The following is a 576716-nucleotide window of genomic DNA, read 5'->3' on the forward strand; positions in this document are numbered from 1 at the left end:
TTTCCTGATGAGGCAACAGTTTGTTGCGAAAGCTTGAATTTTGTGTGTATGTTTGTGTTTGTGTGTCTACCGACATGCCAGCGCTTTCGTCTGGTAAGTCACATCATCTTTGTTTTTAGGTATAAAATAAACATTTACAATTATTTAGAAAATGTGTGCAAAAATAAATAAATAAATAAATAAAACAAAAAACTTCCACAACTGGAATAAAGCAGTAATTGTTCTGCTTCACAACAAAAGAAACAGGCAAGACGTGGAAAACTAGGACCTGTAAGTCTCCTCTATCTAACGTTCAAGATACTCACTAAAATTATATCAATTACAGAAAAAATACTTTTAATCAGGTGAAGAAAGAAGCTGGATGTAGCACAGTGGACTATTTACAAGTAGTGAATTAGCCTCTTGCCTAGGATTCGGAGATTTTGAGTGAGCTTGTTATTTAATTTCAGCAAAATTTATATTAACATTTTTGAGAATCAGAGCATTTATTAAATCTATGTTAGTAACTAAATAACATATACATCAATGCTACAGCTTTCATCAGGAGAGGGGAATTTCAGAACTGCATTGAAAGAGGAGTCAAGTACGGAGATTCCACACCAAGGAAACTACTCTCTGATCCTTAAACTAGGAAACTTTGGAGCTGTACAGTTTAATGGAACATTTTTATTTTGGTGATAACACTGTATTGTTTGCTTCGAGTGCCAATGAACTTCAGCAACTAATGAAAGAAATAATACTGCAAGTTAAAATGTAGGTATTAAAATCAATTTTAAGACCAAAGTAATGTGTGCCCAACACATTAACAAGATAACAGAGGAAATTACCAATGAGGCTACAGGACTGTATGATAAGTTTTGTACCTAGAGGTGCTGAAGACTGTTACTGAAAGGACACAAATGAAATAACAAGACTAAAAATGATCTGTAAAAAAATTAATCTTCTAATGTATCTGACAATAAAGTTTACAATCAATGTGTATTACCAGTTTTAACTTAGTGAGACACAATGAGATCTGACCTTTAATGGGAAAACCATCAACTACCATTCCAAGGTGGGTACTCCCATTCCCACCAGGTCACTGAAGTTAAGTACAGTTGGGCATGACCAGTACTTGTATGGGTGACTGTCCTGGTATGCCTTGCACTGTTGACAATTTTCCCCTTTGCCTTTACAGCAGAGGGAAGAGGAGGAATGGCAGCATAAACTCTTTGGTCACCAGTCTTTGCACTAGCGTCCTGGATTAAATTCCAAACCTCTCCAAAGTGTCTCGTGAAGTGAGGGTATGTGACATCCGTCAGTTGTGAATGTTAAGCTTGGCAGACCTCTTGGTGCTCTTCGAGAGGATTAGGCTATATGCCAACACCAGTTTGATTAAGTACCCAAAAAGACTGAAATTGGTTATAAAATCTTTATTAATCATAACTCTACAATTTAAGCAATGTCTACCTCAAAGCTGTCTCCTCCACCAGTAATACACTGTCCTCAACATTTATCCTATTTTTGGAAAGCATCCTGGAACACACTTTCTGAAATGTTACATGTCTTTAGCTGTATTGCCCTGACTCTCCTCAATGTTTTGTTTCAATGTGGTTTTAAGTTTGGGAAACAGCGAAAGTCTGCCGGGACTAGGTCCTAGGGTGACATGAGACAGTGCAGTGTTGTGATGCAACATCCAAAAGAGGTTTTTCCAGAGTTCAGGCCTCTTCCTGTACACAGAATCCTTCAAATGCACTGAAATTCCCTAGAAGATATCCTTGTTTACCACCTAACCAGGTGGTACAAGTTCCTGATGCATAATGCCTGTACAGTCAAAAGACACAACCGATGTCAGCTTGATCTCTGCTTTGACTCCTGATATGCTCGACTAAGCAACCAAAATGCCCCTATAAAAGTTTTGCCAGCTTTGTAGCAAAATTTCACTCATACATGTTGCCCCTCAAACTTTTTCTGTGGCACTTTGTCACTAATCCAGTAAATGGCTTATGAATGTGCTCATTTCAGTTGCTGTAGCTTGACAGCTAACAGTCACAGCCAAACACACTAATGGTAATCTGTTGTCTAAACCTTCTGTTGTGTACAGATTCACAAACTATGGTAAGGAGAGGTGGGCTGCAGAGTGATGTGGAAACTGTTATTGTAGGAAAGCTAGACAGGAGCAGAAAAGATTAGCAAATGAGTAAACACAGTAAACAGAACATTTACTTAACTTGCCTTTCTCCAAGAGTTTAAAGACTTGTTACAAATAGTGCAGCAAGAAAGAGTCCAAGTCAACAAGGAAGAGGCCCTCAGAACTAAAGCACAAACAATGGTAATGGAGCTGCAACTAGATGAAGTCTGCATAGTATCATGTAATGAAAGGGTTTTTCTGGCTGCTGCTGACTGTCCTGTATTGTGATGGCAGAGGACACTCGTGTTACCAAGTTACTGGAGGCATGGCCTATAGTACATTTGCCATTGTGTCCATCACATCCCCCGCAACCAATATCAGCATTCGATGGAAACTTGCAATTCCGTTGGCAAATGTTATGCCCGTGGGGTGGCATTGATATGTGATATCACACCTGTCACTAGGTGCACTCAGCAGCTGCACCATGCTCCCTCTTCCAGTTGATGTGCTGTTTAGAAAGTTCTGTCTTCTTTTCAACACACCTCTTACACTGACTTTGATATTTCATTTCTCTCATTACTTATTGTTCCTGGAACATTTCTGCTTATGCAGGTTGTTCATTGAGCCTCTTCCAATCTTCTCTTTTCTTCCACCATCTATCATTCAGCATTTCCACCCATTGTAATCCTCTCCTATTCACATCATCCTTCACCTGGGCTCTCCGTCTCATTCATAGTCTTCCAATTCTTCTTCATCCAGATTCTGTCCAATCTAGAACTCTTCTTTGTAATATTTCTTTTCCAATTCTTTTAACATGACAAAACAATTTCAGCCTATTTCTCTCCATAATTTCTTTTTAGGGATTGATCTGAAGCGTTCGTTGTATTGTTTCAATACCATGAAAAAGAAAGATGCTACTCACTACGTAGCAGAGATGCTGAGTCACAGATAGGCACAACAAAAAGACTGTCAGAAATACACTTTCAGCCAACAAGACCTTTGCCAAACACACACACACACACACACACACACACACACACACACACACACGCCAGCAGTCTCTGGAAGCTGAAGCCATACTGTGAGCAGTAGCAGTAGCTGTGCATGATGGAAGTGGCAATTGGGTGGGAGTAAGTAAGAGGCTGGGTCAGGGAGATGGAGAGATAGGGGTGGTGCACAGTGAAGTGCTGCTGGAGAGCATGCAGGGACGAGATGGAGAGAGGGTAGGGCAGCTAGGTGCAGTCAGGAGTTTGGAGAGAGGGTAGGGCAGCTAGGTGCAGTCAGGAGTTTAGACAGAGGGCAGGGGAGAGATGGGGCAGGGGAAGAGGAAGAGGAAAAGGAGAGAAGTAAGAAGACTAGATGTGCTGATGGAAAGGGGGCTGTGTAGTGCTGAAATGGGAACAGGGAAGAGGCTGGATGGGCGAGGACCACGACTAATGAAGAACAAGGCCAGGAGGGATGCAGTAACATAGGATATCGTGCACATAGAGTTCCCACCTATGCAATTCAGAAAAACTGGTGTTGGTGGGAAGGATCCATATGGCACAGACTGTAAAGGATGTCATGTTTTTCAGCATGCTCAGCAACAGGGTGGTCTACTTCTTTCCTGATAACAGTTTGTCGGTGGCCATTCATGTGGGCAGACAGCTTGTTGGTTGCATGCCCACATAGAATGCATCATGGCGGTTGCTACTTGGCTTGTGGATCACATGACTGGTTTCACAGGTAGTCCTGCCTTTGATGGGATAGGTGATGTTTGTAACCAGGCTGGAGTGGGAGTTTCTATGGAACAGGTCCTGCATTTAGGTCTATTACTGGGATATGAGCCATGAGGTAAGGGGTTTGGAGCAGGGATTGTTTAGGGATGGACAAGTAGATTGTGTAGGTTCGGTGGATGGCGGAATACCACTGCGGGAGCTGTGGGAAGGATAGTGGGCAGGATACTTCTCATTCCAGGGCATGATGAGAGATAGTTGAAACCCTGGTGGAGAATGTAATTCAGTTGCTCCTGGTACTGAGTTACTAGGGGAATTTCCTCTGTGGCCAGACAGTGAGACTTTAGGAGGTGGTGGGAGTCAGGAAAAATAAGGCACAGGAGATTTGTTTTTGTACAAGGTTGGGAGGATAATTACAGTCTAAGAAGGCATCAGTGAGACACTCACTATATTTCAAGAGGGACCGCTCATCACTGCACATGGGACGATCATGGGTGGCTAGGCTGTATGGAAGGGACTGCTTAGTATGGAACGGGTGGCAGCTGTTAGGTGGAGGTATTGTTGTTGGTTAGTAGGTTTGATATGGACAGAGGTACTGATGTGGCCATCTTTGAGGTGGAGGTCAACATTTATGAAGGTGGCCTGTTGGGTTCAGTAGGATCAGGTGAAGCAAATGGGGGAGAAGCTGTTAAGGTGGAATGTGGATAGTGTGTCCTCATCCTTGATCCAGATGTCACAGATGTCATCAATGAATCTGAACTAGGTGAGGGGTTTAGGATAAAAAGGTTGGCGTAGTATGGTGCTATGTGGGTGCCCATAGCTGTACCCCAGATTTGTTTGTAGGTGATGTCTTCGAAGGAGAAGTAATCGTGAGTAAGGGTATACTTGGTCATGGTGACCAGGAAAGAAGTAGTTGGTTTGGAATCAGTTGGGCATTGGGAAAGGTAGTGTTCAATAGCAGTAAGGCCATGGGCATTAGGAATGTTAGTGTAAAGGGAGGTGGCATCGATAGTGCCGAATAGGGTGCCATGTGGTAAAAGGACAGAAACTGTGGAGAGTTAGTGGAAGAATGGTTAGTATCTTCTACAAAGGAGGGTAGGTTCCAGGCAATAGGTTGAAGGTGTTGGTCTATGAGAGCAGAGATTCTCTCATTGAGGGCAGAGTAACTGGCCATAATAGGGCATCCTGGGTGGTTGGGTTTATGGACTTTAGGAAGCATGTATAAGGTAGGAGAGCAGGGACTGGTACTGATGAGCAGAGAGATGGACTCCAGCGACTGGTACAGATGAGCAGAGAGATGGACTCCAGCGACTGGTACAGATGAGCAGAGAGATGGACTCCAGCGACTGGTACGGATGAGCAGAGAGATGGACTCCAGCGACTGGTACGGATGAGCAGAGAGATGGACTCCAGCGACTGGTACGGATGAGCAGAGAGATGGACTCCAGCGACTGGTACGGATGAGCAGAGAGATGGACTCCAGCGACTGGTACGGATGAGCAGAGAGATGGACTCCAGCGACTGGTACGGATGAGCAGAGAGATGGACTCCAGCGACTGGTACGGATGAGCAGAGAGATGGACTCCAGCGACTGGTACGGATGAGCAGAGAGATGGACTCCAGCGACTGGTACGGATGAGCAGAGAGATGGACTCCAGCGACTGGTAAGGATGAGCAGAGAGATGGACTCCAGCGACTGGTAAGGATGAGCAGAGAGATGTGACTCCAGGGACAGGTTCTGGGAGGGTCTAAGGATTTTAGGAGTGATTGGAGATTGTGCTGGATTTCTGTAATGGGGTCACTGTGGCAAGGTTTGTAGGTGGATGCATCTAACAGCGGGCAGAGTCCTCGTGCCAGGTAATCGATGCAGTTCAAAAAAACAATGGTGGTGCCTTTGTCTCCAGGTAGGTTTATAAGGTCAGGATAAGTTTTTGGATGGTGGACTGTGGTTCTTTCTGTGGATGTAAGGTTAACCTGCATGTTGAGGGATTTGGGGAATGATGATGAGGCAAGGTTCGAAGTTAAGAAATTCTGGAAAATTAATGGGGGTTGATTTGGGTGCAGTGGAGGTGGATCATGGTTGGATCGAGGAGTGAACCGAGTTATGCAAGGTTCAACATTGGTCTGTGGTTGTGTCTGATTGGTAGGGTTGGTGGTGAAAAAGTGATTCCACTGTACGGAGCGGGAGTAGGAGAGAAGGTCTTTAACAAGTCCTGCATGATTGAATTTGGAATTCCCGTAACAAAAGGTGAGGCCTTTGGAAGGGACTGATATTTCTGTGGGGCTAAGGCTTGTGCAGGAAAGGTTCATGACTGTATTTGGGTCTGTTTAGGTTCTGGATTCTGTGTGGTGACGGTGGGAGGGAGTGTTGCAGGGTGGGGTAAATGTAGTAGGTCTGTGACACAGGGTTTGTCACCAATGAGGGGGTGTGAGGGAGGTTTGGAGGTTGTTGTAGAGGTGGTGGACAGTGGTGCTCCAAAGTGGGAGTAGGAAGTGAGCAGGGTGGAAAGTTTTTTGAGGCGGCATTCTGCATCTTGCTCTAGTTCCTGGAAGGCAAGAGTTTCAATGTGTGTTATGGATTCCAGAAATTTGGGATTGCATAGCAGGAGAATTTTGCAGATGGAGAGAAGGTACTGCAAGGAGGTTTGGGCTTGGTTGATATGGTTTTGCAGGATTATGTTGGTGAGGGCTAAGGATTGACAGAATCTGAACACATGGAGGTCATTGTGAAAGGAGGGGTAGCAGTTGGAGATGAGTAATTTGATGGTAAGGCCATATGGGAGGGGGGGATTCCATGACCAAAGCAACAGCGCAGGCACATGAAACTTTTCTGTATTGATGCTGATGGAAGGAGCAAGGATCCATGGTGGTAGAAAAAATGTGATATTACATAAATAACATAGAATTACATCTGAAAAAATTTGAAAAAATACACCCAAGTATGTGGTAAAGATCACAATAAGGATGAAATGGATGAAAGAGGGGGGCAATAAGATGAAATCCGAGGGAATCGACAATAGCAAAAGGCAAACACACACTAAATTTGGGGTGATCAAAGAAAAGATGTAATCCTTCTGGCGTCAACCTTCATTAGCCATTGTCCTCACCCATCCAACCCTTTCCCTGTTCCCATTCTGGCACTCATTCCACCAATGCTCCCATTCTTTTCACTTCTCTCCTTTTCCGCTACCCTGCTCCACCCCTCCCACATCTCCTCTTCCTTCTGTCTAATCTGCACCTAGCTGCCCTACCCTCTCTCCACCTCATACCTGTGTACTCCTCAGCAGCACTTCACCGCCCCTCCCCCACCTACCCTACTATCCTTCCACCTCCCTGCCCCAGCCTCCTCCTCACACCCACCCAGTTGCCACTCCCATCATGCACTGCTGCTGCTGCTGCTCACAGTGTGGCTTCAAATATGCCAGAGGCTGCTGTCACGTGTGTGTGGGAGGGGGGGGGGGGGGGGTCTATTTTTCACAAAGGCCTTGTTGGCCGAAAGCTTATTTGTGACGGTCTTTTCGTTGCGCCCATCTGAGACTCAGCATCTCCACTACATGGCGAGTAGCAACTTCCCTTCTCATAATATTGTTACATTCCATTCTGGATTTTCCTTTGTGTTGTTTCATTTCTTATCCTGACCCTTCTTGTTTCAACTAGAATTCCTCATAGAAAGCCTATTTGTCACTTGTATTCTGTTCAGACCATTCTTTGTCCAGATACAACTTTCTGACTCACAGGACAGTTTTGACAGATAATATGATTTGTATTTCACGATTTTCCAATTCCTAATTATCTTTGATACACAATAATATAATATTGATCAGTTTTCTAACTGCACCAAATTCCTTCCCCAATGATTTCTTTCCTGGTTAGCTTACTTGCTAGATATCTGAGAGCACCTGCTTCTTTAATAATTTTTCCATTACAGCTTACATCATTCATTTTCCATCTGGTTTTCATTATCTTAAGTTATTCTTCCAATTTCTACTCATTGTCTTCCCATATCACCACACTGTATGCATATTCTATGATTTTCATATCATCTGCTGTTTGGCTAAGTTTCCTTATGCTGTTGCCCATGACTATTGGAGAGCGCTGGTGAGGTCACACTTTCTTGTCACACCCCCTATCTGATTTTTTGCATTTTTTTCAAAATCAGTAATGAATCTGCTAATCACCATATAGCATAGACGCTGAGTCACAGATAGGCACAAGAACATCTCTCTCTCTCTCTCTCTCTCTCTCTCTCTCTCTCTCTCTCTCTCTCATGCAAGTGCACCTCACACACACATGACCACATCTCTGGCTGTCGAAGCCAGACTGCGAGCAGCAGTGCGTGATGGGATAGGCAGCCAGGTGGTGGGGGTAAGGAGGAAGCTGGGAGGGGGAGGGGTGGTGGTGTAGTGGTAAAGTGCTGCTTATGGGAAGATACAGGGATGAGGTGGAGAGTGAGTAGGGCAGTTAGATACAGTCGAGGCATTCCCGTAACTCTCGTGGCCTCAAACTTTGGTATTCATTGTCCATACCCATCTGGCCCCTTCCCTGTTCCCATTTCAGCACTACACAGCCCTCTGTTCCAACAATGCACCCTCAGTCTTTTTACTTCCTCCTTTTCCACTAACTCTTTCCCTCCTTCCCTGTCCTAAATCTAACCTCCCGACTGTACATAACTGCCCTACCCTCTCTCCCCCCCAACCCTGTACACTCCCACAAGCAGCACTTTACAGTACTCAAGCCCTATCCCGTTATCCCTCCCTCTACCCACCCCAACCTCTTCCTTACCCCCACCATCTGGTTGCCTGTCCTATTATGTGCTGCTGCTCACAGTCTGGTTTCAACAGCCAAAGACTGCAGTCACGTGTGTGTGAGTTGCATGTGTGCATGTTATCTATTTTCAACTCAGGCCTTATTGGGTGAAAGCTCACTTGCTGGCAGTCTTTTTGTTGTGCCTGTCTGCAACTCAGCATCTCCAATATGGTGAGTAGCAACTATCTTTTTAATATTTTGTTACAAATTAAGTATCAGTGGTGATAATGAGCCTGATCCGAGTCTCTTGTATCGTCACATCAGTTTTGGCTAGATTGTCCTTCCATCAATGAAGTTATCACATTGTCTATGCACAGAAGACATTTTATTACATTGCACATTATCAAAAGCTTCTCCAAATGCCTTGTACATTTTGTTATTTTTCCTAAATCTTCAGTCTGAAATTGCTTCTGAAGTATGCCGTCTCCTAAAACCCAAGTGATCCTCTCCTAATCTATTTTTGTATTTCCTTTCCATTCTTCAGTAAAGTAACTCTCTTTCTGAGGCTTGTGATAGTAGACTGGTTATGTGGTAAGTTTCACATCTACCTGTTCTTGCTTTCTTTGGAAGTGTAATAATTATGTTATTTTCAAAATCAGATGAAACTTCACGAGTTGTATAAATTTCATTAACAAGCTTGTATATTTGTAGATCTGTCCTTTGGCCTGATTTTAAGAGTTTTGCTGGAATTTCGTCAGTAACTTCCCATTTGTCCTTTCTGTGTACCCACACAGCTGTTTGAAATTTAGAAATAAATAATGAATCTCCCTTTGGATTTTGCATAACATCTTCATTGTCAGTTGGCATAATTTGTTCTCAGCAACTATAAAATTTCTTCCAGTGTTGTTTCCTTCTTCGGATCGAATTTTCTGCTTGCATTACCCACTTACACTCTCATCTCATTATAATTTTCTCTTTTTCTTTGCTCCCTCAAGTGATTGTTAAGTGTCTGTCTAAAAAATCTACATTACCCTATTCAATTTTGTATCTTACTTCATGACATCTATTCTTTGCAAATTCTTTTTTAGCTTTTCCATACTCCCAAATAATTTCTTTTTTGAGACACCTATATTGTTGCTACTCACTTTCAACAATTTTACATTCTTATCAATTTCTTATTCATTCTAGTGTCTCATATGTTATCCATAGCTGCCTCTTTTGTACCTTTTTCAAACCTATTACTGTTGCATTTATTACACTTCTTAACACACTGATTGCCACATACTTGGTGGTGAATGTTTCACCACCAGGGCAGCCACATGACATCAGGTGTGCAGTTCTGCTGTGGCCGCCATTACATTAGTTTTCCACTCGAGTAACTGCTTGCTTTCAGACACTGAGTTTTAGTTCCTTTAGCTTGCCTAGATCTCAACATTTTAGCTGCTCTCTAATTTCTTTACTGTTTCAACTGTTAATAAAAGGGGTGATCAAAAATTTTCTGTTTGTGAACATTGCTGCAGTGTATATGCAATGTGGCATGACTCTGACATGTGTATATAAGCATTGACATGTAGGCAATGGATTGTGTCTTACAAACACGTTTGCTGTAAATGCAGAAATATGAACTATAGCGACATTATTATCAAATGTGTCCACATAGGACCAACATGGTGTTATTCTTTTCTTGGCTGTGGAAGGACAAACAGTGGTAGAGGATTTCAAAGCAAACACCTTTCAGCTATCTAATTTCCAAACTTATTTTAATTGGCTACCAGTTTCGGTGATTTACTACGCCATCTGCAGGCCCCCTGACTGACTTGTAGGAAGATTGCAATCTCGGTTCCGCACTATATCAAGCAGATATCTTCAGATACCAGTATTTGAATGCTGGTTCCCGTTTTGACTGGAACCCAGGTTGGAATCTTGCTACTCATTGGTCAGGGGTCCTGAAGATGGCATAGTAAATCACCAAAACTAGTAGCCAAATAAAACAAGTTTGGAAATTAGATGGCTAAAAGGTTTTTAATTTGATATCCTGCACTGAACAGTTGAGTCTCTCAACCATTTCTGAAAAGAACATACAGAAAACAGTGGTAGACATCTATCAGGGATGAAGAATGTGTATGGGCTAGCATGTCGAAAACCACAGTTGTGGAATGGTGTGCCAAGTTCCATGCTGGGATGCTTCTGCTTGATGATAACCAAGTGCCCATATTGCAAATGTTGTAATGCAGAAGTTACACCAACTCAAGTGGGAGACAGCTGAGCATCTACCCTACAGTACCAAGCTCTCCCCATGCAATGATCACACCTTGGGCCCTTAAAAAAGGCCTTGACGGGTTGACAATTCCTGTTAGACGAAAATGTGTGGCAGATATTTACGGACTTCCTCACAAAGCAGTACATGGTGTTTTACCAGATGGGTATTTTCAATCTGGTGCCTCAGTGCTCATGGTGAATTTGTTTAATTAGTTTACCAATTCTGGGCTGTATGGCCTTTGAACAGAAACTTTTTGATTGTCTGTTATATACTAGATTAACTGTATGATCACTATCAAAATCAACTTATAGATAACACTTCCAATTCTCAGCTTTACTCCAGAACCTTTGTTTCACAAAAACATAGTCTATCATTTTTGAACCACTCACATCTTTCAGTTACACGTTCTTCTCAAAGTGTTTCCAAAAAGTGCATTTGCAATGACTAATTCATGCCCTTCTATTCAATTAATATTTCTGTTTCTTTTCACTTCTAAAGGTTCAACTTCACTGGTGGTGGTATGTATAAGGTACCCAGCAGTGAGGCCGTCAGTGCCCTTATAAAACTAATTGGAAATTAACATGCATTAAAAGGTAATTCTTTGCACCCTGCTACACCCTCTGTCACTTGCTCTGTAGTGCAATATATCACTTTGGTGAAGGTGATGTGTTACACAAGCATTTATTGAACTGCTTCATGATGATCACCACCATAAAAAGTTTATGAATGAAATGTATTCACAATTGAGAATATTAACAAACATCAGTTGTATAATGGAATGACGAGAATGAAAAATCTGTGCCGGACAGGACTGAAACCTGGATTTCCCACTTATTGTGGGCATTTGCCTTACTGTTAGGCTATCCGAGCATGACTCTCAGCCAAATCCAAACTTCCATATGTCGTCAATCATGTGCCTACAACTTGGACCCTTACATCCATTGCGTATATTCCTGTACAGGTGAGACATTTTACTTAAATTTCAATTTCATTTTCAAGTAAAATGTTTTGCTTTTACAAGAATATAATGGTCATACGAGTACAAGTTGTAGACACATAGTTGACAAAATATGGTAATTTGGGTCTGGCCGTGAGATGTGCTTGGATAGCCTCAAGATAAGGTGACCGCTTGCAATAAGTGGGAAATCTGGGTTTGGCTTCTTGTCTGGCACAGTTTCATTGTAGTCATTCCATTATACACCTGATGGTTGTTCATTCATATACATTTCATGTACTTCATAACGATTGCAGTCTGTGCAGCGCCTGTTCCTTTTGACATGCACACACGTCCAAAGGAACATTGCATTGTAATTCAGAACAACACAGGCACTGTAACAGCGTATAAAAAGTTGAAGTTTACTTAAATATCAAACTAGTATACACTACTGTTTAGAAATTTGTTTTCCTTATGTTCATGTATTTGGTAGTGGATGGAGACAGTGTATCTGCAAGCCAGGACAATTATATCAATATTACTATTTACACAGTACTTGCTGGTTGGGTGGTTTGTTGTGTGTTGTCGGGTTCTGTCTTTGAGATACGAGGTGAGCCATGGAAGAAGAATGACCATGACAATTCCAATTAAGTCAGGGGGACATGAGAAAAACTGTTATCTCAATATTAAATTGGAATCTAACTTGGACATAGTCCGTATCATTGTATTTATGATGTTCTGAACAGCAAGCAACCTCTGTTATGCATGGTCACTGTAAAAGAGATCATGATTGATATATGACATTCTTTCTGAGAAACATTGTACTTATTTCAAGAATCTGTACTCCGCATCTAGAAATAACTCCAGCACATTGAGAAATAAAGTACAACAGACATGGGTACTGATAACGTCGCCATTGAGTGACCGTAAGATCGAGCGAGAGAGAGAGAGAGAGAGAGAGAGAGAGAGAGAGAGAGAGAGAGAGAGAGATATTGGCAAGTGTGAAAAAATAACAAAGTGAGGAAATGAATAATAAAAAAATCTTGGTTCCCACTCAATATCACAATAGCGAGCAGAAGGAATAACGCATATAGAGACCATGAAAGGACCCAGAACAAATACTGCTGGGAATAATTAAATTGATTAAGAGTAATAAATTTAAATTGTTGAAGAAGAACAGTAATTGAAGATTTAGTGGAGCTGACAGCTGTTGTCCTTAACATCGGAGGTGCATGGCCTAGATTGCACTGTTGTGCAAAAGCAATCGATAGTATGGCAACTTAAGAATTTTGGGGACATTTAAGTAATCGATGAACAAGTATTAAATCCTTCTGCTACAATTACAATGAAGAAGAAACTCTCTGGTCCATGAGTCTGAAGATTTTCAATTACGACTTCAGAGGGCTTCAGTTATATTACTAATCCCACAAGTTGTCAGCATCCATCGCGGATTGCAGTTCTGGTTCATAAAACTACAGCAGCAGTGTTTTGACAACACAGTCCAATTATCACCCTGATCCAGTCTCCTGTCAGCATCTCAACATGGTGGGCTTCACAGAAAATTTACAGAGATTTATGAAATATAGCTTGATTAGTTGCAATTCTTTTTGGTGGTGGTGTTTGTGTTGTGGGGTAAACTGCAAGTGGATTCACAATCAGAGTTTTTGGATGTACCACAGTGTCGTGGCTGGCATTGTTAAAGTGTTAAACTAAGTTTACTTAACCAGGAATTGCTGTAGATATCATATGCCAGAGGCACAAGAAATATGTAGACAGAAGTGCGGCAATGGTTTAAAACATTTAGTGTGCAGTTAAGTACTGATTTACAGAAGTAAACTCTTAGTATATAGAATATTAAACTACAATTAAAAAATGAAATAAAAACAAAAAATACATTAATCTCGCAGCTGCTGACAATACTTTCCATCTTAACAGAGGTGTTAAATTTTGAGATAACTAAACAATGTGGTTTAGTTTGTAACAAAGTGAATGAGCAATTTAGAGATGTCGATGTAGACTTAAAACCATTAAAATAATTAACAGAGCAGGAGTTTAATACAGTGCACAAACAAATCTCATCCACATAACTACAGTTAAAAGCATTGGAACAAAGCAAAGATTCAGATGTGGCTGTTATTTCAGATGCTACTTTTGTTAGCTTGGAGGAGCGTATAGTTGAGTTAATTAGTTATAAAGTATGGAAAAAGAATGAATCATCTGTCGGTATGCCTCATTATAATGTAGATACAGAAAAATTACTGAACTTATGTATAAATAATTAACTAAGGAGTTTAATTACTTAAATTGCACATATATAAAGCAAGTCTTGCTACTACTGCAAGCTCATAAGTTTGGGTGTCTGCATGGTCCCTTGTTCCACTAAAACAATGCCACAAGTGTGAGAATAAAACAGACGAGACATATAACACAAAACGGAAAGAAAGGAAAAATCACAAGCATGAAGGAAAGGCAATGAACACTAAAAGGAACAAAAGAGGACAAGAAAACAACAGAGAAACACTAGAAACAGAAGAGAGTAAAACAAGAAAGCAGATTACAGCGGCTGGTTGACCACGAGAATAACAAGGAAAAGCCAGCCACTCTGCAACACATTAAAACCTCCACCCTAAAAGCACTATGGTGGAGGACACACAGGAACTAAGGACATGCGCTAAAACTTAGATCAAATAAAACCCACCCTCACAAATAAAACATAAAACTAAATTAGCCAATGAGGCGTTGTCAGATAAAATGAGCCGCAATGAGTCTGGTAAAGCAAGATTTCGTTGCTGGGCAGTCAAAGTGGGAAAGTGCACCAGAATATGGGCCACTGTCAACCGGGCAGCGCACCGACACTGAGGTGGGTCTTTACAGTGCAGGTGATGACCATGGGTCACCCAAGCATGGCCAATGAGGAGCCGGCAGAGGACAACTGATTCCCTGTGAGAGGCCCGCATGGAACACTTCCACGCATTCGAAGACTCCTTAATGACACACAGTTTGTTGTGCGTACTGTTATGCCATTCTGTCTCCCAAAGCCAAAAAACCCTGTGGCGTAAGCCGAAAAACCCTGTGGCGTAAGCCGAAAAACCCTGTGGCGTAAGTCAGAACACAGGTCAGGTTCAGAGATGCCCATCTCCAGAAGCGGTTTCCGCGTAGCCTGTTTGGCCAGCCTGTCGACAAGTCCGTTGCCTGGGATGCCAATGTGTCCTGGGGTCCACACAAACACCACCGAATGATGGGACTATCCAGGGCATAGACGGACTCCTGGATGGACACCATCAAAGGATGGCAAAGGTAGCAGTGGTCGATAGCTTGTAGGCTGCTCAAGGAGTCAGTACACAGAAGAAACGAATCCACAGAGCATGAACGGATGTGCTCAAGAGCACGAAGTATGGCCATCAGCAGTGCAGTGAAAATACTGCAGCCATTGGGCAAGGAATGCTGTTCAATATGGGATCTGTGGACAAAGGTGCAGCCAACATTACCATCAGCCATCGAACCATCAGTGTAAACCACTTCAGAGCCATGGAACACTTCAAGAATTGAGAGGAAGTAACAGCGGAGAGCCGCAGGGTTAACGGAGCCCCTAGGGCTATGCAAAAGGTCCAGGCAAACTGCTATTGTTAGCCCTGACCTGGGCCGCCTCTGTGGGAGGTGAACCGCCATGGCTGGGAAAAGAAGATTGTAATTAGGATGTTCAGGAGAGCTATGAATGTGTGCAACTTAACTGGCGAGCAGTTGTGCACGTCTGATCTTCAATGGAGGGACTCCAGCCTCCACCAGTACGCTTGTCACCGGACTCATCCTAAAAGCTCCTGTCGCTAGTCAAACTCCGTAATGTTGCAATGGGTCGAACAAATGCAATGCTGAGGGTGCCACCAAACCATAAATAACACTCCAATAGTCAAGGCGGGATTGAACAAGGGCTCTGTAGAGCTGCAGCAGTGTGGAGCTATCAGCACCTCAGTTGGTGTTGCTCAGGCAGAGGAGAGCATTGAGGTGCTGCCAACACTTCCATTTAAGCTGACAAAGATGAGAAAGCCAAGTCAAACGAGCATCGAAAACCAGACCCAAGAATCGATATGTCTCCACTACAGTGAGCGGATCGTCATTAAGGTAAAGTGCGAGTTCTGGATGAATGGTACAACGCTGACAGAAATGCATGACACACGTCTTCGTAGCGGAAAACTGGAAGTCATGGGCTAGAGCCCATGACTGTGCCTTGTGGGTGGCTCCCTGTAGGCAACACTCAGCAACACCAGTACTGGAGCAGCCATCAGAATTGCAGAAGTCGTCTACATACAGAGAAGGCGAGAGTGATGGCTCGACAGCTGCTGCTAGACCGTTAATGGCCACTAAAATTAGAGAGAGACACTCAATACAGAGCCCTGCGAGACTCCATTCTCCTGGATATGTATGGAACAATGAGAGGCACCAACTTGGACACAGAAAGTATGGAGGGACAGGAAGTTTTGGATAAAAATCAGGAGCGGGCCCCAGAGACCCCACTCATACAATGTGGCAAGGATATGATGTTGCCAGTGTGTCGTATGCTTTACATAAGTAAAGAAAGATGGCAACCAGGTGTTGCCATCTGAAAAATCTGTTTGGATGGCATACGTGAGGGACACAAGATTATCAGTGGTAGAGCGGCCGTGGCAGAAGCCACCCTGACATGGAGCCAGTAGGCCACATGACTCCCGGACCCAACCCAACCCAACCGCCAAGACACTATACGTTCCAGCAGCTTACAAACAACATTGGTGAGGTTGATGGGCCAATAGCTATCCACATCAAACGGGATTTGAGCACTGTAATGATGGTGCTATCCCGCCATTGCGATGGGAAGATGTCATTGCACCAGATCCAGTTGAAGAAGACAAGAATATGTCACTTGTAGTCAGATGAGAGATGTTTAATCGTCTGGCTGTGGATCCAGTCAAGCCCAGCAGCTGTGTCGGGGCAATGTGCAAGGGCATTGAGGAGTTCCCACTCTGTAAATGGGGCATTATAGGATTCACTGTGGCATGTAGTGAATGAAAGGACTTTCCCTTCCAGCCACCGTTTGAGAGTGCAAAAGGCTGGGGGGTAATTCTCCAAAGCAGAGACTCAAGCAAAGTGCTCGGCAATTGCGTTTGCATCGGTAAATAACAAGCCATTTATGGTAACACCGGGAACACCTGTTGGGATCTGGCACCTGAAAATACGTTTGATCTTTGCCCAGACTTGGGAAGGTGACATATGGCACCCATTGGTCAAGATGTATCTCTCCCAACACCCCTGCTTCCATTATTTGATAAGTTGGCAAACGCGAGCACGGAGCCGTTCAAAGGCTATGAGGTGCTCCAGGGAAGGGTGCCATTTATGAGGCTGTAGAGCTCGCTGACACTCCTTAATTGCTTCAGTGATTTCCGACCATCACCAAGGGATTGCCTTATGCCAGGGATACCCTAAAGAGCAAGGGATTATGTTTTCTGCTGCAGAAACAATTGCTGTAGTCACCTGCTCAACCATCACATTGATGTTACCGTGTGGAGGAGATTCTATGGTGACAGTAGAGGTGAAAGTTTCCCAGTATGCCTTGTTTAAAGACTATCTGGGCAGCCGTCCGTGGGCCTGACACCAGGGAAGTGACATGAAGATTGGGAAGTGGTCACTACCACACAGGTCATCAAGTGCTCTCCAGTGGATAGATGGGAGAAGTCCTGGGCTGTAATCAATAAATCAGTGACCGAGTAACTACCATGAGCCACACTGAAATGTTTGGCGGCCTCAGTATTTAAAAGGCAGAGGTCAAACAGAGATAGTAAAGTTTCGAAATCTCTGCCTCGGCAACAAGGGGTTATGGGTGTTAAAATCTCCCAAAAGTAGGAAAGGTTTAGGGAGTTGATCAATCAGAGCAACTAATTCATTCAGGGGTACTGCACCATCTGGAGGAAGATACACATTGCAGACAGTTATTTCCTGTGTCATCCTTTTTCTAACAGCCACAGCTTCAAGAAGGGTTTGAAGGGGCACAGTCTCACTACAGACCGAGTTTAGGAAATAAACGCAAACTCCACCTGACACTCGATTATAGTCACTATGGTTCCTGCAATATCCCTTATGGCCATGGTGGGCAGGGGTTCGCATTGCCGTGAACCAGGTTTCCTGGAGGGCAACGCAGATAGCAGGTGTAAAGTTTAACAGTTGCAGTAGCTCAGCCAGGCGGTGGAAAAACTGCCGTAATTCCAATGGAGGATGACGTCATCTTGAGACTGGGAAGGCATGGAACATTTAATGAGGCAGTTTACGCCTCAGGGTCACCTGCTGCCACCGACTTTTCTCCTTAGCAGTCTATATCCATTGTGTCTGAGGGTCTGTTGAGATCTAGGTCCTCAGCGGATGCCAGAATCTCCACCCCATCCTCAAACGCAGAACTTGTAGGTAGTGGTAGTGTGGGTGCCACTGCAATTTCCTTGGTCTTAGGGGTCTTTTTTTTTATTTCTCTCGCTGCTCCTTGTGTTTTCCTGGCTGGGAGGGCTTTACTGGCTCAGTCTCCTGGACTGAGGATGAGTGTGAAGCCCTGCAACCAATTGCTTTTGAGCTCTTCAGCCACTGGTTGGCCTCATATTTCCCACTAGCAGAAACCTGGGAAGGGAGTGACCCACGGGACTCCTTCCTAGCGAGAGAAAGCAAAGAAGACTTATGCTTCTCAGGCTTAGAAGTGGGGACAGACGTCCCCGATGCTTTTTGGGCGGGGGGGGGGGGGGGGGGGGGGGGGCGGGAAATTGCTCCCGAAGTAGGTGGTAGGTGGTGCGGGAGCAACAGGGAGGGAAGTACCCCCACCATCAATGCGGTAGGTGTAGTCTTCCGGCTCTGAGAGGTGACTGGTGTTGGCGGAGCTGTTGTAGCAGCGGCATAAGACAATGTCATATGTACAGGATGCAGGCATTGAAATTTTCTCTTAGCCTCAGTGTAGGTCAGTCGGCCCAGGGTCTTGTACTCAATGATTTTCCTTTCTTTCTGGAGAATCGTGCAGTCTGGCAAGCAAGGCGAATGGTGCTTTCTGCAGTTGATAGAGATAGGAAGCGGGGTACACGGAGTATTGGGATGTGAAGGGCATCCGCAATCTTGACGTGTGACGAAGGAAGTTCAGCAAGAATATGTATGGCTGAACTTCCAGCACTTAAAGCACCGCATTGTGGGAGGGATATAGGGCTTTACATCACAGTGGTATAACATCACCATCGGGTAATGTATCACCCTTGAAGACCAAGATGAAGGCACCGGTGGCAACCTGATTATCTCTTGGACCCCAGAGAACATGCCAGACAAAATGTACACCTCGTTGCTCTAAATTAGCGTGCAGCTCATCATCAGACTGCAAAAGAAGGTCCCTGTGAAATATGATACCCTCGACCATATGTAAGCTGTTGTGGGGTGTGATGGTTACAGAAACATCCTCCAGCTTGTCACAAGCGAGTAACATCCGTGACTGGGCAGAAGAAGCTGTTTTGATCAAGACTGACCCAGATCTCATTTTGGACAATCCCTCTGCCTCCCCAAACTTGTCCTCTAAATGCTCAACAAAAAACAGACTTCATCATCATGAAAGATTCCACATCAGCTCTCTAACATACAAGGTACCAGGGCGAATAAGATCTGCTGCCATTCTTAGCCTGACGTTCCTCCCATGGTATGGCCAGGGAGGGGAACAATTTGGGGCGTACTTCTGTGTGTTGAATTGAGCTTGTGAACACTTAAGAGACTGCTGGTGTTTCACCACCAGCAAGAGATGATGGAATACGCTTCATCGCATGTCATCTGCTCTGATGCCACCCACTCTGACCAGGGGCCCTCCCCAAAGGCACCACCCAGCCACAGCAAAGATGCCACCTAGCAGGATGGTCATTGCCAGGAGCCCCGATGCCCCAGGGGATGGGCATCTACCTCTTGGCATATGTGGGGAGTTAACGGTGCAGGCATCAGCAGAGCAATCCCTGTGTGGTCAGGGGGCTACAACCAACAGGGTACATGGCAGCCCCACCACAACGGACTGGTTACCATGCTGGATATCAGGTGCAAAGAAGTTCACGGTCATCGTTGATGCAGAAAGCGACACTGCATAGTGGATGGTGGAAAATGCACCCAGGAAGGTGTCCCCACCCAAGAGACGGAGAATGAGCGGGACTGAAATGTGACGACGAGAAAGTGGGCTAAAATCTCAATGCACAACGGACACAATGCACTATGTAAGGCACCCTTCCCCAGCTGGCTCACTCTTCAGGAAAATTTTGAAAGGACCAAATGTGTGAAACTCCTTTTAGCCACCTTTTATGACACACAGGAATACCTCGGGCCTATTGTTACCCCCGGACCCAAGGGGGGTGCATGGATGTGTGTACTCCTAAGGAAAAAGAGCCAGAGCTCAAAAACTAGAGTTAACTGTTTTCCATTGTGTTTTTCTGTACAGCACACACAAATTCTCTGTAATTGATTGCCTTTCCCTTATTTTATGTATTCTTCCATCCACGAATTTCCATTATTGTTACGTGTGTATGTAAGTACTTATGTATGTATGTATGGTGCATTGGAAAGGACAGGTAAATACCTGAGAGAGAAAGGAGGATACATAAATAGGCACATCATCACTGCAGACAGTTAAATGATTGTTTAGTAATAACCTTTCAGTGGAAAGGTGTGCATCTTGACAGTTACTACAGAAGTATGTACCATTAGTTTAGAGGTTTCCCAATAGTAACACAGTAGATGAACTTACCCAAGTTTGTTAACCTGTTCTATAAGCCAACTTAAAAATGGAATAATAAATAAGAAAGTATCCGAGTTTTGTATGCTGTTCTTCAGGATTGGAAAAATAGGCAACTGATAATAGAATGCCAGACAACCAAGAGTTTTTAAGTGTTCAAAGCATATGACTCCTCTGGTTTGGCAACAGTTTCATGAATTCTAAAAGTATGCTCTAACACAGCTCACAAGTGTCTGATGAGGAAACCAGTGTCATGACAATGAATGTATTTCCCATAACAACTTACCTAGGCCAATTTGCCATTACAGCTTTATAGACTTTCAGATACTAATCCTAGGGGAAGAGGGAAGGGAATTTACTTTGCTAATTGTTTTTATTAGAGGAAATTCCAACTTTATTGGAGATTCTAAGTGATAGCACAGCACACACCCAGTGATTTCCAAAGGAATAACAAGTATGGCTAATAAAGCCCAAGTACCATGAAAAATATAGTTGGTTAAGTGAGATATGGACAATTCGACAAAGTCCGTGAGTATAAAATAGCAAGATACTGTAAAACTGTTTAATGAACTATATTGGTTTCCGCGAACCATGGACAATGACCTTGCTGTTGGTGGGGAGGCTTGTGTGCCTCAGCGGTAGAGATAGCCATACCACACGTGCAACCACAATGGAGGGTTATCTGTTGAGAGGCCAGACAAACATGTGGTTACTGAAGAGGGGCAGCAGCAACATTTTCAGTAGTTGCAGGGGCAACAGTCTGGATGATTAACTGATCTGGCCTTGTAACAGCAACCAAAACAGCCTTGCCGTGCTGGTACTGCAAATGGCTGAAAGCAATGGCAAACTTCAGCCGTATTTTTTCCCAAGGGCATGCAAATTTACTGAATGGTTGAATGATGATGGCGCCATCTTGTGTAAAATATTCCGGAGGTAAAATAGTTCCCCATTTGGATCTCCAGCCAGAGACTACTGAGAAGGACATTGTTATCAGGAGAAACAAAACTGGTGTTCTACAGATTGGAGCATGGAATGTCAGATCCCTTAATTGGGCAGGTAGGCTAGAAAATTTAAAAAGCGAAATGGATACGTTAAAGTTAGATATAGTGAGAATTAGTGAAGCTCGGTGGCAGGAGGAATGAGCCTTCTGGTCAGGTGAATACAGGGTTATGTATACAAAATCAAATAACAGTAATGCAGGAGTAAGTTTAAATAAAAAGGAAAAAAGAAAAGAGAGAGAGAGAGAGAGAGAGAGAGAGAGAGAGATAAGCTACTACGAACAGCATAGTAAATGCATTATTGGAGCCAAAAAAAGACACAAAGCCTACGCCTATCACAGTAGTATAAATTTATATGCCAACTAGCTCTGCAGATGAAGAGATTGAAGAAAGGTATGATGCGATAAAAGAAATTATTCTGATAGTTAAGGGAGATGAAAATTTAATAATAAGGGGGGGGGGGGGGGCGGCTTGGAATTCGACTGTAGGAGAAGGAAAGGAAGGAAACGTAGTAGATGAATATGGACTGGGGGTAATAAATGAAAAAGGAAGTCACCTGGTAGAATTTTGCACAGAGTATAACTTAATCATAGCTAACACTTGATTTAAGAATCAGTAAAGGAGTTTGTATATGGCCTGGAGGCACTGGACTGTTGCAGATAGATTATGTAATGTAAGACAAACTTAGGAACCAGGTTTTAAATTTTAAGACTTTTTCAGAGGCAGATGTGGACTCTGACCACAATTTACTGGTTATGAACTATAGATTAAAATGAAGAAACTGCACAAAGGTACAAATTTAAGGAGATGGGACCTGGATAAACTGAAAGAACCTGAGATCACAAAGAGTTTCAGAGATAGCATTAGGGTATAGTTAACAAGAACAGGGGAAAGAAATACTGTAGAAGAAGAATGGGTAGCTCTGAGAGATGAAATATTGAAGGCAGCAGTTAGAAAGACGAGGTCTAGTAGAAATCCTTGGGTAACAGAAGAAATATTAAATTTAATTGATGAAAGACGAAAATATAAAATGCCATAAATGAAACAGGCAAAAAGGAATACAAATGTCTCAAAAATGAGATTGACAGGAAGTGTAAAATGGCTAAGCAGGTATGGCTATAGAGGACAAATGTAAGGATGTAGAAGCATATATCACTAGGGGGTGAGATAGATACTGCCTACAGGAAAGTTACAGAGACCTTTGAAGAAAAGAGAACCATCTGTGTGTATATGAAGAGCTCACATGGAAATCCAGTCTTAAGCAAAGAAGGGAAAGCAGAAAGATGGAAGGAGTATGTAGAGGGTCTATAGAAGGGCAATGTGCTTGAGGGCAATGTTATGGAAGGAAGAGGACATAGATGAAGATGAAATGGGAGATACGATACAGTGTGATACAGTGTGAAGAATTTGACAGCACCGGAAAAAAAAAAAAAAGCCCCTGCCATAGACAACATTCCATTACAGCTACTGATAGCCTTGGGAGAGCCAGCCCTTACAAAACTCTACCATCTGGTGAGTGAGATGTCTGATACAGGGGAAATACCTTCAGACTTCAAGATGAATATAATAATTCCAGTTCCAAGGAAAGCAGGTGCTGATAGGTGGGAAAATTACTGAACTATCAGTTTAATAAGTTACAGTTGCAAAATACGAACACAAATTCTTTACAAACAAATGGAAAAACTAGTAGAAGCTGACCTTGGGGAAGACCAGTTTGGATTCCGTACAAATTTTTGAACACACGACGCAATACTGACCATAAGACTTGTCTTAGAAGATATGTTTCTAGCATTTGTAGACTTAGAAAAAGCTTTTAACACTGTTGATTGGAATACTCTCTTAAAAATATGTAGGTGGCAGGGGTAAAATACAGGGAGTGAAAGGCTATTTACAGTCTTCACAGAAACCAGATGGCAGTTATAAGATTCAAGGGGCATGAAAGTGAAGCAGTGATTAGGATGGGAGTGAGACAGGGTTGTAGTCTATCCCCATTGTTATTCGGTCTGTATATTGAGCAAGCAGTAAAGGAAACAAAAGAAAAATTTGGAGTAGAAATTAAAATCCATGGAGAAGAAATAAAAACTTTAAGTAGAGAGGATATAAAATGTAGACTGGCTATGGCAAGGAAAGCATTTCTGAAGAAGAGAAATTTGTTAACATCGAGTATAGATTTAAGTGTCAGGAAGTCGTTTCCGAAAGTATTTGTATGGAGTGTAGCCATGTATGGAAGTGAAACATGGATGATATGCAGTGTAGATAAGGAGAGAGTGGAAGCCTCCAACAGAAGAATGCTGAAGATTAGGTGGGTAAATAGCGTAACTAATGAGGAGGAACTGAATAGAACTGGGGAGAAGAGGAATTTGTGGCACAACTTGACTAGAAGAAGGGATGGGTCAGTAGGACACATTCTGAGGCATCAAGGGACCACCAATTTAGTACTGGAGGGAAGCCTCAAGGGTAAAAGTCATACAGGGGAACCAAGAGATGAATACACTAAACAGATTCAGAAGTTGCAGCAGTTAATCTGAGATGAAGAGGCTTGCATATGATGGAGGAGCATGGAGACCTCCACAAAACCAGTCTCTGGACTGAAGACCACAACAATACTGGTTGTAAATATTTGTTATCTGAGGATTATAATAAAGGGAAACATTCCACGTAGGAAAAATATATCTAAAAACAAAGATGATGTGACTTACCAAATGAAAGTGCTGGCAGGTCGACAGACACACAAACAAACACAAACATACACACAAAATTCAAGCTTTCGCAACAAACTGTTGCCTCATCAGGAAAGAGGGAAGGAGAGGGAAAGATGAAAGGATGTGGGTTTTAAGGGAGAGGGTAAGGAGTCATTCCAATCCCAGGAGCGGAAAGACTTACCTTAGGGGGGGAAAAAGGAAAAAAGGACGGGTATACACTCGCACACACACACATATCCATCCACACATATACAGACAAGCAGACGTATTTAAAGACAAAGAGTTTGGGCAGAGATGTCAGTCGGGGCAGAAGTGCAGAGGCAAAGATGTTGTTGAATGACAGGTGAGGTACGAGTGGCGGCAACTTGAAATTAGCGGAGATTGAGGCCTGGTGGATAACGGGAAGAGAGGATATATTGAAGAGCATGTTCCCATCTCCGGAGTTCGGATAGGTTGGTGTTAGTGGGAAGTATCCAGATAACCCGGACGGTGTAACACTGTGCCAAGATGTGCTGGCCATGCACCAAGGCATGTTTAGCCACAGGGTGATCCTCATTACCAACAAACACTGTCTGCCTGTGTCCATTCATGCGAATGGACAGTTTGTTGCTGGTCATTCCCACATAGAATGCGTCACAGTGTAGGCAGGTCAGTTGGTAGATCACGTGGGTGCTTTCACACGTGGCTCTACCTTTGATCGTGTACACCTTCCGGGTTACAGGACTGGAGTAGGTGGTGGTGGGAGGGTGCATGGGACAGGTTTTACACCGGGGGCAGTTACAAGGGTAGGAGCCAGAGGATAGGGAAGGTGGTTTGGGGATTTCATAGGGATGAACTAAGAGGTTACGTATTCATAAGTATATCTATTACATATGAGATACAATTGCAGTTGTGATCATGCATCAAACAGAGACAAGTTGTTGATAGTTTTAGTTGAGAAGGTTAAATTTAGTTTTGAACTTAAAATGTTACTTGTTTATTTGCCTTTTACAATAGTGATGACATTTGCCTAAGAGGAGGAATCTGTAGTTGGACATGCCACTTTGGCAAAGCGATCTGTTGCACAAGCAACTACGGAACCAACAAATGATGATTGTCATGATAAGAAGTTTATTTCAGTAATGACTTGGCGTAGTTTGCTATTCAGATGTTTGTTTTACTTATGTGCATGCATTCTGGAGTGGATGGGTATGCAACTCAGGTTGATAACAATCTTACTACATTTGCGGTACCTGCTGGTTGGGTGGTTTATTTTGTCATTGAGTCCTGCCTTGGAGGTATGATGCAATAGTTAGAATCTGTTGACTTTGTCAGGCAGTTTTGGAAATAGTCCATATTAATGTATTTGTGATGTTCTGAATAACGAACAGCCTTTGTTATGCATGGTCACTGTAAATGAGAATCGAATGTACAACACATTGTTTCTGAAAAGCGTCACATTTACTTCGAGAATTTGGATACTGGATTGTCCTTGAGGGTGCTCATAGCAGGGGCAAGGGGTCCATGCTCCCCCCTTCCCCCAGGGTCTCAGGGAAAGGAAAAAAATTAGTGCAATCAGGTATTTGTCTTACAAAAAAATATTACGAGTCAGTATTACGCAGGTTTTTAACAGGGACAGACCTGCAGCTTTTTTTATGGCTACTTACAAGTGGCCATTCATCTATCAAAATATTAAAAGTACTCTATTCTGTCAGGTCTAGACACCCCCTTCCCTCCCTACAAGTTATTGTATGGGCACCCTTAATTGTAGTCTAACTTCCAGCAATAACTGCAACACTTTGAGAAACAAAGTCTGACCATGAAATACTGCAGAGTGTGAAGAAATAACAATGTGAGCAAATGAATGAGAAATATAGCTCCCAAAGAAACTTTACACCACTGCTTAGTATCATGATAACCAACAAAAGGAACATTAAAGCACTTAACACTTTCACACAAATGATCAGAAGATTTATGTCTTAAGTCATTTTATGGTTACAATTACAGGCTACAACTATGCTACAGCTAAAATGTTAACACAGAACAATGCCTGGTTGATCAATGGGAAAACAAAAGTTAAAACAGACGCCCCTGAAAAACATTAGAATCTACTATGTAGATAGATGGATATCACACAGAATCTTACAACATGAACCACATTCAATTCATTGTTTTTCAAAATAGATGGGAGGTCAGCTGGTAAGATGACTGTGGTCCTCATATATTGAGATAAACATAGTCAGCTCAAATACAGTGTACAGATCTCTCTACACCACGGGCACTGCTTAGAGGTGGTTCCTGCGACCTGAGGAGGAATCCACGCATCAGAGGAAAGTGCCTATTCAGGAGGGGAGTTAGAAGTACTTCCTCCCCTCACAGTAGCTGGGCGAGGAACCCCATAGCCATGACATTTGACTCACCAACCACAGCTTGTCATTCGTCAACACTAACCACTTCTCTTCGGAGAGGTGCAGGATCTATGCCTCAACAGCAAGATAAATACATGCACAGGGGCAGCACATCCATAAATTTTATTCTCCAAGCAGGCATCTTTAGCTCCTTCATTATCCTGCATTTCCCTATGCAATGGTACCTGGCACAAAGACACTTCCTTGCCCCACACCCTCTAACTGGAAATTCGTGTCATGTGTCATCTGAATATAGCATTCCACTGTGTACATGTAATGGATAGCTCGAAGAGCTCTAGGGAGTTTGTGGAGATAATTTGGTAGCACAGTGACACCACATCTGCTCCAGCACCCTCAAAATAGTATAACATTCAGTGTCATACACTGTGAATGTATTAGGCAAGCAAATCTTGAGAGCATATTTTGGAAATAACACAGTGCAGCCAAGTGAATTTCCCTATTAGAAGTATCAGTGTAAAACTAAAACCCAATTGAGTGCTCAGATAAAACAAAAAATAAAAACATAGCCTGTGGTATAATTCTTTTTGTACACTGAGAAATCTAAAATGACCAAGTGTATCCTTATTAAACAATGCCAGCAATTCAGAAGTGGGCTACCAGATTTGTTACTAGTAGGAGTCGAACAACAAGAAAGTATTATGGAGATGCTTCAGAAACTAAGATGGGAATCCCTCGGAGGAAGGCAACATTCTTTTCAAGGAACACCACTGAGAAAATTAGAGAACCTGCATTTGAAGCTGACAGAGTGATCTTACTGCTTCCAATGTACACTTCACGTAAGGACCATGAAGATAAGATAATTAGGGCCCATACAGACGCGTATAGGCTTTATTTTATCCCTTGCTCTATTTGCAAGTGGAACAGGAAAGAAAATGACTAGTTATGGTACAGGGCAGGGTATGTACGTAGATGTTGACATAGATGTAGAAGCACAGCAATATGCTACACACTGAGGGCCACTAAGATCCTGCTGCAAAACAATCTGGAATGACCTCATTGCCTACAGTCTATTTCTGATTAACTCTCCATTGGAGCAACGGTGCCCAATCTTACAATCTTAACCAATACAACCCCCCCCCCCCTCTCTCTCTCTCTCTCTCTCTCTCTCTCTCTCTCTCTCTCTCTCTCTCCTCTGTGTGTGTGTGTGTGTGTGTGTGTGTGTGTGTGTGTGTGTGTGTGTGTGTGTGTGTGTGTAAAAATCAGTGCCTCTACTGTTCAGACTCCTTAAATTACATAAATGCCACCACGACTCTCCTTTGCAATATTTGGATAGCTGGATAAAGGAGATTGTAATGAACTGAAGTTTTTACTTCAATCCTCAAACACTTCGCTTGCCCATTTCATGCCAAACAATGAAGATCTACAGGCAACTACGACACTGGGCTGAAAACAAGACCAGAAATTTGCAAAACAGTAAATAAGGACTGGAGCTGCAATATCCAATCTAGGAAAAATAGATTATGCATCTCTCTTAACATAAAACTAAAATACACAATATTTATAGTGATAATGGATGTTCGTAAGCAGAAAACACATTTTTATGGAAACAAGGATGTATTGCCATCTTCATATTTATTAATTTGTACACATTTCCAGTGAAACATTGATATTGCGTTACACCATTCCCAATAGTAAAAGAGTACTAATACACACAACATAATGATTGCAAGAAAACACTGGTCAAAAATAGCAGTAACTTCAGTTAACTTCTTTCATTTTTTTGTAAAAAGCAGTAAAATAAATTACAATATATATTAAAACAGCCAAAAATGAAGCTAGCTCCCCCCCCCCCCCTCTCTCTCTCTCTCTCTCTCTCTCTCTCTCTCTCTCTCTCTCTCTCTCTCTCACACACACACACACACACACACACACACACACACGAGAGAGAGAGAGAGAGAGAGAGAGAGAGAGAGAGAGAGAGAGAGAGAGAGAGAATGCACAACACATAAAGGAACATATATTAAAACAATCTGTGCTATTTCCAATATATGGTAAAAAATGGATCCCAAAGTTCTTATGTATGCAAACTATTTCTTTCACATATCATTTTGGCACAAGCTTTCTACTATTCCAATTTAATTTTATATGGATTAATGTATTACTCGTAACAGTATGTCATGTTTAACTCACTCTTAACGGAGATCACAATTTTAATTCACATTAGCTCATGCACAAAATTTAGCACCGGAATATATTTCTTAACAGACCATTGTAAAAACAGTTCACTTTTACAGGAAAGAAGTTTCATGTTGAACACTTTCTTATTCCCTAGGTAATGCACATATGATTTACAAAAAAATATGATCAAACTTTGTACATTATTTAGTTGACATATCACATGCAGCATTAAATGATATAACTATGATCACATTTGTAAAAAAATAATTTCCATATATCTTATGAATCTCCAGATATGCATTGCTTATACATATTGCACAAACAGCATTATGACACATTTGAATGCACCACAAATGTAATGCAAAAGGACTGTCAGTGTCTTGTAAGATGCCCTTAATACAAGTAGATACATGCATAATGTGAAAGCCTTGTGAAATAAGGGGAACATTATGAAAATATAATATCAGCAAATTTTTCAGTGTATATGTTATTATATAGAAAAGATACTAACTGTACTGACAGTTGTTCCCCTTTTGTAACTGCTGTAAATCTCTTAACTCTAAGAGAGATGGCCTTAAGTGTCTTTGACATGTATGTGCCCCCAAAAATGGTGCTAGTAATGCAAGTTCCACAGGACAGATTGCACTTCTCAATAATTCATATATTATACTTCACACATTTACAAAACCCAACAAAATATTTTTATTGTTATCTTTAAACCATAGAAAAATTAAATATTCTTGATTTTAAATTAATTATATGAGATCTTATTGTCTTTAAACAAGAATGAAGTACAAGCAAAGGCAATGTGATTCAGTTCTACATCTCTATTCTTCTGCAGAGGTTTAAATACTTTCACTAAGATGAAAATTGAAGTACAGGTGATGAAAAATAATTACCTGTTCTCTCACCTTCCCCAAATACTGGAAATTATGAAAAATAAGATTTATTTGAAGTCCAATCCAATATTTTATGCAAGTCAAACTCTTTACGCTCACTTTAGAGGTATAAGGACCAACGTTGTGAATTAACACTAATCTTAAGTCTGGCCCCAGTTTTTTTCGGTACTAACTTTTTCTTTAGATTTGCACGTAGCACAAAATCTGTACTACAATACCATTTAGCAACTGTTCCCCACACTATGAGTCACTGTCTACTGAAATACAGGAAAAAATCTATGAGTTTTTTTTGAACACTTAATATTTTTGAAAACATAATGAAATTCTTTGCTCTAGTACATGGGCTTTAAGGTTTTTACAGCTTGGACTTTACTTAAGATTGTCCAATGCATCTCCACTTGTTCAACTCTTGTCTGACAACCCACATGTACATAGGAGGTACTCTACCACAAATTGCCTTGAACTGCAGAAGTTCAATGGACCTTTCACACTGCCCTAAAAGAACACAACCTCCAGAAAGGAAGTCAAAAGTAGTACCATTTAAATGTGATTGCTCAGCAACCAATATTTTAAGGCTGAAATGCTACAGCATGTAGGCCATGAAAACAAACAGCAACCACTATAGCATACATAACTTCCAGATTTTAGTTGCCCAGGACTGTACAAAAATAAATCTTGAAATCCTCAAGACAAAATTTAAGTTTTCTTCCCTCCTTCATGGCGTGGTATCTCTCTTCAGAGATCCTTCCTGACTTTCTTCTTGGCTTTCTTATCAGGCTTTGCCTCTTTCCAGACATCTGTAAAATGAATAACATGTTATATATATAATGAAGTTTTTATATGTTCAAGTTCAAAGCTCTCTGAAACTGAGTAAAGTGCAATAAAAACTTAGCTACATACTATGATTAGTATACCAGCTCAAATATTGACAAAGAAGGAGAAAGGAACTTGGCAAGACCTGCCAAAAAGAAACAGCTTGGCAGTTCAGTCAATCATCATGCCTTGCGGGGTCATTTCAAGCTTAGACAATCACTTAACAACAGAAACTGTTGTCAGGTTGGTAGACTGCCTACCAAATTGGCATATGCAACACCAACCTCTTTCAAACATTCAACAGTATCATGTTACATAAATCAGTAATGATCTATCTCAGAGCAGTTACCTACAGTCAAGTTGATGAGCACTTTTTACAAATTATGGCTCATAGGCACCCTATAGAGAACACAACAGAAATATGGGGTGTGTTTATGGAGACAACAGGGAGGGCTGGGTCGATTGGTACAGTAGAAAACTTTCATCTCATGATCAATTAGATGAAATACAGATGCAGAGAAAAATAAAAATGGAATTTTTTGAAAGACAGATATTTATAGCTATAAACTATCATCAGGCAGGTTTACAGAACAGAACAATGATCTGATAGAATTCTACTGCCTCCATAATATTGCTTGTCATTTTCTGTACTATTTAACGTAACAAAGGCAATGTAAGAGCAATGTCAACATTTTTTCCCTTCATTCAATACATAAATTGGTTAAATAGTTTCACATACAATGTACAACAAAGAAGTGTGTGGAATATACATTACAGCTCATCTATTCAGTAGATTGTTCAGTGCAGTGAATATTACAGGCCTCAGATTCTACAATTATTTTCCAGGATTTTTAATCCTTGTACCGTGCTACAGTATAATTTTTTTTCAGTTAAGATACAGACAAACTTTTTAAAACTAAAAAAAAGTACAAATTATTACCTCCAAGTTCATCGAAAGCTACAGCATTATCTGGCTCCACCTTCTGTTTTGGGGCAGATTTTGAAGTCACTGAAAAATTTTTAATTATTTAATTTCAGAGCACAAACTGAACAAGATAATATTAATATGCAGTTGTCTCTAATATTTGGCCTCCTCTTCTTTCAATGATAACAGATAAAAATGTGATCATTTTTATGTAACTACATTCAAGACCTCCCCCCCCCACTCTGACTCTCCCCTCCCCCTCTCCTTCCCCTCTTCTCTCCCCCCCCCCCCCCACACACACACACACAAACCTACCTCCCCTCCCCCATTTGATTACAATGCACAGCATGTTCATGCAGTCACATGAAACTGTCAGAATAGTCCTTCCTTGGGATGATGATCAACTTGCACGTCACATTGGATTGAATTTCAATCATGTAATCAACACACTGATCCTTCACATGAATTAATATTCTTGAGAATTAAATACAAAGTCAGTCAGTGCCAAATATGGTGAACATTAAGAGTGGATAACAATGGGAATTTGTTTATTCACTAGCAATTGCACTGCAACCGCAGCCATGTGATCTATCGCATTGTCATGGAGCAAGAAGAACTCCCTTCCCTTCCACTCTTGTGAGCGAACCCTCTGACTCATATTGCACAGTTGATCCATGACACCCAAATAATACTGGGAATTTATAGTGGTGCTCGTGGGGACAAATTCCCTGCGGACAGTGCTGCAAGCATCAATAAAAGGCAATGAGCAATATCTTCACTTTTGATTTTGTCATTTGCATCTTCTTATCAATATCAATTAGATTAGGAAATGAGACACTTAAAGTAGTAAAGGAGTTTTGCTATTTGGGGAGCAAAATAACTGATGATGGTCGAAGTAGAGAGGATATAAAATGTAGACTGGCAATGGCAAGGAAAGCGTTTCTGAAGAAGAGAAATTTGTTAACATCGAATATAGATTTAAGTGTCAGGAAGTTATTTCTGAAAGTATTTGTATGGAGTGTAGCCATGTATGGAAGTGAAACATGGACGATAAATAGTTTGGACAAGAAGAGAATAGAAGCTTTTGAAATGTGGTGCTACAGAAGAATGCTGAAGATTAGATGGGTAGATCACATAACTAATGAGGAAGTATTGAATAGGATTGGGGAGAAGAGAAGTTTGTGGCTCAACTTGACCAGAAGAAGGGATCGGTTGGTAGGACATGTTCTGAGGCATCAAGGGATCACCAATTTAGTATTGGAGGGCAGCGTGGAGGGTAAAAATCATAGGGGGAGACCAAGAGATGAATACACTAAGCAGATTCAGAAGGATGTAGGTTGCAGTAGGTACTGGGAGATGAAGAAGCTTGCACAGGATAGAGTAGCATGGAGAGCTGCATCAAACCAGTCTCAGGACTGAAGACCACAACAACAACAACAACATCAATAACGTCAAGTCTCATCACCTGTGATAAGTTTTTTCCGGCAAGTAACTGTTCACATTTTTCATTTTAATCAACTCGTGGCAGGTAACTACACAATGTCGTCCTTATCCGAGAGTCAGGGTGTGGGGGACGAACTCTGCACACACTTCTCTCTTCTTCAAAACAGCTCTGAACGAGAGATGATTGTTTTAGAAGATCAGAAATTTTCTCAGTGTTTCCATCTGATGATCTTCAGATGGGATGCACTGACCTCGCTGTCCTTGGGGGACATCGGCCCTCTTTGAAATGTTTAAACCACTCAAACACTCACGCATGACAAACAATTATCACTGTAAGCCTCTCCAATGGACTAATGTCTCAATAACCTTTTTACACAGTAAAACATGAAATCAAATCACTACTCACTGTCCCATTGCAATTTGCCCGACAACGTTGACACACACTATGGCCACATATCCATTACTAAACACCAGTGCTCACAACTGACTGATCAATTGCACCTCTGTTGCTTACAATTGTTAGTTCAAGACGCCACTGCAATTACTACACTGACGTCACTTACAAACCAGGAATAAAATCAGTCTCAGAACTTTCTGGATGGACAGTATAAGAAGGCAGATGGGAGTTGATGCACAGTGGGTTGACTTCAGCATGCACTACGGGGTGTGCATATAGCATTTAGAATTGACGTCCACTTTATTTTAGGTATGGTGAAGGTACTTTGAGACCATGGTGTTCATTGTGGGTAGCATATAGCAAAGACAGAAGTATTATGTTAAAGAACAGTGGTTTTCTGAGCACATAAATCCTTCTAGGGAGTTAGATGCAGAAAGAGTGGCCCAGTGTGGCATTCACATCACTGTTGCCAGTTTCCAGGATAGACAATGGCTGGAGCATATGGCATGGGACAGAGACAAACCGAGCACACAAATTCTCTGTATCTTACATGTAGAATCCATCTTGTATGTGCCTTCTTATCTGCACACCTCTACGAGAACACTGTAGTTACAGTTTTAGTGCTCAAAATCATAGACTGTTTTACCTGAAAATTTCTACTACATTCTTTGATCACTGACAGAGCTTAACATTGAAAGCCTCAACCAAAGTAGTTTGGTCTTGAAGGGGAGACATGTCTTACCACAGATGTGAAAAAACATTTGTTGTTGCTGTCACTGTCTAAGTATGCTATATCCTTCGAACTGACTTTCATTAACTCGGTCTCTATACTATCTTAACCCTGCACACACTATACAGCAACAGCAGACAGTGTCTGTATCACAGCTGCAGAACATTCTTCACTGTGACATTCACACTGTTAGTCATATGCCAGCAAAACATGTTTATTGTGTTCCACAATCTTCTCTGTTCTGAGTAGGACAAACTGACACTACAGTTTTCATCTTGGGCACTCTAGAGTAGAAGTTATCTCTAAATCAGCAGTGTGGAAAAAGAAATCATGCACATATATTCCCCATTACATTTCATAAACTATATTGAAACTTACATATTACTAAGCACTTACGTTTGCATGTGTGTGTGGTCGTTCTGTCGGACATGTCCGATGGTACAGACACCACAATGTTTTTGATACAGCAGCTATAAATATCAAATTTCCTTCGAAATATTTCTAAGTACCTATGAGAGTCATGGAAAATTCATACAGCATTGACAGTTACATACTACATTTGTGTTTGTCCAAATTTTTGCAGGCAATCATTCCCCTTAATTTCAGTCTGTATAACATGATTTGGTATATTTTGAGAATTTATTGGAAACTTTCAAGTTTGTGCATAATACACTTACAATTTTTGTGCATAACATATTTCATAGTAAACTGATTTTTGTGAGCTCAGTTGCATATCCTATTAACTTTGGGAAGAATATCTTTTTCAGATGATAATCACCCCCTAAGTGCATAAGTGTTACATAATTAATGCACCATTTCTACCGTTTTATAATCTTTTTACCAGTTCATTCTAAGGATGTGTTTGAAAGTTTAAGATCACAATGTAAACATAACTCACTCAAAGTCAACTGCTATGGCATAATACTGTGTTTGGGTATATTATAATGGTCATATTGTGTTCCAGTTGGCTACCCGTTTCAAAGTGAACACTGTCTGCATTCTACTATTATGAGTTTGTTAGGTAAGTGTTTGTGAGCAAAGCCTTGATACGAAAGTGCCAGAGACAATCTTCTGAGCAGCTTCAGGAAACCAGTAAATTTTGTCCTAGGTGTTTCTCCCCCCCCCCCCCCCCCTCCCCCCTTTCTGAGGGTCCTTCCAATAAATCTCAGTCTGGCCTCAATCCCTTGGTGTAAAACCGAAAAATGATGTGCTGTGGTCTATTTGCCTTGACTACTTTAGTCCAATCACAAAGCTGGTCTGACATTTCACATGTTCAAATCTTTTTCATTAGGCAACAGTGCATAACTGTACTGGATGCATTCCAGAAGTCACAAATCACAGCATAGGCTTGGTAACTGGCTGCTTGGCACAGTGTTAGTATCTTCGTCCGACATGAGAATCATTTACATGAAGCCAGTGGTCCTTCCATTTACCTGGAAGTGGAGTGTTGCTCAATAATAATTGCAGCTGATGTGACCCTTTAAATCATGCAGTATTTTCTACTACATTTAATCTCTTGCAGTAATTATATTTTAGGTATGCTGAACTAAGTAAAACTATTTGAAAATATCTTCAAAAGGATGTGAGAAAATACAATGAAAATTTCTTAATATCAACAACTGAAAAATTCCACGGAGAAAATAGAACAAGAACATATGTCACGTAGATACAACATTCATTTTCTTTTGATGGTAGATGAGGACCAAAACTGACAACAGAGAGAACATTTTGTAAGCATTCATACATTTAAAGAAATATTAGTATAGTTTAAGTAATGAATCACAAAACACAGATTAGTTAATAATGCAAATAATGGCATACCAGAAGTAATGTTAAATTAGTTGTATGAAATCATTTGAAGAATGGTGAAAATGAATGGTATATGAAAAGTAAAGTGATGGAAAGGATACTTGCAAAACTATTTTTAGAATGTCTTTGGAGAAAGTTGCTTCCCCAAATCCGACCACTGCAATTGCCCTGTTAAAAAGTACTTTGCATCTATCACCAAGCTCTGCAAAATGAATATACACAGTCCAGTCACATTAATATGACCATCGCCATGCTCTGTGTCAATATGCAATAACCACTCTCACACACCTGGTGGCAGCACTAACAGTGGAGGGTATATAAAGTATGTTGGGTGTTAAGTGGAAAATAGCACTGTAATGTGGAGATGAAGTGATTTACCTCTCATCAAAAAGGGCATGATCAATGGCTTTTAGGTCAAGGGTGCAAGCATTTCCAAAACAGCTAAGTTTGTAAATCATTTGGGTACCACCATGGTTGAAGTATACCATGCATGGCAAAATGGTGCTATCCAAAACCAGCAGTGAGGTAACTGTGGTGCATCAGTCATAGATGAAGGTTGCAGAAATGAGGACAGGCAAGCTCATTGACTACCCCAAAGAACCATCAGGCTACCAGCAGTGTCTCCTCAATTACCATTCAGTGAATGTTGCTGCATATGGATCTAGGTAGCACCCATACTGACTGCTGTTCATCGGAGATGAAGGCTGGAATTTGAAAGTCAGTATCACAACTGGACATCCCCCGAGTGGTGGCAGGTGTTTTTTTTTCCTGATGAATCATGTTTTATGCTAAATCAGACAGAAGGTTGTTGGCGTGCACAGTGTGAAACATCTGAAACCAAATACTGCAACCAGGAGGGAGTGTTAAGCTCTGGGGAATGTTTTTGTGGCACTTCCTGGGTGATCTTGCCATACTGGCACGCACAATAGATCAACAAAAGTATGCATCTATCCTTGGAGACCCATGTCAAACAATACATGCAGTTTGTTTTTTCCTCAGCACAATGGCATCTACCAGCACGACAGTGCAATCTGTCACCAGCTCACAGTGTACATGCATGGTTCGAAGAGCACCAGCATGAGTACCGTACTCCTCTGGCCACCAAACTCCCCAGATTTAAACCTACTTGAGAATCTGAGGGACCACTTCAATCAGGTTGTTCACATCATAGATCCTCAACCAAGAAACCTTGCACAGCTGGCCATGGCACTCGAGTCGGCATGGTTTCACATGTCGATACCTTCCAGAACCTTATTGACTCTTTCTGCATGTCTCTGCAGTGGTCCATGCTGCAAAAGGTGGTTATTCAAGTTTTTGACAGGTGGTCACATTAATGTGACTAGACAGTGTACTTATTAAAACTGTCTTCAACAAAATAGCAAATCATTAGATATTAACTGAGAAAAGGAACATTCTACATTTGGAATAACATAGCACCATCTTTACTAACAACCAGACAGAAACAACACATTTCTTAAATCTATGTGGATACTGAAGAATATATGTAAATACTACTGATTCTATTACAAATCATCAGCACAGTACAAAATTCTGAACGAAAGGAGGAGTTTTAGGAGGGAAAGTGTGTGTTATCAAAACTGTTCTCAACTGCCTTAGAGGAAGTTCTCAACTCCTTAAAAATGGAAAGCAAAAAAGAAATATGAGCCCATAGAACATATATAAACCACCTTTGTTTACTGATCTGCTTTAGTATGGATAAAACTAAACAACAAATAAACTTAATACAAGAAGTCTGACAGTAGGATTGACAGTTAACTAGAATAATACAAAAATTGGGTACAAGGAACAAATCAAAATGAAAGTTGTATACATTGCCAGTGAAGTTATATGATCAGTTGAGGAGTTTTTGTATTCAGCACAGGTGAAGATGATGACTGTATAGATAAAGAAATAAACAGAAGACTAAAAAATTATCTGAAAGGGTTATGGCAAACTAAACAGTGTTTTGAAAACCATGTTTAAAATTTGCATGAAACATTAAATTTACAATTAAAGTGTAGAACCATTTCTGACATATGCTAATAGAACATTTTGGGAATTACTAGAAGAGACAGGAATGAAACAGCTCAGCAACTGGTTACAGACTACTCAACTTATGAGATACAGCACAAAGACTATCTCACTATGATTGCACAATCCTCAGAACAAACATCTTTACATCACAGTTATCTCCATAAATAATAAACAGTTTGTAACAAAACATTAACTAAATTCTTACAGGCTTTACAGTAGAATAAGCATGTAGTATATTCAAACGCAAAATTAAGCAAAAGCTTCCATAAAGTTTGTATGTTAACCAGCAACTGTAAGAAAACGGTAAAGAATGTTTATCATGTCTAGTTTAATTCCCACACTAATTCAGGAACATATATTTGGGAACTCAACAGCAGCTATTCATAGTTCCCAGTTGCAAAGAAAGCAAACCATGAGATTTGTAAACCAATCTCAGGTATAATTGATTCCTTCTTTATTATGTACATAAATTACATAACTCCTCTGTTCCTTAAAATAATGGAAATAGTTAAGGGCAACTGCCAACAGCCTCACCACAGTGATAGCACCAGTTCCCATCAGATCACTGAAGTTAAGTGCTGTCATGCTGGGCTAGCGCTTGGAAGGGTGAGCATCTGGTCTGCCGAGCACTGTTGGCAAGCAGGGTGCACTCAGCCCTTGTGAGGCAAACTGAGTAGCTACTTGACTGAGAAGTAGTGACTCCAGTCTTGTAAACAGATATATGTCTGAGAGAGCAGTGAGCTGACCACATGTCATACCATATCCGCATCCAGTGAAGCCCTTGGGCTGAGGATGACATGGCTGCTGGTTGGTACCATTGGACCTTCATGGTCTGTTTGGGTGGAGTTTAGTATAGTTAAGGGCAACTGACTATTAAAGCAAATTGATATTTGTGGCCCTACTACGATACACAACAGAAACTACTATTTGACCTATCCCAGCAATTAGTGTATCACAAATTTACTTTTCGGATGGGAGTAGAACATGATGAACTCTCTGATATTACAATCTTTAGTGTAACATTCACAGCATCAATGCCTTCATTATACAGATGAATATTTAAGTATATCAGGTGTGATCAAAAAGTAATTTTCATTTTTCTGGAAGAATCTTTATTTATTCAACATCAACTTAGTCCCCTTCACAGTAATCCCCCTGAGACATAATACACTTGTGCCAATGCTTTTTCCAATCTTTTAAGTACTCCTGGAACTCACTTTTCATTATGGTGTTCAGCTGCTTCAGCAATTCTTTTTTTATCTCATAAACGGGGGCAAAGCGGGGTTCCGTCACGGGTCTCTTCAGCCTTGGGAATAGAAAGAATGCACCGGGGATTATGTCTGGCGAATGCGGTGGCTGAGACAACATAATGGTATTGTTTTTTGCCAAAAATCATGAAGCACTGAGGTGTGAGCAGGAGCATTATCATGATGCAATTTACAGGAGTGGTTTAGCCACAATTCTGGTCTTTTTCTTTGGACTGCTTCATGCCAACAAAGCATAATTTCCAGATTGTATTCCTTACTGACCACATAACTACACAGTAGGAACTCATGATGCACTACCCCACTGTAATCAAAGTAAACAGTGAAAAGAACCTTCAAACATGATTAAACTTGTGGAATTCTTTTTGATCTTGGCTCTTCAGGCAGTTTCCATTGGGACAATTGGACCTTGGTTTCAACATCCTACCATACACCCAAATTTCGTCACCTACGAGAACCTTTAGAAGCTCTGGATCGTTGACTACTTCAGTCAGCAATTCCTGAGCAATGTTCATGCAACTGTTTTTGGTCAAAATTCAATAATTTGGAATAAACATGTTTCATGCCCAAAACACCCAAAAAAAAATGTTTGGCATGAGGCAAACAAGGATATGCCGACATCATCAGCAATCTCTCTGACGGTGATTTGGTGATTTTCCACAATCATTTTTTTTACTTCACTAATAATTGATGTGTTAGGGCATCCAGGGAAGTCATTGTCTTCAACATCTTCTCAGCCCTTTTTGAAGCTCTTAAACTATTGTCTTACTCATAGTAGATTCAATAAAAGCCACAGTCACCATTTCAATTGCAATACTGTACTTTCATTCATGTTTCAGGCATAATTTAACAGAAATTCTATGAACAACCTTTTTCGAAAGTAAAAATTCTCCGAGCACTCAAAAACAAGTATAATCTTTTAACTGTCAACAAACTAAATATTCAAAATAGCTGAAAATGAAAACATATCAGAAACATGTGTCCCAACAAGACAAAAAAAATTTTGAACTTAAAAAAATTTTCATTTTTTTTATCATCACACTGTGTAACACAATGAAATAGGTTAGATCGCTACTCACCATGTAGAAGCAGCATTCAGAAGCAGATGGACACATTGCAGTAGAGAATAAACTATTGGACACACACACACACACACACACACACACACACACACACACACACACACAGAGAGAGAGAGAGAGAGAGAGAGAGAGAGAGAGAGAGCCCAGTCTTCTGAACCAAAGTGGAAAATGACACCTTCTTTTGATTCTTTCAATTTATACACCTGACAACTCAGATGGCAAACATACATTAGAACGTAAGTGGTTAAAAAGGGGCTTTTCCATCATGAAATGAGGACCACCAAAGGTTCAGGACAATGTGCACAAAGTGGCGGGAGATCACCACTTAACAAATGGCAATGACTTAAGTGACAGTGCCCAATACACAACCTAGCTAAAACGATCTCCTAATGGCGAGAGGGCCGAGAGGAGTCTGCCAAGCCACTGGAAGAGGTTTAATTCCCCAGAACTTGTTCCCATGAAAAGAAGAACAGTGGTGGTGCCAAAGTGCCAACAACCCCTGCTGAAATACGACAACACGGAGATCCTCAGAAGGAATGGAAGAACTAGGGGGCTGAGGTAGGACGACTACAGCCTTGGCAGCCGTCTCGTTTCCTGTCACACTGACGTGGCCAGGAAACCATATAACCATCATAGTGAGTCCCTCAAGAGTGAGCAAGTGGAAGATTTCTTGGATCTGTTGCACTAAGGGAAGGACTGTGTACAGCACACAAAGTCTCTGAAGGGCACTAAAAGAATCAGAGTAGATGACAATTGAAAACACTGTCACAGAATATACTGTGTGGTTTGATACAGGCGAAGAGCTCTGCTGTAAATACTGAGCAGTGGTCCAGAAGCTGATACCAAAAATCATTGGTGTCAATGATGAAGGCACACTCGACACCACTGTCAGTCCAGGAATCACCAGTGTACACAAAGGTAGTACCGCTAAGTTCCATGAGAAGGTAGAATAACTTACAGTGATAGATTGAATCTGGAGTAGTTTTCTTAGGAAGTGAATGAAGTCCAAGGTGAACATGGGCCACTACGCAAAAGCAAGATGAAGGGCTCACACCCACTGGAAAAGATGCAGGTAGCGTGAAGTTAAGCTCCTGGAGCAATACCTGAAAGCAAACTCTAGAAGGTAACAGAAGAGGGATGTGTCACATGATGGTGGTCAAAGGAGTAATTGAAGCACGGGGCATAGCACAGGTGGCCAATCATGGCAGACAAACGGCATATGACTGAGGAGAACATCGCGCCAGTAAGACAGCAGTAGTTCGGCAACGCTGCACAGAGATTAAACTGGGCTAGTGTAAAAGGCACCTGCATCCAAACTGATTCCATGATGGTGGGTTGTATTTAGATCACATAAGATGGACGGATGTGCAGATGCATAAACAGAACACCCATAGTCTAGTTTCAAACAGACAAAGGATTGGTACAAAAAGAGGAGGATGGTCTGATCTGCTCCACAGGACGTACCACTGAGGACATGTAAGACACTGAGGAACTGGGTACAGCAGATGGCCAGGTGAGACATGTGGGAGGAGTAAGAACATTTTCTATCAAGCATGAGCCCCAGGAATTTTCTAGTTTCAGTGATGGAAGAGCAATAGGGCCAACATGTAAATATGGTTGCAGAAACCCATTGCACCACCAGAAATTCACATAAATGGTTTTGTCAGAGCAAATGCAAAAGCCATTGTTGACACCCCACGAGTAAAGACAATTGAGACACTGCTGAAGATGCCACTCAAGGAGACAAGTCTGTGGAGAACTGCAATAGATCGCAAAATTGTCGACGAAAAGGGATCCATCGATGTCCGGTGGGAGTTACACCAAAATAAGGTTAACGGGTATAGCCAGGAGGTCAAGGCTCACGACAGAGACCTGAGGCACCAGTTTTCCTAGATAAAGATGTCCGACAAGGCAGAATCCACACATATCTTGAAAACTCTGCCCTTTTAAAAATTCCTGAAGGAAATGGGGCATGCAGCCTTGGAAGTCCCATGTGTAGAGAGTATGGATGGTACCAGTCTTCCAGCAGGTGTCTTAGACTTTTTTCAAATCAAAAGAACATGGCCACATTTTGGTATTTCTACAGAAAACCCGTTCATGACATGGACTGCCAAGGTGATGAGAGGGTCGACTTCAGAAAGGCATGCTCAAAGTCCACATTGTATAGTGTTTAGTAAATTGTGAGATCCGAGCCATCATACTAGCCAGGCATGTTCCATCACTTCACTTCACACACACAGCTGGTGACAGAAATTGGGCAGTAGCTTACCAGGCTTAGGTATGGGAATGACAGTGGCTTCACACCAGCATCTGGGAAATATGGCATCTGCCCAGATGTGATAGTACATATGAAGAGGAAAGTGCTTGCCTGCAAGAGAGAGGTGCTGCAACATCTAAATGTGATCATCATCTGCAGCTAGGGAGGAAGATCAGGATGAAGTGAGAGCATGGTCCAGTTCACTCATGCAGTATTGTAGTATTAAGGATTCTGAGAGGACAAGGGTTTCACCCAAGCCTCCTCTGTTCATTTTCAATGGGGAAGACAAGGTGAGAGTGGGTGGAGTTCAAAATAGCGGCCTAAGGCATTGGAGATAGCAACTGGGTCCACAATGACGTCATCTGCTACAGTCCCAGAGAGATATCGGAGGTTGGCCCACACAATGGAAGAGGGAGTGGAACTGTTAAAAGAACTAGTAAATGAAATCCAGCTAGATTTTTTGGTATCCCAAAGAATGTGACGACACTGTGCACACAACTGTTTATAATGAATACAGTTCGCCATTGTAGAATGATGGTTAAAAATGCAGAGAGCATGTCTATGTGTGAATTGCATTACAGCACACCTCAGTCCACCAAGAGACCGGGACACAGCATAGTGAAGATGAAGTGTGAGGAACAGAACATTCTGCAGTGGTTGGATAACGTCTGTAATATATTCCGCCTGGTCATCACAACTTGGGAAATGTTGAATGTAGAAGGTCACAAGGGAGGAGTAAAGCCCCCAATAGGCCTTAGAAAGCTGAAAATTGAGTTTACACGTAGGTGGGTAGGAGTCAGCAACCAGATAGCATATGGAAAAATGGTCGCTCAAATATGTGTCAGAGAGAACGGAACACTCGAGACGACAGGCAAGCTGGGCTGTGCAGAATGAGAGGTCCAAATGGGAATAGGTTCAGTGTTAAGGCAAATGAGGTTGAGTTTACTGAGAAGGTCAGCCAAGAGGGCACCTCTTGGACGGGTTCTGGAAGAGCCCCAAAGGGAATTGTGAAAATTGAAGTTACTGAGCAACAAAAAGGGAAGAGGGAGTTGCCCAACAAGATGGAAGAAGTCTGCCCTGGTGACACCAAATGACAGTGGGATGGAGACATAACAGAGAGAAAATTAAGTAAAGAAGGAAAATGTGGAGCGCAACAGCTTACAGGTGGGTGTCCAGTGAGACTGTGACTATGAACGCCATCCAGATGAGAAGCTTTGCTGCCCCATGGAATGGAATTCTGTCTTCAGGGAAGGTCAAAATGGACCGGGAAGAAATCCAAGAGGTCAAAGCGAAAGTGAGGACGCAGTTTTGTTTCCTGGAGGCAGAAATCAAGTGGATGCTGCAATTTCGGGAGTAGCTGTAATTCCTCCTTGTTTGATCTAATGCTGCTAACATTCCATTGGAAGACAGCCATGATGGGGAAAGGGGAGGAAGGAAAAACTGGAAGGTTATCACCTCAGCAACTGCTGAATGCCAGCCTTCGAAGACTCACTCCTACAGCATGCAGAGGCTGGAGGATCCCGCTCCACGAGATCTACAGAGGCATCGGCATTCTCTCTCTGGTTCAGTCTGTGGATTCCAGGGCAGAAAAATGGTTGGCGGTGCACACTGGCAAAATGGAGGTCAGCCAGGTGAGGCTATGACATGGCAACACCATTAAAGAGAATCTCTGAGTCAGCGAAGGAGAAGACCGTTTGTCTTTGATTTCTTAGAGCCTTTGTGATTGGAAGATGAAGACTCAAATGTTTGTTGGCTGGAGGAACACAAAATATCTTCAAGGGATTGCTCCTTTCATCCTTTATGGCCTGCCAGTTGTGATTCATGGGATTTTGTCAGCGGGGGTGAAGATCTGATGGCTTATTGCACAGCTGGAAGAGAAGAAGACAGGGGTTCTATTACGAAACTGGGCAATCTTATAAATTGGAGTGCTGAATTTGAGGTCACAAGTCTGCTTGGTAACATCCTTTGTGGAGTGAGGCGTAGCAACAATGGTGCTGTAAGTGCCAGACAGTAAAATTTAGGGCTTTTGACTAGCCAACAACTTGTGAGCAACAGGGTAAGGTACTTTTTCCTTCACCCAGATCTCCTGGATAGTCCACCTATCAACATGCACGGGACACTCGTGGGACGAAGCGGCATGGTCTCCATCACAATTATTACAGCGGGAAGAAGGCATGCAATCACCCTCTGAGCATTCCTACCAGAAGTAACATATTTGGCAGTGAGTGTGGTTGTAACGTTGACACTGATAGCAACGCATTGGGTCTGGAACGTACAGTCGGACTGTGATGACTTCACAGCCTACTTCCATCTTCAATTGGAAACACTGCTCAATCAAAAGTGAGAAAAAGGTTATGCATAGGAACAAAGTGGTATCAACCATTTTCATTACCTGATAGACTGCAGTGACGCTCTGATCCAAGAAGTAAGTTTGGAATTCTCCCTCAGTCAGACCATCAAGCAGCCAAGCATAAATCACACCACTCAAAGGATTCAGCATTCAATGGGCCTTGAAACAAACAGGATAGTTGTGGAGGAGAGAAGCTGTATGCAGGTTGAAAACTGCTATTGGCCTTTAAAAGAAAAGTACCATTATATAAATGAGATTAACATTTCACAGGGCCATCAACTGCATCAACACCTTTCTGAATAATAAACGGATTAATCGTAGCAAAGGACAGACCTCCTTCGGTTCCACAAGGAACTGAGGTGCAGCTGGGAGAGCCTTTGAATCTTTAGCCTCATTCTGTTTACATTTAGCAGACACAGACAGAGATTATGATGAGTGGCTCACTACAAAAAAAAATCCTCCACAATTGCCGTCATGTCCGACGGTGCACTCCTTCCAACTGCAGGACCCCCTAGGAGGGGAGCTCACCTACGCCAGGTCACACCTCCTGAACTTCTGACAGAGGGACCAATTGGCATTTGGATAGTCACAGCTCAGGCAGTCACCCCTTTCTGGGCATGACCTGTGCCAGGGGCAGAACCTGTAGACCTGGGGCTGGGAATTACGCAGTACCCAGTTACCTGTTACATGTCAAATGCCTGGGCCAGCCTTCAAGAGCACACAGGGAGGAAGAAGAAACAAAGGAACCTCAAACACCGAAGCGGAGAAAGGGTACGAGACAGGGAACAAAGAGAGAAAGTAAACAAAAAGATGAGGGGCTGTTCTGATGCTAGGCTATTAAAACCTCAGAACACATTCCCAAAATTATCCCACACATGTTCCCCAAGTGAGGTGAAAAAGAACAGCAGGAGGATAGACATTCAATATGGAAAGGGAAGAGGTGCTGCACAGGCTGAGACCCCGTGATAGCCAAGCACAAACTCACCAAAGATTTGTGAGCCCTCTGAGGAGACCTTTACACCTGAATCAGAGTTTCTTAAAATTCTCCTAATAAACCAAAGTCAACCATTCACCTTCCCTACCACAATCCTCATATGCTCATTCCATTTCATGTCACTTTGCAACATGATGCCTACATATTTAAACAACATGACTGTCAAGCCGTACACTACTAATACAGTATCTGAACATTACGGGTTTGTTCTACCTTTTCATCCATATTAATTTACATTTTTCCATATTTACAGCTAGGTGCCATTCATCACACCAACTAGAAGTGACTGTCTAAGTCATCTGTATCCTCCTACAGTCACTCAACAATCACACCTTCTCGTACACCATAGCATAATCAGTGCAGATTGCTGTTCACCTGTTTCCCATACCATTTATGTATGGACAAAACTGCTTCACTTACTTTCCTTACCACATCACATGCCTGCAATGTTACCGGGTGGCACTCAATCTTATTCTGAGCATTAGTCCAAGTTTTGGGTCGTCTGTGTATGCTTTACTGCTATGTATGCACTTATCTTGTAAGTAACTTGATGTGTGTAGCATCTCGCACACAGGATGCTTACTTAGTTCATAGGACCAATTCAATACAACACTGTTACATCTTCTGGTAGCTGGATATTGGTGCACATGAAGAAAATGGAGAAATGTAAGAAGCCTGCAAGCAGGAGAACCACTTGCACAAGAGCAACTCACACCAAAGACATACGAGCAAAATGCAACAGACAGACTGTGGACAAAACAACAGACCAGGACAAGGACAAACAATCTAGACAACAAGGCACTAAGTGAAGCCTTCACCTCAATGATGAAGTCAAGGCCCAGAGAAGCGGAGGGACAAATGCAAGATGCAACCAAAGATAGTAACCAGGTGACAAGCAAGGTAGTTTTCAAGCAGAGATAGATTCAAAACTATCACACACGAGCACTGAACTGACCAGCTGTGCAGTGGGTGGCCGCCTATATATCAGCTGTGTGGAATGCTATTGGCTACCATATTCATGTGGCCCAAGACGGTGGTGCTTTCACCATCTGAGCACAGCACTAAATGGCTACAGTGCTCCCTAACAGTCATAAAGTCCACCTCCTCTGATGGTGAAGTTGAAGGTGAAGAAGAAGAAGAAGAAGAAGAAGAAGAAGAAGAAGAAGAAGAAGAAATACATAGAGAGGAGACTGGAATAGAAGATGTAATTACACTAAAGGAACGCATAGCCAGGTTAATACATGGTAGATGGACCAAGTACGTTGTTTGCAGGATTCCAAGAAATAAGGACAACGACCAAACAAAAAAAAGTAAATCATACAAGAAAATGTGCAGTATTAACACAAATCGCATACAACTGAAGATATAAGACAGAAAAGTCTAGCGATCAACCTTTCTCCATCAGTGGATGTCTAATGAATGATGACTACAGACAATATTCAAAATTGTCAAACCTATTACCAATGGCCTGTACCTATTAGGTCATCTAGTGAATGAAACAGAGTCTATACAGTTGTCCTTTAAGTTAATGTATGTCGAGATGACTTTTCCTAGACGGTTTACTAATGCCTTCTTAAAACGGACGTTAAACTTTTTAGAATACGGAGTCCTTGTTTACTGCTGCCAGTTTATATCAGGGCCCCTTCATTATTGTGGTTTTTACGTTAAACGTGAGTATAAATATATGGATGAAAGTATGTAAAATAGAATAATTATCTACAATTATTCTCATGGCAATGCAAATTCTTCCATGACAGAGGTAATACTTCCAGGGGAGCAATATCTGTTTAGTATCTCCCCATACACTTTTTATCTGTTACTTTAATGGCAAGGAGATGATACCAATATGGATAATAAATTGGATTCCATCTTCAAATACCGAAGTGTCAACATTACACTTTACACACTGCAATACATGAGAAAACTTGACAATTAATTCTACAATATACCTTTAAATTTCAATTAAAGCATGGTTGGCAGAAATTTCCATTATATTTTAATGCACGACTGGGTATTTCACATCGATTTTTCAGTGACACACTAAAAATTACTATTTTTTTACCCTGTGTCACTTTTCTTGCTGGGGTGCCATACATTTCAATTAAAATAACTAGTCTTATTTGTGAATAGTGTAGGTAACTATCCCATGATACAAACAGTGAACAGTGATTTTGTGCTTGACAAATGAAATTCATCCAATACTTCTTGCCATCACTGAACTAAACTACCAGTATGACTTAACTTCCTGCATTGTTATTCATAGGACAATTGTGTCCCAGAAATGCTATTCTAATGCTCAAACATTAAAGACAACTTTACTACTCCAGGAGATAGTAAGGTGCAACAAAAACAATTTTCACAAGCAATATTTGACTAAAAGTAGCACGAACATCACAAACATACAGGTCAAATATGAGGACTGTAGATATATCCAAATATTTAGGATTTTTTTCAAGTGAAGCGCTTGGCAAGAAGACAATGAACATACATATATTTATTTATTATGTGAAGGTTTATACTTTCCACTGAATCTTAAGCCAGTAATACATACCATCTGCTTTAGGTTCTGTCTTCTTTTCCCCTTTCACATCCTTATTTTCGGTTTTAGATTCCTGCTTATTTTCTACCTTTTTGTCTCCATTTCCATCTGATTTCTTCTCAGATTTATCAGCTTTTGAGGCCTTTGTCTTTTCAGCCTTTGAATCTACTTTCTCTTCACCTTTCTTCTCAGTCTTGTTTTCATTTTTTTCACTCTTGGGGCCAGGTTTTGTTTCTGGCTCAATTTTTTGATTAGCCTTTTTATCTCCTTTACCTTCATTAGTTTTATCTGGTTTTGTGTCCACCTTTTTTTCTGCCTTTGCCCGAGTTCTCTTGTCTTGCTTCACATCTGCCTTGTTCTCTGATTTTTTCTCACTTTTGGCATCTTGTTTTTTTCCTTCTGATGTACTCAACTCTTTACCTTTATTAGAATCACTTTTCTTTGGGGCTGTATCTTCAGTACTATCAACTTCCTTGTCTTTTTCTGTTGTTTCAGTACCTTTCTTATTCTTTTTTTTCTTTGACTTAGTTGGTGTGTCTGGAGAGACCACTGTCTGCGGCTCCACAGTGAATGGTGTCAATATGAACTCAACAGAACCATCATCCCTAAAACAGATAAAGACTGAATTAAAAGAACAAAACAAAATTAAAAACACATTATGCAATTCAAAAAGTCTTACATATTAGCTCACTATTTTCAAATTAATGGTTTTTCTAGGGACAACTAAAATTATGACAAGTGGAGTTTTACCTGTTGAAATGTTAAAATAAGATAAACGTTTGGATGATAAATTCTCCAACAAAATTTTGCAAATAAAAATTACGTACTTTATCTTATTTTTTCCTTTCTCATTAGATTTCTCATCAACTGCAACTTTGTCTTCTTTTCCCTTGTCAGTTTTTTCATCTCCACCTTCATTATTGGTCTCTGAAGTCTTATTTTTCTTCTTCTTCTTGCTTGGTGTCCCAATTTCTTCTTTAATGAAAGCTGAAACGGTTCACCATAACAGAAAACTTGGAAAAATACAATTATGCTAATAAGATGTAGAAAGTCTAAAAGAAATAGTAACAGTAATTGTTTACACTTTATTTGCACAATAGTTGCCTAAACCTTAGTGTAAAAAACAAAAGAAATGAGATTTGCTGTAAAGAAAAAGCACTGTCCACAAAAGTTCTTAGGTTACATTTTGTCTCCACTCTTTAACTTTATGTTTGGCAACAAGTACTTTGTGCACTGACAGATCACAGCAGTTGTATCTAATGACATATAACCAGCTAAGAACAAATAAATGTCAGTGCAACATTTAAAAGACTTGTATAGAAATTTGGAAGAATTCCACAAAATTTTTGCTCTCTTATTTCAGATAATGTATCATTTAATTTGTTAAATAGTCAGATTAACATTTTGACAGAAGAATTTTTACTTTATATAAAATGGAAGCGGGAAAATATTGTCTGCTAGATACAAAGCTCACATGCAAGAGTATTTTTAGATTTTAATTAATATAATTCTGTGGTTTAAAACAGGGATTTAACTAAGAATTTTGTGACCTCACTGCTAATTAACTTTTAACACATAGAAACGGAATCAATGATTAGTCTGTTGTTCTCACAAGTTGAGTGCTCATTCAATAACTTACTGAAAATGACTTCTGGTGGCTACAGTTAAAGCAAGTACTTTTTTTTGCCCACAATTTATCCACAGTCATCAGGAAAGGGCATTTCAAGTTAGGATGGATAAAAGTTGTTTAAACTGGTCTGACTGCAGTGATAATGATCAACACTTTAAAAGTAAAATTAAAGAAGCTGAACAATACCATCTTTTACAGGATACTGAAAAAATTCAATATTGTTTTCATTTACAGAAAGTCACAAAGTCTGATCTCAAGCTTTTAAAATTTATATAATTGCTGTTTATACTTGGAAATTTCAAACTTGTTCAACTTTTACATAATTAAGTACAAGCAGCTATTTCTCATTTAATTTGTCAAAATGGTAACAAATCCCAATAACTCTGTAAAACTTTAAGTGATACTGTGAGGAATTACTAAACAACTTATTTACTTCATTTTTATTTACTAAGTGACAAAAACACAAATGTTATCCAACCAGACTTGACTTAAGAAGTAACAGAATTTTACCAGCAGTTTACAAAAAAATATAACAATACAACATTACTGGTAATTAGTTCTGAGTTGTCGACAACTGCTACATGATGACCTAGAACTCATCACAAGTAGTTAAGTGAAAAATACAAGTGGATTTGCATTCTCTGCAATCATCAATCTGTGTGATCAATCAATATTTAATAGAAGCCTATGATACAATGATATGAAAAATATTGACTGGCAGGGATTCAACTTTAAGCGCACACAATATTAATTTTGTGCATCTGTTGAATTCTGCGCATGGCAATGTTAACAAAACAGTTCTTTATTAACAGTGGCTTCTGTGAAGAGAAACAGAATGATAGTAAGGGCTACTCAGCTTTCTCATTTACAATGTATGTGGCATCCCTTAACAATATATCTGCTATCCCCTGACAATATATGTGGCATCCTTGCCACAAAAATTACTTTACTGTATGGTTTCTGAGTTTGATTCCTTATCATACTATGAACTTTGAATAAATCGCCACATCAGGGGCAATCACGAAACATTCATTGACCCTTACAACTTTCTCACAATACTGTTTACAACACAGACCTCAGTGAGATGGTTGGTTGGTTTAAAAGAGGTGGGAGGGGGGAGAAGATACCAAACTGCTAGGTCATCGGTCCCTAGTTCCGAATTAAACAATGCCACAAGGCTGAGAATAAAACAAACAAGACTTAAAACACAAAATGGAATGAAAGAAAAAACCACAAGAACGACAGAAGGGCAACAAACACTTAGACTTAAATGGATGAAAGGGGACAAGAAAACCACAGAAACACAAGAAACAGGTAGAAGAGATTAAAACGACAAAGTAGATTACCATGGCTGAATGTCCATGAGAATACAAAGAAGAAACCAGCCACTACGCAACACACTGAAACCTTCACCCTAAAAGCACTATGGTGGAGGACATACAGGGACAAAGGACATGCACTAAAACTAAGATTAAATGATAAAACCCACCCTCACGAATAAAACATAAAACTAAATCAGCCGATGAGGTGATTTCAGCGAGTCCGGTAACCCAAGATTTCGTCGCAGGGCAGTCAAAGTGGGACAGTGCACCAAAATATGGGCCACTGTCAACCAGACACCGCACTGACACTGAGGTGGGTCATCACAGCGCAGGAGGTGGCCAATGCAGAGCCAGCAGAGAACCACAGAGTCCCCACAAGAAGCCCTCATCGAGGACTTCTACACATTTGTAGTCTCCTTAATAGCATGCAGTTTGTTGTGCATACTGAGACTATGCCATTCTGTCTCCCAAAGCCAAAAAACCTTGCGGCATAGAAAGAAACGCAGGTCAGTTATTGGAATGCCAATCTCCATAAGCGGTTTCCGTGTGGCCTGTTTAGCCAGCCTGTCAGTAAGTTCGTTGCCTGGGATTCCGATGTGACCTGGGGTCCAGACGAGCACCACTGAATGACTGGACCATTCCAGGTCATGGATGGACTCCTGGATGTTCGCTACCAAAGGATGACAAGGGTACCACTGGTCGATAGCTTGTAGGCTGCTGAAGGAGTCAGTACACAGAAGAAATGACTCCCCAGGGCATGAACGGATGTGCTGAAGAGCATAGCCACCAGCTCTGCAGTGAAACAACTGCAGCCATCGGGCAAGAAATGCTGTTCAATATGTCCTCCGCGGACACGCGCAAAGTCGATGAGACCATGTCGGGGTAAACCACTTCGTGGCCTCAGTACATGTCAAGAATCGAGAGGAAGTGGCAACAGAGAGCTGCTGGGTTAACTGAGTCCTTAAGGCCATGTCAAAGGTCCATACGAAGCCACAGCCTAGGTGTACACCATGGAGGTGTAAGTGAATAGACCTCAAGTATAGGTAGTAAAGGCAAGGACTCTAATTCGGATAGAAAAGATCGGGTGCAAACTGCAATTGTAAGCCTTGACCTGGGTTGTTGATGCGGGAGATAAACCGTAGTGGGTGGGAAAAAGAGACAGTAATTCGGATGCGCACGAGAACTATGAACATGTGCAATGTAACTGGCGAGCAGTTGTGCACGCCTAACCTTCAATGGAGGGACTCCAGCCTCCACCAGGACGCTGGTCACCGGACTCATTCTAAAAGCTCCCGTCACTAATTGAACGCCACAATGGGGCACTGGGTCTAGTAAATGCAACTCTTAGGGTGCTGCCGAACCATAAACCAGACTCATATAGTCAAGGCAGGATTGAACAAGGGCTCTGTAGAGTTGCAGCAGTGTAGAGCAATCTGCACCCTGGTTGGTGTTGCTCAGGCAGCAGAGGGCATTGAGGTGCTGCCACCACTTCTGCTTAAGCTGAAGAAGGTGAGGAAGCCAAGTCAATCGGGCATCGAAAACCAGTCCTAAGAATCAATGTGTCTCCACTACAGTTAGTGAATCATTATGAAGTAAAGTTCTGGTTCCAGATGAAAAGTACAACACCAACAGAAGTGAATAACACACAACTTTGGGGCCGAAAACTGGAAACCGTGGGCTAGAGCCCATGACTGCACCTTGTGAATGGCTCCCTGTAGGTGCCACTCAGCAACAGCGGTACTGGTGGAGCAGTACGAAATGCAGAAGTCGTCTGCATACAGAGAACGTGAGATGGCCAGACCTACAGCTGCTTCTAGACCGTTAACTAAAGCTAGAGATAGACTCAATATAGAGCCCTGCAGGACCCTGTTCTCTTGGATATGTTGGGAACTATGGGAGGTACCAACTTAGAAACGGACAGTATGAAGTGACAGCAAGTATAAGATAAAAATCGAGAGCTTGCCTTGAAGGATATGATATCACCAGGTGGTGTCATACGCTTTTCGTAAATAAAAAAAGATGACAAGAATGTGTTGGCATCTGGAAAAGGCTGTTCGGATGGCAGACTCGAGGGACACAAGATTATCAGTGGTAGAGCGACCCTGGCGGAAACCGCCCTGGCATGGAGTCAGCAGGTCACATGACTCCAGGACCCAACCCAACCGCCGACACACCATACATTCCAGCAGCTTACAAGGAACACTGGTGAGGCTGATGGCTATCCACATCAAGCAGGTTTTTACCAGGTTTGAACACCATTTCTATGGAAAGATGTCATCACAACAGAGCCAGTTGAAGATGATGAGGAGATGTCGCTTGTAGTCAGACAAGAGACGGTTAATCGTCTGACTGTGGATCCGATTCAGCCCAGGAGCTGTGTCGGGGCAATGTACAAGGGTGCTGAGGAGCTCCCACTCTGTAGAAACGGCATTATAGGGTTCACTGTGGCGTGTAATGAATGAGGAGACTATCCTTTCATCTGCTGTTTAAGGGTGCGAAAGGCTGTGGGGTAATTCCCTAACACAGAGGCTCGAGCATAGTGCTCGGCAATCATGTTTGCGTCAGTAGATAACATGCCATTGATGTTAACACCAGGGACACTTGTTGAGGTTTGGTACACAAAAACATCTGATTTTCGTCCAGACTTGGGAAGGTGACGTATGGCACCTAATGGTCGAGACTTATCTCTCCCAACACTCCTGTTTCTGTCTTTTTATAAGCTGGCAAATGTGGGCGGAGCCATTTAAAGGCTATTAGGTGGTCTAAGAAACGGTGCTGCTTATGCTGCTGTAGAGCTCCCTGATGCTCTTTAATTGCCTCAGCAACTTCCGGCTACCACCAAGGCACTGACTTTCGTTGGGGGCACCCTACAGAATGAGGGATCACGTTTTCCGCAGCAGAAATGATCATTGTAGTGACCTGCTCAACCACATGGATGGCACCGTGTGGGGGAGTTTCAATGGTGACAGCAGAGGTGAAGGCTTCCCAGTTTGCCTTGTTGAAAGCCCATCTGGGTAGGTGTCTGTGGGTACAATGCCGGGTGACTGACTGAAAGATGGTGAAGTGGTCACTACCACACAGGTAATCACGTGCTCTCCAGTGGACAGATGGGAGAAGTCCTGGGTTACAGAGGGATAAAACAATGGTCGACCAAGTTTCATGAGCCACACTGAAATGTGTGGGGGCCCCAGTATTTAAGAGGCACAGGTCAAACTGAGACAGTTAAGTTTTGACATCTCTGCCTCGGCCAGTAAGCACGGTGCCACACCACAAGGGGTTACGAGCATTAAACTCTCCCAAAAGTAGGGAAGGTGTAGGGAGTTTATCAATTAATGCAGCCAATGCGTTCAGGGTACTGCACCATCTGGAGGAAGATATATGTTGCAGACAGTTATTTCCTGTGTCGACCTTATCCTGACAGCCACAGCTTCAAGAGGGGTGTAAAGGGGCACAGGTTCACTGCACACCGAGTTCAGGACATTGGCACAAACTCCACCTGACTCACTATTATAGCCGCTACTGTTCTTGTAACATCCCTTATAGCTGTGGAGGGCAGGGGTTCGCTACATTGCCAGGAACCAGGTTTCCTGCAGGGCAATGCAGAGAGCAGGTGTCAAGCTCATGAGTTGCTGTAAGTAGCTCAGGCGGTGGTGGAAAAAACTGCCACAATTCCACTGGAGGATGATGTGCCCATGAGATTAGGCAGGCATAAAACACTCAATGAGGCTGTTTACACCTCAAGGTCACCTGCTGCCACCAGATGAGTAACTGTGTGATCAACATCAATTGTGTCTGAGGGCCCAGAGAGATCTAGGTCCTCAGCAGACACCAGAATCTCCACTTCATCCTCCGACGCACAGCTTGTAGGTAGTGCTGGTATGGGTGTCTAGGTTTTTGGGGGTCTTCTTCTTTTTGGTTTTCTCTTGCTGCATCTTTGGCTGTTCTGGCCGGGAGGGCTTCACTGAGTCAGTTTTGGGGTCTGAGGAGGACCGTGAAGCCCTACGACCAGGTACCTGTGGTTGCTTCATCCACTGGCAGGTGTCTGCTTTTCTTTGCTTTGCTACTGGTAGGAACGTGGGAAGGGAGTGACCCAAGGGACCCCTTTCTAGCGAGAGGAACCAAAGAAGAATCATGCTTCTCCGGTTGGGAAGTGGGAACTAATGTCCCCGAAGGTTGGAGGGGGAGGGGGGTGTTTCTCCCTAAGTAGGAGGTGCAGGAGCAACAGGGATGGATGTGTCCCCACCATCAACAGCGCAGTTGGAGTCTGACAGCTCAGAGACAACTGTATGCGGCAAAACGGAAGGTGCTAGAGCCGTTGTCGCAGTGGCAGCATAAGTGGATGTCGTACGCACAGAATGTAGCTTCTCATATTTTCGCTTAGCCTCAGTGGAGGTAAGTTGGTCCAGAGTCTTTTATTCCACGATTTTCCTCTCTTTCTGTAAGATCCTGCAATCTGGAGAGCAAGGTCAATTATCCTCTCCGCAGTAGACACAGATGGGAGGTGGGGCACATCGATTATTGGGATGTGATTGAAGTCCACACTCTCGACACGGAAACTGGAAGTACTGTGGCAAGACATATGGCCGAACTTCCAGCACTTAAAGCACCGCATCAGGGGAGGGATATATGGCTTGACATCACAGCGGTAGGCCATCACCTTGACCTTTCTGGGTAATGTGTCGCCCTTGAAGGCCAAGATGAAGGCACTGGTGGCAACCTGATTATCCCTTGGACCCTGATGGATGTGCCTGGACCATATTTATGCTCTTACAGGTGTGATGGTAACAGATACATCCCCCAACTTGTCAGAAGTGAGTAATGCCCATGACTGGGCAGAGGATGCTGTTTTTATAAAGACTGACCCTGACCACATTTTGGACAAGCCCTCCGCCTCCCTAAACTTGTCCTCTAAATGCTCCACAAAGAACTGAGGCTTCATTGACATGAAAGGTTCCCCATCAACTCTCGTACAGACGAGGTATCGGGGTGAATAAGCTTCACTGCCATCCTTAACCTGGCATTCCTCCCATGGTGTGGCCAGGGAGGCGAACAATTTGGAGTCTTGTTTCTTAGCAATGAAGTAAGACTTTGACCGCTTAGAGACAGCTGGTGGTGGACCACCACCAAGAGATGACATACTACGCTTCATGGCTTTTCACTCTGACCAAGGCCATCTCTACATGTGCCACTAGCCTCAGCAAGGGCCACCTGGCAGGATGGCCACTGCCGGGAGTCCCGATGCCCCAGGGAGATGGGCACCTACTCCTGGGCATACATGGAGAGTTAATGGCACAGGTATCAGCACAGCGATCCCTGTGCAGTCGGGGGGCTACAACCAACAGGGTACAGGGCGACCCCACCACAACGGACTGGCTACTGTGCTGGATATGAGGTGCAAAGTAGTCCACAGCCATCGTCGGTGCAGAAAACAACACTGCATAGTGGATGGAGAAAAATGCACCCAGGAAGGTGTCCTTGCCCAAAGAGATGTAGAATGAGCGGGACTGCAATGCCACAATGAGAAAGTGGGCTAAACATCTCAATGCATCATGGACACTATGCACCATATAAGGTGCCCTTCCCCAACCAAGTTGCTCTTCAGGAAAATTTTGAAAAATGGAGGTCAAACCCTACAGTGGACCGTCACAATAAAGGCCAAAATGTGAGAGTCTCCTTTTAGTCACCTCTTACGGCAGGCAGGAATACCTTGGGCCTATTCTAACCCCAGGGCCCACAGGTGGCCTCTCAGTGAGAAATTTCAGTACAATGACACTTGTAAAATACAACTTCACATCCTGCGGCTGCACGTGAGCACGCGCATGCATGTACAACTTTACTTTTGTCTGTCAGACTTTTTGTATTCTTTCCTAACTGACTCATTTCTGGTATTGTCTTTCTACATACTTTTATTTTATTCCTGCACTATCAATATATATTTTTCTTGTTTCCTACGATTCATTTTCATACATCAATATTAGGAGTTTATCCATCTCATAAAATTTTATGTTCGTCTCCATTGGCAAATTGTCAACGTAACCAACCCTCATGTGGGGGACCCAGATTTGATTCTCTGCACTGGCAGGGACTTTTCCCTGATGGGCTGACTGGGCTGGGGTGCATTCAGCCTTGTGATGCCAACTGAGGAGCTAGCTGACAGAGAGGTAGTGGCTCTAGAGTTGGAATGTTGACAATGGCCGGGAGTGTGGTGTGCTGACACCATGTCCCTCTATATTGCATCCGACAATTAATTATTGAGGATGACATAACAGTCTGTCAACTATCACATGCTCTTTGGGGCCCAACTGCATGGTTTTCTTTCCTTTTAATAAAATTTTATTCATGTTTCCTCCACATTTTAACTTTTAGGAGCCTTTCGATTGTTCCAGGTTTTCTGCTACATTTGTTTACTTATTTTGTGTATTGGCATTAAAGTCATTATTTTAAGTAACAACCAAACTAAATGGTCTGCTGGTCCATTATTTGTTCAAAAGGAAAATTCACTTCAGAAAACAGAATTTACAGGGAGAAAAAGTAGTAGGTTGGTATTTACTTTCAGGAGCAAAAAAATTACAAGTACTACTAATAGACATTTAAAAGTAGGAAAAAAACTAAATCTAGCTTACAGAATTGATAAGAGAGGTTGGAAAAGTGGGAGCAAGGTCTCTCAGACCACAAGCTGTGAGGAACCCATCTGTAGTCAAGATGAGGGGAGACAAAGATGAAGGGGGAGGCTTTGGGGAGACAAAGATGAAGGGGGAGGCTTTGGGGAGGCAAAGAGGAGGAGGAGGAGGAGGAGGAGGAGACAGGGAATCATATGAGTGAGAGAGAGAGAGAGTGAGAGAGAGAGAGAGAGAGAGAGAGAGAGAGAGAGAGAGAGAGAGAGAGACTGTACACTGCAAGTACTTCCTCAACACTGACACATCTAAATAGCTTTGTAACTTACCAGCAGAGGCTTCAATGTCATCTTTCTTGCGGTTCTTCTTATCTTTACGTGAATATGCTTGTTCCCATTCACCTAGAACAAAGCAGCCATGAGATTAGATACATAATAGTTGTCCAACAAATATCCCAAAAGTTTATCACCAGCAACATGAGTGAGGACTATCATTAAGTGATGACATTGTGATTATACATTTTGTATAGCATTTAACATTAATTAAGAAACTGTTCTGTGTGTACTACAACAAACAATTGGTACATTACATCGTGTAATGTTACTTTTTAAGTAGAAATGTAAGTACAGTAACCCAGTCTCTTCTTGAATTTACACATACTTTAAGAGGTCTTGCATATGAAAAGTCATTATGTAACCCACCTTCTTCTTTAATAATAGACGTTTTAGAGCAGTTGATAGCAATACTTTTATTTACTTATTTATTTATTTATTGTGAATTATTTTCCTTTCAGTAGCAACGTAGGAAATACTGTGCTTTGATGCTAGTTAAATTAACCATAAGCCAAGTACATCATCATTTATGCATATTCCTGTGACAGGAGCCATCTGGTCACATACTGAAACAGTTAAGATGTTCTATGAAAATTCCACTTCTACTCCTATCACATGCACCCGCACCTTTTTGTATTTGACTTTGTATTTCAGATGTTCTACATATTACATTTATTAGTCAATGTTCTGATGATAATGTTTTCTAATGCAAAGCAGGCTTTATTCACTGCCTTAGTGAAACTGATTCTGGGACTAACATCTATCATCTCAGACATTTGTTGGCCTAATCTCTCTCTCTCTCTCTCTCTCTCTCTCTCTCTCTCTCTCTCTCTCTCTGTGCGTGCGTGCGTGTGTGTGTGTGGCCAAAGCCTTTACAATTTTTGAAGCAGTCACCATCAGTATTGAACCAAGTATTCGTCTATTCCATAGGCGAGTTTCTGTTTCAGAACTGGTAAAAAAAGTACCTCCAAATGTACAAATGTACTTGCGTGCGTAGAACTAAAAATTTCAGTAATATCATGATAGAAATCTGCCAAGGACAGTACTTCTACTTATGGCATGTATTGGTTACAAAAATGCACCGATGATGACCAATATCAGTCAAAATCGATTGGCAAGATAAATAAATTAGTTTCTGTGATTGGTTGCTACATTCTTCATAATTTTATATCTTAATGTCACCCACCACATTACCTTCTTAATTGTTAAGAGTGATTCTGCTGCAAACTTGTCTGAACAGGACTCTCTTCAGAAATTTGGATTTTCAATAGACGATTCATTGAATTTGGTATCTGAAGATGAACCACGCTCAGACCTAGAGACACTTTTGCAAGATTATGAGGACCTGTTCACCCTGGAACTTTGTTCTACAAAGGATTTTAAGGTGCACATCGCACTGAAACATAATGCATGGCCTCGGTGCTTTCGAGTCCGCGCCATTCCGTTAGATCTCCTGAGACCAAGTAAAGGAAGAACTGGATTACCTAGCTCCAATTGGAGTTCTAGATCCTATTCCTTCTAGTCAATGGGCCACCCTATTAGTTAGTGTGAAAGCCATTGGGGAAGATCCACCTGTGCGGCAATTTTAGAGGAACTGTCAACAAATCAGAGATTGTGACATATACTATTCCTAAGCTGGAAGAATTACTGCCAAAATTAAAAGGTGGAACCTACTTCTTTTAAATAAACCTAGTGGATGGATACCTCCAAGTTCCCCTTGACACAGAATCTCAACAGTTCCGTAACCTTAATATGCTGCATGGCTTTATCATTTGAAACGCCACATCATTACCAGCTTAGGCATTCATCCACTGGATAAACATGTCAAAGCCATACACAAACTTCCCAGACCAAAAACGCTTAAGCAGCTTCGACCGTTTCTTGGGAAGATATCAGATTACTGAACACACTTACCTACAGCAGCAACAGAAACTGCCCACTGGCCCAGTTATGCAAAAAAGGGGTGCCTTTCCACTGGGCACCAGCTTCCGAGTGTGCCTTCCACAGGTTGAAATTCTAGTTGTTGATGGCCCCATGCCTCACATGTTTTGATCCAACAAAGCAGATAGTTACTGCAATGGAGGCATCTGATACAGGTGTTGCAGTGGTCCTGGCACTCAGGGAGGCGGATGGCTCCAAGCACTCTGTGGCCTATGCATTGAAAATATTGACTGACATGCAAGTACTCTCAAATAGAAAATGAAGCACTGGCTATCATCTTCGTGTCAAAGAAATTCCACGTTTTTGTTTATAGCACAAAGTTTCACCTCATCACAGACCTTAAACTGCTGATCTCTTTATTCAATCCAGCAGCAAAGATTTCAAACCACACTGCGCACCGCCTCCAGCATTGGGCTTTATTTTGAGTGCACTACCAGTAAGAGATTCACTTCCGTAACACGACTGAGCATGCTATCACCGTTGCCCTCTCCCACCTTCCATGGGGACCCAATCCAGAGTTTGACAAAGAAGAAATTCTGTGTTTTCACATCGATGAAGAAGCAGAATTCACCATAGATTCTTTTCTCATTACCAGACCACGGGCCACAGATGCAACCAGTGGCAACAAGGTACTCCAACAAGTCCAGAGTCACATACTTCATGGATGGTCCCAATGACAACTTCCCAAGACTTCCGTGGCACACTGTCAGTTCTTTAATGCCCACCATCACCTCATGTTGATCAACTGAGTAATTCTACTCATTTCCGATGAGGGACATCCCCAAGTAGTAATTCCTTATTCTTTACATCAGCATGTCCTGCAACTATTGCACCAAGGTCAATGGGGAGGGGCTATCCTGAACTAAACTCCTGGCTCGCAGGTTCACTTACTGGCCGGGCATGAACCAAGAGATTGAACGACTCACCTGAATGTGTCCATCCTGCCAAAACCAGCAGGCAGCCCCATGACATTCGTTTGCATCTTGGCCCCCAAGTGCTTGCCCTTGGGAGTGGGTACACATTGATTTTGCCAAGCCCCTGTTTAACACAGTGTTGTTGATAGTGGATGATGCTTACTCCAGATTTCCATACATTGTCCGATGCAATGCCAAATCAACCACCAACACCATCACAGGCTTAAAATATTTTTTTTGATTGAATGTCTGCCAGAAGTGCTCTTAACTGACAAGGGTCCACAATTCCGTAATGAGAAATTTTGAGTTTTCTGTGGCCAGCATGGCATTCGCCACATTTCAGTGCCCCTCTTCCATCCACAATCTAATGGAGAAGCCAAGAGGATGGTCCACACTTTCAAAACTCAGATGAAGAAATATCTCCAGGATCACTCCACTGATGCATCCCCAACTTTATGAGCAGTTACAGATCCACACCCATGGGAGACTAAAGTCCAGCAGAACTACTTTTCCACGGATGGCAGACCTGGACCCATTTGAGCCCGCTCATGTCGAAGTCATGGCCAGCACCACCACTACCTACTTCCAAGGAACCTTGGTATGGGTGAAAGGATTTTGCTGGCAACCAGCCTGGATTCTGGGAACAACCATTCAGCACCAGGGCCAGAAGGTCTTCTGGGTGCAGCGTCTGAAGCATCTGAACCGGGAGCTTCCGCGACATGCCAACCAAATTTGTCTCTCACTAGTTTCCCAACAACTTTTTCTGCCCCACTCTCCACACCACTGTTGCCAGTCCCCTAGTTCCCAAGCCACCCAGCCAGTGTAACACCAGACTTATACATGCCTTTTGTCCACAGCCAGCTGACCAGCACCACACCCCAACAAGAGAGATTTACCCCAGACATCACCCAGCCCCAGAGGCTATCCTTCCCAGGCTACAAGATGTCACCCAGTCACCAACCACAAGTAATTCCGCATGAAGATGAAGACATGCAGCTGGCTCCTCCTGTTCCACTGCTGAGGTCCACACCACACAACCTTCGTCTCCAACCAGGGCTTCTTCATCCATATGCTCCTATGCCCTAAGTTGCTAACAACCCTGAGCACCCTGAGGTGGACCCCATGGACGTGTCATTCATTCGCAGCAGATGCTTCCCCACTTCCCTAAGGGGAAAGGGGTGTGGCATCCACCGCTATTTAATCTCCTCACCAAACAGCAGTGTTGCAAAACAATGCATTGTTGGCCGCACTTCTCCTTGCGCAGCCCACTGCAAGCATCACAGCAATTGGCCACCCGTAACACTCAGCAACTGTCTGTCCAGAATATACAGTGACCCCAGCCACCAGCTCTGTTAACTATGGAGCCTTATTTAACACTGCTACTGACAACTACAAGCCAGTCCTCATCATGATATGTTCTACTCCACAACCAGGAAGTTCTACACTGCGGTGTAACAGCTCTTCAATGTTGATTTGGCTGCTCTCTGGAGTCAGAATCTAAATGCTTTACTGGAACTTGGACTTCAATATTCACTAGGCTTATTATGTCAATGGACTTGTGATTTTTACCAGAATTCTGAATTTCACTACTTCCTCCTGGACACTGGTTTAACCACCATCAATTTATATAATTTCGGTAAGTGTTCATTTACAACTTGATGCCTGGTAACAGTGTTGTGTCAATAAATCATAGAATGGTGATATGTTTATCATATTATTCCTGGTTATGACATTCTGCAATGTATTTCAAATAGTTTGAACTCGTTGTTGTTGTTGTTGTTGTTGTTGTTGTCTTCAGGCCAGAGACTGGTTTGATGCAGCTCTCCATGCTACTCTATCCTGTGAAAGCTGCTTCATCTCCCAGTACCTACTGCAACCTACATCCTTCTGAATCTGTTTAGCGTATTCATCTCTTTGTCTCCCTCTACGATTTTTACCCTCCACGCTGCCCTCCAATACTAAATCGGTGATCCCTTGATACCTCAGAATATGTCCTGCCAACCGATCCCTTCTTCTGGTCAAGTTGTGCCACAAATTTCTCTTTTCCCCAATTCTATTCAATACCTCCTCATTAGTTATGTGATCTACCTATCTAATCTTCAGCATACTTCTGTAGCAACACATTTTGAAAGCTTCTATTCTCTTCTTGTCCAAACTATTTATCATCCACGTTTCACTTCCATACATGGCTACACTCCATACAAATACTTTCAGAAACGACTTCCTGACACTTAAATCTATACTCAATGTTAACAAATTTCTCTTTTTCAGAAATGCTTTCCTCGCCATTGCCAGTCTACATTTTATATCCTCTCTACTTCGACCATCATCAGTTATTTTGCTCCCCAAATAGCAAAACTCATTTACTACTTTAAGCGTCTTATTTCCTACTCTAATACCCTCAGCATCACCCGATTTAATTCTATTACATTCCACTATCCTCGTTTTGCTTTTGTTGATGTTCATCTTATATCCTCCTTTCAAGACACTGTAAATTCCATTCAGCTGCTCTTCCAGGTCCTTTGCTGTCTCTGAGAGAATTACAATGTCGGCGGCGAACCTCAAAGTTTTTATTTCTTTCCAGGGATTTTAATTTCTATTCTGATTTTTTCTTTTGTTCCCTTTACTGCTTGCTCAACATACAGATTGAATAACATTGGGGACCTGCTACAACCCTGTCTCACTCCCTTCCCAACCACTGCTTCCCTTTCATGCCCCTCGACTCATAGCTGCCATCTGGTTTCTGTACAAATTGTAAATAGCCACCTCAACAAGATCAAAATATTTAAATAAATCTGCCTTTACAACATCATATAAAACTGAATACTCAGCAGTCAGCAGCAGACTTATGTATACAGTGAACTGATTGACAGTCACATGTCAAACCCAAAGGTCCTAATAGAGTAACCAGAGGTCAATTCATTGTGTAGAGCTAGTTACTTCTCTGCAGGTACACAAAGAATAGAGTTATAGTAACAGGAAATTATCTGACTCCTTTAAATTTAGGAAACTAATCTGATCATATGAGTAACAGAGGTCTAAAAGTCTGTTACATGCAGTTTATCAGAGATGCCATTGTTTCATATATGCACTGCTGTACTGTAATTTTGTATTTTTCTTGTTGAGTTAATGTGAAAAGGAGCATCTGAATATGGGGCAAATGGTCCTGAATTTGATAATACAATATAGAAATTTAAAAACATGCTTGCAGTCAGAGGTTAATTTATTTATAATTTCAACCTTTGATTATACTGAAGCTTACTGGAGTAGCAATTGACAAGAATATCACTAAGTCTGCCACATTTTGGGAGTGGATATCATTGTGTAGCCACTGAAGTTTTGATAAGCAGGGATCCTTTTATATTTTTTTCCAGTGTGGCTATCTCACTAAATTTATCCTTAATATATTTGAGGAAGTAATGGTTTTGTTGCTACAAAGGCATCTCGATGCATTCTAGTACATTCTAGGTATTGAGTGAGTCTGAACTATTTTACTGTTCTTCTTGCTCACCCTTTGGCATGGTCAGGAGTAGGAACACAATGGGGTTATACATTCCTTCATTAAAGAATTTATTTCTATTCACTGAGACAAGCAGGTCATTACAGCCATTGTTTTAGGTCAATTTGGTTCATTTCATCTGCAAAACCTCTGTTCCACAAAGGGTTCTCCCCAGGGTCACCACCCAGCTGCAGCAAAGGTCATCTGCCACGATAGCCATTTCCAAGAGTCCTGGCACCCTCTGAAGACAGGTGTCTACTCCTAAGTGTGGATGGGGAATTAACAGCTCTCAATTACAAGTTATATACTGTGTTTTGGAGGGACTCCAGTAAGATGGTACAAGATGAACCCACCACAACTGACTGGATACAGCATAGGCTGTAACAGCACTTCTGTGTGTTTAGTGTTATTAGGTAAGTTGGTACTATCTAGGTGTCCTTTGCCAACTGATCCCATTGCAGGAAAAAAAAAATTAGACAAATGGAGGTCAGATCCAAAAGGGAACTTAAACTTGCTTCAGCCACAAGATTATAACAAAAAAATGACACAAGAAAGTTGTAAACAAAAGAAAGAACAACCTACAGAAACAGCTAGGTCAGCTTCAAGGACTTTCACCATGGTTTTGAAAGTAAGGCAATTACAGATAATTGGAGATCAGAGATTACAGCACAAAAAACTGAAGCAGTGCTGCAAAAGTTTAGAGCTCTGTGCTCACCACACATATATTCACAAAAGAATCTTAAACCTCTATCGGCTGGTAATGTGAAGAGGGCCATTTTAGACAAAATACATAAGGCAACTGAGCTGAACAGTTGCGTTCTACAAGCCCTTACTTTTTCAGATTTCAATAATATTGTAGGTGGTGATACAATCTCTAAAAAAGGTGGTTTATCGATAGTGATTGGCTCTACCGATCTGTTATAGGAATAGCGAGATAGCACAAACTTAACTAGGATTCAGTGGACCCTTTTAACTAAATTATTACCTTCATCAAAATCCAATGGTTTTTCCACAGATTTTTTCAGTTTGGCAAGATTTTTTTCATTCTTCTTGTTTTTTATCTCTTCGACTTTATTTTCTTTTCCCTTATTAGTTACCTTCTTTGCTGTTATATTACTGTCATTCTTAGCTACAATTTTGTTTGTCTCTTTTTCCTTTAATTTTTGCAAATTCTCTGTTTCATTTTCCCTCTCTTTCTGAATGAGTTTCTGTTCCTTGTTGGTTGTCCTATTAACATTTTCTTTCAAAGAAGGTTCACTTTTGTTTGACTTTGCCTGTCTTTCTGCTTTCAACAATTTTTCTGACTCTGCCTTATTGTCTTTTGGTTGCTTTGGCACTTTAACAGTTTTACCCAACTCTGATTTATGTTTACTTTCGACTGGCTCTTCATTCAAAACTGTTGCTGGCCCATTTGGTTGTGATTTCTGAAACAAAGCAAATTACACGAGTCTATAAAATGTAGACTCTGAAAATATTATACTACAATCATAACCAACAATGTAACCACACGAATTGCACAAAATAAATTAACACTACATGAATGACCAGTTGCTCACACATTATAAAAGTGTACGGAATGTGTATTTTATGCTACTAAAACGGTTATGCAGTTTCATAGTGCAAATTAGGAACCTCTAGATGGCAACTACACTCAGAAGCAATTTAATTAATTAATCTTATCAGTTTCTATGGGGTAATATGAGCCACAGCTAGTTGGCCACAGAAAGAGTCGGTACATAGTTTACAGAAGGCTGATTAGAATATTTGTAAATGAAAGAATTTATAAAACACCAAGAAACTGTGAGAGTATATGAATAAATAACACTTACAGAAAAACATTTTCAACTTCTGTGAAGAACTCCTGTACAGAGTAGGAGTGTGCTGCAAGGAAACCGTTGAACTTTGATTTGAATACTTGTGATTTCTCATTCAATTTTTTTAGTTCTACTGGAAGACTACTGAAAATTACGCTTACTGAATAGCACAATTTTTTCTGTGTGATGCTAAAAGAAGTGTTATCTAGACGAACAACATTTGCCTGTCTAGTGTTCACATAACAAAAGTTGCAGTTTCTTCTGGATGAGTTAATATTGTCAGCAACAAATCACATGATGGAGTGTATGCACAGGAATGGCAGAGTTAGAATTCTGAGACATCTGAAAAATGGCCTGCTACAGTTAGCGATTTGAAACCAACGATCACATTGACTGCTCTTTTCTGAGCTAAAAATGTTGTTGGTGAATGCACAAAGTTGCCCCAAAATGTAATACACAGCTGCTGACTTTAAGAGACAGTATTTCTGTAGGCTGGTAAATGGATGTTCTCCACATGCCATATGACCTACACTGACCGTCAGCATGATAGTCGAGCGCAGGACGAGCAATAAAAATTAATAAGAATACAGAACACACAGACGATAGGAAAAGATTACCTGGAGTGATGAGGTAGTACAGATTGGTATATGCAGATGCCAGGGTAAGAGCACTCAGGAAAACATGAGGCAATGAATCCTGATTGCTAATGTGACATCATTTAGGCATGTGGTGGAGATGTGCACCTACAGCACCCTGAAGGTTACCTGCGCCTTTAGCAACACCATGTTCCAAGTCACTGTTTCAAAATTGGACTGGAACAGTTTGACGAGCACCCTAAAGACCTGAAGGTAACAGTGTGCAGCCACCTGATCAAATGACTTCACATTCCTATAAAGCAAGATGTACAAACTATATATTGTGAACACTCCATTGATTGATGATGGTTGGTTGGTTGGTTGGTTTGTTTGGGGTATAAAGGGACCAAACTACAAGGTCATCAGTCCCTTTTCCCTGAAGCAAGCAAGGCTCAAGGTACAAAAACAGCCAACACTGCACCTAAAAAGAAAACGAATGGAATGAACAAAAAACGGAGGAAACATACACCACAAGGAAAAGTAGAAGTGGGTATTAAAACCACAGTGCAGATGGTCTGGGCTGGCTGATCACAACAATAAAAAAAGAGGATGACCCAGCCACTCTGTAACACGTTAAAATGTCAAAGACGGCCAACAGGACAAACAATTGCAAAGAAAGTGCGACAGTTAAAATGGAGGGAGGGTGGCGACCTCTGAGAGAAGGCTAAATGCCCACCCTTAGATGGTACAATAAAAATAAATAAATAAATAAAAAAAACCTCACGAATAAAACATACATCTAAATCTGCTGTTGAGGCATTGTTGCCCAACACTGAAGGTAGGGTGCCGAGGAGGTTAAAACTCCACCAAAGAGCAGCTAAAAATGGGCAGTCCAGAAAGATGTGGATGACAGTCATATGTGAGCCACAGTGACATCGAGGTGGGTCCTCACGATGGAGAAGGTAGCCATGTATCATTCACGTATGGCCAATGCGGAGCTGGCAGACAACCACAGAGTCCCTGCGAGAGGCCCGCAAGGAGATCTTCCACACATTCATAGTCTACTTAATGGCATGCAGTTTGTTGTACGTATTGAGATTATGCCATACTGTCTCCCAAAGCTGAAAAATCTTGCGGCATAATAATGATCGCAAGTCAGTTACAGGGATGCCGATCTCCACAAGCAGTTTCTGTGTAGCCTGTTTGGCCAGCCTTTCGGCAAGTTCATTTATTGGGATTCTGACGTGGCCTGGGGTCCACACAAACACTATGGAACAACTGGACCGTTCCAGCACAAAGGTGGACTCCTGGATGATCGCTACCAAAGGATGGTGGAGGTAGTAACACTTGTTGGAGTCTGGTACCCAAAAACATGTCTGATTTTCATGAAGACTTGGGAAGGTGACGTATGGCACCCAATGGTCAAGGCTTATCTCTCCCAACATTTCTGTTTCTGTCTTTTTATAAGCTGGCGAATGTGGGCCTTTAGGTGCTTTAGGGAAGGATGCTGCTTATGATGCTGTAGAGCTCGCCAGCACTCTTTAATGGCCTCAATGATTTCTGGTGACCACCAAGGTACTGATTTTTGCAAGGGCACCCTGAAGAACAAGGGATTGTGTTTTCCACCCCATAAACGATCGTTCTAGTGACCTTGTCAACTACCACATCGATGGTGCCTTGTGGGGGAGATTCAACGGTGACAGCAGAGGTGAAAGCTTCCCAGTCTGCCTTGTTTAAAGCCGATCTTGGTAGAGGTCCAGGGGAATGGCGTTTGGCGAGTGACAGGAAGATTGGAAAGTGGTCACTACCACACAAGTCATCATGGGCTCTCCAGTGGACAGATGGGAGAAGTCCTGGGCTGCAGAGGGATAAATCAATGACCGAGTAAGTGCCATGAGCCACACTGAAATGTGTGGGGGCCCCAGTATTCAAGAGGAGGAGGAGGCGGTTAGTGTTTAACATCCCGTCGACAACGAGGTCATTAGAGACGGAGCAGAAGCTCGGGTTAGGGAAGGATGGGGAAGGAAGTCGGCCGTGTCCTTTCAAAGGAACCATCCCGGCATTTGCCTGAAATGATTTAGGGAAATCACGGAAAACCTAAATCAGGATGGCTGGAGATGGGATTGAACCGTCGTCCTCCCGAATGCGAGTCCAGTGTTATTCAAGAGGCAGAGGTCGAGTTGAGACAGGAAAGTTTCGACATCTCTACCTCGGCCAGTAAGCACGATGCCACCCCACAAGGGGTTATGGGCTTTAAAACCTCCCAAAAGTAGGAAGGGTTTAGGGAGTTGATGAATCAGTGCAGCCAATGTGTTCAGGGGTACTGCACCATCTGGATGAAGATATATGTCGCAGACAGTTATTTCCTGCATCGTCCTTATTCTAACAGCCACAGCTTCAAGACGGGTTTGAAGGGGCACAGGTTTACTGCATACTGAGTTCAGGGCAGACACAAACTCCATCTGACACACTTTTATAGTCACTATGTTTTGTGTAATATCCCCTATAGCCATGGAGGGCAGGGGTCCGCATTGCCAGGAACCAGTTTCCCTGGAGGGCAATGCAGAAAGCAGGTGTAAAGCTTAACGACTGCTGTAACTCAGCCAGGTGGTGGAAAAAAAAAAAGTAGCAATTCCACAGGACAACAACATTACTGTGAGGCTAGGAAGCCATGAAGCATGCAAGATGGCAGGTTACACCTCAGAGTCACCTGCTGCCACCGATTGGGTATTTGTATCCATTCCTACTGTGGATGAGGCATCAGTGACATCCAGGTCCTCAGGGGACGCCGAGATCTCCACCTCACCTGCAGGTGCAGAATTGGTAGGGAATGGTGGTGTTGGGGTCACAAGAGGGTCCTTCTTCTTAGCAGACTTCTTTGTTTGCTTGCTCTCTCACTTCTCTTTAGGGGCTTGCTGGGAGGACTTCTCCAAAGTAACTTCAGGCTCGGAGGAAGACTGAAGCTCTTTGTCCAGCAGCTTTTGGCTCCATTAGCCACTGGCGAGTGTCTGCTGTAGCATTACTGGAGACCTCGGGAGATAGGGTCCCAAGGGACCCCTTCCACACAAGAGGAGCCGGAGGAGGCGGTTGCTTCTCCAGCTGGGGGGAGGGGACCAATGTCCCCTGCTTTTGGGGGGACCTTGCTCCCAAAGTAGGTGCTTTGGGAGTAATGGAAGGAGATTTTCCCCCTACCACCAAGGGGGCGGATGCATTCTGGAGGCCTGGAGGGCCCACTGTTTGTGGCACAGAGTGTGGTACAACTGGTGCTTGTGATGGTGATGGTAATGTAGCTGCAGCGTATGTGGATGTCAACCGAATGGGGTGTAATCGTTCAAATTTACATTTAGCCCCTTGGCAAGTCAACCGGTCCAGGGTCTTGTACTCCATGGTAAGAAGGAAGATTAGAGTTTAACATCCGCTCGCCAGTGAGGTCATTATAGGCAGAACACAAGCATGGAAGGATGGGGAAAGAAGTTGGCTGTGCCCTTATGAAAGGAGACATAGGATGGGTGATCATGCACGGCAGACAAACGGCATGCACATCTGCTGAGTAGAAAGTCATGGCAGTAGGACAGTGGTATTTCAGCAGCTTCAGCATACAGACTCTCAACCGACCTAGGGTAAAAGGCGCCAAACATATGCCACGATGGTGGATGGTGTTGAGATGGTGTAAGAGGGATAGACGTGCAGACACTTTAACAAAGCATTCTTAATCGAGTTTCGAATGGACAAGGGACCAGTACAAACAGAGGAGGGTGGTTCGATTGGCACCCCAGAAAGTACCATTGAGGACATGTAGGACACTGAAGAACTGCATACAGCGGGCTGCCAAGTAAGACACATGGGAGGATCAAGAGAATTTCCTGTCGAGCATGAGCCCCAGTTTCAACAAATGGAAGGCCAACAGGCACAAGATGTAAAGATGGTGGGAGAAACCAACTGCATTGCCAGAAATTCATACAGACGGTTGTGTCAGTCGAAAAACGAAAGCCATTGTCGATGCTCGAGGAGTAAAGATGATCAAGACATCACTTAAGACACCGCTCAGTGAGGCAGATCCGTGGAGTACTGTAACAGATGGCAAGTTCGTCAACAAAAAGGAAGCCAGAGATGCCCGGTGAGAGACATGCCATTATAGGGTTAATGGCAATTGCAAAGATGACAATGCTCAAAATGGAACCCTGAGGCACACAGTTTTCCTGGATAAAGGTCTCCAACAAGGCAGAGCCCACACATACCTTGAAAACTCTGTCTTTTAAAAATTCCTGAAGGAAACAGGGCAGGTGGCCGTGGAAGCCTCCAGTGTAAAGAGTACGGAGGATACCAGTTCTTCTGCAGGCGTCTTAGGCCTTCTCCAAATCTAAAAACGTGGCCACAGTCTGCGATTTCCGCAGACACAGTTGGACAAAGTAATGAGATAGTCAACAGCAGAACGCTGCGCTCAAAATCCACACTGTGCATTCGTCAGTAAATTGTGTGACTCGAGCCACAATACCAGCCGGGCATGAATCACATGTTCCATCACCTTGCAAACACAGCTGGTAAGAGAGATGGGGGCAGTATCTAGAAGGAAGGTTTTTGTCCTTACCAGGCTTAGGTATGGGTATGATGGTGGCTTCACATCCGGGAAATGTGCCCTCCGCCCAGATGTGGTTGCACGTGTTAAGCAAAAAGTGCTTGACCGCAAGAGAAAGGTGCTGCAACATCTGAATGTGGGTGGCGTCTGGCCTTGGGGCAGAGGATTGGGATGAACTGAGAGCATGATCTATCTCCCTCATAGTAAAGGCAGCATTGTAGCACTGACAATTTGGAGAAGAGAAGGTTATCGCCCGAGCCTTTTCCACTCGTTTCCAATGGAGGAAGGCAGGGTGATAGTGGGAAGAGCTTGAAACTTCCACAAAATGATGGCCCAAGGTGTTTGAGATAGCAATAGGGTTCACAATGACATCGTCTGCTACTGTCAGGCCAGAAATTGGGGAATATATCTTGGTCCCAGAGAGCCATTAGAGGTTGACCCACACAACAGAGGAAGGGGTGCAACTGTTAAAAGAACCAGTGAATGAAATACAGCAACCTCTTTCGCTATCCCAAAGAACTCTATGACACTTACCACGCATCTATTAATAACGAATGCAGTTTGCCATTGTAGGATAGCAGTTAAAAATGTGGAGAGCACGTCCCTGTGTGTGAACTGCAATGTGGCATGCCTCAGTCCACCAAGGGACTGGGACACGGCGTGGTAAAGAGGAATGCGAGAAATTGAATGTTCTTCAGCAGTAAGGATAACTTTTGTGAGATAATCCACCTGGTCATACCAACTGGGGAAATCTTGTTCTTTGAAGGTCACCAAGGAGGAGTAAAGCTGCCAGTCAGCCTTAGTACGCTGTCATTTGGGCATGCACGCGGATGGGGTAGGATCAGCAAATGGACAGCACATGGGAAATGGTTGCTCGATTAGGTACCCGACAGAATGGATCACTCAAGGTTATGGGCAGGCTCGGCAGTGCAGAAGGATAGGTCCAAATGGGAATAGGTGTGTGAGGAGTCAGAAAGGAAAGTGGGTGCTCCAGTATTAAGGCAGAAGAGGTTGAGTTGATTAAAAATATCAGCCAAGAGGGCACCTCTCTGACAGGTTCTGGGAGAATGTCAAAGTGGATGATGCACATTAAAGTCACCAAGTAGCAAAAAATGGGGAAGGTAGCTGCCCCATAAGCTGAAGGAAGTCTGCCCTGATGACATCGAATGATGGAGCGACATAAATGATGCAGAGGGAAAAAGTCAGGTGGGGAAGGAAAAGGCAAGCTGCAACAGCTTGAAGATGAGTAGTCAAGGAGGTGGGTTGACTATGACTGTCATCCTGTATGAGCAGTATGACGTCCCCACTAGACGGAATGCTGACCTCAGGGGGAAAGTCAAAATGAATTGGTAAGAAATGTGAAATCTCAAAGCTGTTGTGAGGGAGCACTTTCGTTTTCTGAAGGCAGAGTATAAGGGGATGCTGTGATGCTAAAAACAGCCATAAATCCTCTTTGTGGGACCGAACACCATGAGCGTTCCATTGGAGGAGAGTCATGATGAGGAAGAGATGTAGGGGTGTCACCTCAGCAGCTGCCAAGTTACAGCTGGTGAAGAGTCACTACCACAGGGCACAGAAAGACGACGATTCTGCTCCATGGGGTCCACAGAAGCATTGGCTTGCTTGTGCAGTCAGTCTGTGGAGTTCAACACCGAGAAACGGTTGGTGGTGCGCACCGGCGACATGGAGACCAGCCAGGCTAAGGTATCATGTGGCAACACCGGCAAAGAGGATTTTTGAGTTACGGAAGAGAAGACCATTTGCCTGTGGTGGACTTCTTTGAGCCTTTCCGATTAAAGGAAGACCGGGTGTCGTTTGGCTGGGGAGACGGAGGAAGTCTTCACGGGAGTACTCCCTCTGTCCTTTCTGGCCTACCAGATGGTAGCTGGTGGCTTCGCCCCTTGAGGCTAGAGTTTGATGGCTTGTTGCACAGCTGTACAGGGGGATGGAGACACTACCTTGACACTGGGCGATTTCACAACAAAGTCAGAGCTGAATTGGGCGTCACATGTCTGCGTGGCCATGTCCTTCATGGAGCAAGGGGTAACAAGAACAGAACTATTGGTGCCATACAGGAGAATGCAGGGTTTGAGACTAGCCAGTAACTTGCGAGCAACTGGTAAGGCAATTTTTCCTTTACCCAGTTCTCTTGGACAGACCGCTCACCAACATACATGGGACAATCCCGAGAGGCGGCGGCATGGCTGCCATTGTAGTTGATGCATCGGCATCTACATGGATACTCTGCAAATTACATTTAAGTGCCTGGCAGAGGGTTCATCGCACTACCTTCACAATTCTCTATTATTCCAATCTTGTATAGTGTGCGAAAAGAATGAACACCTATATAATTTTGTACGAGCTCTGATTTCCGTTATTTTATCGTTGTGGTTGTTTCTCCCTATGTAGGTCAGTGTCAACAAATTATTTTCGCATTTGGAGGAGAAAGCTGGTGACTGGAATTTCATGAGGAGATCATGTCGCAACGAAAAACTTTATTTTAATTGTGTCCAGCCCAAACCCTGTATCAGTTCAGTGTCATTCTCTCCTGTATTTCGCGATAATACAAAACGTGCTGCCCTTCTTTGAACTTTTTTGATGTACTTTGTCAGTCCTACCTGGTAAGGATCCCACACAGCACAGCAGTATTTTAAAAGAGGACAGACAAGCGTAGTGTAGGCAGTCTCCTTAGTAGATCTGTTAAATTTTCTAAGTGTCCTGCCAATAAAACGCAGTCTTTGGTTAGTCTTCCCCACAACATTTTCTATGTGTTCATTCCAATTTAAGTTGTTTGTAATTGTAATTCCTAGGTATTCAGTTGAATATACAGCCTTAAGATTCGACTGATTTATCGTGTAACCAAAGTTTAACGAATTCCTTTTAGCACTCATGTAGATGACCTCACACTATTCATTATTTTGTATCAACTGCCAATTTTTGCACCATTCAGTTACCTTTTCTAAATCGTTTTGCAATTTGTTTTGATCTTCTGATGACTTTATTAGTCAATAAACGACAGCGTCATCTGCAAACAACCTAAGACGGCTGCTCAGATTGTCTCCCAAATCGTTTATATAGATAAGGAACAGCAAAGGGCCTGTAACACTACAGCACTGAGAAGGAGGCGGACAATCGCCCTTGTGTGCATCCCTACCACAGGTTACACATTTGGCTGGGTGTCGACAAAGACATTCTAGTGTAGTTGGAACGATAACACTGGTAGCAGCGCACTGGGTTCGGAAAGTACAGCCGGATGGTGATAATTTCATAGCCTGCTTTGATCTTGGGACAGAAGAACCACTATATCAAATGTGAGAAGAAGAATGTGGGTGGGCACTGAGGAGCAATCTATCTTTTTCCTTACACGATGGACGGCAATGACACCCTGATCGGAGAGGTGAGATTGGATTTCGGCCTTTGTTATACTATGGAGCAGCCAGGTGTGAATTACACCATGGGAAAAATTCAAAGTTCTGTGGGCCTCAACATGAACAGGGTAGCCATGGAGAAGCGATGAGGCAGCAAGCAGTTGTTGTGCTTGAGAATCAGAAGTAGTCTCCAAGAGCAAAGTGTCGTCCTGTAAACGAGAGCAGGATTTCACAGGGCCGGTAATTGCATCAACACCTTCCTGAATAATAAATGGATTTACTGTGGCTAAGGACTGCCCGTCTTCAGTAGGTGAGACCATGAGGAACTGTGGTGCAGCAAGAAGGGTCTTTTAATCATTAGCCTCATTACGTTTATGTTTCATAGACGTTGGTTGGGAAGATGATTGACACATTGCGAGAAAATCCCCCATGACTGCCAATGTTTCCAGATGGCATGCTCCTTCCAACTCCTAGTTGAGTCTTAACTTTATCTTCGGTGAGGATAGAAGCTTACGAATTTGTGCCAAGGCCACGCCTTAAACCCAGGTCTCCTGCTTAGCAGGCACATGTGCTAACCGCTATACCATCATAGCATCGTGATTACAAAATCTGTACGGACTACCCTGGTCCATTTCCCTCCATAACACAAACTAAAGTCGTGAATTGAAGTCTGTGTTAGGAAGGGTATCGGAATTGTGTAGTCTATTCATCTGCAGTAGACACATTGCCATTGTGGTGTAGTGGTCAGCCTATCTACCTGCTAAGCATGCGAACTGGGCCCAAGTCCGGAACTTGGGGCAACTTTTAATTCATTGCTTTTGCTTCCATCCTAATTCTCTAACAATAAATTCTAAATTTGAAATTTTGAACTAAAAGTACTCAAAAAGAGGTGCACCCATCTTAGGTGATACCTCCCGAACACCTGATAGAGGGACCAACTGGCAATTTGGGAAGGTTGCAGCTCAGGCATCATCCCTCCCTGAGCCTACCCTGTACCAGGGATACGTGTGAAGCCTACTGTCGACCTGGAGCTGGGGGCTGGTACTTATGGATTAACCAGTCACCTGTTATGTGTGAGATGCATGGGCTGGCATTCACGAGCACACAGGTAGGAAGAAGAAAAAGAGGAACCTCAAACGCTGAAGCATATGAATGAGAGGAGAAGGGAAACAAAGAAAGGAAAAGGGAGCAAAAAACAAAGGTGAGACTGTTCTTACGACACCAACAGACAATGCAGAACATTCCCAATAACACCTCAGATATGTTCCCCAAGGGGAAAAATAATAGCAAGTCCACCCTGCTTCATGATATTCCGCCATATGCCTGAAGGCCACATGTCACAAGCCACTAACGTACGATTTTTTGTCAAGGTCAGACAATGGATGGGTATTTCAATTGTGACAAGTTTTATATAGAATCTTATATAGGTAATATGGTGTCGTATATAGTTAAATCCATATACATTATAAATGTGTGGTTATGTATGTATATGCATCTCCTCCTAAATCACTGGATCGATTTCAACCAAACTTGGTACACATATCACTTATTGTCTGGATAGTACCATTGGAGGGAGGAAGGGGATAAGAACCATGTTTCTCTCAAAGGGGTGGGGGTGACAAGTATCGTAGCTCACAATGCATGGGAATTGCCAGACAATATTCATCCAGTATGTAATGAGAGCACTTGACGGCTTGCAACAAACTTTGCACATAATTTCAGACCTTAATGAGACTTTTTCTTGCCAACAACCCCCTCCCCCCCCCCCCCAATAAAAATAGGAAAGGAGAAAAGTTTATCACTTACTATATTTTCACTGTTCATGCAGTAAAACTACCACACCATGCATTGTATTTTACTTTGTTAGTTGTTTACTATTAACTATTTGCAACACATTTTGCAGACAGTATTCACATATACCACTGAATGTATCCATTAACACTGAGTGAAAACGAAACTGGTGGATGAAATTCACAGAGGTGCAGATGAAATGTGTGTACAAATATAAGTGAAATATGTGAGAGTAGCATCAAGAGCTGCGTCGAACAAGTCTTTGGATTGAAAACCACAACAGCAACATCTAAATATATGTGATAAGTGCACATGTGGGCAAAGCCACAGGTAAAAAGCTCCTACTAAACTCCTGGTTCAATTTCTACCAAACTTTGTACATATTACTAACAACCTGGAAAGAAATACTTGGGGATAAGAACCATCAACCTCCTATTGCAGTGAAGGTGAGAATGTGGAGAGAGATGGGGGTAGAGGAGATAGATTAACAGAAGACTGGAATAAGTACATATCCAGGCAACGCCAAGTATGCAGCTTGTAGCCATTTATTAATGAGTTCGTGTAGAATATTAACACACATGAATTTACTTTCTTGGGTCCCTGAATTCTGTCAGTACTATGTGGCTGGCAGTAATGTCTGCCTGTAGCCAACAGCCATATGTCCTGCAGAACTGCTTATGAGATAGATGTAAAAAGGAATCTTTTAGACCTTAGCAAGTGATCAGAATTTTCATGTCACACTTCTAAAGGGAGGAAGTTCTATGTCACCCAAGGGCACAAAAAGACCTACTCCAAACTTAAAGACAATGGTCTTACTATTGATGATGGTCACTAGAATTGTCAGCTGTTTGGAACATGATCTGAGTTAGAGCTGGGAGAAGATTCTAACTTAGGAACTTAAACAAATCACAGAAGATGTACAGACATCTATCTGATCTGTATGCAACCACAGCAATTTGAGTTACAGTTGCACACATTTTCAAGTTTGCCCTATGCTGGAGAAGTTTCCCTATGAATCCATTACACACCATTCATCCAGTCTCAATATCACCTTAAATGATACCTATGCTTTTGGAGCCCTGAAAAACAACATCCGTGACTGCAGATTTGCTTCAGATAAAGAAGTGCATGCCTGAGTACAATCTTGGTTCCATTAGCAGCAGAAAACAGTTTTCATTAAGGCATTGACCACCTTGTCTCACAGTGGGATAAATGTGTTAACACTTTTTGTGATTACTTTTGAAATAATAAATAGTTTACTTACTTTTACCATCTACCTTATTTTCATTTGACGGCCCCTTATAATTATAATATCAGAAGAAAACATGGCATTCCTTACACCATATGAAGTTTATCTTTACCACAAGAAGGGGTGCACAATGCTGGAATCAAAGGTTTTGATCACTTTCCCAATGATATAAAATGCCTGACAGACAGAAAAGTAAAATTTGAAAACAAACAGAAAAAGTTTCTCCTCAATAACTCTTATTCTGTAGACTAACTTCTATCATCGTAATTTGTAAAAGAGAGTGGGAAGAAATTACTAACTCGCATCTGTAGTTCTTACTGATTTGTAAATGATCAGCATGTAGCCATATTTACAAAATAATTGGTGATGTTAATATAAAAGGCTCCTTGCACATCATTATGGTTTATCATGCATGGGATCCATGGATGATGAAACCAACCAATGAACCAACCCCAAAATTCCAAGCATCCATTCTTCCTTCTACCTTCACACTTCCCTTATAAGCATGCAGCGGTATTATCAGAATCATTTCCCCTCACTTTCATCGGGTATCCAACAGCGAGATATGAAGCCCTTGCCTCCCAAGTACCTGATGGGAGTGAGGCATATCAAAGTCCATCCGTGAGACAGAGAACGAAGACATATAAAACCTTCTGCATATTAGGTGAGTACAAGCATAACAGCTCTGAGATACAACGACAGTGTAGTTCAGGGCTTAACATCAATGTCGATGGACAATAGAATGTGTTGGGAGAGGCTCGTACCTGCATACACACAATTACGTGCAAGCTCAGTTACAAAGCACTTGTCATGGCTCAGTCTATTTTACAGCTCCATCAAACGCAGCAGCTCCATTCAAACATACCACTGTAGGTCTACTGTGATATTTCAGCTAGATCATTTACGTAAAATGTGAACTTCAACAGCCAGAATTGTCACAATTAATAACATATTCCAGGCTATTATGCTGTGGTCTAAGGGATTTCACTTCAAAACATAATGTTTTGTCCCCATCCACGCATGACATTTTCAAGGGGATCATAGGTTTGTTGAATGTCCAATTCACACCCTGGCTCGCTACTCACTGACAGTAGTGAGTCAAGGTGTGAATCAGACGTTCAACAAAGCTGTGATCCCTCTTGAAAATGTCCTCCGCAGATGGGGACAAAACAGAAAGTACGGTACTCAGGACAGTAGTTATGTACAACAACAACTAACAGGTCATACGATTCCATTCAAATATATTTTATTGTCCTACAATGTAGAAAGCATGTTGTCACAAACATTGATCAGAGTGAACTAACTGCCAGTCCAGAGAGGTTAGTTGTGCTGCCTCAGAACAGTGATATTGTTCTGTGTGACTCCACTGAGTTGTCCCTCCACAAAATTTTGTCAACAGGCAATCTCATTGGTATATAATTTGTCTCCTTCCAGAGATCGCACAGTAAAGCTTTTCGGCACTAGTATGTGACATGTAAATTTAATAAGATAACGTGCCATCTCATTATACCTCTTGATATGTTTGACCTACCCAACCTATGGTTTGAACATATCCACATCAACAATGTGAACGTATCAATATTGACAATATTATGCAAAGGAAAGGTGCTGCTCACCATATAGCAGAGATGCTGAGTCGCAGATAGGCACAACAAAAAGACTGAAGCTTTCAGCCAGTAAGGTCTTCGCCAAAAACAGATGACAGAGACAGACAGACACACCCACCCACCCACCCACGCAAATGCAACTATCATACACGACTGCTGTCTCAGGCAACTGAAACCACTGTCATTTCACTTGCCTGAAACTGTAGCGCTGTGTGTGTGTGTGTGTGTGTGTGTGTGTGTGTGTGTGTGTGTGTGTTTTTTTGACAAAGGCCTTACTGGCCGAAAGCTTTATTTGCGACAGTCTTTTCGTCGTGCCTGGTCGCAACTCAGCATGTCCGCTGTATGGTGAGTAGCAACTTTCCTTTTCATAATATTGTTACATTCCATCCTGGATTTTCCGTATCAACATTGAAATTGTTCAACTTTTGAACACCCAAATGACATGACTACTGCCTAGCTGCCAGCAACTGCCTCAGCCACTGACCTGAAGTTTTTCCTACGGTTGAAGCCACAGCTGACATCACTGCCACCATGACTCTTTGCTGATGGAATGCTTGTTTTGGAGTGCCTCTCTCTATCATCACTAAACAAGGCAAGCAGGCAAAGTGTTCCCTATTCCAACCAATCACTGTTTTGTTAGGCATTAACCATATTTAAGCTGTAACCCATTAAACAGCAAATGGCTTAGTTAAGTGTTTTCAAAAACTATTAATGGTCTTTATGGTGCCAAGAATAGCAACATTGGAGACCAACATTACTCATTTTCCTAAGTCTCCATCCTACCATCTATTAATATTTTAAAGCTACAGCAGTAGAACTGGTCTACTGCCAAGCAATTTGGTATCCTGGTTAATTCCATAGTAATACCTCTAAAGATCTCAATGAGTTGTCAGACTTTACAACTGTGTTCAAGCATTAATCAACTTTGGTCCGTCACACTGAGAGAAACTTAGACTTGTTTACCTTTGGACACATGAACAGGCTCTACAACTACTGTATGAGGGCTCATGTACATCCCTTAGTTAGAAATTCTAGAAAATTGGGGTCAGTGTCAATGGCACCCAAAATACGATTTCCACCTATCACCTCGAACTGACATTCTGCATTTCCAATGCTAGTATCTGCAAACTGGACAATGGGCAGTGAATCCCTGACAAGAAACCTGGCAATGCCAGAACAGACTATTCATATATCGCTCCATTGATCATCACACATTCTGGAAGCCAGATCCATCCAAACATGAGGGGGGGGGGGGGGGGGGAGGAGAGATGAAGACCAATTAAGTAGCTATTTTATTATGAGCTGCATGTGAATGTTTATGTCTGAATGTTCTTTACTCTTAAATATAATTAAGTTAAGGCCTGTGTATGTTACTAGGTTAGCTCAACATTGTTCATAGTTTTACATTACATTACACCTGAGTGTCAAACAATGGAAACTCTAGGTCGGAATATCAATGAATGTGTGCCTTGCCTTTTCTAAAGGAGGTTTTGGCCAAAAGCTAAAATAGTAACAGTGCTTTTGTTGTGCCTGTTTGCAACTCTGTGTGTCATCTTTACAGTGGTAATAGCAATCAATCTTTTCCCTAAGACTGTTACTCTTGAGTGGTGTATTAATGTTGCACTTTACTTTAAATTCTTTATTCAACAACAATTTTTGAAGTTATAACTAGACAATAATAATCTTTTATCATTATTTAACAAAATCAGTCTTGATTGCAAATGATGTCTATTTTCCAGGGATCTGGTTTCAGACATATAAAGAACATGTTCGTAATTCTGAAATTATGAAAGCAGGCCAAGAATAGCACAGTTACTCAACTTATGGAACATTAACTAAGTAATACAGAACAAAATAACAATGCAGCATGTCTACAGCAATCGGTTACATGTGGAGCATGTCTGTACTAGCTAGCAGTTGATGACAGGGGCCTCCTAGCACATAGAGTGGCTCTGCACATCACCTCCATGCATCACCCATAAGCATGTACAGGTTGCATAAGGTGAATAGCTGTATTTCTCCTGGCCTACTTTGTTCATTTCAGAGTTACTTCCTGGTCTGAAGATGGTCTTGCTATGACAAACTGGTTACCAGAAGAATAAACACGATTTGTGATGTAGACATTGTTTTAGTTAAAATGCAACACTCAGAGAAATACTTTACAATATTGCTAACATGGATAAATGGATTATATAAAAAAATACAATCCTCTGGGAAGGTAAACTCAATCAGGAACTTTGATGTCTATTCATCATATAATAATTTACAGGTTATGAGATACCTAAAGCAGAGCAAGAAGTACTCATTTTTACGGTACAGTGAAATAGGCAAATTTCAGTGAGCAAATCGCTTACAACACATACCACCTGCTAGATTTCTCCACTAACATTAGAAAAATTAAAACACTAATTATAATTACACTACATCAACAAAACAGATATAAAATAAATAGACAGGAAATTAAATTGCCATTACAAAGTTGTATTATGGTGTAATTACAGAAGAATGGCTCCTCACAGTTTCTCTCATTGTAGTGCCTGTCCACTTCGGATGTGCAAATGGTGCAATATATTCTCTTTTTTTTTTTTTATCAGAACCACTAAAAAGCATACAAAAATACGCTTACAATGGGGAGTGTGGGAGACTGTTTCCATTCATAATCACAAAGTGTACACAGACTGACAAATACTGAAATCTCTCGTTGCAGAAATCTTCATAAATAGCTATACTTGCAGACAGGCGACTGTGAGGTCACAAGGAATAATGCAATTTCATTTTTGGCTAGAAATCTACACAATAAAAGAGCCACATTGCTTTGCTAGACACAACCATATTGCAACGTGGAAAGTAGTTACTCTTTTCAAAGCAGCAAATCAGTTTAATAAAGATGAAGTGTAGGTCTATCAATGACATGCAAGTATTAAATTAAGTAATAATGAAACGGCACCTTGTCCTTTGGCTTCTTTTTCTTGCCAGATGGTTTTCGCTCATCGATAATATGGGAGAGCTGATCAAAATTTGGTTGCTCAGCTGACTTAAATCCGAAAGCAAACACTAAAACAGCACAAAGCAACACAAACCCGACAGGGATGGCATACTGTGTATTTAATACTTCGGAAAGCTCCATCGCATTGGCTCTCTTCGCTACACAACAACGCTTCTCCACGCGTCCACTGTGCCAACTACTCTACATACAGATGTTATGACGCGTTCTGACGTACCCTTCTGGTGTTGACGTAGCAAACAAAGATCTTACTGAAGCGTACATTGGTCTCAGGTCTCAGAAGTTCAATGTGCTACACGACTATAAGCTACATAAAATTTGTTTTCTTATAGCTGCTTTGGAAACAGAGCGCAAGGTAAATCTGCTAAAATGTTTTCCGTAGAATTCGTAACAGTAGGAAGGGAAAGTTCTGTATTACAGCTCATCACTATTTATGTAGACGAAATGTTAATTATCTTTTTTACCATTTTAAATGAGATTATTTTACCTGTCAGTGTACAGAATAAATTATAGCTCATTCAGAACTGTATATAGACCCAAACATGTTTACCATCGATGTATTCTGCTGACCATGGATCGATAGTTGCCTCTTGCTGTATCGCAACATATCCTGTGTTGATTGATTAGAATAATGGCGTTGTGGACGGATGGGAGTGTGTGTTGTTGACGCGCAGAATGTAGTTAGTGAACGTGTACATAACGATGCAAAAGAATTTAAAAACGAAGGAAATGTTCATTGTGCGAGCCTTGGAAAAGATCCTGAGCGACAAGGATATAAAGCGGTCGCACCACTCTCAGTTGAAACGAGCTTGTGAGGTGGCATTAGGTAAAAATGCATATTTATTTAACGTAGACATCACATACACAGTTTGTTTCTATAAGTATACTCGCAGGTGCTGCATAATTATGTACAGTTTTGCGTTTCTTCGGTATAAATTGCTAAATGAGTTGGGTTAACCAGATTGTTGTATCCAGTTCGTGTTTACGCTGAAATTTTGTAGAAGACGGCATTCTCCGTATTTCCCTTCAAAGTCTTTTCAAATATTTCTTCATCTGTAGTGCATATCACTTTATGAAGTCTTTTGAAATTACAGAAGAAATAAAGAACGAGCTGAAAGATGGTGGTCAAGTGGACCCCACTTCTTCTTCGGCACTCCCATTACCAAAGAATGATGCCGCTAATGTTATTACAGCTGAGAAGTATTTCCTCCCATTCGAACTGGCATGCCAAAGCAAAGCTTCAAGGATTATTGTGACAGCCCTTGATTGCCTTCAGGTAAGTGTGGAGTGTTCATCCTTATTTATATAATTAATTTCATCGAGAGTTGATTTTATGTGTACTTTACTTTAAAGCACCAACACATCTTGAGACAAATTCATGATTTCATGATAAAGTAGGCCTACACTGTTACCCTTATATGTTGTAATTGTAGCCTAATGTATAGACGCCCCAGTGGTGAAACACTACTGTGATTAATCTTATTTAAATAACCTCCAAGGAATATTAGGAACTTGGCTGCTTAGTTTACAGTACAAGTTTTCAAAGAACTTTAGGCAAACGGGACTGGTAAGACTAGATTTCACCATAACATGCAACATGTAAGTAATAAAATAGAGCCCATGTTTTAGAGTGTATGAGGAAGCAGAGCATGAAGTACTTCTTCCGAAATGTAACTTTGTTGCAATCAGTGGTGGCTGTTGTTTAAGAGCACTTGAACACCCTAACTGTTGACACCTTGCAGTTTATTTGGTCATTTTTCTTGGAATGCTGTCAAACATAATGTAAATGTGGTAATCTGAAATACACGGTGCTAAATCTACCAGGCTGTGTTACATTGCTCTTCTAGACTCTGTGAAACTTGGCATCATGGTCGCAAGCACAGTTTAAGTTGTCCATGGTTTAAGGGGTCTATTCCATGTGCACAACTCTCTTGACATAATTGCCTTTCAGGACAAACAGTAATGGATTTCATTAACAACATGCACGGTTTGTGGCATGCACAGCTAGCGTTTACCACTTAACTGCAAGTTTACGTCAATGCCACTGGGTGGTAGCACACTGCAGCAGACTTTTATCTCCGTTCACTTGGCATAAATCCTGCTAGATGCTAGCACGTTCCTCAGATATGCCAATTCACTCACAGACCTGTTTTGTGGGGTTGTGAATGAGATTCAGTACATCAAGTTTTGGATTTTATCATACAATAATTCATTTGATGCGCTGAGAACCATACAGCACATCATTGTTGATTGTGAGACTGTAGCATTTATTCATGCTTCTGACATGTGGTGGTCTTTTGGTTTATCTGCTTTATTTGTAGTGTAGGACAAAATTGTATGTGTTTATGAACATTTACGAAAAGCTCTCTCACTTGTTTCTCTGATACCCACTTGAATGTTTGCTTGAAGACTGTGTACTTTTGACCCCTATGGTCCTCAGCACTTCATTTGTATTCTAGTCAAGTGACCTTGTTGGTAGGTAGTACTACTAGAATTTAATCATTTCCGCAAGCAGCAGTTTGTATTTGGAGTTGGTTGTTTACTGTCAGGAATTGGCTTTGTTGAACAATGTCTACGTGAACTCTGTTGTATCTTTTTTTATGTGCTTGCAACAAAGAAAATTACCAGGAAAAGTTTGCTGCAAATGAATTAGGACCGGCCAGATCAGTTGTCTAAGAAAGTGACAAAAGCAGATAAGCTTGACTACAAGCGATCGTTTAAGTGTATAATAAGCATAAGTTGTTGTGTGAGTGCAACACAAGAATGTCTGATTTTCAGCCCAGAAGTTAATTCCTTAATTAATGCAGGTGGGCCTTGTAGACATCTTGTATACTTTCTCGACAAAATAAAAAGCACGAAAACTCCCACTTAACCCTTTAACTGCCCTGGACGTGTTAACACACACGCCTTTGTACCTGGTACTCTGAATGTGTCTACGCATAGACGCATTCAGAGTACCAGGTAAAAGGACGGGTGGCACGCATAAACACATTCAGAGCCGTTAAAGGGTTAAACAAAAATGCAAAACAGAGAGTAGTGAAAGCTTAAAAATTATTTTGTTCTTGCCAGAATCTGTCCTTAATTATGTACAAAACAAGAAAATTCCACGAAAACTATTCTTTCTTTTTTCAGGCAAGCTATACTTATTATTATTGAATTTAAAAATATGTGAACACCCAGACCGTATACTTATGCGAGCGTCACTGGCTGCAGTGTTTGAGAATGTATTAGTAACATTGTATCAAAGCTGTTCAGAAAAGCCTGATTCACATTTAGCTGTTACTATTCTGTATTGTACAAAACAAACTTTGACAATATCACAGATTTGATTGCAGAATCAGTTTTGTTCATAAAAAACTGGATTCATCTATGTAACAAAATTTACAAGTGTGAAATACGTAGAGCAAATTTGGTTACTTACAACTTGCATAGAAGCTAGACATCAATTATATGAGTTGGATATGAATGGGAGACAGTGCAGCAGGTTTGTGGCCCATCCCTCATTTTATTCAATTTGATCATAGTGCAAGTAATAAAGGAAACCATGACGAACTTCAAAAAGGGAATTAAAGTTCAGGAAGAAGAAATAAAAACTTTTAAGGTTTGCTGATAGTGTGGTAACTCTTTGAGACAACAAACGACTTGTGCACACTCCCATCACATTGATGTGACCACAGCCTATGTTCGATGTCAACACGCAGTAACCACTCACAGACGGCAGCATCGGCATTGGAGGGTATGTAAAGCTTATCAAGGGGAAAATTGAGCTATTTATCTGACGTCCAAAATGGCTTGATTATTATCTTTTGGGCCATTGAGGGCATTTCAGAGATGCCTAAGTTCATGCGCTACTGTGGTTAAAGGGTACCGAAAACCAGCGCCTAGGCAATTTTGGTGCACCATTCGCCATAGATCACAGGGTTAAGCAATGGCTGCATAGATATGTTTGTGTGAATAAATGTGCAACTGTTGAGAATTTGACCATCCTAGTGAAGCAAAGGACTACCAACAGTGTCTCCTAAGCTACCATTCAGCAAATACCACTGCGTATGGGCGTCCTCAGCAGGTACCTGGGGTCACACACGTGTTTATTGGACGACGAAGGCTGAAATTTGCATGCCAGTACTGCAATTGTACATCCACTTAGTATTGACAGGAGGCCTTTTCAGATGACTCACATTTTATGCTCTATTGGACAGATGGTCATTGACATGTATGGCCTGAAACATTGGAAAGCAAACACCTTACAACAGGTATGGTCTGGGGAATATTTTCATGGCATTCCATGGGTGACCTCGTCATTCTGGAAGGCAAAATGGATCAGCACAAGTATGCATCTATTCTGGAGGTCCATGTCTACTTCTACATGCAGTTTGCTTTACCTTGGCATGATACTATATACCAGCAGGATACTGCTACGTGTCACACAGCTCACAGTGTACGTGTCTGGATCGAAGAGCACCAGAAAGAGTTTACTGCACCCCACTGATCGCAAAATTCTATGCATTTAAACCCAATCTAGAATCTGTGGGGCCATCTTGATTTCAAGATGTTTGTGCCATGAAACCTCAGTTAAGAACCTTAGTGCAGCTGCCCATGGCACTGGAGTCAGTGTGGCTCCACATTCCTGTAGGTACCTCTCAAAGCCTCGTTTGACTGTCTTCCTTTATGACTGGCAGCGGTTAGGGTTGCAAAGGGTGGATATTAGGCTTTTTACAAGTGGTCAGAGTAATGTGTGAGGACAGTGTACATGATCGGTTGAATGGAATGTATAGTGTCTTGAAGAAAGGTTGTAAAAAGAACATCAGCAACATTAAAAAAAGTAACTGAATGTAGTTACGGTAAATCAGTTGATGCTGATGGCATTAGATTAGCAAGGTCAGCTGAACCTTTCAGTACAGGATGTTGGCTTGGCTTCATCATTCAGTGATGATATGACATCACATATTTGAAAACAGTGAGAGAACACAACATTGGCAATATTTCTTTTAGATCTGTATTAAGTCTTGTGGTGTAGGTTGGGATGCAGGCTGATCTGTAGCAGAGGTTGAGGTTAGGTTGGAAGGTGACTGGTTATGAGATGAAGCTAACAAATCTTAATACAGAAGCTTATATATGATGACATACTTACGTATAAAGTAGCCCGAGGTGTAAATTATATTGAAAGGTGACAGTTTGCTTGAAAGTTCATAAAGCTGTATCAAATGCTTCACTTATCCAATTTGCAGATGAAGTATAATACAGAGCGGCGCATAAAAAACGGCCCCTGCACTAAAAGGAATATGAATGAAGAAAATCAACGTACATCATCGCTTTCTTACATTTTTATTGTACAGTTTCGTTATTAACTATGTAATTAACAGTTTAAGTAACAGATTTACTTTTATTAGTTTAATAAGCATATTTTAGAAAGGAATTTAAAGTCTGTGTTCAAATGTTCTCCGCCAACATCCAAGCAAATTCGTGCACGTCAAAACATGTTAAGGAAAACACTTTTCAGTACTCTTTGAGGAATGTTCGAAGTTTCTTCACATATGTTATTTTTTAATGTGTCAAGTGTTCTGGGATTGTTGCGGTAGACTCTAGCCTTTAGAAATCCTCAGAGGTAAATGTCACTTGGTGACAAATTGAGACAGTGGGGTGGCCATAAGTTCTTACTAATGGTCCTCTCTTTTGCAAAATCAGTTTGTATATGAGCTAAGGACAAATCCGACGTATGAGAAGTTGTCCCATCTTGCTGGAAATATGCACAACATTTTTTGTTTGGAGTTAAGAGCCGAAAATTCATTGTAGAGTTGGAAGTAAACATGTGTGTTGATAGTTTCATTGAAGAACAATGGCCTGATAATTCTGTTACCAGATTGAGCACACCATACACCAATTTTTAAATCATGTAATGGCTTTTGCAGTATGCCATGGGGATTCTCTGTTGCCCAGTGTCTTGTGTTTTGTGAATTAATCTAACCCAACAGATGAAACCAAGCTTCATCCATCAGAAAAAGGAGGAAGGGATCAAGATGTCTCCCAGCGACATTTTCCAGCAACGGAGTAAGGCATGGCATGGTTTATAATGACTAGTTTCCGTATGAACTACTCACATGCTACTGCTGTTGGAAGGTGGCAAAGAAACTGACAAGCTAGTAATGCTACTCACGCATGTTCGCAGTCCGGTTCAGTTTTGTGTGTGCCACTCTGTATTAGAAGAGTTTTGTTGTTTGGGTAGCAAAACAGGTCTAGAATGAGATTTTTCACTCTGCAGCGGAGTGTGCACTGATATGAAACTTCCTGTCAGATTAAAACTGCGTGCCCGACCGAGACTCGAACTCGGGACCTGTGCCTTTCGCGGGCAAGTGCTCTACCATCTGAGCTACCGAAGCACGACTCACGCCCAGTCTCACAGCTTTACTTCTGCCAGTATCTCGTCTCCTACCTTCCAACAGGTCTAACTTTGAAGGCAGAAGTAAACAGATATAAGTTGAGGATTGCTAATAGCAAGGATACATTAAGATCGAGTATAAATTTTGGCATTGAGATATCTTTTCTGAAAGTATTTACCTGGAATGTAGCCTTATGTCCAAATGAAATGTAGAGAACAAAAGGATATGTGAAGTTTCTGAAAAATTTTGATTACAGGAGAATGCTGACACCATTCTGTATCACATGAAGAATTCATAAGAACCTTATATAAAGATATTAGAGTGCATACAGAGACTTGTGCACAGCAAGTTTTGGTAAAAGTCTAGAAGAAGGCCAGTGGTGTACTTCAGTGTTTCATGCAGGAATGTTGTCAGAGCATGCCATGAGGTGTGGTGGGAACAGATGATGTGTCAGCTGTAAGTGTTACGCAGACAATGAGAGAGCAGCAGGCAGGCGACTTGTTTCAAAGTAGTACATTCGGAAGAAAGGGTGAAACACTGCTGTAAAACTGGATGACAAATTTAATTGTTCCTTGTTTGAGCCTCATCTATTTAAACTGTGCTAGTATCTGCAAGCCAAGGAGAGCATCGCAACCCATGATGTATTTGAAAAAGGAGTTAAATATTTTTCTGCTCTGCGTTGCTACACAATGGATCTGTGCAAGCACACTGTGTAAGTGGATCAATGTTCTTTAATGAAATCATGGGAGAAGGTAGGTGGAGCAGTGTTTTTTAGTTAAATCATGGGAGAAGGTAGATGGATCAATGTTTATCGAACATGTGACTATGTTAATAAACATTGATCCACCTACGTTCTTCCATGATTTTTTAAAAAAAAAAAAAAAAAAAAAAAAAAAAAAAAAAAAAAAAAAAAATAAAAAAAAAAAAAAAAATAAATTGATCTACTTAGTGTGCTCATGCATACCGATTGCACAGTCATTTCACCACCAAATTTGATACATTTTCACATCCTTGCAATTATTCCTTGAGACATGCACCAACAGATGATGTCACCACGCGGAACTAAATCACTTAAATCAGTCCACTTTATAGCACTCGCTGCCATACTCATAAAATATTTCTCTTCAAACTCCTTAATACACTGAAAACAGTAAACAAGACAATGAGTTAAATTTCGGTGCTAAAAATATATTACCTCTCTTCTCACCTCACATTCCTTATGTCAAAGAATCATCCCACTGGCCACGTAAAAGTGACGTGTTGCCAGCCTTTGAGCAATAGATAAGCACCACCATAAATGTTGCTGGCCCTGATCTAGATTTTAACCCACTTTTTCCCTCACTCAACATATCATAGAACAGGAAATCATTAATATTGGTACCCAGTACCCTTATCAAACACACTGTTCAGTGGCTTTGAGAGGATATATGTATGCAAAAATTAGACCATTACAGCAGATAACCATTGAAGAGATACTGAATTAAATCAAGGAGAAACAAGCTTTATGGCAAAACATCGGAAGGTGTCAAGAAATATTTATTTGGTAATGCATGGAAGTGTGGGGCTAAAAATTGTAAAGTGAGACTAAGGCCCGAATATGATAATTAGGTTCACATGAATGTAGGTTGTTGTATCTATGCAGAAATACAGAGACATGCATGATGTAGATCAATGTGGAGAACTGCAACAAACCAGCTTTTGGACTGAAAACGACAGTAATGCTGTTGGCAAAAGCCAGTTGCTAGCACATACTGGAAAAAAAGTCAGTCACACTACATGTATCCCTGCTGTAAGCTAAGCAGTTGCTTTATGTCTTATTATCCAACAAAAGCCCAATGATTTCTCTCCTCGGGTGGCAATGCTGTCTATTCTACGCCTGGAGAAGCCAGAGATGCAACTAACACCATATGCTTCTGTGTTAAAAGTGGAGAATATTAGTGTAACAAATGTTTAGCATCAATCAGAGATGTTGTGTATTGGCATTTATCTCAGGGTCTTCAGCCAGTGGTCATTTAATGATTTTTCTTTCACCAACTCAAGGGGTCTAGCAGTTTCTCCAACAGAATCTGTGACAATACTGGTTACTGATGCTAGTGAAATATCGGAAAAACCACTAAATGACCAGTGGTTGAAAGTTCCAAGACAAACGTCAACAGGCAACATCTTAATAAGTGATCACAAAAGCCTCTGCAATTTCAGGCAATCAGATGTTGATAAGCACTAATGTTTAGCAGTACTACTGACTACTGATTCTTTTCGAACAGTCTGATGCTTCCAAATACACATTTTGTGAATGAAAACACTTACATTAAGAAATCAAGCCTAACATTAATTGAAATGTTGAAAACCATTTTGACAACTCATAACCAGACTTGTCATCTGTCAACCTAACGTAGACCTAGTCTTACACTACAGATCAGTATGTCACCACAACCCATGTTATAAAATAGACACAAAAGAAATATTGTCAGTGTTCTGTTCTTGTATCTGTTTGTGCAAGTATAATGGCCTTTCTCATTGGGAGCTGGATTTGGCATTGCCTGTGGTTTGTGCCACATAACCTAGTCACAGTAGGGTTGACCCAAGCCTGTTATGGCATTTTACAAGATAAGACATCTGCCGCGATAGCTGAGTGGTCAGCGTGATGGAATTCCACACAAAGGGGCCCAGGTTCGATCCCAACTGGGTCGGAAATTTTCTCTGCTCAGGTACTGGGTGTTGTGTTATCATCATCATCATCATCATCATCATCATCATCATCATGTCATCCCCATCGACACGCAAGTCGCCAAAGTAGCGTCAAGTAAAAAGACTTGCACCAGGTGACCGGTATACCCGATGGGAGGCCCTAGCCACATGACATTTCATTTCACATGGAGAGACTAAGTGAAATGGCATAGTTGTATGATGCCAGACTCCTATTCAGGGGTCAGATCCCTTCAGGCCATACAAATTTAAATTTTTTGTGATTTCCCCAAATTTTCCATCTCTGATGAACTCATTGTATACTGCACATTAAACCTAAACCTTTTTCCCTTTCTTTTCACATAGAGAAGTTACGAAAATAAAGTATTCTCATTCATTTGGGCATCATCAACAATTTCCTGACTCGTAAAGAGAAGTAATTTTAATTCATGAATGCCAAAATAGTTATTGTTGTGGTGTCTCCATCAGATACGTAGAAAAGAGCTTGGAATGGATGGTCACCTGCTGCATTGTTTGGAACTTAAAATCCAGACACCTCTTTATCACTTTTCAGTGCAGATGGAGGAGATATTGCTCCATCTGTGATTACCTAGCCCTCCTGTAAGTACAATCATTCATTACCTTGCAGAATCCCCCCCGGCCTTACAACAACAACCTGGCAGTTGCAACAAAAATGAAATTAAATGATCGTATGGCATTTATTGGCCTGGGATATCCCCTTTGGCCTTCGGCCGCCGTATTGAAAGTCTTTCTAGTTGATGCCACTTAGGCAACTATGATGAAAATGATGATGATGAACACACAACACCCAGTCCCCTGCCGAGAATCGAACCCGGGCCCCCTTGCGTGGTAGGCGGTAACACTACTGCTGCGCTATGGAGGCAGACTAACAAACAATTACATAGAGGAAAAATGCTTTTTTTTTCTCAGATATCTATGTTCTTTTTAATGAGTCTTGTACTCATTTTAACTTTCCTGGAATCATAAGGAGGGACACTGTTCTTAATTTTAAACAAATCCTTCAGTTTCTAGCCTCTCAGTTTATTTTAAGCCTACATGATTGTCATACTTTATGTGGACCTGAAAGCATGGTTACTGAAGGCACTAAATATTTAGGATGTATTAGTTATAGTTCATAGGAGGAAGCAGACCAAACCTGTCTGCTGCAATTTTACAGGAGTCTTTGTGAAATCTTGGTTTGAGTATGGCTGCACAGAGTTTGGTTCTGCAATATCTTCACATGTAAAACTTTCCCCCCCAGGGGGTCCACAACTCTTTTGTGGACACGTGCGTAGCGAGCACGGGACCCCGAGCTAATGTGGCCCTCCTTCCTTTCCGGGCTGCATACCTTCCCTTCCCTTTCCGCATCCCTCCCCGTCCCCCATCTTCGCCCCCCCCCCCCCCCCCCCTCACCTCTGGCTCTTTCCTTCCCTTTCTCCCCTTCTGGGAGTATGGTTTGTGCCTACGTCCGGAGACGGACGCTCGAAACTGTTCCAAATTCCTTGCTTTTACACTTGCAAGTCCTCGTCCTTCCTCTGTCCTTCTCTTTTCCTTCCCTCTTCTCCTTGCCCTTTTCTCCGCTGCGGCGTTTGAGACCCCCTTTTCTTTCCTTTCCCTTTCTCTTTTTTCCTCCCTGTGCGTGTCTGAAGGCCGACCCACGCACTTCCATGCGTAGCCGGTGACGGGGTAACGCGTAATTCCCCGCCCCGGGTAGACAGGTAGGACACGTACGTACCCCCTGGTAACGGCCAGGCCCAGGGAGGGGTGATTACCCGAGCTGATACCTTCCGAAAGTGCCGATTGGTCCCTCCGTCCGTTTGTCGGGAGGTGTGACCTGAGGTGTGAACAATCACCTAAGGCGGGTGTGCCCTCGGTGAGGGCCCCCACAAGGGAGGAGCGCGCCATCGGAGACGCCGGTAATCATGGGGGATTCTTCCGCAATGGTTTCCTCACCTTCCACTATGTCTGCTCACAAACATAAGTTCACTGAGTCTCAGCCACAGACGGTTCTTCCATCGTTGCCACAGTTCCTTGTTGTTTCTCGGTCTGACGACGGTCACGACTTTTCCACGGTCAACCCTTTCATTATTCAGAAAGGTGTCGACGCAATTGCGGGTCCTGTAAAGTCTTGTTCCAGATTACGGAATGGCACCCTGTTGTTAGAAACACACAGTGCCCTCCAGGCTCAAAAATTGCTGCGTACTTCTCTGCTCCACACCTTCCCTGTCCGGGTGGAACCGCACCGTACCTTAAATTCCTCGCGTGGAGTCGTTTATACACGCTCCCTCGATGGATTGTCTGACGAAGAAATTCAGCACTACCTGTCTGACCAGGGCGTCACAGCTGTTCATCGGGTTATGAAAAGGGTTGACTCGAACAACATTCCAACCCGCACTGTCTTCTTGACATTTGATAAAGTTCAACTCCCATCAAAAATCAAAGCAGGCTATGAGATAATTTCCGTTCGCCCTTATGTCCCAAACCCTACGCGTTGCTATCGATGTCAGCGGTTCAATCACACCAGCCAGTCCTGTTCCAATCCGGCCAAATGTGTTACGTGTGGCAAGGATGCCCATGAGGGTGCTTGTCCACCTCCATCCCCTCGCTGCATCAACTGTATGGGTGACCACGCTGCTTCCTCTCGAGATTGCCCCGTTTTTAAGGACGAAAAGCTCATCCAGGAAATAAGAGTGAAGGAAAAGGTGTCGACCTTTGCTGCTCGAAAGTTACTCGCCAGTCGACAGCCCACCGTACCTCAGAAAGGAAAATACAGCACTGTCCTTGCTTCTCCTCGGCCAACAAAGGAGGCGGCCACGCAGACTTGCGACCTCACATTTAGTACCACTGTCGTCAGATCGGCCAGCGCAAAGATCGCCCGTTCAACCTCACCACTTTCGCCTGCCCACTCTATGGCTCACCCTTCATCGGGTTCTGCTAAATCTCGAGCCCAAAAGTCAGACGCCAAGTCTTCGAAAAAAGAGCATTCTCGTGAAGAGTTTTTACGTACTGCAACTTCACAACCATCGGTTCCTCCTTCATCTAAACATCATACCTCCAAGAAGGCTACGAAGAAACACAGTTCCTCTCCTTCTCCGCCAAGGCGTGTCCCATCTACAGCACCACCTGGCGGAAATCGCCCTCGGCCATCTTCTGTGTCGCCGAGGCGCACTGCTGGTGGCCGGTCAACTGGCCGATCGTTGGTGGCAGGAGCTGCTCCTGACCAACCTATGGATCAGGATCTTCTGCCTTCGACTGAATGCCATTCCATGCTGTCGATCGCAAGCTCTGAGCAGTCGTTGAGTTGACAGCACCCTTCGTCACGTTCCTCCATTTTCTGTTCACCCTATGTCCATTATCCACTGGAATATCCGCGGCATTCGCGCCAATCGGGATGAATTGTCGATCCTCTTACGATCCTACTCGCCGGTCATCTTCTGTCTTCAGGAAACAAAGCTGCGTCCCCATGACCGCTTTGTTCTCCCTCATTTTCAGTCTGTCCGATATGACCTCCCCTCTGTTGAAGGCACTCCAGCCCATGGAGGACTCATGATTCTGCTCCATGATACTCTCCATTATCACCCAATCCCCTTAAACACTTCCTTCCAAGCTGTCGCCGTCCGTCTTTCCCTTTCTGGATACACGTTCTCTCTTTGTACGGTATACATTCCATCGTCTACACCAATGGCACGAGCTGATCTCCTTCATCTTCTTGATCAGCTTCCACCCCCCTATTTGCTGGTTGGGGACTTCAATGCCCACCACCCGCTTTGGGGATCTCCACATCCTTGTCCACGTGGCTCACTATTGCTAGACGTCTTCCACCAAGCGGATCTAGTCTGCCTCAACACTGGGGTCCCCACATTTTTGTCTGCCTCCACGGCAAATTTATCTCATTTGGACCTTGCGGTCGGTACTGTTCCGCTAGCTCGGCGCTTCGAATGGTTCGCCCTTGATGATACACACTCGAGTGACCACTTTCCATGTGTTCTTCGACTGCAGCCTCAACTGCCATATATGCGCTCGCGACGCTGGAAGTTTGCCCAAGCCGATTGGACACTTTTTTCGTCTCTAGCGACATTCGATGACCGTCGCTTTCCCAGCGTCGACGATGAGGTCACACATTTTACCGACGTTATTCTCACAGCTGCTGAACGTTCAATACCACGCACCTCCGAATTGCCCCGGCGCCCTCCAGTTCCTTGGTGGAACGAGGCATGCCGTGATGCAATACGTGAGCGGCGACGTGCTCTTCGCATTTTCCGTCACCATCCAACTTTGGCCAACTGTATCCGATATAAGCAGCTCCGTGCGCGATGCCGTCGCGTCATCCGCGATAGCAAGAAGGCAAGCTGGAAATTCTTTATTAGCTCATTTAACACCTTCACTCCCTCCTTGGAAGTTTGGAGTCGGCTTCGACGGTTCTCAGGCGCGCCTAGTTTCTCCCCGGTCTCTGGGCTCACTGTCGCGCATGATACCTTAGTGGACCCCGTCGCAATTTCTAACTCATTGGGTCAGCACTTTGCTGAGATTTCTAGCTCTTCAAATTACCCACCAGCGTTTCTCCCGAAGAAACGTGCAGCGGAAGTGCGACATCTTGCTTTCTCCTCTCAAAATCGCGAAAGCTACAATACTGTTTTCTCCATGCGCGAACTCCAACATGCACTCTCTTCTTCTCGCTCCTCCGCCCCAGGACCGGATGGTATCCATGTCCAAATGTTGCTGCATTTATCAACCCATAGCCTGCGTTACCTCCTTCGCCTTTATAATCGAATTTGGACCGACAGTACCTTTCCCAGGCGATGGCGGGAAGCTATTGTCGTTCCCGTTCCGAAACCTGGAAAGGACAAACATCTCCCCTCTAGCTATCGCCCCATTTCTCTCACGAGTAGTGTCTGTAAGGTTTTGGAGCGTATGGTGAATTACCGTCTAGCTTGGTGGCTGGAATCCCGCAGTCTTTTAACACCAGCCCAATGCGGATTCCGAAAGCATCGTTCTGCCGTTGACCATCTTGTTGCTCTCTCCACTTATATCATGAACAATTTTCTCCGGAAACGCCAAACGGTAGCAATATTTTTTGATCTGGAGAGAGCATACGATACCTGTTGGAGGACAGGCATCCTCCGCACACTGTTCTCTTGGGGCTTTCGAGGCCGGCTGCCCCTTTTTCTTCGCGAATTTATGGCAGAGCGCACATTTAGGGTGCGGGTGAACACTACTCTCTCCCGTACTTTCTCCCAAGAAAACGGGGTACCCCAGGGCTCCGTGCTGAGTGTTGTACTGTTTGCCATTGCCATTAATCCAATTATGGATTGTCTCCTTCCTGATGTCTCGGGCTCCCTCTTTGTGGACGATTTTGCGATCTACTACAGCTCTCAACGGACCAGCCTTCTTGAAAGACGTCTTCAAGGATGTCTCGATCGCCCCCACTCGTGGAGCATCGAAACCGGCTTCCATTTCTCACCCAGTAAGACCGTTTGTGTTAATTTTTGGCAACGTAAGGAGTTTCTTCTGCCCTCCTTACATCTAGGTCCTGTCAACCTTCCGTTTTCCGACGTCGCTAAATTCTTGGGTCTTATGTTTGACAGAAAACTGTGCTGGTCCTCCCACGTTTCCTATCTTTCGGCTCGCTGTCTGCGTTCCCTTAACACCCTCCGTGTCCTGAATGGTACCTCTTGGGGAGCGGACCGAGTGGTCCTTCTCCGCCTCTATCACGCCTTAGTGCGCTCGAAATTGGATTATGGAAGCATAGTCTACTCCTCTGCTCGGACGTCTATTCTTCGGCGTCTCGACTCTATCCTCCACCGTGGATTACGTTTAGTGTCTGGAGCTTTTTACACCAGCCCTGTGGAAAGCCTTTATGCTGAGACTGCTGAACCTCCGCTGTCCAATCAGCGGGCAGTCCTTCTGAGTCGTTATGCTAGCCATCTGTCTTCCATGCCCGCTAATCCAGCCCATGACCTTTTTTTTGACGCCTCCTTTGATGTCGGGTATGCAGGCCGCTCCTCCTCCCTACTACCCCCGGGAGTCCGCTTCCGTCAACTGCTCCATTGTCTTTCCTTCCGCTTTCCTAAAACCTTCTTGACAACTTGGGGTACAGCACCGCCTTGGCTCCGTCCCCGGATCGACTTGCTCAGAGACCTATGTCAATTTCCCAAGGATGGTACCCCTACACTTGTTTACCGTCGGGCATTTGCGGCTCTATGTGCACGAATGACGGAAGCCACATTTATTTACACCGATGGCTCGAAAACATCGTTAGGTGTAGGGAGTGCCTATATTGTTGGCGACACCCCAAATCACTTTCGGCTTCCCGACCAGTGTTCGGTTTATACTGCGGAACTTTACGCTGTTCTCCAGGCTGTCCACTACATCCGCCGCCATCAGCGGATACAGTACGTAATCTGCTCAGATTCTCTCAGCTCTCTCCTAAGTCTCCAAGCTCTTTACCCTGTGCACCCTCTGGTCCACCGGATTCAGGACTGTCTGCGCTTGCTCCACGTGGGGGGCATCTCAGTGGCGTTCCTCTGGCTCCCGGGACACGCTGGTATCTGTGGAAATGAGGCGGCCGATATAGCGGCCAAGGCTGCAGTCTCTCTTCCTCGGCCAGCTATTCAGTCTCTTCCGTTTACCGATCTACGGAGCAGTTTATGTCGCCAAGTTGCTCATTTATGGCATGCGCATTGGTCAACACTTCCCCATAATAAATTGCGGGAAGTGAAAGCCCTTCCTTGCGCTTGGACCTCTTCCTCCCGAACGCGTCGTCGGGAGGAGGTAATTTTAGCTAGACTCCGGATAGGGCACTGTCTTTTTAGTCATCGACATCTTTTAAGCGGTGATCCTCCCCCACTCTGTCCCCACTGCTCTCAGCTGTGGATGGTCAGACACCTTTTAATTGAATGCCCCTATTTTAATCCGTTACGCTCCTGTCTACAGCTATCGCCTGATCTATCGTCGATTTTAGCAGATGACACGCGCTCAGCTGACCGCGTTCTACAGTTTATTAGTGACAGTGAAATGACGTCAGTCATTTGAAGCTTTTTTTGGGGGACAACCAACCCCTTTCTATAGTGGATTTTTAAGCATTCCTTCTGCCTTTAGTTTCTCAAATTTTATGACTTTGTTCCCATTGCTGCTGATTTAAAATTTCGTTTTTTTCCTGTTTTCTACGTCACGGGCTGGGCGCTAATGACCATAGAAGTTTTGCGCCCTAAAACCACAAAAAAAAAAAAAAAAAAAAAAAAAAAAAAAAAAAAAAAAAAAAAAAAATATGTAAAACTTTCGGGTGTGGTGGAGTGTGAAGGAATTAGGCTGAGCAGCATGCCTTTTAGAATGAGCCTCGTAACATGCCTCTGCACGAAAGTTGGTGAGCCACTGCTTAACATCACATGATGACTTCTCGTGGTGATACAAGCCTGTAAGACAATATCCATACCACATGTGCCAGCATGCCATGCCATACCATATCGTACCATTGCTCTCCCCAATGAAATAACTTTTCAGTAATAGACTGAGCACTGAAAGTTTGTAGGCTCTGTGCCATCTGAAAGATGGGTGTTGCCTACTTGACAGTTTTACACCAAAGTTAGTTCTTTAACTTATCTTCTTAAGAGAACCAGAATAACATTAACTCCTTGTTTTAGGCATCAAAATTATAATACAGTTTACACTGATAGCTCAAAGCATTGTCATCCATGGATGTTCTCTGTTTTCTCTGACTGTCTTCGAGCTTCATTTTTTCAGTGCATACATTGTCTATAGACCTCAAGTGAATGGTACTGGAGCAAAGGAGATGTTTTTTAAGGAAAAAATATCTGTCGCTCTGACTCTCTTAATGATCTAGCATTGCAGCAAATGCACCCAGCAGAGAAAATGGTTCAAACAATATTAGACAAACTGCTGCTCACACAACAGTTGTGCGAGCTGGAGCATTCGGTAATCGGGGGACATGAGCAAGTAGTCAAGGAGACTTATAGAGGACACAACATGACACAAAGCACCATTCTCATGCAGGCTGTCATCTTCCTGTTGCCACAGGGATCCATGTAACTTGGAGAAGAGGAGGGGCAGGTAGCTAGAAATTATAAATTGCAACTGTTTGAGCCAATTACCCAGCCACAGCATTCCTCATAGCGGGCGCACCTACAGGTTGAAGTCACCCTGATCCACCTCAGATTGTGATACTTCCATTAACACACAGCTTCATATGTTGGCTGGAGGCCCTTCCGGTATGTGATCTCCATAGCATGCAAAACAGTTTTTTCAAACAAGTATTTTGACAAAAGGGAAGAAACAGATTTAAGTAAGGTCCCACCCTCCGTTTTAGTTCTCCCCAGTGGTCTCGCAGTTCTTTCAAGTGTTCGTATCTGGCACACACGGGGCCCTGATCTATTGTGGCCCACCATCTGGTTTTTGTATTCCTTCCAGTTTTTGTTCCCCTTGCCTTTTTCTTTTCGTCATTCCTTTTTGACTTTTTCCCCCTTTGAGGTTTGACCTCCACTTCTAAATTTTTTCTCCATAGTATGAGCCATTTGGGAAATAACTCCGTCCTTGGTATCTATGGTGTGGATTCCTTTCGCCTCTTCCTTTCTTGCCGTGGCCCACCCTCCCCCCACCCACACCACTAGGTCACCAGTACATGTAGCCAGTCCATGTGGTGGAGATATTGTGTACCCGTGTCGTTGAGCCCTCTGACAACACATAGATCACACTTTTGATATCTGAGCTATAACCCCTCCCCCATGTATGGCTAGGAACGGTTGCTTGTCATTCTGGAGCATCAGAACGCCTGGCAGTGGCTGCCCAGCCAAGCAGCCCTTACAGTGGCTGAGTGGCGCCCATGGGGAGAGCCCCTAATTGGAGTGGGTGATATCCAGGGTGGATGCTTTGTGTATGAAACATATTAAGCTCCAAAAAAACTGGCCATTCTTCTACAGCCATCTCTTCTGTTGGTGATGGATCATTTAATGCTGCTTTTTATGACTCTGTGGCCTTCCCCGTCCCTCACTGCACCCTGGGAGGAGGACCAGGCTTGTTGTCTTGGGGTGAAACACTTTCCCCCACAACTTGGTCTGCACTAGGACTAACAGGAACATTTCCATTGCCACCAAGCTATTATTTTATGTGGAAATTATTGAATACACGTTTGGTGAAGTGGAATCTCTCAGATGTTGCCAGATTCGCTGTTCACCAAATCTACTACTGCTGTCCAGTCTGCAGCCCTTCGTCCTTGTGACCATTGTGGCGATGTCCCAGTGTCCATTAATCCTCACCAGTCTGAGTACGGTTCAGGGGGTCATTTTTCACAGAGACCTCAGCCTTCAAACTGATGAGGAACTCTGGGCCAGTCTGGAACAACTTTCATTTTGTTCGGTGTGTTCGGTTAGGTGATAAGGACAATCAGATAGATACCCTGTGCCTTTAGCCTGGCATTTGAGGAAGATATCTCCTGGAAAAGATTAATGTTATGTGTTACCGGTGTGACACGAAGCTGTATGTCCTCCACCCACGAGGTGTTTTCTGTGATTGCATTTCGGGTACATGTCCTCCCAAGCTCATTGTACAATGGACCCTCTATACAGTGAATGTAGCATCCACTTTATGAGGGGAGCCCCTGTGTTCCACCACTCATGTGCGTTAATTGTCACATCCATTACTTTCCACGCTCACCATATTGCCCAGCTTATGAGAAGGAAAAGAAAATACAGGAGTATTAGTCCTTTGATCATTACACCCTGTACATATGACCTCTAACTATGCCCCCTCCTTCCTCCTCTTTACTTACAGTCCCATCCTGCTCCCCTTCCCCTTTCCCTGTGGTTCCCACACCCTCCCCTCGAGGTGCCACTCCCTCTACCCAGCTAGAGAAGTGTCCCCCTTCTTTCCTTCTTTGACACCTGCCCCGGTAATGGGGCTCCCTCCCAGGACCCCTTCCCCGCAGCATCTCCTGGGCTGGAGCTTGCTACCACAACTCGACCGCATAGAGTGAAAGTTTGAGAGAGAGAGAGAGAGAGAGAGAGAGAGAGAGAGATGATATGTGTGTATGATCAATCCCTTCTCTCAAAAGTATTTCTCTTCTTCATAACTCCTCTGTGTTACCACAGATAATGTCTCACTGATCTCATTTGTACGAAGATTGCAGTACAGGTGCCTATTTGCTTCCACCTGTGATGAAGCAAGCTGGGATAATTTTTCTTCCCCTGTTGTTTTGTCATCTGCCTCCTTAAAATTCATTTTGTTCTTAACTAATTACCATTAACATACATGTGTATAATCTGCATTTTCATAAAAGAGAAAGGTTGGCCCTCAGATTTAAAGATTATAATACCGGATCTAATTTTGTGCTTAGTTTTATGTGTGATTGATTTTCTAATTTATTTTGACTATTCCTAGTGGGTATCTTTCGTTACAGGGTGAAATCAGTAATTGTTTCGCAACTTAAAAGTCTATTGTTGATGTATAAACAGATGTTAACTCTGTACTAATTATAAACATTTGGAGGAACAGCTAATAGCATCCTCAAAGGATTTATTTGGCTCTATTCAAAATGAATTCCAAAGTAATTAACAGTTTAGTCAAAAGTATTGTTTGCATAACGATATTTGTTAATTTCATGATTTAAGCAAAGAATTCGACCTAACTCTTATAGTAGAAGAAACTGTTAAAAAGGCAGAAGGTCCGATGTATTCATTTAATTTAATGAGTTATGTTTTAATTGTAATTTCTGTAAATTTAACTTCGAACAATCTGTAGTTCCAGTACCAATCATTTTGAGTATATATAAGGGCCTGATTTTTGGTCCTGAGACAGTCAGTCCACGGCCAAGTTTCAGACCGGAAACCTGTGTTGGTTAGAACAGCAACAATGCTTCAACTTAACTGTGAAATAATTGTTAAAAAATTGGGCTGTGTGTTAAAACAACGACAGTGTCTGCTCCATACGTACCCTGCTATTCTTCAAGAACTGTGAACTTTGTGGTTAGGTTTTTACTGCTGATGTTCAATAGTAAACTATTCTAGCAGTATGTGGAGATTTGCCTGCAAACTATTAATGAGGCTTATGGAAAGTTAGAAAAACAGTGCACTGGTCATATATAGCAGTGTATTATTGGTGTGGTTGAGAACAGTGAAAGTAAACTACTGTGAAACACAACTGTGCACCTGTCAGCTTACATTATTTAAAGAAGTCAGTGTTGTACTTCCGCACCCCATTTTTCAGCCAGTATCACAACACAGTACGTCGACATAGAGAACGACAAATGAAGAAATAAAGCGGGCGAACTGTCACACACCACCTAGAGTGGAATGGATAAGTTTTATTAAAAGTTCAACAACCTGCAGTCTTCTATAGTTGTCCCCTCTGCAGATCATCGAAGTGCTTTGTCTGCCTTTTAGTTTTGAATTTGTTTATTATTTTGCTGGTTATTAATACTTGTGAAATAATAGCATGATAGGACACTATTGAGATGCTGTAATATGAAATTCAAGTAGTTTATCTAATATTAATAATAGATTATTACCATTTTGGTACGCAACAGCCAATCACCAAGAAGGACCACAATTTATGCGGTCTTTCTCATGATACCTGTACTGAACAAACCATCTTTGATCAGTACCTCACACCACATTACGTCATCTTGCCACGGCTGCCTTCTCGACTGCTCTAAGAAGAGCTTCTTGTACCTGAATGTGATGGCTGTGTGGGACCCACAGTTCATTATCCACAAGTCACCCGCTCTCTTTCAGTTCCGAACCTCACAGAACCCTGTTCTCTCTCCGTGCCCTGCCCTCACCAATATGTGGAGGAGGAGAAAAAGAAGATAGCCAGCCACCCTTCCCCCCCCCCCCCCCCCCCCCCCCCCCCCCGCCCCACCCTCCACCCTCTCCCGATGGCCCACCTGCGTCTGACCTCTTATTTCTACTCTACATCTGCATGGATACTCTGCGAATCACATTTAAGTGTCTGGCAGAGGGTTTATCGAACCACCTTCACAGTTCTCTATTATTCCAATCTCGTAATGCACGTTGAAAGAACGAACACCTATATCTGTTGGTGTGAGCTCTGATTTCCCTTATTTTATTATGGTGATCTTTTCTCCCTATGTAAGTCGGCATCAGCAAAATATTTTCACATTTAGAGGAGAAAGTTGGTGATTGTAATTTTGTGAGAAGATTCCTCAGCAACGAAAAACTCCTTTGTTTTAATGATGTCCATCCAGAATCCTGTATCATTTCAGTGACACACTCTCCCCTATTTCATGATAATATAAAATGTGCTGCCCTTATTTGAACTTTTTCGATGTACTCCATCAATCTGACCTGGTAAGGATCCCACACCATGCAGCAGTACTCTAAAAGAGGCTGGAGAAGCATAGTGTATTTATTAATTTATTTACATACAAAGTTCCGTAGGACCAAATTGAGGAGCAAATCTCCAAGGTCATGAAACATGTCAGTACATGAAATTACAACATAAAAGTAATAACAGATAAAAATAAAATGTTTATGAACCTGAAAAAAGTCAATCCACAAGTAAATGAAATCAACAATACAACAAGAATCGGCTTAATTTTTCAAGGAATTCCTCGACAGAATAGAAGGACTACCCGTGAAGAAACTCTTCAGTTTCAATTTGAAAGCGTGTGAATTACTGCTAAGATTTTTGAATTCAAGCTGTAGCATATTGAAAAAGGATGCAGCAGTACACTGCACACCTTTCTGCACAAGAGTTAAGGAAGTTCAATCCAAATGTATTTTTTAAGAGGGTAATGTCAAAATACCCAGCCTCACGAACAGGGGTCGACAAGATGTTCGTGAACTTACACCACCTAATTGCCCAAACTGCCCATTTCTGAGCCAAAAATTTCCTTTTGGAATGGGAAGAGTTACCCCAAAATATAATACCATATGACATAAGCGAATGAAAATATGCAAAGTAGGCTAATTTTCGTGTCGAACAATCACTCACTTCAGACACTGTTCGAATAGTAAAAATGGCAGCATTAAGTCTTTGAACAAGATCCTGAATGTGGGCTTTCCCTGACAGTTTACTATGTTTCTGAGCACCTAGAAATTTGAACTGTTCAGTTTCACTAATCATTGTTGTTATTCCTTTACTACCACGCTTGTTTCATCAGCAAACAGAAATATTTTAGAGTTACCCGTAATACTAGAGGGCATATCATTTATATAAATAAGGAACAGGAGCGGCCCCGACACTGATGCCTGGGGCACCCCCCACTTGACTGTACTCCACTCAGACCCCACATCACAGCCATAGCCATTCTCAACATTGTGAATAATGATCTTTTGCTGTCTGTTGCTAAAGTAAGAGGTGAACCAATTGTGACCTACTCCCCACTTTCCGTAATGGTTCAACTTCTGGAGCAATATTTTGTGATCAACACGATCAAACACCTTAGTTAAATCAAAAAATATGTCTAGCATTCAAAACCTTTCGTTTAACTCAACTAGTACTTCAGAGAGAAAAGAGAATATAGCATTTTCAGTTGTTAAATGACTTCTAAAGCCGAACTGTACATTTGATAGCAAATTGTGTGATATAAAATGATCAATTATCCGTACACACACAGGCTTTTCAATAACTTTAGCAAACACTGATGGCATAGAAATAGGTCTAAAATTGTCTACATTATCCTTTTCTCCCTTTTTATAAAGCGGCTTTACTACTGAACACTTAAATTGGCCAGGATACTGGCCATTTCTAAAGGGAAAGTTACAAATAAGGGTAAATACAGGGCTAACAAGTGCAACACAGTACTTTAATATTCTGCTAGGCACACCATCATACCACCGCGCGGGATTAGCCGAGCGGTTTAAGGCACTGCAGTCATGGACTGTGCGGCTGGTCCTGGCGGAGGTTCGAGTCCTCCCTCAGGCATGGGTGTATGTGTTTGTCCTTAGGATAATTAAGGTTAAGTAGTGTGTAAGCTTAGGGACTGATGACCTTAGCAGTTAAGTCCCATAAGATTTCTCTCTCTCTCTCTCTCTCTCTCTCTCTCTCACACACACACACACACACACACACACACACACACACACACACACACACACACACACACACTCCATCATATCCATGATAGTCCTTAGTCTTCAGTGATTTAATTATTGACTCAATCTCCCCCTTGTCTGTATCGCAGTGAAGTATTTCAGATATCAATCTCGGAAAGGCATTTGCAAGAAAGTTATACGATTCCTGTAGAAACTAAATTTTTGTTTAATTCACCAGCAATGCTCAGAAAATGATTGTTAAATACTGTACATATATCTGATTTATCAGTAACAGAAATATTTTTGCTACAAACTGATTTTATATCATTGATCTTGTACTGCTGATCAAACACTTCCTTCACAAGTGACCATATGGTTTTAATTTTATCCTGTGAATTAGCTATTCTATTTGCATATCACATACTCTTTTCCTTCCTAATAACATTTTATTCTATTTGCATATCACATACTCTTTTCCTTCCTAATAACATTTTTAAGCTGTTTGTAATGGGCTACTGTAGCTTGATTGTGACTACTTCTGACATTTTGATATAATTCCTGCTTTGTTATACATCATATCCTTGTCCCACTAGTCAGCCACCCGGGATGCCTATTACTGCAAGTACCCCATGTAGAATGTTCTAATGGAAAGCAATTCTCAAAGAACATGAGAAATGTGTTAAGGAAAGCATTATATTTATCATCTATGTTATCGGAACTATAAACATCGTGTCACTCTTGTACCTTGACAAGATTCAAAAAACTCTCTATTGTAGTTGGATTAACTTCAGTCTCTTTAGTCGATCTGTTAAATTTTCTAAATGTCCTGCCAATAAAATGTAGTCTTTGGTTAGCCCACAACATTTTCTGTGTGTTCCTTCCAATTTAAGTTGTTCGTAATTGTAATTCCTAGGTATTTACTTGAATTTATGCCCTTAAATTTGACTCATTTATCATGTAACCGAAGTTTAATGGATTCTTATCAGCACTTACGTAGATAACCTCAAACTTTTCATTATTTAGAGTCAGGCACCAATTTTTGCACTATACAGATATCTTTTCTTAACTGTTTTGCAATTTGTTTTGATCTTCTGTTTACTTTACTAGTCGATAAACAAGAGCATCATCTGCAGACAACCCCTAGATGGCTGCTCAGATTGTCTCCCAAATTGTTTATATAGATAAGGAACAGCAGAGGGCCTATAACACTACCTTGGGGAACACCAGAAATCACCTCTGTGTTACTCTATTACTTTCCACCAGGTACTTTGAACTGTGACCTCTCTGACAGGAAATCACGAATCCAGTCACAAAATTTCACTACAAGCCACTTGTTTGGTACAGTGTTGGAAGCCTTCCGGAAATCCAGAAATATGGAATCCATTTGAAATCCCCTGTCGATACCACCCAGCACTTCGTGCGAGTAAAGAGCTAATTGTGTTTCACAAGAACGATGCTTTCTAAATCCGTGTTGACTGTGTGTCAATAGACCCTTTCCTTTGAGGTAATTTGTGATTTATGGCTGTCTTCTTGTTGTCGTTGGTGGTGAATGGTGATCTGGCAGCGTGATTGGCTTCAGCTCATTTGCCCTTCATTTTAATTCATGTTCCATGCTTTTTTAATGGAACTGTAATAGATACTACCGTTACCCCATGGAGTTTCATTCCCCTATTTCCTTTTACCCAGCAGCTTGGGTCATTCTTCATGAATATGATTTTATTGATGCTCACTCACTGACCCTTCGTCGGTTCCATCCTTTCTACCAGAACCAGGTTGACCACTTTGAGTGTTTCCGGTGGTGTTTGGATGTTTGTCCATACAGATGTTGGTATGTGGATCTTCCTTTGTAGCACTTCGGAAGTAGTTGGGGTCTACGGTTATGGTTTGCAATCTCTATTTGCCTCCTGACGACCACCTACACCCGCTGCACTGACTGCACTCCTTCAGCAACTCCCCCATCACTTCCTCCTCCCTGTGGATTTTAATGCCTGTCACTCTTTAATAAGTCACAGCTGCAAAATACTAACACGAATTCTTTACAGACGAATGGAAAAACTAGTAGAAGCCAACCTTGGGGAAGATCAGTTTGGATTCCGCAGAAACACTGGAACACGTGAGGCAATACTGACCTTATGACTTATCTTAGAAGAAAGATTAAGGAAAGGCAAACCTACGTTTCTAGCATTTGTAGACTTAGAGAAAGCTTTTGACAATGTTGACTGGAATACTCTCTTTCAAATTCTAAAGGTGGCAGGGGTAAAATACAGGGAGCGAAAATCTATTTACAATTTGTACAGAAACCAGATGGCAGTTATAAGAGTCGAGGGACATGAAAGGGAAGCAGTGGTTGGGAAGGGAGTAAGACAGGGTTGTAGCCTCTCCCCGATGTTGTTCAATCTGTATATTGAGCAAGCAGTAAAGGAAACATAGGAAAAATTCGGAATTCATGGAGAAGAAATAAAAACTTTGAGGTTCGCCGATGACATTGTAATTCTGTCAGAGACAGCAAAGGACTTGGAAGAGCAGTTGAATGGAATGGACAGTGTCTTGAAAGGAGAATATAAGATGAACATCAACAAAAGCAAAACAAGGATAATGGAATGTAGTCTAATTAAGTCAGGTGATGCTGAGGGAATTAGATTAGGAAATGAGACACTTAAAGTAGTAAAGGAGTTTTGCTATTTGGGGAGCAAAATAACTTATGATGGTCGAAGTAGAGAGGATATAAAATGTAGACTGGCAATGGCAAGGAAAGCGTTTCTGAAGAAGAGAAATTTGTTAACATCCAGTATTGATTTAAGTGTCAGGTAGTCATTTCTGAAAGTATTCGTATGGAGTGTAGCCATGTATGGAAGTGAAACATGGACGATAAATAGTTTGGACAATAAGAGAATAGAAGCTTTCGAAATGTGATGCTACAGAAGAATGCTGAAGATTAGATGGGTAGATCACATAACTAATGAGGAAGTATTGAATAGGATTGGGGAGAAGAGAAGTTTGTGGCACAACTTGACCAGAAGAAGGGATCGGTTGGTAGGACATGTTCTGAGGCATCAAGGGATCACCAATTTAGTATTGGAGGGCAGCGTGGAGGGTAAAAATCGTAGAGGGAGACCAAGAGATGAATACACTAAGCAGATTCAGAGGGATGTAGGTTGCAGTAGGTACTGGGAGATGAAAAAGCTTGCACAGGATAGAGTAGCATGGAGAGCTGCATCAAACCAGTCTCAGGACTGAAGACCACAACAACAACAACTCTTTGTGGAGCAGTGCTTTTTCATGTGGTCGGGGCTTTACATTGACCAGTTTCTTGTGGACCACAAACTGTGCGTTCTTAATGGTGGTTCCTTACTCATTTTAGTGCTGTGTGTGAAACTTTCTCTGCCATTGATCTTTCGCTCACTTCCTCTCCACTTCTTCCTTCCTTACACTGGTTGTCACATAATGATCTCAGCATTAGTGACAAATTCCCACCGATTCTCTCTTTCCCTACACATCTCCCAATGGCCAGGTTATCCCAGTGGGCTTTCCATTGTGCTAATTGTCCTCTTTATATCTACCAGGGTTGCCTTTATACCTTCTTTGTCAGGTTGTATTGAGGAAGAAGTTCGTGATCTCCTGGTAAGATAGTTGATGCTGCCAGCATTGTCAGTCCCTGCTCACAAGAGAACCTCCCCATCGCACCCCCCTCAGATTTAGTTATAAGTTGGCACAGTGGATAGGCCTTGATAAACTGAACACAGATCAATTGAGAAAACAGGAAGAAGTTGTGTGGAACTGTGAAAAAATAAGCAAAATATACAAACTGAGTAGTCCATGGGACACATAAGCAACATAATGGACAATATGAGCTTAGGAGCGCCGTGGTCTCGTGGTAGCGTGAGCAGCTGCAGAACGAGATGTCCTTGGTTCAAGTCTTCCCTCGACTGAAAATTTTACTTTCTTTATTTTTGCATAGTTATTATCTGTCCGTTCGTTCATTGACATCTCTATTCACTGTAATAAGTTTAGTGTCTGTGTTTTGCGAGCGCATCGCAAAACCGTGCGATTAGTAGACGAAAGGACGTGCATCTCCAATGGGAACAGAAAACATTTGATCGCAAGGTCATAGGTCAACCGATTCCTCCACAAGAAAACACATCTGATATATTCTATATGACACTGGTGACGGCATGTGCGTCACATGACAGGAATATGTTGTCGACCCACCTAACTTGTACACTTGGCGAATGGGTAAAAAGATTCTTCTACCTTGTTCGATTTAGGTTTTCTTGTGGATGTGATAATCACTCCCAAAAAAGTGATGAAAACATAAGAGTTTGTCACATAAACTGAAAATAAAAAATTAAACTTTTCACTCGACAGAAGATTTGAACCAAGGACCTTTCGTTCCACAGCCGCTCACGTTACCACGAGACCACGGAGCTCCTGCGTTCCCAGCGTCCTTAATGTTGCCTATCTTCCCTTGAACTATTCAGTTTGTATATTTTGTTTATTTTTTCACAGTTCCACACAAGTTCTTCCTGTTTTCGCAATTGATCTGTGTTCAGTTTTTCAAGGCCTATCCACTGTGCCAACTTATAACTAAATCTGAGGGGGGTGCGATGGGGAGGTTCCCTTGTCAGTAGGCCCCATTCACTGTCCACAGTGGAGCATGGCCATTGCCATGACCATCCATGATTGTCATTGTGCCTTGCAACATATTAAGCAGCACCTATCATTCACCAGTCTTATTACCTTTAAACATCTTTGCGCAAAAGGCCTTTACTTAATCAAACGAAGCAAGCTGGTGTGTTGAGAATGCTTTGTCTTCTCCCTACTTCTTCTGTCCCTTCGTCACAGGTGTGGGTTTCGTTCCGCACCTCCAAGGTTGTCAGCTGCACTCTTTTATTTTGGGTCTATCCCTTCCAGGTGGCCTTTGTACAGTTGTTGCAGAACACCTTGCGACCCTTTTTGAGATGGCATCTGTGTCTGCCTACTATCCAGCCACCTCCCTTGTCCAGAAACAGTGGGCTGAAGATTTCAACTTAAATTTTACATCATGTCAGGCAGAATCCTACGGTGAACCATTTACTGAATAGGAACTTATTCTGGTCCTCTCTTCTTCCCACGATTCAGCCCCTGGCCCTGATTCCATCCATTACCAGTTCTTGCAACACCTCAGCTCCTCCAGGTTTTAACTGTATTTGGCTCCAACACATTTTCCCCGCTCGGTGGAGAAACAGTATTGTGCTTCCTGTCCTTAACCTTCCAAGGATCTGTTGTGCCTTGATAGTTACTGGCCCGTCAATCTGATCTATGTCCTTGCAAGTTACTTGAACACCTCGTGTTCATTGTCTCAGATTGGTCCTCAAATCTCAGGACCTTTCACCTGCTTTCCAGTGTAGGTTTTGGGTGGGATGGTCTCTGATGGTTCATCTGATTTGATCGGAAACTGCAGTTTGGCAGACGTTTTTCAGGGCCGCCATCTTGTCACAGTTTTCTTCATTTTTCGCAAGGCCCACGACACAGCTTTGCACCATCACATCCTACTCCATGAGAGGGGCTTTGGGGCCAATTTCTATTCACAAGTTTGTGTCCCATCAGTCTTTCAGAATTTGGGGTTGTGACATCATTCTCAGTCCTCTGCTGACCCAGGAGAATGGCATTCCACAGAACTCCATATTAAGTGTCGTTCTTTTTCTTGTCACTATTAATGGACGGTGGCCTCTTCTGGACCGTTAGTCACACCTGCTCTGTATGTGGATGATTTGTAGCTCCCACTCAGTAGCCTCTGCAGAATGACAGCTTCAGGATGCCATCTGGCGCAGTTCCACCAGGACACTCTCGTGTGCTTTCAGGTCTCTCCCTTTAAATCAAGGGTGGTGCATTTCTGTTGCTGTACCATAGTCCATTCTTATTCAGAGCTCTACCTTGATGCCCATCACCTGACTGTAGTCCCCCAGTTTCATTTATTGGGTCTTCTTTTTAGACAACTAGCTTACTTGGTTGCCCCATGTCCACCTTCTGAAAGTTTGATATTTTCGTAAATTCGGTGTTCTTCGCTTCCTTGTCCACACCTCTCAGGGCGTGGATTGTTCAGCCCTTCTCCACCTTTATCGGACATTAGTTCTGTCTCTTCTGACTATGATTGTCAAGTATATGGATCATCTGAGCCTTCCACACTGCTCTTTGTGGACCCAGTTCACCATTGTGGTATTCGTTTAGCCACTGGCGCCTTTCACACTAGTCCTGTTGATAGTCGCCTGGTTGACACTGGAATCCCTCCCTTTTCAGTTTGTCAGTCCCAGCTCCTGGTTTCCTGTGTCATCACTATTCACCCTTCCCCTGCTCACCACTCCTTTTCTACTCTTTTCATGGCTTTGGGATGTCCTGCATCTGGTGCCCGGCCTTGAGTGGGTTTACTGGCTGGGCTCCTTCTCGCTTCTCTCTGGGCTGCAGATTCCTTGACTTGCCCCATAGGGTGGTGGGGTTTCGGGTTCCACTGGATAGGTCAGGAGTCCACTACACGCAGCAAGCGGCTACACGGGTAGCAGGGGTTGTGTGGCGTGGACTTGGCGGTTTTTTAGGTTATATGGCCTCCGGCAAGTACAGAAAAGGCAGCAGCCTCAAAGGGTGCGGGGAAAAGTCAGGACATGTGGGGGCCAACAAGCAGCAATCGGTCAATCGGTATTGTAATTGTAAACTGTTGAAGCTGCATTGGTAAAGTACCGGAACTTCAAGCATTGATAGAAAGCACTGAAGCTGAAGTCATTATAGGCACAGAAAGCTTGCTGAAGCCAGAGATAAATTCTGCCGAAATTTTTACAAAGGCACAGACGGTGTTTAGAAAGGATAGATTGCATGCAAACGGTGGTGGCGTGTTTGTCGCTGTTAGTAGTAGTTTATCCTGTAGTGAAGTAGAAGTGGATAGTTCCTGTGAATTATTATGGGTGGAGGTTACAGTCAACAACAGAGCTAGGTTAATAGTTGACTCCTTTTACCGACCTCCCGACTCAGCAGCATTAGTGGCAGAACAACTGAGAGAAAATTTGGAATACATTTCACATAAATTTTCTCAGCATGTTACAGTCTTAGGTGGAGATTTCAATTTACCAGATGTAGACTGGGACACTCAGATGTTTAGGATGGGTGGTAGGGACAGAGCATCAAGTGACATTATACTGAGTGCACTATCCGAAAATTACCTCGAGCAATTAAACAGAGAACCGACTCGTGGAGATAACATCTTGGACCTACTGATAACAAACAGACCTGAACTTTTCGACTCTGTAAGTGCAGAACAGGGAATCAGTGATCATAAGGCTGTTGCAGCATCCCTGAATATGGAAGTTAATAGGAATATAAGAAAAGGGAGGAAGGTTTATCTGTTTAGCAAGAGTAATAGAAGGCAGATTTCAGACTACCTAACAGATCAAAACAAAAATTTCTGTTCCGACACTGACAACGTTGAGTGTTTATGGAAAAAGTTCAAGGCAATCGTAAAATGCATTTTAGACAGGTATGTGCCGAGTAAAACTGTGAGGGACGGGAAAAACCCACCGTGGTTCAACAACAAAGTTAGGAAACTACTGCGAAAGCAAAGAGAGCTTAACTCCAAGTGTAAATGCAGCCAAAACATCTCAGACAAACAGAAGCTAAACGATGTCAAAGTTAGCGTAAGGAGGGCTATGCGTGAAGCGTTCAGTGAATTCGAAAGTAAAATTCTGTGTACCGACTTGACAGAAAATCCTAGGAAGTTCTGGTCTTACGTTAAATCAGTAAGTGGCTCGAAACAACATATCCAGACACTCCGGGATGATGATGGCATTGAAACAGAGGATGATTCGCGTAAAGCTGAAATACTAAACACCTTTTTCCAAAGCTGTTTCACAGAGGAAGACCGCACTGCAGTTCCTTCTCTAAATCCTCGCACAAACGAAAAAATGGCTGACATCGAAATAAGTGTCCAAGGAATAGAAAAGCAACTGGAATCACTCAACAGAGGAACGACCACTGGACCTGTTGGGATACCAGTTCAATTGTACACAGAGTACGCGAAAGAACTTGCCCCCCTTCTAACAGCCGTGTACCCCAAGTCTCTAGAGGAACGGAAGGTTCCAAATGATTGGAAAAGAGCACAGGTAGTCGCAGTCTTCAAGAAGGGTTGTCGAGCAGATGCGCAAAACTGTAGACCTATATCTCCGACGTCGATCTGTTGTAGACTTTTAGAACATGTTTTTTGCTCGCGTATCATGTTGTTTTTGGAGACCCAGAATCTACTCTGTAGGAATCAACATGGATTCTGGAAACAGCGATCATGTGAGACCCAACTCGCTTTATTTGTTCATGAGACCCAAAAAATATTAGATACAGGCTCCCAGGTAGATGCTATTTTCCTTGACTTCCGGAAGGCATTCAATACAGTTCCGCACTGTCGCCTGATAAACAAAGTAAGAGCCTATGGAATATCAGACCAGCTGTGTGGCTGGATTGAACAGAACACAGCATGTTGTTCTCAATGGAGAGACGTCTACAGACGTTAAAGTAACCTCTGGCGTGCCACAGGGGAGTGTTATGGGGCCATTGCTTTTCACAATATGTATAAATGACCTAGTAGATAGTGTCGGAAGTTCCATGCGGCTTTTCGTGGATGATGCTGTAGTATACAGAGAAGTTGCAGCATTAGAAATTTGTAGCGGAATGCAGGAAGATCTGCAGCGGATAGGCACTTGGTGCAGGGAGTGGCAACTGACCCTTAACATAGACAAATGTAATGTATTGTGAATACATAGAAAGAAGGATCCTTTATTGTATGATTTATATGATAGCGGAACAAACACTGGTAGCAGTTACTTCTGCAAAATATCTGGGAGTGTGCGTGCGGAACGATTTGAAGTGGAATGATCATATAAAATTAATTGTTGGTAATGTGGGTACCAGGTTGAGATTCATTGGGACAGTCCTTAGAAAATGTAGTCCATCAACAAAGGAGGTGGCTTACCAAACACTCGTTCAACCTATACTTGAGTATTGCTCATCAGTGTGGGATCCGTACCAGATTGGGTTGACGGAGGAGATAGAGAAGATCCAAAGAAGAGCAGCGCGTTTCGTCACAGGGTTATTTGGTAACCGTGATAGCGTTATGGAGATGTTTAACAAACTCAAGTGGCAGACTCTGCAAGAGAGGCGCTCTGCATCGCGGTGTAGCTTGCTCGCCAGGTTTCGAGAGGGTGCGTTTCTGGATGAGGTATCGAATATATTGCTTCCCCCTACTTATACCTCCCGAGGAGATCACGAATGTAAAATTAGAGAGATTCGAGCGTGCGCGGAGGCTTTCAGACATTTGTTCTTCCTGTGAACCATACACGACTGGAAGAAAAAAGGGAGGTAATGACAGTGACACGTAAAGTGCCCTCCGCGACGCACCGTTGGGTGGCTTGCGGAGTATAAATGTAGATGTAGACAGTTTTCGTCTCCATTCCTTGTTCTCGTCTACGTCTACGTCTACATGTACAAAGATACTCCGTAAGCCACTGTATGATGTGTGTTGGAGAATACTGTGCCCCACTAATAGTCATTTCCTTTCCTGTTCCTCTCGCAAATAGAGCGAGGAAAAAACGATTGTCTATATGCCTCTGTTATGAGCTCTAATTTCTCGAATCTTATGTCCATGCTCCTTACACGCAATGTATGTTGGTGTTGGTAGAATCGTTCGGCATTCGGCTACAAATGCGGGCTCTCTAAATTTTCTGAATACCATTTCTTGGGGAAAATAAAGTCACCTACCCTCCAGGGATTCCCATTGGAGTTACATGTTGTTCGAACCCACCAGTAGCAAATCTAGCAGCCTGCCTCTGAATTGATGTCAACCATTCGCCTTCCCTACCACAGTCCTCACATGCTCGTTCAGTTTCATATCACTTTGCAATGTTACACCCACATATTTAAATGACTTGGCTGTGTCAAGCAGGACACTAGTAGTACTGTAACCAAATATTACAGATATGTTCTTCCAACTCATCTGCATTAACTTACATTTTTCCACCCACCTGTCATTCGTCACACCAACCAGAAATTTTGCCCAAGTCATCTTGTATCTTCCTACAGTCACTCAACTTTGTCACCTTGCAGTATACCACAGCATTGTCAGCAAACAACTGCTGATTTCTGCCAACCCGTCTGCCAAATCATTTCTGTATGTAGAGGATAATATCGGTCCTATCACACTTCCGTGGGGCACTTATGGCGATACCCTTGTCCCTGATGAACATTGGCTGTTGAGGACAACATACAGGGTTCTATTACTTATGAAGTCTTCAAGCCATTCCCGCATCTGTGAACTTATTCCATATGCTCGTACCTTCAGTAACAGCGTGCAGGGGCATCATATCAAATGCTCTCAGGGAATCTAGAAATATGGAATCTGCCTGTTGCCCATAGTTATAGTATTTCATTTGAGAAAGGGCAACCCGAGTTTCACACGAGCAATGCCTTCTAAAACCATGATCATTCGTGAACGTTACCTTCTCTGTGTCAAGAAAATTTGTTATATTCAAACTGAGAATATGGTCAAGGATTCTGCAGCAAACCAAAGTTAGGGATAGTGGTTTGTAATTTTGCGGGTATGTTCTTTTATCCGTCATATATACTGGAGTCTCCTGCGCTTCTTTCCAGTCACTTGGGGATTTGCACTTGGTGAGAGATTTATGTTACATGCAAGCCAGGTAAGGGGTCAGTGCCATAGAGTACCCTTTTTTAAAACCAAAGGGGGATTCCATACAGACCTGGTGATTTATTTGCTTTGAAATCTTTCAGTTTCTCTATGCCAGCAATGCTTATTACTATGTTGTTCATATGGGAGTCTGTCTGATGGTCAAATGACAGTATGTTTGTATGATGCCCATCTGTGGACGATTTCTTGAATGTGAAATTTAAAACTTCAGCTTTCATTTTACTATCTTCAACTGCCATAGCAGGTTGGTCAACAAGGGACTGAATAGAAGTGTTAGACCAGCTTAGTGATTTTACATAGGACCAGAATTTTCTTGGGATCTCTGTCGGATATTTTGCTAAAGTGTGACGGTGGTAGTTGTTCTATGCTTTGTGCGTAGATTCTTTCACATATGCACGAATCTCTACTAACCTTCACTTGTGTTCATTTGTGCACTCTCTTTTGAATCAAGAGTGCAACAGCCTCTGCTTCCTCAACATTCTCCAGATTTCATTATTAAACCATGGTGGGTTTTTTCCATCCTTTATCTACTCACTAGGCACATAATTCTCCAGACCATGATTTACAGTCTGCTCAAACTCTGCCCATAATTCGTTTACATCCATCTTACTGGAAATAAGTGATGTCAATTCGCTGTCTAAGTGAGATGCTAACAACTGCTTATCTGCTCTGTCTAGCTGATACACCCTCCTAGCCTTCTTGACTGATTTGTTAACTTTTGTATTCGTAGTTGCTGTAATGACATCATGATCATGTATCCCAGTTCCAAACCGATCGTGTCGATAACGTCCGGCCTATTTGTAGCTATAAGATCTAAGATATTTCCATTGCATCTGGGTTGCCAAGCTAGCTGCTCAAGACACATTTTCTAAAAACATGTTCAAAAGTATTTCGCCTGACTATCTGTACCTCCACGTAATGAATCCATAAACACCCCAATCTATACACAGAAGGTTAAAGTAGCCTCCAACTAGTATTGTATGGTCTGTGTATTTCACGCTACTGACCATATTCTTTCTTTGAGTGGCTCTAGATCTGTCAGAATGGAGTCTGGTGGCTCTTAAAAACATCCAACAATTAACTTGGTGTCACCTACACCTGTTACACACAATTATACGTGACCAGATTACTTCACTATCACGCTTAACTTCAAACTCAATAGAAACAATATTTTTGTCATATGCAATGAGCAATCTCCCTCTTGTGACCTCTGATCCATCTTTTTGATATATGTTCCATGATTCGCTAAAATACCTCAGAGCTTTCCACTTCCAGCTCTTGGTCCGACAAATAATTTGAGTAGGAAAACTTTCCTGGAGGGCAGTAAATTTGGGAACACTCTTACGAATACTTCAACAGTTTACTGATAAAATTTTGACAGCTGAAGTGTCGTCATTCTGGATGCTGCCTGACTTACCTTGCTGTGTATTTACTGGTGCATGTTTATTGGAGCACCTCAAACTACCGTCTAGCCTAAGAAAAACCTTGTGCACTTCACAAGCACTCTGCTACTCGTAGCTGCTTTCTTTGTGTAGTGCACGGCTAACCTATCAAGGGGAGTCCTACAAATTCCCACACGATAATGCAAGTCTAGGAATCTGCAGCCAAGATGGTCACATAGCTAACAAAGCTTTAGGTGAGACCTTCCACTCGGTCTCAAACCAAAGGACCCCGATCAGCTCTGGGAACAACTCCACCAGCCACCTGTCTGAACCGAGGACGGCCGCAGGACCCATGTGACAGGTGTCAGTGGCTGGTGTGAGCCACAACTTCCAGACAATACATGCTGCACACTTGACAGCCACAGGCAAGGCTGCCTCCACATCTCAGATGAGATGCCCTGACAGATGTACTGAGTGCGCAATGGCTTTCTTTCCAGCCCTGAACAGTAGGTGCCTAAGGGGCTCCATAATGTGCCTAACATTAGAGCTCCTGATAACCAGTTAAACCCCCCTCCCAATGTGCCTGCTCGGATCCTGCTGAAAGAGTGGCCACCTGTCAACGCTCAGGATAAATGGGCGAGGCCAGGTGTCCAGTCTCCATGTTCGCCCCCACCTCGTGTGATGTGAATGCATTACCAGCTGCCCGTCACCCTGCTGTGAGGGCAGATCCACCTCGTTGGGTACACTAGGAGATGCCTCAGAAGCAGTGCCCTTGGTCTAAACAAGCAATACCTTTGGTATCCCATTTGACACACCAGAACCTCTGCCATCGTTACACCCCAAGGCAGTACCCGGAAGGTGACTGACCATAGCTAAAAGCGCATTCAGCTGTTCACGAACTGCGACCAGCTCCTCCTGCATCTGTGCATATCCTAACCATCCTAGCATGACTAACTGAAGAAGTAAACTATAAAAGCAGACAGAATACTAGATATGCAACTTGCTGCCCTCCTGATGTGTCTCCAATGGACAGTCTTGATCACCCCCACCTGATAAGTTCCTCAGCCCCAGATTCATACGGATTTCTTCCAGATGTAATCAGCCTCCTCCTTCCTACTTCCATCTATAGTTCACATTACTCAATGTCTTTTATGAAGATTTGAGAGGAGCGAAGATTACAATAAACTTTCTAGATTACTTAGTTTGTCATGTTGAATAGGTTCTAGTTCTTCTAGTATAGGGGTCTGATTCTTGAACCTGACATTGTCACATCAGATCCTCACAGTTGGCTCGAACTAAATAAATAAGATTGTAGTTGCAGCATCTTTTTACGTAAATATATTTTCTCACATTTTAATGTATCATATAGTATTTTGATTTTTCACATTAACAAAGCCAAAATTACTATGTTCGCACAAAAATGCAAAAAATATATATATATCTATTAATGAATTGCTTATGCATGTTGGTGAAGGCGGGTCGCTTTCCAATTGTACCGCCTCCATTTTTCCGTTTGTTTAACAGGTGTACGAAAGCTCTCACGTCCGCACTGATTTTCGACGATGTTATAAGTTGCGCTAGGGACTGCATCTACCTTCTTTCGAAGTTAGCAGGCAATTACGCTGTTATGCGGTGGCTCGTTTCGGCCCATTCAACATCTGTCCTTCAAGTGTAACGAGCAAGTAACGGAGTTTATATTTCATACCTGCCACAGCAAATTTGTGTTCGTGGGGTCTCTATTCTAATTCGAACATTTGACTTACGCTATACGTATTCGTTTGGGAATATCGTTTCTACGTCTTCGTTAACTATATGTGGTTAACATTATGAAGACAATTAATAACATTTGTGAAATACAACTTTGTTTGCCGAAAACATAATGATGTTCGAAGTCGCTAGTTTTTCCACGACAAACGACTTTCAACAACTTATTATATGCATAATTGTTGCAACTGATTGCCGGGAATTTTATATATATAAAAAACAAAGATGATTTGACTTACCAAATGAAAGTGCTGGCAGGTCGACAGACACATAAACAACCACAAACATACACACAAAATTCAAGCTTTCGCAACAAACTGTTGCCTCATCAGGAAAGAGGGAAGGAGAGGGAAAGATGAAAGGATGTGGGTTTTAAGGGAGAGGGTGGAAAGTGTAACATGAGGTTGAAATGAAAATGAAAGATAAAAATATATGGGGAGAGATAAGGGTGAACTAGAAAGTAACTGGAGATCTGGTATGAAAAAAGGCGAAAAAGTGTTGGTTAAGTTGATCCTGTGGTGAACTTGGGTTGGTAGACAGCGATGTGCATGAAGGTTAGGTGGTTGTGTTGCCGCTAAAACACGTTAGAGGACGGAGAAATTTGGGAAAATTTCGAAAAAACGTGTAAATGTATTAAAAGGAATGGTGTTGTGGTGAAAGATTACAAAAATGGGGCTAACAAATGTGAATAATGACGTTAAAACCTGTGGGGAGCGGCTAAAAATGATCAGTGATGTGCGAAAAACGGAAGTGGAAATAAAGTAAAAGTTACTAGAACTAGCCGAAATGGTTGTTTAATACGTGAAAGCAGCTGTTATTGAACTAGAAACGGTGGATTTCATAGCAGCGGTAGTGTTGAAAGCGGAAAATAAAAATTATTTGGTTATGGTTTGGAAGTGGGTTACGTATTATTGAGTATATATAGGCAGGATAAAACTGTATTACGGTAAAAAGGGGAAGGTGAATACAAAGTGAGACTACTGGTAAAAACAGAAAGAGAAAATAAGACGACAGGAAAGATTTCGAAATGTAACAGCGACAATAACAAACGTAATTGTTGGGTTCAAATTAATGATATGGTTATAATAGAGGGAAACATTCCACGTAGGAAATATATATCTAAAAACAAAGATGATTTGACTTACCAAATGAAAGTGCTGGCAGGTCGACAGACACACAAACAACCACAAACATACACACAAAATTCAAGCTTTCGCAACAAACTGTTGCCTCATCAGGAAAGAGGGAAGGAGAGGGAAAGACGAAAGGAAGTGGGTTTTAAGGGAGAGGGTAAGGAGTCATTCCAATCCCGGGAGCAGAAAGACTTACCTTAGGGGGAAAAAAAGGACGGGTGTACACTCGCGCACGCGCACACACATCCATCCACACATATACAGACACAAGCAGACATATTTGAAGACAAAGAGTTTGGGCAGAGATGTCAGTCGAGGCAGAAGTGCAGAGGCAAAGATGTTGTTGAATGACAGGTGAGGTATGAGTGGTAGCAACTTGAAATTAGCGGAGATTGAGGCCTGGTGGATAACGGGAAGAGAGGATATATTGAAGAGCGAGTTCCCATCTCCGGAGTTCGGATAGGTTGGTGTTAGTGGGAAGTATCCAGATAACCCGGATGGTGTAACACTGTGCCAAGATGTGCTGGCCGTGCACCAAGGCATGTTTAGCCACAGGGTGATCCTCATTACCAACAAACACTGTCTGCCTGTGTCCATTCATGCGAATGGACAGTTTGTTGCTGGTCATTCCCACATAGAATGCGTTACAGTGTAGGCAGGTCAGTTGGTAGATCACGTGGGTGCTTTCACACGTGGCTCTGCCTTTGATCGTGTACACCTTCCAGGTTACAGGACTGGAGTAGGTGGTAGTGGGAGGGTGCATGGGACAGGTTTTACACTGGGGGCGGTTACCAGGGTAGGAGCCAGAGGGTAGGGAAGGTGGTTTGGGGATTTCATAGGGATGAACTAAGAGGTTACGAAGGTTAGGTGGACGGCGGAAAGACACTCTTGGTGGAGTGCGGAGGATTTCATGAAGGATGGATCTCATTTCAGAGCAGGATTTGAGGAAGTTGTATCCCTGCTGGAGAGCCACATTCAGAATCTGATCCAGTCCCGGAAAGTATCCTGTCACAAGTGGGGCACTTTTGTGGTTCTTCTGTGGGAGGTTCTGGGTTTGAGAGGATGAGGAAGTGGCTCTGGTTATTTGCTTCTGTACCAGGTCGGGAGGGTAGTTGCGGGATGCGAAAGCTGTTGTCAGGTTGTTGGTGTAATGCTTCAGGGATTCCGGACTGCAGCAGATTCGTTTGCCACGAAGACCTAGGCTGCAGGGAAGGGACCGTTTGATGTGGAATGGGTGGCAGCTGTCGTAATGGAGGTACTGTTGCTTGTTGGTGGGTTTGATGTGGACGGACGTGTGAAACTGGCCATTGGACAGGTGGAGGTCAACATCAAGGAAAGTGGCATGGGATTTGGAGTACGACCAGGTGAATCTGATGGAACCAAAGGAGTTGAGGTTGGAGAGGAAATTCTGGAGTTCTTCTTCACTGTGAGTCCAGATCATGAAGATGTCATCAATAAATCTGTACCAAACTTTGGGTTGGCAGGCCTGGATAACCAAGAAGGCTTCCTCTAAGTGACCCATGAATAGGTTGGCGTACGAAGGGCCATCCTGGTACCCATGGCTGTTCCCTTTAATTGTTGGTATGTCTGGCCTTCAAAAGTGAAGAAGTTGTGGGTCAGGATGAAGCTGGCTAAGGTAATGAGGAAAGAGGTTTTAGGTAGGGTGGCAGGTGATCAGCGTGAAAGGAAGTGCTCCATCGCAGCGAGGCCCTGGACGTGCGGGATATTTGTGTATAAGGAAGTGGCATCAATGGTTACAAGGATGGTTTCTGGGGGTAACGGATTGGGTAAGGATTCCAGGCATTCGAGAAAGTGGTTGGTGTCTTTGATGAAGGATGGGAGACTGCACGTAATGGGTTGAAGGTGTTGATCTACGTAGGCAGAGATACGTTCTGTGGGGGCTTGGTAACCAGCTACAGTGGGGCGGCCCGGATGATTGGGTTTGTTAATTTTAGGAAGAAGGTAGAAGGTAGGGGTGCCGGGTGTCGGTGGGGTCAGGAGGTTGATGGAGTCAGGTGAAAGGTTTTGTAGGGGGCCTAAGGTTCTGAGGATTCCTTGAAGCTCCGCCTGGACATCAGGAATGGGATTACCTTGGCAAACTTTGTATGTGGTGTTGTCTGAAAGCTGACGCAGTCCCTCAGCCACATACTCCCGACGATCAAGTACCACGGTCGTGGAACCCTTGTCCGCCGGAAGAATGATGATGGACCGGTCAGCCTTCAGATCACGGATAGCCTGGGCTTCAGCAGTGGTGATGTTGGGAGTAGGATTAAGGTTTTTTAAGAAGGACTGAGAGGCAAGGCTGGAAGTCAGAAATTCCTGGAAGGTATGGAGAGGGTGATTTTGAGGAAGAGGAGGTGGGTCCCGCTGTGGCGGAGGACGGAACTGTTCCAGGCAGGGTTCAATTTGGATAGTGTCTTGGGGAGTTGGATCATTAGGGGTAGGATTAGGATCATTTTTCTTCGTGGCAAAGTGATACTTCCAGCAGAGAGTACGAGTGTAGGACAGTAAATCTTTGACGAGGGCTGTTTGGTTGAATCTGGGAGTGGGGCTGAAGGTGAGGCCTTTGGATAGGACAGAGGTTCCGGATTGGGAGAGAGGTTTGGAGGAAAGGTTAACTACTGAATTAGGGTGTTGTGGTGCCAGATTGTGTTGCTTGGAATTTTGAGGTTTTGGAGGGAGTGGAGATGGAAGTGGGAGACTGAGTAGATGGGAGAGACTGGGTTTGTGTGCAATGAGAGGTGGTTGAGGTTTGCTGGAAAGGTTGTGAAGGGTGAGACAGTTGCCTTTCCGGATTGGGAAACCAGGAGATTGGATAGTTTTTTGAGGTGAAGGGTGGCATGCTGTTCTAATTTGCGGTTGGCCTGTAGGAGGATGCTCTAAATAGCCGGTGTGGATGTGGGAGAGGAAAGATTGAGGACTTTTATTAAGGATAGGAGTTGACGGGTGTGTTCATTGGCTGAGTTGATGTGTAGGTGAAGGATTAGGTGGGTGAGGGCAATGGATTGTTCAGTTTGGAACTGGTATAGGGACTGATGGAAAGAAGGGTTGCAGCCAGAGATGGGAACTTTAAGTGTGAAGCCTTTGGGGGTTATGCCAAATGTCAGACAAGCCTGAGAAAATAAAATATGCGAGCGTAATCTGGCCAAGGTGAAGGCATGTTTGCGGAGGGAATGTAAATACAACTTAATGGGGTCGTTGTGGTGGTGTTGTGAGGGTGACATGGTATTAGAAGGTGGAAAGTGTAACATGAGGTTGAAATGAAAATGAAAGATAAAAATATATGGGGAGAGATAAGGGTGAACTAGAAAGTAATTGGAGATCTGGTATGAAAAAAGGCGAAAAAGTGTTGGTTAAGTTGATCCTGTGGTGAACTTGGGTTGGTAGACAGCAATGTGCATGAAGGTTAGGTGGTTGTGTTGCCGCTAAAACACGTTAAAGGACAGAGAAATTCGGGCGTGTGGAAAAAAAATCAGTGCGGACGCGAGAGCTTTGGTACACCCTGTTAAACAAATGGAAAAATGGAGGCGGTACAATTGGAGAGCGATCCGCCTTCACCAAGATGCATAAACAATTACAAAAACTAATAATAAAAAAAATTGCATGGCGCGAGATTCGATCCGGTGACCTTCAGATTACGAACCCGAGCGCTTACCGCTGCACCACGACGCTGTAGAAAGTTATTAATCGTAGAGAGTATTTCACCACAACGGTTACTTTTAACTGTTGATTTTCTCGACAACAGCTGAGAAGTGCATCTTGGTGCTTTGCCACATTACACCTCTGGCCATGAGCTTTTATTATGCGCAGTATGAATCGAATCTGAATTTCACAATTGGTGGCCTCCCCTTGTTAGTAAACACTGCTAATACTACCAAATAGCCACAGTATTCTCTCCCTAACAGCATCTACATATGTCTGAAAACTAAATTTAAGACAAACATCAACTGTGTTTTAGTACCTGATGTTTGTTTGTTAGTTACTTGTTCCATGGATCATCTGAATTACTGTTTTATTGAAATGATATGGAATGAGTCAGTTTACAGGATATGTGTGCATGATTACTGTTAAAATTAATGAACACTTTTTTTACTGGATACCATTTTTTTTTTTAGTATAAATTCATCAGTGGAATAGCTGTTGTCCAGGAGAAATGATTTTGAATTAGATTTAGAACTTGCTTACTACCTGCCACATTTTATGTTATTAGGCGTGTGACAAAAAATTTTTATTGCTGTGCATTGAACTCCTCTCTGAGCCACTAAGTCATTTTCCCTCTGGTGTTGCTGGTATGTATGTCACTATTCTTCTCAAATTGTGATCCTAGATTATTTATGACAAATTTCATTAGTGAAAATATGTATTGGGGCAGCAGAGTTAAAATGCCTAGCTCCTTGAAGAGGTACCTATGTGATGTCTGTGGGTGAACACCACATGTTATTCTTGCTGTTCACTTTTGTGCATTTAATACTTTCTTTCTAAGTGATGACTTACCCCAGAAAATTATTCTGTACAACATTATTAAGTGGAAATACATAGAATACGTCAGGAGGTTGATATGTTTATGTCCAAGATTAGCAATTATACAAAGAGCAAAAGTAGCTGAACTTAATTGTTTGAGAAGCTCAGTAATAGGCTACTTCCAGTTCAAGTTTTCATCAAATGTTCACACAAAAATTGGGAGTTTCTACCCTACTTACTGATTCCTGCTCATGTGCTACATCAGTTGTTGGTGTGTCTCTATTTGTTATAGAGAACTGATTGTAGCATTTTTTTTTTTTTTTTTTTTTTTTTTTTTTAAAGGAGAGTCCATTTTTAGAGTAACGCCTAATAAATCTTTGGAAAATATCATTTACCAACTCTTCTGCTGCTTTCTCTCTTAACACTGGTGCTGTTTACAAAAAGTGCTGGTTTTGCTGCTTGAATGTTAAGTGGCAGGTCATTCACATAGATAAGGAATAAGAGTGGATCCTAAATTTAACCCTTTGGGATTCCTTATATTATTTTCACCACAGTCACTGAAATTTTCTACATATCCAACATCGTATGCATTATTCAGCACAGCCTTTTGCATTCTGTTTGTCAAGTATGATTCAAACCAGCTGTGTGTAATGCCATCAGTTCCACAAAACTTGAGCTTTTCTAAGAACCACACGGATTACCTGTCAGAAGGACTCTGCCAGCTGTCATATTCATCCACCTACAAACACTGTCACAGTGACCCCATTCCAGAAGTGCAGTAGGATCCCTAGTCCCTCCTCAAATAGTTAGGCGCATCCCAGAATCTCTCCTTGTGTCCACCTCTCTCCTCACCCTTGCCATTCCCTGCACTCCTAACTTCTACATGCTTCCTAAAGTCCATAAACCCAACCACCCAGGATGCCCCATTGTGGCCGGTTACAGTGCCTCTACTGAGAGTATCTCTGCTCTCGTAGACCAACACTTTCAGCCCATTACCTGCAACCTACCTTCCTACATAAAAGACACCATCCATTTTCTCCACTGACTCTCTACAGTTCCTGACCTTTACCACAAGTGACCCTGATTGTCACTATTCATGCCACCTCTCTTTACACTAACATCCCCAATGCCCATGGCCTTACCACTGTTGAGCACCTTTTCCATACCAACCACCTCTTTCCTTTTCACCATGACCATGACTATATCTTCATCCACAATTACTTCTCCTTTGAAGGTATTACCTACAAACAGATCAGGGTTATGTCTATGGGCAATCACATGGTACCATCGGTGCCAACCTATTCAGTGGCCATTTAGAGGAATCCTTCCTAAACATCCTGAATCCCAAACCCCTCACCTGGATTCACATTTATTGATGACATCTTCGTGATCTGGATCGAGGTTGAGGACACACTATCCACATTCCTCCAGAACCTCAACACACTGTCCCAAATTCGCTTCACCTGGTCCTACTCAACCCAACAAACCACTTTCCTTGATGTTGACCTCCACCTCAAAGATGGCTATATTAGTACCTCCATCCATATTGAACCTGCCAACCACCAGCAATACCTCCACTTAGACAGCTTCCATCCATTCCATACCAAGAAGTTCCTTCCGTACAGCCTAGCCACCCATGACCCTCACATCTTTAGTGATGAGTGGTCCCTCTCAAATTATACTGAGGGCTTTATTGAGGTCTTTACAGACTATAATTACCCTCTCATCCTTGTACAAAAACAGATCTCCCACGCCTTATCTTCAGTCACCCAACATCTCCCAAAGTCCCAGTGTCCAACCAGAGAGGACTCAGTATCCCCCAGGTCTGGAGCCACGGAATTATAGTCTCCACTAGGGTTTCGACTACCTCCCGTCATGCCCTGAAATGAGAAATGTCCTACCCACTATCCTTCCCACCCCTCCCATAGTGGTATTCTGCTGCCCACCAAACTTACACAATATCCTCGTCCATCCCTACACAGCCCCTGCTCCAACCTTGCCTCGTGGCCTGTAGTAGACCTAGATGCAAGACCTGTCCCATACATCCCCCCATCACCACCTACTCCAGTCTGGGTACAAACATCACCTACCCCATCAGGGGCAGGGATGCCTGTGAAATGAGTCATGTGACCTACAAGCTAAGGTGCAACCACTATGCTGCATTCTACATGGGCATGGCAAACAACAAATTGTCTGTCTGTATGAATGTCCACCGATAAACTGTGGCCAAGAAACAGTTGGACTATGCTATTGCTGAGCATGTTGCCAAACACTACATCCTTCATTTTAGTGAATTCTTCACAGCCTGTGCCACGTGGGTCCTTCCCACCAACACCAGCTCTAGTGCACAGATCAGAACTCTCCTTGCAATATAGCCTACATTCCCCTAACCCTCGTGACCTCAACTTTTGTTAGTCATTCTCCTTATCAATCCAGTCCCTTCCCTGTTTCCATTCTAGCACTACCCAGCCCTCTATCCTACCAACGCATCCCCAGTCTTTTTTCTCTCCTTTTCCGCGAACCCCCCTCCCTCCGTCTAACCTCCCAAGTGCCCCTATCTCTCCCGTTTTCCACCTCGTCCCTGCACATTCTCTGCAACACTTTACTGTCCCTGACCCATACCATGCTATCCCTTCCTCTCCCACCCCAGCCCCATCCTTAACTCCATATAGTTGCCTCTCCCATAATGCCCTGCTGCTTGCAGTCTGGCTCTAGGTGCCAGAGACTGTAGTCATGTGTGCGTTAGTTGTGTTTGCGTGAGTGTGTGCATTTGTGTATGTTGTCTACTTTTGACAAAGCAAACTCTCAGACACTCTTTTTGTTGTGTTTTTCTGCGACTCAGCATCTCCGCTATATGGTGAGTAGTAACAATTCTTTTCATATAATGTTACATTCCATCCTGGACATTCCATTGTTGGACTTTGTGATTTTATTCCGTATTTTGTGTATGAACATACCTCAGAGCCTGTGTGCCCATTATAGTAACAGTTTCTGTCTTCTTCGGTGTGTGTCCATTATTTTTGAAATACCAAAACACAGCCTACTTACATTTCTATTATGGAGCCCCTTTTGTTAATAAAATCTCTTATATCATTTCTTTATTAAAGGGCTTACACTCCAAAACTGAAATATGGCACGAGCACATATACTTAAAAATTTGGCTTTCCATTCATATACATTTGCCTGCTTGTTTGTGAAATTCAGAACTCCTTCACACTGTCCAATATCAACATTTCACTTTATTCATACAAACTTAGAAAAGTAGAAACATCCTGGAATCCAAATGATGGTGTGTGATCCGTGCAAAGGCTAATAAAATAAGCCAAAGTGGGAGAAAGTTCACTTATAATGCAGATCTAATAAATGCATATGATAGTAATTTTCTTTAATATATGTACAAGTGACAAATACATACTGTACATAAAAAATTTGATATCCTGTACAAGTTTCTAGATATCTTTGTCAAGATGTATTTGGGTGCAGATATTTGCTACATATGTTATTGACCAGTAAATTTAAGGTGTATCTACATTTTGGCACAACATATTAAATTTATTGATTTTCTGTAACTCAACCAATTCTGGTTGTAAATGCCTTTGTATGAGGGCTATTCAGAAAGTAGGAAATGTTTTGGCATAAAAAAAAGCTAAGTACAAGAAATACATTTTATTATATGCATCTGAAAGAGCGACTGACATAGTACTTTTCTACATAGTCACCCAACACATTGAGGCACTTAACATAGCAGTGGACAAGCTTTTAGAGACCTTCGTCATAAAATTCTACCGCCTGAGACTTCAGCCAGTGAGTCACGCCCACCTGGAGTTCCACATCATCATCAAAGCACTGTGTTGCAAGCCAATTCTTCATCTTGGGAAACCAAGTGGAAGTTTCTTGGTGCAAGGTCAGGGCTGTAGGACAGGCGAGGTAAAATTTCCCATTTGAATGAATTAAGGAGTTCTTTAGTGTGGTTTGCTGTGTGAGATCAGGCATTGTCGTACAGAAACAAAATTTTGGACGTCAGCTTTCCTTAGCATTTGTTTTGAACTGCTCTTCTAAGGCTGTGCCAAGTTTGACAGTACTGGGCAGAATTTATGGTTGCTCCACGTTCGAGAAAATCAATAAGAAGCACACTTTGCCTGTCCCGAAACGCTGTTGCCATCAACTTCCTTGCTGACAAGGTTTGCCAACATTTTATTGGTTTTTGGGGGGACCTTGTGTGCCCCCACTCCATGGACTGTAATTTTGTCTCGCAATTGATGTGTTTCACCCAAGTCTCATCACTGGTTATGATTCCATCCAGTAATGAATCGCCATGTTTGTGGTAGTCCTCCAGAAATGTCAACGTTGCCCCCATTCGCTCTTCTTTATGGTGCTCTGTAAGCATTTTGGGCACCCATTGTGCACAAAATTTGTGGTAGCTTAGCTTTTGAATGACAATTTCAAACAACAAAGTCCATGAAACTTGTGGTAAAGGAAGCGAAAGCTCCGTTGTTGTGAAGCAATGGTTTTCACGAATCATTTCATCAACTTTAGCGACAAGATCATCAGTTAAAATGCTCGGGCGTCCACTCGTCTCTTCATCATGAAACATTGGTTTGGCCATTTTTAAACCAAATGTAACATTTCCAGACAGAACATTCACTCATTACATTGTTTCCCTACAATTTGCACAGTTCACAATAAATTTCTGTAGGTTTTAGGTTTTTTGCCAACAAAACCGTATCACAGACCGCACCTCACAACTGGCGGGATTTTCGATTGCAGTGCACATTTCAAATTCGAATATTGAAAAACCCAGATGCGCAGAGGAGTTCCCGCTGTCATGGATGGATGCCGACTGAGCTGCCAAGCATGCACATACCAAAATATACGCGATTAGGGTGCGCCTAGCAGAGTCAGATGGAATCGTTCTCTACTTTCTGAATAACCCTCCTATTTCATTTCACAATTATGAAAAGGATAGATTACTGCTCATCGTATAGCAGAGACGCTGAGTCGCAGATAGGCACAACAAAAAGAACGTCAAACAAGTAAGCCTTCAGCCACAAAGGGACCTTAATTGAAATCGGACAACATGTATTTCATTTGTATTTTGAGGTCGCATTTGTAAGCCTCACACACCAAAAAAAACATATTGATGTACATTAGTAGTTTTAAAGAGAGGTAGTAGCATCACATACTTGGTAAAGTTATTAAACTGCATTTCAAGCAACCAAACTGTTGATTCATTAAAAGTTACATAACAGTTGGAAGCTTAGAGAAACATCCATTCCTGTTGTTGGAAAAGTAAAACCTTTGGTGCACTCTGTTGCTTTCTTTGTTTCCCAGCTTTCTTGAGGGATGAGCGATGCATTTCATTTGTTCTGGAGCATGTAATTTGGCACTGCAATCATTGTTTATTGTTTATCTAACAGTGAAAGTACATCACCATTTTCCAATCCCTTCCAGGTTGTGGAAAATAGGTGTGAAGTATTTGCAATGAAAGGAAGAGATATAGTACAAAGCAAGTGAAAATGCCATAGAGGTAATGTGTTGTATCAGAGAGTCCTGTGATATGTAGTGTAGATTGCTCAGCACTTTAACACATTGCCGTCTCTGACATTTTCAACTTTATCAAAGTTAACATTTTCAAACAAGGGAAAATCCAGGATAGTATAATGACAGTGTTACGAAAAGGATAGATTGCTACTCACCAAATAACGGAGATGCTGAGTTGCAGATAGGCACAAGAAAAAGGTTGTCAAACAAGAAAGCTTTTGCCCAAAAAGGCATTCTTCCTAATTAGACAACACACTTACACGACCACTGTCTCTGCCTGGCCTCGGCAGCCAGAGGGGTGTGTGTGTGTGTGTGTGTGTGTGTGTGTGTGTGTGTGTGTGTGTGTGTGTGTGTACACATACACGTACACAGGCATGCGTGCGTGTTTATCTAATTCAAAAGAATGTCTCTTTGGCCAAAACTTTACTTGTGTGACAGTCTTTATGGTGTGCCTATCTGCGACTCAACATCTCCACAATATGGTGAGTAGCAATATATCCTTTTCGTAACAGAGTTAATAGTTCGTGTTTTCAGTTTTGTGGTTGAGTGTTCTCCAGCTGTAACGGCATTCACACAATGTGAATGCAAAATTAATACAGATAGTATTAATCTCAAAATCTGTTTATTGTTGGGGGGGGGGGGGGGGGGGCTTTTGGTCAAAATCTGTTTATTGTGTTTATCTCAGTAGTCACTATTATACTGAAAAAATACCACCAACTGCTGATGTATGGAAGCAACATGTACTTTCTCACTATGTTCACACGTTTTCACTTTAATGAATTTTATTTACAGAAAGTAGGAACAAAACTCCACAAAGTTATATGGAACTGTTTGTACTGGGTTATGGGAATGTTTCATTAAAAACAATCAACTTATTGGTAATAGTCAAGAAGTTTACTAACAGATGTGTTCTTGCACTCTCCTGAAAGGCAAAAACAGCAGAGCTCCTGCAATGTGGCATGAAAAGCAACATTTACAAATTAGAGACTTGAACAGTGGAATGAACACACAAGGTCTGCAATTGGTTCTCTTTCAAAAATAATCACCACTAATGGAACATTTGTGGTTAGTCCACAATTTTGCAGCACTAATTTAATTTCTTTTGTGTCAGGTCCCTACTGGACATTTAACACAGAACATAGTATCTGTAGGAAAATACTCATCCTCCTCCACCACCACCATCACTATGATGTTCATCAGTTTTGGTGAAACTTGTCTCATTGTGAGACATGGTTCACAGTTACAAAGAAAAAGTCATATGCTAACAGGTCATTACAAATAGACCCCCAGTAATGTGAACTGCCTTGGTTTTTTTTTTATTTATTTATTTATTTTTTTATTTTTATTTTTATTTTTAGTGACTGTTTAATGAGTACAGGATATGGACTGAGAGTAAACTGAAGGAAGATTAAAGATTAAAGTAATGAGAAGTAGCGGAAGAGAGAACAGCGAGAAACTTAATATCAGGATTGATGGTCACAAAGTAGATGAAGTTAAGGAATTCTGCCACTAGGCAGCAAAATAACCAATGACGGATGGAGCAAGGAGGACATCAGAAGCAGACTAGTGCTGGTGAAAAGGATGTTTCTGGCCAAAAGAAGTCTACTAATATCAAACATAGGCCTTAATTTGAGAAAGAAATATGTGAGAATGTATGTTTGAATCACAGCATTATATGGTAATCAAACATGGACTGCAGGAAAACTGGAACAGAAAAGAATCGAAGCATTTGAGATGTGGTGCTACAGATGAATATTGAAAATTAGGCGGACTGTTTAAGGTAAGGAATCGGAAGGTTCTGTGCAGAATCGGAGAGAAAAGGAATATGTGGAAAACACCGACAAGAAGAAAGGACAGGATGATAGGACATCAGTTAAGATGTCAGGGAATGACTTCCATGGTGCTAGAGGTAGCCTAGAGGGCAAAAACTGTAGACAAAAACAGAGATTGGAATACATCCAGCAAATAATTGAGGATGTAGGTTGCAAGTGCAACTCTGAGATGAAGAAGTTGGCACAGGAGAGGCATTCGTGGCAGCCCATGTCAAACCGGTCAGAATCGATGGCAGATACATATGGGAGACGCACGGGGCACCCCCATCTCCCTCGTGGGGCTGCCCACATTGCGACCCGTACTGCCCCAGCCAGTCGGCACACGTGCTATTCGTTCGTTTCTTTCGTCAGTCGACAGTGGAGGAGGATCGACTTATTGGCTTAGCTCTGTCGAACACTCGCCCTGACATTGATTGTCCTATTGGCAATGTAATTAACCAATTTGCCAGGAAGAATAGGCACATAGAATTCATCATTTAAGGAAGAGAACCACAGTTGTAACTTTTTTATTTCGTAAGATGGCATTATAAAAAAAAAAAGTTACAATTGTGGTCCTCTTCCTTAAATGATGAATTCTATGTGCCTATTCTTCCTGGCCAAGCAGATTCAGAAGGATGTAAGTTGCAGTAAGTACTGGGAGATGAAGCAGCTTGCACAGGATAGAGTAGCATTGAGAGCTGCATCAAACCAGTCTCAGGACTGAAGACAACAACAACAACAACAACAACAAGATGATGGCATTGTCTTGTATACATGTATAATCACTTTAAATAAACCTTTCTTAAACGTTGCGTGTGACCTGATTATTTTTTATTATGGTAAAAGTAAAGGTAGCTCAAGATATATTTAGCACCCCTCCTTGAGGTTTTTCTGTATCTGCCCCTGGTCAGAAGACTGATGACTCAAAAAGTCTTCATTTTGTAGTACTAATGTTTCCTTTAGATAGTAAGCCACCTGCTAATTCTCATAAGGATGAATTCTTGTAAATTAACTTCATATACTAAATTAGGTCTTAATTCGTAACACTCCAGGTTTATTTTCAGAAATAATATTAAATAAAATGCTGCTACAGGTATTAAGTGGAATGAATAAGTGTATGCACATTATTAAGTAGTGAATGTTGTGTTGCAGAAACTTATTGCGTACGGTCATTTAACTGGAAATATACCAGATTCCACAACACCTGGGAAGTACCTTATAGATAGAATAGTGGAAACTATTTGTGGATGCTTCAGTGGGCCACAGACTGATGAAGGTGTTCAGCTACAGATTATTAAGGTAAGTCTGTTACATTCATTCTGTTGTCAGCTTTTTTATTTATTTTGTATTTTGCTCTTCTAGTAAAAGAAATAAAGATAGCTGCATTTTTAAAGTAGTTAATTAACATAACAGAGAGAATCTTCTGTGCTCAGTTCTCCCTAGCTTGTATGTTTTCTTTAAAAAATACACTGTTGTACACCATAAGTTGTGCATAAAGATATTTTACAGACTGGTATTCTGGCATGTACCACACCAGCATTGGCATCTGATACAGAGAATAAAGAAATAAATATATAGATATTGATGTTTGTAACATAAGAAGATATTGTATACTTTACTGCAGAAATGAAGTAGAAGGTTTCTTACATATTGTGTCATAAATATATAGGAAAGTTCTGATAGAAAATAAATAGTTTAGCAATAAAGGGGACCACTCACTCAGTCACAAAAGTGTTGTGTCAGTGAGAGACACACACAAAACAGAAACAAAACTCACTAATGTTCAGACCCAGTCCAAGTCAGAAGGGACACACACACACACACACACACACACACACACACACACACACACACACATTCCCCTACATTAGGCTGGCTGGATACTCTAGCTTGACAAAGGATTTATTTTGAAAGCTAGCATGTTTCCTTTCTCTTTTGCGTGTGCTTTTCGACAACTCAATACTTCTGCAATTTGGAAAGTGGTCTCCTTTACTCCTTAATTATTAACTTTGTAAAAATTTTATACTTGCAAACACATTGTTTGATATAGACATACACTATATGTAGGGAACAGCACATTTCCTCTATAATGCGTACAAAATGTTCTTATTTTACAGGCATTTATATGTTTACATTTATTTCTTTGTTCTCTGTATCAGATGCCATTGATTATGGGCTGTACACCTGAAAACTGGTCTGGCAATCAAATATTTTTACATGCAGCTCATGGTGTACAGCAAGATGTCTTTTTAACAAGTAGCAGAGAGGGGTAATTTTTCCACCCATAGTCAAAACTACTTGTGTACCATTGATTTATATCATTACTAAGAAAGCAAACAAGGAAATAAAATTGTTACTTCACTTAAATATCTTCGGTTGATGGGTACATCACTGCAGATGGAGATGTCACACTACTGAATTGTGCTATCACTAAACCATCAGATTCTTGTAATTTTTATTTAATTGTCTGCTTTCTGCCATGCAATAGCTATCTTCAGATGCTACAATAAAAGTCTGTATCATCTGAAGATGGCTATTGCATAGCCAAAACTGGTGATTCTATTCAAAAAGCTGTTCAATAAAGACAGTTAATTAAAAATATTGTACTCAAAATCACTCTCCAGATGGTGATTTTATGCCAAATTCTGTTCATCAGATTCTTATTCAAAGGGCTTCAATGTCCCACCTTGTCACACAGATTTAAGTTTTGTATGGTTTCCTTAAATCAAATGGGACGCTACACCCCAGTCTTTCTCCCTACCTCGTTTCCTAGGTCTGGCTCCACACATTGAAGTGGTCTTGAATGCCTCAAGCATAAATAGTGTACCTTTATTCAGCCTGTTTTACAAAGTCAGTCTGATATTTATTTACACAAAATTGCAGTGCTGGTATCTGATTTGGTGGATGTTCACTTGTTAGATGTTCACTAAAATACATCTCCAAATCCAGAACGAGGTTTTTTCCAAAGTTTCATGCCAGATGTAGGTGGTCGTCTTGCATTGATGGCATAGGATGTGACAGTTTTCTTTTCTTTAGCAAATAGAGCTTCAAGCTTCCATTAAGCTTTAACTCTACTCTCTGCCACACCTACCACTTTAACCTCAAATTACTTAAGATTTGCTGATCTTCATTTCCCCTCATCTGGTCTGGAGGTCACACTACCAGACTCATCTGGTCCAGGCCAGATGAGAGAAAACAAAGATAAGCAAATTGTAAGTAATTACTTTTTTACATAAAAAATCACAGCGTAAACTATTTAATAATCTAAAACTAACAAAACTGTATCATTATCAATCTCCTTGATGATGCCTTAGAACAAGAAAAAGGCGAAACGCATCTGGTATACATAGAGTGGCTGCAGAAAAAGGCAGTTTTGTTTACAAAACATGTATGAAAAAATATGTTTCACTGTTTTTGGAAATTCATTCCCTGAGGGGAATAGGGTCAGAATGATTCACTGACTGGCTGTCACCTAAGTGTCGCTATTAAGGGAATTTTTAAGCTAGGACTGTGAAAACCAGTATTTGGTTTATCAGTCAGAAAATAAAGAAAATGTGTGTTTCAGCGTTTTTGGAAATTCAACCACTAAGAGGGTAAAATAGTGGGTGAAAGTTTTTTTTTAAATATATATGGAAGAACTACTAAAGGATCTTTAAGGCTACATCTATGACAATTGGTATTTGACCTCTCAGTTAGAAATTTTAAAAAAATGTTTCATTGTTTTTGGAAATTCAACTTCTAAGGGAGTGCAATAGGGGATAAAGGTTTTTAAGAAAATATTTCGCTACATTAAAAAAATTTTAAAGCTAAATTTACGAAAATTGCTATTTTACTTCTCAGTTATATATAAAGAAATTCTTGTTAGATGATGAAAGTTGCTATGTAAATATCTCCACGAGAATGCTAAAGGCATGAAAATTTGGACACTAGCTACCAGGATCGCTTTTTGGTCAGAAGTACATTCAGAGAAGACCATGCTTATATAACCTTAATTAGCATGAAAAGCGTAGGTGTTACAATTTGTTAACAACACAAAAATTTGTTTAAATAAAAACAAAATAATCTCTGAAGCCATACAGTTTATACGAGCAAAGCAGCAGATGCTAATCTAGTCAGCTATAATTTGGAGTTTATGGAAGCACATGCTGTTAAATTCCAGGGGAGATTTCTTGAAAAAAAATATAATTTTTTACTTACACTACACTGTATTCACATTGACAATTTGATCTGTGCAAATGAGATGGAGACACAAAAATGTTTATTACCGCTACTTTGAGCTTGTTATAAGATATAGAATTATATTTTAGAAGAAACAAGTAATAGTGTAAACAGAATCGTGGTTTTGAAATATATATGATATTTGTCTTGACACTAAAGTTCACTAGTGAGAGTTTACTTTTTGTTTCCACGTTTACTTCAACAGCTAAACATGTTATGAAAGGATTACGCCTTTAGCAAAAGCTATTGTCGTCTTTTTTGACCAATCCGTGGCTTCAGTGATGTTTCACCATCATCAGTTGGTTTCTTTTATCTTTCTAAATAGCACACACTGTTGTTCTTCCAGCTGTCTATCATCTGCTGCGCAACTTGTATTTCAGTACACTGTATCAAGGGTGTCATCTGAAATTTTTGTGGTTTCCACTGTTTACAAAAAACTGAGTACAACATTTTGTATCTGTGTTGTTCTTTCCTTATACATGTTCCAAGAATGTGTATTGTGTTAACAAATGACATAACTGAAGGTGGTCTTTAATGCCTTGTATAAGCTTCCTAATTCAGTTAATAAGTACCAGTTTGGCTTCTGATGTTAACAAGAAAACATTTTAGTAGTGTGGAGTCTGTTTTAAACTCTTTGGTACCTTCGTAGGCTAAATTATTTTGACAGCTTTGAAGCTGCCATAAAACATGATATTACTCAGTAGTTTTAATTACTCTCTCTCTCTCTCTCTCTCTCTCTCTCTCTCTGTGTGTGTGTGTGTGTGTGTGTGTGTGTGTGTGTGTGTGTGTGTGAGAGAGAGAGAGAGAGAGAGAGAGAGAGAGAGAGAGGGGGGGGGGGGCACAGTGAACCACCCCTTTTGCTCCTGTTTTGCTGATTGGCGTGTGACATGTAAGGTTTGGCATTCTGTTGAAAATTATTCCAGTAAGTTTCTAATGTAAATAAATATTTCTATGGAGAAAGAATAAGATACAAAATTTTTGAGTAACAACTGAATTATTGTAAAAACTTGTCATTTCTACTATTAGTTTACAAAAGTTCTTAACAACAAAGTATCAACAATCAGAATGTATGATAAGTAATTACTTGGTCCTCATTAATGCTACTTTTGACTTTCAGGCACTCTTGACAGTCGTTACTAGTCAGCATGTTGAGGTCCATGAGGGAACAGTCCTGCTTGCTGTCAGGACATGCTACAACATTTACTTGGCCAGCAAGAATCTAATCAATCAAACAACAGCCAGAGCAACTTTGACACAGATGTTAAATGTTATTTTTATGCGCATGGAAACCCAAGCTGTAAGTGTAAACAACTCACTACCACATAACTGTAGTGAGTATAAAGGAAATCTTTATAAGAACTCAAGAATTAGTATGGTGGTCATTGTTTGCTAAAATTTTTGTAAAGTTAATTCATAAACATACGGAGTAAGAAAATGTACACTGAGGTGATAAGCCACGTGTATGTACAGATGGCAGTAGTTCTCCATACAGAAGATATAAAAGGGCATTTCATTATGGGACCAGTCATTTGTACTCAGGTGATTCAAGTGAAAAAGTTTCCGACGTGATTATGGCCGCAGTAAAGAAATTAAGTCTTTGATTGCAGAATGGTAGTTAAAGCTAGATGCATGGGACATTCCATTTTGGAAATTGCTAGGGAACTCAGTATTCTGAGATCCAGAGTGTCAAGAGTATGCCAAGAGTAGCAAATTTCGGGCAGTATCTCTCACCAAGGACAATGCAGTGGCTGGTGGCCTTCACTTAATGACAGTGTGTGTTTGCGTAGAGTTGTCAGTGCTAATAGACCTTCAACACTCCATGAAATCAATGTGGGACATGCGACAAACATATCCGGTAGGACAGTGCGACAAAATTTGGCATTAATGGGCTATGGCATCAGATGATAGACTTGAGCATCTTTTAACAGCACAGTATTGCCTGCAGTGCCCCCGTGGGCTCATGACCATATCAGCTGGACCCTAGCTGGTTGGAAACCATAGCCTGGTCAGATGAGTCCGGATTTCAGTTAGTAAGAGCTGATGGTAGGGTTTGGTGTGGCACAGATCACACGAAGCTGTGGCCCAAGTTGTCAACAAGGCATTTTGCAAACTGCTGGTGGCTCCATAGTGGTGTGGGCTGTGTTTACATGGAATGGACTGGGTCCTCTAGTCCAACTGAACCAATCAGTGACTGGAAATGGTTATGTTTGGCTACTTCTAGACCATTTGCAGCCATTCATGGACTTCATGTTCCCAAACAACGATGGAATTTTTGAGGATGACAGTGCACCATGTCACCAGGCCACAATTGTTTGCAGTTGGTTGGACAATTCAAGCGAATGATTTGGCCACCCAGATTGCCCAACATGAATCCTATTGGACATTTATAGGACATAACTAGAGGTCAGTCCATGCAAAATATATGACACCGGCAATACTTTCGCAATTAGAGACTGCTGTACATGCAGCGTGCCTCAGTATTTCTTCAGTATTTCCAACAAGTTGTCGAGTCCATGCCAAGTCGAGTTGCTGTACTATGCTGGGCAGGAGGTGGTCTGACACAATATTAGGAGGTATTCCATGACTTTTGCCAGCTCAGCATAGCTTTATTAGTGACATTGATAATGCAACTTTTTCTTAAAGGAAACTTGTAATAAATTTATTCAGTAACACAGAGGAATTAAATATTCACTAATTAGTGAACATGCGTTGATTGAAAGGGAATATGGAACCAATCAGCATTAGTGAATATTCTGTAAAAATCCAGGATATGGTTTTTGAATTTTTGCAACACATTGTGCTAGTAAACACTTAGTAAAAAATTTAGTACATGTGATTTTTTTCCCCCCAACACATTACAAAACTGTATGAAATCTGTGTTATGACTTTGAATACTATACTGAAATCAATATCACAAAGTCTCTTACATTAAGAGTGAATGAGCTTTAGAAAGCAAAGAACTACAGCAAACGCTGTATGTGTGTTAAAAAAGGATTTAAAACAGTGTGATAAAGAAATTCACTTGCCTTTCAGTAAACTTTTAAATAATGTCAATATAAAGAGAGAACGTTCCTGCGGGACGTGACGGAAAAAGGAATTTATGGACTACATTTGATAGACGCTCTGAAGTGCCGTTACAATGATAACACCAATGCTGGAGGTTTAAATAACTAACACATTCTGTCTGGACAAATAAAGGGCCCAGATGAGTGCAGTGTAATATAGACACTTTTCACATATCTGGTCAATGCAGTATAAGAACGTAAATCCAATCTGATGCAGGTATTTTCATAGATTGACACAACATACTAAATTGTCTCTTATACCACAGTTTTATCAGAGAAAGAGCGTGATTGAAAAAAATATTCTTGTTATGTAGTATATATGGAGGATATAAACTGAATATGTAAATATGAAAACTAAAACTATGGATTTTGAGGGAAAATCCATTAAAATGCAAATTATTGTTTGTAATTAAATATTAGACCAAGTTAAACATTTAGTGAATGAAATTTTCACTCTGGCTCAGAGTGTGTGCGGACATGAAACTTCCTGGCAGATTAAAACTATGTGCTGGATCAAGACTCGAACTCAGGACATTTACCTTTCACAGGCAAGTGCTCTACCGACTGAGGTACCCAAGCACGACTCATAGACCATCCTCACAGCTCTACTTTTGCCAGTACTCATCTCCTACCATACAAACTTCACAGAAGCTTTCCTGAGAAACTTACAGCACTTGCATTTCTGGAAGAGTTTGAGTCTTGGTCCAATATATAGTTTTAACTTGCCAGGAAGTTTCAAATCAGCATACTCACCATTGCAGAGTGAAAATTTCATTCTGAAGACATCCCTCAGACTGTGACTCAGCCATGGCACCACAATATTCTTTCTTCGAAGAGTGCTAATCCTGCAAGTTTTGCAGGAAAGCTTCTATGAAGTTTGGAAGGTAGGAGATGAGCCACTGGCTAGAGCTGTAAGATGGGTCACGAGTCATGCTTGGTTAGCTCAGTCTGTCGAGCAGTTGCCTACAAAAGGCGAAGGTCCTTAGTTAGAGTTTCAATCCGGCATGCAGTTTTAATCTGTGAGGAAGTTTCAAGTTAAACATTTAATTATACAAATTGTGACATTGCCTATGTGAATATGAGTAAGATATTGACAAGAAAGTAGCAAAATTCATGAACACTGGGGACAATAAATAGATGCCTGAAAAACAAAGTGTGGAAGGATATAGACTTGAAATTTTATAAGACTGTTGGTTTTGTTATATTGTTCTATGGCAATGTGGGTCTTGCATTGTCAGTAGAATTTGTACATCATGAATGAGATTTTGTGGAGCAGTGAAAAATGCAGTAGATTACCGTATTTACTCGAATCTAAGCCACACCTGAAAAATGAGACCCGAAATCAAGGGAAAAAAATTTTCTCGAATCTAAGCCGCACCTGAAATTTGAGACTCGAAATTCAAGGAGAGAGAAAGGTTTTAGGCCACACCTCCAAATCGAAACAATGTTGGTCCATTGTAATATGAGACACAATTTAGGTCGAATGAATGACGATAGAGCTACAGTAGTTTGGTTCGAGTCGTAAGCGTAGCAGTTAAGCTATGCCGGGTAGCCATTGCTATGCGTCAGGCACTCTGTCCGTATTTATACGGGTACCCTTCCTTTTTCATGTGCTTCGTCTGGTATGAATTGATTGCTTATTTTTCTTTATGATAAGTGCCATTCTCTTTGTTATAGGTGTTTATGTCTCTCTGAGCTAAAAATGTATTACTATACTGTGTCATGCATTGTTTGTTGCATTCTGTGTTACGGCCTGTCGCCGCTCGCGGCACGGCTTGCTTTTGTGCACACTACCGCCGCATACAATTTAAAAGAGAGAGAGAGAGAGAGAGAGAGAGAGAGAGAGAGAGAGAGAGAGAGAGAGAGAGAGAGAGAGGAATCGTCTCATTAGCGAAACAATGGCAAGAGACTGCTATTTGTTGTTACACTGCTGCTTTCTTTGATAATGATCAACAAGTACCAAATAATAGAATGCGTATGATAGAAGATGTTCTGAACGAGAGTTTAGCGAAAAATTTTCTCCGTTTGAAAATCTTTGCAGACGCCTCTTTAGTACATTACATTCTGCACAGAAATTAGTCATCTTAGATTTAAAAATCTTGTCAATTGCCGTGCTTCATTTCTCACTGTGTCACTATTAGGCACAAGAATAATACGAATATAAACATGACATGATACGTATATTCTTCCGCGTTTGCTGTTGTCTCACTCTAGTTTCATAGTTTATTAGGCAGACAGGTTTTAAAAAACATAGCAGCAAACACGAAAGAATACATGGCAAAATGTTTATATTCGTATTATTCTTATGGTGAAGAGAATATTGCATGTGATTCACAATTCATAAAAGTTTCTATTAGCAACCATCTCTTCTCACAGGTAAGAAAAAATTCAGAACATCCCAAACACTCTTGCCAGTCGGATTTTCGTAGTACATTGAAATGCTGCTAAATTCGAAGATGAACAATACTTAATTTGTATTTACTTCTTTGGATAATGTATGAAAATGCAGTGGTCGAAACTCGGGGCGGAGAAAAAAGCTGGTCTTCCACCTTTTTTTTTTTAATTTATTTACTGACGCAGAGGTTTTGGCGCCAGTATTTATCTTTGTGCCTGCAAAGCATGCCCGTGTAGCACTACATATATTCGACGGCAGAAGTTAGTTGTGGCGGCACCTACCAACATTTTTCAGAACTTCCGCTTTCTTTGCGCTCGATTCTAAGCCGCAGGCGGTTTTTTGGATTACAAAAACCAGAAAAAAAGTGCAGCTTGGATTCGAGTAAATACGGCAGGCAGAATTAGGAATGAACTGAACATCTTTAGATAAATAAATAACAGAACAAAATTGAGAGAAAACATTAACGGAATGATTATGCAAGGATTTTCTCTCAAAATATTAAAGTATGAATCTGAAGGTTAAGGAAACAAGAAACACTGAGGTCAGTATGGTTATTGTAGTAGACATGTGCTTAAGGCTTGAAGTACAGAAGAAAGCTTTGTACATTAATAACAAAACTTAGTTCTAATAAATTGTGCTTCATTGGGTATGTATGTGATGAGACACCATAAAGTTTGAGGGACAAAAATGTTTCTTTTATTGAAATAAAATGCACAGACATTGAGTTGTTCCAGTCCTCATTTTTGTTATTACATTTCTGCCAGACTTAGATAAAAAGTCCTACAGTTAAGAGCATATACCTGTGTAATAACATGTTATAATGTAGCTATGTGTTCTCACATGTGGGAGTTTCCTTCACATTAATTATATTGTCCCTTACATTTTGCAGATACTGCCTTTTTGCTTTTGATGGGAAGGTGTTTACTGCTAACCGTAAATAATTATCAGGACTTGTAGAAAATGTAATGATTGTGAATAATATAGTTTTTCCCATAGTTTAAAATAAAATTGTTGGATCCAGACATCTACATAAGTAAACCAAAAGCAACTGAATAATTATTGGTAGAAGTTACTTTGTGCCATTCTTTGTCTGTTCCTTTCTGGTTTAACTTGCCAATGGATGTGAACTAACTTCTTGAACAAAAAAGTATAATCCTGCTTGGTCAATTATATATATTTTTTCATTTAACTGACAATTGCAGCTTGCAAAACACAATCCATAATTATCAGTTGCTTTGGACTGATGACTTGTGGTAATCCACAATAAACATAATTTGGGAAGGGAGCAAATTTCATAAGGCGTTCAAAACAGTGTAATAGTAAACTAATATCTACATGTCTGGAACATTACAGTTTCAATATTACAGAATAAACATAGGAAATAAACTGATCTGTAGTTTTATTATTAAATAGGATGATGGATTATGAAATAGTCTTAAATTTCTGTTTATTAGACAGATGATGCTGCCAGGTTTAAGACTAGCCTTGAAGTCACAGAACAACTTCAGACAGAGGAAAGGCACACACATGATGATGTTACACAACAACCAGAAGATCAGTTACCCGTAAAAGAACAGGAGAACTTGCAGAATGCTGTGGAGTCAGAAAATACAAATCGTGAAATGGTGCGAAGCATGTTGGACAACATTGTCGATTCTGTAGTCACAGGTGGTAACATTCATTTTTATTGCTACCTCGCGCGCGTGCGTGCGTGCGTGCGTGCGTGCGTGTGTGTGTGTGTGTGTGTGTGTGTAAGCTGTTGCACTTTTTTCAGTACTACCAAAAAATCTTTCTTTCTGTGTGATAAAGTAAATACAAAGTGTTATCAGTAGCCAACAAAACCTGCTTTACAGGATCTCCTCAGCTACAAGGAATTATACTGCACTCACAAAAATGCAAGCAGTTAAAAACAAATTCACCTCCTTTTAGAACCAAGATTTTTCTCTTGAAAGTAAAAACCTAAATTCTAATTTTATTAATAAAAGTTCAACAACTTTGCATTTCAGTTTTATTTAGTACTTACGCATACTCAATGTTGGTGGGCAGTATCTAGCTTACAGATCAGTTGGTATGTTCATCCAACAAACAAAAGTTCAAAAAAGGTATTTTTGCAAAAAAATTATTTGTTTCAGCATTGAACACTCTGGTTCACATTTACCGATCCTGCCTCAGCCATAAGGGAGTTTTAAAAAAGAGAATGATTCAATCTGACACCTCGAAACGTGTCCTGAGACTTTTCGTACAGGAAGAATGCACTGAAAAAAAGTACAGTGTCAAAATTTTAGCTGCTAAGATGCAAGGCAATAATCTTTACAAATGTCTGCTTGTGTCTGTGTATGTGTGTGTGTGTGTGTGTGTGTGTGTGTGTGTGTGTGTGTGCGTGTGTGTGCGAGTGTGTGTGCGAGTGTATACCTGTCCTTTTTTCCCCCTACCACATCTACACTGGCTGTTCAGAGCATCCTCCTACAGGCCAACCGCAAATTGACCTCCATCTGTCCAATGGCCAGCTTCACACATCCGTCCACATCAAACCCACCAACAAGCAACAGTACCTCCATTATCACAGCTGCCACCCATTCCACATCAAACGGTCCCTTCCCTACAGCCTAGGTCTTCGTGGCAAACGAATCTGCTCCAGTCTGGAATCCCTGAATGATTACACCAACAACCTGAAAACAGCTTTCGCATCCCCCAACTACCCTCCCGACCTGGTACAGAAGCAAATTACCAGAGCCACTTCCCCATCCCCTCAAACCCAGAACCTCCCACAGAAGAACCTCAAAAGTGCCCCCCTTGTGACAGGATACTTTCCGGGACGGGCTCAGACTCTGAATGTGGCTCTCCAGCAGGGATACGACTTCCTCAAATCCTGCCCTGAAATGAGATCCATCCTTCATGAAATCCTCCCCACTCCACCAAGAGTGTCTTTCCGCCGTCCACCTAACCTTCGTAACCTCTTGGTTCATCCCTATGAAATCCCCAAACCACCTTCCCTACCCTCTGGCTCCTACCCTGGTAACCGCCCCCAGTGTAAAACCTGTCCCATGCACCCTCCCACTACCACCTACTCCAGTCCTGTAACCTGGAAGGTGTACACGATCAAAGGCAGAGCCACGTGTAAAAGCACCCACGTGATTTACCAACTGACCTGCCTACACTGTGAAGCTTTCTATGTGGGAATGACCAGCAACAAACTGTCCATTCGTATGAATGGACACAGGCAGACAGTGTCTGTTGGTAATGAGGATCACCCTGTGGCTAAACATGCCTTGGTGCACGGCCAGCACATCTTGGCACAGTGTTACACTGTCCGAGTTATCTGGATACTTCCCACTAACACCAACCTGTCAGAACTCCGGAGATGGGAACTTGCCCTTCAGTATATCCTCTCTTCCCGTTACCCACCAGGCCTCAACCTCCACTAATTTCAAGTTGCCGCCGCCATACCTCACCTGTCATTCAACAACATCTTTGCCTCTGTACTTCCGCCTCGACTGACATCTCTGCCCAAACTCTTTGTCTTCAAATATGTCTGCTTGTGTCTGTATATGTGCAGATGGATATGTGTGTGCGCGAGTGTATACCTGTCCTTTTTTCCCCCCAAGGTAAGTCTTTCCTCTCACGGGAGACATCCTTTCATCTTTCCCTCTTTCTTGATGAAGCAACCGTTGGTTGTAAAAGCTTGAATTTTGTGTGTGTGTTTGTGTTTGTTTGTGTGTCTATCGACATGCCAACGCTTTTGTTTGGTAAGTTACATCATCTTTGTTTTTAGATATACAGGGTGATTCAAAAAGAATACCACAACTTTAGGAATTTAAAACTCTGCAACGACAAAAGGCAGAGCTAAGCACTATCTGTCGGCGAATTAAGGGAGCTATAAAGTTTCATTTAGTTGTACATTTGTTCGCTTGAGGCGCTGTTGACTAGGCGTCAGCGTCAGTTGATGCTAAGATGGCGACCGCTCAACAGAAAGCTTTTTGTGTTATTGATTACGGCAGAAGTGAATCGACGACAGTTATGGGGGTATGTTAAGGATTGGTGTTTCGGCCACCTCTCCCAGCCACCATTGATGATTTGAAACGAGAAATAACAGCAGCTATCCAAACTGTTAAGCCTGATATGCTACAGAGAGTGTGGAACGAGTTGGAGTATCGGGTTGATATTGCTCGTGTGTCTGGAGGGGGCCATATTGAACATCTCTGAACTTGTTTTTGAGTAAAAAAAAACCTTTTTAAATACTCTTTGTAATGATGTATAACAGAAGGTTATATTATGTTTCTTTCATTAAATACACATTTTTAAAGTTGTGGTATTCTTTTTGAATCACCCTGTATTTTTCCCAAGTAGAGTGTTTCCCTCTATTTTATATATAATTTACAAATTTGATCAAGTATGCCTGGTACACAGCACAACAAGCGAAACATTGGCCAGGATTCTTTCTTATTCCACTGTAATCCTGACTAAGTAAAACTGTTACTTACCATAAAGTGCCTGAATGCATTAATTTTTCTTTTGTCACATGTGCTTTGTATAAGGAAAATGCTTGTTTTCGTCATTCAATCCACACTTTGAATCATTGTGATGACCAGGGAGAATAAACGAGGAACTATTTTATTGTTAGTACACTATACATTATTCAAAAACTATCATAAGAACTTTGCTATAGGAATTGTTTGAAAATTGCGTTTGGTTGAAAGAAATAATTCATTTCAACAAATGGATGTCCCAATTGATGGAAGTCGCCTTTAATGCAAGATCAAACACGGCCCTGATTAATTTTCTCCCTTAGTCAGCTTTTTAAGAATTACATCTGCAACAGTTTAGCTGTCAATATGAACTGTCAGTTAGTCAAAAAATTAATGATATGCAATGTTTTTTGTATGGTTTAGGTGCTTCAAATTAGTAGTGTGTGTGTGTGTGTGTGTGTGTGTGTGTGTGTGTGTGTGTGTGTGTGTGTGTGTGTGTGTGTGTGCAGTATGTATTTTGTACTATGCTTTCTAGTCATGGCTGCTTCAGCTCATTCACTGATTCATGTGTTAGGCGGTAAAGGCTGCACAAACCACTGTTATAGGCACTTATTCATATGGCAAAAATGAGCAACTTCAGCAGTTTTTGGAAGTAATTGCAGTGAGTCTTAGCAGCTAAAATTTTGACACTGCATTTCCTTCATTGTGTTCTTTGTGTGTAAAAAATTTCAAGATAGATTTCAACATGTCAGATTGGACTATTTCTTTAAAAGTTTTAAAAAGACCAATTCCACGACAAGCACCAGTGCAGTAGAACTCCAAAGCTTGAACCTGCCAATATGAAATTAAAAACTGTGCGCAATATTAGGCACATGGGCAGTATTTGGAACACTCACTGTGTTATGATGGTGCTCAGTCTGGAAGTATATCCCATTTGTATCTTGTGTTTGAAGCATTTTTTGTCACCATTGTTTGACCACATGGTAAGGAAGTTTGTAGTGCATACTTTATAATTGCTAGACTGTTTACAAATATGCAAAGTTAAATTCTAAATACATTTGAAGACAAAAAAATCACCACAAAGGAACTAGGACAGAATTAGAAGCTGTGATGTACATGTACATACAAAGAAATGATTACAGTTTCAGAAAAAATGGATGATTTATTCAAGAGAAAGGGCTTCACAAATTGAGCAAGTTAATAACACATTGGTTCACCTCTGGCCCTTATGCAAGGTGTTAGGTTGATAGTTGCTGGGTCTCCTTCTGAAGGATATTGTGCCAAATACTGCACTCTGTTTTATTGACCTTCATGTCAAGCCATCCTGGGCTTACATTTCAGCAAGATAATGCCTGCCCACACACAGTGACAGTTTTTGCTTGTATTTGTGCTTGCCAAACCCTACTGTGACCAGCAAGCTGGCCGCATCTCCCCCAGTTGAGAACATTTGGAGCATTATGGAAAGGGCTCTCCAACAGCTTGGGCTTTTGATGGTCTAATGCGTGAATTGGACAGAATCTGGCATGATATCCCTCAGGAGGTCACCCAATAACTATCAATTGATGCCAAGCTGAATAACTGCTTGCCTAATGGCCAGAGGTAGATCAACGGAATATTCACTTGTTTAATTTGTGAAGCTCTTTCTCTTCAATAAATCATCCAATTTTTCTGAAATTGTAGTAATTTGTATGTATATGTACACATCTACTGATTTACATCCCATTTGGGTATTTCCTGTGTGGAGCCTTCTTTTTTCTTAGATCATACTTTTCACTGTGTATCGTGGAGTGAGAGAACATGACATTGTAAATGTTGAAGAGGATGTTAAGCTCAGAAGCCTCTTGCTACTATTTGAAAAGAATAGGTTAATGCATTCTAATATTTTAAGTTTCTTCCAAGTTGCCATAGTTTTTAAATATATGAAGGCTAATTGTACTGCCTTGTTGACTTTGTGGTTATGATGTCTGCTGCAGGTTGTGAAGCAGAAAGCCGCAGTAGTACTACAGGTGCAGAAAGTGGAGGTGACTCATCACTGGCAAATGAGTCTCAAAATGAAGGTAGCCAACAGAATCAGAGTGAAACGCCCAGCATCACAAGAGTACCATCACAGGTAGGAGGGGAAAGTGACAGTTACTTCTTGACTTGTGCACACAGAGAGTAGCTATAAAGTTTTAATTATGCTATGCCATGCCACTAGTGGAGCCAAATCACAGTGGTGCAGCCCGTTGAAAAATTGGAGAAGGGCAGCACTGTTTGGTTCTGACCCCTCTAGTGGTGTGTTACAATACTGTGGTATGTGCCAGGATTACAGTCGTGTACCTGCAAAGAAAGAAAAAGTTAAGTAACTTTTTTTAGGTGATAATTAAAACTTTTACTTTCATGAATAAAAAAGCCTCGTTATCTGACAAGCACATTATTTTTTGATTTGTTAATGCTACTGCCATTATTATTTTGAAGCTACATGATTTATATTTTTGTGACTGTTTACGATTTGGAGAATAGTATATAATCTCCCAAGACCCCACCCCAGTTGTAATAACAATAACAGCATGGGCTGTCAAGTGGAAATTGAGATTTCAGGCAATCTAAAGAATTTACAAGTAAAGGTATTATATGCAGGTTCTAAATAGTGACAAGTAACACAGTTTTTAAGTTCTTGCTCATTCATATCAAACCTTATGTCATACATAGCTGTGAAAAAATATGTAAGGGATGCAGTGTATCATTATTGAAATAACAAATGACACAATTGAAGGCTTTCCAAAAACGTCGATAATGATGCGTGAAAATAAGTCAAATGTTTCTACTTCCCAGACAGTTATCAGTTCCAGTTACGTCAGTAGGTAAACAGTACAAAATTCAAATAACCTTTATAGGATAATAAATACGTCCCTAACAAGTTTTTTGGTGCTTATTATGTATATACGAGGGTCGTCCACAAAGTAAGTTCCGTTTCCGTTTCTATCTGTGGCAGCGCTATAATCGCAGTTCTGAGCATGTGCGGCAGTTTCTGACTCAAGGAGAAGACATGTATGCCATTTTCAGATCACTGCTGCCGAAGTGTGATTTGTAGTGCTTCTTTATAATGTCAGCTGTAATTGAAAATGCCACTGCGTGTGAAATGAGATCTGTGATTTGTTTTCTAAATGCAAAGAAAGCTAAACCATGGAAATTCATTGGCAAATCTGCAAGGTTTATGGACAAAATGCTATGAGTGATTCAGTGGTTAGAAGATGGGTCAGACTGTTCAATGAAGGAAATGATCAAGTGCACAATGAAGAACGAAGTGGACACCCGTCTGTGGTTACTGATGAACTGGTTCACACAATTGAAGAGAAGATTAAGCACAGCCCGGACCCCACTTCTAGCGACTTTCATCTCTTCTTACACCTAAAATCTGCTCTTGGTGGTCAACACTTCAACGATGCTGATGAGCTGAAAGAACATGTTACCAAATGGTTGAATACACAGGCGGCAACCTTCTATGAAGAAGGCATACAAAAACTTGTGCCATGCCATGACAAGTGCCTACAAAATTTCGGAAGCTATGTAGAAAAGTAGTTTAACAGTTGTAGATTTTTGTACAATAAATATTTTTTCTGTGTCTATACACATTTGTTTTATATAACCAAACGGAACTTACTTTCTGACATACCTCGTATATCATAAATAAACTACAAAAATGCAATGGGGGATCCTATACATAACTTTTACCACTTAAAAATTCACTTCACTCATTGTTCAGTTTCCTGTATTTTACACTTTTTTTTTAAGCCCCTGAGAAGTGTAAAAGTTTGGTTTCATTGTTGCACATTTGTTTCAAACACCAATTGTATAGGTCAATGGTTTTCTATATGTCTGAGTTTGTGGCTCCCCTGTCCAGCTATGTAGTTTCCATGGCTCCCCTGTGGGATACTTAGTAAAAAATGTAATAATTAATTTAAAAAAGTTACAATTAAAATATTACTCACCTCTGTGTGACACCTGAGCTTGCTTCTCGTTACACAGCTTGTCCAGTCTTGGCACCAAATGACGTAGAGTTACTCTCATTTCCTTCTCCACACAGAACCTTGATTTGCACTTGGTTTTAACTGCAGCCACTGTCAAAAACCAAATCACGCAAAGATATGAGGTTGAAAAAGAAATTAAAACCTTCAGTGCTTGTTTACTCAAGTTCAGAAAGTCTTTTCTTAAGGAATAACAAAATTTTGGCACCGTCATTGATGAAAATTTACTTTTGATGAAGAATCTGATAAAAGTTGTATAAAATCTTCATCTTCTGCAGTACTGAATTCGGAAGGAGAATCGTTACTGAAGGGATTTAAACCTACAGAAGCGTATTGCATTTTTCGGGAAAGTATTTTTCAAAATGAACATGAAGTTCAGATAAATGACCTTCAATTATAGAAAAAATATCTGCAGTAAGGCTCATGTATATCAAATAAGTGATCTTCAATATAAAGTGTGTGCCTATAAAGCACTTGGCACTGATTAGATTTTGTTCTTCCAGGTAATAACGTACTTCTCATTTAAGTTCAAAAATGTGCAGTAATACATTTCTTTTGGAAAGCCAAAAAATGCTGCTATAAAACAGGAGAGATGTATGTTCAGTCCCCATATTGTGACACATTTGTCTAAATAATCTAGCTTTCTGAGGGCAGATTTTAATAAATTTTACCATATGACAGTCTGCGCTACTTGAGTCAGATCAACAGCCAAATGTTGAGAAACAAGTGCTTCTCTATGGGTAATGCAGTGGGTCCACCTAATATCAGGAGGTGTGATTCTTCAATTTCTCCAGGCATATTTTGTGACGAATAAATCTCGGGTAAACAGCCTGGTATGAGTGTGCGTCGGACACAATATTGCGGCAATCAACCACGTTGCCATCATCAGGTGCGCTGATGTACAGTATATCAGCGCACCTGATGATGGCAACGTGGTCGATTGCCGAAATATTATGTCGTATGCACACTCATACCAGGCAGTTTACCCGAGATTTATTTCATTAATATTCGGAGCTTTGCCCTGGGTTAGTACCTGTGGATCACTGTGAAGCCCTGACATGGATCACATACCATCGGTATACCGAACAACACAGTGCGCCCATTTAATTTGATTTTCTGTCATGAAGCTGTCCACTATTTCAAACAAATTGTTTTGTATCATACCATTTCATTACTTCTTTTGTCAACAAATTGCACATAGAAAATTAAATAAGTGTCTATCTTCTTTTTGATGGCTTCATCAAGCTGCAAACCAAACCCTCTTCAAATTTCTTTTTGTAACTTGTTCATGAACATCTCCTAAATCTTGGTTTCAATGACTAATTGTAGTGTCAGACAAAGGAATGGGCAAAAGCTTTTTTGCCAAGGACTCCCCAAGCGTAATGGACACCATATCAGTAACACATGGTAGGATTTGTTCTTCTGCAATCATGCGGGCTTTCTTACATTTTGCTACTGGGTGAGAAGAAACACACTGCGGATACACTTCATTGTTCACAACAGTGCACATGAAACCAAAATCTAAGCAGCTATTGACACATTCTTTCTTCTTGAGTTTCCTGTCTTCATTACCACCTTCCTTGCTCTCCTCAGCAAGTTCATGCTTTTTACATCCACTTGAAAAATTTAATAACTTCACTATAGGTTATTGCCTTTATCATCTTCATAACAACATTACAATATAATAAAAAGTGGTTGATAACACAACAATCACTGCTGGTACTATGTGCAGCACGCAATAGTTCAGCTTCGAGGTTATGACTGCTTATGCGGGCTTGCAAACGTCTGAATTGGAAGTCCTCCGAGGCCACACAGGTTGAAACTGGAAACAAAATTTCCCACAACTGTCTTCTTTGCCACAAATTATAAAACAAATTCACGTTGTCCCATGCAGTCATTCATGACACACCAGGGCGCTGCAGGTGCACATATTGAACATCATTAGTATAGGTGATACATTTGATGATTTGGACAACATACACTGAAGAGCCAAAGAAACTGGTACACTTGCCTAATATTGTGTAGGGCCCCCGCAAGCATGCAGAAGTGCCGCAGCATGATGTGGCATGGACTCAACTAATGTCTGAAGTGATGCTGGAGGGAACTGACATCATGAATCCCGTAGAGCTGTCTGTAAATCCATAAGAGTGTGAGGAGGTGGAGATCTCTTCTGAACAGCACGTTGCAAAGCATTCCAGATATGCTCAATAATGTTCATGTCTGGGGAGTTCGGAGGCCAGCAGAAGTGTTTAAACTCAGAAGAATGTTCCTGGAATTGCCCAAGTCCATCGAACTGCACAATGGACATGAATGGCTGCAAGTGATCAGACAGGGAGATTACGTATATATCACCTGTAAGACTCATATCTAGACATTTCGGGTGTCCTATATCCCTCCAACTGCACACGCCCCACACCATTACAGAGCCTCCACCAGCGTGTACAGTTCGCTGCTGACATGCAGGGTCCACGGATACATCAGGTTGTCTCGATTCCAATACGTGTCCATTCACTCAATACAATTTAAAACGAGACTCATCCGACCAGGCAACATGTTTCCAGTTATCAACAGTCCAATGTCGGCACTGATGGGCTCAGGCAAGGTGCAAATCTTTGTGTTGTGCAGTCATCAAGGGTATATGAGTGGGCCTTCGGCTCCAAAAGCCAATATGAATGATGTTTCATTGAATGGTTCACATGCTAACACTTCTTGATGGCCCAACATTGAAATCTGCAGCAATTTGTGGAAGTGTTGCATTTCTGTCATGTTGAATGATTATCTTCAGTCATTGTTGATCCCGTTCTTGCAGGATCTTTTTCCAGCTGCAGCGATGTTGGAGATTTGTTATTTTACTGGATTCTTGATATTCATGATACACTTGTGAAATGGTTGTATGGGAAAATCCCCACCTCATCGCTACCTCGGAGATGCTGTGTCCCATCGCTCATGTGCTGACTATAACACCACTTTCAGACTCGCTTAAATCTTGATTACCTGGCATTGTAGCAGCAGTAACTGATCTAACAACTGCGCCATACACTTGTTGTCTTATATAGGCATTGCCAGTGGAGCACGGTATTCTGCCTGTTTACATCTCTCTGTATTTGAATACGCATGCCTCTGCCAATTTCTTTGGCACTTCAGTGTATATTTCAGAATCTCCCTCAGTTAAGAACAAATTAACTTTGAGAAATATGACATGTAACCAAGACACGTAAATTTATCTTTTTGAATGTTCACATTAAAACTGTGTCCCTATTCTAAAAAAATTTTTTTTAGGTATTCTCTTTAGAATGTGTTGATCATCTTCCAGTAGGCATAATCCATATCACTTCAGGCAGGGGGGTTACTTTCATAGTCTTGGATGTTATTGAATTTAGCATATGTTAAAATTCAGGAGTAAGTAAGAAACAGGTATTTTTTTGTTTTTTCCAAAAAAAATTCCTGCCCTGAGATACAGGCTTCCAAAGATGACACTGCGAACACCATTTTGAAGATGGGAATTTCGGTAATTTTTAAAAAATACTGTATCTCTGTAATAGTTCTATATATTTTGTTAGTTTTTTTATTTGAAAGATTATTGCTTTATGATTACAATGGTATCATCCATTTGGACATATGTCAGTTCTTTTACTGTCACCTTTTTTTTTTTTTTTTTTAAATTGACACAATTTTTTTTTTCCAAAAATGCCAATCCAGAAAAGTTAGATTTCTTTTCTGTTGATTAGTACCATGTAGTGCTATATTCTCTGTAAAGGAGAGCTTCCTCTATTAAGTTAGACAGGTTTTATTTTAAAAAATCTTTTTTTTTTAACTTTCAGGGATAATGTATGTCTTCACTGAAGTTGTTTATTACTAATGTCTTTGTTACAATGTTTATTACTATTGTCTTTGTTGCAATTAGTTCTTATCACTTTCATTGTGGCAGATATTTCTTACACTTTATTGTAGTTTCTTGTCAGTTTCTTTGTCATGATTATTCATTGCAGGTTTTTGTATTGTAGTTGTTCAGTGCTAATTTGTTTACTGAAGAGACTTCTATGAAATCTGAGACCATCCAGTGAGTTATGTGTTTTCGTGAGGAATTTGCCAGTTGACGCAGTTGCGGTGTGTTTTGGGAAAAGGACTGTTTGAAATGTCATCTGACTGGGACCACAGGAGAGTGAAATGTGCTGACTATTTACATATCTATAAAAGAGTGATGTATAAAAAAAAACTAAAAGATTTTGTTCAGGTTGGGACTGAGAGTTCTCATTTGAAGACTGTTTCAAAGTGAAGTTGTTTTCAGTGACGACTTTGTGTGCTCTGAATGTTTTGGCAGAATAACAACAATGATAGTATCTGAATAAGGTGAAGCCTCCCATGGTGCACATGATGCAGATTTTGCGTCAGTAGAGGAAGAATTAAATACCCTGAATCAGTCAACTACAGAGGGAGGTGTTAGTCCTGTTAAGAAACTGTGGTCAGTGGAGTCATAAGTTCTATGCATCAAGAAAGCACAGAGAAATTACTAAAGCTATGGATGAATACACTGCAGCAAAACTGACCACACTCTTCAAAGTAGAAATAATTCCATCTTCAGAAGAAAATGAACCTAAGCACTCCTGCACCTCTTGCCAGGAATTTTTCCCAAATATCAATTCAGCTATTGAATATTTTGCATCCTGCAGTGAGAAGTTGCAAGTCTTAACTATTATTCCAGTGACATTTTCAAAGAAAACAATTTTGAACCACATTCCATTAGTATCAAAGTACATGGTAGACAAATCAAGAAATGTGAGATCTATAAAAGGAGTCTTTGGAAGAGCAGATCCCTATTATGGTCATCCTGTAGAAGTGGCTCAAGTTCAAACAGTGCACTCATTTTATCTGGAAGATAAATGGACTGTTCTCGCCAGAGTGCCAACAAAAAAGACACCATAAATGTAACAGTTGAAGTTCAAAAAGTTATGAAAGTGAAGAGGTACATGACTCACAGTATTAAAGAAAATTTTGCAATTTATAAGAGCAACTATTCAACTTCACACATTGGAAGATCAAAATTTTATGCACTACGACCTAAGTGGGTAATTCCACACCTAGAAATGTCTGTCTGTGTGTGTACTGCATGAATTTTGAACTTTGTGTGGTAACTTTAAAGAACTTACTGGAGCACATGACATATGACACTTTGGTTGGGCGTGTGAAGTCATTAGTAGTCTGTGATGTAAAGAGAGAGACCTGTTTGTTTAAAGGTTGTGGTGACTGCCCTAGGAAGGGAGGACTGTCTTTACAGACATTTGGCCTGAAGACATAGCAGATAACTCTGCAGACATTATATATGCAACATGGGAGAAAAAAAAACTAATTAAGAAAACTGTTGCCTTTGACAGTTTCATTGATAAACTTGGTAAATGGTCAGTGAAAGCAGTAACACACCAGCATCTGAAGAAATTGCACCACATTGCAGAAGTGAGATGGTGTGTACAGGCTGAAGTACTATGTTTAGTCTGTAATTCCCCCACAAGAAGTACAAGGGTATCATTGGAGTAATGACCAGGTTTCAGTTTTTACAGGAGTGACATATTTTCAAAACAAGACCACAAATGTTGCAGTTATAAGTGAGGACAAAGGACATGACTCAGCACATGCTTTGCTAGCAATGCACAAAATTATTCAACTGCAAACTTGGGCAGAAAAGATAATCATTATTTCTGATGGTGCTCCTATTCATTTTAAAAATCGTTACCAGTTGTTTGAATTGAGAAAGTCGCTTGTGCCAACTGACGTGGTATACAGTGCTACTGGTCATGGGAAGGGGCCTTGTGATGGTGTAGAAGGCCTTCTGAAGCACCATGCTACAAGAAAATAATCTTTCCAGACCAAATACAGATGTGATTCAGAATGCTGAGGATTTTGCAAGAGTCGTGATATCTTACAAATCCACAGCCTTCATTCTTTTGTCCAAAGAGGAAATCGAAGAATTTCGTGAGCAGAAAAAAGAAGAATGGTCCAAACAAGCTACTCCTGTGAAAGAAATTCAGAACACGCATTTTTGGACTCGCTGATGGGCGAACTCATATTGCATGCACTTTGAAGAGCAAGAAAGAAGAAATTTCGTTCGTTCGGCCAACACCTCAGAAACTGCAGGATAATATTCAAATTCATGACCTGAGAAGGGGGATGTTTGTGGCATTTGTGTATGACTGTGAGTGGTGGACTGCAGAGATTTTAGACGCCAGCTATGAGTTAAACGAAATACACTCCTGGAAATTGAAATAAGAACACCGTGAATTCATTGTCCCAGGAAGGGGAAACTTTATTGACACATTCCTGGGGTCAGATACATCACATGATCACACTGACAGAACCACAGGCGCATAGACACAGAGCATGCACAATGTCGGCACTAGTACAGTGTATATCCACCTTTCGCAGCAATGCAGGCTGCTATTCTCCCATGGAGACGATCGTAGAGATGCTGGATGTAGTCCTGTGGAACGGCTTGCCATGCCATTTCCACCTGGCGCCTCAGTTGGACCAGCGTTCGTGCTGGACGTGCAGACCGCGTGAGACGACGCTTCATCCAGTCCCAAACATGCTCAATGGGGGACAGATCCGGAGACCTTGCTGGCCAGGGTAGTTGACTTACACCTTCTAGAGCACGTTGGGTGGCACGGGATACATGCGGACGTGCATTGTCCTGTTGGAACAGCAAGTTCCCTTGCCGGTCTAGGAATGGTAGAACGATGGGTTCGATGACGGTTTGGATGTACCGTGCACTATTCAGTGTCCCCTCGACGATCACCAGTGGTGTACGGCCAGTGTAGGAGATCGCTCCCCACACCATGATGCCGGGTGTTGGCCCTGTGTGCCTCGGTCGTATGCAGTCCTGATTGTGGCGCTCACCTGCACGGCGCCAAACACGCATACGACCATCATTGGCACCATGGCAGAAGCGACTCTCATCGCTGAAGACGACACGTCTCCATTCGTCCCTCCATTCACACCTGTCGCGACACCACTGGAGGCGGGCTGCACGATGTTGGGGCGTGAGCGGAAGACGGCCTAACGGTGTGCGGGACCGTAGCCCAGCTTCATGGAGACGGTTGCGAATGGTCCTCGCCGATACCCCAGGAGCAACAGTGTCCCTAATTTGCTGGGAAGTGGCGGTGCGGTCCCCTACGGCACTGCGTAGGATCCTACGGTCTTGGCGTGCATCCGTGCGTCGCTGCGGTCCGGTCCCAGGTCGATGGGCACGTGCACCTTCCGCCGACCACTGGCGACAACATCGATGTACTGTGGAGACCTCATGCCCCACGTGTTGAGCAATTCGGCAGTACGTCCACCCGGCCTCCCGCATGCCCACTATACGCCCTCGCTCAAAGTCCGTCAACTGCACATACGGTTCACGTCCACGCTGTCGCGGCATGCTACCAGTGTTAAAGACTGCGATGGAGCTCCGTATGCCACGGCAAACTGGCTGACACTGACGGCGGCGGTGCACAAATGCTGCGCAGCTAGCGCCATTCGACGGCCAACACCGCGGTTCCTGGTGTGTCCGCTGTGCCGTGCGTGTGATCATTGCTTGTACAGCCTTCTCGCAGTGTCCGGAGCAAGTATGGTGGGTCTGACACACCGGTGTCAACGTGTTCTTTTTTCCATTTCCAGGAGTGTACATAGTGAACTTTATGTTACTACATGGACCAGCTGCTGGATACAGGTTTCCAGCTGAAGGACAGCAAGAACGCCATCAGTGCTCACTTCCTGTTCACAATGTTATGAAGACTGTAAGTGCTCCAGTTCTTATTGGTTCCCAGCAAGAAGGCATCACTCTATATCAAAGGAAGATACTGAAGCAGTGGAACACATTTTTAGTTAATTGACTAGCTAATTTCAGTATTAAACGGAGTGCACAGAAGTTGTATAAATTGAAACCTTTAAGTCTTTGAACCTTTCACATACATTTTGGAACCAATTAAAATGCTTGAAAAATGAGTCTCTTACTCATCTTTCGAAACTAAAATTATGTTAAATAAGGCTAGGTTTTGATTTTTATGAGCCTGTTATGTGATAATGTGGTAATAAAACAGGTTTTTGGTATGGCAAAAATTTCAATTGTTTATAAAACCTGTTCAACCTAAGAGTGGAAGCTCTCCTTTTCAGGAAATGCAGAACTATATGGTACTAACCAACACAAAAAAATCAATTTTATGGATTGGCAATGTTTATATTTTTTTTCTTTAGTTATAAAAAAGTTAAGAATGCTATAGTAAACGAACTTTGACAGGTAAGTCCAAATAGAGCACTTCTTTGTAATCATAAAGCAGTTATCTTTCAAATTAAAAAAACAACAGAATATCTAGAACTGTTCCAGAGATACAGCATTTTAAATTTTTTTCCAAATTTCGCATCTTCAATGTGGTGTGTGCAGTGTCTGTCGTCTTTGGAGGGCTGTACTTCGGAGCAGTATTGTTTGGAGGAAACAAAAAACTACATATTCCTTATTTAGTCCTTCATTTTAACATATGCTAAATTCAATAACATATGAGACTATGAAGGTAAGATTTTTTCCTAGCCTGCCTAAACTGATATGGACTATGCCAGTAGGATTACAATATTTTCGTCTGAGTTCTAATTAATTTTGTTCATTTCTCTACTAATGCGCCAGAAAAGTCATTAGCATAATGCGTACACCTGCTCTTGTTTTTTATTCCAACTTCTGTAGTGGTGCCCCTCCCCTTTTCCTCCCCCCCCCTTCCCCCCCCCCCCCCTTTTTCTTCCCCCCCCCCCCCCAACCTAGAATTAATTTAATTTGTTAATATGAAAAACGGCATCTGTAGTCATCTTTGCAGATTTGCTCTCTGATCATCTCTAGTCATATTTAACTGTTCCGTGATCGCTTCTGCAAAAATTTCTTTTCTGAATTATATTAACTATTATTATTATTATACAGGATTAATTAACACAAGATCAATTAATAACAATTTGGCTGTAAACCTGTTATCTTTCACCAAGCCTCTCTCTTCAGGGCATCATCCTTGCATATGCCACAATGCCTCATTAGTTCGCTGGTATCATCTTTTCAAGATTTTTGTGGTCTGCATCATTTCCATTGCCAGGCAGTTTCCGTTCAAAAATTTTCTTTGCATACCAGTGATCTGGCATTCTCAAAAAGTGTCTATGCCAATTTGTCATCATCCAGTCATATGTATCCCTGCTTGGTTTGTCCTCATTTTAGATCTTACGTCATCATTACTTTTTTTTCTCTCAACCTTTAAAGTCAGCATTTAAAATCCATAGTTCTGATCCATAGCACATAACAGATTTCATCATTAGCTCTTTTCTTTTTGTTGTTGGGATGTTCTTGTTCCACCAGAAAATAACATACGTTCTGTTACTTTTTTATCTTGTTGCATTGTTATCTTACATCTGTATTACTCAATTGACTTTTGTCGGTATATACCCCCAGATATTTAAATTTTGCTACCTCTCTCACAGCTGTTCAGTCATTGATGTGAATTTCAAATCTGGTTTGTTACTAGATGTTTGGTTTTTGTTAGACTCATCTGTAGTCACCATTTCATCATATTCATGATATAAATTTTATATCGTAAACTCGAGATTGTTTTCATCTTGTGTTAGAATGTCTAGTTCATCAGAAAAACTTAATGGAAACACCTATACACCATTAACAATAATACCTCTTCCTTCACAGCTGTTCTTTTGTCATTGGAGAGGCAGTTCTACCTATAAATGGAACAAACTGGGTGACACAAAACAACCTTATCTCAGCCATTTTCTGACATTAATAGGTTTCAATAACCTTTACCTTCTTCATCTGTACTTACCTATACTTACCTCTGTAAAAGATTCTCATTTGTACCTATATTTTTTAGAGTCTCCCACAGTATTGTTCTAAGCACCATCTCATAATATTTTGCTAAATCTACAAAGGTAGTGTGTAACTCTGTCCCTACTGCTATAAATTTCTCTATTAACTTTTGTAAAATATAGAGAATACCTGTACAGGATCTGTCCTGTTGCTCTGGTCTTCCCCAGTATGGGGAACAACAACAACTTTATTTTGTCATTCATAGTTTTGCCTGATAGGCGACTCATTGTGCCATTCACACATTTGCCTGTGTAGAAGTCAGTATCTCTTCTCTTTCCCTTCTTGAAAACAGAAACCATATGAAAAGCTGATCCAGGAAGTGTGCACTGTTTGAATATTAAAAAGGATTAACGATTTGTTGCAAATTGTATTTTATTACAGAAACGTCTATACACATTAAACTACTTTTTGACGTATTCACCATGCAAATCAAGTCGTATGTCATACCTTGGCACTAATTGCAATATACCCACTTTATAGAATTTGGCTACCTGTGATATGATCCAGTTTTGGACATTTACCTTGATCTCATCATCACTTGCAAACTACTGGCCAACAAGAAATTTTGGGAGATGAAAAAACAAATGAAAGTTGGATGGAATTAGGTCTGGACTGCAAAGAGGGTGACAGAATTGTTCCCAGTGAAATGAATCAAGCAGCTTGTTTGTTATGGGTGTTGTATATGGTTGTGCATTATTATGCGCAAACATAATACCACTTGGCCAGAAATTCAGTATAGAATCTGACAAGGATTCCATATGGGCCCTGGAGCTTTGTTCAGTATTAATGATTTCAGGTGGTTCTGAACACCATTGGCATTAATACTTATTTCATTCATCTTTTAAGTGTACGAGGTTTAAATTGGGGCAATTCTCCTGGCTTTTCCTTTGGAAAGGAACGTTTGAAAACAGAGTTAAACATCTCAATTTTGCTTTGCTACCATCAGTTTCTGTCTCATTCACTAGAGACTGGACACTAACTTTGGTGCCTTTACATATGATCAGAATTTCTTGGGGTTTTTTGGAATACCATTTGACAATATCGTGCTATGGTAGTCATTGAAGGTATCACACATTGCCCTCTTGACAGCCAAATGTGTTTCATTCAACATCTCTCTATCTATAGCCCTACACTTATGTTTTTCACCTATTATGCAGTAATCTCTGTATCTTTAGAAGTTTCCTTCCATCACATAGCGCTACAAAAACTCTAAGGCTCCTCCCATGCTTGATTGTCAGTGTTTTCGATGCCTTATCATACAAACAGTTTTTTGTAGTGCAATGATCCAGTTACAGTTTTCTGTAATAAAGATTGTGAAATGTTTTGAAAATTCTTTGAGTAGCCAAAAAATTGTTCCTTGCTCATTGGAATAAACTTGTTCATCAGTGTTGTGCATCAGTTCTTCGGTAATCAGTGACAGGCGTCTCTGTGCTCCTCATCGTGGACATTTTCGCTTCCTTCGCTAAACGTCCTAAGCCACCTTCACAGTGTCCCTTCTCTCATCACATTCTATCTTTAAGTTTCACTTATCTGATGATAGATTTTACAAGGTCGAACTTTCCTTAAATTCAAAATCTTCATAACAGCTCTTATTTCACAGCTGGTAGGCCAATCAGTTGTTTTAAAGATGATGACGATAAATAATGACTTCAGATGTTAACATAATGAAACAAAATGGCTAGGCTACAGTTGAGAACAGTTGTTAATAAGATGCTTTATTCTTTTCTTCAAATGGTGTCCTTAGTAATTCAGCAGAAATATTTCAAGGACCAAGTGTCTGACTGTACTTAATTTCAGCAAGTGCACTATTCACCTCCTATATCATAATGATCATGCTTCAAACAGTTTCTGTAGTCTTACCATTTTATCTTTTGTGTACTGGGGTCCCTCTTTAGTTAGACCTGTATGATTCTTTTCCCATCCCATTAAAGGAATTAAGTTGTCTGCTGCTTTGTACACTGGTGTTTTCTTCTTACCCAAAATTGTCCTCCACTGTTTTATAATTTGTGACCTACCTATTAAACTTTCAGTGTGAATGCATTTGTATTCCCAAATATTGTTCTTTCCTGATTTGATTCTGTTCTGTAACTCTGGATTTACTGTCTGCCAGTTTTGTCTATCTTGAGGTGATTTAGTTACTAATCTTTTTGTAATCATCCTTCATATCCCATATCACCGTGCTAAGGTCATCTTACATCCATGAAGGTAGTTGTTTCTCTGTACTCCTATTCTCAGGCTCCAAGAGCAGTTTTCCTAATTACTTGATTAATATTTTCATACTCTTTCTTATCTTCTGGCACCATTTTTAGGTTTCATTCTACTCTTTACTGAAATAAACCCTTTATGCTGAATTGCTTTAGGAGAACGAGCTTGTATCATGTCTGCTCCAGTTTCTCTTTATTGCTCTGATTAGACATTTGTCCAGTTGTTGATGGTTTTCTTAGACTGATATATCATCTTTGATAAAACTATGTTGTGATCAAATTCACAAAATATTTTAAATAACATATTCAAATCTTAGAAGAAAGAATAAATTTATGCACATCGGTTTTGAAAGTGTGTCCTTGTGATTACAAGTTCATATGTTTGTGTTTCAGGAAAGTATGGATACTAGTAATGATACAGACACTGCCGTTACTGCGAAATTTACACACATTCTTCAGAAAGATGCATTTTTGGTGTTTCGAGCATTGTGCAAGTTATCGATGAAACCTTTGCCAGAGGGCCAGCCAGATCCCAAGTAAGTTTACCCCTCAAAGTTCTGGATTAGGAGCACTGTTGTGAAATATTATTATTAAATATTTTATTCTCTTATTTTATTACCTCCTATAAATGAATTTAGTAAAAAATTAATTATTTATGACAGTTTTTGAGTATTTCGCATTTTCGTTCAGAATTATTTCAAATGTTTAATTAATAGATTTGCTTCCCCAGTGAATATGATTCAAACAATGGATATATATAAAAACCTTACTGTTATTGGCCCAGAAATTATAAACAACAAAAATATGTTTGACATAAAAACAAAATTGCAACTTAAAATAATAGTTGTATGCCATATTTTAAGGCTGTGGACACATGAGTGGAATGTTTCTGGATCAGAAGACTGGAGCTAGATTACATGTCCTGTAGCCTTGTAGGAAACATGCAGAATAGAATGCAGAGAGAGAATAGAATGCAGAGAGCCAAATTTTGAGTCCTTTGTGTTCTTAAATATCATTTTGTCTAAATGAAGCGAAACTATGCCCATCTCTGTAATACTTTGAAGACCCCACCGAGTATAACTCGGCCCACGATTTTCTTGATGTGCGAACCACCTATCACTCAAAAACTGTACTCGTCTCGGAGCAATGTATGGACATCTTGCTACCTGTCCCCTGACAGGTGGTGCTTCCGGCAATTTCTAGAATTATTTCTAAAGAAACATTAGCGAATGTAAAAGTTGCTGTCTTGAATGGCTGAGCCGATACATGATCGCATTGATGTAATTTTGTGCATTTATTCATTAGCTTTTGCAGTTTGTTGTATTGTGCTACAAATAAATCACATTTGTTGAATGAGCCAGAAATTTTGGAATCTCAAGAGGAAGAAATTGGTCAGTAACTCAACTCACACTTCAAGGTAGTTATACTTTCTGTCATCATTAGTTTAAAATTTGTAATCTGTAAAAAGGCCTAAAGTAAATTTAAAAAATAATAATTGAGGCATGGTCCTTTTTTAGTATTCATTATTCTTGAAGTTATATCAAATACACATGTGCCAGTAAGGATTTAAATAATGGCATAAAGATTAGTCATCTTGGTCCAACATTTCTCTAATTAGCCAGTCTGCAAAGTGTTAATTTAGTTAGTTTTTCAGTAAAATTTTCACTTTTTGTGTATAACAATTAGAAACAAATATGGTTTGATGTGTGTGTGTGATCTCCAGTATTCAGCTTTCTCATCCAATTTTGTAAAAATTAGTTGGTGGTAAAAAATTTTTGCTTCTTTTGTATTGTCTAGTTTCACACTATAACTTAATAATGAACTGACTCTCTTCTCATTGTTGGTGATGGTTACTGTGATGCTTCAGAATTAAGTTACCTACTGCATACAGTTCAAAAATTGTAATGTGGAAAATAGAGTTGCTTTTTAGTTTGTCTGGTGCATTTTAGGTTATATAGTGCTGGATACAAAATGTAGCTAACATATCAAAACTGATTTTAAAGCCGGAAAGAGAACCATGCCTCTTCACAATCTCAACTTAATTTGCAGTATTTACTTGTGGTTGTACAATATTGGCTGTGGTGCACCTAACATGAGACTATCGCCATGTGCTGTGTGGAGTTAACTGGCATGTATCGTGTTTCTTACGCAGTTTATGATGTCAGTTATAGTCACACTCTAAACAATAATTCCATAACAATTGTTATCTGTATGAAATTTGTTAGATAAACTATTTCAGAAATCACATTCTGGACTATTTTCATAAATATCTGATCTTTCTTGTCCTTTGTTGCTTGTTTAATAATAATTACAAAACTTGTTATTGGGTCTGATCAGAACTGCAACTGGATCAGTCTGTTTGCAAGATGCTGTTGTGTAAATTTTACTGTATTGTGCCAGAAGAAGCAAGATGTAGACTTTGAACATTAGGAGAAGTGTAAGAGTTTCTCAAAACTTATCGCTGATAACTGTTCTCTGCATAAAAGTTCATTATGCGTTTGTGGCAAATAACTCATTAATTCAGTTTCAGTTCCAGCTGGTCCTGTAACCTAGAGTATTATTAAAAATGATGAGATTAAAAGAAATACTTATCAACAGATTTTCTCTCTGTATTTGAATACCTTGCAAAATTTAGAAACTATTCACAGTAAATGACATGCCATACCATACCATTCATGTTTCCATCCATCTTTTCTTCACTTATTTGTATCCCAAATTAAATACATTTCCTCTAACACTATTATTAAAATTTCTGTGTCAGTTTTCTCTATATCTAGAGTATATATTTTTTGACAAACACAGATCAATGGATGTATCCCTGCCTTCTGTCAGCTTGAAGTGAAGTGATACCAACCTGTTTGATGCCTCATGAGTTTCCACCCGCCACATCGAAATCCACATGGATACTCCACAAGCCACTGCACATTGCATGATGGAGGGTACATTGTTCCACTACCAGTCATTTCCTTTCCTGTTCCACTCGCAAACAGAGTGAGGGAAAAAGACTGTCTATATGCCTCCGTATGAACCCTAATTTCTCATATCTTATCTTTCTGGTCCTTATGTGCAATGTATATTAGCGGCAATAGAATCATTCGGCAGTTAGCTTCAGATGTATGTTCTCTAAATTTTCTTGATAGTGTTCTTTGAGAAGGACCTCGGCTTCCCTCTAGGGACTCCCATTTGAGTTCCTGAAGTATCTCCGTAGCACTTACATGTTGTTCGAACCTACCAGTAACAGATCTCGCAAACTGGCTCTGAATTACTTCAGTGCCCTCCATCAATCTGACCTGGTAAAGATGCCAAACACTTGAACATTATTCAAGAATTGGTCGCGCCAGCGTCCTGTATGCTGTGTCCTTTACAGATGAACAACACTTGCATAAAATTCTCCCAATAAACTGAAGTTAACCACAGTCCTCACAAGCTTGTTTCATTTCATATTGCTTTGCAACATTATGCTCAGATATTTATTTAAATGACTTGACTGTGTCAAGCAGGGCACTAGTAATGCTATAACCAAACGCAACAGGTTTGTTCTTCCTATTCATCTGCATTAACTTAGATTTTTCCACATTTAGACCTTACTGTGCACCACTGCACCATCAGCAAACAACCGCAGATTTCTGCCCATCCTGTCTGCCAAATCATTTATGTATATAGAGAATAACAGCAATTCTATCAAATTTCCCTGGTGTACACATGATGAACATACTGGGTTCTATTACTTAAGAAGACTATGAGCCCCTCACATACCTGTGAACTTATTCCATATGCTCATACCTTTGTTAACAGCCTGCGATGGGGCACTGTGTCAAATGCTTTTCGGAAATCTAGAAATGTGGAATCTGCCTGTAGTCCTTCATCCATAGTTTGCAGTGTATTATGTGAGAAAATGGAAAGCGGAGTTTTGCACAAACTATTGGGTTCTTAAAACCATGCTGATTTGTGTACGTAAGGTTCTCAGCATCAAGAAAATTTATTGTGTTTGAACTGAGAATATGTTCAAGGGTTCTGCAGCAAACAGAAGTTAGGGATATTGGTCCGTAATGTGTGGGTCTGTTCTTGTACCCTTCTTACATACCCCCCACCCTCACCCCCCGTCTTCCAGGGAGCTCACCACTCTTTGGTGAGTTTGTGCTTGGCTACCACAGGGCCCAGCCTTTGGAGCATCTTTTCCCTTCCGTGCTGCATGGCTGTCCTGCTGTCTGCGTCTCGTGGTCGCGTTCTCTCTTCCTGAGCACGGGGGGCCCAGGTTCGATTCCCGGCGGGGTCAGGGATTTTCACCTGCCTCGAGATGACTGGGTGTTTGTATTGTCCTCATCATTTCATCATCATTCATGAAAGTGGCAAGTTTAGACTGAGCAAAGGTTGGGAATTTGTACGGGTGCTGATAACTGCGCAGTTGAGCACCCCACAAACCAATCATCACCATCTGTCCTACTATTCTATTTTCCTTCCCATTGGGAACATATCTCAGATATTTTTTGACAATATGTTCTGAATTTTCAGTAACCTGACATCAGAACATTGTCCACACTGTTTTTATTTATTTATTTATTTATTTCACCATCTCATACTGTTCCTCTGCTTTGGAATTTGAGGTTCTGCCTTGTTTCTTCTTCCTTGTGCACTCCTGAAGGCCGGCCCATGCATTTGACATGTAACGGATGACTGGATAATGCGCAGTTCACAGCCCACAGTCAACAGGTAGGGTTCGCATGTACCCCTGTTAGACATTTAGGAGGTTTGACCAGAGGTGTGAGCAGTCACATAAGGCCAGTATTAAACTATTGTATTTCTTTGACAAAGATCTTTGACATGGTGCTAAAAAGGGGTATTACAATGTCGTCATATTTTTCATCAAATTTCAAGATGGCTTATGACAACTTGTTATTATGTGCTGCAGTTGCTAGTACTACAATTGCATTGTGTGTGTATTTGGAAGAAAAGCTGTGGAAAAAAAAAGGAAACATACTTGGATGAAGCCCTAGGTATTACGTCAAGATAGTAAAAGCATTCAGCAAAATTTGTTAAGCTAGCTGCAAGTGAAGGAAGTCAAGTCTTCACATATAAATTATTTACGAATGGATAAGAGTTTATTTCAGTATTTGTTCAGTGGCAGCGTAATTCACCTGCCCATCAACACAATTAATAGCATGCACTGTGCCCCTTACTCATCCCCCACCCAAGTCAAAGCAAGTTTAAAAAAAGGGGGGAGGGGGGGAGGTTGAAGGAACAAACCAACTTTGAAGCCGTGTTTACAAACACACTACAAAGACGTCAAATAGCTGTAGTGATGCTAGTTACATTTCACATAGCAGTGAACAGATGACGAACGACTTTTATGATCAAATCTACAGTGAGGCCCTAGAGTTGATCATATTTATTTGACGACAAGCGAGATTCGACGAAGTTCTCTATGGAGCCATCAAAGTTCTTTGACATAAATATTTGACACATTAACTTTGGCAAAGAAATATGATAGTGTAATACTGGCCTGAGGCAGGCGACCCCCCCCTCCAAGTGGGCTCCCAGTTGGAAGGAGCACGCTGTTGGAGATGCTGGCAATCGTAGGGGATTTCTTTCGCAATGAGCCGTAAATCATCATCTCAGTCCATGTCTACTATACATAAACAGAATGAGGCTAAAGATTCAAAGACTCTCCCAGCTGCATCTTGGTTCCTCTTCATATCATGTACCAAAGGAGGTCAGTCGTTTGCTACGGTTAATCCGTTTATTATTTAGAAAGGTTTTGATGCAGTTGCCGGCCCTGTGAAATCCTGTTCTTGTTTACTTAATGGCACTTTGCTTTTGGAGACGAATTGTCTCTCTCAAACCCAACAACTACTTGCAGCTTCACTCCTCCACAGCTATCCTGTTCATGTTGAGGCCCATTGAATGTTGAATTCTTCATGTGGTGTTATTTACACTTGGGTAATGAAAAAGGTTGATGCTACCTTAGTGCCTACATGCTCTCTTTTTTCTTATGTTTGATAGGATAGTGCTACCATCAAAAATCATAGCAGGCTATGAAGTCATCACAGTCCGACTACCTTCCAAACCCGAATGCATTGCTACCAATGTCAGTGTTACAACCATACTCAAATGTCCTGTCAAAACATGGCCAGATGTGTTATTTGTGGTAGGAATGGTCATGAGGGTGATTGTCTGCCTCTTTCTACGTGCTGTATTAATTGCAGTTGTTATCCTGCAGCCTCATCCAGAGAGTGCCCCATGTTTCTTGATGAGCAGGCTGTCCAGGAGATCCAGGTGAAGGAAAAAGTGCCTTACCTTGTCATTCACAAGCTGTGGGCTAGTTGCAGGCCCTGCCTTTTACCATCTGGCACTCATAGTACCACTCCTGCTACATCTCACTCCATGAAAGACACAGCCATGCAGACTGGCGACCTCAAATTCCATAGCATGGTTAAAAAATTGCCCAGTGTCACTATAGTATCCCCATCTCCTCCTCCTCCAGCTGTGCAACAAGCCACCACATCTCCACCTCTGGCGACGATAACACCTGCTACACAACCGACAGGCTGGAAAGGGCAGAAAGAGTACTCCCACAAAGACTTTTTACGTCCCTCCACCAACAAATATCTGAATCTTCCTCTACCAACCACAATGACTCCAAGAAATCAAACAAAGGCAAACTGTCTTTTCCTTTGCTGTCTCGGCGTACCTCTTAAATGGTGTCACCATGTGGTACCCTAATTCACCCGACCTTCATTTCACCAGTGCACACCACCAACCATTTTTCTGCCCTAGAATTTGCAAGTTGACACACTGAAAATGCCGATGCCTCTGTCGATCTCGTGGAACAGGATCCTGCACCCTCTGCGCCCTGTAGCAGTGAGTCTTCAAAGACTGGCATTTGGCACCCGCCGAGGTGACAACCCTTCCTTTTTCCCTCCGTCCTTTTTCCTGTCATGAGTCTCCTCTAATGGGATGTTTGTAGCAATCTCCTCTAATTAGATCCCACAAGGAGGAATTACAGCTTCTCTTGGAATTGCAGTGTCCACTTGTTTTCTGCCTCTCGGAAGCAAAATTAGAACGCTTTGGCTTCTCGCACTTCTTTCTGGTCCACTTTGACCTTCCTTCCCAAGGATGGCATTCCGCCTCATGGGAGAGACACAGCTGCTCAACTGGGATGACGTTCATAGTCAAACCATTTCACTGAACACCCAGCTGCAAGCTTTTGTAGTCCGCATTTTCCTTCCTTGTGTCACCTTTTCTCTTTGTAACCTCCACATCCCTCCGTCATTCAGTGTCACCAGGGCAGACTTCCTCCAGCTTATCGGTCAACTCCCTCACCCCTTTCTGCTGCTTGATTACTTTAATGCATACCATCCCCTATGGAGCTCTTCCAGGACCTATGTGCCCTCTTGGCTGACCTTCTCTATCAACTCAACCTCATCTGCCTTAACGCTGGAGCACCCATATTTCTTTCAGACTCCATGCACACCTATTACCATTTGGACCTCTCATTCTGCCCAGCTTGCCCATTGTCTCGAGTGGTCCGTTCTCTCTGACACATACTTGAGCAAACATTTCCCATGTGCTATCCATTTGCTGACTTGTACCTCAACTACATGTAAACCCAACTGGCAGCTTTCCAAGGCTGACTGGAGGTTTTGCTCCTCCGTGGCAACCTTGGCCGAATAACATTTCCCCAGTTGTGATGACAAGGTAGAATACCTTGCAAACGTTATACTTACCACCACAGAATGTACTATTCTTTGCACCTCACATTCACTGCACTGTGTCCCAGTCCCTTGATGGACAGAGCTGTGCAACAATGCAATTACCCCTCTCAGAACTGTGAATGCTACAATGCTTCTTTTACTATGAGGGAGCTAGATCATGCTCTCACTGCATCCAGATATTCCACCCAAGGGCCAGACGATATTCACATCCGGATGTTGCAGCACCTTTCTGTAGCAGGCAAGCAGTTATCCTTCATATGTACAATCGCACCTGGGCAGATGCCATGTTTTCCAGATACTGGTGTGAAGCCATTGTCATACCTGTACCCGGTAAGGACAAACATCATCCTTCTTGCTACTGCACCATTTCTCTCTCTAGCTGTGTTTGCAAGGTGATGGAATGTATGATTCATGTCCGGCTGGTATTGTGGCTCGAGTCTCACAATTTGTTAACCACTGCAGCTGTGGATTCGGAGCTCGCCGTTCTGCAGTTGATCATCTTGTCCCTTTGTCGGCCCATGTTGTGAATGGCTTTCTGCAAAAATACGAGACTATGGGTGTGTTCTTTGATTTGGAGAAAGACTATGACACCAGCTGGAGGACTGGTATCCTGTACTCTCTTTATGTTGGTCTTCTGAGGCCACCTGCGCAATTTCCTTCAGGAATTTTTAAAAGACAGAGTATTCAAGGTATGCTTGGGTTCTGCCTCGCTGTACATCTTTATCCAGGAAAACAGGATGCCTCAGGATTCCGTCCTTAGTGTCGTCGTCTTCACTATAGCCATTAACCATATTATGGTCTGTCTCCCATTAGTCATCTCTGGCTCCCTTTGTGTTGACGATTTTGCAACCTGTTGAAGTTCTCCATGGACTTGTCTCCTTCAACAGCATCCTCATTTGATCATCTTTATTCATGGATCATCGATAATGGCTTTCACTTTTCCACTGACAAAACTGTCTTTACATCTTGGGCCTGTTGCTCTTCTGTTCACTAAAACCACAAAATTCCTGGGCTCATGCTTGAAAGGAAACTTCTTGATCCTCCCACATGCCTTATCTGCCCACCCTCTGTACCCACTCTCTGTGTCCTCTGTGTCCTAAGTGGTATTCCTGGGGAACTCATCGTGGTGTCAGGTGTGCCTTCTTCATTGACACCGACTATTTTTGGTATCAGCTTCTGGAACTCTGCTCAGTATTTGCAGCAGAACTCTTTGCCCTACATCAGGCCATTCAGTACATCCAGTGACATAAGTTTTTCAATTGTGTTATCCATTCCAAATCTCTGTGCTCTTCAAAGCCACTGTGTGTTTATCACAGTCTGTCCCTTAGAGCAACAGGTTCAAGAAAGCTTTCACTTGCCCAATCTTGAGCGAACTATTGTGATGTTATGTGGGTTCCTGGTCATGTCGGTCTGATGGGAAACAGGCTGCAGGTGTTGCTGCCAAGGCCCAAGTCTTCCTACCTCAGTCTGCTAGTTTGTCCATTCATTCTGATGATCTCTGTGTTATCTGTCAGCAGATGGTGTCACCTTGGCATCACCTCTTTTCTTCCCTTAATGCAAACAAGCTCTGGGCAATTAAACCTCTCCCAGTGGCTTGGCCGACATCCTCTCGGCCCTTTCATTTTAGATTAGGTTGCGCATTGGGTGCTATCATTCTAGCCATCACCAAAAGTGGTGATCCCCCACCACTTTGTGCTAATTGTCATCAACCTTTGACAGTACACTACTGATCAAATGCCCTTTTTTTAACCATTAATATTCATGTGGTTGTTTCTAACTCCTCTTTTGTATTAGTGTTCTGTGATTCTGACATGGCACTTGTGACCATAGTTGTTTCTGCACCCTAAAACAAAACAAAACAAAACAAGTTTCTTACATACAAGAGTTACCTGGCATTTTTCCAGTCACTTGAGACTTTGTGCTGGATGAGAGATTCACAATAAATGCGAGCTAGGTGAGGGCCAATGCCATAGAGTACTCTTTGTAATACCGAATTGGGATGCCATCTGGACCTGGTGACATTTTTGCTTTCAAATCTTTCAGTTGTTTCCCTATGCCAGGGATATGTATTACTATTTCGTCCATGCAGTCAGCCGTTGGTGAAATGATGGTATGTTTTTACAATTCTCCTGCATGCATAATTTCTTGAACCCGAAATTTAAAACTTCAGCTTTAATTTTGCTATCTTCAACTGCCACACTGGATTGGTCAACAATGGGCTGAATGAAAGCCGTCTACCTTAAACTTCTCCCTTTGGTTATTTGATTTTTGTGACCTTATGAACTCCATCTTTTAGACAAATAATTTATAGATTTGTTTAACACCCTGGGTGTGGAACTTGAGCTCTGACACATTTGGAATAACATCATTGGCTACAAAAAATAGCTACTTAGAGGCCAATCTTGAACAGTTCATTCTTCTTATTAACGTTAATCAAATTCGTTTGCAGAGCTTGTTAAATGTAACTAGGTAGAATAAGTGTGTTTGATTAAACAGACCGACTCTTAGTTTAGAGTTTCAAATCAAAATGATTATAAATCTCAAGTACTCATGACCAATTTCCTTTCACATCCTTGAAAAATTCTGAGCTTGTGCTCTGTTTTTAATGACAAAGTTGTTGATAGGACATTAAACCCTAATTGTCCTTCTTTCCTTCATTTCTTCATTCCAGAGTATTTTTTACTCAACCATTTACTAGCATGATCTGCTCACTCCACCATCTCCCCAGACAAAGTATCTTTTGTTCCCCCCCAAGTACTACTCTCGTCTAACACTTCAATCTTGTGTGTTCTCCCGCTTCTACAATAATCTAGTCTGCCTTCCAACTGCTCCATCACTAGTGACATATCTTAACACAATATAAAATTTACAATTTTTCATCCTTTTGGCTGAATTACATGTAAAATGTCATAAATGAAATTAAATCACAATAAATTGTAAGTACAACCTATTGCTAAGGTGCGGTGTGTGGTACCACTGTTGATTCATTTCAGCTGTACCATTTCCTGTACTTAAAACTGTAGTGAGACATTCACACAAGAATTGTGCACAGGTTTTACTTTTACGTAATGCAGGATAGAGGTAATGAGGCACCTAATTTTGCATGCCGTGGAATGTGTTCACACTTTATTCCATTTATGTGAGCCGAGTTCCCATCTCAGTATTGGTAACTTGGAATCTTCAGTTTAGCTGCTTCTGTATGTTAGTTTAGACAGAAGGCTACAACATAGTCCATCACTTCCATATCAAAGTTGGGGTTACTTCTGCGTACTTCAAACAATTCCAGGTGCAATGCTGTCATCTCACTTGTTGTAAACAAGTATTAAATAAATTAATCTACACTGTAGATTTTAATATTCATTCTTGTCACATTTATTAACACCAAGCTCTGTTTCAATGATCAACTTGATTACAGTGTATTAACATCAATTTTGTGATAGATTAGTAAACTAAATTAATTATGAATGGTCTCACAGATTTACAAGTGGCAAAGACTAATATAATAATTATGTGTATTGACTGATCAACCACAACTTGAACAGTATATGCTGAAAATTAACTATAGACAAACTATGTGACTAAAACAAATAACATAATATCGGTTTTGGTTGAATGTTCTTCTCGGACTGACAGTAGCTTCTATTGTGATTAGACCAGATATTAAAATATATTGAAACAGAGATATTAGATTTTAGATATTTATTTAAAAGGCAGCAAAAATAAAACATACAAAAACAATTTAGGCAGTTAATTTATCTTTATTAATTAGCTGTAGAGTCAGAAATTGGAAAAATTGTATCTTCTTTTTTGCAACATGGAAGTTTTCTTGTACATTAGGATTTTCAAAGACACTGTGGTGGTCCGCATTTTTTTTTCTTCATTTGTTGTTCTCGGTGTTGACGTACTGCGTTGCTATACTGGCTGAAAATTGGGGTGGGGAAGTCACAGGACTACTTTAAATGATGTAGCTGATGGGTGCACACTTGCATTTCACAGTTGTTTACTTTCACTGTTCACAACCCCCCTATATACATGTTTAATATGGCCAGTGCACTATGTTTAACTTTCGATAAGCCTCATTAATAGTTTGCAGGTGAACATCCACATACTGCTACAGTAGTTTACCACTGAACATCTACTAGCAGTAAAAACCTCACTAAACAGTTCTTGAAGAATAACAAGGTACATATGGAACAAACACTGTCACTGTTTTAACACATGGCCTAATTTTGTCACACATACTTCATAGGTGCATTGTTGTTGTTCTAACCAATACAGGCTCCTCGTCTGAAACTCGGCTGTGGACTGACTGACTCAAGACCAAAAATTGGGCCTATATATATCCTCACAATAATAGGTACTGAAACTACACATGGTTTGAAGTTAAATTTACAGAAATTGCAATTAAAACTCAACTCATTAAATTAATTGAATACATTGAGAAATTCTTTCCTTTTAACAGTTTCTTCTACTACAAGGTTTAGGCCAAATTATTTGTTTAAATGATGAAATTAACATATATCGTAATGCAAACAATAGTTTAGACAAAACTGTTAATTTCTTTGGAATAAATTAAGCACTGACTGTGCTAACGTTTTCAAATAGAACCAAATAGATCCTTTGAGAATACTATTAGTTGTTCCTCCACACGTTTATAATTAGTACAGAATTTCTATTTGTTTATTCATCAACAATAGAATTTAAGTTACGAAACAATTACTGATTTCACCCTATAACAAAAGGTACTAACTAGGAATAGTCGAAAAAAATTGGAAAATCAATGTCATACATAAAACTAAGCACAAAATTAGATTTGGTGTTACATTCTTCAAAACTGAGGGCCATCCTTTCTCTTTTATGAAAATGCAGATTATATTCACGTATGTTAATGGTAATTAGTTAAAAGTGAAAAAAATGAATTCTAAGGATGCAGATGGCAAAACAAGAGGGGAAATAAAAATATCCCAGCTTGCTTCGTCGCAACAGCCAAGACTTCTCTGGAAAGTAATGTACCGTCAAACGGGATGATATCGGGTGGTTTTGTCCTTATTTTGATTGTAACTTTCGTATATATTGTTAGATTAAATTGATTGTTATGGAAGTGGTAGGGTATATGTGTAACGAATAAAATATCCCAGAACCAGAAAGTGTGTGTGTGGGTATATTTATCTGAGGCAGTTAACAAAGTGTCCGAATCACCCCATGGATTGGGGTGATTTCGGACACATGTGTTTTTTAAATCTCTGTCCGAAGCTACAGTATATAGAGGGTGAATTCGGACAGTTACTGCCTTTTTTTTAAAAAAAAAATTCTACTTGCTTTTTATTTGAGTTTGGTGACATTTTACACATTTTAAGGGAGCCCTTTGTTAGGAGTAAGTGATATGGAATGATATAATAAATTTTATATATTACAAATAAGTTTTTATTTTGCAAGAATTTAAATAAACAGTCTCTTTGTTCACTTCTGCATGAGCTCATTTAATACTTTCGCTTAGGCGAACGGAAAGATCTTCTTACTGTCGTTTGAGGAATAAATGCACCCATTCTTCTCCTGGCAAGATATTACAAAATTTCTTCTCTATTCTGCTAGATTTATCGAGGTAGCCTTTAACTAAATATCTAATATCCCGTATCTAATATCCCATTTAGTGAAGGAAAATCCCCAATGTGCAGCCCTCAAGATACTTTGCTTCAACATTTCTTCTTCTTTATTTAGCACTGGCTGTCCTCCCATTTTTTTCGGATGTGCTTCCTGCACTTTATTTTGTAGGGTTGATTTAGATATACCATACAAATCACATGCTTTTCTGTATGATAATTTACCACTCTGAATATCACAAACAGCTTTATCTAAAAGTTCCGCGTCATAATTACACCATACTGTAGCACCTCTCCTGCTCTTATACGTTCTTCACATTGTCCAGTACACAGTACACAGTTTTAAAAAAACTGTCATTATTTTATAACCTTACATGAGGAACTAGGCAAATTTGTACAGAAATTGTCTCAATGCTGTTAGCTACTGAGCACGTCGACAATTATGCTTACAATAACTTCCCGCTCGGCGCAACAATAGAAAGTTTCCACTTTACGATAATGCATGGATTTTTAACACCTCTAGGGAAACAATTGACGCAAAATAAGAGTTGTGGAGAGTGATAAATGTAATCTTGTGCTTAAAATAGCTAGCTCGTGGACGTTAAAATAAGTAACTCTTTGTTTCTATGCAGTGGCAGAGAGCAAATAAGCCATACTGTCCGAATTCACCCCGGTGTCCAAAATCACCCCGTTTGACGGTATTATAACTTGGATATTTCGTTAACTAAAGTATTATTTTAGAAAATTTATACATTTTTGGAAGAAAATATTGGGGCTATAAAATTATAACGCTGGATTTTGTAAAGAGAAACAGAAAAATATTATTTATTTAAGGAGTAAAAACGTAGCAAGGGGAGCAATTTTGCCTTGTTATGTCCCAAACTGGCCTCTCTGCTCACAGAACTGGCTCCTTTTTGCTCTCCTGCTGTGCCGCCCATGTGAAGCGTTTGGTTTATTCTCATAGCCCATAGCACTGTGGCTCCTGTTGCCTGATTGCAGTCCCATTATTGGTGATCCAGCTTGCAAGCAATGACATTGTGCAGCTGCAAGTAGCTACTTCTCCACTAATGTTCCACTCATGTGAACACAGCCTACGAACTAAAATTTCTTCACGTAATGAGGATTGACATGAGTGGAGAAATCATTTACTGCCATTGGCCAAGGTGTTCTGAGAATATATGATTTGCAAGTTAACTGTGAAGTTCCATAATTTATTTCCATCTAATTCTCCCAACATTGTCATTCTTGGTTGCTTCTACTGTAAATATTATATTTCAATATTGAGAAACAATACTGTATATTGTGCTTTTTATGTGGATGTTGTTTCACTCCTTCTAATGTAATACTGAAATGAGAAACATTTAGAAACAATTTGTGTACATATGTTTGATTTGTAAAGAATATTATTTGATGAATTTATATTTCAGATCACATGAGCTTCGTTCAAAGATTCTTTCATTGCATCTGTTACTATCTATTTTGCAAAATGCTGGTCCAGTTTTTCGTGCAAATGAAATGTTCGTTACGGCCATAAAACAGTACTTGTGTGTTGCTCTCTCCAAGAATGGAGTTTCATCCGTCCCAGAAGTTTTTGAACTTTCTCTTGCAATATTTTTAGCTCTACTTTCAAAGTTCAAGATGCATCTCAAAATGCAGATAGAGGTAAGACAAATTTTGCTTAACCTTTTCTTGCAATCATCATTCTGATGATGCTGGTGATGGTTCATTCTCCTTGAACTGTTCTCTGTGTGTGCCCAATGAAATGTATTCCTCCACTCTGAGTTTTGCAAAGCCATTAAATCAGAGTTGCTAAAAGTGTAATGTATATAGGCATAATCTTAAAGGAAATTATCATCTGATAGAGTAAACTTGTTGAATTCTAACATGATTAGTAGCAGCAACAGTTGAAGCAAATGAAATATCATTGAATTCCAAGCTTTTGGGCAAAGAAATGTAAGAAAGGGAGCATATGGATGAGAGGTTACATGAGAATACGATGAAAGTTAAATCTAGAGGGAAGGTGAGTGGAGAAATGAACATTTGTGAGACGGGAAGATGAGAAAACCCTTATTTGTTGCCTGCAATGTAATTTCTTGTTGTTGCTTTCCTATGGTTGTAACTCATGTTCAGTCCTAGTTTAATGATGTGTACTATTCTTAAATAAACATTGTACTTAAAATGTTGTGTAAAGATGGTTCTAGTTAAAGAGTAAAGAATACTGTATATTTGTAGATACATAATGATAACTAACTGAAATGCTTTTAAATGTGATCTGTACTTTCGTTGTCCATCTTCCTCCCACCTCCATAGTTTCTATCTGATAATACTACTGTCACAAAAGATTCTGCCATTTGTGAACTGAATTATATGTCCGGCTAAATTGAACTTTGGGTGTTCAGAGTACTTTCGTTGCATGCTACTGTTGACAATTCATTATTATTAGTCATAGCCAGTCAGGCGATAATGTAGGATAACCAGCGAGAATTGCTCGATCTTGTAATCTTGCTTGTCACAATCCCCCCCCCCCCCCCCCCCCCCCAAGCCTCCTGTTGTATATCAACTATGCTGCAATAATTGTACAGCATTCTATATGGATATGACAAGTAACCAATTGGCCACTTCAATGAATGGTCTCTGCCAAACTGTGGCAAATCACAATCTTGACCATATAGTTACTGCATTTCACAACTTAGATGATTCCAAAAACTCCTTCACTACTTTCACTGAACTACAACGGTGAGAATTCTCTCCAGCACTCTCACAATTCCCCTGCCAACCTCGCTCCTCGCCGTCCCCCTCGCTCCTCGCCGTCCCCCTCGCTCCTCGCCGTCCCCCTCGCTCCTCGCCGTCCCCCTCGCTCCTCGCCGTCCCCCCTCGCTCCTCGCCGTCCCCCCTCGCTCCTCGCCGTCCCCCCTCGCTCCTCGCCGTCCCCCCTCGCTCCTCGCCGTCCCCCCTCGCTCCTCGCCGTCCCCCCTCGCTCCTCGCCGTCCCCCCTCGCTCCTCGCCGTCCCCCCTCGCTCCTCGCCGTCCCCCCTCGCTCCTCGCCGTCCCCCCTCGCTCCTCGCCGTCCCCCCTCGCTCCTCGCCGTCCCCCCTCGCTCCTCGCCGTCCCCCCTCGCTCCTCGCCGTCCCCCCTCGCTCCTCGCCGTCCCCCCTCGCTCCTCGCCGTCCCCCCTCGCTCCTCGCCGTCCCCCCTCGCTCCTCGCCGTCCCCCCTCGCTCCTCGCCGTCCCCCCTCGCTCCTCGCCGTCCCCCCTCGCTCCTCGCCGTCCCCCCTCGCTCCTCGCCGTCCCCCCTCGCTCCTCGCCGTCCCCCCTCGCTCCTCGCCGTCCCCCCTCGCTTCTCGCCGTCCCCCCTCGCTCCTCGCCGTCCCCCCTCGCTCCTCGCCGTCCCCCCTCGCTCCTCGCCGTCCCCCCTCGCTCCTCGCCGTCCCCCCTCGCTCCTCGCCGTCCCCCCTCGCTCCTCGCCGTCCCCCCTCGCTCCTCGCCGTCCCCCCTCGCTCCTCGCCGTCCCCCCTCGCTCCTCGCCGTCCCCCCTCGCTCCTCGCCGTCCCCCCCTCGCTCCTCGCCGTCCCCCCCTCGCTCCTCGCCGTCCCCCCCTCGCTCCTCGCCGTCCCCCCCTCGCTCCTCGCCGTCCCCCCCTCGCTCCTCGCCGTCCCCCCCTCGCTCCTCGCCGTCCCCCCCTCGCTCCTCGCCGTCCCCCCCTCGCTCCTCGCCGTCCCCCCCTCGCTCCTCGCCGTCCCCCCCTCGCTCCTCGCCGTCCCCCCCTCGCTCCTCGCCGTCCCCCCCTCGCTCCTCGCCGTCCCCCCCTCGCTCCTCGCCGTCCCCCCCTCGCTCCTCGCCGTCCCCCCCTCGCTCCTCGCCGTCCCCCCCTCGCTCCTCGCCGTCCCCCCCTCGCTCCTCGCCGTCCCCCCCTCGCTCCTCGCCGTCCCCCCCTCGCTCCTCGCCGTCCCCCCCTCGCTCCTCGCCGTCCCCCCCTCGCTCCTCGCCGTCCCCCCCTCGCTCCTCGCCGTCCCCCCCTCGCTCCTCGCCGTCCCCCCCTCGCTCCTCGCCGTCCCCCCCTCGCTCCTCGCCGTCCCCCCCTCGCTCCTCGCCGTCCCCCCCTCGCTCCTCGCCGTCCCCCCCTCGCTCCTCGCCGTCCCCCCCTCGCTCCTCGCCGTCCCCCCCTCGCTCCTCGCCGTCCCCCCCTCGCTCCTCGCCGTCCCCCCCTCGCTCCTCGCCGTCCCCCCCTCGCTCCTCGCCGTCCCCCCCTCGCTCCTCGCCGTCCCCCCCTCGCTCCTCGCCGTCCCCCCCTCGCTCCTCGCCGTCCCCCCTCCCCCCTCGCTCCTCGCCGTCCCCCCTCCCCCCTCGCTCCTCGCCGTCCCCCCTCCCCCCTCGCTCCTCGCCGTCCCCCCTCCCCCCTCGCTCCTCGCCGTCCCCCCTCCCCCCTCGCTCCTCGCCGTCCCCCCTCCCCCCTCGCTCCTCGCCGTCCCCCCTCCCCCCTCGCTCCTCGCCGTCCCCCCTCCCCCCTCGCTCCTCGCCGTCCCCCCTCCCCCCTCGCTCCTCGCCGTCCCCCCTCCCCCCTCGCTCCTCGCCGTCCCCCCTCCCCCCTCGCTCCTCGCCGTCCCCCCTCGCTCCTCGCCGTCCCCCCTCGCTCCTCGCCGTCCCCCCTCGCTCCTCGCCGTCCCCCCTCGCTCCTCGCCGTCCCCCCTCGCTCCTCGCCGTCAGCCCTCGCTCCTCGCCGTCCCCCTGCCGCTCCCCTCTCCCCCATCCCGATCCACCTTCCTCTCCCCCTCCCTCCGCTACCCCCTCTCCCACGCCCCTCCGCCTGCCCCCCTCTCCCACGCCCCTCCGCCTGCCCCCCTCTCCCACGCCCCTCCGCCTGCCCCCCTCTCCCACGCCCCTCCGCCTGCCCCCCTCTCCCACGCCCCTCCGCCTGCCCCCCTCTCCCACGCCCCTCCGCCTGCCCCCCTCTCCCACGCCCCTCCGCCTGCCCCCCTCTCCCACGCCCCTCCGCCTGCCCCCCTCTCCCACGCCCCTCCGCCTGCCCCCCTCTCCACCCCTTCCCGCAGTAGATGCCTGTCTTCCTGGAGCACCAGGACTCATGGCAATGGCCATCATGCCAGTTGATGTTCACTGTGGCTGTGTGGGGTGACGCCCACGGGGAGAGCCCCTGAACGGAGTGGGAGGCATCAGGGCGGATGACCCAGAATGAAGTGGACTAAGTCATCTCTTGCAGGTGACTGTACGGCATCAGTAGTCTCTAAGAAGGGCAAGATCGAATACAGTGCCATCAGGTATGACCCTAAATCGTTTCCCTCCCTCGCTACACCATGGAAGGAATGTAGGGCTACAGAACGGAGAGAGCCATATTTGCCTCGGGTTTTTAGTCTGTAGCAGAATTGATTGGGACTCCTTTCTACATACAAAGCCTCAGTTTTTCATTGAACACCTAGAGGATAAGTTTGGAGAAGTGACAGCGCTGTCAGAGATGTGAAATGGCACAGTCTTGATTCAGGCAGCATCCCCAGCCCAATCCCAAGTGTTACTCCGCCTGTGACAAGCTGGGTGATATTCCTGGTACCGTCATTCTCCATAAAAGTCTCAACATGATCCAAGGGATCATTTTCCATCGCGATCTCCTCTTGCAGTCTGACAACGAGCTCCTCATCAATTTGGAGTGGCGGGGTGTTCATTTCATCCGGCATGTTAACAGGGGACCCGAAGACAACAGGGTTGCTACCAGTGCCTTCGTCTTGGCCTTTGAGGGCGATTCGTTGCCTGAAAAGGTCAAGATGATGGTTAACCAGTGTGACGTTAAACCATATGTCTCTCCCCCTATGCGGTGCTTTAAGTGCTGGAAGTTGGGTCACGTCTTCCCACTGCACTTCCAGCACCACATGTTGAGACTGCAGAAATCCACTGCTCCCAGATGGCTTCCCACCCTCACAATAACATCATCCTCCAATGGAATTGCGGCTTTTTTTTTTTTCCACCACCTGGTTGAGCTATGGCAACTCATAAGCTTTACACCTGCTTTCTGCATTGGCCTTCAGGAAACCTGGTTACTGAAAATATGGACCCCTGCCCTCCATGGCTGTATGGGATATTACAAGAACCGTGACTGTGATAGTGTGTCAGGTGGAGTTTGTGTCAATGTCCTCAACTCAGTATGCAGTGAATCTGTGCCCCTTGACACCCCTCTTGAAGCTGTGGCTGTCAGGATAAGTACGATGCAGGAAATAACTGTCGGCAATGTATATCTTCCCCTTGATGGTGCAGTACCCCTGAACGCATTGGCTGCACTTACTGGTTAACTCCCTAAACCTTTCCTACTTTTGGGAGATTTTAATACTCATAACCCCTTGTGAGGTACCACTGTGCTTACTGGCCAAGGCAGAGATGTCAAAACTTTAATATCTCAGTTCGACCTCTGTCTCTTAAATACAGGTGCCCCCACACATTTCAGTGTGGCACATGGCACATACTCAGCCATTGATCTCTTGTTTGCAGTCCTGGCCATCTATCCACTGGAGAGCACATGACAACTAGTGTGCTAGTGACCAGTTCCCCATCTTCCTGTCACTGCCCCGGCATCAGGCCCACAGACACCTGCCCCAATGGGCTTTAAACAAGGCAGACAGGGAAGCCTTCACCTCTGTTGTCATCATTGAATCTCCCCCACATGGTAACATCAGTGTGCTGGCTGAGCAGGTAACTACAACAATCGTCTCTGCAGTGGAACACACAATCCCTTGTTCTTTAGGGTGCCCCCGGCGAAAGTCAGTACCTTGGTGGTTACCAGAAATCGCTAAGGCAATTAAGGAGTGTTGGGAAGCTATACAGCGGCATAAGGTGCACCCTTCCCAGGATCACCTCATAGCGTTTAAACGGCTCCATGTCTGCATTCGCCAACTTACGAAATGACGGAAAGAGGAGTGTTGGGAGAGATACGTCTTGACCATTGGGTGTCATAGGTCACCTTCCCAAGTCTGGGCGAAGATCAAATGAGTTTTTGGGTACCAGATGCCAACAGGTGTTCCCAGTGTTAACATAAATGGCGTGTTATCTGCCGACGCAAACACGATTGCCGAGCACTTTGCTGGTCCCTATGCTCGCACCTTTGTGTCGGAGAATTACCCCCCAGCTTTTCGCACTCTCAAATGGCGGATGGAAGGGAAAGTCCTCTCGTTCACTACACGCCACAGTGAACCCTATAACACCCCCTTTTACAGAGTAGTAGCTCCTCAGTGCCCTTGCACATTGCCCCAACCCAACTCCTGGGCCAGGTCGGATCTGCAGTCACATGATCAAACATCTCTCGTCTGACTACAAGCGACGTCTCGTCATGATCTTTAACCAGATCTGGTGCAATGGCGCCTTTCCATCGCACTGGTGGGAGAGCACCATCATACCAGTGCTCAAACCTGACAAAAAACATGCTTGATGTGGATAGCTATCGGCTCATCAGCGTCACCAACGTTCTTTGTAAGCTGCTGGAATGTATGGTGTGTCAGTGGGTTGCTCTACCACTGATAATCTTGTCTCTCGAGTCTGCCATCCGAACAGCCCTTTCCAGATATCAACACCTTGTTGCCGTCTTTTTTTTGATTTACAGAAAGCGTATGACACCACCGGGCGACATCATATCCTTGCCACATAATACGAGTGGGGCCTCTGAGGCCCGCTCCCGATTTTTATCCAGAATTTCCTGTCACTCAGTACTTTCCAAATTGGTCTCTCCCATAATTCCTCCCATATCCAGGCAAACGGGGTGCCGCAGAGCTCTGTATTGAGTGCATCTCTATTTTTACTGGCCATTAATGATCTAGCAACAGCTGTAGGGCCGTCCATCTCACCCTCTCTGTATGCAGATGACTTCTGCATGTCGCACTGCTCCATTAGTACTAATGTGGCTGAGCTGCACCTACAGGGAGTCATCCTCAGGTGCAGTCAAGGGGTCTAGCCCACAGCTTCCAGTTTTCGGCCATAATTTCATGTGTTACGCACTTCTTTGGCCATCGTACCATTCATCCAGAACCAGAACTTTACCTTACTGACAATCCCCTCATGTAGTGGAGACATATCGATTTTTGGGCTGTTTTTTGACACCCGCTTGACTTGGCTTCCTCACCTTTTGTCAGCTTAAGTGGAAGTGCAGGCAGCACCTCAATGCCCTCTGCAGCCTGAACAACACCAGTTGCAGTGCAGATCGCTCTACTCTCTTGAAGCTCTTACAGAGCCCTTGATCAATCCCACCTTGACTATGGGAGTGTGGTTTATGTTTCGGTGGCACTCTCAGCGTTGTGTTTACTCAACCCAGTGCACCACTGTGGCGTTCCACTCGTGATCGGAGCTTTTAGGACGAGTCTGGTGACCAGTGTCCTGGCAGAGGCTGGAGTCCCTCCATTGCACAACTGCTCATCAGTTATGTTGCACACATTCATAGTTCTCATGAGTGCCCAAATTACCATCTCCTCTTCCCACCCACGGCGGTTCATCCCCCATTTCGGCAGCCCAGATCAGGGCTTACAATTGCAGTTCGCCTCCGATCCCTTCTGTCTGAACTGGAATCCTTGCTTTTACCACCTATACTCGAGGTCCACTCGCGTACACCTGGATCTTTGACATGGCCCAAAGGACTCAGTTCACAGCTCTCCGCTGTCACTTCCTCTTGATTCTTGACGTGTGCCGAGGCCGTGAAGTGGTTTACACGGATGGTGGTGGCTATATCTCGTGCTCTTCAGCACATCTGTTCATGCGCTGGGGAGTCGTTTCTTCTGTGTACTGACTCCTTGAACAGCCTACAAGCTATCGACCAGTGCTACACTTATCATCCTTTGGTAGCAACCATTGAGGAGTTCATCTATACCCTAGTACAGTCCAGTCATTCAGTGGTGGTTGTGTGGACCTCAAGGCATGTTGAAATCCCAGACAATGAACTTGCTGACAGGCTGGCCAAACAGGCTACACGGAAACCTCTTATGGAGATGGGCATTCCAATAACTGACCTGCAATTGTTTTTATGCCACCAGGTTTTTCAGCTTTGGGAGACAAAATGGCATAACCCCAGTGTGCACAAAAACCTGTCTGCTGTTAAGGAGACTATGAATGTATGGAAGTCCTCGATGAGGACCACTCGCAGGGACTCCGTGGTTCTCTGCCCGCACCACATTGGCCATGCTTGGGCAACCCACCGCTACCGTGAAGACCCACCTCAGTGTCGTTGCGGCACACGGTTCACAGTGGCCCATATTCTGGTGCACTGTCCCACTTTGACTGCCCTGTGATGAAATCTTGGGTTACTGTACTCGTTGCCACTAATTTTATCTGCCAGTGCCTCAGCGGCTGATTTAGTTTTACATTTTATTTGTGAGGGTGGGACTTATCATTTGATCTAAGTTTGACTGCATGTCCTTTGTCCCTGTGTGTCCTCCATCCTAGAGCTTTTAGGGTGGAGGTTTTAATGTCTTGCAGAGTGGCTGGCTTCTCCTTTTTATTCTCATGGTCAGCCAGCCATGGAAATCTGTATTGTCGTTTTAATCTCTTCTACCTGTTTGTTGTGTTTCTATGGTTTTCTTCTCCTCTTTTGCTATTTAAGTGTTTATTGCCCTTCCGTCATTCTTGTAGTTTTTCCTTTCTCTCTGTTTTGAATAGTTGATCTCACTTGTTTTATTGTCACCCTTGTCACATTGTTTTATTCGGAACTAGGGAATGATGACCCAGCAGTTTGGTCCTATCCACCCTCTTTTAAACCATTCAGCTAACCAACTGCCACACCCCCTTCTGCCCACCATCGGCCCCCATTCTGTCCCCCATCTGACCCCTTCCGCCCCCACCAGCCCATCAGATCCCATTAGATCCCATTCCACATCTGCCCCACAGATCACCCATCTTCCATCCCCCAACGACACGGACGCCTCCCCCACATCTGTAGGCTGCCAATCCTTGGCCATCGCCCCCCCCATGGCCGCACCCCACCATGGCCGCACCCCACCATGGCCGCCGCCCCCGCAGTGGCCGCCGCCCCCGCAGTGGCCGCCGCCCCCGCAGTGGCCGCCGCCCCCGCAGTGGCCGCCGCCCCCGCAGTGGCCGCCGCCCCCGCAGTGGCCGCCGCCCCCGCAGTGGCCGCCCCCCCCCCCCCCCGCGGTGGCCGCCACCCCCCCCCCCCCAGCCGCAGTGGCCGCCCCCCCCCCCCAACCCCGCCGCAGTGTCCGCCCCCCCAACCCCGCCGCAGTGTCCGTCCCCCCAGCCGCAGTGGCTGCCCCCCCCCCCCCCCCGCCGCAGTGGCCGCCCCCCGCCGCCGTAGTGGCCCCTGCTATCCTCCTGGTTCTGTTGATTTTACACTCCGGCTTTGTTGCGTAATCATCTCCTCCTTTTGACATTCCTTGGTCCCCCTCTGGGGTTTGACCTCCATTACAAAATTTCTCCTCCGTAGTGTGAGCCATTTGGGGAAGAGCATCTTTCCTAGTGTCTCTGACGTGCGCCCTCCTAGTACATTCCACCTTTTCTTTCACGTCGTTGTCTGATGCTAGGGTGCATAGCCAGCACGCTAGCCAGCCCGTGTGGTGGGGTCGCTATGTACCCTTTTGGTTGAGCCCCCTGAACACACAGGGATCACACTTCTGATACCTGAGCTGTGACCTCCTCATGCATGCCTTGGAGTGGTTGCTCGTCATCCTGGAGCATCGGAACTCCCGGCAAAGGCCGCCGTGCCAGACGGCCCTTGCTGTGGCTGGGTGGTGCCCGTGAGGAGAGCCCCTGATCGGAGTGGGTGGTATGAGGGCGTACGCTATGCAAATGAAACGCATACGGGTCCAGAACTCTGGCCATTCTTCTGCGGCCGTCTCTCTGTGTGGAACTGATTCCTCAAGTGCTGCATCTCTTGCCCCTTTGGCCTTCCCTTCCATGGCTTCCCCCTGGGAAGAGGGTCAGGCCCGTCGTCTAGGGGCAAAACCTTTCCCCGTTATCTAGTTTGCACCAGGACTGATGGAGATACTTTCACCAGTGTCAAACCTTTATTCTTTGTGGAACACATTGAAGACAAGTTTGGCGAAGTGGACTCCTTGAGCAAGATGCGGTCGGGTTTGTTGCTGATAAAAACTACTTCAGCTGCCCAATCTGCGGCCCTTCGTGCCTGTACCCATCTTGGCACAATTCCTGTGTCCATTACCCCCCACCAGTCTCTAAATATGGTACAAGGTGTGATTTTTCACAGGGACCTCATCCTTCAAACTGATGAGGAACTTCGGGACAATCTCGGACGCCAGGGTGTTCACTTTGTTCCGCGTGTTCAGAAGGGTCCTAAAGACAATCGTATTGATACTGGTGCCTTTATCCTGGCCTTTGAAAGGGATACCCTTCCTGAGAAAGTTAAGATTATGGTCTATCGCTGTGATGTGATGCCGTACATCCCACCTCCTATGAGGTGTTTTAAGTGCTTGCGGTTTGGTCACATCTCTTCCCGCTTTTCCCAGGCCCCTCTCTGTGGTGACTGTGGACGTCAACTCCATGAGGGGAGTCCCTGTGTTCCCCCTCCTGTGTGTGTAAATTGTCATGGTAGTCATTCTCCACGTTCACCAGATTGCCCCGTATATAAGAAGGAAAAAAAGATACAGGAGTATAAGTCCCTCGATCGTTTAACCTACACAGAGGCCCATAAGAAATATGCAAGACTTCACCCTGTGTCCATAACATCTAGTTACACCTTGGTTACATCTTCACCCCTTCCTCTCCCTTCTTTACCCACATCCCGGACCCCTCTCCTCCCCCCCTCCCCTGTGGCTCCCACACCTTCTCCTATGGGCGCTGCTCCCCCTCCCCAGCCGGAGAAGTGTCCCACTCCTTCGGCGTCTGCCGGTGAAGGGCGCCTCTCCTGGGATGCCCCTTCCCGGCACCTTCCAGGCCAAAGGTCTGCTGCCACGCGACGACCGCGAGAGCTGCGGTCTGTCGTCCCCCAGGTCGCCCAGTCTCTTTCTGTCCCTGTTCTTGCTGCAGCTGGCTCCTTCATGCCACACAGCCCTCCTCGATCTCAGCCTGAACGGAAGAAGAAACATAAGTCCCGGGACAAAGAGCCTCTGGTGTCACCGGAGGTCCCTTCCCCGACTTCACAACCGGATTCTGACCTGTCGTTCATGGATGTCGCCCCCTCCTTGTCGGTGACAGGTGAGGACCCGGCGGTATGACTGGATTTAAAGTGTTCAGCCCCCATTCAAACCATCGTTCTGTGGTTCTCCAATGGAATTGTAATGGATACTATTGTCACCTTCCGGAATTGAAATCCCTTCTTTCGTCCTACTCTGCAGCTTGTGTGGTTCTCCAGGAATATCATTTTACTGATGCTCTCTCACCGACCCTCCGTGGGTTCCATGTTTTCTGTCGAAATCGGGTCGGACCCCTGCGGGCTTCCGGTGGCGTTTGTACATTGGTCCGTACAGACATTGCTAGCACATGGATTCCTCTCCAAACTACATTGTAAGCGGTTGCTGTTAGGGTCCACTTAGACTCTGCAATCACAGTTTGCAATCTTTATCTCTCTCCTGACAGGACTCTTACACCTGCTGCCTTAACCGCCCTTCTTCAGCAACTTCCTCCTCCCTTCCTCCTCCTTGGGGATTTTAATGCTCATCATCCTTTGTGGGGCAGTGCCTTTCCATCTAGACGAGGTCTTCTTATAGGCCAATTTATTGCAGACTACGACCTGTGCCTTCTTAATGATGGCTCCCCTACTCATTTTAGTGCCGGTAATGGTACCTTTTCTGCCATTGATCTTTCTCTTTCTTCTCCCTCTCTCCTCCCTTCATTACACTGGTCGCCACACGGCGACCTTTGTGATAGTGACCATTTCCCGTTGATTATCACGCTCCCTTCCCGCTCCCCGATGGACAGGTTGCCTCGTTGGTCTTTCCAACGCGCCGATTGGCCTCTATACACTGCACAGGTTACGTTTTCTCCCTCTTTGTCGGGTTGTATTGATGACGTTCTCCGTGACGTGTCTGACGCGGTTGTTCACGCTGCTAGCCTTGCTGTCCTGCGCTCATCTGGACCATTTCGTCGCCGGCAAGTCCCATGGTGGAGCACGGCTATTGCCATTGCCATCCGTGATCGCCGTCGAGCTTTGCAACACTTTAAGAGGCACCCATCCGTAGCCAGCCTTACTACCTTTAAACACCTTCGCGCTAAAGCCCGTTATTTAATCAAACAGAGCAAGCGGATATGTTGGGAACGATTCATTTCTTCCCTTGGTTCTACTGTCCCTCTGTCACGGGTATGGGCTACACTTTGCTCTCTCCAAGGTTGCCATCGGCAGTCCACCCTCGCAGGCCTTCACCTCCCAGATGGCATTTGTACGGACCCATTAGATCTTGCAGAACATCTAGCGACCCATTTTGCAGTGGCATCAGCGTCAGCCTACTATCCAGTTGCTTTCCTTCATCAAAAACAGCGGGCTGAAGCTTCCACCTTATGTTTCACCCCTTGTGAGGCAGAATCTTACAACGAACCTTTTACTGAATGGGAATTTCTTTCTGCTCTATCTTCGTCTCATGATACGGCCCCTGGCCCAGATTCCATTCATAACCAACTGCTTCAACATCTCAGTGCTCCACAACGGCAACATCTTCTTCGGGTGTTTAACCATATCTGGCTCCAGGGTGACTTCCCTTCTCAGTGGAGGGATAGCATTGTGGTTCCTGTCCTTAAGCCTGGTAAGAACCCCCTATCTGTTGACAGCTATCGGCCAATTAGTTTGACCAATGTTGTTTGTAAGTTACTTGAACGGATGGTAGCCCGTCGGCTCTATTGTCCCCTTACCAGTGTGGCTTTCGAGAGGGATGGTCTCCAATCGATCATTTACTCCGCTTGGAATCCGCAATCCGGCAGGCTTTTTCCCAGCGCCGCCATTTGATTGCAGTATTTTTTGACCTTCGCAAAGCCTATGACACGGCCTGGCGCCATCACACCTTACTTACCCTTCATCAGTGGGGTCTTCGGGGCCCACTCCCGATTTTTATCCGCCAGTTCCTGATCCATCGGTCATTCAGAGTCCGAGTTGGTACTGCTTTTAGTTCTCCAGGACCCAGGAGACGGGCATCCCACAGGGTTCTGTCTTGAGTGTCCTTCTTTTCCTCATTGCAAAGATGGACTTGTGGCCTCTGTCGGTCCCTTGGTCGCCTCTGCCCTGTATGTGGATGATTTCTGCATTTGGGTTAGTTCCTCCTCGATGGCATCTGCAGAACGGCAGCTCCAGGTAGCTGTACGGCGTGCCTCTGCATGGACCCTCTCACACGGGTTTCAATTCTCTCCTTTAAAATCGCGAGTGGTCCACTTCTGTCGCCGTACTACGATCCACCCTGATCCAGAGCTCTATCTCGCTGCACAAAGATTGCCTGTGGTCCCACAGTTTTGGTTCTTGGGTCTTCTTTTCGACAACAAGCTCACTTGGCTGCCCCATATCAGACTCCTGAAGGTAGGATGTTTCCGTAAACTCAGTGTCCTTCACTTCCTTGCCCACTCCTCTTGGGGTGCGGACCGTTTCCTCCTCCTCTGTCTTTATCGTGCTCTAGTTCTGTCTCGCTTGGACTATGGTTGTCAAGTTTATGGTTCAGCTGCTCCTTCCACACTGCACATGCTGGATCCAGTCCACCATCGTGGTGTCCGTTTGGCCACCGGTGCCTTCCCTACTAGCCCTGTTGATAGGCTCCTGGTTGAAGCTGGTATCCCCCCCCCTTTCTGTTCGGCGGTCCCAGCTTCTGGTGTCTTATGCACTCACTATCCGTTCCTCTCCCACACATCCTTCCTATTCTATCCTGTTCCCAGACCATGGACGTCGCCCACCTGACTCCCGCCCTCGGGCGGGTTTACCGGTTGGGCTGCGCCTTGCGTCTCTTTGCCGTGATTGTCAGCTTCCTTCTTTGTCCTGTCTTCCTCGCTCCCTCCCCTCTACCCCTCCTTGGTTAGTTCCTCGGCCTCGAATTCGGATGGATCTCTGCCGAGGTCCGAAAGATTCCATCCCCCCAGTGGTGTTCCATTCCATTTTTCCGCCAAATTTTATGGGAGTTTCGGGATGCTGTTGTTTTTTACACTGATGGCTCTAAATCTGCTGATCATGTTGGGTATGCCTTCACGTCCTCTGTTGGAACGGAAAGTCATCTGCTACCACCTACATGTGGGGTGTTTACTGCGGAATTGATGGCAATTTCCCAGGCCCTTACCTTTATGAAACAGTCCCAACACAACCGCGTTTTGTTATGTACGGACTCGATGAGTGGCCTTCTTGCTATTGACCGCTGTTTTTCGCGCTATCCCTTGGTCTCTGCCATCCATGACCATCTCACTGATATTCACCGTGCTGCTTGTTCCATTGACTTCCTTTGGGTCCCTGGCCATGTGGGTATCCCGGGTAATGAGCTCGCTGATCGTTTGGCTGGGGGAGCAGTTACTTACCCCCTGTTTTCTGTAACCCCTCCTGCAGCGGATTTACGGCTTCACATCAAATCCTGCTTTGCACAGTCATGGGCCAATTCTTCGGAGGCTACTCCCCTGTCTAATAAACTTCCTGCAATTAAGGTGACACCAGGCCTGTGGCGTTCTTCCTTTCGCCTCTCCCGAAAGGACTCGACCACACTGTGTCGTCTCCGCATTGGCCATACCAGACTGACCCATGGTTTTCTTTTGCGTGATGAGCCACCCCACTATGTGGTTGTGGAGCCTTCCAATCAGTAGCCCACATTTTGGTTGAATGCCCCCTTCTTTTGGCTCTGCGTGCTAAGTACAGATTCCCCCGCACTTTACCTTTGATGTTGACTGACGATTCCCGGATGGTCTCTCTGGTTCTCGGTTTCCTCCGGGAAAGTGGTTTTTATTCTCAGTTTTAAGGTTTTTAATCTCTCTCTGGTGTTGGGGCAGGGCGGTGAGTGGGTATCTCCCATTGTAAGCCGTGTTTGGAGATTACCGACTCCCCTCCTGACTGCGATCCTCTTTTCTTCTACTTCTATTCTGTTTTTACCTTTTTATCTTCGTTTTTGATTTGGTTAGTCTCCTTTTCCCATACGTACTTCTACATTCTAGCAGTTGTACCTTTTACGTCACAGGTGGTCTTGCCTATGCTGCTTCAGCATAGTGTTGGGTTCGTTCTCTTGCTGACTTCCCTCATTTTTTTTTTACCGATGACAACATGACTGCCCTTTTACGTTTTTACCTTTTTCCATTTTATTTATCTGACTTTACTGAGATGTCCCATTAGCGTAATGGAGCCTATTTGAAACAAGGGACTGATGACCTGGCTGTTTGGTCCCTTAAACCTCAAACAACCAACCAACCCATCGGCCCCCGCCCCCCACCCCCCCCCATAGGCCGCCGCCGGCCCCCGCCACCCCCAATCGGCCGCCGCCGGCCCCCGCCACCCCCCATCGGCCCCGGCCACCCCCCATCGGCCCCCACCACCCCCCATCGGCCCCCGCCACCCCCCATCGGCCCCCGCCACCCCCCATCGGCCCCCGCCACACCCCATCGGCCGCCGCCGGCCCCCGCCCCCCCCCCCCCAATCGGGCACCGCCAACCACCGCACCCCCTCCCCCGCCGCCGGACCCCTCTCCCCCTCCGCCGCCGCCGGACCCCTCTCCCCCTCCGCCGCCGCCGGACCCCTCTCCCCCTCCGCCGCCGCCGGACCCCTCTCCCCCTCCGCCGCCGCCGGACCCCTCTCCCCCTCCGCCGCCGCCGGACCCCTCTCCCCCTCCGCCGCCGCCGGACCCCTCTCCCCCTCCGCCGCCGCCGGACCCCTCTCCCCCTCCGCCGCCGCCGGACCCCTCTCCCCCTCCGCCGCCGCCGGACCCCCTCCGCCACCGCCGGACCCCTCTCCCCCTCCGCCGCCGCCGGACCCCTCTCCCCCTCCGCCGCCGCCGGACCCCTCTCCCACTCCGCCGCCGCCGGACCCCTCTCCCCCTCCGCTATGCCCCCCGCATAACGCCGCTCTGGCCCCGCGTAACGCCGCTCTGGCCCCGCGTAACGCCGCTCTGGCCCCGCGTAACGCCGCTCTGGCCCCGCGTAACGCCGCTCTGGCCCCGCATAACGTCGCTCTGGCCCAGCATAACGCCGTTCTTGCCCCCAGCGACGCCACTCTCGCCCCCGCCACATCTTTCTCGCCCTCCTCTTTCGCCCACCCATGAACCTCCGCTCGTCCCTCGCCCCCTCTTCCCCCCGCCGAACCCTCGCCTTGACCCCCGACCCCCCCATCGTCGGGTCACCCCCATCTTCCATCCTCTCTGCAGTCTTCCATCCTCTCTGCAGTCTTCCATCCTCTCTGCAGTCTTCCATCCTCTCTGCAGTCTTCCATCCTCTCTGCAGTCTTCCATCCTCTCTGCAGTCTTCCGTCCTCTCTGCAGTCTTCCGTCCTCTCTGCAGTCTTCCGTCCTCTCTGCAGTCTTCCGTCCTCTCTGCAGTCTTCCGTCCTCTCTGCAGTCTTCCGTCCTCTCTGCAGTCTTCCGTCCTCTCTGCAGTCTTCCGTCCTCTCTGCAGTCTTCCGTCCTCTCTGCAGTCTTCCGTCCTCTCTGCAGTCTTCCGTCCTCTCTGCAGTCTTCCGTCCTCTCTGCAGTCTTCCGTCCTCTCTGCAGTCTTCCGTCCTCTCTGCAGTCTTCCGTCCTCTCTGCAGTCTTCCGTCCTCTCTGCAGTCTTCCGTCCTCTCTGCAGTCTTCCGTCCTCTCTGCAGTCTTCCGTCCTCTCTGCAGTCTTCCGTCCTCTCTGCAGTCTTCCGTCCTCTCTGCAGTCTTCCGTCCTCTCTGCAGTCTTCCGTCCTCTCTGCAGTCTTCCGTCCTCTCTGCAGTCTTCCGTCCTCTCTGCAGTCTTCCGTCCTCTCTGCAGTCTTCCGTCCTCTCTGCAGTCTTCCGTCCTCTCTGCAGTCTTCCGTCCTCTCTGCAGTCTTCCGTCCTCTCTGCAGTCTTCCGTCCTCTCTGCAGTCTTCCGTCCTCTCTGCAGTCTTCCGTCCTCTCTGCAGTCTTCCGTCCTCTCTGCAGTCTTCCGTCCTCTCTGCAGTCTTCCGTCCTCTCTGCAGTCTTCCGTCCTCTCTGCAGTCTTCCGTCCTCTCTGCAGTCTTCCGTCCTCTCTGCAGTCTTCCGTCCTCTCTGCAGTCTTCCGTCCTCTCTGCAGTCTTCCGTCCTCTCTGCAGTCTTCCGTCCTCTCTGCAGTCTTCCGTCCTCTCTGCAGTCTTCCGTCCTCTCTGCAGTCTTCCGTCCTCTCTGCAGTCTTCCGTCCTCTCTGCAGTCTTCCGTCCTCTCTGCAGTCTTCCGTCCTCTCTGCAGTCTTCCGTCCTCTCTGCAGTCTTCCGTCCTCTCTGCAGTCTTCCGTCCTCTCTGCAGTCTTCCGTCCTCTCTGCAGTCTTCCGTCCTCTCTGCAGTCTTCCGTCCTCTCTGCAGTCTTCCGTCCTCTCTGCAGTCTTCCGTCCTCTCTGCAGTCTTCCGTCCTCTCTGCAGTCTTCCGTCCTCTCTGCAGTCTTCCGTCCTCTCTGCAGTCTTCCGTCCTCTCTGCAGTCTTCCGTCCTCTCTGCAGTCTTCCGTCCTCTCTGCAGTCTTCCGTCCTCTCTGCAGTCTTCCGTCCTCTCTGCAGTCTTCCATCCGGCTCTCCCTCCTCTCTGTCCCCTCTCTCGCTTCTCCTCCCCTGTCGCTTCTCCTCCCCTGTCGCTTCTCCTCCCCTGTCGCTTCTCCTCCCCTGTCGCTTCTCCTCCCCTGTCGCTTCTCCTCCCCTGTCGCTTCTCCTCCCCTGTCGCTTCTGTCGCTCCCCCCCCCTCTGTCGCTCCCCCCCCCCCCCCCCTCTTGGTGTCCTTGCTTATGTTGGCCCCTGCTATCCTCCTGGTTCTGTTGGTTTTACACTCCGGCTTTGTTGCGTAATCATCTCCTCCTTTTGACATTCCTTGGTCCCCCTCTGGGGTTTGACCTCCATTACAAAATTTCTCCACTGTAGTGTGAGCCATTTGGGGAAGAGCACCTTTCCTAGTGTCTCTGACGTGCGCCCTCCTAGTACATTCCACCTTTTCTTTCACGTCGTTGTCTGATGCTAGGGTGCATAGCCAGCACGCTAGCCAGCCCGTGTGGTGGGGTCGCTATGTACCCTTTTGGTTGAGCCCCCTGAACACACAGGGATCACACTTCTGATACCTGAGCTGTGACCTCCTCATGCATGCCTTGGAGTGGTTGCTCGTCATCCTGGAGCATCGGACCTCCCGGCAGACGGCCCTTGCTGTGGCTGGGTGGCGCCCGTGAGGAGAGCCCCTGATCGGAGTGGGTGGTATGAGGGCGGACGCTATGCAAATGAAACGCATACGGGTCCAGAACTCTGGCCGTTCTTCTGCGGCCGTCTCTCTGCGTGGAACTGATTCCTCAAGTGCTGCATCTCTTGCCCCTTTGGCCTTCCCTTCCATGGCTTCCCCCTGGGAAGAGGGTCAGGCCCGTCGTCTAGGGGCAAAACCTTTCCCCCGTTATCTAGTTTGCACCAGGACTGATGGAGATACTTTCACCAGTGTCAAACCTTTATTCTTTGTGGAACACATTGAAGACAAGTTTGGCGAAGTGGACTCCTTGAGCAAGAAGCGGACGGGTTTGTTGCTGATAAAAACTACTTCAGCTGCCCAATCTGCGGCCCTTCGTGCCTGTACCCATCTTGGCACAATTCCTGTGTCCATTACCCCCCACCAGTCTCTAAATATGGTACAAGGTGTGATTTTTCACAGGGATCTCATCCTTCAATCTGATGAGGAACTTCGGGACAATCTCGGACGGCGGGGTGTTCACTTTGTTCCGCGTGTTCAGAAGGGTCCTAAAGACAATCGTATTGATACTGGTGCCTTTATCCTGGCCTTTGAAGGGGATACCCTTCCTGAGAAAGTTAAGATTATGGTCTATCGCTGTGATGTGATGCCGTACATCCCACCTCCTATGAGGTGTTTTAAGTGCTTGCGGTTTGGTCACATCTCTTCCCGCTTTTCCCAGGCCCCTCTCTGTGGTGACTGTGGACGTCAACTCCATGAGGGGAGTCCCTGTGTTCCCCCTCCTGTATGTGTAAATTGTCATGGTAGTCATTCTCCACGTTCACCAGACGCCGCTGTTGCACCCAGCGACGCCACTCTCGCCCCCGCCACATCTTTCTCGTCCTCCTCTTTCGCCCACCCATGAACCTCCGCTCGTCCCTCGCCCCCTCTTCCCCCCGCCGAACCCTCACCTTGACCCCCTCCCCATCGTCGGGTCACCCCCCATCTTCCATTCTCTCTGCAGTCTTCCATTCTCTCTGCAGTCTTCCATTCTCTCTGCAGTCTTCCATTCTCTCTGCAGTCTTCCATTCTCTCTGCAGTCTTCCATTCTCTCTGCAGTCTTCCATTCTCTCTGCAGTCTTCCATTCTCTCTGCAGTCTTCCATTCTCTCTGCAGTCTTCCATTCTCTCTGCAGTCTTCCATTCTCTCTGCAGTCTTCCATTCTCTCTGCAGTCTTCCATTCTCTCTGCAGTCTTCCATTCTCTCTGCAGTCTTCCATTCTCTCTGCAGTCTTCCATTCTCTCTGCAGTCTTCCATTCTCTCTGCAGTCTTCCATTCTCTCTGCAGTCTTCCATTCTCTCTGCAGTCTTCCATTCTCTCTGCAGTCTTCCATTCTCTCTGCAGTCTTCCATTCTCTCTGCAGTCTTCCATTCTCTCTGCAGTCTTCCATTCTCTCTGCAGTCTTCCATTCTCTCTGCAGTCTTCCATTCTCTCTGCAGTCTTCCATTCTCTCTGCAGTCTTCCATTCTCTCTGCAGTCTTCCATTCTCTCTGCAGTCTTCCATTCTCTCTGCAGTCTTCCATTCTCTCTGCAGTCTTCCATTCTCTCTGCAGTCTTCCATTCTCTCTGCAGTCTTCCATTCTCTCTGCAGTCTTCCATTCTCTCTGCAGTCTTCCATTCTCTCTGCAGTCTTCCATTCTCTCTGCAGTCTTCCATTCTCTCTGCAGTCTTCCATTCTCTCTGCAGTCTTCCATTCTCTCTGCAGTCTTCCATTCTCTCTGCAGTCTTCCATTCTCTCTGCAGTCTTCCATTCTCTCTGCAGTCTTCCATTCTCTCTGCAGTCTTCCATTCTCTCTGCAGTCTTCCATTCTCTCTGCAGTCTTCCATTCTCTCTGCAGTCTTCCATTCTCTCTGCAGTCTTCCATTCTCTCTGCAGTCTTCCATTCTCTCTGCAGTCTTCCATTCTCTCTGCAGTCTTCCATTCTCTCTGCAGTCTTCCATTCTCTCTGCAGTCTTCCATTCTCTCTGCAGTCTTCCATTCTCTGTGCAGTCTTCCATTCTCTGTGCAGTCTTCCATTCTCTGTGCAGTCTTCCATTCTCTGTGCAGTCTTCCATTCTCTGTGCAGTCTTCCATTCTCTGTGCAGTCTTCCATTCTCTGTGCAGTCTTCCATTCTCTGTGCAGTCTTCCATTCTCTGTGCAGTCTTCCATTCTCTGTGCAGTCTTCCATTCTCTGTGCAGTCTTCCATTCTCTGTGCAGTCTTCCATTCTCTGTGCAGTCTTCCATTCTCTGTGCAGTCTTCCATTCTCTGTGCAGTCTTCCATTCTCTGTGCAGTCTTCCATTCTCTGTGCAGTCTTCCATTCTCTGTGCAGTCTTCCATTCTCTGTGCAGTCTTCCATTCTCTGTGCAGTCTTCCATTCTCTGTGCAGTCTTCCATTCTCTGTGCAGTCTTCCATTCTCTGTGCAGTCTTCCATTCTCTGTGCAGTCTTCCATTCTCTGTGCAGTCTTCCATTCTCTGTGCAGTCTTCCATTCTCTGTGCAGTCTTCCATTCTCTGTGCAGTCTTCCATTCTCTGTGCAGTCTTCCATTCTCTGTGCAGTCTTCCATTCTCTGTGCAGTCTTCCATTCTCTGTGCAGTCTTCCATTCTCTGTGCAGTCTTCCATTCTCTGTGCAGTCTTCCATTCTCTGTGCAGTCTTCCATTCTCTGTGCAGTCTTCCATTCTCTGTGCAGTCTTCCATTCTCTGTGCAGTCTTCCATTCTCTGTGCAGTCTTCCATTCTCTGTGCAGTCTTCCATTCTCTGTGCAGTCTTCCATTCTCTGTGCAGTCTTCCATTCTCTGTGCAGTCTTCCATTCTCTGTGCAGTCTTCCATTCTCTGTGCAGTCTTCCATTCTCTGTGCAGTCTTCCATTCTCTGTGCAGTCTTCCATTCTCTGTGCAGTCTTCCATTCTCTGTGCAGTCTTCCATTCTCTGTGCAGTCTTCCATTCTCTGTGCAGTCTTCCATTCTCTGTGCAGTCTTCCATTCTCTGTGCAGTCTTCCATTCTCTGTGCAGTCTTCCATTCTCTGTGCAGTCTTCCATTCTCTGTGCAGTCTTCCATTCTCTGTGCAGTCTTCCATTCTCTGTGCAGTCTTCCATTCTCTGTGCAGTCTTCCATTCTCTGTGCAGTCTTCCATTCTCTGTGCAGTCTTCCATTCTCTGTGCAGTCTTCCATTCTCTGTGCAGTCTTCCATTCTCTGTGCAGTCTTCCATTCTCTGTGCAGTCTTCCATTCTCTGTGCAGTCTTCCATTCTCTGTGCAGTCTTCCATTCTCTGTGCAGTCTTCCATTCTCTGTGCAGTCTTCCATTCTCTGTGCAGTCTTCCATTCTCTGTGCAGTCTTCCATTCTCTGTGCAGTCTTCCATTCTCTGTGCAGTCTTCCATTCTCTGTGCAGTCTTCCATTCTCTGTGCAGTCTTCCATTCTCTGTGCAGTCTTCCATTCTCTGTGCAGTCTTCCATTCTCTGTGCAGTCTTCCATTCTCTGTGCAGTCTTCCATTCTCTGTGCAGTCTTCCATTCTCTGTGCAGTCTTCCATTCTCTGTGCAGTCTTCCATTCTCTGTGCAGTCTTCCATTCTCTGTGCAGTCTTCCATTCTCTGTGCAGTCTTCCATTCTCTGTGCAGTCTTCCATTCTCTGTGCAGTCTTCCATTCTCTGTGCAGTCTTCCATTCTCTGTGCAGTCTTCCATTCTCTGTGCAGTCTTCCATTCTCTGTGCAGTCTTCCATTCTCTGTGCAGTCTTCCATTCTCTGTGCAGTCTTCCATTCTCTGTGCAGTCTTCCATTCTCTGTGCAGTCTTCCATTCTCTGTGCAGTCTTCCATTCTCTGTGCAGTCTTCCATTCTCTGTGCAGTCTTCCATTCTCTGTGCAGTCTTCCATTCTCTGTGCAGTCTTCCATTCTCTGTGCAGTCTTCCATTCTCTGTGCAGTCTTCCATTCTCTGTGCAGTCTTCCATTCTCTGTGCAGTCTTCCATTCTCTGTGCAGTCTTCCATTCTCTCTGCAGTCTTCCATTCTCTCTGCAGTCTTCCATTCTCTCTGCAGTCTTCCATTCTCTCTGCAGTCTTCCATTCTCTCTGCAGTCTTCCATTCTCTCTGCAGTCTTCCATTCTCTCTGCAGTCTTCCATTCTCTCTGCAGTCTTCCATTCTCTCTGCAGTCTTCCATTCTCTCTGCAGTCTTCCATTCTCTCTGCAGTCTTCCATTCTCTCTGCAGTCTTCCATTCTCTCTGCAGTCTTCCATTCTCTCTGCAGTCTTCCATTCTCTCTGCAGTCTTCCATTCTCTCTGCAGTCTTCCATTCTCTCTGCAGTCTTCCATTCTCTCTGCAGTCTTCCATTCTCTCTGCAGTCTTCCATTCTCTCTGCAGTCTTCCATTCTCTCTGCAGTCTTCCATTCTCTCTGCAGTCTTCCATTCTCTCTGCAGTCTTCCATTCTCTCTGCAGTCTTCCATTCTCTCTGCAGTCTTCCATTCTCTCTGCAGTCTTCCATTCTCTCTGCAGTCTTCCATTCTCTCTGCAGTCTTCCATTCTCTCTGCAGTCTTCCATTCTCTCTGCAGTCTTCCATTCTCTCTGCAGTCTTCCATTCTCTCTGCAGTCTTCCATTCTCTCTGCAGTCTTCCATTCTCTCTGCAGTCTTCCATTCTCTCTGCAGTCTTCCATTCTCTCTGCAGTCTTCCATTCTCTCTGCAGTCTTCCATTCTCTCTGCAGTCTTCCATTCTCTCTGCAGTCTTCCATTCTCTCTGCAGTCTTCCATTCTCTCTGCAGTCTTCCATTCTCTCTGCAGTCTTCCATTCTCTCTGCAGTCTTCCATTCTCTCTGCAGTCTTCCATTCTCTCTGCAGTCTTCCATTCTCTCTGCAGTCTTCCATTCTCTCTGCAGTCTTCCATTCTCTCTGCAGTCTTCCATTCTCTCTGCAGTCTTCCATTCTCTCTGCAGTCTTCCATTCTCTCTGCAGTCTTCCATTCTCTCTGCAGTCTTCCATTCTCTCTGCAGTCTTCCATTCTCTCTGCAGTCTTCCATTCTCTCTGCAGTCTTCCATTCTCTCTGCAGTCTTCCATTCTCTCTGCAGTCTTCCATTCTCTCTGCAGTCTTCCATTCTCTCTGCAGTCTTCCATTCTCTCTGCAGTCTTCCATTCTCTCTGCAGTCTTCCATTCTCTCTGCAGTCTTCCATTCTCTCTGCAGTCTTCCATTCTCTCTGCAGTCTTCCATTCTCTCTGCAGTCTTCCATTCTCTCTGCAGTCTTCCATTCTCTCTGCAGTCTTCCATTCTCTCTGCAGTCTTCCATTCTCTCTGCAGTCTTCCATTCTCTCTGCAGTCTTCCATTCTCTCTGCAGTCTTCCATTCTCTCTGCAGTCTTCCATTCTCTCTGCAGTCTTCCATTCTCTCTGCAGTCTTCCATTCTCTCTGCAGTCTTCCATTCTCTCTGCAGTCTTCCATTCTCTCTGCAGTCTTCCATTCTCTCTGCAGTCTTCCATTCTCTCTGCAGTCTTCCATTCTCTCTGCAGTCTTCCATTCTCTCTGCAGTCTTCCATTCTCTCTGCAGTCTTCCATTCTCTCTGCAGTCTTCCATTCTCTCTGCAGTCTTCCATTCTCTCTGCAGTCTTCCATTCTCTCTGCAGTCTTCCATTCTCTCTGCAGTCTTCCATTCTCTCTGCAGTCTTCCATTCTCTCTGCAGTCTTCCATTCTCTCTGCAGTCTTCCATTCTCTCTGCAGTCTTCCATTCTCTCTGCAGTCTTCCATTCTCTCTGCAGTCTTCCATTCTCTCTGCAGTCTTCCATTCTCTCTGCAGTCTTCCATTCTCTCTGCAGTCTTCCATTCTCTCTGCAGTCTTCCATTCTCTCTGCAGTCTTCCATTCTCTCTGCAGTCTTCCATTCTCCCTGCAGTCTTCCATTCTCCCTGCAGTCCTCCATTCTCTCTGCAGTCTTCCATTCTCTGTGCAGTCTTTGTAACCTCCCCCCTCACTTATCGACCTTAAAGACAGTGAAAAATTTAACCGCGTGTACCTAATGGAAATTTGGGAAAAGCAATCGTCACCGAAGTTAATCTATCGGTAAAGAGGGAGGAAAGGGTTACATCTAAATGAAAGGAAAAATGCAAATGAACTGGTGGAAATTAATTTTGAAAAGGGATAAAGTTAATAAAGAAAGTAAATGTGCGGCCGTTACGTTAACAATTAACTAGCGGTAATTAGATATTTGAGATTTGGAGGAAATCACGGTCGCCAGTCCTAAGGACAATTACTATAGTAACTGAAAAAGTAAGGTTATTACACATATAATTAGCACTAGAAGCGTGGCAACTGAAGGTTGACACGTGTAGTGTGAAAACTGAAAGTTTGTCAGAAGTAATAAATTTCGCTACACTCTGACTTAATTTAGCAGAAGAATTAATAAAACCAGAAAACTGAAAGTTAATTTAGTGACTGAAATTAATAAGAAGCTTTCTTTCTGAAGCACATCGAAATCCAGTAAAATACGGTTAGTCTTGGACTACCTCAACAATCATTTCAAAAGCAACTTGACTCTACGCAATTTAGAAACAAGAGATTTAACTTTGAACTTGAATTAACTGATTCTGAACTATCAACAGTAGTAAAATTTAGTACGTACCAAGCTGAGCTGCAGTCACAGGTAAGCTAAAATATGCTAACAAAACTCGCACTCTAAATTTGTGCTCGTGTAACCTAAATATTGTAGCCAGCTACTGAACTTTGAAATTAAAGCAGTGAAATCTAATTATATTATTTTAATGCTGGCGTTTGAATTTCAACGACACTCGGGTTCATTTCGGAAAAGGAAGGGACCCTGCTTGGCAATGCAATTGGGACAATGAGCAACAAAGGTTCATGCTAAGTTGCTGTAATTTTGCGAGGCAAATGGAACAATTTGAAAAGCTGAGGTCTGCCATACAGTTCTGAAACTTTACGTGCTTTTAGTCTTCCTTGTTGGTTGATTGAAGGTTTGAAGCCGTCGATCGAGGAGGTGGCGACAGTCACTCATTGTCGGCCGTCGCTGTTGCAGAAGCTGGATGTTGGCGCGCCTTCTTCTCGACACGGTCACCAGGCGAAACGGGCTCTTGATGTGCGCCAGCTAATGCTTCCCGTCCGCGACACCATGTCAGAAACTATCATCGCGAGTCGAGCGCAATTACATGCTGCCAAACCCCGAAAGCGCGGCAACTCGCGGGAGCGTCACACAACACACCTGCTCCACTCGCTACTCCAGCCAGACTCCGACTGTTCTGCCCGCGCTCCACGCGGCAGAGTTAACACTACCAAAGATCCTACACACTTTGATTCTTCACACGACCTATCGACGTAATCGTTCGATAGCAGTTTTCCCTAGGCAAGACCCAGCGTAAAAATACAAATAATATTTACGAAACAAACCAATTATACATCGACATGAGTGCATAAAAATATATATATATATATATATATATATATATATATATATATATATATATATATATATATATATATATATATATATATATATATATATATATATACACAAACAGTAAAACAATTACAATATATAAAGAGACAGAAATGTCATATCTTGCGGTAACAAAACAAGGAAAAAAATAATAGTACAATAGATGGAAATAGGAGGATATGCATTTCCGGCGTTACACGTGCCCCACATTGTCTGAGGATGTTCGTGTAACGTAAACAGACTCAGAAAATGTCCCAAAAAAAAAAACAGCGGGAATGCATATGCTCAAAACATCAACAAAATTTAGCATTCGTCTAATTAAGCAAAAACAATTTTTAGACCATAATAATTGAGTGGAGACACTCCTAATCTTATTCCACTCTGTCATCTTGCACAAAATAGAACAGGTTGACAACATATTAAAATTCATAGAAAACATAGAAAATGGTTTAGCTATTCTAAAATTGTCAAAATTCCCAACAGTATCAAGAAATGGAATACTATTTACAAAATTAATCAGAGTACATGGTCATAAAAACAGGTAGATCAAAATACGCAAATTAATAATTAATTACATAGAATACACATTTTTACATAACCTTTTCATAATTAATATCTCGTCATGAGATTCCACTTAACGCTAAACAAGAAAATAATATTCAGTAGATCGAAAAAAACATAAATATTGACAGCAGAATTCTTTCACATCAGCTGTCCGGGAAGAAAAACTATTCCGCCTTTCGTACTCGCAAGTACAAAGAATGCCGACAGCGGCACAAGAGCCAACAGCGGCACAAGAGCCGACAGCGGCTCGCCTCGCCAGTATTGTTGCGCCCGCGTGTGCGGCACGCTTGATCTCACTCGCCCTTCTGACGGCGTTTCCAGAACGTCCGTTTCACTGAATTCTTTAGGAAAAACTCACTCCCGAGTAATCTCAAGGAGTCCCTTAATACTATCACAGTGGATAACTCAACACTGTCCATTATCACACGCATGTACTAGCCTGAAACTTAAAACAGCGTCTAAGTACATCGGCAATGACTAGTAAATCACATATTTATGAAATCTTACAGCTATTTACAAAATCATATTTACATTCCTTAATCTACTGTGACTCAGCTGAAAACTTAAACTAGCAGCTTGGATTTTTCAGTTGATTAGATCATGATTAAATTGATTAAAATTAAATTGATTAATCAAAATTAATTACTTATTAATTACAACTTCTTTAATGACCTTGGTCAGTCAAAAGCATGGCAATCTAGCAAATCGTTAAATCTTACACTCTATTTTACATACTGTATAAATTACCCATTGTGTGGTATTAATCGATCCTAGGTTGGTACAATTTCAAGTCTACAATATTCCGTAAGCATTTGTGTGAGGTATACCAATGACTTTATATGGTCCATTATAAACAAACTTAAATTTAGAGATTTCATGGTCTATCTCGCTCGATTTCTCATGAGCTTTTACAAGTACTAAGTCTCCGATTGCAAACTTAGCAAAACGCGCTTTAGCGTCATGACGACGTATGCGAGCATCGGCTTTTAGCTTCATTACTTCTCGCAAACGATCCTTTTTCACACCAATACTAATGTTAATCCGTGGAGGGAATTTGATTATCTCTTCCAATTCACTTTCTACACTTTTGTCAATGCCGAAATTCCTCATGTTACGGCAGTTCAAACTCATTCCTACGTCAATGTCATCCGGCCAGTTAACAATGTGCATAGGCTGGTATTGCCTATGCACACCGTCTCCTGCCTCGTCAAAACCAACTACCATTGTTTTATCTAGTGACATACATGTCAAAGTTTTCCTTTCGCAGTTAATCACTGCACGGTACTTTAATAGCCAATCTAACCCAATAATTACTTCCGTAGTTAAGTCTGGCACGACGACAAACTCTTGCTCAAATCGTGCCCCACATATCTCGAAGTTGACAAAAATCTGTTTTGTGACCGGTTTACTGGCCTTCCCAGTAGCACCGATAATTTTCACTCCTGTTACTGGCATAACTACGATGTCAGGTCTATCTTTCAGTAACTCAAATATTTTCCCAGATACAGCACTCAATTCTGCACCGGTGTCAATCAACACGTTTAGTTGTAGGTCGTGCATATTAACAGACACTACTACCTGTCTACACTTGCCCTCGACTGTTTCTTTATTTTCCCACAGTAAATCCTCGTCTATATCCAGGTCATTCCACAAAAAACCATCCGGCTTAGATCCTAAATCCGGTTTATCTGGCGGCTTTTTCAGCCTCTGTTCACATACAGTTTTAATTTCAACACGTCTGTCCTGAGGCTTAGTCTGTAGCTTCGCCTCCAATACCGAAACCTTTTCCTGTAACTCGTCAACTAGTGAGTGTTGCATTGCTATCAATTCACTAATTGTCACCTTCGTTGATTCCTCTTTAGTCAGATTGATCTCATCTGCCAATCTACCTGGAGAAATGTGCCCAGTAGCATCTGAAATTACTTCCTCTGGATCTGCGCAACCCACACTGCTATCGTCTGACCGTATAACGTCAGCTCTAACCTCATACACACTGTAATCTACGTGGTTTTCTACCAATCGTGTCCGGCTATCACTAAAATTTTCGTAATCTTTCTCCTTAATACTCTCGCAACGTTTAAACTGGAGGTTTGCGTCGGATGGGTCGGCTACTTCTATCACTATAACTTTCGGTAAAGTCTGCCGGTTAGGGCCAGAACTTTCCGTTACTACTCCAACATTCAACTCCTGCGGGACGAAGCACGACGCATCTTGCTCGTGCTCCCCCTTAACATCAACTATTTCTAGTAAAGTCTGCCGGTTAGGGCCAGAACTTTCTATCACTTCACAATCACTATCTTCCTGCGGGACGAGACGCGGCAAATCCTGCCCGCGCTCCCCATAAACACTTCTCCCGTACAGGCCCCTATAATCTCTTAGTTCGTCGTATAAGCGACCGAACTGCCTTAACCAGACCTCATCCCTCTCTGCATCCCCTCGCTCGATGACGGACGTTTTATCCGACATCTGATCTTCTTTCAACACTTGCGAATCATTCTTAAACTCAATCTCCAGTTCCGCTGTGGGTATTACAGCTGCCCCTTTATAATCGATTTCCGGAACACTACTTAAATTGTTCTCACTGACAGTGAATGTATTTTCTACTGCCGTGTATACAGTTGATCTACTAGTTGTGGGCGCACTCCTTTCTCCTAACACTGGCACACTTTCCCGCCGTTGATTATTCCACACGGAATTTTCATAACGACGACACCTGGGTTTTCTCCTGTTATTGGGCCGCCAAAATTTCTCCACGCCTGGTCGGCCCCTCACCGGCGCGGCTAATGGTTTCCCTGTCTCGTCCCAGCAGATACGCTCCCCGGATGCTGCTGAGGCGGCTGATCACACCCTCTGGCGTTATTACTATTCTGTGAAGCCCGTATCACGTTAGTATGATACTGGTTTCCGTCATTCCTGTTATTATTTGCATTGCACCGATTGTTATTACGGTCCGAACCATTATTGTTATTGCTGCCATGGTTGCGGTATGCATTATTCCCGTGGTTATCGTTGTTGTGGTTGCTGTAGTACCCGTTGTTGTTACCACGGCCTCTGCCACTGTCGCGATTATTGCGCCAATTGTCCTCGTCCTCCACTCTTTCCAGGAAATCATTGATTGTCCTGTAATTGCTTCCTACGTATCGTTTTGTATCATCTGGAAGCTTCTTGTAGAGTTCCCAGACTATTTCGGATTCCGAGCGGCGGTCACGCAAATATTCCAACTTGCGGATCCAGCCCTCACAAAACTCCTTCATCGAGCCACGCGAATTCGCATCGAAAGGTCTCGATACGACAAATTCGCGCCAGACACTTTGCTGTTTTTGCTCTGACCAGTATTCAGCCAGAAACAAATTTTTAAATTCGTCAAAAGTCAGGTTCGTAATGTTGAGGTTTAAGCCCCAACGCTTGGCATCACCAGCCAACACATCAATAACCACATTAATTTTTCTCTCATTAGTCCATGATCTGGGTAAAACTCTTTCACAATTTTTAATGAAATCCGTCGGGTGTATACCGCCTTTTTTCAAGGGGTCGAACCGCTCCTCTTTCGTCAACAACTCCGAACTATGTGCACAGATTGGCACATTGCTCTGTTTTTCGTCAAGTTTCCTTTCTAATTCCGACACTCTCGTAATCACTTGGCAAGTGGTTGTCGCAAGCGTTTCCACTTCCCTCTTTTTCTCTTCGCAGGTATTAGCCTGCTTCGTCACTTTGGTATCTAATTCGGATACTAAAGCCTTTAAAGTTTCCACCTTCTGTTGATCCTCTTTTCTCACTAATTGAATTTGTTCCGTCACCTTATTCTCGATGACCGGAGCAACTGCGTCTCCTACACTTTTCTCGATTCTGCTAATTTCGGAATCAAAACGAGTATTTATGCTCGCAATTTCCGCCTGAACGCCTATCATTTCCTGTTTAAGATTACCGATTTCGCTATTAATCACAACAATATCTTCTTTGATTTTATCAACTTTTGTGTTAACAACTCCAACATTGTTGTTAACAACATTAATAGCTTTGTTCTGATTGTCTAGCATTCGTTCAAATTTTTCAGACTGAGCTTCTTGCTTGGCCGATTGACTCTTGATTTCGTTAATCAAAACATTCAATAAATCAGTTAAATTCCCGGAAACTACCGGTTTTACTTCCGCAGCGGCTTCCTCTTTAATTGTCCCCCCGTATTCTTCATCAAGGGATTCAGATTCGATTTTCACTTCCGATTCCGAAACAATTTCTAAAGTTTGGAATTCCATTTCTGCTCTTTGTTGCGTTTCGGCGGTCGCGTCTTTCATGTTCGCCGCCTGCCCCTGAACAATGGGTACCGCGGTGCGCGTTTCCCACTGTTCGACCGATTGTTACGTATCCAAGTCTACCAAATTTTGGTAATTGTTGCCTTCACTCATTTTAATAATTTTCAATATAAATGCCAAATCTCAACTCTAATTAGGATTCCTCACACGAATATTCTCGCTGACGTATCGACCATTTCGTAACCAGTACTTTGTTACGAGATTTGCACAATGCAAAATTCGTGTCCAGAACAACCTCAAATTTGAAGATTGTCCTGTCACGGTCGCCACGTGTAACCTCCCCCCTCACTTATCGACCTTAAAGACAGTGAAAAATTTAACCGCGTGTACCTAATGGAAATTTGGGAAAAGCAATCGTCACCGAAGTTAATCTATCGGTAAAGAGGGAGGAAAGGGTTACATCTAAATGAAAGGAAAAATGCAAATGAACTGGTGGAAATTAATTTTGAAAAGGGATAAAGTTAATAAAGAAAGTAAATGTGCGGCCGTTACGTTAACAATTAACTAGCGGTAATTAGATATTTGAGATTTGGAGGAAATCACGGTCGCCAGTCCTAAGGACAATTACTATAGTAACTGAAAAAGTAAGGTTATTACACATATAATTAGCACTAGAAGCGTGGCAACTGAAGGTTGACACGTGTAGTGTGAAAACTGAAAGTTTGTCAGAAGTAATAAATTTCGCTACACTCTGACTTAATTTAGCAGAAGAATTAATAAAACCAGAAAACTGAAAGTTAATTTAGTGACTGAAATTAATAAGAAGCTTTCTTTCTGAAGCACATCGAAATCCAGTAAAATACGGTTAGTCTTGGACTACCTCAACAATCATTTCAAAAGCAACTTGACTCTACGCAATTTAGAAACAAGAGATTTAACTTTGAACTTGAATTAACTGATTCTGAACTATCAACAGTAGTAAAATTTAGTACGTACCAAGCTGAGCTGCAGTCACAGGTAAGCTAAAATATGCTAACAAAACTCGCACTCTAAATTTGTGCTCGTGTAACCTAAATATTGTAGCCAGCTACTGAACTTTGAAATTAAAGCAGTGAAATCTAATTATATTATTTTAATGCTGGCGTTTGAATTTCAACGACACTCGGGTTCATTTCGGAAAAGGAAGGGACCCTGCTTGGCAATGCAATTGGGACAATGAGCAACAAAGGTTCATGCTAAGTTGCTGTAATTTTGCGAGGCAAATGGAACAATTTGAAAAGCTGAGGTCTGCCATACAGTTCTGAAACTTTACGTGCTTTTAGTCTTCCTTGTTGGTTGATTGAAGGTTTGAAGCCGTCGATCGAGGAGGTGGCGACAGTCACTCATTGTCGGCCGTCGCTGTTGCAGAAGCTGGATGTTGGCGCGCCTTCTTCTCGACACGGTCACCAGGCGAAACGGGCTCTTGATGTGCGCCAGCTAATGCTTCCCGTCCGCGACACCATGTCAGAAACTATCATCGCGAGTCGAGCGCAATTACATGCTGCCAAACCCCGAAAGCGCGGCAACTCGCGGGAGCGTCACACAACACACCTGCTCCACTCGCTACTCCAGCCAGACTCCGACTGTTCTGCCCGCGCTCCACGCGGCAGAGTTAACACTACCAAAGATCCTACACACTTTGATTCTTCACACGACCTATCGACGTAATCGTTCGATAGCAGTTTTCCCTAGGCAAGACCCAGCGTAAAAATACAAATAATATTTACGAAACAAACCAATTATACATCGACATGAGTGCATATATATATATATATATATATATATATACAAACAGTAAAACAATTACAATATATAAAGAGACAGAAATGTCATATCTTGCGGTAACAAAACAAGGAAAAAAATAATAGTACAATAGATGGAAATAGGAGGATATGCATTTCCGGCGTTACACCTTCCATTCTCTGTGCAGTCTTCCATTCTCTGTGCAGTCTTCCATTCTCTGTGCAGTCTTCCATTCTCTGTGCAGTCTTCCATTCTCTGTGCAGTCTTCCATTCTCTGTGCAGTCTTCCATTCTCTGTGCAGTCTTCCATTCTCTGTGCAGTCTTCCATTCTCTGTGCAGTCTTCCATTCTCTGTGCAGTCTTCCATTCTCTGTGCAGTCTTCCATTCTCTGTGCAGTCTTCAATTCTCTGTGCAGTCTTCAATTCTCTCTGCAGTCTTCCATTCTCTCTGCAGTCTTCCATTCTCTCTGCAGTCTTCCATTCTCTCTGCAGTCTTCCATTCTCTCTGCAGTCTTCCATTCTCTCTGCAGTCTTCCATTCTCTCTGCAGTCTTCCATTCTCCCTGCAGTCTTCCATTCTCCCTGCAGTCTTCCATTCTCCCTGCAGTCTTCCATTCTCCGTGCAGTCTTCCATTCTCCGTGCAGTCTTCCATTCTCCGTGCAGTCTTCCATTCTCCGTGCAGTCTTCCATTCTCCCTGCAGTCTTCCATTCTCCCTGCAGTCTTCCATTCTCCCTGCAGTCTTCCATTCTCTGTGCAGTCTTCCATTCTCTGTGCAGTCTTCCATCCTCTCTGCAGTCTTCCATTCTCTCTGCAGTCTTCCATCCTCTCTGCAGTCTTCCATTCTCTCTGCAGTCTTCCATCCTCTCTGCAGTCTTCCATCCGGCTCTCCCTCCTCTCTGTCACTGTCCCCTCTTTCGCTTGTCCTCCCCTGTCGCTTCTCCCTCTTTCGCTTGTCCTCCCCTGTCGCTTCTCCCTCTTTCGCTTGTCCTCCCCTGTCGCTTCTCCCTCTTTCGCTTGTCCTCCCCTGTCGCTTCTCCCTCTTTCGCTTGTCCTCCCCTGTCGCTTCTCCCTCTTTCGCTTGTCCTCCCCTGTCGCTTCTCCCTCTTTCGCTTGTCCTCCCCTGTCGCTTCTCCCTCTTTCGCTTGTCCTCCCCTGTCGCTTCTCCCTCTTTCGCTTGTCCTCCCCTGTCGCTTCTCCCTCTTTCGCTTGTCCTCCCCTGTCGCTTCTCCCTCTTTCGCTTGTCCTGCCCCTCTGCAGTCTTCCATCCGGCTCTCCCTCCTCTCTGTCACTGTCCCCTCTTTCGCTTGTCCTCCCCTGTCGCTTCTCCCTCTTTCGCTTGTCCTCCCCTGTCGCTTCTCCCTCTTTCGCTTGTCCTCCCCTGTCGCTTCTCCCTCTTTCGCTTGTCCTCCCCTGTCGCTTCTCCCTCTTTCGCTTGTCCTCCCCTGTCGCTTCTCCCTCTTTCGCTTGTCCTGCCCTGTCGCTTGTCCTGCCCTGTCGCTTGTCCTGCCCTGTCGCTTGTCCTGCCCTGTCGCTTGTCCTGCCCTGTCGCTTGTCCTGCCCTGTCGCTTGTCCTGCCCTGTCGCTTGTCCTCCCTCCCCCCTCTGTCGCCCACGCCTCTGTCGCCCACGCCTCTGTCGCTCCCCCCCCCCTCTCTGTCGCTCCCAACCCCTTCCCCCCGCAAGTCTGCCGCTGTTCCCCCTGACTGCTACCTCTTGTTCCCCTCCCCCCCTCCACACCATCCCTGTGCGCCTCTCATTTTTTGCCATTCGCTCCCTCTTTTTCCACCCTCCTCCCTTTTCCACCCTCCTCCCTTTCTCTGTGCACTTCCTATCTTTCTGGTCTTCCTCCCTCTCCCCACTGTCCCACCCTTTTTCGACCCTTTTCCCTTTGTCTGTGCCTCTCTATCTCTCTGGCTCTCTATCTCTCTGCCCCTCTGTCTCTCTGCCCCTCTGTCTCCCTCAGTTTCCATCCTTCTCCCTTTCTCTGCACCCTCCCTATCTGCCGCCTCATATACAACAGCCTCAGCTACCCTCTGGACTTCTTACATACCATTGTGCACCCGCTGAAACACCTTCCTCACCTCTAGTGTCCTTCTGTACTTCTGCCCCACCTCCGTCTGCCCAGACAACGGCTGTTGGTATTCAGCAGATGTATTGCCATGGCTACTTGTGGTTGCATCTGGGTGTTAGTGTGGTTGGGAGTGTGAATATGTATATTTCTACTAGGAAAAGCGCAAGTGCTCAAAAACTAGTAAATACTATTTTGTGTTTCTATGCACTGCATATCATTCAGCTATAGATGAGTGATTATTCCTCTCTGGAATTTCCATTGTTTTTCTCTATATATGCTGTATTGATGGTGATAGATTTCTTACATTATTCCTCCACTGTGAGATTCAGCCGTGAATGTACATGTCACCAGAAAGTGCTCTTCTTTACTAAATTAACGACAAAAAATGTAATGGTTTGTTCCTGATTGTTACAGAGTTCTTCATCCTGTTAATTTTCATAGATCCCATCAAGCAGCAATTCTGCATCCACAGAAAACACAGACTAGTGGCACTTAGTTTGAAACAAATACCAGTGTAACACAGGGCTGAAACTGTCTGCCACTAATACTGCTGAAGAGCCACAAAATTATTTTAAATTTGTTCAGTTATGATACAGAGAATATTCCTGGATACATATTTTAAATGAGCACTACAGCTATATGACATTATTTACTGATGAGGATAACCAGAGCAGTTCTCATGGCTACTCCGTAGTTCTCTCTGAGCAGGCCTTTACAATTTGCTCAACGAATGAATTTATGATATTTTATCCAGAATTGCATGAAGTGTGGAAGACACTGTGTGAGATCAGACATACTTGTGATGAGAAGTTCCTGTTTACTCACTCCTTTAGAAGTGTGCTTCAGTTTGTACCAAGTATGTACCCACCAAACAAGAACAATGTCCAAAGCATCCAGAAATCCTTATCTGTGTACACAGGCTGGGGAAGAAGATGCAATCCCACTGGGTATCAGGGCACATGTAAATCTGGGGGAGGGGGGGAATAGCAGCTTTGGCAGCCAAGGACACATACTGGAAATCTCAAGAGTCAGTTCGTCATTTCCCGTACATGTTATCACCTACCTGTTGATGTACAGAATAATGTACCAATGGAAAACAATTTAACTGGATTGACAGACAATAAGCTGTGATTGGCAAAGTCAACTATTTGCCGTGGTGCACATCCTTTTGATTATGTGGAAGTACTTCTCACTTGTCTATAGATACAACACAGTCCGATGACTCATCTTGTCCTTCATTTTCCACAGGACCCTTGTAAGTGTGTTGCTTCTCATGTACAGACTAGAGTTTGCTGGATTTTGATGGCCATGTATTTCCATTGTAGGCACCAATGACTGACTTACCTGCCTTTCTTTATTTTAGAGGACAGTGAAATAAATGTCGAACAGATTTTTAAGATCGAGCAGGGTATCCAGCGTCCTGGAAATCATGGAAAACTCGGGAAATTTTTTCTTTCCTCAGAAACTCGGGGAATTTTTGCATTTTTCCTAAAAACCCTGGGAAAGGCATGATATCTCATTTGATTTGGGGCAGAGGCATTTGCTTGCCTTCTGCTTGGCTTGATGCCATGCTGTGCTCACTGCTCACACTCAGCTTGGTGCTGTACTGTTGTTTTGTCATTCCCCAACCTGTCTCCTTGCTCAGTCCAATGCAGCGGTCAGCCAGCCCAGCCTGGACAAGTCCAGACAAGCTATGCAGATGTTTGTTGTTGTTGTTGTTGTTGTTGTTGTTGTTGTTGACGTGGAATGGCTTGCTCCATGCCTGTCACTGCGGCCACGCCATGCTACCCTGGTTTGTTGTGTTTTCACTTGGTGTGTTTGTGACACAATGTGACCAGCCAGGATCTGTTTACATTTACATTTGTTAAAATGTACTGCCTTGTTTGGTAACATAATGTTATCATAAAGATGTGTGATTTAATTGGAGTTGTGGTCTACTTGAATCCATTTATTTTGCACCAGGGATATTAAGGTGTTTAAGGTTTGCATGCAGCACATTTTCTGCATATATACCAAAAAATTGCTGTCGTAGATGTGAACAGCTATCGATCTCATTGAGTTATGTATGAATAAGACTCATTATTGATCTTCAGTTTCAGGCATTAAGTAATGTAATTAGAACACTAATTAGTAGTCAATAGCCTTTGGTGTGGTGCAAAAGATTTAGTTGAAGGATTTGAAGCAGGTGCATTCCAGTCTGAGGTAAATCTGGAAAGTTGCTCAGATGCGTATAGATGGCCCTAATGTTAATAAGTCATTCCTAAGAGGATCCAATGCTTTTGTACTTCAAGACATATGGCTTTTATATTGTGCATGGTGACTTTGACAGGTTGTACTAGCATTGGTTGGAATCTTTCTCAATTTCAGAGAACTTCATGTAATCTATTTAAAAAGGTCCCTCGCCCAAAGGTGATTTCAACAATATTACAAGCGCATCTGTCTCTCCCACAGAAGTTTTGCGCTGTTTGCTGGGACGAGACTCAAATGATGTCAACTGGACTTGGAAAATATTAACAGCTGTTTAAAAATGTACAAAGGAAGTAGAAAAAATAAAAGAGGAACAGAAGTAGATAAAACCATAAATTTAAGGTCTCTACTGGAATTTCATATAGTCATAGCTACCAACTCGTGTGCAAGTCTTTGAGGAGAAAGATGCTGATAGCTTATCTCACCTTTCTTGAGACTGTGGCTTCTCAGGTTGACTTGGTCCTGACTAAATTTCAGTTAGATGCCCCTTAACTCCATTCCTCTATGATTCTGTCCAGTCTACAGTCTGATAATAAATGAGAAAATCTCTCAGATCACCCCCCCCCCCCCCCTTTCCCTTCTGTAGAAACAGGTTAGCTTAAAAACAGATCTGAATGACGACATAAATCAGTTGTAACGTCAGAAAGTGGAAAACAGGTAAGAATCAAAAAAACTCTTTGTCAATACGACATATTTCGGATATCTTGGAACTACGGAATGTGTGCCTTACATTTATACGGTGTATGGTATCCAAAATTCTGGATAAATAGCCCCCAGCTTGTATGAAGGACATTCCTTGTGTAGAGCCAGAAGTGGAAATTAATGCCGACCACGAGAAGAGACAGTTAGATGTAGAATTGACACATCTCACTACCTTAGTTTGCTTAGCTGGTCATGAGGCTGACGCTGTTGCCTACGAGTTCCAAAATCTAGGAAAGACCATGTTAGTAAAGAAAATCCTCAAATAATATGATGGGGTTTGTGCTTACATCAATCAATTCTGGATGACAGTCATTGGGGTTAAGAGTGAACATGAAAATGCGAAGAGATTTATCAAGGTTGCTTGCCATCTCTTCCATGGTAATGCCAACCATGAAAGAAGTTTCTCTGACAACTCCATTCCAGTCAAAAAATTGACTGAAGCGTCTCCCATAGCCATTTTTGCTGTTCAGAGTGCATTCAAGGTCATAGACACAGTGAAACAGTAGCAGGGGAAAGGAACGAAATAAGAAAGTCAGTAGGAAAAAAGCAAAGAGAGCTGTAAATTGTGAAAATACTGAGAGAGAGGTTCCTCAGATTGAAGTAGTAGTTCTATCAGTAAAAACTACATGTTTGTGACTTAACTAATTGTCCATGTACGTGTCCTTACCAGATTGGTCTATTACTGTGGCTTCCATAATCCTTTTGTTCAAATGCTATTTGGATTTTATTCTTAGAGGTCTTCGTAAAACATGTAATTTTTTACTGAAATACACTACTGGCCATTAAAATTGCTACACCAAGAAGAAATGCAGATGATGAATGGGTATTCATTGGACAAGTATATTATGCCAGAACTGACATGTGATTACATTTTCACGCAACTTGGGTGCATAGATCCTGAGAAATCAATACCCAGAAACAGCCACCTATTGCCTTAATAACGGCCTTGATACGCCTGGGCATTGAGTCAAACAGAGCTTGGATGACATGTACAGGTATAGCTGCCCATGCAGCTTCGACACGATACCACAGTTCATCAGGAGTAGTGACTGGTGTATTGTGATGAGCCAGTTGCTCGGACACCATTGACCAGACTTTTTCAATTGGTGAGAGATCTGGAGAATGTGCTGGTCAGGGCAGCAGTCGAACATATTCTGTATCCAGAAAGGCCCGTACAGGAACTGCAACGTGCGGTCGTGCATTATCCTGCTGAAATGTAGGGTTTCACAGGGATCGAATGAAGGGTAGAGCCGCTGGTCATAACACATCTCAAACTGAACAGTGGATGTTACAAGTGCCGTCAATGCAAACAAGAGGTGACCGAGACGTGTAACCAATGGCACCCCATGCCATCACGCCGGATGATACGTCAGTATGGCGATGACGAATACACGCTTCCAATGTGCATTCACCTCGATGTCACCAAACATGGATGCGACCATCATGATGCTGTAAACAGAACCTGGATTCATCCGAAAAAATGATGTTTTGCCATTCGTGCACCCAGGTTCGTTGTTGAGTACACCATCGCAGGCGCTCCTGTCTGTGATGCAGCATCAAGGGTAACCGCAGCCATGGTCTCCGAGCTGATAGTCCATGCTGCTGCAAATGTTGTCGAACTGTTCGTGCGGATGGTTGTTGTCTTGCAAACGTCCCCATCTGTTGACCCAGGGATCGAGACATGGGTGCACGATCCGTTACAGCCATGCGGATAAGATGCCTGTCATCTCAACTGCTAGTGATACGAGGCCGTTGGGATCCAGCACGACATTCCGTATTACCCTTCTGAGCCCACCGATTCCATATTCTGCTAACAGTCATTGGATCTCTTCCAACGTGAGCAGCAATGCTGCAATACGATAAACCGCAATTGCAATAGGCTACAATCCGACCTTTATCAAAGTCAGGAACATGATGGTACTCATTTCTCCTCCTCACACGAGGCATCACGACGACGTTTCACCAGGCAACGCCGGTCAACTGCTGTTTGTGTATGAGAAATCGGTTGGAAACTTTCCTCATGTCAGCACATTGTAGGCGTCGCCACTGGTGCCAACCTTGTGTGAATTCTCTGGAAAGCTAATCATTTGCATATCACAGCATCTTCTTCCTGTCAGTTAAATTTCGCGTCTGTAGCACGTCATCTTCTTGATGTAGCAATTTTAATGGCCAGTAGTGTAAATAATGCTCTTCATTTTTAAGTCTGTGTGCTCCGAATGCCTGATTGTTCCTAATGTAAATGTTTATTAATAATCTTTTACGTCTTCTACAACCTAGTCTCATTCTACACTGTCCAGTTACGTTAATGTCACCATCTGTCAAAGCCTGAGTATGGTCCCCAACAATAGATGCATACTAGCCATAGATGATGGGCATGAACAATGGCTGTGGAGTTGCACATCTATTTGCCTGTATACAACTCCACAGCCATAATTCACGCCCATCGTCTATGGCCAGTGTGCACCGGTCGCCTCAGTGCTGGTTTTGGATAGTGCCATTTCGCTATGCGTGGTATACTTTAACTACAGTGGCACCTGAACAGTTTCGAAGCTTAGTCGAATCAAAAATGCTTCTGCCCTTGACCTGAAAGAAAATGATCATGCCCTTTTGGGCGTCATATAAATCGCTTCATTTCCACATTATGACGGCTGCACTGTTTCCCAGCACACCTTATATATTGTCCACTGCTAACACTGCCACCTGTCACCTGTGAGTGGTTATTGCACATTGACGTCGGACGTAGACAGTGATTACATTAATGTGACTGGGCAGTGTAATTTTCCTGTAATATTTTTGCTGAAATCTTGTTTTATGTTTATATCTGTTGTCAAACCCTGGTATGTTTATTTCTTTGTTTTAAGAAATCTGGTTCATTTTAATGGTTTTTTTTATATATATATATATATATATATATATATATATATATATATATATATATATATATATATATATATATATATATATATATATATATATATATATGGTTATAATAGAGGGAAACATTCCACGTAGGAAATATATATCTAAAAACAAAGATGATGTGACTTACCAAATGAAAGTGCTGGCAGGTCGACAGACACACAAACAAACACAAACATACACACAAAATTCTAGCTTTCGCAACCAACGGTTGCCTCGTCAGGAAAGAGGGAAGGAGAGGGAAAGATGAAAGGATTTGGGTTTTAAGGGAGAGGGTAAGGAGTCATTCCAATCCCGGGAGCGGAAAGACTTACCTTAGGGGGAAAAAATTGACAGGTATACACTCGCGCACACACACACATATCCATCCGCACATACACAGTCACAAGCAGACATTTGACATATGTATATAACTCTGAGTACAGCCGTCATTTAGTTCCTGTATAATGCCAAAATTTGTATATTTTGTGAAGAAATCAATCAAAATTGGTTCGCGTCTATGCACAATGTGACCTTGGAAAAATAAAAAACTGGCCTGGAAAACTCGGGCAATCTTTTTTTAAAAAAATCGCTGGACACCCTGTTCAATAAAATTTCTGATATTGTTAGGAAGAAATTTTAGTGTGTTTCCAAGATCAGTGGCTAATTCATGTATTTTGTATGTATGTAATCAACTCTCCAGAGCTCCTATTTTAGGCTCTCCCCCCTTTTTCTGTCTTATGTCTTATTAGTGGATATAATGACAAACACATAAACAAAAAAGGAAAACTTTGCTAGCTTTTATAATGTGAACTTCATGAAGAAATAAATGATTGAGGAAACTGTCAATAATTGCAAATGAATTTTTAATTGTCTACCTTCTTTATTATTTATATCATATTATGTACTTCTGTACATTGTAATAGTTTTTTCTTTTTTAGTATTCATATCATGTAGATTTGTTCCTTTCTTGCAGGTATTTTTCAAGGAAATATTTTTAAACATATTAGAAACCTCAAGTTCATCATTTGAGCACAAGTGGATGGTGATACATGCATTGACAAGAATATGTGCTGATGCTCAGAGTGTTGTAGACATTTATGTCAATTATGACTGTGATCTTTCTGCTGCAAACTTGTTTGAAAGGTGAGTATTGGTAATCTGGAGATTTAATTACATCAATCTTTTACCTGAAATTAGTCAAAAACTGCGCATAAAGTTGGATAGAAGGTTCAGTGAAGGATCTTCAATAACAACATTTAACAGCAACAACAACAGCACTCAATAACCATTCAAATTACCAGAAAATTACAACAGCTACGAGGTTGTTTCTAAAAGGCACATAGCTGTATGAAGGTGCTTTATTCGCAACTACAGGTCTCGCATCAGTATCCACGCAACTTCAGGTTTATAATGGTTATATTTCCATAATGTAGATGGACAATTAGGGTGTCTCAGCTTTTAAGGAATTATCCACATTAAAAGTCAAACCACAATGGTGGGTTGTCATAATAAAAGTGAGTTCACCCGAAAGATATTTGTAAAATTGTACAAAGCAGACTGTTGAATGAGCCAGGCCGGATAATACTATGTGGGATCTGGTATAGATACTAACTGAATAAAATCAATGAAGTAAAACTTAAAATCCTTTGTAATTTGTGTACTTCCGTCTTATTGATAACCGGTCTCATGTGGGTAAGCAGCCTGTGGAAGCTAGCAGTACACTGAAAGGCGGAAGTCTGCTTACTCCATATCAGCCAGTTACCAGTAAAGAAGTAGTATGCACGTGACCTAGGATTTCAAGTTTTACTACTTTGGTTTTATGCAGATGGTGTCTGCCGAATCTTAGATCCCACATGGTGTTATCCACACTGGCTCATTCAGCACGCATTTTTACAAGCATCTTTTGGGTGTACTCAGTTTCATTATGACTACCCACCATTGTGGTTTACTTTTTAATGTGGATAACTTCCAAAAAGCTGGGACTCCCTAATTGTCCATCTACATTATGGAAATATAGCCATTATAAACCTGAAGATGAGTTTATACTGATGTAAAACCGGTAGTTAAGAATAAAGCATCTTCATAAGCTATGTGGGTTTTGAAAATAGCTCTACAGTCCTTAATTGTTGTAATTTTTATGATAATTTGAATGGTTGTTAGTGTTGACTGTTGTTATAGTTGTTAATAATGTCTCTGAGCTTTGGTAGCCCTACACAGAAAGTTGTTTGTAATGTTATGTTGTAATGAAATAATCAACTGCCCCTGCATTAAGGTATTGAAATTTGTCTACTGTTTACAAAGTCTTGTCACAGTATTCATACTGAAATTTATTTGAAAAAATAACAATGTTATTTAAATTTTAGAGTCTGTAATTTATTTTTACTATTCTGTAATGTCCCAGAATTTACAGATACTCTTCAGAAGGTTGCTGGATGCTTATTTTACTTTTAAAATTGGACTTTTTTAAAAATAGAGATAATAATATTTCTTGTTGTGCCATTCTGTTGGGAACTGAACAGCAAGAAATTTTAAGTAATGGTTTTGTTCAGGATGCTCCCATTAATGTTCATGAGTAGTATATGGAAATCATTTGTAATTGCTTGGTTGAGATTTGCTGTATGGGGTGAACTAACTATAAGGTTGTTCAAATGCTATCTTGGTAGTTTCTGTATGATCGCAGTGAGCATGTATGCAATTCAGCAAATATTACAACTTCAGAAAAGGCCATTTGCATTTTGGTGGACTCATTATGTGCTGTTCAACCAGGATGAAGCACGTAACACTGAAAGATGCTATATTTGATTCTCATCATGTTGTATATGGTTTTGTTTCTGTTGCAAGTTTTTAAATTTTTTTTTTTTTTTTTTTTTTTTTTTTTTTTTTTTTTTTTTTTTTTTTTTAAAAAAAAATATGGAGTCCACAATATGATGTTACTAAAGTAAAATTATGTAACATCTCTGTTCTTGTCGCGAAACTTAAAGGGGCATACATTCTAGTCCCTGGGAGGACCAGAGAAAATGCTGATGTTTGGGTGAATAAATTTTGAAAATTTTGTGAGAAAAAATTAGGTACCTCATTTCTTGATTTGTTGTGGGATCTCATAGTTTTGTAGCATATTTTCCCCCTAGTTTTGTATTTTCTGCTTCACTGGGCTCTGTTTGTTTTGTATTCTGCTGCGATGAAATGTTGAAAAGTAAAAATGTTTCTCATTGTCTTTTGAATCCTGTATTGTAAATGTACTGTCAGGGTTATTATCACAAAGAGCCTGAGGAATTGCATTGGAAATTCAGCTGAATATTTTGGAACAGATTTGCTAACAACTTAATATTATAAAATTTATGTGAGACTAGTAATTCTTTGCTGCAAAGAAATTTTATTTAATCTGTACCCTGTGAGAGTGGTGCTTCTTCCGTACGTCTTATTTATAATTGTGTTGTATGTATATGTATGTAGACTTCCTTTGGCTATTTAAGGTGAGGTTATTTTTCAGGCTGGTGAATGATTTGTCAAAGATAGCTCAAGGAAGGCAAGCATTGGAATTAGGAGCCACTCCAAACCAAGAAAAGTCAATGAGAATACGAGGTTTGGAATGCCTAGTCTCCATTTTGAAATGTATGGTTGAATGGAGCAAAGATCTATATGTAAACCCCAACTCTCAAACAACGCTGGGTAAGCATAATGTTTACTTACTATCAGGATGTACATATTTCTTAGAGTTAGGTAAATAAACACTTATATATAGAGGTAATTGAGGGTAGTATCCGCTTTTGACTTGTGAAGCAAAGCTATGTAACTTACTTATGTTTAAAAGGTTCAGAGAGACCTGCTAAAGATGTTGAAGCTGATAGTTCTACAAAGACAAGTATCCAGTCATATGGTGGAAGCAGCAACAGTTTAAATTCAGGCTCCTCTATTCCTAGCAGCCTGAACAACAGAGAGGTGCTTGATAGTCCAGAACAGTTTGAGGTGCAAAAACATCAGAAAGAGATATGGGAGACTGGAATTACTTTGTAAGTCACAACTTCTACAAGAAACTTGCTTGATATGTCAATGAAATTATTGTACATATTTTTTTTATTTTTTGTAAAGGTAACAACTCACCAAATAGTAAATGTGTGGAGTCGTTGACAGACACATAAGCAGGAGAGAAAATTTTGATAGCTTTTGGACATATCATTTTTTGAGTTAGAAAATGCGCGCGCACACACACACACACACACACACACACACACACACACACACACACACACACACAGTGTTGTTGACACTTACCGTTTTCTGGGATTGCTGTTCGATGCCCGTGGGGTGCAGATTGTAATACGCTACTACTGCTCTACAAAGCCCTCTTGCTGTCTCGACTCGATTATGGGAGTGTGGCAAATGGCTCAGCATTGCAACTGCTGGACCCCGTTCACCAATGTGGGGTTGGACAGGCAACAGGAGCATTCCACACCAGCCCTGTTAATAGCCTACTTGCTGAGGCTGGGGTTCCTCCACTTCGCGTCTGGCGTCAACAACTCTTAGCTAACTATGCTGCACACGTCTGTTGTTCACCCCGTCACCCTAACTATTGTCTCCTTTTCGCTAATGCGGCAGTCCATATCCCACACCAGCGACCGCGATCAGGACATACAATTGGGATCTGTGTTTGGTCACTCCGTAGTGAACTTGAGTCTTTGCCTCTTCCATCTGCTTTCCAGGTCCGCCCACATACACCACCTTGGTGTATTCGTCAGCCGCAGCTTCAGCTGGACCTCACAATGGCAAAAAGGTTCAGTTCCTCCTGCAGTCTTGCGCCGCCAATTTCTTGCTCTCCTAGACGCATCCCGTGACTCAGAGATTATCTATACCGATGGCTCGATGGTTGATGGCCATGTGGGGTACGTTTATGCTCATGCGGACTATGTAGACCAGCACTCCTTGCTGGGCAGTGTTTACACTGCAGAGCTAACAGCCATTTTACGTGCCCTTGAGCATATTCGTACCAGCTCTGGAGGGTCCTTTGTCATTTGCAGTGACTCTCTCAGTAGTCTGCAGGCTCTTGACCAGTGCTACCCACGCCATCCCATTGTTGTTGCCATCCAGGAGTCTGTTCACGCTCTTGAACAGTGTGGACATTCGGTGGTGTTCATATGGACCCCGGGACACGTTGGGATAGCGGGAAATGAACTCGCCGACAAGTCAGCCAAAGAGGCTACCCGCAAACTGACGCTGGAGATCGGCCTACCGGCAACTGATCTCCGATTGGTGTTGGGTCTTTGGGCTGTGGGGAGATGAATGGCGCACTCTGTCTGCACCCAACAAGCTGTGGCGAGTAAAGGAGACCACAACTGTGTGGGGGTCCTCCATGCGGGCCTCTCGCAGGGATTCTTTTCTTCTCTGTAGGCCCCGCATTGGTCACTCTTGGCTGACGCATGGTCATCTGCTGCATCGAGAGGACCCCCCTAATTGTCTCTGTGGTGCAAACATGACGGTGGCCCATATGTTGTTGGAATGTCCTCTTTTAACCGCCCTCAAGTGAACTTTTAATCTCCTCGGTAAAAAAATGGAAATGTCATGTGGCTAGGGCCTCCCGTCAGGTAGACTGTTCGCCTGGTGCAGGTCTTTCAATTTGATGCCACTTCAGCGACCTGCGCGTCGATGGGGATGAAATGATGATGATTAGGACAACACAACACCCAGTCCCTGAGCGGAGAAAATCTCCGACCCAGCTGGGAATCGAACCCAGGCCCTTAGGATTGACAGTCTGTCATGCTGACCACTCAGCTACCGGGGCGGACATCTCCTCGGTAATTTATCATCTCTTTTAGGTGACAATGTCTCTATGGCAGATTGGGTTTTAAGTTTTATTCGCGCAAGCGGCTTTTATAAGTACATCTAATTTTGTTGCGTCGCCCTCTTTTGTGCTGTATATTTTACTTAGTTTTGTGTTGTACTTCGACTCCACCCTAATCTTTTAGGCTGGAGGTTTAACGTGTTGCAGAGTGGCTGGCTCAGCCTTTTATTTTCGTGATCAGCCAGCCACGGTTCTCTGCTGTACAGTTTTACTTCTTTCTGCCTTTCTTCTATAGGTTGTTTTTGCCACTGTGCTCCATTTTCCATGTTGCCTTACCGTTGACCTTGGGGCTTTTCTTCACCCGGGTGTGTTTTTTTTTTTTTTTTTTTTTTTTTTTTTTTTTTTTTTTTTTTTTTTTTTTTTTTTTTTTTTTTTTAGTGCTCAGCCTGACTGGTGGGTAGTTTAAATATTATGAAACAAGGGACCAATGACATTTGCAGTTTGGTCTCTTTAATCACACACACACACACACACACACACACACACACACACACACACAGAGCTGCATGAGTGCTGACAGTTCTGTAACTGTACAAGTGGGTGCATGTACATGTGTACTCGAGCTTGTAAAACGATCTGTACAAAAGCTAGTGAAATTTCCAATCTCTCTTCTGAGCTTGTTGATGACCAAATACTACTACTGTTCAGTGAGCTGTTAACTTTCTCCAAAAACTGCTTGATAGTAACACAGAATACAGCAAAATTTTAGCAGAATATCATGTGACACAGTAATGCAAGTCTGGGGTCCTGACCAGGAGGAAGCAGATTCATTTTTCATGTTTTAATTGTACTAAATCAGGCTTAAGTGTATACCAGAAATAGCTTTGGCATGAGTGCTGTGAAACTGCATTCACATATATTGATATGCCTGTGTTTGGCTGGCAGGAGAAAACACTCAGCTAAATATTCAACAGAGGCCCTATCTTCACATCTACAGAAATTAATCACTGGACAAAATTTACTACTGATAAAAGATAAAAGTATTTTAGTCTATAGTTACAATTTTTTCCCTTCTCTCCCTCCCTCCCTCCCTCCTGACACACCCATACTCAGGCCATCATATTACTTAAAATCCCAGTACACAGTTAAAATAATAATATAAGAAACATTTACAATTTTTTTTTTCTTTGGCAGTGAATGTATGGTAGTGGGTAGTGCAGTCTTACTATTGGCATGCAGTCATTACACTCACAGCCCAAATTGGTGTGTCAAATACTAAAAGTAAAGGTCAATACTAAGCTTTAAATAGATCCAAATTGCAACCAGCAATGATAAGAGTGACCTCTATGTACAGAGTTAGTGTTTTTTTTTTAAGGCACAATATAAAAAATATGTAAAGAATAAAAGTAATATAAAATATGAAATTTACAAAATCACAATCATATAATAAACAAAGAATAAAATAGTTCCCACTGTGATAAATCATTAAAAATAAGATAGCAACTCTAGGTAGCCATGTTTACATTCGTGGTTTGTATTTGGTTCATGTCATGTATAAACAGCATACAAACTGTTTCTTCACTTTCTATCACACATAAACTGCATAAGAATGGTGGATGTTAACATGGATACCTGTATTTTTTGCTTTTAATGGTTTATTTTAGTGTGTACTGATGTATTCTTTTTGTACTCATCTGAGCCTGCTTTGTTGTGTATGTCATTTAAGGACATTATACGTTATGCTTCTAGATTAAGACACTGCTGTGTTCAATTATATTTTTATTTCACTTGTCCTATTTCGGTGTGATTGCCATTGTTAGGTTATATCACATGGTCTTGATGCCCATATATCATCTCTGTCTTAGTTGCTGTATAAGTTCGCTCCTTTGATGTTGGTGGGGCTATTGTAGGCTTTAAAACAATAGCTGAAGCAATAATTTTTGAATTTTCCAGTAATAGAATTTTATTTCATAATGATAAGAATTGACAGTTGAGTCAGCAATGTTATATAATGTCATGTCTGACTCAACTGTCAATACAGCAGTCAGTTAGCCATTATGAAATAAACTGTCATAATTGGGAAGCTTCAGAAATAACTGCTAGAGCTACAGTCTAAAACCTACAACATCTCCACCATGATCAAACGTGTAAACTTACACAGTAGTGACAGCTACTAGAACATTGATATTACATGGACATAAAGACCACATGATATGACCTGATGATAGCAATCACGCCAAAATAGGCCTAATGTAATAAAAATTGAACACAGCGGCTTCTTGGTTTCATAGCATAATACTGGGTGGTTATAATTAAACTTTCCCTATTTAACACATTATAATATGGAAGCTAATTACTGTATGAGAACCAAACTTGGTAATGTTAATGTTAAGGACTTGTGGAAGAGAAAGAGAAATAATGCAGAATCAGTTTAATTGAAACACTTTAATGCGGTACTATGGTACATAAGAGCATTACACACCAGTACCATTGCTGCTACAAAAGGGGCTCAATATGGCACCCATCAGTGTCCTGAAGAGTCTGAAAGCACAGTAATGCGTTCTGCACAGTGTAACGAAGCATGTCCGTAGGTATGCTGGCTTCCTCTCGTGATATGCTGCACTTCAGATCAGCACGTGTGTCTTTCCCCTGGTAAATCCTGTCCATCAGTTAGTCCCACAACCAGAAATCACAGGGAGTGAGATCAGGTGATGATGCCAACAAAACATTTGGATACTATTGGCTGAAATTCGATTGTTTCCAAATGTGTTTCGGAGAAGCAGGTGAACTTCACAAGCAATGTGTGGTGGGGCCCCATCTTGCATGAAAACTTTTGAGTTCAGTGCATCTCTCTCCTGTAGGGTGGGTATGACAAGATGGCAAACCATATCGTAGTAACACTGGCCAGTCACACTACACGTCTTTGAATCCTTGAGTGCCAACCTGTTGAAAACTGAATGGGCCAATGATGAAAGTAGCTGTGAAGCCACACTGTACTGACATGTTCACCATACAGAGGAGCTTCAAGTACAGTGATTGGGGGTGAAGATCCCCACATTCAGTAAATCTGTGTGTCCACTTCACTGGTCAGAAGAAAATAAGCTTAGTCTGTCTACAGGATGGTCCAGGGCCAGCCCTCAATAATTTCAGTCCATTTGAGAAAGTGGAGATGAAAGTCAACATGCTGTTGTGCGTCCTGTGGTGCAAGCTGCTTTACAATGTGGATCTTGTATGGACACCATTTGAGAATGGTTCAAAACACCTTCTGTGCAGTGGACCACGGGATGTTCAACTGTTGTGACACAGCACACGCATTGCTTGATGATCGGGAATTGTGTGTACCATTGTTTGCCATAGCAACAGCGATTTCATCAACCACCTGTGGTGCAACTGGTCATTGGCCTCTTCCCAGAGTGACGCACAGTTCTCCAGTTCTTCTTCATCATGCTTTGCACAGAACAGGTGAAGAAAGAGGATCCTTTAGTAATCCTTTCAGCCGGTGATATTCTTGAAGTACAGCTGCAGCACTAGTGTTGTTTGGATAATGGAGCTCTACCAGTAATGCCCTGCTTCTTTTGTCGGAGCTCATGTTGACACATCACCAGGTACACTGCAACTGGTGTGGTGTTTGAGACTGTGAATCACGATGACTGATCACAGCACCTGGTGTTCATAGTTGGCACTGGACAGTGGCATTGTGACACATGGAAATCATGCACCCCATACTCTGGACATTAATTGTACCAAGTTTGGTACTCGTATTGTAATTAGTTTCCATGTCATAATGTGTTGAATAGGGAAAGTTTAATCATAACCACCTGGTATATGATGTCCTTATATGATTTATTCAGGGTGAATACCACATAGAAATCTGGAAATTTTTTCATTCAGGAGAAAACAAGGAATTTTTTTAGTATTCTAGTAAGTTTTCTTTGTTTTAGTTTTGAGTTAAATTTTTGTGATTTTGACTGGTAAGAACTGATACTCTGACAAAGAATTTTACTTTAGCCTGCTACTGCAGAAAAATACTGCAGCCAAACAGCATAAACAAGAGAAAAACTCTAATATGAAACTTAAGTTTGCAAAGATACTGCACCATTTACAACAAAAAATCGCAGCGTGCTCACAAGCATCTGCCGACACCAAATATGTCAAAGGCTTTAGGACAAATCCTTAGGTTCATTTGAGTAGTTTCAAGTGGATTCGCGTGCATGTACAGAGTTGAAGTCATGTATGAGCAACGAATTCTCGTGCTTCTCGCTACTTGCAATGTGGCTGTTAGATGTATAAGCAGTAGCTGCAAGCAGCCAGACGCTACCGGAAAAATTTTTCTGTTGTGCCCAGGTGCCAGATTCACACATGCGCAGAGCAGTCAGAGTTGTAGTGGGGAGTACTCCCCACATGACCCGTGTTTATGGTTCGTGATTTTGCTGTTCTCTCTTTGTTATGCAGCTCTCACACCAAGTGAAAACAAAATGAATTTCTGCTCCTGGGAGCTATCAAATGAATTAAACTACATTCACATAATTATGGAAGACTAAAATATGATATTAATTTCAGTTTTCTGACTTTATTTTATTTCCACATAATTGGCAATGAGGTATTAATCACTTAGTTTATTTTTGTAGGTTTCCTAAAGAAATTTGCCTTTTGTTCGTCTTTCCCATAGAGGCAGCCAATTTATTTGAAATGAAGTGTTTCATTTCACACTATTAGCTAGTTTCAACTGTTCACTGATTTTCAAGTGCACAGTTTCATCTTCTGGCACGTATGGCATTATGCTGTAATAAAGAACCAAACTGGAGATAATACAGTAATGGTACTACAAGAAAATTCACTTCCTGGAAATCGAACTGAAAAGCTTTATGGGGCTTTTACATATCTGCCTTCTGTGAAACACAGTATTTTGCGATCACAAGACATGTTTCAACACTTGTCTGGTACCTCCTCTAGGCCTGACATTATTTCCTAATAAGTATTGTTTATAATACATTTGTTTGCGTGGGCATCTTCAGCAGCAGCTGTTAAAATCTGTTACTGTAGGTTATCTGTCTTGAGCTGCCTGCAATCTAATTAAAAAGAATTACACCAGACACGTTTTGCTTCATAAATAAAAGCATCTTCTGTGGTTATTCCGGCTGGTCCCGGCGGAGGTTCAAATCCTCCCTCGTGTGTGTGTGTGTGTGTGTGTGTGTGTGTGTGTGTGTGTGTGTGTGTGTGTGTCCTTAGGATATTTGAGGTTAAGTAGTGTGTAAGATTAGGGACTGATGACCTTAGCAGTTAAGTCCCATAAGACTTCACACACGTTTGAACATTTTTTGTGGTTATTCTGTAGATTGGATACATACATTTGTGCATTTTTGATTGTTTAAGGTAAAAACAGCGTTTTCTTTATAAAGTTGGTATGCAAGTTACTTACAATGTTTCTTTACATATTCTGCTCCTTCCCTCCTTGCTAGCAGTGGTTGGTGTCAAAAGGCGTAATTTCACATTTGCAATTGGCAGTTTCTGGCATTCTGCAGTATTTCTTGCACTGCATTATTTACACTTCACTTTCTTAACTGTCTTTACTATTTCTCATTCCGCATTGCCACAGTGTTTAGTGACATTTGTGAAATTGTCTTGTTTGTAGGTAGAGAGGTGAGAGGAGTGGGGATTTGTTGAATATTTTTTTCCTTTAAATTTATAGAACGCCATTCTTCAGTAAACTATATACTGACACCACACCATGTTTTATCATTGCAACTCTCCACATGTTTACTGCTGGAATAGAATATAAACTTCCAATTACACAGTTTCTTCACTTCAGAAGTAACCTTGTTAACTTTTATTCAGTTTGAAAAAGTCACGAAAAGCCTATTGCTCGTAGTACAGGTGTACACAAACAACTGTTTTTTATTATTATTTCTGCAAGAAATTTATATTCCTTCTTACTAGCTGTGTGGTTGTAAACTCGATTGGAGATAGTACATAACAGTATTGCAGAGTACGAATTTAAAAAAATCCATGTTAAAGTCAACACATAACAAAATATTAAGGTGACATTGAGTTGTAGAGTCTAGTTCTGAAATAAATATTGTGCCAAGGACTACTTTCTATTTTTGCATTCCTTATCTGGATAAGACTGGATAGGATATGATAAAAAAAAAATTGCCCTAAGTATGTCCCCTCCGAACAACATGCCAGACTGTTGCACATGGTGACTGGATGCCCCACTACACACAAAATTCCAAACAGAAATGCGACAAAAGGCTTACAAGCAAAGAAAACTCCAAGTTTGTTCTTCCCATGTCATTGTAGCTGCATATGCACAGTAATCCTGTCTTCTGGCACTTTGTGGTAACTGCTCAAACAAACCTATTTCTAACAAGTCATGGGAAAATATTGCGAAAGTGGTTTGAGAAATGTTACTTTCAAAGTAAATGTCCTTTTACGCAAGTTGAATTATATTACATTTTGAGAATGTATGATGAATTGCTTAAATCAAACTTAACACTTTGGGGATCAGCCAGTTCGAAAAATTTCGGGCCCAGAATACTGGACATTTATGTCAACATTTAAAATTTTACTGGTACATTTGTGTATAATATATCTTAAAAGGTAACAAACCCGCCAAGTTAGCCAAGAGCGCTAATGCACTGCTTCCTGGACTCGGGTAGGCGTGCTGGCCCTGGTTTGAATCCACCCGGCGGACTAACAATGGTGGGGACCGGTGTGCCAGCCAGCCTGGTTGTGGGTTTTAGGCCGTTTTCCACATCTCACTAGGTGAATACTGGGCTAGTCCCCACGTCCTGCCTCAGTTACATGACTCGCAGACATTTGAAACAGTTCACGCTATTTCATGATTTACACTAGACACAGACAGCTGGGGTACTCTGATTCCGTCCCGAGGGGTACGGGGTGGCAGCAGGAAGGGCATCCGGCCACCCCTTCAAATTAACTGTGACAAATCCGCTTGTAACCCTGCCAACCCTGTGAAAACTGCAGGACAACGGCAGTAGCCAAAGAAGAAGAATACCTTAAAGGCTAACACGTGCAAAAAAAAAAAAAAAAGAAAGACCAATATTATGTATGAAAGCTTAACTTTTCTTGTAGCTTTACTATATGTATATTAATTTAGACCATGAACTTTTCGTATTCATGTGTTCACACTACTTAACAGTGATGTTGCTACATCACGTGACCTATGCTCTGAATTTCTACTGTCACTTGCTGGCAAAATAATGTGATGTGAGCTGTGATTGGCTGATAGTCACATTGTAATCTTGATTTCAGTGCTTTGGAAATTAAAGTGCTGTGTTTGAGAAATTCATATTGATTATTTTGTACTACAAAAATATGCAGCATATATGTTGCTGCACATCAAACATCTTTCCAGAACACATTAATCTTTTGCTGTGTTTCTTTTCCTAAAGTGCCAGAATTGTATAAAACCTTTCGCTTTTGGTTCGTATGTGCAGCTCGCAGAGGTGCTAGAAGACTGCTGGTCTGTCACGCGGCGTGGAAGCAAAGCTCGCAATTTGCAGCATTGTTGCCAGAATTTTTCGGGGTCCATTGGTTTGGTGCTGAGTGAAGGGTCTCAACCAAAGGCTTCGTAGACTCTGTGGCGTTCTCAACTGCAGATTTCTAGACCTGCATTACCACGTGGGGGAGGGATTTGTAGGGCTCCACTTGGTAGGTCAGGGTTACACTACACAAAGGAAGCAGCTACTTTCGTAGCATCGTACACATGAGGGTTTTTTAGGCCAGGCGGTAGTTTGAGGTGCTCTGGTGAACACTCGCCAGTCCATTCACAGCAAGGGAATTGAAACAACGTTCAGAATAAAGACACTTCGACTGTCACAATTTTTTCAGTAAACTGTCAAAGTATTCAGGAAAGTTCTCTTGCTCAAATTATTCTTGGGACTAAGAGCTGGCTGAAACCTGAAGTGGAAAGCTCTGCGATATTTAGTGGGTTGTGGAATGTATATCGGAAAGTCAGATTAGAGGCCATAGGAGGGGGAGTGTTCATTGCATTGACAAAAATATTGTGTCTATTGAGGTTGAAGTTGAGTGTGACAGTGAAGTCATCTGGTCACATTTAACAGGTGTAAGTGAACCTAAATCAATCGTAGCATGTTTTAGCGGCCACTTGATTCCGCTGTGACAGTTGTAGTCACTCAAAGTCTATGGTCAGTAGCACGTAAATACCCAGATCACGCAGTTCTAGTTCGAGGCAGCTATTACCTGCCAAGTATAGACTGGGATGTCAAGTTGCGGGGGGTACAGGTGGACACTCATGCGAAATATTTTGAACACATTTTCTGAAAATTGTGTTTAGCAGCTAGCTCAGCAGTGTACACACAGTGGAAATATCTTAGACCTTGTAACCAAAAATAGGCTGGACCTTATCGACAATGTCAGTATAGAAATGGGGATTAGCAATCATGGTGTCATAATAGCAACTATAATTACAAAAGTCTAGGAGGCTAGGAGAGTGTTTCTGCTAGATAGAGGAGGTAAGCAGTTACTAACATCTCACTTAGACAGTGAATTGGCATCACTTAATTCCAGTGAGATGGATGTAGAGGAGTTATGGGCAAAGTTTAAGCAGATTTTAAATCAAGATCTGGAGAGTTACGTGCCTAGTAAGTGGATAAAGGATGGAAAAGATCCACCATGGTTTAACAACGAAATGCTGAGAAAGGAGAGGCTGTTGCCTTCTTGGTTCAAAAGGGGATGCACAAATGACGACAAATGAAGGCCAGTAGAGATTCATGCGTCTGTGACAAGATCTATGCGCAAAGCATACAACAATCACCACTGTCACATCTTAGCAAAATATCCAGCAGAGAATCCGAGAAAATTCTGGTCATATGTAAAATTGCTTAGTGGGTCAAAGGCTTCCATTCAGTCCCTTGTTGACCAGAGTGGTGTGGCAGTTGAAGGTAGCAGAACAAAAGCCGAAGTTTTAAATTTTGCCACACCTGGTAGCCGCGCAGTCTGAGGCGTCTTGTCAAGGTTCACCTAGCTCCCCCCCTCCCCCGTCCCCCCAATCAGAGGTTGGAGTCCTCCCTCTGTAATCCTAGGGACTGATGACCTCAGCAGTTTGGTCCCATAGAATCTTACCACAAAGTGCCAAATTTTAAATTTCACATACAAGAAATTTTCACACAGGAAAACCGTATGAACATACCGAAACTTGACCATCGAGCAAACTCCTGTATGGATGACATAGAAATAAGCATACATAGCATAGAGAAGCAACTGAAAGATTTGAAAACAACTGTGTCAGCAGTTCTGGATGGAATCCCAGTTCAATTTTAGAAAGAGTACTGTATGGCATTGGCCCCTTAATAGGTTGTGTTTATCGTGAGTGTCTCAGCACAAAGTCCCAAGCTACTGGAGAAAGGCACAGGTGTCTCCAGTATATAAGAAAGGTAAAAGAACAGGCCTGCAGAGTTGTAGACAAATATCCCTAACTTCTGTGTGCTGCAGAATCCATGAACATATTCTCAGTTTGAATACAAAAACTCTCTTGAAACTAAGGAGCTTATGTCCATGAATCGGCATGGTTTTAGAAAGCATTGTTCATGTGAAACTCAGCTTGCCGTTTTCTCACATAATATACTGAGAACTATGAATGAAGGGCAACAGGCAGGTTCCATATTTCTAGATTTCAGGAAAGCATTTGACACAGTGCCCCAGTGAAGGCTGTTAACAAAGGTACGAGCATATGGAACAAGTTCACAGATGTGTGAGTGGCTCAAAGACTTCTTAAATAATAGAAACCAGTATGTTGTCCTTGACAGCAAGTGTTCATCAGAGACGAGGGTATCATCAAGAGTGACCCAGGGAAGTGTGATAGGACCACTGTTGTTCTCCATATTCATAAATGATTTGTCGGACAGGGTGGGCAGCAATCTGCAGTTGTTTGGTGATGTGCTGTAGTGTTCGGTAAGGTGTCGAAGTTGAGTGACTGTAGGAAGATACAAGGTGACTTAGACAAAATTTCGAGTTGGTGTGGTGATTGGCATCTAGCCCTAAAAGTGGAAAATGTTAATCCAGATGAGTGGGAAGAACAAACCTGTAGTGTATGGATACAGTCTTATTAGTGTCCTGCTTGACACAGTTAAGTCATTTAAACATCTGGGTGTAGCGTTGCAAAGCTATATGAGGTGGAACAAGCTTGTGTGTGTTAAGGAAGGCAAATGGTAGACTTCGGTTTATTGGGAGAATTTTAGGAAAGAGAGGTTCAGTTGTAAAGGAGACCGCATATAGGATGCTGGTGTAATCTATTCTAGAGTTCTACTCGAGTGTTTGTGATCTGTACTGGGCCAGACTGAAGGAGGAGATTGTAGCAAATCAGAGGTGGGCAGCTAGATTTGTTAGGTTTGAACAGAACATAAGTATTACTGGGAGGCTTCAGGAACTCAATGGGAATCCTGGGTGGGAATACTATGTTCTTTTCAAGAAACACTATTGAGGAAATTTAGAGAACCACCATTTGAAGCTGACTACCAAATGATTCTATTGCCGCCAACATACATTGCACGCAGGGCTCATACAGAGGGGTTCAGAGAGTTGTTTTTCTCTCGCTGTATTTGCGAGTGGAACAGAAGGGGAAATGACAAGTAGTGGTACTGCCATGCACCGTATAGTAGCTTGCAGAGTATCTAAGTAAATATAGATGGTATACGTAGATGTAGATTGATAAGTTTACAGTTCTGAGGGAAAGTATACTGTCATTTAATACAAGGTCTATGTATTTCCACCTGGAAAATGTGTGTTTTCATCCGGAAAAGGTGTATTTTTAACCCAGAAATAATTTGTGTGTGTGTGTGTGTGTGTGTGTGTGTGTGTGTGTGTGTGTGTGTGTGTGTTCGTGTTCGCAAATACCTCCTGTTATTCTTTATTTTATTATGTGAGTTCATAATTTTCATATTTTTCTTAATACAGTGTGACTCCTTGCCACTGTTAATGTGTAATGTAAACCATAAACAAATGGTGAATGTAATCATGGGTACTTAATTTTGCTGTTTTCCTTTTAATGTTTCGTTCCCAAGGGAAAGTATTATTCTTTTTTATTATTATACAATTTTGTGAATTTCATATTTTATGCCATTTTTATTCTTTAGGTATTTTTTACTGTTTTTTCCCTTTCTTTTTAAGAAGAAGAGAGGAACTCTGTACATAAGGGGAAATCTTATCAATGCTAACTCAATTTGCATCTATTTAAAGCTTAGTATTGACCTTTATTTTTAATGTTTGACACACCTATTTGGGAAGCGAGACTGAGAACTGCATGTCAGGGACAAGATACTACCTATATATTTTAAAGTTACGGTCTGTACCAGAGAGAAAATATTCTGTAAATGTTTCTTACATTATTATTTTAACTATGTACTGCCATTTTTTGATTGTAAAATGCCCTATGAATCATACTGTGTACTGAAAACCGGTAGCCAGTAGGCAAGATAAGAAAATGTAACTATAACCTAAAACAAATACTTTTTTGCTGATTGTTGGTTGCTGTTCATATTGGCAATACGGCAGACATGTATGAATAAAGGTTGATAAAACTTCTAGTTACCAGTTGGCAGTAGACACAGAAGTTAGGCTTTTGAAGATAAGGTAAACATAGTCTAACAGAAATGAAAAAAGAATCAACAAATGGTTGAGAAGGCACATGGGAAGCAATTAAATTGCAGGTGGTGCATTTCAGTCACTGTACTACAGTCTATACTGGTCCTGAGCTGTACCTTGATGCTCAACGCCTGACAGTGGTCCCCCAGTTTCTTGGGTATTCCTTTTGACAAGAAGCTTACGTGGTTGCCCCATATCCACCCTCTGAAGATTAGCTGTTTCCATAAACGCCGTGTCCTCCTCTGTCTTGCCTGCACCTCTTGGGCTTGAATCATTCAGCTCTTCTCCGCCTTTATCGGGTCTTAGTTCTGTCCCATCTGGAAAAAGGTTGTCAAGGTAAAGGCTCAGGTGCACCTTCCACAGTGCTTCTCTTGGACCCGGTGCACTATCGTAGTATCTGTTTGGCCACCTGTGCCTTTTGCACTAGCCCCGGTTGGGACAGCCCCTCCCCCCGTTTCCAGTTCGGCAGTCGCAACTGCTCCTAGCCATCATTATTTGCTCTTTCCCTGCTCACACTTCCTATTCTATCCTTTTTGCAGCTTTGCTTCTCTGCTGTGATTTCCATTCTCCCTCCTTGCCCTGTTCCCCACATTCTCTCCCGAATATTCACCCCCCCCCCCCCCCCCCCAATTTCAATTAGTTCCTTGGCCTCGGATTCAGAGGGATCTGTTCCGGTGTCTGAAAGCCTTCATCACTCCGCTAATGTTCCATTTTTTGTTGCACTCGCTCTTATGGGAGTTTCGGAATGCTATTGTTTTTTACAGTGACGGTTCTAAAATCTGCTGATCACATGGTATATGCCTTCACATTTCCTGCTGGCATGAAACATCATCTCATGCCTGCCATGTGTGGAGTGCTTACCACACAACTGATAGTCATTTATCAAGCCCCGTGCTTTACTAAATGGTCCTCCTCCACCCGAGTTTTGTTACGTATGGACTCGATGATTTACCTTTAGGCTGTCACCTGGTGTTTTTCCTGCCACCCCCTCAGTCTCTGCCATCCATGACCTTCTCTCCAATTGTGACCATTCTGCATGTTCAGTTGATTTCCTTTGGGCCTTCTTCTCCCCCCCCCCTCCCCCCCCCTCTCTGTCTAATAAACTTTGTGCAATTAAGGGATTCCCACCACATGGTGTTCTTCCCCCACCTCTCCCGGTGGGAATCAGCCATCCTATGCTGTGTTCATATCAGCCGTACCAGGTTGACCCAAGGTAAAGGTCAAGGTGACCTTGCATTGTTCCATCTATCCTGGGTTTTCTGTGCAAAAGTGGGTTGTTGTCCGAGATTTAAGTACCTCAGTTTCCTTCTGGAATTGGAGTCGGGTAGTGTTGATGTTGGTTTGAGAGGCCTTTGGCCTTGCCTCCACCCTGACCAAGTTCCCTGCCCCCCCCCCCTTTCCCTATGTTTTTTCTGGTCTTTTGTGTAGTTCTGTTTCCCCTTTTCTTGTGTTAGTTTTGTCTCTCCTTCCCATGGTGTTGTCCACATTGTGTCACAATCATGGGATGGTGTAGGGAGCGGCGTGGGTTGCTGGCTGTGCTGGAATCCCCTCGTGTGTAGCATCTTTGGGACAGCCCTTCTCTTGCCCTTCTCTCCCCCCACCCCTCTGGCTCCTCCTTGTTCTTTACTCTTCCTGCCACTGCTACATTCCTTTTGCCTCTCTTGTATGCCCATTAAGTATTTGTGGCAGGTTCACTACATACCGTACTGTTTTTGAAGAAACAAGGGGAATAAACTGGAAGCTGAAAAGCCGTCAAAAAATTGTGTGTGAAACAGTGAGAATGTAACTGTATTTTTTATTTTTTTAATAATCTGCTCCCTTCAGTTACATTTTTCCGTATTGTCGGTTAATATACCCTCCAGGTACAAAAATTAATTACAGGAGATTATAGTTTTTATACTTTTTTGTTCGTGCATATTGTTAGTGCATTCATCTGTAACACATCCTTCCTCTTTTTTATAGGTTTAATCGCAAACCGAAGAAAGGCATTCAGTTTTTACAAGAGCAACGATTATTGGGGAGTTCTCCCATGGAAATAGCTGAATGGTTGCACAGTGATGAACGCTTAGATAAAACTGGGATTGGTGACTTCTTGGGTGACAATGATGATTTAAGTAGAGAGGTGAGTCTTTTGACATTACTCATTCATTGTAATGTTTTGGCATTGTCTTAACCACTTCAGAAAAAGTTTAGTTACAACTCAAATGCATAGATGTTTCTCCTAATAAGCCAGGTGTTTCTTTTTCCACGCATACTATTAGTTTGGCTGCACTGCCTGTTTAAATTTTATAGTGTAGAGCTGCAGCTCCTTTGCACTCCTCATAACCCTTCAAGTTGTATAAAAAGCAGCAGAAATAAATAAAGTTCATTTTCAAGTGTCAAACCTGCTTATAATTTAAATTCTGTTTCTCACAAAAGAGTGAAATTAATCACTTTGCTACATTGTTTGCAGTTTGGAATACTAAAATACATAGTTTTTCTGTAATATAAAATTCAGACAGTGAAACTATAAGTAAGACTTCAATAAAAAAGGAATAGAGTAGTTATAAACTCAGATATTTGTAATATAAAATTTGCAGTGATATCATTGATTGTTATTTTCCTCACAATACACGTGAAAACTAAAAATTTCCCTGTTGTAACTGCCTTGCATTATAAACCCAGTATGAAGGATGTTATTTAAATATTAGAATTATTTTGCAGGTTATGTATGCATATGTTGACCTAATGAACTTCAGCAACCGGGATATAGTATCTGCTCTTAGATATTTCCTTGAAGGCTTCAGACTACCTGGTGAAGCACAGAAGATTGATAGGCTAATGGAGAAATTTGCCAGCAGATACTGTGAATGTAATCCAAAGTATGTATTGTAGTGACGTACAAAATTATCTTAAAAATAAAAATACAGTTAACTATTTCCTCCTCTGCATAATCTTCTGCTCCCATGACATAAAATATACTGGCAATGCCAATTTTGCTCATAACTAAGAATTATAGCATATCTTCTATTTTATTTTCTTCTTTCCCAGTCAAATTTTATTTTGGAATTTTTAAAGTGAGATAATACTTCTGGTGCCCTCTCTCCCATCCCTCTCATCTGCCATATCCTCATTATCCACCCTAGCTAAGATCTCTCTTCCCTCTGCTCACACTGCAAAAGAGAACTCTCTACAAGACTAATTTGAAAGCTCAGCTGGTTATTGTCCTCCTATGCATATATGTTTCCTCTCATATATTCTGCTTGGCAGCCTGCTGTGTCTGTTCTCTCAATGCCCTGCACATTCTAAGTGGACCTCCTTGGAACTGGACTGGGCACTCCTTCATTAGTTTAAATTCTTAATCCAGTCGCAGCTGAACAATGGATGAATCCTATATTCACCTGCATGACAGTTTATTATATGTCACCTTAACAGTATTCATCACTATGGAATCTGCTTGGATGCTGGTGCTTTCCCCATCAGTCCACTTAAGTCTCTGTCTGGTGGAAGCTGCCAAATTACTCGTTTTCTGGCAAGATACGTATTGTATGCTCCCATTTTTTATTAAGTTTCTTGGCCAACAATAAGAGGCATGGTGTGCTTCACTCTCTGCCCCACCCCCACCCCCCTCTCTCCCCCCCCCCTCCTACCTACCCCCCCCCCCCACCCCCCCTCACCCCTGGGCTTCACTACAAAAGAACACTACTCTAGCTTTGATCATTTGCTTGACTTGTCTGGAGCTTTTTATGCAGGCTGAGGGAGCACCTCCTTTCAAACCAATGACTCAGATGGTGACCATGGCACGGTATACGCCTTTCTTCCATCAGTGAAGAGGTCTTCAGGTGCCGCCTTTTAGATCAGTGTTTGATTTTTACTGTTGAGCTGCTAGCCAAGTATCGGGTACTCTTGCACATCTAGCAACGTGGCATCTAAATCTGTCAAATGCTCAGATTCCCTCAGTGTTCTCCATAGCCTGTTTGCAACGTAGACATGTGTATCACACTTAGTCCAATGGATTCGGAAATGTCTTTATTTGCCCACTGATGGTTGGATTAATGTCATTTGTATGGGTTCCTAGACATGTCAATGTGTTGGGCAATGAGGCTCTGGATGCTGCTGCCTACATTGCAGCTCAACTATTCTGGACTTTTAGCAGTTCTGTCCCCTCAGATGATCTCAGCATTGCTATATGCAGGAATATTTTATCACTCTCTTATGAACAGTGGTCATATGTCCGTGGGAACATGCTGGAGATTAAACCCATCCCTATGGCTTGGGCAGCTTCCTCTCATCCATCTTCTCATGAAGAGATAATTTTAAATAGGCCACATGTTGGACAATACCTTTTCCACCATCATCATCTGTTACGTGATGACTCCGCAGCACTTGTATTGAAATACCGATGGTGCTTCACTTTCTATCCCGATGTCAGTTTCTTAACTTCTTACACTTTAATGTGTATTTGTCATCTGAGCTATCCTGGGTTTGAGCAGATACAGCAAAAGATGTAGAATGTGTTCTAGCCTTTAACTGCTGTAGCAATGTGGTGCAAGAGATCTAAATTCCAACCTTGTACTGTGATTGCCTTGAAATTATTACCAAATTATGTCTTAAAAAAAGAGTGTCATTGTAACTGTTCAGTTTACCTTTCAGCTTGGTTTATTGTCTTTTAACAAGTGTTCCAGGTTCACTTTCATGATTCATTATAGTTTTACCCACCTACTAATGCCATTTCGGCCCCTGTGTGTAGACAAACTTAAAGAAGCATGGAATCCTTTCTGTAGAAAATGTCCTGTTTTAAGATATTACCTGGACACTTCTGTCCTCACCTATTTTGAGCCCTAAAATAAAGCATTAAAAATAAAAAAAAGGGAAGAAAAGTTGCATGTCTGTCAGGTGTTACACACACCTATTATTTGTACTGTCGAATAGTGATCTATCCTGATGTATTACCTACCTTATGTCCTTAATTTTTTGTATTCTCATATTTATATTTTTTTATGTATTCGTTCAAGAGGGCATTTTCCTTATGTCTGTAAAAAAGTTAAAATGCAAATTTATTTAATTATTAGAATGCTGGTGTACTGGAATATTGTTCCAGGAATTCTGTAGTGTCCTATAAAATCTGTCTAATTCACGAATTAGCAGCTTAATAAAAATATAACTGCAGGATTTTTATTTATACAAGGATAGTCTGAAAAGTTTCCAACCTTAACTTAGCAGCACTTGTCAACAAAAGTTGAGGAGTTTAGTTGTGCGTGCTAAGTAAGGCACTCCCAAAATTCCAGACATTTTGGAAGTGCAGTTGTTGTTCGATAGTCATTGTAGTGAGTTGATCCGTGTATTTTTGTAAAAGTGTACAAAATTGAGTGTCGAACTGTAAATAGATATTTGTTTTTGAAAGAGAGTACACCTACACAAATTAAACTTGAGTTGCACACAGTTTACAGGGCTCTGTACCGTAGTTTACCACTGTGAAATTTTGGAGACCTGAATTTAAACATGGCCATACCAACTTGAGTGATAATGGACGTTCATGACAGCCAACAACTGCAATCAGTGAAAATAACATTGCCCAATTTCACCAGAGAATTGTCGAATTAAGGTGAGAGAGACAACAGAGACTACGAGCGTATGTAAAGAATGTCTTTGTCACACATTGATTAAAAATTTAGGGATGGGGAAGCTGATTGCACACTGTGTGCCGTGATTGCTCACTGTGTGCTGTCTCACACCTCAGCAGTTGTCGTGGTGAAACTCCACAAATATCAGTTTCATTTGCTTCATCACCCTTCTTACTCACAAGATCTAGACCCAAGCAGCATTATTTTGTTCCTTTGGCTGAAAGTTGAGCTCGTGGGCAGAAATTTTAGTCACATGATAAAGCCATCACCCTCCTAAACAGCTGTTTTGCAGAGAAAGGCACTAGCTAATATTTGGATGGGTTAGAGACAATTGTATAGACATACAACGGGATCATGTTGAAAAATAAAATAAAAATATATTTGAAGAAAAATGTGAGATTTCTTTCATTGGTTAGTAACTTTTCAGACTACCCATGTATTTTCAACAATTTTATTTTTCTTATTTGTGATTTTTCTCATTTTTCTCCAGCAATGGTCTTTTTGCTAGTGCTGATACTGCATATGTATTAGCATATTCTGTCATTATGCTTACCACAGATCTTCATTCACCCCAAGTGAAAAGCAAAATGACTAAAGAGCAGTACATTCGGCTCAACAGAGGTATTAGTGACAGCAAGGACTTGCCTGAAGAATATTTGTCAAGTATCTATGATGAAATTGCTGGTCATGAAATAAAGATGAAAGGAACTGTTAACAAACCGGGCAAACAGTGTAAGTTGTTAAAATACAGCTTTCTGTTATCTTCATTAATAATTACGAACCTCTGTTAAGATTAATGTAGCTTTATAGATACTAAAGTGACTGCTAACCAGTTAACATGTTTGTGAATTTTATGTTAGTGCTGTATAAACTTGTTTTTTATGAAGGGTTATTTTTATTTCACATTGCTACAAAATGGATTTTCAAACACTTACTCAAAATCTATAAATCCCGGATGAAGTTGTAATTCCTATTCATTGCTTCATTCTATAGTTTCCTTAATGACTTGTAAATGGTCAATAGTTCTTGCACCTAACAGCTGTGAAGATTGTTCTTGTTGGATTCTTTCCCCAACTGAAGTCAGCTGTCAGTTCTATTATTGAACAGGGTGGTCCATAGTTGAGGAACCACATTTCTAAAACAAAAATAGGAGTAAAAACAGATATTCAGAGTCAAGGAGTGTGGGATGGGAGAGATGGAAAACCTGTAAGGCTATTTTTCAAGCGGAAAGGTCATGTGACACATCAAGCAGATAGAAGAATCAATGGTGGCTTTCAAATGAGTTTAGCTGTACTGATTTGTGAGTTATGTCGTATTTTGTGCAAGACAAGGCAAATGCTGGTGATGAAAACAGAAAACACACAGAGACTTCGGGATGCACTTGACATGTTGTGCGGCACATTGTAAGGTTGTTGTTAACTGCTTCAGCCACTCCTTGTGGAGTTGAGCCAACCCAAGTATCAGAATGTGCACACAAGCATCAACAGTTTACTCACAGAGGTGTGCAAGGTTTTTGATTTTCACTGCATACACTGAGTCACAGGTTTAAATCAAACAATGGAAAATCCAGGATGGAATGTAACAATACTGGAGAAGGAAAGTTGCCACTCACCATATAGTGGAGATGCTGAGTCGCAGATAGGCAGAACAAAAAGATGTTCACACTTAAAGGTTTCAGTCAATGGCCTTCGTCAACAATAGACACACATATGCGCACACACACACGCAAACGCAACTCTCTCACACGACTGCAGTCTCAGGCAACTGAAACCACACTGAGCAGCAGCACCAGTGCATGATGGGAGTGGTGACTGGGTGGGATAACGGAGGACGCTGGGGCAGGTAGGGGGAGTGATAGTATGGTGGGGAAGGCTGACAGTGAAGTGCTGCAGGTTGGGCAGCGGATAGCGGAGTGGTGGGGAGGGGGAAGTAGCAGAAAAGGAGAGAAATACAGAGAAATTAATAAAAAATTAAAAAAATAAAATAAATAAAAAAAAGACTGGGGTTGGTGGTGGAATGGCGGCTGTGTAATACTGGAATGGGAGCAGGGAAGGGAATGGATGGGTGAGGACGGCGACTAACGAAGGTTGAGGCCAGGAGGGTTACAGGAACGTAGGATGGATTGCAGGGAAAGTTCCCACCTGCGCAATTCAGGAAAGCTGATGTTGGTGGGAAGGATACATATGGCACAGGCTGTGAAGCAGTCATCTAAATGAAGGATATCATGTTTGGCAGCATGTTCAGCAACATGGTGGTCCACTTGTTTCTTGGCCACAGTTTGTCAATGGCCATTCATGCGGATAGACAGCTTGTTGGTTGTTGTACCTAAATAGAATGCAGCACAGTGGTTGCAGCTTAGCTTGTTAACCACATTGCTGGTTTCACCAGTAGCCCTACCTTTGATGGGAAAAGCGATGTTAGTGACCGGACTGGATTAGGTGGTTGTGGGAGGATGTATGGGACAGGTCTTGCATCTGGGTCTGTTACAGGAATATGAGCCATGAGGTATGGCATTGGGAGCAGGGGTTGTGTAAGGATGGACGAGTATATTGTGTAGGTTCTGGACTCCAGTCCCATCACTAACATCACCTATCATATCAAAGTTAGGGCTACCTGTGAAACTAGTCATATGGTCTACAAGCTAAGCTGCAACCACTGTGCTGCATTCTATGTAGGTCTGACAAGCAACAAGCTGCGCATCAGCATGAGTGGCCACCGACAAACTGGCTGAGAAACAACATCCTGTTGCGGAACACGCTGCCAAACATGATATCCTTCATTTCAGTGACTGTTTCACAGCCTGTGCCATATGGATCCTTCCCACCAACACCAGCTTTTCTGAATTGCACAGGTGGGAACTTTCCCTGCAATACATCCTACATTCCCGTAACGCACCTGGCCTCAACCTTTGTTAGTTGCTGTCCTCACCCATCCAGCCCCTTCCTTGCTCCCATCCCAGTACTACACAGCTGTCGTTCCACTGCCACACCCAGTCTTTTTTAATTTATATTATTTTATTTTTTATTTATTTCTCTCTAGTTCTCTCCTTTTCCGCTACCCCTTCCCCACCTCTCCCCTGCCCACTGCCCAACCTACAGCACTTCACTGTCCGCCATCCCCACCATACTATTCCTCCCCCTCCCCCTCCCTGCCCCAGCCTCCTCCTTTAGCCCACCCAGTTGCCACTCCAATCATGCACTGGTGCTGCTGCTCACAGTGTGGTTTCTGTTGCCTGAGACTGCAGGTGTGTGTGTGTGTGTGTGTGTGTGTGTGTGTGTGTGTGTGTGTGTGTGTGTGTGTGTGTGTGTGTGTGTATTGTTGACAAAGGCTGTGGGCCAAAAGCTTTAAGTGTGAAAATCTAATTGTTGTGCCTATCTGCAACTCAGCATCTTCGCTATATGGTGAGTGGCAACTTTCCTTCTCAAATGTTGTTAGTCACAGGTTTGTTTGAACCTCTGAAGGTGGATATCAAATATGGATTTCCAGGACCTGTATAAAGTAACGAACCTAAGAATATACTACAGCCCCATAAATGTCTCTCCAGTAGGGTCTGCAACAACAAGATTAAACTAATTACTGACATTTGAGAAGTCATTCTTCACAAACTGCATTGGGTTTCACTGAAACCCTAATACACTATGTGATCAAAAGTATCCGGACACCCCAAAAAACATAAGTTTTTCATATTAGTTGGATTGTGCTGCCACCTATTGCCAGGTACTCCATATCAGTGACCTCAGTAGTCATTAGACATTGTGAGAGAGCAGAATGGAGCGCTCCGCGGAACTCATGGACTTCGAACGTGGTCAGTTGATTGATTGGGTGTCACTTGTTTTATACATCTGTACGTGAGATTTCCATACTCTCGAACATCCCTAGGTCCTCCCCCTTGCGGGTTCGGGGGTTAGAATAGGCCCGCGGTATTCCTGCCTGTCGTAAGAGGTGACTAAAAGGAGTCTCCAACATTTCGGCCTTTAATGTGATGGTCCCCATTAGGATTTGACCTCCATTCTTCCAAATTCAACAGAAGTACGAGCCTTTTGGGGAAGGACACCTTATGTGGTGCACCATCAATCTTCTGTGCCCTAAGACCTTGGCACTCTTCATCATCTTGGCGTCGTAACTGCACCCACCATCCCTCATTTTGGGTATACACACCTGATGGGTTGCGTAAGTTACACCCTTAATGCGTCACCATCCGCATCCACAATAACTATGCACTTCCCATGGCAACCAAAATTCAGCACGGTAGCCAGCCCGTTGTGGTGGAGTCGTCATGTACCCTCTTGGTTGTAGCCCCCTAACAACACAGGGATCGTACTGCCGATGCCCGAGCTGACACCTCCCCACGTAAGCCAAGGAGTAGATGCCTGTCTCTCTGGGGCATTCGGACTCCTGGCAACGGCCATCCTGCGGCTGGGTGGCGCCCGTGGAGAGACCCACTGGTCAGAGTGGGTGGCATCGGGGCAGACAACCTGCAATGAAGCGGATGAAGTCTCAATCCGGTGGTCGAACGACCGCCAACGTCTCTAAGCGCAGTAAGGTAGAATTTAATGCTGTGACATATGACCCCAAATCATTCCCTTCCCTAGCCACACCATGGGAGGGACATAGGGCTGCGGACAAACAGAAGCCGTATTCACCACGATACTTTGTGTGCAGCAGAACTGATTGGGATTCATTTTTGGGGACTAAGCCTCTCTTCTTTGTGAACAATCTTGAAGGTAAGTTTGGGAAGTGGCGTCTCTTTCCGAAATGAGGAGTGGTGCCATCCTGATACAAGCAGCTTCATCTACACAGTCATGGGCATTACTTGCCTGTGAGAAGCTCGGTGACATACCCATTAATGTCACTCCCCATGACTCCTTAAATATGGTCCAGGGGATTATCTTTCATAAAGATCTTCTGCTACAGTCTGATGACGAGTTATGGGAGAACCTGGCACGATGAGGTGTACACTTACTCCATCGTGTCTTTAGAGGGCCCAAGGATAATAGGATCGCTACCGGTGCTTTCCTCCTACCCTTTGAGGGCGACTGCTTGCCCGAGAAGGTCAAGGTCATGATCTATCAGTGCGATGTCAAGCCCTATGTCCCACCCCCTATGCGATGCTTCCAGTGCTGGAAGTTCGGACACATCTTCCCCAGACGCCCTGCCAGCCCCACGTGTCGAGATTGTGGACGACCTTCGCATCCCAATTCTCCATGTGCTCCGCCTCCCACCCGTGTTAACTGTGGGGAGCATCATTCTCCCTGCTCGCCAGACTGTGCAGTCTATCAACGAGAGCGGAAGATACGAGAAATTAAGACCCTGGACCGTTTAACTTACCAAGAGGCAAAGAAGAAGCTAGAACGACTCAACCCCACACCTATGTTGAGGAGTTATGCTGCTGTAACACTGCCGCCACCAGTTCCTGCAAAGAATCCTTTCTCAGTTGGCCCACATAGCAGTCAAGTTACGCCTGTCCCACCGCTGGTAGGGGCCTCTCCATCTTCCACTACTCCCAGAATACCCAGTTTGGGAGCAGTGCGCCCCGAACGTCAGTCCCCACCTCTCAGCCGGAGAAGCGACAGCCTTCTCCAACTACTCAGCCGGAGAAGCAACGGCCTCCTCTGTCCTCACGCGTTCTAAAGGGGTCCCTTGGGGGAGTCCCTTCCAAGGACTTTACTATTGTCTCACAAGACACTAGCCATTGGCTGAAGAAGCCACCAGCTGCTGGGCGAAGGGCTTCACGCTCTTCCTCTCTTCCTGACAATACGTCAGGAAAGCCCTCCCAGCATGCCAGCATGCGAACCCTCCTCCCAAAGACAAGAGAGAGAAGAGGAAGCTCTCTAAGAAGAATAAGGACCCGGTGGTTCCCACACCACCGCTTCCTGTCATCTCAGCCTCTGAGGATGAGGTCGATCTCTTTGCGTCCCCTGATGATCTAGATCTCGCCATCTCCTCAGAAACGATTGATGCTGAGACGTCAGTCACTCAGTCGGTGGCAGCATGTGACCCTGTGAAGTAATTTGCCTTTTCAGTGTCTTCATGCCCCTACAGGACATGCTTTGTACAAACCTCCAGTGGAATTGTGGCGGTTATTTTAGCCATCTACCTGAGCTACGTCAGCTTCTAAGCATGACGCCTGCTTTCTGCATTGCCCTCCAGGAAAACTGGTTCCCGGCAATGCAGACCCCTGTCCTTTATGGATACAGGGGCTATTACTGTCACCGTAGCGCTTACAATAGTGTGTCAGGTAGAGCCTGCGTGTATGTCCTGTAGTGTTCCTGTGCCCCTTCAGACATCATTGGAAGCTGTGGCATTGGTCACTCTTGGCTGATGAATGGTCATCTGCTGCATCGAGAGGACACCCCCCCCCCCCCCCCCCCCCTAATTGTCGATGTGGTGCAAACATGATGGTGGCCCATATGTTGTTGGAATGTCCTCTTTTAACCGCCCACAGGCGTCTCTTTTAGGTGACAATGTCTCTATGGCAGATTGGATTTTAAGTTTTATTCGTGCAAGCGGCTTTTATAAGTCCATCTAATTTTGTTGCGTCGTCCTCTTCTGTGCTGTATATTTTACTTAGTTTTGTGGTGTAATTTGACTCCACCCTAATCTTTCAGGCTGGACGTTTTAACATGTTGCAGGGTGGCTGGCTCATCCTTTTATTTTCGTGATCAGCCAGCCACGGTTCTCTGCTGTACAGTTTTAATTCTTTCTGCCTTTCTTCTATATTTTGTTTTTGTCGCTGTGCTCCATTTTCCATGTTGCCTTACCGTTGACCTTGGGGCTTTTCTTCCCCCGGAATTTTTTTTTTTTTTTTAATGCTCAGCCTGACTGGTGGATGGTTTAAATATGCTCTGTGTGTTTATGAAACAAGGGACCGATGGCCTTTGCAGTTTGGTCCCTTTAATCTTTAAACCAACCAACCATCCCTAGGTCCTCTCTTTCCGATTTGATAGTGAATTGACAACGTGAAGGGACACATACAGCACAGAAGCATAGAGGCCGACCTCATCTGTTGACTGACAGAGAATGCTGACAGTTGAAGAGGGTCGTAACGTGTAATAGGCAAACATCTTTACAGACCATCACACAGGAATTCCAAAGTGCATCAGGATCCACTGCAAGTACTATGACAGTTAGGCGGAAGGTGAGAGAACTTGGATTTCATGGTTGAGCGGCTGCTCATAAGCCACACATCAGGCCAGTAAATGCCAAACGACACCTGGCTCGGTGTAAGGAGCATAAACGTTGGATGATTGAACAGTGGAAAAATGTTGTGTGGAGTTACAAATCAGCCTGGTGAACGTCATCTGCCAATATGTGTAATGCGAACAGTAAAATTCAGAAGCGGTGGTGTTATGGTGTGGTTGTGTTTTTCATGGAGGGGGGCCTTGCACCCCTTGTTGTTGGCCTACATTGATGTTTTAAGCACTTTCTGGCTTCCCACTGTTGAAGAGCAATTCAGGGATGGCGATTGCATCTTTCAACATGATCGAGCACCTGTTCATAATGCACGGCCTGCGGCGGAGTGGTTACACAACAACAACATCCCTGCAACGGGCTGGCCTCCAGAGTCCTGACCTGAATCCTATAGAACACCTTTGGCATGTTTTGGAACGCCGACTTCGTACCAGGCCTCACTGACCGCCATCAGTACCTCTCCTCAGTGCAGCAGCCTGTGAAGAATGGGGTGCCATTCCCCAAGAAACCTTCCAGCCCCTGATTATATGCCTACAAGAGTGGAAGCTGTCATCAAGGCTAAGGGTGGGTCAACACCATATTGAATTCCATCATTACCGATGGAGGGTGCCACGAACTTGTAAGTCATTTTCAGCCAGGTGTCCAGATAATTTTGATCACAAAGTGTATATGGTAAAAGGGATGTACCCTCATCCCTGCATTTCAGTGATTTGCTGAATGTGGAATATGGGGGTAGTTACAGGCAGTTTAGCCGTACATGTATGTATGTGTTTTTTTGGGTTGAGGAAGGACGCTGTCCAAAACCTTGGAATAATTTCACTTGTATTTATGTGCCTGTTGATTACTCAACACCTCAGCTGTACAGTGTGTGATTATATTTATTTCTTAACATTATTTTTATTCCATTGTCTATTATTATAGTGTTGTTGTTGTTGTTGTTGTTGTTGTTGTGGTCTTCAGTCCTGAGACTGGTTTGATGCAGCTCTCCATGCTACTCTATCCTGTGCAAGCTTCTTCATCTCCCAGTACCTACCGCAACTTACATCCTTCTGAATCTGCTTAGTGTATTCATCTCTTGGCCTCCCTCTACGACTTTTACCCTCCACACTGCCCTCCAATGCCAAATTTCTGATCCCTTGACGCCTCAGGACATGTCCTACCAGCCGATCCCTTCTTCTGGTCAAGTTGTGCCACAAACCTCTCTTCTCCCCCATCCTATTCAATACCTCCTCATTAGTTACGTGATCTACCCACCTAATCTTCAACATTCTTCTGTAGCACCACATTTCAAAAGTTTCTATTCTCTTCTTGTCCAAACTATTTATTGTCCATGTTTCACTTCCATACGTGGCTACACTCCATACAAATACTTTCAGAAACGACTTCCTGACACTTAAATCTATACTCGATGTTAACAAATTTCTCTTCTTCTGAAACGCTTTCCTTGCCATTGCCAGTCTACATTTTATATCCCCTCTACTTCGACCATCATCAGTTATTTTGCTCCCCAAATAGCAAAACTCCTTTACTACTTTAAGTGTCTCATTTCCTAATCTAATTCCCTCAGTGTATAGTGTAGGAGAAAAAATATTTGTGTGCTGCAGTAAAGACTCATCTCTCTATCTAGTTGGCATTTACGGATGGTTTTTCCTGTCTGTGCTAAATTCTTGTCTACAATGCTAGTATGAAAGTTTCCTATTTTTCATTCATTAGTTTCATATTATTTTGCTCTGTAATAGGCAAATCATAAAACAAATTGTAGAAGATTCCCATCCTATATGTTCCTTTAAAATAACGGCAACCATAATATGTAACATGCAATACACTTCATTAATCTCTAAGAGAATGATAATAATGAATAGTAAAAAGAATAGTGGCTTTTTAACATAAAAATGAGGTATACTGCAGTCGAAGCAATGAGATAATTCAACTGCTTAGGAAGTGAGATTCCACAGTATGCCTAAAACAGGGGAGATATCAGAAGTATATGCATTTTCAACTTTTCGCGGCATAATGAATAGTCCATTAAATTTCGGGCATGCAACCGGCTATCCTCAGAGTGAGTCTCAAGATGCAGTCAGTCTTGCGACTCACTCTGAGGATGGCCAGATGATACGTGGTCGAAATATCAGTGGAAGAAATTTTATTTGTGTGGCTGCATGCACAAAATTTAATGGACTATATCAGAAGTAGATTGATATGAGCAAAGAAAACTTCCTGGAATTAAAGAGTCCCACTTCATGGTCCAGTCACAGTAATATGCCCACAGCCTATGTTCAATCCACTGTCCAATAACCACTCGCAGATGGCAAGTGGCAGCACTAGCAGTGGAGGGTATATAAAACATTTTGGGGGATGTGGAAAACGGTGCAGTTGTTGTAATGCAGAAATGGAGCACTTTATATGATGTCCAAAAAGGCAGCAGGCAGCTTATTTATGTACCCATGTTGACTGCTGTTTGAGGGCCACAAAAGCTGAAATTTGCATGCCAGTACTGCAACTGAATGGTGGCCTTTTCAGATGGATCACATTTTATGCTCCATTGGAAGGTGGCAATTGGCATGTACTGCGTGAAACATCTGAAAGCAAAGGGTTCAGGCCAGAGAAGAAAGCACTACAGTCTGGGAAATGTTCTCACGGCGTTCCCTGGGTGATCTCATCATTCTGGAAGGCATAATGGATCAACACAAGTATGCACCTATCCATGAGGACCATGTCAACCCCTCAGTGGTATCTACAGCAGGAGAGTGCAGCGTGTCGCACAACTCACAATTGATGTGCATGGTTCGAAGAGCACCAGGATGAGTTTACCATTCTCACCAGCCCACCAAACTCCCCAGGTTTAAACCTAATCGAGAATTTCTGGGACCACCTCGATCAGGCAGTCCAAGTCACGGATCCTCAACCAAGAAACCTTGCGCAGCTGTCCACAGCACTGGTGTCGGCATGGCTTCACATTCCTGTTGATACCTTCCAGAACCTCATTGACTTGTCTTGCATGTTTTGCTGCAGTCTGCACTGCAGAAGGTGATTATTCAGGCTTTTGGCAGGTGGTCATGTTAATGTGACTGGACAGTATGGTATCAGATATGAATGTGGAACAAAGGAAATCCCGGAAAATGTGTGAGAGGTGTGACTCTGTTTGGAAGTGAAACACGGACTGAGGGGTCGTTAGAGAAGATAAAACTGTAAGCATTTGAAACAACGAGCTATCAGGTAAATTTAGGTGGACAGAAGTTGCAAAAATTTATGAGATATTAAAAGAAGTGAGGAAAAAACAACATGGAAACACATTACAGGGAGAAGTGACATGTTAGTAGCACACCTCGTACAGCATCAATGGATAGTGAACAATACACTGGTAGGGAGCACTTCTACTGTCAAATATGAATGTAGACCCTGAAGCTCTTGGAATATGCAGTAGATGTGGTGGCTGGTGGGGGCAGGGGGGGGGGGGGGGAGAAGGGGGTTGGAGGGGGTTGGAGGGATGAATATACAGGATGTCCCAGCTATCTTGTTCACCCAAAATATCTCTGGAACAATAACAGCTATTGGAAAACGACTTTCACCGGTATCAATGTAGGGCTGGGGCCCATGAATGTACATATTTGGAAACATTCTAAAACGAAAGCGTATGTGTTTTTTAACACGAACTTATGTTTTTTTAAATGGACCTCCTATATTTTTTCTTCAGCAATCCATAGCATGACAAAGCACATACACAATGGCGTTGATTGCATCGCAATATTCCCATTACATCCCGAGATATTGAGACACGAAGTTGACGCTTGAAACACCTGACTTGCGCTGCTAGCGCATGTCCTGAAGCTCAGGCATGACCCCCATGCTGCCCGTAATCACGATGTGATTGACATGTGTAATCACACCTCCATACTTATCAAGAATGACACTTACTTGTCAATCACATCGCAATTACGGGTACCATGGGGTTCTCGCCTGAGCCTCAGGACGTGCGCTAGCAGCGCATGTCGGGTGGTTAAAGCGTCAACTTCGCGTCTCAATATCTCTGGATGTAATGGGAGTATTACGATGCAATCAACACCATTGTGTATGTGCTTTGTCATGCTATGGATGTTGTTGTTGTTGTTGTTGTTGATGTTGTTGTGGTCTTCAGTCCTGAGTCTGGTTTGATGCAGCTCTCCATGCTACTCTATCCTGTACAAGCTTCTTCATCTCCCAGTACCTACTGCAGCCTACATCCTTCTGAATCTGCTTAGTGTATTCATCTCTTGGTCTCCCTCTACGATTTTTACCCTCCACGCTGCCCTCCAATACTAAACTGGTGATCCCTTGATGCCTCAGAACATGTCCTACCAAATGATCCCTTCTTCTAGTCAAGTTGTGCCACAAACTCCTCTTCTCCCAAATTCTATTCAATACCTCCTCGTTAGTTATGTGATCTACCCATCTAATCTTCAGCATTCTTCTGTAGCACCACATTTCGAAAGCTTCTATTCTCTTCTTGTCTAAACTATTTATCGTCCATGTTTCACTTCCATACATGGCTACACTCCATACAAATACTTTCAGAAACGACTTCCTGACACTCAAATCAATACTCGATGTTAACAAATTTTTCTTCTTCAGAAACGCTTTCCTTGCCATTGCCAGTCTACATTTTACATCCTCTCTACTTCGACCATCATCAGTTATTTTGCTCCCCAAATAGCAAAACTCCTTTACTACTTTAAGTGTCTCATTTCCTAATCTAATTCCCTCAGCATCACTCGACTTAATTCGACTACATTCCATTATCCTCGTTTTGCTTTTGTTGATGTTCATCTTATACCCTCCTTTCAGGACACTGTCCATTCCGTTCAGCTGCTCTTCCAAGTCCTTTGCTGTCTCTGACAGAATTACAATGTCATCAGCGAGCCTCAAAGTTTTTATTTCTTCTCCATGGATTTTAATACCTACTCCGAACTTTTCCTTTGTTTCCGTTACTGCTTGCTCAATATACAGATTGAATAGCATCGGGGAGAGGCTACAATCCTGTCTTACTCCCTTCCCAACCGCTGCTTCCCTTTCATGCCCCTCGACTCTTGTAACTGCCATCTGGTTTCTGTACAAATTGTAAATAGCCTTTCGCTCCCTGTATTTTACCCGTGCCACCTTCAGAATTTGAAAGAGAGTATTCCAGTCAACATTGTCAAAAGCTTTCTCTAAGTCTACAAATGCTAGAAACGTAGGTTTGCCTTTCCTTAATCTTTCTTCTAAGATAAGTTGTAGGGTCAGTATTGCCTCACATGTTCCTACATTTCTACGGAATCCAAACTGATCTTCCCCGAGGTCGGCTTCTACCAGTTTTTCCATTCGTCTGTAAAGAATTCGCGTTAGTATTTTGCAGCTGTGACTTATTAAACTAATAGTTCGGAAATTTTCACATCTGTCAACACCTGCTTTCTTTGGGATTGGAATTATTATATTCTTCTTGAAGTCTGAGGGAATTTCGCCTGTCTCATACATCTTGCTCACCAGATGGTAGAGTTTTGTCAGGACTGGCTCTCCCAAGGCTGTCAGTAGTTCTAATGGAATGTTGTCTACTCCTGGAGCCTTGTTTCGACTCAGGTCTTTCAGTGCTCTGTCAAACTCTTCACACAGTATCATATCTCCCATTTCATCTTCATCTACCTCCTCTTCCATTTCCATAATATTGTCCTCAATAAAATCACCCCTATATAGAACCTCTATATACTCCTTCCATGTTTCTGCTTTCCCTTCTTTGCTTAGAACTGGGTTTCCATCTGAGCTCTTGATATTCATGCAAGTGGTTCTCTTTTCTCCAAAGGTCTCTTTAATTTTCCTGTAGGCAGTATCTATCTTAACCCTCGTGAGATAAGCCTCTACATTCTTACATTTGTCCTCTAGCCATCCCTGCTTAGCCATTTTGCACTTCCTGTCGATCTCATTTTTGAGACGTTTGTATTCCTTTTTGCCTGCTTCATTTACTGCGTTTTTATATTTTCATCAATTAAATTCAATATTTCTTCTGTTACCCAAGGATTTCTACTAGGCCTCGCCTTTTTACCTACTTGATCCTCTGCTGCCTTCACTATTTCATCTCTCTAAGCTACCCATTCTTCTTCTACTGTATCTGTTTCCCCCATTCCTGTCAATTGTTCCCTTATGCCTTCTCTGAAACTCTGTACAACCTCTGGTTCTTTCAGTTTATCCAGGTCCCATGCCTTAAATTCCCACCTTTTTGCAGTTTCTTCAGTTTTAATCTACAGTTCATAACCAATAGATTGTGGTCAGAGTCCACATCTGCCCCTGGAAATGTCTTACAATTTAAAGTCTGGTTCCTGAATCTCTGTCTTACCATTATATAATCTATCTGAAAACTTCTTATATCTCAAGGGTTCTTCCATGTATACAGCATGCTATGGATTGCTGAAGAAAAAAATATAGGAGGTCCATTTAAGAAAAACATAAGTTTGTGTTAAAAAACACATATGCTTTCGTTTTAGAATGTTTCCAAATATGTATATTCATGGGCCCCAGCCCTACATTGATACCGGTGAAAGTTGTTTTCCAATAGCTGTTATTGTTCCAGAGATATTTTGGGTGGACAAGATAGCTGGGACACCCTGTATATAACAACAGAAATGGGATGTAAACAGTATTAGGTAAAGGATAGCTTGCTACTCAGTGTAAAGATGACCCGTTGAGTTGCAGACAAGTGCAGCAAAAAGACTGTTGCTCATTAAAGCTTTCGGCCAGAGCCTTTTTTCAGCAAAGCGCGCACACACACACACACACACACACACACACACACACACACACACACAAGAAAGCACACCTCATGTACGTGACTGTTACCACCAGCAACTCTGACCGGAAACAGGATGTGAGGATTAGTAGATGCATAAAGGTGATAAGATTGTCACAGACAAGAAAGAGATGGAAGATGGCATGGAAGCATTAGCAGTTATAGTTCACAACTGCAGCAGCCCATGGAAGAGGAAGAAAAACTAACATGAAAAGTATTTGACAAAAAGCGTATTATCTGGATTTTTTAAATCTCTCTTTCTGTTGCCATATTAGTTACTCTTCTTTCATCCAAAATCATGGTGCTACCTCATAAATTATTTATTCACTTTTACTGTAAATAATATTAAATAGACAACCTTTTTGTCATGTGTCATCCTATTTGACTCGCTAGATCTAATTACAGTGTTATGAAAAGGTTAGTTGCTACTTACCATGTAGCAGAGATGCTGAGTTGCAGATAGGCACAACAAAAAGACTGTCAGAAAATGAGCTTTTGGCCAAAAAGGCCTTCATCGGAGATAAAAAACACACACACTCACACACTTGCGCAAACGCAACTTACATGTGCACATGACCCCAGTCTCTGGCTGCTGAGTCCACACTGCGAGCAGCAGTGCATGATGGAAGACGCAACCATGTGGTAGGGGTAGGGAGGAGGCTTGGGTGTGGAGGAGTAGGGATAGCAGGGTATGGGTGGGGGATGGTAAAGTGCTGCTTGCGGGAGCATGCAGGAACGTGGTGGAGAAAGAATAAGGCAGCTAGGTGCAGTCAGGAGGTTAGACGGAGGGTGGGTGAGGGTTAGCAGAGGAGAGAAGTAAAAAGACAGTGGGTCTGTTGGTGGAATAGAGGACTATGTAATGCTGGAATGGGAAAAGGGAAGAAGCTAGAAGATAAGGATGTCCATGCAGGACTTGTTTAAGACTTTCTTTCCTTCTCCCGGTCTCTACAATGGAAACACTTCTTCGTCACCAACCCTACCAATCAGACTCAACCAAAGATCAATGTTGAACCTGCCTGTTCAGTTCACTCCTCCATTCACCCGTGATCCACCCCCACTACCCCCCAAAATCACTCCCTGCTAACTTTACAGAACTTCTTAATCTCGAATCTTGCCTCACCATCATTCTCCAAATCCCTCAACATGCAAAATACCCTTACATCCGCAGAAAGAACTACAATCCACCACCTCAAAACTGATCCCAACCTTATAAACCTACCTGTTGACAAAGGCTCCACCACTGTTGTTTTGAACCACATCACCTACAAATGCTGCCACAGTGACCCTATTCCAGAAATCCAGCAAGATCTCCAGTCTCTCCCAAAATCCTTAGTCCCATTCCAGAACCTCTCCCTGGAGTCTGTCTATTTTCTCGTCCCTACCACTCCCTGCACTCTCACCTTCTACATGATTCCTGAATTCTATAAACCCAACCACCCAGGTCACCCCATTGTGGCTGAGGTGCCCCCGCTGAGAGGATCTCTGTCCTCATAGACCAACACCTTCAGCCTATTACCCACAACCTACCCTCGTTTATAAAAGATACCAACCATTTCCTCCACCGACTCTCCACAGTTCATGTTCCTTTACCACACAGTGTCCTGCTCGTCACTATTGATGCCACTTTCCTTTACACTAACATCTCTAATGTCCTTGGCCATACTACTTTAGAACATTACCTTTTCCAAAGCCCAATGTATTCCATGCCTGCAGCCTCCATCCACATCAAACTTACCTATCACCAGCAATACCTGCACTTCGACAGCTGCCACCCATTCCATACCAAGAAGTCTCTTCCATACAGTCTAGCCACCCATGGTCCTCGCACCTGTAGTGATGAGCAGTCCCTCTCAAAATACCCAGAGGGTCTTGCTGTGGCCTTCACAAATCGTAATTACCCTCCCAAACTTGTACAAAACCAGATCTACCATGCCTTATCTCTCCAGTCATCCACCATCTCCCAAAGTCCCACTGTCCAGCCACAGAGGAGCATTACACTCATGACTTAGTTCCATCCAGGATGGGAGCAACTGAATCACATTCTCCACCAGGATTTCAACTACCTCTCATCGTGCCCTGAAAAGAGAAATGTCCAACTATCCTTCCCACCCCTCCCACAGTGGTATTCCACTGCCCACCAAACCTACACAAGAGAGTGCACGTGAGATAGTGACTGGGCAGTCATTTCGACTGCCTGCGTGTACGACAATTTTAGTTCTTCTCCACATTAGTTTGTTTTAATAAGTGTCAGGGCGCTGATAACCTCGCCAGTCCAGTCACAAGCATCACCTATTGTGCAGACAATATATCGTGTGTTTCCATAACCCTCCTGATATCAACCTTCATTAGTCTTGTCCCTGCCTTCTAGTCCTTCCATATTCCCATTCCATCACTACACAGTCCTGTATTGTACCAACAATCCCACAGTCTTTTTAACTCGCCTCTTCCCTGCTAACCCTCCCCCGCCCTCCATATAATCTTACGGCTACACCTAGCTGCCATACCCTCTCCACCTCATCCCTGCATGCTCCCACAAGCAGCAATTTACTGTCCCCCACCCCTCCCCTGCTATCCCTCCTCCTCCCCGCCTCATCCTCCTCCCTACCTCCAGTTGTCACTCATAAAGCGCTGCTGCTCGCAGTGTGGTCCCAGCAGCCAGAGACTGTAGTCGTGCGTGCATGCGTGTGTGTGTGTGTGTGTGTGTGTGTGTGTGTGTGTGTGTGTGTGTGTGTGTGTGTGTGTGTGTTCATAATAATGCTGTATTCCACCCTGGATTTTCTGTTGTTGGATCTAGAATAAATACAAACATTTTATTCTTTTCATGATGTGTAGGTCATAAAGACAACAGTATACAAGGAATAGATTGCTACTCACCACATACAGGTGGTGTTGAGTCGCTGACAGACACAAAATGTATATCTGATTAAACTAAAAGTGATTTTTTAGGTAAATTCAGAAAAACAATATTCACACACATGATATACAAATTGTAATAAATCAAACAAAGCCTATATTAAGGCATTTATCTTCATTAAAATGTAGTGCATAGATAAGTGCTGGATTTTTCTTCAGAGAATATGTGGTCATGTGTATGCTACTGTAGCAACATTTCACTTATTATTCTTTTTTACGTCTAAGTGAGTTCTTTACCTCATGTTTCTAGTGATATCAAGTGAAAAGAAGCGACGTCTTCTGTGGAACATGGAAATGGAAGCAATATCTGCTGCAGCCAAGAATTTAATGGAATCAGTCAGTCATGTCCAGGCACCATTTACCTCAGCTAAGCATGTGGAACATGTTAGGCCTATGTTTAAAGTGAGTTACCATTTCTGCTCTGCAAATTGTACTGATCTTGAAGCCATTTGACATCCACTCCTGAAGGCCTGCAATCATCTTGATGCACTGTGATCAACAGCTACACACATCCTTGCTATTCCTGCATATTTTCTTGTCCCACAAAGAAATTCCATGTTTTGTCTACAAACTATTCACTTCACTACATGGCACGCCTACCCCCATTTCAGGTTCAATATTTTCGTAAATGTGTCTTCTAATTTACTTTCCCGGAATCCATTTTTTTGTAATTTCCTACATTCATTGTCCATTGAGTGAACCTCATTTTTAAATGATTTTTGTATTTAAGAATTATTTTTCACTTCCATAAGTTAAAACTAGTAGTACACACAAATTGTAAATGTTCTGTTTCAAACACATTAGTTTTGAAACCTCTGTTTATTTTATCAAAAGCACTCCTGGTCACACTTTTCTGTTTATTTCCTTTCTTCCATCATTTTTATCTCATTTTTGGCTAATTCATGCCAGAATTGGTTTTGAGAAGTGTCTCACATTAAGCTTGGGTCTTGTGTGTGTTACTTCTTAGAACTTATTATGGAAGAAATTTTAAAAAGGCTACATTGTTCTGAGGAGGAATCCAAAGTTGCAACATCAGAATATTTGTTGAAATTTGGGGTGTAATTCTCTGACACTTTGTAGGTCATACTTATTATAAGATTTCAAGTAAACTAAAAAGTGTATATAAATAATTTTTGAGCATTTTTACACATGTGCAAGTAACTTTTTAACAGCTACTTATATATAATTATGTCAATATAGAGAAGGGTTGCTTGTTTGACTGAGCCTGCAGGCATAGTAGCAACTTTTTTAAAAAAAATTTGTCTATCTATTTTTTAAATCAACCATCTTCTCTTGAAATTAACGATTGTTAAAGTTAATTATAATTGTTGTAATTTATTGTTACAGAATTATTCACTGTACACTTCGAATGATTGTTTCAGATGGCTTGGACACCATTTCTTGCTGCTTTCAGTGTTGGCCTACAAGATTGCGATGATCCTGAAATTGCTTCACTGTGTCTGGATGGTATTCGTTGTGCAATCCGAATAGCGTGCATCTTTCATATGACGGTTGGTATAATGCTATCATGCAGGAATATATTTGTGTTCAAATCCTCTAACTCGTACACGGCTTGACACTTTGCTCCATACCTACTCCCTCTTCCCAACAAGCTTCATTTAGGCATTTTTATTTTAGCCTAATTATTTTCTTTGACAGATTCAGTGTGATGTTATTTTGGTTTTAGCCACTCTGTCATTTCTAAGTTGATTGTAATTTATTTACTGTTGCAACCAGTTCTAGAGTAGTCGGTAGATTACTAAATGATAAGTCTGTGTAAAGAAACTAATTAACATATAATACTAAATTTCATAGTCATACATTTTCCAAATAAGTAGACAGCAGCACCCAAAAACAGTATTCTTGAAGTGACAAGTATTTAACATGTCATAATTTGTTAAAAAGAAATGTCAATATTGCCAAAATGGCAGACCTAAAGATATCTCCAAACAAGACAGAGCGGAGTTTTATAAAACTAAACCCGTATTCAGGGAGGCAGTGGCTCAAATCTCCATCTGCCTGTCTGTGCAATTTTAGGTTTTATGTTGTTTCCCTAGATCTTTTAAGGCAAATACTACAATAGTTTCTTTGAAAAGGACCCAGTAAATTTCCTTCCTCATTCTTAAAATGAAGAACCACTATGACAGCATCCATTGTGCACCATTGTGGAATTAGTGTTTGCCCAAGGTCATTTAAAAACAGATAAATTTATTTGTGGGAAAAAATCTGCGAAAAGAAAATAATTTTAAAAAAACTGCTTAAAACTGTTGGTGACACTTACAAATCTTGCCACATGTATGGCCTTAGATTGAAGAGAAGCAGTGAATTAAAAACCAACAGTAAAGAAGATAAAGATATAGTCTGTTTGAAAGTGCACATCTTCGTACATCCATGAAATAAGAATCTGCTGTTTGGAAACATTCACTACTGTGTTGCTCTATTCCATACCCCTTAGCATGTGTGACTCCTTCTTGGTATGCTGTAAGATGGCCAAGATGTTGCTACACAATGTGGAGCATTCTTTGACAACAGTCCTCCTAAGGTCATCCAGTGTGTGATGTTGCACTGTGTGGTCTCAAGTATGCTAAGTTAGGTTTGTCACCACAAAATTTAGATGTATATTGTTATGTCATAATCAGAATAGAGTCCAAATCCAAAAGCAGGGTTGCTGGTGAAGTACTACACTTAACATAAAAGGCAAATTTATCATGAATACCATTTGTCAGCCAGAACAGAAGTAAACTCTTGGACAGTATGTACAGCTATTTATACAAACATTGAACACTCCAGAATGTATAGACATTTCAGACATAAGGGATTTGGAGAACCTTCAAGAACTGATAACTCCTAAACGGCCTGTAAGTCCAGGTGGTCTGGTTTGAACTGGCGACCTATAACATGTCAGCCAGTGACAACAGCCACTACATCACAATGCATAAAGCACAGCTCACAGAATTGCTCTGTCTCGTGGAGAAACAATGATCCTCTGTTCAGACGGTATCGTTGGAGCAGACTACAGCACTCTGGACTAGATCCGGTTGGTGGTCGTCTATATGAGAGGCACTGGTGGATCGTCACTTTCTGGTAATGTTGTCACATCATCTTCATTATGACAAGATTCAAAGGTAGTCTCTCCCACAGAAGTTTCACAATCCTCAAGTGCATCTTCAGTCTTTTTGAAAGAGAAGCCTTCATTATCAATGTGTGTTCGGGCCTGTATAAGGAGGACATTGACAACACCTCTGCAGTTTTGTCTTTTTGATGAAGGGCCATAATCCTCGACTTCGTTTTTGATGTCCAGTAAGCAACAAAGGATATGGTAGGGTCCAGAGTAGTGCTTCAGTAAATTCACCAATAGTATTGCTCTCTGCAAAGGCATTAAAATTCATAACCACTCTCCCGGGCTGTGGCTCACTAGCCCATACTTTGCATTAATAGCTCTCTCGGTCCTCTCCTGGGCATCCAGGGTCTGTATGCGAGCCAACTGCTTTGCTTCTTTGGTCTTGGTAGTCAGCTGTTTCATTTTCTCACAGGTGAAACTGGAACAGGGTATCCATTGTCATTTCTGCCTCACAGCTGTGGAGTAGAAGAAATGGTATGAAGCCTGTAGTGCCTCACTCGCTTCGTTGTATTTGAATGTCATGAAGGACAGTATTGTACACCTATCTCTCTCTGTTAGACAGACATTAGCATACATTGAAAGCATATCTGCCAGTGTTTTATTAAAGCATTCTTTGAGATCAGTTGTTTGTATGAAGTAGGCAGTTGTCATCCTATGGTTGCAACATGAAATTACCTTTGATATCATTCTCAACTGGAAAGCTTTTCCATGATCAGAGATTATCGCACTGCATGCTCTGTGCTTCAAAACGTCGTCTACAAGGAACCTTGCAATTTCCAGAATTTAAGCAGTTGGCACAGGTTTGCTGACAGAATAACAAGGGAGGCAGTCATTGCAGATTATATATGTCAGTTCCTGTTTGTCAGCTATGTAACCCACAAGATGTTTATTCCAATTTGGTGGAATGATGCTGCTGCATGCAGAATTAGTACCAGATGCCCAGGAGGCAATTGTGGCATGTTTTTCCGTTGCTGACATTCGTTACAGAGACTCAAATAGTGTTTTCTGGTTTGGTAGAGATGTAGCCAGTGATACTAGCGTGACATTCTGTCTAGAGTCTTCATGAGTCCCTGGTGACCATATGTTGGAGCATCTGGGAAAAACTTCAGGATAGTTGGCCATAGATGAGCTGGGATGATGAGCAACTATTTCCACCACATCAGATCATACTTTCTCTTACACAATGTCTTTCTAAGTAATTGGAAGATTCCTTTGGTTGTTTACTCATTTTTTAAGGCTTCTATGGTTTTCAGCTATAACTGAGATTTTGCCGATAGCTGCTATGTTCTGACACTTGGATTCCTTGAAAAGCATTTAGCCTTCTTGTGTTTGCATCCATTTTTGCATGCTACTGTGAGGTATTGCTGAAATCTCTGTGCTCATCTCGCCAGTCGACCCAGCAAAACCTACATTGCTAGTCCCTAACAACATAAATGGGTTACCAAATAAATACAACTGGAGCTTGTTGGTCACGCCACAACTGCAAGGGGCTCTCTCTTGGTTGTAGAGTAGTTCCTCTCTGACTCTTGACTTTTGAAGCATAAGCTATCACCTTTCCACCATGTTCATGGATTTGTGCTAGAACTGTATGTATCCCATAATGCCTAGCATCAGTGTGAAGTTCTGTCTAAGCATTCTCTTCATAGCATGCTAAATCTGGAGATGATGATAATGCCTCCTTAAGGTCAAGAGAAGATGCTTCTTACACATCTTTCCAGCAAAATTTGGTGTCTCACTGCAGTAGTTCTTTCAGCAGTCTTGCCTCGGTACAGAAGTCCATTATGAATTGTAGGTAGTTTGTGCACATTCCAAGAAATCTTCACACATCATGAATGTGTTGAGAAGTTGGAAAATCTGTGACAGATGTTATTTTCTCTAGTTTGGATGAACTCCCATCACCATTCACTAGATATCCCAATATTTTTATTCTTGGGTGACAAAGAGACATTTCATTGGTTTCGGGTAGAGAACTGCAGTTTGAACACACTACAATACGATTGTCATGTTGCTAAATGTTCTTCAAATGTCTTCAGAAAAACGAGAATGTCGTGTAGTTAGCAAAGACATAGTGTCCATTTAACATGTCAAAGCAGGTTGTCCATCTTATGATTGAAGTTTATTGGAGTGTTACATAATCCAAACAGTATAACTTTGAACTCATATAGGCCATGGGGAGTTATGAAGGCAGTCTTTTCATAGTCAGCTTCATCAATCTCAGTTTGCCAGTAGGTTTGTTGCATCTCCATAGTTGAGAAATACTTTGTTCCGCTCTAGCTATCTTGGGGGCCACCAATGTGTGATATAGATATCTTTTTTTGTGCGGTCATGGGAAGTGGATGCAGAAGCGGCATGCACCATCCTTTTCCTACACAATGACTACAAGAGAGGAACAAGAGGAGATCTGAAGGTATAGTGGTGTCATATTGCAGTGTCATCTCCAGTTCTGGATTATTCAGTATTCAGCCAGTGACCCCCTATACAAGTGCCAGAAAACTCCACCTATGGTGGTGAGGCCACAACAGATGAAAATCGGCCAAAGTCAACAGTTACCAAGATGTCAGGAAATCTCACTGACATTATGATTGATATACAGACTTGTTCAGACGTTAGTTCACATTTCTGTTATTTCGAATGCTAAAGAATACTATGTTCCATGACATGAAAGTGACTGTGCAGAAAGTCGAAAATGGGAAATACATTCAGCCTATATGAACATACACTGCAAGAACCATCAATCTCAGTTTGCCAGTAGGTTTGTTGCATATCCATAGTTGAGAAATACTTTGCTCCACTCTAGCTGTCTAGGGGGTCATCAGTGACAGGACACAGCCATTTGATTTTGTTGTTTTATCATAATGTAGTCTTAACATTCTCAGATGGGATTGTTTTCAGGTATCACAAGCAGTTACAGACAGTGGAAGTTTAGAATTCCACACTGACAAAAGCACTCATAACAGAGATAACTCTGAGTGTTGTTTGCCATTGATCATGATATCTCACCATCATCAAAGAGCAAGTTCCAGTCATCAATGTAGATGCTCAGTTAAACTGTGAAGCTTCTGTCGGTTGTGTAAAGCTATTCTGGTCCAAAAAAGGAATTTACATACCAGCGATTATCATAAGCATTGTAGGTGGTCAAGTAGAGCTTGGGATCACTAACTGTCACAATCATCCACAGCTTGTCCCTAAAGGTATGTTTATAGGGACAGGCGAACCTGCCTAGGAAGAGCAGTTTAATGCCATCTCTGAAGAATCAGGCTCTGTCTCAACCATCCACTCATACTGGCTGCGGGATAAAAATGGTGTCTGTCCTTTCGGACATGTCCAGACTCGGACTTTTACAGAAATCGGTGAAGTGCCATAAGTGTAATGAGGATAATGGGCGAGGGACACTACATTAGTAGTGTGTGGATAAGTTGAGAATTTTGGTGTCATAGAAGACATGCTAGGTAGTCTGTGCAGTTGCCATGACAACTGCGTCAGCATGACTTAGTAGTCAGAGCATCTGCCTAGTTGGCAGGAGTCCCGGATTTAAATCTCAGTTTGGCACAAATTTTCAACTTTCCCTATTGATTTAAATATATGCCCACCCACAGCTGAAATCTATAATTTCTTTGTGTCTTCATTCATAGTGGCTGATGGATCAAAATGGTGTCTATTCTTTCAGAATGTGTGAAAGAACAGGCACCACATGTATATACTAAGAAATTGTTCGAACCTAAATTATCTGCTAATGATGAAAAAATTTTGAGTTTGAAATGTGGGACTAACTCTGATCAGCTTATTATAAAGAAATTTTCTTGTATTCCTAGTTTATTTTGTTTCTAGGGCAGCTTACTTTTTTCTGTAATATGCATATATTTCGAAACATGTATGCTATTCCAAGATGTCATTGCCATTTGTAGCAAAGAAATTATGGCCATTGTACCTACTTAGACATGTTAATTTTTTAGGATAATAGAAAACAAATGGGTAGCTTTGAAATGTGAAATATTGGAGGCAGCAGAGAATCAGACAGGCAAAAAGACAAGGCCCTGCAGAAATACTCATATAACATAAGATACTGATTTTAATTAACGAGAGGAGAAAATATAAAAGTGGAACAAACAAAACGGGCAAAAGAGAGACTACAGACATCTAAAAAGTGAGATTGACAGAAAGTTCACAATGGCAAAGCAAAAATGACGAGAGAGAAAGGCAAGGCTGTAGAAAGATGCATGGCCATGAGAAGAATTCAGGGATTTGTCTGTGCCAGATTACCAGGGTCATTTTGAATAACTTGCTTAGAGGAAGGGGATATAAGCAACAGCTATGGTTTTAACAGACAAAAGTAAATAATTGTTATTAAAAACATCAGAACAATTACAGTATAAAAGAATAAAAGTGTATATTACTTTTCTGTAAGAACAAAATTGAATTAAAAGTCAAATACCATACTGCTTTATTAAATCAGTTTAAGGCTTAGTTTTAGAAAAGCCCAGTATACATAAATAATCTTTTGTATACCAGTTATGAAATAAAATAAGCCCCATTGATTTGAAAAGATCAAGAACAGACTAATAAACAAACATTCTTGTCAAGAATTTAGCGCATTTTAGTTGGAATCAGTGTCTTTAGGGATGGCACAGATCCAGGACGTTGCTGAGGATGAAGAACGTCTCTGACATATCTACAGCTGATGGTTTAGCTGAAATTTTCTTTTCGGCCCTCTGGAACATTGCAGAAATGCTTACTTATTTCTTGGATGGAGCTCTTTTTTTGGCAAAAACTATTTTATATGATGTACAGATTCATAAATTCAGAAGTATTGTATGGTTTCCTACTCTTAGTGAATTTTACAAGATTGTTTAAGGTTTATGAAGCCTCAGCCCAAGAGATAGGAGTTCAGGCAGTTCTTCTTTGTCACACTCAGTTTTTTGTGCCTTCTATGGGATGAAACACTTTGTAATCACACATTGTCAGTCAGCTCTTCTTCATTAGCTAAATTTCTGCCACTGCTGATTCAGTCTTCAACTTCATCTATTGAAAACACACTCAGCTAATTAGTTTATGCAAAATTTATCATTCATACAATTTTATAGTGATCAGTTGTCACCTCATCATTTACATTGTTTTCCATCTCAGCCTTGTCAACCAGTTCAGGGCAATGCAGTTGGCTTATTTTAGCAACCCAACGTCCTCCATAGCCCCATCGAGTTGCCTCTCCCATAATGCTCTGCTGCTCGCAGTGTGGCTCCAGCTGCCAGAGACTGTGGTTTTTTTTTTTTTTTGTGTGTGTGTGTGTGTGTGTGTGTGTGTGTGTGTGTGTGTCTGTGTGTGTGTGGTGTCTATTTTTGACAAAGGCCTTGTTGGCAGAAAGCTAACTTTCTGACAGCCTTTTTGTTGTGCTTTTCTGCAACTAATTGTCTCTGCTATATGGTGAGTGGCAACTATCCTTTTCATAATATTGTTACACTCCATCTGGGATTTTCCATTGTTTGATTTTGCCTTAGTGCTTTACTTCCAACCTAACAGAGTGCTGTTTTCTTTTGTCACTATTTTCTTATGCATTGTTATACTCAGTGTCCATTCTTTTCTCTCTTCTTTCCTGTGTTTCTCTTGTCGTCTTACAAACCGCACTGCAGGCTCTACTTATGAGCCACACTGTATCGACCATCTCGACTGTGCACAGCTAATGGTTACAAGACCATGCTGATCATTGGTGTTGCATCTCATGTCCCACATTACTCCTGCCAATATCATTAATCCTATACCTTCACATTGATCACTCTCCCTGCACCAACCTTGCGTATTTTTGTGTGCTATTTCCTGCATCTGTCCTGTACCACACAAACATGCACCTCATTGTACCATCCCCTCCTCTTCCCACCCCTCAATCCTTCACCACTCTTTTTCAGTTTGCATCTACTAATTTTACCTAATAGGGTCACATCTTCTGTCCCCCTTCTTCACACTTATCCAGCCACAGACCTGCAACCCACACCATTGATATTATTATTTTTTCTTTGCTCTCATTGTGACATCATGCCAGTTTCAGTTGGTTTTCACCTTTCAATATCAGCCTACTGCCTCAGATTTCATCTTGTTTCCCCCTATTTTGTCTTTTTCACCCTTTTCATAATTTTCCCACGTGTTTGAGTGTATTTTTGCAATTTTTTCAGACATAATTCTATGTTGTTCACATATTTGTATGTTTTTTTTTCCCACCACCATGGATCCTTGCTTCCTCCATCTGTGTCAATACAGAAAATTTCCTCATTACTAGCCAAAACCCAGGCCCATGTATTGTTCCTACATTATTGCTTGGCACATGGAATCTCGCCAAATGGCCTTACCATTGAATTTCCCATCTCCGACTGTCACCCTTCCTTCCACAATGACCTCCATCTGTTCAGATGCTGCCAAGCCTTAGCCCTCACCAATATAGTCCTGAAAAACCATATCAATCAGGTCCAAACCTTCTTGCAAGACCTTCTCTCCATCCATAAAATTCTCCTGCTGTGCAGTCCCAAATTCCTGGCTCCCATAACACACATTGAAACTCTTGCCCTCTTGGAACTAGAGCAACAGGCACAACACCAACTCAAAACTCTCTCTGAACGGCTCACTTCCTACTCCCACCTTGAACTACTAGTGCCCACCACCTCTACAATCACCTTCAAACCTCCCCCACATCCTCTCATAGCTCACAAACACTCTCTTGCAGACCTACTACATTTATCCTACCCTCCTAAACTCCCTCCCACCACCACACAGAAACCTGAACTTAACAGACCCAAAACACAGTCATGAACCTTTCCTCCAAAAGTCTTAGCCCCATGTAAGTATCAGTCCTTTCAAAGGCCTGACCTTTGCCCCACTCACAAATTAACTCGTGCAGGATCTGTTAAAGCCCTTCTCCCTGTCCCTGTAGTGGAAACACTTTTTCGCGACTAACCCTACCAAACCAAAGACCAACAATGTTGAATCATGCCTGACTCATTTCACTCCTCCTCCCAACCATGATCCACCCCTTCTGCCCCCAAAATCACCCCCTGTTAACTTTCCAGAATTTCTTAACCTCAAACCTTGTCTCACCATTATTCCCCAAATACCTCAACATGCAAAGTAACATTACATCTGTAGAAAGATCTGCAATCTACCACCTAAAAACTGATCCCAACTTTGTAATCCTACCTGCTGACAAAGGCTCCACCACTGTTGTTTTGAACCACAAGGGTTTCCTGGCAGAAGGACTCTACCAGCTGTCAGATAGACCCACATACAAACCCTGCCACGATGACCCCATTCCAGAAATCCAGCAGGATCTCCAGTCTCTCCCGAAATCCTTGGGGCCATCCCAAAATCTTTCCCCAGATTGTATCTCTCTCCTCAGCCCTACCAATCCCCACACTCTTACCTTCCACATGCTTCCTGAATTCCATAAGCCCAACCACCCAGGACACTCCATTGTGCGCAGTTACTCTGCTCTCTTAGACCAACACCTTCAGCCTATTACCTGCAACCTACCGTCGTATATAAAAGATACCAATAATTTCCTCCACTGACTCTCCACAGTTCCTTTTTTTCCTCACACGGTGCCTTACTTGTCACTGTTGATGCTACCTCCCTTTACACTAACATCCCTAATGCCCATGATCTTACCGCTATTGAACACTACCTTTTCCAACACCTAACGGATTCCAAACCAATCACCTCGTTCCTAGTCGCCATAACCAACTTTATCTTCATCCACAATGACTTCTCCTTTGAAATCATTACCTGCAAACAAATCTGAGGTATGGCTATGAGCACCTAAATAGCACAATCCTTTGCCAACCTATTCATAGGCCATCTAGAGGAATCCTTCCTAAACACTTGGAATCCCAGTCCCCTCACCTGGTTCAGATTCATTGATGACATCTTCGTGATCTGGATCGAGAGTGAAGAAACACTATCCACATTCCTCCAGAACCTCAACACCTGCTTCCAAATTCGCTTCACCTGGTCCTACTCAACCCAACAAGCAACTTTCCTTGATGTTGACGTCCACCTCAAAAATGGCTATATCAGTACCTCCATCCATACCAAACCTGCCAACCACAAGCAATACACTTCGACAGCTTCCACCCATTCCATACCAAGAATTTCCTTCCATCAGCCTAGCCACCTGTGGCCCTCGCATCTTCAATGACGAGTGGTCCCTCTCAAATTATACCAAGGGCCGTATTGAGGTCTTTACAGATTATAATTACCCTCCCATCCTTGTACAAAAACAGATCTCCCATGCATTATCTTCCCAGTCACTTCATAAATTTTGATTCACTAAAATTAAAACTGTCCCTCTCCCCCCATAGGGTGGGGTTTGAGAGAGAAGAATTAAGAGTTTTACAAATGTTGACCCAAATATTAATTTTTTCCGCAGATTCGCATAAGTTTTGTTTGTTTTGTGGTCATGAGGCCACACAACTTTTAACTATCAAACAAATCTGACTAACTAACTAACCAAACATCCTACTTTCTAACAAGTGAACTCATTAACTCACAGAGTAAACGAAGTCAAAGACTAACTGAAGAAAAGACTAACGCACTCGCTAACTAAAGATGAACGTATTCCCGTTTAAGATTTGGTAGTCTTGAAAAGAAACAATTAGTTTCGTTTTATTGTTTATTATTTGCAAATACTTGCAAGTAAATGAATTTCGGGATGCTGGTTTCCAGTGTGCCCCTCGCCTCTCACTTTCGGCCTGCTTGTTGTCCGTAAATCCCTTGCATCTCACCGTTTTATGAAATCAAATGTTCAAAGAGAATACCTCCACCTTTGATGCATTTATTGACTCATGCTGTAAATCCCTGCACACATCTTGATAACATGTCTGGTGTAATTAGAGCGCAAGCATCTCTTATTCTTTGCAGCATGTTTTCGCGAGTGGTAGGCATTTCCTGATAAACGATATTTCTCAGATAACCCCATAAGAAAAAATCTGGTGAGATATAAGGTAAGGCAATCTGGCTGGACAATTCACAGGATCTGCCCTGCCGGTCCAGCAACCATGGTAAAGTCGATCTAGTACATCGCGTTCTACTAATGAATAATGCACTGGGCAACCATCATGTTGAAACCATGTGTTTGTCAAAGTTTGATGCTCAAGTCTTCAAGTAGATCTGGCAGTTCATTTTCAAGTAGGTTTCGATATTTGTTACCATTCAAATTACCATCAATAAAATATGGACCGATCAGTTTATCGCCAATTATACCACACCAAACATTAACTGACCAAGGTCGCTGATGGTTGACTTCTCGAATCCAGTGTGGGTTCTGTTCTCTCCGGTAATGCATGTTATGGCAATTAACTTCAGCATGGTTTGTGAATGTTGCCTCATCAGAGAAAAGTACTCTGGCAAAAAGTTCTGATTTGTTTGCATCCACTGAACGGCCCAGTGACAAAACATTAGACGGTTTTGGAAGTCATCGTCATGTAGTTCCTGATGAATGGATACATGGTATGGATGAAATTTTTGGAGCTTCAGGATTTTCCAAACACTCGTGTGAAATTCCTGATTGCCTTGAAATTTCTCTTGTGCTCACACGTGGATTATGAACCACAGCAGCTAGGACTGCCACTTGATTGTTTCCTCCACAAACAGTAGCTGCACGGGCTTTTTTTCTGGTTCACACTACCTTCTGCAGTAAATTGTTTAATAACTCGAACAAAAGAGGACCGTGGTCATACTTGGCCAGGAAAATGCTGCACATAAAGCAAAACTGCATCGTCAAAATTTCTCCCACTTCCTCCATAAATGTACACCATCTCAATTTTTTCTTCCACAGAAAGATATTCATAATGACATATACACCACCTATTAATCTCAAGAGAGGAAAGATATGGGGTGTCGAGAAAGGCAGTATTAGAATTTCTATGAGTGAGAAGCGGCTCGCTCGGCGTAATTCCGCCGCGCAATACTAACTCCATGTCAAGCGCGACTGGTAGCGAGCAACAGCCGTGAATGCAGTCACACAAGGTAATCAAACATAAGTCACGCAAAAGACAATTGTTATAAACAAAGTACTGCTGTCTGAATGCTCAGATGGGTAAAAGATACACTGCATTTATTACATTAATACTTAGAATTTCTGAAGCCCAGTCTTATTATGAGAAAGAGCGAATTTCTCGTCCCTGCGCTACCTATCGGCGACACTCTGAAACATTACGCTGCTCATCAGCAAGGGCTGCATAAGAGCCTTGGTTATCGATCAGGGCTGAGTGGGATATTGATTAGTGTACATAATTCTAAAAATGTAAATGATGTAACATCCGCGATATTCCGAAATAAAATAAAGGTATGAACAATGTGATTTATGAATGTCGTTTTCTACATTTTTCCACCCAAAACTAAATGACTCAAACTAAGCAAGCATGCCAGTTGTGAGACTTCTCAGCAAACAAGAGTGATTACTCTGAATCTAATAAAAAATTAGGTTCATGAGTCAGTTAGTTTTTAGTTAATAAGTTCACTTGTTAGTAAGTAGGAGTTTGGTTAGTTAGTCAGCTAGTCAGATGATTTGTTTGATAATTAAAAGTTCTGTGGCCTCGTGACCACAAAACAAACGAAACTTATCCGAATCTGTGGAAAAAGTTAATATTTGGGTCAACATTTGTAAAACTCTTAATTCCTCTCTCTCAAACCCCACCCTATGGGGAGAGGGGGAGCTTTAGTTTTAGCGAATCAAAATTTACAAAGTAAAAATGAGAACATAGATTTTCTTGAATTACAGCACCAACTGCCAAGAATCAAAAAAAAAGTTTAAGACAAAATGTATGTAGTTATTCTGCAATAAAAAGGTGGAGTTCCCATTTGAAATTTTAAAGTTGCCTCCCACCCCACCCCCAGGGGGCTGGGGTGGCAGGCTAATTTTAGCACCAGCAAATGTCCCCCTCGAAAATAATCAACTTTGGATTCTACACATTTTTTCATGTGAAGCTTATTTTTCGAATTATTCCGGTTTGTTAACTTAAAAATTACACTGTGTATATTAAGAACAGTAAGGGACCTAAGACTGAACCCTGTGGAACACCATTCTTGATACCTCCCCAGTTAGAGAACTCTGTTGGTTTTTTCAGACTATCTGTACTGTTAATTTCAGCCTTCTGCATTCTTCCACTTAAGTATTAATTAAACCATTTGTGCACTGTCCCAGTCATACCACAATACTTAAGCTCATCTAGAAGAATCTCATGATTCACACCATCAAAAGCCTTTAAGAGATCACAAAATATGCCAATGGGTGATGTTTGGTTATTCAATGCATTTAATATTTGATCAGTGAAAGCATATATAGCATTTTCTGTTGAAAAACCTTTCTGAAAACCAAATTGACATTTTGTTAGTACTTCATTTTTACAAATATGTGATGCTATTCTTGAATACATTACTTTTTCAAGAATTTTGGATAAAGCTGTCAGGAGTGAGATTGGGCGGTAGTTGTTAGCATCAAATCTACCACATTTTGTATACATTGGTTTAACAATAGCATATTTCAGTCTATCTGGATAAATGCCCTGTTTCAGTGAACTACTACATATGTGGCTGAGAATACTACTTATTTGTTGGGAACAATCTTTTAGTACTCTGTTGGAACTGACATCGACTCCATGTGAGCTTTCACTTTTGAGTGAATTTATTATTTTCCTAATTTCAGTAGGAGACGTGGGTTGAATTTCAATTTTATCAAATTGCATAGATACTGCCTCTTCCATATAATGCCTTACATTTTCTAATGAATAGCGGGATCCTATTTTCTCTACAACACTTAAAAATGATTATTAAAAATGTTTTCTACTTCTAACATCTTGTTAAGAAACTTTTCATTGTGTTTGATAGAAATACAGTCGTCCTGTGCTCTAGGTTGCCCTGTTTCCATTTTCACAATATTCCAAATTGTTTTAATTTTATTGTGAGATGCGCTAATCTCAGACATAATACACATACTTCTGGACTTTTTAATAACTTTTTCTTAATACAGTGCTGTAGTTTTTATAATGTTTCACTGTTTCGGGATCATTACTCTTCCTAGCTATAAGATAAATTCCCTTTTCTGTTTACAAGATATTTTTATCCCTTTAGTATGCCATAGCATTTTAGATGGTTTCTTACAATTATATTTCACTGTTTTCTTAGGGAAATTGTTTTGAAATATAGTCACAAAGGTACCATGAAATTGGTAAAATTTTAAATCAGCATCATGTTAACTAAAATTTTGAGTTGTTAAATCATTAATGGAACGCACTATTTTGGAGGACTGTTTTGCATTACTGTATGGAGCTATATCATATACTGTAACTAGCTGTGCATCATGATCAGACTGACCATTCTTAACAGGAACAATTTTTATTTGATTAAATTTACCTTGGTATATGAAAACGTAATATATCAGTGTGCTGCTTTACTGTACCAGCCAAGTAGGAAAATCAATAACTGATGTCAAATTGAAAGAACCAAGTACTACTTCAAAGTCAAGCTTTCTGTCGGACTCCTTCAGGAAAACTATGTTGAAATCCCCACAAACAATAATTTGCTTTCCTTTGTCTGACAGGTAGCACAACAAAGATTCCATTTTTTTTCAAAAATAGTTGAGGACCTATGCACGGCTACAATTATAAATGTGCCATTATTTAATAATTTTGTCATAATGCGAGACCACAGTCATAATATATTTCTTTAAAGTCAGTACCGCCATTTGACTGTTCTTTATTTACATTGTTACATTTACACTTACACAATCATGATTTCGGTTTCAAAGTACCATTATCAAGTATTTTAAGTGTTAGAAATTGCCTAAGATGGCATACTGTCATATATACACTAATATTGTATTTTAATATGACAGTATGCCATCTTAGGCAATTTATAACACTTAAAACACTTGATAATGGCACTTTGAAGCCAAAATTATGATTGTTTAAGTGTAAATGTAACGCTGTAAATAAACAAGTGTAATGGTGGTACTGACTTTAAAGAAAAAGTGCCATTATGTAGTTTAAGCTCACATGCATATGCTTCTATATGTTGCTCTACGCAAAAATTTTTAGTTTCCAAATTTTTCACACTGTGACTGATTTTAACATATATGGCAACTCCTCCTCTCTCCATAGTGTCTCTACTGAGCTGAAAGCTTATATCCACCTACATTTACCATTTCCTTACCTGTGACTATATTATGTTCAGACATTAACATTATTTTTCACTGTTCTTTTATGTGAATCTTGTGATATTTTCACATCTCTAGTATCTGCCTGTCTGAACTTCTCATTAAGCTTAATTTCAATCAAAGTGGGATGGTTGGACACTGATCTTAGCCTAAAAAAGTACTCCCATGAGTACACCCCCCCCCCCCCCCCCCCCCTCCTTCCAAGATTTTGCTATCATCCCAGCCAGTTTACCCTTCCCTTCCCTTTCCTGTTGAGATGCAGGCCATGTCTTGTGAAGTCCCACCTACCAATACCATCAACAGGAACCCAACCTATGCCTGACAAAGTAGCTGCCCGAAGCAGCTGATCTAGCTCCATATTGACCCTCCTGACAGAGGTGTTCAATTGGGGCCGGTCATACCGCATGGAAGCAGGAACCGAGCCAACATTTGTATTGTTCATTGCAGATGCTATGGTCACACTCAATATTGTAGCCCTGATCCCTATCAATACTGTTTCTCACTCCACCCACTACCACAACATGATCCTGCTTTGTAAAACCCAGCACAATGATCCTACATCTTCTATCACTTGGCTAAGACATGCACTGGGGTTGAAAATACATGTGACCTGGGACCTGTCACCTAATTTTTCCTGCAAAATCTGGCCCACACCTCTTCCATGGCTACTACCTAACAATAGAACTTTCCTTCTACTTTCTACTTGTATTGCAACAGTTGATTTCCTAGTGAAAGTCTGTTGAGTGCTGACTACACTTACATCTACTTGAGCCTCTTCCTTAGCTGACTGAGGTAGCAAGGCAAATCTGTTGTTTGTGCCAATGATGAAACTGTCTGATACTGCTCTCTTTCTGTGGCCCCTGTTTCTTGCTACAAACTGAGCGAGATGGTGCAGTGGCTAGCACACTGGACTCGCACTCGCACTCGGGAGGGCGACGGTTCAATCCCGCGTCCAGCCATCCTGATTTAGGTTTTCCATGATCTCCCTAAATTGCTCCAGGCAAATGCCGGGATGGTTCCTTTGAAAGGGCATGGCCGACTTCCATCCCCGTCCTTCCCTAATCCGATGAGACTGATGACCTTGCTGTCTGGTCTCCTCCCCCAAACAACCCAACCCTTGCTACAACTTCCCACCTGTCTTCACCCTCCGCCCCCCTTAACTTCATCAGTTCCTCCCTAGCACTATCCAGTTCAGCCTGAAGGGCTGCCACAACAGCTGCACAGAACCCCAGAACTGGCTTTTCAACGGCAGCTCAAACACTTCTCGCTCATGGTTGTTTACAATATTTTTTGCAAAATTTATCTAGGCAGTATCAGTAATATTCTATTAACTACAGATCACAAAAGTCACTAAAGTTATGTGGAGCACTAATATACATGTGTACTATTAATATAGTAATGTAATGCAGTTAAACTAACGTTAAAAATCAAAACTTGTATACCCGAAAAATTAGGCCTAAGATCGTGTATGTTCAATATGTACTTTACACGTTTTGAAAGGAAATAAGATAGAACTTAAAACCTTTAATTCCCCAGGTAGATATGACACTACTAAATATATGTATAATGAAAACAACCTAAATTCTTCACTTAATACTTAAAGAAAGGTCGTAAATTTTTTTTTTTTTTTTTTTTTTTTTTTTTTTTTCAGGAAATACTTTGAAACGAGTGAAAACTTCAGTAGATAATATAAAACAGACTCTAATTAACTTAATTATGGTGTAATATTAACTTAATTGACAGTTATTATAGACTTATCTTCACAAGCTTAATATTCAAGCATGTGCGATCTGCACCAGTGCTGCCAACCACATGAAAAGTAATGTAAAGTTAGTTTATTCATTCACTAAGAGTGGAGTGTGGTCTGACAAAGCTAACTGAATTAGATTAGGAAATAAGGTTTTATTAGTAGTAGATCACTTTTGCAGTTTGTGTTGCAAAATGACTGATGGCCAATTAGTGAGGATATAAAATGCAGACTGGCAATAGCAAGAAAATAAATTCAGAAAAAAGAAATTTAACATCTAATATAAATTTAAATGTTAGCAAGTCTTTTCGGATGATATTTGTCCAAAGTGAAGAAGTGTAATGTGTACAGTAAACAGTTCAAACAAAAAGAGAACAGAATATTTTGATATGTGGTACTTCAGAAGAATGCTGAAGATTTCATGAGGAGATCAAGAAACTAGTGAACTGAATCGAATTGGTAAAAACGAAACCTACTAATAGAAGTGATTGGTTGTTAGTACACTTCCTGACACATGAAGGAGTTGGTAATATAGGGAAGTGTGCATAATAAAAAGTTTAGAGGGAGACCAAGGCTTGAATACAGTTAATATGTTGGAATAGTTATGCAGAGATGAAATAGATTAGACAGGATATATTAGCATGAAGGGACCCACTTTTGCAGTGGGTTCCTCTCATCCTGGTGTGTAATGACCTTACTTTCTTTTTAATCTTTCCCAATATTCATTCCTGTCTCTTCTGTAAGGACAAAACTATCAGTTCTGAAAACTAGGATAGTATATGTAATTTCATATTTGTCATTCGGCAGTATTAACATTTCATCTGAAGATAAGTATTAGCCAACAATTCTGTCTCATAACTTTATAAACTATCAAGGGTAGTGATTTCTGCCACTTGGAGATTTGGGAGCTAGGACTTAAAAGTTTGTGATGTATAATTGTTCCTTACTCTTCAGCCTTTCCTGTCTTTACTTTTCTCATGATAAAGGAAACAGATTTTGAAAGATATTGTATTTATCATTTTTCTTTTACTGATTTTGGAGTCCTGTTCCTTATTTACCTTTAGTGCTGGAATGTCTTACTAATCTGTAGGATTGAGATGGCTGACAGATACGTAAACATCAGGTCTGAAATATATAATTGCAGATGATGTCCTTGTTTATTGTACTTTTAGGCGGCCGAAGTGGCCGTGCGGTTAAAGGTGCTGCAGTCTGGAACCGCAAGACCGCTACGGTCGCAGGTTCGAATCCTGCCTCGGGCATGGATGTTTGTGATGTCCTTAGGTTAGTTAGGTTTAACTAGTTCTAAGTTCTAGGGGACTAATGACCTCAGCAGTTGAGTCCCATAGTGCTCAGAGCCATTTGAACCATTTTTTTATTGGACTTTTACTTTGAAGATTTTGACTATGAGTTAAAGATATTCATAGACATGTGTTAATAATATCATAGAAATGGACTCTGATCAAGGCAACATTTCATTTTTCAGCTGGAAAGAGATGCATATGTTCAAGCTTTAGCACGATTTACACTCCTTACTGCCAATTCACCAATCACAGAGATGAAGGCAAAAAATATTGATACCATAAAGACCCTTATAACAGTTGCACATACTGATGGTGAGTGTTTACTGCTACAGTTATGAAAATTGAATTGAACCATTTGAAAATCATTGTTTGTGACAGATCAGACATGTCAGTATGGTGGTCTAAAAGTGCTCAGAAAGTTAAATATAATAACAGAGTTGGTAGAGATATTTAGATTGATTGATTGGTTGGTTATATATTCCATGGGTCACTTTACATGACAGATCATGATGATGGGCAATGAGTCAGTTTAGAGGGTATTAACGTAATTGATATTTAAATATGGCTGCAAGCTGACCATTTACAGATGAGTTCACATAATGGAAGAAGATTTTTGTTTTAATAATATGAGCCTGTAGTACTTTTGCACTAGATAATCAGTTAGTTTCTAAATAAAAATTATTCTCTGGATTAGAAGGGGTCGCTCACAAGGAACTTTTAAAGCTTACAGTCAAATTTAACTTTTTCCATTGAATAGGTGAACAAAGATTTTGTTTACAACATTATTCACTCCTTTTAAAGTAGTGTCAGTTTTAATGGAGGTAACTTTTTCTTCTGGTATCTTAGTTATGGGTGTCATTATTAATTAGGGATTCTAATGGATTATTTACTACAAATTTCATGAGAGAAAATATATACTGCGATGCTGTATTTAAAATACCTAACAGCTTAAACATTTCAGGATTGAGCACCATACATTATTCTTATGAATGCAATCTTAAAGTGGACAGCTATAATGGTGCAGCAACTGACTTGTGCTCACACTTCAGCCATCTGTTTCTGTAATAATTATTTGCACTTAAAATTTATGTGTAATCACGTGGTGAAAATATTGCGTATAAGATAGGTAGAAAAGAACAACCAAGTCAGAACTTGAATGTAGCGTAGGTGATACTATTTGCTTTTTGTTGTGTATTGAAGGTGAGAAACACCTCTACATAGGGACTTTCCTTGTAAGCATATCAAACAAATTGTGATGTATATTTTTAAACAGTAAACAACTGAAAAATAGATCTGAATATGTCACAATGGTTTCCAGCCACTGAACAATGTACAAGCTTATGGATGCAGAAAAGTTTATGATCTTATTCCTCAGTGATTTCTTATGTAAGTATGACACTTAGATTCACAGAAACATTTACGTATTTTGGACAAAAATGTTGTAATAATTTTTGTTATTGCTTTCAAATTTAAGAATAACAGACAATTAATATGTACTCATACTGATGACAGTGTAACTGAATTTTGGTTTCAGGCAATTATCTTGGTACCTCATGGCTGGACATAGTTAAATGTATATCTCAACTGGAACTAGCTCAGCTTGTTGGAACTGGAGTAAGGCCACAGTTCATATCTGGACCCAGAGCAAACCACACAGACTACCATCATTCTGATCCTTTGAAACTGAACCTAAGCTCTTTAGACCGTAAGTAAGACAAGTCAGATATTGTTATTCAAGAGAGCACTGTTGAAAGTTAGTACAATATGCAATGTTCCAGTTGTGGTTTCATTAGTAGTAAAACTTTATATGATTGGAATGAGAGCAGATTCCTGAAATTCCATGCAAATCTATTAGCATTCCACATTTTAAATACAGAGATTGCTTCATTGGTATATTTTCAATTTAATTATTTAATAAGAGATTGTGATTCACTGCCATTAATTGAATGTGATTAACAAAATTTTGTAAATGTAGTCAATAGATATTATGTTTTATTAGACAATTCTGTTCAGTGTGTTAACTGTTGAAGGGAAGTAATACCTTGCGGAAAGTAGGCTTACTAAGAAACTTAGTAGGAAAGTCATGCAGAATCTGAGTCAAGGGAAATAGTTTAGCACAGTATGAGAGCAAAATTTAGATTTTAGTGTTAACAGAATAGGTCTAAAATCAGAAAAGTATAATTGAGAGCTGGCCTGACTGCTATTTTTAGTATAAGGAAAGAGAAAATGAACTACAGAAAACTAGCAGCCACAAACACTAAAAAAGAAATAGCAGCCACAAAAATAAAAAAAAGAGAGTAAGTGTGACTACATAGGTGCAATATGAAGGAACTGATAACACGAGGGAAAGAATATAATGACAGGTTCATAGTGTAGTTCATGCAGGAGCCAAATTTCCCCTTGCACAATCCTGAGGTGCTGGTACATGTGAAAACAACATAAATCTCTTACCTCAAACAGAGCATCAACGTCATGTCAGTTATGTTGCAGAGCATACAGCGAAATAGAATATTTTGTGTTATCAGCCACATCTCTGCGAGTGTTATTTATTCTCAGTAGCAGTCGACATATGAAGTTGAACAGTTGTTCATGTCAGGTAGTGACTGACTGTCACGGTCTCACGTGTTCCTTGATTGTTGATGAGAATGGGATTTCCAGGTGGGAATAGGAGTAAGTAGAGAGAGGAGGGATTACATGACATGTTTGGCAGCCTGAGGTGTCACTGTTAAAACAGATTAACCATAGAACATGAAATCTGATTGAAGAGATGCACAGGGTATGCCTAGAATGTTTCTGATAAGGGGAAAGTGACAGTGAGTTACTCTGCAAGGTGTTGAGGGAATTTTGGGGAATGACTTACTAAAATTATAACCTTTGAGATGAAAGTATTGATGGTTTTCTAGCAGAGATTTAATATGATGCACTTTAATGTTTCTGGAATGAGTCAGCAATATTGTGTCTGATTAAGATGGTATGGGAAATCACTTTGTGAACCATGTTGTTGGTCTGAGTGGAATAAGTAATGCAATTGTCAGATAAGCAGATTTTTCAGTCAATGTTGCTCATGCACAGACAGAGATTCGGACTAGTGTATATCTTTGAAGTGAAACCGTTTGTAGGCACACATACAATAAAATGAAAGATTCTCATGCAGACATCTACCTCATGTTTTCTCCTGGGCCCCCTTGATTTTCAGGTGCATTAGCCTGTTTACTTCAGACAGGTACTAATGCATTTTTCCTCATTTTCATTGTTGATGATCAGTTGCAGAATTTGTATCTAAAGGAATATTACACTTTTATCTTTGTTTTTTTCAGCAAGTGTGAAAGAATCAATAGGGGAAACAAGCTCCCAGAGTGTAGTTGTTGCTGTGGACAGAATATTCACTGGTTCAACAAGGCTTGATGGAGATGCAATTGTTGATTTCGTAAGAGCCTTATGTCAGGTGAGCATCTTTTATTTATTATTTGTGTGTGTGTGTGTGTGTGTGTGTGTGTGTGTGTGTGTGTGAGAGAGAGAGAGAGAGAGAGAGAGAGAGAGAGAGATCCTTTGTCAGGGATTTGATTATCTATCTGATATGAGAGACATTCTACCTCAGATCCTTACCACTTCTCCTAAAGTAGTGTTCCGTTGTCCACCCAACCTCCACAACATCCTAGTCCAGTCATATACAGTGAAACCCCACTTTTACACTTTTCTAGGGACTTCAGAAAAATGGTGTAAAATGTGGGAAATAATGTTTTAAGCTGTAAAAGTTACATATAGGATACCCCCTTGCATTTTCGCACTTTATGTATAATATATGTACATAAAAAGCTGCAAAAGACTTGTCAGGGACTTTTTTATTATATAATGAAGGTTTATTATCTAATAAGAACTGCTGCTGTAACTGGAATTGATAACTGTCTGGGAAGTGCAAACGTTTGACCTAATTTCAAAAGTCGCAATCGATGTTTTTGGAGAGCCTGCAGCTATCATTCATTATTTAAATAATGAAATACGGCACTAGCCACGTATTTTTTCATGCTTAATGGCGCATTTTGAGAATTTTTAATTTCAAACAATGTCATCAATATTTTTGGAAAGTCTATAGCTGTCATTCATTATTTAAATAATGAAATACTGCATTAGTTGCATATTTTTTCATGCTTAACGACGTGTTTCGAGAATTTTTTCTCGTTGTCAAGTGCAAATATGTGCATAAGTATTTTGTGTGGTGTTTGAATATGTGTCATTCTGCCTCTCATGCACTGTAGTCGTCTTTTTGAGGTTATCAGGTGCTGTGCCTCCTCAGTTATGTAGAAAACGCCACACAGGCAGACTATCACTCACACTGTCTAACATCACAAAAAATATCACGAAAATACTGCACCTGACAACGAGAATAAACTCTCGAAACATGTTTTGCTCAGCATGAAAAAAAATTCGTAACTGCCATTGCGTTTAAACTAAAAAATATTTGAGCAACGCAAAGTGAATGACTGTGTCAACTAGCACCACATGAGGCCAAACGCCGAAACACGCTAAATATGGTTGGACAAAGATGTCATAATGATCACAACAATCACGAAACTTCATTTGTGCAGTAGAGTGTTTGGAAATGGTTGTGAATGGTCATGATATCTTCATTCGAAGAAACCTAGTTACTCCCATCAGCCATCACGCCAAGTAGTGCTTGGCAGTGGCGGGAGATACGGCACAAATTTTTCCAATTTTTGCACGTTTACCGGTTCAAGTCTGCTGAGCGCCCTGGTGTCAAGACACTTAACTACGTAATATTTGTAAATGCTACTGGACAACCAACATCATGCCAGCGTCATGTTTTTTCTCGACAAATATTTTTTCGTAATGCATATATTGTGGGAAAATTGTAAATATGTTGACGCAAAACCGGTTGCAAATTAATATTGTGGTCATAGGAAATTTGACGGGAACGATGAAAAATGTTGTAAACGGCGGGAAAATGTTAATTCTGGGAACATAAAAGTGGGGTTATACTGTATCACTCCTAATCCCAACCCCTTGCCACAAGGATCATATCCCTGTGGAAGATCCAGGTGCAATACCAACCACCTATCCAACACTTCCTATACCTGTCTTGTCACAGGGTTATCCTACCCCATCCGAGGCCGGGCCTCCTGTGAAAACAGCCATGTCAAATACCAGCTCTGCTGCAAAAATTGCACATATTTTTTTGTTCGTATGACTACTAACCAGCTGTCCACCAGAAGGAATGGACACAGCCAAACTGTGACAAAGGGCAAATTGGGCCACTCTGTGGCACAACATGCAGCTGAACATAAAGTTTATTTCAATGGTTGCTTCACAACGCGGGCCATGTGGATCCTTCTCTCCACTGTCAGCTTTTCTGAACTACACAGATGGGAGATATTCTTACACCACATTTTCCACTCCCAAAATATACCAGTCTGAACCTATGGTAACCTACTGGCAACATACCCTGGACCCAACAGATTGCGCCCCCTCTGACCTATCGCCTCCACCCAATTCACATTCCTCACCTTCACTGTGCACCGCACCCTGCCAATGTACCCACTGGTCTTTTCTCCTTCTGTGCTCACCTTTTCCGCTCCCCATTTCACCCTCCCCCACAGACTCCCGAAGCTGCATGTGGCTGCCTTGTCCTGCTGCCATCTAATTCCTGCATGCTCCACCAGGTAGCAGTCTCTTCAATTGCTGCTTTTGTTCAATGTGACATTTGCATTCACCAGAGATAGTGATTATGTGTACATGAGGTGTGTGTGTGTGTGTGTGTGTGTGTGTGTGTGTGTGTGTGTGTGTGTGTGTGTGTTGTTTCCTTTTCTGATGAAGGCTTTGGCTGAAAGCAATGCTCAATGTGCAGCAGTGTTTTTGTTGTGCATGTCTGCAACTGAAGATGTAATCTTCACGATCAGTAGCAATCTATCCTTTTCCTGATATTGTTGATCCTTTCCTTTGAAAGAAATGGAAGCTATCTATAACTGTAAGCCAATCCAGACCTTATCATCTTTTCCACATACAAAAGCTCCACAACAGTGGTCATGAATCATAATGACTATATGGCTAAGGATCACCACCAACTTTCCGATACTGTGCGTGCAAACCTTATGACCCTTGATCCCACTCCAAAAATCCACTATAGACATCACTGTCTGAAGCAAATACTTGTGTAGATCTGTGTCCATAAAAGTTTTCAGCCTGGTTTCAAGGTGCAACCCAGTGGATTTAATTGTTTCCTTCATCGCTGTCTGAAGTACTTGTTTAATCATGTTCTCCAGAAGCTTGTTGGTTTCTTCATCAATTTTTTATTTATTTTCTTCCAATTTAGAATAGAGGTAGCAGTTGACCAATATGACACTTACCAACATTTAAAAAGAAGAAAGTGTCATTTTTGCTATGATTTGTTGTGCAAAAGTGTTGGGAAATGTGACACCTACGAATAAAACTGTTACCAGAACAAAGTTCATTGGAATTGGAGTATTTTCATTTGAAGTCACGTACAGGGTATCAGTTTTGTATGTGGGCAATGATCGGTCCTTGTGAGGCTATCAGTGGACCTCAGCCTTGACAGTAAAGTCGAGATCCATGTCAGTTACTAGTATTAGTGAACTACTGCCCTCAGATTTACAATATTTTTATATTGAACAGGGAAAATGGCAATTTTGAGACCTATCATAAAAACTGCCAATTTTGTGCTATGTCATTAAAACACTCAATTCTATCTTTTTCTTCATTTGTATGAAATTTTTATGCCCCTAACTACAGTACCTACACCATCAGCCAAAAGGACTAATTTGCTTAGTGTGTGTAGAATGGGAAGGTCATTCATGCACCAAGACTGAACCCACTCTCTACCAGAGTGTTTGCAATCCTGCTAGTGATAACAAATGTAATGGGAGACACAAAACTCTGTACAACTATTTGCCAACAGTACTGTGATGAAAATCTACTGTCAGGGGAAGACCCCAAGGAGTGGTATTGACTTTAGAAACCGTCTATACGGTGATGTTGGTTAGGGTCCCAGGTAACGTACCCAGCAGCCATTCATCAAACTGGGCTCTCAGTTGCAAGTAAGCGATGAAAAACAATTACACGGATGCTCTAGAGTCTTAAAAATAATAGTGTTAAGAGTGCTGCAGTGTGGCCTTGTGATTAAGATACATTTTTGACATGCTGAAGGTTTAGAGTTCAAATCCAGTCAGGTGCTTTGAATTTTCTTATTTTTGATTTTGTATTAGAAGACTTTAATCATTATTTTTATTCATCTAATTCATTTTCTTCATCTGCTTGGCATTTTCGTTTGCTCTCATTTTTTCTTTGTATTAACCTTTTCTTATGAACTACCATAATATGTAAGCTTTTGAAAATGCTGATATATTGATTAAAAAACAAATCTTTTTATATTTGCTATGCAGTGGTGTCAAACATATATTTTTTGTTACAGTATATGCTTTTTTATAACAATCATTATACAAACATTTAAAACATAAATTCTTATTGCCCTATGGATAGGAAAATGCAGATGAAGATTTAAATGAAAGAAGGGACTATAAATAAAAAGAAACTGAAGCAAAATGAGGAATAGAAATACTGATTGCAATAACATAGACAGAAATTTAAAATGATGAAACAGAAAATAGTGACTCAAAGTTTATACATAAAATTAATTACAATGATGAAATTAAAATCATATGTGCAAAAATTCCAAATTAAAAAAGAATAATAGAAAGACAAAATGAGAGTAACGCAAAAAGTTAACACAGTTATTAAAATGATGTGGCAAAGAATTATAAATAAAAAAAATACATTTTAACCAATTAAGTGACACCTAAGCAATATTCTAGAACTGGTCACATGAGTGATTTATAAACAATCTCATTTGTAAGAAGGCATTTAGCTAAGTTCCATAGGATGTTTTATCATGCCCACCACTAACAAAACTGTAATTTTCCCAATTAATTGTTGGATGAGTCTCCACCAGTGATTATGCTATGATTGGGGAACTTACATACAAGTGAAATGAGGTTTCCTCTAAAGTTTTCAGTTACATCAGGAGATGAGTTTGGTGTATGATAGAAGGATCCAGTTATCATTTTAGGCCCACCGCTGATACTGAGTCCTGCCCCAACAATCTCACATACAGCTTCAGTTTCTACCTTGAAGGATTTGAGTTACTTGTCTACTGCAACAAATACAACACCACTTCCAATTTCCCATTTGCCTATCCTTTCGATATACACTTAAATTTTCACTAAAAATCTCAGTGCTGTTAGTTTCAGATTTCACCCAGCTTTCTGTACCTAGTACTACGTGAGCTTCACTGCTTTTAATGAGCGCTTCCATCTCTGGCACTTTTTTCTGAATGCTTGAGCAGTACCATTATGATTTTAATACTCTCACCAGTGGGAAGCGTTTCTTTCGATCTGACACTGATACTTCGGGGTTTCCTACAGCTGATAGTATTTGGATTGGATGGCGAGTCACCTAATGTAAAAAAAAAAAAAAAAAAAAAACCCTTGTGTGCACCCTGCATACAGTTAGCTACCTGAGTAGCTGTGTCTGATGTGTGGTGCACACCTGACCCATTTAGGAGGACCCTACACATCTCAACCCTATGGTGCAAGTCCAGGAAGTCTCAGCTTAACTTGTTACATAACTTTCAAAGTCTCTGGTTCAGCCCTTCCATTCGACTCAGAACCAAAGGACCACGATCAGTTCTGGGGACAATACTGCAAATTGTGAGCTTCATTGAAACTCCATGCAAAAGGCTGGTCTTCTCAACCTTTTCTGCCAGTCGCTGGAATGACCCAAGATGACAGGCATCATTTGTTCCAATGTGTGCCACAGTCTGCAGTTGGTTGCACCCTGTTCTGTCAATGGCTACTGGAATAGCCTCTTCAACATATTGTATGAGGCTCCCAGGCATACAAACTGAGCGCATCTGATATCCTTTCCTGTTCCTTGCTGCCATTTCCATAATGGATACCATCATTCACCATATATTTGAACTGCCGACGATTAATAGACCCTTACCCTTTAGGATTTGCCACCTCCTGACACCGGAGAAAACAGGTGAAGTGAGTTCCACTGGCTCAGTTTCAGCAAAAGACAGGATCTCAAACTTGTTGATTAGGGGGATCGGTAGAACACCCTGAGTCTTCCCTGGTCACTGTCCATCCTGTACAGAGCACCTAGATCTATCATTGACATGCTACTCGCAGTGAAGTGGACAAATAATGACAGAACCTCTACTTTCTGCAGAGGAGACAGGATCCACTGGAGAGGATAGTACTTGAGGTACCTCTAGTACAGATATCACAGGTACACGACTCTCAGTAGCTCTTCCAGCACACCGATTCACTGCAGCTGCGAATCATTTGACAGTAGCAGATGGTGGTTTTTGTCATAAATATTATAAGAATTGTTATTGATGAAACGTCATTATAAACTGCTTCTCTAGCTAATTTTCTTACCTATGCCTAACTTATTCTTCTGTAAAATTGCAGAGGCCTATACCCTTCTAAGGCATAACAGGAATAACAGATAAGGAAGATCGTCATCTCCCTTCCAGGAGTCTCTTTTGAGCTTGTAGTGCATTTCTACAATAATCATGTGTCGGTCGAACATACTGGTAACAAATCTAGCAGCACACTTCTGAATTACTTCAATATCCTCCTTTAATCCCACCTGGTGGAGATCCCAAACCCTCAAGCAGTGCTCAAGAATGGGCTGCATAAATTTTCAGTGCCTTTTATTTTTTTATAGATCGGTTACACTTTCCTAGAACCCTATAACTGACCATACATGCTTATTTTATTTCGTATCGGTTTGCTTTGTTATATCTGGATATTTAATTGACGTGACTGTGTTAGGCAGCATACTTCCAATACTGTATTAGAACATTACAGGATTGTTTTTCCTACTCATCCTCGTTAATTTATAGTGTTCCACAGTAAGAGTGAGCTTATCTATTGTTATTTGTGTGATTACTTCACCTCAGCTTAGTAGTATTGTACAGAATTGTTCTAAAACTAACCATCTCCAAGTTTGGCTATGCTTAACTCCTGTGTTCTAATATGTTGAGTTCCTCGGAGATGAAAGTGCCACAAGACATGTAACTGTAATGCATATTGGTGTTAGTGATTTCTCAAAAATTGTTTCTGTAGCTTGGAAGTCAACGTAAACAGAACACACAGTACTGTACCAACTGTTTTTCATTTAAAAGTCAGTAAAATTAAAAACCGTACTGTACTCGATACAAGCCAAAGTGAATACAGGTAAATGTAATTACAGATACCTAACATTTACAATGTATACTTTTAGATCTAAATGTTAAATATTTTCTGAATAGAAATTGCTGGAATAATTTGATATGAAGGCTTACATTTTTAAACAGCATTGGATATGAAGAATTAATAATGAAATATAATCACTACCAGACTCTTCAGGAAGCAGGTTATTTCCCACTATTGACCCATAGAATGTTATCAGTCAGTGTTGTATCTTTATGTAAGACATTTGCTGTTACAGGTTTCATTAGATGAGTTGGCACATCCATCACATCCACGTATGTTCAGCCTTCAGAAGATAGTGGAGATTTCGTATTATAACATGGGGCGCATAAGACTGCAGTGGTCTCGAATATGGCAAGTACTAGGTGATCACTTCAATAAAGTTGGATGCAGTCCAAGTGAAGACATTGCATTCTTTGCTGTGGATTCACTGCGCCAACTGTCAATGAAGTTCATTGAAAAAGGAGAATTTGCGAACTTTAGATTTCAGAAAGACTTTCTGCGACCATTTGAACACATCATGAAGAAAAACAGGTATTCACTGCTTTTATTTTTATTTGTACACCTTAAGTTTCAATGCAGTTTTTTGTATTTGTCACTATTGGTCCCTGAAAAAGAAATTTTACTTTGCAGTATAGATCTTAATTTACAGGAAAGATGCTAGATGTTTTTCCTTTCAACAGAATAGTTCGCAATGTTGATTAATTCATATCATAACCACTATTATATACAAATTATGGTAGTTTATCAGTGGAATGAAAAAGCAGAGAGACTCAGTTGCTCTTGAAATTCACTCCAAGTCAATGAAAAAAGCAGTGAAATAAAACAGTGGATAAAAGTACCATAGATGGAACTAGGAGAAAGAGTTTATTTTGTTGTCGTAATTTGAGAGTGGTCTTAATAGCTGTAAAATCAATGCTTGTTTCCTAATGTCGCTGAAAAGGCGTGTACACACAAAGTTTGCAACATGTTTCCAACAATATCTGCAATTGTTTTTCCAGCTACTCTGTGGTGAGTGCAGATTCCACCCTCACATTCACTGCACTCAAAATAGATGATGACAGAATTGTTATAAGAGAGATATTGCTTGCTTTGAAATTGAAATTGGATGTAAATATACAAATCTCTGAATGGATGTGACATTGCCAAAACATGATAAGTAACAAGTTGTATAGCAGTAAACTGATTTTCTGTAGCCTGTCTCTTCCACATTAGCATGTCAGTCTCTTGCCATGAATTTCAAAATCTTTTCAGTTTCTGATGATGATTGCTTAAAATAATGTACTCAACATCACAATTCATGAGTTTTATTAGCCTCACAGCTATACTGTTTGGATGATGACCATTTTCCCTGCTTTGTGGAAATATTAGTGAGTATACAGTCAGGTTGGCACTTGAATATAAGTAACATTTCAGTGGCAGAATTACTCGTACGAATTGCAAAATTATTGAAAAACAGGTTAATGGAGCACTCTCCAATAATCAGTGGTAGTTCTAATGAGTCATTAAAACAAGCAGTTAAGTGTGTCACAAAACATTGGCCATATTTTTATAAAACATCGCATTTTATATTCAGCACTGGCTTCTTGAAATCTTTTCAATAATAAGTAAACTGCAATAGTTCAATTAGTTCATTCATTGATTAAAAGTCACCACACTCAACAGCAGCTCCTTCGAATGACAATTACAGTTAAAGACCCTTTCAAACTGTTGCGTTTTGCGTGACATTCAACTATTTAAAGACTAGCATATGAGCAATTTAAGAAACTACACGATTATTTGAAAACAACTAGGTTAAATTTTGCTATTCAAGGGGGAACATAAGTATTGATAAAATTTTGGTTCGCAAAAAATGTGGTAATCTAGAAGTTCATTAAGAATTTATGGAATAATTTTATGCATCTGCATTGGGAACATAAGTGCAAGCATCATATCAAAAATTATTGTAAATTATGCAAAATTTTTAATTAATGACTCAATCAATCAATCACATATGCAGTCTGGTGCATTAAAATCAGGTCAACAAAATGGCCATGGTGAAGCTCATAAATTAACAAATACTGGGCCAAAATCAGATTACGACATCCTAGTGAAGCTATAGAAGCCGGTGTAGTCTTTCATATTCAGTTCCCATAGCAGATAATTCATGTCTGGTCTTCTGTAGTATATTTTCATGTACTGATGATAACTACTGCACTTGCCTTTCCATTTGGTTAAACCTTCAAGTATTAATGGAGGAGTACCACAAAACAATATAGTGTCCTCATTTCTAGACATAAATTATCATAAAATGCAAATACACTGTGAGAAATGGTTTCCATCAGTGTGGGTAAAGACTTACAACAAAAAACTCATTTGGAATCGTGTTATGTTCAGCACAGGAGACATTTGCATCACAGGCATGTTACCAATGGCAGTGTGTTTGTGGCCTAAGTACCTGCTGTATGGTAGCTTCCCCTACCTACATTATTGGCATTCTGTTAGCATAGATTCATTTTTTAAATCTTGATTCCACCATCTTTGTTTAAATTTCTATTAGTTATTTGTGCCATGTGATGGGACAATACGGGCAGCACAATAACTACTTCATAGTGCAACCACATTGTTAATATTTAATTTACTAAGTACTATTTATGGCTGTTCTGTTTCCCCATTGCCCTTTAGTAATCATAATTGTGTGTGGTAGTGTCAGAGTGTTTGTAATAGCTAGGACCTGGTTGCAACAGTGAATGTCTGTGATGACTGAACTGATTTCTCAATCAACTGATTTGCATTTGCCTGCTCTCATTTTTAATGTGTAAGAGACTGGTATTGAAAAGTCATCTAATGGCCTAATAAAGATACCTACATGTTAACCTGCTGTTTTCTTTCTTTCTCACCCCCCCCCCCCCTCCCCCCTGTTTCTTGTTGCTAATGAATATTGTCATTGGTCAACCTGCTTAAATGCGGTCTAATGCTGTAGTATAGTACACTCACGGTTATGGTATTTTCTCCATCACCACATGGTCAATAATAATAATAATTTGTCAGGTCCTTTTTGTATACGCTACATTATCACCATCAATATTTACAATGATATTCTTTGATAGTTTTAGTGGACATCAATTTTTTGCAGTAATGCATCAAACATGTTATTGCAGTAATGCATCAAACATGTTAAAAATTCATTCTCTCTCTCTCTCTCTCTCTCTCTCTCTCTCTCTCTCTCTCTCTCTCTCTCTCTCTTTCTCTCTCTCTCTTTCTTTGCCCCCCACTCTTATCTTTTCCTTTTTTCCCCTCCACCCTTAGTTTCTAATTGTACACTACTGGCCATTAAAATTGCTACACCACGAAGATGACATGCTACAGACGCGAAATTTAACCGACAGGAAGAAGATGCTGTGATAAGCAAATGATTATTTTTTCAGAGCATTCACACAAGGTTGGCACCGGCGGCGACACCTACTACGTGCTGACCTGAGGAAAATTTCCAACCAATTTCTCATACGCAAACAGCAGTTGACTGGCATTGCCTGGTGAAACGTTATTGTGATGCCTCGTGTAAGGAGGAGAAATGTGTACCATCACGTTTCTGACTTTGATAAAGGTCGGATTGTAGCCTATCGCGATTCTGGTTTATCGTATCACAACATTGCTGCTCGCGTTGGGTGATATACAATGACTGTTAGCAGAATATGGAATCGGTGGGTTCAGGAGGGTAATACGGAATGCCGTGCTGGATCCCAATGGCCTCGTATCACTAGTAGTCAAGATGAGAGGCATCTTATCCGCATGGCTGTAATGGATCGTGCAGCCATGTTTCGATCCCTGTGTCAACAGATGGGTACATTTGCAAGACGACAACCATCTGCACGAACAGTTCGATAACGTTTGCAGCAGCATGGACTATCAGCTTGGAGACCATGGCTGCGGTTACCCTTGACGCTGCATCACAGGCAGGAGAGCCTGCGATGGTGTACTCAATGACAAACCTGGCTGCACAAATGGCAAAACGTCATTTTTTCAGATGAATCCAGGTTCTGTTTACAGCATCAAGATGGTCGCATCCGTGTTTGGCGACATCGCGGTGAACCCACATTGGAAGCATGTATTCGTCATCGCCATACTGGCGTATCACCTGGCGTGATGGTATGGGGTGCCATTGGTTACACTTCTCAGTCACCTCTTGTTCGCATTGACAGCACTTTGAACAGTGGACGTTACATTTCAGATGTATTACGACCCATGGCTCTACCCTTCATTCGATCCCTGCGAAACCTTACATTTCAGCAGGATAATGCATGACTGCATGTTGCAGGTCCTGTACGGGCCTTTCTGAATACAGAAAATCAGATGTGCCAACTCTCCCGATTTAAGCGGGAGACTCCCGATTTTCCCTTCTTTCTCACAATCTCCCGACCATGAAGACTGATCTCCCGATTTTCAGAGCAGTTTCAGTACTTTCCTTACTATTTGAAAATCCTGCGCCTTCGGTATATTGGTGGATGACAAGATGTGGCTGCTACTTGTGTACGTTAACTTGGAAGATTCGTGTGGTGGCTGTCTGGAGCAGAAGTAGGCGTAGCTCGCACTTCATATCTACAAGGAAGTAATGAACTTATCGCTGGCAGTGTTCGGAGACGAATGAATATCTTTCAACTAGTGCCAATTTCCTCCACTTCTGGTAGCACCAGCACAATCGTAAAGTTATGGTGGACAAGTAGTAGTCGATAGTCGTTACAAGCGAAGTGATTAGCATTGTTGTGTCTACAAGGCAGTGTTGCCAAGTTGGGGGATTTTCCCCTAAATTTAGGGGGAATTAAGCTGCCTAGGGGGGAAGTTAGAGGGATAAATGTTTGGGGAAAATATTTAGGGTTACTACTCTCCCCTCCCCGCTCCTCCGCTCGACAGTTTCATTCTTGACTCCCCTTTACAGTGCGCCAGGGTTGGCATCGCTGCTACAAGACCATTGTATAGAATGTAGGACCATTGTGTTCTCGGTTCTGCTGCGGGATTTGTTTACTCTGTAGTAGTTGTTGGCTGTGTATTTTGGAGGTGTTGATTATTTTTCATGCAGAATGGCGAAGACATACGGTGCAGTGTTATTACACACTTGCAGTCGAATCCATTCGCTGTTGCTCCCGATGGTAGTAATAAAACAGACTTTAAGTCATATCCTATTATCGCATCGTTCTTCAGCCTCGAACTCGATGAAATTCAAAATTGCCTACTCTCTGTGCCTAATTTAAAAGGGGATGCCACTGGAGCTATCATTGCTGATGTTCTACTTTCAACTTTATGGGAACTCCGTATTCCATTAAAAAACTGTCTGGCTTTTTGTGCTGATAATGCTTCTGTAATGGTAGTGCTAAAAAAGGGTGTGACAGGAAGTTTGAAGCAAGAAATTGCTAACTTAATCATTGTAGGCTGTTCTTGTCACCTAATTAATCTTGCTGTTGAGAAGGGGGCAGCATGTTTGCCTTTAATGTTGATGAAAATATTATTGACATATTTTATTCTTTGGAAAGGAGTGCAAAGTGGAAAGAAAAATTTAGAAAGTTTCAAACTTCACATGACACAGGAATGAGGAAAATTCTGAAACGTGCCTTCACGATGGTTATCGTTGAAAAGATGTTTGGATAGGATTTTGGAGCAGTGGGACCCTTTGGTTAGTTTTTTCAAGAGAGAAATTGGAAGTAAGGATTCTGAAGTGGAAACTTTGAAGAATTATAAAATTCCAAAACACACTCAAAATGTAGATGTGTCTACTTAATATCACAAGTCCAAGCACTGTGGTAAGATTTCACCACACTCCTCACTTAAAAGAAAAACCCAATCATCAGTTTTACAGAAAAACATTTACACTATGGACCATGCTTTATCATGTGAGGAACTGCCATTCATGTTTCTGTCATCAAATTTACATAAATCTTTACGCCTTTTCCTTTCAAGTTTTATGCCTATCTTTGAGAGCCCAAATGTAGCTCTTCAGTCAAGTGCCCTACATACCCACTTATTGAGGTCGATTTTGGAGGAACTATTGAAGAATGTGATGGCAAGATTTGTGAGACCACTCATTATTAAAACCTCCAGCTCTCTTACTGATGTAGATTATCACACTCCAGCAAATCAAAAGGATGATTGTGATCTGATGATAGGGAATTCTACATTTGCTTTGGTGACCACTTTGAAGCCTGAGAAAAAGTCTATATCCTTTAAGTCTGTAAGAAAATGATTCTTATCGTCATGTGATTACATGACACAAATTTCCATTCAAACACGAAGTTTTAATGCATGCAGAAGTTGCAAATATTTCTACAATTGGCAAAGCATTTTCCAGCCTTAGATTTTTCATAAACAGATTTCCTAATATTCTGACTAGCGAAAGTGAACACTTAGGTGCAGAAGTTGATATTCTCCACTCTCAGTTCTGTAACTTTCAGCTGGAAGAAACCAACTTGGCAGCAGAGGGAATTGATGTTCAGTGGGCATTGGTAGGTCAGATGAAATCGGCTGAGGGGTTCTTCAATATAATAAACTTGCAAAGGTGATGCTGGCTATTTTGTCGATTCCACATAATAATGCGGAATGTGAGAGAATTTTTAGCACATTTACGAAGACCAAAACTCAGTTCAGGACCATGCTTTCAGAAACATCTTTGGAGAAATTTTTAATTTTAAAATCAGTTCAAAAAGGCAAGTGCTTTGAGCAGAAATTTCGTTCAGAGTTTTTGAAGAAGGCTAAGTCAGCTATGGATATGCTGAATAAGTAACTACCGTAATCGGACAAATTCCGACTGATAAACTATTCAGATTATTTGCTAAGCCTAACATGTACATCCGGTATAAAATTGATTTAAATTTGGGAAAGATGTCTTACGGATATAAGACGCCATGCAAATATGGGTTCCATTATGAAATGAAAACGTGTGATCATTTAACAGTGATTTATTGATGCAAAAGCTGTGCTAATGTCAAAACAGAAATCTAATAGACGTTAATTTGTTTCCTCGGATCGTAATTTTGAACTGTAGTTCTCTCAAGAGTGCTTCACTTGAATGTGTGTGAATCCAAAGAAACCTGCAGAGCCCATCATTCATCTTGTTCAGCATGTTGAATGATAAATTATATAGTCTGAAGGCTCGGGTATGTCCATTATTTAGTATTTACATGTAAATAATAAAGCAAATGTAATTGAGTTGTTACAGGTATTGAATTATTGCAACTTTAATCATCAGGGAAGTGTTGTAATTCACAATAGTACACCACTAAAATTCTCCTGATTTTTCACTTTTGAAAGTTGGCACGTCGAAAATGTTCGACTGCTGTCCTGGCCAGCACATTCTCCAGATCTCTCACCAATTGAAAACGTCAGGTCAATGGTGGCCGAGCAACTGGCTCGTCACAATACGCCAGTCACTACTCTTGATGAACTGTGGTATCATGTTGAAGCTCCATGGGCAGCTGTACCTGTACACGCCATCCAAGCTCTGTTTGACTCAATGCCCAGGCGTATCAAGGCCTTTATTATAGCCAGAGGTGGTTGTTCTGGGTACTGAGTTCTCAGGATCTATGCACCCAAATAGTGTGAAAATGTAATCACATGTCAGTTCTAGTATAATATATTTGTCCAATGAATACCCATTTATTATTTGCATTTCTTCTTGGTGTAGCTATTTTAATGGCCAGTAGTGTACTATTCATTATATTTTTCATTTCCCATCCCCTTTGATTCATCTTTGTTTCCTACTCTGCCCCCTTCTATTGTCTCCAAACTGAAGCTGGCACAGTTCTTACCATGTACTGGCTACTGGCTTTGTTTGTGTTGACATCATCTCCTTCAAATTTGTTTCACCATGCAACAGGTGAATTCGTCTCAGATTGGGATCTAAGTGACCTCCACCTCTTTTCCAGTCTACCCTAAGAACGAATTTAGAGTGTTTTGTACTTTTAAGTGTTTCTATCAGCAAGACTTAATGTTATCATTTTACAATATTACTATAGTAAATTATTGTAATTTGTCATTGTGTTTAACCTTCCTCTGTCATGTGATGTGTTTAACTTTCCCCCGTCATGTGAGTGTTGTTGAACAGTAATTTATAGCCTGTTCTATAATGACTTCTATCACTTTTAGGTCACCAACTATCCGTGATATGGTAGTTAGGTGCATTGCACAAATGGTTAACTCGCAGGCAAATAATATACGCTCAGGCTGGAAAAATATATTCAGTGTTTTCCATTTGGCAGCATCTGACCATGATGAAGCAATTGTGGAAATGGCCTTCCAGACTACAGGAAAAATTATAAGTATGTCATCCCTAAGTATGATTGCTTTTTTTATTATAATTATTTCAAAGTGTCAAAATCTAGTATCACTAATGTGTTAATGAATAAGGGAGAATTTCAAAAAATTGCCATTGTCTTAATACGGTGGTTCTTGTTTGAGCTTTATCACTTGTAACTATTTTTTTGTTTGGTTTTAAATAGAATTTTTGACAGCTTTTTATTTAATTAAGTTTTGACATTCACAATTAGTAATTTTTTATGCTTGCCTCTCTCCAAGTAATGGGTTTATACTGTTACTTCATTAAGGCCTCTCACAATGAAGAAATTCGTCATTTGAAATTAGGGATTGGTTGAAGAAAGCTGTCGTACAGGTAGCGTCTGGAAAATTCACATTTTGTTATAAATGCAAAATGGATGTGAATCCTGCCTCAAATGCAAAAACATAAAATTACTTAATGGGTGCTGTTTCATAGCAAATTGTATCCAAATCAGCTATTTGTCTGAGATAGTTTGAAATAGCTTTATTTTCTGCAGACAGTATCAAATATGTAGGCAGTTACAGGCATTGTACATCATCTGGTGAAGCCTAGTTTGTGAAAATAATGTGCACAACCTAATTGCAAAATAAAATGTATGAACACAATGATATATCAATGCACTCAATGGTGTGGACGGTTGAAGGGTCCATTTAAGATACACGTAATGCAGTGTAGTACTTAGCCATGAGACCTAGCATTTTATAAGAAAGACCCTCTTACATATGTTTGTTTGCTAAATATAGTATACTGCAGACAGTTTTACCATGGCAAATTAGGTGGTGGATGTTTTGAACTATAGTTGCATCGAATACCACTAGAGGTCAGACCTGAACTATGTCATTAACAATATTTTGCCGACATCAACAAACAGTTACATGGTAGCCGTCCCCAAATGCTTTGTGTTGTGCATTGCTTGTTTTCTTTTCTCACTTTGAAATAAGTGAAGTGACTAATCCTGGTCCATCACGGATTTCGATTAGATCGCTTAGAACACCAGAAGAGATCAGCGATCCCTGTGACAGTGTGCCAGTTCTGCTGTAGGCTGGAGCCCAGTGAACTGGTGGCGGTGTTTGCTTCCCCGCAGCACTTCTTCCCCTGTGATGGTCAAATTCTCATCTGTTTATGTTTGTGGCCATCTGCAACGATAGCCTACAGTACACACCCTCTGCACTGTAGCAATTGTAAAATAAAACGTGTAACATCTTTCAACGGCACCAAAATTCTTCCCTTAATGTTAAAATCGAGTTTCTGTATGCTTGGTTCCACTACTGTGCTTAGTGCCTTGTTAGTTCTATTTGTAACATTGTCAAGTATGGCTCATAGATCTATGAATGCCCAATGAAGGTTGAAATTAGTAGTCTGCAGATTTTTTGTTCTTCAAATTTGGCAGGAAAAAAAACAAATAATGTCCAGAAACACCTTATATTGGAGACGCATTCACTTAACTGGTGGGAAAATGCTGCTGTTTTTCAACGGAACAATCATTTTTGAAAGCTTAAATACAGCCAAATGAAGAAAACAAAGGCCATTTCAGAAGAAAAAGGCGCTGAAGTAACAGTCAGTTTGAAAGAACTAATAATTTGTTTGTCTTCACTCATGTAGCATGACAGTCATTTAAATTTGTGCCTCCAATCATTTACAAAAAGATATGGAAATTTTGCAAAAAATTGATGCAAATTTTGCCCAAAATAGATGCTATATTTTCCAGTACCCAATTATAGGATATGCATTGAAGAATTGAAACGCAAAAGCGAATAAAAAATAACTTAAACAGCAGTGAAAATACGTGTTTGTTATATTTAAAAGCAAGAGGGGTTATATACGCAAGTCAAGGCAGATGGTAGCTAAGGAATTGTTATCTTGAGTTATATCCTAATTTGATGATACATGGACATTTATAAAAATGTATAATGGTGTGATTAATACCAGTTTTGACTCTAAGTGTGACTCGCCACGTTTGGTGGTGGTAATATCAGAAGAATGCTGTGTGAAAGGGAGACCACATGAATTTGTTGAGAAGATGAAAGCAGAGAGATTACAAGGTGATAAGGTATGGTAATGGCCTTTCCACTGGAAAAGAAATTTTGCAAGCTTCGTCTCCCAAGATGAAAAGCATATAATCTTTTAATAAGGAGCAAATAACGTAATTTGTTTCATTGAAATAATGACTGAGTAATGGTAAGCAATTGAGGAGTGATCATTGACAGACACATAAAGGTGAAACCTTTAAACAAACAACATGCTGGCTGTAAACAGTATATTAGGGCTGAACTCCTTCAGATTGACTCAGCTGAGGGGTCGTGTCTGTTAGAGTGATGGAAGGAAGAAAGGAGCTGGGGAGTGGAAGGGTAGAGGAAGGGTAAGTGACAGCTTGGTGGGAGGCAGCAGGTATATGGGATGGTTGACACAGAAAGGAATGAGGAACAATTGACCAGTGGTCATGTGAATAATCTAATGAGTAATATATTTAACATTTAACTTAAATCATGTGTTTGACATTAGCTTATAATTGCTGCACGAGTCATTGCAAGTATGAAGATCATAAAGGGTTCATGTACCAGTACTTTATTCATGCTGACTGAGACATTTGTTGCAATGCTGAACAAGCTTTGAAACCTTGTTGAAAAAGTCTGCTACATGTCTGTTAACCAGGTTATCATGGTGCGCTGCACTTTTCGTATGTAGTGAAACATCTTCAGCCCAATTACTTTTTCGTCTCAGGAAGAAGTATTAGTCACTTGGTGCCAAAACTGAAATGCAGAAGGAGTGAACTGTTGACTCCAATCGAATTGGTGAAGAAACTGTTGAATTGATGCAACAAAATGATACGGAATTCTTTGTTGGTTTTGAATGACACTGGATAGTTTCCACAATGTTTTACCAAGTCTATTGCTTCTCTGAAAACCTGAAGTGCTGTAGTTTTCTCTTGTGTGGACTGGCAGGGCATCAAAAGGCAGTAGAAACACTCATACACCATTCGAAAAAATCTCGCGGTCTTCACAGTTGCAATGCTAAAAAATGCTGACATATGTGTTTAGGATCTGTTCATAAACCCTTTCTGATACTCGTACTGACTTTTAATGTCTGGTCAATCAGATTTTGAATAAAGTAGCTACCATCACTTCTGAAGCAAGAGACATATTCTGTCAGTCATATGTTGATTTGTGCTTAAATTGATTTGAGAAATGGAAACGAGGATAAGTGATAGATAACTACTGGGATTAAAGCAGCTTGTACGAAAAAGAGAGAGATTTACCGAAGTCAGAGGAAAAACTATAGTCAAGAGTTGAAATTCCATTATCGATAACATTGTAATAGTATGGCCAGGCTTTGTGCAATACTGAATTGCATGTATCATATTTTATCAGAATTCAGTGATAGTCCATTTGCAGAGCCCAGCTATTAATTTTCAGGAAAATATTATTTACATTTTCAATTACTGAAGTTACTCTGTTAGGCTTGATTATAAAGCTCACATCATCAGGAAAGGGAACTAATTCTGCTTCTTGGATGTATAATGGAAGATCATTAATGGTATAACAAGATCCCACAGGTACACTTGCAGTGATTATTTGACAGTCTGAACATGCTGTTTCATTGTGTACACTCCCTGAGTTTCTTAATGCAATGCTTGGCATCCCTTTAGTTAGATGGGGTGGAAACCTGTTTCCAGCAACCACCACCACCACCAAAAAACATCACTGATTTGTTCTGATCTCAAGTACTTTGCTCCATCATCTTTGTTGTGATCTCAAGTATTTTGTGCTGTCCATCTTTTCTCTGTCTAACTGATCTTCCCTCTTCAAACAGTGGAAACTACAGGTTGGAATATCAACATTGTAAGGAAAAGAGAGATTGCTACTTACCATAAAGATGGCACATTAAGTTGCAAACAGGCATAATAAAAGACACTTATACATCAGTTTTTGGCCACAGCCTTCTTCAGAAAAAGAAAGAGAAACACACACTATTCATTCACACAAGGAAGCATACCTCACGCACACATGACCACCAACTCCGGTGGTCCGAGCTGCCAGAGTGGTGGTCATGTGTCCATGAGGTGTGCTTCCTTAGGTGAATGAATGGTGTGTGTTTCTTTTTCTGACAAAGGATGCGTCTGAATGCTAATGTGTAAGTGAGTCTTATTGTGCCTGTCTGCAACATTTTTTTGGTAAATAGTAATCTACCTTTTCCTTACATTATTGACCTCCCTTCTTTCTTGTTTTGGCTGATAGTTCAGCAGTGACCTTGGTGTTCTGATTACTTGCACTCTAATTATGTACTCTATTTGTAGCTGTGCTTCAGTATTTCTTCATTCAGATTAAATAAAAACTCCTTCGTGATACCTTCATCTTGTCCTGTCAAGTGACAGCTAACCAGTTACTGCTCTCAGAAATATTCTCTCTGCACATTTTATCTTTTTGGTCTGTCATTTAGTAAGTTCCAACATTCACATGTCGCCAGTACTGCCATTATTTTATACATTTCAAGTAATTTATTTTCTCTGCTACAGTTAAAATGCAGCTTGATTGTGCTGTATAGAAACGGTAATTTCTGTAGTTTTCTACTCGCATCATCATTTGATATGTAAGAAAGATCACAGCTGAGATACAAGAATTTAACTTGCTCCTGTGTTTTATTATTAATTTCTGTATTGCTGTCACTCATTCAGCATCCTCTAAGTTCCATCACTTCTGTTTATGATGTTGAGATGTTTGAATTATATATTTATTGGTTGCTTTCAAAATCAGGCTTATGTTCCAGCTAAAATCAGTCAGTTGTCTGCAAAGAGCATTGTGTCTGTGTTATTTGTTTCAGGGAGTTTCAGTGACAATTTTTGCCATTTATTTGTAACATCATAATACATAAATTTTGAAAAGGCAGAGGACACCCTTGCCAAAGCCCTTGTGATATTCCATTTAAAAGTTTAATATCTGTTTTGTAATTATACTTTTAGAAAGTGCTGCAGTACACTCTTGTCCAGTAAGACTTGAAATGTTTGTTTCTGTTTTTCTTGTCAAAGTCCTTTCCATAGTCGATAAAATTAATGTTAGTATATCTATTAATTTATCAGTTATTTTTGTATTTGAGTTAGCATGTAATTAAATGTGGCTTTTCTGTGTCTCACAGATGATCTTTATGCCAAGAATTTTCCAATAATGATTGACTCATTCCAAGATGCTGTCAAATGTTTGTCAGAATTTGCCTGTAATGCAAGCTTTCCAGATACGAGTATGGAAGCAATTAGACTTATCCGTACATGTGCCAAGTACGTTGATGAGAAACCTCAGGTAAACAATACCAAGTGGTCAGAGTTGTCCCTATTCCATAATCTTTGAGATGTAATTTGATTTTCTAATTTTCATTGTTATTAGTTATTTGCAGAATACAACATGGAAGATATTAATGTACCAGTGGAAGACCGTGTATGGGTGAGAGGGTGGTTTCCACTACTGTTTGAATTGTCTTGTATAGTGAGTCGCTGTAAATTAGATGTAAGAACTCGTGGTTTGACAGTGTTGTTTGAAATAATCAAGACATATGGGGAAGCTTTCAGAGCCCATTGGTGGAAAGACCTTTTTCAAGTACTCTTCCGGATATTTGACAACATGAAACTTCCTGAGCAGCATACGGAAGTAAGTTAGCAGAATAAATGGTAAAGTAACAACAAAAATTTAAATTTTTAATTTCTTGTTTTTGTAGTATTCTCATGTATTTATCCTGTTCTTTTCATTTAATGCTCTTTTCATTTAATGCTCCCTATACTTCACTGGAACATCTTCCTGTTCTCACCACATGCATTCGGAACATAGCTATTGTTGAGTTGGTATAAGATGATCTCTACCAGTTTCCAGCACTGTTGCCAGCTTTCAACTGCAAAGTGCAAATGACTGCAGGGGAAGACAGTAATTGTCTATGGAGCTGTGGCAATACAGAGGTGTTGCCATTGACATGTTTATGAAAGCACTTTACGTGATTGGTTAAGGAAGACATGCAAAGCTGCCATGTCCAGTACACTGCAACTGTTGGAGATCTTACATGACTTGACTATCGCTGTTAGCATAAACTAACAAAAATTTCTAACTGAATGCCTAGAAGTACACCATTAAATCATTATTGTGTAGATAGTGGTGATGTAATGAAATAGGAACTGACTTAAGTGTGTAGCTAAATTTTACCACAATTGAGCTATATGGTTCTTCCAGTGTTAGAATACCCAGATCACATGCCTTGTTTAACTGACTTTGTTCTTATTGATAATAAAGACACCTGACAAATGAATATCAGTTGCCTCTGTAATGACCGTATTCCATAAGCTTGATATCTGGAACATCAGTTTTGATGTACGGTAACTCATTGGTGGTTGAAAGTGGTGCTAGGATTTTGATGAAATATAGTCCACAATAAGCCCTGGGACATGCACAGAAATTGATAGAAATTGTTATCAAGTGAGGTTTTGCAGTGGAGATGTCTGGAGCTCAGTTCCCCTTCTGGCTATCCCAATGTAGATTTTCTGTGTTTTTTTTTCCAAAACTGATCCATGCAAATGCTACTATGGTTCCTTTGAATGTATGCGGTAATTTTATTTCCTATCTTTTCCCAGTCTGAACTTTTGATCTGTCTTTAACGACCTCATTGGTAATGGAACATAAACCATAGTCTTTCTCACTTCCAAGGCGGTTGTTAACAGTTGACGTACATGTAGAACCTTAGAATTATTGTGACCTTCTGCATTACTTCGGAAGAAGAATTTTATTGGTGAATCAACAACTGATATATCTGTTTTGGAAACAGATGTTCCACAGCTACACTTTGTTTTAATTTTATTTTTATTATCTTTTGTTCTTTGGCACTACTCCTGGAATCGCACCGTATGCTCAAGCAACCATTCTAGCCATCACCCAAGCTGTCGGGCTGTAATCCATCACCACCACTTGTAATAGCCAAACTTCAACCCAGAAACTAGTAGCAAGGAATGAAAGACAAATAAATAAAAGCTTTAATTTTTATTTAGTTATCTTTTTATAATTGTCAAACATCTGTTTTCAAAACAAAAAATTAAAGTTCTCAGTTCTCTGAAAATTTAATTTTGTTATACAGGGTGTTTAAAACTTCCATTTCCCTATTTGAAGGATTGCAATTGGGAGTGAATAAGTTTCAATTTGAATTGCAATTTGTGCCCAAAAAGTTACTGTTTCCACACTACTGTAACAAACATATCATATTAGCAGATCCAGCAGTGCTTCATAATAGCTAAATATTATGGGAGTTGGTTATACCTCCTAATCTGGATATTCCTGGGAATTGTGTTGGGAAGCAAATTTGGGCTCTTAGATATGACTTCACCAACTTTGAAGTTATTGAACTCAAAATTATTATAAATCATATAGAATTTAAATGGAAAAGACTCTTTTTCCACACAATATAATTACAAAACTTTAGAACATACACCATTTTTCATTTTTTGGATACTGTATGGCAAGAGTGTGATAGGATTTTCTGAACTACCAGTTGATGAAAGCACCACACGCAACTGATCATGCAAAAAATTTTCAAATTGTTTGAATGACCTGCTGTCACAGTTGAAATTGAAACAAAACCAAACATTTTCATAGCTCAGCCCAGCATTTTCTTTCTCATAGACAGTTTTAATAGAAAACTTGTACATTGCCAAATATTTATTTGAATGTCATTTAAAAATTCGAAGTAAATTAGGTATTATATACACTCTTAAGGCAAAAACAACAACAACATACCGTGAAGGAATTATCTGACTGGGACAGAAATCAGTAGATGTAATATACATGTACAGAAAAACAAATGATCACAGTTTCAGAAGGATTGGATGATTTATCCGATGGAAAGAGCTTCAGAAACTGAGCAAGTCAATAACATGTTGGTCACCTGTGCCTTTAATGCAAGCAGTTATTTGGCTTGGCATTGATTGACAGATTTATTGTATGTCCTCTTGATGGATATCATGCCAAATTCTGTCCAGTTGGTATGTTAGATCATCAAAATCTCAAGCTGGTTGGAGAGCCCCGCCCCATAAATCTGCAAACATTTTCAGTCGGAGAGAAATCTGGCAACCTTGCTGGCCAAGGTAGCACTGCTGTGCTGTAAGGGTGCCACAAATGACAACCAAAAGTGTCCCTGCTATGAAAAGAAATGCTGCTGCAGATCATCACTGTGTCCTGAGACTCACCTTCAGCCAGGAACCTCATAGACAAGAGTACACTTATCTTCAGAAATGAGTCCCACTTTGATTTGAATCCTGGCAACCAGGAAAAGCATGTCTGGAGATGCCATGGACAGAGGTGGGATACCAATTATACTGTCACCCAGAGTGCATATTGTGTGTGTGTGTGTGTGTGTGTGTGTGTGTGTGTGTGTCTTAAAAGTTCATGTTTCACACAATGGTAGAAAAATACTAATAAAAACAGCCCACAAATGGTGGCCAGTTCCACACATACTGAAAAGCAGATTGGTGTTTATTTTCTTTACTGCACTATCACAGGTCACATCAGGTCCCAAAAAGTTTCACTTCTAATACAAAAATGCTGTAAGTGGGCATTTAGATATATACACTGAAGTGCCAAAGAAACTGATATAGGCATGCGTATTCAAATACAGAGATATGTAAACAGGCAGGATACTGCACTACAGTCAGCAATGCCTATATAAGACAACAGGTGTCTGGTGCAGTTGTTAGATTGGTTACTGCTGCCACAATGGCAGGTTATCAAGATTTAAGTGAGTTTGAACGTAGTGTTATAGTCGGCACATGAGCAATGGGACACAGCATCTCCGAAGTGCAATGAAGTGGGCATTTTCACATATGACCATTTCACAACTGCACTTTGAGTATAAGGAATCTGGCAAAACATCAAGTCTCCGACATCGCTGCGGCCGGAAAAAGATACTGCAGAACAGGACCACTGGCAACTGAAGAGAATCATTCAGCATGACAGAAGTGCAATCCTTCCGTAAATTGCTGCAGATTTCAATACTGGGTCATCAACAAGTGTCAGCGTGCAAACCATTCAACGAAACATCACCAATGTGGGCTTTCAGAGCCAAAGGCCCACTTGTGTACCCTTGATGACTGCACAAACAAAGCTTTACACTTCGCCTGAGCCCGTCTACACCGACAGTGGACTGTTGATGAGTGGAAACATGGTGCCTGGTCAGATGGATCTCATTTCAAATTGTATCGACTGGGTGGACATCTACGGGTATGGAGACAACCTCACAAATCCATGGACCCTGCATGCCAGCAGGGGACTATTCAAGCTGATGAAGCTTCTGTTATGGTGTGGGTCATGTGCAGTTTGAATAATATGGGACCCATTATACATCTAGATACAACTCTGACAGGTGACACGTATTTAAGCATCCTGTATGACCACCTGCATTCATTCATGTCCTTTGCGCATTCCGACGGACTTGGGCAATTCCAGCAGGACAACATGACACACCACACATCCAGAATTGCTACAGAGTGGTCCAGGAACACTCTTCTGAGTTTAAACACTTCGCTGGCCACCAAACTTCCCAGACGTGAACATTATTGAGCATATCTGGGATGCCTTGCAATGTGCTGTTCAGAAGAGGTCTCCACCCCCTTGTACTCTTACAGATTTATAGACAGCCCTGCAGGACTCATGGTGTAAATTCCCTACAGCACTACTGCAGACATTAGTCAAGTCCATACCATGCAGTGCTGTGTCACTTCTGTGTGCTCGCGGAAGCACTACCCAATATGAGGCCGGTGTACCAGGTTCTTTGGTTCTTCAGTTTATATAATATAAAAGTTGAACTGTGAGACCCAGTGTTCTGGAATGGAGGTAATAATGGCAACAGTTAGAGGTTTAGGTGACGAGCCACAATAAGACTGTGAAAACTGTACCTTTGCCAGACATAACTGCACAGTTTACCATCACTAATCTCTCATACACCTGCCTGAAATATGCAGTTACCTCAGGTACAGTTTAATTTATTCATCGGGAGTGATATAAGACGCGACATCACACGTGATAAGCTGAGCAGCTAAACTGGAGGTGTGTTGGACTCTTAAGTACTTAAAATCATCCTCTCCTAATAAAATGACTTCATGGAATGAGAAGTGGAAACAGTCCCATAAACAAAATTACAAGAGGGGGTCTGAGGAATCGCCTCAAAGCTCATCACTGAAGATTTCAGTACATCACATGACTGGCAGAATCACTTAAGACAAAACACTAACTCACTGCCTTAATCTCTCTTACCAAAATTTAAATGGAGAATGTTACTTAGAAAGTGTTAAACCCTGGGAGACAACTATTTTGGAATGGCTGATAATAGATATGATCTGATTAACATTTTCATTGTTGATGGCAATGGAGGTCTTCCGTAATGTATTTCCCTCAAAAATATAGGCTTGTTCTGCCCAGGGAAAAGTGTCAGAGAGACCTAAAAGAAAAGAAAAAAAATGACAGCCCTGCTGTGTTTAAATAGTGACGACAGTGGTGAAAAGTTGCCAACATTAATAGTCAGAAAATTTTAAACTACCAGGTGATTTAGAGACATAAAAACACTGCTGTGCCCCTACAATTTTATTACCAACTGTATAAGTCACCTGCACTCTCTAAACCTTGAAAATATTTCGTCCTGAAAAGTTAAATACAGAATGATTTGTGGAGAAGTCAGTTTCATTCCTCAAAACAAAGGATGTAATGAGAATAAATATCTTACAGGCTTTGCACACACTTGCACTACCTAGAATGTTGTAACCCAACAGATTGTGTTGAGCCCGGCTGGCTGCGGCCCACTGTCAGTTGGTGTAGAATAAAATTAGGATAATTTTCCAGAATGCTGTCACAGATATCCCAGCAAGTATGACATTGCAGGACTTTGTCGTGATGTTGACATCCTGATCTTTCACACATCAGGTAGATAAATGGATTGTATGTTGCTTTTGTAAAGAACGAAGCAGAACTGGACGATTGTTCAGAAGGGGTCTGGGAGCAGGTTTGGGGATGGATGGATGGATGGATGGATGGCACCAAAAAGCAGGGTCCCATCAGATTAGGGAGGGATGCGGAAGGAAATCGACCATACCCTTTCAAAGGAACCATCCCAGAATTTGCCAGGGTGATTTGGGGAAATCACAGTAAACCTAAATCAGGATGGCCAGATGTGGGTTTGAACTGTGGTACTCCAGAATGTAAGTCCAGTATGCTAACCACTGTGCCACCCAAGTCGGTGGTGGTGGCGTGTTGGCGGTGGCAGTGATGGTGGTGGTGGCAATGATTATGCCTATGCAGTAAGTTTAGTTGCAGCAGTTGGAAACTATTTTTTCTCTTTCAGTGTAGATGAGTTGGTTCTAACCAATATCAGTCAGCTAGTGTGACCACTTGTCAGTATGCTATGCTGGCTGGAAATGGCAAACTGCATCTCGCTGTCCGTCCTCCCCCCCTCCCCCCCCCCCCTCCCCCCCACCCCCCCCCCCCCCGCCCCACACACACACACACACACACACACACACACACACACACACACACACACACACTTTTTTCCCAAAAATCATAAATTTAAAGATTTTTGTTCCTTTTCATGCAGTCATATTTACTTATGCCATTAGTTGAATAAAACAACTTTTTAACATAAAAGATTTCTTCTTCATTCTGGATACTGCCTTAAAAATCAAGACACCATTTGTTGATGATGCTAGAGCTTAACCCCTGTTTAAGGGAAATCCCCATTTAAGAAAAAAAAATTTTCTTTTGAGACTCATTAAAATGGGATTTTACTACATTTGACAACAACACATTAAATACTTTTTCTATCTCTTTCTAATTTCAGATTCACACACAGTGTTGTATTGCACTTCTCTCTCTCTCTCTCTCTTTGTGGTTTAAAGTGAGAAATGTCCAGTAGTATAAAAATGGAAAATAGGGGAAAAATAACTAATTCTAAGACTATTTATTGGTGCAAAACTTACATCGTGGCCACTTGCTACATAATCCAGTGGTTATTTGATTAACTGACTGTAAAAATGATATTGCAATAAGATAGTTAACATCATTTCATGTAAAATGAATGACACAGTTAGTGTGTGGAAGTGTCCAGCATTTGTGGGCAGTTCTTATAAGTATTTCTTCTACCATTGTTTGAAATACAGGCCTTTAAGAAGGAAGGTCCTCTTCTTCTTCTTCTTCTTCTTCTTCTTGCGTTACGGCCTCTGTAGGACCACGGTTAGCCCCTTCGTGGACTGCATTCTCCCAGAACCTCTTCATTCTTTCTCTTCTCCTCTCCCGCTCTTCTTCCGAGATTTCCAGTTTCCGTTTCTCCTGGTGGCTCCACTGGTGACATTGTAATCTTTTCTTGTATTCTTCTCTGTCATTGATCTCCGGCATATTTGTCCGTGTATATTTGTTCCTTCAATTTTCGTTTCCTTCGACCTTGATCCCCAATTCCAACCAGTCCTTCCGAAGTTCAACAGTCCACTTGGTTCCTGTCTTTCCCCTTGTCCTCCCTGTTGTTTCACACACTCTCTTCGCCATTCTGTCCATACTCATCCTAACTACATGCCCAGCAAACCTTGCCCTTTTGAGTCTGATTTCCCCGGATATTGTTCTCATGTTCCGGTACAATTCTTCCCTAGGTCTTCGCATCCACCTCTTTCGGGACCTAGTATTTTTCTCAGTATTTTCCTCTCTTCTTTCTCTAGTTTCTCTGCCCCATTTTTTTCCAGTGTCATCGTCTCAGCAGCATATAATACTGTATTCCTCACTGTAGTGGCTTATCTTTGCCACTGTGGATATATTCTTTTTATTGTATACCTCTCTCGTCATGCAGAAGGCTGACCTCATCTTCTTTATCCTCTCTGTTATTCCCTCCTTGCTCCTGTTCCTTCCTGTTATAAATTCTCCCAGGTATTTAAATTTGTCCACCATTTGCACAGTGCCTTCCGGTGTTTCCCAGACTGCAGTGGTGTTTAATGTCTTTGTCTTGTTATAGGCGATCCTCAGTCCCACCTTTCTGGCTACCTTACTTAAGTTGTCGAGTTGTGTCTTTGCATCTTCTTCCGTCTCACTTACTATTGCTATGTCATTTGCAAAGGCTAGGCAGATTCCCATTTCCTCGTTTATTGCTCTCCACTGCGTGATCACTTCGTCCAGTGATATATTGAACAACAATAGTGACAGTCCATCTCCCTGTTTAACACCAGTCTTGATCTCAAATTCTTCTGACAGTGCTCCTCTGAATCTCACCCTTGCTTTTGTGTCTGTCAGAATTTCTTTTATGAGTTCTTGTGTAGTTCCATCAAGTCCTCTGTTCTTCAGGATCCTAACAAGAGTCTGTCGGTCGATGAAGTCATATGCCTTTGTGAAGTCCACGAAGGTTATTACTGTCTTTTTGTTTTTTAAGGCCCTATGTTCTATCAGTTGCTTCAGGATAAATATCTGTTCTAGTCAACCTCTTCCCTTCCTGAACTCCCCTTGGTAGTCGCCAACTGTACTTTCTACCTGTTCTTCTACTCTCTTGAGCAATAGTTTTGACAGCGCCTTGTATCCGACCTCTAGTAGTGATATTCCTCTGTAGTTGTTTGCATCTCTCTTGTCCTTCTTGTGTATTGGTACTACTATTGCATTCTTCCATCCTTCTGGCAACTTCTTTGATCTCCAGATCTGGTGAATTATGTTGGTCATGTTGTCTATTGCTTTGTTGCCTCCCCACTTTATCATCTCGGCTGCTATACCATCTTCTCCAGTTGCCTTATTATTCTTCAGATCGCTTATGGCATGTGCGACTTCATCGCTGGATGGAGGGCGTGGCTCTCTCTCTTCTGTGTGAGTCCCCAGTTCCAGCTCTTCTTCAGGTGGTTCACAGTTCAGCAGGTCGTGAAAGTGCTCTGCAAAAATCCGACAGTTCTCCTTCGCACTGACAGCCAGCTCCCCTTCCTTATCTCTTATAAACAGTTCTATACCCTTGTATCCAATCAGATTCTTTTTGAATTTCCCAGAAAAGTGTCTGCTGTTGTTTTTCCTGAAGTTGGTCTCAATCTCGTCCAGTTCCTGCTTCATCTTTTGTCTTCTGGCCCATTTTATTGTTCGGGCTGCTTTCTTTCTTGCTCCTAAGAAAACTTCCCATTTTTCTGGGTCCTTCTTGCTGCTCCAGTCTCTCCAGGCTCTCATGCAAGTCTCTACCGCTTCCTCACATTCCTTGTTCCACCACCAGTGCTTCTGTTTCTTTTCTTCCTTTCCCCATAGTTCAGCCTGTTTCACCATATTTCGCTTCATGTCGTCCCATTCATTGAATGATTCAATTCCTTCCTCATATCTGGATCGATTGTGTCTTAATTTGTTTCTGTCTACCTTTATGTTTTCTGTTCGTCTGTGGCAGTCTGTCCCTGTTTGGAATCCAAAGGCACTTAACTTCTGTAAGATAGTGATCCGATTCTATTCTTGTGTTCTTCCTGGCCTTTGTGTTCATCATCTCTTTAGCATTTGTTCAGCTGATTGCTATGTGGTCAATTTGGAATTCCCCAAGGCGGGTGCATGGGTTTGCCCATGTCTTTTTCTTACATGGTTTGGCCCTGAAGTGTGTGGTCATCAATCTCATTTTGTGTTCTCGACACAGTTCAATTAGCCTTTCTCCATTTTTGTTTGTCCGCTGGTGTGCATGGTATTCGCCCACTACTCCTTTATGTTGCTTCTCTCTTCCAATCTGTGCATTATAATCTCCTACTAGTATCTTTACATGTCTATATGGTATGTTTTTCAGTGTATCATCTAGCTCTTCCCAGAAACTATCAGCAATTTTCTTGTCTTTCCTGTTCTTGTCATTTGTAGGTGCATGTCCATTTATTATTGTATACTTTTTGTTCCCTGCTTGAAAAGTCAGTGTTGATATCCTTTCTGACCTGCTCTTCATTTCAGTTATGCCATCCTCGTATCTCTTGCCTACTATGAACCCTGTACCAAAGCATCTAGGTGCATGTCTTTCCTTTCCCACTTTAACTCCTGGTTTCCCCTTCAGTATTATGAAGCCTTCTGACTCCACTGTGTCTTCGTCAGTGTTTTTTGTTTCTTGCACCGCTAATATTCCAATGTTACTCTCTTTCATCTCATCTATTACCTGTTTAAGTTTACCAGTCTTAATCATTGTCTGTACATTTATGGTTGCAATTCTGAAAGTCTTTTTAGTTTTAATCTTCTTTGAGGTTCTTGGGAGCTCCAACTCTTCCCTTATGCACTTTTTGGCAGGTCCCACAGAATCCGAATGCCTGCTTGCGTCGACCTTTATCAACAGGGGATTGTCCCCCTGGGGTAATCTCGATTCCATAGTGTGATCCATTCCATGAGCTAAAGAATTTTTTGTTGGGACGGCTCGTGTCCGTCCAGTTATACGACTGAAGTTGTTAGCCCCAGAAGATGTGTTCTGGCCGCCACTGACATGGGGACACAGACGCCTTTGGTAGCCGCCCCTAACATGGAGTACCGCCGCTACCTGATATGTTTCAGTGGCTCTTTCGCTCTCTCTGCCGTTGGGAAGCGACATTCCTCTTCCACCTTCGAGACCGTTGGCCAGGCTTTGCCTGTAACCCTAGGTAGGGGCCCTAACTGGGTGCTACCATCGGGAGCCAGATGGACCCAGGTTTTTTTTACGAGGTTGTTACTCCTCCCCCTCCTCCTTCCCCATGACTTGCAAGATGGGGCCCCGGGCTTGGGACCGGCAGTGGCGGAGTTTAGGTCCTCTTCATGTAAAACATTGGAATTTTTCAGTTGTGCTTGTGTGTCGTGTTTGGAAGTTTATGTATTCTGACAGAGAACAATACCTTGACTTTGAACTAGTCAGAAACTTACGGATTTTCATGAAGACAAGCTAAAACCATTGGCAACATGCCATTCTTTTCATGTAGCCAGTCTCTCATGACTTGAAAATGGTGGGGGGAAAATAGTCTGGTTACAGACAAGTGCCTAGCCAAGTCCCTAACAGTGGTTGTCTCCACTGTACACCTTATGATGACTTGTGGAGTAGAGATGTAGGTCTAGAAAGCAAGGGCAGTAATTTCCTGAAAATTCTGCTTCTCTTCTGTCACATTTGGTTGATTGGATTTTGTCCAACAAACTTCTCTCTATGTAAAATTTCTGTGGAAGAATCGGATCCAGGAAAGATATCGGCATGAAAAGTTCTCCAGAAATTACTGTTGGTCATGGGCTCATCAACTCTTGTTTTCAGTACAAAATAACAAAAAAATTACCTTTGCCACAAAGTATATTAGTACATTTTCAACCTTTTTTTTCTTTTTTTTTCTTTTTGCAGATACTTATCCATTTCATGTAGATAAGAGGCTACATTATCTTTCAGACAGATTTGGCCAAGTAGCTAAACATCTGCATTACAGTAATTTGGCACAACCATATGGACACAGTTCATCCTTCACATAATGAATGTACATTTGTTACAAATAGCCTCAGTTGGTCAAGTTAGAAGTCTCATGCTCGTCATAACTAGTAATTATGTCAGAATTTTGAACTTAAGGTTTTCATTAGTGTTTTGGTAAAAAAAAAAAAAAAAAAGAGAGAATGGATACTGGTATGTGTTGTAAATTGTTTTTGGATTCTGTGGATGTAAATATTCATTATTCATCTTTCATTTGCTAAAAATCTATGTTCACTAATTTCAGAAAGCTGAGTGGATGACAACAACATGTAATCATGCACTCTATGCAATTGTAGATGTGTTTACACAATATTTTGATGTTTTGGGGCCTCTTCTATTGGAAGATTTGTACACTCAGCTACATTGGTGTGTACAACAAGGTAATTGCTATGTTTGTGTGTTTCTTTTATTATAACAGTGATAATGAAGAAGTAATTGAAAGAGCCACTATTGCAACTACTATTCATAATTGTGCCTGTGTGTAGGGTGCAACATGGATTTCAGTGGGTACATGCAAGAAGCTCTCTAATAACCATGCATTTATATACAGTTCAAATGTGTAAACAATGGGAAATCAGGAGGAATAATGAGACAATATTATGAAATGGATCGAGTTCTACTCACCATATAGTGGAGATATTGAATTTGCAGACAGGCACAACAAAAACTCTGTTGTTGTGCTTGTCTGCAACTCAATATCTCCACTATATGGTGAGGAGCAATCTATCCTTTTCATAGTATTGTCAGTTTGAGTATTTATTATAGCTGTCTCTGTAACAAAAAAAAAGTCCAGGTGTGAGTAGAACTCACACACTGCAGGTTCCATACAGACTTGATTGTGTATCTAGACAGTTCATCCATTCCAGGAATTGAAAATCTCGATGACTTTTGCCTGTTATTGACATTGATACTGGCAAGATATCGGTTCTGAGGATTCCAAGGCTTTTGAGAATGTTTTAATTTCAAGTTTGAAGTGGGATAACAAATTACAAAAGTGTGTGTGTGTGTGTGTGTGTGTGTGTGTGTGTGTGTGTGTGTGTGTGTGTGTGTGTGTGTGTGTGTCATAATTAGTAACTAATAGTTTTTGGATTTTTCTCCTAGCCTGTACTGTGAAACCTTGCTTCTTGCCAAATTTTATGAGTCTAGGTCAATGGGAAGTACCCTATAGGTTTTGGTCAGGGAGTTTGTGCAAATCAAAAACTGTGACATAAATGGCTGTATCTTTTGATTTGATTTACACTGCTAAATTACCATTGACCTTAGTTGATGAATTAAATTTCAACTGGAAATGTCTACCTGTTCCTGAGAAAAAGGATTTTTGACAGATGGACAATATTGCTTTGGTGCATTGACTGCTGATATATAGATGCAGCAGAATCTGATTGTCAGGGCTACTACCCATTAGACATGTGTCAACTTTGTGATTTCAACTGTTCAGCCAAGTTTTTAATTCCTTTTTTCTACATGGTAATTTAGTGACAGTATGTCAAGAACATATCATGCAAAAAATGGCATCAACAACTTGGCTGAACACCCAAAACCATTACCTTACTCAGTCATACCACGAAAACTGGCCTTCATTAGATATGTTAAAATGAAATCAAGTTTACTCTTACAATCTGAAGTAAAATATCGGTAGGACACCCAATATAAACCTTCTGATACAAAGTATCTCATCACAATTATACCATACATAACAAGTAAGTGGCTTTTAACAAGTGCTAAAGTTATATTACAATGCCCAGTACTTATCTGCACTACGCAGTGCCTATGGTTGACATTTGAGTGTCGTGAACTTCGGTGTATTAGTTGTAAAAATGTTGGTATCGAAATTCATGTCCCGTAACATATTCCGTTATCCAAATTCATGTTCCCCGTCCAGGGGAAGACGGCAACATTTACTGATTATAGCTGTAGTGCCAGGACTCTCTAAAATGTGTACCGACTTTACCTCCTTTCCATTTCATAATAAACTACTAAATAAAATCTAACTCAAAGATAAGCTCTATAATGTATTTTGACACCTACACAACATTTGCTGTCAGTGTATTACAAGAAACCATACTAGAAATTAGGTGTTTTCAAGATATATGTAATCCGGTGTATGTTAGCTTCACTGCATGCTTATTTGTGTTTTCATTTCTGATCTTGCAACATAAATGTTTTTTTGCGTATATTCAGTCCATAGTGTATGAGTTCATGAAACGAAACAATGATATTTCTTTGACATCATGGGTCTTGTGTCCTGTAATGTGATTGGCTGACGAAAGCAAATGGAGCAGTCACCACTTTGTGTGCAAAGCTGATGTGCCACAATTGTTGGTTTTCATGTTTGTTACAAACAACTCTGCGGACAGGGCATCCACAGCTGTGGTAGTACATTGTATAGCAAGAACTCTGCAAACAGCTGTATCTTGATCAATTTTATTAACACATTTATCATTTTCATGGCTTATAGCAACATCATCAGGTGCGTATCTAAATGACGAGAAACTGAACCCTAATACATCAAAGTAATACCAGAGCTGTAAGCACCTAATTATGAGTATAGATAAAAACACAAGTACACTTACAAAATTAAAATATGATAAAATTTAAACATCATGTTGGAGAATACAGTAGGCTCAATGTTCATAGCAAAAACCATAATGTCTGTAAGGCGGATATTCATTGTATAAAAGGATGGGCAGTGGAAAACCTACGTTTTTAGCATTTGTAGACTTAGAGAAGGCTTTTGACAATGTTGACTGGAATACTCTTTCAAATTCTAAAGGTGGCAGGGGTAAAATACAGGGAGCGAAAGCTATTTACAATTTGTACAGAAAGCAGATGGCAGTTACTACAAGAGTCGAGGGGCATGAAAGGGAAGCAGCGGTTGTGAAGGGAGTAAGACAGGGTTGTAGCTTCTCCCCGATGCTATTCAATCTGTATATTGAGCAAGCAGTAAAGGAAACATAGGAAAAGTTCGGAGTAGGTATTAAAATCCATGGAGAAGAAATAAAAACTTTGAGGCTCGCCGATGACATTGTAATTCTGTCAGAGACAGCAAAGGACTTGGAAGAGCAGTTGAACGGAATGGACAGTGTCTTGAAAGGAGGATATAACATGAACATCAACAAAAGCAAAACGAGGATAATGGAATCTGGTCGAATTAAGTCGGGTGATGCTGAGGGAATTGGATTAGGAAATGACACACTTAAAGTAGTAAAGGAGTTTTGTTATTTGGGGAGCAAAATAACTGATGATGGTCGAAGTAGAAAAGATATAAAATATAGACTGGCAATGGCAAGGAAAGCGTTTCTGAAGAAGAGAAATTTGTTAACATCGAGTATAGATTTAAGTGTCAGGAAGTCGTTTCTGAAAGTATTTGTACGGAGTGTAGCCATGTATGGAAGTGAAACATGGACGATAAATAGTTTGGACAAGAAGAGAATAGAAGCTTTCGAAATGTGGTGCTACAGAAGAATGCTGAAGATTAGATGGGTAGATCACATAACTAATGATGAAGTATTGAATAGAATTGGGGAGAAGAGAAGTATGTGGCACAACTTGACAAAAAGAAGGGACCAGTTAGTAGGAGATGTTCTGAGGCATCAAGGGATCACAAATTTAGCATTGGAGGGCAGCGTGGAGGGTAAAAATCGTAGAGGAAGACCGAGAGATGAATACACTAAGCAGATTCAGAAGGATGTGGGTTGCAGTACATACTGGGAGATGAAGAAGCTTGCACAGGATAGGGTAGCATGGAGAGCTGCATCAAACCAGTCTCAGGACTGAAGACCACAACAAACAAACAGTGGAAAACATTCTGTGCCATGTAACAATGACGTGCTTATAACAAAAAAGTGAAAGTGAGATGAGATGCTGGACCAAAAGCAACAATCACTAAAGCAAGAACCAGAAGGCTTACCATCAAGTCAACATAATAGACAGCACAGAAAGCAACCCAGGTGAGCTGCAGAAATCACTGGTTGCACTGTGCATCCAGGGTAAGACGGTGAAGCTGTTTGAGAAAGTTCAAGGGCTGCCTTGAGTACCCGCTTTCGAGAATATGATGGCTACGTGGTCAGTATATTTAAAAATTTAAGAATTTTACATAGGGAGAAAAAGAGTCATACCCTTAATATTTTAGAAGGGGTAGAGATTATGTGTAACATGAAATTGTATCCACAGCTCATATTGAACAACAACATTGAGCTATGACGCGGGGCATTTCATCCAATAATGACTGTATTTCGAGAGCCTAGTGGTTCCTTTAACCTTGTTTCCCCTTAAGGCATTTTTTTAGTTTTGTAATATCTGTTCCTTACTGCATGTTTGGTTGGGCCACCACTGTATGTACAATGTAATTTGCTCCTGTGTCTGTGTCCGGGTCTATCTTCTAGACTTTCCATATATGGTATCTGCTTGGTGTATTACCCTTATTTTGTTAAGATTGATGAAACAGACCCACAAGTTTCATAGTAAGCTTAGAGTATTGTGAATGTGGTTCTGGTTTCTCACCTCCCATGACATGGTTTGATTTCTTCCCACCCTTGTCATGGTGATGCTTATTGCTCCATTGTTGGTGGAACAGTTTAAAGACAGACCATCACTGCACCCTCTTGGACATTTTGTGTCCACCACTGATGCATGTTGTGACTAATACTTACTTTCCAGGTGGTTTCTGGAGCAGGATCCCATGAGCTTGGACACTGCCCTCCCCCAAACTGGATCTACGGGACAATGTCTGCCAACCACAGCTTCACAATATATCCCATCGCATTAGCCAACAAGCTTCTCCGGTACCAATGACATCAGTTTTGCTTCTGCCATCTTGGTTATCAGCCATAAATTTCTCACCCCCCTTTCTTCCCTCTGGGATCCCCCGCCCCCCACCCACCCAAAAAAAAAAAAGAAAAAAAAAAAAAAAAAAAAAAAATCCCTAGATGATACATGCAACTCCCATTGATCTTTTTCCTACCCGCCACATTCCCCAGATGGGACTCCTCTGCACTATGCACTACCTGTGTTGTTCTCACTGGTGCTGGGGCAGAAGGGGTGTAATGGTGCACCCTGTGTTAGCATGAAAATGGAATATCTTGCACGACATTGCTGTCAACAGCTATAGTGCTGCTACTCAGATTCTAATGGATAGTCTTTGTATTAGACAGAACTCTGATACGGTTGGACTTAATTTGCTTAGGATGTGGATTTAAGATTGCTTGCATTGGTTGCGAGTGGGCTCTTTTATTCATCCCTTGATAGTGAATAAACCCTGTTCTTTGTGTGAGTGGATTGCCTTTTCACAAAATTTTGTATGTCTGTGATACAATTTTCAGTCCAGGTAATTTGTAACAAGTGAAACAGAAAAACGTATTTTTTCTCTTCACAACAACTCAGTTGTTCTTGACTTATTGATGTTTAGTTCGCCTCTGAGTCAGTAAGCTCCTTCACTTTCACCCAAAACTCATGTCCCAAATTTTTGCTTTATAAATTGCTAGCTGAATGCATATTGTGTTATTTTCAGACTCTCAGCATCCTACAGTTGTTCACAAGCAAATAATACTCACAAGAACTCAGGCACAATACAGTCACAAAAACAAACTTGCTAATAGTGCATCTTACCCCACAAACGCTATCAGCAAGCAAAGAAACTAAAGATAATGGGACATTTTCCAAGCACTTAATTCCTCTAATCACTTGTGATAGTCTTACTATGTCGTGACACTTACATTACCGTATTTTAATGCAGTCGTGTAGCACAGTGGCTTCAGGATGGCTATGTTTTTTCTTCGCTCTGACTCGCAGCACAGCTGACGCTACCAGCCGTGAGAATGGTCGCAAGTAACATTCAGTCGGTACGCAAACTCATACCCCCCCGCCCTACAAATCTAAATAAACTATAGTAATTATAATCTGATTTTGTTCAAACTTGGTACGCAATCTTTTGTTATTAGGGAAGGGATCCTGTCAAAATTTCAGATTTTTATCTATTATAGTTATGGAGATTGAGAAAATTACTTAAATGTCCTAAAACTGACACATTTCAAAACTCAGTTAGGAACAATAATCAAATGTCTCATATTATCATGTGAAGTCATAACAAAGCTCACAGTATATAAAATCACTTAAGTGGAATTTTCTTTTCAAAACTTCAATTACTCTACATTACGTGGTATAAAAAATCATTCAAAATTATTATTTGTTTATTATGTTGTTGTGTGAATACATGGGAATGAATGAGAGAGTGTATGTGGGACATACGTTAAAACTTAATGTCATTTTATGTAAAACCTTATATAATTGAACCCTGGGAAAATTGTGTTGCAACCATGATGCTGATGACATAAGTCTATGTGCGCTTCCTTTTGTAAGAGAGCAGCCAGAATAAAAGTCTGAAGAAGGAATAAGTTTCTATATTAATTTAAAGAATATTTTGCATTTCATTCTACTTTATTAAACAATATATTAGAAATTAAAATTGTAATGACGTAAATGACGTATCTCATTAGTGACTGGCTGGCTAAGGCACGTTTTGCTGCGAGAATGATCTGGAAGGATCATTCTGATTGGTCATTCAGATCAATAGCCAATCATAATTAAGCAGTTCCCACGTGCAGATAGTTAGATTGGCAGAAAGGAGAGGAGCAACAAGAGAGTCGCTCGCTAACTTGCTTCAAGGTAACACCGTGTTAGATGTCTCTGTGAAAATAGTATGTAAAATGAAGAACTAGGGAGTTAATTGTGATTAGAACATGTCATGACTAAAATGGCTTAAGTTATGAACATTTCGATGACAGTGTGATATTTCTGAATTATTTAGTTGAAGCTTTATGAGTTGTGTGGAATTTTCGGCCATACTGACAGTTCCACGTGGTATATTCCGTGTTCTTTATGGAATACTTTGGCGAGCACTTCTAACATAAAGACCACTGAAATGACTGAATGTTCAGCTCACTAATAGTGGTGGGTCAGTGACTGTTAGATCACAAATTTAACCGGAATTCTGCCTGCTTTTACGTGTAAAATATGTTGGATAAACAGTGAACTTGGAATGATAGAGCATTTGCATTATTAAATACACACTCCATAGCCATTTTGTATGTTTCCTTATGAATAAAAAGGCGTTAATAGAATTTCCAAATGCTTAATGCAATTAAACTGCATTCTCCTACTGTCCAAAATTTGTGAAAACGAGCTTACAGGAACTAATTTGCAACTTGAGTTACGTGGCCTCCGTGTGGTAGATATTAGGTAGTGGTTTCATCAACGCTGCTTTACACTGCCTAGCGTGTATCTGCTACTGCGGAGTGAAGAGACTTCGGAAGAAAGAAATATATAGAGGTAGGTCAACTTTTCTATGAAAGTGGCAGAGAGAGAGCAAAGGAGACGAAAGAACGACTGACCGACCACACCCCACTGCAATTGGTGCATCGGTGAGCTTTGTTATGACCTCAGATGATAATAAAAGACATTTGGTTATTGTTCCTAACTGAGTTTTGAAATATAAGTGTTGGTTTTAGGACATTTACGTAATTTTCTCAATCTCCATAACTATAATAGATAAAAATCTGAAATTTTTACAGGATCCCTTCCTTAATAACAAAAGATTAAGTACCAAGTTTGAACAAAATCGGATGATAATTACTATGGTTTATTTAGATTCATGGGGGGCATGAATTTTCGTACCAACTGAATGTTGCTCAAGACCGTTCTCACGGCTGGTAGCATCAGCTCTGCTGTGAGTCGGAGCAAAGAAAAAACATAGCCATCCTGAAGCCACTGTGCTACATGACTGCATGCCTTACTGCATCGGATGTTATTTCATAATAACTTGCTACCTTACAAAAACAAGTCTTTAAAACTAAGTGAGAATGACAGAATAGAAAGATGAGAATTCTCAATATCAGTATTCAGTCGCCTGATTGACAGGTAGTGGAAATTTGTCATGGAACATTATTACAACTCAATGTAGAAAGAATTTAAAGATATAGTTGACAGTGAAAGAGCAAAATATTATGATGATTGACAGGAAATTTGTAAGGGATTCATTGTTCTGTTCATCATGAAGCACTTTGTGTTAAATTTCCAGGCTTGGAGAATATGATGAATAAAAATCAGATTATATGCATTTGCATGTTGCATATTTGCCTCCTTTTCACCAGTTATTGCATATTTTAACTAAAAACTAGTGACAATGCACATTTTCACTCTATGTTTATAATATTTTAAAAATTTAGATGGGTGATCTCTAGCTCAATCTAGTTTTGAAGTCTCACAGATTGGCCGCAACGTAGAACTGCGTGCAATCGCAAACCTTGAGGCCACTGCCTAACGAAATCATTTCAGAAAAGAAACGGGAACAGGCAGAAAGAGTCAATGCTCTTGTGCCTTCTCCCCCAGTTAATCCCCTTTGCTGTCATACCGTACTCTTCGGTAACAGTTAAATTAAACTATGCAAGCTTTTCGTTGCATATCCATTGTTTCAGTTTAGCTTTCTGTTTACTCATACACAGTTGAACGTGTAGGGAGTAATGTGTTGTTCACCATGCTGCCCGAAAAAAAGAAACGTCATTTCGTGAATAGCTGACCATTCTGGAACATTTACATATGATATATGATGCAATTGTTTTATTGTCGAGTTTGGGAGAAAAGCATTTCGTACAAAAAAAAATGTTTCAAATAGACAAGCTTGTCAAGACAAGTCTTCATATTGCAGAAATGCAGAAGAAAGGACCACAACAATAACTTCTCACAACAGCAACTTGCAATAGCAGGGATTTGTCAAAAGATAACCAAAAACATCGGTTTAACATGGATCTATGTAAAGCATTCATTGCAAGCAATATTCCTCTTCACAGACTTACAAACCCTGTCCTCAAAGATTTGCTGCGCAATTATTGCTTAAATCAAAATATACCAGATGAATCAACATTGTGTAAAAACTACGTTCCGACAATTTACGTAAATGTTCTGGAAGAAATATGCAATGAACTCAAGGACAGCATCATCTGGATTTTAGTTGGTGAAACTAGACACTTGTAGCCATTACATTGCAAATTTAATTGTTGGTGCTTCCTATTTAGTGTCTTGCAAAGAACTTGAAAAAATAACTCATTTTACAATCACCAGATTTGTGAATGAGGATATTAGAAAAATATTTCCAGAATCTCCTGCAGATGAAAGGGTGTTCATGTTTATCTCAGATGCTGCTCCGTATATGATCAAACAGGAAAAGCCCTCAGAGTATTTTATCCCAATTTGATTCATGTGATGTGCTTTGCCCAGTACATTGCCTTGCTGAAGAAGTACATTCCACGGAGAAAGAAAGAAAGTGTTTCTAAAAGCTGTGTCGTTTTACAATGAACATTTTGAGGTCATTAATGTGGTAGTAAACTACTTAGATAGTGCAGAGGCTTTGGCAGTTTGCCAGTGCAAGGAAGCTTTAAAATGATTCTGGTATTAAAAAAGACATTACTGTGGTTAGCACTCATTTTTCCCATATACCTGCAAGTACTAAAAAGCTTTAAACTCAAGGTTTGGCGTTGAATGAATCTGTTCAGTTAATGAATAAAATAATTCTAGTGAACTCATCTTTGCCAGAGGTATTCCCAAGAAAACTTAAAGTTTGAAAACATTTTAAACAATAACCGAGGCTTTAAACCCTTGTGCCAAATCGATAGTTTTATTAATGGGATGGGTAAACTTTTTTTTTTTACCAGAAGCAATAAGTGCCAACATAGCACCCAAATTCAAATACTGCCCAGCTACCTCAGTTGATGTAGAACAGTCCTCCTCTGCTTATAAAAATGTTTTGAGTGATCGAAGACACAATCTTACTACTGAACATTTGGAACAGTTCCAGGTCGCTTATGTTTACAATAGTAGAAAATGTGAAATAAATTGTAAATGATGCTTTGGCCCAATAGTATTAATTAAAAGTTAATGCTGTTCAAAAAAATTCATGATTGTATGTTGTTTTTTAAATATAATATTACATAGTTTTTGAGTGTGCCCCCTGCATGCAGTATATATCGAAGTTGCTCCAGTACATATCAATTGTTTCGCTGCGAGTCGCTCACATCACATCTGCTTGTTAGCAACAAAAATAGCAAAGAATGAACAATTCTTGAAATGTGGTATGCGTCCCCATTTTGAAAATTTTTAGAAAATAATCTCAGGAAGGACCCCTTCCTAACCTCTACCAGAAAGTATTCAGAAAATGATATCAGCATTCTAAATGTAGCGATTTTTCACATGGCCAGTGTTCTCCCTCATAATTGATATGCACAGGTTCAACTTTGAGATATAATGCGCATAGTAACTATCGTGTTTTTATTATTATTTGATCTCGCATATTTCGACACTTTTCATGCATTTTTTTAATGTTTTTATTATGCATATAATCCGGCCTGTAGTGATGAAATTGGTGGCTTGAACAGTAAATTTTTTTGAAGTTGTATGCAGTATTACACTGTCAGTTGCAAAGCATATGGAGACTTTATATATTACTGCAAAGTATGTGGGTTAAGTTAAAGTGCATGTCTGAAATGATTTTTTGATTTGAAACCTGCTATTGGTGACATTCTGAACGAAAAAGGAGAGCATGAACAAAAATTAGAATATGTGGAATGGATTGCAGACCACATATTTTAAGTAGACTTGACTGCCCACTCCTCATAGTAAGATATTGTTAGGTGAGAAGCAACTTAATTCTGATTTTATAGGGATTTATTTAAAAAGAAAATCTCATTATGGAAGAGACAAATTCTGACAAAAAACATTCCCAAAGCTCACTATAATTTTACAGAATTCTTTGTGGCAGTCAAAGAATTACAAGGATAATTTTCTACACACTTTGAGGACACTGCCAATCTTACATCTGTTTTTGAGCAGCTTTTTTTGAGACTGCTTGCTATTTCAGTTGAAAGTGCAGATGAAATTGATCGATCTACAGTGTAAGTCCAGTTTAAAAGACAAATACTTTTATGTTAAAACTGTCCAGGAGTTTTACGTTGTTTTCCTTGGGAAGAGTTTCCACATTTCCATAATGGGGTTGCAAACATGATACAATACTTCGATTAAAATATGTGTGTGAAAGGCTTTTGTTTTATTTATGAAACTAGATAAGTTAGTATTACAAGGCAACCTGACAGGCAAAAATCTGCAAAACTGTCTGCACGTCACCAGTTTCTACCAGATAAAAATTTTGTTTTGTTTGTGATTTGTGTTTTTGATAAATATGAAACCATGCGGGCTGTCTGTTGTTCCTTGCATAACTGCATTGTCATTTAAATGTGGTGCATTCACAGTTTACCCTTCACTCCTTCCTCTCTCTCCTCCTCCCCCCCCCCCCCCCCCTCTCCCCTGTAGACTGTGTGGTGTGGTAGTGGTGGGAAGTGTGCAGCCAGGCAAGAGAGCTCTGCACATGTGCAAGAGCACTGCATGTGTGCAGAATTCTTGGCTGTTCCTGCTCTACTACATGGAGCTAACCAGCATTTCAATGTTTCACCTTAAAACTAGCTATTACTTGTTCAAAAAACAACACAATATCAGCAGTTTCAAAAATGTTGAGTGTCATTTAAATCTGTGGCGGAAATATTTCATTTGTACCCTGATAATTGAAATTCTGTAATTCATTATTGTGAAATATATTTTATGGCAGCCCCACATCAGAGGCTGTTCCATAAGTAATGATGACTATGTCAACAGAATGTAAAAACTCTAAACTTTCTTCCTTTCATGCGATTACAAAATGTTACAAAATTCCAGTTGTTTGGAATCCAGTCTTATTTCATAATTTATTTATCCATCAGCCACGTTCCATTTGCTCCTGATACAGTATCCACTTAAACAGGCACTCTGTTTCTGTGTAATGTTCTCGATTTTCTTGTGTGAAAGCTTAAGGTATACCCTGATTTTTAACTGATCTCTCTTCTTTCAGATAATGAACAACTGGCACGTTCAGGTACAAATTGTCTGGAGAATCTAGTCAATTCTAATGGTTTGAAGTTCTCAGATTCCACATGGGAGAAGACTTGCCAGTGTATGCTGGACATATTTAACTGTACTATACCCCATGCTCTTTTAAGCTGGAGACCAGAAGATGCACGTGAGGGCAAAGAGTCTGATATGGATATTATTACGGTAACATGTTAATATGATTTTTTTTTTTAATTTCATTTACTGCAAGCAAATAAATAAATCCCTAATAAAAACTTTACAGTTGGTATGAGAATCAAATATGGGCTGTTGGCAGTAAAAAATATTTCCTTCTCACTGTATCTCAAGTGAACAACGTAGGAAAAGACAGGTTTGCTACTTACCGTAAAGAAGACATGTTAAGTTGCAGACAGGCACAATCATTATAGACAACATAAAGCTTTGAGACACAGCCATCATCAGTTACAGATACATACACTATTCATATACACAAACAAGTACACCTCATGCACACATGATGTCAAACTCCAGCATCTTGGAGTTGGCCATCATGTGTGCATGAGGTGTACTTGTTTGTGTATATGAATGGTGTGTGTGTGTGTGTGTGTGTGTGTGTGTGTTAGTTACTGATGAAAGCTGTGGCCGAAAGCTTTATGGTAAGTATTTTTTAATTGTGCTTGCCTGCAACTTGACGTGTCTTCTTTACGGTAAGTAGCAATCTGTCTTTTCCTGAATTGTTGATATTCCTACCTGGAGTTTCCATTGTTTGATTATACCTCAACAGAAACACATAAGACTAATGTTGATAATACTCTAATTGCTTCCTTTTTTCCTTGAATGTACTAATACCTTTGTTTTTATATAGCTGTATTCCCCCTGGGATATTTGTAATTGTCATATTTGTTATATAGTAATAAATTTGTAGAAGATGTAGAAATGAGAAATTTTTCAAAATAAAATTCAGCCATCGGTTGCAAATATATTTTTAATACAAAATGTACTTTCTACACTTCACATAAAGATTTGTAATATCCCTAATGTTATAGGCTTAAGAAGATGACAAATTAATTTGTCAAAACCGGTAAAATGTATTAATGATATATTTGCAACTGACGACTGAATTTTATTCTGAAAAATATATACTACAGTACCATTCCCCAATAAAACTTCCAAAATATGCTACAGTTGCTGAAAATTACGGCCCTGAATAAAGTAAGAAATGAGATTCATAACTGCAACATATTGGGTATAGTGGGACAGCAACTCATTTTTAGATTGTGATGCAAAAAGAGACAACCAGAGTTGCAGAGATACTGGCAGAAGTAAAGCTGTGAGGACCGGGCGTGAGTCGTGCTACGGTAGCTCAGATGGTACAGCACTTGCCCGCGAAAGGCAAAGGTCCCGAGTTCGAGTCTCGGTCGGGCACTCAGTTTTAATCTGCCAGGAAGTTTCAATTAAAATTGATGTTTATTTAGTCGGTGACAGGTTTCAGGCTACGCCCATTCTAAAACCAACCAATGTTTGCAAAGTAAAATATCCACCAATGTTTGCGAAATAAAATGTCCATCAAAATGGCAGTAAACAAAGTTCTTACATGTGCGAATGGTCCCAACTGTGTTCATTAACAAACATTATAGTTGGGGTCATAACCATACACTATGTGATCAAAAGTATCCAGACACCCCAAAAAATATGTATTTCATATTAGGTGCATTGTGCTGCCAGGTACTCCACATCAGTGACCTCAGTAGTCATTAGACATCGTGAAAGAGCAGAATGGGGCACTCCGCGGAACTCACAGACTTTGAATGTGGTCAGGTGGTTGGGTGTCACTTGTCTCATATGCCGGTACACGAGATCTCCACACTCCTAAACATCCATAGGTCCACTGTTTCTGATGTGATAGTGAAGTGGAAACATGAAGGGACATGTACAGCACAAAAGTTTACAGGCCGACTTCGTCTGTTGACTGACAGAGACCGCCAACAGTTGAAGAGGGTCGTAACATGTAATTGGCAGACATCTATCCAGACCATCAAACAGGAATCCAAACTGCATCAGGATCCATTGCAAGTGCTAAGACAGTTAGGTGGGAGGTAAGAAAACCTGGATTTCATGGTTGAGCAGCTGCCCATAAGTCACACATCACACGGGTAAATGCCGAACACTGCCTCACTTGGTGTAAGGAGCATAAACATTGGATGATTGAACAGTGGAAAAATGTTGTGTGGAGTGACGAATCACGGTACAAAGTGTAGCGATCCGATGACAGGGTGTGGGTTTAGGGGGCCTACACCCCTTGTTGATTTCCGTGACACCGTCACAACACAGGCCTACATTGATGTTTTAAGCACCTTCTTGCTTCCCACTGTTGAAGAGCAATTTGGGGATGGCAATGGCATCTTTCAACATGATCGAGCACCTGTTCATAATACACGGCCTGTGGTGGAGTGGTTACACCACAATAACATCCCTATAATGGACTGGCCTGCACAGAGTCCTGACCGGAATTCTATAGAACACCTTTGGGATGTTTTGGAATGCCGATTCGTGCCAAGCCTCACCAACTGACATCAATACCTCTCCTTAGTGCAGCACTCCATAAAGAATGGGGTACCATTCCCCAATAAAACTTCCAACATCTGACTGAATGTATGCCTGCGAGAGTGGAAGCTGTTATCAGGGCTAAGGGTGAGCCAATACCATATTGAATTCCAGCATTACCGATGGGGGGTGCCACGAACATGTAAGTCATTTTCAACCATGTATCTGGATACTTTTGATCACTAGTATATGTACACACTTCATTTACCGCTATTTTGACAGACAATTTACTTGGCAAATATTGATTGGTTTGAGAATGGTCTTATTCCAAAACCGGTCACCAACTTTATGAACACCCATTTTAGTTGCAACTCTGAGTGTCCGTTTTTTGCAAAAATAAGAGGTTGTTTGTGATGAGGTGTTATAAATTTTTGACAGAAGAAGACTCTTCTGATTTCTGGGATAATATCATCACTACATTATCAATCAAGGCACAAATGGATAAATGTGAAAATTATTGAATAATATGTTGCGTTGCTTAAATTTGTAAATTTCTGACCAGCTTAATGTTGAGAACAAAGTTAAGTAAATGCAATAGACAAAAATTTGTTTAGCATCAGATTGAATAAATGTACTAGAAAAGCAGCTGTTATTTTGCACTTACAAGGGGAGGCCGCCAATTATGAAATTCAGATTCGATTCATACTGCGCATAATACAAGCTCATGGCCAGAGGTGTAATGTGGCAAAGCACCAAGATGCACTTCTCAGCCGTTGTCGAGAAAATCGACAGTTAAAAGAAACCGTTGCCGTGAAATACTCTCTACGATTAATAATTTTCTACAGCGTCGTGGCACAGCGGTAAGCGCTCGGGTTCGTAATCCGAAGGTCGCCGGATCGAATCTCGCGCCATGCAACCCTTTTTTTAGTATTTGTTTTTTGTAATTCAAATATATATATATAATTCCCGTCAATCAGTTGCAACAATTCTGCATATAATAAGTTGTTGAAAGTCGTTTGTCATGGAAAAACTGGCGACTTCGAACATCATTATGATTTCCGCAAACAAAGTTGTATTTCACAAATGTCATTAATTGTCTTCATAATGTTAACCTCGTATAGTTAACGGAAGATGTAGAAACGGTATTCCGAAACGAATAAGTATAGTGTAAGTCAAGCGTTCGAATTAGAATAGAGACCCCACGAACACAAATTTGCTGCGGCAGGTATGAAATATAAACTCCGTTGCTCGCTCGTTACACTTGAAGGACAGTTGTTGAGATATATATATATATATATATATATATATATATATATATATATATATATATATATATATATATATAAAAACAAAGATGAGGTGACTTACCGAACAAAAGCGCTGGCAGGTCGATAGACACACAAACATACACACAAAATTCAAGCTTTCGCAACAAACTGTTGCCTCATCAGGAAAGAGGGAAGGAGAGGGGAAGACGAAAGGAAGTGGGTTTTAAGGGAGAGGATAAGGAGTCATTCCAATCCCGGGAGCGGAAAGACTTACCTTAGGGGGAAAAAAGGACAGGTATACGCTCGCACACACGCACATATCCATCCACACATACAGACACAAGCAGACATATTTAAATATGTCTGCTTGTGTCTGTATGTGTGGATGGATATGTGCGTGTGTGCGAGTGTATACCTGTCCTTTTTTCCCCCTAAGGTAAGTCTTTCCGCTCCCGGGATTGGAATGACTCCTTACCCTCTCCCTTAAAACCCACTTCCTTTCGTCTTCCCCTCTCCTTCCCTCTTTCCTGATGAGGCAACAGTTTGTTGCGAAAGCTTGAATTTTGTGTGTATGTTTGTGTTTGTTTGTGTGTCTATCGACCTGCCAGTGCTTTTGTTCGGTAAGTCACCTCATCTTTGTTTTTATATATAATTTTTCCCACGTGGAATGTTTCCTTCCATTTTTTATATATATATATATATAGGGAAACATTTCACGTGGGAAAAAATATATATAAAAACAAAGATGAGGTGACTTACCGAACGAAAGCGCTGGCAGGTCGATAGACACACAAACATGCACACAAAGTTCTAGCTTTCACAACCAACGGTTGCCTCATCAGGAAAGAGGGAAGGAGAGGGAAAGACGAAAGGATGTGGGTTTTAAGGGAGAGGGTAAGGAGTCATTCCAATCCCAGGAGCAGAAAGACTTACCTTAGGGGGAAAAAAGGACGGGTATACACTCACTCACACACACACACACACACACACACACACACACACACACATATACAGACACAAGCAGACATATTTGAAGACAAAGAGTTTGGGCAGAGATGTCAGTCGAGGCGGAAGTACAGAGGCAAAGATGTTGTTGAATGACAGGTGAGGTATGAGTGGCAGCAACTTGAAATTAGCGGAGATTGAGGCCTGGTGGATAACGGGAAGAGAGGATATATTGAAGAGCATGTTCCCATCTCCGCAGACATGTCTGCTTGTGTCTGTATGTGTGGATGGATATGTGTGTGTGTGCGAGTGTATACCTGTCCTTTTTTTCCCCCCAAGGTAAGTCTTTCCGCTCCCGGGATTGGAATGACTCCTTACCCTCTCCCTTAAAACCCACATCCTTTCGTCTTTCCCTCTCCTTCCCTCTTTCCTGATCAGGCAACCGTTGGTTGCGAAAGCTAGAATTTTGTGTGTTTGTTTGTGTGTCTATCGACCTGCCAGCGCTTTCGTTCGGTAAGTCACCTCATCTTTGTTTTATATATTTGAATTACAAAAAACTAATAATAAAAAAATTGCATGGTGCGAGATTCGATCCAGCGACCTTCGGATTACCAACCCGAGCGCTTACCGTTGCGCCGCGGCACTGTAGAAAATTATTAATCGTAGGCAGTATTTCGCCGCAACGGTTTCTTTTAAGTGTCGATTTTCTCGACAACGGCTGAGAAGTGCATCTTGGTGCTTTGCCACATTGCACCTCTGGCCATGAGCTTTTCTTGTGCGCAGTATGAATCGAATCTGAATTTCACAATTGGTGGCCTCCCCTTGTTGGTAATGGAATGTAAGAAAATGCAATAACAGATCATTATGATGCTCTTCAAGTATGATACTCTTCAAGAGTCCATGACTAAATTGTGTATACACATAAACCATTCTAAATAGAAAGTGATTTTTGGGCTTGTAGTTGGTAGCTTCTGCAAAATTAAGATAATATGCTGTAGGCATTCTATGTATTTGAAAAATAAATGCCTTTGTTATGCCAAAAACTGAAGTAATTCATGCAGTAAAAAGACAAACCACATTTTGAAATGTGCAGACTTAATGTTTTCTTTAAAGACACAATGGAAACTAGAGTAACAAGTTTAGGTTTTGGAAGAACATTCTAACCCATTGTCTTCTACGATGTCATCTATTCTCTTATCGACACCCAAATATCTGAAATGATGTAATACTATCAACAAAAAGAGAAGATGCAATGTTGACATAGGACTTGTATTGAGGGCGACTGATGTTCAAATCCCCATTTTAACGTCCAGTCTTAGGTTTTCTGTGGTTTCTCTAAACTGTTTAAGGCAAATGCTGGGATAGTCCCTTTGAAAGCTAATGATCATTTTCATTTTTTATCCTCCTTCCGTATGAATTTTTGCTCCATCTCTAATGACAGTGTTCTTCCAGGGCAATAGATTGTAATTTTTTTTCTTTTTCGTATTATCTTCAAATGGAATATAATTATGAAGGTGAACATCATCTAGTTTTTCACAGACTGCCTGCCACACTTCACATAAAAATTCCAACTGATACACACACTCAAAAAAAAAAAAAAAAAAAAAAATCTTTCCGGAACAGGTTTAGACTACTTGAGGTACTAGTGCACACGATTCACCGAAAATAAAACTCATTATATTCAGTAGATTTAGAAGCCACACTGACACATCAACATATTATGGAAGATACTTTCAATAAAACTGTTTTGTCACTTTTAAGATTCCTGGATCCTTGCACAATATATTGATGTACATATTTGGAGGAAGGAAAGCAAGTACATTGTTTTGTAGTATAACATCTTTTAGGTGGCCAGCACATTTGTCTACAAGAAACAATCTCATGATTTTCTTTGATTATTTACAAAGAGTAATTATGAACTTCTAATTATCGCCTCAAAAAAATAAAACTGCAACCATGAAACTTTGTGATGGGTTAGTCCTCCTCTACAGATTCACATTACACTGCAACAAATTTTTCCTAATGACTAGTTATTGGGCAGGGAAGTCTGTATTTTGGCTGTTCAGGAAATGTTCTACCTCGAAAATGAGCTTCTCATCATGATGGAAATGCCCAACACACATTTGGTGGGGGGAGGTCAAATTTAATAGGCCCAAAAGCAACATGTGTCACTCGGTTCGCTGCAGATTGAGCTGGGGACCATATCGTGCAGCAAATACACCCCCTTTGTCAGATTCCCACAATGCTTTATCTTGACTGCACCCTGTAACCATGTCAGAATGTTTCAGCAGTACGCTTCTGGATGGTTGCTTCTTACAAGCATAATCTGTTAGCATTGTACCATAACAGCCCCCCCCCCCCCCCCAAAAAAAAAATAAATAAATAAACTTAGCTTGTTCAGTTACGGTTGGAGCTTCACCTGTTTTGTTGGTGTTCAATCCATTTGTTTCTACAGTTTGCTTTGTGCCTGTGTCTGGGGTATCACAGTCACACACTGCACTGAGCACTTATCCACGGTGATTATGGGGCTAACAAAGTCATCTGTGTTGGTGTGACACAGGCCAACATTTCCGCAGCTGCCCATGTTCAGTGGGCTTTCTAAATGGGTGTGAGCAGTTGCAGAACGTAGTCAACATTGAGATATGGTCTGCCACTTCATTCTTTATCGTTTAGACTTGTTTAGTGTAATGGAAGCATCACTGTGACCTAGCCACTGTGTCACATGATTATGCGTCTTTCCCATACATTTCCACGAACTTGGCAGTAATTGTAGTATTGTTCCTCCTCAAATAAGAAAAAGAATTAATGTGTGATACTGCACATTCTCAGTGAGGTACACCATTTTGCTGTGGCACCTCCAATGACATGCTGTGGCACTGTAGTGCAGGGATTTAAAAGTGCACCAGGACTGCAGACGTATACCCGCAAAAAAATTTTTACTTTTTACTTTGACTACTCCCCGTATGATGAAATACATTGTCACATGACTGAACTCCTGTCATCTCAGCTTGTTTGATTCATTTGCTTGCATGGCTGTTCATTCAAGCTTTTGAAGAAACAAGAAATTGTTGCCTTGGGTATGATTAGAAGCTCCAGATTCCTTGTCCTATCAGTATTTGTGTAACTAGCTAACTTTGTCTTTGCTGTGCTTCCCACCACGTAAAGTTTTATTTGTACTGTGTGGAATTTTTAAGACATGACTGGAAAACATTCCTAATTGAAGCATCATTTCTTCATGCTCTAATGTTATTTTTTTCCACATGTTTGGCATCCAGATTAATTGCTTTTCTCTGTCATTGTGTGACTCTTTGAACTGTAGTGTTTCATCAAAAGATAATTACGATCTGATCAGGGATTTCAATAGACAGGTCATCTTACATCAACATTCAATCTCTTGATGCTGTTACAGGTACACTGATTAGACAAAAGTCATGGGATACCTTCTAATATTGTCAGACTTCCTTTTGCCTGGCATAGTGCAGAAACACAATGTGGCATGGACTCAATAAGTCGTCAGAAGTTCCCTACAGAAATAATAAGCCATGCTGCCTCTGTAGCCGTCCATAATCGTGAAATTGTGCCTTGCAGTATTTTCTTCATGAACTGACCTCTCAATTATGTCCCATAAATGTCCAATAGGATTCATGTCGGGTTATTTAGGTGACCAAACCATTTGCTCGAACTGTCCAAAATATTCTTCGAACCAATCACACAGTTGTGGCATGGTGATATGGCACATTGACAGCTACAAAAATTCCATTGTTTGGGAACAAGAAGTCCATGAATGGCTGTAAATGGTCTCCAAGCATCCATTTCCAGTCAGTGGTTGGTACAGATGGACCAGATGTGTAAAAACAGCCCATACCATTATGGAGCCACCACTAGCTTTCACAGTGCCTTGTTGATAACTTGAGTCCATGCCTTCATGGGGATCTGTGCCACACTCACACTGCCATCAGCTCTTACCAACTGAAATTGGGACTCATCTGACCAAGCCACAGGTGCTGCAGGAACTGTCATTCTGTTAGCAAAGGCACCTGTGTCGGTCATCTGCTGCCGTAGCCCATTAATGCCAAATTTTGACACACCGTCCTAACAGATATGTTCGTCATATGTCCCACACACAACTCTACACAAACGCCGTTATATTGGGTCATTAAGTGAACGCTATCGGCCACTGTGTTGTTCGTGGTGAGAGGTAGTGCCTGAAATTTGTTATTGGCACTGTCGTGACACTGTGGATCTCAATTTTCAAAATGGAATGTGCCATGCTTCTAGCTCCAACTACTATTCTTTGTTCAGCTTGTGTTAATTCCCTTTGTGCGGTCATACAGTATTTATTCGTATCTAAGCCGCACTTTTTTTTCAGTTTTTGTAATCCAAAAAACCGCCTGCGGCTTAGAATCGAGTGCAAAGTAAGCGGAAGTTCTGAAAAATTTGGTAGGTGCCGCCACAACTAACTTCTGCCGTCGAATATATGTAGCGCTACACAGGCATGCTTTGCAGGCACAAAGATAAATTCTGGCGCCAAAACCTTTGCGTCAGTAAATAAATTAAAAATAGGTGAAAGACGAGCTTTTTTCTCCGCCCCAAGTTTCGACCACTACATTTTCATACATTATACAACGAAGTAAATACAAATTCCGTATTGTTCATCTTCGAATGTAGCAGCATTTCAATTTACTGCGAAAATCCGACTGGCAAGACTGTTTGGGATGTTTGTCAATTTGGCCAACTCTATGTTCTGAATTTTTTCTCCTACCTGTGAGACGAGATGGTTGCTAACAGGAACTTTTATGAATTGTGAATCACATGCAGTATTCCCTTCACCATAAGAATAATTCGAATATAAACATTTTGCCATGCATTTGTTTCATGTTTGCTGCTATCTCATTTAAATCCTGTCTGCCCAATAAACTACGAAACTAAAGTGAGACAACAGCAAACGCGGAAGAATATACATATCATGTTATGTTTATATTCATATTATTCGTATGCCTAATAGTGATACAGTCAAACATGAAGCACGGCAATTGACTAGATTTTTAAATCTACAATGACTCTAATTTCTGTGCAGAAAGTAATGTACTAAAGAGGCGTCTGCAAAGATTTTCAACGGAGAAAAATTTTCGCTTAACTCTCGTTCAGAACATTTTCTGTCATACGCAGTCTATTATTTGGTTCTTGTAGATCATTATCAAAGAAATTAGCAGTGTAAGTAACAACAAATAGCAGTCTCTTGCCATTGTTTTGCTAATGAGACGATTCCTCTATATTCTTTTTTAAAAAAAGCGGCGGTAGCGCGCACAAAAGCAAGCCGTGCCGCGAGCGGCGACAGGCCGTAAACACTCATTATCAGAATGCGACAAACAATGCATGGCACAGTACAGTAATGCATTTTCAGTTTAGAGTGACGTGAACACCTATAACAAAGAGAACGGCACTTATCAGATCAAAGAAAAATAAGCAATGAATTCAAACTAGACGAAGCACGTGAAAAAGGAAGGGTACCCGTATAAATACGGACAGAGCGCCTGACGCATAGCAATGGCTACCTGGTAAAGCTTAACTTCTAAGCTTACAACTCGAACCAAACAACTGTAGCTGTATCGCCATTCATTCGACCTAAATTGTGTCTCATATTACAATGGACGAACTTTGTTTCGATTTGGGGGTGCGGCCTAAAACTTTTATTTCCCCTTGAATTTCGAGTCTCAAATTTCAGGTGCAGCTTAGATTCGGGAAAAATTTTTTTCCTCGATTTCGAGTCTCATTTTTTGGGTGCGGCTTAGATTTGAGTGCGGCTTAGATTCGAGTAAATACGGTAATCACATCAGAAACCTTTTCACATGAACCACCTGAGTACAAATGACAGTTCCACCAATGCGCTGCCCTTTTATACCTAGTGTATGCGATACTACCACCATCTGTATATGTACATATTGCTATCCCATGACTTCTGTCGCCGCAGTGTATATCTATCCTCTCTCTTGCATTCAGTTCACAGTTATCATTTCACAATCAAAGTTGAGCTCATATATAGCTCATATATGTTGGTCTTACTGAGAGTTTGTCCCAGTGCAATAGTTGTGTGATGCCAACTGGCAAAGCTGTCACACTGTGGCTCTCACTGTTCCACCTCGGGTGGGGTGTTAACATTTGATGGTCATAGTAAGTAGGAATTTTAGTACATTTGTTGGCTAGCTTTAGGCTTCATAACCTCCTTGGTTTCTGTTGATCTCTTCTGCTATTGTCTGTGGGGCTTCTGTGCCTATAAATTATATTGTGTGGGTCAATCTAGTCACTTATAATGTGTCATCAGCTACACTGTTTTTAACTTTTTATGTGCTCAGTACATACAGCCTGCAAGCATGTGATAGTGCAGGTTACTGTCAGGTAACTGTCCACAACAGATAAAGAAAATCTCTTGCTGCAAACACAATAACTGCTCCACAGTGACTCTAGCAAGAGGGTAGTAGCACGAGTTTGATGGGGGGGGGGGGGGGGGTGGAGGGGGTGGAATGTCCTGAGATAGCCAGGGAACCTTTAATGAAAAATGGCCTGAGCCAGAATTGTCTGAGAAATCCAAACACACATTTCACTTGTTTTTCATTTACTTGTACAGAAATGATGGGGCGATCTGATTTATTCTTCCAGTCTGGGCTCAGTATTCTATATACCTTCAAAGTTATTGGATGTGCTTCACAGTTTAAATCAAGTGGGTTCAGACTCTGGAGCCATACTATTGACAGTGACACAAGATTCTGGATGTATTTTCACATTTTCTGATGCAGATGTGTACAAAAAACTAAACACTTGCTTCCTGAAACATAAAATTAATTGTTACACTACATGAGATCTTAATACTCATCCTTTCCAGAACTTACAGCACACATTGTGTAGTCCACTGTTGAATCATCAATAAAATTCATTAAAACCAGTATGTGAAACCCTAGTGGTTTATGACATAATGGTGTGATGGTCTTTAATACTCAAACTCGTGATTCAGCACTGTGTACTTGAAGGGCACTGTAATACTAATTTTATCTGATGCCCTCATTAACAACTATATCACATTACCCTATAAAAGTGAATGATTTTTAGCAGAAATCATCAATATCTTTATTGAGTTGGAGGTCTTCAAGGTTTTTTTACAGTGCAGATGAGACATATTTTTTTATATTAATGTTGCTGCTTTGTGACCTCCCACCACCACCACCACCACCACCACCACCACCACCCCACCTCCAAAAAAGACACTTTCTTATTTATAATCAGTATGCCTAGTGTTGTGACACCCAAGACAATTTTATTTCCTTTCATTTGTGTATTCATGTCTCTGGTAATTTTAACGTTTCTTGTTTATGGTTCAACACCTAACCAAGCCACTCGCTCGAAAATATCCTCAGCTTTGGACATGGAGACTCTGTGCATAAATAATAAACAAAATTGAGAAAAAGCACTCACTCATTTTCAACAGAAAATGCCATATATGCTTTCACCAGTCAAATTTTGAATGATCTGAATAACCAAACACCACCCATTGGGATTTTTTGTGATCTCTCAAAGGCTTTTGATTGTGTAAATCATGAAATTCTGCTAGACAAGCTCAAGTATTGTGGCATGAGTGGGACAGTGCACAAATGGCTTAATTCGTACCTAACTGGAAGAGTGCAGAAAGTTGAAATAAGTAGTTCTCGTAACATGCAAAGATCAGCACATTCCTCAAACTGGGGAACTATCAAGAATGGGGTTCCACAAGGGTCAGTCTTGGGTCCTTTGTTGTTCTTATTATATATTAATGACTTGCCATTCTATATTCATGAAGAGGCAAAGTTAGTTCTCTTTGCTGATGATACAAGTATAGTAATCACACCTGACAAACAAGAATTAACTGATGAAATTGTCAATACTGTCTTTCAGAAAATTACTAAGTGGTTCCTTGTAAACGGACTCTCACTGAATTTTTATAAGACACAGTACATACAGTTCCGTACAGGGAATGGTATGACACCATTAATAAATATAGACCTTAATCAGAAGCATATAGCTAAGGTAGAATATTCCAAATTTTTAGGTGTGTCCATTGATGAGAGATTAAATTGGAAGAAACACATTGATGATCTGCTGAAACGTTTGAGTTCAGCTACTTATGCAATAAGGGTCATTGCAAATTTTGGTGATAAACATCTTAGTAAATTAGCTTACTACGCCTATTTTCACTCATTGCTTTCATATGGCATCATATTTTGGGGGAATTCATCACTGAGGAATAAAGTATTTATTGCACAAAATCGTGTAATCAGAATAATAGCTGGAGTCCACCCAAGATCATCCTGCAGACATTTATTTAAGGATCTAGGGATATTCACAGTAGCTTCTCAGTATATATACTCTCTTATGAAATTTGTTATTAACAAGCAAACCCAATTCAAAAGTAATAGCAGTGTGCATAACTACAATACTAGGAGAAAGGATGATCTTCACTATTCAAGATTAAATCTAACTTTGGCACAGAAAGGGGTGAATTATACTGGCACTAAAGTCTTTGGTCACTTACCAAATAGTATCAAAAGTCTGACAGATAACCAACAAGTATTTAAGAAGAAATTAAAAGAATGTCTGAATGACAAGTCCTTCTACTCCATAGAGGAATTTTTAGATATAAATTAAGAAAAAAAATATATTTAAAAAATAAAAAAAATAAAAATAAAAAATAAAGAAAAACAAAAAACACAAAAAATAAAGTTGTTATATTAACTTAAGTATGTTGTTAAATTAACCTAATTATGTCATGTATTAGAAAATTCGACTCGTTCCACATCATTACGAAATATCGTATTCATGATCCATGGAACTAGTATTAATCTAATCTAATCTAATCTGGTCATACATGAAACATCAAAGACACTTTACTAGCAGTGGATCTGGAGGTGCCAATTTCTTTCGCATTTAGTGTGTTAGTGTGCGCGCGGGGGAGGGGGGGAAGACATGTGTAATCTAGGAGGGGGTCAAGAGGTACAAAACAAGGAAGGGGTCTGGAGGCAATAGGAACATGGCACAGGGCTAGACTAGTGGCTCTCAGCAACAGTCTTAAGAGAAATGAAAAAGTGACACTCCATTTGCCTATGTCACACCTCTCATAATCTCCTCCACCACTCCTACAGTCATACCCTTCCCAGATTACATAAGTCTTTCCCTTCCAACCTACAGTTGACAGCCTGAGCTTCCACTCAGCTGGTAGTCAGTGTCGATGTGGCCATGGGTACATTACTTAAACTAGAAAAACAGAGATAGTGCAAAGGTTGGTAATGTCTTTGCACCAGACATCAATCAGCTACAAGTGAGTGGTTGCCTTTTCTCATTTTGTTTGTTGTTCCCATCAAGGTATTTCCATTAATGTACAATATGTAATTATATAATAATAAAGGTGCTATGCAGTTACATTTTTTTTTTGTTCTTTCACTTATGTTTTTATAATAATATAACTACCTTTTGATTTTGAAATAATATAAAGTTTAGTATGTTGTTAACATGTAATGTTTTATGATGCCACAAAACACCATGATTTTTATTTCACTATGATAAAATGCTTTTATGTTTTAGGGGAATACTGATGATACTAATCACATCTTACAACGTTCCAACAGCTCGTATAGTGTGCAGAGCTCACAAAGTTCCAGTAGTGTCCCAGCAGAAGAAATTACATTGTTGCGTTCAAAGGTAAGTAACTGATTTATTATGAGGAAGTGAAATGGCTGGGTAGTAGGACATTGGGTGCACAATTTGGAAGAATGACACTTTTCAAATCCATATTGCATCACTTTTGGTTATGTTCCCCATTCTTTCCCAAAATTAGTGCAGCCAAAACCTTATATGATTCTGTCTATAAAACCACAGCTGATAACCTGTTCCCATTCCTTCCTAATGGAACTACTACTACTACTCCCACACCTGTCATTTATCATGCTTGAGGTAGCTATAATTAAAGTAGTATGTCTCTGTAAAAATTCAGGTTGTATTCTGATGCACAGTTGTATAATTGTTGCTATCTCATTCTTCTTTTCTTTTTTTTCTTTTTTATAGGCAAATTCAGACCAGAGGCTGTTCCAAAGTCTAATGATTAAATGTGTTGTACAGTTGGAATTGATTCAAACAATCGATAATATTGTATTTTTCCCTGCTACATCAAGAAAGGAGGACCAAGAAAACTTGGCACTAGCACAGGTAAGTAGTAAGAACTTAAGTATTTTGTTACATAATTGTGTTACAATTATGCTAAATTAGAATGCTCATAACAATACTTTATGAGGTTGTAGAATAATGAAATGATGAATCATATTCCAGGCAGATATGCTCCATGTAGAAGCTGGGCTTTCAGAACAACAGCGTGAAGAACAGGGGATGTATCGCAACCTGAGTTCAAGACATCTTCTGCTTCTTACTGATTGTCTACTTCAGTCTCATAGATTTGCAAAAGCTTTCAACTCCAATCATGAACAGCGCAATTTGCTCTGGAAAGCTGGTAAGCTGGTTTGTTCTAATCTCCTAACATCCTATTTAGTATTTATCGCATGGATATGTATATTTATATAATATGTGAATTAATAGAGGGAAACATTCCACGTGGGAAAAATATATCTAAAAACCAAGATGATGTGACTTACCAAACGAAAGCGCTGGCACGTCGATACACACACAAACAAACACAAACATACACACAAAATTCAAGCTTTTGCAACAAACTGTTGCCTCATCAGGAAAGAGGGAAGGAGAGGGAAAGACGAAAGGATGTGGGTTTTAAGGGAGAGGGTAAGGAGTCATTCCAATCCCGGGAGCAGAAAGACTTACCTTAGGGGGAAAAAAGGACGGGTATACACTCGCACGCACACACACACACACACACACACACACACACACACACACACACACGCAGACATATTTGAAGACAAAGAGTATGGGCAGAGATGTCAGTCGAGGCGGAAGTGCAGAGGCAAAGATGTTGTTGAATGACAGGTGAGGTATGAGTGGCGGCAACTTGAAATTAGCGGAGATTGAGGCCTGGTGGATAACGGGAAGAGAGGATATATTGAAGAGCATGTTCCCATCTCCGGAGTTCGGATAGGTTGGTGTTAGTGGGAAATATCCAGATAACCCGGACGGTGTAACACTGTGCCAAGATGTGCTGGCCGTGCACCAAGGCATGTTTAGCCACAGGGTGATCCTCATTACCAACAAACACTGTCTGCCTGTGTCCATTCATGCGAATGGACAGTTTGTTGCTGGTCATTCCCACATAGAATGCATCACAGTGTAGGCAGGTCAGTTGGTAAATCACGTGGTTGCTTTCACACGTGGCTCTGCCTTTGATCGTGTACACCTTCCGGGTTACAGGACTGGAGTAGGTGGTGGTGGGAGGGTGCATGGAACAGGTTTTACACCGGGGGCGGTTACAAGGGTAGGAGCCAGAGGGTAGGGAAGGTGGTTTGGGGATTTCATAGGGATGAACTAAGAGGTTACGAAGGTTAGGTGGACGGCGGAAAGACACTCTTGGTGGAGTGGGGAGGATTTCATGAAGGATGGATCTCATTTCAGGGCAGGATTTGAGGAAGTCGTATCCCTGCTGGAGAGCCACATTCAGAGTCTGATCCAGTCCTGGAAAGTATCCTGTCACAAGTGGGGCACTTTTGTGTTTCTTCTGTGGGAGGTTCTCAACCTGACAACAGCTTTCGCATCCTGCAACTACCCTCCCGACCTGGTACAGAAGCAAATAACCAGAGCCACTTCCTCATCCTCTCAAACCCAGAACCTCCCACAGAAGAAACACAAAAGTGCCACACTTGTGACAGGATACTTTCTGGGACTGGATCAGACTCTGAATGTGGCTCTCCAGCAGGGATACGACTTCCTCAAATCCTGCCCTGAAATGAGATCCATCCTTCATGAAATCCTCCCCACTCCACCAAGAGTGTCTTTCCGCCGTCCACCTAACCTTCGTAACCTCTTAGTTCATCCCTATGAAATCCCCAAACCACCTTCCCTACCCTCTGGCTCCTACCCTTGTAACCGCCCCCGGCGTAAAACCTGTCCCATACACCCTCCCACCACCACCTACTCCAGTCCCGTAACCCGGAAGGTGTACACGATCAAAGGCAGAGCCACGTCTGAAAGCACCCACGTGATTTACCAACTGACCTGCCTACACTGTGACGCATTCTATGTGGGAATGACCAGCAACAAACTGTCCATTCGCATGAATGGACACAGGCAGACAGTGTTTGTTGGTAATGAGGATCACCCTGTGGCTAAACATGCCTTGGTGCACGGCCAGCACATCTTGGCACAGTGTTACACCGTCCGGGTTATCTGGATACTTCCCACTAACACCAACCTATCCGAACTCCGGAGATGGGAACATGCTCTTCAATATATCCTCTCTTCCCGTTATCCACCAGGCCTCAATCTCCGCTAATTTCAAATTGCCGCCACTCATACCTCACCTGTCATTCAACAACATCTTTGCCTCTGCACTTCCGCCTCGACTGATATCTCTGCCCAAACTCTTTGTCTTTAAATATGTCTGCTTGTGTCTGTACATGTGTGTGTGTGTGTGTGTGTGTGTGTGTGTGTGTGTGTGTGTGTGTGTTGTGTTTGTTTGTGTGTCTATCAACGTGCCAGCGCTTTCATTTGGTAAGTCACATCATCTTGGTTTTTAGATACATTTATATAATATGTTATTGAATACACATTATTGATGGCTTAATCCCATGAAGTTGGCCATGTATCCCCATTTGGTCTGACAAGTGATAATAGTAAGACGTCATGTACGAATTATTGAAAACAGAAACCCAGAGCTGCAGTTTCAAACATAAATGCTGTATAAATATGACAAGAAATCCCTCAATTGGAATAGTAGCTATTGTGTAGATCTAAATTTTGTGATAGCAGCTATTTTAACCCTTGTTGATAATCCTAGCTGACTAAATCTGTTATCTGTATATAAAACAGAGTCTGTGTGTGTATATCTGGGATCTCCTCCAAAACTCTTGGATCAATTTCAACCAAATGTGGCACAGAAGAAGGAGGCCTCATGAGCATCAGCACTGTGGGGCTTTTTACCTCCTAGCTCCAGTAGGAGTGGAGATAAAGGAGCAGAAACATAATTTTCAAATTTCTGACGTACAGGCTGCCCTGCACAACAAGCATGTTGTGTAGGAACAATATTGGCCTGCCAAATCAACCTGTTTTGCGGAGCAGCCTATATGTCAGGGGCAAGAAATGGTTTTCCAGGGCCCAATTTGCAGGCTGCCCTGCATGACAGGCATGTTGCATTCGAGTAGTATCAGTCTGCTTTATTGAATTTTGTTTGCAGGGTCTACATGTACTGATGTTCACGGCTGGGGACAGATTGAGTGGACAAGGGGGTGTTGGGAAGGACGGAGCAAGGGGGAGGAGGAAATGAACAAAGAGAGGGGGAGGTGCAGATGAAGAGACAGAGAGCGGGGAGGAGGAGAAAGTGGTGTAAGGACGAGATGGGCAGGCAGAGGCAGGAAGAGGTGGATACGGAGAGGGGGGGGGGGGGAGGAGGGGCATTAAATATATGTGTTGAATGCATATGTGGATGAAACTGTGTGGAAAAGGCTAGTATTATACTAAAACATGATTGTGTGCTGTGGCTGTGGAGTTAGGATGGAGACAGGATGTGGGCACCTGGATGTGTTAAGAGATTTTCTGAGATGAAAATCAAAACAAGAAAATCAACTGTCATGTCTAGAGCCTGTCTCCAAGCCCTAATGTTAAGGGATATGGGTGATGTGTGTTACAACATCAGGAGGCTGCCACAGCCAGACTGAGTGCATGGTACTCTTAAGAGAGGAGCTAGGAAACGCAGCTAGCTAGTCGGAGAGCTGGTAGCCGAAAGAGCATCCGCTGTCTTTGGAACGCTCCTTGCTGGTCTGCTCTGTGTCCCCCAGATGATGATTTCCAGCTTTCCTATTGGTTGGTAGAGAGGCCCTGTTAGGTGTCCCACAGTCAGCAATACATTCAGGATAGCATTTCCTGTCAGCACTGCAGATTGGCCAATATTTGCTAGTTTTTCAAAGGCCACACCTGTCCAGTACCTCATATACAACTCTTTCTCGTGGTTTATTCCAACTGAGTGAAGGAAATTTCAGTCAACCCAGTAAGTCACGGTCTCAAAATAGTTACTAGAATATCCAGATTCTTGAACTGTTGATAACTATCTTGACACTGGAGTTAAACTAACAGTAGAGGAAAAATGTAGTATTTATTTCACTCATAGTATTACATTGACCATGAACTGCAAGCAGGTGCAATACAAATGTTCTTTTGGTTAAAGTTTAGTATATAGTGGAATATTACATATTGAAGTGCATTTCTACCATGAGTTTGGTTGTGCTTTCTTCTCTGGCTGTAATTCGTATGTTAATTGTTTTGTATTAAAAGAAATATTCAAATTGGAGAACTGCAAAAATTTACAGTAATGATTAACCAATACTTACCATCAAGACACGAAATTATTAATGGAGGTAAATCTATTAGAATGACAGCATGGAAGGGTATGTGGGAGGGCAGGGTCTCGTCTCAAGAGCTCAAGGAAAGTAACTCTGAATGAGTAGAACCAAATATCTTGTGCATGTAGCAGGCATTCGAGTGTCTTCAGTCGTGCAATAGAGCTTGCTCAATAGCTGAGTATTGTGTGTCCCCAAAACAGATAGTTCTGTGTCCATTCATGTGCTTAGCCAGTTTAGTGGCGTGGTTATTCCTCTATAAAATAACCATTCATAATATGTTAGTTAGTAAACAATATGCTTAGTTTACATGTTTCTGTCTTTTATGGTGCAAGACTTACCAGTGCTCACCCTGAAGGAAGTGGTAGTTGGTGGGTGTATGGGGCATGCTTTAGCTTCTCTTATGGTGGTTTTGTGCTGTGTTCTGATACCCTTAAAGCAGAATTTGGTTCCATTCAAAGATGTTTAACAGGATTCATGCTGGGACTCCGAGCATGCTAGTCCAGCAAACTCCTTGATGGTCTTCAAACTGTGCTGTGAGTCTTGCATTACAGACAGTAGCACTATTATGGGCGATACAGAAAATGTTCAGTTCTTAATTGTTAACAGTGTGCAAAAACTTTTTGATTACTAATATTATATGTGAAAACTTAGCTTTTGTTGCAGCTATATAGTAGGTATATTAATTTAAACCATTAACTTTTCTTATTTGTGTGTCTGCGTTATTTAACAGTAATGTTGCTATTGCCTAACTACATCACATGACTTGTGCTCTGAACATCTGTTGTCAGTGGCTGGCAAGAACACATGGCATGAGCTGTAATTGGCTGACAAAAGCATGTCACAATCTCAGTTAGAGTGCTTCAGAAGCTGCCATGCTGTATTTGGTGGAATTAGCATTTACACTTTCGTAATACAAAAACATGCACCACATAACTTTACAAAACATGTTGTTTTTTGAGTGGGTTTCATTTCAGAGTGTGGGGGACTTCTATCCCGGTGAATAAAACCTTAACTATTCAAAGAAATGATATTGAGGGAAAGTATGTTGTCATGTAAAACACACACAAAAAAAAAACTTTCACTCAGGAAAAAGTTAAATTTCACCAAGGAAAAAGTGTATTTTCACCTGAGAAAAAGTGTATTTTTAACCAGGAAGTCTGGGAATTTTTTGCCTTGTCCGTGTATATACTATGATTAAATAATATTGTTTGGTATTGCTTTCTATGAAGTGCATTCAGTAAGTAATGGCAACACTTTTTTTTTGCCACTCTCCTGGTTATCGTCGCAGCCAACATCTTGCGGCATCAGTAACCCCTTCCATCATCCACGTACTGCTTCCCATGGAGAGCATCCTTCATTGGGCTGAATGGATGGGAATTGGAAGATGCAAGATTTGGGCTGTAGGGTAGATGAGGAAGAATTGTCTAGAGAAGTTTTGTGAGCTGCTCTCGGGTGTGCAGGCTTGTGTCCAGTTGAGCAGTGATATGTTTGATTGCGATTCGTCGATCACCTTGAATGAGAGTGTCCACATTGCAGGAATCACCGCTGTGTGCAGCCGGCCAGAATGCAGTAGATCGGACAGGTTTTGCGTGATCTTTTACCAATTAGGACGGACACCTCACCCTGTGACTCACCATGCTTTTGTTCAATGTCAGATCTCTGTAGACATTCTGCAGTCACCTATAAATATCTGTAATGTTCTGGTTTTTTGCCAAAAGAAACTCGATGGCAGCTTTCTGCTTGTAATGCACCTCCATTGCAGAACCCGTTTTGAAGGCACCACCTATCAGAACTTCATGGAACTATAGGAGCTGAAGCCCATGAAGATTACACATTTTTTCAACCAAAATTGGCTCAGGAAAAAAGTGTTGCCTTATTTATTGAACACGTGTAATTTTTAAAAATTTATTTGAGCATCTTTCTTTGTTTAGGTTTCAAAGGTGGTGTTAAACCAAACTTGCTGAAGCAGGAAACTCAGAGTTTGGCATGTGTACTGAGAATACTTTTCAAGATGTATAGTGATGAGACACGGCAAGAGGCATGGCCCATAATTCAGCAGCGTCTCATCTCTGTTTGTCATGAAGCATTTGAATATTTTCTTTGTTTGCAATCGGAAGCACATCGAGATGCATGGACATGTCTTTTGCTTCTTGTTCTGACAAGGATTTTCAAGATGTCTGATGAAAGGGTATGTATCACATATAATTGTTTCTGAGACTGTATGATTCCCATCTTAATCACCATCATCAGACACATCATAGGTAGAAATGGGTATTAATTATGTGCTAAATAACAGAATTATACACAAGTGAACTTTATACATGACACTCAGCACTCTATATCATTAGAAGAATGTGTTGCATGATTTGATGCAGTGAACTGAGTAATCATCAGCTGTTTGGAATTCTTGGAAGCTTTCAAGTATTCTTTCCTAGTGTTCTCCACAATACCCCAGTCTCACATCTTTCAGATCTCTTTTGTGCTTCATGTAGTTGTACAATTCCTGTACAATGAATGCCACTTCAAGTGAACTCAAAATTTCGTCTGTAGCTCAACACCTTTTAGACTTCTTCTTACAAGGGAGTTTTGAAAGTATTGAGGAGTAGGGATGGGTAGTGTCTACCAACATTAGTTGAGTAAACTGACCTGAATTGTTTCAATGGTTCCTGTGATAGTCATCATAGCTCCATTTTGTTACACATCAGTACAGCCTTTATGAGCACTTCACTACCACATTAATAAACAGTGCTGTGCCTCAGAGAAAACAAGAGTGAGGACATTACTTAAAGAACATATTAAGTTTATTGCATCTGATGAGGGGCCTACAAGACTTTTGATGAGATTGGCATGTGGTTACAGTTTTCTTGCGAGCTATATGAGTGTAAAAATTTACAGCCAAAAATTGTGTCTCTATGTTCTCTGACTCTGAAAAAGTTTAAATGATGATTACATCTGGCCCTCAAATGAGGGATGTTGGTTTATGTGGTTAATGATGAATGAAAGCAATTATTAAATATAATGAAACTTTTGAAAGTAGCCACTAGGGTTTCTTTTGCTGGAAGAATGTTAAAGATTCATTGAACATTTCTTAATTTCTTTGTTTATTACCTTATTGGACGGTTTCTGTTTTCCTTTTCTGTTCTGCTTGTCCCCATATACCACATTCTCTTTCTCTACATGTCTGTTCAAGCAACCATCTGAAATCATTATGTGCATACATAGTGAGAAAATGATGTTCAAGCCGAACCTCCTGTACTTCCAGTTGTATCTAACTAACAATAAACTTTTAAATCATGACTCCAACCTGGTCACAAACAGTGGGCAAGTATCAGAATTAGTTGAAGGATATTTCTTAAACTGTTAGTCTCTCACAAGTGTGTGTCTTTTGTTTTGTTTCCTATCTTGTGCTCATATAGTGTGACTTGTTAATTTGTATCTTTAAAATGTCAAAAATTTACGTATTTCTGAAATGATATATAATCCTGAAGAACAGATAAACAATCATGTGCATTGGCCACGTGAATGCCTATACGCCAAGGTATACAAACATAATTTCTTCCCCCCCCCCCCCCCCTTTCCCCACCCCCAAGAAGAGTTCAAAATATAAGGCTTTCCAACCTCATGTTTCCTCAGCTTCTATTGCAACCACTTTGAGAAAACCTGTAAGTATAAGTCAGTGCTGCAATGCAACTACAGGGGATAAATATTGGCATAAACACTTGTGACAAAATAGCTCATGAGTGAACATCTGGATGTCCCTGTCCAACGGGCACAATATTTCAGCAAATGACCATGTTGCCATCATCAGGTACACTGATGAACTGAGTGCCTCCCAGCCCACCATCTCTCCCCCCCCCTCCCCCCCCCCCCGCCCCCCCCCCTCCCCCCCCCCCCCCTCCCTCTTCCTCCTTCCGCCAAGTCATTCCATTAGAGGTTCGCGCCCAGCGGCATGTCCTGATGGTGCCTCTGCTGTCGCTCTCCCTGCCCCTGAAGTCAGTTCGTTGTTGGATATATCCTTCCTTATTTACATGAGATACAATGCAGGTTCCCATTCCCTACTAATGATGTAGCCACCATCACAATTTATCAGCAGCCCCCTTACTCAAATCTTGATAGATACCTTAGTTACACAGTTGCAGAAGTTAGACGTCTGGGTCCGAACCTTAGTGTGGTCGTAATCCATTCCATGTAATTCTGATACACAATGTTCCACAACTGCAGACTTGTTAGATTGCTGCAGTTTGGTGTGCTGTTGGTGTTCGCTGCAGTGATCTTCGACAATACACACGGTTCAGTGTATGTAACCATTGCCACACTGGCTGGTCCGGTAGATTCCAGATTTCTGTAATCAGATGTCATCCTTGACAGTACTAAGCAGTGCCTGTGTTTGTGAGCAGAAGAAAAGTTTTCACCTGATGTTTCTGAAGAATTCACTCAGTCTTCCTGGATATTGCACCACAAAACAGAATAAATGCAATATCACATTCTTGTGCTGAGGTTCCTCTTGTGTTTCCGCCGGTTGTACAGGTGGTATGAGACATAGAGCTCTTCAAATTTTCCACTCTTTGTAGCTGTTTTTCTGGAACACCATACTCAGATGTTAAAGTTCTAGGTTGGGTCTTTCCTTGTCGGAGGGTATGGGCCCCCTATGTACCGATGTTCTGAGCATGCCATTCCTCTGTGCCAGGTGGTGTAGGTCAGTGTGTGTCATCTTATGGTAAGCTCTGCGGCCCAAAGTGCCATCTACTCTTCTTTTTACCACGACATTCAAAAAGGGGAGCACTTCATCCACTTTGACTCCCATGATAAAATTAATGTTCTGTTGTATGGAATTGCGATGTCTGAGGGAATCAATCAGCTTGTCTCTTACATGTGGCCATATGTGTCACCAACATACCGGAAGAAATAGGTCAGTTGCCGTTGAGCTGATTCCAGGGGCTTCCTTCTCCCTTCCATCTGCTCATAGCAACCATCATTGAAAGAATAGTATGTTGATGTCAAGACATGCCTGAAAATGTTGGTCATTTCTGTGTCAAATTTCTGCGCAATAAGTTCCGAAGACTCTTGTAAAGGTTCTCTGGTGGAAAAAGAGACAATATTGAAGTTCACAAGGGTGTCACAATCACTAAGCCTAAAGTTGTTAAGGCACCAACAAAATCCACGGAGCTGCAAATATGATGTGGACATTTTCCAACAAGGATTAAACAGATCCTTCTGGTATTTAGCGAGTGATTGTCAGAGCACCAGTGTTGCTAACAATGAGACGTAAATGCACCTCATCTTTGTGACCCTTCAGAAGTTCATAAAGTCTCACAATCAGTAGAATAGGTTCTTCCTGTTGTAGCTTCTTAACAATTTTGTCTGCCAAGCCAGGTTCTTTGAGAAGTGTCGTGGTCTTCCTCTAAATTCTCTTGGTAGGACCAGTTTTCATCTTCCAATATGCATTGTCTTCTTGCAGGCCCGCATTTACTCAGTGTAATCACGGTCAGATAAGATCACAGTTGTGTTGCCTTTGTTTGCTGGTAAGACCATGATAACTGGTCTTCTCTTATGTTTTGTGTGGCTGCCTTCTCTATCCACACAGACAGTGCTCTACAAGGTGGTGTCCCTCAGAGAGGCACCAAGCCAGATACCATGACATGTTGTGACATTTGAGTACTGACTCAAGGGGGAATACTCTGATCCTTTGAGGGATGTAATCATGACTCCTTCCTGGAACCCGGGAAGGACCACACCAACCAAAATAGTTATCACAATGTAGCACTTAACGTGAATGATCAAGAACCACTTAGCATACTCTCCAGAACCAGGAAACAAGGTCTTTAGTGCAGTTTCTGTAGGTACCATTCTACACTCAACAATCTAATCCTCCTGCAGGCAGTGTTAAAAAAGGCGTTTTTGTGTGGGCAGCACTTGGTAGCGTAGTTTTCTGATAGTGAAAAGGTGTTTGATAGCGTGTGGTGGTACGATTTCATTCAATTACTTTATTACTGTGTAGTGTCCAGAGTCATGACACCTGTCCAGTGATGTATTTTTGTAGGTGATTTTTCAGTCTTTTGTTCATCTTCTAGTCTTGCTGCTGCTGATCAACAATTGCATCAAACATTAAGATGACTAGAATTCTGAGATAAAACCACAGAATTCAATTTATGTATCAACTTTAATCATGTACATCAGCTTTCTAATCAACCCATTAGTGTGGAGGAGAAACATAGCTGAATGTCTTAACACAGTGTTGGAGCAGGATGTCTCTGCCATTAGTAGAGAGGCCTAGGTTGTTTTTAAGTTTGATGAAGTACAAGAAATCTTGTACAACAAATTTTATTTTTAGACAATCCTTTTGCAAAATTTTAGATGATACCAAAATTCAACAGTTTTTTACGTTGAAAGGTCTAAGCAAAGCTGTACTATCTTCTGATTGTAGTTTACCCTAATAGTGTGTTATGTTTCAATCTAAAGATGAATTTACAGTCTTTGAACCATATCTCTACACCATCTTAAAAGCACAGGAGTAGATGCTATGATTCCCTAATTTCTCTACAGACCATGCAACAAATATACCCAGTAGACCAAGTGGTACAAAAAACAAGATGCCATTCACATACAACAATGGCAATGGAAAGAAGTATCATTAGGCTGGCTACCGGGCCATGTGAGAATTGAGGGAAAGAAGCAACCAGACACAGCAGTAAGGAATGCTTGCAGTGCAATTAATGTACCAACCCATGTTGTCCCTTTGGGTGCTTTATCTCATTGTGGGAGAGTAGAATGGGAGAAGATCAGATGAAGGTATGAAATAACAAACTAAAGCTCATTAAGCCAACTGTTTGACTGTGGTGAACACCTCTCTGGTCACACAGGTGGAAAGAAATGGATTTAGCATGACGGAAAATGGCACTATCAGCTGATATGCAGGCACCTCATCCGGCCTGAGGCCCCACCAGTGCTTGTGTCAGGCGAGAGCCAGTGTGTCACATTTTACTGATAGCTTTTTATGTTCTCACTCCGAAAGTAGCCAACTGTTTGACTGTGGTGAACACCTCTCTGGTCACACAGGTGGAAAGAAATGGGTTTAGCATGACGGAAAATGGCACTATCAGCTGATATGCAGGCACCTCATCCGGCCTGAGGCCCCACCAGTGCTTGTGTCAGGTGAGAGCCAGTGTGTCACATTTTACTGATAGCTTTTTATGTTCTCACTCCGAAAGTAGCAACATTCTTGATAATGATTAGTCCACTGTTTTAAAAGAACAGTAAGACAAGTGTGAGAAAGATTTTATATTTTGCTTGGGCTCCTGTCCAAATTACTGGGTATGTTAATGTCAAACCTGGTAATTTAAACAACAGTGTATAGAACTGTTAACCAACTTTTATTTGTTCTTAAGAATGTCTGGCTCTTTTCCTGTTTGTTATTAGCGGTCATTTAGCTATTTGTACCTCTACTTTTTAATGTATTTGTCTGTGTTGTCCCTGCTATTTTTAATATATTTGTCTGTGATGTCATTGCCAGTCAGTCTTTTATGTTTACAAGCCACTAAGGCCCTGAAATCATAATCATAATCTTCATCACATAGCCCACTTTCTGTTGCTTTATGTGGGTGGATACGTAATTGGAGAATTTTTATCAGAACAGGTATTGATATACATTCTGTAGTGAATTTCTCTCTGCAGAAAACTCGAGTGATAAGCAGTTCCATTGTATGGAAGTAGGCTTCTTATTGCACCTCAGACTGGAATTTAACAGATCATTCTGTTTTTAGTTTTTGCGTGCAAATCGTACTTTTTGATATGTTTCTGTTAAGATCTCTACAGTGGTTATTGGCTATTAGCCATCTGCAGACACAACAGTATAATGAGTTAGGAGCTAGGTATGAGTGAGGCCACAAAATTCTCTATAATCACAACACCCCATAGGAAATAGGAATAAATTCTTCACATGGCTTTGGTGATGAGATGCTAATGTCCTGCTCACAATTAAACTGTGAAGGCACAGGAACAAGTCAACACAAAATGTTAGTAATTTGGTTGAAATACCACCATAGTGAGAAAAGCTGTCACTCTTCAGTTACGTAATGATACTTCTGTTCTCTCTAACAGATAAACTGGCAAAACTGATGCCTGGTAGTGAAATACGCAGTGCCTCTCTAAGAGCAAATAATGAATCTAGTTTCAGTGGTGTATTTTGTCCTTGTTTTTTTTTTTTTTCAACTATTCGTAGGAAGAATTTTTTGAGTATAGTAACCAAAAATTTGAACTTACTGGGTTGGTGCATAAGTTAGTAGCATTTTTCCACTAGTTTAATAAACACAACATACACACATGACAGGGACTTAAGTCATCAGTGATATATTCTCCTTTACTATTTACAATAGTTTGCCAATGCTGGGGTAACTTTTCGATTCTATGACTGTAGAAATCATGTGGTTTTGAGGCAAAGAACTCGGTGAGCCACATTTGGAGTGCCTTTTCATCCAGAAAGTAAATTCCTTGAATTGTTCAATACCGAGGTGAAAATCTGAGGGTGTGAGATCAGGTGAATAAGGTGGGTGCAGAATGAATTCCCAACCACTCTCCTGTATAGCAGTTTTTGTCAGTCTAGCAAAATAGAGGCGGGCATAATCATGGAGTAGCATTACTTCATGCAGTCTTCGTAGTCGCTGTTCTTGGATAATATCTGCAAGACATCTCAGTTGTTGACAGTAAGTGTCAGTAGTGATGATTACACCTCAGGGGAGCAATTCATAGTGCACCACACCGTCGCTGTTCCACCAGATGTATATCATCAATTTTTTGGGAATGCTCACAGGTCTTTGTACAGGAAGTTGCCGCTCAGTTTTGGCTAAGCCATTCCATTCTTTTTTCTTATATTAGCACCATTTATTGTCACCAGTACTGGTACAGGATATGAATGGTTGTTGTTGTATACAAGCCAATTGATGATGAACAAGCAGAGATGCCCATATGGCCACCCACTGATTTTTGTGAGTTTGGCTTAGAGTGAGCAGTACCCATACTCCTGCCTTTTGAACCTACCCCATTGCTTGCGAATGTCGCACAATGGTGGAATGGTGACAGTTCACCAGCTTTTCCAGTTCTCGCATACACTGACATGGATCATTGTGAATTAATTCATTTAAACAATCTTCATCAAACCCCAAATGTGCTCCTGGACATGCAGAGTCACTAACGTCAAACAATACTCCTTAAAACAAGAAAACTGTTTCCTTGTTCTGCTCTGTCCTGTGGCATTATCCGCATGTTTCTGGCTGCCTCTGCTGCTGTCACCCATCTGTTGAACTCAAAGAGAAGAATATGTTAAAATTTTGAGATTTCTCTATTTGGCACTCCATTTTCTAGTGTCCACAGCTCCTCTCACTATCTCCAAATGACAAAATGTGAACTCAAATAGCAACAGAATGGTTGCCACACATTCTGGAAATTAGGGAATTCCAACCCCTCGGGGAAATGTGGGAAATTTTTAAAAAAACTCTGGAAAGATCTTGTTTTTGCCTCAATAGATGAAATGATTTGTTTACTGAGGTATCATGTATTATCGCTGGCTGGGTGCAGCTGAATACATGCACTGCTTCGCTACTCCCTCATTCTTATTTCTTCTCCCCTACATACCAGTCCCCTCAGTTTGCAGCCAGTGCTGCCACCACTTCTTGCCACTAGCCTAGCAGCTACCAACGAGAGGCAGGGAGGCGTGAGGAATGGTTTGTTTGGATCTAATTCTCAGAGACTGTAGGCGCAGCAGCCAGAGATGGCAGTCATGTGTGCACGAGTTGTGTCTGAGTGATGGTGTGAATGTGTGTGTGCTCTCATTTTCTGACAAAAGTTATGGCTGAAAATTTAGTTGTGAGAGTGTGATTGTCTTTTCTACATGCTTGTCTGCAGCTTAGCAATCATCTTTGCGGTGAGTTATTTCCTATCCTCATTATTGTTGATTCTCAGAGTATTTGTACAAGTAATCTGTTGCATGGATTGATCATTGTGGTCTCATTTCATCAACATGCTGTCTGTGGCTCGTGAATAGCTTGCCACACAGGTGGATTTCCACAATGCGCTAAAACCGCAGGCCATTTCTGTGGGTTTCTGTAATGAATGGGGCGTGCTGATCTGAAGCCATTCAGTTCCCACTAATGTGCAAGCACTGCATATCGGATCTAGTCTCACTGGTCTGCCCGCAGGCCAGGTCTGTTTGCGTGTGGCATATTGCAGCGGATTTGGGGACTGCAGTGCTCTTCAGCAGGCCAGATGCCATGGGTGATGGATTTCAGGAATTGTGACTGTCTCACCACAAGTACATTGTACAGTGTGGCGTTTTGGAGACATTTTATTTGTTCTAGTACATTTTGGCACTCCAAAAGTAGTTTATATGTTAGAAAACGTGGATGATAAGAAGAAGAAAATTGTGTCGGTCACTGGCAGTTTGTACACAATTTACTCATATATTTCTCGAAAGAAAAATCACACAAAATCTGCAAAATGATAGATATAACACAGTGGTAATAACCGACAATAACAAACATCGTAGAACCATTTTTTTATTGGTGGTCACCTACAGTGTTGTACACAATTCTTTCCCGCCTTTACACTTCTTTCAAGAGGCCTACTTTTTTCTGAGATCTGGCTTGTCATTTCAAGGAAATGCATATTTTTTGTCTCCAAATGTTATTTTGTTTTATTGAAATAAAATAACATCAGTGGTCTTACCATTTGGCTAGCTTTCTCCATCTAAAAACAGTTCATTTCAAAAGATGTTGATGTTTATATATATATCTGTGTGTGTGTGTGTGTGTGTGTGTGTGTGTGTGTGTGTGTGTGTGTGTGTGTGTAAATAGAGGGAAACATTCCACGTAGGAAAAATATATCTAAAAACAAAGATGATGTGACTTACCAAATGAAAGTGCTGGCAGGTCGACAGACACACAAACAAACATACACACAAAATTCAAGCTTTCGCAACAAACTGTTGCCTCATCAGGAAAGAGGGAAGGAGAGGGAAAGATGAAAGGATGTGGGTTTTAAGGGAGAGGGTAAGGAGTCATTCCAATCCCGGGAGCGGAAAGACTTACCTTAGGGGGGAAAAAAGGACGGGTATACACTCGCGCGCGCACACACACACATATCCGTCCACACATATACAGACACAAGCAGACATATTTTGTCTAAGTCTGCTTGTGTCTGTATATGTGTGGATGGATATGTGTGTGTGTGTGCGAGTGTATACCCGTCCTTTTTTCCCCCCTAAGGTAAGTCTTTCCGCTCCCGGGATTGGAATGACTCCTTACCCTCTCCCTTAAAACCCACATCCTTTCGTCTTTCCCTCTCCTTCCCTCTTTCCTGATCAGGCAACAGTTTGTTGCGAAAGCTTGAATTTTGTGTGTATGTTTGTTTGTGTGTCTGTCGACCTGCCAGCACTTTCATTTGGTAAGTCACATCATCTTTGTTTTTAGATATATTTTTCCTACATGGAATGTTCCCCTTTATTATATATATATATATATATATATATATATATATATATATATATATATATATATATATATATATATATATATATATATATATATATATAATAGAAGGAAACATTCCACGTGGGAAAAATTATATATAAAAACAAAGGTGAGGTGGTATGTGTGGATGGATATGTGCGTGTGTGCGAGTGTATACCTGTCCTTTTTTCCCCCCTAAGGTAAGTCTTTCCGCTCCCGGGATTGGAATGACTCCTTACCCTCTCCCTTAAAACCCACTTCCTTTCGTCTTCCTCTCTCCTTCCCTCTTTCCTGATGAGGCAACAGTTTGTTGCGAAAGCTTGAATTTTGTGTGTATGTTTGTGTTTGTTTGTTTGTTTGTGTGTCTATCGACCTGCCAGCGCTTTTGTTCGGTAAGTCACCTCATCTTTGTTTTTTTATATATATATATATATATATATATATATATATATATATATATATATATATATATATAATTTCCTTGTTTGTACTATTGTTTCTTGTGACGTAGCTGCAAAGACAGTCTGTCAACTTATGTCTTAACTTACCCTTACAGTTTATATTGTACCAACCTGTATTTATTTTGTGTAACAAATGGTTTAGAATAACCACTTGGTATTCTTTCACAGTTTGCAGCTCATACTTCAAGCTACTATCCAATGCTTTGTGAGGTTATGTGCTTTGACCTGAAGCCAGAGCTACGATCTGTTCTTCGAAGATTTTTCCTTCGGATCGGTCCTGTGTTCAACATCACTCCTAATACCAAGACAACTTCAGCAGCAGTAACTGTTGGACCATGATACATCAAATGTAGTCAGAGCTAAGTTCCTGTGAGCCAACCACTTCTGACTTATCATTGTCATGTAAGTGGTTGGAGAAATGGCTACAGTAGGTTGTGAAAACCTGTCTATTTCAGCCACAAGGCTGTGTTGTTGATTCTGTAGGTAACAGCAATTTTGTGCTAGTTGATTCATAAATGAAGAGATGTGATATATATTGTTGACTTGTAAAACATCGGCATTAAAAATAATAAACTTTGTTTATGGATAATACCAATGCAAAGAAATGAAAAATAGTGTAGTGTTATAGTAACAAGAGTTATGATCTCCTGATAGTGGTTTTTCAGATCTTCTGGAATCTGAATGCATTAATACTATTATGTCATATAAATGCTTACCAAACCAGTACCATCTATGAAGAAGCATGTAAGCATAGCACATAGATTTACAGATAAATTAAACTTAAAAATTCCTGCCGCTCTGTAAATCAAGAACACACACAACTACATTGATTTTTTGCATATTTACTGTTCATATGAATGTTCACAACAAAATGGATACAGGTATGGAAATTTCTGAATTATTTTGAACTGACATTCCACTATTTGTAAATCCTCTGTGCTTATGACATTTGTTTTGATGGCTGTTACTTAAAAGCAAAAGCTTTCCAATTTTCTGTTTTTCAGAAGCAGTCTTTACATCCCTGTTTAGGATAATTATTGTTGCAGTGAAAATGTTGTGCCTATTTATGCAGTTTATGTGAATAGAAACTACTAACATTTTATCAAGACTTCAGACATTGTTTCCAACTTGTTATATTTTAATTTAGAGGGTAAAAGGAGTAAATCAGATGATCATTATGCAACAAGCGATGTGTACATTCAGTCATTAAAAGTCTGGCCATTTTGCATGAGCAACCAACACATTAGATCAGAAACAGTTATTCATAATGCTAATTTCTACATGAAAGATTTTGAAAGTTTTTGGTCACTCATGTACACAGTGCTTCTCTTCACTCTGATTTGCTTTGTTTTATGAAACTATTGTAGGGCTTAATCCTGTATGCTCCCCTGTTTTTTTATCATTATGAAGTATCTGTGAAGTAATAGACTCATTTGAAAAGCAATAGACTCATTTGAACTGGTGGAGGTAAGCGGCGTATTGAAGTGCCTTGTAGCTCGATTTTAATAAGGATGTAGCATGTATCACAGTTTTTAATCATTTCTGTGACAATCTTCAGTAGTCTTAAAGCACTGCTCTCTTTCTTTTTGTCTTTCAGTACTAAATATGATGGAAGGTAGTTGTTTTGAGAGTCAGACAAGACATTCTTCTTTTTTTATTTGAAAAAAAAAGTGATATAGTGTTTTTGAAATACTAAGGAACTTATAACTGTAGATGTCAATTACAAACATTCTACACATTTTCTGCTTCTTCTGATGGGTTCTTTAAGAATGTTGACAATTAGTTTCATAGTTATTGTTAATTGTTATGCTTAAAACAATAAAAATGGGATGATGATTGCAGTTCAAAAGCTCCACACATTTCAATTGTAATAAGATAAATGCCATTATTATTTATTCTTGAAAAATTTGTATCTTCAAATGCTGTTAACCATTTGATCTAAATCATCGACATTGTGCTTGTAGGTCATATAAAAGCTGTAATCACTACATGAAACATAAAAGAATAATTCAATTGATAATATTAACAGAATTATCCAATATTTTGAATCAAATTTCATGTGAGTGTGTTGTTTGGTATTGGTAAAATAACAAACACTTCATTACATTTGCTTTAAAAATAATGACGAAAGAAGCTGAAAATTTTGAGTGTTATGTCTAAAAAATAATTATAATCCAGCAAAGGAAGAAAATATTGTGATATGTTCAACAACTATACAGAACGTCCTTTTGAAGTTTAGCTTTAAGTGTTGCTAAGGAGGAAATGTAGTAATTCAAAACTAATTCACAATGGCATTAGAAATATGTATGTCAGACTAAAAAGAGAGGTGTGCACTACATACAGAAAGGAATAGGAAAATAGTGTTAAGAGGAATTGTAGGAGATATGGTGCAGACCCAACGAAGTTGGTATGATGGCGAGATATTTGACTGATAAGCTTCTTTCTTGTTTATGTTGTCTCGTGTTTATTCTGTCAGCAAGTGTCTGCTCGAGGACCAATTTTCTCTTATTCTACCATTTTACCTGTATTGTTTCACATATTTGTTTTATAATTGCCCACAGATGATACCTCCAGTTCCTAGTTTTCACACTTCAGTGTCATCCCTTTTCTTTGTGTCAGTTCATGAAGAACTATAAATTTGATGATTGTATTTTTCTTGTCCAGAATTTTAATTTTCTTCAGTATGCACATCTCTTCCTTTACAGCCCCTTCACCGTTTCGTTTCATCTCAACCATGCTAAATAACATATAAATCCACAATTTCACTACATATGTTTAGTTTGTTTTTTATCTTGCTCATTTGTTTGCTACTATTTTTGTTTAACAGAAGTCTAGAAAACATTTAGTACTTACATTGTTTCAGTAGAGAGAGGGAGATGGGAAATTTGCAGAAAGATTTCCTCTACAAATAGTACAAAAAATTATATTATTTTTTTTATTCACTGTGTCTTCATAACTCATGGCCTGAATGGTCGTTTGCAGCCTAAATGTTGAAACATTTTTCATATATAACGTACTAAAAGACACTCTGTCTCTTGTGTTCATCACATATTGATAATTTCATTCCATTTTCTTGAAGCAAATTTTATAAATCAAAATTACACCATTCAAGTTAAGAAAAAATAAGGTTTGTGATTTCTCTGATTCCTTGGAAGCTGGATGTTGAAATTTAATTTCTTAAGTGCTAATCTCATGACTGTAGGGAAATGTATATATTTATATCAAAATATTTGTAGTCATTCCATTGGAAGTACTTTCTTTAGTATCTTTATTTTGAAAGAATATTGCTGTGTTGTACTGCTTTCCCCAAGTAGATTAGATAGTCCTCTGGTGCTTATGCTGTAGAACAGTGTATGAGGCCAAGGGAGATGATATATTTTGCAGTAGGTTTTATGTTCCATTGAACTATATTGCAAGGTATATCATGCCACATTTTCTGTAAATCATCCTTGAATGCTGAGTTTGTTGTAATTATTATTCTGTTTCAAGACAGGTAGCTCTAGCAGAATGGTTTTGTTACTCCTTATAAAATTTTATAATTTCAAACTTCTACATTTTCCATGTAGTGTTTAAATTTGTTGGAGGAATGAAAAGAACATCATTTTCTCAAACAACACCAAGTGTTCCTTTGTGAGATAGCCACAGGTTTTCATTTAATGATAATGTTAGCTGTTAAATCATTTGCTTGTTTTCGTACTGCTGTAAATTCATGTATATATTGTGAAGGATTTATTTATTGTGTATAGTATTTATGTTTGTTTATATAATCACTTTACAGAAATATGTGATAATCAGATAGACTATTTTTTTAATAACTATTACTTAAATTGCTTTATCATTTCTTATAGTTATTGTATCAAGATGTACATTAAAATAAAGTTTTATGTAGAATGTTTTAACAGCATGATGTAAATTTGAAATGCATTCGCAACTTAAGTTGACTGTGTGATATTCGCGCACCTAATCAAAGTGTCAAAACATTTTTTTTCTCTCTTCCTTCATGTGACAGGTTTTTTCATTTTTACCTGCTCCTATTTTCGCTATTTTATACCAAAAGAAAAATTGTTTACAAAATGTTGAAATTTCAAGAGTCGTACACTGTTTTGTTTCTTCCTATGTCTTTGGGCACATGGTAGTTCTCAATAACTGATAAAATTGTGTGTTTCTCTTCTCACATTTTAAGTGTGAGATGATTATTTGAGCTGAAGTTGGTGTTAAAAAGGTTTTGTTACATGGAGTTTGGAACCCCCTAGACCTGAACTTGATATTAATAATTTCAATGTGTCAAAGACAATGGAGTAAAACATGCAGCCTGCGTTATGAAAACAGTTGCAATTAAGAATGTAATGTCCTTTTCTTTGGTTGGTAGCTAAGAGAGAAAAATGCCACAACTGTATTATGAATACTATGTGATCATGGCTCTGCAACGGCATCTTAAAGAATATTATATTATTATGCAGCTAATAGAACTGTAATTGAAAACACTGTTGTGAAAAGCATTAGGAATGTTCCTTACCCTTTTAACAGAGCTTGTTTTGTGTGGAACTTTGTGGCAAGGCCTGGTCTAACTGATGGCAAGCCCTGGTCTAACTGATTTTTATGGAATGCATAACTTATTATTCTTATTCAGAGGGCATTAACATATGAACATGACTGTCATTGCCCCTCGATATTGTGTTTTTGTTTACATCTGACTCCTTGTGATGTAACTACCAAAAGTATTTTGTGAGACCAAACAGAAATAAGTAAGTGCGCGCACACACACACACACACACACACACACACACACACACACACACACACACTTCTAATATTATTATGAGAAAATTATAGTAAAGTTGAATTTCCTGCAGATGGTAGTAGGAACGGCAATTATTACAGGAACTACCAGTTTTTGGTTATATCTGGTTTTTTCCCATGCCAGTTTAATCCGCTGTTAAAATTGTTTCTGAAATAAGAGATTTTTAGTTTTTATTCCTGTTATTTTCTGTAATAAAAGATATCAAACAAATATTGAAAAATTTTGACCATCAGTTTCAACATACATAGAATCAAAATATTAAATTAAACAGGCAAACTTGGTCCACATACCATTTAATGCTTTGCTCGAAAAGTGATAAATGTTTGAATTCTACAAAAAATCACCAGTATTATCTTATTGATTCTAACGTTTCTGAAACTCCTTAAAAATCACAGTGCAATTCTGTATCGTACCACTATTTGGACATTTCAAATAGTCAGAGCAAAGGGGTTCAGCTGATGTTGAAGAACTGTGTGTTTTGTATTGGTTTGTCCATTTTCAAGGGATACAATCAGATAAGGCATATTATGTAGACATAGGCAGCAGTTCAGCTGCTTCCCATTTTTATTGTATACTATGAATGAATTGTTGTTAAGTTTTTAATTTATTACTGTTACCACAATTTACTTCCTCTTTTATTATTTTATAGAAATGCCAGACAAATCTTTAGTCCTTTAAAGCAAATGAAAAGTTGTATTTTATTGTTACTTCACAAAAATATTTGCACACTAGGGTTGCTGCCGTTCTTGAATACAGCAGATGTCCTGTGACAACAGTAAGAAACTACTGTACAGACTAGATGGCGGCAAGTTTTGCAGACTGCACATACAGACAACAGGGATGTTATTGTCTCAGCAATACCATACCAATTCGTATGCCATGTTTGTTGATCTTTTCTGTCAACAATGTTATGAAAATAGCACTTATCACTCGCCCATTTTCTATAAAAGTGCAATATTTCAAACCAATACAAATTTTAAGAGTAAAAATTACTGATTTAAAAAAAAGTTTACTTAAAAACAAAAAATTTCAGTTTTGCTGCTATAAGCACATGTTGTTATAACAAAGATAAAAAAAAAACCAGTTATTCAGAACTAAAATACCGGAATAGATTTTAACCAGACTGGTTTTTCTCATACCTGGATGACAATACTTATTAAATGGCTAGTAAATCACAGAAAATCAACAGCTACTTCTTCAGTGATGGAAGCTGATAGAAGAAAAGGAGCAACAAAGTGTTCAACTCTACATCTGAAATAAATGTTCCTTTGAGAAGCTTATGGAAGGTATTGTGTTAATGGAGTTGAAAGCATAGGCCTACTTGTTATGTATGAAGCACAAAAGAAGACTAAACTCCATCAAACATGAGAGAGAGAGAGAGAGAGAGAGAGTATTAATAATATCTGCTATAAGTAAATGTAGAATAAAAGTGCTGGCAGGTCGACAGACACACAAACAAACACAAACATATACAAAAAATTCAAGCTTTCGCAACAAACTGTTGCCTCATCAGGAAAGAGGGAAGGAGAGGGAAAGACGAAAGGATGTGGGTTTTAAGGGAGAGGGTAAGGTGTCATTCCAATCCCGGGAGCAGAAAGACTTACCTTAGGGGGAAAAAAGGATGGGTATACACTCGCGCGCGCACACACATATTCATCCACACATATACAGACACAAGCAGACATATTTAAAGACAAAGAGTTTGGGCAAACTCTTTGTCTTTAAATATGTCTGCTTGTGTCTGTATATGTGTGGATGAATATGTGTGTGTGCGCGCGCGAGTGTATACCCATCCTTTTTTCCCCCTAAGGTAAGTCTTTCTGCTCCCGGGATTGGAATGACTCCTTACCCTCTCCCTTAAAACCCACATCCTTTCGTCTTTCCCTCCCCTTCCCTCTTTCCTGATGAGGCAACAGTTTGTTGCGAAAGCTTGAATTTTGTGTGTATGTTTGTGTTTGTTTGTGTGTCTGTCGACCTGCCAGCACTTTCATTTGGTAAGTCACATCATCTTTTTTTTTTAGATATATTTTTCCTACGTGGAATGTTTCCCTCTATTATAACCATAAATGTAGAATAAGAAAGATTTCAATGTCATTTTATGTCAGACAGTACAGGTTTAGGACACTATGACACATTGCTTTTACAGTCAGCTATCTTTTTGTTATTTTGTAATACATATTTTAATTTTTTTCTCAAAATGTGGCATCAAATGAGAACTGATGCATTTACTTTAATCAGTGAAGGGAAAATTGAAAGCTGCCTTTGAGAAGGTCAATATGACTTGTAATTGTCACTTTGAAAAATTAAGTCATGCAGCTGATTTTTATGAGAAAACACCTATTGGGTCATCGGTCAGACCTCCTTGTACACTATGTGATCAAAAGTATCCAGACACCTGGCTGAAAATGACTTAAAAGTTTGTGGCGCCCTTCATCGATAATGCTGCAATTCAATATGGTGTTGGCCCATCCTTAGCCTTGATGACACCTTCCGCACTTGCAGGCATACATTCGATCAGGTGCTGGAAGGTTCTTGGGGAATGGCACACCACCCTTCACGGAGTGCTGCACTAAGGAGAGGTATCGATGTCGGTCGGTGAGCCTGATAAGAAGTCAGCATTCCAAATCATACCAAAGATATTCTATAGGATTCAGGTCAGGACTCTGTGCATGTCAGTCCATTACTCCTGTCTGTGATGCAGTGTCAAGGGTAACTGCAGCCATGGTCTCTGAACTGATAGTCCATGCTGCTGCAAACATCGTCGAACTGTTGGTGCAGATGGTTGTTGTCTTGCAAACATCCCCATCTGTTGACTCAGGGATCGAGACATGGCTGCACGATCCGTTACAGCCATGCAGATAAGATGCCTGTCAACTCGACTGCTAGTGATATAAGGCCGTTGGGATGCAGCACGGCATTCCGTATTACCCTCCTGAACCCACTGATTCCATATTCTACTAATAGTCATTGGATCCTGACGAACGCAAGCAGCAATGTCGCGATACAATAAACCGCAATCGCGATAGGCTACAATCCGACCTTTATCAAAGTCGGAAACCTGATGGTACGCATTTCTCCTCTTTACATGAGGCATCACAACGTTTCACCAGGCAACGCTGGTCAACTGCTGTTTGTGTATGAGAAATCAGTTGGAAACTTTCCTCATGTCAGCATGTTGTAGGTGTCACCACCAATGCCAACCTTGTGTGAATGCTCTGAAAAGCTAATCATTTGCATATCACAGCATCTTCCTGTCGGTTAAATTTTGCGTCTGTAGCATGTCATCTTCGTGGTGTAGCAATTTTAATGGCCAGTAGTGTACATGCACATGTATATACATTTTACACAGTTATGATTAAATTACTTTTGACCAAAACTTGGCCACTTCCAGTGCATTTTCTGTTGCGTGTTGAAGGTCAGCTTCTGTAAGGAGACTAGACACAATCAACACCGAAGCATGTGCTGGACTGTCTGTTCTTCTCCACAGTCACACCGAATATCATTTGGATCAGTGTATCCCCATTTTGGCAGGTTAACTTTTGATCTTCAAACTCCGGATCTCAGTCTATTCAGGGACTTCAAAGTTGTCCATTCCCTGTCATAGCCTGGAGGAAAAGCTTCAACAACTCTCTTCCAACCAGCGGGAGGGTACAACCCCCCCCCCCCCCCCCCCCCTAGTTGTAACCTAGTTTTTTCAGCAGTGGTCCTAAGGAAACTCTTCCTTGACTTAAGTAATTGCGGATGCGGTTCATGCACATACAGAGGATGAGTAACTTTGAGTAACTTTCTGTCCCACTGCCTTTCTTTCCTTGTTGTTTCGAAGCTCTCTCTCTTTGAACAAGTGATGGTGCTATTCTTGCGAGGTGGTGAAGCCATTCGACTGAAGTGGATTATCAGGATCCTGAGAGCTACATACCCCTGTTTGGCATGAGCTGAATTATACCAAACAGGATAGGCATACTCTGCTGCAGAATAGTGTAGTGCCATTGCATATGTTCGGATTGTTTCTGGTTGACTATCACACTGTGGTCTGGCCAATTTCCATAGGAAATTGTTTCTGGTGGAGACTTTCGACTTGTATTTCATGCAGTGCTTTTTGAAAGTGAGAGATTTATGAAGTGTCACTCCTAGGTATTGTGGAGCCTCATAGTGTTCCAGTTCAAACCCCGACCATACTAATTCAACTTGCGAGTGGCTTCCTTGTTTCTCAGATGAAAAGCACACACTTGTGTCTTTGAAGGGTTTGGTTTCAGCTGGTTTGTGTTGTAGTATCTGGATAGATCTTCAAGGGCATTCATACAGGGTGTATACGTGGACAAGGAAAAAAAAATCCCGGATTTCCCGGTTAAAAATACACCTTCTCCCGGGTGGCTGTATATTTTCCCTTATCAATCCTTTGAATGGTTAGGATTTTATACACGGGCGTACAATTTCAAGGCACTTTTAGAAAACGAAACTCAGGGAAAAAGACACGTCTTGGAAATATCTTTGCTGTGCAGCAACATGTACGCTGCACATTTTCGTATTACGAAAGTATACATTGGAATTCCACCAAACACCGCATGTTAATTTCCTAATCATTGAAATCGAGATTTCGATGCGCTTTTGTAAGCCATTCGTAGCTCGTGTCATGTGCTCTCGCCAGCCGATGACAGCGGATATTCAGAGCATAGGACACGTGACGTAGGCAGCCAACAGCAACATCACTGTTAAGTAGCACGAATACACAAATAGGGAAAGTTAATAGTTTAAATTAATATACATAGTGTTGCTACAAGAAAAGCAAAGCTTTCACATATAATACTGGTCTCAAGCTGCAAGAGAAGCTAAGCTTTCGCATATAATGTTGATCTTTTTTGCACGTGTTACACTTTAACATTATCTCAATAATGTGCCAGTAATATTTTTAATAATGATATAAATGTCTGATCTTCAGGGTTCGAAATTCTAAATGGCTCGTCATCAAAGAGTTGGTTTTTAATTGAGAGTCAAACGCTCTGTGATTTAATAAATTCATGGTACATTCTAGCACATAGTTCAAATTACGTAAAAGGATATGTACTTTTTAAGTAACACTTTTCAAACCACTATTCGCAATATTTTCCCGCGATCTGTTAGGAATACGTTCGTTTCAGCAGTCGCCAGAGAGCGCAGATAATAGGCGACACCGCGCTTGGGTAGCTATCAGGACGTAGGAAGCCCGTATATACGTACGTGTAAAACATTGAAAGATCATACATTATGACATAAAAGAAACAAGACATCAGAGGATACTGCAAGAGCATCGGAATTTCGTGAACCATATAATTAAATGTGCACATTTAAAGGGCACATTCGTATGTCCAGATTCCCAATGAAGTAGACCTTGTCCTGATATTAAGCTTTTCATTGTGGTTTTCGGGATGTAAATTTTCTTGGAGCACTAGTATTGTATTATATCACGTTTGGTTCTTTTTTATGGCATGATGCCATATGTCCTAGAAAATGAAAACGAGCTCCTGAAATGCAGCGAACGGTTGAAACTAGCCAGTACTGTGGAATTAAACATATCGTTTCAAATACATTGACTGCCTCTGCGGAAAAGGTTAACAAAAGTCAAATTTCTTTAGCAAACAGACAAAAATAACTTCATTGTTCCGCAACGCGATTAATGCTTGACTGTCAGAAAGGTAGAAATAAAATAAAATCTGATACTAATGACATATTTCAGCCTTCCGTAATTATGTGAATGTTTTAATTCACTTGATAGCTCCCGGCTTCAGATATCCGTTTTGTTTGCATTTAACGAGAGAAAACGAAGGGGAAACAGCAAAATCACTAAATGTAAACATGGGTCACGTGGAGACTACCCACTATAACTCAAGACTGCTCTGCGCAGCAGCCCCGGATCTACATTTGCGAACTGGGTCAATACTAAAAAAAAAAAATCGAATTTTCACAATATGTTCATCTTGTAGCGCACATCTTTCTGAAAAGTCTGAAACATAAAACATAAGTATTCAAGGAAATCTAATACATATTATTTGGTCTGAAGTATGCCAAAGTGCAGTGCCACACCTCTTCGTAAAGCATTTTTCTATCGCACGTCCAAACTATATTTAGGAGAGTGGAAATTAAATGTCCTATGGTGCCTCTCCTGCTCCCAGACGGCCGATTTGACAGCCTGACCCTCTTAAAAAAATCTCGCAATTAATAGCGGATGGAATTATTTGTAATCGAGAGAACAAGAACTCTTCGAACTCTTTATTGCCTATTAGTTAATAAGTTGCTGTTTTGCGTGACATAAAATTGCATACAGGATATACAGGGTGTTACAAAAAGGCACGGCCAAACTTTCAGGAAACATTCCTCACACGCAAAGAAAGAAAATATGTTATGTGGATATGTGTCCGGAAACGCTTACTTTCCATGTTAGACCTCATTTTATTACTTCTCTTCAAATCACATTAATCATGGGATGGAAACACACAGCAACAGAACGTACCAGCGTGACTTCAAACACTTTGTTACAGGAAATGTTCAAAATGTCCTCCGTTGGCGAGGATACATGCATCCACCCTCCGTCGCATGGAATCCCTGATGCGCTGACGCAGCCCTGGAGAATGGCGTGTTGTATCACAGCCGTCCACAATACGAGCACGAAGAGTCTCTACATTTGGTACCGGGGTTGCGTAGACAAGAGCTTTCATATGCCCCCATAAATGAAAGTCAAGAGGGTTGAGGTGAGGAGAGCGTGGAGGCCATGGAATTGGTCCGCCTCTACCAATCCATCGGTCACCGAATCTGTTGTTGAGAAGCGTACGAACACTTCGACTGAAATGTGCAGGACCTCCATCGTGCATGAACCACACGTGTCGTACTTGTAAAGGCACATGTTCCAGCAGCACAGGTAGAGTATCCCGTATAAAATCGTGATAACGTGCTCCATTGAGCGTAGGTGGAAGAAACTAAAATGAGCTCTAAAATGGAAATTAAGCGTTTCCGGACACATGTCCACATAACATCTTTTCTTTATTTTTGTGTGAGGAATGTTTCCTGAAAGTTTGGCCGTATCTTTTTGTAACACCCTGTATAAAATCAATGCTGCAAGAAATTACACATTTCTTCAAACCTTAGCTCCTAGCATTTTTTTCTCTCTAATCTTGCAACAGCTTTACATGGCATGCTTTCCTTTCTGCGAAAGAATCTATTACCTCATCAAAGTTCGTCAAACGCTTTGCTACATGAAAAATCGAAATGTTATCTCATGCTGAAAGAGCTGTTAGTACAAATAATACCCAAGACTGGTGTGGTTTCTCGATCTGATTACGTCTATTTTGTCACTGTCCGCTAGATAAAACAAAATAGGCCTTCCTAATAGGGCAGCAATTTTGTAACACACCAAATAAACGAAACTGTTTTGGCACAAATGGCCATTTGTATAACACGACAGAATATAATCCACGAAGTACCAACATCAAATGCCACAGCCTATTCGACCCATACATAGAACTTTCTGGCCTTCCAGCCACCATTATAACTTATTTTACACTTGCATTCTAATATATTATGCGCATTAGATATGAGTGTGGTTAAGCCTACATGAGGCTGTAACATCTGGTGTTTGGGGGGGGGGGGGGGGGGGGTGCTCGGTTATAGAGTAGACCATTTTACTCTTATGGTAAGTGTTGTAACATAACATTATCTGAACCCGTCCATATGGTCCTGCCGCCTGACATTGCCCTGATGATTTCTGGAAGACTGACATCGATTTAAATGATGTGGTTGGTCGTCGCTGTTGCTTTTGCTGATTGCAGAGTTCATGATGTTAGGTGTCAAGTAATGACGAATTTCTTTCAGTAGTATTTATTGTGGGGGATAAAAATTGTCTTCTTTTTGACTTCGACGTATTTTCTGTATTTTGTTCGAAACTGGTCATCGAAGTTTCATTGGATAGGTTGTTACAGCAATTTTTCCAGCTCTTTCTCTTCTCATATTTGCAGTAGCATTTAACTCTAGCTTGCACATTAAAGAAACTAAGAAAGTTCTCTTTGGTTGATTGTAGCTTGCACCTTATATAGGGTTCCTTTTCCTCCTTACCTGCTGCTTCCTATTCTCTGTCCACAATACTTGTACTGTGAACAGCGAAGTATCTCGTTTAATAGTACTTTCTGATGCTTTTGTGATGTACTTAATAAATATTCTTTTAGACTTTCCTTCATCTGCTTGGTGAACCCAGTTAAGTTTATAATATTCCACTTAGTATGATGGAAAACTATGACCCTTCAGATAAGAGTATTTAGAAATCCTGTTAAAGTAAGTGGTTTAATCCCATGAGTTCTTGGCATACTTTCCAAATGACATAGTCTGTGATATTGGCTGATGAGATGCTAACATCTGAAGCATTACTTAAGGAATGTCACTTCTATTTATGTATGGATTTATCTGAAAATATTTTATCTGGCATGTATGTAATTTAACAAAGATTTTAAGTTGTTTATAAAAAGTGTAATGAAACATATATAAACGAAATACTATGCAGAAAAGGCTGTGTTAATTGCATATTCAGACCAACATCATCAGAGAAACCAGCTTGTGACTGAAAGGAATTGCAGACTTTGTAATTTCAAATGCTTTAGAAAAAGAGAGGTGCAGAGATCTTCTCAGCAAAAAAACTTGGCCTCCTCCTCTTACCTGCATCGATATGAGCAGGCATATTTTATGTCATTCTGGCAGCTTATAGATTTCATTTGTATTTGAATATATTAAAACTCTTTTAAATTCTTCTTATCATTTGTATCTTTAAGATTTTCCCTCAATTCTTAAGGTGTACATGATTTTGATTTTGTGATATTTGTTTCAGAAAAGTTAGCTGGAACTGCAAGCTATGATACCAATCTATCAATCTGGTATTGTGAATGTAATTGGCTTATTTGAGGAATCCAGCATACAGCCACAAATTCGCAGACAAGTTATACCACCAGCACAACCATTAACACCACTTGCTGAAATAATTATGCAAATAACTGCAAATGTTACTTGTTCTGCAAAAGAACACAATTAGGCAACCACAAACGATAAGTCTGAGAAAACCGATAACAGGTTAATAGAACAACCAGAAAAACTAGAAGAAAATTTTGCTCAAACCGACAAGAAGAAATCCGTAAGAATGAATAAGAAATTCTATGACAGTATAAAAGATATTAATATGTAGATAACTACAGCATTAGATGAGATTGAAACAGAAACTATCAGTCTAACAAAACGTGCAAAATACCAGGTATTGTTTGTATGCTATTGGATAATGTGAAATAATTGAAAATCACATAAACAGAAATAGAAACCAACATGTTAAATCTTACTCATCAAGATAACAAATTGTCATTTGGGCTAACTCAGACAATTACCTACAGCCTGACTGCTCAAAGCGAAAATTTCGTTTAGTATTAAAATTTATGAAAAAAACATAGACGTTATGGAAAAGCAGAAAAAGATATAAGCATAGCAGCACAGGCCGTGAGTGCTGCAGTAGTATCAGAACCAAGAACTGGTGGCGAACATATTCACACAGAAATTGGGCAAATAAGACAGATTTTGTCAGATGAAGTACCTGAATGGCGCCGAGAGGTTAACATCAATGTAACAGACCTAAAACAACAGGTGGAGCAAATAAGAAATACACCACAGGAAACAACATATACACTCACACACACGATGCAAATGTACAGAAATGGTCCGTCATACAATCAGCATATTTCGAATGATTTAGAACCAGTAGCCCATGTGCCAGATTGTGGCTATGATTCCACAACAGCCACACCCACATTGACAGCTGTGCTTCTAGAAGAGAGTCTTCTGAAAAGCTGGCAATTCCAGGTATATACAAGGGGTGTTTGAAAAGTCCGTTCAACGTCCGGGAGATGGCACCACCGGCGCGTATCGAAGTCATGTTTAGTTAGTAGCATCTTTGGAAAGAACGCACAACAATTTTCAGCCATATTGGCCTATTTCTTTGTGTTTGGCATTCGTGTGAATCAAGGAAGTCGAGTGATTGTCAAAAAATGGACGAAAAAAATTTCGTGTCCTGATTGAACATTTCTGTATGAAAGGTAAAACGCCTCAGGAGACTAAATAGAAGCTTGATGAACACTACGCTGATTCTGCACCTTCGATTAGGACAGTTTATAAGTGGTTTGAAAATTTTCGGAGTGGCCATATGGGCACTAGTGATGCTGATCGTTCTGGACACCCTGTGGAGGTTACGACTCCAGAAGTCATTGATAAAATCCATGATATAGTGATGGATGACAGGAGAGTTACGATGCGTAAGACTGCTATTGCGTGGGCATTTCGAATGAATGGGTACATAATATTTTGCATAAAAGTTTGGACATGAGAAAGCTATCCGCAAGATAGGTTCCGCGATTGCTCACTCTTGACGAAAAACGGAATCGTGCGAAGTGTTGCAGGGATGGTTTGCAGCTGTTCAGGCAGAATCCGCAGGACTTTAAGCGTCGTTTCGGCACTGTGGATGAAACATGGATACATTACTATACTCCTGAGACCAAAGAACAATCTAAACAATGGATTACCAAGGGAGAATCTGCACCAAAAAAAGGCAAAGACCATTCCTTTGGCCAGAATGGGTATGGCGACTTGTCTTTTGGGATTCCCAAGGGATAATCCTCATCGATTATCTGGAAAAGGGTAAAACTATTACAGGTGCATATTATTCATCGTTATTGGACCGTTTGAAAACCGAGCTGCAAGAGAAACGCCGGCAATTGGACCACAACAAAGTCCTTTTCCATCACGACAATGCACCAGCACACACCACAGCTGTTGTGGTCGTCAAATTAATGGAAATAGGATTCCAACTCGTTTCACATCCCCCCCCCCTATTCTCCACGCTTGGCTCCCTCGGACCACTATTTGCTCCCCAGTCTGAAGAAATGGCTGGCATGACAAAGATTTTATGCAAACGAGGAGGTGATTGCAGCAACTAATAGCTATTTTGCAGACTTGGACAATTCCTATTATTCGGAAGGGATCAACAAATTAGAACAGCATTGGATGAAGTGTATATGTCAAAAAGGAGACTAGGTCGAAAAATAAAAAGGGTTTATCCCAAACACGTAAGTAGTTTTTATTTTTGCACAGACTTTTCAAACGCCACTCATATACCTGAGAATAAATTCCTACATCCAGTTCATTCACAGTTTTAAAGGGATATGGACTAAATCATGGAATGAAACTCAAAAGATTCATTTTGCCATCTCACACATGCAAGGTGAATCCACATTTTGGCCCACTGCTACATCGGAATCCTCTTCAACTTTCGAACAGTTTGAACAGGCATTCTTAAACAGATATTGTTCGCCTCAAATTCAGGCGCATTTGTGGAGACAAGTGTTCAATACTGAGTCTTATAAAGCAAAGCAAGGAAGCCTAGGGAAATACTTCGAAAAATATTTAAAGACGCACTTTTGGGATTATCCCATATTGCTTAAAGACGTAATTGGAATATTAAAAATGCAAATTGCCGATTATTATTCGAGGAAAGCTCATCCATGGACCCAAAGACACTGTGGAAAATTTTCTACCAATTGTAGACTCTTTCGATTTAATTCAAGAAGATAAAAAAAGATTTGAATGGCAATTGTGATGGAAACATCCAGCAGTTCGCGAGTCAACATAACAACGGGCAGAATCACTCTGGTAGGAGTGATGGTGTCACACCTCCAGCAGACCACAGAAATGACAAGGTGCAAAGTCATCACCAAAACAGTTCTGGTTTTGCACACAGGAACAAAAACAATCATAACCAGAATCACTGCGCATACCAGAGTAATAGACATATCTATAATCAGGGACACTGGGTGCCACAACAGAGTAACAGGGGTCAGCCACATTTTCGAAGGCAACCACTGACAAAATATTCTCATCCACCTCTCGGCTGCCAAACCAGCAACAACACATCACACTGAACCATTACGTTTGGTTGAGATAATGGAAGAGTGAGCTTGAACCACAAATCAGGCATCATACTAGAGGTGGCCTGTTCCTGGATATTGGCTATGGATTGGGGCAAAACAGATAACATTATGATGAACATGATTCGTTACAATGAAGGGAATGATATAACAGATGGACTGTGTAGGGATCCTGTGTCAATTGTGGAATGTTATGAAGAACAAGGGCAGGCAGCAGTAAACGCTGTAGTGGGAAGTATACTGATCACTGTAGTTATAGGTATAGGAGTGAAAGTAATGTTCTCGCCTCTCACTTTTTCAATGAGATATGAGAAGTAAAAAATGTCCTGGCTTTGCCATTGCAAAATTGTGTTGTTTCAAGATTCATTGCTGCATGAACACAAAGGGTTGAAAAGCAGGCATAGACTGATGTGTTGTTTGAAAGTGGAGTGAGATAATACACTTTTTTCATATAAGGGTTTGTCTGTGTCCTGTATAGTCGGTATGAAATTTGTGCGACCCTGTCTCCTGAGTGGAACATGCCATTTAAATGATGGGGGGGGGATAGAAATTACTTAGAATTTGATAAGCGGTAGTACATGACAAGATAAATTTTGCCAGAGCCTAAAATTAAGGGTAATGCTGTGGGCATCTTGTTGACTATGGAAATGGTGACCCTGTGTCAACTGATGTAATTCAGATTTACCTGATAGAAGTAAAATTCTCCCTAAGGGCAAGAATCTCAATACCTTAGCGTACAGCAAGGAACTGAGCTGCCTGAATTATTATTATCATCATTTGCTAATGTATTTTCCCGTGGGCTGAGAGTCATCACTGGTTATGTACACAGGATGAATATTGTTTCGCAAGAGGCTTTTACTCGACAAAACCTGTTCCATTCCGTGACTTGAGAGGGAGGCTATCAAACAGTATATACGCAAAATGCTAACTTGGAACATTATAGAAACTTCGATGTCTCCTTTGTTAGCAGTTACTAAAAGAGGAGGAGATGTACTTTTGGTTCTGGGCACTTCCAACATAAATAAAACCATAATACATGTTACAACGCGACCTAAAGCGCTAAGAGGATAGCTTCACAGATTCTAAGTAGTAAAATATTTATCCGTGATTAAATGTTACTTCTTGCAGCCATTGAAATCGTTTTAGGTCCTGATTTCTTAGACAAGGTCACAATGAGTGCTGAGAATTTATTGATTGCTACGACTATGTGGGAAGAGCAGATTTTATTGTTACAAAGAACACTTGAACATTCTAGTGTTACGTGCCAACATTGAAAAACCCAGATAAAATTCTTGGGGGACGTCATGTCTTACTCTGGTATTGTACCTGGTCTGGACAAAATAAGTGCGATACAAAAATTTCCTCCTCCTACTACCACAAAACGACAGAGGTATTTTATGGCCTCCCAACATTTTTCAGACAGTTTATTCCTAATCAACTGCTGAACAGTCAGGAACTATTAAATTTACTAAAGAAAAATTCTCCCTGAGGATAATCAGAACAGTGCCAGCAAGCTTTTGATAACATAAAGATAATCTTTGTATCTTCCAATATACTTTACCATTCAGATATAAGTAAGCACTTTTATGCTTTTTCTGACATGTGTTGCTCAGGACTTGATTCACAGTTCTTTCAAAACAATACAAAATGAAGGGATGACTGAAATACGCATCATCAGCTTTGCAAGTAGGTTGTAGTCCGAATGTAAAAGAGCTTACTCAGCAACACAGTTGGGGCACTTGTTGTTTTGTGGTCATTTCGTAAGTTCAACTACTACATCTAGGAAAATCGTATCAATGAATTCTGTAATCACAAGGCTTTGAGTTTTCTGCTAGTATGTGAGTTTGTTTGTCAGAGATTAACTAGATGATGTCCCTTCTTGCAAGAATATGATTTTGAAAATATTAATATTAGAGGTAGCGAAAGTAGCATAGCAGATGCATTGTACAGGTTGTTGAAAGTGCTACCTGAATTTACTGAATAGTAGAACAACAAAATGATTGTAATATATATTTAATGAAAGACCCAGTGCATGATAAGTATTATCTTGAGATGTGTAAAAACCTGAATGCTTTATTAAATGCATAACCCATATGGGCAAAGGTAATCCAGATCATTTAACAGAAGCTCAGTCATCAGATAGGGAAATTTTACAGGTTATACAATAGCGTTTTGGTCCATCATATTAATATCGAATCTGAATCATGGCGTGTTTCTTTATCACAAGCCCATGAAGGACATCTCATCTGGTACACGCGCTTGACGCACTTGACGTGGGGGCATGTGGGAATCGAGAAATGTAAGCAAAATATAGCATCATACTGTTATCTCCCAAATCTGCACAGACAAGTTGACCGAATGTTGACGGCTTGCTATGTCTGTCAAAGAGCCATTTCAATGAACTCATCCACTAAGATACTATTACACACCATGCTGACATTGAACATGGGGAAACAACAGCTACTGACATCACTGGACAATACTGTCAGTGTAGGGGAGATGTTAAATACCTAATGGCAGTACACAATTCTTTTATGAAACACGTATGGTGGCACACTCTTTCATCATCAAAAGCAGTGCCTATCGCGAAAATGTAAAAGAGAGACTACTTTCCACAGTTCGGGGCTCCCAAGGCTACTCTGTCTGACAAGGTCTCAAATTTTAGAGGAAACATGTGCCGAACTTTCTTAAAGGAATATAGAATCAAACAGATTTTAATATCTCACTGTCCCCTGGAAACTAATCCCATTGAAAGAATTCTTTGGGAATTTTATTGGTTTATGCACACACACACACACACACACACACACACACACACACACACACACACACCTAACTGACAAACCTGAAGTGTAGAATCTGTCACTCTCTCTCTCTCTGAACAGATCATGAATGGTTTGCCACACCCTTCTGCAGCTTACACCTCAGATGAGCTTACATTGGGCAACAAACAAAGAAATGAATGGGAGCTTACATTGGGAACAAACAAAGAAAAGAATGGGTGGATCTGCTTCCTCAAATACAGAACAAGGTATATGTTCTAAAAAAACAACAGCTAGACCACATCGAAAAATACTCTGTAGAGAACTTGTTTCTACTGAAAAGTCATCCCAAACCATCTAAGTATAAACATAAGAACAATAAATGGCAATTAATGTGCAATGACCCATTCAAAATTGTTAACGTTCCACATGGAAGATCATATTTGTTGGCATGTCCCAACACTGACATGATCAAACAAAGGCTTTTAACATCACCGAGATCTAAAAAGATATGTCTTCCTCAAATAGAGAAACCTGTGAAAGACTATATATATATATGTGTGTGTGTGTGTGTGTGTGTGTGTGTGTGTGTGTGTGTGTGTGTGAATTTCTTATTTTGATATGAAAATGTTTTATGTTGTCATAAACCAAGAAAGAATATTATTTGATGTAATGTCCATGAATTAGGTGGCAAATCAGTGGTGACCAAATGTGTCACATCAGCAGAAAGTTGATATCTAACCTTATGTTATAATATGTTGAGTTTTTATGAAATATATTGTTAGTGATACCAAGAAATCGGCTAAAATTGAATATATATGTGCGTTTCAAGCCCATACATATTCTTATCTGTGTAATGAAAATGCATGAGCCAAATTCACCTACTTATTAACCATATTGTTATAAAGAAAATATTTGTTTATATTATAAATAATAATATTCTTTCTTGGTTTATGACAACATAAAACATTTTCATATCAAAATAAGAAATTCACACACACACACACACACACACACACACACACACACACACACACATATATATATATATATATATATATATATATATATATATATATATATATATATATTGTCTTTCACAGGTTTCTCTATTTGAGGAAGATATATCTTTTTAGATCTTGCAAGAGAAAAAAGTTTTCGTGGAAATATGGTGTTCAAGAGCCATAACATGTCAAATGAAGACAGTTTTCTTCGTGTACAAAGTTACAGTGCTACGCATTATGCAGAATTAGAAATCTTCTACCAAGAGCAGATCTGTGAATAAAAACATGTTCAAATGACAATGTGGAGTTTTGCACACAAGGTTATGGTATGGTTCGACTAACTAACAGAAGCAAATGATTATTTAGATTAGAGAATATGATACTATGTTCGCCAATTTTTCACCAGTATACGTTAGATTTAAGATATGATTTGTCTTTTTTCTATGATTTCATTGCGTTTATTTTTGTATGTATGCATATCCATGGTATCGTAAACAAAAGTGGGCCATGCATTATTTACATGAGAGTTAAGATTCTAATAGATGCAGTTTTTCTTTGCTATCTATGAGCGATTGTGTCATTCGGTTTTTGTGACGTTTTGTCATTTAGAATTTTCCATTTCGTACATTAGGAAACTTGTATGAAGCTACTGATGGACTACAGAACCTGTTGTCCTAACCATTTTCATATAAAAAAGTATACTGTGTAGAGTATTGGATGAAGATAAGAATAATGAGGATAAGATTAGGATAATTGCAGCATGCACAGAGGCATTCAAACGATCATATATTCCGCGCTCTGTATAAGAATGGAACGAAAAGAAACGTTAATAACTGGTACAATGGGGCATACCCTCGTCCATGCACTTTACGATTGTTTGCGGAGCATAGGTCTAGATGTAGATGTATCTGACCGAAATGTTCTACACTTGGAGAACTATGAGTATGTAAATATTCACATTGAAAGAAACAAATTGTATTCTATCATTATATTAGAGATAAAGACTTGAATAGTGAATTGTACCCCATAAATAGTTATCGTGATCCAGACTAAAAACAAAAACAGTACTAGTTCTTCTCAAAAATCAAAGTATAGTGTATTAGCTTACTGATAATATAAATAGAAAATGCACTTTCAGAAACAGTACTTACAGCCAAACATATTTTAATATGACAAATTGTTTTATACCGAAGTGAAACAAGGGACATTAGTAAAACGAAAAAACGATTATGTACAGTAAATGATACTCACCTGTGCCCAACTGTGACAGGTGGAAACAAACAATGAACTCATAAACTCTGTATCCCGAGAAATGGCAAGACGCTTCAAACACAATCACAAATTCTACAACACTCGCACCAATGCATACATAGTAAAGGATCGCCAATGTATATTGCCGCAGACAACGCTGGGCTTTGCTACAAGATCTGATTCTTAGAGCACAATGTTAAGTGTGTGTTTTAATTTAAACCTGTTGTTTGTACTTGAGTGACAAGGTATATAGGAAAAGACACATGTGTGCACACAGGAACTAGTTTCTTTTCGTGAAAACATTGAATAATTAAGTGCTGTAGCAGAAAAACGAAACAATTTAGTTATGGCTTACGTGGTTTGTGAAGCCACAGACATCAGCCAGAACCAACTTCGAATCTGTGAACACCAGTTCCCACACCTACAAATCGTTGTCACATACACTAACTGCGAACTCGTTTTTAAGTCAATTTCAGCATGGATACTTGTGTTGGCAGCTTAGCGCTTTACAGCCATTGTCATACAACTGATACTGTTGTTTCATCCTATCATAATCAAAAACAGCTGTCAATGGAGGGCAAAACTACTGCAGCACACCTGTGTGACCTCAATCGTCAGTTGTCAACACAGCCTAGAACTACTGAGCCAGTGACGTGCTGGTGTGTTCCTACAGCCAACAGCCTGTTGGAAAGGGTTCCAGAGCCTCCCACTTCACCACTCCACACCCCCAGCCACCATCACCAAGCACCAAAACAACAACAAACCCACTGTATCACCAATTTATTGTAAACCCATCAACTGTCTGGCCCCAGCAAGTCTACAAAGCACCGTATCATATTTATATACAAAAAACAGACATATTATGCAAAATCGTCTAAATTTCCATAGACCACACAGAATAGAGTGTATTACTCTCCATTTGTTATAGATTAAAATGAAAGATCTCTCAACGAAATAAGTTTGTTTTCTTGCTAAGTATTCAATATGTATCAATCTGTAAACCTGCACTGTGTGTACATCTATGTAAATTACTGTTTTCATTTTTCACAAAAATAAATGTACTTGTCACTGATTGGTGTATGAAAGCAATGCCAAATATTTATAAGTGAGCATACCTTGACAAATTATAATTAAACACTACAATCAAAAGGATTTTTTTACCAAACTCGAAGTATTGAACATTTTTAAAAATTTTTTCGAAGCCTTCAAGGCAATTTGAATGCACAATAGCTTCAAGCCTTTGAGGGGACATAAAGGTGTTACTTAAAGAATGTCATTTCTTTTTATGTGTAAATCATTTTAAAGTATTTTGTCTTATGCATTTGTCCACCTTGTAAGTGAGTAAATATTTTGTTTATAAAAAGTGTAACAAAACATATAGAAACTAAATAATGTGCAGAAAAGACAATATTAATGCATAAAGAGATCATCGTTATCAAAGAAAACGAATCGCAGACGTTGTAATTTCAAATGTTTTTAGTAAAAGAGAAGAGTGAACCTCTTCTGAGAGATAAAATTAGCCTTCTCTCGTCTGCATTGATCTGAGCAGATGTATTTTGTGTCTTGGTAGTAGCTTAGATTTCATTTATAATTAAATATGTTAAAATCTCTTAGATTCTTGTTCGACTTGTAACTAAAAGCTCTTCCGGCAATTATTAAGGTGAACATGAATTCTGATTTTGCGATATGTTTTCGGAAAAGTTAGTTGGAACTGTGAACTCAGTAGATAATAGCGAAGAGACACTACGACTGAATGGAACTCACATTAAGCCATTGATTTTATTCTACTATAAACTAAGCATGTCACTGAGGTTATTTATCGACATTTAAGAATGTTTTGTGATTATTTTCAGCCAGCACAAATTACATATGAACTGGGCATTGTCTCTGAACTTTTAATCTGTTGTTCTTGCGTCAGTCAGGTACTAGTCTCACAAAACTGATTGAGGTGTAAAATTACTACGACTCGTAAATGATGGTAACTTGATGAGCCGATTTTATTCTGAAATCATTGCATTCTTTTTAGATGCATTTGTGGTGCAGAAGACAGAATACACTCCACCATTGACAACAATCATTGCACCAATTCTCAACAAGAAAGGGTATAAATTCAACTAGTTGACTTTTACGAATTTTGTTAATTTTTTTCAAATACCAGAGCAAAAGTCTCACATTTAAAGTATTGACACATCACATGGATTTCACTAACTGTGCCCTATCGTCTACAACACTCAGAGTGCAATCTTTTACTATCTCAACAATAATTCTACCTAGTATCTGTCATGAGTATGTTGCCAGTGATGGACATTAATATCCCCAAATAATTCTCTTAGTTGATCACTTCTGATGCGGTAGGTTGGCATCTGGAAACACAAAAGAGAGATAATTGGCTATCCCATGTCTTAAGGGGCATGCCAGTAATATCAACATTTTATTTTTCCATATTAAGTGTGATAGCCCCCCATGAACCATGGACTTTGCCGTTGGTGGGGAGGCTTGCGTGCCTCAACGACACAGATAGCTGTACCGTAGGTGCAACCACATCGGAGGGGTATCTGTTGAGAGGCCAGACAAACGTGTGGTTCCTGAAGAGGGGAAGCAGCCTTTTCAGTAGTTGCAGGGGCAACAGTCTGGATGATTGACCGATCTGGCCTTGTAACACTAACCCAAACGGCTTTGCTGTGCTGGTACTGCAAATGGCTGAAAGCAAGGGGAATTTACAGCCGTAATTTTTCCCGAGGGCGTGCAGCTTTACTGTATGATTAAATGATGATGGCGTCCGTCCTCTTGGGTAAAATATTCCGGAGGTAAAATAGTTCCCCATTCCGATCTCCGGGTGGGGACTACTCAGGAGGACGTCGTTATCAGGAGAAAGAAAACTGGCGTTCTACGGATCGGAGCATGGAATGTCAGATCCCTTAGTCGGGCAGACAGGTTAGAAAATTTAAAAAGGGAAATGGATAGGTTAAAGTTAGATATAGTGGGAATTAGTGAAGTTCGGTGGCAGGAGAAACAAGACTTTTGGTCAGGTGAATACAAGGTTATAAATACAGAATCAAATAGGGGTAATGCAGGAGTAGGTTTAATAATGAATAAAAAATTGGAGTACGGGTAAGCTACTACAAACAGCATAGTGAACGCATTATTGTGGCCAAGATAAACACAAAGCCCACGCCTACTACAGTAGTACAAGTTTATATGCCAACTAAGCTCTGCAGATGATGTAGAAATTGGTGAAATGTATGATGAGATAAAAGAAATTATTCAGGTAGTGAAGGGAGACGAAAATTTAATGGTCATAGGTGACTGGAATTCGAGAGTAGAAAAAGGAAGAGAAGGAAACGAAGTAGGTGAATATGGATTGGGGCTAAGAAATAAAAGAGAAAGCCACCTGGTAGAATTTTGCACAGAGCATAACTTAATTATAGCTAACACTTGGCTCAAGAATCATGAAAGAAGGTTGTATACATGGAAGAACCCTGGAGATACTAAAAGGTTTCAGATAGATTATACAATGGTAAGACAGAAATTTAGGAACCAGGTTTTAAATTGTAAGACATTTCCAGGGGCAGATGTGGACTCTGACCACAAGCTGTTGGTTATGAACTGTACATTAAAACTGAAGAAACTGCAAAAAACTGAGAATTTAAGAAGATGGAACCTGGATAAACTGAAAGAACCAGAGGTTGTACAGAGTTTCAGGGAGAGCATAAGGGAACAATTGACAGAAATGGGGGAAAGAAATACAGTAGAAGAAGAATGGGTAGCTTTGAGGAATGAAATAGTGAAGGCAGCAGAGGATCAAGTGGGTAAAAAGACGAGGGCTAGTAGAAATCCTTGGGTAACAGAAGAGATACTGAATTTAATTGATGAAAGGAGAAAATACAAAAATGCAGTAAATGAAACAGGCAAAAAGTAATACAAACGTCTCAAAAATGAGATCGATGGGAAGTGCAAAATGGCTAAGCAGGCGTGGCTAGAGGACAAATGTAAGGATGTAGAGGCTTATCTCACGAGGGGTAAGATAAATACTGCCTACAGGAAAATTAAAGAGACTTTTGGATAATAGAGAACCACTTGCATGAATATCAAGAGCTCAGATGGAAACCCAGTTCTAAGCAAAGAAGGGAAAGCAGAAATGTAGAAGGAGTATATAGAGGGTCTATACAAGGACGATGTACTTGAAGACAATATTGTTGTGGTGTCACCGTCAGACACCACACTTGCTAGGTGGTAGCCTTAAAATCGGCTGCGGTCCATTAGAATACGTCGGACCCGAGTGTCGCCACTGTCAGTGATAGCAGACCGAGCGCCACCACACGGCGGGTCTAGAGAGACTTACTAGCACTCTCCCCAGTTGTACAGCTGACTTTGCTAGCGATGCTACACTGACGAAGACTCTCTCATTTGCCGAGAAGATAGTTAGCATAGCCTTCAGCTAAGTCAATTGCTACGATCCAGCAAGGCGCCGTATTCAATTGATAATTAATATTATGAAGCATGTACCATAACGAGAGATGTTCTACAATTATGGATTAAAGTTAAGTATTCCAGAAGCTACGTACTTTTCTTTATAGCATTCATTACGTATCCTGTTTCAGACCTCACGCCAGCCTGCGTGAGTTTAAGCGCGTACCTTTCGGCTTCCTCTCATTGTGTCTAGGCTGTCTTGTCTAGACACAACAATTGTGGAAATGGAAGAGGATGTAGATGAAGATGAAATGGGAGATATGATACTGCGTGAAGAGTTTGACAGAGCACTGAAAGACCTGAGTCGAAACAAGGCCCTGGGAGTAGACAACATTCCATTAGAACTACTGACAGACTTGGGAGAGCCAGCCCTGACAAAACTCTACCGTCTGGTGAGCAAAATGTATGAGACAGGCGAAATACCCTCAGACTTCAAGAAGAATATAATAATTCCAATCCCAAAGAAAGCAGGTGTTGACAGATGTGAAAATTGCCGAACTATCAGTTTAATAAGTCACAGCTGCAAAATACTAACGCGAATTCTTTACAGACGAATGGAAAAACTGGTAGAAGTCGACCTCGGGGAAGATCAGTTTGGATTCCGTGGAAATGTTGGAACACGTGAGGCAATACTGCCCCAATGACTTATCTTAGAAGAAACATTTTGGAAAGGCAAACCTACGTTTCTAGCATTTGTAGACTTAGAGGAAGCTTTTGACAATGTTGATTGGAATACTCTCTTTCAAATTCTGAAGGTGGCAGGGGTAAAATACAGGGAGCGAAAGGCTATTTACAATTTGTACATAATGCAGATGGCAGTTATAAGAGTCAAGGGGTATGAAAGGGAAGCAGTGGTTGGGAAGGGAGTGAGACAAGGCTGTAGCCTATCCCCAATGTTATTCAATCTGTATATTGAGCAAGCAACAAAGGAAACAAAAGAAAAGTTCGGAGTAGGCATTAAAATCCATGGAGAAGAAATAAAAGCTTTGAGGTTCGCTGATGACATTGTAATTCTGTCAGAGACAACAAGGGACTTGGAAGAGCGGTTGAATGGAATGGATAGTGTCTTGAAAGGAGGGTATAAGATGAACATCAACAATAGCAAAACAAGGATAGTGGAATGTAGTCGGATTAAGTCGGGTGATGTTGAGGGAATTAGATTAGGAAATGAGACACTTAAAGTAGTAAAGGAGTTTTGCTATTTGGGGAGCAAAATAACTGATGATGGTCGAAGTAGAGAGGATATAAAACGTAGACTGGCAATGGCAAGGAAAGCGTTTCTGAAGAAGAAAAGTTTGTTAATATCGAGTACAGATTTAAATGTCAGGAAGTCGTTTCTTAAAGTATTTGTATGGAGTGTAGCCATGTATGGAACTGAAACGTGGACGATAAATAGTTTAGACAAGAAGAGAATAGAAGCTTTCGAAGTGTGGTGCTACAGAAGAATGCTGAAGATTAGATGGGTAGATCACATAACTAACGAGGAGGTATTGAATAGAATTGGCGAGAAGAGAAGCTTGTGGCACAACTTGACTAGAAGAAGGGATCGGTTGGTAGGAAATGTTCTGAGAAATCGAGGGATCACCACCTTAGTATTGGAGGGCAGCGTGGAGGGTAAAAATCGTATAGGGAGACCAAGAGATGAATACACTAAGCAGATTCAGAAGGATGTAGGCTGCAGTAGGTACTGGGAGATGAAGAAGCTTGCACAGGATAGAGTAGCATGGAGAGCTGCATCAAACCAGTCTCAGGACTGAAGACCACAACAACAACCAGCTCTTTGTTATAATTTACACCTGCCAACACATGCGAGAGAATTGTTCTTACCACCGTTAACAAATAGTTGAAGTCCGAGTCGTGGCTCTGGATCTCGGCGAGTAGACGGCCAGAGTGGCGCTACAGTCTGGAGCCGAGCGACCGCTGCGGTTGCAGGTTCGAATCCTGCCTCGGGCATGGATGTGTGTGATGTCCTTAGGTTAGCTGGGTTTAATTAGTTCTAAGTTCTAGGTGACTGATGACCTCAGAAGTGGAGTCGCATAGTGCTCAGAGTCATTTGAACCATTTTTGAACCATCTCGGCGAGTAACTGAAAATAAAAATCTTAAAAACCATGTTTTCTTCCGCTGCGTCGGCGGCTGTGGAAAAAATATTTGTTATTTTATGAGCGGGCGATCTCTTCTCTTCCGCTAAATTAGTGAATTAAAATTGCCATGTAATGGCGTCTGTTGCTGCTGTTAAGCTGTTAAGCTGAAAATTACTTAGAATACTGATTTTAAAAAGAAAGCGGCCATGGCACAGGGCTCACCTTCCAAAAATAAAAGTGAACAATAACTTTAAATTATCATACTATTAAATTAATATCACAAATGAGCTTATAGCCCAGGCGTCATTATTACCTGCCGTACTCGCATTTTTAGCAGAGAGCACCATGACCAACAGCATCCGTTGATCAGGTAAGTATCTACTCAAACAACTATAGTTCACTTGTTAAAGTGTCAAGCGTTGTGAGCCACCAAACTCAGAAATTACTTCATTGCACTTCAATGATTATGTCACCACACTTGACCATTCACTTGTTGGAAGACACATATAGCTGACCAAAACATTGTATAAATTGCTTGTCTTTAATGTTCATTTCTTCATAAGGAGTTTGGTTTCCTATGAAAATTCATGTAAGTATTGAGTTACAACAATATACATAACATGGTAGCTTATACCTATAACTGACACGCGGCCTTAAGGCCGGTTCCTACTACAGTGCGGTAGTGCGGCGTGTGGCAACGGCAGCAGCAAGCGTTTTCTGCTTTGACGTGGTGGATCGCAAAATTGGCGTCCCCATCTGGAAGCGGCAGGCGTTAGCTGGAGCCAATGACGGACAGCCACTGAGGTATGGGGCGGGACTCAATGAAATGCCCGGTCCATTTTATTAACTATATCTTACACCTACATGAAGGAAAGACGAAGTTGGGTGAAGACATACCAGTTATTCATTTTCTATACAATGTACTCTTTCACATAGTTCATTATTCATGTTTTCTCATTTCACCATAAACAGATTTCATGACAATCATTCATGATTGTTCACTATCTCCTAACACATTGAAACAACGTACGATAAAAGAGATTATTCCCCTTTGGGGAAGGGATGAAAGTGGAAGCCACCTGATAGAATTTCCCATGAGCATCATAATGTAATCATCTCCAGTACCTTGCTTAAGAATCATGAAAGAATAATATATATTTGGAAAAGAGTTTTCGAAAACAGATTGTAAATTGTAAGACATTTCACGGTTCACACGCAAACCGACAATAATTTATTGGTTACGAGCTGCAGTTTACAACTAAAGAGACAGTAAACGGTGAAAGGTCGCTGTTGGATTCCTTTCATGTTAATTTCTTAAATCTGTTGTCATTTACGGCATAAATTCCTCTTCTAAATTTACTGTGGTGTTTCTGACTATCTGGGAGGAGACTGAGCAGTGAAACGTGTTACTTTTACACATAAACAAGAACGATCTGTCACACTACTACACTTTAAAACACAGTTTATATGTAATTCATGTCACACAGTCTCATACGGAACCTACATCCGCTTTCTTTTATATACTGTATATGATAAGATACTGTCATCCCCCTTCCCTTCTGTGTGAGAGGATGAATGAGCAAATGTATTTCTAGTTGCATGCTTGAGGGTAGCAGACAAGCCTGTCTGCTAGAGAACAGTAGGACCAATGTCAGAACAGGTAGCTACGCTTTCTAAATGCAGAGAGGTTTCCATTCTTAGTATGGTCCTGTCCGTCCCTTGTCATGTTGGTATAGGAAGCTGACCCTCTGGCCACTTCCGTTTGTATTTGTGAGCCACCCTCAGGAAGGGACAATGGCAGTCTGTCCGCGGCGAGCGTCTGAAGTGGTAAGATCTCCAGCTAAGCGCGTGTCTGCTAAGTCCGTAGGACAATGGATTTCTTAAGTTCAGCCTAACTGAAAATTTAATCACCTTTATTTCAGGTTTAGCTCTAAAATATCTAATGTTATCTTAAATTGCTACGCAGTGTAATTCGAGTGTGACGTTCAGAATATATTCCGGTAGTTGCTTCGTCACTACTTTGTGAGTAAAGTGGAACCACGTGTTGATCAGTAACTCTAACTAGCATCATCAATCTTCAATGCGAATGTGCGTGAGATTATAAAGTCTCGTCTTGACAATATTTTTCAATATAGCAACTTTTCTTTATGTTCAACCCACGTGGGGTGTACTTTGTGAGACCAGTACCATGTGCTTATACAATTGTTTGACCCATCAGGTTAATAGTAAGACGATAGTAACCAGTTCGAGGTTTTTCTTTTGTAAATTGCTTTTCGATCTAATTTATTTTAATTATCAAAATTATTGTGGAGTTACACGTTTTGTGTAAACCAAGTTGACCACGTGTAGCATGTGGTGTAATCATCAAAGTAGCCCTCAGCTATTCTTTTCGGGAAGATTTCATAGAGAGTTAGTTTGAATTTAGTATACTAGTGTGTGGTAATAACATGATGGACAGGATTGTACTAGGAATGTAACTTCTTTGGGTGAAAATTGAATCGGTTGGTTGTGGTTAATTTCCTCTTGCATATGTTTCAACGTTCTTCGTGTGTTATTTTATGAATGCAGTGTTGTATACAGTCTCCCAATCTTAGCTCCATATTTGATGTGTTCCGTAAGATTAGAAACTCACATTTTCACAATCCTAAACAAGGCACCAGTTATGAATCAAGTTTAATATGCTGAAATTTTAAATGTTAAAATAAATGTCCAAATATAAACTGATTTATTTCTTTTTATTTAAATTTTCTTTTATATCTATATATATATAGATATATATATATATATATATATATATCACCAGTTGTTGTATGACTATTAAAAGATTATAATAAATGATAGTCTGGTTGGGAATTTGGTAAGCTAGACTGGATACCTGGTGAAACAGTTGCGCAGTAATGCAGGGTTAACTTCCCCAGACAGCTCACAGCTTTTAACCCCCTTTTATTGTCTATCAGTACCGCTTTCATAGCAAATTAAAGTAACAACTTACAACGGTAGCAAATTAAGAAATGGAACTGGAATAAGTCAAGACCCACAGTTTTTCGATAATCTTAAAGTTACCGCATTGAAACGACTGACTGAAACAGAGGAAATACGAATGGATATCTTTGAGAGAAAAAGTGGTGAATGCAGCAGAGTATGTGAATGGGAAAAAGGTACAGTAGAAATCGGTAGATAAAACATGATATATTAAATTTAATTGACAAGAGGGAATCATATAAAAATGCAGCAAATAAAGTAGGCCATGGGAAATAGAAATGTCTGAACATGACGTTGACAGAAAGTCCAAAATCGCAACGCGATTTTGCACTTGGAAAACATGGGAGAATGAAAATGAAAAAGAAGAAAGAAAACTTTGCTCAAAGGAGAAGCAACCGTCAAGAGCTCATTTGGCAAGCCAGAACTAAGCAAATAAGAGAAGGCTAGAAAGTGGAAGCAATATGTAGCGATGAGAGGGGGAGGGCTTATACAAACATAAGCACAATGTTAGATTCTTGTGAAATGTCTGAACATGCAAGGCAATGCTGATCCTACCAATTAGCTAAGTAGACAGACTGAAGAACTGCAAAACTGTGTTTATAGCTTTTGCATGTTTAGAGAAAGGTTTTGACAATCTTAATTAAAACATTCTTTGAAGCTCTGGAGATGTCATCGATAAAACACAGGGACACAAGATTATCTACAACTTGTACAGAAACCAAACTACATTTCTAAGACTTCAGTGACTTGAAAGGGAAGCAGTAATTGAGAATGCAGAAAGAGAAAGGAGATAAAATGAAGACTGTCGATAGCAAGGAAAGCGTTCTGAAAAAGAAAATTTGTTCACATCGAATATAAATTCTAATGGTTGGGTACTATTTTACAAAGGTATTTGTGTGGTGTGTGGCCTTGTATGTAAGTGAAACGTGGGCGATGAACAGTTCTGACAAGAAGACAATGGACGCTTTCAAAACGTGGTGATAAATAAGAATGCTGAAGATTAGATACGAGGATCGTGTAACTAAAGAACAGGTACGGAATTAAATAGAGGATGAAGAGGAAATTACGGCACAACTTGACTACAAGAGGGGGTAGTTAACAGGACATATTATGAGGCGATAGAGAATCGTCAGTTTGATAATGGAGGCTAAATGGTAGAGTGAGACCAAGGCTTACCAACGGTAAACAGATCAGAATGGATGTAGAATGCAGTATTTATGTAGCAATGAAGAGGGCTGCAGAGGATAGACTACTGTGGAACACTGTATCAACACACAGACGAATTGTATTTCTTCTTAATGCAGTCCAACAGCAAATAACATCACTTTTCATTAGGTAGGTCAGTTGCGTATTTATTGCCAAAATATTTGTTTAATTTAGCCTCTGGCACATGTATTTGTGATGTATTTGTGTATAAATCTCTATTAGCCTCTGCAAACAGCCTTATGTTAGGGAAGAGTTACAACTTGAATGCAGTTTTCTTATGGTGACTGTCAGCAAATGATGAAGTTTAATTACTATTATGGCCACTCTGCCATATGTAGCATTTTCCATAAGACATGTATTCCTTCATGAAACAACAACCAATGACTGGTTACGTATTATCCATGGCTTTCGAATGCACTGGCAGTTCTCAAACTGTGTAGAAGTCATCAGTGGCAAATGCATTGTAATGCACTTTTATATATGCTGCCATACGCTTTTTGTGCAGTGGAGGCTTTTCTGCTGACTTCAGATATCATGTGACCATTCTCAGGCATATTAAAGGATGCACGAACGTCGTATGAAACTATTTTTAATCACCGTTTTTGTCGGGGGAAAGCAGGCTAAACAAAAAATAAATAAAGTATTTTGGCAACCAAAAATGTAATCGGTAATTCGATTATAATGCCTAAAGTGGTCACTGTGAAAGCAATTATTATGACTGGTTCTTCATAACTACTTGCAAGACTGTGATCAGTGAAACTTTAGGGATACTGAAAATGATTCACATAATATTGTATTTGGTGCTTTATGCCAAGGTGTTCGACACAAAGATTCGATCATGGGTGTAAAATCTTTCCGTAAAAGTAATCGACTTATCAAAGACTATACATCTGACTGTAAAGACTGTTTTAGCGATGCTGGAGGGAGTAATTGGCAATCAAGTGCTATTACATGTAATTATAAAGTATTCTAAACGTTCAACCTCCAGCATGTGACCAGGTGAGGGGAAACGCAGATGTCCGCCGAAAACTCGATTAACTGTAAGTAATCAGTTATTCATGTAAAAAAATATGTGAACTGTTTTATAATCTGCAAGTATCACATATCAAAACAAAACTGAATCATTCTAGATTTCACCGAAGATGCCTTAAAGTAAAAGGCGAAACGCGTCTTGAACAAATAAAACATTTGTTACTTACCAAAGGAAATAATCAATAGCTGTAGATACTTAGCAAATTACATCTTATGACATACCAACAAATTAGTTTCGGTTTAACTTCTCATTCCACATGCTATTAAAAGCCCTTTAAAAAAATTCATCTATCCATTTTGAAAAAAACTGTAGTTACTTTCATATTTCAGTAGATAAATAGATTTTGGATATTTGTCATACGACGAAATACATGACTTTTTACAAGTTATCGTTCGCAAAAAAACACGTTTCGATTTCTTGAACCGTTTACGAAATTTGCGGTTGATACAAACACGTGGTTTACGACGAGGAGGACGAAGTATTGGTCGCACCGCGAGCTACCCGCGTGCGGTCGCCGCACAGCCCGTCCGCCGACATATCATTCAGTATCTCGAGAACGGTGATAGCTATCGTTCTGCTCTCAGCTTTAAAAGCAATTTCGATATGTTGCTTGACTTTCATACGCAATAATGTATTACCTAAAATGTACTGTACGCAAAGTCCACGCAATGCGTTTTTACCTCTGCAGACTCATCAAAATTTCGTCTAATGGTTTAGGTAAATGCGATCAGCAAGTAACCACGACGAGTAACGAAAAGAAATTCGGTCCTTCATCGAGAGAATATATCAGGCTGTAACATGCACAAAAATCAAATTTTTGTACCGAATAGTTTCCTTGAAATCGGATGATAAGTATTTCATAGCTGCCGCCACGTCCGCGCCAGTGGTTCGGCGAAAGTTCGTTGTGGCCTGGGGTTCCGTACCTGACGTCACACTCAGCGCGTTCTGTGATTGGCGGCGCGGACCTGGAGCGCGGCAGCGGAAGCTGTTCGACATGGTCAAACCGCGACGCAGAGCCCGCCGCGCCGCGCCACGGACGGCGTTTCCTTAGCAACCACGCCGCTGCCGCGCGGTTTTTACGCGCGGGAGCCCTAGTGGGAACCGGATGTGACGGCGTCAGCGCGCAATGGAAGCAGACCACCAGCAGACAGCAGACGACGCGAGGGTGGGGCCGGTGCATAAGAACCACACAAAGAGGATGGCGCTATCAGGACAGCGCGGGGATCACAGTGAAGAGGCAGTACGTCGGAGAAGTCGTCGAAAGCTAAGAAACCGAATTCTATACCAATTGTTAAACAGCGTTTTAACTTTAGAAAAGAGAATGGGTGAGCAGGATAAAAGTAGCATAGCAGATGATGTGATGATAATGTTTGGTTTGTGGGGCGCTCAACTGCGCAGTTATCAACGCCCGTACAAATTCCCAAACTTTGCTCAGTCCAATCTCGCCGTTTTCATGAATGATGATGAAATGATGAGGACAACACAAACACCCAGTCATCTCGAGGCAGGTAAAAATCCATGACCCCGCCGGGAAGTAGCATAGCAGGGAAAGCTAAGGGTGATACTGAGGTGGTTGATAAAATGGGTCATATAATAAGGGAATTAGACAGTGCAGAGGTGTTTAGCCCAGACCTGCATTCAATGAGGATTTCACTGGAGTTGATAGCCAAGTAGAGACCGAACAGACAAAAGATGTGTCACTAAACTTGAGTGATTCAATCTCTGAAGGGGTTGAGGCTACTCAAGTCAGATCAGAATCAGTAGTAGACCAGATGATTTCGGCAGTACCAGGGGGAGAGAAAAATGTATTCTTGCTGTCACTTCTTACAACCTTGATACAATTTCGGGAAGAAATCAGTAAAGATATTAAACAAGGTAATGAACAAGTAAGCTCCAGTATTGCATTGGAAGTGTCGAATTGGCGTGAAGAGGTGAAGAAAGACATCGTTGAGTAGTTCACCCAGTGTACATTGCAATTGGAGCAGCAGTAGACATTAAACTACAGCAAGTGGTATATAAAGTGGGTACTGAGCTGGACCAAGTAAAGCAGGAATGTGTTAAAGGGAACAAGGAGGGTTTAGATAAAGTAACCAAAGCATTGAATGAGCATGCTACTGCATATCACAACTTCACAATGGAGATGCAACTTAAACAGAGGGATTTTGAAACGAAAATAAATAATGATGCAGGTAATATAAGTGGTAAAATAAAATATGAACAAGATGCTAGTTTTAAATTGCATGTTAAGGAGAGAATTCAGACGTCGGCCGCTAGTCGAGCAACGTGTGACTCGTTTAAGAAACATCAAGAGGTTCATAATCAGCAGATGGACGCTAGAATGTTGCAAAATGAGCAAGCAAATGCTAAACTGACCACAAGGGCAGGCCAGGGTTCGTCAAGCAATTCAGCAGAAGCAGCGTTTATTCAGTGTCGTAAGTTTAATACCTTTGAAACCCTTAATCCTAAGGTATTCCTCAAGGAATTTCATGGGGTAATGCTAGAGTACTGGGCGGAACGAGAGTGAATTTCGTATGTAGTGGGGCACTTAAGGGGTGATGCCTTTCAGTGGGCTAACGAGGTGGCTATGGACTGCAAAGATTTCACAGATTTTAAGGAAAGGCTTTTAGAAGAATATTGGTCTGGAGAAATTCAGCAACAATTATTAGTGGATTTTTGGGGAGGCAGGAAGTACCAAGCAGAGTATGGCACTATGAAACAGTTTTGTGATTGGTGGTGGCGCCGCATAAAGCATGTAGGTGGAGGTATGGCTGTCGAGTTGTTTGCCGCTGGCATAGAGCGGATGTTGACTTTTTATGTTAGGAAGGAACTGGTAGCAGCACCACGGGACAACAACGAAAAATATGTGAGTTTCTTAGAGAGACTCGAGCGTTTAAATTTGCGCGACGGTAATCAGCCGCAGCGGCCTGTGATGCGAGAAGATGTACAGCCGGTATGATTTGTTAGGAGAGGTGTTCGTGGCCAGAATGCAAGAAACAGGCGTAGGGAAGAGAGAAGAGAGAGTTTAAACTAAATAGCGTCTCAGTGATGGGCCGACTGCAGGCAACTCACATGAAGGGGCCATATCGAAACAGGTGATCACGTCCGAGACGGCGGGAGGAGAAAGTGAAAGGCACGTGCAAGGGAGCCGTAACAGATTGCCTTGACGTTCGTCAAGGTGCACTCGAGGGGAAAGAGTCAGCTGGTGCTGGCAGGACACAGGTGACAGCGGATGCGCGCGCAGCGCATATTGAAGGAGAGAACAGGGAAGAACGGTAGTAGAGGTTTCCGCGAACAGGGAAGGCAATCGGCAGAGCCATAAGCGCGCCTGAGATAATGAAAACACCGCGTTAAGTGCAGGAGGCGGGCGAACTTATGGAATAGCTCGATTGTTTGAAGAGATGGCACTCAGACCTGAGGGCAAGAAAAATAGTAACATCTCGTTTATCAAAGACTGTGGGAACTATCCAAGAGTAAATGTGGAATCTGGCAGTACAGCAAGGAATGTTAATGTTGCAATAGCGGAACCATTAGAGGAAGGTGCCAGCAGTGAAGAGCGAGAGAGCGACGTTGTTTTTGAAGAGTTCATGTTTGATGGAGATAAGCAACATGGACAACCCTTAAGGCTAAACGACGGAGAAGTTGAGCTCCTCGAATCTCGCGCTTAATGGGCAGAAGTTGAGCGTATGTGCGAACTATCGCTTCGCGCCAGGTTGCTTGAAGGTTCTTTGGGTTGGAAGGTAGGTATATTTCAATCTGGAAATGATAGAGTTTTTCCAGAATTTGGACGACGAGAGATCACTGCCGATTTGTTAGCAGAGGAGGAATCCATTCCCATGGTCGCAGATAGTGAGCCTTTTGTCGAGGTGCAGGCTGGAGGAGTGGTAAGTCATGTGTTAGTAGCAAGCGGATAGGAAGTTTCCGGAATTTCGGAAGAGTATTTTGCGAGATTGCCAGAAAGAGAAGATATGGCAATGTGGCCAGCGTCCCCAGTGAAAATATTTGATGCTACTGGAAAGTTATCAAAGGCTATTCGACCGGAAGTAGTGGCGCCAGTGCAGTTAGTGGGAGTAATGATAGAACATTCCTTTCTTCTCTCTCCTGGGTTGAATGTAGAGTTACTAGTGGGCGTGGATTTCCTGAATCTACATCTACATCTACATCTACATCTATACTCCGCGAGCCACCTTACGGTGTGTGGCGGAGGGTACTTATTGTACCACTATCTGATCCCCCCTTCCCTGTTCCATTCACGAATTGTGCGTGGGAAGAACGACTGCTTGTAAGTCTCCGTATTTGCTCTAATTTCTCGGATCTTTTCGTTGTGATCATTACGCGAGATATATGTGGGCGGTAGTAATATGTTGCCCATCTCTTCCCGGAATGTGCTCTCTCGTAATTTCGATAATAAACCTCTCCGTATTGCGTAACGCCTTTCTTGAAGTGTCCGCCACTGGAGCTTGTTCAGCATCTCCGTAACGCTCTCGCGCTGACTAAATGTCCCCATGACGAATCGCGCTGCTTTTCGCTGGATCATGTCTATCTCTTCTATTAATCCAACCTGGTAAGGTGGACTAAAATTTGAAAAACTGGGAGTTGAGATTCCAAGTGGTAGGTAAAAAACTAGTAGTCCTATTTGTTAAGAGATAGGAAATATTTAATAGTTCTAAGGAGGCACAGTACATAGGAGAGGGAGGTGTTGCAGCAGAGGTGAAATTAGTAAAGGTACATAGCTTGAGTCGGGGGAAGGATGTGGTGGAGACGACTCAAGAGAAAATACGAGAGAGGGTGTCAGAGTTAGGGAGTTCGTCTGAAACACAGAAAAGGGAACTGACTGAAATTTTAAAACGGAATTGTGGAGTCTTTTCTGATTCACCAGGTGAGGTACAGAATTTCGAATATTAAGTCACATGAGGTCTATGCCCGCCAAGATTTATGTAACACAGTTTGCCCAAAGAAAAGCCGTGCAAGAAGAGATAGACCACATGTTGTCATGGGGGGGGGGGGGGGGTAACTGAAAGAGCAAGTAGTGAATATATAAATCTGTTGTTTGTAGTACCCAAGAAGGATGGAAGTGTGAGACTGTCTTGGATGCGAGGAGACTGAGTGCAATTGTGGAACGAGAGACCGATAGGCCGATCTCGATAGACGAACTTTTCCAGAAGTTCCATAGAGTAAAGTTTTTTTCATTCATGATACTGGAATATAAGGTTAGCACAATGATCTACAAAATCTACAGCATTCCCGCATAAAGGAATCTGTAATCAATTTTGCGTCTTGCCGTTTCGTCTTAACATTTCTGTGTGTGTCTTCGTAAGAGCCATGTACCAGGTGTTGGGACATGAGCTAATGGTTGGGACATGAGCTAATGGACCAGCTTATTGTGTATGTCGACGATATATTAATAGCCACAGAGACGTGGGAGCAGCATTGTGCATTATTGGAAAAAGTACTGATGGCCATGCAGAAAGGGCTATGATACTTAAGTTTAATAAGACAGATTAGCTGAAGGAAAAGGTTAAATTTCTGGAGCATATCATGTATCAAACAGGAATACAACCAGATGGGGGAAACTTAGGGCCATTGAAGAGTTTCCTCAGCCAAAGAATAAGAAAGATTTGATGGCTATGTACAGACTGTTTGGGTTCTATCGGCGTTTTGTGTCATCACAAGCATTTAATAACCCAGCATTGAATCAGCAATTGAAAAACAAGATGCCCTGGAAGTGGTCAGAGGAATGTGAGGTGGGTTTTCAGGAAATGAAGAAGCAACTATTAAGTAGCAAAATTCTGTATCATCCAGATGTCAGTAGACCTTTCTATCTGTCTTCTGATGCTTGTGGCTGTGGTATTCGAGTAGAAATATTTCAGGAGGGAGAACCCCGCCATCAATCCATCGCATTCGCTAGCATATCGTTTACGTCAGCTGAAAGGAACTACTGTGTTGCAGAACAGGAGGCCCTGGCTATATTGTATAGCTTCCAAAAGTTTGAGGGTTATTTGTTGGGTCATCACACAATGGTGCTTACTGGCCATCGGTCGTTAAGCTTTATGAACAGATGTAGTTGGCGTAATACTAGACTGGGATGTTGGGCTATGTATCTACAGCAGTTTGATATGGCAATTAGATACATTAAAGGATTATCCAGAACGCCGGTAGGGAGAACAGAGCTTGAGAAAAAGGGAAACTTGGATGGTCTGAGGATGTTGATAATGAGAGGATCGAAGCACGAGGCCGTAATTAGGTGAGTGTATAAAGATATAAGAAGACAACAGAATCAGGACGAACATTTAAGATACGTTAAGCAAATTTTAGGATCAAAGCAACATTGCAAAGTGAAAATATTTTATAAAACTCATCAGGGGATGTTGTTTCGGAGGAGGAGAGAGGATCAGGAGGAGTAGGAACTCTGCTTTCCACGGCAATATGTGGATGAATTAATAGACCTAGTGCACGAAAGCTATGGCTATTATGGGGCACGAAAGTGCATTGAAGAGTTACAGGAAGTGGTAATATTTGAGAACATGTGGCGAAGGGTGCAGAGACGAGCCCAGGCTGGTGATCAGGGTCAGAAGGAGAGAGCAGTTAAGGTCGGAACACACACGTCCGGGCCGTGCGTCGGACGAGTGACGAGTTCCTGTAGGGGCCACACATGACCGGGGCACGTCCGTGTTTCTGTTGTTCCTTGCAGTGACTCGGACGTGGTGATCTGTGTTTCTGTTATGTGAAAGCTGTAAAACATGTTCACTAATTTTCGTAATAGTGAATTAGGACTTATAGCACTTGCTTTAGACGAAGAGGAAAAACAGCGAAGGCAAACAAGAAGAAGAAAATTATAGATCCACAGTGCCTGGAAAACAAGACCAGTACAGGGAGAGTTTCGAACATTATTTTCTCATCTCATAGATGATGAGACTAAGTTTCATGAATATTTTAGGGTGACCCATTACACCTTCTGTGGACTTTTAAAGAAACTAGAACCACGACACTTTCTGGAGAGTATCAGTTTAACCCAAAGAAAGACAGGCTGTTTTTTAAGGTAGGTTAAAGAAAAGTACACAGAATACAAATAAATAAGAAGTTTTAAAGACAGCATTTTTATTTTATTACTTTAGTAATTGAAAGATAAATACATAAGTTAGTAAATAATACAGTTAAATTTCTACTACCCTAAGAAAAACAAATGAGGACTATTCAGTGAATTAGTTTCTGAAGCTGATGAGGATGCAGGGGAACTTGGAGAATGATGGCTTTGGTTATTTATATACGAATTGTGGGAATCCCTTTGCAGATCCAAAAGCTGCTGTGTAGGTTCTGTTGACTCGTTTTCCACAGGTGAAGGATATGGTGTTGAAACAGATTTTGCTGAGGAATTGGAGGATGATGGAGTGAATTGATGGACTGATACGTCATTCATGAGTTGCTTCAGTTCAAAGTCTTGTACAATTGAAAAAATCCTACTTTTAGCTTGATGTAAAAGTATCGGATGCAACGATTTTAGGGGTGGTGCTGTACCAGCCAAAACAGCATCAACTGAGTTTTGTATTTCTCTCTGTTTTTCAGCTTTTCTTCTGCCAAAATGTAATCCATGAGCTGGCTTGATGCAGATTCTTGTGGTTTAACCTCACGCTAAAATTTTCGTTTCAGTGGTGGTTTCATAAACGTGTTCTTATTTGAAGTGACGGACGAATGAGGTGAGGACGTCTGGGAATGCCGAGTGCACTCTATCAAATTCTCTGTTTCACTACCCTGGGTTTTAATGATTGATTCTTCATCTGCAATGTCTTCTTGTGTAGAGTCTTTTTCGTTTTCAACAGGAGACTGCTCCTCTTGGGAATCTGTATTTGATTTTTGTTTATGCTCATTATTGTCTTGCGTGTAAGGAACATTGGAAACTGTTTCTCGTTCTACCATGTAAGGTAGCACGAACTTTAAGAGATCTTCATACTTATATTTATGAAGATGAACAGCAGCTTGTCCTGAAACAGTTTACCTTTTCTGCAGGGTCTTCCTTAGTTGGTCACGAACAGATGCCTTTTTTTTTTTTTTTTTTTTTTTTTTTGGCATTCCTCTATTCCACCTGTAGCAAATATATTTTTAATCGCGTATTTATATTACAAGGTTTAAAATGCTGCAAATATTTTATAGATTATACAGTCTTTCTCATCTTATACAGTTCAATTTTTTCAGGTTCCTTGCTACAGGAGATTCCTTTAAAACTATTTCCTTCAGCTACAGGTTGGGAAAATCCACAGTTGGAGCTATCGTCCATGACACCTCTAGAACAAATATCGATTTATTGTTACAAGAGGTGATGCCTGTGCCGAATGAAGAAAAATGGAATGCTATAGCTGAGGAGTTTTGGACAAAATGGCAGTTTCCAAACTGCATTGGATCTTTATATGGAAACTACGTAACAATACAGGCTCCAAACAACTCAGGAAGTCTCTATTGGAAATACAAAAAAAAAAAAAAAAACAACAACAACATATTCCATTGTGCTTCTTGCTCTGGTTGACCCATGTTATAATTTTATTGCAATAGACGTGGGAGCGTACGGAAAAAACTCTGATGGAGGCATTCTAGTAAATTCAAACCTAGGAAAGTCATTGGAAAACAATACGCTTAGCGTCCCATAGAGTAGGCGATGAAGCTTTTCCTCTCAAAACATACTTTATGCGACCATATCCTGGCAGGAACTTAACAAATGACAAGGCTATATTTTATTATCGTTTGAGTTGGGCAAGAAGAATATTCGAAAATGCATTCGGTATATTGCAACAGAAATTTCGAATATTTAGAAGAATCCTTAGAATGATTGTGATGGCTGGGTGTAAATGTACAACTTTATTCGAAAAATGGAAGGTTATAGGGTGCCCGAACAGTGGATGGATCAAAAGGAAACTGCTGAGGGATCTGGAAGATCATCAAATCTTTGAAACCTACCTCGAATTCATGGGAGATCAACAGATACTGCATTTGCTTACGAGAACAACTCGAAAAATTCCTGAATTCTCCACAAGGGACTGTGGAATGGAAAGAACATGTCGCCTTGGCGATATAACGATGACATAAACTAAACATCTGTTTGTAAAATAAAAAGTAAATAAATATCTTTCGGATATTAAAATAAAAAGTAAATAAATATCTTTCGGGTATTAAAATAAAAAGTAAATAGATATCTTTCGGGTATTAAAACTGGTATAGTTTTTATCTTACCTTTGGTTTGTAAATCTGTTGCAATTGTCTTCCAAACTATGTCTTTGTACTCGATATTCCTGTAGTTTTCACTTCCCTGACCATAAAGAACAGTAAACTTACGAACTTCTTCTATTAGTCGTTCCACATCCATGTTTTGTACACACAACAGTCTTGCGCAGTTGCACAACTCACAAGACAATTCTACGGTCAGGCCGTGTCCGTCACGTGAAAAATTAAACACGGCAAACGCCGCCCGGCCCGGCCCCGGCCCGTTGACGTTCCCCGTGCATGACCCGGTCAAGTGGGGCCCGCCACGCTACATTTGTTTTAATGACGTATTTCGTTGTCCGGGTGACGGCCGATACTCGGACGTGTCTCGGCGTGGACACGGTCCGGACATGTGTGTCCCGACCTTTATGGTTCCCAGTCAAGGTTTGCGACAGAATGTTCAAGTAAAAGGACCTCGAGAATTACTTGCAGTGGGCTTGTTTGGATCTCTCCCAGTATCCAGGGGTGGTTGTACCTATATTTTTGTAGTATTAGATGTGTTTGCGAAACATGTGAAGTTATACCCATTCCGGAGGGCGAATGCCAGGATATTGACTGAAAAGCTGGAGAAAGACTATTTTGTGCAGGTGGGGAAGCCAGCTGCTTTATTTCAGACAATGGTCCTCAGTTTACAGCCCACAAGTTTACAGGAATGTTGGAGCGACATGGACTGAGGCATGTAAAAATTTCGCCATACTTTCCTCAAGGGAATTCCAGTGAGCAGGTAATGAAGGAGTTGAACCGGTTACGTAGGACTTAAGTGTCACAGGAGAAACACAACTTGGGCAAACTTTATTGTAAATTTTGAATAGATAATCAATAATGTATGGCATGAGGCAACAGGTTTAGCGCCATGTGAAATAATGCTTGGGCATAAACCAGCGAATATTATTGGGGGTGAAGCAGTTTTTACGGTGAGCAGAGTTCTAACTAAAGATGAAATAGAAAAGTTGGCCAGAGAAAGAATGCGTCGACGGGCAGCTGAAAAAAAGAAAAGACGTGGTGCTAGGGCTCAGGCAACTGTGTTTAAACCAGGGGATATGGTATTAGCTAAGACCAAAGAGCGATCGAAAAAGGTGTCCCAAGAGATGAAGAAATTTCTGCTAGTGTATCATGGCCCATTTTTAGTGGCCTATCGGCTCGTCTATCTTGGTTCCAAACGAGTTTCTGGACTAAGGAATGTAATAGAATTGAAGAGGTATGTGAGTGGAGCGAGTGGTAATTAAGTGTAGGGAGAGACTTCACAGTTTGTGACTGTGTGCACCTCAGCAGTCGGAAGCAATTCTTCCTTTCTGTGCTTCAGTCTCTCCTACTAATCATTTGTCTATCAAAAATTCTTCACGGGGGTGTAAAAGGAGGGAGGACAATAGTCCGAGTGGAGAGAAGTAGTTGTGGAAACGCGAAGTAACAGAATTACGTGCGGTAAAGGGGTATTTAAAGTTCAAAAAAGTGTTTAATTTATTAGGAGGAAGGAATATGGAGTCTAGTACTATATGCGAGGCACTTCTGAAATATCAGACGAATTGAAAGTAGAGGGCAAAGATGAGGAATAATGATCAGAGCCCATGGAAAGCATTAACTCTTAAGGAAGCCTTACGTTTAAGTTTTTCTGTAGCAGTAGTTAAGGGAGCAAGATGCTAAGATGTAGTTATAAGATGTGAGAGGAGAGTACTGTAAGATGTGTGGAATGGACTGAGCAGCCATGAGCCATGAGCGCCAGATATACATTAGAATAGTCTTATACATATATTAGGTATATTAAAGTGATTCCAAAATTTAAGAGCACAAGAGAGTAGCGGAAAGTGCGGTTCTGATAGACATACAAAAGTAATATGTCAGTGTGCATGTTGTGAATAAAGGGGTATTATATAAGATAAAGTAACAAATATAAGCAAACAGATAAAAAAGAGTAAGAGGTGGCATGAATGATGCTGAGGCCTCAGATCAGTAGGTTTGTAAGTTCACAGTTGGTGTGATAGACAACCAAATACAGTAATTAGAACCTGGAGTCGTGAAATGACGGTAATCCTAGTGCAAAGTTACTGTCTGTGTAGTATCTAATAAGAAAGTTATTGGTGTCTAGTGTTTAAGTGACAATAGCATTAAGTGGGATGGAAATTGATGTGTTGGGAGGAGAAATGAGAATCAGTAGTATTAAGCTTCATCATCGAAAAGGCAGATTGAAGGTGTACCTAATGAGAAAGAATGAAGTGCAAGATTGAAATTGGTTAATCATAAAGGCATAATTTAAAGCACTACAGAGGTGACATATCTATGTGTATTGTTTATGAAAAATCCAAGCTTATTTTACACAAACAATGGAGGCTGAGTGAAACATGGCAATGTGCTGTGCACAAATGACCACACTTCAGATAAGCAATAGTTTTAAGCCTTTTTTAATTAAGCGAGTGCCGATTAGAAAACAGTGGGATGGCAGATGGATGGATGGCCAGAGCGGATATAGTGTGCTGAAGGGTTATGATAAGAGCTGAGTTGGGCGCTGTAGGCCAGCACGGTGACTTGCAAGAACTTGAAGGCGGAAGGACACAGAAAAGCCAGGGGTAGCTTAGAAATATGATGCATCATCGACAGGCGGGCACCCCTTGGTAATGGAGAAGGTGGACAGGTCCGACCAGAGGCTGCTGAAGAGTAAAAAAGTAGCTCGTTTGTAAAAACTTTAAATTAGAGCAGAGGGCCAGAGTAAAATTTGTTGAAGAGTGAAAATCAAAAGTGTATTTGCGCAGAAAGCAACAGGGAAAGTATAAAGTAAAATGTGTTATGTCTTAAGGGCAGAAACGGTGGCTGAGGTCACAAGCGGTTTAGTGGGGAGAAGGAGCGAACAGCTCGCCATTGTGAGGACTAGCGGTTAGGCCAGGGAGCAGTACGGATGGGAGGCAGTTGTGCTCCCGCAAGATTACCAACTAAGCTTTGCTAATCTGCTTAAGACTGTGGCAAAGTAACATTCACGTTGGTGGTGAAGTTATGTTGATTGTGAAGGGACGTTTATCTAAATATGTGACAATTCGTGAGGTATAGACGTCAATAGTTAACTGAGCGAAGCTTAGTGCTTGCAACAACACGACAGTCATTGAGCACGGTAAGTCAGCTGCTGTGGCCGCTCCTGCTGTTGCAAGATTCTGTTTTTGTTTTCTGATAATGATCATAATGGCTAATTGGTTATGATCATCCTTATTTTTATGTGGGATATCAAGTGTAAGTAAAGACTGAATTCCGTGGAATCAAGATCCTGGCCTTGTGCACTAAAAGATCCGCATGGCAGCTGAGTGATTTATATTAATACGATCACAATTGGGATTAGCCTGATTGAGACAAAATGCAATAGGTATCTGACAGTGGTCTTAAACCCACTTAGAGGGGCATATCCATCTGACCGCTATCTGCCTGGATTCTGGCATGCAAACTATGATTTTGCAACTTGTTTGTAATAATTGTGTCAGAGGATTTTGATGCTAATATAACTGCTTTGATCAGAGGTGCGTTGCATTGTTTAGTAGCACCAGAACTCCTCTGCAAACACTTATTACTACAGGGTTATTACAAATGATTGAAGCGATTTCACAGCTCTGCAATAACTTTATTATTTGAGATATCTTCACAATGCTTTGCACACACATACAAAAACTCAAAAAGTTTTTTTAGGCATTCACAAATGTTCGATATGTGCCCCTTTAGTGATTCGGCAGATATCAAGCCGATAATCAAGTTCCTCCCACACTCGGCGCAGCATGTCCACATCAATGAGTTCGAAAGCATCGTTGATGCGAGCTCGCAGTTCTGGTACGTTTCTTGGTAGAGGAGGTTTAAACACTGAATCTTTCACATAACCCCACAGAAAGAAATCGCATGGGGTTAAGTCGGGAGAGCGTGGAGGCCATGACATGAATTGTTGATCATGATCTCCACCACGACCGATCCATCGGTTTTCCAATCTCCTGTTTAAGAAATGCCGAACATCATGATGGAAGTGCGGTGGAGCACTATCCTGTTGAAAGATGAAGTCGGCGCTGTCGGTCTCCAGTTGTGGCATGAGCCAATTTTCCAGTATGTCCAGATACACGTGTCCTATAACGTTTTTTTCGCAGAAGAAAAAGGGGCCGTAAACTTTAAACCGTAAGATTGCACAAAACACGTTAACTTTTGGTGAATTGCGAATTTGCTGCACGAATGCGTGAGGATTCTCTACCGCGCAGATTCGCACATTGTGTCTGTTCACTTCACCATTAAGAAAAAATGTTGCTTCATCACTGAAAACAAGTTTCGCACTGAACGCATCCTCTTCCATGAGCTGTTGCAACCGCGCCGAAAATTCAAAGCGTTTGACTTTGTCATCGGGTGTCAGGGCTTGTAGCAATTGTAAACGGTAAGGCTTCTGCTTTAGCCTTTTCCGTAAGATTTTCCAAACCGTCGGCTGTGGTACGTTTAGCTGCCTGCTTGCTTTATTCGTCGACTTCCGCGGGCTACGCGTGAAACTTTCCCGCACGCGTTCAACCGTTTCTTCGCTCACTGCAGGCCGACCCGTTGATTTCCCCTTACAGAGGCATCCAGAAGCTTTAAACTGCGCATACCATCACCGAATTGAGTTAGCAGTTGGTGGATTTTTGTTGAACTTCGTCCTGAAGTGTCGTTGCACTGTTATGACTGACTGATGTGAGTGCATTTCAAGCACGACATACGCTTTCTCGGCTCCTGTCGCCATTTTGTCTCACTGCGCTCTCGGCTTCAGCCGAACAAAACTTTATGAGTTTTTCTACGTATCTGCAGTGTGTCGTGACCATATGTCAATGAATGGAGCTACAGTGAATTTATGAAATCGCTTCAATCATTTGTAGTAGCCCTGTACATATTTAGGAAATCCAGAATCCACGGGGTGCCGAATAACGTACGAGCAGCTGAACTTGAAATATGGCATCCCGGCTGAGACACAGTTGAAATATGGCTTCCCGGCTAAGACACAAGTTGAAAATATGATCACTATTTTTTATTTACTTAAATTTGCCATATTTCGTGACAGTACCTTTTCCGTTAGACGTTTGCAAGGTGATATTAGTCTTGGCTTCAGTTGTCTAAGTATGATTCCACAATGCATCTATGTCAGCTGCAGAAGTGACGTGGTTCAACGTGTTTCTCTCATTTTGGTGTTTCAAATACAGTTTCTTCAAATGTAGTTTCTTCTTTTTAGTTAATACAAAAATAATAGTAACATAATTCAAAATTATTTATGACTGCGACCTTCACATTGTTCTTCCGTCAACACACACCAAGAGTTAGCTGCCGACTGACTATAGTCAAAGACGACTCCATCATCAAAGATATTTTACACAATTCACAAGTTTCCATTTGTAATCAGTCTCCTTGCTATTCTTCGATACATTTTCTAATAGTAATCAAAATGCTTTTACTCTCAAAAACAGAAGTAAATTAACATATAATAAGACAAATTATAATAAATTCTGACAAAAATATCAGAAAACATTTACAATTCGGTATCGACAAATACGGTAAATAAAATAACATCTCCCAGATCCATTACAAACTGCAGGTATGGGCAGGTAAGATTACAGGTCGAGGATGTGCAGAGGTTGACTACGCTGCCACCATGCAGGTAAGTCACTCAGAGGACCTGCCACGCACCCCTGTAAATCTACCGTTTACTGTACCAGACAGTCCAAGGGGTTCAGTATGTCATAAGTTAGGATTTGTCATTCCGCAGAGGGGATGTTACAAAGTAGTACATCGGCCTAGGGAATGTTACATACTGAAGACTGGTTCTGCACCATGTATAAAGTTTCATTACCAAATTAAGTAAAGGAATAGTTACATTTACAGCAGTAGTGGCCTCATAGAACCATGACTAAGAATATAAAGAAGCAGATCTATTCAGATAAGAACCTTACTTACAGATGCAACAATAGGTGACTAAACAGCAGCCAGTATTTCACATAAAAACTTAGATACTGCACTTATAGGAATGCAGCAAGCATACTGCAGTGCTTTTAAGAACATCTCCACTTCACAGGCACCTAAGAGCTAATTGTGATGTAAAGTAAGCTAGCGTAACATCTCAAACATGTGTACAGCAAATTTGTTTACAGCATGCACATTCACATAAATTTATCCAAAAGAGATTAAGACTCTAAAATGGCCCTTTTCGATATAGCAAGTTAGTCTGAGAAGGTGTCATACCCCAGAACTAAACTTGCCAGGCAATACACAAAATGTATGTGAAACAATTGATAGCTTCAACTCGACATTTTCTGAAGTTAGATGACTTTAATACCTGAAAGGTAACCTCACTTCATTAGTATTATATATGGAAAGTGCTTATTTTGGTATTATCAATATCAGTATGCATAAATCAAGCATCTGTTGTTACATCCCCAGATGATTAATTCACTGTATTCAATGAGATAGCAAATAAAGTTCAAAAATTTACAAATATTATTTTGCTGATATATCAATAATATTAATCCTAAGAAGGTTGAGGTGAATGTTTGGGTTGGTTACACCAAACAACACCATTTTAACAGTAGTTCATTTATTCACCTCTTTACACAAGCAAGGCTTACAAAGAACTGAGATGGCGGAACTGCACAAAGATAATCTTAGCTTAGTTCAAAGGTGATACTCAGATCGATGCTGGTGTCGACCTCATCGGCGCCACATAGCCCCCCCCCCCCCCCCCACAGTAAGGAGTACTCTTGAGAGGCCAGGAGGGGATGACTATGGCGTCGGCAGGGGTGGTCCACGGGATCCAGACCACGATCAGCTCGACAGCATCATCGGGGAGCTGTGTGGGTAGATGTTGTGAAGGAAGGTTCGGCCACCGAACCTGGAAGTCGTTGAAGCGAGCCGGGCGTCATACTGTGCGTGATGGTCGTGCCTCGATAGGTAGGCCGGTGGTTTGTGGGTGGAACGGAGCGACGACGACAATGTGTCCGGTGGGTGTGGTGAACACAAAGCATGTCCAGGTCGAGATCGGGCGAGAGGGGAACACATTTCACCAGGTGGCAGGGAATGGCGGAGGTTGTGTCATGAGCACTGGATGAAGGGAAACATACAACGAACAGTGTATCATCGCGTAGTATTATTGAGATGTTGTGGATTGTGTCTGGGGGGGACAGGCACAAACACTCCAAGCGAGGGCACGTTCAAAATGGGGGGCATGAGAAACCTCGACAGGGCGAGGCAGGCGACAGTAGAGAGGTCAAAGGGACCGGCGAAGGGCCTGGCGGCGAGGGCGTGATCGTAGGTAAGCTCGACCAGGGAAGCATGTGGTCACTCGACGGAGTGCGTGAGACCGGAGTGGAGCGCGAGGTCGGAGGAGAGCTCAACGATTAGAGCTGGAAGTCACTCGACCGAGTGTGTGAGTCCGACGTGGAGGGAGTGGTCGGAGCGTCGTGAGCCACGACCGTGAGTGGCATGGTCGTGACCTGAAGGGGGGTAGAAGAAGGCTCGACATGAGCAGGCTTAAGCCTGTTGAGAGAGAATGTAACAGCTGGATCTTTCATCTGGATGTCATAGGTGTTGGCTGAGCGCCGGAGAACATGGAACGGGCCGGTATATGGAGGTTGGAGGGGAGAACGGACAATGTCATCTCGGAGCATGACGTACTCGCAATAGTCCAGAGATTTCGGGACGTGAACCTTACGGCGGGAATGGCTAGCGGGCAGAGGGATATGGAGGTTAATGAAGTGGCGTCTGACATGGTCCACAAAGGAAGGTAAGTCGGACTGACGGAGAGAAGCAGAAGGGCTCACAAGTTCGCCAGGCAGAACAATGTTCTGGCCGTATACGAACTCAGCTATTGTGCCTTTGAAGTCTTCCTTATAGATCGCACAAATGCCGAGTAGCACAAGGGGAAGGGCCTCCGTCCATAGAGAGTCGTGGCATCGAAGAGCCGCCTTGAAAGTGCGGTGCCAGCGCGCGACTAGCCCGTTACTTTGCGGGTGATATGCTGTGGTATGGACGCGCTGGATGCCGCAAATGTTACAAATCTCGTTGAACAGGGCTGACTCAAATTGTCTGCCCTGGTCAGTCGTGATGATAGCTGGACATCTGAATCACGATACCCATGACTCGACGAAAGCTCGAGCAACAGTTTCTGCCATAATATTTGGGAGGGGGACAGCCTCGACCCAACGAGTTGTTCGGTTGATACACGAGTGTACATAACGAAAGCCGTTTGAGGGGGGAAGAGGGCCGACAATGTCAATATGAATATGCTGGAAACACCCAGGAGGGATCGAAAAGGCGCTGTGGGGGGGGGGTGAAGTATGCATGTGTACTTTGCAGCATTGGCAAGTGAAGCAGGAGCGTGCCCATTGCTGGCAGTCCTTGTTGACATTTCTCCACACAAAGCACTCTGCTACGAGGTGGGCGGACGCACTAACACCGGGGTGGGCTAAATTATCCAATGCGTTGAAGACAGCTCGACGGAGCATGGTTGGGATGAGGGGGCTTAACATGCCCGTACTGTCGTCGCACCAGATCCCACCAAAAATGCCAGGGAAGGTGGTGCGAATGAAGTGTAGTGAAGAGGTAGAGTCTGAAATCGGGTTTTGTGTTTCCTCGTCAGCGGGTTGGAGGTTAGGAAGTTCAGACAGATCTAACAGCGAATGGACGGTGTCAACTCATGAAAGGAAATCAGGAACTATATTGTCAGCACCCTTTATGTGTCTGAGATCGATGGTGAACCGAGATATGAAGTCCATGTATCTGAAGCGGAGGCAGGTCAGCTGGCGGGTTTGTAATTTCCGCAGCCAGGGGTTTGTGGTCCGTTAAAACATACAAAGAGCGTCCCTTAACATTAGTCTTAATATGCTTGATCGCTTTGTAGACTGCAAGCGACTTCCTGCCAAACGCGGAATATTTCCGTTGTCCATTGGTGAGCTTGCGTGAGAAGAACTGCAAAGGTGAAGTCTGGCCATCGATTGTCTGGCTAAGGACAGTACCGATGGCAGTATCACTCGCGTCTGTGGTGATGAAAAGCTGTGCATTGGGATGAGGACGCATGATGGTGCAGGCCTCGGCAAGAAGATTTTTGAGGGCAGTAAAAGAGTCAGTCATAGCAGGGTCCATGGAACGGGCCGAGATCCAGAAGTGTTGGTGCTTGCCAAGGTGTCTGTCAGTGGAGCATGAATCTCCACAGCCCGAGGTAGATGTCGGCGATAATAATTAACTGTCCCCAGAAAGCGCCGGAGCTCTTTGAATGACAAAGGTCTGGGTAGGTTTAGTATTGTTTGTACTTTCTCAGGGGGCAGTGAAAGGCCATCGGCAGAGACCCGAAAGCCAAGAAAAGTGACAGCGGGTTGATGTAGCTGCAATTTGTCCTGGTTGATCTCGATGCCTGCTGCCACGAGAGTGTTCATAACAATTTGCACATGTCGAATGTTGTCCTTCATGGAGGAGCTGAAGACAAGAATGTCATTAAGATATACAAAGCAGAATTTTAGGTCGAATAGCACTTCGTTGATGAAGCGTTGCCAGGTCTGGGTTGCATTTTTCGGACCAAACGGCATGAATCGAAACTGAAAGTACCTGATAGGCTGGTGATTGCTGTCTTCTTGATGTCTTCAGGTGCCATAGGGATCTGGTGGTAGGCCCATTTGCAATCAATGACAGAGAATGTGGTCGCACCTGCGAGGGAGATGCTAAAGTCGGCAATGTTGGGTATGGGGTAGGTGCCCATAATTGTCCGTGCGTTTAGTCGACGGTAGTCTCCACATATGCACCAGGACCCATCTTTGTTGGGTGTCATATGTATGGGTGTAGACCAGCTACTGGCAGAGGGTTCAATGACGCCGGAGCTTAGTAGTTCAGAAATCTGATTTTTAAGGTCGGAGAGGCGCTCAGGACAAAGTCATAGTGGTTTACTGGAGATCAGGGAACCTGGCATGAGGCGATGCTTGTGAACCGTGCCGTTGGTGACGACAGAAATGTTGCCGGCGGCGCAGGAGGCGGTTTGTTTACAATGTGCGGCAGGTGGGGCAGGCGAGGCGTGGTCGTCGTGTTCGGAGCCACTCGGCGGATCCGACGGCAGCCGAGGTGGCAAAGTGTCCCAGGAGTCAACGTGACAAGATGGCCGCCGGCCCAAAGCAGTGGCACCATGGTCAGGTGAGCTCAGTAGAGCTCTTGAGCCGTTAGAGAGCCCATTGTCCGAACGCACGGCCTGTGGCAGCACGGTCGCAGGCGAAACACTTGGCGTGAGTGCACTGTTTGTGTTGTCATTAGCGGTCGTATGGCGGCGTGCAGGAGCCGAAGTTGCATAGTTTGAAGTGCTGTCTGCGAGGGGCCAGGTAATAGCCATCAGTTCGGGAACACATGACGCTCGTCGTGCATGCAGAGTGGTGTTCGGCCAAGTGTCAAACGCTGCTGTGTTAGGAGGGTGTGACCCTGTGGAGCTGTCAGTACATGTTATGGCAGTCTTGATAGCGCAGTTGCGAGGGGTAGTGGGAGGTAAACACACAGAGGCTCGATTGCTGAGACTGCAAGTAGATTTGGCACACTTACTGACCTTACTTTGTCCTTGCTGGAGTGTCTGTAATGCCTTTGTTGCATTGGAGTGCTGGAGCTGAGTTTCGTGGAGCCAGAGGGAGAGTTCGAAGTTTTCCTCGCATAGGCGAGCGACGTTTTCAAGCTCGACAAGGCACTTGTGAATTGTTTCTTGTAACGTCGTCGACAGAGATGAGCATGTACGGATGAGATGAGCCCGGACCGATGTGTCATGGGGAGGTTTGCTCGACAGAGCACAGGGGAGGTGAGTCTTGTACGGATGATGAAACATGGTGTTTCACATTAGGTCCGGTGAAAGTTTTTGGTGTCGCAAGAAGTCAATGCTTAATATAGGTCCTTCAATTTCGCACCCTAGAAAAGTGCACTCGAGTTTGCAGTTTGTGGAGAGTGAGACAACGTGGGATGTTGAACCCGAGCATTGTAGTCTAGTTGAATTCACGGTTTACAGTGAAGTATGATGAGGGCGGATGTTCGACGATGCTAAGGACGTCGGCAGCAGCGAAACATCGGCGCCTGTGTCCACTAGGAAAAGGTATCCGAACGAAATGTCTTTAATGTAAAGTCGTCCACAATTATTCTGTCGCTCCTGGTCAGAATGGAGCACTGGGGGGTGCCTGTCATGTTGTGAGCAGGAGGCGGCACCCGGACTTACCTGCGATTGGCGTTTGGGAAGTAGCAGGGTGGTCTGCAGTTCTGTGCCACCTCACCAAACCGTGTGTGGAAGTAACAGTATGGGTAGTGCGGTTGCATTTCCTGCAGAACGTTCGTTGCCAGTGGTGGTGGCCACGGGTTGGTGGCCACAGCAGGTACAGTTGCAGGAGGGGATGTGACAATGGTTGGAGCCGTTGACGTCCCAGTAGCTTGTTTACTGCTTCCCAGAGCGAGCAGAACGATCAGCACAGTGCGGCCCCAGCCACGTCCGGCTGCAGGACAATGAGCCTGAACCTGAGACTTGTAAGGTAGGCAGTTGCTGGTGAAACAGAGCAGTGATGCATCGTGTAGGATTGTCAGCAATTATCATTCTTTGCTCAACATGTTTGGGAGACCTCTGAGCCAGAGCAAAGCGAATGTGAGGAGAGTTGTGTCAGAGAGTAGATTGGCGCTGACCAGGGCACATAGCCGTCTCCAGAGCTGGGAAGGTTTGTTCAAATGGCTCTGAACACTATGGGACTTAACATCTATGGTCATCAGTCCCGTAGAACTTAGAACTACTTAAACCTAACTAACCTAAGGACATCACTCACATCCATGCCCGAGGCAGGATTCGAACCTGCGACCGTAGTAGTCGCGCGGCTCCGGACTGAGTGCCTAGAACCGCTAGACCACCACGGCTGGCGGAAGATTTGTTGTTGCCTAGTTGCTCGACGTGGAGCACTTGACGTATTGCTGCCTCAGTTGAGCGTGCAAGCCGATGTAGAACTGTCTTTTTGGCTAGTGTGTACCGGGTGGATGAGTCTGGGGCGTCGACCAGGTCAGCAATCAAATCCTCCTGGTCGTGCAGGTGAGTGATGAGCCACAGAAACCTGGTTGATTCGTCGAGTTTCTAATGGTTGAACACTTTGTCCACAATTTTTAATCAGGTTGTAACTCTGTCGGGATTAAATGGCGACAGCGCCGATAAGCGTTATAGAATGTTTGGAAGAACAGGTTGAGTTGAATTCTTCGGGACACTGCCTGAAACGAGCTGTTGTTGCTGTAGTATTCCAGGAGAGTGTACCTCCAGAGGATGTGGCAACAATGGCTGTTCGGGCGGCAGCGTGAAGGTGACACGTTGTGGTTGAGCGCGATCCGTCGCGACACGGAAGGCCGATGCGGGTGAGACTTCATAATGTGTTGATTGCAGTTGCAGAAGCTCATCATGTTGCGGGTGTGTTCGGATTGACGCATCGCGGAAGACCGACGTGGATGAGGCACCAAGATGTGAAGGGAACAGTAGCGGAAGCTTGTCTGGGACCAGTGCGGGGGCGACAGGTGAGAAAAAGTTCGAAGTTTGAGAACGCATGTTAGTTCGTGGAAAGCTCGAAGTATGATCAGAGCCGGGGCCACCTGTGTTGCAGGGAGGCTTCGGAAGTGCGGGCTGTCCAGAAGCACAGGGTGGGAAATGATGTCGAACGTGGGATGGAATGTGTCAATGTTCACTGTTCATAGTCACTCCACTCAAAATGGTGTGCGGATAAGGTGAATGTCATGGCACAAAACACTGAGGCGTAGCAGTGGGACGGAGGTGGAGGTCAGGCACAGATAACAAGTTATTGTTCCTGTTGCAGGCTGAGGTATCGAAGTAGGAATGCATGTCCTGATGCTGAACTGAGGCAGGCGCACTCCTAATCTCACTTATTGTTACAGGCTCGAAAACGTCTGGCGAAATCGGCGCAATCGTCGAGTGAGAGGCATCGTGTACATCGCCCGCAACACGATGCATGTCGATCACAAGATCCGGCGTTAGGTGCTGGGCCGAAGTCATTGTTCGAATGGTGTGTCGATGTAATACACGCAAAAGTAACTGACGCGGAGGTCGTGGACATAGTAAAACGGCGATAACGGAAGACATTACAACTCGTGTTCTCGAATGCGGTGAGTGTTCGGGTTGGTTACACCAAACAACACCATTTTAACAGTAGTTCATTTATTCACCTCTTTACACAAGCAGGGCTTACAAAGAACTGACATGGCGGAACTGCACAAAGATAATCTTAGCTTAGTTCAAAGATGATACTCAGATCGATGCTGGTGTCGACCTCATCGGCGCCACAGGGTAAAATGTTATGTTGTTGCTAAACCATTGTAAAATTTACTACTCCATATTTTAGTCAAAAGAAGTTTTAATTTATAGTTTATGCACTACTAAATTACAGTCAGAAGGTCTCTAATGGCACATCACATACAAAATAAGTACAAAATGTCCTGTTTCACACCCTATACCGAAAATATTGAGCAAGAAGTAAAGGAAAGGAAACAAAAATTTGGAGTAGGAATTAAAGTCCAGAGAGAAGAAATAAAAACTTTAATATTTGCAGATGACACTGTAAAGGACTTGGAAGAACAGTTGTACAGAACGGCGAGTGTCTCCAAAGGAAGATATAAGATGAACATCAACAAAACCAAAATGAGGATAAGGGAATGTATTCGAATTAAATCAGGTGGTGCTGAGGGATTAGATTGGGAATTGAGACACTTAAAGTAGTAGGTGAGTTGCGCTGTTTGGATAGCAAAATAACTTATGGTTCAAATGGCTCTGAGCACCATGGGACTGAGGTCATCAGTCTCCTAGGACTTAGAACTACATAAACCTAACTAACCTAAGAACTTCACACACATCCATGCCCGAGGCAGGATTCGAACCTGCGACCATAGACTGAAGTGCCTAGAACCGCTCTGCCAACCCGGCTGGCAAAATAACTTATGATAGTCGAAATAAAGATGATGTAAAATGTAGACTGGCGATGCCAAGAAAAGCGTTTCTGAAGAAGAGAAATTTGTTAACATCAAGTATAGATTTAAGTGTCAGGAAGTCTTTTCTGAAGGTATTTGTATGGAGTGTAGCCATTCACGGACGTGAAACGTGGACGATAAATAGTGTAGATATGAAGAGAATAGAAACTTTTGAAAAGTGGTAGTACAGGAGAATGCTGCAGATTAGATGGGTAGATCATGTAACTAGTGAGGAGATACTGAACAGAAGTGGGCAGAACAGGAATTTGTGACACAAATTGGCTAGAAGATGGGATCGGTCAATAGGACACATTCTGAGGGAATGAGGGATCACCAATTTAGTATTGGAGGGAAGCATGGAGGGTAAAAATCGTAGAGGGAGATCACGATATGAATACAATAAGCAGATTAGGAAGGATGTAAGTTGCAGTAGTCACTCAGAGATGAAGAGGCTTGTACAGGATAGAGTAGCATGGAGGACTCCATCAAACCATTCTTTGGACTGAAGACCACAACAATAACCGAAAATACTGGGTAAGTTGGAACTCCAAATGGGTACCAGCTGCATTTGTGAACTTTATGAGGATTTAGTAACTTAGGGTTAATTTGATCCTAAAATAAAAATCTGAAATACGAAAAATGAAATAATACTTTGGGAAAATACTGTTGACCATGAACAAAAAACCAGCAAATATGGCACTCATTAATAGTACTCAAACTGAAGAAACAAAAAGTAAATTTTAAAAATGCTTATTCAACTTCGACATCATCTTCAAGGGGCAGTTGTAATCTTTTAATTACAAAACCAAAAAAAAAAAAAAAAAAAAAAAAAACAAGGTGAAAAAATGAAACTTGATAATGGTGTTAGTTCTTCTCTGCATATTCACCTATTAATTGGACACATCTTTTATCAACGATGAATTACTAGATGGAGACATAGGCTGTAGAGATCTGCATTTTGGTTGTTCTGGAGACATTTAACCACAAAAATCAACTTCTTGCCATTCTAGATGCCCATCATGCAGTGGTTCCCAGAAGTGACCTAAAAATGAGGTCTTACTCGGTGCAACTGCGAAGATCTATAGCAGTCAGAACTTTCGATGGTCCATATTGGATTTCGTTGTATTTTGTTGTTTTCGTTTAGTAACTTGCATGTTATGACAGCATGAAATTTTAGAGCAACGGCGCATTGAAGATTTATCTCAAACGTTTCGCTTTTGGTACGATTTCTTATAATTAAATGTCATGATAATTAGATCGAAATCCTTAGCTGCCGACAGGTTTTGTTGATATACATCAAAGGGGACAGCTGAAAATGTATGCCCCGACTGGGACTCGAACCCGGGATCTCCTGCTTACATGGCAGACGTTCTATCCATCTCAGCCACTGAGGGCATAGAGAATAGTGCGACTGCAGGGACTTATCCCTTGCACGCTTCCCGTGAGACCCACATTCCCAACTGTCCACAACCTACATTCGTAGTGTTCCTAATAGATATTTGCTCATTCACTCATTACTTGGTGGCTCAGATGAATGGACCATCTACCATGTAAACAGGAGAACCCGGATTCGAGACCCGGTCGGGGTACACATTTTCCACTCTCCCCATTGATGTTTATCAACAACACCTGTCGGCGGCTAAGGGTTACGATTTAATTATCATTTCATTGTAGAGAAGCTGCACGGTCATCAACGGTATCTGTTCTTTCAGGAACAGATACCATCTTCATGTAATTAATTGTCACTTAATGACACATTAGCGGTAAAATCCTTTAGGAGATCCTCATGTGAATGAAAATGTTGTTGAAAGATGGTTATGTTCTTGGTAGTGTAGGGATTAGGGACTCAAGTTATGGAGTCAAAAGAAGGAGGTGCGCATCCCGCTGAATTCCAATATTTTTATACATCTTCGCATTTCTGAGACTTTCTTATTAATGCAGTAGAAGTAAGTTTTGCAATATGCAATATTAGTTGCATATAAAAGCGCTCTCACTCTAAAGAGTGAATTTCTGCAAGGCCGGGTCGGCAGTCTGATAAAAAACTAAAGATTGGATTCCTGTGAGCAAAAAGAGTAGCAATGACGTTTGTATTCTTTATTGTTACAGATTAAATTGCTGAGATTGAAATGTACTGCTGCTTCTTGCTTCTCTCACATATTTGGCTGACTGAGTCCAAATATGTCGCGATTACCGATGTTATGTTTAGGCAGGAAGCTAAGTGTACACCTTAAATTGTTACGGCTGAAGCAAGCAGCAATAACATTTATATTTTTGTTTGTCACAAATATTTGGCTGCTTAATACGGCATTGTTTCCAAGGTTTTGCTACGGCGAGAATCTAACGGCAGAGCTTAAATTTCCACTTGTTTCAATAGCAGCAATGACATTTATATTCTTGGCTGTCACAAATATTTAGCTGTTTCTTCCGTATATGTCGCTATTTTCGAAGGTCCGTTCACACAGAAGACAGTGTCACACGCAATTTACAGGCGCGACTGCTATCGAGATCCGTGGTCTCATGGAGTACACGTCATTCTGACGAAACTACCGACTATGTTGAACGCAAAACTCGCCTCTTCCAACTGTGTTTTGGCAGATTGAGCTGGGTCATTGTTGTGGAACAAAAATACTCTTTTGGAAATCTTCTGTAGAGGATTTGTCTTGACAGCCTCTCACCAGCAGATTTCGATAGTACGTTATTGTGACGGTTTGTCCCTTATGAGGATAATCCGTTAGCTCTTAACCATCGGAGTCCCAAAAAATACTTATCATCACTTAGTCGAATGATGACTGGGTCTTCGTCTTTTTTGGCGTTAGTGACTCTACATGTTTCCACTACCTGCTTTGCACCATTGTGGCCAGGTCATAATGGTACAAGCAGCACTGGTTCATCGTGATTAGGTAGCTAAACGAGTCATTTGGATTGGCCTGACGTAGGTGTAACTTTTTTTTGCTGCTACTTCTGTTCAGTGGAGTTTTATGAATGGACATGAGCAGCCTCGGAACAGAGGGGCGGTGATTTTTGTCGTGTTTGGTACCGTTGGGCCTTCATAGCCTATTTGGGAGGAATTTAGTTTATTTCTTCTTTAATTTTAGTTTAGTTCCAATCTTCATGCTAGATCTCGAAAGCCAATCCACGACTGATTTTCACTTTTTCCACTATAACCTCGATTGTGATACGCTGGTCTTCGAGAAAGTATGCCTTTACCTTTCTTGCGATTCGCAGTTCTTTACACCGCACTTCGTTCTTTGTTATTGTCGACAATTTTAGAAGCGTCTGTGCCACTGAGTCATTGATAGTGCACTGTCAACTTACACTTCCGCCTACTGAGAATCGACTGCTCCAGCGTTGCTCCCCTTCAAACGCAGAAAATGAATTATTGCATGAGATTTCACTTAATCGAAGATCCCCTAGCGGTATGCTGTGGTACTGTGGCATGAGGATTCAATGTAAAACTGATTATATGTATCTTCAAACAAGCAAAAAATCGATTGTTTAACGTATTTTTTCAAAGTGATAGTTCAGATTTAATACTATCTCACATATAACATTATATTTGTTTACAAATTGTCGTATCTGATCATATTAAAGGATTTAATTAGTTATTTTCATATCTTCTGATTTTAAAAGTTGTAGAAGTGAATACTGTCAAACCGGATTCTTAGCACCACTTATGATGTGGCCCCATCATTGAAACCTCGAAATCGATAGTGGGAAAAGATCACTTAATTGCGAAAGATCATTTAGTTGCAGTCAACTTCTTTCTGCTAACTGACTGGCATTATGACAGTTTGATAAAACGAGTTTGAAAAGCTACATTACTGGATAAAGTGTAGCTTATACCAGCATTCAACGAGATGAATGTTTGAAACCTCGCAAAACAGTCTCAAACTGAGTGGTACAAGTAATTTTTACCACGCCATTTTGTGAAAAACTGACATATTGAGATTGTTACTGTACATAAAATATAGGTTGAGTCTGTCAAAGAAAAAGACAACAACCAGCTATTATAGATTTTTTCTGTTTTTTGAGACATCAGTCTTCTGTGCCAACCTTTTCATCTCAGAGCAACAGTTACAACCTACATCCTCAATTATTTGTTACATGTACTTCAATCTCTGTCTTCCTCTACAGTTTTTACCCTTTACTGCTACCTCTAATATGGTGCAAGTTATTCCTGGTGTCTTACCATCAGTAAAGTGTGGCTCTCTGCTTCTCCTCATAACAGATCGCAAGACAGGACGAAAATTTTTGGAGAATACTGGTTCTGATCTATGTACATTCCCATGAGGCCTATCACACAAGTGTCGACTGCCGATATTGTTGCACCTCTCTGTGGTGAACAACTCATCCATCACGATTTATGGAAAGCAACACATGGAATTAGACCTGTGATCATGTCGTGAATTTGAAACATAACAACACAGTGCGTAATAAATTATGATGCAGTAAAACCGCTAGCTTAGGCAGGGAAGTTTGCTACTGTATAGAGCCACAGAACACGTTTGAAATAAGGGGTTTTGTCACTGGATGTTTTAAATGCAGAGTCGGGCAGTACAAATGGTCAAGTGCAGCCACGATGTATGCGAATTCAACAGATAAATCTTCAAGATTTTTAGTACATGTACAGGTGCAGCATATGGTTGTAAATGAGCACAGTACATTGTCATCAAGAAGAAATAATAGTCAAGAAGAGTACTGTGGGTCCAAGCTCGTTACGTGGAGCGACGATAAAGAAGAGCCTGTTGCTGTATATTGTCAATGAGTAATGCCTTGCATTGCACAGCAGCAACTCATCAAAGTAAGATCCGAATAGTTTTATTTTTAGATTGTATGAGGCTAGCCAGCGTAGTAGTTTTTCTTAATTGAACAACAGTGTGTCTAGCACAGCATCTCTTATAAAGTCAATGAACTTTACCTCAATCATTTACCTTGTAGGGTCCTATCCTATACCGTTATCGACTCAGAGATACCACCAATGAACGAATAGTAACATTCTGAAAGTGATGAGCATATATAATTTTGGTAACTAAGATAAAGAAATGAAATTTAGAAAACTGAGAACTATCCTAAAGTGTTTTTTAATAGCAGTAAACTTCGTTTCTTGATGGGAAAACTAGGTAAAGAATAATGACTAACAGCAAAAGAGTAAAAGCATAATTCAAATGGCTATTGCCAAAATATTATTTCAGAATAATACATTTATGTGTTTTGAAAGCATTGCAATTCCTGCTCATGTTTGTAGTGCAAAATAACTTATTCTTCACTAAACGTTTTCCGTAATAGAAAAGAAGTATTTATGAACATTTGCATTTCTGAGATGAGTAACAGTTAGCATTGCAGTGGGTAATGCAATGCTTTCCACTATGCGAACTCTTTTGCAAACAATTAACTTCTATGTCCATATTTTCTGTGCAAATTATTCTGTACGTTTTCTGGTTAACTTTAGGTCATGATGTTAACTGTTTTTTTACGTCTTATCTCGAGTCAGTATCTTTGGTTCCATTTACACCTGATTGCCATTGTAGTTCCTAATTACAATCTATTAACAATTAATAACTATACAGTAATTTTTGCTCACACACTGAGCTGACAATCTTTCTTAATTTACAATCTAAAACTATAACAGATTCAATCATACAATAACATATTCAGTTCATTTATTCCAAATTTCACTAACCATCTCTTATTTTTACCTTTTTTGTCAAAAGTTCTTTCAATCGATATTGTACTAGAGTAACGGCATGATAACGATGCGATTATAATTGTATCTGCAGTTATCTGGGCCTTCATTATCTGTCAGAACAGATGCCTTTCCTAAACCACAGGGAATATTAGGTGCACATGTTATTTAAGAATCCTAGTTAATAGGAAGTGTAGGTCCATTAAAAGTCTACATGGTACTTTACTGTACGAGATGTGATGGAGCCAACTATTGGGACCGACTTTTTAGTGTACTATCGCCTGCTGCCAGATGTGACCAACTCATTCCTCGTGTCAGCGTAACTGCACTTTTTACCAGCGGGTGTCGCTGTAGCGCGGTGGTGCATAACACCAAGATGATCCAATCAACAGGAAGTAGATATGCTGAGCTACTGGAGCAGTTCTCACGTATCACACGTCCTCCAGGAGTCCCACAAGAGGTACATCACAGCACCATGCATCGTATTAATACTACCAAGGGCCTACTAATTTCAAGCAGACCCAGTCGCCTTTCTCCAGATTCTTACGCCATTGCAATGACCGAATTTAATTCCACGTCGAAAGGAGACATTATTTATCTGTCTAGCAGCCCTTGGTCATCTCCTCTATATTTGTTCCCAAAGAAGAGCGGCACATGGCGCCCATCTGGGAATATCATGCCCTTAATGCCGGGACAATACTAGGGTGTTACTCCAAACCGCTCTTGACAGACTATAAATGTGCACCATGTGGTGCAACAGTGTTCAGTGTGTTACAGTGTACAAAAGGCTAACTCAAGTACTTCTAGCTGAAGAAAATCTACCGAAGACGGCTATCACTATGCCTCTTCAAAAGCCAGTTCATGATGTCTGGATTAAGAAGTGCTGCCCAGACATGATAAAGATTCATATATCGGTGCTACAAGGGTTGTAATGTTATTTTGCATATCTTGACGATCTTCTCTTTTGTCTGAAACAGTAGAGGTACATGAACAGCACTTACTTGAGGTTTTCAGACACCTAGACGAATACGGTGTCGCTTTGAGAGCTACAAATTGTGTTTTTGGGCAGACAGAGATCACCTTCTTGTGCCCCTCGTATCACCAGTGGGATCGCTACCATTGCCAGAAAAGTCAAAGCCAACTTAGGTATTCCACGGCCAGAGACCGCTTTAGAACTGTGGGGATTCTTAGGAATTCTCAGCTTTTATCAGTGCAATCTGCAGACCCATACCATTAACGCTGATATTTAGCCGGATTTTGCAACATATATCGTGTTCGAACATTATGAATTACCTTGAAGAGAACGGTCTATTGACACACAGCCAACACGGATTTGTAAAACAACCTTCTTGTACAAAAAAACAGCTCTTCATTGAGTGCTATCGAAAGGGATTTCAAATTCATTCCATATTTCTAGATTTCCAGAAGGCTTTTGATTCCCTACTCGCATGTGGCTTGCAATCAAATTATGTGCTTATGGAATATCGCCTCATCCATGTGACTGGATTCGTGATTTTTTTTTTGGCAAAGGGGTCACAGTTTGTACTAACTGACGAAAATTCACCAAGGAAAACAAAAGTGATTTCTGGCGTTCCGCAAGGTAGCGTTATAGGCCCTCTGCTTTTCCTTATCTATATAAACGGTTTAGGAGACAATCTGAACAGCTGTTTTAGGTTGTTTGTAGATGATGCTGTCGTTTATCGCCTAACAAAGTCATCAGAAGATCAAAATAAATTGCAAAACGTTTTAGAAAAGACATATGTATGGCACGAAAATTTGTAACTGACGTTAAATAATGAAAAGTGTGAGGTTATACACATCACTGTTAAAAGAAATATGTTAAACGTCAGTTACATGATGAATCAGTCAAATCAAAAACAAATTCACCTAATTGCCTAGGAATTACGATTATGAATAATTGTAAAGAACACAAAGAAAATGTTGTGGTGATGGGAAACCAAAGACAGTGTTTTACTGGCAGAACACTTAGAAGATGCAACAGATCTACCAAAAAAACTGCCTACTCTACATTTGTCTGTCCTATTTTGGAGTACTATCAATGGATGTGTGATCCTTACCAGATAGGAGTAACGGATTACATCAAGTAAGTTCAAAGAAGGGTAGCACATTTTTTATTGTCAAGAAAGAGAGTGTCATGTAAATGATTCGGATTTTGGGTGGACATCATTAAAGCAAAGAGTTTCTCACTGCTGCAGGATCTTCTCAGGAAATTTCAATAACCAACTTTCTCTTCCAAATGCGAAAATATTTTGTTAATGTCAGCCTACACAGGGAGAAACGATTGTTGTAGTTGTGGTCTTCAGTCCTGAGACTGGTTTGATGCAGCTCTCCATGCTACTCTATCCTGCGCAAGCTTCTTCATATCCCAGTACCTACTGCAGCCTACGTCCTTCTGAATCACCTTAGTGTATTCATCTCTTGGTCTCCCTCTACCCTCCACGCTGTCCTCCAATACTAAGGTGGTGATCCCTCGATTTCTCAGAACATGTCCTACCAACCGACCCCTTCTTCTAATCAAGTTGTGCCACAAGCTCCTCTTCTCGCCAATTCTATTCAATACCTCATCATTAGTTATGTGATCTACCCAACTAATCTTCAGCATTCTTCTGTAGCACTACATTTCAAAAGCTTCTATTCTCTTCTTGTCTAAACTATTTATCGTCCACGTTTCACTTCCATACATGGCTACACTCCATACAAATACTTTTAAGAAGCGACTTCCTGACATTTAGATCTATACTCGATATTAACAAATTGTTCTTCTTCAGAAACGCTTTCCTTGCCATTGCCAGTCTACATTTTGTATCCTCTCTACTTCGACCATAATCAGTTATTTTGCTTCCCAAATAGCAAAACTCCTTTACTACTTTAAGTGTCTCATTTCCTAATCTAATTCCCTCAGCATCACCCGACTTAATTCGACTACATTCCATTATCCTCGTTTTGCTTTTGTTGATGTTCATCTTATATCCTCCCTTCAAGACACCATCCATTCCGTTCAACTGCTCTTCCAAGTCCCTTGCTGTCTCTGACAGAATTACAATGTCATCAGAGAACCTCAAAGTTTTCATTTCTTTTCCATGGATTTTAATAGCTACTCCGCAATTTTCTTTTGTTTCCTTTATTGCTTGCTCAATATACAGATTGAATAACATCGGGGATAGGCTACAACCCAGTCTCACTCCCTTCCCAACCACTGTTTCCCTTTCATACTCCTTGACTCTTATAACTGCCATCTGCTTTATGTACAAATTGTAACCAGCCTTTCGCTCCCTGTATTTTACCCCTGCCACCTTCAGAACTTGAAAGAGAGTATTCCAATCAACATTGTCAAAAGCTTCCTCTAAGTCTACAAATGCTAGAAACGTAGGTTTTCCTTTCCTTAATCCTTCTTCTAAGATAAGTCGTAGGGTCAGTATTGCCTCACGTGTTCCAACATTTCTACGGAATCCAAATTGATCTTCCCCAAGGTCGGCTTCTACCAGTTTTTCCATTCGTCTGTAAAGAATTCGCGTTAGTATTTTGCAGCTGTGACTTATTAAACCGATATTTCGGTAATTTTCACATCTGTCAACACCTGCTTTCTTTGGGATTGGAATTATTATATTCTTCTTGAAGTCTGAGGGTATTTCGCCTGTCTCATACATTTTGCTCACCAGACGGTAGAGTTTTGTCAGGGCTGGCTCTCCCAAGGCTGTCAGTAGTTCAAACGGAATGTTGTCTACTCCAGGGGCCTTGTTTCGACTCAGGTCTTTCAGTGCTCTGTCAAACTCCTCATGCAGTATCATATCTCCCATTTCATCTTCATCTACATCCTCTTCCATTTCCACAATATTGTCCTCAAGTACATCGCCATTGTATAGACCCTCTATATACTCCTTCTACCTTTCTGCCTTCCCTTCTTTGCTTAGAACTGGGTTTCCATCTGAGCTCTTGATATTCATACAAGTGGTTCTCTTTTCTCCAAAGGTCTCTTTAATTTTCCTGTAGGCAGTATCTATCTGAACCCTAGTGATATAAGCCTCTACAGCCTTACATTTGTCCTCTAGCCATTCCTGCTTAGCCATTTTGCACTTCCTGTTGATATCATTTTTGAGACGTTTGTATTCCTTTTTGCCTGCTTCATTTACTGCATTTTTATATTTTCTCCTTTCATCAATTAAATTCAATATTTCTTCTGTTACCCAAGGGTTTCTACTAGCCCTCGTCTTTTTACCTACTTGGTCCTCTGCTGCCTTCACTATTTCATCCCTCAAAGCTACCCATTCTTCTTCTACTGTATTTCTTTCCTCCATTTATGTCAATTGTTCCCTTATGCTCTCCCTGAAACTCTCTACAACCTCTGGTTCTTTCAGTTTATCCAGGTCCCATCTCCTTAAATTCCCACCTTTTTGCAGTTTCTTCAGTTTTAATCTACAGTTCATAACCAATAGATTGTGGTCAGAGTCCACATCTGCCCCTGGAAATGTCTTACAATTTAAAACCTGGTTCCTAAATTTCTGTCTTACCATTATGTAATCTATCTGATACCTTTTAGTATCTCCAGGGTTCTTCCCTGTATACAACCTTCTTTCATGATTCTTAAACCAAGTGTTAGCTATGATTAAGTTATGCCCTGCACAAAATTCTACCAGGCGGCTTCCTCTTTTATTTCTTAGCCCCAATCCATATTCACCTACTATGTTTCCTTCTCTCCCTTTTCCTACTCTCGAATTCCAGTCACCTATGACTATTAAATTTTCCTCTCCCTTCACTACCTGAATAATTTCTTTTATCTCATCATACATTTCATCAATTTCTTCATCATCTGCAGAGCTAGTTGGCATATAAACTTGTACTACTGTAGTAGGCGTGGGCTTTGTGTCTATCTTGGCCACAATAATGCGTTCACTATGCTGTTTGTAGTAGCTTACCCGTACTCCTATTTTTTTTATTCATTATAAAACCTGTTCCTGCATTACCCATATTTGATTTTGTATTTATAACCATGTATTCACCTGAGCAAAAGTCTTGTTCCTCCTGCCACTGAACTTCACTAATTCCCACTATATCCAACTTTAACCTATCCATTTCCCTTTTTAAATTTTCAAACCTACCTGCCCAATTAAGGGATCTGACATTCCATGCTCCGATCCATAGAACACCAGTTTTCTTTCTCCTGATAACGACATTCTCTTGAGTAGTCCCCGCCTGGAGAATCGAATGGCGGACTATTTTACCTCCGGAATATTTTACCCAAGAGGACGGACGCCATCATCATTCAATCATACAGTAAAGCTGCATGCCCTCAGGAAAAATTACCGCTGTAGTTTCCCCTTGCTTTCAGCCGTTCGCAGTACCAGAACAGCAAGGCCATTTTGGTTAGTGTTACAATGCCAGATCAGTCAATCATCCAGACTGTTGTCCCTGCAACTACTGAAAAGGCTGCTGCCCCTCTTCAGGAACCACACGTTTGTCTGGCCTCTCAACAGATACCCCTCCATTGTGGTTGCACCTATGGTACAGCTATCTGTATCGTTGAAACACGCAAGACTCCCCTCCAACGGTAAGGTCCATGGTAGTTATCACATTAAAATAAGGGAAATCAGAGCTCGCATGGAAAGATACAAATGTTCGTTTTTTCCACACATTATTGTGAAGATGGTTTGATGAACCATCTGCCAGGCTCTTAAGTGTGATTTGCAGAGTATTTATGTAGATGTACAGGGTTATTACAAATGATTGAAGCAATTTCACAGCTCTACAATAACTTTATTATTTGAGATATTTTCACAATGCTTTGCACACACATACAAAAACTCAAAAAGTTTTTTTAGGCATTCACAAATGTTCGATATGTGCCCCTTTAGTGATTCGGCAGACATCAAGCTGATAATCAAGTTCCTCCCACACTCGGCGCAGCATGTCCCCATCAATGAGTTCGAAAGCATCATTGATTCGAGCTCGCAGTTCTGGCACGTTTCTTGGTGGAGGAGGTTTAAACACTGAATCTTTCACATAACCCCACAGAAAGAAATCGCATGGGGTTAAATCGGGAGAGCGTGGAGGCCATGACATGAATTGTTGATCATGATCTCCACTGCGACCGATCCATCGGTTTTCCAATCTCCTGTTTCAGAAATGCTTCTGCTTTAGCCTTTTCCGTAAGATTTTCCAAACCGTCGGCTGTGGTACGTTTAGCTCCCTGCTTGCTTTATTCGTCGACTTCCACGGGCTACGCATGAAACTTGCCCGCACGTGTTCAACCGTTTCTTCGCTCACTGCAGGCTGACCCGTTGATTTCCCCTTACAGAGGCATCCAGAAGCTTTAAACTGCGCATACCATCGCCGAATGGAGCTAGCAGTTTGTGGATCTTTGTTGAACTTCGTCCTGAAGTGTCGTTGCACTGTTATGATTGACTGATGCCAGTGCATTTCAAGCACGACATACGCTTTCTCGGCTCCTGTCGCCATTTTGTCTCACTGCGCTCTCGAGCGCTCTGGCGGTAGAAACCTGAAGTGCGGCTTCAGCCGAACAAAACTTTATGAGTTTTTCTACGTATCTGTAGAGTGTCGTGACCATATGTCAATGAATGGAGCTACAGTGAATTTATGAAATCGCTTCAATCATTTGTAATAGCCCTGTAGATGTGACTGTACCTCATTCAGTAGATCTTCAGGAGCCTCTCACCACGCCAATGCGTGGTCCGAAAGTTAAAGGAAAAACATCAATACAGTGGACAGACACAACGAATGTCATTTTCGAATCAGCTAAACTAAGCATAGCAAACGCAGCACTTGTTGCACATGAGGCATTAGGAGCACATCTCATGCTTGTAGTGGATGCCAGCCGATCTGCAATCGACAGCACATTACAACATGTACTTGTTGACTGGCATCCTCTCACATGGTACTCGCATAAACTCTCCCCAGCAAAGTAAAAATGGAGCGTGTACCACGACATATTGCTGTTTACGAGTCCTTAAAATATTTTTGTGCGGAATTGGAGGTGAGGGAATTTGCAATTTATACACACCATAAACCTCCCGTCTATGCCTTTTGTCAAAGAAATGACAAGTGCCTGCCAAGATAATATAATCATTTGGAGTTCATGCACAATTTTTTACTGATGTGTGACATGTATCAGGAATTGATAGCACAGATTACCTTTCCCATGTGAACTGTATCATGGAGGCATTAAACTTCATGCAGCTAGCCATGGTACAAGAATCTGACCAGGAGCTGCAGGGACTTCTAACACACACCGCATTGAGTCTTCAGCTGAGACTTACCAACATTCTGCAGACAAATTACGAAATGTTTTGCGAGGTTTCAAACGGTGGAATTAGTCCATTTGTTCCTTCTGCGTTTCGTAAACTTTCTTTTGAAAGCTTACACAACCCATGTCACCCCAGTTTCAGGGCAACAAGTAAACTAATAACTAGACGTTTTATATGGCCAGAAATACAAGAAGAGTGTCAGACTTGGGCTCGCTCACGTCCACAACGCCAGGGCAGCAAGATTTCTCGCCATATCCATACCCAAGTGTGAGATTTTCAAGACTCATCAGCACGATTTACACATGTTTTCACTGATGTGATAGCACCATAATCCTCTTCATATGGATAAAGATAACTTTTCTCAGCGAATGGCCGTTTTATTCGATCACCAGAGGCCATCTCAGTGGACAACGTTTGTGCCAAGACACAGGCTACTGCCTTTGTGTCACATTGGGTATCCTGCTTTCGTTGTCCAGTTTATGTTACAACAGACCAAGGATTTCAGTTTGAGTCTGAACTATATGTTCAGTGATCAAATCTTGCGGTGTGGTGCACCACAAAACAACAAGCTGAAACCCTGCAGATAATGAATGGTATGACTGAACGCTGGTACTGGTTCAAAACAGCAGTAATTTGTCATGAGTCAAAATGGACATCTGTGTTACAATTAGTCTTACTCGGCCTACGTAGGACTCATTGCTGGCTGAGTTAGTACATGGAGAAACTCTATGGCTACCCGTTGAATTTGTCGAACCACGTGGAATCATGATAGATATCTCAAATGAGTCAGATTTTATTACTCAAGGGGACGAATTCCACTAATCCGCCCATTTCAAACATCGCTTCATGAAACCTCACAAACCTTGGTGCATCGAGGTGCAGTCCTGTGCACATATAATACTACACAGAGATAATGTGAAACCTGCACTGACGTTTCCGTACACTGGTCCGCACCATATCCTTTGCAGAAGTGGAAGAACATTGGACATTTTCATCAACGATAAACCTAACACTGTTGCAGTCGACAGAGTGAAGCCAACTTTCGCTTTCCAAGAAACGTCACAACAAAATGCTCAATGCAACCAGTCATGGTCTACGCCCAAAGTTCAACAACCTCCACCGGGACAATCGTTGGCTCAACCACAACGCCATACTCGTTCCAGGCGGCACATACATTTTCCGGCGTGATTCCAGAACGACGCTCCGCTTCCCCCGAGGGGCTGCTGTAACGACACGCAGCAGACCACAGCGATGTCAGATGGACAGCTCATTTGCTTGACGAATTGTCGACAGGATGCACGCATTGGCCACCAGGAGCATTTTAACCGGTTTCTCCTTGCTGCAGTGCGAAGTTCTGTGACTATTAATTCCTGTGTACTAATTCTCAATTAGTTACCGAACAAACTTGACGGTTTTCGCTTTATGTTAGCTAATTATGTAACGACTTCCCTGTGCGTTAGTGTAATTGTTCTACGTATGAAGTGCACGATTGTTCTAAATAAAACGCTGTCTCAAGATACTGCATTACATTTCATATTTGTTCCCACTGAGTTAGAACACAGCATACGTATTAAGTTCGTAAGTCTAGCAACAGACTGCGACAAGCTTGACATTCAAAGCCCTCAAGTTACATAGTGATCATAAAGCCAAAATATCTCCAATTGTACTCCAAAGTTTAGAACATTGACAGGCAATCGCACTTAAAAGTGTGTGAGATTTTATTATAAATAAAAAGTTAGTACCCTAGACTTCACGAGGGAGAAAGAAACACAAACCGAAAGAAATTCCAAATTGGTTTTACTTATTCGAAAGGGATTTTCGAATGTTACTTTTACCCCATCTTTATTAGAGTATTTGAACTTCACGGATGATTTAAACCTATATTAGTACCTAGTTTTTGCTTCGATAACTTTTCTGTAAGCGCTAGAGTTTAAAAGCTACATTACTACATATCCCCCTGCACGAATTCGTTAGGCTGATGACACCCTGAAAACTATGCCTCTAGAATTACGACTGAACATGTGGAAACGCTAGCCACCGGTAGCGTTGGTGGGGTGAACCACGGCCGCCTAATACAGGCCGTGGGTGAACGAATGTCTGTACAAGTTTTCGTTGCACGTGAAAGCGCTGTGAACCTCGGGGTAGGGGCATCTCAAAGAAGTTACGGTGGTTTATCTTCCATTTTTGTTTGATTCACGCTAGTCGCTAGTTATTTCGTACTTTCGTAGTTACTCAGGTGTGGGAAGTACAAGAGTCTGGTGTTTACAGTTTGAGTGGTTAACTAACGTTCCATTAAAGAAAGTGTTCTTGCAATATGAGTAAAGCACATCCCCCAGAACTGAAGAAGTAAGTATTTGAAACTATTTTGTTAGAAGAAGCCGGTAAGGTTATGTGGGTATGTGATCCATTGAAGTGCATTCCTTCTCAACTTGAGACTCGGTTCAAGTTGATAAGGATATGAAGTTTTTCAATAACAAATACCCCCCCCAAAAAAAATGTTGGAACTCCCGTTTGTAAGAATGAAATTAACCTTCCGTAACTGTTGTGAAATTTAAGTATCGAATAGTTTGTTTCTAGAACTAAGAATGGAAAAGTTTGTCAAAAATTTTAACATTTCAATACTTTCCCTCTCACCAGGTTCATGGACAAGAAGTTGTCGTGTAAGTATTACTTGAGTATAAGAGCTGTGCAATCAAAGCCAAAAGGCGTAAAAGCTTCTTAAGTTCTTTTCCATACAGAATCATTTTTAGATCTAATGTTAGTATTCTTGTACAGTAAAACTAAATGGCGGACGCCTTGTTACGGGTATTCTACGTGGATTTGACCCGTTCATGAATTTAGTCGTTGACGAGACTATTGAAGAATGTAAGGATGGAACGAAGAACAATATTGGCATGGTGGTAAGTGCAGTTGTAATTGTATAGTTAAGTGCATGTAAATGTTAGTTTTGATTTGTGTTTAGATATGCTTTACACTCGAGTATGATCTAATGCTGTAACACCACGTTCAGTCTCGCTTAAATCTTGATAACCTGCCATTGTAACAGCAGTTACTGGTCTAAAGATTTGTGCCAGATTCTTGTTTTCTTATATATAGTAGTAGTAGTAGTAAAGGGGACAGTTGAAAATGTGTGCTCCAACTGGGACTCGAACCCAGGATCTCCTGCTTACATGGCAGATACACTATCCATTTGAGCCACCGAGGGAACAGGATAGCGCGACTCCAGGGACTTATCCCTTGCTCGCTCCCCATGAGACCCACATTCCCAACTTAATGTCTACACACTACATCCGTAGTGCAACTGCACAATACGCTAATCACTCGTGGCAGACAATCTTACTGAGTCCCCTAGGGGTTAGAGTAATACATGTGCATCCATGCAGGAGGAGGAGGAGGAGGTCAATGGCCAGTTGCCCTTAACTATATGAAGATGGTATCTGTCCTTTCGGTCATGTCCGAAGGAACAGATACCATCAGTGACCATGCAGCACCCTAGAATGAAATAATTAAATCAAGAAAAAATTACTAAACTATTATTATACTAAATTAAGACTACAATATTCCCATCTTTTCTAGGTGAAATTATGTAAGATTGCTCCAGTAGAAAATGTTTTCAGAGATGTTCTATTGCAGATGAATGTGATGTTTCCCTGACAGCTATGTCTGAGCTTACTAAATAAGAGCAGGTGCTACTATTATAATGCAGGAGTGCTGTATCTTTGCCATTAGGTCAAGTGTACTTACGTTCTAAACATATATATTTATTAAGACTATAACTACGTAAAATGTGACGAGTTGGGCCATTTCATGTGTTTGGTTTGTATGACATGACATTACAACAAGCAAAGGAACTAAGAGACCGTTTCATGGACAGATACTTAATAATGTGCAAGTTTTCAATTTTTTTTTTTTTTTTTTTCAAGAAAATGTGAAACAAGTGTTTTCTTTATTTCAAACCAGGAGCTAGCCAAAGTTTGCAGTTGTGTTTGTGCATGTTTTTAATCTGCAAGAACTGTTCCTGAAACTAGATTAACGTGTTAGTTCTTGGCACTTTCACCAACTCAGATTGGAGCCAAACACTTAAGCTATGATACCAGCTTGTGTTGTTTTTGATTTCTGTCAAAGTGAAGGGTTAACGCCAGGGGTTCATATGCATGCTAATTGCTATGTTGCTTGTGTGTAAGATTCCTTCTCGTAGCTAGGTATTGTTTTGAAAGTGAATGATGATGAAAGCGATGCAACAGTTAGATTTATGCATCCACATGGGCCATCATTCTCCTTTTACTGGTCTGAAAATGATGCTTGTAACATTCCATTCTCCCACATTTTGTCAAGTAGACATCAATACAATGACAAGGTGTACTTACAGTCTGTCATGTTTCTTGTAAATTTGTGGAAGTGAAATGGTCTTTACTTAAGAGTAAAATGAATGTGCAATGAGACACATTATGGATCAGTGTTAAGTAGTTTGTGGTTGTATTGTAAAAGTGAAAATCCAGTCTACAGCTGAGGCTGTCTGCTTGCAGTTATTAGGTTCTGGTGAACGACTTGGCTGAACAATGTGTATGAAGGGCTTGGAGCTACATAGTGACAAGCCACACTTTTGACATACATGATTTTTTGTGTATATGTGTAGACGGGCAATGACAACTTACAGTGCACTCTCCTGAACATATTAACATTCTGCAGTGTGTCATTATTGTTCCCTAAGCATTTCATATTATAATTTAATTTTTAAATTTATCCTATTAAGACAAATTTTAGGTCTGATGAAACTCTTATGTTTGCCGCTGTATGTCTGTTAGAAACAGAGGTTCTGCTTGTCACCTTTTCAGTCTTCTAAATGAAGTATTACATTCTGTCATTTCTCAATCTTCAGTTTTTTTCTGAAAGATTTGTGCCGTTTGTGAAATTGTGTGTGTGTGTGTGTGTGTGTGTGTGTGTGTGTGTGTGTGGAAAAAAAGAAAAAAAACCTGTTAAATTTCGGCAGGGAACATTGAAAAATTGAGTTTTTCTTCTTAAAAATCAATTAATTAGAAAAGCAGATATGTATTTGCTTTCCAATAATTTTTACCATATACTAAACCTCAGTTTATGACGAATGTTCACTGCACATTCCATAATTTTAGAATAATTTACATGGAAACTGTGGTCAGTTAGTTTTCAAATCAGTTGCGCAGCACATTTCATTACTATGAATATAATTGAGATTATTATAAAAATTGGCCAAAGTTCATTTCATGTATCAAACAAGTATACAAAGTTTTAACATGATGCCTCTATACATGGGTGCCCTGACCTGATTTGACATGGAGAGACCCATATGCAAATCTTTCAAAGTTACCACACATTAGTAACAATGGAGTGGAAATAAGTGTGATGCTGCTGCCACTTCAGTTTCAATATCCAGTGCCTCTGTGCTAGAAGTTCTGCATTGTCTACCCGATTTCAAGCTCTGATGTCGAAAACATCACTGCACTTTCTGTGTAAGTCATTGTGGTATTACATGTGGTTCAGGGAGATTTCGTTGCAGCTTCTCTGTAGTGCTGGAGAAAATCATTTACAAAGTTTTCTATTTTTCTGCCCCCTTCTTTGATTTGTATGTTATACCTCCCTGCCTTTTCCATTTTCGCATTTTGTGATATCCCACACTACTTTGCTTTTATTTTCTGCCCAGTGTATTTATTTATTTTTCAGCAAGGAATAATCTGCCATTTTGTATGTGTCCGTGATCTAGGAACTATGTATTAGTGTTGGGCTTTTGTAATGACCTGAGAAAATTGTATCAGGGATGATTGGGCTTTTGTAATGACCTGAGAAAATTGTATCAGGGAAGATTTCCGTATACCCACAGTTATCCATCCCTTTTTCCATGGCCGCTGCTGTTGCTGTGGCTATGTTTCAAAATCTCTTGAAAAAATTAAGCATTGTGCCGAATTTATGGAATTAAATATCTCCATTGTTTTCAATAAACATTTTGTACCAGCTTTGATTTACAAGTGCCCTAACAAAAGTATGCATTTTAGTTTTCAAAAAGATCTTTTTGTTGGCCTGCAGTTCATGGATTTTACTAATGCTGTCTGTAGCTTTATTACCTAGTAGTAATGTTCAGATAGGCCTAGAAATTAATAAAACTCTCCCTGTCGAGACTTCCCTGGTCTAAAACTTGGCCTGAATTTTTCATACACTATATTGTACGTCATTTACGACGACAGCCGAGTTTAGGTTCGTTCTGCACATCTGACGTTACAAAACAGTCAGCCAATGAACAAGCAACGACGTTGCCAGAGCTCGACTGCAGTGCAGAGCACAGACAAGTGGCTTCAGTTTTAGAAACGCTCTGTCATAAATAAAGTAATTGAACAAAAGCAATGTCTTGATAGCAGACTATCTTTTATAGAAAGTTTGGAAGAAGCATTCCTTATACCAATTGCTTCATATTCTATTAATTAATTAAACCAGACAAGCAATAAGCCTCCTAATTCAAGCGATAGCGGTGTTTGTATCATTCTCACGAACTGCTTTTTCCCAATATAGCGCAGCAGTAATTGTTTATTTCCTATTGTACTTCGACAAATGTGAGTAATTCATAGTCATACCAACAGTGTTTGTCGGTATTTTGTGTGATATTTTAGAGTGCTGCAGGAATTCTGTTGAAGGACAAGCTGTGTTAGCGTAATGGTTAAGGTGTTTGACTGCTAAGTGAAAGGTTCTCAGTTCAGACCTTGTTCGGTGCTTAGTGTTTTCTTTATTTAAAAACAATTTCAAAGTGTCTTCATGAATTTTATTCGTTTGAATGTAATTTTTTGAAATTTCTAGTGCTTTGTCTCTTCATTATAATCATAAGGTTTCGGTTTTTCTAATTTTGTCCTCCAATATTTCTTTTCATAGCAATGAAAAACAATGAAAAGGCACACATACAATATTCATGTTGTCTGTTTTGTTTGTATATCTTCTCTTCCGCAGTCGCTGTTTTACTATTCATATTGAGATATATTCTTTTGCGACAGTATTAAAAGTATTATTTAGAGCAGAATGTTGGCTCGTACGTTGCTGAGCTACTTGATTGTCTGACGCAATTCTTTGCCTCGCTGCTTTGGCAACATCATCATATTCAATGTTTTCATTGACTGATCTATGTTTTGGCAAGTATTTGCTGTCCATTGTGACAAACAGAAATTGTTTGCGCACTGCGCCTCACTGACAATATATTTTAGTTTCTATGTTTTATTACGTCCACAATTCAGTTTTGTGTACTTCGCCAACTTTGTTTTAATCAGAACGTTTTAGAAAAAAGCGAAATGACTCTGGTATAAATAAAACTTTTATTACAGTCGCGAAAGACAGAATATTTCTCAATATTACATATGACACCTATCTGGTACTTAAATGAGATATTGTTATACAGTAAATTTTATATGAAATTTAGGTATCTTGTCCACATTACATTCTCAGCATTGTGGCAACTAAAATCAACCATACGGAAAGTATAGGCTATGGACTTTTACCTATGCAAGCTCTTCAAAATTTCGTGCAATGGTTTACTACATTTAATGCTGCACAATAACTGTGTTGAACATCGGAACAAAATTGTTATTTATGGGGGGAAGGTATCAGTCAAGAAGATGTGTAAAAATCAAAGTTTTGGACCAAATAGTTTTTGTGAAATCGAATAAGTGTGTCAAAGCAGTCGGAACACCATGTCAGCACAGGTGAGCAGTGCAGTGATGACAGTCGCGCACGCGCGGAATGCAGGAAGCACGTCTCTGTAGCAGCGAAAGGGTTAATGCGGCCGTGGTGGCTTCGCTTCACAAACTGTGCGCTCCCCTCCTAAACGTAAGTTTGCGAACTATACTATACTATGGTGCTGCTTCTCTTGGCGTGTGAATCATTTGCAACTGGCAATGCAGCAATCTCCCGTGTCCGGGCGAGCATGCTTGAGCCGCCGAGATAAAAGAATTGAACTATAGTAGTAGTGTTCACCTTTTATGCCATAAGTGTGTACTTAAGTACTTTGAAGTTCAAGTTTTAACTCCTGTGTTAATATTCATGTCTTGTATTATTATGTTGCTTTTGAGGGCTGGAAATTTTTCTAAGGCCTAAGTAGTGGAATAATCCCCCGTCCTTCCATCCTTTACGTAGTTTCCCATGGCAACTTTGTCATTCATTCTATATGATGACAGCACTTCTGCTGTATTCCAGTGTTGCTTACCATACTCTGTGTTGCATACCACTATGCTGTTCAAAAGTGTTAAGTTTCAAGGTGGAGTACTTTATTTCTAATAGGTTGCACATTGTGACCTAGAGTAGATAATGCAAGACACCTCTGGTGTGGTACATTCTATCTTTCACTCTCTAAAATGATTGATACACTTTAAGAAAGGGAGCTTGTTGCCAGTTTATTTATTTAGTTTATGGGTTACTAAATTTTAAAGGTATGATGATATGAATCAGTAAACTGTAGATACACTGAGGTGGTGGGCTAGCAATAAGCACATGTACAGATGGCAGTAGTACTGCATACACAAGGTATAAAACAGCAGTGCATTGGTGGAGCTGTCATTTGTGCTAATGTGATTCATGTTGGAATGTTTCTGGCATGATTATAGCCCGGCAGGAATTTAGACTTTCAAAGCGGAATGGTAGTTGTAGCTAGGTGCATGTAGCATTCCATTTCAGAAATCACTAGGGAATTTAATATTCAGAGATCCACAGTTAAGAGTGTGCTGAGAATACCAGATTTCTGGCATTACCTCACCATGGACAGCAAAGTGGCTGATGGCATTCATTTAATGACAGAGCAGCAGCTTTTGTGTAGAGTTGTCAGTGTTAATAGACAAGAAACATTTCATGAAATAACAGCTGAAATAAAAGTGGGACATACAATGGACCTATCTGTTAGGGCAGTGTGGTGAAATGTGGCAGAAATGGGTTTTGGCTGTAACAGACAGATGCGAGAGTGCCTTTGCTAACAGCAAGACACTGCCTACAGCAGCTCTCCTGGGCTCGTGACGGTATCTGTTGAACCCTATATGTGTGGAAAACAGTGGCCTGGTCAGGTGAATCCTGGTTTCAGTTTGTAAGTGTGTGGCACTGGCCCTCTACAACGGCATGGTCACAAGTTGTCAACAAGGTGCTGTGCAAGATGGTGGTGGTTCCACAATGGTGTAGGCTGTTTTTACATGAAATACTCCCCCCCTCCCGCCCCCGCCCCAGGGGGGCTCGCCACTCTTTGGCGGGTTCATGCATGGCTACCTTGGGGCCCCTCCCCCTGCGGGTCAGGGGTAAGAATAGGCCCGAGGTATTCCTGCCTGTCGTAAGAGGCGACTAAAAGGAGTTTCAACCGTTTCGGCCTTCCATGTGATGGTTCCCCTTGGGGTTTGACCTCCATTTTTCAAACTTCTACAGAAGTACGAGCCTTTTGGGGAAGGACACCTTACGTGGTGTACCACTGGTCCTAAGTGCACTAAGACCTTGGCACTCAGCATTGCACCGGCGTTGTAACCATACCCACTATTCCTCAAATTGGGCCTAAACGCCCGATGGGTTGTCCAAGTTACGCCCATAGTGCATCTCCATCTGCACCAGCGATCATAATGGACTTTCCATGGCACCAGAAATCCAGCACGGTAGCCAGCCCGTTGTGGTGGGGTCGTCATGTACCCTCTAGGTTGTAGTCCCCTGACAACACAGGGATCGTACTGCCGATACCTGAGCTGCACCCTCCCCACGTCGGCCAAGGAGTAGATGCCCGTCTCCTTGGGGCATCAGGACTCCTGGCAATGGTCATCCTGCCAGGTGGCCCTTGCTGCGGCTGGGTGGCGCCCGTGGGGAGAGCCCCTGGTCGGAGTGGGTGGTATCGGGGCGGACGTTTCGCAGATGAAACGTCAACACGTATCAGGTCGCTCTGCGGCCGAGTCTTTCAAACGGAAAGGTACTGTCTCTAGTTCTGGTTCTCCTGCCCTTTCCCCCTTGGCCACTCCCTGGGAGGAGGGACAGGCCCGCTGGCTTGGAGCGAAGTACTTCCCCCGCTATTTGGTCTGTTCTCGAACCAATGGGGGACGTTCGCCACCTCCAAGCCCATGTTCTTTGTTCAGCACATTGAGGACATCTTCGGGGAAATCAAGGCTCTCAGTAAGATGCGTTCGGGGTCCGTTCTTATCAAGACCACCTCCGCCACACAGTCGGCGGCGCTCCAGGCGTGCGACCGCCTAGGGGACATCCCAGTATCCATTGTCCCACATCTGGCACTAAATAGGACACAGGGGGTTATTTTTCATCGTGACCTCCTGCTGCAATCTGATGAGGAGCTCAGGGCCAACCTGGAGCGCTGAGGCGTGCATTTCGTCCGGCGAGTCCAGCGCGGCCCCAAAGACCGTCGCATCGACACCGGGGCCTTTATCCTCGCCTTCGAGGGGGACGTTCTCCAGGAGAAGGTAAAGGTGATGTGCTACCGGTGTGACGTGCGACCTTACGTCCCGCCTCCTATGCGCTGTTTTAGGTGTTTGCGCTTTGGGCACATGTCGTCACGGTGTGAGGCTGAGCCCCTTTGTGGCGATTGTGGACGTCCTCTTCGTGAGGAACACACATGCACCCCACCACCTCGGTGCATTAATTGTCCTGGCGTCCACTCGCCTAGATCCTCAGACTGCCCCGCATATCAGAAGGAGAAAAAGATACAAGAAATCAAAACTTTGGATCGGCTCTCTTATTCTGAGGCCAGGAAGAAGTATGACCGCCTCCAACCCGTGCCATTGACCACTTCGTTTGCCTCAGTTGTGTCCACTCCTTCTGCGATATCCTCACCCTTATCCTGTCCCCCCTCCGCCTCCTCTGCCCATCAGGGGGCTCTGCCTCCGCCTCCCAAATCCCTCCCTTCCAAATCCTCCTCCCCCGTGGCCCCCACCCCCTCTGCCCCAGGGGCCACCCTTCCTCCTCCTCCTCCCCCCATGCCACCTGAGAAGCGATCCTCTTCTCAGGCGTCCATCGGGGAAACGTTCCGGACCCCAGCTTCTGAGGTCCGGCGTTCCGAAACGGACCCCGCATGTGAGGACCTTCTTCGGGTCCAGCCCACCATCCCTGTGCCTCCTCGGCCTTCCAAGAAGGCCTCCAAGAAGAAGTCTCTATCCCCCTCTCCACCCCAGCGCGTTTCGTCTGACGCTCCATCCGTGAGTCGCTGCTCCCGGCCGTCCTCAGTTTCGCCGGGACGCTCTGCTGCCAGGCGCTCAGCTGGCCTTTCGTCGGCAAATGATGCTGCCCCTCCTACACAACCAGGGACAGCGGCCGCAGCTGGCGATGACTCGATGGAACAGGATCCGCCTCCTGCCGGTTGTAGCGTTGTTCCCTCGAAACCTGGCCCTCCGCGGCCGTCGAGGTGACCAGCTCTTCCCCCGTCTCGTTCCCCCTCTTTTTTGACTAGCGATGGCCTTGTTACATTGGAACATAAGAGGTATTCGATCTAATCGGGAGGAATTACAACTGCTCCTCCGCCTGCACTGTCCGCTCGTCCTTGGTCTCCAGGAAACCAAGTTGCGCCCGACTGACCGTATTGCCTTTACCCAATATACCTCGGAGCGGTATGACCTCACCCCTGTGGACTGTATCCCAGCTCATGGTGGGGTCATGTTGCTCGTTCGGGACGATGTCTATTACCATCCCATCCCATTGACCACCCCACTCCAAGCAATAGCTGTCCGCATTACTCTTTCTGCTTTTACTTTTTCAGTTTGTACCATCTACACTCCACCGTCATCTGCTGTTAGTCGGGCTGACATGATGCACCTGATCGTTCAGCTTCCCCCGCCATTTTTATTGTTTGGCGACTTCAATGCCCATCAGCCCCTTTGGGGCTCTCCTGCATCCTGTCAAAGAGGCTCACTCTTGGCGGATGTCTTCAACCATCTCAATCTTGTCTGCCTCAATACCGGCGCCCCGACTTTCCTCTCAGACTCTACTCATACCTACTCCCACTTCAACCTCTCGATCTGTTCTACCACTCTTGCCTGTCGGTTCGAGTGGTATGTCCTTTCTGACACCTATTCGAGCGACCACTTCCCCTGTGTCGTTTGTCTCCTGCACCACACCCCATCCCCACGTCCTTCAAGCTGGAACATACTGAAAGCTGACTGGAGACTTTACTCCTCCCTGGTGACCTTTCCGGACCACGATTTTCTCAGTTGTGACAGTCAGGTCGAATACCTCACGGCTGTTATCATCAATGCTGCCGAACATTCCATTCCTCGTACTACCTCCTGCACCACACCCCATCCCCACGTCCTTCAAGCTGGAACATACTGAAAGCTGACTGGAGACTTTACTCCTCCCTGGTGACCTTTCCGGACCACGATTTTCTCAGTTGTGACAGTCAGGTCGAATACCTCACGGCTGTTATCATCAATGCTGCCGAACATTCCATTCCTCGTACTACCTCTTCTTCACGTCGCGTTTCCGTCCCCTGGTGGAACGAGGCTTGTAGGGACGCTATCCGTGCTCGACGACGTGCTTTACGCACCTTTCGCCGCCATCCTACGTTGGCGAATTGTATTGAATACAAACGACTCCGAGCGCAATGCCATAGAGTCATCAAAGACAGCAAAAAAGCTTGTTGGGCCTCTTTCACCAGCTCCTTTAACAGTTTTACTCCCTCTTCCGTCGTTTGGGGTAGCCTGTGCCGGCTGTCGGGCATTAAGGCCCACTCCTCGGTACCTGGCCTGACCTCAGGTAATGAGGTCCTTGTTGATCCTGTGGCTGTCTCCAACGCCTTTGGCCGCTTTTTCGCGGAGGTTTCAAGCTCCGCCCATTACCATCCTGCCTTCCTTCCCAGGAAAGAGGCAGAAGAGGCTCGGCGACCTTCCTTCCACTCGCTGAATCTGGAAACTTATAATGCCCCCTTTACTATGCGGGAACTCGAACGTGCGCTTACACTGTCCCGGTCCTCTGCTCCAGGGCCAGATGCCATTCACATTCAGATGCTGGCACACCTTTCTCCGGCGGGCAAAAGCTTCCTTCTTCGTACCTACAATCGCGTTTGGACCGAAGGTCAAGTCCCCATGCGTTGGCGTGACGCCGTTGTTGTTCCTATACCCAAACCCGGGAAGGATAGACACCTTCCTTCTAGTTACCGCCTCATTTCTCTTACAAGCTGTGTCTGTAAGGTGATGGAGCGCATGGTTAATGCTCGGTTAGTCTGGATTCTTGAATCTCGACGGCTACTTACTAATGTCCAATGCGGCTTTCGTCGCCGCCGCTCCGCTGTTGACCACCTTGTGACCTTGTCGACATTCATCATGAACAACTTTTTGCGAAGGCGCCAAACGGTAGCCGTGTTCTTCGATTTGGAGAAGGCTTATGATACCTGTTGGAGAGGAGGTATCCTCCGCACTATGCACAGGTGGGGCCTACGCGGTCGCCTGCCCCTTTTTATTGATTCCTTTTTAACGGATCGAAAGTTTGGGGTACGTGTGGGTTCCGTATTGTCCGACGTCTTCCTCCAGGAGAACGGAGTGCCTCAGGGCTCCGTCTTGAGCGTAGCCCTTTTTGCCATCGCGATCAATCCAATTATGGATTGCATTCCACCTAATGTCTCGGGCTCTCTCTTTGTCGATGACTTCGCGATCTACTGCAGTGCCCAGAGAACGTGCCTCCTGGAGCGCTGCCTTCAGCGTTGTCTAGACAGCCTCTACTCATGGAGCGTGGCAAATGGCTTCCGGTTCTCTGAAGAGAAGACGGTTTGTATCAACTTTTGGCGATATAAAGTGTTCCTTCCGCCATCCTTACATCTCGGTCCCGTTGTTCTCCCATTCGTGGACACAACTAAGTTTCTAGGGCTCACGTTGGACAGGAAACTGTGTTGGTCTCCACATGTCTCTTATTTGGCGGCCCGTTGTACATGTTCCCTTAATGTCCTCAGAGTTCTTAGCGGTTCAACTTGGGGAGCGGATCGCACTGTCCTGCTTCGCTTGTATCGGTCCATAGTCAGATTGAAGCTGGATTATGGGAGCTTCGTCTACTCGTCCGCTCGGCCATCCCTCTTACGCCGGCTCAACTCCATCCACCATCGGGAGATACGTCTTGTGACCGGAGCCTTCTACACTAGTCCTGTCGAGAGCCTTCATGCTGAAGCTGCCGAGTTACCATTGACCTACCGGCGCGACGTACTGCTGTGTCGGTATGCCTGCCGGCTGTTGTCTATGCCCGACCACTCCTCTTACAAGTCCTTCTTCGCCGATTCTCTCGACCGTCAGTACGGGTTGTATGTGTCTGCCCTGCTGCCCCCCCGGAGTCCGCTTCCGTCGCCTGCTTCTACAATTGGATTTTGCCCTCCCTACCATCTTCAGAGAGGGTGAGAGCCCGACACCACCTTGGCTCCAGGCTCCAGTTCATATTTATCTCGACCTCAGCTCACTCCCGAAGGAGGGTACTCCGGCTGCAGTGTATTGCTCACGGTTTGTCGAACTTCGTGCTCGACTTGCCGGTCACACCTTTATTTACACCGATGGCTCCAAAACTGACGATGGTGTCGGCTGTGCCTTTGTCGTCGGGGCCGCCACCTTTAAATACCGGCTCCTCGACCAATGTTCCAGCTTTACGGCCGAGCTTTTTGCTCTCCATCAGGCCGTTCAGTATGCCCGCTGCCACCACCATTCATCGTATGTACTCTGCTCTGACTCACTCAGTGCTCTTCAGAGCCTTGGAGCTCCCTATCCGGTCCATCCCTTGATTCAACGGATACAGCAGTCCCTCCATTCTTTCGCTGATAATGGTGGTTCTGTCAGCTTTCTGTGGGTTCCCGGACATGTAGTAGTACCTGGGAATGAGGCTGCGGATGCTGCAGCCAAGGCTGCAGTCCTCCTGCCTCGGCCAGCCTCCTATTGCGTCCCGTCATCTGACGTTCGTGGGGATGTATGTAAGAGGCTTGTGTCGTTGTGGTGGGATGCTTGGTCATCCCTCCAAGGAAACAAGCTCCGGGCAGTAAAACCGCTCCCAACTGCTTGGACAACATCCTCCCGACCATCTCGGCGCGAGGAGGTCCTTCTGACCAGGTTGCGGATTGGGCATTGCCGGTTTAGCCACCGCTACCAGCTCTCCGGTGACCCAGCCCCGCAGTGCCCTTGTGGTCAGGCATTAACAGTGCGCCATGTTTTATTGTCGTGTCCCCGTTTTAGTCAATTTCGTGTTGTCCTGTCCCTGCCATCTACTTTACCGGATGTTTTAGCTGATGACACTCGAGCAGCTGCTCGTATTCTGCGTTTTATAACTTTAACTGGCTTGTCCAAAGACATTTAACCTTTTTACTTATTTTATCTGCATCTTTGTCAGGTCCTTCTGGTGTCCCCCCCATCCCCTTGAGTTTTACCAGATTCCATGTGCTCTACCAACAGTGACTGGGCGCTAATGACCTCAGCAGTTGAGCGCCCTTAAACCCAACCAAAAAAAAAAAAAAAAAAAAACAAACCTTGGGGCCCCAGCCTTTGCAGCATTTTTCCCTTCTGTGCTGCATGTCTATCCTATTGCTATTCTTTTTCTCCTCCCTTGGGGAACGTGTCTGGGATGTTATTGGGAATGTTCTGCATTGTCTGTCACTGACGTAAGGACAGTCTCGTCTTTGTTTTTCGCTCCCTTTTCCTTTCTTTGTTTCCCTTCTCTCGTTCTTCCAGTTCGGCATATGAGGTTCCTCTTTTTCTTCCTCCTCCCTGTGCACCCCTGAAGGCCGGCCCATGCGTCTGACGCGTAAAAGGTGACTGGATAATGCGTAATTCCCAGCCCCAGGTCGACAGGTAGGGATCGCACATATGCCCTGGTACGGGCCAGGCCCAAGTAGGAGTGATTGCCTGAGCTACAACCTTCCCAAATTGCCAATTGGTCTCTCTGTCAGGTGTTCGGGAGGTGTGATCTGAGGTGTGAACAATCGCCTAAGGCAGTTGCGCTCCCTTGTGGAGGGAGTCCCCAGTTGGAAGGAGCGCGCCATTGGAGACACTGGCAATTATGGGGGATTTTCTCACAATGAGTCGATCATCTTCTCAATCAACATCTACGAAGTGTAATTGTAATAAGGCTAATAATTCGAAAACCCTTCCCACTGCGCCAAAGTTCCTTGTGGTCTCACGTACTGAAGATGGTCAGTCATTTGCCATGGTAAATCTGTTTATTATACAGAAAGGTGTTGATGCAGTTGCTGGCCCTGTGAAATCCTGCTCTTGTTTACAGAATGGCACTTTGTTTTTGGAGACTGATTTTGATTCTTAAGCACAACAACTGCTTGCTGCCTCAATTCTCCACAGCTATCCTGTTCGTGTTGAGGCCCATAGAACTTTGAATTCTTCCCATGGTGTAATTCACACCAGGCTGCTCGACTGTCTAAACTGAGGCTGAAATCCAATCTTACCTCTCTGATCAGGGTGTCATTGCTGTCGATTGAGTAATGAAAAAGGTAGATTCCTCCTTCGTGCCCACCCACACTCTTTTCCTCACTCTTGATAGTGGTGCTGCCGTCCAAGGTCAAAGCAGGCTATGAAGTTATCAGTCTGGCCGTACATTTCGAACCTGATGTGCTCCTACCAGTGTCATCGTTTCAACCACACTAGAACATCTTGACACCCAGCCAAATGTGTAATCTGTGGTAGGGATGCACACGAGGGTGCAGAATTGCTTGCTCCGGCTCCCTGTTTGTTGACGATTTTGCCATCTATCGCATTTCTCCATGGACCTGTCTCACTGAGCGGTGTCTTGATCGTCTTTACTCTTGGAGCATTGACAGTGGCTTTTGCTTTTCCACTGACAAAACTGTCTGTATGAGTTTCTGGCAACACAAGTGGTTTCATCCACCATCCTTACATTTGGGTCTGTTGCCCTTCCATTCGTTGAAACTACAAAAATCTACATCTACATCCATACTCCGCAAGCCACCTGACGGTGTGTGGCGGAGGGTACCTTGAGTACCTCTATCGGTTCTCCCTTCTATTCCAGTCTCGTATTGTTCGTGGAAAGAAGGATTGTCGGTATGCCTCTGTGTGGGCTCTAATCTCTCTGATTTTATCCTCATGGTCTCTTCGCGAGATATACGTAGGAGGGAGCAATATACTGCTAGACTCCTCGGTGAAGGTATGTTCTCGAAACTTTAACAAAAGCCCGTACCGAGCTACTGAGCGTCTCTCCTGCAGAGTCTTCCACTGGAGTTTATCTGTCATCTCTGTAATGCTTTCGCGATTACTAAATGATCCTGTAGCAAAGCGTACTGCTCTCCGTTGGATCTTCTCTATATCTTCTATCAACCCTATCTGGTACGGATCCCACACTGCTGAGCAGTATTCAAGCAGTGGGCGAACAAGCGTACTGTAACCTACTTCCTTTGTTTTCGGATTGCATTTCCTTAGGATTCTTCCAATGAATCTGTCTGGCATCTGCTTTACCGATGACAGTGGGCGAACAAGCGTACTGTAACCTACTTCCTATGTTTTCGGATTGCATTTCCTTAGGATCCTTCCAATGAATCTGTCTGGCATCTGCTTTACCGATGATCAACATTATATGATCATTCCATTTTAAATCACTCCTAATGCGTACTCCCAGATAATTTATGGTATTAACTGCTTCCAGTTGCTGACCTGCTATTTTGTAGCTAAATGATAAGGGATCTATCTTTCTGTGTATTCGCAGCACATTACACTTGTCTACATTGAGATTCAATTGCCATTCCCTGCACCATGTGTCAATTCGCTGCAGATCCTCCTGCATTTCAGTACAATTTTCCATTGTTACAACCTCTCGATACACCACAGCATCATCTGCAAAAAGCCTCAGTGAACTTCCGATGTCATCCACCAGGTCATTTATGTTTATTGTGAATAGCAACAGTCCTATGACACTCCCCTCCTCTGAAATCACTCTTCGGAAGACTTCTCTCCATTGAGAATGACATGCTGCGTCCTGTTATCTAGGAACTCCTCAATCCAATCACACAATTGGTCTGATAGTCCATATGCTCTTACTTTGTTCATCAAACGACTGTGGGGAACTGTATCAAACACCTTGCGGAAGTCAAGAAACACGGCATCTACCTGTGAACCTGTGTCTATGGCCCTCTGAGTCTTGTGGACGAATAGCGCAAGCTGGGTTTTCACATGACCGTCTTTTTCGAAACCCATGCTGATTCCTACAGAGTAGATTTCTAGTCTCCAGAAAAGTCGTTATACTCTAACACAATGTGTGTTCCAAAATTCTACAACTGATCGACGTTAGAGATATAGGTCTATAGTTCTGTACATATGTTCGACGTCCCTTCTTGAAAACGGGGATGACCTGTGCCCTTTTCCAATCCTTTGGAACGCTACGCTCTTCTAGAGACCTATGGCACACCGCTGCAAGAAGGGGGGCAAGTTCCTTCGCGTACTCTGTGTAAAATCGAACTGGTATCCTATCAGGTCCAGAGGCCTTTCCTCTTTTGAGCGATTTTAATTGTTTCTCTATCCCTCTGTCGTCTATTTCGATATCTACCATTTTGTCATCTGTGCGACAATCTAGAGAAGGAACTACAGTGCGGTCTTCCTCTGTGAAAAAACTTTGGAAAAGACATTTAGTATTTCGGCCTTTAGTCTGTCATCCTCTATTTCAGTACCATTTTGGTCACAGAGTGTCTGGATATTTTGTTTTGATCCACCTACCGCTTTGACATAAGACCAAAATTTCTTAGGATTTTCTGTCAAGTCAGTACATAGAACTTTACTTTCGAATCATTGAACGCCTCTCGCATAGCCCTCCTCACACTACATTTCACTTCGCGTAATTTTTGTTTGTCTGCAAGGCTTTGGCTATGTTAATGTTTGCTGTGAAGTTCCCTTTGCTTCCGCAGCAGTTTTCTAACTCGGTTGTTGTACCTGGGGTCATCCTCAATAGGATATTCTTTGTCCCATATATCTTACCTGGCAGCCTGCTGTACGCAGTTCCTCAATATTCTACATGTCCTCATTGGTACTTCCTGGGGTTCCGATCGAACCACCCTCCTTCATTTGTACCGATCCTTTGTCCATTCGAAACTCTACTGTAGATGCTTTATTGATGTGTTTGCACGCCCATGCCTCTTCGGCCGTCTCAACACTATCCACCAATGTGGCATCCATTTGGCCATGGGCGCCTTTTTACACCAGCCCGGTTGAGTGTCTGTATGCTGAAGCTGTTGAACTACTTTTGTCCTACTGCTGTGACTTTCTCCTCAGCAGGTACGCGTGCCGTTTGTCTGCCATGCGTGGCCAACCATCATATGCCTCCTTCTTTGATGATTCCTTTGATCTTCACTATGGGGCTTGCCCTTCTTTGTTACCTCCTGGAGTCCACTTTTGACACTTGCTATGGTTTCTTAACTTCACACTACCTGCACCTTTCCTGGTGGGTGGGAACCCTTGACCACCTTGGTTTCGTAAAGTGGCAAATGTTGACCTTGGCCTCCATTCGCTTCCTAAGGACACTACTCCACCCTCGGTCTATCGCCTTCGTTTTACTACCTTCGCATGGAACTATGCGATAGTACCTTTGTATACACTGATGGCTCTTGGACTGATCGCGGGGTCATGTGTGCCTCTGTCATTAGCCCCTGTGTCTTTAGATATCGGCTTCCGGCACACTCGTCAGTATTTACAACCGAGCTCTTAGCCTTGTATCAGACCACGGAGTACATCCAGCAACACAGCCTTCTCAGTTGTGTCCTCTGCTCAGACTCAATCAGTGCCCTTCAAAGTCTACGTGTGCTGTACACCATCCATTCTGTCCCTCAGTTCAATGGGTCCAGGAAAACTGTCAACTCCTCACTCTTGGTGGAGCAGTGTGATCTTTCTGTGGGTTCCAGGTCATGTCAGTCTGCCAGGAAACAAGGCTGCTGACGCTGCTGCCAAAGCTGCAATCCTTGTACCTCAGCCCACAAGTACCTATATTCCCTCCAGTGATCTCAGTGTTGCTGTCTGTCGGGAGGTGCTGTCCCTTTGGCATTGCCAATGGTCCTCCCTTCATTGGAATAAGTGACGGCTTATTAAGCTTCTCCCAGCAGCTCGGATGACCTCATCTTGGCCCTTCCGCCAGGAGGAGGTTATTTTAACTCGGCTGTGTATTGGGCACTGCCTTTTTATCCATCATCATTTGGTTAGTGGCCCTTTGTACACATTGTACTCAACTTTTACCTGGCTGCCCTTCCTGATGGAATTTCCAGTTTTTAACCTTTTATGTCCCTTTTTGGGTTTGCTGTCTTAGTTCTCAGCCATTGTAGCAAATGACACGCGGGCTATCAACCGCAGCTTACTTTTATCTGCCAAAGCAATATGGCGAAGGGCATTTGATTTTTAGTTTTGTACCTCTATTTCTGTATGGTGTCATATTTAGCCCTTTTTCCATGGTGCCTGTTTTTAGCTGTCTTCTTTTATGTCAATTGGGACTGACTTAGTCGTTTTTAACTCCTGTCATTTTTCATGAATTTGTGCAGATGCACTACTGTTACTGCCCTTCAGTTTTTTAATACAGATTGTGCACTGCCAGAGTTGTTAAATTTTAATGCTGTCATGTACTAAGACACCACACTAAAAATATTCATTTAATAATGAGTGCAATCCACATTTAAACTCATACCTTAAAGATTGTACTTATTTCATAGCTTGGAAGGCAACAGCAGAACCACTGTCAAACATATAAGGCAAATTAACTAGTAGGAAGTGTGTGTTTGATTTTCATGTAAGTGTACTTGTATCATATATTTTACTTCAGTTTTTTTCTGTGCAACACTGTTTTAAATTATTGTTCTAGGTTATTCGTGGTAACAGTATTGTGATGTTGGAGTCGCTGGATCGAATATGAAGCTGTCTGGATTTTGGACCAGGATGATTGCATTAGTGTTCTGGTGTAAATAGTGTACCTTTCCAACAACAAATTTACATTACTCTGTGCCGTCTTATTGTTTATTATTATATTCATTTTGTGGACATGTCATTATGACAGAAGTATCAACAGGTAGTCATTAATCCTACTTGTGAAGTATTGTGTGTAAACTATGCTCTGTTCAATGTCTGTGAAAAATGTGACTGAAGTGTTTAAGTGAAATGAAAAAGCAAAATGATAAAAGTAGCAGCTGTGAATTTTTCTAAAAGTTTAAAACCTCCAATGGTGCATCAGCATTGTATTATCCTTTTTCTGTATCCCTGCACATCACAGTAGACCATTCATGATGCAATGTTTTGGTTTATATTCATTGGAATGACCTGTCATCCTTACCAAGGATGGTCTTAAATAAACCCTGAAATATTAACAGCTCATTTCTGAGTGATTAAGAAGATTAAAAATATATTAATTTCAAAAAGCAAAGTGGTGTGAAATGTTTTGACAACATATACTAAAACGAAAAAGATTGTAGCTACTAATAGAAGCACTCATTTCTAATGTTTCTTGTAAATGTAAGTGAAAAATAATGTAATTAAATTTGCAAAAACTGGTATTAATGAATTTGTGTTCACTGCCATTTGTGAGAAATGTATTTGCTGAAAAGTTTAAATTGCTTCATATGTTAATTTTTCTCAAGTGTTCCACCATCACTGTTAATGTATCCCATTTCTTCTCTCTCTCTCTCTCTCTCTCTCTCTCTCTCTCTCACACACACACACACACACACACACACACACACACACACACACACACACACACACCATTCCAACCATACTGTTCACATATTCTGCTTCCTGTCACACACTAGACCATTCATCTCTTTGCAAGTAACTTACGAGAGCAAGCAGGTGACTATGCACTTCCTGGTAGTAGTAGTAGGAGGAGGAGGAAAGAGTCCTTCATGTTACTGTTAAGTGGTTGATAGAAAATAATCTCTGGGGCTCTTGCTGCTCTCAGATTTCAAGGGCTTGTGGAGTTTGTGAGGGGCTCTATACTGCTGCCTTAACTTGAGTGAAAAGGTGCTAAATTATTTTTCGAACACGGTATGCATTTTGTGTGGAGAGTTGAACAATACGTAAAGGTAACCTTGGTTTGGACGAAGTTTTTACCTTGGTGTAAATCATTTAAAATGGCAAAAGACAAAAATGAAGCCCATGCCCTTTATTAGAATATTAATTCTATTTAGTTTAAAACTGAGACATGATTCATTTCAGAGGGCGCCACAAACTTTCTTACAGAAAACTCTTGTAGTATTTCTTATAAAGATTTGTTTGTAGATGCTTTGTTACATTTCATTTAAATGCAAAATGTATTTTGGAGAATCCAGTTGTGACAATTCTTCAACAAGATTTAATTTTATATAGATTGTAGGTGGGTACTCCCCTTACTTTTTCTGTCTCAGGGGTAGGAGAATGCAACAGCACCTGCTGTTAATCACATGGTTTTGCAGGTGAGCACTGATCCCACAGCCAACCCATAATGTGCATAAGAAATTGATAAAAGCCATTAAATAAAATGGAGGGAGTAAATGGAACTGAATCTCAAATAATGTAGTCAACACAATAACAAATGTGATTTAAAAATGGAATACTCAAATATGATGGCCTTACAAAATTGTAGTGGGCACATTTGTTAAAAATAGTGAACTATTTGGTAGAGTCTCCAATACATTCAGCTAACCTAGTTGTAAAACAAAAGCCCAAATTCTGACCATAGTACAATGAAATTTCCTCAGCTATACTGCACTCCTATTTGTAACAGTTCATCACAGTATACAACCACTCATGCCAAGCCAATGCCCTTCACCCAAGAGATAATTCAATTTTAATCCCTGTGAATTTTCTAAGTTCTGAAATGGTGAAGGCACAGGTGCACCCGTCTCCCCTAACTCTCTTGTGCTTTTCATTTCCTGCCGTTTAATCCCTTCATTCAAAATCTTAAGCTCACTGTGCCGGGCCATATTACTGCCGCATGGCAGCCAACACCAGATAAAGTTTGCAAACTCTCATATCCCTAGTTAGAATTTAATTTAACTGTAAGTGTAATACAATTAGCACCAATCTCTCCTCCAGTACTCAGCATACATCTCATTACACCACATTCTACCAGAGATTTTTTGTGGCGAAATGTCACCATGTGAGAGGCATCAGGAACACAAGATATCAACTGAAAACCTAATTACTAAACAATTAAAACTCCAATACTTAATATTACTTGCACATGTACAACATTGCACCATAAATGAAATCTGATAATGTTTCAGAAATGCTCCTTAATAGGTGTGTCCCTGATTATTTAAAAAATAACTTATTTCACACTCCTTGTATGAAATACTTGAGTACAATCACACATACAGGCATTTGCACGTACATCTTACTGGATGCACTGTGAGAAATGGTGACTGCCAGGTACCCATTTGGTTTGCAGTGAGGCTCAGTTGTCACAGGATAAATCCAGACTGTTCCCAGAACTCATTGCAGGATAGGATAGGATATGTTCTTGCTGTCAAAATAGGGCAAAAATGTAAATTAGCAATAACTTGGCAATGTAGGATTCCCTGATGTCAGACAACAGGTACCCTCCCCAGTGGAACCACATAAACAAAATGCTGAGCTCCCTAACTGAGACTAATACTGTCACATTGGTTCACTACATTGCCACATACATTGCGCAGTTTTCTTCCTCGAGCTGATTAGTGTCCCCACAAGAAGATGCCTACAAATGTTACCCACATATCTCAGAACTCAGCTCACTTGACACAATATTTATTAAGAGCTGAATGTTCAGAATTATGTTGCAACAGCAATATAACCCACCAAAAATGCACATCAGCGACGATAAATGCAACCTCACCTCTTAACACAGGGCTTCACAACATACATGCTCGCGGAGCAAGCTGTGAGCAGCAAGGCTCGAGCACGGAGCAGCACGAGCATGCTACCCCCACTACAGCACGAGCATGCTACCCCCACTACCGGACCAGAGCGGAGAGTAGGGAGAGTCATGTGGGGTACACAACAGTTGCCACCAGTCGTAAATCTGCGGCCACCTGCAGGGATATCACTCACGAATTATTATTGCGACAAATGAAACAAATAAAGGAGAATGTACACGTGCCACTTAATTTTTATTAGCTTAGTGTATGCCTCTACCATCTGTAGACACTGAAACTAAAGAATTCCACGACAATCCTATATTTTCAACACTTTCTTCAACTCTACATAAAATATCACCTCCGGTTGTAGTGTTCTTCATGGCTACTACATCGAATCTTTACAGATATTTGCAAGCTGGCTCTGGACGTCGTCTGCCATGTGCTGTATGCGAAGCATAATGGTCATGTTAGATAATGGCACAATCCGAAACTGTTCAACTTGAGATGGACACAAATCAAATGCTCCGCTGCAACTACCAAACATTCTTTTATTAAATCGCCATCAGTGAAGGGACGCAGGGATTTTGCTAAAAGCAAAGCAATTTTGTAACCCACTCTGAGAGCTGCCTCAGTTGATTTTTCTTCGTCGTCCAGATCTTCTTTGGATAGCTTCCTTTTAAGTTTAATAACTTCCTGTGCACGATCTGGTCAATCACATTTTCCACGTCTGTAGTCTTTCGCGCGGTACGACATATAATGTCGCTGCAAATTAAATTTCGTAAAAGAATTCAGTGTTTTGTGACATACTAAACATTATGCAACACCATCTTTTTTAGTAAAGAGAGAAAATTCCTCCCAATGGGGGTTGAACTGCGAAAGCATGGTTGGGGTTACACAACGGTGACTTCACATGACCCACAAGAACAGAAAACATGCTTTTCTTGTTAATTACAGTATATAAATGTTCCCCAAAATGACTTAGTAATAGCAGAAGAAAATAACATTATTCAATAAAAACATCAATTCCAACCCCTGCACCGTTCTTTAAAGTTTAGGTTAGTGTGATAGCTGGTCAAAAATCTGTGCCTAAAAGTAAATCCTTTAACAATCCTAGAACAATTAAACATCTTACTTTAAATTCCTGTTTATCACACTTATGCTTCCTGTTGTACAGGTTTACAGAAGCCAAAAGTGCTCCTGTCTTTACCTCATTCATGTTAATTTCAATGATTGGTTGTGTTTTCCACTACCTCTCTTTCTAAATACCTCTACTCTAATAAATCCTTTCCGGTCTCCTCTATACTGCTTTCTACATCAATAGTATATACTTCCTCCCAGAAGAGTCTATAGATGTCATTATCACAAAAAATTTATTCAATAATTCTTTCATTCCTACTTCACGTTTGTGTAACACTAGTACCCTGAGTGTGTGGAATTTGTGATCCCACCAACATGGGCTAAACAATCTATTCATCACCACACGACCCCAAGTCATTCACACAAAAATCACTTTCATCTTTACACCAACAACCAGAATCTATACTGTCCAAAAGCATTGACTCGCCACCCTTCACACGCGTGCGTGCACACACTCAGACACAACTTCCTGAACTACAGTAGTTAATAATTCTATATTTACCTCATATACATTATTTACGGGTTCTGCGCTGTGTAGCAATCCTTCATTAAATACCATCTTCTCTCCCATCACTTGTGATTTTTGAAGCTTATGAGCTGACATTCCTTCTGCAATGCCACATAATGGAAACTCTACATCTTTTAATTTTGTCTTCAGCTAATGCGCTTTCAGCTCAGTTGCTTTCAATGGCAGAAACAGTGAACGCGCCAACATTACCTTCATTGTTATCACTACCACATGCTATATCTTTAATTTTACCAGTGCACCTGATCTGTCACATATGTCCAACCTCCAATGCAGTTATATAAGGTTGGGTACTTACTCCTTCAAACAACTCTGCATACCACCACCCGAAACATCAAACAACCAATTAATTTTATAAACATACATTAAAATCAGTCTTCCTTTTCTCTGATTTTGTGATCACGTGTTTTCTCAACTGTCCCCAGAATTGGACTGCCACCTGGAACTGGGTCCATATAGTGTACACTTGTTCTGCTTGTGCCCTCCTGTTTTCCCTAACTCTATCTACCTGCTCATAGTATCTGTCTTCACTGTATTTTCAATGCATTTTGGAACCAAAGATTTAGCACACTGTCATTTTCTGTGTATTGTTGCCTCTTATGACCATTTCGCATGCTTCCCTGGTTATTATTCCTGTTGCCACTGTACTGCTGATTGCAATTATCTCTGAAAATTCATATGGCCTGTCCTCACACTAATTCATTGATGGATCTGACTAGTCCCAAACCAATAATCAGGCACGTTACTGTTATTACCATTATTTGGACCACATGTTTTGAAATGCAGTGCATCGTCTTAACTTTCCTATAAAATCATGCATTAACTGTCAAACTATGCAATTAAATCCCACTGCAGATTCTCTGGTTGTTGTCACAACAAAACTGAACTGTCTGTCAAGACATGTAAAAACTATTTCTATTCTTAAATACAAAATTTCATCATGGAGCCCTGACCGTTTCCAAATACAAGCCCATTTAAGAATTAATTTTGCAATTGAGTCTGAGTCGTATGATTGCAAAACATAAAACAACAAAATTCTTATTGTCAAAGTTGTCAGCATTCTGATTTGTCCATGACAAAGCAGTGCTGTGCCCATGCGCCAGTTTGCATACTTTGTTAGCTGGGTTGAATGTCCCTGCACCAAAATTAAGAGTATGTGCTGATAGGAAATCGGTGTTAACCATCAAACACTTGACAACACCTTGAAAATTTGCTGCTTGACCTGATATGATGTAATAAAGCACAACTTTCAGCTCTGAAATTTGTAGTGGTTGATGTGCAGCCTTACTTTAGATTTTCATTTTGAGGCTACTTTTGCAGTTTTTAATCTCATTATGACATTCTCCTACATCTTCAGTAATTGTCTCAATGGCTAACTTCGTCCCCAGTTCCAAAGTCATATGCTGCTGCTCCATCTCCATCTTGCCATTTAGATTGTCCCACAGATTATTCATGCACGCCTCACCTGTTCCTGTTCCACCCGACTGACTTTGTGACTTCCCCAACTTCGCTCATTTCTGAATCCAATCCTCTGAATTCAATTATTCCTACAATTGTTTTGTACACTCTTCATCTGCAATGGCAACACCTTTGACAGCACAATTGTTAGTAGTGGATTGGTGGTTAACCATTCTTGTCATGTTTATGGACTGCTTGTTTCTCCAATCCACATAAACTTGGTTATTCATCACCGTCGCATTCCGTGCCTGCAAGCAACTCTGTAGCACAAGTTGCATCCATACATGTGGCTGTTATGCTTAACTATTTTGTTTCTGATGCTGTGCATTGTGATATTGTAGCTGGCTCAAAGTTGGTGGCTTCTTCCATGGCCAATAGTAGCTACTGCTGATTGGCACTTGGATAGCTGCACCTTTACTGATAATTACTGCTGCTGGATAGAAGTTGGCTGCTCTTGGTCTGATGATAGCTGCTACTTCAGTAGCTAATGACTGCAATTTGGAGGATATTTTCTGGTCAGAGTACCCACCTACTTTCTACCTTTTGTTTTTCCGTTTGCTAGACAATTTGCTACTCCTTGAGAGCCCCCAGGACATTGCCTAAATGAATTCTGTTAATTGGTGATGCACTGTAGTATAACCTAATCCCAGAACAGAGACCCCAAAATCAAGTGGGCACTCCCCTTTTAATTCATCCCACTTTGTCTGAGGGAGAATGAATGTCATTATTCTCTTTTACCCTGATAATATAACTTGCTGTCAATTGTAATGTTTCACAGATGACCACCAATCACACACAAAGCCAAGCAGTAATGCACATAAATAAAAGATGAAACACATTAAATAAAACAGTCTGTAGGTGTACTGCCAGGTCATAGTATCTAACGTGCACAATATTTTGACAATCAGATGTGTTGTTATTGTCAGGTACAGTGATGAACAGAGCTCCTGGGTATATGTGGCTGACTTACACCCTGGCCCCGTGAGCCACCCTCTGCGTGTTCCGTGCCCAAGAGCACGTGTTGGCAGCTGTGGAGTTAGTAGCTTCACTGTCTGTGGTAACATATGTAGTTACTCTGTCAGATGGTTGTATGCCAAGTGTCTTCTTAAGTAGACCCAGTGTTAGTTCCCAAGTCTTGCCTAGATTATAGCCACAGTAGTGGTTGATTAGACTGTCCATGGTAAGAATTTAGATGGCTTCTCTAATAATGCTGTTCCTATATTTTGAAATCTGTGCTAAAAAGCCAGAATGTTTGTATTCCATCAGATGATTGTTGTACAAACATTGATTTGCAACTGCTGACTTGTTGGGATACATTAGTCGGTGTGCCACTGTTATTTTTAGCATCGCTCTTAAATGGTGTGCAATGTTTGTCCAATGTGTCTCACCACAATGGCACAGAATATGATATATCCTGGTTTTCTGCAGACTAGAGTTGCCCTTAGTGCTCCCCAATAACACTAGTGTTTTATTGGGTGGGAAAAACAGTTCTTACAAGGTGCTTCAGTGTGTGTGTGTGTGTGTGTGTGTGTGTGTGTGTGTGTGTGTGTGTGTGTGTGTGTGTGTGTGCGCGTGCGTGCGTGCGCGCGCGCGGTATAAATGCAGTGGCTTCCTCTTTCTCCACAACTTCTTCCATCCCCAAGTTGAACTGTACTGGTTGAGTGGAGAATGAGCCTAATCTGCCACTCTGAGTAAATTTTTTTGCACTGTTAGGAAGTTTACCATCTGAGACAGTGCACACTTTGTATCAGGGTTTTTAACCCCCCTTTTGCTGTGTAGGGTGGGGGCATCTGCATGCAAACACAGGTCAGTGTGAGTTCCAGTGCACACTGTGGCCTAAGGTGCCATCAGCTCTTCTCTTAACTGTTATGTTCAGGAGTGATAGCCCTCTTCCTGCTTCATTCTCCATAATGAATTTGTTGTAGGGTTGTATGGAGTTCACATGTTTAAGCAATTCAAGGAGTTTGTCCCTTCCTTGATGCAGATGACAGACGTGTCATCCACATAAGGAAGAAGGGGGTAGGTTTCCAGTTGGATCACGTCACGGCTTCTTTCTTGATGTGATCCACATACAAATTTGCAACCACAGGTGTATTTGGGCCACCCATTGCTAATGCTTCCTTTGGTCATAGTATTATCCATTAAAAAGGTTATACGTGGGCAGAACATCCATGTATATGTTGTTAATCTTCCTGTTGAATTTCTGACCGGTGAGTTCTAATGGCTTGCATTGAGGTATCCTGGTGGACAACAAAATGTCGAAGCTCACCGGTATTTGTCAGATATTTTCCCACCAAATATATGGGAGCCCTGATGCGGAGTGTAGCAGCATCCATCTTTGTGGACTGTAGTGTGCCCACAAAATCTTGGCTGTACATGTCCTTGTGTAACACTCTCGACGACCCCTTCGGTAAATCAGAGACCTTGAGAAGCATCTTGGTCCTGTTTTCTACTTTCTTGACTGAGTCAGTTTTGATCTTCCCGTAAGAGTTGTTATGTAGCAGGCTCTGCAGTGCTTGTGGGAGAGAACAGCAACATTGCCTTTGTCAGCAAGAAACACAACAATCTAGGGACACTGTCTCAGGTCCCAAATGGTTGCCCTCTCTCTGGTGGTAACATTTGAATTTTTGGTGTTGGTTTCCATTAGACCACAAAAAGTTTCACAATGTACTTTTAAGCATTTTCAACTCTTCTGATATATGCAACTAGTTTAAAATTAGTGGTGGGAACAAAGCCTAATTTCTGATTGCAGACCTGAGACTTCATTGCCACTCACCTACATATTAGATTGATGACAATCTTGCACGTGGCCTCCAGTAATTGTTTGTCAGCGAGATATAAAAATTTTGATGTCCGGTAGCGTTTCTATGTGTGGAATTGGCTGCCACCAAAGTAACACTATCAATCCAGTCCCAGATCTAGATTTTAAAATGATTGGCCTGTTGTCTATGTAGTTTAAATTGTTCCTGGGTGCTGTACTCAAGGTTTGTACGGGTGAAGTACAGCGTCTCATATACCAAGGTAAGGCAGGTTCACTTCTCGAGTCTCCTGGCTGCCACTGAATCAAGGTGATGCATGACCTTAACAAAGATTGGCACAACATGCTCAGCATGATCTCTCTTCAGAAATGCAAGATCACTCAGCAGGTGGCATCTGCGGTAGTTCAATTTATTGAATTTCTTCATTCTGCGGTACATCTCCACCATAGAGGCTTGTTTGATTCTTCAGTTTCTCCTGGTGTATTTGTTGACAGTCTACGGGTCTACTAGAGAAATGAATCTACCTGAGCAGCACTTGCAGCCCATCAATTGTCACATGCATTGCAGAATCATAAGGCTGGCAGTTTCTGCACTCGGGTTAGCACACTGTGTACACTTGCTGGTTGGTGGGTACTCAGGGAGTGGCCCTGCCATTCAGCTAAGAAACAGGTCTCTGGTACAGCTTCATCACATTGTAACGACACTAATGGGACTGGTAAGTGTTGGAATGCATTGGAATTGTAATTGTTTTGTAGCTCTCAATTTCCCACGTTTTCTGCGAGAAAGTGGACGCTATATACTTAAGATTCATCAAATGTTATCATAGGTACTGAGTATGATTATGCATAATAAAAACTAGAAACAATCAAATATTGAATGTTACTGAAGGTCATTGATTTAGCTGTAGAACTGTAAATTGGCAGGAATGAACAGCTGATGAAATAATACTCCCATTGTTTGCAGGTAAAATCTGACACTGTGACATATTTTGTGAAGAACAAATGAAAAAGCTTTGTGTTGAGGTGGTGATACCTTTTGCAGTTGTCAACTTTGTTCATAATTAACATAAAACTTTGATAAAGCTACATTGGTGGATGGTTGTCATGAGTAAATCAAGAAAATGAACTAATAGAACTCTGCAGTTGATATTAACTGTACAACCAGAAAGTAGTAGTGCATACAAGAATTAGCAGGAAGCAGAGATGGGCATTATCCTTTGTAACTTAAATAAAGATTAACATAAAAGTCACTGTATTTTCTTTGTTTACTCTTTGTACAGAATACTGAAATTGCTAGACACAATCACAGGCATGTGTGGAGTATGCGGATAGGCCAAGGGCTCTAAGATTTACTGTCAGTTTATACCATCCAACAGGGAACAGTATTTCAGTAGAGAGAGGTGTTGCCATCATCAGGTTTGCTAATGAACTGAGGTCCTGTCCTCATTGTCTTCTAGAGGTTTCCTAACATCGGTGTTTTGCAGGTTGTAGCAGTATGACGGCTGTTCTTCTTTCTTGGTTTGATGTTTGTTTGTAATCTCTTGCATTGTCCTCTTCTCATTGCACTTGTGTGTTTTTCGGCTTTTGTTGTGTGATGTGTTCTTGGATACTTGTGCGGCAGGTTTCACAAACTTCAATGCTTTGGGGTTTTGAAAGTGTATGTGAGCTGGCTTCGTTGTTTTCGTACTTCTTTGGTATACTTAGATTCCGAGGAAGCGAAGGATCATCAACTTGTGAAGGTTTTTCTTTTAAACACAATTCCCAATTCTACTGGGTTCATAGCATGGCAGTAAAGACGTAACAAGAAATAAGTCTTGAATTGTAACATTGACTCATGGTAGTTTGCACATTTGTAGCCTGCCTCTGTTTTGTCCTCTGCAGAAAATGTTTTAAAAAAACTCTAGAAGTTCTTCAAAGTTTTTCAATATTTTCAAGATGATAGAAGCTCGCATAGTCCATCGAGCTGGGCAAAGGGGTCGTAGACCAGCTTGGTCGTTCACACTCTCACAGCGTACGCTTCTGAAAAGTCCCATCCTTTTGTTGGATTCCCTTATGGTGTTTATTAAGTCCTTGGCTAAAGCTTGGCAGATACTGTCTACAATTGCCAAGTTTAAATTGTGAACAGTGCAGTGCACATAATGTGCTTTTGGTTGTATATCCAAAACTAACTATTTTAGTCCTTTGAACTTACCTCTCATATTCGAGCCACAATCATAACACTGTCCTCTTTAAGTTATCAATTGACAAATCAGTATGAGCAAAAACATCTTTTAAAATACTAAACAGAGTTTATGATTCAGAGTTGGGGGTGACGTATAAGCCAATACAATCTTAGTTTATGATTAAGGAATCAACAGTACGAATACAAAAGACACTTGTTTCTGAATCAAAGAATCACTTGTTTCATCAACCATAATAGAAAAATATCCAGTCTTCTTGACTGAAGCCAATACCTTTCTCAACAGACTTCCCTAGTAGACCAATGATCTCGTTTTGAATATTGTGGAACGTCCACTTATACCCCGAATATCCAAACCAATCTTTAAGCTCAGGTATGTCATTGTTTTGGAGTTCCAAAAATTGAAAAAAAATTCAGTTTACATCTTTGTGCTCTCTAATTGCTAGTCCTTGTCAGCATAGAAATTGCATGGTAGTAAAAATTGTCTAGAGCTAAATGACCTTTCTTCATATCAGTATCTAACTGTTCATTCAATTGGGAGGCCACACTTTGGTTAGCGATAGAATTTAGTTTCAGAACACCTTCGTGTAAATGTATTTTCGTGAAGACAGAATTTTTCCGAAGCCTTTTTCCAGTTAGAAAACCCTATAGAAGTAAATGCATCTTCTTTTCTTGAAGAAAATTGTAATAGATTTTTAGCATCTGCCTCTTTGCAGATTTTACAAAAAAATTTTTCGGTAGATGCTCCATATTCTAGCCATGTATATTTGATCAACCAAGACTTCTGAAATTATCTTCCCTTACCAGACTGTCCAGGTTTTGACTGTGAACAGTTCTTGCATGAAGACGACAAAGTAATTGATGACACAATTGTAGGAGGTTGACTTGCAGTATCAACAATTTCCAAGCACGCCCTTTTGGCAACAAATTTATCCATTGCAAACTTAACTCACAATACACTAAGAGACTAAAGTAAACATATAAAATAGTCGTATAAAATAGTCCACTAGACAGTCAGAACACTAAACAAGTCTGCAGCATGCACTGAACGAAACTGTCCACACTGAATGACTGCGGCGGCAGGGTGGGCTTTATATAGCTGCAGCATCGTAATGTCTCGAAGCGTTAAGGCAACATGAGGCAGAGGGTTCCAGTCGCTTCTGCTCCAGTCCTTTTGATGTCACCACGGCCACAGCACTGGCGCCCGACTTTACCTGAAAGTTCGCGCACCAGTACAAATTCTAGGTGTGCCCACAGCACCATAACACTATCATGATTGACACCACTGGTTTTCAATTAACCTGCTTACTACCGTAATTATTTGTTGTAATGCATTACTGAATGTATTTCAAAAAGTAACTATTGTCAAACAAGGAAAAAAATTCAAACATAATTTTGTGATTTTACGAAGCACAATATAACATAATTTTCTTAAAATAATTTGGCGTGGGGTTGGGGGTGGGGCGGGCCTTCCCCCCCCCCCCCCCCCCCCACAACCCCCACCCCCCGAAACGAATTTTTGCTGTGGCTCGGGCCCCCTCAGGTCCCATGGAGTCAATGCCTATGTGGGGCACGTACCTCTTCTCTGTAATCTCCTGGAGTCTGCTTTCAGCACTTGCTACAGCAACTTTCCAGATGGGTTTTTGAACCCTTCACCACCTTGCCTTCAAGAAGTGGCCCATGTTAAACTTGGCCTTCATTCGCTTCCTATGGATGCTACTCCAGCCTTGCTCTATTGCCTTCAGTTTCATGACCTTCGCATGGAACTTCGCAATAGTATCTTTGTATACACTGATGGCTCTTGGACTGACCATGGGGTCGGGTGTGCCTTCGTCATTGGCACACATGTCTTTCAATACTGCTTCCGGCACACTGCTCAGTATTTACAGCCAAGCTCTTCGCCCTGTATCAGACCATGGAGTACGTCCAGCAACACAGACTTTTCAATTGTGTTTTCTGCTCACTCGCTCAGCGCACTTCAAAGTCTATGTGCACTGTACACTGCCCGCTAGTTCCTCTATTCCCTCTGATTATCTCTGTGTTGCTGTCTGTCAGGAGGTGGTGTCCCTTTGGCATCACTGGTGGTCCTCCCTTTACGGGAATAAGCTCCAGCTTATTAAGCCTCTCCCAGCGGCTTGGACGACCTCTCTTTGGCCCTCCTGCTGGGAGGAGGTCATTTTAACTAGGCTGCGTATTGGGCACTGCCTTTTTAGCCAGTGCCATTTGATAAGTGGCGCCACCCCACCACTTTGTACACATTGCGCCCAAGTTTTAAATGTCTGATGGAACTTTTTTTTTAACTGTTGACGTTCCCGCTAGTGTTTGCCATTTTAGCAAATGAAGGCAGGCTGTTGACCGCGTTTTACTTTTTATCTGCCGAAGCAATAAGGCGAAGGTCATTTAATTTTTAGTTTTGGGTCTCCGTTTCTGTATGGTGTCTTTTTTAGCCCTTTCTCCACGTCACTTTTTAGCTGTCTTCTCTTGTGTCAATTGGGACTGACGTATAGTCGTTTTTTAACTCCTCCATCTTCGTGATCTATAGTTTTGAATTGAGTGCGCATGGACCCAGTTGTTTTTTGTGCCCTAAAGCAAACCAAAACCAGTGGACCTCTCACTCACCTGGCGCTCTGTCATTTATACACCACCAATGCCAAGTATCAGATAGTGAGAAACACCCCAGTCATGCCCTGCATTCCACCAACCACAGCACAGCTGGTCAAGTGCAGCTGCACATTCTCTCTATGATCAGTGACACCGGACAAGCATCACTACACTATGCACAGTGCTCCACATTGAGGGGGAAGGGGGGGGGGGTCTGTAAGATCATCGATGTTAGCAACACTGCTGATCAGGAGTGTGTCTGCAGCAGCATGGAATATCTGCAAGGAACAGAGCAAAGACAGTTTGATCTAGGACCTCATCTAATGCAGATGTGCTGTTTTGTGCTTTGTCATAATAAAGTGTTGTTAACTTAATATCGCCTTGTTTGCATTTTTGGTACTTATCCCTATACTGATTTGGAAAATCTGCCATCAGTTATGCCAGCCAGAGTCCCAGCCACACCTCTACAAAGTGCATCAATTGCAAGAGCTCTGAGATCCATACTGACTCCAGCTGGAACACAATAACTCTAGCTCTTCCTTCAAAGTGCCGTCACTGGTCTGGCAATCACTGACAATATGTACAGGTAAACGAGGAAGTGATCATGTATTCTACTTGGAAACTGAAGACATTAACATGGAGCTACTTCTGGAGAAAGACTGCATCAACTGAGGGGACTGCAGATGTGATTCTTATGGCTACTGGATGTAAACATGAAACCATTTCTGAAATCAGTATTCCGGAACAGTGAGGTAATTCGTATGTAATGCTAGTATTGGCACAAGATGCACACAGAAAGGACTCAACAGAATTTCTCTTGATCTCAAAGTCGAGACTCCAGCCCCACAAGATGCATTCAGTGTTGCTCATCTATGCAAACATATAATTGCAGTGAGAACAAATACAAATGTTTTTGCCTGATTCTCAATGCAGTTCATGTGTTCCAGGAATAGTAGTTTTTAGATAACACTGTGAGCTGGAGTTTCGTTTTTTCATTTTTATTTTGGGCTCTGCTGTTTTATCTGGTCATACTGCATGATGTGCAGTGCACTAGTTTGCGGGACAGGACTGTGAGGTAGACTAGGAAAGAAGCTGCACAGTGGGTCAATGACTAGCTAGTGCACCTGCCAGACTGTGATATCTTTTTTTTTTTTTTTTTTTTTTGCCAACACAATTCACAACTAGGTACCATAACTGACGATTGCAGTAATAGGAAACGCATCCAGCTGTGAAGTTAAATACAGATAAATTTGTCAAATTTTGAGTACAGTGGAGCTTGTAGCTAGACGGGGTAAACACACAAATAAAAAAACTCTGCCTTGTTATGCTACTGGGTTTTCAAGTATACCCCCTTCCAGACGTTTACCTACACTACCACTTAGAACAGTGGTGCTTGTATTTGGACTTCACTCAGTGATCACCACTTTCAATCATTTGAAGATGTTCAACTAATATGTGACAAATGGTTAAAACATCTACAACTGTGGATGATCGTTAAGATACCAGTTGTCCACAGCTCATAGAAACATGTGGCAGTATGGAAACACCTTCAATGAGCATTGCAAACAGCACTAGCCCAAAATAGTCACAGCTGCTTTTATGAAAGTTATTTATATGTATGCAAACCCAAAGACTGTCTCATTATGTGACGACATAGTGACACTGTACATGGAAAGTACAGGGGGGTGGGCCTCAATAAACTGAATGTTTTGTTTTTTGATAAGTCGCACTTTAGGGCTAGCACGCAACATTATTATAGCCACTGTTACAAAAAATTGAATAGGGCTAGCATGCAAAGTGATTTTTGTTACTGTGACAAAAAAAGTTTCACTGTCATGTCACATCTTCACAGTGAAATACACTCATGAAGGATGATGGTCACTAAACCTTTTTTTGAAACACAAGTCATTTGTCGATATGGAGTTTTAACAGACTGTCATTATTTGCAACTACATGCAAGGTAGAAAAAATCACGAAAAAGAACAGTGGGCACACCCCCTCTGGAGTGACAGGCAGCTAAGTAGAAAGTTTTACAGTGTTTCATAAACTTCAACAACATCCAAAGAAACATTTCCCATATTTTCACATGAGTGTTGATAGTTTTGACAAATTACTTCACATTTTACCTGCATTAACACACACAAATACAAATGTGAGATTGCTTGTCCCAGCTGAACCCAAATTGTCCAAAGCACCTGAAAATATTGTATTATTGAATGATTTATTCCAATTTTTTGTGAGATGACAGTTGGAAAGCAAATAGGGAGAAGAGACTGTATGGAGAGTAATGATTTTTGTCATCAGTGTGCACAGCTACCAGAACATAGTTGCACAGTGCAGTTTTGTCACAGGTCAGCAGACAAAAGTGTCATCTGGCTGTAACTTTGTAGCATGAGCACACATATGTAAAGACTGAACAAGAGTGCTGAAAGTCACGGTGCCAAAAGTCAACCATGCATGCTAGCCCGTAGTGTTGATCCTGACAACCGACATGTTTAAATATGCAGTTAGTGTGGAGTGCGAATTCACATTTGTGTGTGAAACATACCAGTGTACCAATTGCAAGCTACTGGTCTGACCTGGAGAAATGAATGGCAGCTAAACTATCCACATCTTCTGAAAAGATTCTTTGAAAACTTATCGATAAGGATCGATATTTTTCGATCCTTTGTTCTGCCGCATAATTGGAACTTAAATGTCTATAAATGGAAATTGTCTTGCCTAGTCTGCAGACAGTACTCAGTAATATAGCTGTATTTTTCCATTATCAAATACATGCAAACAGTAAATCAAAATAGATTTCATTTTTCACGTGAGTATGAACCAATATGTCTCTCTTCCTACTTCTCAAAGACAGTAACTTGCACACAACACAGGTCAATGTACTATTCTGTTTCTTGAACAAAGTCAACTGCTTGGTACCAGTACAACATTTTACTTCCTCCTCAATGATCTGCAGCAGCAGCATTTATTAGATACCTACTTTTTCCAATCCAGTCTCAAATTTTCTTGCTGTTACGTAACTTTTCATTAAATTGAGGCCCATATTGATTTTAGATAGCAAAAACTTTGGCCCTCATACATTATCAAACTTGTTTGTCAAATTTGCTTTTTTCTATCCAGGGGTTTGTAAACCAATAAAGTTTGTCAGTATAGCCTCACTTTTTTGAAGCATATGCTGTTTGCGCAATGAAGTAAAAAAGAAGTGTGTGTTTAATGTCCTTTTGACAATGTCATTAGAGAAAGTGCAAAAGTAGCTAGGGGTATATCAAGGATGGGGAAGGAAATCGGCCACACCCTTTCAAAGGAACCATGCTGGCATTTGCTTTAGGCCGCATTCGCAGTGGCAGCCTATAACAAGTCTTTCACACTGTAGCCAGAGGTGATCCAATAACATCGGTCAATTGCTTGATCACAGTGCATCCGATCCGCATTATAGGTCATTGGCAGCCGTAGGCTGTGTTCAGTGGCATCAACAATGGGCATCAGAATTTGCCTGACAACATTGGCTGATAGCTTGGTCACAATGCATCTGACCCCCTTTGCCAGTTTTGGGTGTCAAGGTGATTACGTAATGCTGGGTTAGAATCAATTCTATGTATGTAATAAGTTAAGATTTTAAACTCCTAGGGTGAGACGGATACCATGAAGCCTCTCTGCTTGGAGACAAGTGCTATTAAAAAGACACTGAATGTGTGACAGCTATATCTGTCTTGAAAACGATGTTGCAAGTAGGCACACTTTTCCAAGTTTTGCAAATATGTGAGAGGAGGGGAGAAACATTCTTTTACATACTCAAGATAATTCTTGGTTACCTAGAAAAACAGGATTACAAACACACTGTTTTGCTGTATTTGTTTGAAGTTGTTAAGATGACTATCATTTGGCATATGTGTAAAAGAAAAGCATAAAGTTTAGAATAAGATGCTCTAAACATCTAAAACACTGAAAAGTGAGGGAAAGTGGAAACATGCTCACAAATTTGTCAAAACATTCATATAACACAATCACCACCCTACTGTCATAAAAACGCCTATAGTGGCAACAATAACTTGTAGACATTTAAAACCCACTTACAACAACCCAAAAATGAGATTCAGTACAGTAACTATACATAAGATACGCCACCATTCTCACTTGAACAGTTTATTGAGGTTATAATTTGCCTATATGCTCAGAATTTCCGGTAAAGATTTGTCTGCTCGCAGTTGCCAACAAACCTTATCCTCAAGACACTTTCTTGGACTAAACTTGGCAGTTCTCACGGTTCATATTTCATGTGTAAGAACGTTGGTTCATTCGACCGAAGAAAACAAATTTGAATTTCACCTACTGCTGACTGAAGTATTTAATAGCGCAGGGTAAGTTGACACTCAGCGTGCTGAGTAGTGTAAGGTTGCTCATTCGATAAGAATTAAAGAGTTAGAATGTCATCTGTTTAGGCGGTAGGAAATGTGAGAGAGTTAATGGTTGCTTAAGAATAATATGTATTACTTGCTGAAATTTTCTTGGTACAAATTACTTATTGTAGTAGCCACAAAATATCTATATGGAAGTGTAATGAGGCAGATGCGGTACATACAACAGAGGTTTACTGTCGATTTTTACTTGCGTTAGAACTTCTTCATATAGAAACAACATACAATGTGTGAATCAAACAAGAAACTATATGAAGCCTACAAAACTTAGTCAACTTTAAAACAATAAAATTTATGTCGTCAATGGCTGCCTCAATTACACCATCACTCGTCCAATACCCTTTCTCCAATTGTACCACGTTCCGGCAGTAACCTACCCAGTGCTCTTAAGTTACTGACGAGAGAATCGTCTGTGAGTTTATGGAGATTTTCCCCAGTGACTCTGTGTTCCCGGAAAACACTTTTTCTTCCACTCACACAAGTTCGACTGGACAGGTTTATGACGTAATGCGTGGACAAAGACTTCAAACATGCACTTGGTTGGTGTGGAGGGAGTAAATGAGCGGGGCTTGTGCCGTGTCCGGGGCTGTCGCTAACGTTTCCTGGTTTATGTAGCCAAGTTAACGAGCAAAGATGGTTCTTTCTCATGGTGTCCTCGCTATCCTTAGTATTTCTTTTTCTTCCGTATCCTCTTGAGGATATGTGGGAAATATGTCAATCTACCCACTGTGGTAAGGTACATTGTCTAAGGCTATAACTGAGTTAGGTGGAAGACTTGGTAAAACTTTTTCAAAGTTATTCGAGTTCATCTGACTATGGTAATCACTTTGGTACAATTTCACAGAGAAGTTAAGCTCAGCTGCCCTCACAAAATCGTTCTTTGAACTGACAGATGCTAGTATCAATCTTTTGCAAACTCTTCTGCAAGCTACATCTTTGTTTTGTCAACGTTTTCTCCAAGTGCAAGGTAGCTGAAATGGGAATTCCTAATAAGTACTTTTGGTACCGAACTTCACACTAATCACCCACTGCAGTCCACGCAGGTTCTTAGGTCTTGATTTGGCAGCAAATGGCATTCCCAACAAAAATCTAAGCAACTTTGAATGGTACTTAATTTGAGGATTAAGTCACGTCATGTAAGACTAGCACTATTCAAAACACTACTTCCTTCGCTTGTCTCTATTACACTAGCGCCAGTATACGCTGAATTGTGAAGGAAACTCTACTGGGAAAAGTCACAATTCTCTACCAGTGTCATAATGTAACTAGCTTTCCGCTCATGACGTGGCGATTCTCACTGTCAGAATCTGGCTGTCTTACAGTCTCACCTTCGATATATATGTCGTGCAATTGTTCTTCCAAACTATCAGGAAGACCTTCGCGGTCTGAAGATCATTTAAATGCATTAATCCCCAAAGATCCACTTCAGTGCACTGGAGAACTGGCAAATGTGATGAACTGTGATCATTCCACCATTATGCGACATTTGCGTCCAATGGAGAGGGTTGAAAAATCGGGTGTATAGGTACCGCATGTTCTAAATCAAACTCTCAGAAGTCAGCAGGTGCATCTCTGCTTACCATTCCTATCTTGTATTGTTACTGGTGATGACAAATGGTGTGTTTATGCTAATAAAAGGAAAAGAAAGGAAAGATTTACCCCAAACAAGCAGTAACCCCGCTTACAAAGACTTGCTTGGATCCACAAAAGATAATGTTATGCATTTTGTGGAACATTTGCGGTGTAGTGTACTACGAATTGCTAGCTTGAGATGTAACCATCACTGCTGACATTTATTGTCAACAACTGAGGCATCTTGCAGATGCATTCGAAGAACAACGACCAGAAAAACTCCATGAAGGACGCTACACCATGATAAAGCCCGCCCATATTCTGCTAGAGTGGCAAAAAACACTATACAGAAGTTGGGTAGGAAAGTCTTTCTGCACCCACCTTAATCACCTGATCTTGCGCCCTCAGTTTTTTCCACCCTCTATCGAACAGTCTTCAAGGACTTCCTTTCCAGATGAAAATGAGTCAGAACGTGACTTGACAAGTTCTTTGCCTCGAAACCATGTGATTTCTACAGTCGCAGAAACGAAAAGTTACCCCCATGTTGACAGACTGTTGTAAGTAGTGAAGAAGAATATATTATTGATGACTAAAGTCTTTTTTATGTGTACCTGTTGTGTTTATTAAAGTTATGGATAAACGCTACGCATTTATGCACCAACCCAATACAGTAAATGCTACACTACTGGCCATTAAAATTGCTACACCACGATGATGACGTGCTACAGACGCGAAATTTAACCGACAGGAAGAAGACGCTGTGATATGCAAATGATGAGCTTTTCAGAGCATTCACACAAGGTTGGCGCCTGTGGCGACACCTTCAACATGCTGACATGAGGAACGTTTCCAACCGATTAATCGTACACAAACAGCAGTTGACCGGCGTTGCCTGGTGAAACGTTGTTGTGATGCCTCGTGTAAGGAGGAGAAAAGCATACCATCACGTTTCCGACTTTGATAAAGGTCGGATTGTAGCCTATCGCGTTTGCGGTTTATTGTATCGCGACATTGCTGCTCGCGTTGGTCGAGATCCAATGACTGTTATCGGAATATGGAATCGGTGGGTTCAGGAGGGTAATACGGAAAGCCGTGCTGGATCCCAACGGCCTCGTAGCACTAGCAGTCGAGATGATAGGCATCTTATCCGCATGGCTGTAACGGATCGTGCAGCCACGTTTCGATCCCTGAGTCAACAGATGGGGACGTTTGTAAGACGACAACCATCTGCACGAACAGTTCGACGACGTTTGCAGCAGCATGGACTATCAGCTCGGAGACCGTGACTGCGGTTACCCTTGACGCTGCATCACAGACAGCAGCGCCTGAGATAGTGTACTCAAAGACGAACCTGGGTGCACGAATGGCAAAACGTCATTTTTTCGGATGAATCCAGGTTCTGTTTACAGCATCATGATGGTCGCATCCGAGCGCGAACGGACATTGGAAGCGTGTATTGGTCATTGCAATACTTGCGCATCACCAGGCGTGATGGTATGGGGTGCCATTGGTTACATGTTTCGGTCACCTCTTGTTCGCATTGACAGCACTTTGAACAGTGGACGTTACATTTCAGATGTGTTATGACCCGTGGCTCTACCCTTCATTCAATCCCTGTGAAACCCTACATTTCAGCAGGATAATGCACGACCGCATGTTGCAGGTCCTGTATGGGCCTTTTTGGATACAGAAAATGTTCGACTGCTGCCCTGGCCAGCACATTCTCCAGATGTCTCACCAATAGAAAACATCTGGTCAATGGTGGCCGAGCAACTGGCTCGTCACAATACACCAGTCACTACTCTTGGTGAACTGTGGTATTGTGTTGTTTGACTCAATGTCCAGGCATATCAAGGTCGTTATTACAGCCAGAGATGTTGGTTCTGGGTACTGATTTCTCAGTATCTATGCACCCAAATTGTGTGAAAATGTAATCACATGTCAGTTCTAGTATAATATATTTGTCTAATGAATACCCATTTATCATCTGCATTTCTTCTTGGTGTAGCAATTTTAATGGCCAGTAGTGTATATTTTTCCCATTCAAGAAACATTTTGTAGAGACAAAATGTGCATGCAACTCTTTGGACAGCCCCTCTTAGTCTACAGCCCAACAGGTGCCACTAACCCTCAATGTGGAATTTTTCGTCAGTTTCTCACAGTCGATGTACCTTGTTTTGTTGGCCAACATCATTTGAACTTCACCTATTATCATCCAAAGCCCGTATGTTCGAGCAAGGAGATTGACTACATTGTGACTGCGCACATAGTGGCATACTGATTTGAAAAGTTCCAACATCTTCCGCTGATGTCGATCGTTGGCAGAATCCACCAGTATCGGTACTACTCAGGGAAATCATAGGAAACATAAATCAGGATAATCGGAAGGGTATTTGACGTAGTCCTCCCGAATGTGAGTCCAGTCTGCTAACCACTGCACTACCTCACTAGGTGTGTTGTGAAGCATTTTGATTATCTTGAATGCTAGTGATGAAGGAAACGAAGCCTTCCTTGCATTGACTTTAGCACTGTGTACAGAGAAGAAAAAGAAAATAAGACGCTTACCCAGGAAATGATTGAAATCGAGAGTGAAATATACCGATGAAAATCTGTTAACAGGAAATATTACATCCAGAACTTGATGATTACATCAACTTTTTCCGAATGGACAGTGAAATTTTTAATAACCGAGTTACCTAGTCCTCGCATTCGGAAAAGAAGACAAAGGTATATGAAAAATTGTTCTCTTCTACTTCGTCGTTTAACGGGAGTTCATTAAAATACCACAACATACGAACATACACATCGTGTGTGGATGAGCTGGAGGGCTCAGACTTTTTTTATTTTGTTTTATTGGACATCCACTTGCATGTTGTGTATAGAATGTTGATTTTCTTCCTAACCTCTTAATATATGGCCAGGAACAAAGAAATACCTCTACCATTTTGATAACTGCCAGAGCTATTTTGCTCTGAACAGTGTTCACTGTTTCCATATTTGTAGAGACCCGCATTACAGTGAGATAAGTTGTGACATAACATTTTTCCTTAAACATCAACCAAACAACACCTGACATCTTGTCAAATCTGCTGTCAATCAAATTTCCTCTCAAAGGCGCTCTATGATCGACAAACATGGTAAACAGTCAAGTTTCACAAACTGTTTGATCGTGAATGGGGTCTTTAATGAATTAAGATCTCTTTAAACCGAAGCGAACGCGCAACAGCGAATGAGAACTGTCTCTGGTGTAAATGGTTGGCATGTGGTGTTCAGTCGCAAATGGGTCAGATTCACAAGTTTTGGGTGTCGGTTTTAGAGCGAAACATCAAAGGAAGTTCGCGTCCTCTCTGCTTCGGCGCTAACTCTGATGATAGACACAGTGCACTCGCTTTCCCGCAGAGTGCTGTCGTTAGTGTGCGAACAGTTATTAGTGTTGCTTATTGAAAGTCTTTTATTTGGTGATGGAGATGTCGTATTAGTGTGTAACCTACTTCTGTTGATAGAAGACTACAGATCCCATAGGCGCGTTTGGGATCCTAAAGATCCACACCACAAAATGACCAACAACAAAAAAGATGCTTGGCAAGAAATTGCCGAAGTGCCGGCAGTCCACAAAAGAAGTTTAAGTTGTTTCATGTAATTGATGCAAGAGAAATAAATGTCATCAAAATAAACAGATAACGTAGATTAATGTAAAATAAAAAAGCATGTAAGAGCTTATCATTCTCGTGGCTTACATTCAAGGTATCTGTCTTAATGTCATAGTTTAGCTGTTATTTTACGGAATTTAAATACAGTAGCAGAAAACCTGAGAACTGTTTTCCCTCCAATAAAGATGTGGCTGGGCTTTCGTATTTTTTTTACATTACATTACTCATTTTAATTACTGTATCTCCTTTGAATTTACATTTATAAAATCCACAAGTGTTTCGCATATGACACTGCATACTTCAGTTATTTGGAAACGGATGATATACGAAATAGATATTTGAGGCTAGCGTAGTTGTCGCCCATTGCTAAGAATTGCAGCGTTAGTGCTAACCTCTCTCCTGCTGATATAGATCGTCGATAATTGGTGTCTTACTTTCAAATCTTGGGCTCCATCTGAGGCATAACAAGATGAAAATAGCTTTGGAATGAAGTAAGCGATGGTTGCAGCTGCAGAGCGCCATTCAGATCCAAGGCACCACTTCTTAAATGCCTGCAAAAAAATTTAAACACCCACATTTTTCTGTGTCAAGCCGTTTTGCTTTCATGACCAATAATACGCTCGCTACACAAAATAAACCAAATTGTATGTTTCGTTTCTTCTTCACGCTATAATGAAATGGGTTAAACAATTTTGCCACGACATTTTTGCGCCAAAAGGCAAAACGCATCATATGCTTCCTCTTCCTTTCGCTCTAGTGCAGATGCTTATATTCGCAATTATATGTGGACGCCCATACCGGTTCTCCCCCACGAGCTTTCAGGCAAAAAAAAAAAAAAAAAATGATGTAGTGTAGTCAGGTGTTCTTCTTTCAAAGAATTGATTTAAACGTCGATATTACGCAGGGTTTTAACAGGATCAGAACTAGAGCCTATTTATAGTTGCTTAATAGCCACTCGTATTCCAAAGTACTAAAAATACCCCATACCCCTCAGGTCTGTCCCCTCCACACACACACACACACACACACGAGCGCGCGCGCTTGTCCCATCAATGATGTCGTTACACTTACAAGTCACTAGAGCACGCAACAGAAACACCTGTTCATTGCGTGCCACTCCGCATTTGATTGTGTTCGCTCGTATTCGCGTTGGTGTAAAGGGGGCTTTACAGCTGCCTCTCACTGTATATATTCTTTTGTGGCCTATTACTATCGTTTGTGGGACGTACCCAAATCTCTATTTAGTTCCTCCAACGTATTGTCGGGTGAATCACCGAACTGTGGTGTCCTGTTATTCCCCAAAATCTATGGCCTGTGTCAAGCCCTTTCATGCACGAGAATACTAGAGTAATTTCTGAACACATTCAGTCTTGCGTGGACAAACGCCTTGGTGTTGTTAAGAGTTTCATGAAAACGATCCGCGAATTATCAATCATACCACATATTCGATATATGCTGTCGACTATTCGATTGTTAATACTTGTGGATACCTTGTTCGCGGGAAGTCGTCCTGCTATTGAATAGGGTGAGAGTGTGCTGATGTTCTATGTTAATCCCCGAATTGTCAATCATACGACATATTCGATATATGTAGTCGATTATTCGCTCGTTAATACTTGTGAGTTGTGAATTGTGATACGTTGTTCGCAGGAAGTCTTCTGCTATTGAAGTGGGTGAGAGTGCCCTGATGTTATATATTAGTGACGTCTGTTGATTATTGTTGAAATTTGCGCACTTTATTTAGCGTCTGTTGTGAATCGTAACTGAGATGATAATTTCTCACTGCCTTTGATATATCGTACCTTTACTGGGTGGTTGACAGAAGGGCAGACGTTCATGTTGCTACGTGAAACACGTCAGTTGAATGTGAAGAGTTGTCATTCATTGCTACTGATTAAATTTGTTGATACTGAAAAACAGAAATTAATAACGTTATGTAAATGAATAGTTCGTGATCTAAAATGATTCACCTGCATCTATTTTCATCAACAATGAAATAACTTGTTTTTCCATGTCTCAGTAAACTTTATCTACTGAGATGGTATTAGTGATCTCGATAAAGTACTAGTACAGGAGCGAACATTGGGTGGTATTCAACTGTACACCTTCGGGAGTAACAAGATTTTGAGAATCACCCATTTGTTATGCAGAACTGTCGGTATAGATAGCAATTAAGTTGGCCAAGGATCATTTTACAATGATACAGATTTTGTTTATTACAATATTCCGTGAAGACGGCAATTTTAATTTCATAAATGACTAGCTTCCGCTGTTATCATCAAACTCAACTTTACATACTTAGATTCGGTTAAGTTATATCCTCCCAGATGCTGGCCTCCATACCATAGAGGAGTGTGACATTGATGACAATAAGTAGTTATTAATGAAATAAAATTGCATCTTGACAGAATGTAGAAATAAAAAATGATAATGGGCTCTTAATCAGTCTGTACATTTTTGTTTGTATTAAATTGATACACCCTGTGCGGTGAGTTTAATACAAGTAAAGCATGTCACATAAACACATATGTAAATATATACACAAGAATGCATTTGGAAGGATGACAGTTCAAAACCATGTCCGGCCAGCCTGATTTGGGTTTTCCTTGATTTCCCTAAATCGCTTCAGGCAAATGCCAGAATGGTTTCTTTGAAAGGGCACAGCCTGATTTCCTGCCCAATCCTTACGCCATCTGATGGGACCGATGATCTAGCTGTTTGGTCCCCTCCCCCTAATCGACCTACCAACCCAACATATTTATGTAACAGGAAGAGGACAGGTGATCTGCAATAGCCTTGTTGAAAGAACCATCACAGCATTTGCTTCAAGTGATTTATGTAAACCACAAAAAAACCTAAATCACCATAACCAGACAGAGAAGCAGCGTCCTTATATTATGCACTAAAAATCTTGGATGTATAATTTCTTGTAAAAAAAAAAACAAAAAAAAAACCTTTTTTGAATTTATATGACAGTATCTGTCACTGTCACTTTTGTATTAATCCCGACTTTGAATACTGTTAATGATCTTGTGTAGTGTGTATTATTAAGAGGCATCAGTATGTTTAGGCTGCCTTTCCAAATAACTGTGTTGTTCTCATTTTCATCTCCTTGTATATATATATAATTTTTTTTTTTTTTTTTTTTTTTTTTTTTTTTTTTTTTTTTTTTTTTTTTGCTAACTACTTCTTGTGGTTACTATTCTCATGACCATTTCCTGCTGTCGGAAAATTGCCTCTCTGTTTTGTAAATTGATCCTCAGAATAGAAACCCATAGCTAAGAACTGTGTGTGGCTGTTACACACAAACACCCTAACAGGTCATAACATGCTGATGAATTCAGTTTGGTGGTATCTTGATGTGTTCAATCAATTGTCAGTCACTATTAATCACAAAAAACTTTGTGTTTGCTACACAGCATATAAATATGTTATTTATGTTTAAAATGCTTTAAGCTGACAGTCATGCTATTTGTTTTATTTATGTTCATGTAAGTGCTCAGCCAGTAACATTTCCCTGTGCTGTTATTTTATCTCCTCTGTCATTTTACCTATGTTTTAATCCCAGGTATGGCACCTTTCGCCCTTTCTCATGTGTCTTACAGTATAATTCTCTCTCTCTCTCTCTCTCTCTCTCTCTCTCTCTCTCTCTCTCTATGTTCAGTATTAATTTATTAAATGTTGTCCAACTGTGAACATCCTTGGGGGTTTCATTTCATTTTCAACTAGCAGCTCTGGTTTTTAAATGTTTCTGCCTTCAGTAAAGAGAATTTATTCTCAATCTCTTATATTGTCTGGAAAAATATTGATTTACACCGGTCTGCAAAGCTTAGGAACGAAATTAACTCTCACATGATGTGCCACTGCCAGCTAACTGAAAGAAATACACAATGAGCTATCTACATTGTACTCCACAAGTCACCTAACGGTGTGTGGTGGAGGGTACTTCTGGTAACACCAACTGATCCCCTCCTTCCCTGCTCAGCTTGCAAATGGTGCATGGGAAGAATGTTGATGAACATCAGTTTCAGCTCTTATTTCTCGAATTTTCTCATTGTGATCGTTTTGTGAGACATATGTGGGAGGAAGTAATATGTTGTCCTTCTCTCCTCCCTAAAGAACACTCTCGAAATTTCACTAGTAAGCACATCTGTGATGCGTGGCACCTATTGTAATGCCTGCTACTGGAGTTTCTTGAGCATCTCTGTGGCACTCTTACACGGACTAAATGACCTGCTTTTCATTGGATCTTCTCCAACTCTTCTGTCAGTTATACCTGGTAAGGGTCCCAGATTGATGAAACATTACTTGGGAATTGATCGAACAAGTCTCTTGTAAGCCTCTTCCATCATGGATGAGTTAAATTGTCTCCAGATTTTTCCTATGAATCTCAAGCTGGCATCTGATTTTACTACTCTTTGTTTTGTATGGTCATCCCACTCGAGATCACTTAATGGATAGTTACTCCTAGATATTTTATGGCAGATACGGTTTGCACCAATTTGTCAACAGTAGTGTAGCTGTACAGTAGTGGATTTCTTTTCCCATGTAAGTGCAATATGTTACATTTATTTATGTCTAGGGTCAACTGCCAGAGACTACAGTGTTCATCAGTCCTCTGCGGGTGATACTGCGAATGAGTACTGTCTTCCGGCACTGCTACTTGTAGAAAATTGCATCATCCACAAACAGTCTTAATGAACTTCCAATGCCTTCTACTAGATCATTTATGTACATTGTAAACAGTAATGGTCTTATGACACTTCGTTGAGGTACTCTGGAAATTACTTTTATGTCTGTTGATTTTGTTCCATTAAGAACGACATTTTGAGTTCTGTTTGCATGGAATTATTGACTCAACCCACAAACCTGGTCTGGTACTTGGTAAATAAACAGCAAATGACACATTTATTCAAAGATAACAATTACACTGAAGTCACTGCAATTCACGGTGGTCCCCTGGGTGTTACAAAAGATGGGACATGCTTCTTAATAGCGTGTGTGATCACAACAAATGACAATGCATGCCCTGTAAGGTGCTCCCATATTGGCCACCTGTCTGTAAGGAGTAATTGGCGTAGGATGTTCCATTCCTCCACCAGCACAGTTTACAACTGCTAGATGGCCATTGGTGCATGTGGACATGCTGCAATACATCTCCTCAATGCATCCCACATACGCTCAGTGGGATTTTATCAGGGGAATGAATGGATGGGCCAGTACATTTGCCAAATATCATCTTATTCGAAGAGCTCCTCTACCTGCACTAGTTGATGCAGCTGTGCAGTGTCATCCATAAAAATGAAGTCTGGGCTGAATTCATCCGTGAAAAAAGATGTTCATTGGGAAGGAGTACAATATCACAATATCATTGACTGTCGAGTGTACTATCTTCAAAGATTTGAAGTTCAGTATCTCCATGCAACATTTTCCCTCCTCATATCATATAACATCTGGACCACCAAAACAATCATGTTCAGCATTGTTCCCGGGTGCATTAAGTGTTCTCACATCTTGCCAGATGAGGATACATCCAACATTGATGAACATGATCAAATGAAAGAAATATGACAGACTTCTGAATTTGGCTCCAGTGGCATGTGTAATGCTCCATAGAGAAAGGTGGTCACTGCAGAGAAAGGAGGTTAGTTTTTGATGACTACTACACTATCAGGCGTCAACTGTTGCGGTAGTTCTATTCACAGCAATCAGTTGCAGGTTATAGTTGATCTGTAAGGCAAAGCCCATTGCTGTACTCTGGTTGAGGTCACTCCCCGACAGACTGCAACCATTCCCTGTCACTGTACAGATGTACTAGCCACTTGTCTAGCTGCTGACTTAGGAAAACTAAGCGAGGCGACTATTCATTGAAGTGAGGCTGCCACACATGACTGTGGAAGGTAAGTGCTCCAGAAACCTGGTCTGGTACTTGGTAAATAAACAGCAAATGACACATTTATTCAAAGATAACAATTACACTGAAGTCACTGCAATTCACGGTGGTCCCCTGGGTGTTACAAAAGATGGGACATGCTTCTTAATAGCGTGTGTGATTACAATTAATGACAATGCATGCCCTGTAAGGTGCTCCCATATTGGCCACCTGTCTGTAAGGAGTAATTGGCGTAGGATGTTCCATTCCTCCACCAGCACAGTTTACAACTGCTAGATGGCCATTGGTGCATGTGGACATGCTGCAATACATCTCCTCAATGCATCCCACATACGCTCAGTGGGATTTTATCAGGGGAATGAATGGATGGGCCAGTACATTTGCCAAATATCATCTTATTCGAAGAGCTCCTCTACCTGCACTAGTTGATGCAGCTGTGCAGTGTCATCCATAAAAATGAAGTCTGGGCTGAATTCATCCGTGAAAAAAGATGTTCATTGGGAAGGAGTACAATATCACAATATCATTGACTGTCGAGTGTACTATCTTCAAAGATTTGAAGTTCAGTATCTCCATGCAACATTTTCCCTCCTCATATCATATAACATCTGGACCACCAAAACAATCATGTTCAGCATTGTTCCCGGGTGCATTAAGTGTTCTCACATCTTGCCAGATGAGGATACATCCAACATTGATGAACATGATCAAATGAAAGAAATATGACAGACTTCTGAATTTGGCTCCAGTGGCATGTGTAATGCTCCATAGAGAAAGGTGGTCACTGCAGAGAAAGGAGGTTAGTTTTTGATGACTACTACACTATCAGGCGTCAACTGTTGCGGTAGTTCTATTCACAGCAATCAGTTGCAGGTTATAGTTGATCTGTAAGGCAAAGCCCATTGCTGTACTCTGGTTGAGGTCACTCCCCGACAGACTGCAACCATTCCCTGTCACTGTACAGATGTACTAGCCACTTGTCTAGCTGCTGACTTAGGAAAACTAAGCGAGGCGACTATTCATTGAAGTGAGGCTGCCACACATGACTGTGGAAGGTAAGTGCTCCAGAAACCTGGTCTGGTACTTGGTAAATAAACAGCAAATGACACATTTATTCAAAGATAACAATTACACTGAAGTCACTGCAATTCACGGTGGTCCCCTGGGTGTTACAAAAGATGGGACATGCTTCTTAATAGCGTGTGTGATTACAATTAATGACAATGCATGCCCTGTAAGGTGCTCCCATATTGGCCACCTGTCTGTAAGGAGTAATTGGCGTAGGATGTTCCATTCCTCCACCAGCACAGTTTACAACTGCTAGATGGCCATTGGTGCATGTGGACATGCTGCAATACATCTCCTCAATGCATCCCACATACGCTCAGTGGGATTTTATCAGGGGAATGAATGGATGGGCCAGTACATTTGCCAAATATCATCTTATTCGAAGAGCTCCTCTACCTGCACTAGTTGATGCAGCTGTGCAGTGTCATCCATAAAAATGAAGTCTGGGCTGAATTCATCCGTGAAAAAAGATGTTCATTGGGAAGGAGTACAATATCACAATATCATTGACTGTCGAGTGTACTATCTTCAAAGATTTGAAGTTCAGTATCTCCATGCAACATTTTCCCTCCTCATATCATATAACATCTGGACCACCAAAACAATCATGTTCAGCATTGTTCCCGGGTGCATTAAGTGTTCTCACATCTTGCCAGATGAGGATACATCCAACATTGATGAACATGATCAAATGAAAGAAATATGACAGACTTCTGAATTTGGCTCCAGTGGCATGTGTAATGCTCCATAGAGAAAGGTGGTCACTGCAGAGAAAGGAGGTTAGTTTTTGATGACTACTACACTATCAGGCGTCAACTGTTGCGGTAGTTCTATTCACAGCAATCAGTTGCAGGTTATAGTTGATCTGTAAGGCAAAGCCCATTGCTGTACTCTGGTTGAGGTCACTCCCCGACAGACTGCAACCATTCCCTGTCACTGTACAGATGTACTAGCCACTTGTCTAGCTGCTGACTTAGGAAAACTAAGCGAGGCGACTATTCATTGAAGTGAGGCTGCCACACATGACTGTGGAAGGTAAGTGCTCCAGAAACCTGGTCTGGTACTTGGTAAATAAACAGCAAATGACACATTTATTCAAAGATAACAATTACACTGAAGTCACTGCAATTCACGGTGGTCCCCTGGGTGTTACAAAAGATGGGACATGCTTCTTAATAGCGTGTGTGATCACAACAAATGACAATGCATGCCCTGTAAGGTGCTCCCATATTGGCCACCTGTCTGTAAGGAGTAATTGGCGTAGGATGTTCCATTCCTCCACCAGCACAGTTTACAACTGCTAGATGGCCATTGGTGCATGTGGACATGCTGCAATACATCTCCTCAATGCATCCCACATACGCTCAGTGGGATTTTATCAGGGGAATGAATGGATGGGCCAGTACATTTGCCAAATATCATCTTATTCGAAGAGCTCCTCTACCTGCACTAGTTGATGCAGCTGTGCAGTGTCATCCATAAAAATGAAGTCTGGGCTGAATTCATCCGTGAAAAAAGATGTTCATTGGGAAGGAGTACAATATCACAATATCATTGACTGTCGAGTGTACTATCTTCAAAGATTTGAAGTTCAGTATCTCCATGCAACATTTTCCCTCCTCATATCATATAACATCTGGACCACCAAAACAATCATGTTCAGCATTGTTCCCGGGTGCATTAAGTGTTCTCACATCTTGCCAGATGAGGATACATCCAACATTGATGAACATGATCAAATGAAAGAAATATGACAGACTTCTGAATTTGGCTCCAGTGGCATGTGTAATGCTCCATAGAGAAAGGTGGTCACTGCAGAGAAAGGAGGTTAGTTTTTGATGACTACTACACTATCAGGCGTCAACTGTTGCGGTAGTTCTATTCACAGCAATCAGTTGCAGGTTATAGTTGATCTGTAAGGCAAAGCCCATTGCTGTACTCTGGTTGAGGTCACTCCCCGACAGACTGCAACCATTCCCTGTCACTGTACAGATGTACTAGCCACTTGTCTAGCTGCTGACTTAGGAAAACTAAGCGAGGCGACTATTCATTGAAGTGAGGCTGCCACACATGACTGTGGAAGGTAAGTGCTCCAGATTGACAAACCTGGAAGAAGCACTTAACAGATTGCTCTGGATAGTTCTTTGCCCGTGAAGATGTTGTTATCTTGCCCTCATTGAGTTAAGTTACACCTGGAAGCAATGCCGCAAGTTGTGGTGGGTGCAGTGTGCCGTGATGGTTGAATTTGCTGGCAGGTATACTGCAGATTGCCAGTTCAAAACTGACTACCAGTAATTATTTATTATTTATCATTTACAGAATAGCCTTGAAATATCTTAGGTTTTTAATGTTTGTTTATTCTGGAATATTTGATGTTTATATAAATACGATATATAAAATGCGTAATATTCAAAGATGTGTATATAACTGTGCTCTCGGTTGAGGAATTCGGTTCTGTTCTGGCTGTGCGGTGGTGTTTGTAATAGCTGTGTTTTCAGTGCTAAGTTTTGCATTTCATTGACAATCCTGTTTTCGAATTTGGACTTGTGTATGGTTACAGCATGTCAGTATGCATGTAACACAGTTGTCTCTGTTGAGGACTTAAAGGACCACTTGTGTAAACCCTGTTGTGATCAGTACTGTACCTTTGGTACCGTAGAAACCAAACTGTGCTGTGTTAAGAAGGTTGTGTTTATAACTTATTGGTCTGTCTTCCATAAACTTAAAGAATGGTGAGTCCAGGAAAATTGGCTTCTTGTTTACAATATTTTCTGTGTTCCTTTTGTTTGGTAGGAAAACTTGTGCATGCCTTAGAAACTCTGGAGAAAAAGCTTGAATTAACAGATTCTTATATTACATTTGCTCACTAGTTAGTCTTATGTTCCATGTATAATTAGTATGATTAATTGTAATAATGTGAAATGAACCATTTTGTGTTCTTATGTAAATATGGCTGCAAGCTGAGCATTTATAAGTTCTAGGCAGGCACAACAAAAAGACTGTTACACACTGAGCTTTTGTCCAAAGCCTTCACCAGAAAGAAAAAGAAAAACACCCACACGTTCACACAAGCAAGCACATCTCATGCACACATGCCCACTCTCTCCGGCCATTACGGCCGGTTGCTGGCTATGACATAGCGGCTGGAGAGAACGTCCTTTCTGAAGAAAGATTTGGCTGAAAGCTCAATTTATAACAGATATGTTGTTGTGCCTCTTGCAACACAATGTGTCATCTTAATGTTAAATAGCAATCTATTTGTTTCATAATATAGTTTATATTCCAATCTGGACTTTCTGTAGTTTCAATCCCTCACTCACTCACTCACTCCCTCCCATAATTGCAGATTGCTTGAAAATGGCAATGTAACCAAAATAAGCTTATTGCCTACCTTAACAACTCCTGAATAAAGGTTGAAAAAATTACAGCGTCCGGGTTATAAAATACATAACGTGTCCTTGCAAGAGATCTCCTGTGCTGCAGACATTGAAGAACACAACAACTGTTGTAAGAGTTATGTACGTATTCCTTTCCCCCGCTCCCCCTCCCTCCAGTTGAATTTTTCGTAGTTTATGTGTGTTGTATGTACATAATATACATTAAAACACCATTGAATTTCCGATCCATGGCCACATCGACGGAAGTGATCCATAGTGTCACTACTACCATTGTTGCAGCAGCTGAATTGGCAATCACTCATTCCTCAGGTTGCCTGCAGCGGAAGTCAGTGCCTTGATGGTCACTGGAAATTGCTGTGGCCATTTAAGACCATAGGCAGGCCCTCTAACATCATAAGCACAACCTGTCCATGGAGAACCTCATTGCCTAGGTCCGCTTACTCATCAAACGATGGAAGCAGGAGTGTTGGGAACAATATGTCTCCATCACTGGAACGCGAACCACTCCTTCCTGGGTTTGGACCTAGCTCCATTGACTTTACGGCTATCAGACCCCTGCAGGTGTACCTGGAATTCCCACACATGGAGTTATGTCTTCTGATCCCAACATAATCACAGAGTGTCTTGCCGAGCATTATGCTCGGACCTCTGTGACTGAGAATTACCACCCCGCCTTTCGCATCCTCAAACAGCAGGTAGAACAACGACACCTGTCTTCTGCTCCATGCCCCACTGAGCCATATGATGATCCCTTCAGTGAGTGGGAATTTCTCAGTGCTCTTGCCGACTGTTCTGACACATCCCCTGACTCAGATCGTTTCCATTCTCAAATGATTAAGCATCTCTCAACAAGTAACCATTGCCACCTCCTTGCCGTCTTCAGCCGCATCTGGAGTGATGGCAAATTCCCATTGCAGTGGCAGGAAAGCTTTCTGGCTCCATTCCAAGGCAGTTTTCAACACCACCACCACCAGCTTGGTCCACCTGGAGTCTGCCATTCAATCAACCTTTTCCTGGTGACAACACGTTATTGTCGTCTTTTTTGACCTGACAAATGCCTACGACACCAATTGACAACACCACATCCTCACTACTCTGCATGAATAGGGGTTGCTCCACACTTTCCAAATTCGTGTTGGTGCTTCCTGCAGTTCACCCCATATCCAAGAGAATGAGGTCTCGCAGGGCTCTGTCCTGAGTAGTGTCCCACTCTTTTTAATTACTATTAATGGTCTCGCACTAGCAGTAGGGTCCTCAGTATCTCCTCCCTTATAAGCCGACAATTTTTGTATTTCCTTCTGTTCCTCTTCTATTGGTGTGCCTGAACACTGTTTTCAGGGAGCCATACAGAAGGTGCAGTCGTGGGCCCATACTCACAGAGTAGTGGTTCTGCCTGCTTTTATTTCTTCGTTTGTTGCCCTCTGTGTCAAAGTACTGCATTGCTACACTGGCTGAAAAATGTGTTGTCGATTCTGACACTGACTACTGTAAATCATGTAGCCAACAGGTGCACAGTTACATTTCACAGTACTTTAATTTTACTGCTTACAACCTCCTAATAATATACAGGTATATATGTATGGCCAGTACACTGTTGTGTAAACTTTCGATAAGCCTCATTAATAGTTAGCTAGCAAACCATCCACATACTGCTACAATAGTTTACAGTTGAACATCTGTGAGCAGTAAAAGCTAACAACAAAGTTCAAAGTTCTTGAAGAATAATCAGGTACGTATGGAGCAGACACTGTCATTGTTTTTACGCATGGCCTAGTGGTGTATCACTTATTTCACTGTTAAGTTGATCATTGTTGTCATTCTAAGCAACACAGGTTCCTCATCTGAGACTCGGCCGTGGACGGACTGTCTTGTGACCAAAAGTCGGGCCCTTATATATCATCACAATAATATGTACTGAAACTACAAAGTGTTTAAAGTTAAATTTATGGAAATTGCAATTAAAAATTAACCCATTAAATTAACTGAATACATCGAAAAATCGGTTCTTGTTAACAGTTTCTTCTACTACAAGAGTTAGGCCGAATTATCTGTTTAAATAGTGAAATTAACAAATATAGTTATGCAAACAATACTTTGGACAAAACTGTTAATTATTTTGGAACTAATGTGTTTTTGAAGAGAGCTAAATAGATACTTTAAGATTACTAGTATTTTGTCTTCCAAATGTTTATAATTAGTACAGAATTTATATTTGTTTATACGTCAACAATAGAATTTAAGTTACAAAACAATTACTGATTTCACCCCATAATGAAAGATACTAACAGGAATAGTCAAAATAAATTAGAAAATCAATTACATACATAAAACTAAGCACAAAATTAGATCTGGTGTTATATTCTTTAAAACTAAGGGCCAACATTTCTCTTTTATGTAAATGCAGATAATATTCATGTATGTTAATGGTAAATAGTTAAAAGTAACAAAATGAATTTAAGGAGGCAGATGGCAAAACAAGAGGGGAATTAAAATTATTCCAGCTTGCTTCGTCACAACGGCTTCCAGGTTTGGCCACCAATGCTTGTGTTATGTAGTTCTGTTGTCATATTACTGTCCACCCCCAACCAGAACTTTACCTAAATGACCAACTACTTGATGTAGTGGAGACTTAACACTTTTTGGGACTAGTCTTTGACACCCACTTAACTGGACTTCTGCATCTCCGTCAGATTACGGAAAAGTGCTGGTGGCTTCTTAATATTATTCGATGCCTGAGCCACACCGACTGGGATGCTGATTGCCCTACACTGCTACAGCTGTACAAAGCCCTCGTGCAGTCCCGTTTTGACTATGGGAGCCTGGTGTATGGTTCAGCATCGCCCTCCACGCTGCAGCTGTTAGGCCCTATCCACCACTGTGGAGTTCGGCTTGCGACGGGAGCTTTCCGAACAAGCGCAATGAACAGCCTCCTCTTGGAAGCTGGTGTTCCTCCATTGTGGCTACGGGACAAACTACTGCTTGCAAATCACACTGCCCACATTCACAGTCTGCTTCACTACCCCAGTTACTGTGTCATTTTTCCTCACTTCTTACTGAACTTGACACTTTCCCTCTCCCACCTTTCCTGCAGGCCCTCCGCTGACAGATATTCTCTATTCTCGGCGAGTTTCAGGGCTCAGAAATAGTCTACCCTGATGGATCAATGGTTGACGATCTTGTGGGCTTCGCATATGCTCACATTGGACATACTGAACAGTGCTCTTTGCCGGCTGGCTGCAGTGTTTTCACTGCAGAGTTGATAGCCATCTATCGTGCGCTCGAGCTTATCTGCTCCTGCACTAGGAAGTCCTTTATCATCTGTAGTGACTCCTTAGATAGCCTACGAGCTCTCGACCAGTGCTTCCCTCATCGTCCTTTGATACTGACTGTCTCAGAGTCTCTTTGTGCCCTCGACAACAGTGGACATTCAGTGACCCTAATTTGGGCCCCAGGACGTGTTGGGATCCCAAGCAATGAACTCTGTGTTTGCCTGGCCAAACAGGTTACCGGTAAACCAACTCTGGAGATAGGCCTGCTGGAGACTGATCTTGGATTGGTCTTCTCCCACAAAGTTTTCACGATCAGGGATACTGAATGGCACACCTTCAGTACACCAAATAAACTATGTGTTATTAAGGATACAACACATGCATGGTGGTCATCCATGCAAGCCACTCGCAGGGACTCCATTGTCCTTTGTCGGCTCCGCATCGGCCATACTTGGCTAACGATCACCACCTCTGTCGCGGGGACCCACCTCGGTATTGCTGTGGCTCTCATATCACTGTTGTCCACATCTTGTTGGATCTGTTGTAGCCACTCTGCAGCGGCCTTTTAACCTTCCCAGCACCTTGCCTCCAGTGTTGGGTGACAATGCCTCAATGGCAGGTAGTGTTTAACATTTTATTTGTAAGGAGGATTTTTATCACAGGGAGCCTGGCCTTCTCTCCCAGGCCCACACCCTCCCTCCATTTTAACTCTTCCTCACTCTTTCTTTGCTGTTTGTTTGCCTTGGTGTTCTTCTTGTCCCTATGTGTGTTCATCTCACCTTCTCTTTTAGGCTGGAGATTTTAGTGTGTTGCAGAGTGGCTGGCTCATTCTTTTTTATTCTTGTGATCAGCCAGCCTCAGCCATCTGCTATATTATTTTAATACCTTCCACTACTTTTCCTTTTAGTGTATGTTTTCCCCTTTTGGTTAGCTTCTTTCATTTTTGCTCTCCATGTGGTTCCCCATTAGTTTTCTGCTCTTTTCCTTTCCCTGACTCCTTGTGGGAACTGTTTTAACTTGAGCCCTGTTTGCATGAGGAAAAAGGGACTAATGGCCTTGTAGTTTGGTCCCTTTATACCCCAAACAAACCAATCGACCAACTCATTGGAACTAGTCTGTTATGCAACCAACATTTTCTGTATTTACCATACACTTTCCGTTTTATAACAATAACTGTGTTGAATATGAAAAAGAGTGCTAAAAAGTCGTGTACAAAATACGTTGGGCTATGCTACAGATCAGTCTGTTTCCACAACCTTTATTTCACATTCACATGTATTGGATTCACCAACTAACAACCAAACTGTCGTCCTCCACCTAATGTAGACAGTGGTAATGAAGCATTCTAAACTAGTCAGTGGGTTATGTTACAGAACAATCGTGCACAACAACTAGATTTGAACGGGGACACACTACCCCTCTCTATGTACTCTGTAATAGGCCTTATTTAAAAAGCAGTCATTCCTCCACCTAATCTAGACAGTGGTAATGTAGCAGTCTAAACTAGTCAGTGGGTTATGTTACAGATCAGTCTTGCACAACTAGATTGAAGGGGGACACACTATCCCACACTATGTACTCTGTAATTAGCCTTATTTTAAAAGTAGTCGTTTACAAAATTTGCTAGGTCCTGCGAATTTTGCATTAATCTATGTCCATCTTTTATTTTTATGTTATCCTTGTTTTTTTCTTAGCTACTGCTGTTGATGTGGCCAATTTTATAAATGTATCCCCAAAAATTAATGTGAAGAATGTAGAAAATATTGCATCATCTGTTTTTTCTTAATATGCTTCACCCTAAGTTTAGTTTGCCACTGCATTTGGGGGAAAGAAGTGTATTTCTATTTTTAGAGACAATCTTTATTAGGGATGCAGTTTTGTAGCCAGTCATGACTAATATTCAGGTGAAATGCTCCCGTGACACTTAGTCATAGAAACAGCCTATGCTTTAGGACACTTATTGCACAGACATCATTGTGAAAACATGATGTAAATTATAATTTTAACAGAAACTTTCATAGTTACTTTCTATTGGAAAAACTTTTGAAAAATGTAGGGAATACTTCTAGGGGAAAAAAAGTTATTCATATTACATTTGATATGAGAAAATACTGACAATAGTCTGACCCGAAACTTTTATATTCCCAAACTTGCATTTTCATTCATTAATGTTGTTTATTCTAGTCAAATACAGCATAGGTAATTTTCCCACCACTTTTCATTTGTGAATGAAATGAGACGTTTAGGGTAGTTGTGATATGATGATGATGATAAATCCATGCTGCTGTTTCGCACACACTGCTATAAGTGCAGCTTCAAAGAAAAATAATAGTTAATATTTATTTCTTCAAGTCACAGTCAAGATTTTTTGTTGTCCTGGTCACTAATTTATAATACGAGGTTAGTCAAAAAGGGCTTTCCAACTGTGGAATGATACAGAATTGTTTTGAGATTACTTACAGAATCAGTAGGCATGTCATTTTCTATCAGACAACCTTAAGTTTAATTCATTATTGCATCAGTACCCAATTCCACCACCAGGACTGCCAGCATAGTGCACAGTTGAAATTTTAATTCCGCAGATCAGTGAAGATGCCTGAGATGGGATAGTTTACTACCAGAAAGATTGTGCATCACCTCATTTTCTCATGGAAATTCGATTTCCTTGACAATAGCTTCCCAAGTCAGTGAACTGGCTGTGGAGGGCAAATTGCATGGCCACCTTGCTCCCCAGATGTGGCACCATTGGATTTCTTTCTCTGGGGTTTCATTAAGGACCTTGTGTATGTTCCTCCCTGACAAACAGTTTACCCAATCTGAAAAATCGAATTTACACTTCCATTGCACAAGTTATGCCCGATTTGCTGCAACGAGTGTGGGAAGAAAACGGCACCTATTTCTACTCGGCTGTGCGGCCCTATTTTGCTAATGCGCCACTCCGAGTGACCTACACATAACACCTAGGTTGGCCAGTGGCCCCCTTCTGCCTGTGACTTGCGCCATGAAAACAGCTGTGTGCCCTCTCCGGCAGTTCTATGCCCCCGTGGCCTCTATTTGCCTTCGCAACTGCTGTGGGATGTTTGCCGCATCACAAATGGTAGTCACATTTAACCAAAATGACACTTGAGACTTGTATGTGAAACTTGAGGTTGTTTGCTACAAAATGATACATCTAACAATTCTGTAAGTTATCTCAGTAAATTTCCATGTCATTCTAAAGTTGTAAAGTCCTTTTTGATTCAATCTGCACATGGCTGTATGAGTCAGAATTTTTATAAGCAGTAGAGTTGATTTTTGTTTAATGCTTCTACTAATAATGACAATAGTTCATATAATGTAATACTGTATCTCGTAGTCAATGTGCCGCACTACTGTTGAGTGATCTGCTGTAGGATGACTGAGAGATACGATGTGAGACAGAACGATGAATCATACGGGGATGTGCAGAGATACACAGGCAAGTTTGTCATTGACTTTATACATGCAAAGGCTACACAGAGCCACTACTGATCCAGGAGACAGTGGCGCAGCATGTGTATGTTTGTCAGTGCAAATGCCAGCACTGGAATCTGCTGCTACACCACCAGGCTGCTCTGTCCTTGCAGACATAATGACCCCTGTCCTCAGCTGGTGGCATGGCCAGCAGGGTGTGTCAACCAAGCTGGAAGTCCGCTCTTGCCCTCTGAAGTGCAGCTGGCTATTCCCTCAAGCACTGCTCTCTTGGTCACCATGTAGAGGGCAAAGGAAAACAAACCAGAAGCTGTCATTGTAGTAGAGCCACAGCAGCTCCAGTCACTCACCCAGGGCAGCTCAGTTGGTGATTGAGTACAGCCTTGTACCCGGGAGGCTGCAGGATCACACCCATCCTTGCAGACAGCAGCTTGCAGTCTGTCAGAATATGTAACACAGAGAGCAGAGACAGGCCTCTCCCTGCTCTCTGCAACTGTGCAGTGCCAAATTTCAGACCCACCTTGCCACGGCTGGCTGCTGAAATTCATCACCAGTTGGTCGTCATGGCTGGCCTACAGCTGAAACAATCATTATTCTCTCTGGTTCGAGACACATACAGAATGTGGCAACATGACTGCTTGCCTTGAATCTCTGGGTTCCCTTATTTATACTCCTGTTCCTATGCCTCTGACTTAGTCCCTCTAGAAGAGACGAGTGGAGTGTTCCTTAATAATTATAACATCAGCTTTTTCTGACTCACTTTGGCCCCCACATAACAGGTTGCTACGTTCTATTGTAATTGCAACATACACTTTTTTCGTAATGTGTTAGTGCCCCGTGCTGCACCTGATTACTCCGCACCCATCTCCTCACTTGTTTATAGTGCCTGCCAGGTCGTTCTTCCTGACCTATGAGTGATGTCGTAAACCTGCCTCACGGAACCATTTGCTTAATGTCAAAATCACCAGCGCTTACTATCCAATGTGCCCATCAGTCCCTTCACTTCTACCTTCTGGTCATAGCTGTGCAAAATTTTCAAGAATTCTCCAAATCTATGTATATACTTGTTTGTGACGCAGCAGTAATTTAGGAAAACTATGCAAAACTGAATGGTTAGAAAGGTTTTTGAAGTTTGGTCCTCCCCCATGTGAAAGCCCTGTCAGGATTAGTTAACACCGGCAATACCATACCAATAGACCAATGACTTCATTAACGTGGCAGAGAGATGACTCTTAGAAACAATGAATGGTTGAGTTACTAACAATACAAAAATATTAGGAAAATAAAATCTGACAAACTAATGAGACTTACATGGGAATATGGACTTTTGGGTAGGGTATTTTCTTGTTATTAATGCTGTTAAACATATTAAAAACTAGAAAATATCGGACTGCAGTGGGAAAATAGGGATTCTCAATCAGTGACATAAATGTAAATATGGAATGGGCAATGTACATATAAAAAAACATAGAAACATTTGTTGACAACCCATCACCTTTCAACCTAATTTGGACCTGAAGCTACACTGCAGTTCAGTTTCTCACAGGACAGGAGGGGGGGGGGTTAATCACCACTGCATAAACAATTACTGTAAAGGACTCGATCATGGCATGTATTTTCGAAGAGTTTGTTTCACAATATATCTAGTGGTCTACGGAGTATATTTTTCTTCTAAGAAGTCAGATGCCGCCCCACTAAATCTATCTCATAGCTGTGAGAGGGTTGTTGTTTTTCAGAGTCACTGATTTTTCCAGTAATTTTTAGGTAGTAATACCATCCGTTTGAGTTGCCCCTGAAGAATGTGATGGAGAGTTCATATTGTCGTAATTAATGACAAAAAAAACCCTGCACAAGCCCTGTCCGCTGTGGTATTGGATCACATAAGGCAGAACTGCATCTGCTACTATATTCACAATCTCAAACAATAGAAACTCACAAGTAGGAATATCAACAATGTAAGGAAAGACAGATTGCTACTTACCATAAAGAAGACGCATTAAGTTGCATACAGGCCTCGAGATACTGGAGTTGGTGGTTGTGTAAGCTTTATATAAGTGTTTGTCTACAACTTAACATGTCTTCTTTATGGTAAGTAGAATCTGTGTTTTCCTACTTTGTTGATATTCACAATCTCAAAATTCATATACCTACAAGAAAGAAAACTGCAGACTCAAGGCCAATTAGACCTTCAACATTTCATCCCTGTGTGCTTCGCTCTACCTCCTCAGGAGAGGACTCCAGCTCAGGAAAGTGTAATGATGCTCATCAGAGAAATTTCCCATGACATACCCACACTACTCGTCCTTCCCGGAGCAGACATATTACAACTTATTGCCCAGCTTACAGTTCCTCTATCGCTGCTCGGCAACTGCAGTGCACACCATCCAATTTGGGGATCTCCCAGTGCCTGTGCAATGGGCACATTCCGATCAGATATTCTGGAGCAGCTTAACATTGTTTCCCTTAACACAGGCAGTGCACCGTTCCCCACCATCTAGAATGGTCCATTGTCTCAAACACACACTCAAGCGGCCATTTCCTGTGCATACTTCACTTGCTGAACCTTGTACAATCCATGCGTAAGATGACTTGGCAATTTTCTAGAGCTGCAGGAAACTCTACTTCTTATTGGCAACCTTTGACAAATAATTCTACTGCAGTGAGCACCAGAAAGAGTACTGTATGGACATCATCCTCTCCCTGAATGTACCATACCCCGAATGTCTTCTCTCGTGCAATAAACTCCAGTCCTCTAGTGGACTGAGGAATGCAAAGAAGCAGTTCACATGCTGAGAGATGCTCTATGTGTCCTTAAATACCACCACATAGTGGAGAACTCTCCGATTAAAACAGATGTGTGTAAAGAGCTGTTGAATTATCAGAGCTCGCAAAAAAGCTTCTTGGACCTGTTAACTCTCTCAATTATTTTGCACCCTCTTCCATCATTTAGGATAAACATCTTCATGTTGCTGGCAGAAAGATCTGTCTTTTAATACCTAGTCTGACCATTGCAAATAATATTGTAGTGGATCCCATTGACATCTCCAGTATCTTGGACTGGCACTTTGCAGAGATCTTGATCTTGCTTCCCATTACCATTCCGCCTTCCTATTTCGGAAGTGAGTGTCTCATTTTCATGAAGGCTACAATACTGTTTTTACTGTGAAGAAGCTGAAGCACGCCCTTCCATTACTACATTTCTCTGTTCTGGGACTGGATGACATTTACATTTAGATATTGCAGCACCTTTCTCATAATGACAAGTATTTTCTCCTCTATACATAAAACCGTACCTGGAAGAATGACACACTTCCTACATGGTGCCAGAAAACCACCATAACCCCTATACTTAAGCCTGGTAAAGGCAGAGAGTTTCCTTCCAGCTACCATTCAGTTTCCCTCACCAGCATATTTAAAAGGTGATGGAATGAATGAGCAAAATACAGCTAGTAAGGTGCCTCAAGTCATAAAAACTGTTAACAAATGTTCAGTGTGGATTTTGTTGGTGTTACTCTGCAGTCAACCATCTCATCATCCTGTTGACCCACATCATGGACAACTTTCTGCGTAAGAGCCATATTATGGCCATATTTTTTGATTTAGAGAAGGCATATGACACTTCTAGAGGACGGGAATCCTCCATAAGTTGCAAAGATGGAGCTTCTGAGGCCACCTGCCCCAATTTATTGTAGAATTTTTGAACGACTTGGTTTCTAATATACACATCAGTCCGACTTTATTGAACCTTTCCATTCAGGTGAATGGGTTACCTCAGGGCTCCTGTGTTCAGCATGACCTATTTGCTATAGCATTCAAACATGTTATTTTTGTCTCCAACCGGGCATCTTAGGTGCCTCCCTTTGTTGATAATTTTGCAGTCTGTTGCAGCTCTCGGCAAACTCAAGTGGCAATCTCAGTGTTGCCTCAACAATGTCTTTCCGTGGAGCATAGACAGTGCCTTCCAATTTTCCACTGGGTATGGGGGAGGGAATCATCCATTTTACTTTACTTTAACACTATTCACCATTGCAGAATCTGTTTAGCTACTGGTGTACTCCCCACCAATCCAGTTATGAGCCCCTGTGTGACGTACTCTGCAAATATGCTTGCCAATGGTCCTCTGTGCCTAGCCACCTATCTGATACTTCCTCTTTTGTTTATTCCATCCTCCGCCAGTATGAGGCAAGCTCTGCTTCCTGGTTGCCTCCTGGAGATTGCTTTCATATTCTACTTTGAAAGCTTAATCTCATGTTATCTGCTTTGTTCCCAGGATTGAGAGTCTTTTCCTAATTTGATCTGTGCCCATCTACTTTGCTTCCAAGGAACACTACTCTGGGCTTATATCATTTGCTCAACATTTCTGGAGCTTTGTATGAGTTTGGGGACAGCAACTCCATTTACACTGATGGGTCTAAGGATGACCATGGCATGGGATGTGCCTCTGTTGTCAGTGAAGAGGTTTTTACGAAATGCCTTTCAGACCAATGCTCAATTTTTATTGTAGAGTTGCTTGGCCTTTATCAAGCCTTGTTGCACATCTGGCGATACTTAATCTCTCAATCTCTTGTATGCTCTGATTCCTTCAGTGTCCTCCAGAACCTCTGTGCAATGTACACATACCACCCTGTAGTTTAATGTATTCAAAAAGGCTGACACTCACTCTTCAATGCAGGCACTAATGTGTTGTTTATATGGATTCCTGGACATGTCGGCGTGTGGGGGGAGTGAAGCTGCTGATGCCGGTGCCAAGGTTGCATTTTTACTATCCAGCCTTATAGCAGTTCTGTCCCCCTGGATGATCTCAGCGTTGCTGTATGTCATCATTCTGGCACAAACAGAGTTCATCTCTCCATGGGAACGAATTCTGGGAGAATAAACCCCTCTCTATGGCTTGTGCAACTACATCTTGTACATATTGTGCGTGGAGGTAATTTAACCAGATTACTTATTGGGCACTGTCTTCTCAGCCATTGTTACCTGCTAAGCAGTGACCGTGCACTACTTTGCTGTCACTGTAACAAACCACTGGCAGCACACCACATTCTAATCCAATGTCAGTTTTTTAACACCTTACACTTTCATGTACATTTGACATCTGAGCTATCTAAAGTTTTAGCAGGCACAGCACAGGCTGTAGAACATGTTCTACTCTTTACTCACTGTAGCAATTTGCAAAGATTTAATTTTCGATTGTGGACTACAGTTATTCTAGAGACTTATACTGAGTGGATTCTTAAAGGATGGTCATTGTAGTAGTTCATTTTACGTTTGTGCTTTGTTGCAAAGAAAGGATATGGTACATCAGGATCAAAGGTAAATACAGAAACATCTCATTAGTAAGTGTCCATGCCCCAACCGAGGACAAGGAGGAAGACATAAAAGATGAATTCTATGACACCTTAGACCATATGGACTCCATATCACCACAGTGTGACATAGAAATTGTGCGGGAGACTTAAATGCCAAAATAGGACAAGAATGCCAATGGCAATCATATACAGGCATGTTCAGCTTGCACTCTGAATAAAATTATAGTGGTATAAAAGGCTCATCAACTTTGCCACAGCTAGAGATATGAACGTAGTCTGTATAAAGAGACATACACAAAGCAACGTGGACATTACAAGATGGGCTAACTAGGAACCAAATAGACCATGTGTTCATAGAGAAAAAACATAAAAAGACAGTAACAGATGTTAGGACAATGAGAGGGGCTGTGATAGGAATGGATAATTCTCTCATGCTAAAAACGATGAAACAATCATTACCAAAAAAAACCAAGTAAGAGCAACACTGGCAAAATAACCCAAAGAGTATGTGAGTAGGCTAAAAGAAGAGGAGGTGAATAGGCATTTAAGATTAAGCTTAGAAATAGATTCACAGAATTAGAGAACAAAAGCGGTAGGAAAGAAGTTGAAGATATCAATACAAAATGGAACAATAACAACAGTTATAAAGATGACAGCACAGGTGCTATTAGGAGATAACAATAATGGCAATATCAAGTGCAAACCATGGTTCAATGAAACATGTAGAAAAGCTGTTCAGGCCAGGAAGACAGCCAGACTGGCAATGATGAGCAATAACAAACATGAAAATCAAATAAAATACAGGACAGCCATGAGATAAATGAAGAGAACAGTTAGGCGAGAGAAAAGATCATTTATAAATAAACAGATGAGAAGGCAGAGGAGGACTGGACCCAGAACAATAGTAAATAGTTTTACAGAACAATGAGAAGCTATAGAAAGGAGTATAGAGCTAATCCTGTGGTAATGAAGGATGAGAATGGAAAACGGATCTCTACAAATGAAGGGAATCTAGAGAACTGGAGGAGATACTTAGAGAACTGCTGTACAACCCGGTAGCCACCTATAGGAATGAAAACGGAGCAGAAAACAACAAAAACGTTCAACCATTAGTCAAAGAACCAACTCTGATGAAGGTGAAGGAGGCAATGAGAAGACTGAAAAATGGGAAGGCCCCAGGCATAGATGCGATATCAGCAGAGCTCATCAAAGAAGGGGGAGACAAGACATATGAATGCTTAGCCAAATTGATAAAAGAGGTGTGGAAGAAAGAAATAGTGCAGAGGAATGGAAAACTGCTGCTGTATGTCCCATGTACAAGAACGAGACAAAATGTTGACACAGAACCGTAGAGAAATATCTCTACTATGGGTGTGCCATAAACTAACATCAAAAATTATACTGAAAAGCCTCAACCCATACCCTGAAGAAATATTAGACACAGCACCACAAGCAGGTTTCAGAATGGATAAGTCAAAAACCAACCAAATGTTCAAACTAATACAAATACTAGATTAGAACTGGGAGCATAGTCAGGCTACCTTTGGTATGTTTATAGACTTCAGCAAAGCATAGGACAGCGTAGTGAGAGAGGAGATGTGGAGGGGTAATGGCAGAGGGTGCAATACTGGACAAGCTGATAAAGCTAATTAAAATGCGTGTGGTGGAATCAAAATGTACAGAGAAAGTACAGAGGGTGTACATTTAAGGCAAAAACAGGAGTGAGGCAGGGAGACATTATATCGCAAACCGTTTTCAATTTGGCACTCAACAACACGCTGAGGCGAGTAACACAAGAATGTGCAGGAGTCACAATAGAGAAAAAGATATGTGTTCTGGCTTTCACAAATAATATTGTGGTGATAGGAAAGAGCATGGAAGACCTGGAGAACTGATGGAAGAAGCTAAGACCATAGATCTAAGTATCAATAAAAATAAAACAAAGTTCATGATATAGGAAGAAGAGCTCAGGTGGGACCAAACCATCTGACAATCCGGAACCTAACAATACTGAAGACAGACACATTCATATACCTCATGTCAACATCAACCAGCAAAATCTTATAGAACAAGAGATTATAATGAAAATTCAAGCCAAGGGAAGATGTCTAGGAGCTATACATAACATCCTAAGATTGAAGTTACTATCCAGGCAGGCAAAAATAAGAATATAACAAACTATTGTCAAACAAAAAGTGTGCTTCACAAGTGAGACATGGACCCTGACAAAAAAGTAGAAAATGAACAGTGGAGAATAAGGAAAGACAGGGAACTCAGACAATAATACACTATTTTACATAGCAACGTGTGGAAACTAAAAGACTCATGTGGTACAGACCTGTGAGGAGGAGAGGGGAAAACACGGTAATAAAGGCAATGATGGGTGGAGAAGCTGCAGGTACAGGACCACTAAGATGGCTGAGAACAAAAAATACCATGGGAGGCATACTGATACTGGGTCTGGGAGATAAAGATGCAGCTGACAGGAAGGCTGGCATGAATGGGGCCAAGGGATGGATGCAGTTTGTGTGGCCAGTATAAGTAAGTAAGTTGCTGCTTTTTAACAAGTGTTCCACATTCATTGTCTATATATTTTATCCACCTACTAATGCTGTTTAGGCTTCTATGTGTCATTTAACTTCGAGACTCACTAAGTGCTTTCCCTAGAAAATGGCCCATATTAAATCCTTATCTGGGCAATTTTAACCTCAGCTGTTTAGTGGCCTTTAAAATAAGTGCCATTGTTGCATCATTAGCATGACAGAGCACATATTCCTGTTGTAGTCTGTACTGCAGTTATTACCATTTCAATGACACACTTGAGCTTTTCATTCACTTGAGATTTTCCCTATGGGGTCACAACTCTTGGTGGCCAGACAGTAGATCTGCTGAGGTGATAACATGCTTTGCGTCTCCATGTTACTATTATCACATTTGTAGCATTGTTTACAAGACTTTGTCTAAGTGTGGAACACTATTCTTTGACTGTGGGCTAGGTTTAAAACAAAGTCCAAATGATAATGTTAGGGGCATTTACTTTCAGTATTAATACAGTGTTTCTTAAAAGATAAGACATTGAGAACTATTCCCAGGTATTTGCAGTTAGCACTGAGGTGTTTAAATTCAACTTTTGGATTGATAATAGCTTTACTTTTATTATAGGGTAGCTTGATAACATGACTGTCAGTTTTCTTTTGGGTATGTGCTGATACAGATGATTAACATGAACTTCATTGTGCCTGTAGCACTTGGCGAGGTGTTGGAGTAATGTTTCCATTAATTTGTTTTCTGATAGTTCGAATCTTCAGCTGAGAGCAGCTAAAATTAGATTTTTAGCACAAATGAGAGGTCTGAGTTACTTATTGAACAGATGATCATTTGTAGACATGAAAATTGTCAAGTTTTACAGAACTGCAGGTATTACAAAACCGACAGACCAGAGCAGGAGGAGTGAACCACATTTCTTATGGGCTGGTCTTTTGTAACACTGTAGTCTTCAAACTAACTTTCATCGTGAAGAGCGTTTTATGGCACGAAGGACTATGTCCAGAAGCTGCTTATTTTTTTAGAGAATTGTTTTTCCATTGTGATATGTTGGTCAAGAGAACTCTTTTTTCATACAGTTTGCAGTTGTGTTTTGGTTCTGCCTCCAGTATTTTCTTTGACAAGGATGTTCAGTTAGGTGAAATGATGAGGCTGTAGTATTTCTACAAAAGAGTGAGCTGATCCTAAGGAATATTCCACACGGATTTTCAGTTAAAGCTTTTAGGTAGTATAAATAATGGAAGGAGTAATCATAAACCATCAATGTATAATTGAGTCATTGGGCAGTTGGCAGACACATAAATTGTTTCCAAGTTTTTGGACAAAATGCACATCTTTGGAGCTGCACACACACACACACACACACACACACACACACACACACACACACAGAGAGAGAGAGAGAGAGAGAGAGAGAGAGAGAGAGGTTGCACTGTCAATGCTTTGAGGGGTTGGGCTATATGTTTGTTTCAGAACGTTACCATAAGTATTGATATCTCCTCATTTACATTATATTTAGAATTGTTGCTAATGTAATTTGCTTTTATGCTGTGATTTATACCACTTTTATATTCTCATGTCTTTAAAAGTTTACCATGTACCAACAGTGTGGAGTTTCATTACTGAAGGTCATATTTTTTTATTTGTTGAAGGATTACTCTTAATTTTTTGCTGGAAATATAGGTGTGAAAATTAACAAAATTTATTAAATACATCCTGCTTGTAGAGATATAGAGCATTTACAACAGTTTCTTGATCAATATTTCACTAATTTGCGTTGTTTGCAGTTAAAAAAAAATTCATGTAAATTTCAGGAGAGAAACAATGTACGAAGAGAATACAGTCAACCACTCTGTTTTAGGTGAAATGGTTTATACAGGCAGTTGCATGTACATACACATATAACTAGGTTTTCAGCCCCACCACCATCATGGGAACATTTACAGTTGTAACATGGATTTCAAACCATGATATGTCTTAGCATACGCAAAACTTTGCCAGAGGTACTTATTTTAGTAGAGCTCATAATCTGGTAAAAGCATTTGATAGGATATTTCGTAAAGTGGCATGTGTTCACCTTGTCAAATGGCCAGCTGTATATTATCTGTGACTGTGATGAGTTCTTGTACTGTGTAATAGGAGAAGTCAGTAAATTAAAGTCAAAACCCAGTGCTGGCATTCAGCATTTCCCTCTCAAATATCAAAAGAGGGTGTTCAAGCTAAACATTGCCACCCAAGTAAAAGGCCCACCATTGAGAGCATCTTATGCTCTCACTCCTCTAGGCACTGTAGAACTCTTGAAATTTACTGTTGGAGACAGTCAGTGTTGTTAAGAAGAACTACTTGCAACCATATGTTCATCTCTGCTGATGAATTCTTCCACCACCAGCAGTCAGATGAGCTAGCAGAGGGACATTTTACTATCCATTTATGTGCTTAGCCATTGGTTTGGATTTATCTAAAAATGATAGCCTTTTTTAAGTTTTTGGGATAATGTCTTAGAGGGATTTGCGAATATTAAATATTAGCAGATGATGATGGGGGGGGGGGGGGGGGGGACACAAAGAGGTAAGAGAAGGACATTAAAATTGGACTGTTGTCTGTTGTCAGATTTTAACTATTTTATTGATCTTTGCAAAAATAAACCATGGCTGGATGTGATCAGATTGCGGTCTAGTCTTCTGTGAAAAATTTTTGTGTGTGTTCTAAAAATTTGCAATGAATCTAAGTTCATAGCTTGTAGAGATAGTAACCAGTCCATGTTGATTTCATAGGCCTTTTATTTGTTGTCCTAATAACCTGCAACGGCAGTGCATATTTCCAATTTCAGGATAGTAATGGAGAGCCTTGAAGAGATGGGAAAGAAAGCATACCAGAAACAAGTTTTTGAATTGTATCGTGAAGCCATAGATATCTATTCTGTGGCTATAAAGAAACATGGGGAAGATAAACGGTTTTTAAATAACAGATGCATGTGCTACATCAAACTTAAGGACTATGCAAAGTGAGTAAGAATTCTTTTAAAATATTGTTGGTAAGTTCCATGCATTTTCCTTTTGAAATTCTGTTCATATTCCGTGGGAAAAAGGCAAAAATGAAATATGTGGGAATGTGATGGGCCAAGACATTCACAACTTGACATTGTTGCTGTATTTGGAAATACTTTCTGTGGTGACACGGCACTATGCTTCAATTTCAGTGCAATGAAGGATGCTGAGAAATTAGTTAAATATCATCCCAAATACAAAAAATCGTTTTATCGCCAAGGTGAAATTATGAAATTGTTGAAGGTGAGTTGCATAATACTAACTTCAGAATGTAGAATATTTTGTAACTATGGCAAGGGTGGCATAATGAATCTTATAATATAGTGTCTAAGTTAACAGCAGTATATACAATAATTTTGATGATATTTTAGTAAAGTAATGTAACTGTTTGTTTTACACAAGGCTGAATGTTGGTGGTACCTACAACATAAGATGCATGCTTGTGTAGGATATATTTGTGAATGTTTTTCAGTTTATAAAGAAATTATCTTTTCTAACTGATCTCTATATTTTTAATATGTGGAGAAATTGCAGGGAAAGTAAGTTCAGAAACAGAAATATCGTGAAAGTAAATGATATATGATTGATTTAATGGAAGTAATCTGTGGCAGAGCAGTACTGATGCTGGGGGAAAAAAAAAAAAAAAACAGCCCATGGGCATAGAGCTTGATAAGAAATGAGCAGATCAGGATTTCCAGTGAAACTTTGTGTTATTTCAATTTTAATTGGACACAACTGCTAAACCTAAGAAATTACAAAGAATGCAAAATGATAGTTCATAAACTATGGGAGACTGAAAAGATATTTCTCTACAGTTTCATTAATTTATTGTTCTGTAGGGGCAAATGGCGAAAAATGCTTACTATTTCTGTAATGCATTAAGCCAGAGCCCCCATCCTGGTGGTTTCAAACAGCGAGTACTTCAGGGAATTCTGACATTGATGGTGGATTGTGAGTTCGCTGGACAGGATCCCCCCTGAACATTTAACACCTGAAGTGCCTTACACTGTAAAGGCCCCACACATCAAGAGCACTCAGGAATGGTCTCTGCCATGGCTCAGAGCCTGTGTGGAGGGTGCAGTCAGTAGGAAAGGTGTACTTACTGCCCCCCCCCCCCCCCCCCCCCCTTCCCCCGACCCTGTGAAGCTGAAACTGTCATAGCAACCACTTTTCCTATTAGTGTTCTGAAATTAATAACAATAGATATGATTAGTCATGGAAATCCGATTTCTCTGTTTTGGGAGGAGTAATTTTTGTTTATCCATATGGATTGACATCCACAGTGTCTCGTACGTCACAAAATATCCAATCAGTTCTACTAAGAAGTATAACATCCAGTTTTATTAATAATGTTTTATTATACACTCTTCACGCAGCTCATTAAAAGTAGATAGAAACAAAGCATACAGAGAGCTGTTAAGCTGGGATTAAAAACAATGTACAAAGTTGTGTAAGTTTAAAAAGTTTTATAAAAACAATGATGAGGTGACTTACCGAACAAAAGCGCTGGCAGGTCGATAGACACACAAACAAACACAAACATACACACAAAATTCAAGCTTTCGCAACAAACTGTTGCCTCATCAGGAAAGAGGGAAGGAGAGGGGAAGACGAAAGGAAGTGGGTTTTAAGGGAGAGGGTAAGGAGTCATTCCAATCCCGGGAGCGGAAAGACTTACCTTAGGGGGAAAAAAGGACAGGTATACATTCGCACACACGCACATATCCATCCACACATACAGACACAAGCAGACTGTCTGCTTGTGTCTGTATGTGTGGATGGATATGTGCGTGTGTGCGAATGTATACCTGTCCTTTTTTCCCCCTAAGGTAAGTCTTTCCGCTCCCGGGATTGGAATGACTCCTTACCCTCTCCCTTAAAACCCACTTCCTTTCGTCTTCCCCTCTCCTTCCCTCTTTCCTGATGAGGCAACAGTTTGTTGCGAAAGCTTGAATTTTGTGTGTATGTTTGTGTTTGTTTGTGTGTCTATCGACCTGCCAGCGCTTTTGTTCGGTAAGTCACCTCATCTTTGTTTTTATAATAATTTTTCCCACGTGGAATGTTTCCTTCCATTATATTTAAAAAGTTTTAGAAATATTCAGCAATAGTTCATGTACTATAACATGTTTTTACTGTGAAGGTGAGTGACAGTGCAAAGAAGGAAGCACTTTGAGCAAATTGTTAAGTTACTCACATTATAGTGTATATGCCAAGCTATTTTCATGTGAACCTCTCATAAAATCGTGTATGTTTACACTTGCACAAAATTTATTTCCAAGGGGGAATTGTGTAGTCAAGAGAAGAAGTTTGCCTTTGAAACAAAATGAATTATCGAATCCTGGGTATGGCGGGATATTTAGAGAGACAGTTCAGGAAAATGGGTCAGAACTTTGTTACTTTTTCACGCGCACTTGACAAAAATACACACATGTGAGACTGTGCTCAGCTTTCAATATTTGGGTGTGGTGTTGATGTGAAGCTGCTTGTAACCAATACACATTAATAGCTCTGGTCAGGCATACTGGCAGATGCCTGCAGTGGTGCTGATGCCGCACTTGTGCCTAGCCTTGTGTAGCACTCTCACTCTTAACATGAAAGAAATAGCAATGCTGAGCGTCTGTAGTTGCCTAGATTGAGTGCCAGTGAGCATCAATATCGAGACGGTGTGTTGATTTGTGCCATTCTTGTTTTCCATTCCTTATTTGACAATTTGACTCGAAGTGAAGAGTCTACTTTATGTTATTATTAGTGCAATTTATTTACTGAGTGGAAGTGTTTGTGTTAAGTTGAAAATGAAAAAGCCTGTAAGTCGGGTTTACAAACAAATCGGACAAGACAGACTTTGACAACAGAAAGAATGCAGTTGAGAAAGGCAACTGTGTTTTGGCGGTGAAGCAAATCCATAAACAGTGATGGCGAAGTGTCAGTATTCACATGCACACTCATTAGGAAATATTTGCAGAATGTAGACATAATCAGTAGTGGCATATTAAGAAATACAGTGATATCTTACCAATAAAAGCAACCACTGTAAGAAAAAAAAATGTGGGTAACATACAGGCTATCTGTGCTGCAGCTTGTGGCATTGGATTAAGAACTATCCAGAGCATGTGCCATGAGGAGAAAATCCCCAACATTTGATTCTCTTCGGAAAAATATTCTACAACACAACTTTTTAACCAAACTAAACTAGTTTGAGAAAGACATTTTCAGGCGTACGATCTATGAATTTTATGATACTGGCAAGTGCACATCAGAAAAACTGAAAAAAAGCCCATTGAACAAATAAATTTTACTGGATCTGTTAAATCTGTGAGACACATGTTAAATGATACAGGATTTAAATATAAGTGTCCAAATGATGGTAGGTTAAAGTGTAGTTGAACACAGCAACATAGTGTCTTCCAGAATCAAGCTTTTGTGGATGATGAATTCACTGCATACTTAAAGGTGTCATGCAACCTATATTCTGTTTGGATGAAACTGGTTACTCACACCCACTCACTAAAGCATATGTGGCAGTTTTTGAGCCAAACTGGGGGCATGTAAGGTACCTGTTTGGAAATGTGCCAGGCTGATTATTATGCAAAGGGGGTCAGTGATTATTATGCAAAGGGGGTCAGTGAAGACTGGTTTCCTTAATGAAGAAAATTAGTTTTCAGATAAAGAAAAACTAAAACTTAGGTGCTCGTCGTTCTAAAACTAACACAGGAACACAGATAAGTGTATAAATCAGTTTGAGGCCAATTTTTTGTATTTAGTGGATGAAGGTTCCATCACCACCATCAACAACACTATATGTCATTTGGTAGTCATGAACCGAGCTCCAACAGCAGGAGCTGAAATGTTGGATTACTTATTTATGGGTTAGAAGTACTGGTAAATGAAAAGGGTCACCAAGTAGTACACTTAACAGCCTTATCATTGCCACTACAATTCGACTGATCTCATATGGGCCCAAATCAAGAGAGAAGTAACCACAAGAAACAAGTTTCAAATCGAAGATGTTGGGTGCTTACTTTATGAGGCCTTGGAAAATTCAGAAATGAACAGTGTCATAAATGTGTTCAGCATGCAGAAAATGTACAGAAAGAACTTATGAGAGACACTGTAAGGAAGCTTATAATCATCAACTGCAATGATCACTCAACAACCATGGGTGATGAGAACAGCAAGGAAGAAGAATAAGAAAAATGCCATTGAGGAGAACTTGAGCGAAGACAATTGAGGTGGGACATCTGTTAGATTTTACACTTTTCTCTCAATTTACTGTGCAGTTACAATGTTAATATTTTGTGAGTAATAACGTAATAAATTATTGTATTGTAAACAAATTAAATCATTAGTGTTTTGTATTCCTTCACAACTAAAACCCATTTATATGACACTGGATTCCAAAGTGAACTGGTGTGCTCAGTGCCTGTACAACAATTTACAATTTGGAAAACAAGGTGGGTGTTTACAACAACCAGTTTGTTAGTAGACTGGAAATAAGGAACTGAATGAGAAGGCGTTAATTTTTTTTTTTTTTTTTAAATTAAAATATTATACACTTACATTGCTCTGAAAATGATGTGACTGACAAATCCTAAATCAATATTTCGCTGCAAAAAATGTAATTATATAATTACATTGATTTTTACATTTGAAGAAACCTTTACAGTGAGTAACAGAGGCGCATGTGACTATCAAGTACATGTGAATCACAATCTGGCAACAGCATGTCAACAGCCACCTGTTAGTACACCTGGCCAGAGCTATATACTACTCAGTTACATTCAGTATTACTTTATATTTTTGAAACTGTTCGTAAATTGGTGGATAACAGGGAACACTTCATGCTGTAGCTCCAGATGGTGCACTGAGAATAAAAAAAAGAAAAACTCAGAAGTGAGTTTTGAAAGTTGGTTTGAGCCATTATTGCTTCATTCATCGACAGTCATTGTGTGCTGTAACAGAGGATCTCAGCTGTTGTTCTACTTTACAATAATGGACGTAGACACAACAAAAATTCTACAGATTTGTCAGCCTCCTCTGTAATGTACAAGATGTTCACTGAACTTATCACCGACTATATAGGATGAATTACCACTTCACCCGGGATTCCTAGATTTTGAGAAAGCTTTTGATTCAATTTCTACAAAATCTGTGTTGACAGTCTTTGACAGACAAGGCACTGACTCAGTTTGTCTTTGTATACTTGCTAACATGTAAATTAATGCTATAGCTTCCATCAGACTTTATCGGAACAGAGCAGTTCATAATTGAAAGTGATGTGAGACAAGCAGATTTTATATCACCAATACTCTTCTCGGTAGCCCTGAAGGAAGCCTCCAGGTTCATGTACTGGAATAAAAGACACACAGTACTTATTAAGAAGTGCATATGTATTTAATTTTATCAAAAGGAAAATCACTTGAGAAAGCTGTAAAACTACACACACACACACACACACGCACAGAGAGAGAGAGAGAGAGAGAGAGAGAGAGAGAGAGAGAGAGAGAATGGTTGGCCAGTGCTTTCCTCCAGGAGGTAAACTTCTGGTACTGCTGATAGACACATTTAAAAGTGAAGACTCTAATCCCAGTTTTCTAAACTATTAATTGGTCCCAAACTATTAATTCCTCCCAGACTATTAATTCTTCCCAAACTATTAGTTCCTTCCTCAGGGAGGAAAGAGAGAGATGTTAGGGAAGGTTAAAAAGAAGTAGTAAATCATCCAGACTCCAGGATGAATGGGCCTACACATTGTGAGCAGGAAAAGAAACAAAGTTCCAACAGTGGGGATTAGTTTTTTGTGTTCAAAATGTGTCAGTACCGGAATTTTGCCTCCTGGAGTAAATGTTGGCCAGACATTTTGCCTCTTTGTAATTTTATATCTAATTTTGTACTTTCCCATTCGTTCTTGAATAGGCCTACATACTGTACAAATAAAATGTTACTCAACTACATTTTAAACATTGCTTCTTTCTTCCTTCACAGCGGTACCCATTAGCAGAGAAAGCATTTCTTGAGGTTTTAAAACTAGACCCTTCTTGTGAAGAGGCTCGCCAACAGTTACTGGAAACACAAATTTTAGAGATATGTTCAAACCATCCGTTTACGGAGCTTCAAGCTGCTGATGCACTTAATGCAACAGGGACAGTTGAGGTACTGTAGTACGTAGGAAATCAATCTCTAATTAATTATAATACATGAGTACCTAACTTTAGGCTATAGTGTCTGTGTAATATTTCATGTCTTAAATGAAGGCAGTTTTAAATGAAGATAATGACGTAATTTGATTCTACTTGTAGAGTAAAACATTCGTACAGAATTTGGTGTTGCAAGAATTAATTTGAGGGAAGTATAGTACTTCTCTAACAAAAGTGAAATTTTTGTGTACTACTACATTGATACAAAAGCAATGAGTGCTCATTTTAGAAAGGAACAATTTGACTTGGCATATAACAAGTTTCACCAAGATTGATCAACTCATTGGCGTAGGTGAACAGTGTACTACAGACTTGAAGTTGCTCTCTGTCATAAAAATTTAGTGTAAGAGGTTTGACACAAAAGTTATTAAACTCAAGTTGCTAATTTGTGTACCTTCCAAATATGTTAAATTAATGATGTCTTTCTACAAAGCAGAATCTATTCCAGACCACACACATCTGTGTTAATTCCTTTGATGGCCTAAAACATTTCTTTTAGTCATTTTTCTGTAAGCTTACTTATGAATTCCACCATTTTCCAGCTCCAGAGGATACAAAAACATATATGTAGTAAACTGCTTGTCCACTGCCTGAATTTGGTGAAACGTCCCGCAGTTAAAGAGGGGGGGGGGGGGGGGAGACTGAACATCTATTGTTATATTGATTACTGGTTTTTCTCTGTTGAATGATTATGTTGATATTGAAAAATAGTTTGCAAAGTGCAGTGTGAAAGAACACCGACCGAAGTCACAGAAGACATATTATCTTCGATTATGAAACTTGAACACCATTTAAAACACTTGTACACCAATAAGCCATGACAAATAGCTGTTCAGTATTTTGAGCAGTCTCATTTGTTTAAGTTGAAGTAGTGTATTCTGTTGCCTGCAAAATGAACTTCTGTAGAAATGGTGATAAACCAAAGTGTCTGCTGCAAACTGTTGAGATTTTAGTCAGGAGAGAATAGCAAGAATCACGTAAGATTGAATGCTTTCACAGCTGTTGTCAGTTACCATTAAATTTTGAGCACCTATTAGTTCATTGCTTCTATCATTGTATTCTCCCAATGTTTCAAATCTGTGGTGAAGTCATTTTCCAGAATTGGGTAAGGCATATGGTAATTAGAACACTTGGACAAAAACAGAGAAATGGCGAAAATTATTATTTAACGAGTAGTTGCTTCCTATGCAACAGGAGGAGAGATACAAGAAAGGGAAGGGTTTTGTAAACAGATAAAGTTGTAGCAATGAGAATTCTACTCTCAGACATTTTCACAAAGTACAAGGGGGTATAAAAAAAGGAATTATTTTTTAAAAGCTATATATTTTCAAATTGTTTACAAAATAACCTTGTCTGCTTCAAAATACTCTCAATTACAACTAATGGATTTGTCTCACCTGTGCTTCCACTGTTCGAAAAATTTTTTTGTAATCATCTTTAGAAATGGCTGACAGCTCCTGCCTCATTTTTTCCCCCTTGACTTCTTCAGTATTGTCAAATCATTGTCGTTTCACGCCCCTTTTCATACTAGGAAATAAGAAAAAGTCACATGGAGTAGGTCGGGCAAGTAAGGTGTGTGAGCAGAACCCTGCCATTTTTAGCGAAAAACTGTCCAACAGAGATGGCTGTGTGAGCAGGTGTGTTGTCGTGGTGGAAGAAACAGTCTCCTGTCTGCCACAAATTTGCTGAACCGAACTCCAAGATAAACCACTAATCTCTGACTGTTGATCATTTGTCTGTTGACTGTCTGTGAGCACAAGCTCTCAAATTTTTTCCATATTTCCATTGATTTGGCAGTAAATTGGCAGCAAGGGGGATGTTTTCTGTCAGCTACTTGATGAAAATTAAAGTGAACATAACCTCTTTTGTTCATTTCTAAATGTCAATTCTTGAAATGTGTATACCAGAAGAGCAACATTTATTGATAATATTTTTGTTATTTGAAGATGTGAACCCGCCCAAAATAAGCTCAAGAATGTTGGAACAGTCAGAATTGTATATGCTAAGAAGATGTGTATAACTGGTTTGAATAGTTTATATTCATTTCTATGGACAACTGATAAACATTCAATTGACACACCACAAAATCTTAAAAATAGTTAGTTCTGCATACTGGTGATTAAGGCTTAGCAGTTCATTGGCAAAAGTGCAAGAGTGTGAAACGTAACCAGCTTTTGTTCTGTATTTAAATTATTAACTTGCTGATTGTTGTAGAGATGATTGAGGTGTGTAACTAAGATTTAATGTAGTTATTCCACTTAAAATGGCATCTGGGTTCAGTTTTGTATAATGTAAGGCAGTTTGCAACGGGTTTGCCAAAAACAGTAGTTGAAACATACAAAATGCTTTTAAAATATGTTTCTTGCATGACAACACAGATAAAAGTGACATGGGTTTATTGCAAAAAAACTGACATTAGACTGATTCTCCACGGCTACTGCTGTAGCTGCTTGTATAAGAGGCAACAATTACCGGATCATGTTATGTATTGTTTAAACTGAACACAGTTGAATTTACAATTGCTATTTATATGTTTTCATAGAACTGGTTATGGATTTTTAACTTTACAAATCATGACAATATCTGTAATAGTTAGTTTAGTTAAATATTCACTAGTAACAATGCCTTAATTATTTCTGTTAATTACTTTACAATTACAGCACAAATTTTGTTCCTAATATGAATATTGCATCTATACAGTGTCTCTATTGTAATTACTATTTCTCTTCTGTGCATTAATTTTACAAAGAATAATTTAGGGCTTTGTTTACATTATGTTTGACATATTTTTGGCTTGTAATAGAATCTTTTTATAAATGGGTCAGAATTGGATATTACTTGTTTAATTGCATGATAAGTCTACTAGTTTTCATAGATACAGTAAGCTGTAAATGTTACAGCTTAAACTTCTGCACATATACAATTTCCCGTAAACATCATGTGATAGTGTCACAATCTCCAGTATGTGTGAAACCACACTTCTTGTTTGATATTGTTCTATTCTGCTACATTACAAATCCCCCACTAAATGTATCACATTTAAGGATTATTAGCGAGACTTTGTCATGGCCTACATGCACCAGAATGGGAATTTTGCTTTTCAAAGTGACTGTAGCGTCTGTATCTGTTTGTGAAATAAAATATTGAAAAATTCTAACCTATTGCTTACATTACATTGACATTTTATTCAAAGTTCAGATTTAACATTACAAGGGTGGTTTGATAAATCTGGTAAAATAGCAAGAAAACTGTTTCTTCAGTAAACAAGTCATATTACTTCTCAACAACTCCCTTTGAGGTATATACACTTGGTCTAGTGAGCCTCCATCTTTTTCATCCCATCAGAAAAATAGGTTCTGTCAAACTCTGCAAATACTCCTTGAATGCAACTAACACTTCCTCATTTGATGAAAATTTAATCCTGACAAATCAAAGTTTCAAATTAGGGAACAGGAAGAAGTGCTTGGGGGTTAAGTCTGTTGAACTGCGTGGATGAGGAACCAATTCAAAGCCCAGTCATGCATTTTCACCATTGTTGTCACTGATGTGTTGGATAGTGCATTATTCTAGTGAAAGAGCACTTTTTGCATGCTAGCCTTGGTCTTTTTTAGGCCAACATAATTTTCAAATGATACAACAATAAAGTGTAACGGCGTACTGTTATGGTTCTGTCTTTTTCGAATAATCTTTGAAGATTATTCTTAGAGAATCCCAAAACACAGTGGTTATCAACTTAGCAGCTGACAAAATGGTCTTTGTCCTCTTCGGTGCACTTTCACTGGCTTTTATTTTGACTGTGGTGTGTAATCATGAATCCAAGTTTCACAAATGGGCACAAAAAGTCTAGCACATTATGATTAAACATTGCCAGACACTGTGTTGAAATGTTATGCTGGAAGCACATTTGGTCAACTGTGAGCAGTTGTGGCACCCACTTCACAAACAGCTTCTTCGTAGCCAATTCCCCATGCAGGATGTTATGCACTCACTCATTTGAGATGCCTACACCTTCAGAAATCTCACAAATTTTTATTCAGTGATCTTGCATTATCATATCAAATATTTCGTCAGTGGTTTCCTTTGTGGGGACCTCAACTGGATGGCTGAGGCACACTTCATATTCAGTGCTTGTCCAACCATGTTTAAATTCATTAATCCAAAAGTGACCTTGGGGAAGATCAGTTTGGATTCCGTAGAAATGTTGGAACACGTGAGGCAATACTGACCCTGAGACATATCTTAGAAGCTAGATTAAGGAAGGGCAAACCTACGTTTCTAGCATTTGTAGACTTAGAGAAAGCTTTTGACAATGTTGACTGGAATACTCTCTTTCAAATTCTGAAGGTGGCAGATGTAAAATACAGGGAGCGAAAGGCTATTTACAATTTGTACAGAAACCAGATGGCAGTTATAAGAGTCGAGGGGCATGAAAGGGAAGCAGTGGTTGGGAAGGGAGTGAGACGGGGTTGTAGCCTCTCCCCAATGCTATTCAATCTGTATATTGAGCAAGCTATAAAGGAAACAAAAGAAAAGTTCAGAGTAGGTATTAAAATCTATGGAGAAGAAATAAAAACTTTGAGGATCGCCGATGGCATTGTAATTCTGTCAGAGACAGCAAAGGACTTGGAAGAGCAGTTGAACGGAATGGATAGGGTCTTGAAAGGAGGATATAAGATGAACATCAACAAAAGCAAAACGAGGATAATGGAATGTAGTCAAATTAAGTCGGGTGATGCTGAGGGAATTAGACTAGGAAATTAGACACTTAAAGTAGTAAAGGAGTTTTGCTATTTGGGAAGCAAAATAACTGATGATGGTCGAAGTAGAGAGGATATAAAATGTAGACTGGCAATGCCAAGGAAAGCGTTTCTGAAGAAGAAAAATTTGTTAATATCGAGTATAGATTTAAATGTCAGGAAGTCGCTTCTTAAAGTATTTGTATGGAGTGTAGCCATGTATGGAAATGAAACATGGATGATAAATAATTTGGACAAGAAGAGAATAGAAGCTTTTGAAATGTGGTGCTACAGAAGAATGTTGAAGATTAGATGGGTAGATCACATAACTAATGAGGAGGTATTGAATAGGATTGGGGAGAAGAGAAGTTTGTGGCACAACTTGACTAGAAGAAGGGATCGGTTGGTAGGACATGTTCTGAGGCATCAAGGGATCACCAATTTAGTATTGGAGGGCAGTGTGGAGGGTAAAAATCGTAGAGGGAGACCAAGAGACTGAATACACTAAGCAGATTCAGAAGGATGTAGGTTGCGGTAGGTACTGGGAGATGAAGAAGCTTTCACAGGATAGAATAGCATGGAGAGCTGCATCAAACCAGTCTCACGACTGAAGACCACAACAACAACAATCCAAAAGTAAATTGTCTTCAGTTGGTGCAGTGTCAGCATGAACTTCATCCATTTCCATTTTGATTTGTGCGACAGTCCAACCCTTCAAATGAAAATGTTTAATAACAATATCAAACTTGGTTTTCTCCATTTTCAATTGCAATCGACACATTGACCAATTCCAGACTGTCGTCAATAATGAACTGTATACTGTACATTTTTGAAATTCATTGTATGATCTTTGGAACAATCAGGCTTATCAGCCATGAAAACACAACAAAAATGTTCCATTCTTTCATGTAAATTAACCAGACTTATCAAACCCCTCTCATCAATGTAAAAATTATTAACGTATATTTTTCTTTTATAAATTCCTTGTGAACGCCCTTCCTCCACATCCTGAACTCATAAGCACATTCAAAACTTGTATTTGAAGAATCATCACTCAGTATCCCACTTATTCTGAACTTCATTCAGGTATTGGTCTTTCTCTTAAATAACACACAAGTCTCTTTCGTTGACAGTTGAGTCAGAGCTCAACTGCAGTAAAATACAATTCTGAATGATCAGTACACATAGTTAAGCTTTGCTGTTTCTAATACTATCCAGTTAAAAGTTAAAGAAGAGTTCTCAAGCGCATGTTCTCCAGTGTTTTGATAGATATTTACAATTTCGTTTTTGCTGTGTGTAGCTAGAGTCAGCCCAAACAAATGCTGTCCACTTTCCTATGACATCTAGTGACAATGGAAAACCTCTGTTTGTTTCTTCTTATAATTAAAATTATTTTCAAAGTGAAATTTAACAAGCCCATTTGATAGAGTGGTCACAAATTGGTCTAGTCTGATATTCGGTTTGTGCCTGTCTGCAGGTTAATGTGTCTCTTTACAGTAAGTACCAATCTATCTTTTCCTTGCATTGTTGACATTCCAACCTAGAGTTTCCCTTGTTTTATTCTCTTCATTAGTCTAGACTTGTTACAAGAGGCACTTAGTTGGTACTGAATATTAGGCTGCAATATCAGTTTATTCCAAACATTTCCCACAAAATGAGCACTTGCCCGTGAAAGGCAAAGGTCCCGAGTTCGAGTCTCGGTCTGCCACACAGTTTTAATCTGCCAGGAAGTTTCATATCAGCACACACTCTGCTGCAGAGTGAAAATTTCACTCTGGAAACATCCCCCAGCCTTTGGCAAAGCCATGTCTCTGAAATGTCCTTTCCTTCAGAAGTGCTAGTTCTACAAGTTTCGCAGGAGAGCTTCTGTGAAGTTTGGAAGGTAGGAGATGAGGTTCTGGCATAAGTAAGGCTGTGAGTATGGGTCGTGAGTTGTGCTTGGGTATCTCAGATGGTAGAGCACTTGCCCGCAAAAGGCAAAGATCCCGAGTTCAAGTCTTGGTCCGGCACACAGTTTTAATCTGCCAGGAAGTTTCATTTTCTACAAATAACTATTCTACTATTTTCTTAATTTCAAGATGTACCATTATGAACTCATCAGATATTGTCAGCATAGTTCTTCGTATTGTCATCACACACACACACACACACACACACACTAAATTCATTAAAGACATTCATGATTTTCCCAGGTACACACACATACTACATGACACAACTGATCATCACACATATCACAGTGCAGAATAAACTTCCGTAATACATAGCAACCTTACCTTATTCATCATCTCCAAAATACTATAATACAACCTATACTTCATCAGCATCTCATTAAAATGTGAATGAAGTCCCTTGTCCATTCAAAACTAGACTATGGGTGTTTCGTTTATGCATCTACACATCTGTCCCTCTTACACTGTCTCAATACTGTCTACCATCGTGGCATCCGTTTGGTCACTGGCGCCTTTTACACTAGCCCAGTTGAGAGTTTATGCAGAAGCTGCCAAACTACCTCTGTCCTACTGCCGTGACTTTCTCCTCACCAGATATGCATGCCATTTGTCTGCCTTGTGTGGCTACCAATCCTATGCCTCCTTCTTAGATGACTCCTTTGATCACCAGTATGGGGTGCATCCCTCTTCTCTGTTATCTCCTGGTTTTCGCTTTCGGCTCTTGCTCCAGCAGCTTAACTTCGCGCTACCTGCAACTTTACCGGTGGGTGTGAACCTTTCACCACCTTGGCTTTGTGTGGCTGCTTGGCCTTCCTTCACTTCCTAAGGACACTCCTCCAGCCTTGCTGTATTGCCTTCAGTTTCATGACTACGCATGGAACTTCATGACTTTGCGTATGCCGATGGCTCTTGGAGTCACCGTGGTATTGAGTGTGCCTTCATTATTGGTTCCGACGTTTTTCGGTATCGGCTTCTGGAACACTGCTCAGTATTTATAGCAGAGCTCTTTGCCATGTATCAGGCCACGCAATACATCTGGCAACACAGGTTTCTCAACTGCATCATCTACTCAGACTCTCTTAGTGCCCTTGAAAGCCTCTGTGTGCTGTACACCATTCACTCCTTAGTGCAATGGGTCCAGGAAAGCTGTCACTTGCTCACTCTTGATGGAGCCACTGTGATGTTTATGTGGCTCCTGGTCACGTCAGTCTGACAGGAAACGAGGCCACTGACACTGCTGCCAAGGCTGCAGTCCTCATACCTGAGCCTACTAGGTCTTACATTCCCTCCAACGATCTCTGTGTTGCAGTCTGTCAGCAAGTGGTGTCACTTTGGCATCACCACTGGTCCTCTCTTCATGGAAACAAGCTCTGGGTTATTAAGCCTCTCCCAGCGACTTGGATGACCTCTTCTTAGTCCTCACGCCGCAAGGAGATCATTTTAACTAGGTTGCGTATTGGGCACTGTCTTTTTAGCCATTGCCATTTGTTAAGTGGTGCTCCCGCACCACTCTGCAACTGACTTGTGGGCTGTCGACTTCGTTTTACTTTTTATCTGTCATAGCAATATGACAAATGCCATTTAATTTTTATTTCTGGACCTCCCATCTCTCTATGACGTATTTTATAGACCTTTCTTCACATCCCTGTTTTTAGCTGTCTTCTCTTCAGTTGACTGAGATTGATGTGTAGTCGTTTTCAACTCCTCTCTTTGTCTTCCTGTTCTATGGTTTTGACATGGGCGTGTATGACCATAGTTGTTTTTGTGCCCTAAAACAAAACAAAACAAATCTGCCATCACCCTTAGCAAACCATCACATAGAGGTATTGATGCGGCTGTCCAGAGCACGACTGCAGCGATTCTGTCACCAACAAACTTAGCGATACCCTACTCTTTGGGATACCCCCGTCAGAAGACAGTACCTAGGTGGACCTCCACAATCACTGTGGCCATTTGAGATGACAAATGGTCTCTCCAATGCCATAAGCAACATCCATCAATAGAACACCTTACCACCTTTATAAATGACTCTGTGCCTAGGTCCATCACCTATTAGAACAACAGAAACAAGAATGCTGGGAATGGTGTGGGACTGCCATTGGACTGCATATCCTCCTTGTCACATTTGGGAAAAGATTTGATGCCTCTGTGGACACCAGTCCCCCACAGGTGTACCTAGAATCTCCCTGAATGATGTTGTCTACACTGACCCAGATGCTGTCACCTAACATTTTGCTCTGTGTTTTGCCTGCATTTCGTGTCCTGAAATAGCGCGTGGAGAGAATTCACTACACGCACCTGGAGCCATTTAATGCTCCATTCAGTGTGTGTGTGAATTCCTCAGTGCCCTAGCCCTTTGCCCTGACACGTCTCCACTGCTACATTGCGTCCCTAGGCAAATGCTTGAATACCTGTTTGTGGATTGCTAACATTGCACGCTAGCAATTTTCACCGTATCTGGAGCGAGGGTGACTCCCCGTCTCAGTGGCAAGAAAACATGATCGTTCCAGTGCTGCAAGCAGGTAAACACCACCTTGAGATTGAGGTCTATTGCCCAGCTACTTTCACTAATATTCTCTGCAAGTTGTTCAGACATATGGTGGAGCTGGCGGCTGTGTTCGTATGTTGAATCTCGGAGCCTTTTTGTTCCGACCCAAGGCAGTTTTCACCACGGCAGGTCTACCACTGACAGTTTGGTCTGTCTGGAGTTTGCTATCCAGATTACTTTCACCTGCCGACATCTTATCACTGTCTTCTGTGACTGGCCAAGGGTTTAAGGTATAGCATGGTGTTATCACATCCTCGTTATCCTACGTGAGGGGGTCTCTGGCACCCACTCCAGATTTTTGTCTGGAAATGCTTATCACACCTTACTTTCCTGATTCAGGTTGTCGCTTCCTATAGTAACTCCTCCCCTCCCCTCCCTCCCTTGCTCCTTCCAAAACAAGAGAAGGTGGTTCTACAGGGCTCCCAATTGGGTGTGCCCTTTTCCTAGTGGTTATCAATGATCTAGCTACAGCTGGGGGGCCTACAGTGTCATCCTCTTCATATGCTGATGATTTTGCTTTTACCATTGCTCCTCAACTGGATATTGCTGAATGCTGACTGCAGGCTGCCATGTGAAGGGCCCAGTCTTAGGCTCTCACCTATCGGCCACTAAGACACAAGTCATGCACTTTTGTCACCATTGTACTGTACATCCACAACCAGAACTATCTCGATGATCGGTTGCTCAATGTGGTGGAATCTTACCAATTTTTGGGACTGGTTGCTGATGCCCAGTTGATGTGGCTGCCCCATCTTCACCAACATGAGCAAAAGTGTTGGTCACATCTTAATATTCTTCGCTGCCTCAGTAATGCCTTCTGGGATGCAGATTGTGCAACCCTTCTGTGGCTTCACCAAGCTCTGATCCTGCCGCTTCTTAACTATGGGAGTCTGACACAAGGCCTGACATCGCTTTCAGTGTTGCAGGTGCTGTACCCGTTACGCCATTGTGGGGTGCAACTTACAACAGGTACCTTTCAGCCCAGCCATGTGACTAGCATACTGGTGAAGGCTGGGATCCCTCTGCTACATCTCAGATGCCAACAAATGCTGCTCAAACAAATGATACCATTCGCTGCTCCCCTGAGCGTCTGAATTACTGTGTTTTTTTCCTGGTAGGGAATTCCATCCCCTGCAACAGAGAACCCCGGACTGGAGTCTCAATCACAGTTTGTGATCAGTGTATCTGCTCTGAACTACACCTACCCCCACTGTTTCCTCTTGTCAGGGAGTGACCACATATGCCCCATGGTGTGTACCCCATCCTTGGATCTGTCTTGACATACCCTTTGGACTGAAAGACTTTGCTGACCCCATGGTGTTTTACCACCCATTCCCAGCCATCCTTGATGCATTTACGGATTTAAAGTGTAATACACTGGTGACTTAACGGTTGACGGATGAACCAGTTTTGCTTACAAGGTACACAGATGCAAGGTGCTGTGCTTTATGCTCCCTGTTGAACAGATGCAGTGTATTCACTGCTGAATTGGTGGCCACCAATAAAGCCCTCAGTCACATTAGTTCTTGCACTGGAGAAATGTTATTGATGAGCAGTAACACATCGAGTAGTCTTCGTCCACGGCTACTGTTAACACCCATTGGTTGACAATATCCAGGATCTCATTTCCGATCTCTGCCAAGCTGGATGACCAGTCATCTTCATCTTGGCGGTTGGTCATCTTCATCTGGACCCCTGGTCACATTGGATCCCAGGTAATGAATATGCTGACCCTTTGGCCAAGTTGGCTACCAGGATGCCGACTTACGAGATTGGGGTACAGGAAGTGCATCTTCGGTTGACTCTATGCCATCAGTTTTTGGAAGCTTGGAACACAGAATGGTGTGCCCTGGTTTCTCAGAACAAATTGCAATAAAGGGGGCCATGACCATATGACAGTCTCCAGCCTTCCTTTTGTGCTCTCCACATGAATCCACCACTCTGTTGGATTTGCATTAAACGCACTAGGCCAACCAATGGCTACATCCTACAACATGAGGATCCCCTCCACTGTCAGTGTGATGCCCATCTGATGGTGGCCCACATTCAAGTGGATTGCCCTAATTTGGCTTCTTTATGACAAAATCATAAAATTGCTGACATGCTGCCTCCGGTGCTAGTGGACAATGTCAAAGCAACTGATCTTGTTACAGGTTTTGCTCATGAAGGCGATTTCTGCCTTTCAGTGAGGTAGGGCACTTTGGCCTCGCTGACTTCTTAAGGAATTGGACGGGTGCCCATTACCTGCTCTAACTTAGTGGGCCCTATATTTGCCTCTTTTCAGTGACCTGGCATGGCTTTTGCCCTTCCCATCTTTGCATTTTTCTTATTCTTTTACATTTGTCATTGTTTTAATTTCTTCTTCTTCTTCTTCTTCTTCTTCTTCTTCTCTTTCCTGATATTTTATCAGCTTGTCTGCATTGCTAGTCTTTCTTTTATTAATGGAGGGTGAGGAAACACTGGTCAGATGCAGAGGATTCCTCTCCCCCTGTGTAACATGTCCTGGTGGCTTCAATCTGCTATCTGGATGGAGTAACTCACCCACCTTACTTCTTCTCACACCTCCCTCACTTCTACTTGCTTCAGTCTCTTGGTTCTATTGCTTCTCGGATCAGGTTCTTCAAAATTTATCTTCTGTATCCTTCATCTCGGAGGACTCATTGCAGCTTGATGCATGTAGGATGGAGGGATCAGTGACCTTGTAGTTTGGTCCATTTAACCCATCAATCCAATCCAGACCAACCCAATCCAAATCCCCACATTTCATTGTCACAGCATATATAGACCTACCTCGACATAACATCGCTATACTCATAGACAACTTCTCTTATTTTAACATAAACGTTAAACCTTACTGTCTCTTCATTATAGAATGTTCCTATATGAGTTAAAAAAAAAGAGATCAGAACCAAGGGCTGGTGCAAAAGATGAGCACAAGGTGGTAACACTGGTGCAGGAATACCATCAGAAGAAACTCCGAGCAAAGAGAGTAGTAAAAGAAGGAAAGGAGAAGAGTTGTGAAATATTCACACAGAAAGTAGACGAAGACAGCAAGGGAAACCAAAAACTGGTGTTGAAAAGTAAAAAATGTGATGACAGAGAAGATATACAACTGATTGAAGCAGATGACTGGAATATTGTATGGCATGTGGAAGACATCAGGGAAGTGATGAAGAATTATTTTGAGACCTTACTGTTTGGGGACAATGAACAAGAAAGTGACATCAAAGTCAAGTAGAGGAAGAGCAGCATCCAATTTTCTGGGCAGAAACTGAAAATGCCCCAAAATAAGATGAAAGAGGGGAAGGCAACAATAATAGATTAGTTGATTAAGGCAGCTGGAACCCAAGGAATACAGTGGTTACATCAGATGCTGGAGGTGATAGGGAAAGAGAAAAAAGTGTGAGATGATTGGAAAAAGGGAATTACAATACCATTGTTTAAGAAAGGAAGCAAAAATAATTGCACCAACTACTGACAAATCGCACCGCTGTCACATTACCTTAAAATAATGGAAAAGATCATAGAAAAGAGACCGGGAAAAATCCTAGAACATTAGTTTGAGGAACAACAGCATGGTTTCAGGAATTCTAGACCTTGTTTTTTCCATGAATCAGTTGACGGGGAAGTACTGGAAAAAAGCAAAGGATCTGATGATAGTGTACCTGGATTTGGAAAAAGCATATGACAATGTACCAAGCGGTAAAATGCGGAAGTGGTTGAGAATATACAATGTTCCTGAATCAGTAATTTGAAAGGTTCAGATAGTATATGAAGGTTATGAAAAACAGTGTACAAGTAGGGAGTGGACGATCAAAATGATTTAACACAAAGAGAGATGTTCAGCAAGGCAGTTCATGTTCCCCATTACTCTTCATTACACTTATGAACACAATCATGTAAGCAATCAAGGAAGTAGAAAATGAACATCTCAGTGCTTTTGATTTTGCTGATTACATTGTCGTTTGGAGAGGGATGTAAATGGATGGTTCAGAGGAGGCTAGATAATTGGAATAAAAAATTTAAAGAATTCAAGTTTGATTGTGAGTAAGAGCAAGACAGTGGCAATGATGGTTGGTATGAGACCTACACCGTGAAAGATACTGGAAAGAGAGAAAGTCGAATCTGTGAAAAGTTTCAGTTATCTGGGTAGTGCCAAACAGGAAGTTTTAAACAGAGTAGCAAAAGGGTCCAGTTTCTTCCACCAAGTATGAAACCTAATCTGGAACAAAGGAGCCCCTTTAAGTGCTGAACAGACCCCATATAAAATGTTCCTCCTGCCAATCAAGACATATAGTCTGGAGAACTGTATCATAAATGAGAGAGAAGAGAGAAGAGAGTCGATACAGGCATGTGAAATGAAGTTTCCTAGGGCAGCTCTTAAAAACGGGAGAGAGACAGTCAGGAACAGATATGTAAGGAGAGACCTGCAGGTGACCTTGACCTTGGAGGAAAGAATGAGTGCTGCAAGATTGAAGGAATTAGGTCATCTGAAACAGATGCACCTGACTTGAACATCATGTCAGAATTTGGTGATGGAGGTACCAGGAAAAAGACTGATTGGGCAGCCTAGGAAGACATGGACAGACCAGATTAATGAAGATCTCAAGAGGAGAGGAGTAATGTGGGATGCAGTGGAGAGAAATCAATGGAGGCATATAGTTCACAAAGTTCGTACCCGGCTCGCTGGAAAAATATCCTGATGATGATGTTGATGAAGAATAATGCATCAACTCTTAAATCATAATCATCCAGCACATATACTTTTAAAAATGACAAAACCTCTTCTCCAAGATATTTTAAACATTAATCCAGTCCACTTATAAAATTACTCATATAAGACATAGATCTCACCTGTTACAGTTTTCAGAAATGACATATATGGTCTGAAAAATAATCTCCTCAGTCTGAGCATCATCTACAGTAAGATGTACTGAGATAATGCACAAAAGTTGTCATAGTTTGAAATCGCCATTTAGTATAATCATCTGATAACAAAATCCTTATCAATGCTTTCATTATAGTAACCACATTCAAATGCTGACTACAGATATTGAAAATGACAATAGGAAACCAACAAGTCTAACTTTCTATTTTTCAGTTACAAATATAGTAAAGAAATTTCCCAAATAGATCCAAAATTTGTTTATGCAGTTTCCATAAAATTATAGTACAACAGCCCAAAGCATATCTAATGTCATCAAATACAAAAATATTTCTACTTAAAAAAAAAAGATCCTTGTCAAAATGCAAGACTATTCGCCACTCTACAGGTGTAAATATGAATATCTTTCAGCCACAGCAGTGTGAAGTACCATTAGTGTAACCATGTTGCAAAATTTCTCTAATTTAACCAATTGCACACAAACTTCATTAAAAAAATTGCTGTTGGAGGACTTACCATTAATTCTGTAGTGAAACTTCATTTGAAAAATTCTACAATATCCACATCTAACATCTAATGAATAAGGACAGCATGATAGTAGGAGATAACTTGAACGATTTACAGAATAATCTGAGTGTGAATGTGGCTTTGGAAACCAAAATTTTTAAAGTAAGTTCCACATTAGCTCAGTCACATAATTTACAATTGGGCGTACATCCCTTTCATTATTTGAAGTTTTAGTGTGCATAATTTGCTGTTATTTTCAAAATCATCTGCATCAATTTTTCAAGTGAATTTTTTTTGAAAGCACTCACTTCGACAATACATTACAAATGATCATAAAAAAACACAAATGCGGCTTGGAATATACTTTTGACTTCAAATATTTCTTAGTATAATGATACACTACATAGCTACTATTCAGTTTTGCACTACACAAATCTGAGACACTTTTAGATTCTCTCGGCTCAGTAATATTATTTCATTTACAAATGCTACAGCATCTTCTTGCAAAAATTGTTTAATACACATTTGCAAATATCTCACATTTGTTTAAATATTCTCATTTCATTTTAATTCTATAATATTTTAACTTCTTTTCATTGCTTTTACTTCAACTTTTGCACCAATCTGTGTAAATTTTGGGTGCAACATCAGGACAAAAAATTTCATTTTTGACGTACGTAACATTTTGTTAACAAATAACATCCACTACGAATGTTTTCAGTTATATATATGTAATTATACATTTACAGTATTATTTCCTACTAGACCGAGCCCTGCATCCAATTGTTTATGCTCTCATTCCACTTCAAGTTCTTTTTATAGTTCTGTGGCCTTTTTACTAAAGTTTGATACCTCGTTTCTCAAATTTTTTACTTCATTGTTCATAATATCAAATTGACCACCAGTCATGTTGTAGTCCACTAAATGACTGTCCTAAACTATTACTTGCCTTGATTGTACCATGCAAGACTCTATTTTGACCAATTCTTTTGTTTGACAATCAGATTGTTCCAGCATAAAATGTTTTAGCTGTTCAACAAAATAGTAATGAAGTCCTACACATTGTTTAGCTCCCTTGTTTTACTATTCTATGTTGAACAGTTTTTCACTATGCACAAAAAAAAAGTTCATATTTCACACAACCTAACCACCGTTATTTGCAACTGCATAATAAAAATGTAATTATTACAGTATTAATTTTTTGTTGTCCATGACGTGATGCTCCATGTAATCGATTTCCTTTTGCCACATTTCCTTGTTTATCCATTTGTTTCAATTTTAGTCAATAATGCTGTCGACACTGTCCATGTCCATAATTTAGAATTTTCTTTTTGTGATGCATAGGCACGTGAAAGTCAAAAGATTGGTTAACACATCTGTGCTGACTTTGTCAGCGTATCCCAGCTCCAAACACCAGGGTGATCCTCATTACCAACAAACACTGTCTGCCTGTGTCCATTCATGCGAATGGACAGTTTGTTGCTGGTCATTCCCACATAGAAGGTGTCACAGTGTAGGCAGGTCAGTTGGTAAATCACGTGGGTGCTTTCACACGTGGCTCTGCCTTTGATTGTGTACACCTTCCGGGTTACAGGACTGGAGTAGGTGGTGGTGGGAGGGCGCATGGGACAGGTTTTACACCGGGGGCGGTTACAAGGGTAGGAGCCAGAGGGTAGGGAAGGTGGTTTGGGGATTTCATAGGGATGAACTAAGAGGTTTCGAAGGTTAGGTGGACGGCGGAAAGACACTCTTGGTGGAGTGGGGAGGATTTCATGAAGGATGGATCTCATTTCAGGGCAGGATTTGAGGAAGTCCTATCCCTGCTGGAGAGCCACATTCAGAGTCTGATCCCCGGAAAGTATCCTGTCACAAGTGGGGCACTTTTGTGGTTCTTCTGTGGGAGGTTCTGGGCTTGAGGGTATGAGGAAGTGGCGCTGGTTATTTGCTTCTGTACCAGGTCGGGAGGGTAGCTGCGGGATGCGAAAGCTGTTTTCAGATTGTTGGTGTAATGGTTCAGGGATTCCGGACTGGAGCAGATTCGTTTGCCACGAAGACCTAGGCTTTAGGGAAGGGGCCGTTTGATGTGGAATGGGTGGCAGCTGTCATAATGGAGGTACTGTTGCCTGTTGGTGGGTTTGATGTGGACGGACGTGTGAAGCTGGCCATTGGACAGATGGAGGTCAACGTCAAGGAAAGTAGCATGGGATCTGGAGTAGGACCAGGTGAATCTGATGGAACCAAAGGAGTCGAGGTTGGAGAGGAAATTCTGGAGTTCTTCTTCACTTTGAGTCCAGATCATGAAGATGTCATCAGTAGATCTGTACCAAACTTTGGGTTGGCAGGCCTGGGTAACCAAGAAGGCTTCCTCTAAGCGACCCATGAATAGGTTGGCGTACGAGGGGGCCATCCTGGTACCCATGGCTGTTCCCTTTAATTGTTGGTATGTCTGGCCTTCAAAAGTGAAGAAGTTGTAGGTCAGGATGAAGCTGGCTATGGTAAGGAGGAAAGAGGTTTTAGGTAGGGTGGCAGATGATCGGCGTGAAAGGAAGTGCTTCATCGCAGCGAGGCCCTGGACGTGCAGAATATTTGTGTATAAGGAAGTGGCATCAATGGTTACAAGGATGGTTTCTGGGGGTAACAGATTGGGTAAGGATTCCAGGTGTTCGAGAAAGTGGTTGGTGTCTTTGATGAAGGTTGGGAGACTGCATGTAATGGGTTGAAGGTGTTGATCTTGAAGGTGTTGATCTACGAAGGCAGAGATACGTTCTGTGGGGGCTTGGTAACCAGCTACAATGGGGCGGCCGGGATGCTTGGGTTTGTGAATTTTAGGAAGAAGGTAGAAGGTAGGGGTGCGGGGTGTCGGTGGGGTCAGGAGGTTGATGGAGTCAGGTGAGAGGTTTTATATGCGGCTTAAGGTTCTGAGGATTCCTTGAAGCTCCGCCTGGACATTAGGAATGGTATTACCTTGGCAAACTTTATATATATATATAATAGAGGGAAACATTCCACATGGGAAAAATATATCTAAAAACAAAGATGATGAGACTTACAAAAACAAAAGCGCTGGCAGGTCGATAGACACACAAACAAACACAAACATACACACAAAAATCTAGCTTTCGCAACCAACGGCTGCTTCGTCAGGAAAGAGGGAAGGAGAGGGAAAGACGAAAGGATGTGGGTTTTAAGGGAAAGGGTAAGGAGTCATTCCAATCCCGGGAGCGGAAAGACTTACCTTAGGGGGAAAAAAGGACAGGTATACACTCGCGCGCGCGCCCACACACACACACACACACACACACACACACACACACACAATCCATCCGCACATACACAGACACAAGCAGACATAAGAAACTAAAACTATGAGTTAAGGAAAACCCTGGCAGTGAAAGACTGTTGTTGGATATTAAGCTCGAGAATTGGATGCATATTCCACCACCGTGAAATATATTCCAAACAGTCGAAACAGTAAATCGTCTTTGGCACCAGATGGTGTTGTGCAAATTCCACAATATTTCCTCAGAGCAACTATCCGACATCTTCAGGTGGTTCAATCTTGCTGGTGGCTAAGTACGACTGACGGTATCCGCATGTCAGTGCCCTGTTTATAGAACACGGTCACGAAGAAAGTGCAGGGGCAGAAATCACGCTTGCACAGTGATTAGCAGATTGGTTGTGCCATACTAAAATGCCGTCTACTGAAAATCACAGAGCGACCCTTCTGTTTGTAAACATAGCGTAGAGTGCACGTGCAGGAGGGTCATTCTCTGATTTTTGGCAGAGGACAAATCATTGTGCACACGTGATTTCCGTTCCTGTGCATTCCATATACAGGGCATAAAAGTGTGGATACCATCAGTTGTACCTAGTCCCCAGTGAGGTTGAACTACATCAAGATGTCGGACAGTTGCTCCGAGGAAATATTGTGGAATTTGCACGGCGTCATCAGGTGGAAAAACCGTGGAGACTATTTACAACATATCTGCTGGGAAAGCTTGAAGAGTCAAATCAAAACATTTTATGACAGCACAAGCAGGGCCAGTGTTAGGGGGGAGGGGATAAGTGGGGCAAAGGTACCCCGGGCGCAGGTCCACAAATGGGGCTCATTGGCCCAAGTGCCCAAATCAATATGCAAGAAACGCAAGTTTAGTATCTGCACTATGATTTTCAACCAAAATCTGGGGGAAGAGGCCCTCACTGAGCCTGCTGGATTGTTTAAAATACACATATACATGCATAACTTGTGATTAAATTGATGTAAAATACTGTTGAATTTATGTAAACTGTGAGCATTAAGAAGGACGTTGTTTGATTTTTTTGCATTGAAATTTGCCGAGTTTATCCAAAAAACCAAAGTTTAAAATGAAAAATTTTGGGAAGGGGCCCAAGAACACTTTCCCAGGGCCCGTAGGTCCTAGCGGCCCCCCTGAGCACAAGATGGTCACCAGCCAATATGTTAGGGGAGTAGTGTGAGAAAGAGGATGAAGAGATGAATAAATTCTTGTGTAATGATTCAAGTAGGAAATTGTTTATTACCAGTTAATATTACTAAAAAATAAAATGAATATCTTAAATGACTTAAATTTAAGGGAAATTAGTAAAAACATAATCTTCACAGACTTTTTGTAAATTTCTGCTACATTTTGTCAATGAAAACTTCTTTATTGTCAAAAATTAATATTCTGCAGATGCCCATCATTGCTGGGCCATTGAGATGACTTTCTACCATCATGCTTCTCAACCAAGTTTTCATTCGTTTTAAACTGCTAATAGACTGTTCGGCAGTGCATGTTGTACAAGGGAGAGTAATCAAAATTTTCAAAGCTGTTTATGTTTCTGGAAAGAAGTTTTTCGTTTCTATAATTATATCACAAATAGTTAGCTCCTCTTGGTTCTGTGTATTCCACCATGTTTTTTTCCAGTTTCACTTCTAATGTTTGACAAATCATAAAATTGGGCAAAGGTTTCACAGGCTCCTATAATTTCATCAACTGATATGGTTTTAATTTGTGTTGGATGTAATTTTGGTAAAGTGAATTATGGAGTGTTTTCATTAGCAAAACGCACTTCGAGAGAGGTAATAATGGAGTGCAAATAAGGTATTATAAATGACCTTCTCCAAAACTCCAATCAATTTTTTGCAGGAGGGTTGCTTTGATGTTGCTGACTTCCAGCAATGCGTGGCATTGGTTTTATGTTTTCAAGACCGATTTTTTCTGCAGTGCCCATAGCTTCTTTCAAAATCTTGTCTGTTACTTTTTCTGCATTGTCACAGTGAATTTTCAGCAACTGTAAAATTAATTTTGTGTGTTGCGAGGCCTTGACTGTGTCTAAAGTTATGGACTGCAGGATATGAACCACAGTTTCCATCAAAGCAGAATATTTGGCAATTAAAATTATGCTAACAATAAACGGTAAGCCAGAAGCAACCGCATGGCACTGAAAAGCGTATTTTCAGGTCAAACTGTTTCCTTCACTTGATAAGATTTCTAAGGCTTCTGTTATAGTAGGAAAATACTCCTTGAAAGTCTGATGTTTTTGTGCTTTTCACTCCATCTTGTTTCACACAACAATGAAATATTGGATATAAGCTTCCTCCTGGGCACTGATTCATGAAAAAAATTAATAATGTCTTTGATGGTTCCCTTCCAAATACCAGGAAATTTGTTGAGATCATTGATCACTAGATTAAGTTTGTACGAAGAGCAGTGAAAGAATAAAGCTTTCGCATATTTTTTGCATAAGATTGCTTGAACCGCTGTGTGTTTACTGGCCATTGTTGAACAGTCATCAAATCCCAAACCAACACATTTTGACGGGTCAAGATTTACTTTTGACACAAATTTGTCGATGATCTGTGCAATGGATTTAGCATCTAGAGCTTTCAGCTTGACAAAGTCAAAAACATTTCTTCAACTTTGTTTGATTCTTCATTGAAATACCGAACACCAATAGATAACTGTTGGCTTCCAGAAATATCAGCTGTTTCATATTGTAATATACTGAACAATTCAGCCTTTTTTCACATTCACTTTAATATTAGCCTAGAACATCCCCACATATTCCGATAATTTCATTTTGGATATGGACTGATCGATAGCTTGAATTTTTTTCCCTGTTCTCAATATGGTATTTCAGAACTATGTCTCCTGCTTCAGTCTGTTCCTTATATAACCCTTCAATAACTCCTTCACCATAGTACTTACCTCTAAGAGCAGTGGAACATTTCCAGACTGGCTAAAATATGCTGAAGTTAAGCCTCTTTACAAGAAGGGGGATAAAGAGATACCATCAAACCATTGATCAATTTCACTTTTGCCGGCTTTCTCAAAAATATTTGAAAAGGTTGTCTTCAAGTGTCTCCTTAAGCATCCGACTGCAAATAATGTATCGTCCAAGTCACAGTGTGGACTTCTTAAGGGTTCTGATATAGAGAAAGCTATTTACACTTACAGTGAGAATGTACTTAATTCATTAGATAATAAATTAGAGGCTACTGGCATTTTCTGTGACCTGTCAAAAGCCTTTGATTGTGTGAACCACAGCATTCTCTTGAGTAAATTAGAATATTATAGTGTCACTGGCAATGCTGTGAAATGGTTTGAGTCTTATCTATCTAACAGGAAACAAAGGGTGTCATTGTGACATACCTGTGCAGTAAACAGTCAGTCTTCATCTGACTGGGAATTAATTACATGTGGCGTTCCTCAGGGTTCCATCTCGGGTCCATTGCTTTTTCTTGTGTACATTAATGACCTCTCATCTGTTACATTGCCAGATGCTAAGTTTGTTTTGTTGGCAGGTGATACAAACATTGCAATAAGTAGCAAGTCAAGTACAGATTTAGAAACAGCTGCTAATCAAATTTTCACCAACATTAGTAACTGATTTAAAGGTAAGTCACTGTCACTAAACTTTGAGAAGATCCACTATATGCAGTTCAGAAACTGCAAGAGATTTTCTTCCAGCATGTGTATAACACATGAAGACATGCAGATCGAAGAGGTTGACAGTGTTAAATTTCTGGGATTACAACTTGATAATAAATTCAGTTGGGAAGGGCATATCACAGAATTGCTTAAGTACCTAAACAAGTCTGTATTTGCAGTGATAATGATGTCAGATGTAGGAGATATAAATATAAAAAAACCAACATATGTTGCTTACTTTCATTCTATTGTGTCATGTGGGATCATATTCTGGGGCAACTCATCAAACCGAGCAAAAGTTTTTAGGGTGCAAAATCATATGATAAGAATCATTTGTGGTTTAAATTCAAGAACATCATGTAGAAACCTGTTCAAGGAAATTTTGTATTCTAGTCACTGCTTCTCAGTATATTTATTCCTTAATGAAATTTGTTGCAAGTAATACATCTCTATTTCCAACCACTAGTTCAATACATAGCTTCAATACTAGGAATAAGAACAATCTACATAAAGACCTAAAATCACTTACCGTGGTCCAAAAAAGGGTCCAATATTCAGAAACACACATTTTTAATAAATTGCCAGCAACCACCAAACACTTTGTTTCAGATGAACCACGGTTCAAACAGAGTTTGAAAGACTTTTTGATAGGCAGCTCCTTCTACTCTATAGATGAATATCTTAACAGAGACTGTTAAGCCAGCTTAAGTAAAAATGTCTGTTAGATTTCAGTTTTGACAGCACTTGGTCACAACATTCAAGATTAGGTATTTTGTGTATGTTAAATTTATTAATAGTGTATAACAGTGTTAATCGGGCAGGTAGGTTAGAAAATTTAAAAAGGGAAATGGATAGGTTAAAGTTAGATATAGTGGGAATTAGTGAAGTTCGGTGGCAGGAGGAACAAGACTTCTGATCAGGTGACTATAGGGCTATAAACACAAAATCAAATAGGGGTAATGCAGGAGTAGCTTTAATAATGAATAGGAAAATAGGAATGCGGGTAAGCTACTACAAACAGCATAGTGAACGCATTATTGTGGCCAAGATAGATACGAAGCCCACGCCTACCACAGTAGTACAAGTGTATATGCCAACTAGCTCTGCAGATGACGAAGAAATTGAAGAAATGTATGACGAAATAAAAGAAATTATTCAGATAGCGAAGGGAGACGAAAATTTAATAGTCATGGGTGACTGGAATTCGTCAGTAGGAAAAGGGTGAGAAGGAAATTTAGTAGGTGAATGTGGATTGGGGGTAAGAAACGAAAGAGGAAGCCGCCTGGTAGAATTTTGCGCCGAGCACAACTTAATCATAGCTAACACTTGCTTCAAGAATCATAAAAGAAGACTGTGTACATCGAAGAAGCCTGGAGATACTGACAGGTTTCAGATAGGTTATATAATGGTAAGATAGAGATTTAGGAACCAGGTTTTAAATTGTAAGACATTTCCAGGGGCAGATGTGGACTCTGACCACAATCTATTGGTTATGAACTGTAGATTAAAACTGAAGAAACTGCGAAAAGGTGGGAATTTAAGGAGATGGGACCTGGATAAACTGAAAGAACCAGAGGTTGTAGAGTGTTTCAGGGAGAGCATAAGGGAACAATTGACAGGAATGGGGGAGAGAAATATAGTAGAAGAAGAATGGGTAGCTTTAAGGGATGAAATAGTGAAGGCAGCAGAGGATCAAGTAGGTAAAAAGACAAGGGCTAGTAGAAATCCTGGGTAACAGAAGAAATATTGAATTTAGTTGATGAAAGGAGAAAATATAAAAATGCAGTAAATGAAGCAGCCAAAAAGGAATACAAACATCTCAAAAATGAGATTGACAGGAAGTGCAAAATGGCTAAGCAGGGATGGCTAGAGGACAAATGTAAGGATGTAGAGCCTTATCTCACTAGGGGTAAGATAGATACTGCCTACAGGAAAATTAGAGAGACCATTGGAGAAAGGAGAACCACTTGCATGAATATCAAGAGCTTTGATGGAAACCCAGTTCTAAGAAAAGAAGGGAAAGCAGAAAGGTGGAAGGAGTATATAGAGGGTCTATACAAGGGCGATGTACTTGAGGACAATATTTTGGAAATGGAAGAGGATGTAGATGAAGATGAAATGGGAGATATGATACTGCGTGAAGAGTTCGACAGAGCACTGAAAGACCTGAGTCGAAACAAAGCCCCAATAGTAGACAACTTTCCATTAGAACTACTGACAGCCTTGGGAGAGCCAGTCCTGACAAAACTCTACCATCTGGTGAACAAATGTATGAGACAGGCGAAATATCCTCAGACTTCAAGAAGAATATAATAATTCCAATCCCAAAGAAAGCAGGTGTTGACAGATGTGAAAATTACCGAACTATCAGTTTAATAAGTCACGGCTGCAAAATACTAATGCGAATTCTTTACAGACGAATGGAAAAACTAGTAGAAGCCGACCTCGGGGAAGATCAGTTTGGATTCTGTAGAAATATCAGAACACGTGAGGCAATACTGAACCTATGACTTATCTTAGAAGCTAGATTAAGGAAAGGCAAACCTACATTTCTAGCATTTGTAGACTTAGAGAAAGCTTTTGACAATGTTGACTGGAATACTCTCTTTCAAATTCTGAAGGTGGCAGGGGTAAAATACAGGGAGCAAAAAGCTATTTACAATTTGTACAGAAACCAGATGGCAGTTATAAGAGTTGAGGGACATGGAAGGGAAGCAGTGGGTGGGAAGGGGTCTGAGACAGGGTTGTAGCCTCTCCCCGGTGTTATTCAATCTATATATTGAGCAAGCAGTGAAGGAAACAAAAGAAAAATTCGGAGTAGGTATTAAAATCCATGGAGAAGAAATAAAAACTTTGAGGTTTGCCAATGACATTGTAATTCTGTGAGAAACAGCAAAGGACTTGGAAGAGCAGTTGAACGGAATGGATAGTGTGTTGAAAGGAGGATATAAGATGAACATCAACAAAAGCAAAACGAGGATAATGGAATGTAGTCGAATTAAGTCAGGTGATGGTAAGGGAATTAAATTAGGAAATGAGACACTTAAAGTAGTAAAGGAGTTTTGCTATTTGGGGAGCAAAATAACTGATGATGATGGTTGAAGTAGAGAGGATATAAAATGTAGATTGGCAATGGCAAGGAAAGCATTTCTGAAGAAGAGAAATTTGTTAACATCGAGTATAGATTTAAATGTCAGGAAGTCGTTTCTGAAAGTATTTGTATGGAGTGTAGCCATGTATGGAAGTGAAACATGGACAATAAATAGTTTGGACAAGAAGAGAATAGAAGCTTTCGAAATGTGGTGCTACAGAAGAATGTTGAAGATTAGGTGGGTAGATTACGTAACTAATGAGGAGGTATTGAATAGGATTGGGGAGAAGAGAAGTTTGTGGCACAACTTGACTAGAAGAAGGGATCGGTTGGTAGGACATGTTCTGAGGCATCAAGGGATCACCAGTTTAGTATTGGAGGGCAGTGTGGATGGTAAAAATCGTAGAGGGAGACCAAGAGACGAATACACTAAGCAGATTCATGAGGGTGTAGGTTGCAGTAGGTACTGGGAGATGAAGAAGCTAGCACAGAATAGAGTAGCATGGAGAGCTGCATCAAACCACTCTCAGGACTGAAGACCACAACAACAACAACAACAACAACAACAATGTTTCATTCTGACGGCGTGTTAATTCTGTAAATATAAGCTGTTGCAGTTTACCGCGTTGTATTCACCATTGTATTCTCCTTGACAAATGATCAGGGTAGTAAGTATTATATTCAAATGTTTTATGTTTTTATGTTATGTTCCACACCCACGAGAATTATCTCATATTTTGGGTGGGCCTATGGAACAAAAACTGAATCTAATCTAATCTATGTTGTAAGTCCCACAAAATGTAATGCAAGAAATAATGGATTTAATAATTTTCCTGTTTTCTTCAAATGTTTTCTGAGAATGTGTGTGGATTTGCACATTCACTGGCACACTTGCAACAAATGCCCTAACAGCTTCCAAAGCCAATTTTTGGGAAGTGAGTTTCTATGTGCTTTTTGCACCGCTCATGTACATCTTTAAACTTACAGAATGGGCTAACAATGAAATGATCCCTATACACCCCTGACACATTTAGGATTTGGAGGAAACAATACACAGTATTTGTAGGAGGTTCCTTTTTTGAACAGGAATGTACAAGCCATGGCGAGTAAGTCTCCAACCGAGAATAACTGAATTTCCGTTTTAAATACGTTGCGTCTTTCATAAAGTCATAAGACACTGGAGGGTCCAACAATTATCAAGCAGTTCTCTCTTCAGTTTGGTCGTTATAATTGACGCTCAATTGACATATTGGCCAATGTCATTTTGGTTGCAGTCGTTCATTCCAAAATTGGCATCTGGGTCCATTTCCAGATCTGTAGAAAAGGATTTATATTAAGGATTGGCATTGAGTACCGTAGGAAAAGTACATAAGGCTAGTTACTTTGTGCACTTTGGAGATGCTGTTGAATTGTATCTGACTATCAGATTGTGGGGAAACCAGAAAAGTCAACAGTTTCCAAAGTTTTCCCCCTGACTCCATGAAAAACATACATCTTGAAGTGCTGGATTTTGACATAACGACACCCACATAATCATTACAAGGTAGAGCATCACTTTCAGGCTTTTGAAATAGTTTCCTAGATTGAGAATCTCAGACTGCGAAATCCAGTTCTTTCTCGTTCTTTATCCCTTCATCCTACTGATTGCAATCTTTATCTGGCTTCTCACTATCAATGTTTCTGTCTTCTGCCCTTTTTCTCTTTAAACTTACTGCAGAATTATTGTAGAAACATACTATAGCATTGAAATTTTATTTATCTATTGATAAAATTTGTTGATTTGCTTACCATAGAGACGATACATTTTCTTAGTAAGTTTGCAAGGAAGTTTGTTGTACTACATTATAGCAACCGGTATGTTGAGGAAGTTTAATGAAATAAATTCACCAGTCAGAACTCATAAATTGATAACTAAGCCCAAGTGAAATTCAGAAAGGAAAAAACGGGAAGAAGCAAATACCAGCATTAAATTTATCATTATATAGGTCGCCAAGAAGTTATTTTTAGATTAGTTGCTGAAAAGCATGCTGGTTACCGAATCAGAATCAATTATTGTTTTTTTCTCCAAATCTATGAGAATTTTCAGAAGTCTCTTTTATTCTATTTTTTAAAATTAATATTTATTTATTTATTTATTTTTATATGAGCAAATGAAGTGAGATAGTAACAAAAGGCGCCGTTGACCCAATTATTGAAGACCCTAGTTCATCCAAAGGGGTGGCCTTCAGATTTGTGCATCCTTAGCTGTTGATCCAAGAGCAACTCCATCAAAGCAAGATAAGCATTTCCTTAACTGACAATTTTCAAACAGCTGTTGAAATATGGAATTGTTAGCAATAAATATGCAAATTCTCTTTCATGATATGTCATCTACATGTATAACTAAAATTGTAATTGGCAATGTCTATACATAGGAGATATTTAAGAAAACTTAAAATGAGCGGTCATTGTAACAGAAATAGGCAACAAAACAATTACTTTAGACTTTTTGTCTGTCTGTTAGTATGTTAATAGGTGCTTGATGCAAAAACTAAATAATCTGGTACATGTTTCATCTTGGTACATGTTCCATCTTGCTACACAGCCTAGAAGTTGAGTTATCACATTTTTGCCATAAAAGCGTGCGTAGTTGCACACCGTAGGGCATTGTCTCCTTACGTGAACAATGAAATGTGCCTGCATGGCAAAGCTTTGATTATTGTAGGTCGCACCAGCTCTTCACTCGCGTGGAAGGTCACAATAAAAAGCTAGTTAATAATAAATAGCAAGATGCTTGAATGAAACCTTCCATCTACAGTAATAGTAAAGACTCTATTTATTACGCACTTTTTGATAGGAAGAAGTTTGTATTAGAAACAATAGAAACATATCTAAATACAAAGATGATGTAACTTACCAACCGAAAGCGCTGGCATGTTGATAGACACACAAACATACACACAAAATTAAAGCTTTTGCAACCAATGGTTGCTTCATCAAGAAAGAGGGAAGGAGAGGGAAAGACGAAAGGATGGACGAAAGGATGTGGGTTTTTTCCTCCTAAGGTAAGTCTTTCCGCTCCCGGGATTGGAATGACTCCTTACCCTCTCCCTTTAAACCCACTTCCTTTCGTCTTTCCCTCTCCTTCCCTCTTTCCTGATGAAGCAACCATGGGTTGCGAAAGCTTGAATTTTGTGTGTATGTTTGTGTTTGTTTGTGTGTCTATCAACATGCCAGCACTTTCGGTTGGTAAGTTACATCATCTTTGTTTTTTGATATATTTTTCCCATGTGGAATGTTTTCCTCTATTATAAACAATAGAAACAATCGCTTAAAAACAATCATTTAGGCCTACTGAGGACCAGTGAGGTGCGACATTGCAGCTCTAATTTTAATTAATGTTGAGATCAGGTATCGTCAGTATGTTTTGCTGTGGGTCTAAGTCAAGTAAAATGCATTGAGAAATTGGTTAGAATGTCTTAGTAACAGTACTTATTTTTCGAACAAAGAATTAGGTTTTATTAATTTTAATTACCACAGAAATTGTGTTGGTTCTGTGCCAAAACACATTACTTTCAATTTGAGCTCTATTGTATTGCACCGCAGCAATGTCCTACTATCCATATAGTTGTCATTGCAAGTATTCTACAGTCTCACGTATTCGTAGAATATAGAATTCCAATCCAGCAGAAAAATTAAGTCACTGTGTAGATGCACAATGGGCAAGTTCCTGTTAAATCAAGAGGTTCCCTCTGATTCTGGCCATTCTGTATGCATGGATTCGGGTATTGGCTTAACCACAATAATAAGAGGTATACTTTGGACACATCTGACATGTTTGTGAGCTGTGAGATACTCTCAGTCCTCACCCATTTGTTCTTTTATTCACTGCTTTTATAGCCGATCCTTAGTTAGAGAGTGAAACTGCGAATTCGTATGACTATTGTTTAGAGCAAAAAATTGAATTAGATGTATCATTACATGAAGTCAGCAGGGATCACACCTATTTTCTATACCTGCTCCTTCCAGATGGTTTAATGCTGCTCTGCTTGTGAGCAACTTAAAGGGCTTAATCAAAGCCCCAATTTCGAACAAAATTATAAATATGGTCTCAAAATATTAATGACTATTTTCTCAAATTAACAGTACACAAAAACTGACGTTTATATCAACACTAATAAGTAATAATAAATAGATGTATATAAAAACTGAAAGCAGTCACTCACCAAAAAAGTTTCTGATATCCATGTTGTGTGGCTGTACGTCTGTCTGCAGCTCTGTACTTCCATCAAGCTGTTGCTGTCCTAGGTGTGGTCTCATGGCCCACTAGCATTTATTGCTAGTCTGTTGCCAATACTTAGTGTTAGGGTAAGGTTTAGAGCATTTTCTGGTCTTTCTTCCCAAACAAATATTCATTTTCTTCGCCAGTAGCCACTTAAAGGGATTTAGAGCACTACCTGCCTCAGACCTGGGCCCTGCCTAACGGTTTCAGTGTCCTGTTGTTCACTTGCCGTTTGTCTCACCGGGTACAGACTTGAAGGGTACTATTTACAAATGGTTCGATAGCATTTCAGAATGCAATGTCGCATCAGATAGTGCATCCATTTATTGGGTATTCGGTGTAACAGAGCAAAGCCTGTCGGTTGTGACAATGCAAAATCTACGCAAGAGGGATATGCTGTGTGTTGAATGCTCTACTGCATGAGTCATGACAACTTTTATTGAATATATATAGAGCTCAGTCACTCAATCACAGATAGAGGCTAGAGTGTCTGTGTGTATCACATGGATGTTGTAATGACTGTATACACTTCATGGTTTTCAATGTCCTGTTGAGTCTTGAATTAAACACATTTTTAATTTATTATTCTTAAATCTCGTATTGCTTGCTGCACATCAAATGGTCATTGTCTACACCGAGCCTCACTCCAATCAATGGTTTGGTTTTTACGTTTTTGAGGTGTTACTATATTGTGAAACATATGTTCAAAAATATGAAACGTTACTTGCATTTGTGCTAGATCTATAGCACCTTGACAAACAACATTCAATGGGCAAAATTAGTGTAATTTAGAGCTACAAAAATCAAGTAAAAGCGAACAAACCACACTACACAGTTCAACAGTGCATCTTGCCAGTTGTGTCCTTTTTCAGATACAGAATTAATTAATTTTCAGCTGTTCTTCAAATGAAGGCAGCCATGACCAGGATGTCTGACTTTTGTCACCAACTGGGCGAACAGTACGAATTGAAAAAAAATCTTCGGATCTATAGGGGAGGCAGCTGTCCCTCCTGGTGATGCCCTTGTCTGTAATCATAAACATAGTTGATGAAAATGGTCTAACACATGAGAACAGACATGTATATATATTATAAAGTCCTCCCCCAATGCTCCACCCAATCCCAACGCCCTTGTTTTTCTGTTTGTATGGAAGGTTAATTTCAGGAACTACTGTAGCAATTCTGATAGAATTCAAGAGGAAGGTTTGTGTATATACTTTATTACTGCTATGCTAGCAAGTCATCCAGCTGTAGATGCTTAGTAGTACTGAGTAAAAATAAGTACTGAAATGGCTCATTGTGAAATTCTTGAAAGTGTGGTAATCTTTTCCATTTCAAGAAAATAAAATGCTTTTCACAGAAACATACATAGGTCCTATTCCTGACACCATGTTATTATTTGTCATGTTTTTTGTATCTATTCATTATTATGCTGTCATCCTCATTGTCAGTTACTGTAATTGGCATAAATTTCTTCATTTTCCATTCCAAATTAAAGGTTTAATCTCTTTTTGTTTCCCTCTTTTTCAGGATGCTGTAGCATTGCTGAAGTTAGGGGAATTTGATATTTCCTGCTACGACACTGACTTACAGGATGATGATGTGTACCACTCTGATGATGAAACTCCAGTGTCCACTGTCACCGAGAATAAGGCATATGATCCACTGACAGAGTAAGCAGAAGTTTTGACCATTTTTGTGTAGCTGTGATTTTTTGGAAGCACTTGACAAAGTTGTAACAGATACTAAAGAATTTGGTTTATTTTGTTGATGGTACTTTCACCAATTTTTCAGTTCATACTACCTCCATTCACTAATGTACCATTTCAGATTTCGATTTTCTATGTGTTTTCCTTCTTTTAATCCCCCCCCCCCCTCCCCTGCCCCCCCCCTCTCTCTCTCTCTCTCTCTCTCTCTCTCTCTCTCTCTCTCTCTGTCCCACTCCCTCCCCCCCTCTCTTTGCCCTCCCCTTTCTTTATTGTCCGTTGAAAAGTTGAATGCCTCCACTGCATAGAATTTTGCAGCATGTTTGTTTATTCCTTACTGTATCTCTGTATACTATTGTGATACCCCATACACTTGATCTATTTTATCTCAGTTCTATGACATTGTGCTGTTAGCTTTGAAGATAGCTTGCTTACATATAGAATTGTATGGGATCCTATATCCTCACAAGTCATACTATTTACTATTTTACTGCATGACTTTGTGACCCATCGATATGCAGCATGTGTTTGAATTGTGTTATAACTTCAATGCTTCAATGCTGTGTAGTTTTGTTATTGTGCTTTTAGTTTGGTCGCATGCTTTCATTTGGAAGTAAGCAGCAATTAATTTGTGTGTGTGTGTGTGTGTGTGTGTGTGTGTGTGTGTGTGTGTGCACGCGTGCATCTCACTTTTTTGCATTTCTACATTGGTGTTTCTTTTATTCACCAGAGGCAGGTTCTCGTGCATTGACATAGTAGTATAAATGAATGCTGCTGTTATTGCTACTATTGTCTGATATAATTTGAGTCAGTAACTATTAAATAACAGTGGTGCCTCAGATCTTGTGATATCAGCATTAGGTGCAGCAGCTCTTGCAGCACCTTGCATTGCTCTTGCTTTCGTTTTTATGCGAGCACAACCTAGGCTTGAAATTAATTCCTCTGTTTATTTCTGACTTGTTGAAAGAAGTGTGTTCACATATAGATATGTCTGTGGATTGTGCCCAAAGCAGGATTGTGATGAAGGAGGTGACTGCCATTCACAAACAGCTGAAGCTGCATTGGTCACTGTTGATTGACTTCATATGGCCTGTAAGCTCTCACCCTGTAATTTCCAACAGTCTCACTGTGATCCTAATGGTTGGCTCTTGGATTATAGGGAGATAGACTTACGTCAGCCTTGATCACATAGAAAACTGAACTGCGGCCTAACCGTGCTGGATGTGATTGTTGTCATGTACAACAAAATTGATTGTAAAAGATACAATGTTCATCGGAAATAAAAGTTGATGCTCTTTAACATAGTTTATTCAACTTACAGACAATAAAAAATATGCATAACTTTGTTGCACCCATTCACTTTGATTAACGTGACAAAGTCCAAGAATCGTTCATCCGTAAAAAAAACCACAGACAACTCGACATTCCTGTTTCAATGAAATACTCTACTCATTCCACTATTAATCACTTTTATCTTAATTCTACATATTTCTGACCCTCTTCTCTTTCCATAAGTGTTCACTCGAATGAGTCTGCCCCTCTCTACTGCCTTCGTGAGCTCGCTACTGAAGTACATTGTCAATGTGACATGACAGTGCCCTGTCTACCAGGAAATTACAGAACATTCTAGAAGCTAAGGCTCACCAGATAGCACCTGCTACTAGATAGTTCACTGGCAAGGATCCTGATCATGGTATCCTTACAGGCTACTGCAGATTACTTTGGTGGCAAGTGGCATGGGGTCTCCCATTGCAAGGACTCTGCAGAGCTTGCCAGCTATTCCTTTTGCCAATTCTGATCCACAGAGGATCCCCATCTGTCACCTGATGGTGGCTGGCAGGATGTGTCCTGATGTGGAGCTGTTTCACAAGGAATGTTGTATGTAGCTAATGGTGAGAAGGCTAGTCTCATAACTAAGCAGTTTTAAGGCATTGCCTCCCACTAATCATGAGACGCAACCAGTGGCCCTTCACCCCATTGCTTGTTCAGCAGTCACTCCCTGGTCATACTCAGGGAACCCATAGAGGCTAAAGGAGGAGCTTTTACCGTATTTACTCGAATCTAAGCCGCACTTTTTTCCGGTTTTTGTAATCCAAAAAATCGCCTGCGGCTTAGAATCAAGTGCAAAGCAAGCGGAAGTTCTGAAAAATGTTGGTAGGTGCCGCCACAACTGACTTCTGCCGTCGAATATATGTAGCGCTACACAGGCATGCTTTGTAGGCACAAAGATAAATACTGGCGCCAAAACCTCTGCATCAGTAAATAAATTTTTTAAAAAAAGGTGGAAGACTAGCTTTTTTTCTCCGCCCCGAGTTTCGACCACTGCATTTTCATACATTATCCAACAAAGTAAATACAAATTCCGTACTGTTCATCTTCGAATGTAGCAGAATTTCAATGTACTACGAAAAACTGACTGGCAAGATTGTTTGGGATGTTTGTCAGTGTGGCCAACTCTACGTTCTGAATTTTTTTCCTACCTGTGAGAAGAGATGGTTGCTAATAGGAACCTGATGAAATGTGTCTCACATGCAGTATTCTCTTCACCATAAGAATAATACGAATATAAACATTTTGCCATGTATTCTTTCGTGTTTGCTGCTATCTCATTTAAATCCTGTCTGCCTAATAAACTACGAAACTAGAGTGAGACAACAGCAAACGCGGAAGAATATACGTATCGTGTCATGTTTATATTCGTATTATTCTTATGCCTAATAGTGATACAGTCAGAAATGAAGCACGGCAACTGACTAGATTTTTAAATCTAAGATGACTCTAATTTCTGTACAGAATTTGATGTACTAAAGAAGCGGCCGCAAAGATTTTCAAACGGAGAAAAATTTTCGCCTAACTCTCATTCAGAACATGTTCTATCATATGCAGTCTATTATTTGGTTCTTGTTGATCATTATGAAAGAAAGCAGCAGTGTAAGTAACAACAAATAGCAGTCTCTTGCCATTGTTTCACTAATGAGACGATTCCTCTCCTTTTTTTTTTTTTTTTTTTTTTTTTTTTTTTTTTTTTTTTTTTTTTTTTTAATTGTAGGCGGCGGTAGCGCGTACAAAAGCAAGCCATGCCGCGAGCGATGACAGGTCGTAAACATGCACTATCAGAATGTGACGAACAATGCATGACACAGTACAGTAATGCATTTTCAGCTTAGAGTGACGTAAACACCTATAACAAAGAAAACAGCACTTATCAGATCAAAGCAAAATAAGCAATCGATTCAAACCAGACGAAGCACGTGAAAAAGGAAGGGTACCCGTATAAATAAGGACGGAGCACCTGACGCATAGCAATGGCTACCTGGTAAAGCTTAACTGCTAAGATTACGACTCGAACCAAACTACTGTAGCTGTATCGTCGTTCATTCGACCTAAATTGTCTCATATTACAATGGACGAACTTTGTTTCGATTTGGAGGTGCGGCCTAAAACATTTCTCTCCCCATGAATTTCGAGTCTCAAATTTCAGGTGCGGCTTAGATTCGGGAAATTTTTTTTTCCTTTATTTCGAGTCTCATTTTTCGGGTGCGGCTTAGATTCGAGTGCTGCTTAGATTTGAGTAAATACGGTAGTTGTGTGCAGTTCCAGTGTTAAGAGTGTGATGGCCCTTCTTTGGGAAATAGAGTCACAGGAGGAAAACTATACAAATGCACTTTCGGTGTGCTTCCTAGTGGAAATTTTCTGTGAGGGGGAATAGGCAATCCTAGATTGTGAGTAGCTGCGGATTGTCAATCAAGTCAGCATAAACTGTTTGTCACTTGTTTTCTGAGAGGCTTACATTTGTAAACTGCAGTTGTTTTGAAGATAGCTAGCCTCACCTAGTGATGTCTCTACATGGCTTTTGATTTTAAGCATCATTCTGAGGTCTGATCGTGGCACTCTGGTGTGGAGCCGAGTGCAGGTTCTTAACCAGAGACCTCGTCATGTGTCACAAGCTTGGATGAAGATTCCTTGGCTTATGCTATGCAGTGGAAACTTGTTATGTTGCCCTGCCTAGGTTAGATGTGCCCTGTTCACTTGAAACAGTCACTAGTCAGAGAATATGTGGAATTCAGAGTAAGTTTTTTTGATTAGGCAAAAATTTGTCATGTCCAGTAGAGAAACCAGCATCATTTAAGCAACTATTTCAGCAGATTAGATATCAAGTTGTAACGCGCACGCGTGGTACACAATACTCATTAAAGCCTGTACTATGGTAAGTTGACGGGCTTCACCTTATGAGAAAGGATTTTTGTATAGATATTGACCGCGTGTACCTGAATGGAGGCAAATCAGACTTACACCCATTCTGTAATAACAATGATACGTCAAGCAAGTCCGAAATGCAACTACACGTCAGGACGGACAAAAAGCAACACAGCAGATGCTACCAATTTGTTAATAATACGGTTGCCAGCCTAATTAGGCATTAACTGAGTTTCTTCTCTGTACAAGTTGGCAGATATTCGTGCAAAGCAACAAGTAGTAACACTGCATAATATGGTAAATTTTAGAACTAGAAAATCTATTGAACTGATAGTTTCACTTTCTGTACTGATAGGGAAAAACCATAAATACATAACACTACACTATAATGTTTACTACAAAACTTCGTACTGTCTATTGATCTGATTAAAATCGGGCATAGGTTACCCTAGAAATAGCAATTTCGAGCCACAAACAAAATGTCAATTTTAATAAAGATAAAACACTGATAAATTTTGGTTTTTATATTGACTTTAGCTTTGCTGGTCAAATCAGTTTGGAACACTTCAGAATTCAAATGAATAAAAAGGGGGGCGGGGACCCTGAAACTGTTATGATCACTGTATTAAAAAATTTGATTACTGAAATCATTATGTGCTCAAGATTTCCAATATATGAGTCACTACTCTTTTTATCTTATTTCCTGCTCATTTAAATACTATTATATCTGTCTCGAAATAATTAAACTTCATTACTAGATCAATATCAAAGTTATCTTCCAACTTTGTCAGACCTTCGTTATTCCTCTATTGGTTCATTAACAAAACAGTTCTTTAAACATCATTCTAACATAGCTAGGTCTGCAGGTAATTATTATTAACACAAACTTTAATTTTTCATTTCGGAACACTCGGATTGCACAACATGTGGAAAGGACCCTATCTAGGTTAGTTGTGAGGATAATTAAATGATAGGACAGTTCTGGTAAAATTTAAGTTGTTATTGAACAGTATGGAACAAAAGTAACACTGGTCCACACAAATACAGTACTAAAAGTTTCAACCTGTTCGTATCGATGCGGCGGTTGGCGAGCGGCGAGATGGCGAGGCACAGAGCACACATACATCCACAGCAATGGCTCTTGACGTATCGGCACTTTATTTCTTCATAGCGTCGCAATACTTTTCCATTTAGTACCTATGGAATTTTACCATGCTGTATGGACGTAGGAACGGCATATCCGAGGCTCAATGAAACTGCGTCTTCCGGGAGAGCCTCCTCGCTCCAGAACGTGTTGCTCAGCCCAATGCCCAACTCCGACTACTTCTGCTGAGCCCGTTGTACCGTGCCACCCGTGTGTATTTTCCCGCGCTCGCCTGCCATCCACCTTTTACCGCTCCCGTATAAGCCGGGTATTCACCCGAGGTTTTACATTCTACATATTCTAATACATTGCCTATGTATGGACCAGACGCACAGTTACAATTGTAAACATGTTACAACAGTTTCAACATTTCTTACACTTCAATTCTATTACAATATTGCTTGAAATTTGACATAAACATTAATATTCACATCGAAATTTGTTTACAGTTTTCTTAACACAATGACATGAAACAAAAAAAAGGAAATGAAATCAGAACATCGATTACACAAATTTATCGAAAAATCAGAAGAAAAAATTATTATATTTACAATAGTACAGCGTTGTTGTTGTTACAAAGTCCAAAGAGTCAATTATAAAAAATTTGTCAGTAAATGCTGAACTATTCACAGAAAAGTGATAACAGTTCTTGTCCCTTGTAGAAAGCAGTTCCCTTCATATCATACTAGAAACTGAGAGGTGGTTGAAATCTGAAACAGAGAATAGAGAAATTTATTACACTGCAGGGAACGTGTAATGGAATGATAGATTCTCTAGTGGAGTTCAAAATAAAGGACTGCAAATAACAGTGGAAAAAAGTAATCCAGGGTGGTGGACTTAGTCACCAGATTATGACACATTGGTTATATAGGATGATCAATCATTAACGCTACCGGTTTCGCGGCGTGTGGCTGACCAACGAGGCTGTCTGTTGTGCGTGCGCGCAGGTGACAGGAGGTCCACAGTAAAAATAGTATAGTTTGTTGCGTAAGTTATTTCTAACAAACATAATGAAAACACTTACCAAGAAAAGTAAATTATGCACATATATTAAGCAAGGAGATGCTGGAACTGCCTCCCTTCATTGTTCAAGCATTTCTGACATCTGCGTAGGAAATTGCTCATTACCCTCTGCAGTTTCCTCTGAGAGACAGCAGCAATTTCTTGATGAATGTTTGTTTTAAGTTCGTGTAAAGTTTGTGGATTTGATTTGTACATTTTCTTCTTTAATGTGCCCCAGATATAAAAGTGGCAGGGGTTTAAAACAGGGAATGAGGGGGTCATATGATTTTACTGAGTATTTAGAAACACACCATGAATTTCCTGTAATGAGAAGTTGGCTACATGTGCTGTCACTGAGATTAGCTGAAAGGCAGCAAAAGCATGTTCTTGTTTCCTGGAAAAATATGGAGCCTATTATTCTCTCACCACTAATAGCACACCTCACTTGTAGTTTTTGGTCATATACGGGTGCCTCGTGTATTACAGCAGACTTTTCAGTACTTGAGTAACAGTTACTTTGTGAATTAATGTAGGCACTTACGTGGAAGCACAATTTGTCTGAGAAGAAAGTTAGATGAGGGTCAATTTCTCCATCATCAACCCTGTTCAAAATCCATTCACAAAACTGCAACATTTTTGCAGGGTCACCCAGTTTAAGTTAGTGCCCAACAGTTATTTTGTATGGTTGTCACTTCAATAACTATGTAGCCACTTGAACAGAGACATAAGAAATTCCCATTTGCTGAGAAAGAAAGCAATGTGATTTCCTAGGAGACCTTTCCCAGTGTTATCCATAATTTCTTCTTTGAATTCTGTATGTGGTTGTCTGTGTTTTTTGCCAAGAACATTTCTTATTTCACAAAATTTATTGACCAATCGATGAATTGTACTCCAATTAGGAAAGAGAACATCAAGAAATTCTTCATGAAATAATCTCCTTACTGCATGTGCTTATTCTGAATGCATGAATGAATCATACATGAATACTCTTTGGTGAGTAGAATACTTGCATTCCATCATTTCACATGAAATGCTTTGTCAATAAACTGCATTGTGTCACCTAACAAATACATGCTACCTGGGTAATATTTCTACACAAAGGCCTTGCAGTGGAGGGGAAATATACTCCCCGTCAGTGCTGCTGCCAGCTTGCTACCATCAGGGCCAAGAACTCCATGCCAGGTGGTTGTGTTAAGGACTGATCATCCTGTAGTTTCATTCAAAGATTACTTAAACTTGTTAGCATGGCATTATCCTATGCATATGGTAGTAGTAGGTAGTGGCTTTAACCTGCCCAGTATCAACTGGGAAAACTACACTTTATTAATGATATGAACAGTCTTTCAAAATAATACATTGCCTGAAAACTGCATCGAACAAGTAGTTCTAAATTCACATACAAAGAAAATATTTTAGAACTTCTGGTTGTAAACAAACCTAGTCTTTTTGAGAATTTCACCAGAGAGAGAAGGTTAGGCAACCATGATGCTGTACATAAACAGTGGTCACCAAAGGCAAAAAGGACATCACAAACACTTGGAGATTATTTGTATTTAGTGATTCTAACAGGCAGACAGTTGCCATCAACTTATTTAAAGGATGAACTAAGATCATTCATTTCAAATTTGGCAAATGCAGGACAATTGTCTTTAAAGCTGAAATATATTGTAAATGAGAGCCTAGATAATTCATCTTAGGTTGAAGTTTTTGTGTCTGTGTTTGCTTCCAAATAAAAATAAAGGGATTTTTTGTATTGATTGACCCAGACATGTTTCTGTAAAGTTACATTGTCAGTGCTTTTTTTTATTTTCTTTCAGTATAAAAAAATAAATAAAACACTTTGCCATCAGTACACACACACACACACACACACACACACACACACACACACACACACAAGCTGGAGTTTTTAAGAAAGTATTAACAAATATGAAAACATACAAGATTTCATATCCTGTGGTTTTTGGGGTTTCCTGTGTTTTGCATTACAGTTGTCATTCTTTCACAGGTTGTCATCTGCAGCCATAGAGAACTTAATGTAGAAAATTATTTGCATCAAAAATTTATGACTGGAAACGTTATGTGGAAGGTGTGTGTGTGTGTGTGTGTGTGTGTGTGTGTGTGTGTGTGTGTGTGTGTGTGTGTGTGTGTTGGTAATGATCTGTTTATGTGCTAGGTGTCCCTTGCATTTTTGTTTTAATTTTGTGATTCAGTTTATCTGTAATGTTTGTGTTGCTTCCATTGTCCACAGCTATTTGTTTTATTATTTGCAGTTGTCTTCACTATGTGGAATTTTATTCAGTCTCTGCTGCATGTATTAGAAACCATCATTTTTATGTGTAATCAGGTGGTTTGAATTTTTGTGTATGGTTGTGCTGGCAGTCGTGACTTTCCTGAATGTGGAGAATTGATGTTGGTTTTATGCATCTAGGTCTTGTGAGAGCACAGAAGTTTTAATGTTTTGTCATTTTCTGTTTCTATGATACATATGACACATACATCTATAATCTGCAAACCACCATGAGATGTATGGCAGAGGGTATGTCCTATGGTACTTTGATTTGATTTTATCAGGGAAGCAAAGACAACATTGGTCAAGCCCGCTGCTGCCTTCCCCGAAACAAAGTTTATTGTGCGGTACCATTCCCTGTGTCTATAGTAAAGCCAACCAATGCCCTTGAACAGTGCAAGGAGATCCTTTACCAGTGCTTTGCTAGACACAATTTATTCAGATCTAGTTGGTCCAAATATTCTGTCTTTTAATTTCCAATGCCTCGCATTCGAAGATCAAATGGGATGCAGTTTCTTCGCTGATACCACACGTCCTACATTTGGAGTCATCTTCTATTATCCCCATTGTATATGTAGGTGTTTTTTGAAATTCCCACGGCCTGTCAATAGTCCAACCATAAGTTTCATTTCTCTCCTGTTCAAGCCCAGGATTGAGAGACTTCTCTTAGAACATAGCTTTGGCATCAATACCTTGCCATATTTTTCTTTTGGACCATAGCCCAATGTTCTACAGGCTGTCTCCTCGTCCAGTCTCGTAGTTTTATTTTGATCATCGCCTTGGTGATTGTCAGGACAGGTTCTGGCCCAATAAATGGTGTCATCGCCCCTATTGTGGCCAAGCCAATCTATCAGCTTGCTCATTACCACTAATCCCTGAGTGACCAGGGTCCCACAGTAGGTTTACCCTATTGCTTTCCCCTAGCTGCACAAGGACTCTGCATTCTGCCACGATCTTTGATCTTGTTGCAGAGGCTGCCAGTGCTTTCAGGGCTGCTTGGCTGTCAGAATAAATGAAAATCCGATGACCTCAGTAGCACCTCTGTAAATTCTCCTCCATGCACGCCCAGATAGCAGAAATTTCTGCTTGAAACACAGTGGCCACCTCCCCTAGAGAGATTGCACTCTCCAGTCTTGGTTGCATTTTGTATACCCCACCTCTAACACCTTGGTCTATTTTTGAACCGTCAGTGACCAGACTATGTCCCCAGTATGGTGTCGAAATTTGTCTCCCAAAGCTCTCTACTTCCAGTTATTACATTCAAAGGCTTGTCGAAGCAGTGTTATTATACAGTATTTTGGTGTGAGATCCTGGATACCCCAGTGAGTTCCAGTTTTTGCCAGTCTTTAATGTGTGTCCTCCAGCTGCTGCCTCCGTCTTTACCAACAGATGTAATGGGGGCATGTTCAGCATGGTTCCCATCCCAGCAGTGGGCATGCTGCTAATTCCACCTGTAATGGCTAAGCAGGCCAATCTCTGTGCTTTGGAAAGCTCCTTAGCAGCTACCTGCTGCTCTACCTTTTTCCACCACACTGTAGCCTCATAATTGATTATAGGTCTTACTACTGTGGTGTATATCCAGTTTTTACCACAAACTGTCCTGCTACTCGTTAGAGTACCTTTCGCCTTGGAACAGGTGCTCCTTATGTGAGGGTTCCACAATAGTTTCTCATCGAGGGTTACCCCTAGATATTTCACTAACCCCTTCACTGGTAGAATTTCATCGAGAAGCTTGAGATTCCAATGTGTGTGTTGGATCTGCTTCCTCATAAATGGTATTACAATAGTCTTCTTAGACTTAGATCCTGTTTTCTGCACCAGTTTTGCACAATGTTCAATGCTCCTTGTGCCGTAGTTCTGACTATACTTGAAAATTTGCCAAGTATTACTATGACAAGACTGTCAGTGTATCCCTGACAAAAGTGCTGTCTAGAGTTTAATTTTACAATGAGTTCATTCACCACAAGGTTCCACAGTAGAAGATACAGGACCCCTCCTTGTGGACAGCCTCTGGTGGTGTTGATTACAATTTTTTCTTGCATCATGGTGGCTTCTACCTTTCTACCACTAAGCATGGCTCTAACACACCTGCAAATGGTGGTCTCCGAGCTGTGCACCTCTGCTGCTTTAACCATGTATTCGAAGGTCGTGTTGCCAAAAGCCTCTTTGATGTCCAAGAAGATGCAGAGGGCTATTTGCTGAAAGTGTAGTGCTTTCTCCACCTTCCCAACAAGTTCGTGGAGTGCAGTTTCACGCGATTGTCCTGGTTGGTATGCATGTTGGTTTATGTGTAGAGGGACCTAGTTAACCTCCCTTCCCAAATGTATACGTTGAGCAGTTTTTCTAATGCTTTAAGAAGAAAGGAGGACAGACTGATTGGTCTCATATCCTTGGCCTTGGTATCTACATCTACATTGATACTCCGCAAGCCACCCAACGGTGTGTGGCGGAGGGCACTTTACATGCCACTGTCATTACCTCCCTTTCCTGTTCCAGTCGCGTATGGTTCGCGGGAAGAACGACTGTCTGAAAGCCTCCATGCACGCTCTAATCTCTCTAATTTTACATTCGTGATCTCCTCGGGAGGTATAAGTAGGGGGAAGCAATATATTCAATACCTCATCCAGAAACGCACCCTCTCGAAACCTGGCGAGCAAGTTACACCGCGATGCAGAGCGCCTCTCTTGCAGAGTCTGCCACTTGAGTTTATTAAACATCTCCGTAACGCTATCACGGTTACCAAATAACCCGGTAACGAAACGCGCCGCTCTTCTTTGGATCTTCTCAATCTCTTCCGTCAACCCGACCTGGTACGGATCCCACACTGATGAGCAATACTCAAGTATAGGTCGAACGAGTGTTTTGTAAGCCACCTCCTTTGTTGATGGACTACATTTTCTAAGCACTCTCCCAATGAATCTCAACCTGGTACCCGCCTTACCAACAATTAATTTTATATGATCATTCCACTTCAAATTGTTCCGCACGCATACTCCCAGATATTTTACAGAAGTAACTGCTACCAGTGTTTGTTCCGCTATCATATAATCATACAATAAAGGATCCTTCTTTCTATGTATTCGCAATACATTACATTTGTCTATGTTAAGGGTCAGTTGCCACTCCCTGCACCAAGTGCCTATCCGCTGCAGATCTTCCTGCATTTCGCTACAATTTTCTAATGCTGCAACTTCTCTGTATACTACAGCATCATCCGCGAAAAGCCGGATGGAACTTCCGACACTATCTACTAAGTCATTTATATATATTGTGAAATGCAATGGTCCCATAACACTCCCCTGTGGCACGCCAGAGGTTACTTTAACGTCTGTAGACGTCTCTCCATTGATAACAACATGCTGTGTTCTGTTTGCTAAAAACTCTTCAATCCAGCCACACAGCTGGTCTGATATTCCGTAGGCTCTTACTTTGTTTATCAGGCGACAGTGCGGAACTGTATCGAATGCCTTCCGGAAGTCAAGAAAAATACCATCTACCTGGGAGCCTGTATCTAATATTTTCTGGGTCTCATGAACAAATAAGGCTAGTTGGGTCTCACACGATCGCTGTTTCCGGAATCCATGTTGATTCCTACATAGTAGATTCTGGGTTTCCAGAAATGACATGATACGCGAGCAAAAAACATGTTCTAAAATTCTACAAGAGATCGACGTAAGAGATATAGGTCTATAGTTTTGCGCATCTGCTCGACGACCCTTCTTGAAGACTGGGACTATCTGTGCTCTTTTCCAATCATTTGGAACCCTCCGTTCCTCTAGAGACTTGCGGTACACGGCTGTTAGAAGGGGGGCAAGTTCTTTCGCGTACTCTGTGTAGAATCGAATTGGTATCCCGTCAGGTCCATTGGACTTTCCTCTATTGAGTTATTCCAGTTGCTTTTCTATTCCTTGGACACTTAATTCGATGTCAGCCATTTTTTCGTTTGTGCGAGGATTTAGAGAAGGAACTGCAGTGCGGTCTTCCTCTGTGAAACAGCTTTGGAAAAAGGTGTTTAGTATTTCAGCTTTACGCGTGTCATCCTCTGTTTCAATGCCATCATCATCCCGTAGTGTCTGCATATGCTGTTTCGAGCCACTTACTGATTTAACGTAAGACCAGAACTTCCTAGGATTTTCTGTCAAGTCGGTACATAGAATTTTACTTTCGAATTCAATGAACGCTTCACGCATAGCCCTCCTTACGCTAACTTTGACATCGTTTAGCTTCTGTTTGTCTGAGAGGTTTTGGCTGCGTTTAAACTTGGAGTGGAGCTCTCTTTGCTTTCGCAGTAGTTTCCTAACTTTGTTGTTGTACCACGGTGGGTTTTTCCCGTCCCTCACAGTTTTACTCGGCACATACCTGTCTAAAACGCATTTTACGATTGCCTTGAACTTTTTCCATAAACAGTCAACATTGTCAGTGTCGGAACAGAAATTTTCATTTTGATCTGTTAGGTAGTCTGAAATCTGCCTTCTATTACTCTTGCTAAACAGATAAACCTTCCTCCCTTTTTTTATATTCCTATTAACTTCCATATTCAGGGATGCTGCAACGGCCTTACGATCACTGATTCCCTGTTCTGTACATACAGAGTCGAAAAGTTCGGGTCTGTTTGTTATCAGTAGGTCCAAGATGTTATCTCCACGAGTCGGTTCTCTGTTTAATTGCTCGAGGTAATTTTCGGATAGTGCACTCAGTATAATGTCACTCGATGCTCTGTCCCTACCACCCGTCCTAAACATCTGAGTGTCCCAGTCTATATCTGGTAAATTGAAATCTCCACCTAAGACTATAACATGCTGAGAAAATTTATGTGAAATGTATTCCAAACTTTCTCTCAGTTGTTCTGCCACTAATGCTGCTGAGTCGGGAGGTCGGTAAAAGGAGCCAATTATTAACCTAGTTCGGTTGTTTAGTGTAACCTCCACCCATAATAATTCACAGGAACTATCCACTTCTACTTCACTACAGGATAAACTACTACTAACAGCGACGAACACTCCACCACCGGTTGCATGCAATCTATCCTTTCTAAACACCGTCTGTACCTTTGTAAAAATTTCGGCAGAATTTATCTCTGGCTTAAGCCAACTTTCTGTACCTATAACGATTTCAGCTTCGGTGCTTTCTATCAGCGCTTGAAGTCCCGGTACTTTACGAACACAGCTTCGACAGTTGACAATTACAATACCGATTGCTGCTTGGTCCCTGCATGTCCTGACTTTGCCCCGCACCCGTTGAGGCTGTTGCCCTTTCTGTACTTGCCCAAGGCCATCTAACCTAAAAAACCGCCCAGCCCACGCCACACAACCCCTGCTACCCGTGTAGCCGCTTGTTGCGTGTAGTGGACTCCTGACCTATCCAGCGGAACCCGAAACCCCACCACCCTATGGCGCAAGTCGAGGAATCTGCAGCCCACATGGTCGCAGAACCGTCTCAGCCTCTGATTCAGACCCTCCACTCGGCTCTGTACCAAAGGTCCGCAGTCAGTCCTGTCGACGATGCTGCAGATGGTGAGCTCTGCTTTCATCCCGCTAGCGAGACTGGCAGTCTTCACCAAATCAGATAGCCGCCGGAAGCCAGAGAGGATTTCCTCCGATCCATAGCGACACACATCATTGGTGCCGACATGAGCGACCACCTGCAGATGGGTGCACCCTGTACCCTTCATGGCATCCGGAAGGACCCTTTCCACATCTGCAATGACTCCCCCCCGGTATGCACACGGAGTGCACATTGGTTTTCTTCCCCTCTCTTGCTGCCATTTCCCTAAGGGGCCCCATTACGCGCCTGACGTTGGAGCTCCCAACTACCAGTAAGCCCACCATCTGCAACTGCCCGGATCTTGCAGACTGAGGGGCAACCTCTGGAACAGGACAAGCAGCCATGTCAGGCCGAAGATCAGTATCAGCCTGAGACAGAGCCTGATCAATTCTCCCTGGCTTTGGAATGAAGACATCCTTCACTGCCCTCCAGACATTAGGAATGATTCCTGCTGCTAGGCTAACGCTAAATAATGTGCATAGAAAGCTTATATAGTTCACTCCTGCTTCTTGCAGGACCGCTCGAAAAATTCCATTTGGGCCAGGTAACTTGAATGGTTGGAATGTTCCCACCGTGCATTGGATTTTACTATGGTCAACACATTCTCTGACAGCTTCCCAGTTCTCCCTTCGAATAGCTGAAACCAATATCTCACAGGGATCTTGTCTTGGTCTATGTTGCCTGTCAGAGTACAGTGAGGAAAATGACCCTTGAGTAGTAGTTCCAGCATTCCATGTGCTGTCCTTGTATACTCTCCATCCCCTTTCCTTCAAGTTGCTCCAGGATTAATTGGTATCCTAGTGAGTATTTTGTGAAGTCTGGCCTGACTAGCCATATCCTCTATCTCCTCACAGAATACCTTCCAGGACACCTGCTTTGCTTGCTTAATTGCAAGATTGTATTTGACAAGGGTCTCCCGATAGTCTGCCCATTGTCCTTTCCTTCTCAGAAGGTTAAACAGTCTTCGTACCTGTTTCTTTTGTGATTGCAGGTTGTTGCTCCACCAAGATACATTCCTATTCATGCCCTTCTTGGTGACTGAGCAGTTGTTGTGGCATGAGGTCATGATGGCCTAGGTCACTGCTTCTGTTACCTCCTCAAACTCTACTGGATTCCTTATCGAAGTACTGACTTAGGCTTGAGTCAAGGTCCCTGCTGTACGCCTCCCAGTCCATTTTCCTGGGAGTCCTATAGGACATAGTCTGTCTAATGCCCATTTCAACCTCGAACTTAATACACATGTGATCTGATGAGGATGGCTCTAAAGCCACATGCCATTGTTTGACGTAACTACCCATCAAAGTGGAACCAAAGGTTATCTCAGTTACCTCTTCCCTTCTTATATTCCTAAATGTAGTTTCCTTGCCCCTATTGAGGATCTCTAAGTTATTAGTTTGAAGAAATTCTAAAAGGTTGTCTCCTCTAATGTTGGTGTCTGTGCTGCCCCACACTTAAGTTGTGGGCATTAACATCGCATCCAACCAGTAGTTGATCGCTGTGTTGTACACAGGCATCCATCAGTCTCCTCACCTCCTGAGGAGGAGGAGCACTGTCCTAGTAAGGAAGATATTCCAAGGCCATTATAAACTCCTTCGTGATACCTTCCTCATGTTGCCGCATCCTGATTGTCACTAAGTCCCTAGAACAAAAGCCCACCATCAATATGAAGGGGAGTCCATTTTTTACATAAATGCACTTTCTGGAGTTTCTTAAATTTCTAGCATAAACCAGCTTACCTCCAGTGCTGCCAAGGCCTGGTACACCCCTTTATATAAATAGGGTTCCTGAATCGGGCCACGTCCACTTCTTGTCTTCCCAGAAGACGACTCAGGGCAGCAGTGGCCCCTTTACTGTGATACAGATTTAAATACAGCACCTTCAGTCTTCATTATGCCGCCATTGTTGTTTCTGATGTCTTTGATTACCCTGACGGTAGTCTGCGAGAATCCCAAGAATAGTCTCAGGTCCTGTTCCCGCATTGCCTTCAGGGTCTTATCTCCGACTTCCGCCACAAGGGTTTTGTACTAGTTATTAGGGTTTCTTTCCGTTCCTTTCACTTATGGAGCACGGGAAGAATGATTGTTTGAATGCCACTGTGCATGCAGCTATTATTCTAATCTTATCCTTATGAACCCTGTGTGAGCAATATGTAGGGGGTTGTGTATATTCCTAGAGTCATCATTTAAAGCCGTTCCTTGAAACGTTCTTAATAGATTTTCTTAGGATAGTTTACATCTGTCTTCAAGAGCCTTCCTGTTCAGTTTCTTCTGTATTTCTGTGACACTCTCCCACAAATCAAACGAAACTCTGACCATTCCTGCTGCTCTTCTCTGAATACATTCAGTATTCCCTGTTAGCCCTACTTGGTATGGGTCCACACACTTGGACATTAGTCTAGAACCGGTCGCACCAGTGATTTTTAAGCAACTCCTTTGCAGACTGATTTCACTTCCTCAGCATTCTACCAATAAACTGAGGTCTCCTTTAGCTACAACTGAGTCTATGCTATGGTTCCCTTTCATATCCCTACAAAGTGTTACAACCAGGTATTGGATGAGTTTTCTGATTCCAATAATGACTCATTGATGTTATAGTAACAGGATACTACATTTTTTAGTTTTGTGAATTGCACAATTTTACATCATCCCTGTCAAAAAGTCTTCAGTCGAGTCACAAATTTCACTTGATACCCCATATGATTGCACTATTGACTATAAGCGTAGGTGTGGTGCTGAGTCAAATGCTTTGTGGAAGTCAAGAAGTACTGCATTTACCTGACTGCCTTGATCCAAAGCTTCAAGTATGCCATGTGAGAAAAGTGTGAGTTAGGTTTCACATGATTCATGTTTTTGAAATTTTTAGATGACACTGTTTGTCATTATGGAATTGTTGGACGCTTCTGGCTGTTTCATCTACAAGGCATATGTTATCATGTAGTGATGCCAATATACTACTCTGTAATGCTTGAGTCTTACTATGCATTCAAATATTTTGTTCTCAGTTTGGCTAAGGAAGATATTGACTAGGAGTCCACTGGTTGGTGACCCTGTGTGAAGCCCATCTTGTTATGAGTAAAATTGGCTGTCAAATGAGAAATAGTTTTTCTCTGTGATTAGTGTTAGAATGTTTGTTATTTCTTTTATGTGGGGCATGGGAATGTCCCAATATTGTTCTGATTGCTATTTGATGATGTTGATGGTTTCTGTGGTGAGGATGTCAGTGTACATGGATTTGATGGTGAATGATGAGAGTGTAACTGTTGTTGGTATGTGAACGGCGAAACATATCTGGGAAAAAAAGACAAAATTTTGTTTGCTCAAGGCAACCCCATCCAGAAACAAATTTGCAGTTTAGATAAGTACAGCAGTATCCCAATTGTCCAGATGTGGATTATTCACACATAGTTCGGTGATTTCTAAAAAAGAAATAATAATAAAAAACCAAGCCTGATGTTTTCATTTAGAATGCATCATTATGTATGTGACTGTGTTTTACTGCCAAAAGACAATGTGAGCCTCAATTTCACCTCAGATATCCCTGGAATATTTTTCCATCGTTTCCCACTTCATCGTCAGGTAAATAAGAGGAGTCGACCTTTTCAACTTGTTAGTGGCCAATTCCCCATTTATATTTGTGTAGATGTTTCCCTAGGAACTAAAGTTTGAATGAATATTTCCAGTGTCTTTCAGAATTCTTACTTCGTGTTGATAAAAAATGAGAGCATACTGTTAAAGATCAACAGGAGGAATGCATCATTGATCACACTTTTCTATGTATGTACAGGTCTCAATAATATTGTAGCTTCTGAAACTGACTGTTGACAATTAGTGTTCATTCATATCAGATTTCTTGATGTTGCTTAAGTTACAGATGATTCATGTGTGCTAGAAAAATGAGAAATAAATGCAGGCATGTTATTATAATGATAAAAAATAAATTAGAAAAGAATAAACCTGCATTAAAACATTCTCAGGATATTGAGAGAAGCATATAATTAGTGAGAAACTTAATGAAAAATAAAGAAAAGTTTGCAACCAAAGCTGATAGGCAAGCTGGATCATCACTGGGTGATTGTCTGAAAATTGTACGTGGATTTCTCTTAACAGGCAACAAAACTCAGGAAATGGAAGGGAAATTTAATGCTTGACTTGATTTAAGTATCGCTAAGGGATTTAAGAAGTTGTTGTTCAGGGTGAGCAACTTAACACTAATAAAGAGGCAGCTGACATTTAGAATGCTGATAAAATTGTACTGTGTTGGAAGGGTACACCCACACGAACATTAGCCTCTTGGACTGATGTGCAGGCTACTGGGCATAAGCCTAGTTAAGAAAGGTTGACTGTTCTGTTCTGCTCAAATTCCAGATGTGAACTAATTGAAGCTACTCATTATTGGCAAATCAAAAGAATTTTAGTACCTTATATCATGAATTGGAGAACAGTATGGGTGGACAGTGCTACCTTCAGAGATTAATTCTGTTCATTGTTTGCTCCTGCTTGTGTGTTCATTTTGGGATGGTAATGGTTCACCTGAAAGAGGTGTGCTTGTTTCAGATGATGAAACAATTTTTGTGAGATATCTTCTGCTTTGTGCTACCACTAACACGTCTAGTGGATCAAGGTATGGTCACGGCTGTGAAACAGCATTCTTGATCAAATATCATGAAACACTTGTGCAAGAAGGGGACAGTGTGAAGGTACCAATAATACCACTGCTATGTGTCTCATCATTCTTGTGAAACAAATTAATCGTTATGAAGACATAAATGACAAAAACATCCACAATTAGTTAAATCCTGACGCCTGTGAACGAGGATATGAGCAGCTACGTGACACAGATATAGTGAAAAAAATGTCTTTAGTAGAGGAAAAGAATAAAGACCATCTATTGTTAGAGTATGAAGGACAAAATTTGTTTGTGCTACTGTTTTGATTCTGGAAAATGAGAACTATTATCAGGAAAAAAAGTGAATGAGAAACAGGAGCAGGAATTGTTGGATGATTATTTCCCAGAAGTGAACTAAAAAAAAGTGATACGAACCAGAGTGTTGTAGGTGAAATTTAATGAATAAGTAGTCAGTTTCTAGCAAGTAACACATACTGTATTTACTTGAATCTAAGTCGTACTTTTTTTCCGGTTTTTGTAATCCAAAAAACCACGTGCAGCTTAGAATCGAGTGCAAAGTAAGCAGAAGTTCTGAAAAATGCTGGTAGGTGCCGCCACAACTAACTTCTGCCGTCTAATATGTGTAGCACTAAACAGGCATGCTTTGCAGGCACAAACATAAATACTGGTGCCAAAACCTGTGTGTCAGTAAATAAATTAAAAGAAAAGGTAGAAAAATGTAAACATTATGCCATGTATTCTTTCATGCTTGCTGCTATCTCATTTAAATCCTGTCTGCCTAAGACACTACAAAACTAGAGTGAGACAACAGCAAGCGCGGAAGAATATACATATAATGTCATGTTTATATTCGTATTATTCTTATGCTGAATAGTGATACAATCAGAAGTGAAGCACGAATCTAAGATGACTCTAATTTCTGTGCAGAATGTAATGTACTAAAGAGGCGTCTGCAGTGATTTTCAAACGGAGAAAAATTTTCGCTAAACTCTCGTTCGGAACAAATTCTATAATACGCAGTCTATTATTTGGTTCTTGTTGATCATTTTAAAAGAAAGCAGCAGTGTAAGTAACAACAAATAGCAGTCTCTTGCTGATGTTTCGGTTATGAGACAATTCCTCTCTTTTATTTTATTGTAAGCCGCGGTAGCGCGCACAAAAGCAAGCCATGCCGCGAGCGGCAACAGGGCTGTAAACACTCATTATCAGAATGCAACAAACAATGCATGACACAGTAAAATTTTGCATTTTCAGCTTAGAGTGACGTAAACACCTATAACAAAGAGAATGGCACGTATCAGATAAAATCAAAATAAGCAATTGATTCAAACCAGACGAAGCACGTGAAAAAGGAAGGGTACCCGAATAAATACGGACGGAGCGCCTGACACATAGCAATGGCTACTTGGTAAAGCTTAACTGTTAAGCTTACGACTCGAACCAAACTACTGTAGCTGTATCTTCATCCATTCGACCTCAATTGTATCTCATGTTACAATGGACCAACTTTGTTTCTATTTGGAGGGGCAGTCTAAAACTTTTCTCTCCCCTTGAATTTCGAGTCTCAAATTTCAGGTGCGGCTTAGATTCGGGAAAATTGTTTTCTTTAATTTCGAGTCTCATTTTTCAGGTGCGGCTTAGATTCGAGAGCGGCTTAGATTCGAGTAAATATGGTAAATAATACAGTGGGCTTTCAAACGTGACATGTAAGCATAATGTGTTGTGTAAACATAGTAAATAGCAGCCTCTGGTAAAAATATGTGTATTTTTGATTATCCATGTTTTTTATTATTATTATTAAAAATAATTTCTGCAGTATTGTGTCAGCATTAATTCAGATAATTGGGAGCTTTCTATACATATCAAGAGTAGTGATAAAATTCCTACGTTGATATATTGATACCTTTCAGATAAACTTATGAAAACAGAAACTACTGTACTTTCACCACAAGAGACTCCAGGGTTACTGATAGAGAAAAGTTGATAGCAGCTCACCCATCCTTAAGAAGTTCCATATGTGAAGACTACAGTAGTTGTCTCTGTCAGATCCTGGTGAAGTATCTACCAGAAAATGCTAGGAAGTTTTGATTGTTCATGAAGACAGTAAACAGGTCCAAACCTTCCATTCAATCTCTTGTTGATCTTTCTGGTGTTGAAACTGAAGGCGGCAGAAAGAAAGCATAAATATTTAATACTACATTTAAAAATGTACTTTCACATGAGGATATCACCATACCAATGTTTGACTGCCACACAGACTAACAAATGAGAGATATTGACAACAGCAGTGATGGTATTGAAAAACAAAGAAGACTACACAAAGCAAACAAGACATCAGACCTTGACAGAATTCCAGTTAGATTTTACATTGAATAATATGCGGAATTAAGTGTTTTCTCAGCTCATATTTATCAATAATTTCTTGGGCAGTGAGTACTTCTGCATGACTGGAAAGTACTCTGCACTTTTTCAAAGAAGTGGCAAAAGATCAGTTGCACAAAATTATGGAATAATATTGTTGACATTCATCTGTTGTGAGACATTAGATCTTGAACATCATGACATTCCTGATGGAAACAAGCTTTCTTCAAAACATCAGTGTGATTTCAGGAAAAAACACCCATGTGAGATGCAGTTTGCTGTATTCGAACATGACATTTTGCAAACAACAGATGGAGGTGAAGAGCTAGATTCTATTTTCCTGGATTTCCTAAACATATTTTGCACTGTACCATGTTGTTGACTACTACTCAAGATATGACCATATAGAGCAGGGGCGGGCAAACGTTGCACGCGGCTCATGAGCGCACAGCGCTGCACGTGTGCTGCTCGCATGCAATCGTCGACTGGGGTAGTGGCGACAGCCAGCAGGTTGCGGCAGTGTACGAGGGCAGTTCAATAAGTAATGCAACACAATTTTTTTCTCGGCCAATTTTGGTTGAAAAAAACCGGAAATTTCTTGTGGAATATTTTCAAACATTCCCGCTTCGTCTCGTATAGTTTCATTGACTTCCGACAGGTGGCAGCGCTGTACGGAGCTGTTAAAATGGCGTCTGTAACGGATGTGCGTTGCAAACAACGGGCAGTGATCGAGTTTCTTTTGGCGGAAAACCAGGGCATCTCAGATATTCATAGGGGCTTGCAGAATGTCTACGGTGATCTGGCAGTGGACAAAAGCACGGTGAGTCATTGGGCAAAGCATGTGTCATCATCGCCGCAAGGTCAAGCAAGACTGTCTGATCTCTCGCGTGCGGGCCGGCCATGCACAGCTGTGACTCCTGCAATGGTGGAGCGTGCGAACACACTCGTTCGAGATGATCGACGGATCACCATCAAACAACTCAGTGCTTAACTTGACATCTCTGTTGGTAGTGCTGTCACAATTGTTCACCAGTTGGGATATTCAAAGGTTTGTTCCCGCTGGGTCCCTCGTTGTCTAACCGAACACCATAAAGAGCAAAGGAGAACCATCTGTGCGGAACTGCTTGCTCGTCATGTGGCTGAGGGTGGCAATTTCTTGTCAAAGATTGTTACAGGCGATGAAACATGGGTTCATCACTTCGAACCTGAAACAAAACGGCAATCAATGGAGTGGCGCCACACCCACTCCCCTACCAAGAAAAAGTTTAAAGCCATACCCTCAGCTGGTAAAGTCATGGTTACAGTCTTCTGGGACGCTGAAGGGGTTATTCTGTTCGATGTCCTTCCCCATGGTCAAATGATCAACTCTGAAGTGTATTGTGCTACTCTTCAGAAATTGAAGAAACGACTTCAGCGTGTTCGTAGCCACAAAAATCTGAAGAACTTCTCCTTCTTCATGACAACGCAAGACGTCACACAAGTCTTCGCACCTGAGAGGAGCTCACAAAACTTCAGTGGACTGTTCTTCCTCATGCACCCTACAGCCCCGATCTCACACCGTCGGATTTCCATATGTTTGGCCCAATGAAGGACGCAATCCGTGGGAGGCACTACGCGGATGATGAAGAAGTTATTGATGCAGTACGACGTTGGCTCCGACATCGACCAGTGGAATGGTACCGTGCAGGCATACAGGCCCTCATTTCAAGGTGGCGTAAGGCCGTAGCATTGAATGGAGATTACGTTGAAAAATAGTGTTGTGTAGCTAAAAGATTGGGGAATAACCTGGTGTATTTCAATGCTGAATAAAACAACCCCTGTTTCAGAAAAAAATGTGTTGCATTACTTATTGAACTGCCCTCGTAGTACCAGGCTAAGCTGCGGACGTTGATGCGTAGCGACCACTACGTAGTCGACGTTGTATTTCAAGAACCGGAAAATGCAGAGTGAAACAAGGAAACGGAGAAGTGGAGATTTGCTATCTTTTAAAAAGTAATGGGAGAATCATTTTTTCTTTGTGCAAAAACGTGAAAATTCAAAATGTTTAATATGTGGCAGTATTCTCGATGGTCAGCGGAAGTTTAGTATTGAAGGCCATTATAACAAATTTCACAAGGACGAGTACAATTTATTGTCTGATTCTGAGCGGATGGGGAAATTGACTGAGCTTAAGAAGAGCGATCTGACGATACTAGGTGAATCTGTCGTAGTTGCTGTGGTCACGAGGGATCTGCGACTTCCTTTCGTCATGTCTCTCATGTAACTGATTTAACATTTTATGGAGCACCGTTTTCAATTTTTCAGGACGGCAACAATAATAGCCCAGCGGTACGAGCTTAATATAGCGAGAGCTGGAAAACCATTTGCTGAATTAGTAAGTGTCGGTTAAGAGCAAACATCAGTGATGAAAATTTAAGTAACTGCTTGCGTTTGTCTATATGTAGAAATTTTGTTCCACTCCACCTGTGATAATTAAATAAAACGTATCGTAGGTAATAGGTACTCTTTCAAAACACGACATCTTTCAAGCACTCCTACTAACCTTATTTTGTTCCACTCCACCTGTGATAATTAAATAAAACGTATCGTAGGTAATAGGTACTCTTTCAAAACACGACATCTTTCAAGCACTCCTACTAACCTTATTTTGTTCTATTCCAACTGTGATAATTAAATAAATCGTATCTTAGGTAATAGGTACTCTTTCAAACCACGATATCTTTCAAGCACTACTACTACTAATCTTATTCCTACATTCAATAAAGCAAGCTAGGAAACAAAACACATTGCACAGGAAGGAGCGGATAGAAGGTATGGTGGCGAGGGGAGATAAGCGGATGACCAGCTTGCCCCTGTGTGCACGCAGAACACCTGTTAACTGCACGCGTGCAAGTGCACCGCACACGTGCAGGATTCCTGCCCGCCCCTGATATAGAGCATGTTCACAAGTATGTAATTGGCTCAGTGAATATTTGACTAATAGTGTGTTACACTGGACAGTTAATATTCTACAGAAACTAAAATAACGTAGTGTGTCCACAAGGAAGTTTGTTGGGATATTTGATGTTCTCAATATTATTTATCATATAGGATGAGTAGAACTATATGATTGCTTACAGTGGTGTTGTCTACAGGAAAGAATCACTATTGGCTGATTGTAAGGAAATGCAGAAAGATTTGACAAAATTTCCATTCTTGTTGTGAATACCAGCTCTCTTTAAAAGTGGATGAGTGCAAGATAAAGCTTATAACATAAAGAGATTTTGTAACAAGATTAGTGGTGACAGTATTAAGCACACCTCATCATGTTAAGTATTTAGTGGTAAATGGTTGCAAAACATACTTGACCTTTTAGTATCAAATAACCCTGAGCAAATAGGGAAATCCAGGAAGGAATGTAACAATATTAGAGAAGGAAAGTTGCAACTCACCATATAGCAGAGATGCTGAGCCGCAGACAGGCACAACAAAAAGATTCTTACAATTATAGCTTTCAGCCCTTATGGTCTTTGTCAATAAAACACACACACACACACACACACACACACACACACACACACACACACCTGTTGTCTCAGACAATTGAAACCACACTGTGAGCAGTTGCACCAGTGCATGATGGGAGTGGTGACTGAACAGGGATAGGTGGAGGCTGGGGCGGGGAGAGGGGGGGATAGTATGGTGGGGGTGGCGGACAGTGAAGTACTTAAACAGAGGAAGGGGAGAAGGGGATGGGGGGGAAATAGTGGAAAAGGAGAGAAATAAAAAGACTGGGTATGGTAGTGAAATGATGGCTGTGTAGTGCTGGAATGGAAACAGGGAGAGGGCTGGGTGGGTGAGGACAGTGACTAACGAAGTTCAGGCCAGGAGGGTTACGGGAACGTAGGATGTATTGCAGGGAAAGTTCCCACCTGTGCAATTCAGAAAACCTGGTGTTGGTGGGAAGGATCCGTATGGCACAGGCTGTGAAGCAGGCATTGAAATGAAGGATATCATGTTTGACAGTGTGTTCAACAACTGGGTGTTCCACTTGTTTCTTGGCCACAGTTTGTCGGTGGCCATCCATGTGGACAGACAGCTTGTTTGTTGTCATGCTTACATAGAATGCAGCACAGTGGTTGCAGCTTAGCTTGTAAATCACTTGACTGGTTTCACAGGTACCCCTGCCTTTGTGGGATAAGTGATGTTAGTGACCAGACTGGAGTAGGTGGTAGTATGAGGATGTATAGTGCAGGTCTTGTAGTATGAGGATGTATAGTGCAGGTCTTGCATCTAGATCTATTATAGGGGTATGAGCCATGAGGTAAGGGATTGGGAGCAGGGGTTGTGTAAGGATGGACGAGTAGATTGTGTAGGTTCGGTGGATGACGGAATACCAGTGTAAGAGAAGTGGGAAGGATAGTGGGCAGGACATTTCTCAATTCAGGGCATACAAGAGGTAATCAAAATCCTGGTGGAGAATGTAATTCAATTACTCCAGTCTTGTGTGGTACTGAGTTATTAAGGGAATGCTCCTCTGTGGCCGGACGGTGGGACTTTGGGAGGTGGTGGGAGACTGGAAAGATAAGGCACGGGAGTCTCCCACCACCTTCCAGAGTCCCACCGTCCAGCTACAGAGGAGCATTCCCCTAGTAACTCAGTACCACACAGGACTGGAGCAACTGAATTACATTCGCCACCAGGATTGCAATTACCTCTCGTCGTGCCCTGACATGAGAAATGTCCTGCCCAATATCCTTCCCACCCCTCCTACAGTGGTATTCCGTCATCTACTGAACCTACACAATATACTAGTCCATCCTTAAACAACCCCTGCTCCCAATCCCTTACCTCATGGCTCATACCCCTGTAATAGACCTAGATGCAAGACCTGTACCATACATCCTCATACCACCACCTACTCCAGTCCAGTCACTAACATCACTTACTCCATCAAAGGCAGGGGTACCTGTGAAAGCAGTCAAGTGATTTACAAGCTAAGCTGCAACCACTGTGCTGCATTATATGTAGGCATGACAACCAACAAGCTGTCTGTCCACATGAATGGCCACCGACAAACTGTGGCCAAGAAACAAGTGGAACACCCTGTTGCTGAACACGCTGCCAAACATGATATCCATCAGTTCAATGACTGCTTCACAGCTTGTGCCATATGGACTCTTCCCACCAAAACCAGGTTTTCTGAATTGCACAGGTGGGAACTTTCCATGCAATACATCCTATGTTCCCATTACCCTCCTGGCCTGAACTTCGTTAGTCAGTGTCCTCACCCACCCAGCCCCCTCTCTGTTTCCATTCCAGCACTACACAGCCGTCATTTCACCATCACACCTAGTCTTTTTAATTCTCTCCTTTTCTGCCACTCCCCCCCACCCCTCTCCTCACCTCTCCCCTGCCCCTGTCTAAACTGCAGCACTTCATTGTCTGCCACCGCCACCATACTATCCCTCTCTCTCCCCACCCCAGCCTCCTCCTATCCCCACTCAGTTGCCACTCCCGTCATGCATTGGTGCTGCTGCTCGCAGTGTGGTTTCCGTTGCCTGAGACACCAGTCGTTTGTGTGTGTGTGTGTGTGTGTGTGTGTGTGTGTGTGTGTGTGTGTGTATTATTGACAAAGACCTTAATGGCCGAAAGCTATAATTGTAAGAATCTTTTTGTTGTGCCTATCTGCGACTCAACATCTCTGCTATATGGTGAGTTGCAACTTTCCTTCTCTAATATTGAGCAAATAGGGAGCATCATGACTGATACAGGGATTAGTGACCACAAGGCAATATTAGTGAAACTGAATACTGTTACATCCAAACTCACCAAAAATAAACACAAAAGTACATCCATTTAAAAAACCAGATACAAATTCGCTTGACACTTTTCTTTCTGATTTGACTGTGTAGCATAGACCAGCTGTGAGTTGAATTCAAAGAAATAGTATCGATGGCAGTCAAGAGATCACATAAAATAGTAAGAAATGGTACTGATCCCCCATGGTACACAAAACAGGTCAGAACACTGTTACAGAAGCAAAGAAAAATTTAAAAGAATGCAAAGTCTCAATGATTGGCGAAGTTTTACAGAAGCTGGTTTTAATAGTTTCCACAATGAAGCCCTTTTCTTGAACTCTGTAGGAAACCTATAGAGATTCTGATTATATCTAAAGTACACCAGCAGCAAGACACAATCAATACCTTCACTGTGCAATAATAGTGGTGATGTCGCGAAACATGATTTTCCAATATTTCTTCACCAAAGATGACAAAGTAAATATTCCAGGATTTGAATCTAGAACAACTGCCACATGAGTAACTTAGAACCCCTCAGTGCAGCGAAGCAGCTTAAATCAACAAAGGCGAGGCCATCAGTCCAGATTGTATACCAGTCAGATTCCTTACAGAGTATGCTGATACAGGAGGTCCATACTTAGCAGTCATATACAACCACTCGCTCTTTGGGAGATCTGTATCGAAAGACTGGCAAGCTGCCCAACTCAAACCAATGCCCAAAAAAGGGAATAAGGAGTTATTTGCTGAATTACATACCCATATCACTAATATCAATTTGCAGTAGGATTTTCTTATATTCTGTATACTGTGTTCAAATATTATGAATTACCTGGAAGAAAAAGATTTGTTGACAAGTTGTCAGCACAGATTCAGAAAATATTGTTCTTGTGAAACGCAACTAGCTTTTTATTCTCACAAAGTAATGATACTGTCAACAGATGATGTCAAATTGATGCCATGTTTTTAGATTTACAGAAGAGTTTCAACACTTCCTCGCAAGCATTCTCTAATCAAATTGTGTACCTGTGGAGTATCACCTCACTTGTGCGACTAGATTCGTGATTTCCCATCAGAAAGGCGACAGTTCATATAATTGATGGAATGTCATCAAGTAAAACAAAAGGAATATCAGGCATTCCATAAGAGAGTGTTATAGGTCCTCTGCTGTTCCTGATCTACATAAACAAAGTAGGACACAATCTGAGCAGCCCTCGTAGTTTGTTAGCAGATGATGCAGTCATTTACTATCTTGTAAAGTCATCAGATGATCAAAACCCAATTGCAAAATAATATAGACAAGCTATCTCTATTGTACAAAAAGTGACAGTTGACTCTAAGTAATGAAAAGTGTGAAGTCATCCACATCAGTACTAAAAGAAATCCGTAAATTTAAGTTTAAAGATAAATCACACAAATCTAAAGGCTGTAAATTCAACTACATACTTAGGGATTATGATTATGAATAACTTAAGTTTGAATAATCACATAGATAATGTTGTGGGTAAACCAAACCAGAACACTTAGATAGTCCAACAAGTCTACTAAAGAGACTGCTTACAACATGTTTGTCCGCTCTCTTCTGGAGTATTGCAGTGCAGTGTGGGATCCACATCAGATGGGACTGACAGAGGATATCAAAAAAGTTCAAAGATGGGCAGCTTGTTTTGTAATACCTCGAAATAGGAGAGAGTGCCATGGACATGATATTTGAATTGAGGGGGGACTATCATTAAAACAAAGGCATTTTTCATTGTGGCAGGATCTTCTCATGAAATTTCAATCATCAAATTTCTCCTCCGATTGCAAAAACATTCATTTGGTGCCCACTGCATAGGGAGAAATGATCATCATGACAAAATAAGAGAAATCAGAGCTCACACAGAAAGACTTAAGTGCTCGTTTTTCCCATGCCACGTTCAAGAGTAGAATGATAGAAAAGGTGGTTGGATGAACCCTCCGGCAGGCACTTAATTGTGAAATGCATAGTAGTCACATAGATATAGACGTATACCAAGAAGTGATATTAAACGAGGCAATCATGTAAAATCAGCGTCTATAACAGAATTCACATACAAGACACTAGTTTGGCCAATTCTTGAGTATTGTACCAGTGTTTGCTATCATGGCTCCAGTGATATGGACTCCAGACATAGAACGAATTGAGAAACACGCTGCTTGGATCCTAATGGGTTATTATAGCCCATACAAAAATGTAATTGAAATGCTTGGGGAACTTATATGTAAATTCTTAGCAAAATGCAGTTCTCAAGATCTGCTGTTGACTAAATTTAGAGAAGCTGTATTCGAAGTCTAAGTGACTGTTATGCTGTCACCATTGTATGTCTGGTGTGGGCATAATGAGACCAAGATAAGGGACACTGATTATGTACAGAGGAATATGAACAGTCGATTTCCTCTCACTTAAGAAATAAATGGCATAGGACATGAAACTGATAATGTAGATATGAATTACCCTCCTCTCACAGCATACAGTAAATTGCAGAATTTATAGTAGATGTAGTAACAAGGTATTGCTTGCAGTAAGTGTGCTGCAGACTTTGACTTTTACAGGTATTTACACATCTTACCGTGTTGCAAATAAAATATGATAATTCTTATCTATTCTTGGTAATTTGTAGTAAAATGACTCACTACATAGCCTGGGGTGATCATAAATGATTCAATCACATACTTATTTACAGACAAATTCTGACACTAAATGCTTTATTAAGAAAGACCTTGGCAGAATATATGTAATGGAGCTCATTTTTGTTGGCTAGGGAAAAACAATGCACCCTGAAAGTTATTCAACAGTCTGTGCTCATTATACAAACATAACATTTTCTTTTTTAGCCCTTCTAACCCATTCGGGAGCTGTACAATATGGATTGGCAACATAACTGCAGCAGTAACTGAAAAGATGCTAAAGGAATTATTTTCTAAGTAAGTATCACTTAAGTATGCTATTTTTTCGAAGCACAATGTAACAGATATTTACATGTAAACATAATTGTATGTGAGGAACTAGGAGTTGCCAGATTGGAAGATATCACCACCCTAAACATGAGAACTGGAGGATGGGAAGGAAAGATCTCTTATCAAAGTTGGAACAGGTGCATATCCAGGAAGCTGTAATCAAATGTCAGATTTGGTTTTTAACTGTTCTCTGCCATATACTCCCTCTGTGAAGTTTATAAGAATAGGAGTGTTGTGAAAATAAACCTTAAATATCTATAGTGATAATCGTATCAAAATTATGAGTAAGATATAATTTAAAAGGACAATGAATGCTTTGCAGTTGAATGGATAAAAGCAATCACAAATGTTGATATTTATCTTTTATTAAGTACACTTCTGAAGTTTGTTATTGCCATGGTTATGTAATTGTAATGTACAGATTTTTAATGTCACCACCCATTAATTGGGATTTAATTATTTTATTTGCAATTAATATGGAAGGCAATTTCAGGTTGTGGACTATTTTTATATTAAAATAGAAAGCAATGGAGGCAATGTTAAATGAAACAGGGGCCTCCTTAATTAAATGACTGACTTAATTCTGAACTTTTACGACAGTTTATACAGCTTCTTCTGATAGTAGTAACAGCTCACAGTTTTGGCTTGGAGAGCAAATCTTTTGATAAAATTTGTTGCTGATTGTGAATTTAAATCTTTTGCCTTGTGGTAATTAGTATTAAATTGATTATCAGACTTTGTAATATTAAACTGATTGCAGGTTCTGTGGTATTTCACAAACAAAAGACAATGGTGCATGAAATGGTGCACGCAAACTATAATAACCAAAAGAAATGCTTCCGTATTTAAGAAAACACACAACGTTATGAATTTGTAAAGGAAAGATAGCTTTGTAAATGAAATATGGTTAAACTTTGACTGTATTATTTTAAGGAAATAAAAGTCTACTTAATTTATTTCACACATTTGATGCCAGATATTTAAAACAACAGATCCTCTACGTGGAACATACGACATTCAAATGCACGCACTTGATATTCTGATTTATAATAATAGATGCAGTTCAAATAATTAAGTATTAAGTAACAGTCCAAGAACGATTTCTTGAGCAACAGAACAGAGGAAAAGGGAGCAGTGCCCTTGTTTCACTGCTATTTATACTAATTACACATTATGATCTTTGTATGATTGTCAATATATTATCCAGAGGCATCTGGCATAGATGCATTACTTTGGGTAAATTTCTTGTAAAAGTTGGGGCCGTTATAAAATATATATCCACTTATGTTATGCTTCTAATAAAGCAGATAACCAATTTTTTTTTTTTAATTTCTCTTTCAGGTATGGAACTATACTCAGTGTCCACGTGTACCCAGAAAGAACTTGTGCGTTTATTAACTACAAAGACAGCAGTTCTCCTGGGAAAGCTATGAAGGCTATGCAGGGGCGTACAATTGCTGGAAAGGAAATACTTATAAAATTTCCAGACAGGGTAGCCAATAATGCAGCAGAAGCAGCCACTCACAAGAAGAAACGTTAATTAAGTTCTCCAAGTTCTGTGAATACAAACATTGTAAGTCAATGTTGTGAACTGTACTGTAGGGAGATTGAAACTTTCTTGATATGTCAACAGATCCTGTTTTGGAGAAGTAACATAATTGAGTGTTAATCTCCTTATTTGAGGACAGTAATGGAGATAACAGTGAAGTGGGTAATGTAATTGAAATGGGACCAAGAAAACTCAGATTTGAGGTTTGAGGTGTGAAGTGACAAAGTCCCATGTTGCAGGAGATTGTAATATATATGGATTGTTGAATTTTTTTCGTGGAATAAGTATATTACAAAGCTGTAAAAATCAATCTCAGGACACCAGTCTCCACTTATGAAGGCTGGGGAAGGAAGTGTCATTCTGATGGATACTGGACTGCATGAGACTACATGGAAAGGAATTAGCAGATACAGCTGTGAAGAAGGCGTGTAGCGATAATCAGGTTGTTCATTGTGCCATCTGTTTCCATACTATCACATCACTCTTGAGGTACAAAGGCAAGTGTAGATGGAAAGAAGAAGGGATGGAAGTGACAGACAGTAAATTGTGACCAGTAAAGTCAGTAAAAGTGGCTATGGCATACCTCCTTCCAGCCACAAAGAGATGAGACTCTTCTCACTCATCTACACATTCATAGAAACATTGTTCAGACCTAAATTATCTACTACTGACAAAAGTCTGAATGTCTGCTGTTTTAATTAGTTCATTAAAGAAATATCCTTATTAATTTTTCCTGCCTAAATTTTTTACTATGTTCTGAAAAGTTCTTGTTGCTGAATGAACTTTGTTTTCCTTGAAAATACATACATTTTGATTCTCAGATGACTTTTCTTAGAATTTTACAGTGCATTTTGTAATGTAATTTAAGACACCTCCCCCCTAGTTTTGCATGGTATTTGGATTCCATTTATAACCCTCTATTTGCACATGTTAATATTTTAGGACAACAGCTTTCAAAGTAAAAGATTATGTTATATTTTTCAATTAATACTGAAGATATTGTGCTCATTTTTAATTTGTTTTACAAGCTCTGTTCCAGCCCCGAGGACCATGCAACGGCATACAGCCACTGTGTCATCCTTTGCTATTGGTGTCATTTGGATGCAATACGGAGGAGCATGGGCTCCAGCCCACTGCCTTCCCCCCCCCCCCCCCCCCCCCCTTCCCCACTGTTGTCATTTTTTCCAAACCTTGGAGGCACTATTTCTCTTTCAAGTTGGCACCACAGGGATGAATTCACCCCATCCCATTCCTCTCACCAAGAAAAAAATTCTGGCATGTCCTCTGCATGTCAGTAAGTCCTTCTGGCCACTCAGCTATAACAGATGCAGACATGTTTTATTTGTTACTCTTGTAGTTTTCCAATTCTTTTTATTTGTATCATGTGCCCACATATAAAATGTTAGATTATACGAAATAGCAAGGGATTGAAAAACAGATGTAGAATATGTATGTTCAAAAAATTAAAATTAAAATCTTCATTTAATTTTGCCTTATAATGATTAGAAATTTAATAATCCATTCAAGTTGTTTCATAAATAAATCAAAATTGCCAGGTAGATCCCTGTCTATTGACTGTTACTATCAATTATCCCTGAATTTCTTCTTCCTCAGCAAGCTACAGAATGCTGATAAGTGCAAAATCTCAGTAAATTGCATTTGGTGACACCAAAATAAGTGGACAGCTTAAGAGACCTAGATATTCAGTTATAAAATTTTTGAGTCCTTGTTTCTAATATTATGTTTGTTTTTATACTATGTAATTTACATTATGTGTAACGATTTACAGTATATAAGAGTGTAAAAGGTTTATGCAAACCATGAAAAATAATAATAGTGCAAAATTTAAGTGTGTCATTTTTACTATATTTGTATCCCTGTATGTATGTCTAACTCACCATTGTTATGTCAGTCATATAAAATTGTTCAGTAGACACATTGTATGTCATCAATATTCTCACTCATGAGACAAATTCAAACTGCTATTAAGGAACAAATTGAAAACCAAGTGGACTAGATTGCTAGGTGGTGCTGGATACATGGTACATGCTGCATTTGTTTGTTCACAACTACATTTTCATCATTACATTGTATAAAACAATTTTGTCAGTAAAATAATCAAGTAATTGTGAATAGCCGACATGTTAGTATTTAATTGAAACAGGTAAAATATGGAAAAGTGCATAATTCTTCTCTCGTCACTGTGCCTATTTCAATGCCTAATTTTATACATGAGAAGCATTCATAAATCGTCACATGATTTTGTATTTCTGGCCACTCAGCTATAACAGATGCAGACATGTTTTATTTGTTACTCTTGTAGTTTTCCAATTCTTTTTATTTGTATCATGTGCCCACATATAAAATGTTAGATTATACGAAATAGCAAGGGATTGAAAAACAGATGTAGAATATGTATGTTCAAAAAATTAAAATTAAAAGCCGCTCATCCATGTGTGATAAGAGCTGATGTTGTTCTAAGCCAGTTAAAATGGAATGTTTAGGGAAAATTGTCGATGTGGTTTCATTGGGCATGCAGTGAGGAAGATGCTGAGGCACTCAATAAGGTTCTTCTTTGGAATTGTAGATTATGCCAGAAAGCTCAGAAAATCGTAGAATAAGAGTTAGATGTCTCTTAGCTGGTCTGATATTTCTTTTGAATATTTATTAAAATGATTACTAGAAATGTTCAATTATAGTTCAGTATAGTATGCATACAAAGTGAGATCGTCACTTTGACAGAGATCCTTTCTCTCTTGACAAATGAACTGCTGACAATCTTCCCTGTATGTGCTTGGTGTGTGTAGCCAATAGGGATTGTGGGAGAGGAGATACGTGTTGACTGCTGTCTGCCACCAAATACTTGGGCTCTAAGCACACTCTCTCTCTGGTACCAACTTCCAGCTGGCTAGGGCATGTTTCCTTCCTAACTATTTTTACAGACTTCAGTTCAAAAATGCCCAACTTATGTTTTCAACACATCACCTCTCAGCCTGCCATAATTGGCGGGTGCCTTGCGAACCAACCTTTTTTACTTAAAAGGAATAAACTTCCATTTTGTTCATAAAAATGTACGTCTTACGGTTTAACATCCCCTAAAGATCTCCACACTTTGACTATCCTGACGAGGCTCACTCTGCTTTTTAACCACCATGTGGGCAGAATTACAACTTGTGAAATGTGGGTATGGTAGTCAAAGGAGTAAAAGAGAAGTGGTGCTGAAAGATGGTGGCAAGCAAAGAGAAGACAAGCAATAACTTTGGTGGCAAATTCAAAATTCAGTTAACCAATAGTATTTGCTGATTAATAACAAGGGAACCTCCCCATCGCACCCCCCTCAGATTTAGTTGTAAGTTGGCACAGTGGATAGGCCTTGAAAAACTGAACACAGATCAATCGAGAAAACAGGAAGAAGTTGTGTGGAACTATGAAAAAAATAATCAAAATATACAAACTGAGTAGTCCATGCACAAGATAGGCAAAATCAAAGAGAGTGTGAGTACACGAGCGCCGTGGTCCCATGCTTAGCGTAAGCAGATGGGGTTCTTGGTTCAAGTCCTCCCTTGAGTAAAAATTTTATTTTCGCAAAGTTATGATCTGTCTGTTCGTTCATTGATGTCTCTGTTCACTGTAATAAGTTTAGTGTCTGTGGTTTGCGACCGCACAGCAAAACCGTGCGATTAGTAGACGAAAGGACGTGCCTCTCCAATGGGAACCGAAAACATTTGATCGCAAGGTCATAGGTCAACCGATCCCTCCACAGGAAAACACGTCTGATATATTCTATACGACACTGGTGACGGCATATGCGTCACATGACAGGAATATGTTGTCGACCCACCTAACTTGTACACTTGGCAAATGGGTAAAAAGATTCTTCTACCTTGCCAGATTTAGTTTTTCTTGTGGATGTGATAATCACTCCCAAAAAAGTGATGAAAACATAAGACTTTGTCACATAAACTGAAAATAAAAAATTAAAATTTTCAGTCCAGGGTAGACTTGAACCAAGAACCTTTTCTTTCGCAGCTGCGCACGCTAACCCTGAGACCACGGCGCTCCTTCATTTTTTCTCCTTTATGTTGCCTATTTTACGCTTGGACTATTCAGTTTGTATATTTTGCTTATTTTTTTCGTAGTTCCATACAATTTCTTCCTGTTTTCTAGATTGATCTGTGTTCAGATTTTCAAGGCCTATTCACTGTGCCACCTTATAACTAAATCTGAGGGGGGTGCGATGGGGAGGTTCCCTTGTAAGCAAAATCATGAGATGTAAGAGCCATGTGCATCTGTAGATTAATATACTGTGAACTATAACAGTGTTAGCAACATTTCAGAGATGCCAAAGAAAAACAAAACAGGAAAAGAATTCTGTTGCTATGCAGCAGCCATGAGAGAGTATAGACCACCAGCTACAAGGAAACATTAGGTTCAGGATACCAGTTCACAAGTTTTGTAAAACCAAGTGCTGGTCTTAGCCAGGTAACAGAAAACATGAAATAGATGTGTATGGATTTCAGCAAGGATGATCAGATGCTTGTAATAGGGGAGCTGAAAACAACACGGTCAGAATAGGAGGTCTGGGTTTTGTTTGAGGTCCTGTGATGCGATTAGCAGCCTTGGGTTAATTCTGCTGTGATGTGAGTGAAGCACAGATTGGGGCTAGCTCCTTGGAATGGGTGCAAGATCTCATGTTGGTGCTGTTCCAGTGGGTTCTATAGGAAGATTGGTATGTACGTCTCATGGCCTGCTCCTACATAGAATGGCTAAAGACAAGTCAGCAGATCTAGAAGAAGAAAGCTTAGGGGATCTACCAGCACACAAAAACATATCCCTGTGGTTACTGGATTCAGGTGAGATGAATGTTTTCGGTTAAATTCAGGCAGACAGCAATGAAAAAAATTCAGCTGATCAAGACTCCCACTTTGTCACAAAAAGAGTAGGGAGAAAGTGAATTTGCATTAGAATATAAGGGGGATGAAAAGTAAAGAACATGATTTGTTTAGATCTCAGAAGTTGGAATGAAATTGATTACATTTGTATGAACACCATGTAACAACTGGGATAGAAAGTCTTACAAATGTACAAAGTGGTTACAAATGTAGATCCAGTATCTTAAAGGAGGATTTCTGATGTTAATAAAAAATGAATGTAAATTCAAAAATACAAAAGTAAGTAAATTTGAATAGCTCAAAATATAGAAATGTGCTTGTGAGTTAATATTCAATGCTGTAACATTTGTTATTGTTGCAGTACTCAGGTTACCATTGGGTAGTTGTGATAAAAAGGAATTATATGGAAAAAATGATCTAGAGATGTTATTAACCACATATCGTTTAATGTCATCCACTCGAGTCACTCATGATAGGGTACACTGATATATAATGTATTTACACAGCAAACAAATGCCTACGCTGTGGCGAACAGTGTCAGATCATGATGCACAGTTAGTTACATTTCATACTCTCTAGAAACACTCAACAAAAACAATGATGGTGATTATTAGGTCTACAACTTTCCTTCTGCTATTTTTTCTCAAACATCAAGGCTATATTATGAAAAAATTATTATTCAAATTATTGGCAATCACTGGCCATTACTTTTCCCCCACTTTTGGGCAGCATAAAAATTCCACAGCAGAAGGACTGGGCATCTTTCAATCTTCAGTCTTCAAGAAGGGTCGTCAAGCAGATGCGCAAAACTATAGACCTATATCTCTGATGTCGATCTGTTGTAGAATTTTAGAACATGTTGTTTGCTTGAGTATCATGTCGTTTTTGGAAACCCACAATGTACTATGTAGGAATCAACATGGATTCCGGAAACAGTGATCGTGTGAGACCCAACTCGCTTTATTTGTTCATGAGACCCAGAAAATATTAGATACAGGCTCCCAGGTAGATGCTATTTTTCTTGACTTCCGGAAGGCGTTCGATACAGTTCCGCACTGTCGCCTGATAAACAAAGTAAGAGCCTATGGAATATCAGACCAGCTGTGTGGCTGGATTGAAGAGTTTTTAGCAAGCAGAACACAACATGTTGTTATCAATGGAGAGACATCTACAGACGTTAAAGTAACCTCTGGCGTGCCACAGGGGAGTGTTATGGGACCTTTGCTTTTCACAATATATATATAAATGACCTAGTAGATAGTGTCGGAAGTCCCATGCGGCTTTTCACGGATGATGCTGTAGTATACAGAGAAGTTGCAGCATTAGAAAATTGTAGCGAAATGCAGGAAGATCTGCAGTGGATAGGCACTTGGTGCAGGGAGTGGCAACTGACCCTTAACATAGACAAATGTAATGTATTGCGAATACATAGAAAGAAGGATCCTTTATTGTATGATTATATGATAGCGGAACAAACACTGGTAGCAGTTACTTCTGTAAAATATCTGGGAGTATGCGTGTGGAACGATTTGAAGTGGAACGATCATATAAAATTGATTGTTGGTAAGGCGGGTACCAGGTTGAGATTCATTGGGAGAGTCCTTAGAAAATGTAGTCCATCAACAAAGGAGGTGGCTTACAAAACACTCGTTCGACCTATACTTGAGTATTGCTCATCAGTGTGGGATCCGTACCAGATCAGGTTGACGGAGGGGATAGAGAAGATCCAAAGAAGAGTGGCGCGTTTCGTCACAGGGTTATTTGGTAACCGTGATAGCGTTATGGAGATGTTTAACAAACTCAAGTGGCAGACTCTGCAAGAGAGGCGCTCTGCATCGCGGTGTAGCTTGCTCGCCCGGTTTCGAGAGGGTGCGTTTCTGGATGAGGTATCGAATATATTGCTTCCCCCTGCTTATACCTCCCGAGGAGATCACGAATGTAAAATTAGAGAGATCAGAGCGCGCACGGAGGCTTTCAGACAGTCGTTCTTCCCGCGAACCATACGCGACTGGAACAGGAAAGGCAGGTAATGACAGTGGCACGTAAAGTGCCCTCCGCCACACACCGTTGGGTGGCTTGTGGAGTATAAATGTAGATGTACATGTAGATGTAGATCCATGGGTCAATCCAATTTTGCCCTTGTTCATCTGACTGGAAGTGCTGGTCATCCAGGCTGTGAGTCATTGATTGTGAAAGATGGTAGGCAGAGGGAGGGTTTTGAGACATGGGGCCAAGCATTGTTATGCTGCAAAATCACCTTTTCATGTCTTATCATTGTGTCATGGGCATTTGTCTTTCAATACTCAGTTCAAATGCTTTCTCAATAACAATCTCCCATGACTGTTTCCATTGGTTCCAGTAGCTTCGAGAACCTTATCTGTTTGGCCGTATTGCCGGTTTTCAATGTCAAAAATCATCATTCTCGAAGCATTGAAATCATTCTCAGTGCATTCAGCACTAATAGGTGCCTCATTATAGGTTTTACCCAGCATTTTACGAGCCTGAGCCACAGATTTATTCATGTTAAAGCAGAAAATTACAACTTCCTGCAAATGATGAGATTTGGGCTTGTAAATTGACATATTGAATCAAGAATAACTCTTAGGATGCAATCACAAATTGACTGATTTTTGATGGCATTATGTTTATAAATGCCTAAGCTTATTTTATGACACTTACAACCTCCCACTCGTGCCACCATTTGTCGCTACTGCCATCTATTGCAAAATGGTGAAAGCAAAGCTGTAGACCTAATAAAAGCAAAACAGTGGAAGGTTTTATAGAAAGTTTAAAAATGGCGGGTGAAGTTTGCAATGAATGTATTGCAATGAATGTAATATCAGCTATAATTTCAACATATTTGTTAGCAAGTTTGTAACCATTTTTGAATGCAGTTTTACTAATAAAATAATTAAACACAGCATTAAGAAATCTTCAAAGAAATCTTGGGTCAATACTGGTGTCGACACCTTGCGTCACTACAGGTACTGTAGTATCTTTAGAATGATAAAGCAAAATCTACATAGTAGCCAGAACAAGCAAGGATCCTTAGAATGATAAAGCAAAATCTACATAGTAGCCAGAACAAGCAAGGATCCTCTAGTACTTTCATTACAAACAGAATTGTAACATTTTAAGAAAAGTTGTAAAAATCCTGGAGTGTTCACATCTTGTCAGAAATTGGCAGATCAAACAATAAAATAAAATCAGTATGGAGCATTTTTAAAAGAGAGATGGGGAAAGAACCCCCTACAGGATAACACTATTTCTATTAAAGAGCACTGGAGCACTATAAAATGTGGCTCGTATATAGCTGATATTTTTAATAATTTCTTTTTAAATGTTTCTGGGAAAATCTGATCAGAAATGAAAGCGAAACAGCTTTCTGATGGATCAGTATAGAGGAAATATTACACACATCTCCATCTGAAATAAGGAAGGTTATCATGACCCTCAGAAGTAAAGAACTCTAATGAAACACATGTTCTCAGTCACACATCATAGTACGTTTTCGTGATGGATTAAAATTTGCCAGTTTTAGACCTCACTATAAGAAAGGTGACTCCTTAGATGTCTGCAGCAATTGGCCAGTCTCCAGTCTCACATCTTTCCCAAAATTTCTGAGAAGTAATGTACTGGACGGTTGTAACCCAGCCAAGTAGTAATGGAATACCCTTGGTCAAGTGCAGTTTGATTTTAAAAAGGTTTCTCTACTGGGGAAGCTGTTTTATATTTTCTTTGAGTACGTAATAAAATTTTTAAATGACACAAGATCAGTATTTGCGATCGTCTATGTATGTCTGTATTCCCAAGCTGTATCAGACTTCCAGCTACTACAAATACACTCCACCAGGATAACACCATGGCCAGTACGATAACGCTCACAGTGCACACTCCACTGCTTGTTCCAATGGCTTAGGCCAGCAATAGCTCAAAAGGTATATGCCAGAGTGCGGTGTGATCGCATCAGTTGGTGCGCATGAGAATCAGCGTCATCTGAGCGATGGACCCACAGTGATTTATAGTAAGATTGTGCCAGCTATTGCATTTTCATGGTAACATTGTACTGCGCCACAACCCCCTCCCCCCCCCCCCCCCCCCTTTTCCTCTCCTGGGGGGTAAGACACAGGAGGTGTGCAGTCCTGATGAGCAGCCACTGGGAAAATGAGTGAGTTGATGTCCATAGGCATCACTGTGGAAGGCCAGAGCAGGACAAGGCTTGGTGGGAAATGCTCAAGTTTCCAGGAATGAGGGGGTCCATCAGGAGCGGGGAAGCAGGTGGCTGCTGCCCAAGATGGCAGAGACGAAGTTGGTTCCAGTGGCACTACAGAAGTCCATGAGCGTAGGCCACAGTATGTAACAAGGATCTGTGGTGGGCAGAAGTCATCCCGCAGATCCACATTGGGTGGTGCTGAACTACCAGATCTAGACTGGGGTGTCAACCAGAAGGAAGAAGTCTCAGGGATGATGTGTGCTGGCAGTGGGCACAGCATATCCAAAAGTGTGTGGTGAGGCTGACCACGAAGCAGCTTTGCTACGCTGCAACCCTCGATTAGGGTGCCCCTGTAAGTTGCTAGAAAGCTACATAGAGCATTAGACTGCAGTCTTTGACATCATTTCATCGAGGAACTGGGTTTTAAAAGTGCAGGTAGTGTTCTCCACAACTGTTGGAGGTCAGGCAAAAAAGTCATGGTGCAAAGGTGCTAGATCTTGTTATGGGCACAAAATCATTCAAAGATGCTAAAAGTAAATGCCTTTCCATTATCAGGAACCAAGTTGCATGGGGTGCTTTCCAGGACAAAGACTTTTTCCAAGGCCATAGTAGTGACTTGAGACATGTGGGACACAACAGGGAAGAGAGAAAAGGAATCAATCATGACTAGCCACATAAGCCCAAAAACAGGCCAGCAAAATATAATTGGATACCCTCCCAAGGTTCCAGGCTAGGGAGAGAACCACTGGGAAGGTGCAGCTTGATGGGCCTGACAGGTGAAAAGTTAGCATATCACATCCGCGATGTCAGAGGCATTATTTGGCCAGAATACATGTTTTTGTACCAAACATTTCACTGGGACATATTCCAATGGCTAATGTGCTGGAGGCAATGCAATTTTGGCCAAAGAGAAAGAGGAATCAGGTGGATTCAGCAGTGGTCCTTGTCCGAGACCCACAACAGAACCCCTTGATTGTGGTGTAGTCCATGCCACCGTGACCAGTGGGCATAAAATTTGGGATCGGGAGATGTGTCCGGCCACTCCTGTTGTACAAATGGAACAAGGGTGGCATAATGTCGGGTTCTTGCAGGCGGCAGCTGCGAAATCGTGCAATGTTAAGGGTAAAGTGGAAACAGTGGATCCAGATCTGAAGAAAGCTGGAATCAGCCCAATTCATGTTGACTGAAGGCTGGGTTGAGTCCTGTGTGAAACTGGGATAACATGTCCATGTTTGTGTGTAATTTCGCTGCTTGATAGTGAATAGAGTAACGAAAATTTGGCAATACAGCACCCTACACTGAAGATGATGGGCAGTCTTGTCTGATAAGTAATGCTTGGGGCCAAAGGTAATAGGCAATGGGTGATAATCAATGACAAGATGAAATTTCTGTCCATAAAGGAATACTTTAAATTTCTGAACTGTGTAAATAACAGTGAGGGCCTCTCACTCTATTTGAAAATAGTGCTGCTGAGAAGCAGGTAAGGTCTTAGAAGCATATGCAACAGGGAGTTTGGTGCTGGGGGTACTTGGGATAGGAATGTGCCAATACCAGAGGGGGACAGGTGTGGGCACGCCTCCATTGCTATTAATAAAGGCAGACTAGGAGTGTAGGTTGCTAAACATGGTGCCCACTTCAAGCAATCTTTTAAAAGTCCAGAAAGTTTTCTGACAGGCAGGTGACCATTCAAAAAGTGTGCTTTGGTGCTTCCGCTGGATCAATGAGTAGAGTCTTTGTTATTGTGGGATTTCATTTTATCCAATCCGTTTGCCTAGAGTTTAAACCTTAAATATGTCATGGAAAGTTATGTACAAGAATACTTGCACATGTTGCATTGAAGTCGTCTTGCCACCAGTCTCTGTAAGAAAAACTTGAGATTGTGAAGGTGATCCTCTGTAGTTACACCTTTGATCAAAGTATCATCAAGGTACAGCATAGTTGGGTCTACTCTGAAGTAGTTGATCCATAAAATACTGAAACATGGCAGGGCCTGAAGGAATTCTGAAAGGTAACCAGTTGTGATGGTAAAAACCTAATGGCATGTATGACACCAGATAAGTTTGTGATGCTGTGTCCAAGGGGATTTGAAAACACGTTTCTATGAAATCAGTTGTGTGGAATAAGGTGCCATAGCCTAATTTTGAAAGCATTTATCTGGGTTCAGTAGAGGATAAGTTTGCACTTCAGCTTGTGCATTGATGATTACTTTGAAATCATCACAAAATCTCACGGTGCCTTTGGGTGTGCATGCTGCTACCAGGGGAGTGGCCCATTGAGTACGGGAATTAAGTTTTAATGTGTCTTCATGAGTGAGCTTCTCCGTATCTGTTTTGAGGGCATACTTAAGAGCCAAGTGCACCAGGCAGGCTTCAAAAAAATTTGGGGCTGCTGTCATCTTAAGTGTGAAGTGAGTTTCAAAATCAGTTGTCTTCCCTATTCCAGGTGAGAAAATTTGGGCATACTTATTACAGAGAGTCCTTAAGGTCTTGCAAGGCCCTTTGGATTGCATGGCGAGCAATGTTTCATGGACCGCAAATCCGAAAGCATGGAAAGAGTCTACCAAAAAAAGTAGTCCATAGGTCAGCTTGCTGGGCGAGTGAACATGGCATTGACTTCTGATCTTGCAATTGTAAAGTTAGTTGGTCCATTACGAATACTGTAGATCATATTCATGATAAATGTTATGATGTGTAGCATGTCAGTTGAATAATTATATAATGGCCATTGCCAGGTATGTAATTGACTAATTATTTGTTTTCAACAATTTATCTTTGGTATGGAAGGAATTGTTAAAGAGAAACACCTTTAATCTACATTTGGAAATACACTGCTTGTCTGATGTCTTATTCCAATAAGCACATTGTCAAAGAATTTTTAGCTGAGCATTGTGTTCATTTCTGTACAAAATTTAGATT

General features: G+C 41.3%; 4 protein-coding genes across 7 annotated transcripts; 3 read left to right on the forward strand and 1 right to left on the reverse strand.

Moving 5' to 3' along the window:
• Window positions 1-28160: 28160 nt before the first annotated feature.
• LOC126473399 (cylicin-1-like) lies at window positions 28161-82731 on the reverse strand. Its single transcript, XM_050100410.1, has 7 exons — window positions 82460-82731; window positions 65518-65956; window positions 58176-58247; window positions 49108-49267; window positions 48293-48885; window positions 31396-31464; window positions 28161-30439 (listed from the first exon to the last, which is right to left on the reverse strand). The coding sequence occupies exons 1-7, from the start codon at window positions 82637-82639 to the stop codon at window positions 30378-30380; spliced, it is 1575 nt and encodes a 524-aa protein (XP_049956367.1). The 5' UTR covers window positions 82640-82731; the 3' UTR covers window positions 28161-30377.
• A 425-nt stretch (window positions 82732-83156) lies between these two features.
• Window positions 83157-368614, forward strand: LOC126473398 (brefeldin A-inhibited guanine nucleotide-exchange protein 1). 2 transcript variants are annotated; one of them, XR_007586450.1, is made up of 31 exons: window positions 83157-83342; window positions 83611-83792; window positions 133564-133710; window positions 137747-137926; window positions 143544-143757; window positions 148529-148665; window positions 163034-163176; window positions 177380-177614; window positions 218132-218301; window positions 220649-220827; window positions 220970-221168; window positions 236522-236681; window positions 237263-237420; window positions 240653-240894; window positions 257307-257458; window positions 258439-258567; window positions 276597-276726; window positions 277949-278119; window positions 279732-279859; window positions 286945-287240; window positions 294819-294991; window positions 300139-300299; window positions 300384-300644; window positions 311684-311819; window positions 323366-323568; window positions 337728-337844; window positions 338208-338348; window positions 338469-338646; window positions 344587-344843; window positions 354783-355016; window positions 368258-368614. XR_007586450.1 is itself a non-coding variant. In XM_050100408.1 (30 exons), exons 1-30 carry the CDS (start codon window positions 83219-83221, stop codon window positions 354951-354953), a joined length of 5274 nt encoding a protein of 1757 aa, XP_049956365.1. In that variant the 5' UTR covers window positions 83157-83218; the 3' UTR covers window positions 354954-359284. The 2 variants fall into 2 exon arrangements, 1 of the variants encoding a protein (XP_049956365.1); XM_050100408.1 differs by lacking the exon at window positions 368258-368614 and having other exon boundaries at window positions 354783-359284.
• A 57915-nt stretch (window positions 368615-426529) lies between these two features.
• LOC126474903 (probable small nuclear ribonucleoprotein G) lies at window positions 426530-445825 on the forward strand. Its single transcript, XM_050102400.1, has 4 exons — window positions 426530-426697; window positions 426989-427011; window positions 427127-427251; window positions 445133-445825. Exons 1-4 carry the CDS (start codon window positions 426666-426668, stop codon window positions 445181-445183), a joined length of 231 nt encoding a protein of 76 aa, XP_049958357.1. The 5' UTR covers window positions 426530-426665; the 3' UTR covers window positions 445184-445825.
• Window positions 445826-469901: 24076 nt separating this feature from the next.
• LOC126473972 (uncharacterized) lies at window positions 469902-566545 on the forward strand. 3 transcript variants are annotated; one of them, XM_050101359.1, is made up of 7 exons: window positions 469902-469963; window positions 496200-496373; window positions 496569-496659; window positions 502399-502566; window positions 533052-533194; window positions 563025-563114; window positions 564489-566545. In XM_050101359.1, the coding sequence occupies exons 2-7, from the start codon at window positions 496207-496209 to the stop codon at window positions 564685-564687; spliced, it is 858 nt and encodes a 285-aa protein (XP_049957316.1). In that variant the 5' UTR covers window positions 469902-469963; window positions 496200-496206; the 3' UTR covers window positions 564688-566545. The 3 variants fall into 3 exon arrangements, with proteins under 3 accessions (XP_049957316.1, XP_049957314.1, XP_049957315.1); XM_050101357.1 differs by lacking the exon at window positions 469902-469963 and adding an exon at window positions 469970-470111; XM_050101358.1 differs by lacking the exon at window positions 469902-469963 and adding an exon at window positions 469970-470107.
• The last annotated feature ends 10171 nt before the right edge of the window (window positions 566546-576716 follow it).

Source organism: Schistocerca serialis, chromosome 4, assembly GCF_023864345.2.
Source record: "Schistocerca serialis cubense isolate TAMUIC-IGC-003099 chromosome 4, iqSchSeri2.2, whole genome shotgun sequence".
Taxonomy (NCBI): Eukaryota; Metazoa; Arthropoda; class Insecta; order Orthoptera; family Acrididae; genus Schistocerca; species Schistocerca serialis.

Excerpts from the sequence above, each read along its gene's own strand:
- LOC126473399 (XM_050100410.1), bottom strand. The coding sequence starts at position 82,639 with ATGGAGCTTTCCGAAGTATTAAATACACAGTATGCCATCCCTGTCGGG. Across the intron at positions 49,268-58,175 it reads TGACATTGAAGCCTCTGCTG|CTTTCATTAAAGAAGAAATT; the intron begins GTAAGTTACAAA and ends GAACCGTTTCAG. Across the intron at positions 48,886-49,107 it reads AAAGGAAAAAATAAGATAAA|GGATGATGGTTCTGTTGAGT; the intron begins GTACGTAATTTT and ends TATCTGTTTTAG.
- LOC126474903 (XM_050102400.1), top strand. The coding sequence starts at position 426,666 with ATGAGTAAAGCACATCCCCCAGAACTGAAGAA. Across the intron at positions 426,698-426,988 it reads CATCCCCCAGAACTGAAGAA|GTTCATGGACAAGAAGTTGT; the intron begins GTAAGTATTTGA and ends CCCTCTCACCAG. Across the intron at positions 427,252-445,132 it reads AGAACAATATTGGCATGGTG|GTTATTCGTGGTAACAGTAT; the intron begins GTAAGTGCAGTT and ends TTATTGTTCTAG.
- LOC126473398 (XM_050100408.1), top strand. The coding sequence starts at position 83,219 with ATGCAAAAGAATTTAAAAACGAAGGAAATGTTCATTGTGCGAGCCTTG. Across the intron at positions 137,927-143,543 it reads TGCGCATGGAAACCCAAGCT|ACAGATGATGCTGCCAGGTT; the intron begins GTAAGTGTAAAC and ends TCTGTTTATTAG. Across the intron at positions 143,758-148,528 it reads TGTCGATTCTGTAGTCACAG|GTTGTGAAGCAGAAAGCCGC; the intron begins GTGGTAACATTC and ends TGTCTGCTGCAG.
- LOC126473972 (XM_050101359.1), top strand. The coding sequence starts at position 496,207 with ATGGAGAGCCTTGAAGAGATGGGAAAGAAAGCATACCAGAAACAAGTT. Across the intron at positions 533,195-563,024 it reads GCATATGATCCACTGACAGA|CCCTTCTAACCCATTCGGGA; the intron begins GTAAGCAGAAGT and ends TTTCTTTTTTAG. Across the intron at positions 563,115-564,488 it reads CTAAAGGAATTATTTTCTAA|GTATGGAACTATACTCAGTG; the intron begins GTAAGTATCACT and ends TTTCTCTTTCAG.